Consider the following 575,418-nt stretch of genomic DNA (forward strand, 5'->3'; position numbering starts at 1 on the left):
CCCTCTGGAGGCGGGACTTAGGGCTGTGTCTATCGAAAGAAGTGGAGTGGGTGGGGCTGGCAGCCTCGCAGAACAGGTTGGGGCGCGTCTTGGAAGTAAGAGGGAGTGGATGGGCGGGGCTAGAAGCCCCGTGCTGGTGCAGGGGGCGCGGCTATGCAAATAAAGACCCGGGGCGGGGCTTAGCGTGGGCGGGCTCTATGCAGATTAGTGGGCGGGGCGGGCAGAGTCTCTCGCTCTCCTTTCCCAGCTGCAGCCAGAGGTGCCGGGCGGCTGCATCCGGCTCGCGCGCAGCATCTGCCCCAGCGGCGGCTCGGGCTCCGCGGGCTCGGAGGGGAGGAGGCGCCCGGCCGCAGCGCAGGATGGCGGAGCCGCCAGCCGCCCCCGGGTCGGAGGGCGAGGAGGGCCCGGTCCGCTTCGCCCGGAAGGGGGCCCTGAGGCAGAAGAACGTGCACGAGGTGAAGAACCACAAGTTCACGGCCCGGTTCTTCAAGCAGCCCACCTTCTGCAGCCACTGCACCGACTTCATCTGGTGAGCGCCGGCCCCTGCGCCGTCCCTGCGCCCCCGGGGTCCGCTCCCCCCTCCCTTGGTCACCCGTGTGCACCGGCCGCGTCCTTTGCCCTCCGTTGGGGTCCGCTTTGGCGTGCGACCCCCGGGCCCTTGCAAGCGCATTGCCCCTCGCCGCGGTGCGCCCCGGTGTTCGCCGCACGGGGTCCTGGAGCTCCCCCGGGTGCAACGCCAGGGACCTCTTCGCCCTGCCCTCCCACCCCGCGTTTTGCACCGCCCGGGCCTTGTGCACGGCTCTCTTCTCCTTTGCTTCCCCTCTGCACGCACGTCTAAGCACCCTGTCAGCAATATACCCCGGGGGGCACTCTCTGCATCCCTGGGGAGAGCCCCAGCAGTGCCCACTGCAACCATGTATCCCCTGGGGAACCCCGCAGGCATTGCCTGCACCCTGTGGCTTATCTGCTCTTTTAGGGATCTGTCTGCATGATGTGCCCCTGCACAGACTGTGTATTCCCCAGCCACCCTGGGGCACCTTCCTTGTGCACACCTGGGCATGCCCAGCTCCTTGGCACAGTCACTCTGTTCCTCCCTGCACCCTCACACAAGAGAGAGGAGTCAGATTTTTACTGGCATTCACTTGTGTGCGCCCCATCCCCTACATTCATCCACTGCAACTGGGGAGTGGGCTGTTAAATAAGAGCCTCCCCCATCCCCATCCTACCCCTTCTGTTTTCCTGGTGCAGCTAGCCTTTCCCCAGGGGCAGGGCATGGACCCTCTGGAGGGTTGTTTCTGCAGCATTGAACTGGCTTGTGGGCACGGCCCATCCTGTATCCCCACAGGTGCATTTGAATGCCCCTACAGGGAAGCTGCTTGTGGGGAGCAGGTTGCCAGCTGTTGTCACTCTGCTTCCAGCCCTAGATGCGTAGCTCTGAGTGGCTGTCCTTGGGGAGGCCCCATCCAGGGCGAAGGGTGGGGAGGGTTAGAATGTGAGATGATGCGCTGGGGATGCTAATTGTTTGCATCTTTCCCTTTGCAGGGGGTTTGGGAAGCAGGGATTCCAGTGTCAAGGTAGGTGCTTCCTCTGCATTGCATTTCAGCTTGTTGTGTATGTGGCAGGGGAGGCCCCTGCTGTGGGTGCCTGAGTGTGTTGGATGCCTGCTCTGTTCTGCTGTGGGTGTTGCTCTGTGGGAGGCCCGTGACTCTCCTCTCTCCCTCTTAGAAGTTCTCAAATGTGGCTGGGAAAAGCCCGTGGAGCCTGGCACTCAGGTTTTCATTGCATTGATGTGAAGCCAGAACAGCTCCCTGCCTGCTGGCTCTGCCCCCAGCTCCCTCCAGCCACCAGCGCTTCCCTCCGTGGGATGTGTGTGGAGCATATAAATCAAGGGCAGGAGAAACAAAACCTGGAGCCCCCTATGGTGTAGTTCTAAAGTACTGACAGATACTGACAAAAGCCAGGAAGTGCGGGCGGATGGTGAGGCGGGAGGGGAAGTCAATGACAGTGTGTCAGCTCAAACCCTCTGCTTCCCCTCTGGGTTGTTTCTATCTCTTGGGTGGGGTATGGAGTTCTTTTTTGTTAACAACTTTCATTGATGACTTAATTAACTGCGACTTTCTCCAGCGTGCTGCAGTGACTTTAGTCTCAGCTGTATCTTTATTCTGAGATGCAGGAGAGGACTCTGCAGCATGGGCATGACTTGCACCTCCATCCAATGCAACCAGCTCCACCAAACGCTCGGCACTCCCTAGAAGCGGGCGTGTGTGAGCTGGGGGAGAACATATTCGCACTAGGTGGATGTCGATAGCCCTCGTAGTGGGCTGACAGCAGGGATTGCTCATCACCTTGTGAAATCTTAGTCCATGACTGAGGCACTTGCATTAGGTGGGGCGCAAAGAGGCTTATACTAAGTAAATGATTCCTAGCTGATGCTCTTTCCCTCGACCCTCCCAACAAATGTCTCCCTCTGCAGAGAGGTGTCTGTTTATCCCCTGCGAATGGTGCCTCACGAGACGGCTTTGCTCTTGGAGTTATTCGAGCTGAGCATGTGACTAACAACTTCAGTTCTATTACTGTTGGGAGGGGTGGGGGTTGTTGGGAGTTGGTGGAATGAGGAATCCAGTCAAAATTTATGCAGAAGCTGCTATGTTACAGTCGCAGAGAAGTAGTTTAGTTACTCCCCACCCCCACCCCCACTTAATATCTAAGGGATTGGTCAATACTTTTAAAACAACGCTCGTTGTGTGTCATTAAGTGAAATAAAAGTGAGGTCCAAGGAAGGCACTGGAGGTGGGTAAACTCACTTTTTATGGACGTAACTTACTATCCAAACGTGTGGCTTATTGCAAACTGGCAGAAAAACTAGAAGGGCTGAGTTAAATTGCTTAGAAAAAGGCTGAGTTATAAAAAGCGAACAACAGAACTGCTTAACTATACGTTTACTATAATTAAAACTCTTCAGGTATTGATAATGCTAGGGATTTATGATGATGTCTCTGTGTAGCCTGATTATACACATGGTGGTTGGTGGTTGTCACTTTATTTTTGATCCTTTTGCAGCAAAACACTTAAGTGACATATGTGCATGTACAGAGTACCTAGGTATTAGTGGAGGTGGGTTGGTTCAGATCTGCATCAGGCTGGAGTTTTGTTTGAGTCAGGGCTGTAATATTTTTAAATGGCATTGACAGCTTGCTGTCCGGGAAACTTATCCCCAAATATCCATTTTCACTTGTGCCTTCCCCCAAGATCAGCTAGTTTGCATGGGATACATGGCTCTGTGGAATGAATGCTCACAAGAACGGCTGAATGTGAAGAAGTGGGTCTTACCCACAGTAGCTCATAACCTAATACATTTGTTAGTCTTTAAGGTGCTACAAGACTGTGTATTATTTGGGAAGGTACAGACTAACATGGCTACCCCTCCAAGACTAAGAACAGCTAGCCTTGGCAGACTTCGTCTGCATCAGAACCAGCAAATGAGCTCCATCAAACTTTGGAATTGTCACAGAAACAAAACTCTAGGCATGAAATTGTTGTTTGGAGATCTGAATCTGGTCTGACACCTGCCTTTACAGCACCTCTAGAAGCCAGGGAGTTTCAGAGGAAAGTTTTTATTGTAGCCCATCTCTGGAATGTTACAAGGGTTCCAAAACACTGCAGTAAGGCCAGTTCTAGTGTCCAAATACACTTGATGGGATTCCTAGATACCAGGCTTCTGGAGATAGTTCCCAATAAAGTCTATGTGTGACAGCCTTCCTTATGCGGCCTTTCACCCCAAGTTGCATAAACTCCCACTAAAGGTAGTCCAGGCCAGCATCTCACCAGGGATCTGTAGCCTTTGCTCTGAGGATCTGTGTGTGGGTTGTCTGTCCCACCCTACCTCTGTCATGCGTTAGATCCACTAGTGAAGTTAAGTTTACCAACTTTTCATCTGAGGATCATAGTGTTTAGTTTAGGTTCCTTTACCCACTTCGTTTTGCACCCCTGTGCTCCTGGCTAAACCCTGGTGGTACTGGTAGAATACTACAATGTTCCTGCTGTGAATTAGAGCAAAACTGAGAGTCAAACTTGACTAGGAGAAAGTCAGCTCAGCCCATCTCCTGTGACTGACGAATCTCTTTCCTGCTACGTAACTTCTCATGCTTTGCTGTATCCTTCCTGTGGTGCTCAGCAGCTGACAAATTTACCTCTCTTTTGGAGCCATTAGGAATTATTGGCCAAACCTGTAATTGAGCACTTCCTCCAAGGTAGGTATGAGCTGGATGGTTGTAACCAGTGTTTCCTGTAAGCTGAGTGCTTGGGTGGCCACCCAAGAGAGATTCAGACGCCGCCCAGCTAATTAACATAGTGCCCACAGCTGACAGCATGCATTTCGACTGGTGGTGCATGTCCACACATGCCTCAGCGCACATAACACAATTTATTCTGCACATGGTTATTGAAAATTAGAAGGCACGTTGGTTGTAACCAGTATTGAATTAGTCTGCAGTGTGCGGCCAGCAGATGGGGCATGTAAAGACTGTCTCAGAGTTTTAAGTACACAGCAACTCTCCTTCAGGTGTTGCGAGCCAACTCTGCTCCTGTCCTGCAGGTGCCTTGGTGGGACGTCCAGGGCACCCAGGGCAATGTCAGGCCTGCACTATGCCCCCGGGCCCTGAGTCTCAGAGCCTGGGTCAGTTGATTCGGGCTGGGGCTGAGACGTAGCACTGTGACATTTCTGCTCGGGCTGCAGACCCTGTGCTCCGGAATCCAGCAGAGGGCTCAGGCCCCAGCTCATGTGTGATCTTTTACACAGCTGATTCTAGCTCCATGAGCCCTGGGCAGCTGACCTGGGCTCAGAGATTTGATGCTGTGCATATTTCTTCAGTGGGGTGACGTTGCCTAAGTGATGCAGATGCACGACGGTTGTTGACTCAGTAGGATTTACCCCCCCTAAATCACTTAGGCAGCCTTGAAAATCCCCCTCCAGCCTCTACAGCACCCGCCCTGCCTTAAGAAGCCCCCCCCAGAGCTATTTCAGGTTCTGAGCATGGAAAAGTTATTTTTCATTCGAGTAGCACCGAGAGAGTCCACACAACTCCCAGGTGTCAGTTGGCAGGGTGCAGCACCCGCACTGGTGCCCAGACGATTACACTTCTGTGGGATTTTAGCTTTTATACCCTTGGTAAAGTGCTTTGAGATCCGGGGATGAATGTTCTCAGAGGTGGTAGAATTACATTTAATAACTTAATGGAAGTGGAACTAACCTGTAGAAGAGCCCAAGGCGCTTGCCTTAGGTATTCAGTGAGTTTAAAGAGGGACTGTATGGGATGGTGTGAGGTTAGCGATTGAAGGCATAGCATAGATTGATGATATTCCATGGAAAACCCCAGAAGGGAATCTGATATATCCCAGGGCATAAGAAAGAACTGCTTGGACTGCAGCCCCTTTCCTCTAAAAGAGGAAACTGGGAATCCCTGACCTAGAATCACAGGGATCAGTCCCCTTTCCCCCCCTAGATCGGTCAGTATTGGATCTTGATCATTCCTGTCACGTTACAGCCAGTCCGGTGCTAAATTTCTCATATTGTTTCTGGAGGCTGGATTTTTTTGGCTACTCCTTCAGTTAGGGGTTACAGGTTACACCGTATTGCATTTGATACATATACTATTTTTAAATGGAAGAAACTATCCATAATTCAGGTCTTGTTAACAGCAAGAGGCTTTTCATGCTCTGAAGTTATTCCAATAGCTGAGAACTGAAGGGCAGTGTAAGTCTATTTCAGTCTGTCTGGGTATTTAAATGATTCTCATGATGGTGGGGCTTTGTTGTGCTTGGGCCCTGGAGTGGATAACTTGTCCCAAAGAGCTGTCACTCTTAGGAGACAAGGCAAATACGTGATTGGAGAAAGTAAGGATTGTTACGTCCCTCTTACAGAGGGTGAACTGAGACCCAGAGGAATTCAATGGCTTGTCCAAGAGTCAAGGCAGATTCAAGAGTTTAATCTAGATCTCCTGATTCCCCATCCAGAGTCTGAACCACAAATCCATTCTTTCCTCTTCACAGCTGTTGAGTGCTTGCTGTGATTAAAGGCTAAAATGTGGCAGACTTAGTACTTTATTTTAACTTGGCTCCAGGAATTTGCCCGTGTTTTTCTGCTGCTGTCTCTAAGCTCTTTGTTTTGGAAATCAATCTTCTCTTAGATAAGATAGAACACTTGCTTTTTATGTAAGTCATACATCTGGTGGAATCTGTTCTTTGTCACTTATTTCATTGCTGTGAAGTCTGCCAGTTGGGATTCTGTCCTCTGGGTCCTTAGGAATAACTTTAGTTAGCTTTTCAAATTTCTGGGCTATAATGAGTTTCCATTTAGTTCTTTTTCCTTTCTTGTACGTCTAGGTGCCTTACAGTAAACTGGTATTGAGGTTTTAAGAGTCTCCATTTATTCAATACAAATTCAATTCTGGATTAATATTTTTAATCCATTGGTTAGGAAACTTCAGGAAACTTGGACGGAGTATATACCTTTCACATTTCTAAACTGCTTTCTCCTGCCTGTTTCTGCTTAAATAGGCTTTCAGTTGTGCCCTGCTTTCTTTCTAGGACATTTTCAGTAATGAGCTCATTAATTGCCGTGACTCTTCCTGTATTAAATAAGGGGAGACTGATTGTTCGTAAGTTGAATGACTAAGATACCGTGAATTCCACACTAACGGCTGGGCTCTTTCTCATGAGTCTTTAATTTATTGGGCAACTTCTCCCTTCAGAAAGAACAAAACATATTCCATTAGCCAGCAGGAGTCTTGCATTCAAGCTGCATCCAAGAATAAAACTTCGCTTATAGATTCTTAGGACCTAATGATACAAGTCAATGCATGAAATAGAAATATTAGAAAAATGTAGTTACCCCAGGGGGAGTATAGATGTCTTTGGAGCTGCCAGAACATGAGCATGGAGAAGATACAGATGGAACTGTTTGAGAGTATCATAATGATCTGTCACAACTGAAAGACATGAAATCTTTAGTACTGCCATAAGTATGGCCATTTGAGCACTTTTTGTGTATGTGTTGGGGGATGATTTTACCTTTGTCTTATTGATCAATTGAGATAATCAGGTATGCTTTTTACTTTGTGTTGAATGGTTAGTGGTGTTGCCTTCTGGGGGTACCCAATGGAATATTTTGAAAGTGGTACAGAATGAACCTCTTTATTCCGGAACTCTCTCATTGGGCAACCTCTGTAATCTGGCATGATGTTAGCTGGATGACCACTTATCATGGGTTTGGCCAATTTTCCCATGGTTCCCATAAAGTTTATTTCCTGTCCCTCAGTGTTCTGTGCTGTTAATTAGCTGTAATTTACCCCTAAAATGTCTTTTAAGAGCCTGGTAAGCAGTGCGAGTGTTGGTAACACTGCTAGACAGTAGTGACCTCCCATGGTCTAGCAAATTGTCTCATCTGGCACCGGTCAGGTCCCAAGGGTGCCAGATTAGAGAGGTTCAACCTGTAACATGAAGTACATTGGTGGAGGTTGTGGTAGACTGCAAACCAGGAGCTCCTACATGCAAGTGGCTGATATTACAGTAGAACCCTGTTACTCAAGGTTGTGTTCCTGCACAACCCCGCGTAAGTAAAATTTCACCTTACTTGGGGCTGCAGCTCCCTGGTGCTCACAGGAGCAGGGAAACTGGCCAGAGCAGCGGACCTGGCCAGGAAACTGTAAGGAAACTGACCAGCACTGGAGATCTTGTCAGTTTCCTATATGCTGTGAGTGGCACAGAGCTGGGAGCCAGGCTCCAGCTTTCTGCTGTTCACAGAAGTGGGGAAACTGACCAGCGCTGCCGTGCTGGTCCGTTTCCTGGCTTCCCTGAGTGCCTGGAAGCCTGGAGCCAGGCACCTGCTCCCTCGCACTCTGAATTGTGTTAAACTGAGATATGTGCACTCAAGTTGCACATATCTCGGTGTTCTACTGCAGTCAAATTTTTTTAAAAAAAAAGAAGAGCCCAAAGGCTTAGCTTCTGATTTTTGAGAGTGTTGTCCAGTGGTTTTTACCAGTGGGGCAGAGTTCTGGTAGTGAAACAAAGCTACTTTTCTAATAATCATCTGCTCAAATCACCCAAGGCAAAGGTATCTGTGCTGTGCTGAGTACAGTGGGCCCCTGTCCCTTCACTGGCATTGCTGGGCCATGCCACGACACAAATAAGTGTGTGGAGATGAAAAAACAGGTACTTTTTTAGAACTCACTTGTAATACAGCTTTGCAGAAATCGCCCTCTTACTACAAACATTTCTCTTTGTGAAGAGGGTAAGATCATCTCTCTTCAATTAAAAGAAACCTGCTGCTGGTGAATGGGGCTGGTTTGAAAGCCCCAGAGAGCAAAATCTGTTTATTCCCACAATTTAGCTGGCCTGAGCTGTGGCAGTCTGGTTTCTCCACAGTGGTTTAGCTCACATTTTCCAATTCTGGCTTGCAGAGAACATGCTAGTTCCTGTGGCCAATTCAACCCTTAGCACCTCTGCTGAGAGTGCTAACAAGAGTGCCAATGTCCTCTGGGAACTGGACTTGCCAAACAGCTGTTTGATTGGCCACCAATATGGAGCCAGGCTTCTGTTGGTACTGACCCAGACAAGACTCAAACCACTGACCTAGAGGTGAAGGCCTAGACAGTGGGACACCCACTCACTTGTGGATGTGAAATAAGAAATGTACCTAGCATTTGGGAAGGATTGGGGAAAGAATTTCAAATCTTCTGAAAAACAACCAAGTGCCTTGTTTGCTCTTAGAAGCTTAGCTCAGACCCAGCAGTTTTTAACATTTCTTTGTGACTTTATCTGACTCTATAATTCGGCTGATTGAGAGGTGTTCTCCAAATATGTCTCTTAGATTGAAGTTTGGAAACAAAATACTTACTCTTACAATTCAGCTTTCTCATGTTGGCTTCAGTTTTCAAATGCAGCACTTGGCTCACAATATAGGAGGCCAGACAGGGCACAGATCGTTTTAATTAGAGAGAAGCATTTGCTTAGAAGGTATCTGCCTTTAAAACCCACCCTTTCCTTCCCCCGCTCCTTTGCTGCCCTCCAAACGGAAGTGGAAACCCATTGTACATTCTAAAGTTGCAAATTGTACTGATGCTTCAGCCTGTCTTGTTTCTGTCACCATTAGCTCCACGTTGCTACTCAAAGTGCATCTTTATTGACTGCAAGTGAGAAATAAAGCAAAACAAGCTCCAATCATTCAACGCGCTCCCAAAACTAGTAATTTAGTTGTATACTGGAGAAATGTTAGTGATCAGACAGACTAATTAAAAATGGCGCTACAATTCGCTTTGTAACACAAACAATGTTAATTATGTAATGCTGCAGAAATTGGAAACTTCATTTTGAAGGCTGTTTGGCTGCCTCTGTGGTGGAACGAGTCTTAATACGCTTTAATATTGTAACAAGGAAGTGTGCTTACGCATGAGGAGCCCAACTCTTTTTAGCTGCTAGAGCCAGGGCAGTCGAGCAGGTAGAAATAGAGGAAGTTGGTCTAGTCCTCTGCTTGTTTCTCCAGATGGTGTTTAGTTTTGCAAAATTTTGATTAAAAGTATGTTTAACAGACACAAAAGCAGAAGATGTGTTGTCTGAATTTAATAGTTAACCCTTCTCCAGCATCTGCTTTAAAACTGGAGGCAAATGGTGATGGTTTCTTCTAGTTCTCCCTTCTTTTGCTCTTGTACCTCCTCTTTCCCAATTGCCTTCATGGTTTGTTGGTGTGTTTGAGGATAAGGAGGGGACTTGGAACGTCAAGCATCTGTAGATGCCTTGTTGAAATGTTCCTTTTGATGCGATATATATCACTTGGATACATTAAGAAACTTAATTAGCACCTTTCATTTTACAAATGCACAAAAAATCCATTAAGTTCATCATGGAAATCTGTTTTTTTTCCCCATTGCAATTAATGACGATGGATTTTTCCTTTCTACTTGCCTGAGAACTGATAGCTGCCACCTTTAAAGCAATATTTTAGCCACAATAATCAAGTACTCCTGGTAGGAGGGAGTTGTAAGGGGCCCACTGAAGGCAACAGAATAACTCACCTTGCTGTCCATGGGTGGTAGGTCAGACATACCTGTTTCTTTGCCTCTTGTCGCCCGGTCAGGGTAGGGCATTTTCCCAACCCCCAAACAGTTGAGTATGACAGTTAGTTTGGTGATTAAATCTTTGTACAATACAAATTCAGGTGGAAGGATAATCTGATGTTGGAGCCGAAATGAGACCTTGATATTTGTAGCTGTTTTTCCTTATGTCTCAAGGTTTGGGATGTATGTGCCTCATCCCCTTTCCTCTCAGAGCTGGTCAGAAGTTTTCAGACTAAATGACTTCTTGTCAGTAAAATGCAAATATGTTGAAACCAAAATTCTTCCTGGGAAAGGGTCAGTTTTGATGACACACTCCCTGGAATTGGCATGTTTCCTGGGATGGAATGTCAAGAGAGATGCCTCTGGAATCACGAGACTGTCCCTGTTCTGAATCAGCTTCAAGTCCCTGCTCCAAATTGGATGGAGAAGGGAGATGAGGCTGGGTCTCCCACACCTTAGTGTGTCTCCCAAACCACCAAGCTGTTGTGCCGTGGGTCTTGTGTCTTTTCTGTGGCTTTTCAATCAGAATGAGAAAACTTTGGAAATCTCAAATTTTAGTGGGACTATAAAAACACCTCCAACCGAGCTCTGCTTCTCAGCGCTGTGTGGTCAAACTCCTCCCAGGTGTCAGTGCACTGGAGCAGGCATGGAGGGGATGGAGTAGCATCTTGTTTCCTTTAGGGGTCAATTTGTTTTCCCTGTTGAACAGAGAAAGCCAGAACCCCCATCTCTAGCTGAGCTGATGTTAATAGTCCTGAAAACAAGCATTTATGCATGCACAGCACCTGATTTTGGACCAGTAGAGTGTTACATCTCTTTGCAAAGACAGGTTTGTACCAGCTGTGGGTGCCTAGGCTAATGTTTAGCCTTCCACCTTACTGTGCCTGCCAGCAAATTGAGTAGCTATTATCTTAGGCCCTGATCTTGCAATCTGATCTGGGTGGGTGGATGTTTATGCCTGCACTGGCTCCGGTGGAGGTCTGTGGGGCTGCACAAGGTACAAGGCTTTACTTATGTGGGTCAGATGTCAGGATTGGTGCTAAATTGCAGAAGTGGATGCTGGGTCATATATCCCTTCTTAAAACCAGGTCCAAATTCTTTTGGGATCTTTGTGGAATTTAGAACCAGAACAGCTCAACTTTGGAATTGGGTCCAGTCCTGCTTTTTCCCCAGCTGGTCAGGACAAGGCTTTTTTTTCCCTCCAAAGTCTGGTGCAGTTCAATTTACAATGCCCATCACTTGTAAAAAGCTCAAAAAGTGCACTGCCTCTTTCCCGTTCACCTTTGAACTTAAGAGTTAATAACACATGTGCTCATTGTAGTTAAAGTTAACTTCTCTTGCTGCCCATCCCTCTAGCTCAACGAGGGCTTGATCCATACGCAGAGCACTTAATTAAGAGAAGTGTACAGTCAAAACTAAAATGTTAATAGGCTGCCTCCTGTGCCTGCCTGTGGATCTGTGCAGCAATGAGAAGGGACATTTTGCTAGTGGTGGGTGGAATGGGATTGTGCCAAAGATAAATGTTTGGGTGTATTTCTTTGCAAAAGCCAGCTGTGAAAAGAATGAAAGTGTTGCACATTAATGTAAACACAGCTCTTGACCTGCCAAGGTCCAGACGTGGGATGGGAGCCACCGAGACACGTGACGGGGCTTCAGGGTGAGGAACAAAACAGAATCTCAGCGGATGCTGAGTGAAGTGCCTTCAGCCCGCCCTCCTGAATCGCTCACTTGGAAGTCAGTGAACTAGTACGGGTTTAAAAAGGGGAATAACAAGTCTGGGAGGAGAGAGGAAACGTTAGGTCTTGCATGCAACACGTTCCTCTTTGTTCATAAAATGCAAATGCAAGGCAGATTTGCTCAGGAAACTGTGCTGGGCTGGCCTGGTTCAGACAGCAGAACAATGTCAAGGCAAAAGTAAAACTTGTGAAGGTCACAAATGCTTTCTGCTGTGCTTCTATCCCGGCGAATCTGGCCCATGTGCATCCTGATAGCTCCCAGTGAGGCACAGACGCTGTCAGGTTTCCTTCAGATCACTTCAGAGACTGACTTTTCTACTGTGTGAGGAGAGGGAAATAATTCTTCACGAGTCCTCTTCAACTCAACATTAGCATCACAGCTGACCCAGCAAGCCAGGGAGATAATAGGTACATCTCGAACATTGAGCTTGTGGTAGCCCTGGGTTTGGCAGAAATCTCCATTAGAGCCTTGAACCATTGTGTTCTGAAGAGCTCAAGCTCTGTACTGCCACTCAAGTAACAGATTTCAGGTTCTACATGCAGACTGAAGGATGCCTACTGCTACTATCCTTGCTCTCTGGGATGGGAGCATCCTGTCGCTGTCTCTGGAATATCTTGTTACATTAAGGAAACAGCTGAAGGAGACAGCTCTTCTCCTGCCACCACAGCAGCTGGGGATGGAGGAGGGGAACCTGTGGGGGATGTCGCGTACCCAAACCAGGGAGATTAAGATGAGCATTCCTTTGCTGTTAGGAGGGGCTGGGGTGTAGTCTCCCCTCTGCTTGCTTGAGCCCTGTACAGGGGCCATGGAGACAGCTTGCTTAGCCCAGCGGTAAGGAAGAGCAAGCCATATCTTGACACCAACTCTTCCTGGGCCATGCTGCCTTGAGGTGACATCCAGTCAGTCTGTGGGTTTTCCAGGTGAGCAGTGGCTCTCTCCCTGAGGCAGACGGGGTGGGGGAAAGAAGAGGTGGGGGTCAAGGTGGAGAAGGGATAGAGGGCAGTGAAGTCAAACGAACGGGTTAACGTGAAAGTGACCCCGTGCGTGATGGTTAAAACCCCTGCTCACGCACAGCGCCCCTGTGATGTGCCCGCCCTGGCTCTCCAGTCTCCGGGGCGCTAAGGTCAGGGAAGGTTTTGTGAAGGCTGCAGAGCCCATTGTTAAGATGATGTGGAGAGCCCTTCTGAGGCTGAACGTGTGGGACTCCACCGGCCTTGGCTCTGTGTGCTGGAGTGATTGGTTTCCCACAGATGCTCAGGGGCCTGAGCTATTTGACCAGGGCAGATAGCGCCACAAGCATACATGGTGCTGTATGTGAGCAAAACTGAACCCTGCAAATAGGCTTTGTCCCAGAGAGTAAGGGACTAAGGACACAACTTCAGTCGGGGGAACTTTGCACTGGTTACACAAATCAAACACTCTCTCGAGGAGGAAGCATGTGGTGCGACAGCAGTGGAGAACTGCTTGTTCTGTGATGCCAAGGAGCAGGGTCCCATTGTGCAAGGTACTGCACAGACAAGCAACTTCAAAAACAAACCAAAACCCCAAACGAAACCCAGCTTGTGCCCCAGAGAGCTTTATGAACAAACCTGGCTCTAAGGGGCCACCTATTGACAAGGGCCCAGGGCACTCACAATACCGCAGCCTGCCTTTGGGGCTCTAACCTCATGATTAAATATCGTTTGCAAAAAGGAATGGTAGGAATTGCGAATAGAAGCAGCTGCCATTAGCTTGCTGTAAAAATATTTGCACCTGTGCTCTTTGGGCCAGAGCCTCAAATTGTGTCATTCTCTATCGCTCGCTAAAGTCCGTGGAGCTACAACAAAAGCTGAGGATCTGTCCCTCCCCCTTTAATCCTTCCAGAGGCTTTCTCCTTGGATTTTTTCTGTCCTTTGCTCTCCTTGCTCATTGGGTGCTCTTCATGTTCAGCACCTGTGCTGGGCGGGAGGCAATGCGCAAAGGCTTTTCTTTCCCTAAGCAACTTCTAAACTTGTAAGAAGTCTATATGAAATTTCTGTAAGTGAAGGATGGTTTTGCATGCCCCAAAGAAGGTGGGTGTGGGGTGACTTAGAGTGAAGAACTTTGTTGTCCTTAGAGGCCTGTAGGAAACTGTGGCCAAGGGACCATGCCGGGGTGAATGCCCTTTGGCTATTGGAGCTTCAGACCCAGTAGGGTTGGCCTGTGTGAAAGGAAAGGAGTTGCTCCCTTCTACATGACCATTCCATGATAATCATCTCTTTTCATCCTCTTCATTGATAAAACTGAGTACAGGCTGCAGCTGGTTTCTTGACTGCGGAAAGCATGCTGATATTTTAACTTTTTTCTCATTAAAGCCAGCCCCATAACACATGGGTTTTTTTCGGATGTGGAAGCTCTGATGCCCTTGGAATTCTTGTGCAATAAAATTAATTACTGCTGATCAGTTGTCGGTTTCTTAGAAAGACAGGATGATGTATGAATTATTTGTTGGGATGGGTTAAGTCAGCAGGTATGTGCTGCAATTCCTTAACTCTTTCAGCTGCTCACAGTGGCTGACCATATAGCTTCTTAAATGGAAAATTTGGTACATCAGACACTGTCTGATGCATCTGTAGAGTTTCGCTGGGCAAATTCCGTTGTCAGTGCCCTTCTGCCCTGTCTCTGTTTGCATCCTGTGATGGGTATTGTCTATTGGCTGCATGCTGAACTGCAGTATATAAATCACTCCAGGACAGTTCTTCCTGCAGCTCCTTTATCTGCAGTTTTTTTAACTCTCTCACTACAAAATACACTTGTACTTAGTTGTTAAGGATGCAGCTCTTCTGTGTATTGTTAAAGACCATTAACTTCTGTCTTGTTCCTCCATGCTCCTTCTAGTACAGTCTTCTTTCCAGTATCTTTCTAAATAAATTGAAAGCTCCCCAGCTTTTTTGAAAAAAGACACTGCAGTGTCCAAGAGCACAAGATTGCAGTTAGCAAATGTCATCTGAAAAGATGCACCCTTCAAATTCTTCTTGATGCATAGAATCCCCTGGAAAACGCTTTGGACTACATCACTGTACCACCTGTTACAGCTCCTACCTCAGAGAACTGAGTCCCTTCTCTGGCACGCTTGCAACCTGACAGGTCCAGAACAAGAAAACTTGCTGGACCAGGGGAGGTCCAGGGCTTCTGGACCTCGACAGCCCTGTGCTCAGGGGTGCTGCAGCCCCAGCCTCCCTCTTCCAGGACTACGGCCCCAGCCTGAGCTCCCAGGGGCTGACTTGGGACTCCAGCTCCGGCAGCTCTGACTCCCAGCCCCCCTCTGGGGCTCCTGCACTGGCTGCAGCCCCAGCCCCAACCTTGTACTCTGTCATCTGGGAACATCTATCGGATGAGAGAGTACCAGGCTGGAGAGGTGCAGCCTGCACTGGAGTCACATACAACAAACAGTCCTGCAGTGCCTTAAAGACTAACACTTCTATTTATTAGGTAATGAGCTTTTGGGGGTAATCTGATGAGGTGGATCTTACCCACAAAAGCATGTTACCTAATAATACAATTGTTAGTCTTTGAAGTGCTACAGGACTGCTCGTTCTTGGTAAGGCTACAGAGAAACACAGCTCCCCCTCTGGAATGTGAACTGGCTATGACACACATTCACAGGCTAATGGAGGTGGTAGGGTGGTTAGTCATGCACTTCAATGGGTGTGTCACAGCTGGTTGGCTGCCTGTAGCTCATGTTATAGCCTGTGCTCCAGTCCTGTCTGTGCATGTAATTGCTGGCTTTCGAGGGATTCAGATGGACTCCTTAGGCTGCCATCATGGCCATGACTCTCCCCATGGTGCTGAAATGTGTGCTAGGAGAGCAGAAAGAGAGCACCCACTGCTTGCTTGAGACCCGTTTGAGTTCAGCTCTCCAGCGTGAGATGCCTGGGAGGGCGTGAACTCTTTGATTGGAGAACTGTATTTTGGCACCAAGAGGCAGGCCTGCATTCCCCACACTGGAGCTAAAGTGTATTGATATTAGTACCTTGTGTGCTTGGGCTGCATTTTATCTGTCTCCATTCCTTGCTTCTGTTTTTGGGTCTTGCTTCTATGCCAAGTTTGGGTATCTTCTTTGTTCTGCTAGCAGCATTTCAATGCAGATTTGCGGCTTGTCCTCTCTTGTAGCAGGCTATGTGAGCTAGAACGCTCAAGGAATGTGACAGTTAGTGGACTCCTGGGGAAGAGCAACTAAAATGATTAAAGGTCTAGAAAATATGACCTAAAAGAGAAGATTGAAAGAACTGGGTTTGTTTACTGGGAAACTGGGTTTGTTTGGGAAAAGGGAAGGCTGAGAGGGGACATGATCACAGCTTCCAAGTACCTAAGAGAGTGTTATAAGGAGAAGGGAGAAAAATTATTTTCCCTAGGCTCTGAGGACAGGACAAGAAGCAATGGGCTTTTAATTTGCAGCAAGGGAACTTTAGGTTGGACATTAGGAAAAATTCCTAATTGTCAGGGTGGTGAAGCAGTGGAATAAATTGCCCAGAGAGGTTGTAGAATCTCCATCATTGGAGATATTTAAGCACAGTTCAGATCAATATCTTACAGGGATGATCTAGATGGTGCTTGGTCCTGCTGCAAGGGCAGGGGACTGGACTTGATGACCTCTTGTGGTCCCTTACAGTTCTAGTATTCTATGACTGCAATCATGCTGTGCATGAAAATATATATATGACCAATTAAATCTACCCTGTCTTTGGGGTGGGTAGATCTTGTTAGCACCAAGCAGGATCTGAGTAGGGATTGATGCTATCTGGGGCAGAAGAGTAAGTGGCTTGAACAGCATACTCTATAGGGTTGCCGCAGGAGAAGTTCAGGGATGTCTGAGTTACTGGTAAAGCCAAACCTGTGGAAGAGGGGGAGAAGTTTGTGCTGTACAGCCTGTGCATGTTCTGTCTGGGGCAGAGTGGGGGTGTTTCCCACGTAAAGGACAGTCTGCCTCTTTTCTGTGAGGCTGACTTGTTTAAAATTCCAATGCTATTTCCATAAGCCTAGCGCCTGCCTTCTCAATGAGGCCACTTGAATGCACTCAGTTCCTGTGTAGCTAAAAAGATCACGATACTTGAATCATGGTTCTAAAGTGAGTGAGGTGTAAACCACCCCCCTGACACGTTGTTAGCATACTTCAGATGATCGTGCCTGTGGTGGTCTTACCCATTGCTGTTCGTTTTAAAATAGTACGACAGTAATAGCTTCACCTCCACAAAGAACAACTAAATGCCTCTGTTGTAAAGGTCTGAGCATCTTAGGTGTCGATGCTTAAAATGCTCTGCTAAATGCATCTTCATGAGTTCCAATTATAGCAGAAGAAGTGAAGGCCGTCGAGAGGCACAAAATGCTCTCCTTGGCTCTCGCGAATGGGTTAATCTGATGGTCTTCAGTGACTGAAGTTCATCTCCAGTCTGGTGATTGTTTCTGCCCATGACTCAGAGGCTAGAGTGAGTGGAAAGCAGCCTCTAGTGCCCCCTGAAAGCATTTCCTTCTAAAGCCGGGGGTCTCTCCGAGTCTCTTTGGTGTCTTCAGAGCGTGGCCACTAACTCTGGCAATTTTTCCTAAAATTAACTTTAATTAACTTCAGGAAAAACCAATCACGGTCCATGTGGACACACCCAAGCCATTGCAAAGTACATATGTAGATGGTGGGCAGTAGAACTCCCCACTGACCACACATGGACTTTTGTCCAATTCTTGTGCTCAAAGTCGATGGTGACCACATTGCCCTATGGCAAATATGGGACACCAGCCTCCGGGGATGTGGGGGCTGCTGTTCCATGCAGGGCTCCTCAGTGATGGGGGCAGATGTTCCACAGCGAGGCGCCAGGGATGGGGGCTCCGCAGCCACCTGATGGGGGGAGTGGAGGATGGGGGCTCCACAACCTCCCACCAGGGGGCGCCTATGAGTGAAGAGGGTGCCCCGTTACAGAGCTCACTGGGAGCAGGGGCTGTCTCCGTGGGGTTCCAGGGAATGGGGCAGCCGCCCAGCAGAGGAGCTCCTTAGCAGTGGGTCTGCCACTTCAAGACACCAGATGCCAGGGAACAGGATGCCCACAAAATACAGGACAATTAGCCCATTTTCTTAAAAAATTGGGACACCTGTGAGAGAGCTTAAATAAGGAGCTACCTGGGAAAACCAGGATGGATATTCACCCTGCCAGAGTCTGTCAAGCACTGCGTGATCCTCATTTACTACTTTGCGTGCAGATCTGTTGCTCTTTATCAATGAATTGGTAAGCAGACATTACTCAGTGATCTATCTCTTGGCATTTTATTTGCCTGGGTTAATTACACTTCCCATGTAAGCAAAATGTTAGATCTGTCAAGGTCATGAGACTTGTATTTGCCTACTGGGAAGAAGCTAGAGGATTCCTTTTAGCTTTTAAAAGCAATGTGTTTTTGTTTGTTTGCACTAACCCAAGGAAATGCTGTAGTTTCTGAAACTTAAAAATCTCACATAACTCAGTAATAACTTAAGGCATAACCAGAAGGAGACAGAGAGAAAAAAAAAGGAATCTTATCAAAATTATAAAAAGATAAAAATAATATCTCTCACACACACACATACACATTCCCTTCGGTACCATCTGGAAGAGAGAAATAGACCTTTGCCTCCTAACATTGGAGGTCACATACTCATTTGGAGGCCATGATGATGGGCTCTCAATAAGAACTTTTATATGAAGAACCATCTCCAGAATGTTTGCCTTTTTGAACTTAGGCCTGTTAAACTTGACCCTTCTCCTCTCAGCTGCCAGTAGTTACTTGCTGCTGAACAGCACTCAGAGAGCCTGGTGAACATTGGGGCACTTTTATGTTTAGGATCGGAGGCAGCCGAGTTAGTTTGTATCTTCAAAAACAGTATAAGGTGTCACAAGACTTCTTGTTGCTTTTGTGTTTAGGAGAATCATAGAAGCATTGCATACTTCTAGGTCAATGTATTGTGACTTCTTCCCATATTCCTGTTTAGATTAGAACAACCCTCTCGATTCAGTTGTAATTCCTGATTTGGCACAATGAGCTGTAGTGACATGGAAAGGCAGAAACCAGTCAGTTGTGGAACTGTAGTAACAATGTTATAATTGAGGTTGTTAATAATTTTGTTAAGCTTAACAATTTGGCACACATCTGCTCTAACTTGCCCATATGCTGCTTCTTCAAGGGAACCATTTTTATAGGAGGGAGAATCCGGCATTTATTGAGATCAGAACAGCTGGCTAAAAATTTAATATTGAAAACATTTGAATTTTTCAAATTCTCTGTGGAAAACAATGGATAGTAATTTTAGAACTGTTCCAGGGATCTGTTCTAAATGGAACTGATACCGATTTCACTTTTAACTGCCATCTTAAAGAGCTCGTTCTGTTAACTTCCCACAGCTCGTCATTTGTCTCTGGGATGGGAAGGTTCCCCAGAGTGAAAGTCTCCTGAAAGTCAGACTTGCAGTTCTTAAACTGCCTATTGTTGCAGAAAAACCCTCCATGATGCTGTAGTGAGAGGCTTCCTTTGGGGGCTTCCTCTGCAGTCAAACATCAGTTTATCTCCCGATTAGCTGCCGCATTAGAGTTCTCACCTTGGCTGTCAAAGTCTGAAATGAAATTCAACCAGGGACTTTAGTTGCTCTGGCCAAACTTCTGTACTGTTGTCCTATCTCTGTCCTTCCCAGAGGCTGGGGGGTTTCAAACACAAGCTCTCTTTCCATAGCAGAAGCAAAGCTCTGGTCACACTCCAGTTCTACAGAAGTAGGTGAAATCCTGGCCCTGTTAGAGTAAATGGGAGACTTTCTGTTGACTCCAGTGGGGCCAGGATTACACCCATGTACTTTGGGACCTGGGTTCTCTGGATTCCCTCTCCTGCCCCTGTCTACTCTGAGAAGAGAGGCTACTGTGGAGGAATGGTTGGGTGCACGAGTGCTACATGTACCAGTGATCTCTCCATTCAGCAACTACAGCTGCACACTGGGAACTTCTAGAGCGCAGACAGGAGATGTGACTATAGCTCTTGTCTGCGTCCCTGAGTTGGCTTTGGTCTAGAGAGTGCGTGAACAATAGCCCTGAAAAGGTGGCAGCACAAGCCAGCCACCCGAGCATGTATCCAGCGTTGGGGGCAGGTTTGTGCTTGAGCAGCCAACCTGTGCTGCCCGCTGCTTGTGCTGTTGTGGCTTCTTGGCCGTTTTTACCAAGCTTGCTCTAAGCTGGCTGACATGTGCCTGTGTGTAATTTAATTGCACCTCCTTACTCCAGTGTATCCTGTCTCCAGGTGATGAGTGCCTCTGACCAATATTTGGTGGAGGAAGGTTTGTTTCAGAGTGGTTTGCTTTCTAAATCTGTCCTGTCCCCACACACACACACACACAAGTTTGCACCATAGCTCCTGCAGAGCTCATGAGCACCACAGCTGAGAGTTAACAGTAAAGTAGCTGCTATGGAAAGGTATTTTCTTCCTACAGCTCTGTCAAACAGTCTGGCTACAGCTACACTAGTGAGTTTTGTGACAAAATCCTGGTTTTGTCAACAAAACTGGTGGAGTGTGCACACACAAAATGTGTTTTGTCGACTATTTGTTGACGAAACTCAGCACTTTTGCCGGCAGCGTTCTGTGCCTCAGCCACGAGGCATAACGTTGCTGTTGACAGATTCTATTGGCAAAAAAATCCTGTGTGGACGCTTCTCTCGACAGACGGGGCATCCAGAACAATGGGCAGCAGCCCTGTCTGCTGTGCTTCTGGGTGCCTGTTTTGTCGAGAGAGCAGCCAAGCAGTCCAGCCACTTGGTCAACAGAGCGGAGCGCTTTTCCGATCCGCTTTTAGTGCGTGGCTGCACTCAGTCGACAGAAGCTTTGTCAGGAAATCTCTTCCGACAGTGACTTCTGTTGCTTGGGTGCTGTAGTGTAACTGTAGCCTCTGACTTTACAAAATGAAAAAAAACCCAGTCCTGTAGCACTTTAAAGACTAACAAAATAATTTCGTAGGTGACAACCTTTTGTGGGACAGACACACTTCTTCAGATCTGGAAATTCTGATGAAAGTAATCTGGCACAACAAGAATTTAACAGAAAGATAGAAAAAAAGTCTGTCCCACGAGAACTCATCACCTAATAAATTATTTTGTTAGTCCTTAAAGTGCTATGGGACTGGTTTTTTGTTTTGTGAAGATACAGACTAACCTGGCTACCTCTCTGTGACTAGTCTGACTTTAAGCAGCCAAATATTGTATCTCCATGGGACATAGGACCACCATTGATATTGGGTGGCATTTTCTCTCTTCCTGTGACCTGCCCCCTTGCAGCACTTCTTTCATGGGCAAGGCTCATTGAACTCCTCCTTGGTGTTTCAGCTGCAGAGCCTTTAATTAGCCTCCACTCGGTAAGGTAGCTGTTAATGTTTAGGATGAGATGTTACTGGATTTTAAAGAAATTGCAGCAGAGGCTAGCGTTTGTGGGATTATGAAATCCCTGCAAATATTTAAATATATTCCATAAAAAGCACATTTCTCCATCAGACGGTTCAGAGAATCCCCCTTTCTGAGAGCCACCTGTTCAGATCTTTCATACAAAACACTTCAGAGCTTCAGATTATGTTTGATTTTAAATGTTGCTGTTCCAGTTCTGCTCTGGGGAGGAGTGCACACGCTGGCTGTGGACGAGTTCAGATGGCACATGAGAAATGACTTCTCTTCCCAAGCTGGCAGCAGAATTAAATCCTCAAACGGCTGTTTGTGAAAAGTTGTTCCATTAAACAGCAGTGGCTCTGAGAAGCTGAATGTTTAATAAACACCATTCTAGCTGTGATGGGCTTCTGGCAGGTTGCAGGACAGAACATTCCAGTCTCCTCTGAAATCTGGCTTGGCGGCTGCCGTGGTCCCTGGATATAGCAAACGTGTTCTTTAGCAATCTCTCTGACTCCAAAAGAAAGATGTCACCAGCACAAGGCAATGCCCATTAGCTTTGCCAGTGGGTAAACTGGGTTATGGGATGCCTATGAAAAAGTTAATTGGCTCTCATCAGTTGCTCGGTAACAATTTGAAGGCAATCCCTGAGCCTAGCATGGCAGATTGTTGTGACTTCTGTGTTTCATTGCTGTACTGTGTTGTCACTTCACTATTTTCCCAGAGCGTGTAGTTGTAGCAAAACTGGTGTGGAGTCCTTTCCCCAGCTACTGAACCAGCATGTGAATGTTTCCCTAGAACAATGAGCCACTCTCCAGATTCCGTGGCTTCCAGCTTGCTTATGGAACCAACTTTTGCACTTTTCCTGAAGAGACATTTTTCTCTATCTAATCTGCTACAAATGGATGACTGTCTAAGAGACCTGCTCCTGTGGTTGGGATCACTGTATAACTGCCCACAGGCAGACTTGAAGCTGGGACCTTGGTGCAGGTGCCTCTACAGTGTGAGCTAACGGCCAGCTGGCTCGCAGCTTAGGCTGTAGAGCAGGCGTGTCCAACCCGCGGGCCGCATGCGGCCCTGGACAGCTAGTAATGCGGCTCCACAAGATAGTAAACTTCTAACATTATTATGTGATTTATATACATTAACTATATTATATATTTTATATGTGGCCCAAGACAATTCCTCTTCACTCAGTGCGGCCCAGGCAAGCCAAAAGGTTGGACACCCATGGTGTAGAGGATGCTTATTCTTTCTCTGTGAAGTGGTCTAGGTGCCACTCCATGGGACAGTGAACCACACCTAGGTGTGTGGGTTACAACTGCAGGGATCACTGAATGAATGTCTGGGCCTGTGTTCTGCAGCATGTCAGACTAGTTGATCAGAAGGGTCCTGTCGAGCTTCCAAGAGCTGCTCCTGCCAAAGACAACAAGAACTCTCCCTTTGGAGTCGAAGGGATGGTGGTGTGTTCATCTCAACTTCGTTCCTTTGCTGACCGATTAGCTGATTTATGTCATGGGGGGAGGGGTTTACCCCAAGCAGGTGAACAGTGGGTTAGCAAGAGTCTGAGCACAGTTAACCCAGGCTGCTGCCCTGGAGGCTGTCAGGTTGGATTTGTTGCTGGGGAGTAGCTGGGCCTTCAAAAAGAAGGAAATGAGAGTTGCAAGGGGGAACTCAGGATAGAGAAACTGGGACAGAGGAGGGAGGGACTTTCTCTTCTTTGGGAGGCCCTGGGGAAGGCAGACAAAAAGGATGGAATTAACCCCTGTGGTGGACTTTGCAGGTGGGTTGCGACACAGCGATGACCCTGAGGGGTCGGCGTGCCAGTGGAGAGAGGAGGAGTTATGAGGACTTCAGGAGAAGACAGAGGCCTGGGAACAAAGGAGAGGCAGTGTTAAGCACAGGCGGCAGGGGGCTTGATGATAGGAAGTGGCCCAAAGAGACAGCCGCATGTTTGAGGAGATGGCCTGGTTGCTGAACATGATGTTGCAGGGCAAACCCAGAGCAGAGAGTGGCTCTGGGTTCCCGTGTGTCCCTGGGGAAGGGGCGTGCAAGCCCACCAAAAGGTGAGTTGAGTTCAGGCTGAGGCTGAAGACTGAGGCTCATGGATGGGCAGAAAGGTCTTTTGTGTTGGGATGCTCTGGGGCTTTGAGGTGCCTTGTTTCCCTGGAGGGGGGTGGAAATAAATTGTGAGCCGGCTGGAGAGCGTGAGGGAGGCAGCCTACCATGGGCCCAGAGCAACTGACGGCAGGGGTGCTGGAGAGGAGAGAGGGTGCTACCCCAAGCCCAGCCCTGAGGGGCGCTCCACTGGTGAATCTCCTCTCCCACCATGTCTCCGAGCTTTGTCTGGTATAAATCTCTCTGTCTGAGACAAAGTGGAAGAAAAGGGGTAAACCCCCTTTACACCTGAATGGTTTAAGTTTATAAGCAGGTTCTCCTTCACACGTGGATGGGAACATGGGGATTCCGTGTGTGTGTGTGTGTGTGTGTGTGTGAGAAAACAGACTTGGGATTGTGCTTTTCTCTTTTTCCTCCCTTTAATGCTGCTTGATTTGCTGCTGCTAAAGTTATGCTAACCTCCAGCATCCTTGGTCAAGGTCCTCTGCTGCAGGCCACTAGTGGCACATTATCTCTTCTGACTTGAGAGCAAACAACTTTTCTTCTTTATAAAGGAGTCCCATTCTGGTGTTGCTAGAGTGAGGGAAAATTGATTTCTCAAGCTTTCATATTGGCTAAATTAGACCAAAAAAAAAAAAAAAAAAGAAACCCAAAAACTCCATTAGAATGCTTAAAGAATGAGACCCTTTGCAAAGAATAGATTGACTTAGACTCTGGTCATTCTGTTGCTTTTTCCAGGACAGTTTTAATCATGCTTGGGTAGCAGGGAAGATGCTAGAAACAAATAAAGATGACATGGAGGGTAACATTTTAGATCTCCACCTGACAGCTCCGTTTCTAATGGGAAGAAGGTCTACCGCCTTAATTCTTGCAAAGCGATATTCTGCAGAAATCTTTCCTTTCCTTTCAGATGGCCATTAAAAAACATAAATAAAAACTTGTTAGCTCGCAGATCAGCTTGAGGTGTTACCCATGGCTTAAACGTATTACATAACTGTCTTTAATCTTCAATATGCATGTACCCATAAAGATCTGTAACCAGGGCAACACTAAGATGGTGGGTGTATAATAGATTGAGCGGTCTCAGCTACCCAAAGTTTGAGCTAGGGAGAAAGGTGAATAATTAAATAATAATTAAACCACAATATTATTGCGGCCTTTGGGATAATTTCATCCCCTAGTCCAGGGGTCAGCAACCTTTCCGAGGTAGAGTGCCGAAATGAGACCTTTTGACCTCTATGTAGGGTCCGAGCGCCGGTGATACTTTTAAAAGTCACTAACAGTCCTACTAACAGCTTCATTAGTAAGTAAATTCAGATGCTGAGCATTACCATGTAGGTGGTGGTTGGTAGCACTGGCTGGTCTTTTGCTAATTCACAGGCAGCCTGGTTTTGGGCAAGCTCTCGGCTCTATGTGGGATGAGGGGCGGGGCTGAGCTCCTGCCTCACACCCCAATAAAGATCAGCTTGCGTGTCACTCTTGGTGCATGTCCTGGGTGCTGCTGACCCCTGATTAGTCTGTAACAGTTGGCAATGTAGATAAAGGTCAATGCAGAATCAAAGTCACCTGTTAGTTAACCACAGTACTGGAGGGTGCATGGAACCAATATGGATCTTTCTTACAACAGGTTTTCTGGGATTGTTTGGGGAACCTCCAATTTTACATGTTAGTTGAACGTGGCTCCCAGGAAAGGCTGTAGCTTTCTGGGAAGATTTTTCTTCTCTAGATACAGCCAAGCTACTTTGTTATAAGAAGCTAAATTCCAAGCCACTCAAGTTGATCAAAGCAGTGTGAATTAATGGGAACAGGGAGCCCACAATCTAAGCGGGCAGCCCAGTTGGCGCATTGCCCAAGCATGGGTGGGGCTTTTTTTTTGGTTTTCGAACACTACCCTGTTTGTTCCACATGACAGTCAAGCAGGTGGTAGGAGCGGGGCTGGGGTAGCAAGTTCTCAGGACTGGCCAGAGTACGCCATGCAGCGCATCCTCCCCCCAGCTTTCAGAGCCTCCTGGAGCACATGGCAATGTTAAGGGGCCACGGCTCCTGCGCTAATGGGGTGGTGGCCAGGAACTCTCCCCCCCAGGAGGCCTGAAGGCAGGTAAGGGAGCCTGCCTTAGCCCCATTGGGCTGCTAGACTGTTAGCACCCAAAATCTACCAGTTTGGCTGCAGTAGCTTCCAAGAGATAGGACATGATTTCAGGAGACTCCCAGCGAACCTGGGAGGATTGGTAACCCTGTATGTGTCCCATATTGTAAGGCCATATCTAAGCCCTTGTATTATAAGCCTTGGTAACTGTGTAAATCCCCAGACAGGAGAGAGAGGTTCATTAGTGCAAAGCGCTGGCCTTTAGCAGAAGGTGTTATGTGTTGGCCAGCAATGAAGGCCCTTTGGCAGCAGACAAACTAGGATGGAATGGTAGAGGACAAAAGAGACCCTCGTTTACTGCCCTCTCCTCCTGCCCCCATCTCCACAGAACATGTGGCCTGCAATTGAATTCCTCCCATCAGCTGAACTTTCAGTTCAAAGCAGAAGGGGTGGGGAGAAGTGGGGGAAAATACCTAATGAAGAACTGTATTTTTATGGTGCTTGGACTGTAGGGGACAAGGTTTTTCTGGGCATAAGCAAGAGATCCCCAGTGTCTTGCTTGGGTTAGCCCTGAAGAATGCATAGGGATTGCTTATCATAGAGGCTTCTATGATTTTTTGAAACATATGACTGCAAGTTATTTGTATGCATATGTGTTCACTTGCTTTAACCTTGTAAATAGCCTTGTAGCCTTTTTCTGTATTAGAAATCTCTAGATTGTTTATTATGGGATTGGCTACAAGAATTGTCTTTGAGATCTAAAGAGCAATCGATCTGGGTAAGGGACTGGCCCTTTGCCCTTGGGAGTAATGTGAATATCACCGCGATTCCTGGTGTGAAAGAGCATCTGTCACACGGGCAAGTTCACCTGGGTGGCAAAATAGATCAGAGTGTACAAGGGGTCTGTGACTTTATGGTTAGGCAGCGATAGTGTAACCCACACACCTAGGTGTGGTTAACCGTCCCATGTAGTGGTACCTAGACCACTTCACAGAGAGAGAATAAGTGCCCTCTCCAGCCTAAGCTGTGAGCCAGCTGGCCTTTTGCTCAAGCCGGAGAGGCTCCTGCACTGAGGTCTCAGGTTCAAGTCTGCCTGTGGGGAATTACAATAGCTCCTGAGGAGTTAAGACTTGATGATTGGTTGGTGAAAATGAAGGATAGAACTCACGGCTGGGGTTGGTGCTTAACAGTCACACACCTGAGCCTCTGCAGAGCAGTTGGATAATCACCTTCATCTTTTTAAAGAGGGTACGCTTAATGGCAGTCATACTGCTTAGGTACGGGGCAAAAAAAAAACAAAAAAAAAAGGGTTGCTCTTAAATAAATGTCCAGGATCTCTCTGGAGCCTTGTTTATGGAAACTGATGCAGACACATGTTCAAAAGCTAAGAAATACCATTAATCAGGCCTTATTCTCGTCGGCTGCCCATTACACTCAAAGAGGATTTGTTAGCATATCTATCTACTTGTGGGCTCTCTCCATCCTTTAGTGCCTAGCTTTGTCTTCTCAAGTGGGAGCAGACAGGATGGGGAGATCCTGAGCAGCAGCTGGCAAAGGCCCATTAAGCCAGCAAATTCAAGCAGTGTTCCAAGTTACTTGCATAGGCAGAAGTTTCAAGCCTGTGTGCAGGTTTTGCATCCAGCCACTAGGATGGGACTCCTTTTATGGGCACCAGCCCATCTGGAAATCAGTGGTACTTCAGGGCCCTCAGTGCATGAATGATTACAGCTTGACAGGTTTATTACATTAAAGAGAAACAGGAAGATTAAAAGTTAAACTTGGTAATGAAGGCCCTTTCTGCAGAGCTGTTATACAGCCCTCCGGGTATGCTTTGCATAAGAGCTAACCTGTTGGCCCTAACAGGGACTTAAGGTTAAGTGATGTTCCAGCATCTCCCCGAGGAGCTGTATGTACAGAGGGAAGGCAACTTGGGTAAGTTTAGTTTTGATTTTGTTAAAATGTTGATGGATAATTATTTGTCAGCATTTTTTTCTGTTTTGATGACTAAATTTTCACTGTGGTGGGAAGTTGTGGAGAGGAGTCAGCCAGTCGTTACTAAATGACAGGCAACACTGAGATCCAAAAAGTTAGATATCTAACTGTTCTCACACGCGCGCACACACACACACACACACACACACTCTCTCTCTCTGAATATTTTGACATGTGATGTTGACAGAATAAATATCCTTACATCAAAATCTAATCAGCTCTCAAGCAGCAGTTTTCTTACTTGGCCTATGTCTAAGTGATGACTACCTGCATATAGGCAAAGGAATAGCGAGGACTTGCTGTCTGTTGCATGGCGCCCACACGGTGCAGCGCTCAGCGGATGAGTGTTTCTGGCTCCCTATTAGAACTGCAGCTGTAACAGTAAGGGCCCTATTCGGTTCTCCACTGCAGAAAGAATGTGACGCATATATGGGAAGACTGGTCACCAGGCAGCGAGGGTCCTGTTTGCTGCATGGTGGAGAGGTGCATCGGGCTGGGTTTCTGTCAGGATGCTGTGGTGACCCTCTAGGGGAGGTTGAGGCTCCTTGACAGGGAGGAGGGCAGAGTGTGTATGAAAGTTACAGGAAGTTACCCCCGCTATTCAACAGGTGCCATTTACACTCTGTGCACTTGTTGCACAATAGCATTAACATTTGCCCCCTGTGTTGTTCATTCTGGAACGGGAGATACACCCCATTGTACTGTGGTTAGCTGAACGAGCTCTCCAGAGGAGTTAGTTCTGCACTCTTCATCAGCACCAAATGGGAGCGTGGAATTGTGGGTTTTTTAACTCCTTTTTTCCCCTCTTAACAAATTTATCCCCTTGAAAATTTATCCAGTGAATTGTAAGGCACATTTCGAGGTGCTTTCTTGAGTGCATTGTTCTGTTTTTGCACATTCTCAATGAAGCACTGGTCATGGTAAACGAGAAACACAGTAAACTACTGAAAATCCTGCTGCAAAAGGCTCCATTGTTTATTGAGCATGGAGGATGCTCCATGCAGGGGTCCCCCACCCAGCCAGGACTAGCAGCTGAAACTGGCACAAGGTAGGAGCTATCAATCAAGGGCTACGTCTACACGTGCAGCCGACATCGAAATAGTCTATTTAGATGAATAACGTCTACACGTCCTCCAGGGCCGGCAACGTCGATGTTCAACTTCGACGTTGCTCAGCCCAACATCGAAATAGGCACAGCAAGGGAACGTCTACACGTCAAAGTAGCACACATCGAAATAGGGATGCCAGGCACAGCTGCAGACAGGGTCACAGGGCGGACTCAACAGCCAGCCGCTCCCTTAAAGGGCCCCTCCCAGACACAGTTGCACTAAACAACACAAGATCCACAGAGCTGACAACTGGTTGCAGACCCTGTGCCTGCAGCATAGATCCCCAGCTGCCGCAGAAGCAGCCAGAAGCCCTGGGCTAAGGGCTGCTGCCCACGGTGACCATAGAGCCCCGCAGGGGCTGGAGAGAGAGCATCTCTCAACCCCCCAGCTGATGGCCGCCATGGAGGACCCAGCAATTTCGACGTTGCGGGACGCGGATCGTCTACACGGTTCCTACTTCGACGTTGAACGTCGTTGAACGTTGAACGTCGAAGTAGGGCGCTATTCCTATCTCCTCATGAGGTTAGCGACTTCGACGTCTCGCCGCCTAACGTCGAAGTTAACTTTGAAATAGCGCCCGACGCGTGTAGACGCGACGGGCGCTATTTCGAAGTTGGTGCCGCTACTTCGAAGTAGTGTGCACGTGTAGACTCAGCTAAGGTGTTCCCCGGATCTACTCCTAGTCCCCTGTGGTGATTCACCTCTGCACTGGATGCCCCAGGCATCCAAAATGATGTCTCTGCAGTGGTGGGAGGGGTGCATGGACTCCTCTTGTGGCTTCCTTTTGCTTCCCATTCAGAAAGTCATTTCTCTGGTGTGGCAGCAAAGGAATTGCCAGGGGACATGAATTCCATGTATGTGCTGTGGTGCAGAATTCCCCCCTGTGTAAGTGACTGAGCAATCTTGGTATATGGACCCCTGATCAGGAAAGCACTTGTGTCCATGCTTAATTCTAAGCATGTGCGTTTAGCCCAGTGATATCAGGAGGCCTCATTGAAGCCAAGAGTGTGCTTTCCAAAGTCAGGGCCTAATCTGTGGGCATTTTGGGCTAAATGCAGGTGTACGCACAGAGCCCTTTGCTCATCTTCATATTGCTCAGGATGTGAGTTGCTCTTTTTGTAGGTTTGCTGCATGAGGGCACAGTTCTAATTAAGCTGTTACTGCCATTTAGGTCCTGTCCCAATTAGGTTGTATTTGCTTCCCTGGGCCCTATTGTATTACAACTGCCTGGCCATTATATTGAAGGAGGGCAGTTTAACTGAAAAGGCTGGTGGCCCAGCTTTGCAGATAACCCCTGTGGAGTTTGTGTCAACATAATCAACAGATACAATAAGCTGTTTATGTCCTTTAATAGAACAGGCTGGGTTTGTTGCTAATGAAAACATCTGTGTTGCTACAGTTGTTAGACCAGGATCTGTTCTTGGTTAGTCTTGTTCAATACCATAATAATGGTGTTGCACAAACAGCCATGGAGAGGGTCAGGGACTAAACTGCCTGAAATTACCTTCGTCTCTTGGGTGGAAGTTGTTCAGCCTCTGTATTTTTGCTGTCCATCCCCTGTTCAGTTGGAGAGAAGCAACCCAGTACTGGTCTGCTGGGAGACAATGCAGAATGTAGGGCCAGTCACTTCTTAGCATAAGGACTTTGTGCAAAGTATGCCCAGCTGTCTTATGACCCTGCTCTGATGTGCTGTAATGGGAATACTCAGAGGCATGGCAGTTGCAATAGCAGTACTGGGTTGATGGAAAGGCTGCTCCTAGCGAAGGTGGATTTCTGGAATGATTTCCTTAAGCACGGCTGTCTTTGTTTTCTTTTTTTTTTAATGTCAAAGTCATCTCAGTCTTGGCATCTCACAGTGCTGCATACCCTTGCTTTGCAGTGCTATGACTTTAATCCTGCTCCTATTCTTCACCCCTTGGCCTAACCTCACGTGTAAACTCCTTTGGACAGGACTGGCTTCTCTGCACCAACCCCAGAAAGGCTCTGATCCTGAGTGAGAAATGCCAGGTGCTAGTGCAATATTGATACAACATCGTTACACACCTGGTTGTATGCAGCACCTCCGCTGTCTCTGCACAAGTTAGAAGGGGCTTTTAGCAGAGGGCAGAGTTAATGATAGATTTATAAAAGCAAGGTAATGAAGAGTGGAGACATATCTTAAGTCATATAGCACATACATTTTGTAAAACACTGGAAGGCAGTGTACTGTTTTAAGGGCCACATGATTCCGAACTGCATTGCTTTGTTGGCTTGTTACAAGCCTGGGAAGTTCAAGCAGCATTTGCTTTGTGGGTTAGAATCATAGAATACTAGGGGTGGAAAAGACCCCAGGAGGCCATCAAGTTCAGCCCCTGGCCCAGTGTCCTCCTGGGGTCTTTTCCAGCCCCTACTTACAGCAGGACCTGGTTGCAGACCCTGTGCATGCAGCATGGATCCCCAGCTGCCACAGCAGCAGCCAGAAGCCCTGGGCTAAGGGCTGCTGCACACGGTGACCATAGAGCCCCACAGGGGCTGGAGAGAGAGTGTCTCTGAACCCCTCAGCTGATGGCCGCCATGGCGGACCCCGCTATCTCGATGTTGCGGGACGCGGATCGTCTACATGTGCCCTACTTCGACGTTCAACTTCGAAGTAGGGCGCTATTCCCATCCCCTCATGGGGTTAGCGACGTCGACGTCTCGCCGCCTAACGTCGATTTCAACTTCGAAATAGCGCCCAACACGTGTAGCCGTGACGGGCGCTATTTCAAAGTTGGCGCCGCTACTCCGAAGTAACGTGCACGTGTAGACGCGGCCACTAAGAACAGCCTCTGTCTGTCCTCTTTAGAACCCCCTAGTTTTCAGAAAGGCTCTTTGGAAGTGTCCTGTGTGGCAACTGCAGCCATGCATTGGCTGGCAGGTTGGTGTGGAAACAATACAGCTGCTGCCCTGGAGTCTGCTGTAGCATGGAAATGTGCAGTCATCATGGCAAACCCTAAGGAGTCTTGCCCCTCGCAATGTGTTGTGATATGTAACTCTTCGGCTTCCGGCCTTTGTACCCTGCACAACAATGTGAGCGGTTGGGAGGCTGGTGTAAAGCATCCCCTCTCTCTGCAGGGTGAGTGGGGTATTTCCTTCCTGCCTTGTGCATCCAATGAATCCGGTTTTAATGTACAGCACTAAACCTAAATGTAAATGGAGTTAAACCAGAGGTGGACTTGGCCTCATGTGTCATAACTTTGCAGTGTGCAGGAGCAAAAAAGAATGGCCTAGTGGTCAGGATATGGGAAATAACCAAAGTTCAATTTCCTTCTGTGCTATAGACTCCCTGTGTGATCCTGGGGCACCCTGTGCCTCAGTTCCTCATCCCTAACTTGGGATAGTAACGCGAACTTTCCTTGGTCGCCTGGAAGTGTAAATACGGTACAAATTGTGAGAGGCGCAGATGCTAGGGTGAAAGAGGCCATATACGTGCCAGAGAGGGGCCCTGCACTTGACTGCTAGCTTTCTTGCTTTGCTGCATGTAAACAAGTCACTGATTTATACAGTGCAAAGCAGGCAGGTTTCCTTCTCCCTTCCCAAATCCTGCTTCACAGATGATTTATGTCCAGTGGGCTTCCAGAGGCTGGGGCTTTGCTCCTGCAGAGAATCTCGGCTCGGCAAGGCGGAAGGTAGATTGCTTTGTGACTCCATTTCAGCCAATCTTCGGAGATACTCAGGGGACGTGGTTCTCTGCTCTCTGACCCCTAATTTTATTATCAGGGTCTTAAATGTCCCCTAAAATGTGCATAAAATTCCAGTTCTATAGTAGTGCTTGGGCTTAGTGCTTCTGGATTACCTGCTGTCTCCCACCGATGCAAATGGGTTGTTTGAAACCAGAACATAGGAATATTTTGAAGAATGTCTCAGGTCTGAGTGTGTATTTTACCCTTGGAAGTGCAGTACTAGTTATGTTCTCTGCCTGTGGTTAACTTTTCTGCTGACTCACTTCCAGGTTTGATTGCTTGAGCACATGACTCCATATCAAAGGGGCAGAGCAGAAGAGACTTGAGGTCTGATATTACTAAGTAGTCATGGTAATGTTTACTTATGTGGAGCAGCTATTTTTAGTTGGAGAGGAAAGGTGTGACCTGGGCTTCCCCCAAGACGGCCCTGCAGAATAGAGGGCAGGGTTGAAGCCAGGCTGGGTGAAAGAAAGGTAATGCTGATGTGCGTCAGGGAGCTGATCTGAGAGCCCATGGCCATGGGCGATTACAGTCCAAGACTCCTTAGTTCAGAATAAAAGACGTGACTTGACTTCCCTGTTCAGAGGCAACCCATACTTCCAGGCTGGAGTTCCTTAGAGCGCTTAGCTCAGGGTCACTTGTTTCTCTGCGTAGGCATTGGCAGTACCCCTAGTGTTCGTTGTCAGAGAATTTAAAGGAACAGGTACCTCTAGCACTGAAACACATCTGCAGCATTTGTGATGTCTCATGAAATCTTCATGTCAACTCTGTTTATGTGCTGGTGACCGTGTTGGTGGTGGGCCAGGTGGCTTTGACAGGCCAAACCAAGTCCATGTGCTGGGACACAATCTTGATGGACAGAATGACGGAGAACATGGGGATGGGGAAGGCAAACATGCAAGGAATGATGAGTTAACAGTTATATTAAGCACTCATTTTGTCATAGGAAAACTGGGGGCTTTCTTCCTCTCTGGAAAGTATTGATAGATGAAACTTTTATTGATTTTTGTCGGTTTTCCATGGGAAAATGTTAACTTCTCGGCTCGGACTCGAGCTGTTTTGGTTTTCAGGCAGTTGTGCTCTTTGACGAAATATCAGTTTTCCTCAAACCAGAAACTTGCACAACCTTCATATAGTCGATACCCCAATTTCCCATCAAAACAGTTTTGACACACAATGTTCATCAGCCCTTTTTGGTATTCGTATCGTTGGATCTAAATTGCAGTGTGAGTGAAGGGAAGAGAACAAGAGGAGGCAGGAGAGTGGGGGCTGGGGATGGAGAGGAGCTGCATAAGTGAGGGTTTGGGTGCTGGGAGGGACTATTTCAGGCGCAGGGAGCAGCGGGGAGTAATAGGTGGGCGGAGGAGACCGTGGCTGAGAAGTGGCTTGGTCAGAGGTGAGAGGGCTATCTGCAGAGCCTTCAAAGCGGACGCATGAGGGGAACTTCCTGTCTAGCAGAATGGGAGTTCAGCAGAGGAACAAGGGTGGTGAAAGGGTGGGAGGAGACCAGGTCATAAGAGTTAGGCCTACTGGATGGCCCTGAAGACAAGAACTGGAGTCAGTGTGTGAATGCCGAACCAAGGGCCGTGGGGCAGGCCCACTGGGGCTTCATTTGCTGCCCACCCCCGCCTTCTCTCCCCACCCGCCATGCCTCTCACACATTGGGGCACTGCAGCCCCACGTCACCTACTCCTCCCCCCTCTCCCAGCACTTTCAGGGCACCACAAATCCCCTGACTTGCCCATCCCTGCCTTCTCCCCCTCCCTCCCTCCCTCCCTGAGTTTGAGCTGAGATGAAGGAGGGCCTCTTGTGCAGCCTACTCCCTGTTGGTGGTCGCCCATCACAGGTCTGGACAGAGTCAGAGCCACGAATCAGGCCCCAGGGTCATAACCAGAGTGACGGGAGGCAGGAGCAGGGCGGGTTCAGGGGCAAGAGCAAGGTGGAGGCAGGGCTGGAGCAAGGGGCAAGGTAGGATCTAGGCTGGAGGAGGTAGATGCAAGGCAAGAGCAGGCCTTGGAGGGAGACTAGTGCAGGAAGATGGAGAATCTGTGGGCATCAGCTGCTGCCACAGAACATGCAGTAGGGATCAGCTCTGCACTCGCCCCTGGCAGTGCTCCCGCTGGCTTTTTTTTCATCTGTGGGCAGAATAAATTTTGTTCTGTTCCCCAAGGCAGGTGCAGATGTGCACCACAATGGAAACACAGGCTGCCGTCTCTGGGCGCTCTGCCAATCAGCTCTGCAGCACCTGACTCTTTCGTTGGTGGCCACCCACGTGCCTAGTTGACAGGGAACACTGGTCCCTGGGCTTGCTGTGAAACTTATGGTTAAATTGGCTAGCGGAAGGAGCACTGAGGAAATGCTACATGTGTCTCAACGACAGCTTGTAACACATCTGTGCTGCTGTGAGAGGGGCACGAAATTGCTTTTTCTCTTTCTATGCTGCATGGAAGGCTGAACACTGGGGGAACCCAGTGGCTTAGCTTCTATGGCAGTGTAAATGGGTTTAGCTCTGACTTCTCTCCCCATTAACCTCAGTGGAGTGATGCCAGTTGAGGGTGGGGCTGGAACAGCTCCTGGGCACTGTGGGTCTGAGACGGGCAAGTTGTTCAGGGCATGGTTTGAGCTGAAATCCCACGTTGGGGGCAAAGTTCAGGGCTGTGTCTGATGAACAGAAACATCCCCATAGTGGTTATGTGGTGACCCCTTCCGTTTTCCGTGGGCCGGCAGGAGGGCTTGCACCTTGCACCCTTAGCAGCACATAACAGAACTCTCATCGGGGGGCGCAAGGGCCGTGCAAGTAGCCATATATCAGGGGTGGTCTCTAGTGAGCTACTAGATGGGGACAAGGCACATGCAAGCAGCATTAGAGTAGAACGGGGTGAACAGGGGCTGCACAGAGAGATGGTTGGATCTGAGAACCCGTCCGTCAGCAGATGCAGCATTTGTATCTGCACCCACACCTGTATCTGCAAAAATGAGCCGTGGCTATCCATGGATTTCAGGGATCTACACATCCATTGTCTTCTATCCCTAACTTCCTGGACTTGATGAAGCTGGAAATAAACATGACCCCACACTGTGCTGTTTTGAATTCACACAAGACCCGGGACAGGGATTTTTTTTTCTGTCTACAGTGAGAGCTCTGCCAAGGCCCATGTCGTGAACTTCTCCAGAGAGGAGCAAGCAGCTGCAGCCCGCCTGTTTGGCTTCCTTTTGCTTTCCTTGCTATTGCCAAATGTGCATGTGGGGTAGGAGCAAAAGTTAGTGACTGTCCCGTTCTTTCCTCTCGGTGTGAATGCCTCAGCTTAAGGGGCTGAGGCACCTTCCCTGACTTTCGCAAATTGATACTTCAGTCGGCTTAGTTCTTTTCAGAGGTTTCTGCACAGTCACACTGGGATGTACGTTAATGGCCTGGCAGCGTGTTCTTATTTTAAATCTCAAACATCTAGTTAAACTTGTGTCGCAAATTCCTCTGTGTCTTCCCAGCCCCTCGAGTGAATAAACGGGGATTTTAAAAAACCCTGAAGCTGGGAGTGGAGGCCAGGGAGAACACTTTCTCCTGGTCAGACACCTGCCCTACCAAAGTCCCTTTTGGGTCCATGTCTGGGCTGAATTGCTAGGCTAATGGTGTTATAAGGGTAGTGCAAGGCCATGTTCTACCTGCTGGTGCAGGTTCATGTGCTCTGTAGGCTGAAAACACACATCCAGTTGGATCAGCCTTAGTACTCACCTACCTCAGTAGCTTGGCTCTAACACTGGCCAGCCCCAGCTGCAGCACAGCAGGGCGACACTACTCTGTAGTGAGCATATTTGGGCTTATCTGTGACTAAAACACTAAAGCCTGAGCCTTAATATCCCTACCCAAACCTTCTAGCTAATTATAACTGCCTGAGCCCTTGCTGAACCTTCCTAATAATTTGTCTTCCCTCTCAGTGACCTACTGTAGCAAAGAGTTCCACAGTCTGAGTTCTCTGACAGTCAGGGCCATTTCCTGGCACTCTCATGGTTTGCACATGGGAGGTGAGGCAGTGCAGAGTCGATGGGCGCTTAGGGCATAAATTTGGGAACTTAAATGTAAAAAGATAAGACAGGGAGGCTCCACCATAAGATGAGGCATAGATGATGATGAGGAAGCTGGAAAAAGATATAGGTTCCTGCCATCCAATTTGCCGGACATTTTTGCATAAATGGGGGTTGCAGGACTCATCATGTGAATTCCCTCCCGCACCCTGGCTGGGGTTCCCACAGCTGGGGCTGCCCATCCCACATTAGCTTTCTAAATATCTGGCAACCCGACTGACACCTATACAGACACAGGCTGGTGTGGCACCCGTGTAGTGCAGGGCAGAGACTGTCGGCGAGAAGAGGGAAAAGGAGTAAGATTGAATCCGGGGAAGGAGGAGCATTGTTCCTATTTTGGTCCTTCAGTGAGGGCAGGGGACTGGACCTGAAGACCTCTTGTAATCCCTGTCAGTTCTAGTGTTCTCTGATGCCATGGAATTCCAGGGGTCCGTGCTGCTAGACGCAGAAATAGGATGACTTGAGCAAAGGGGAGTCTTGGAGAGAAAAGGATGGTTCTGTGGTGGAAGCATTGGCAGGGATTTGGTAGAGTTGGCAAGGTTCCCAGTGCTGCCACGAACGCCCTGTGTGGTTGTGGCTGGGTCCCCTTTTCCCTGTGTGCTCAGTTCCCCATCTGTGAAATGCCGGTCGTAATGCTCCGTTTTCTCTTTTGGACTTCGGGACTTTGTGGTCATGGCCAGTTTTTTAACACAATGGGTCCCTAGGTGCCACAGGTGGTACAGGCCACTGTAATAATTTCCATGATGAGGACTTCCTTGCCTGGAGGACTTCTGGATTGCGTCACAGATTTGCAAAAGACATAGTGGAAATGCCATTACTTGGGGTCCTGAATACAACTTGCTGGGACAAAGCGCTGTGGAACTCAGTGCAGAGGCCAGTGGACCGTAGGTGGATACAACGAGATAAGAATCTATTTTATTCCTATCTCCTATGCTTCTGCTCATTGCACATCTAGGACTCAGTGCTGACTCGAGTGAAGAGAGACTTGTAATGCAAGAGTCACTTTTGACTTCGGGAAGAAACACAGTGAATGTTGGCTTTAAATGAGTATCCCACATGGGAGGCATGGTGGCTGTCAGGCAGAGGATATAACGCCGCACCCCAGAAAGTGAACAAGTGAATTGAATTTTTATTTATTTTTTGACACTAATGGAACAATTTTAATGCCATTTCAAGAAGAAATGAAGCCTCCTGCCGCAGATTTAAATAGGGACGTTTAAGAGCACAGGCCATCCCACAGTGAGTGGGAGCTGTGAAAGCAGAGATCTGAGTGGGATCTAGGTGGGGGCAAGGAGTGGGTGTGTGAGAGAGAGCTGCAGCTTGAGGCAATTGTTCAGTGTTTGAAGTAGCGGAAAGCGCTGGGGAGTGTGCAGGCTTCGGGAGGAAGGCTCAGAACTGCGCCTCTTAATTAATCTCTCTCTTCAGTATTCTGATTAGCAAAGAGCTCTCTTGAGCTTCCATCCCTGGGGAGCTTTCTCCATCCCTACATTTATTATAACTTTATCAAGGGAACGCCCTTCTTGACACTTGACTAATCAGTTTTTTACAAAAATTTCCTCCTAGACCTGGTTCAGCTCAGTTCCTTGCTCCTTTGATGGCTAGTTTCCATCAGATGGCCCTGGGGGCCTGGAAGGGTTCTGGAGAAGTGTCCTCTGAACAGCTCCACAGGAAAAGCAGCGTGGGATTGGTGCTGGGAGTTGCTTCCCCGTGTGGTTCACTTACGGTGTGACTCTAATAGCTAGACACTTAGGCCACAACATTTGGAGTTGGCTGCTGATTTCGGGCAGCCCACAAATGACACTTTCCTTCCAGGGCACTGAGGCCTTGTAGAGTACTCGCAGACTGCAGAGGGCCTTACCAAAGCAGTGTCCAGGGATGCTTCTGTTCTCTCTCCATGCAGGAGTCTCTGCAAGACGCCACAGTTTCTGTGGGGTTGGACACACTTCACAGCCAGTTTTCCTGGGGTGCCATTGGATACAGAGGTTGAGGTGATGGCAGCAGCCGTTTGCACGTAGCATTATTTCCCTACCCTCTCCTGTCTAGTGCACTGAGTGAGGTGAGGCTCACCTGGTTTGTTGCTGTGGGTTTCTCCTCACATGAGCTTGAAGTTACAAGCAAGATCTGCTTGAGCTGACAAAACTTGAGTGGCTGAGGTAGGCTGCATGTCTGACGGTCATTTTGTCTTAGTATCAGTCCGAACCAGACATGGAAGTCCCATTTCTCTGGTGCCTTGTTTGTCCACCTGCAGATCCATCTAACCTGGCCTGTGCTAGGTTGTTTCCTGATCTTTGCAGCCAGAAGCCTGAGAAATCCAGAGTTCCTACTAAAAGGACTTAATGACTTTTAGGGACTTAAAGTTGGGCCTGGTCAGTGGTGGTTGTTGAAGGTGCTGGTTGCAGTTTGGCAGAGAGTATCATTAACGATCCATTAGATGCTCAGTTTCCAGTGCCAGTGCTATTCCAGTGACCCAGCCTACTGCTAGGAGCTGCAGGAAGCAATCTCTTCTGAATGATATGAAAATAGATGGTCTCCGCCACACAGGGTCCCGTGACATGATGCAAGAGTGAGTGTTAGCTCAATATCCTGGATAAAATTCCAGTTGGATAAGTTTGTCTCCCAAAATTAAAATCCCCTATCACATTGTAGGGAAATCTGTACCTCGCTCACATGTTGTATTCATCAGGACTTCGATTTCCGATTTAAATAAACAGAATAAATTTGCTTTTCCAACTCCAGCATCTTCCACCAAAAATGTGTTTCGTCAGGAAGCAGACATCAGGCTGACTCTGTGGAAGATCAGTGCCCTCCGTGGGTTTGGTTGGCCTTTAGTATTTGTAGAAATGATGATGCTTTAAAACCTAGCGATAGGCTTTCAGATGAGTAAGAATGCATTAGTGACCCACTCTTTAATGTACCCTTTGGAACAACTCTGGCCTGTCTTCAGTTTTATGCTACCCACTGGAAAAAATGTGTCCTGTGCTGATGGCTGGTTTAAATGCCCCACTCATCGTCCTTCATCCACCTATGCGTCGAGGTGGTCTCTATCATTGTTTCAATCTGCAAAACTTTAAGTGCTAAACAAGCATTTCTAGAAAGCAAGGATGGGGTTTAATGATGGTTTGGGAAGGATGTGTGACGTGTATTGGCTCTGGTTTCATATCTCTTTTGCTGTACCATCTCTTAACTGTTTGTTAGCTCTGTTAGGTGACTCTTCCCAGAGCATTAGCAGAACTATCTGTGCAGACCACTCTTACATCTGCGTTGTTCTATATTCATGTACAGTAAACTCTTTCGTATCCAGCCATCTGTCATCCAGAACAATCACATCACTGGCATTTTAACCATAAGAAATGTTAGTTATGTTTTCCATAAGTACGGTACAGTGAAAGTAAATACAAATAAATGCAGCAAGTGCAATAGAAGTTGACAGTGTACAATAGTACTGCTGTTGGTAAGCACTTTGCAGACATTGTTTGTTTGTTTCTTAATAGCTAAACTTGTTCTTCGTTAGTGTTATGCATTGGTAGGTTTACCTCTCTATTATCCAGAACATTTGAATTTCCAGCAACCTCCTGGTCCCGGGGCTGCCAGATATGAAAGAGTTTACTGCATGTGGTGCAAGAAAAATGGGTGGGGGAGATGTGGAAGACACCTGTCATCGAGGGGATGATTCCTCTCATGCCTCTTGAGTGGCATGAATTTCTTTCCACCACAGGTAGCTGTGGAAGGAAACTCCTGATGGCTTTATGTTATGAGTACGGTGGAGTTTTCCCAGCTGCGTGGACCTCAGAGACCCCTTGCATTTAGATCAACAGAGGAGTCCTCTAAATGCCGTATATTTTTTTCAAAGCTTAGGGTCTTAAGGCAGATGAACAGCTCCCTAGTGCAGCCTCCCCTGCTTTGTCCTTGGGGGGCAGCTGCCCAAGCTAATGACAGCTCTGACTCCGGCCATGTCGCCTACGAATGCCTGGCCACGTTGGAGGTGTGGCTGTAGTTGTGTAACTGCAACTTCCAGTGCTGCTTTGCTTTACGTTTAAAGATATTTATTACCAAAGGGGCTGGAAAGCATCAGGTAGTAACTTAATTAAATAGAGACTTAAAATCTGTTGACAGTTACAGTTCAAATAACCCCCTGTGCTTTTTCAGGAATGTCGTCTTGCTCCCCATTGGCAATGAACGAATGAGTCTTTGTCTTGGGGTTTGACATGACTTTGTCGCATCTCTTCTGTAGCATTACATGCTGGTGTAATCTAGGGGTTCCGCTGTCTCACCAGGTTTGAAATATGATTTACATAATTTAGCCCCCCGTCACTTCCACCTGTTCACCCCAAGTGCAGGTGGGTTTTCAGGACAGTATGAGGCTTTTTTTTCCCCCTAGATAAACCGTACCTTAAATTGTTCTGTGCCATTGTAACTAGCAGGGTGTTGCCATCCCTGTGTACTGTGTCCACCTCCGCCTTGAGGCCAAAGAGCAGCATAGAAAGGTGATACATAAGAATGGCCATACTGGGTCAGCTCACAGGTCCCTTGAGTCCAATCACCTGTCTGCCAATAGTGGACAATGGCAGGTGCCCCAGAGGGCATGAGCAGAACAGGTAGTCATTGAATGATCTCTCTCCTGTCATCCATCTCCAGCCTCTGACAGAGGCCAGGGACACCATTGCTACCCATTCTCACTAATAAGTATCAATGGACCTAACCTCCATGAATTTACCTAGTTCTTTTTTGAACCCTGAAAAAATCCTGGTCCTCACAACCTCCTCTGGTAAGGAGTTCCTCAGGCCTACTGTATGTTGCGTGAAGAAATACTTTCTTTTGTTTGTTTTAAACTTGCTATCTAGTAATTTCATTTGGTGACCCCCTAGTTCTTATGTTATGGGAACAAGTAGATAACTTTTCTTTGTTCACTTTCTCCATACATGCCATGATTTTAGAGACCTCTGCCATATTCCCCCTTAGTCTCCTCTTTCTAAGATGAAAAGTCTTAGTCTTTTTTTTCTCACCTCCTATGGTACCTGTTCCAAAAAACTAATAATCTCTGTTGCCCCTTTCTAAGCCTTTTTCAATGCCAAGATATCTCTTTTGAGATGAGGTGACCACATTTTGTATGCAGTATTCAAGATGTGGGCATATGCTGGATTTATATAGAGGCACTCAGACATTCTTTGTCTTATTCTCTACCCCCTTTTTAATGATTCCAAACACACTGTTTGCTTTTTTGACTGCTGCTGCACATTGAGTGGATGTTTTCAGAGGACTGTCTTCAGTGACTCCAAAAGCTTTCTCTTGAGTGGTTATGGCGATATTATGCCCATAATTTTTAATGTGTAGCTGGGATTATTTTTTCCAGTGTGAATTATTTTGCCTTTATCAACATTAAAATTAATTTGTCATTTGGGTGTCTAATGACCTAGTTTTGTGAGATCCTTTTGAAGCTCTTCGCCATCTGCTTTGTTCTCACTGTTTACCCCTTTCTCCAGACCTCTGCTGAGGCTGTTTGAGGGGTCTGGAGTTCCGAGCTGCATGGTGCTGGGGCTGCAGCTGCCATCATGCACTTAAACTCCCTCGCAAGTATGTCAGCACTGAACTGTTTTTGTTAAAAGACTCATTGCAAAAATGTGTTATCCATGCTGCACAGCAGACGTTGCCCTGGCCCAGGGACCACTCTATATCTACCAAGGCAAACCAATTATTGCGGTTGCACCCTGAAAAGCCTACAGGGTCAACTCATACGTGGTGACATGTGCCTTGCCTAGAGTCCAATGCAGTGCAACTTAAATACTGGCAATTCCCTCCTGAAAGTTACATAAACACTTATGTCATCTGCTGGTGAGTGGCAGGCTCGGCTATTTAATGTGACTGTTTATGATGCCACATTGTTTCAGGGGCCTAAAATTAGACAGAACTTTGTAACCTCTCCATTATTGCTGTATCTGGGACAGTCCCTTGCTTCTCTGTGAAAGTCACTGCAACCTTGTATGTAAAAGGAGAAGTGATTCTCCTGTCATTAGGCCCAGAGCTCATGCACTAACTGGAGGAGAGGGTCTAGTCTCCAGGTATCTGTAGGGCACTTCACTACTGCTTTTTTTAAACATTAACTCGGATGAGAAACCAAAAAGCAAACCACTAGCCAGGGATGAATCAAACAGGACATTGTGAGGCCAAATTCTTACACTGATGTAAACAGAAGTCCTTCACAATTGCAGCAGCGTAGCTGAAAACTTCTGAAGTTGAAAGAAGTCTTTCTCAAGGTGCTAGGAGGAATCCCCCTCCCTCCTCCCGTCTTACAGCCCTTCCCTGGCTTGTGGTTTCTCTAAACACCCTTTACTACCAAACATTACTGGTTGTTCTGCGAGTAGTGACAACTATGCCAGTATGCAACTCGGGGGCTAGGGCCCTGCAGTGGCACACAGCGCTACCTCTGCTGACTTGCCTGTCTGCCAGCCCTGCTGGATCTGGCTGGCTCCAATTTGAGAGTACAAAAAGCAGAGCTGAGTAAAACATTTCCATGGAAGCATTTTTACGGTAAATGGCTTTTGGAAGACATGACTGTCTCCTGCCCTAAAGTGCTTTCCACCTCTACCCCCAAAATGAGACCTTCCTGCAGAAAATGCTTAGAACGATTTTCCTTCCCAGCTCTAAAAAGAAGCCTCTTTTCTGAGGCAGAGGGACCAGGAAGAGGGAGGGGTCCCTCAGGCTGCAGCCCCCCAGGCAGCTGACCTTTGGAGAAAGCTTTGGTAGAGGATGCGGTTTGTTAGCCACATTTAGTGTTAAAGCAGACATGAGGGAGGAGGAACACTGGAGCTACACCCCACGTGTGAGGGGTAGGGTGATAGGGCCAAAAACATCCCAGCAGCTGCTGCTCCCCATCATCCCATGAAGTCCTGCTGCTCGCGCTGGCGCAGCCAGGCCCACACCATTAGGGAAGTGTAGTAGAAAGTGGATTTTGATTGATGTTTCTTGGTACTTCTGGAGAGACATCAGTGCCCTTGGTGGCAGAAGCATGGGGTGGTCTGTGTATTGCACGTCAGGAGAGACAATAACCTAGATATTCAAAACTGTTATCTTGGTGTAGCTTGGGTCCTCTCCTTTCTGGTGCTAGGGTCTCTTGTCCTGAAACTGTTTCTTACCTACCAGAAGCTTTTGGGAGAGGTCAGAGATGCCTTCAGATCTGTGTCTGTCTCCATCAGCTGGTCTGGTCTCAAAACTTGTCCAAACCATGAGTAAGGGGCTAGACTAGAACACTCCTTCTGTTGTAATTTACCCCTAAATGTCTTCTAACAGCCCAGTCACCAGCGGACATGTTGGTAATGTGCTGGAGGGAAATGGAAGGCCAAGGGATGTACCCTGAGTCTCTGACCATTTCTAGTGAGATTAAAGCTGACATAGGCTGGCATGGAAGGGTGCAGGAGGGCTAGCAGAGAGCAGGGGAAGGAACCAGCTGTGGGCTGGAGGGCCATGTAATTGCAGGGTGGGATGATGGGTCTGGAAGAAGGCAGCTGACTGAGGCTGTTCCATGGTGGTTGATGCACAAGAGTAGGTGCAAGGGGTGACATGAAGAAGTGGCACAGGTGTGACATTAGTTGGAAATGTAAGTTGCAAATTGAGGGGGGCTGGTCAGGAAACTCCTCTTCCCCAGATACATGTGCTCACACATTCTGGTGAAACACTTGTGCTGTTTTTGGGGCAGGAAATTTCCATGCCCACTGTGGAAAAATGCAAAACAAAAGAAAACAAAAAAAGTACGCTCTGAAGTTCCCAGCCAAGAGTGACGCAGTCAGACATTTTGCCACAAAAACTAGTTTTCGGTCAAAATACCACTTTTTATCTGGAAAATTTCTGTCCAGTTTTTGACCAGCTCTACACGTGACCATAATGAAAAGTGCCCCTCCCCCACTCCCATGATTTTGCGTGTGTGTCATTCTAAAAGCAGTGTTAACTTTTTTTAAAGCTCACAGAAACACTCTTCCTTCTGCCAGGACCCATTAGAGACTGCTAGACAAAGCAGTCACTTTTGTGACACTTCTGCTCTTCCCCAGGGCCCTGCTGTGCAGTTTGTTTTCCAGTACCTTTGTGGAGTGGGGGATGAGCTGTGGAAACATGGTTAGATGGCTCCACTGAGACTGTTCTGTATGGTTGTTCTATGGTGCAGTGTTCTGGATAGAAGCAAAAAACTGACTTCTTTGTAGCATCATTTGGAGAAAAGGAATTAATTTTAGGTCCAATTTGAAGAGTTCAGGCACTTGGTCTGGTGAGAATAATCCTGACTCTTCAGCCTGTCGCAGGTAGACAAACAAAAAAGCGCAGCTTGCCCAGCTGTAGGTGGTGGACTTTAAAAAGCGGAGGACTGCACTGCAGATCTCAGTTCAGACAATCTGTTTGGAAACATTCCATATTTAGTATGCACAATCAAGAAAGCAGAAATAATGCCGGGCTCCAAGCAGGTGGGAGTTCACGTATTAAATCTACCTAAGCAATATCGACAAATTGATAACGTTGCTGTTTACTGTAGGGGCCGGTGATGTAAATGTCACCACTTCATAATGCATCCCCATTCTAGCCAGCCAAGTGGATTCAAGAAAAACTGGTTCAAGGAGGTAATTAATCTGTTTTACTGCTTTCTTTTTACATAGAAATAGTCACTTCAATCGTGCATTAAGCAATGAGAGAGAAAGAGAGAGAGAGAGCTACATGGTGAGATGCCAAGAACACAGAGTTTTTAGAGATGGCAGTTAAAAAAATTACAAGCAATTTTTGTGCTGTTAATTTACAAGAGGGCAAGGAAAGGTGACTGAAAGGAGGGCTGTCGCCTTTGAATCCAGCTCTTCAAAAATGAGTTCCAAGAAGTGCCTGGTAATTTTGCTGCTCTTGAGTCCTGTTACTAGATTCTGGGACTCTATGGTTATAATTTTCCAGCTTTGTTAAACTCTGTCACCCACTCCCCGTCTTCTGTTGCGGTGGGAAAGACCAGTAAGAACAGGGAAAACTGACTATATTGGGGAAACAGGGAAACTTATCTTTTCACACAAAGCAAACAAACTGAAAAATAGAAATGTATTTCTCCAGTCTCTTTCAGTTACAGTAACCTCACGTGTTACATGTAAAGACAGGTGATGGGCTTTCAAGTGGAAATGAGATTTTCTTTAAAGTTGTATCTCTTTCACAGCTTTATACGTGGCTTTTTTTTTCTTCACTGCTTTTATTCTAAAGACCAGAACTAAATGCAAAGATTGCCTTTGGGGTTACCGAGGGTGGCCTGCATTTGTCTTATAAAAGAAGCAATCGATGGAAGCCAGGCCCACTACAGCTATACAAACATTGTTCAAAATCACATCCGTCAGCAGGAGAGGCTGTGGCATCCAGCACCTTCACTGGTTCCAAAGACAAATGAAGGCACTGTTCACAGGAGTACACAGACTGTGTGCAAAGATTACAGAGGCTGGAGGGATGGTCAGAACTGCCTATCAAACCACCATTAAAAATGCAAATATAATATTTCACTGGGACAGAGTTGAGTTAAGAAAGTAGGCCATATCATAAACATTAATAAAGCTGTATTGCCCAGAAGGGACACAGATCTGGAAAGCAAGCCAAGAAAGCTCTTTGCATAGCTCTGTGTAAATAAAATGAAAACTCTTCTCTTTCCCCTCCCCTCCTAGGAAAGCTGGCAGCCCCAGTAGCATTCTAATTAAATGCTGTAGCATGTAATTGCATAGGACCATTGCCCAAGAAAAGCAAACCCAGTCTGAACCATACTGAAGCTGAATGCACTAAGCACTTTTTTTTTTTTTTTAAAAAAAGGAGCTAAAACAAAATTCACTTAAGCAGTAATTGTTAAAAATGAAGCAGAACTGATTTCTCCTCCCAGTAGAATACGCCTTAAGCTGTCTCACTTTATGGGGTACATTAGATGTTGGATGATTCACACCCTTTATGCAGACCATGAATAAGAACTCTAAGTAACAGTCCTCAGTACAGTCCCTGTGGACACCTTGGCTTATTGTAGGATTTCTGGTTGAGTGGGAGAGCTTTACCCAAACTGCACAGTCTTGAATTTGCCCTTCAGAAAAGCAGGGAAGATGTAAATGACTAGCTCCCTTGCTCCCCATTGCGCACACAGATCCCACCTCCCTCAGCTCTTGTGGCATGGGTAGTCTCCCCTCCCCCACATCCTCGGCACGCATTTGCACACAACTCTACTTGGATCAAAGACAAACAGAAGTCGGATGTGTAAGCTAGCTGGTAGGTGTGCAGGGGATGGAGGGATACATGTAGTGATGGTAGAAATGTCTTGTTGCATTACATTTTGCAAAGGGTGTATTATGAAAAATAAAAGTACCCCAAACCGCTTTTGAATGTCTTAAACACAGTGCTGTTAGTATCTAACAACAGCAAACGCTTTTAGTTGTTGAGATAAGGGTCTGGGTTTTTTTAAGGTTTTAACTTACCATCCTCTCTCCAAATAGCAATATCACCATTGTCAGACACAGGCAGTATGTCGTGAGACTGTCGGCAGTGCTTGTTTTATAAAAAGAAACATCAAACAGTTCCCACTGTGCAGAAGACAGCTCATAAGCTGTCCTCTAACAAGAGAAGGTTAATGTCCTATCCATAGCCAAGCTGTTGTGGGTGGTGGCTCTACAAGAGCAGCATTAGGAATAGAGAAGAGGCAATCTGCTTGGACATGGATGGTCTGGGAATTAACCTCCTTCAGAGGAGGCATTAAAATCACATCTTCTCTGCCAGTCTACACTGTCAGGACACTGGTGAGTGGTCCCAAAGATTGAACAGTGTGGCTCCCTGCAGTCTAGCATCCGGTCGCACTGTGCAAAATTACTTCTTAATGCCCAAAGCTGTGGGGCAGAGATTGCTGAGCCCATTATTACTGACTGCTGATTATACAGTTGTATTTTTGCCAGTAAGTATCTTGCCACTGTAAAACTCTTGTATCTGAAAGGTGCTAAATAACACCGGGGTCGGGTCGTGTAGAACTGGAGCAAGGGCTGCCAAGCTGCTGCAGTGTTAAAATGGGGTTGACTCGGCCCTTTGTTCCCGTATACTTGTCTCTTTGCTGAAGCCAGTGTATCTGGGGATGAAGTAACAGGACGGGTGAGTCAGAATGTACACATCAGTCACTGATGGCCATGCTGCCTGCCCAGTTGTAAGGGAGCCGTCCCGTCTTCGTCCCTGGGAGGACGGTCTGTCGCTGACTAGAGAGAAAAACAAAGCACAGCAAGGATAATGAAAAGTCAGCCCTGGAAGTCTGCAGTTTGTGCGTGCCGAGTTCGCAATGGTGTGCTCCTTTCAGGAGCAGAGGGGAGATCTGAACAGTGAGGGTGCAAGTGAGCCTTGGGAAGGAGAACTGAAGTCTAGTTACTAGAGGAGGAAAGCAGGACACCCAGTTCTGTGCCGAGCTCTGTGCCAAGTACATCACTTTGTGCCTCTTTTTCTGTTTATGAGGTAGGTCTGTGCCCTCAGCTCAGGCAGTGGAGTTGTAAGTGTCAGTGTCCCTGGTGAACTGTACTATCTTCCGATGGAACATGCTGTCCCACTGTCCTGGGTGTGTGAGACGGAGCGTGGGAGGGTGGCTGTTCATTTTAACGGTGTCAAACCAAATGCAACTGAGCTGGTCCTGCACTGCTGTGCCAAATTCTTGCATTATGTGGCATGTGTCACACTGTAGCTGCACTTCCTTGGGACCACTGCAAAAAAATTAATTGGGGGGGGGTCTCGATCCTGTTACCCTAAAATGAAATTAGAAGTCTGTGATGGGAGAACATGAGTGGTTTTTAAGTAGGGTTGATCATATTTACGCACAATTTCCTACTGAAAAATGAAAAAAAAAATTGTGTTTCCTTTGCTAAATGGTTATTCTGTGGACATTCTTCTAAACAGTTTCCAGAGGGTCTCTGTCAGCTTCTCAGACCAGCATGATACCTAAGCAAAGACTTCTACTTTTCCTGGTTCTCTCTGGTCGATAGAAACACCGCAGCTTGCATGAGCTCCATCTTGGCTTGTGTGCCTTTGGCAACTGGGCTAAACCAACACACAGCGCAAAGCACTCATCCTGGAAACATTCGCCTGCCTTCTGGGGAGAGGTGTCTGGCTGGTGGGGTTGTTAGTCTAGCCATCTTTGCCACTTCTTGCTGATTTATGTTGGTTTCCTCTGGCTTATGGAGTAACGCTATATCCAGGCTGAGCAGGACCACCCTTAAAACCTATGGTACCCTATGTGGGGGTTGTGGGGTGCACTCAGGCCTGTGGGGGTAGGGTACAGAGACAGGGTATGAAGGCACAGGTGTGGGAATTGGGTATGTGCTGCAGCACCCCCTCATTTATATGGGTTCCAGGTGCTGCCAACCCCAGTCGGGACTCTGGCTGCCTCCTGGGACTCTGCCACTGCACCTGTGATCTGGGCTGCTGCCCAGGCCTCCACTGCCAGCCCCGCGCTCAGGGCTCTGGTAGGCTCCTGGGCCTCTGCCGCCAGCCCTGTGCCTAGAGTCCTGCATATGCAGCATGCAGCTGCCTAGGGCCTGCTAAATCTGGTGCCCGAAATTTAGCCCTGCCTTGGACAGCTGCCTGTTCTGTGTATGCCAGCGGACAGCCCTGAGTGTGAGATCTCCCCTGGAGCCACTGTCCACTGTTGCAAACCACCATTGCACCAGCGAAGTCCATGTTGACCTACACCAACCAAGGATCTGGCCCAGAGACGCTCACAGATCAGACGCTTCAGAATTCCACCCACCGAAGCGCCTCGCCCCCAAGTGCTTGTCCCCTGTTTCACGGCAGACACGCTTGTCGGATGGCGTGAGGAGACTCAGGGCATCAGCCTTCATTGCTAAGCGCTTGAAGTGCCGCAGTGACCACCATGTGTGCGCTCGCCGGGCACGGTGTGGCTTCCAATTCCGCATATTTCTGCCGGTGCGGCCCTCCGCCGTGCAGTTAGCAGTGCACCCATGTGCTGCTCCTGGGGGTGAATCCTGGAAGGGGCACAGGCCAGTCAATGTTTCAGTGACCTCTTTTCTGCCAAAGTCTGAGCAAGCGCCCCGCTGGTTTGAAGCTGTGGACAATGCTGCCAGTGAACTTTTGCAGCAGCAGCTTTTCCATCAAAACCTCTAGTAAGCCAAGATCTCAAATGGGCAGCAGATTCAGTCATGACTGCAGATGTACAGGAGGTCAAGTAAGCAGGCTATTGTAATGAATGTTTTTAATTTGAAAACTTGTTCAACTAATTCATTTATTCTTGCGAAAGAAGTCTCTAGTGGATTTTAAAAATACGTCTACCGTATTGTAGATACAATCTGCTGAGTGGTTAGAACACTAGACCAGCAGTTTGGAAACCTGGATTCTATATCTGGCTGGGCCACTACAGCTGTGGGGCAGGGGCTTCTACTTTATGCAACACCTGGCACCTAGCACAAAGGGGCCCTGATCTCAGCTGGGGCCTCAATGGCCTTTAGGAATTGGCTCCCCACAGCTGAGGCTCTAAGAATGCATGAGTTGTGTGTGAACACAACGTTACATGTTGTCGTTGTGTCCTGGGTAAAGGGTTTTGTCAGCTGTTTCTCTCTAGGCCACATTCCGCATTGAATTATCGTTTCTGTATGTTCTGTGAAGAGCAGTCCCAGATGTACTATTTCCATGAATCCCAACTGCATTGTTCAGTTATCTTTTTCCTAGGAGAAAAGGGAATGCTTGAAGGAGTGGATTAAATGTATCTGACTAAATCCCCCAGGAGGCCCTACTACTGAATGGCACCTGTATCCTGCTGTGAAAGGTGCCCTTTTCCTGTCGAGCTGAGCGCTGCTCAGAAAGCATTGTCTGCAAAGGGCACAGAAAATGCAATCTCTCCTCAGCTCGGAAACCTCCCATATAAAAAACTAGTCTAAAAGAGCACCAAGGTGCATGCAGAACTCAGTTCTAGGTGACAGGTGATCTTCTGTTAGAGGTGAGGATGAGTGGCTTGGTTGGTTGTTTTTTTTTCATGTGTGTGCTTTAATCCATCTGTCTTCATTTTGGATTTCTTCCTCATCAGAAGTACACAGTGGCTTATGTGCTGTAGTGTTGGCATGCTAGAGCCAAACCTTCTGTATATTTTGTGTGTGTGTGTGTGTGTGTGTGAGAGAGAGAGAGAGAGAGAGAGAGAGAATATTTGTTGTGTCCCTTTCCAAATACAATACTGAGTGCAAGGCTCCAATGGTAAAATTGGTTAATGGCTATGCTTTTATCAAAGGTGCTGACAATGGTTTGGTGTATCAGCATTGTCACTAAATTGGCAGGCTGAGCAGAAAGCATTGTGGGTTAAACGTGCATGGAACTGAAATGCAACTGAGTGTCCCCTTTCTTCAGAAGGGAAGGGAATGTGTGGGCCAAGATACTGTGGTTTTATTCTGAGGAAAGCCAGGCATGTGGCTTTTTAGCGTGTGAAACTTCCTGTTCAGAGAACTCAAATGAAACTGACTCTTACTCTTTCTTTTGGATGATTTCTGTTCCCTGCCCTCACACTAATGTGTGTTCCTGTGTGTAAAAGGGGGAAATCATCTGAGATGGTTAAGATTAAAATGGCCTAGTGGGAAAACTGATAAAATGCTTATAGGCGACTGCAATTGAAATGAGACTAAAGAGGATGAAAAGCAAACTGCTCTTCTTCCAAGTGTAGTACCCAGAGGTACTGAGACCTCATCTGGCGCAAGTGAAGTTTCTGCTCTACAGCCTTGGCTGAGAGCCAGCTGGCCTTTAGCTCACGTGGTAGAGTGCAGGGCTTTAGACCCTATGCTCGCAGATTCTATCCCTGGGGCCAGTAACCCAGGTCTGTCAACATTACACAAGTATACACATCACTCGGCTCTTAGTGTTCTGTGCTGTTCCTCTGGTGGCATAAAGTTAGGCCACTGTTTGGCTACTGCAGTGGGTTAGCCTGAAGAGCAGCCATCAGTTAAACACATTAGTTTGCCTAAAGAGGGGCACTGCTCACTGATCAGGGAGTACAACCATTGGCTGCTCTGTTGGGTTTCTGCTCTGTCCCTCAAACAGCAGAGACATGCTTGCACTTGAGTCTTGTGATATTCTGTGCAATGTGGCAGCAGTCTAGTGATTGCACCCGCAGGTAAAAGCAGCGCTGGCAGGACAGCCACATGCAAATTGCACAATGCTGTGAGACCGTGAACCAAAACTATTTGAAAGGGGGGACGAATTTTTTTGCACGTGAAGCGTTGACTCCACTTCCTTTCCCCTCTTTTCCTCCTTGTTTCACTGTTGAGGAGCTAAGGCATTTAGGTGCCTAACTCCCACTGATATCAGCGAGGGTTAGGTGCCTATATCCTACTGACATCTTGACTGGCACCTTAATTCTGTAACCAAACATTTTCCCGAAGCCTAACTTGGGGGTTTTGTTTCTATGCCTCTTTCTCTGGACAGGTGCCAGCCTAGCGCAGTGCACAGTGACTAGCTGTTGTCTGGCAGCACTTGCCCTGCCATGGTTAAGAGGCATCCCAGTCTGCACTGGGCTAAGCACCTGATAGTGCTGCCAGGGGATTACCTTGGAGGGACAACTGGAATCATGGGACACTGTAATCGTTTCAGCTTCTGTGCCCTGCAAGGGCTGCAGGATAGTTCTTTGTCCGCATCCACGGAGTTTGCCATTTTGTTTCTCTGCCACTTACTTGTCCAGCTCTAGAACAGTGTTTTCTAATTTTATTTGGCCACAGAATCAATTTAAACCCAAAAGAATTTTACAGAACCTCCAATAACAGTCTTATACATGCAACTGAAAAAGCAGACCACAAATAAGTAGGGTAATAATCAACAAATACTAAAGAAGGTCATGAGAGCAACATTTAGTTTAGTTGCACTTATGTAAAAAACAAAAATCACGTTTAATATGTGCAAAAAATAAAGCTCAAAACTAGCATGCATTATATTGGCAGTTTTCAGTGCAAAGAGTTGGTTTTCTTTTCTTGGCAAACTCTTTTTATATTTGGTTTAGTACTGGAAGGTTGGATTCACATGTCTGGCGCGGTATTCAGTCGATTTCTGTATTTCGTTTTTGTTGCTGCATAATTTGAGAACCCAATTTCACACACGTTTGTGCTGGCAAAGGGTAACAACTGTTGAACTACACGTCTTGATAAAGCTGAATATTCTTGCTATGAGCACCCCCCACGGTGATCCAGACTCCCTGAGAGTGAGTGCAGGCATTTACAGTGGTACATAGCTGGTGACCGCAGCACTGACTGACCGCGCACAGCACTGAGTAGTGACATCATCGGCCCCACTCTCTGGCTAAGCTGGCATTGCACAGGGAGACTTACTGGGGCAAACACAAAAGAAAATAGTTGTATATAACATTTATAAATTCTTAAATATTCATTCTTTTTAATCATAAAATGTTATTGTCATGGAATTTTCTCACGGAACCCTAATTTTCACTTTGCAGAACCCCAGGGTGTTGTGGAACACCATTTGAGAAATGTTGCTCTGGAGGGTAGTAGGGAACTTGTTTTAGACTAGAGCAAGTCCGTGTCACTTCTAAACTGGTACCAGTGGGTGGGATTGAACAGCTGGAGGCCATGCCCTTTCCCATAGGTCTGAAATTGTTGTGTCAGCGCAGCCTTAGAGCTGCACTATCATAGCAAGGGTCTGAATGTATAGCAGAGGTCTCTGCCATGGATTGCCAGTTCTTATGTAACCAAACACAGCTGTTTGCTGGAGGTAGGTGTGTCAATGTCACGGCTGATGCTGCACCAAGCAGATCATAGTGATGGAATCTCTGTGTTGGCTGTTGTGCTGCATCACTTTCAGCCACCGGATTTGTCCCTGCACGTATTCATCAGCATCAGAAGATGGGGATTTCTACCTGACTCCCATATTCCTTTGAAACAATAGTCTGGCAACTTCAGAGTTCATCAGAATAAATACAAAAGGAAGCACCTGCTGCGCTCTAGATTTGTAGACGATCAACCTGCATTCTGCCATTGAACAACAGGAAGTGGTTCAAATTGCACAATAAAGTCCATCACGCTGCTGTTCTCTCTGGGGAAGGAAGATCAGGCATTTTTATTAACTGAGCAGGACTTGCAGGGCTGGTGCAGGGCAATTAAGGCCACAGGCAAGATAACTAGATGAACCCTTTCTTCTGTTTTCATATGGCAGAAGGCCAGGTGCTTCACTAGCTGGCCTATGTGCCTCTTCCCCCCCCTACATCTGGCAGGGCTAGTGTCCTGTGATGGTTTTATAAGTTTATTAAACTCAGAAGAAGATGCTGGCTTAATAGGGTTGTTAGTCTGGACGTGGGAGGTAGGTTGGCAGAGGTGCCAGGGTGTTCATTGCGGATAAGTGCAAACGATGCAAGAGACATCTCTGATAAACTGCTGATTGGTTCTTGTCTGCAAAAACACTGCCTGTAACAACTCAAGAACCGGTGAGCCACCCTCCTGCAGACTATTAAAAGGCAGGGCACAAATTCCAAATTGGCTGTGAGTTCTGTCATCATCATCAATAACCATGGGCTCAGCGCCCATTGGTGTCTGATGCCTCTCTCACTATTTCCTTCCATCTTTCCCTATCCAGTGCGGAGTGGCTTAGTTTCTGTAGACTAGCTCCGCACCAATCTAGTACATCCTCTATCCATTCCCTGTGGGGTCTGCCTCTCCTATTCGAACCATCCATTATGCCGAATACTAGGGTTTTGATTTTTCATTTGTCGTTCATTCTGCAAATATGTCCAAATAGTTGTAGCTTCCGTTTTATAACCTTCTGCAGCAGGTCTCTTTCGGCTGTATCTTCCTATATAATTCCTCATTGGTGAAATTCTGCATCCATCCTATTCTCAGAATCTTTCTATAACAACTCCTTTCGAATGCCAATATTCTTTTCGAATCTTTCATTATCACCCATGTCTGACATCCATACAACATGCTGCTAAACACACACGTTTTCAAGACTCCCAGCTTCGTCTAGCTTGAGATTTTACCAACGATTATCAAGTGTGAACTCCTCAGGTACTACTACAGTCACAACACAGAGTCACAGACAGTCACCTTGGTAGTCTGGTGTCTCTTGCCACCCAAATGAACATGCCTTTGTGGTAGCTGGTCCCTTATGCCGGAAATCACAGTGATATTTCAGGTTACTCCAATCCCAAAAGACCAGTCACTTACCCTAGGTCAGTTGCCTCTTAGATCTCTCATCAAAGACTTGATGCCAGGCCTATAATAAACCACGTAAAGATGTACTGAATGAGAAAAGAGAGATGAGCAGGTAAATATAATACACAAATGAGTTACAATCTTAAGTTTCAAAAGGTAATAGAAGATTTTATAATGATCGAGCACTCGAAGCCCTTTAGGGCTAACCGATCCTAAGCAGCTGGGGATCTCTTGCTTATACCTAGACATATCTTGCTGCGTAGAGTTATACAGCATCACTGGTTTCTTCTTCCTGTAAGGGGTTTATTCTTTCTTTCCCAAATGCTTTTGGCTGCAAAGCTCAGCTGATGGGGTGGTTCCTTCCATGACTTCTCACAAGGAGGAGGTGGAATAAAAACAAAAGTCTCTTTTGTTCTCTTGTTGATGGTAGACAGGGAAATTCCAGTTGCAACATCCTAGGATAGTCTGTCCAGTAACAACAGGATGTAACGCATTTTGTTGAAGATCAGCACTTTATGCTAATTAATCTCCATTTGGTGATTTACACAATCAGAAAAGCTCTTGATACAACTGCTCAAATACTACCTCAAAATGGGACACATATCATAAGTAATATTAATACAGGCAGCATCTCTCCAGCATTCAATGAAGTCTAAACACGAAACACTTCTTTAAAGTCCTAATACGTCTGAACCTCTTTAATCTGGCAACCATGGGAAATAGGCTGTGCTGTGTGATGGACTTTTCCAAACCATGGATGTTCATCATAACTGAAGGGTAAACAATGTCTCTTACTAATGCTTTTGTATGTACAAACCATTATAGAGTACGGCACATGCATAACGCGTCATAAGAGAAATCCTTAATGCAGAGTACTTAAACTGTTTTTTTTTATTATCACATGTAAATAATTAAGCAGAAAAACCACTGTGCGCGCACACACACACACGCACACACTTTTTGTTTGGTTGCACTGCATTTAAATTGATCTTTTTTATGATGCTTGTCTTGCTCCAGCCATGCAGTTGTTTCCGGATTACAGAAACCCAGAGTAAGGAGGTTCAAGTATACCTGTTTTATCACTATTCACCCACCCGTGGGCCAGAGAAACTCCAGCTATGTATCTGCTAGTATTAGGGTGACGATCCTTCCTGTATTGGGCAGGACAGTCCCGTATTTGGGACGCCGAAAAGGCATCTCAGCTTTTTTTAAAAAGATACTCATTGTCCCATATTTGTCCCCCACCCCATCCCCAGCCTTGGCAAAGGAAGGGGTGCGTGGGCAGCTAGTGCTTCCCCGAGGCTCCCCGGGGAGGCTGGCAGCTGTGGCTTCCCTGGGGCTCCAGCAGATCGCCAGCCACTGCTGCTTTCCCAGGCTCCTCAAGGAATTGGGGGTGGGGGATTTACTGGCTGGGGTATGCAGGAGTCCAGATTCTTGTGGTCCCATCCGGCCTTAAACTGACCATTCTCGAAGGGTTAGGGTTAGTCTGGATGGGAAATTCTATAGATCTGATGAAGTGGGTCTGTCCCATGAAAGCTCATCACCTAATGCATTATTTTGTTAATCTTTAAAGTTCTACATGACTGCTGGTTTGCTTTGTTAGAATACAGACTAACACAGCTACCTCTGTATTACTATTCTCGAAAGGTACAATCAACCCCTTCCCATCTGTGACCTTGCTGTGTGCCTTGTCCCCACCTGCTAGAGAAAACAACTTAGGCTGCTCTGACATGGGTATGATGGACCACATTATAAGAACTTGGATAGAATCATAGATGGTTAGGGTTGGACGAGATCTCAGGTAGTCATTTAGTTCAACCTCTTGCTCAAAGTGGGACTAACCCGAGGTAAAACAGTCATGCCAGGGCTTTGTCAAGCCTGGCCTTAAAAATCTGTAAGGATGGCAATTCTGCCACCTCCTTAGGCAACCCATTCCCATGCTTCATTACCCTTCTAGTGAAAGAGTTTTTCTTAGTATCCAACCTAGATCTTCCCCACCGCAACTTGAGACCATTGCTTCTTGTTCTGTCCTCTGCCACTGCTGAGAATAGCCTGGCTCCATCCTCTTTGGAACCCCCCATCAGCTACTTGAAGGCTGCTATCAGATCCTGCTCCCTCTTCTCTTTCTCAGACTAAATAAGCCCTGTTCCCTTAGCCTCTCCTCACAAGTCATGTGCTCCAGACTGGTAATAATTTTCATTGCTGTCCGTGGGGCATACAGCTCATACCAAGGTGACTCTGCATCAGACAAACTTAGATGTATCCTGAATACAGCTTGACTACTCCCTTCAGCTTTCGGTTGGTTACATATACAGCAGGTGTGTTAATGTCCAGATTTATTAGTGTCTGTGTTTGACAGCAGTGCCAGTGTGACTTGCTGCGTTTTTTCCCTTTGAAATGGATGGATGGTGGAGGACATTCTGGTGTGGAATGGGGGCTACTGAGGGAAGCATTATGCTTATGAGAAACCAGCAGGAAGCTGAAGTCAGACTAGAGAAATGGGAAATCTGGGAACAGGAGCACATGGCCTGACAGAAGAGTAATGTGAAACTCCCTCCTTCAGATTGATTTATTTGGTGATGAGCTTTTGTGGGACAGACCCATTTCATCAGATCAATTTGATTTCCAATACAGACTGACATTTATAAGTACAGAGTACCAAAAAAAAAATTGCAATAAAAACTGACATCAAATATATAGGAGGGGGCTAAGGGGTGGGGGGTGTTAATTGTCCTGCCTGAGATACTTATGAGCATCAAAGGAAGGGAAGCAGTCCTTGTAATGAGTGAGGTAATTGATGTCTCTGTTCATACCACATGTTAATGTGTCGAATTTGAATATGAATTCCAGCTCACAACTTTGAAAGCTCATCACCAAGTAAAGTGCTACATTTCTGCTGTTTTGTTTTGTTGGAGTACAGACTAACATGGCTCCCTTGCTGTTACTATTCCTCCTTCAGAGTTGGCTTAGAAAAGGCTGGCTGACCTTGTCACCTGCGGTTGCACTAAGAGCTGCTCTTTCTTGTTGATGCAAGAGCCCTCAAATACTTTTACAACCAAGATCAAATACGACCAAAATTTAGCATACCAAAAATAACCCACAGGTAGTTGTAGGGAAGCCTTGAGTTCTTTGTAGCTATAAAAAATAACCAGTGAAATATTTTTGGAGCATATTCTAATCTTAAGATGTCTTACAAGCCAAAAAGCGCCTAGGAGCACATCTGATGCGCTCTGTTGTGCTGTTAGCTGGCTCCTCCTACCCATTGGTGAAATACCAGAGAGGTGGCCGTGTTAGTCTGTATCTTCGAAAACAACAAGAAGTCCTGTGGCACCTTATAGACTAACAGATGTTTTGGAGCATCAAAAGCCTGCTTCCTCAGATGCATAAGTGAAGTGGCCTTCTTGTAAATGGGTTGTTTACACTGGCAAGTGTATGTGTTGTGAATGCTGGGAAGGTTTGCATACAGAAGGCTGCCCACGCCTTTGTGATCTTTAGTAGCTGGAGGATTTGGTTATGTCACCCTCCCTGGTGACCACTTTTTTAATGGAGGAGATTATCCTTGAGCTTTGTCTCCTGGAAAAGGAGCTTGTTCTTAACAGGTGGAGGTGAAGCCATTGAGGTTTGTTTGTACTGTGTTAGCACCTTGAAGCCCATTCTGCTAGGGGCCTTGTTTAAACCTATAACAAGGGTAATCCCTATCCAGAGGAGCTTATTTATGTCTGAAGTATAAGATGACCCATCAGGCCTCTTGACAACAGGACACACAGGGAAACAGTGAAAGAGTCAAATGGTGGAATTAACAACATTTTCAGGACCTGTATGTATGTGGTATGAAAGCTACAAATGCCTTGTGGCCCAAGCTGTGGGCTCTGAACTGGGTAAGATGCCTCATTTGTAGCCATGTGCTGGCCTGAATCTCTTGGCTCCTGAAGAATAAGACTTTTGGAGGGTAGGGGAGGTGGACAGCGTGGAGAGCAGGTTTGCGTTGCCTTTCTGTGATACACTCACACGGCCTGAACTTGCTACAGAGCTCTTCTGTAGCCATGGCCTGGGTTTGGTATCCTCTCCATTGAGAATCCCAAAGTTCTTGTGTTGGTTTGGCCATTCTAAAACTCACACCCTTTGCCCATCCCACCATTGGTGAAGGTACATTTCTGGGTGCCAAGGAGTTCTAGGAAGCAGGCGGCGTGAAATCTGTGACTCAAGAGAAATTCCCTGCTTATCTCCAAAGTGCATTCTTAGCTATCTACTTGAAGTAGCAGGGCAAACAAACGTAAGGGGAAATAAACAGGCACAGCATCCTTCTGATAAGTTAATATAAACATGGCTTTCTTTTGCCTCCGGGAACTAAATGGGGATCAGTTTCCTCACTGGATCTGCACAATACTCCAGAGGATTTAACATGCTCAATTTCAGGATTGCTCATGGGGCTAACTGTGCGCTGCAGGTTGAGAGGGAATTTTCCCACCTGGTTAGATGGACACTGACTGTGTTTACAAGGGGCTTAGAGTTATGAGCAAACACCCCTGGCTCTGGCCTCCTGTGGCTGCCTTGCGTAAGTCTAGTTATAAACATGCCCAAGGCACTAGCAAGTGGGCCTGTCTGTGGCTGGGGGAGCGTGCAGGTGCATTGAGCACAGATGCTTAATGTTAGTGGTTTGATGCAGTTAATGTGATGGGGGAAATGCTAGCAGGCCAGCTACTTCAGATGTCAGCCACAGTCTTAAAATGAAGCAGCAGAGCTCCTCAGCCTGTGGAAGAACAAATTAATTTTGACTTGGGCACGTTATTTAGCTAGGAAGCAGCACCTTCTTCAAATCAATCTCATGTTTCCGTCAGTGAATCCCTAATTTGCACCTTCTAGAAAAGGCTTCTCAACTCAACACTCACTCAGGCTGCATTAGAGCGCCTGGTGCCCTGCATTACAGTACAGTACAGGCCTTGTTTTTATGCAGTTGGTTTCACACTGATTGTCTCCGCCAGAGGCTGTGTGCGCGCACAGGTAGAGATGTCCACCCTTGTGGGTCAGACTGCAGGAATGCAGCCCCAGAAATGTTGGTACTGGAAAGGATCTGGGTACATCCCAATTGCTTTTCTAAAGAGCAACACCTTGCCTGAAGAATCTAGAGAGTTAGGTTCTGTTTCCTGCCCTGATACTCACTGATCTGCTGGGCAAGCCTCTTCCCCACTTTTGTGCCCCAGTTTCCCCACTTCTAGAAGTGGATGATTGATAGTGGAACGTTGTAAAGTGCTTCGAGACCACTGGTTGAAGAGCACTGGGTGAGAACTAGGGACTGTTATTGTTATGTCTCCATGAACTGCTGCACAGATCCCTGTGAGATCAGGGCGTATGGAAAAGGCACCAAAAACAAAATCCACAATAGTTGCTAAAGCCTTTCAACTCTGTGACACACCCATTCACAATGTTGCCAGTAACAGGCTAACTGCAGGGCTGTAACATCTGACACATCTCTGTTAGGAAACTGCTGTTTATTTGGTGTGTTTTTAATCTGCTCTGTGAGAATAGCACAGAAGAATATTTCTGGTTTTTCCAGGCAAATCTTCACTCTGTCTGCTGGTTTGAAATACTGTCAGGCCACAGGGATAAAATACTGCAGTCAGAGCTAGGGTGTTGTGCGGTGCTAGAGGGCAATGTTCTATCAGAGAGCTGGAATTTGTCTTGTATTAACCAACATGAGGTGTTTCAAGTAATCAACTAGCAAAAATAAACCCTAGGGGAAAAAAGAAGCATCAACAGTTGACTGAAAGTACTAAGGAGGTGCAGGGTTAACAAGGTTTTTCCCTTGGTGAAAGTGAAGAGGCAACACTTACTGGGTACAGTGAAATCTGAACTGCGGTCGAAGGCCTGTCTGGGCGTTGGAGGTGCCATTGCACATGGCTGTGTACCCCTGCAAAGCTGGACTGTACCCCCTGCCAGCCCCGCAGACCCAACCTTCTGCAGCCTTAACCACCCCCTATCCCGCAACCCAAACTGCAGCAGCCTGAACCCCGCTCCCCGCCCCACGGACCCAACCCACCACAGCCTTCACACCCCACCCTTCCCGTGCACCCAGCCTGCCGCAGCCTTAACCCCCTGCCTGCCCCATGGACCCAATCCACCACAGCCTTCACACCCCACCCTTCCTGTGCACCCAGCCTGCCGCAGCCTTAACCCCCCGCCTGCCCCACGGACCCAATCCACCACAGCCTTCACACCCCACCCTTGCCGTACACCCAGCCTGCCGCAGCCTTAACCCCCCGCCTGCCCGCCCCACGGACCCAACCTGCCACCAGGTTTTAACCCTCCCTCCCACTCATGGCCCCGAACTGCCCCCAGCCTTTAACCCTCCCCAACCCACCCCCAACCCAAGGTTCACTCGCTTTTCAAAACCAGCACCATATGCTGTCACTGCTTCTCCGAGTTACGAGCACTTGGAACAAATCAGAGACTTTTACATGTATTTGAATGGGGATTTAGTGTCCCTCTTACAAGTTTTCACCTAGGAGCAGAAAGTTGGGAACCCACTGTGCTTGTGTAGGGAGGGGGGAGTGTATTCACATGTATTGTGGCTCTTGAATTGAAGACTTTTTTATTTTGTTTTTTACCGAATTCGATTAAAAAAAATTGGCTCTTCTTGCTCTTTTGGTTGCCAACCCCTGTATTAGAAGATTACACAGCTGGGCTGTGTGTGTAACTTGCTGCTTCTCCATCATTTACATATCGTTAAAATTTCCTCTGCAACCACTAAACCCTTCTAGTCTCTTAACTCAAAAAGTGATCGGGGGCTGGCTGGCTGGTGTACTTTATTTATTTACCATCCATCTCTCTGTGTAGGCTCCCCCCCCAGAAGTGCAGTTTTCGCATGTTCACCCAATTTTCATAGCTTCAGCTCAGGCTGGCTGGCTGGGAGGTGCATTTTTTCTATAACTGTTTTGCTTGGCAATGTGAAGATGCAGAAGACACCAGTCTCACCTCAAGGTGAAGATGATTTGTACCTGGGTATCTCACTCGTTTAATTTTCAACCTGTTCTTTGTGTGGGGTGGATCCTCCAGAGGTGACTTTTTCTATTTTTACTTGCTCTCAGGAGGTCAACCTGGAGGTTTCAATTATGATGTTAAATTACCTGATCACTTGAGTTAAAAGCAGACCTTCAGAGGTTTTAATGATCTTCTTTATCTGCCTTGTGGGGCTTGCGTGCTTTCTTTTTTTCCCCCCCAAGCCTCCTTTCAGTCTATTAGATTTTAATTGAACCATCTGTAATTTAACACATTGTGACACTGAGACCAAGAAATAAGCCAACGGGTTGATTGTGTAACTTCTGCTGTGAAGGTGCGTCGGATTCTAGATTACAACAGGACTTGGCATTAAATTAGCCGTCTCAGGTAGCAATTTTTCCAGTGCCCTGCAATGCCTGCCCAGGAGATCCAGAATTAATTTACAAGCCCATATGACTGACCCACTCTTTAAGAACTCCAATAAACAATGGAGTGTTTTATTTTCAAGGTTTTGCTCATAAAAGGCTGTCCACAGGGTTTACATTAGAGCTGGAATTTGTGGGGTTTTTTATTTTTATTTTTTATTTTTATTTTTTTGCAATCTCTAAAGCTGATGCATTTACAAATTCATGGCCTGTGGTGACATTTGACCTGCTATGATAGTCTTTGGAAATAACCTCTCTGGTGCTTTGGCCTACATGAAGTGTGCTTAGAGGAACACCAGTCTCTGTCCAATTTGTAACAGATGGCTGGGTCTAACCAGGAGCACTGGCAGCTTGGACTAAAGTACTGAGGACTGTGTGGGCCCCAGAGACTGTGAAGAAGCACCAGGCACCTAGTTCAGCATGAGGTGGAGGAACTTCCATCCAACTACTTGTGCCGTGTCTTTTCTGGGGATAAATGGAGCCTTTCTTGCTACAGGCCTGTCAGTCCTGCAGTCCCAGTTGGCGGCCAGTTCAGTCAAACTTAAGAAGAAACCTTGGTCTTTCTCCATTTGTTAAAAACAAATCCCTCCAGCACCTAATGTGAGTGGCTGAAAATTCTGTCCCCCTGGCTTGCAGAGTTTGTTGCTGCTGGAAGGTTTGAATGTGGCTGGGAGAGTGGCCCTTGTCTTACTTTCATCCTATGCACCTGGCTCACTCTGACACTTAGGTCTCATTCCTTGTATTTTAGGTGCAGGTTGGAACCTGTTTCTGGTTGAGACTGAGATTAGGGTGGTGTTATTTATGGAAATTTTTCTTCACCTGGTGACCTCAGAGTCAAGCACTGTAAGAGGATGCCACGTTCTCTCCTGGGACGAGTTAAAAGGATATAGTCAACTTCAAATTAAACCTTGGTCTGAAATTACTTACTGCTGTTTCAGTTACAGTTGTCTTAGCTGCCTGAGAGAGGCTGGAAGCAAATGTGCCTTCTTTTCAGTTTGTGTCTTTAGGGCCTCTGGCACACCCTTGTGTGGCTGGTCTTCTTGGCTTGCCCAGGCTTCCAAACAGTAGAGTGGAGAAGTGTCATTCTGGGGGCAGTTAGTGAGAGAAAGGTGGTTATAAAAGCTCAGATACTGGCAGGGCAGCCCAGCCCAGGGGTAAGTTCAATACAGGTTGAACCTCTCTAGTCGGGCACCCTCGGGACCTGACAGGTGCCGAATGAAAGAATTTGTCGGACCACAGGAGATCAGTGTTGTCTAGCAGCATTACCAGCACTTCCACTGCTTACTGGGCTCTTAGAAGATATTTAAGGGTAAATTACAGCTAAATAATGGCACAGAACACTGAGAGCCAGGACTGGTGGCTGTAAACAAAATTTATGGCACCACGGGAAACCCATGATAAGTGGTCATCTGGCAAATTAAAATCATGCCGGATTATGGATGTTGCCAGACTAGAGGGGCTCAACGGATATTGGAAATGACTCTGAATTGCCCTTTTTAGAAATTGACCAGAGTCAGTGTCACTTTCACTTCACAGTGGTTCTGTGAATTACCTTTCAGTTTTACATTTGGGTTCTGTGGCATTACCCAGTGGACCCCCTCCTGCCCCTTTTATCTTCTGGGATGAACTCAGGGTCCATAGCAGAACTTGCTTTGACCTCGAGGGGCAGTTCCCCCCCGCAGGAATTCTGGTGGCAAAGGCTGTTGGGGGCACTTAGTGAATAGTCTCTGCCGGCTTCTGAGAGGAAGCAGGAGTTGGAGTCTTGCTGGGGCCTTGGTGGAGTGGAAGTTAAAGCCACTTGTGCTGCTGCCATCTCCCTCTCCCCCTGGCCACCATCCCTAGACTAGAAGCAGCATTCTAGGAGTCTTTGCCAGTAGAACTGAGCTCAGTGTTACATGGCAGCATCCTGCTTGCTGGGCAGCATCCTGTATTGTGCAGTGTGAACGTGAGTTTGGTGTGTATCTCCACAGCGCACCTGGTGATGGAGTTCAGACCCTTCCCCCAAACTCTGAGTTCTAATGCTGCTATCCTTCCCTTCCCCTCCCACACACATTATACTTCTATGAATGATTGATGGCCCTGTTCCAGCCGAGCTGACTGTGTTCATTGTCATGCAGAATACATTGTCAATCCCCTACTACATTTAAAACTGCAGGCTATTTTTTGAATGTTTTGTTCACATGTTCTCAAACCCTGGCAATCTAATGCATAATTATTTTGCACAGAAATATGCAACCTGTTTCAGAAATTGAATATTCAAAGTATCTGAAAGGTGAGCTGCCAGATCAACAAAAAAGTTTTGTCCTTCACTGCGTAGAAATTTTTTTCCTGTGCACACACACACGTGTGTGTGTGTGTGTGTGTGTGTGTGTGTGTGTGTGTGTTACTAACAATACCAGGCTTAACTTTTTTTGAGGATCTTGTGGGTGACCTGTTCACAGCTGTAGGTTGAACCCTCTGCTGCAGCTCTCCCAGCCTGGGAGTCTGAAGTCTCTCCCTTTGGTAGGTGTATCTTGGTCACAGAAATTGTGAAATAATATGGGAGCTGTAGGACAGGAGGATGTTTTAATGCGTATTGCTGTGCACCGTAGGAGGAGTTAAGGTGAACTTTTTTTGGTCCTAACACTAGTGCTTGTTGAAGAACGTTGGCAGAACAGTTTTCCCTCAGAAATGTAGTTTCAGTGGAACTTTGAAACATATAACTGGAATGTTCAGACTTCAATGGAGAGAATTTTGAAACAACCTGTTTTTGACTTTCGTGTTTCAATGTCAAAACATTTCAAGAATGTCAAAATGATGTTTTTGAATATATTTTGTATCGTGTTTTAGATATTTAATATCAAAATAATATGTTTGGCATTATCAAAATTAGGGGCTTCTGCATCAGTTTTTTTTTTATGAATTCCCGATCCATGGGAAACTTCAGCTTTACATCCTGATGCGAGAAGAGAAAAACATAAAAATCTCAGAATTTTGCATGGAATGGGAACTCTGTTTTCCAACCAGCTCTGTCTAACACTGTTCTCCCTCATTCTTAACATGTCTGTCTATATAACATAATATGGCATTAGAATTACAAAGTGGGTATACGTGTGAATAGTTAATGAGTGATCTTTCTTTCTTTTTTTTTTTCGCACTGGATACCCTGACTGATACAGCACAACATAAAGGTGGGACGAAATAACAGGGTCTTTTGTTGTTTGTGCCCAGTGCAACAATGGACCTACTTTAGTTCAGGTGGGCATTTGCTATCAGCAGAACTTGTGCAGACCGAAAGCGTCCGATGTGCTAGGGAAGACGGCAGTTGTGATTTTCCAGTAGAACTTGAAGAAGCATTTGATGGAAAGCATATTATGCTGTGTACTTCGTGTTCTAGGATAACAGGTGTATGGCTCAGACTTAGGTCAGTGTAAGCTTCCCGGCATGTCTTTCGAATGGCCTGAGCTGTAATGCTATACAGAACTGGTCAGCTTTCCTGCATCGCAGAGAGCAAAACAATACTTACACTCTTTAATGTAATGCTATATGCCTGGCAGTAGTGCCGTACTAGCAGGCATCTTCACATACGGAAATCTAGCGTTGAAAGCTAACACTTGCGCACATGCTTGGTAGGGCCAGACATAGCTCTTTAGCATCAAGAAAATGAGGACTTCTTCTGAAAAACCAGGAAAAGACCAGTCCCTCCCTGTCTCCTGTACAGCTCTGGGTGTGTGTGGTTGCAATAATGAACTCTGGGCACAGCAAGATCAGGCAGATATTGACAAACAGGAGGGAGTCAAGAGCAGAGCAACAGAAATGGACTGACTTAGGGACGTGGAGGAAAGCTAAAGCCAGCTGGCGGTGGCTGAGCAATGAAAAAGTGTGTGTGTGTGTGTGTGGTGTGTGTGTGTATCTGTGCATGTGCATGTGCATGTGCAATGAGGCCTACTGAAGGACTCAATGCCAAGGAAAATCATTAGCTGGGGGGTAATCCAGGGAGCAGCTAGGAGACAAGGAATTCATTTTAGAGAAAGAAACTTTTTTAGGATGAATATTGGGGGGCGGAGTGGAGTGCGGGGAGTGGGAGTGGATGTCCATAAGTCTCTTAGCCTTTCTGTACCTCAGGTTCCCTTTGGTAACATGGGGATAAGGGCTTTGCCCTGCTTTGGAGTCGGGCAGATTGTATACACTGATGGCGATGAAGTGCCCAGCTGTTTCTGTAAAAAGAACCACACAGGTCCCTAGGTTCTTGAAGGCCTAGGTCCCATCTTTTCCTTGCCTTTCCTTTCCTACCATCTGAACAAAGCGTCTCCCACGTAGAGACTGAGAGTAAGGCGGAAAATCTTCTTTTGACCAGGTCCTGGGACTCCTCTGACTCATTTGTGTCTGAGTCTCCATGTACAACTGTTTTCTTCTATCACAGCCCCATGTGGATCCCACTGCACCAAGCCTCACCCAAGGATAGGTGTGCTAAGGCCTCTTCTAGCAGTCAGCCACTGAGGTCATTCCTGCGCTAGGCAAGAGCCAGGGTGTCCTATGATCTGCAAGTGCACTGGAGCTTCTGCTTCTGCTCAGCAGTACAACTGAGATGAAGCTAGGCTGGCTTTTGGCTGGAGCACCTCAATGTGCTGTGAGTCAGATGAATACCCTACTAATGCCTATAATCCCTTCATTGGCTAAACAGCCTGAGTCCATACTGTTGGTAAAGTAACCACTGGCAACACTTGAGTGCAATGTATTCAGTGTGCCATGAGCCTGCATGTTGTTGGATTATTCAGTCTATAAAAGTGAAAGCTCTATTAATGCTTGAGACATTCTGATCAGGATGAAGTACTTGAAATTCTGAACTGCTTTCTTCAGAGCTAGGGTGAGTCCCTGAGTCTCGCTGGTGTCAAATTAACATCTTTCCACCTCTCTAAATAGAGCTTGCTGTCTTGCTTCTTTAAATAGCACAGATTGTTGGTCCCACCTGGGTCTGCTCCTGTGTCTCCTGCTGTAGGATTGTAACCCACATCTCTTGACAAGGGTAGGCTTGCTTTGAAAGGCTGCCTTCTCCCATGTCTGTGGGAAACAACTGCATCCACCGTTCTTAGAGTTAAAAAGCTTTGCTTCATGTAAAAAGGGAGATAAGGGGTATGCATGTGGTGGTGGGGCCGGGGGGAGAAGACAAGATTTCAGATAATCAGGGCTTCGCTTTCAGTAGAGCAAACAGGAGTGCTGCAAATGACTGAGCCAGCAGAGCTGCCAGAGAGCCCAAGGGTTGCTAAATACAGTAGAAGATTTTGATCTTCCCTCCCTTGTTTTGTAGGGTATGTGCATGAAAACCAGATTCCCGTTTCTTAGGTGCTTAATCTCCTGCTACTGACTTCTCACTTGACGTCGTAGCCTCTCTCTTGACATTGCAGTTATCTCCTCTGCAACAGAAAGGGGTGAAAGTGCCGTGGGGGAAGTGGCAGGAGCTGCAGACTCCTGAGGGAGAAGGGTGTGATTGAAAGAGCGAGATGGAGGTGCTGATTGTGGGAAGCTGACTTAGTGACAAAATGCTATAAAGAGCTACAGGATGAGCAAAATGTTGCCAACCTGTTGCATTAGCGGGAAGGTCTCTCAATGGAGGTCTGCAATACTTCCTCAGGATGCCAGAGAAGTATCAAAGGGGAAGGCCCCTGACGTTGCGAACACTTACAGCTCATGGGGAACCCACTGTGGGATTGCCCAGTTGCGTGTGTTTGCTGGCTTGCAAGATGTGAGTCTTGTAAGGCACCAATCAGCAGCTACAAAAGACTGACTAATTGCAGAGAGTGCAATAGTCTAGACTTCATTTGCTGCTTTACAAAGGGTGGAGAGAACCTGACAAAGCCTGTGGGGATTTGTGCTGTCCTGTGGCTTACAGGCAGAATATCAGGAGTATGAAAGTTGTCTCCTTAGCTCTTGCGGGAAGTCTTGGACTCTGGGATGCTGAGTGGGAACTTTTTAGCCCTTATCTGAAGGACTGGGGCTGTTTAAGTAAAGGTCTCTTACTGCCAGTGTTCCCTCTAATTTCTTCCATCTGGGGGCAGAATAAATTTTGTTATGTGCACTGAGGCATGTGCAGATGTGCCCCACCAATAGAAACACCGGCTGCCAGCTGCAGGGGGCTGTGGGTGCTCTGCTGATCCACTGGGCAGCACCTGAATCTCTCCTGGGCATCCGCCCAAGCGCTCAGCTTACAGAGAACACTGCTTCTTTCCCCTCTCCTCCTGCCCACCTCCCTCCCCCCAACCCAGTGGTTCTCAGAATTTTTAAACAGCTTGAATAAAAGTTCAGCTGTGAATTTGTGTGCTCTGCTGGCAAATCACATTGTTCCAGGCCTGCAGCTAGTGAATCAATTCTCTTTGCAGGGTTACTCTCCAAATGGCTTCTGCACATTTGCACTCTGTAGTGCTTGTGAAGGAAAGGGCTGCTTCTGGGGCTTCTACTCTTTGTTACCATGGCATTGTCAGCACCCAGGTCTATTCTGTCCTGGTTAGGGATAGAAACGTACTGGCAGGAGAAGTGTATGACTTGTAAAGTGCCTTTTGAGAACAAAGGGAAATATTAAAGCAGGAAAACAAAAATTAGACATCGGATTAATTGGGGTAAATTAAAAGGATAATTAGGACCCTTGACACAGGGCATAGGGACTGTAATGCATATTTCATGGACGCAGAAAATTCTTGAAGGTATAAAATGAAGGAGCAGAGTGGTTTAAGCTGTCTAGCAATGGAAGTCTCAAAAATGAATGTAAATCTGCCCTGATCCCAACAGGGAAGAATGGAAGCCTCCATGCATGGTAGAGCAGAAACACCATCTTCTGTTAAATGGGAGTGTTAAAATCATTCAATTATATAGGAGCTTGAGAGGAACATCAGTTGTACCTTACTGGCTTTCTTTCTGTTGTACACTTTGAGAAAGGCAGTGTCAGATAAGAAAATAGGAACGTCCGGACTGAGTCAGACCAAAGGTCCATCTAGTCCAGCGTCCTGTCTTCTGACAGTGGCCAATGCCAGGTGTCCCAGCAGGAGGGAACAGAACAAGTAGTCAGTGAGTGATCCCGCTCCTGTCATTCATCTCCAGCCTCTGACAAACAGAGGCCAAGGACACCATTCCTACCTATCCAGGCTAGTAGTCATTGATGGACTTAACCTCCAGTAATTTATCTAGTTCTTTCTTGAACCCTGTTAAAGTCCTGCTCTTCACAACCTCCTCTGGCCGGGAGTCCCACAGGCTGATCATGTGCTGTGTGAAGAAAAACTTCCTTTCGTTAGTTTTAAACCTGCTCCCCATTCATGTCATTTGGTGACCCCTTTGATTCCCTGTTTCCACATGGGAAAGGCAGTGTTTAAATTTTGGTTACATCACCTTTAAAAACGGTTAATAGTCCGAGGAAGAGAAGCATGAATAGCGTGTGTAGGACTCTGATATAACAAATGGTTTGGCAGGATAGCCCTGAAGGAGGAGAGTCCAGAGGTGACTTGGTGGAGTTTTTTATCATTTTTGGGCCATGTAGTGCAATTAAAGAGAAATAACTGGCGGTGAAGCCAGAGATGAGTCTGTCTTATGGTGCATTCCGTCACTGGGCAGGGTTTGCTCTTGTAGGCAGTCGCTGGACACAGTGCTAGGGGTTTTAAGGAGGGTGGGGTGACTCCCTGCCGGCTAACTGTGTTTGTGTGGGAAAATGAGGCTACTTGAATCTCACACCACAGGAAGCACACAGGAGTCGGGGAATGATTTGTGGTCTGGGTGCAGCGTAGTGCCAGGGGCCAGGAGGCACATCAGAGCTTTGTACCTGCCAGGATTTCTGATGCACTGGGTGGAGGATAATTCTGTGAGCAGTAGACAGGATTGGAAGGGCCTGTGCTCCAGTGCTCCAGGGTAGCAGCTTGTTCCTGAGTATTGTGAGTGCTTCCCCACTTCCCCAGGCCTCTCGTCTCTCCCCCATCCACATCATCCCTCCTCTCTCATTGTGATTCTTTATCTGGAGACAGCCTTCCTGCCAGACTGCACACTTGAGGCTCCGAGCACTTGGCACAGCAGGGGCAGCATATTTAGGTCCCCTAGTGGAGAAATGGAGGCCCAGAGTAGCTTTCATTAGGCACAAGGTGAGTCTATTGCGGAGTCATCCAGGAACAAATCACAGGAGCCTGAATGAATAGTCTGGTGCTCTAATTGCTATGGTGAATGGTCTGTCCTTAGAAATGGAAACATCTGCCCAGGTGCTGAAGTGTCGTGCTCCCACCCCAGCCCCCCGTGTGATCCTCCAGGAGCAGATCGTGGGAACCTCCCTGCTACTGCTCTCCGTGTAGATTAACAACAATCATCCTGCTTGGTCCTTGGATGTGGGGTGAGAGGAATTCCCCATGACTGCACTAGCAATGGGGCTGGTCCACCAGCTAGTAGCAATGGTGAAAGCAGAATTAGGTAGGGCCTGGACCAGACCTGTTCTACCTAGGCTTGGCTGAAAGTGATCAAAACACCTGTGCTAGGTCTATACTAGTTGTAGTACAAAGGGGAGAGATTTCCCAACAAAGCTTAAATCTCCTACAGCAGCTCATGCAGAGCTTGCATCTGGGGTAGCCTCAGGAGTGAATGGCTACGTCTACACGTGCAGCCAACATCGAAATAGTCTATTTCGATGCATAACGTCTACACGTCCTCCAGGGCCAGCAACGTCGATGTTCAACTTCGACGTTGCTCAGCCCAACATCGAAATAGGCGCAGCGAGGGAACGTCTACACGTCAAAGTAGCACACATCGAAATAGGGATGCCAGGCACAGCTGCAGACAGGGTCACAGGGCGGACTCAACAGCAAGCCGCTCCCTTAAAGGGCCCCTCCCAGACACAGTTGCACTAAACAACACAAGATCCACAGAGCTGACAACTGGTTGCAGACCCTGTGCCTGCAGCATAGATCCCCAGCTGCCGCAGAAGCAGCCAGAAGCCCTGGGCTAAGGGCTGCTGCCCACGGTGACCATAGAGCCCCGCAGGGGCTGGAGAGAGAGCATCTCTCAACCCCCCAGCTGATGGCCGCCATGGAGGACCCGGCAATTTCGACGTTGCGGGACGCGGATCGTCTACACGGTCCCTACTTCGACGTTGAACGTCGAAGTAGGGCGCTATTCCTATCTCCTCATGAGGTTAGCGACTTCGACGTCTCGCCGCCTAACGTCGAAGTTAACTTCGAAATAGCGCCCGACGCGTGTAGACGCAGCTAATGTGTTGCTTTATTTAAAACAAAATGTGCTTAGCAATATAAATCAGACCCACGTGGAAACAATCCTGGAGCTTCAGAACCTCTCCTGGGAAGCTACGGTTTGGTTCTTAAGTGGCTCTGTGGGTGCCCGGGCCACAGCGAGTCTCCCAAACCATCTCATGCTGGTGAGGGGGAATTTACACGTGAGAGAAGCCTTTGGAGAGAATAAAAGATTGTGTTTCAGAATAAAAAAATCCCAGGATCCTGGTGTTTGTTGGCAAGATGCCCAAACACTCTGCTTTAAGAAAAGCCTCCTGATTGAGATGTTGCTGGGAGGTGCTGCAGTGAGCATATGGTAGGGAAATTCCTTTGTGTTGGTTGACACTCTCTAATCTGCAAAACAAATATTTTAAGCTGGAGATATGGTGTGGGGGGATCGGTGTCCCATTTGCTGTCAGTAAATCTAGTGAAACCCAAAGGATTAGGTAGCTGGTGACACATTAGGTGCTGATGCACAGAGCTCTGGCAGTACATCTGATATGCACCTTCTCTTGAGTGGAGGGTGCTGACTGGATAGGCAGAAGTAGTATGCTTAGAACAAGGTGTAGCTACGGCCTCTTGGCAGTTGGTTAGGGTCACAGCCAGCCAACAAGCATCCACCGCAAATGGGTCTTGTCAGCACTCCTGCCTTTGCTGTCTCTGCCAATCCGACAACAAGAACCCAGAGGAACTAAAGGCATGGTGAAGACGCAGTTCACAGTGCAGGTAAATTTCATACAACAGTACTATCTTCTCTCTTGTGGTGGCACCTTTCATGGATAGTGGATGCGACTGATTTCTTGTAAGACATTGCAAAACATGTCAAAGCTTCCTGACCTTCTGCCTGCCTGACCTGCAGCAGGTTACTGCCCACTGGAGCCATTGAGGGATGGTCTTGCATTGCTTTCAAATTCCCTGCGAAGGAATGTCCTTTCACGTCCATTGGTTAGAGCAATGGCAGAGAGGCCGGCTAGCCGTGCCATGAGTGATGATGTTATGAAGGCCGTGAAGAAACATACAATACACATTACTGATTATTTCTCAATAACGTTCTGGGTGTGGTGTAAAGTCCCATCTAATGGCACCAAGACCAATTACAGAGAGAATAATGAGCCTGCTCTACAGCCTTAGCTGAGCATCAGGTGCCTTTTAGCTCATGTGGCAGAGGCTCATACACAAAGCTTCAGAGACCTCAGGTTCAGTTCTGCCCAGAAATGACTGAGGTGTGTTGGTGTTACATTTGTATGGTGTCTGATCAGCCTAGAAGCTTGTATTGGGCCCCATATAAGCTAATGAATTTTTGTTAACTTGCTGTAGAGCTTCATGCAGGTTTCACACTTACATCTCTTTAGAACTGGTAGAGTTGGTTGTGTCCATTCAGCCCCTTACTTTGCCCCTCCCACCCGCATTGTGTTGCAGGAGTTAGCTCATTGGTCCTTAAAAGAATGTTAATGGCTACTTGTGTTCTCTTAGCTTCCAAATAATCTCTCAGGAACAGCATTTCCACCGTTCTCTGCCAGCTTGGTCTGTTGTCAAATGTCCCTTTCGGTTACCAGTAAAGTGTCTGCTCTGGTACGGAGCTTAAACGTCTCCTGCTCCATCTGACGACCTTTCAGTTTTCTGTCTCTGACTGCTTGGGATAATTGTTCTAATTCACTTACTCCAAATGAGACATGGTTGCTATACAGAAGCAGAGTCTGTTTTGAGAACACAGGAAAAAACACGCTGGGATCTGGAGGAGGAAAATCAATGGTATACAGCTGGCTCATCCAAATTAGCACGAGCTGCATCACTTTTGGCTTACAATATGAAAAAGCTCCTGTGGGTCTGTGCTCTCCCACTGCTCTCCCCAGGGCAGGGCAGGGCAGGGCATCAATGCAGACAAATGTAATTAAGTCAGGGACCTCTCTGTCTCTTTTGCACTGCAGTTAACCTACCACACATGGAAGATACAGTGCATGTTACATTAATTAGCACTAGTATTGTTGCACAGGAGTGAACACCTGTCAGTATCCAACTTCTCCCATAGTATTGCTTACCGTTTACAAGCTTCAGTTCAGTGAACTGCCTGACTCTATACAATAGACCTCTGTAATGCCTTGAGTCAATGGCTGCACTGTGTATGCAGTCGGGCTGAGCAGGCCTTCCCAGCAAGGCCCTGTCCTCCCTGATAGCACCACTGGACTTTTGCCTTTAAAATTCATACTTTTGGAACAAATTTTGTCAGGTTTTTCTTGGCAGCGTAGGCAATGTGTTGCTTGGGAAATGTTCTACAGCTTTCTTGGGAATTGCTACAGATTGTTTCTTAGGCTGGAGAGACTTGGAAGCAACTTCTATTACTTTCCACGTTTGCCTTCTTTCCTAGCACCAAAGTAATACAGGCTAGTAAATGCCCTGATGTCTTGCTACTGCTGCAGCTGCTGCTGCAGAGGTCTGCTGTTGAGGTGTTTTTCTGGAGAGCAGGACCTCAGACTGTGTTATTTCTGTGCTAAAACCTTTGTTATGGGGAAACAGTGAAATCAAGTATGATTGTCTTGCTGTGCTGCTGATAAATGGGCTGTGTGTTTCTTGAGTGAAACATCTAATTCTCTGACTGCAGACGTTTACTGGAGCTGCTCGTCTAACTCATCATAAATTGAGCTCCCAGTGCTGCTAGCTGGCTAGCTGACACAGCGCTGCTGTTATATGGCTCTTCACTTGTGCGTCTCCCTTTCCTGCCAACCTAACCTGGGCAGATGTAGCCTTGGTGTGACTAGGTGTTCATAGGAACACATGGTATTGTCCTGAGATTGTGGCGGTGCCTGTGTGTGAGTCCCAAGCCTGAAGCTGTGCAGAAGTTGCCATTGACAACCAGAAGTGATTTGAGCTGCTGTCTTGGGCAAACTGGGGACTGCTCCCAGCTTGCTGGAGTCAGGGACTCCTTCTCTCCAGTTTGTTAGAGTCTACTGAAATTCTGTCATGACTACAAGAGGCAGTACTTTAAACAGATAAAACTCCTGTGGCAGCATTTGCAATCTGTATGCCCTTATCTTACAGCATAGGCTGTTAAATGCAAGGGACTGACTGAGTTCAAACTCTAGTCTTTGGTCTGGCTCCCTGATGCAGGCCTTGCATTTCACAGTCCCGACTGAAATGTTTGTCACTGCAGGGAACTTGTCTTCTCTCCTTTCCTTTACACCCACTTGCACAGGATTGCCCAAGTGCAGAGAGATGGTGTTTATCTTCCTGTGAAGCATCCATATTAGCTCCAGCCCAGATGGAGGCTGCCGTTCCGAGGGAACGGTGTGGAAAATGATATTTTCCTAAACAAGATGGCTTAGGGTTACATTAGCGAGTTCTGCTGATAAAATCCCAGTTTTATCAACAAAACTGGGGGAGCGTGCACACACAAAATGTGTTTTTGTCAAGAGTTTGTTGACAAAACTCAGCACTTTTTCTGGCAGCGTTCTGCCTCTCAGCTGTGAGGCATAACACTGCAATGTGTCGACAAAAAAGCTGTGTGGATGTTTGGGGGGGCCTCCTCTGGCCTGAGAGGGCATCCAGAATAATAGGCAGCCCTGTCTGCTGTGCTTCTGGGTGCCTGTTTTGCTGACAGAGTGGCCGGGCAGTCCGGCTGCTCTGTTGACAGGACAGAGCGCACTCCTGATTTGGTTTTTCTTTGTGGCCACACTCTGTTAACAGAAGTTTTGTCAGGGAATCTCTTCCAACAGCTGCTTCTGTCGGCAGATTGCTGTCGTGTAACCATAGCCGATTTCTTAAAGGCTAACAGGGATGGATGGGTGAGCATAAGATGAAGTTTTCTCAACTGAAGACTGTATTGGAGATAACAGATGTTTCCTGAATAGGAATTTCAGGCCAGCTCCCCTTCCGTCGTTAGTAATTGGTAAATGATAAAGAAACGCCTGTTAATGTTTGTTTTGATTCTGCAAACTGCTCGTGATCTGTGCGTCCTATCTCTGAGATATGATGACTTTATATCTATATCAGATCTACAAATGAACTGTCTAATTAGAGACCGGGGAAGCTGTTGCTTTTACTGTAATTTCTAAACTGCTGAAGATACAATCTGACAACTCATAATGAGTGCAATGAGGTACCAGTGCATATATAAAGATGTTTAGTTGCCTGATTGACTCTTAGCACAAATGTTTCACAAGTGCAAAGCCCAAACCTTGGATTTAGCTCATCAGAGTGGAAATTGAGTAATTCCTTTCTAGTATAAAGCACAGGGTTAGTCACTAGAGGGTAGATCTGATCATCTCCATTTGTGGTTCGGTAGGGTGTGGCTTCGTAAAAATTATGGGACGCTCCTGCAAACACCTTAACACCTGTTTAACTTACCTTGTGTAAGTAATTCTGTTCATTATTCATATACAACAGATGACAGTGCACGTGACTAGTCCCATTTAAAAATTAGACATGCGCTTTAATGTTTGTGGGTTTGGGCCGAAAGCCTTTATCCAAAGCCCAGGGAAATCAGTGAAAAGTTTTCCCTGGCTTGGATCAAGCCCTAGCTGCGAAGCTGAGGGTTGCCCAAACATCATTTTTTCAAATGGATTTCCATTACAGCAGTCTGTATGGAGGTGGCAAACTCTGTTCCTGTTGAAAAGCCTTGTTCTGCTGCTTGATACAGAGATGATTCCTCTGTTTATCTGCAACGGGTGGCGGTGGTATTGCTGACTTGACGGAGCTGTGACATGTAACATTTTGAAGGCCCTATAATTATTTTTCTGACAGCTGACAGATAATATGCCTTGAGGGGTGCCACTGGGAGGCCAAGAGGTGTTAGCTGCGTGTGTATATTTAATGATTTCCTTAGTTATAAAGCTCTGAAATGAAACTTCCCAAGAGCTTGGGAACAGGCTGTCAGACTAAACTTGGGATGGTTTGAACTCCTGCATGAACTGTGATTTCCTAGTTTTTCTTAGCATCAGCAATGGGTGTTTAGACACAGCTGCTGGATATGTAGTTGGAACTTAAAATGAAGTCATTTTGTTTTCCTTCCTTGCTTCACAGAAGAACAGGGCACAGGCCAAAGTTGAGCCCTAGATTTCTGTGATTCAGTTTCCCATCTGCTTGGGACTGCTAGTTCCAGCCCCTCACGGTCTTTGCCCTTTAACCATTGTTCCATCTGCCCACCATACTCGCCTTCCTCCCTTTCTCTTTCCCCTTTAAGTTGATCTTTTTGTGTTCCTTCCTTGCCCTGCCTTGCCCTTTCACATCCTTATTTGTTCCAGTATTCTAAGGTAACGGAAGCAGAGCTCTGCATGTAGGGTTTTCATTATTTGTTTTTCATCCTGGCTCCTAACCTTCCCCTTGTTTCGCTTGTTCTGATACTGGTGATGTTCCTCAGGTTTATTTTGTCAGGAAATGTATTCCAGTCCAGCTCTCTATTGGCACAGGGGCACGACCTGTCCTGGGAAGAATAGCTGACCCAGATAGATGGCTCTAGACTGACTTGACTTTGACAGTCTGTTTGTATTTGTTCTTTGAAGAAAGGGGCATAAAAGGTGACTCCATAAAGGCTCCTGGGATCAGCTCACCCAGTGAACTTGTCAGACAAAAGCAAGACCCATGGACTTGAAGTCTGTTGAAGAAAGGGGAGATTCGGGGCAGGGCCTTTCAGAAGGAGGTGATTGGAATATGTAAATAAGCTGATAAGGAGGCTTCAAGGGTGTTTTTTTTTTAAATAAAATCCTTGCATTGCACAGATTATACAAGAGCACCCTGGTTTTACATGCACATGTATGCCTGTCTCCATGTAACAAGTCTCCTTTGATGAGGAGCTTTACATAGAGATTGGATTAGATGCTGTAGAAACTCAGTTCTCTGAGGGAAGTTCCAGCACCGCCACCCAGGAGGCTGTGGAAGAGCCTGCCCTGCTCCCAAAGCTGTGGTTTCTCCTGACAAGTTCTCTCTAGAAATGCACAGCCTTGAAGGTAGCCCCACTTGCTCTTGCAGGCTCTTGGGCGCTGGGGAAGTTGTTCCCACTCCCATATTCCTAGCTCAGTTTGTCACATTAATCTGGTCCTGTTGGCTTTCAGCAGTGACGAAGTAAAGTTGCTGGTCACCCAGCTTGGAGAGTGCGTTACAGGGGATGCTGTCACTGTCTAGGGTGCTGGCTGTTGGACTCTACTCGGGAGAGTGTCTCTCCTATCACTGTGCCAACACCCTCACCCGTAAAGAAGAAGGGGCTGCAGCCCTGGCCTGCACACTGGATTGCCATGCAGTTGAGAGCAAGCACAGCATGCCAGCTAGCAGCTCTATGGGGCCTTGCAGCACCAAGCAGTGTGCAAGTGAACAGCAAGTGCTGTATACCCAGCGTGGGGTTTTCAAGAGTGCTCACGGTTGGCCTCATTCTGCTCCCGTTGAAGACGCTTGAGATTGTGGTAGGGCTAGGGCAAAAAGAGGGGCATGTTCACAACCCCCACCACCTTGTCACTCTACCTGGAGATCTTTGCACCTCTTACTGGTGCATGCACTGCAGCGGGGTTCAGTGCAGAGGAGCTGAGGAGGAAGTGGCAGAAATGGAAAAGGCAAATGAAGGTGTGGATGAGACTCCCTCTGGTCTTTGGGCAGAGCTCAGGGAATAAGTTGCTTCTGTAGAGGTTCAGCTCTTCTGAGCACTGGGAAGCTGGTTCAGCAATGTGTTGTCAACTACTCAGTGAAAATTGCTTTGTCATTTAATTGTTTATATTTATTCTCTTAGAATTTGGGTCATTTTGTGGTTTTCCTCTCTGATTCTTTTTACTTTGTTCAGCAAACAGCTTTCACTTCGTTTCCTCCCTATTTTCAATACCTTGTGATCACCCTGCCTGTCTCAGTTTACTCCTCTCCTTCCTTCTCTGCGAAAACACTTCCTCTGTGGAACAGCAGGGGGAGCTCAGACCTAACTTTGGGACGAGCCCTTGCATGGTGTTCCAGCCAGAGTTCTGCCTCCAGACTGGGACAGAAAGAATTGAGGGGCCTGCTCTTGCCATGGTCTCTGCCTACAAGGTGCACCCAAGGATTCCACTTTCCGTTAGGTTTGTCTCTTGTTTTTAAAGCCTCTGTGTAACCGTAGCTTCCTCTGCTGCCCTTTGCTTTTCCCCACATGTGAATTAATTCTCCCAAGCGTGTGTTGTTTTTCTCCTGGCCAGGGATCTCATCACTCTGTCCTAGAATGCTCCATCTTGGCTCAGTAGCAACAACTGCAAAACAAACCCACCTGCAACAAAACAGCGGGAAACCTTGGGAAGTCAAATCTGTGGCCAAGTTCTGTGACCAGGGTTGGTCTCAGAGAAGGGAAGTAGAGAATCCTGTTGTTTATTTCTTTAGGACTCTACCCTTAAGACTGGGTGCGGGAATAACTAGTCAGGGAAATTCAGTTGCTAATTTGACACCATCAGCCAAGGATTGAACAGAGACTGGGAGTGGCTGGCAAACTACGGAAGCAGTTTCTCTGCTCTTGATGTTAACACCTCCACATTAGCTGCTGATAATGGGCCACATCCTCCATGACTGAAGTGACCTCATCAGCTCTGGCCCTCCTCTTGACCAGGACTCCCTCATTTTCATGAACCTACAAATTTAGACTCTCCTCTGGAACCCCCACTCATGCATCTGACAAAATGGGTCTTTGCCCATGAACACTTATGCTCCAAAGTATCTGTTAGTCTATAAGGTGCCACAGAACTTTTTGTTGTTTTTGAAGATACAAACTAACTTGGCTACCGCTCTGATAGTAGTCAGGGAAAGAGGCAGAAAAGCCAGGGCAGCCGTGTCCACCCGGTTCATTGTCACTCTTGCTAGGGCTCTCTTGGCTTGCACTGATGAATGTGATGATAATGACCAGGTATGCTAACTTGATGGCTTGAAGCTGATTGTGGTTGCCTGGGCGGGAGGACAGTTTCCGGCTGGTAGGGCGTCTGCAGTAATAGGGAGCATGCACCCAAGAAAACTGCCTGTTTGGGTTGCCATGTTCCTTATCAAAAGATCAAGAAGTTGTACTGTAGGTTGAAGTTGCCTGATGGAGATGAGAGTCCTCACCCTGCTGGTCAAGTTCTTTGCTGTGGTGGCTCCTGTGTTATTTTCTCCACACCATTGTGTCAGGCTGCGTCAGCCTGACAAAAAGCTGTTATGGAGGAGAATTCAGTCTCCAGGACTCCTCACATTGGGGTGGTAGGTAGGTAGGTAGGTAGGTGGGTGGGCACTATTCTAATAGGCACTAGGGCTGTCAAGCGATTAAAAATTGATTGCTCATTTAATTGTGCTGTTAAACCATAATAGACTGCCATTTCTTTAAGTCTTTTTGGATGTTTTCATACTGTCAAGTCTGCATAATACAGTCCTTCCCAGAATATCCAGCTTCGAGTTATTAACAGTTGATCAGAGCTGGAGTGAAACGCACAGTTTAGGTTTTTTTTTAGGCAAGTGACCTGAAGCCATTCTGTTAATAGAATCAAAGGCATTTAACAAACTGGCCATTAACAATTTAAAGAACAGCCTGCAGCTTCCTCTTTTTGGCCATTATCTCCATTCAAACCCACTCACTTTAAGCCGCTCCATCTTTTTATTGTCCAGGGTGAGCAAGCAGTGCCTTTGTTGGCAGGCATCTATTGCTATCAGCTTATTGTAAGAAGTGATGTTTAGTATAATGTCTGTGCATCTTAATTATAGGCTCACTCCAAACTATAGGCCTTTAGGTGTGGATTCCCTTGAACTAGCTAAGGCGTGAATTCAATTTGATGACCCTGAGCACAGTAATAGGCAGAGAGCACTATTAACCGAGGTCTAGATTTTTCAGAGGGAAGCTTGCATTCATGTGCAGAGTTTTTACTTTTTCCCTCATATTTGAGGGATGGGTGGATAGGGAGGAAAGTGGTACAGTGAAGGACCACTCAGTTCAGTAACAGAGTTTTACTCGTTATGGTCCCAGCAAAAGTTAATGAAGCCACCCTGGAATTTACTCCTGGATATCTACTTGACTGTGTCTCGGAGGCATGTTTTAACATGTACCCAGGTTCCGAGTTGAATTTTGCTAATAGATTTTTAATTCCTTCCTTCCTGCTTCTTAGAAGCTGCTGACTTTGTATGCAACTGGGGAGCAGAATAGAACAGTAGAGACAATTCAACAGTTCAAGAAGTCAGATACTTATAGGTTGTGAGGAAGCAAACGAAAGTTATTTACCTGGAGAAGGAGTAATTGGCAGTAACTGAGCCACTCACAAAGCCCTAGTACCTTCCCTTCTTTTATAATGAAATATTGGGAAACAGAAGAACACATGCCCCACTATATGTCCTTATAAAGAGAACTGTGAAATATAGCTGCAGGTTTCACTTCCTCCATGCTTTTTTCCTACAAAAAAGATGTCCTGTACCCATGTACTCAAGCCTTCATTTTCATTTTTGCATGTCAATGAATTCCCATCTGGCTCTTTCACACAGACCAAGCTGCTTTGTTGAACTTTTTGTGCCATGTATTTTCTTTTGCTCTTGAATTTAATATCCAGGCTGTGCCGGGGAAGGGGTTGTGCCTTAGGAGAGAAGAGGCTCATGTGGAGAGGACATGGTGGTTTAATGTGATATGTCCAAAAGTCATCGTCAAAGTTGTCTGGCAATCCAGACAAGTTCTTCACTAGCCTAAGACAATGCCAAACTACTAGTAGCTGCCATTTTGTTCTACTTATGTCCCCAGCCAGAGCTCAAGCCTACTCAACATCTGATCGATCGCGCAGAGCTGAAGGAGGATGGGAGGGAGAGAAGACACAAGAGTCTGGGTGCAGTCGGCCAAGCAGCATTTCACTGTGCATCTTGTTTTGCCAGTTACTTTGCTGAACCCAGAAACTGCTTGTGACTGGTAATGCTGAGGGATTTGAACAGTTTCTGCAACCGTTCATTCAAACCCTTCCGCACTGGGTTCCGTTCTGGGTTGTGTCTTCTGTGAAAAGTCAAATCATCCCAGGGTAGGGGTGTAGATTCAGACACAACGTTTTACATTGTGTGCATGCATCTGTCTGCCTGGGAAGTGCCTTTGTAAGACACCGCCTTAGGCGAGTGATCATCTCTTTCTGCTTTCTACATCCAGCCTGAGAAGAGCTTCCTGCTTAGAGACTTTGCCTTTAGCTCAAGGGGTAGAAGCCTGCGGGTTCGGTGCTGACTGTCCTTGGTTGGATCCCTGTTGACAGCTACTGATGCATGTTCAAAATTCACAGCTCCATGTGCTCAGTGTGTGGTGGCTGTGAGTCTTCTATAGCTTTGCCTACAGAGCCTGGGCATTTGAGCTCAAGCTGTAGCAGTTCATGGTTCTACTTCTCCAGATCCTTGGTTCTGTCCCTGGATTGTCAGCCAGGATGGTGGTCGTCTCATCTGCATGGGGCGGTGTTTTGAAGCCTGAGTGCTCATCCTGCTGAGAAGAGAAACAAAGGTCCTGTGATTTCTTTGACACGAGTACTTAGCTACACTGTTCCAATTTCAAATATTCATGAGCACGCTCCACAGAGTTTGAAATAAATATGCACTTCCGAATAAAAGTGAGGAAATTCCAATCTGGAAGCAAAAGGAGTCGAACTTCACATTGCTTGCTGTTAGTTCTTCCTGGAGTTCGGTTAGGGACATGTTTTTGTTGATCAGGCAGAAGAGGACTTCAATTTAAAAGCCTCCTTCTTTGTAAATGCGGGGCCTGGGCATACATAGTGCACAGTTAAGCTCCTCCTGTGAGCACCCACATCATCTGTGCTAGTGCTAAAAGGTTATGGAAACAGTGGCTGGGCCAGCTCCTGTAAATAATTTGAACAATCATTTAAACATGTGGGCTTTTAACAATACAACCCAACACTTCCAAACTTTGTATTTTCTAACCCCTCCCACCAGCCCCCAATTTTGTTTGCAATAGTAAATTAAATCCTGGACTTATTGCCTTCTGACTTCTCCCTTTCCTTGCCTTCATGATTTGCTGTGTTTGGACCTTAGGTATCTGACTCACAGTACCCTTAACTCTTTGTTGTGCTTCAAGAGATGCTGGTGTAAGAGGAGAGGAAATATCTGTTGTTTTCAGTAAGCCAGTATGAAGGTTGGAGCTGTACAGAAAGGCTTAGGCTGACACTGTTACACCTTGGTTGGTGCCTACAGTTAAATTAATATCACCTAAATTAAAGGGGCTTTCAGCAAATTGGCCAGGCCACTGCCTATATACAGCCCTGACCCAGCAAGCCACGTGAGTACATCACAAGTAGTCCCACTAGAGACCTCACTGGTGTTAACTTGCATATTTAACGTTAGGCATGTTCTTAAGTGCTTTGCTGAATCAGGACATATAGATAACATCTTAGGTATGTGGGTCTGAAAACATTGGCCACAGCATACTGTGACTGACTTATTTGTGGTACTCCTGACAGAGAGACTGTCACACGCAGGTCTTGAATCTGCAGATAGGATCCTAGTGTAAAATATAAAAACAATAGTGAAGAAGAGGGGACAAATGTTTTCCTAGCATGGCAAACTACTGAGCCTCTAGAGCTGGAGAAGAAAGTTTTCCTCCCTCAAACTGAATATTATCTGCCTATGCCTTTAAAGCTAAAGCTCCATTACACTGTGCAGTCCCCTTGTCTATCTACCGATGCTATTTCTTTCCCATACTGTTCATTCACCTGGAGAGAGGCAGGAGTCACATGTGAGGTAACTCCAGAGCATTCAACATCAGTGATGCTAAGATAACTGGCTGTAGATGCCCTCCAGGCTTTCTGTTGGCCATTTATGATGCTCTTCACATCAATTAAGTTGTACTGAAATGTGATCTCTGTTGCAAATAGGACCAAGAATGTTTTACTGCCCCTTTATAAAACTGTGGTACGCCCGCATCTGGAATACTGAGTACAGATGTGGTCTCCTCACCTCAGAAAAGATATTTTGGCATTAGGAAAGGTTCAGAAAAGGGCAGCTAAAAAGATTAGGAGTTTGGAATGGGTCCCAGGTGAGGAGAGGGTAAAGAAACTGGGACTTTTCAGTTTAGAAAAGAGGACGCTGAGAGGGGATATGATAGAGGTTTATAAAATCATGAGTGGTATGGAGAGGGTGAATAAAGAAAAGTTATTTACTTGTTCCCCGTAATACAAGAACTAGAGGGCACCAAATGAAGTTAATGGGTAGCAGGTTTAAAACTAATAAAAGAAAGTTCTTTTTCACACAGTGCATAGTTAACCTGTGGAACTCCCTGCCAGAGGAGGCTGTGAAGGCCAGGACTATAAGCGCTAGATAAATTCATGGAAGTTAGGTCCATAAAAGGCTGTTAGCCAGGGGGTTGGAATGGCATCACTGGCCTCTGTTTGTCAGAGGCTGGAGATGGATGGCAGGAGACAAGTTGCTTGATCATTGTCTTCAGTCCACCCCCTTTGGGGCACCTGGCACTGGCCACCATTGGCAGACGGGATGCTGGGCTAGATGGAGCTTTGGTCTGATCCAGTAATGGCCATTCTTATGTTCTCATGTAGCCAGTTGTTCTTAAATTCCAGCATGGTCTTGTCAAAAAATGACCTGCCTTAGGAGTTGTGGATGGCTTTTTGGCAAGAAATAACTGAATAATGCTGTTAATTCCAACTGATGATAGAATACATTTTTGAAAAACTACTCTGCTAGGAGGCTAATTAGGCGTATCTTGCAAAGACACAGAAAATGAAGTGTAATGATCCAGCTCATTTCCGTGCACCTGTGGAAAAGCCTCAAATCCTGAAGTAATTGATACGAGCCTTCAATTTATCTTTTGATTGACATTTTCACTGCATTCTCTTTGCAGTTTGCTGCTTCGTTGTACACAAGCGGTGCCATGAATTTGTTACTTTCTCCTGCCCGGGTGCTGATAAAGGGCCTGCTTCTGACGTAAGTAAATTTAGCAAATTTAGGGAGTTTGCAACATCAAGTCACTGGGGGAGTCACTAGTGAGCCAGATTGCTTAAAATGTTAATTGTGTTGATAGAACACAAATGCAAATCTCCCCTCAGAAATATTCTGTCTCCTGTATGTACAACAATGCTCTGGAAAGAGATTCTTCTTTTGGCTGTTAGTAGTTCAGCCTGAGAAACTGTTGCCCTTTCACACAAACCTCGAATTTTATTGCTGTTTCTGTGATGTGAACTATTTGGGTACATTTGAGGTTTTATAACAGAAACTTTCAGCTGGGGGGAATGTGTTGTCAGTTGAGTGAAAACCATCTCAATGTCACAAGAAAAGCACTGGTGCTTGAGCAGTGACAGGAACCTGATCTGTCCTCCCGGCTCTGCTCCCAGCTGCCTCTGGTGCCTTGGCTAAGACACTGCCTCGGTTTCCTCATCTGCAAAATATTCATATTTACTGTACTTCCTGCACTGGCTGACCTGTCATTCCAAGGGTTAATTAACCCAGGCAAAGCACTCCTACAGTGTGATTCAAATCACTATTTGAGCACTAAGAAGACCTCACACACTTTTAACAAAATCTACCCTAGATGAAATAACTGGTCATTTCATCCTTTGTCACACTGAGCAAATAACTCTAAGGAAGAGATTGATTTTTAAAACTACCACAGGTTGTACCTCAGAAATCTGATGCTCTCTGGTCCAGCAGGACCACAGATATTGCTGGACCAGAGAGCCTGGTGGCCAGATCGTTGGGCCAGGGAGCTGCATCTGCCAACAGTGGCCTGGCAGCAGTGAGGGAGCTGCTGTCACTGGGGCTGGGGAGTGTGGGACCGGCATTGACTAGGCATCCACTGCTGGGGCTGGGGAGCAGCAGGGGAACCATGTAGCCAAGGTTCCAGGGATCTGCACCATCAGGGACAGGGTGTGCTGAAACTGGGGAGTGGCAGCCCAGCTCTGCTGTAGCTGCCATGGTGGCTGCAGCAGGACTGGGAGCTGGGGCCACCATGAGGGAAGAGGGGTGGCATGAAGCAGCCTGCAGCAGGGCTGGAAGCCAGGCTGCCATGGCAGAGCTGGGAGCTGGGTCCAGGGCAGCCTGGCAAGGTGCTGGCTGGGGCCAGAAAGCTTAGGGCCTGGCAGCAGGGGACCACCCGTTCCAGCAAATTCCCTGGTTCGGGACCAGTCTGGTTCCAAGGGTGCCAGACCAGGGTGGTCCCCTGTAGTGAGTTGCTAATCTGTAACTTTTTTTCCTGAGCCTCAAGTAATCTACTGATCCTTATGTGCTTCATCCTGTTAATTTTCATGCCACAGTCCAGTCTGTACAAGAAACCAGTTTTTGATGAGGATTAGCCTCTCTTGTGGTTTTGGCTTTCTTGGTCATTAATGTACAAAGTCATTCCCAATTATCTCAACTGCGTGGGTGTTCTGAGGGAAAAACATATTTTGCAAGACTCTGTCGTGATATTAGCTCTCAGCCTTAGTAAACTATGCCCATGTTTGTCAAGCCCTCTCTTGCCCCCAGAAGAAAACATTTAAATTGATTTCACACTACCAATGTACTTTCTGTGGTCAGCCTTGGACCCATCACTCTAACTTTCCCAGGACAAAATGAGATGAAATTGACATGGCAACAATATCAGCTAGAATTACGAACTGGAAAAGTATCAGTGCAAGCTCGATGGTGAACAATTACCGTGTGCACCTGGGCTGCTTTTAAAGCCAGCCATTCTGAAAACCCATAGCAGTGGTTGAATCCGGACTTTACGTTTTTCTCGGTGAATCCTGACGCCCACAAGGAAGACAGGCACAGTGGTGCACAGCCGGGCTTTGTGCCGTCATATAAGGTTCCCTGCCATGATTTTCCAAGTGCATTTCTGGCCTGTCTGGAAGGTTTAACATTTTTACCATGGAAACAGATTAATTTTCAGCAACTGCTGCAAGAAAGGAGAGTGAATGGGAGAAACCACAGTGCACCAAGAGGCTAGTTAAAAATAGAAACGCAGGAGCAGGAGACCAAAGTTTAGCCAGATGTGATGGCTGAATATATGTTCTGTAGCCAGCACAATCGGAAGTGGGGCGTACCTGGATTGCAAGCAGGGATTTATAAAGGGCACTCCTCTGCGTCACGTCCTGCAGCTCTGGCTGTGCTGCGGCATCGGAGAATCATGTGTGCACATCCCAGAGTACCTTGCTCCCCTTCCATCTGAGAGCCATAGGGTCAGATCACATGCTGCCTTCTAGTTGTGTGTCCTGCAAGAAACCATGTATAAAGTGCCCCGCTTCTTAATCAGGACAGAAAGCTGGGGAGACCCCAGGTCAGGAAGGGAGGTGGAATGGGGCTGCCTGCACTAGTCAGGAGTTGCCTGAGGGGAGCCTTGGCTGGAGAGGGCTGTGAGGAAGGGGTAGGAGCAAGATGCATTCTGGGGCAGGGTAGTTCTTGCATGTTCTGTCCATGGGTTTGCTCTCCAATGTGAGGAACCTACAGATGTGACTACAAAGGCATATTTCCCTGTCAAGTCTTCACATAGCCAGCTTTGTACATCAGGGAAGGGGCTGCCTACTCCCTTTGTACCCAGCCGGGGACCGAAGCTATAGGATAATGGGACACAGCCCTGTTGTGGAGAGAGCTCTTCTGTAGCTGGGTGGAGAAGACTCCTGGCTCGTTCAGGCCTTGGTGTGTCCTCTGAAAATGCCAGTGAGGGACGTGGTGGGGGTTCTGGGATAGGGTGTGACAGCTGCCTTTGTGGCTGGCTCAGGCTAGGGCCACACAGCCAAGTTACTTTGAGATAACTTTGCTATCGCGTACACTATGCACCTGCTAGCTCGAAGTAAATTTGAAGTAGTGAATGCATTATTTCAAACTCAGTAAACCTCACTGCGGGAGGGCTAGTGCCTGTTTCGAAATAGGCACTGTTAAGACGCGGGACAGGGCCTGTAGGAGCAGCCTGGGGAGAGCTACTCTTTCTTCCACATACAGCAAAGGAAAGGCAGATGCCAGGCAGTCAGGTTGCATCTCAGACTGCCAGGAAGAGCTGGAGAATGCTTCTGCTTTGCCCTGGAGATTTGGCAGGAAGAGGACGGAGAGTCTGCTCGCCATGTAGATGTGATCATCCCACCTCCCCTTCACACCAATCCATGCCCAGCTGTTAAGTTCTCTTTCAGAAAATGTCCCTCGCTGGGTTCAGTTGAGCTCACGGGGACTAGTTCTTTCTCATGCTGATTCCTTTGTGCTGAAGCAGCAGGAGCGCACTTCAGGGGACTGTGTTAGGCAGAAGTGGGCTTGACCCCCATCTTTCCATTTCAAAGATGTCTTGATGGAGTGTGTGGTTGGAATGATTTGGTTGGTGCCCAAGAATATTGGCGCAGCAGAGGCAAATGCAGCCTTGGCATGCTCAGTGGATGGATCTGAGCTCCTGCCAAAGGCCTGAAGGCTGCATCTGGTCTGGTTACAGCTTTCCTGTACTGGGCACCAGTGAACCGGTGACAATACCAGTCACCTACATGTGCCCCCACTGAATATTCTAGGAACCAAGGCAGTGTGGGCTAATGGAGGAGCCTGGTACTGTCACTGGCTCACCTGGGGAAGATTAAGTGTAAATATATGAACACATGGTTAAAAAAAAAAAAAGTCGACATAGCAATGCTGTGGATGTTGCTCCTGTAGCATGTAGCTCCATGAGGACTGCTTTATCTCTGGATCTTTGGTTGCCCAGCTGATCAATCTCCTGGCCGCCTTACCTGGCTCCCCCAAGTTTAGCAGATGCAGTTTTATTTGCAGGGCTCCGGTGCCTGGAAGGACATGCATAAGTCCTGTTCCGCCACATGCACACAGAGTGCAATACCGGTATTAGAGTGCAGGTAACGCCATGCTGGCAAAGCACTGCTGTGTGGATGTGGCTAGCCAGACAAATGTACACGCTGCCTGGTTTAGTAAAACCATCCCTGTGAGCAAAAAAAGCCGCCCTGGTAAAAGTGAAGCTTTGCTGTCTCTGTGCAATGGCTTTCTGCTGACGTGTCCATGCTGGGTAGAGACCTCACATTACTGTGCCCCTGGGTTGGCAGACCTGTGCCAAGAGAAGTCAGTAGAGTAGAACTGGCCTCGATCTAAGTTATATGGTTGAGTCGTAGCTAAATCTTCTGCTGAGGCATGCTAGGTGTTGTCTGAAGGTGTTTGCCCGATGCCTAGAGTGGTGTTTTTTCAGAAATGGAGGCTGGGATTTTTTGTCCCATGTTGGCTTCAGTTCTGTATGTGTATTTTGGAAAAAAAAAAAAAAAAGTGCATTTTACTTCCCCTCGATGGTGCAGGGGCGATGGTCACAGTCCAGAAGTACCTATGTGGGGGACAAACATTTGATAATGAGCAACAGTCTAACAGATAAAAATACAAGATCCACTGGTTAGGAATGGAAGTTTGACTGATTCAAACTGGAACTACAGCATACGTCTGGACTGTGAGGGTAGTCGACAACTGAAACCATTTATCAAAGGCTGGGGTGGATTCAAAAACAACTGGTGATGGAAAATCAAGGTTGGATTACTTTTCTAGCTAATGTGCTTTACTGCAAACGGGAATCATTCTGGCAAAGGTTTCTGACCTGTGCTATTTGAGAGGTCAGAGGAGGTGATCACCAGGGTTTCTTATGACCTTGAAATTGATGAATTCGCAACACCACCTGTCGAATAGCTAAAATGCCTGGGGAAAAACCCCATTTGTCAAAGATGATTGCTGGCTTGGTTGGAGGCTTTCTTCTATATGGGAGAAACTCAGTAATTATTGTCAATTTGCTAATTACTTGAATGTTATGAATTAGTCAGTGGAGGGAGAAGGGAAGTACAATAAGCAAACCAGTGCCAAAGGGGATGATATTTTGCAAAGTGTGTGCTTCATGTGAACTCTTAGTCTATACATGAAGCCTGAAGAGGCCATTATGGTCATCTAATGCAGTGGGTCTCAAACTTTTTGACCTGCAGCCAATCCCACTCAATGCACATCTTCCCATGGGCCACCAGCCCCCACCTCACTCAATGCACATCTTCCCATGGACCACCAGCCCACCTCACTCAATGCACATCTTCCCATGGACTACCAGCCCACCACCCATGATAACAAAATGCATTTGCTTATCTCTAATCGAGGTCTGGGCAGGAGAGAGCATTCAGGAGCAAGCTGGGCGAGGGTTTGGCTGGGAGGTTGGGTGCAGGAGTGGGATGGTGGTTGGAGGTCTGGGTGAGAGGGAGGGTGCCGGAAGAGTGAGGCGGAGGGGGAGATCTGGGAGATTGGACAAACACCTGGCCAAGGATGGTCTAGGTTTACTTGGTCCTTTTTCAACAGAAGGAGCTGAACTTGATGATCTTTCTAGTCCATTCTAGTCCTACATTTCTATGATCTGATGCTCACCCAAATTAGATGATATCTCTTCAATTTTTTAATGCTTTCCTATTGGATTTGAAGAGTTGAACAAGCCATAAACATGCAGAAACTAATGCCATAGTTTTGCATTTTGCATATTGAATTGGATTGAGTGGGAATAAAAGCATTATCTTCCCATTTTAGAATAAAGTCGTAGTGCTTGTATCTAGTTTTCACCAGAGGAGTGATCCTGTCAATCCACATGCATGATCGTTTCCCAGAAAGGCTACAAAAAGACTTGTGTCTAAGATGCTTCTCCTTCAGCACCTGAGACCTTTCTTAGCAATGGGAAAGACCTCTAGCTAATGGAACAGTACACCTGGTCAGACTTTTTAGCAAAATGTTGCTAATCAAAAATGAGGTGATGCTCAAAACCTAAACATTTAGAACAGGGGTCAGCAACCCCAACACAGGTGCAAGAGTGGCACGTGAGCTGGTTTTCATTAGCACGTGAGGTGGGAGGTCAGCCCAACCCCTGCTCCCCCATGCAGCCGGGAGCTTGCTCAAAGCCAGGCTGCTTGTAGATTAACAAAAGACCAGCGAATGCTACCAACCAACACCTAAACGGGAAAGCTCAGCATCTTAACTGATTCATTAATGAAGCTGTTGTAAGCAGAACGGTTAGTGACTTTAAAAAGTATCACTGGTGCTTGGATTGTACATAGAGGTCAAAAGATCAAATTTCTGCATGCTGCCTTGGAAAGGTTGCCAACCTCTGGTTTAGAAAAATGTATCGACTTTCACTATTTCACTTGAAAAAAACCCCCAAGAACCAGGTTCCAGTGCCAAAAATCCTCTTCTGACATCTTTGGAATGGAACGATTTGAAAGAAACTCTTGATGCAGAATTCATTGGTTTTTTTTATGTGGACAACATGGAAAATAAACACATTAAGTTCTAGTTGGAACTAAAGGTTTTGGCTGACAAGCTCTGAAACTCTTTTTAGAACTGTATTTCACCTGATTTCAAAATTTCATTGTTTTCAGTGTACGTCGGAATGAAAAATATGAAAACTGTAAACAAAGTTCTGACAAAAGATGCAATCTCATTCCTGCTCAGGTCTCCTCTGTGACTGCCGGAGTTGTCCCTGGGTAGGAAACAGCTCTTCCCTTGCCAGGGAAATTTTCTCTCCATATTCTGGCAGTGTTACGTGAAGTTCAGCTCAAATGTTACTTTTATGCATCTATGTCCCCTTCCTCTCAAATCTTCTCCCACCCTGATGTTTACACCATTTGGCTCCATATCTATTAACACGATGATCAGGGAAGAAGAACCAGAGAGAGCGTGGGGAATTGCCCATGAAGTGTGTTGTAAAATGATATTTGACATTTTTGCCCAGCATGAAAGTGGCTCCTAATTGTAGTCTATTATCCAAGCAATCTCTCTCCCAACGCTTCCATCCACACAACCCTATTTGGATTCCTCTTAGTTTTAGCATTAAGCAATGGGTAGATGAAATTGCAGCGATACCTACCATGCCCTTTTAAGTTAGTCTGTCTGGCCGTTCCCATGAGCAGGATAGGGCATGCTTCCATAGCACTTTCTTGCAGCCAACTTTGCTGTATGATACTACTAGGACATTTACTGCTACTTGCTAAATACTGTGCAGTTTTACATCCAGTGTATCTCTAGCCTAAGTGTTAAATCCCTCAGTTTTCTTGTCTCCTTACACTTGGCAAACTCAGAAGGAAAAGGAAGATACAGGGCCTGTTTAAGCTAACTCCCCAGCAGAGCCAACCGAGCACGAGTCCTGTAAAGAGAGTTTTACGTCTATAAGTAACTCTTTAGAAGTACCTAGAGAGAAGTCTTCAAAGGTGCCTTATGAATTGTGCCCATTCTGTGTGCAGAGAGGCAGCTTCTTCTGTCCGCACATGCCAAATGGCACTTGATCAGGAGTTCTGTGCACGTCTGCACCTGCTGACATGCAAGTTTTTTTTGCTTGTCCTATGTTCTACAAAGGTTGATGCTGGAATCTCCTTTGGACAGCTTGGCACGTTCCACTCAGAAGCAAAGATCCATTAAGTGCTAAATGTTAATGACTAGCTTGTGTACAGTAGCCGTTGCATTGGTGTGTTTGGCATATGAGTTGGGACAGCCATTACCTAATGGGGTGTAACCTACAAATACATCATTCTTAAGGGGCTGTTGACTAATTCCCACAGCGTGACATTCATTTTCACACATCTGAAATGGTTTGGAGCAGTCGTATAGAAGATGACCATATGCTTTTGAAAGAATTTGGAAACAAAGGCAAAATATCTGCCTCAAAATAACCTAGGAGGAAAATGTTGCAATCTGTGGCTTTTGTTGTTGGGGTTTGATTTTAAAACAAACAAACAAAATGCAAATTAAGTTCCAGTCCCATGCTGCAAATCAAAGTGCACTTGTATGAATAACTCACGAGGGGAGTGTGGAGTGGTCTCAGGAAGAACAGACATGCGTTGTGCTTCCACAGTTCACTTTTGGTTTTCTTTGCATGTTGGCTGAGTTGGAAGCCAGGAAGCTGGCATGGCTGACAGACAGCAGCTGAGTCCTTGGGTCTATAGAAGAAGTATGGAGGCTGCAGAGTCTGTTGAGAGGCAGAAAATAGAACATCGACAGGAAGCTCAGCTGCAGCAGCTGTGAAATTGAAGGATTCAGAAAAGAGAGACCCACTTACTCTTGCTTTTCTCATAGAAGATGTTTCTGAGGAGGGTTGGCAGTGGGACAGCTGGGATCCTGCTACCTTTGCTCATCTTGGCCTTGCTCATGAAACTTGGCCTTGCTCATTGAACTTCAGCAAGGGAGGTTATATTTTGGACATAAGGAAAAATTTCCTAATGCTCACGTTGGTTAAACACTGGAATAAGTTGCCTAGGGAGGTTGTGGAATCTCCATCACTGGAGATATTTAAGAGCAGGTTAGACAGACACCTATCCGGGATGGTGTAGGTGGTGCTTGATCCTGCCATGAGGACAGGGAACTGGACTCAGTGACCTTTCAAGGTCCCTTCCAGCTCTGGTATTCTATGACTCTGTGAACTGACTTATCTGCTCAGGGGGAGTGAGGGAGGTCAGGTGGGTGCGCTGTCCCCTTTGAGTGGGCTTACCCACATTACGGGTCAGTTTGCATATGTACGTGGGAGAGGAGGGATCAAGCAAGCAGTGGAGACACTAGGCATGGGCTGGACCTTGGCTGCTGCTCTCCGCACCACCTAAAACCCCCTCCACGTGCCAGCCAGCACCACTGAGCCAGTGGGGAGGAGGGAGGAAGAGGTATCAGGAAAGAGGTTCATGCAGCTTCCCTCTCCTCTGGCTCTGCCCTCAACCAGCCCTGGAGCAAGAGGGAAGGCTCAGGCTGGTCCATTTTTGCTCTGGTTTGCCTTGGGACAGCACGAGTAGGTCTCTCTTTGGGCAGGGCTGATACCAAGGGGCCAGTGTTCCTGCAGAGAGACACCTTATTGCAGAAGTAGCTCCGCTGGTTTGAGTTTGGGAAGAGTCATGGAGAACTTGAGAGGAAGTAGAGGGTTTGGGTGGAGGGAAAGCAGATATCGTAATATGCCTCTGCTTCAGGTTGGGAAGGAGAGCTCTAGACAACACAAGTGGAGAATCTAACCCGGCCCTGGGATAGGGGCAGACAGGAGAGTCGGAGCAGCTAAGAGTGAGCAATACAGGAAAAAATGGGCTTTCAAAGGTTCTCTTGCAGTTCTCACCTGTCTCTAACTTGTCTCTCCCTTCCCCCATTCCCTGCCTGGAGTATATTAGGATCTTCTGCAGCCTCTTTTTCACTTCCTCAGGAAATCTCTGGGTAGGTTTTACTCAACCAGTGCAGTCACTTTGGTGAGGTAAGGTTGGGACTAAATAGTTCCGAAAAGAACTCTCCTTGGCTATGTCTACACTAGCACACTACGTCGAGGTGGCCTATTTCGAAGTAAGGACATCGAAATAGGATACTTCGACACATATCGTCTCCACATCCTCCAGGGCTGGTGCCATCGGCGTTCAACGTTGAAGTAGCGATGGTGAACATCGAAAGGAGCCGCCCCGGAAGGAAGTGCGGAGTGTCCACGCACACAAGTGCTCCCTGTTGAAATAAGGGGCCAGCAAAGCCCCAAGCCGCCACCTTAAAGGGCCCCTCCCAGACACACTCAGCCTGCACAGCACGAGATCCACAGAGCCGACAACCGGTTGCAGACCCTGTGAATGCAGCATGGACCCCCAGCTGCAGCAGCAGCAGCAGCAACCAGAAACCCTGGGCTACGGGCTGGTGCACATGGTGACCACAGAGCCGTGAAGGGGCTGGACAGAGCATCTCTCAACCCCTCAGCTGATGGCCACCATGGAGGACCCTGCTATTTCGAAGCAGCGGGACGTGGATCGTCTACACACGCCCTACTTCGACGTCTTCGGATGGGAATAGCGATTTTGACGTCTCGCTGCCTAATGTCGATTTCAATGTCGAAATAGCCAGCTAGTGTAGATGCACCCCTTATGTTTTGCCTTGTACTGACTGCAACCTGCTGGTCAGACTCTACCTGTGGGCTGCCTTTCTGTAGGCAGAAGAGGTCTAAATTAAAAAGATGGTTATGTTTGTCAGCATAACTGTAAAGAATGTTGAGCAAGCCAACCATCTGCCAGTCTCCAAGGCTGGATCCTCATGCCCAAATTAGCACCAGTTAGTTAAGTACTCAGGCAGTCATAGCAAAACCAGCCCCTCTGGCAGGAATTCCCATTTAGGGTGCTATTTCTGCAAACAAAGAGCTGACAGTGTTTGCTCAGGTTGGTCAAAAGGAAGTAATGGTTCTCCTTTTGCAGCTGAATTTTGCCCCACTTGGCCCAGCCTGCTCACAGGCTTTGGTTTCATGTGTGCGTAGCCTGACAACTGTCACGCTGCAACAGGGAATGCACATGGGTCAAGCTTTCTGTTCCTTGAGCTGCTGAGACTCAAGCAGCTTACAGCAGTTTCCTTTTTAAGGAGCTTTAAGCCAAGAAGAGGAGAAATACTTCTGCAGATGGAAATATCTGAGTCAGACCAGGAATCAGATGAGGGCACTGGGTTCATTCTGAACTAGTGAAAAAGATAAAGATTTCCTCTTTCCTAAAGATGTTGCTGGAAGGCCTGGCCACATCCTCGATTGTGTCACACCATAAAGTCTGGGGTGCAGTGACTCAGTTGTGCATTTTCATGGTAATGCAACTTTCCCGCAACAGGAAGATTTGAGGAGATTTTCCCATCTGTGAGAGGAATGGCAGTCACTGAAACCAGTGCTCAGCAATCGTTATCACCCCGTGGAACACTTCCGCTCTCGTTATAATTTCATAGCACTTCCAGCATGTGCAGCCCCCCCCAGCCCGTTGCCCTAACTCAATGCCCTCACCCTGCTCCAGAAGTAGGCACCCCCAGCTCCCCACTGTAACCCCATTCCCCCACCCAGCCCTCAGAGCCAGGCACCGCTAGCTCCCTTTGCTGGTCCCTCCACTCTAACTCAATACCAGCAACTCACCAGAGCTGCTGCCCCAGAGCTGCCACCGCTGCTGCCACGTGCGTCTTCCTCCAAGCAGTGGGGCATGTACATAGAGCAGCAGAGAGCACTCCCAGCATGTGGCTCCGAGGCACACTAAGCGGAGCTTCATGGCACACCAATGTGTCACGGCACACTGGTTGCAGAGCACTGGTTCAAACTGGCTGGGAGTATCACATGTTGGATTCACTTAAACCTGGCAACCAAGGTGCAGAATCCCTGGGACTGTTCTTTATACCACCGGGCCTTGGGTCTTTTGCTGAGCTGTAAGAAAGACTCAGGCTGCTGCACCACACCAGCTGGTTTTCAGATAACCCGCTCAGCACTGCAGTCACCAAACAAAAGCAAATGTTCCGGCAGGTTGTGGTTTGCAGGCCAGCTCAGTGAACGGCATTTTGCATGGTTTGAACATTGATTGCTGAGGCATGTCAGCGGGGTCAAACGGGCAAGCGTTTCTGTGGCGCTCCTCACCTTGGCCAGGGGAAGAGGAGATGGCTGAAGCTGGCTCGGAGTGTCTCGGTTGCTGAGGTGACTATTGGAATCTACGGCAGCAGCTTTTCCAGCTCTTTAAGGCTGCGTCTACACGTGCACGCTACTTCGAAGTAGCGGCAGTAACTTCGAAATAGCGCCCGTCACGTCTACACGTGTTGGGCGCTATTTCGAAGTTGACATCGACGTTAGGCGGCGAGACGTCGAAGTCGCTAACCCCATGAGCGGATGGGAATAGCGCCCTACTTCGACGTTCAACATCGAAGTAGGGAAGTGTAGACGATCCGCGTCCCGCAACATCGAAATAGCGGGGTCCTCCATGGCGGCCATCAGCTGGGGGGTTGAGAGATACTCTCTCTCCAGCCCCTGCGGGGCTCTATGGTCACCGTGGGCAGCAGCCCTTAGCCCAGGGCTTCTGGCTGCTGCTGCTGCAGCTGGGGGTCCGTGCTGCATATACAGGGTCTGCAACTAGTTGTTGGCTCTGTGTATCTTGCACTGTTTAATGAAAGTGTGTCTGGGAGGGGCCCTTTAAGGGAGCGGCTTGCTGTTGAGTCCGCCCCGTGACCCTGTCTGCAGCTGTGCCTGGCTCCCTTATTTCGATGTGTGCTACTTTGCCATGTAGACGTTCCCTCGTTGTGCCTATTTCGATGTTGGGCTGAGCAACGTCGAAGTTGAACATCGACGTTGCCAGCCTTGGAGGACGTGTAGACGTTATTCATCGAAATAGCCTATTTCGATGTCGCAACATCGAAATAAGCTATTTCGAAGTTGGGTGCACGTGTAGACGTAGCCTAAATGAGCCCAGAACCTGAACAGAACAGATCTTTCAGAAGTGAATTCCAGCCCTAAGTGTTAAGGGCTTAACTGTGAAGCACTAAATGTTCTTCTTAGCTGCCTCCCTTGGAAGAAAGGCGCAATGTGTCGATACCGCCTCTGCCAGAGGAAGGGTTACCTCCTCCAGACACCTTAGAGAAATTGCAGCCATGGGTGTGGTCCAGCGTGTCACACTGACAGGCTGTTTTTACCTGCTCCTCTGTACTTTAAAGGCTCCCTGCTGGCCACTCCCAGCCACTTCCTTGGCTATGGCATCTCTGTGTGAGGGGGCAAGGGTCTTGGGGCTTCTGCTCCTTTCCCTGCCAGCAGCTCCTCTGGCTGCCATATGGCCACCCCAGCCCACCCTTCTCCCAGGTAATGTGGATGGGGAGGGGAAGAGCAGGGGGTCTCAGGCTCAGGATGGGGTATAGTTGCTTGGGGAGGTTGCGTGTCCCCTCCCCTGAGCTGGTGTGGTCTCCTGCTCTCGCACTGTAAGAACGTCTGTTTACTTTCTCTACTGATGACAACTGATGGTGTCCGCTGTGTGAATGCGTGACGGTGTCCAAAACCAGGGCCACTTCAGTCAGAGCTGTAAATAAAGGCCTTGAATGGTGGCTAGACATTTTGCCTTTTCCTGCTGGGGGAGCTTGGATTGAGCTCCTTTTGAATGTGGCGTGCTGCTTGCCTATATCACTGGGAATGAGAGAATACCCTATACCTAGTGTGACAGCCCAGGGCCAAGGGACCTTACAGAACTGCCCTGCTCTGGCCCTCGGGTGCTGCTTTTTTTTTTTTTTGAGTTTGGCACCACTGCTCGAGAGCTGCGGAAGCCGTGGCTCCAATCTGCCAGGCACTTAAATTTGTTCTTAAAGGCCAGTCCATGGATGTCCCTTTAACTCAGTGGAGCCCCTCAAGCAAATAGTTAACTTATAAGTGGCTGAGTAAAGGCTGAAGTGGTACTATTCAAGGGCTTAATTGTAAACGCTCACTTAAGTGCTTTGTAGGCTATGAAGCTGGTGTGCATATAGCAGCCATGGGGGAGAGCCCTGTCTTAGGTGACCACTATTTTCCAGCTGCAGCTGCCCCCAGTGGTCATTCTGCTGTATGGCTGTTCACTGCACTCACTGGCCCCCCAGTGATAAGTCTGAGGTGTGTGTCTGAGATTTACTCTGTTAATGATGTGTGCTCCCTTGCCAGAGGCTCCATGAAGTGGTCTCAGGGACAACTCTATGGCCACATGTATGACATTTCAGCACTAAAATATTCTAGTGTTAAAAAGTGCAGGTGCGGGGGGGGCAAAGGAACAAGGAATATGACATGTTATGCATCCTGGGATCACCTTAGCTCTTTTGGACGCAGTAGCACATTGGAAACTCAGGTTCAGCTGATTATGCATCATGACTCCCCCAGTCTTTGTGGGGGACAACTGGCAGCACTCATCCTATTCCTGCTGGAAAAATGAAGGTACAAGCTGAGCCTCTCTTGTCCAACACCGTGGTGCTGGATAAGGAATTTTCCAAACTACAGGAGGTCAATATTATCTAGCACAGGACCAACACGTCCCCTGCTTGCTGGGCTCTTAGAAGACAGGAATAAATTACAGTAAAGAGCAGCACAGAACACTGAGAGCCAGGTCTGGTGGCTGTAAACAAACTTTGCGGGAGCAAGTGAAACTTGGCCACGCCCATGATAAATGGTCGTCTGCCTAACTAAAATCACGTCAGATTACGGATGAGGCCACGTGAGAGAGTGCCGGACTAGAGAGGTTCAACCTGTACTCGAGATTCTGAAGCAAAAACAAACAAAAAAATTTCCATCACCTTTTGTTGCACCTAAGCCCAGGCACAGGGAAAGAGCAACATCGACAATGCTATAACTAGTTCAGCAAAATACTACTTCTCTTGCTTTGCTTAAGAGACCTTAGGGGAAAGTACGTAGGTCAATTCTCCTGGAATTTTCTCTTGCACATGTCCTATTTGAATTTCTTACCTGACTTCCCCTTTTCCAAACAGTTTTAGGGGCTTATGCTCTTCTGAACCTCTTCTTTCTTCTCCCCTAGCCTCGCCAAGGCGGCTTCCTGTGCCCCTCTCCTCTGGCATGCTGCCTTTTGCGAAGGAAATAGCAGAATGTGCTGAAGTGTCTCTCTTGCCACTCAAATCCTTTCTTAAGACATGGTTTTAATCCTAAAGGTCTTTAGCGTGAATCCACCGATGAAGAGTGGGTGAGCACACATTCCTTGTTCTGTGCATCTAAAATGGGCAGATGTGTGCACACCTGGCATTGGTAGCTTGGTGAGTGGTGTGTGTGCATGTGGGTGAGTCTTGTATTAACTAATCTGCTCTGGGAGGACCTGTAGATTATTTTCCAATCCCTGATCATTAGTTTAAAGGTTGAGCTGTATTTTTCACTGGCTTTTAGATTTACTGTTGGCTCTTTTTCATGGGGCAAGAGTTGATGCACTTAATGTAGCGTACACGTCTAAGCACAGCAGCTGAGAACAAAGATCAGAATATGTGAAGCCGCAAACAGCTCTCAGGCTAACACATAGCAGCAGTGGTGGCGTATTTTGTGTCCCAATGGCTTGTTGCATGTGGTTGGTTCCACTGCGTTTTCAGATTCCATGTCAAACTTTGCCTCAGGTTTGGACCTAGTGAAAAATCTTAACCGTAGGAATGCTTCTCAGAAACGTGAGTTTGTAGTTCAGTAACTCTAAAAGGTGTTGAACAGAAGCTACCAAAATGAAAGCTTTTTAAATCAGTAGGTACAAATAACTTGAGTCCAAATGCTTTAGAAGAGCTCTCCAGGCCATTAATGTTGATTTTTAATAAATCTTGGACCATTGGAGAAGTTTCAGAAGAGTGGAAGAAAGCTGATATTAGGCCAACATTTAAACAAGCTAAATGGGATGACCTGGGTAATTATAGACCTGTCAGCTGATATTGATCCTGGGCAAGACAAGATAATGGACTAGCTGATATGGGGCTTGTTTAATGAACAATTAAACCATGTACTGTAATTATGCTAATACACATGGGTTTGTGGAAAACTGATCCTGTCAAATGAACAGAATATATGTATATGTGTATATATAGTTAGATATATAGATAGATAAGATTACGAGTTTTGTTAATGAAGGTAATAGTGTTAACATAAGGCATTTAGATTTGGGTAAGGCTTTTGGCTTGGTACCATACAACATGTGGATTAAATGAACTAGGCCAATATCAAATAAATGTGGCACACCTGGATTAAACAGAGGCTAAATGACCTCAAAGTATAATCGGAAACAGGAAACTTTCGTCAAATGGACATCTTCCTGGCCCCATGTCACTTAACACTTCTGTTGGTGAACTGGAAGAACACATGAAATTATCACTGCTGAAATTTGCCGCTGCCATAAAAACGGGGGCAGTGGTAAATAGCAAAGAGGTCTGGCTGCTGAAAGAGAGAGATCTGTATTGCTAGGTAGACTGGAATCAGGCAAACTATGTGCGTTTTAATACTGCTAACTGCAAATGTACATGTCCAGGAGCAAAGAAGATTGACCGTGTTTGCAGGGTAGGGGAGGCAGAGATGGTGAAAAAGACCCAGTGGTTGTGATAGATAATCAGTTGTACATGAGCTGCCAGTGTAACACTGTGTCCAAAACAGCTAATGTGCTCCTTAGCTGCGTAAACAGTAGAACCTAGAGCGGAAGCCGAGGTCTCTGATCTGGCCACTGCTGTAATCTGCTGTCCAGTTCTGGGCCCATGATTCCAGAAGGATATTGATAATTGAAAAGGGTTCAGAAAAGAGCCAAGATAATTATTTAAAGAATTAGAAAAATGCCTTACAGTGTTTGAATGATTAATACTGGAATTTATGGATATGGATGTCAGAGACAGACCACTAGATACACTAATAGAACCATAAATTCCCTTACCAAATCCAAAGGCTGAATGGCAGTTATACAGCAGCTCTAAACATGCATAAAAGCCTAAATAATAACTGATTTACTGCATCCAAACAGTAAGAAGACATGAGTATTTGATCAAGATATTTGCAAACAGGCCAGACGTACAGAAAGCCATTCCATCTGGGCATGTTCCAGATCATAGAGTCAGAGAGATCAAACAGCCCTCAAGAGGTCACGTAGACCAGTCCCTTGCGCTCATGGCAGGACTAAGTATTATCTAGACCATTCTTGAAAGGTGTTTGTCTGACCTGCTCTTAAACATCTCCAGTGCAGATTTCACAACCTCCATGGGCAATTTATTCCAGTGCTTAACCCCCTTGACAGTTAGCAAGCTTTTCCTAATGTCCAATCTGCACCTCCTTTGCTTCCTGTGCTAGCCTCATTAAGGAGAACAATTTTTTTCCCTTCTCCTCCTCGTAACAACAATTTATATACCTGAAAATGTTTATCAGTTTCCCTCTATCTTCTCTTTTTTTCCAGACTAAACAAACCCAGTTCTTTTTCAGTGTAACTTCATAGGTCAAGTTTTCTAGACAATTGATCATTTTTGCTGCTCTTCTCTTAACTTTCTCGTATTTGTCCACATCTTTCCAGAAACACAATGCCCAGAACTGGACACAATACTCCAGTTCAGGCCTAATCAATTCAGTGTGGAGCAGAAGAATTACTTCTTGTGTTTTCTTTACAACACGCCTGCTAATGCCTCTCAGAAAGATGTTCACTTTACATTTGTTCTTACTGAATTTCATCCTATTTATTTAAAACCCTGTATCCAGTTTGCCCAGATCATTATGAAGTCTAATCCTGTCCTCCAAAGTACTTGCAAACCCCATGCCCGTCACCCCCAAGCATGGTATGGGAAGTGGAGGGCAGCCATCTGTGGGGAAGGAACAAGTTCTGAGCTAGCTAGAAAAACTAGATGTACACAAATCTGTGGGTCTGGCTTTAATGCACCTGAGGGTACTGAGAGAATTGGCAGAGGTCATTGCTGAACCTTTGGCCATTATCTTTGAAGACTCTTGGAGATCGAGGGAAATACTGGATGACTGGAAAAAAGCAAACATAGTGCCCATCTTTAAAAAAGGAAAGAAGGACAATCCAGGGAACTATAGACCGGTTAGCCTTACCTCAATCCCTGGGAAAATAATGGAGCACTTGGAAGAGGGGAGAGTGATCAAAAGTAGTCAACATGGATTCACCAGGGGCAAGTCCTGCCTGACTAATCTGATTAGCTTCTATGACGAGGGAACAAGCTCTGTGGACATGGGGAAGTCAGTGGATGTGGTATACCTTGACTTCAGCAAAGCTTTTGATACGGTCTCCCACCTCTGTCCATAAGATAAGGATATATGGATTGGTTCCTTGGACTATAAAATGGATAGAAAGCTGGCTTGATGGTTGGGCCCAGTGGGTAGTGGTCAATGGCTCAATATCTGGATGGCGGTCGGTTTCAAGTGGAGTGCCTCAAAGCTTGGTTCTGGGGCTGGTGTTGTTCAACATCTTTATTAATGACCTGAATGAGGGACTGAATTGCACCCTCAGCAAGTTTGCAGATGACACAAAATTAGGGGGAGAGGTAGATAAATTGGAGGGTAGAGAGAGAATCCAGAGTGACCTGGATAAATTGGAAGGCTGGGCCAAAAGAAATCTGATGCGGTTCAACAAGGAGAAGTGTAGAGTCCTGCATCTGGGGCAGAAGAATCCCAAGCATTGTTATAGGCTGGGGACTGACTAACTCAGCAGGAGTATGATGGAAAGGGACCTAGGGGTTATGGTGGATGAAAGGCTGGATATAAGTAAACACTGTGCCCTTGTAGCCAAGAAGGCTAACAGCATACTAGGGTGCATTAGGAGGAGCATTTTGAGCAGATCTAGAGAAGTAGTTATTCCCTTCTGTTTGGCACTGGTGAGGCCACATCTTGAATCTTGTCTCCAGTTTTGGGCCCCCCAGCATAAAAAGTATGTGGATTTGCTGGAGCAGGTTCAGTGGAGGGCAACAAAAATAATTAAGGGACTGGAGCACAAGACCTATGAGGAGAGGGTGAGGGATTTGGGCTTGTTTAGTTTACAGAAGAGAAGACTTAGGGGTGATTTAATAGCAGCCTTCCACTTCCTGAAGGGGAGCTCTAAAGAGGAGGGTGAGAAACTGTTCTCAGTGGTGTCAGATGGCAGAACAAGGAGTAATAATCTGAAGTTGAAGAGGGAGAGGTGTAGGTTAGATATTAGGAAAAACTGTTTCACCAGGAGGGTGGTGAAGCATTGGGATGTGTTGCCTAGAGAGGTGGTGGATTCTCCATCTCTTGTGGTTTTTAAGTCCTGGCTAAACAAGTTCCTGGCTGGGATGATTTAGTAGGGGTTGATCCTGCTTGAAGCAGGGGACTGGACTAGATGACCTCCTGAGGTCCCTTCCAGCCCTGTGATTCTGTATTGTCCACAGACTTTGGTAGACTCTTTGTCAGGTAGGGTGTGACAAAGAACCCTCAAATTCATGATACTTTTTATACCCGTCAGCAGAAAAATGGTGTGGTAGCCAATTGCCACTTTAGCTCATAACTAATTTGAGACAGTTCCCCTAATTTTCAGTTTAATTCAGATAATTCTGACAACCTCCATTCGCCCCAAGGTCAGATTTTATCTCTTTCCCTCCTTCCTGCGGCTCAACAGCTATATTGTTGCACTTGGTTCATGTACACTTTACTTTTAAGATAATGTAGGTGTGTGGGTTGGGAAGGCCATGTTGGCACCTTTTGAAGACCAATTCTCTTTGTCTTGTTAAAACCATCTTCAGTCACCCCTCTGAGTCAGATGCCTTCTTTTTAGAAAATTTTTCTTACCTATTTAAGCATTTTTTGAACCAGACAACCTCCATTTTACATCCCTTCTAGCCTTGTAACTTATTATTTTCAAGGCCTTCCTTCTACTTGCTACTCAAAGGCCTTTCTCTGCAGCATCTGTACTTTCACGACCAAACTTAAGCGAGCTCTGCTTTTTGAATTCCCATATTTATTCTGCGGATAAGTGAGTTCTTTGAGTCTATCAACCTGTCTTAACAAAGAGGAGTTTAAGGGGAGATTTGAGTACAGCCTATAAGTGTCTTCCTGGGAGCAAATATTTAATAATGGGTTCTTTGGTGTGCTGGGGGAAGGTTTAATACAGGGGTCCGCAACCTCCATAGTGAGAAGAGCCATTTTATCAAATTCGGTTACAAGATCAATCCTTTGAGAGCTGCAGTGTGCGTGCATACGAGACCTTCCTTAATAAATAATACCAAACTGTTCTTTTTGTCACCCCTCTTCTTAGAACAGCCACACAGTGAGTTGTGCTAGCTAGACAGTTTAAGTCACTTTCATCCTGGGGTTGAGCGCAAATGAGGACAAGGAAGAGGCTGCGCCTGAGGACAGGCTGTTCAGCAGGAAGGAGCAATGTTCCCATCAGCTCTCAACACCAGTGTTTCTCAGCCTTTTTATAAAGTGCCCTTTAAAAAAAAAAAAGTACCCACAGTACCCACTTCAATCCAATTCCCCCTCCCGCAAAGCCAGGCACCCCAGCTTCCCCCCGGCTTTAACCCAATACCTCCTCCCCCAGGGCCAGGCAACCCCAGCTTCCCCCCGGCTTTAACCCAGTCCCCACTCCCCCAGAGCCAGGCACCCCCAGCTTCCCCCTCAGCTTTAACCCAATACCTCCTCCCCCAGGGCCAGGCACCCCAGCTTCCCCCCTGGCTTTAACCCAATACCTCCTCCCCCAGCTTCCCTCCTGGCTTTAACCCAATCCCCCCTCCCCCAGAGCCAGGCACCCCCAGCTTTAACCCAACCCCCACTCCCCCAGAGCCAGGCACCCCCAGCTTCCCCCCGGCTTTAACCCAATCCCCCCTCCCCCAGAGCCAGGCACCCCCAGCTTCCCCCCTGGCTTTAACCCAATTCTCTCTCCCCCAGAACCAGGCACCCCCAGCTTCCCCCCGGCTTTAACCCAATACCTCCTCCCCCAGAGCCAGGCAACCCCAGCTTCCCCCCTGGCTTTAACCCAATTCTCTCTCCCCCAGAACCAGGCACCCCCAGCTTCCCCCCTGGCTTTAACCCAATTCTCTCTCCCCCAGAACCAGGCACCCCCAGCTTCCCCCCAGCTTTAACCCAATCCCCCCTCCCCCAGAGCCAGGCACCCCCAGCTTCCCCCCGGCTTTAACCCAATTCTCTCTCCCCCAGAACCAGGCACCCCCAGCTTCCCCCCGGCTTTAACCCAATACCTCCTCCCCCAGAGCCAGGCAACCCCAGCTTCCCCCCTGGCTTTAACCCAATATCTCCTCCCCCAGAGCCAGGCACCCCCAGCTTCCCCCCTGGCTTTAACCCAGTCCCCATTCCCCTCCCCCAGAGAGAGTCACCCCCAGCTCCCCACTGTAATCTGTTGCCGATGACTCACTGGAGCCAGCACCACCATCGCCACTGCCAGGCACTTCTCCCTTAAAGTGCTGGGGAGGGGCGCGTGTGCGACTGGTGCAGAACACTCCCCTGGCTCAGAGCATTTGATTGCTCAAAGAGCTGTGTGCGCCTCGGGCACGTGTACCCCCCAGACTTGTCTCGCGTCCCAGGGTTGGCACCCTGCTAGCAGAGTGGGGAACCTGCCTGAGGCAGCTCTGTGGCCAGGCCTTGCTTGGAGGGCTCTTTTCCGGAGAGCTTGTAGACAGCCGCAGAGGAGTCAGCAGTGGCAGCATCTGGAGCCGCAAATGGCTCCTTAAAGAGCTGCGTGCGGCTCCGGAGTTGCAGGTTGCTGACCTCTGGTCTAATATGATCCACTGCTTGGAAGTTGAAGGAAGATTAAATGCAGACTGGACAGGCAGACTGATGTACATTTTGAAACTGGGGATACTTATCCTTAGACCTGACAATTTTTAAATAAAAAGATTAAGTCACGACTGGCTGGTTTTTTTCACTAAAATATCTGCCCCAGGAAGTCTAGTGGGGGAACTCTATGGCCTGGGTTGTACCATCAGCTCTGTGATCCCGGAGGCCCCTTCAGCCCTGGAATCTGTGCTGAGGTTTGAAATCTGTTTCCTGGCACTGAAATGTATTAACCTGACATTTTGCCAGCCACTGGGAAGTGCCTTAGATGTGTGGGGTGGCAGTCTGGAGCTGGGAATTGTAACTAGGTGGAGGTGAATATAGATACTCCACTCAGCCACTTCCTTGAAAAAATGCAGGCGCAGGGAAAAGAGCAGAATGGCTTTAGCCATCTGCCATGCAGAGCACGTAACGAACACTGGAATTCTGTGCTGTAGTGGCAGAGACACCGGTTACAGAGCAAAATTTGTCTGGCTTCTGTGCTGGGTTGCAGAATGATTTTCAGATACCAGAGAGCCACTAAACATCTCTCATTAGAGCCCAACATGATCCAGGGCTGCAGCTTTTCACTCTGTGTATTAAAAAAATCCCTCCAAATAAACCAGTCCTTTGTACAACTGTGTAATCGTTGGCTCCCTTTTTGCTTGATTAATGCTGTGTAGTGAGGTTCCGTGGCACTGAGTAGATGTAGCAGAGCAGAATACGGCGTTGTAGTGTTTAAAAGTCTGAGTAAGTCGTCATTTCGGAATTATAGTGCTTATTCCAGACCTGTGAACAAATGAAGAAGAAATGTTGATTGCAGTGGATTGTGAAGGGACCAGCTTTGCAGCTTGTTCTGGAGCTGTGTTTGAAAATGCTGCATGTTCACAGGTTTTCCTGTAAAACAACAAAGCATCAGTTGGCACCTGCATTTACGACTGGTGTGGTCCTTTCCGCTTATACTGTAGTAATGTGGCATGACGATTAGTGCATATTTAGCCTGGAAATGGCAGAGGTGAAACTACTGGGTCACCTGGTTCAGTGCAGTTTGGCACTCAGCTGTGTTCTGTAGAGAACATTGCTAGTTTATGGCCTTTTCCCATTGTCACTGAACGGCACTTGGGGCCCCTCTCCTGTACAACTATGGTTATTCTGCAGATCTCTTGGGGTTTTTTGCTATCTGGAATGTTCAGTGATGTTTAGGGTGACCATATCTCCCTGTCCCAAATAGGGGACAGGGAGATATGAGGGGAAGGGGCGGCTCCTGCTGGCTGCACCAAGCATAGGGGAGCTGGCGCTCCCTTCCTGGAGCCCCAGAAAAGTGGCAGCTGTGGGTGCTACCCTCCCGGAGCCCCGTGAAAGTGGTGGCCATGGGCGCTGCCCTCCTGGAGCCTTGGGTAAGCGGCGACAGCAGGCACTCCCCGCCCAGAGCCCTGGGAAAGCGGCGGCCATGGGTGCTCTCCACTCGGAGCCCTGGGGAAGCTGCAGTCATGGGTACTGCTGCCCCCAGCCCCAGCCCCCGGGGCCTAAATATGGGACAATTCATCCCTTTTAAAAAATACGTAGGGATGCCTTTTTGGCATCCCAAGTATGGGACTGTCCCGCCCAGTACAGGACGATTGGTCACCCTGGTGATGTTCAGATTAGCTGCCTTATTGCTGAAGTTCATCCTTTTTGTGTCCAGCTATATTCTGAAATCTTACTGAAATTCTTCTCTTACTATTGGGGAATGATCCAGACAAGAGCATCAAAAATGATTAAAGGTCTAACAAAGATGACCTGTGAGGGAAGACTTGAAAGAACTGGCTTTTCTTATTTTGGAAAGGAGACGACTGAGAGGGATCATAACAGCTTTCAGGCACCTAAGAGGCTGTTATAGGGATGAGGGAGAAGAATTATTTTCCTTAACCTCTGAGCATAGGACAAGTAGCAATGGGCATAAATTGCAGCAAGTGACATTAAGTTGGGACATTAGGAAAAACTTCCTAACTATCAAGATAGTTAAACACTGGAATAAGTTGCCTAGGGAGGTTGTGAAATCTCCATCATTGGAGATTTATAATAGCAGGTTAGACAAACACCTGTCAGGGATGATCTAGATGGTGCTTGCTCCTGCCATAAATCCAGGGGACCGGACTCAATGACTTCTTGAGGTTTCTTCCATTTGTAGTATTCTATGATTCTATGATGAAAATTTCTTCTAAAGCATCTGCTAGATTTCCCTTAATATTTTTCTTATAGTACATTTTCAGGCCTCTTCCCATTAGGCCTCTGTAGTACACATTGGCCTGACTTTTAGATAGCCCTTGGGAAGCTTCCTTGTGTAAAGTAACTAAGATGCACAAGTATCGATTTTTAAACCCTTTTGATGCATTTTAATTAGTTATGGAAAGGACACTGTTTCCGTGCTGTGGGTTTGCAGTGCTGTTATGCTGTAAAGTCCTTATGAAATTCATTTTAAATGCTCTTTGTTTGAGCTGTTAATTCTTCAAAAGATATCATTTAAAGCTTTCCACATAACAGTCGCAAAGTACTGGTTGCAGCTGTTATGCAGGGCCCAGCAAATCTGAATGTTCACAAGATTAAAATCTTGCAGACCACTGATGTGCTTTGGAAATGCACTTGCTTCCTCCCAGCCAATTAGTAAGGGTGGGCACATTGCTGGGAAAGGACAAATATGATCCCTGTAGTGAAGGACAAAGCTCTGTAGGCTTCTGGCTGACCTGCTTTAATAATAGAAGAACCAGCAGAGAAATTTCAATGTCTTCTAATGTGTAATTTTGTGTTAATATAAACCTGGGGTAAAATTTGCAGAATACCTTAGGCACCTAAATTCCATTGATTCCAAAGAGAACTAGGTAATTCTGAAAAGCCTTTCCCTAAATGTTCTTTTTTTTTTTAAAAAAAAAAAAAAAAAAGTCCGAGGTTGGTGACTTGACAAGTTGTGAGCTAAGGTTTAATTTTTGCACAACATTAAAATATTCACTTCTAAGCAAGTCTCAGCCACTTGCCAAAGAGGTGAATGTCAGGGATGCTTTGTAGAACAAATGAATACAAATGAGCTGGCATGGCTCGGAGCATTACGGAACAGCCCGGTCTCTGGGTAACGAGATCATGAATCACGAAGCCCGGTCTCCAGCGTGGCACAGCAGGTGTGGTGCTTTTGTTAGTGGGAGGTGGGGTGTGGGATTACTTGTCCATTGCTGTCTCCGTTTATCGTATCCATGCTGTCCTTCTTGCTCACAAATGGGGAAAGAGCGTGGGGCTAGGAACAGTTTGCAGAGATAATTACAGGTCATCGCTTTCTCCTTGTGTAACCACAAAGCTGCTATGACTCTCTTATAGGCTTATGCTCTTGAGCACAGCTCCAGTTCCCCTCTCCTACACCAGATTGCTGCCTGGCTTGTCATGGCTTCAATTGATGTCATTAATCAGACACTCTCATTAATGAGGAGGAGAAGATGACTGCCACCTTCCCTTTTGCCAATGGCATCATGGCTGCCTCCCCTGTTTGTTGCAGGGTGTCCAGCCAAAATCTACTGTGGCTCTGTGAATGGTTGGGAGAGGGTCTTAACCACAATTGGGAATATCCTCACTCCAAAGATGAGCCATCCGACAGTGCAGCCAGTCGTTTTGAAACGTGGCTTGTGGGCCAGGGTGGGGCTTTTGGCTGGAGTGACCCCACCCTCCTTTATGATCACATTTTAATCTGATAAAATCTATCCCATGAAGCCTCTAACTCGTCACAGACTCTGGCAGTGTAAATACAGTCCCTAACAAAGAAGAGCCAGCCTTGCACAGGGTGCCAACGTCTAACCCTCAGAGGAGGAGGAAGATTCACAATGTATATTTAAGTGACTTATAAATAAATGAGCCTCTTGCAGCCAGGAAGCCATCCTTTTTGAAAGGATAGCACGTTAAGTAACAAGATCTACCCAATTATAGATTCACTGTCAGACTAGAACGGTTCCAACGCCCTGTCCTTGGGGTACATCCTGACAGGTAGATTTCAGTTTGATAAAAATAAAGGAGCAGGGGAATGGAATGATCAGCCGAATCTGGTTTCAAAAGCTACCCATGTCTTTTCTTGGCTGACCATGGCTCCTGGCTTTGCAGGAAAGGCCAGCGCCTCTTGCAGCTGTGTACGGAGTCATGGATCTCATCCTCTTCTCTGGAGGATCTGGGTTTCTGTAAGCCAGGACTTCCCATCACAAAGGGAATTGTTTGTGTTCCTCTCCTGGGCAGATAGTCCCTAAGGGAGGATTCAGACCTTTGCAGGGTTAATTGGTATCTGGCCCTGATTTTTTCTTTTTCTTTTTTTTCTTTCTTTTCTTTTTTTTTCAGACGGTGGTAAAACTCCTATTGGTTGCAGTAATGTGGGCTTGGGACCAGGGTTCCCTCTAATTCTTTGTCCATCCATGGGCGGAATAAATTTTGTTACGTGCACCAAGATGTGTGAGATGTACACCACCAACAGACGCACACACTGCACGCTGCTGACTGTGGGCGGCTGCAGGCGCTCTGCTTATCAGCTGGGCAGCTGCTGAATCTTTCCTGAGCAGCCGCCCAAGCGCTCAGCTTACAGCCATACTGGAGTCCTTCTGCGTCCCGTCTCAGTGAGAGTTCCCATTGAGCAGAACCTGAGTGGGACTCAGGGGAGTGGAGAGCGAGCACCCTGTCACTGTGGAAGATACAAAGGAAAACCTCAAACTGTGGGCAGTGTGGACCTGGTGCCTTCTGGCTGTGTGTGGCTGGTGTTTGCATGACCTTTCCAGGGGCCTGGTTGTGGATGCAGATAGGGCATGTGAGCTGCAAGAGTGTTCCCTTCCTCCCCCCTCTCCCCCCCTGCACCTACCCAAGTCTGACATTGTGGGGAGGCAGACCGGCCCTGTGCAGGCCTAGCACTGAGGCTAGCATCTCCCAAAGGAGCATTGCCAACCTTCTCAGGCAGTGGAGCTAAGGGGAGGCAAGGGGAGAGAACAAGCACTTGTGGCAGCCTGTGAAGCTGTGGTAAAAATCCAGGCCCAGCCAGAATCCTCCTAGAAGCCTTCACTGCTGCACGGCCCTGACTGAGTCACCTCCCAGGTGACTAGAGTGTTAGAGCTAGTTGGGCTCGTGTGGCTAAGTTTGCTTGTGTGGCTCAGTTTGGGAGGCCCCAGTATTGCTGTCATATTCCAGCAGGCAGACCTTCCTGCCCAGGCAGAGCTCTGCATCACCAGCCCCTCATGTTCCAAACGCTGGGATACAGGCCACTGAAATAATGAAAGAGGCGTAAAAATCTTGAGACATTTAAATTTTGGGTTTTCTTTTTACCTTTCTGATTTCTGAGCTGGCAGGCAGGGTGCCTTGCAGCCATCTTTTCAAGCTTTTCTCTGCAGTGCAGAGTCTAGACATCCTAAAAATGACATAGAAGATTCTTGTGAAATAACAGGATTCCAGGAGCAGAGTCTTTATGGAAAACACTAAATATAGCAAGAACTATAATAAAACGTCAGCGTTGGAAACAAGAAGAGCCATGCTGACTGTAGGGAGTCACCCTGCAGGCCTAGGACTCTGCCCCAGCACAGTGGGCTTGGGACTGGTGAAATACCAACTCCCTTCAGTGTTTGTCAGCTCAGATTTATGATGAATGTCTCTCCTTGGTTTGAGCAGGTTCTGCTGCCACAGGTGGAACCTCTCTAGTCTGGCATTCTTTGAGCCGGCAACATCTGTGGTCCAGGGTGATTTTACTGAGCTGGATGTCCACTTGTCACGGGTGGGGCCAAGTTTCCTGTGGAGGCATAAAGTTTGTTTCCAGCCACCAGTGCTGGCTCTCGGCATTCTGGGCTGTTATTTACCCTAAGCATCTTCTAAGAGCCAAGTATGCAAAGGAAGTGCTGGTAACGTGCTAGACTAGTGGTTCCCAACCTGGGGCCCTGGGGAAAAAAAAATCATAGGAAATAGAATTGGTTTTGATGGGGGTCGGCGAATGTTTTGCAGGTGTGACTGAAGGTCCACACTAGTGAAAAGGTTGGGAACCACTGTGCTATCGACCTCCCATAGTCTGGCAAATTCTCTCGTCCAGCACTGGTCAGGTCCCCAGGGTGCTGGATTAGAGAGGTTCAAGCTGTCGCCAGAGGCCTCTTATTGTTCTGAAAGACACCATGTGAAGCTCGATCTTTTTATTAGCTGCAGCAGCTCATTATTTAATTTACAGTATTTACCCTCTGGAGCTGCTGGGAGGAACTCCTTGCTGGCGGCGGCGGCTGCTGCTTCAGAAATGGTGGTGGGTTTTTTTAGGTCTATTTGACCGTGTTAAAAATGTCCTTTACGTAAATTACTGCTGTAGGTGTGTACCAGCTGTGTGCCCGGCTCGTGGGGGCTTCAGCTCAGCTTCTCAGCACCAGCCTATTTAAAAGCTTAAGCTGAAGTGTTAATTACTGTCTGCAGTAGTCCATGGCGTAGAGCTGTGGTTCCTTTCCTTTGTTACCAAGCAGTTCCAAAGGTTGGTCTCTTTGCAGAAAGGAATTTAAAAGGGGTAAAAGGCTAATGCCTGGTTTCTGAGCATCGCTTGGTAGCATGGAAATCAGCAGTATCTTCAGGAGGCTTTTGGTATATGAGGTTCATGGTCCGTGCAAAAGATGAGCAATTAATTCTGCTATTTGCACCATCACTGACTCTGCTGAGTCTCTCCTGCCATTCTGAAAATGTCTGATGGGTATTGCAGGCAGTGTTCTGGAATGTTACAGATTGCTGTGCTGTGCTTGGCATTCAGTTGTGGGCCCAGAAGCATGTGTCAGAGGCCGATGGTTTTAGCCAAGTTCTCTGAATACTTCCAGGTTCTATTCACAGCAATGCAGTGACCATCTATTGTATTTCATCCATTGTCTTCCCTGTTGGTCACTCTTTTGTTCCATCCACTTTTATTCCACCACTGAGCTCCATTGAGGAAGCTACTGCACATTCTCAGAGCTTACTGTTTGGAAGCTTTTCCTGAAACCGAGCCTGTGTTAAAATCCCTCCCGTGTGCTCCCAGTTATTTGAATGCTCATCCTCTATTGAGCCATTGCCTCCTGCTTCTTGTTCCTTTAACAGCCGTCTCTTGAAGTCACTGCTCAGTTCATCGCTGTTGGAATGTTTTCTTGTTGTTCATTGCAGTGGCCCCGCGGGAGCCAGACAGGTCATTATAGTTTCAGATTATGAATTTTCCCTCCATTCTTTAGTTTCCTGATAATGTAAATGTAACAGGGGCCAAACCAGAATTCTTATTTTAGTTTTGCTCTGCCTCAGCCTCTGAGCTCAGGGCCCTGATGCCTTCAGTGGTGCCCGGCTGGCATTTGCTTACTTGTATCATCTGTTTTCTTATTTTTATTGATGAACTCTGCTATTGCTTTGCCATACAGATTGCACTGAGAGTGGGGAGCAAGAGGGCTATTTGATGGGCCCAGTAAAAGCACCAGACTTAGACCAGAGTAACTCAGTTAATCTGGGTAAACCAGTAGCTACTCTGGATATTCCCCTACACAACTGAGATTAGAAGCTGCCCCATGAACTGTGTTACAATGATTCCATGCTCAGAGTTTCAGCCTTGCACAGTATTTCAGGTGCTATCTCTTCTAAATTATTGAATCAAAATGCACATTGTTCCTGTCCCAGCACTGAGGCCTCAGGTATGTTGCTCCTTGTCATATTACTCACTCATGTTTCAAGGGTTTTTCTACCCTGTTACTAACTCTCTGAGACAGAAGGCTGGTGTGTGTCAGGTAGTTCTATGTGTCTCCTCTAACTGCCATTGCCTCTTACCAGCTGGCTACTTATGCCCCACATTTAGCACAGAAGTTTGTCATTATGAAATGCACATTACAGCTTCCAGCTGCGGGACATGTCTAGACCCCTCCAGCTTGCATGGGGCCAGATTTGTGGCAGCTCCAGATCTAAACAGGTGCAGTCTCATCTGCAGTCATGCTGGGATCTCCACAGCGTCAGCTCTGTGCTGCATGGCAGTCTTACTGAGCAGAGCGCCTTCTTCTTTTTAAAGGCACCTCCCGTTAGCTCTGATTACTCTTACTTAGCAGACACCTGTTGCCATGACAGCTGGGTGCCATTTGCATAATTAGGCCAAGGAAACATTTGTGAAAACTGGCAACAATATATGGCCTTCACAGCACCAACTCAAACTTCCTCCAAAGACACACACACACACACACAAATGGCAACTAGGTGATCCAGGGGCAGAACCCAATTCGTGAAAAACCCTCAGACTGCAAACTGCCCTTGCCAATGTGCAACTCCAGGTCTTTGCATCAGGGATGAGCAGAGCTCCTGCCACTGACCCCTCAGTTTCATGTGGAGTATTTGATCTGAGTGTATTACCATGCACTGGCAGAAGCTTGCTGCTTTTGCTCATGCGGTGAAGGCAGCACAGCTGTTGGCCAGGGATGTCCCCCTCCCAGGTTCACTGAGAAGATAAGAAGGCAGTAGCTGTGACCAGGAGAAAAATACTAGCAAAGTGCACTAAAAAGACACTTTAGCTTTTGAATCTGGTCATCACTGCTGGCTCGTGAGCCGATAGTATCAGTGTCTTGGCAAACTGAGACAAAAAGTGTCCGATCCATAAGCAAAAGTATGAACCTTCCCAAGGTGGATCTTGCACCTTTCCTTGAAGTGGAAACAGGGTCTGAGATGGGCCTGTGGAAGGCCGGAGCACTGCAGAGGCTGCCTGCCATTGCTGACTGGCTGGGAGATGCCGTCCCATCCTAGAGGATGGTGAGCTGGCCCCTAATATGAATGCTCTGTCGTCTCCCATTTGGCAGTGGACATGGTCAGTGCTCTGCTCTGATGAGTACAAAATACTACAGCTGATCTCCTTGCGGATGTAGGCTGCCATGTGGACATCATGCCACTGTTTCCTATACGTACTGATTTCTAGTAAAACATCAAGACTTGGTCCTTATGCTGCAGTCAGGCTGCGTCTGCACTTACCTGGAAGTACCAGAAATTGACTTTGCAGCTGTTGACTTCCATGCCTGTCTTCATGGCAGAAGGTCAACAGGGAGTGCTCCTCCCGTCGCCTTTCCTTAATACCAGGCTGCTCAAAAGAAGTTCAGGGGTCGACATTGACCCTGGAACGTGCCGTTTGGCGCATGCACGGAACGGCTCCCCAGAAGAGCGAACTGATCTTCTGTGGTGAGTGTAGACCCAGTGTGAGGATTCCTCAAGGGCTGCCCCAGGCTCTAGAATCAGGATCCTGGACAGCTCCACTTGGCTGACCTCAGGGAGTTGCTCACCACAAAGGGAAGCTCCTCTGTGCTGGAGATGGTGCTTCCCTGGGGTCAGTCAGTGGACACCCCCAGTGGTAAGGGCCATCCCAAACTTCCCAGCTTCCCCTCTACAGACCAGGTGCACTACTCCAACCCCCTTTTGCTAGTGAACAACTTCAGCACAGCAGTCACGGAAGGTGTGATTTTTTTCACAACGGGCATGATCACGGCATTGTCCTTGGAGAGGGGAAGAGAGAACCACAGGTGACTGTCTGGTCAATGCGCCACTGGACGTCATGGTGCCAGGACCATAACAAAGCTGAACGGAATAAATGAGTTGTGCTGTGGACTGCAGCTGCCACCCTAAGAAACCACCTCCTGGAGCTTTGCAAAGGCCGGGCACATGCCCGTGTTGTGTCAGGGAACCCCAGAAGGGCCATGTGGAAGGACAGACTTTTCCTTCCCTACCTGAGACGGGGAGCCCAGCAAAGTACTTTGGGGAAGTGGGCAACAAACTCTGTCTGTGCTGGATACTGCAATGCCAGCCCCAGGGGTCCCAGGCCAGGCAGGGGCATTTGGAGGTTACCCTAGTATAAAGAAGGTGGCATTTCTGCTGCCCATCACCTGCCCCCGCCTAGATACAGCCCCCTCCAGCTCTGAGCTCTCACCAGAGATTCGGGTCACCACAGGTGGCTGCCATTCCTTGGGGGAAGATGGGGATTCAGAGAGCCCCTCCTTTCAGGTATGCATGTCTTTCACACGAGGGTGGTGTGAGCAGGGAGCGAGGGCGGGGGGGGGGGAGGGGGGATGGGACCCTCTTAAACATCATAGTGCTGTCCTTGGCACCTCAGCCTTTGTAGCTGGGTCTTAGACTGCCCTGCCTAGAGCGTTAGTGAGTGTCTGACTCTCTGTGCACTGTGTACCCGTGTGTTCCTCCAGGTGGCTGGCTTGGAAGAGGCTTTCCTCAGAGAAACTCTCAGTGCTTCTTAATTTTCTCAGTGTTTTGTCTCTCAGGAGACATTCTGTGCTATTCTGACCATCACAGGAGCCCGTCTGATCCCAGCACAGTGAGTATCTGGGAGATGGACCTCTTCAAGCGACCCTGGAAATAACTTAGCAATGACTCTCCCTAGCACGTGTACATGAGGAGGGCTGAATGCTTGGTGGTGAGCTCATTGGAGGCAGGAGAGAATAGCCAAGAATAGCCCACCTGGGGCATGTGCGCGTTAAATGGAAGAAGGGTGGGGGTATGCTGTTTCCTTTGTCTGAGTGTTTAATAGCCATTGTCCTTTGCTGGCCTGACACTTTCAGTACTACAGCAAGTTTCCTGCTACTCCTTTGGATTGGACTCTTCCAGTAAGCCTCTCGGGAATAACCTTTGCAAGGCTCCTGCTCTCCCTGCAGTTTGTTCTGGCAGAACAGTCTGTGTCTGAGCTGCTTTCTGTGCTGAACATGGACGATGGAGAGCAGAGTCTGTGGCTCCTACACTGCTCAATAAATAAGAGATTTCAGGTTCTTTGGTTGGAGAGCATGGTCCTGTTCTTGCTGGCTGTCTCTGCCCAGTCGCTGAGATTGACATGCAGTTTCCCAGGCACTGACCCGTCAGTCTGATACAGACAGCTTCTGAATCAGTCCATGCACAGTGCAAACACAGGCACATGGGAACTGGAATGAACCAGAAATAAAGAGATCCTTCTTGCGCAGGCCAAAGCTTATTACAGTGATTATTTTTGAGCTTTCACGCAAATAGAGCTGAGATTAGAAACATCAAATGCTGGTCACTTTTAAAGACTTCGATGCCAGGGAAAGTTGTATCTGCCTAAATCCATAAGCTTCTTTACACAGTAAATGGACTGTTCGCCATTTTTGTGAGCACTTGTCTTGTATTTACCCATTCTTATTCTTAGATTTAGGGCCAGAAGGGACTGTCTAGCCTGGCCTGTGCAATGTACGCCTTGTAATTTCACCTAACTACCCCTGGATTGACCCAATAGTGTGGATTAGCCAAAGGCACATCACCCCAAGGGGCAGCCTTTGCTTCTTCAAAGCCTACTTCTTCTGATTTTGGCCAGCAGCGCTGCCATGAATTGGGGGTTGGGGGCAGGTGACATTTTCCTGTTGGCCAAGTAATGCTGTAGGTGCAACATGGCTGCTTCACGGCAGCATCAGTCATGACTTGGAGTGAGGCAGGGGATGGGGTCGGGGGGGGAGTCAGAGGGCTCGAGAGAGACACGGGTGGTGCCCCCTAGACGTCTTTAATGTTCCCGTCACTAAGTTTTCACAAGTCTGAAAGTTTCTGCTTTCCTTTTTTAGTGCTGAAATCCAAGCTTGACTTTTTCTCTGAACTCTCTGTGCTGTCTCATTGCCTCTCCAGGGAGCGCAGGAGCTTTTCAGAAGTACGATGTCATGTAATGAACTAGCTTTCTTGGTGTTTGGAGAGTCCCAGAGGACAGGTTAATTGCTGTTAACCCTCATCCTCCCAGGCTTCCTATTATCCAGATGCCAAGCCCAGCTATTAAAAGGAAGTGCCTTTTGTTACGAAGCTGAAAAAGGGTTTCTTAGGGTAATGCGTGAGACCTTTTCTGTTTTCCAATGCAATTACATTTGCTGAGGCGTGCGCACCCATTCTTGCACTGAACCAGGCTGAATGAAATGGAGCTCCATTATTGCCCTCTCTCCAGTAGCACTTGAGTTGTCTGGGCTGTCAGGAAAGGAAGCCTGTAGTGGATCAACATAATCAGTGCAACTGGGAGATTAATTGCAGTGAAGCTGAGCACTTTCATATAAGGAGCCTGGGCTGTGCTGACGGCCATGCTTAGCTGAGGCGGGTATGGGATTCTCTGTTCTAGCTCTTTACCTTGGATGTTTATTTTGAGTTGCAATTTACAGAACGCAGACGTCTCTTACATGCAGGGCACCTCACCCACCCATCAGGAATAGGGGGTCAGGTCAAAAGACTGAGCCAAGAGCAGCTCTTTCCCAAGCCAGCAAACGAGGAAACAATAATGAACTCAGCCCAGTCTTTCCAGGAATGCCAGCCCTTGCTGTGGCCCAGCCGCTGACATCCAGGAAACCAGGCTTGGAACATGTCCCAGAATGTTAACAAGTTCAGGTTGTTTTAGACCAAAGTGGCATGTGGCTTCCAGCCTAGATGACACCTCCTGGGCAATGCTGCTGAAAGCTCCTCCATATATAACCAGGAGACTCCAGATTGAGCTCTTCCTGTGTGCCCGCCATTGATCGTGGGGGGTGCAGCCCAATATCAGCCAGGTTCAGGGAGTGGCACCAATGCCAGTTATGGACAGCATCGAGCAGGGCAGAGGGTGTGTACTCGTGCTGCTCACAGACCCGAAGCTGTCCAGCCAGTTCCAGGTACCAGCAGCCGCTGTCAGTCAGCGGGAGGGCTCTTGCTCTTACCATAATAAAATTAAAGCGAGCGTTTAGAAATGGCTATTGAGTGACACTTCTCCAGGGTGGATTGCAGCTAAATAAAACTTACAAAGTGGGCTGGTTAATCAGGCTTCAATTACACAGGAGGATGCTGCAGAAAAAACCCATTGTGCTGCCAACACTTGCTTTTTGTTTTCCATTTGCGCTTGTTCTGTTCTTTGTTCTTGTTGACCTGTGGAACTGTGCGCGTTCTCCCACACAGCGATACCACAGGTAGGGGAAGGGCTAATGGATACAGTGAGGAAACAAGGTACAACCACAATTGGCTTGCACTCCATTCCCCAGCCAAACGTGGGCACTGACTGGCAATGGGCAATATTATGTGTAACAACTTAAGCTGGTTGGAAACATTCCAGCAAAACATGTTGTTGTTGTTCCAACTTTCTGCTTTTTGTGGAAATCAAAACACTTTGTGGGGAGGGCTCCATTTTGGGGAAGCTGCAGAGGAAATCAGGCAGGTGGTCTCTGCTGTGTCATCCACCTGACTTCTTGGCAGTTCAAAGGCCGGGTGCCTCCAGAGCAGGGTACCTCAGGCATTCTGGGTTTGGGAAACCCACGGGGGTCCTGCCCTGACCCCTGGCTTCATTCCCTGGTGGGTGAGAATCTCAGACATTCCAAACTGGAGCAAAACCAAACTCTAAAGGGTCAGAAACCTGCACAATGGAATTCTGAGTGTGACTCATGATTTACACTGGCGATGTCTGTGTCTTCTGAATGGGCCTGTGTAAGTCAGAAGAGCACTGTTCCTGCCATATTACTGCCCAAGATAGTCACAACCTCTACAGTCATGGTCCCGGGTGCTTTCTGTGGTTACAACATCTTAGGTTCACACGGGGCCTGGGACTTAAGGTGAGGAAGGACCATTCAGTCATTTCATCTGACCTGCTGTATGACTCAAGCTGGAGTGTCCCCGTGTACTCTTGGGGTGAATGACTTGTGTCTGGCTAATGCATAATTTCCAGAAAGACCAATAGCCTGGATCTGAAGCCAACAGAGGTGGAATCTCCACCACTTCCCATGGCAGTTTGTTCACAGGGTTACTCACTTTCCCTGTTAACAATTATTTCAAGCTGGACTTTGTCTGGCTGTAGCTTCTAGCCACTGGTTTGAGTTCTGCCCAGGGGCCCTTCCAGCACTGGAATTGCTACACAGCAGGGATGGGTGCCCAGAGTGAAAGAGATTGTCTCAGTTTGGGAACTGGCTGTTGGGGGAAGTGGGTAAATACCTGACATCACTAGGAAGAATAGGATTAGTTGGTTCTTCTAAGTTACTTGGTTCCCTTAGTGTGGGCAGGTGGCTGGTTGGCTCCAGAGCGTAAGGATGTTTATTGTGCAGTTGTGACGTGGAAGGAGATCTTGTGTATCACCACCTCACTAGGACTAGTGAGTGCGGTGCAAGAGCCTGTGTTCAATCACGTAGGCTTTGTGCTGACTGCACAAGGGTGAATTTCACCCCATTGGCTCCCAGGCTAAGAACTAACCTGGCCAACAAGATACTTTGTTTCTGTTAATGAAATGTTACTGGATCTTTATGGAGGTGATCCAGCTCCTGCTGAAATCATTGGGAGTTGGATGCAGCCTTGACGCTTTATCTCTGCCAAGCCAGGTGGTGCATGGCAGGCTGGGAGCTGCGGGAGCAGACGGGGGGTGTGGGGAGCTGTCGGCTGATACGAGGTATAAGTCTACGTTCTACCTTGGTTTCTCTTTTCTGTCTCTTCTAGGATCCCAGGAGCAAGCACAAATTTAAAATCCATACCTACTCCAGTCCCACCTTCTGTGACCACTGTGGCTCGTTACTGTATGGCCTCATCCACCAGGGGATGAAATGTGACAGTAAGTGAAGCTCTGTGTCATGGCCACAGCTGATCTAAAGGGGCATGGCAAATCTGGTGATCTGGGGACAACGCTCCCAGGATGAAGTGTACGGGTGAAACTTCCATTGACTTGGGTGGGGCTGAGATTTCACTTCCTGTCTCACCCTGTCTCAATGCCCCTAACAGGACTGCAGCTTGGGGTGAAATGCTCACTGGAATAGACACAAGTTATGAGTTCTAGGCCATGATACTTGCTGGTTGTTTTCCTGGTGTTCACACAGAAGGCATAGCCGAAAGGGGACTACGGCTACGTCTACACGTGAAGCCAACATCGAAATAGCTTATTTCGACGTAGCAACATCGAAATAGGCTATTTCGATGAATAACGTCTACACGTCCTCCAGGGCTGGCAACGTCGATGTTCAACTTCAATGTTGCGCGGCACCACATCGAAATAGGCGCTGCGAGGGAACGTCTACACGCCAAAGTAGCACACATCGAAATAAGGGTGCCAGGCACAGCTGCAGACAAGGTCACAGGGCGGACTCAACAGCAAGCCGCTCCCTTAAAGGGCCCCTTCCAGACACAGTTGCACTAAACAACACAAGATACACAGAGCCGACAAATGGTTGCAGACCCCGTGCCTGCAGCATGGATCCCCAGCTGCCGCAGCAGCAGCCAGAAACCCTGGGCTAAGGGCTGCTGCCCACAGTGACCATAGAGCCCCGCAGGGGCTGGAGAGAGAGCCTCTCTCAACCCCCCAGCTGATGGCTGCCATGGAGGACCCGGCAATTTCGACGTTGCGGGACGCGGATCGTCTACACGGTCCCTACTTCGACGTTGAACGTCAAAGTAGGGCGCTATTCCGATCCCCTCATGAGGTTAGCGACTTCGACGTCTCGCCGCCTAACGTCGAAGTTAACTTCGAAATAGCGCCCGACGCGTGTAGCCGCGACGGGCGCTATTTCGAAGTTAGTGCCGCTACTTCGAAGTAGCGTGCACGTGTAGACACAGCTTACAAGTCAGGCATGCTTCTGCACAGCAGTCAGATTCACTGTAGGTAAAATTCCACCTTCTCAGCCCCAACTTGATTTTCTAGGAGTTTTAAAGGGGGAAGTAGCCTCTGACGTAGGGGGAGGGATCTTCTCCCAGTCAGTGAGAGAGCAGAGATCCAGGACATGCAGGCTACTAGCATGACTGAAATGCCCCTCTTGACCCTCATGGTCATGCTCATGGTGTTACCCAAGTACTGTGCCTCACTGCTGTGATGGATTGGGGAGCAGAATGGCCCAGGGCTCTGGAACAGGGGAGCTCCCTGGCTGAGATCAGGAAAGAGAAATGGCCTAAGGCTCTCTTGGGACTACTCCAGCCTTACTGGCCAGGCTTTTCTAAGGCTCACTGAAAAGAAGGCAGGAGAGAACTTCTCCAGCATTTTTTTTCTCCCTTGTCCCCTTTCCCCAGTCCCAGAGAGGCTGGTGTGCAGTCCCCACAGGTGAAAATTTTCTAGAGTTGGGGGGGCTCAGAGGCATTGCAGTGGGCTGGATGCAGGGTGGGGTGGAGTGTGTGACTTTCAGCTCTAGGTCAGGGGTTCAATTCCAGCCTGTCGGGTAGTGACCAGAGGCCCATAGCATGGAATGGTGGTTCAGTCGCCATTGTGGAACAGCCTGTGAAGCTTTACAATTCCAGAGGGTCTGGGCTCTGTCCCCTGGGGGCTCCTCAGCCTTCTCATCTGCCTCAACAGAGCCTGAATCCCCATTTGACCTTCAGCTGTGATCCCTCATTGGTAGGGCAGTTGATGGGGGAACATGGGAGGACACATGGGGGTGTGGGCCTTACGCAGGTGCAGAGGGAAAGCCTGCGATAATTTCACACTACATACACAGACTGACTCCTGGCCATGTGCTGGCTTTCAGCACCACCCTGTGGCTGTCCCTTGGTGGTGACAAAATGCTCGATGATTTATGTCGCTTCAGACTCCCTCCCCTCCTCCCAGAAGGCGTTTTCTCTGTGCTCGTGCAGGCGTTCAGGTGCAGTAGTTGGTGGAATTCATCAGGGAGCAGTGACAGAGAGATCGCTTTGTCGCTCAGATGCTAATTAAGTCAATGGCATTTCTGTGCCGAGGGAGATGTGCAGTAGCTAACTGCACTGGTGATGAGTACAGAACATTTGCTTGACTGGGAAACCTGTGCAGCTGCCAGGGGATTGCACGTTGCTGGGCGTGTGATGTGCAAGTTTCCCCATAAATACAGCACTGTGGGGACTGGTGCAGGCCCTGCGAATTGATCATCACTTCCAACACATCACCAAGTAGAAAGAAATGACTCAAGTTCAACAAGTGCCCACAGTCTCAGTCCTTTCCAGATTCAGCCTTCTGCAGAGCATTGCACCAGTGTGGAGCAGGTGAGGAGAGTCCCACCCTCCCTGGTGATCAAAGCCGGCAGAGAAAGGCCTGGGCTGTTTCTGGATGTGATCCTGAGATGAGAGCCTCGCTGGCAGACCCCTGTGCACAAGCCTCTGCCAAGCTGAAGCTACCCAGCTGGATTCTGCCTAGGCCCAGTGGTCTGTCTGCAGAGCTGGAGCCTGAGTTTGTCTCGATTCCCCCATGCTCATGCCCATCTCAATGGAGATTCAACTTCTTGCCCTGCTCTGTTTTGAGCTCCCAGGCGAGCGCCAGCTAGGAGCTGAATGTAACTGTGCCACCTCCCTGGTGTGGAGTAAAAGTCTGTTTCTTTCTGTGCAGCCTGCATGATGAATGTCCACAAACGCTGTGTGATGAACGTCCCGAGCCTGTGTGGAACGGACCACACCGAGCGCCGGGGCCGGATACACATCAAGGCGGATATAGACAAGGACGTTCTCACCGTTGTAGGTAGGTCCGTGGCTGTGCTATGCAGATGCACAAGTCCTCTAGTTGCTCACTGTTGTCGCCTGCTGTGCTGGAAACTTGACATGACCATGGGGCATGCAAGTGCTGGAGCTGCTCACGCCTGTGCTCATGCCCGTTGGTGGTGAGTTTGGGAGAAGTGGCCTCTTACTTCTCTGGCTCGAATTCTGCCTCCTCTTCCTGATCCAAACTGACAACTCCCACCCCAGGGCCCCCATCTGCTGGTCCTGCTGGTGGCTCTCTCATGTAGACCACAGGCTCTTTGGATGCAGGCCTCTAAGGATGCCAGTGAACACAGATCCAATAACAGTCTGCTGGTGTGCGTGCTACTCCCCAGGGCCAATGGTAACATGCCCAAACAATCTGTTAATGTAGAGTGGTGCTTGATCCTCAAAGCCCTGCAGGTTCACGGCGGCCTGGCTCCGTGATCAATAGGTGGGGCATATCAGGGCAGCAAGTTACCTGGGCATGTGGTGCCTGGGCTCCAGGAATATTCTTGACCCAGGGGACTTACTCCAGCTGTCCTTGTGCCCTTCCCCCGGCGCATCCTCCAGCCCTGCCTGATGCCCCCAGGTGATTCAAGGTGGCCCACCGCTCCTGGCGATGCAGCAGGGCTAGAGCAGCTTCCTGCCCCCTCTGGCTCCATGCACCGCTGCTGACACACCCTTGCGGTACCTGGGTGTGTGGGGGGGCGTGTGTGTCTATGTGCTGCACCTGCCCTGAGTGCTCCTACGACCAGTAGCGCCCATGGCACATTATCTGTGGGCAGCAATGCGCGGAGACACCCACACGCCACCCAGGTAAGCACCATACCCTTTCCTCCTCCCCCACTCCTTACCCCCCCAGAACCTGCCCCCCTCTTCCTCTCTTGGACCCCCTGCCCCAGCCCAGAGCCTGCCGTCCTCATCCCCTCCCGGACCCCCATCGCTCAGCATCCAGACTCCCTGCCTGGGCCTTAGGCGGGTGGGTGTGGGAGGAGTGCAGGTGTTGGGCATTTTGGGCACCAGCAAAATTTCTGCAAACCTGCTGCCCTGAGGCAGACGCGACCTAGTGAGGATCTCCGAAGGCAGAGGGGAAGTTCCAGGAGGGTTGTGTCTCCGGGTGGGGAACATGGAACACCGGCGCCCCTTGCGGTGTCTGGCACACAGGACACACACAAGTGCAGGAGGCGGGAGAGCATTTGGGCTCTCACCAGGGTTGGGCTCTGCCTCCAGTAAGCCCCTGCTCAAACACTGGTCGAGCCTCCATTCCTGATTGCCGGCGCCCGCTGCACATTTGCGAGGGCTCCGAAGTCCTGTCCGAGGGGTCTGCGGGAGAGACAGCAGCTGAGGACTAACTATCTGTAGACCCGGGCTGTGGAGGAAGGCGCTAGCAGCCAGGATGGTGTTTGAGGCAGAGGAGGGCTCTGGGCTGTCTGGGAGGGGCAGAGGCTGACTCAGGGCATGAGGGTGTTTCTCTGGATGGAGTGCGACGTGTGGCTGCACTGACAGGAAGGAGGGCCTTGCCCAGCACTAATGTCACTGCTTGTGTGGCTGTTTCGGCTAGCTTCTCTCAGGGACGGGTCTGGGTAGGAAGGACATACAACTGTATGGAATGGACAGGCCTCGGCTGGTGGGTCTCTGTTACAACCCTCCTCCCACCTCCCAGGCCAGCCAGGCCTCCAGACTAGTCCATGAATTTTGGGCTCCCCTCTTTCTGTACCAAGGGCTGAGTCCCACCCTCTGGGCTCTCCCAGTTCTTGAGAACAACAAGAAGTCTTGTGGCACCTTATAGACTAACCGATGTTTTGGAGCATAAGCTTTCCTGGGCAAAGACCCGCTTTGGCAGATACATCTGATGAAGTGGGTCTTTGCCCACAAAAGCTGATGCTCCAAATTATCTGTTCGTCTATAAGGTGCCACAAGACTTCTTGCTGTTCTCGAAGCTACAGACTAACACGGCTACCTCTCTGATACTTGTCACCAATTCTCGATGGCGTCTTCAGCAGAAATCTGCTCACCAGCTCCCTGCTGTGCCGATCTGGCTTCTGGGAGGAGATTCGGAGTTTATGCTGCTCAGATGCTGGGGGTCTGTGGTCAGGCTGGGGCACCCCAGCTCCGGGAGTGAGATTTGAAATAGAGGGGCTGCCTGTGGGGACTCTTGTGTTGCCAGCCACGGAATGAGATCCTCAGTTTCTTGTTCAGGTGCCTTCACTGCGAGGTGACCACAGGCTGACTCCAGCTAAAGCCTTTGTGCTGGGAAACAGGGATCACAAGCATCTGAAAAGACAAACTCGGCGCCGGAGATAACATTTTGTTTTCCACATCCTCCCTCTCCTCCTTTGCCCACCCTTGCACTTCTGGCTACCAGTGCTGTCCCTCTGAGCCATGCTGAGAGGGAGAGTGTTGCTCTAAAATGTTCAGGGAGCTCCCAGGTGTCTGAGGAAACTTTGGTGACTAAGTCTTGCACTTTGTGAATCAGAGGAGCAGTGTTGGTTGTGCTGGTACTTTGTACTGAATACCAGCACTTTGGCAGCCCCGGCCACGGGATAGCCTGGGAGGGGGCAAGCCGGCTGAGTACCAGCTCCTCTTTGTCTTATAGAAAAGGCACTGAAAAAAACACTACAGGCATAGAGCCCTGCAGATCTGCAGATACCTGCCTTATATATGTGGGTATCTGCATCCGTGGATATGGGTGGGGGTATCTGTGCAGCCGCATTTTGGTGTTTGGCCTGGTACATGCCTGAATACCTAGGTGGGACTTTCTAAGGGGGTTTGGAGTATGTGTGTGAGTCCTATGGAATAAAATGGGAAAGGGTCTCAGAAAAGAGCTCCGTGGCATGATTCAGGGTTGGGAAAACCTGCCTGAAAGTGAGAGATATAAGAAGCTCAATCTGTAGTACAGGATCATGATTAACCCCTGGAAAAACTTGGTTAGGGATGTGGTAGGTTTTTTTGTCACATGAAGCCTTTAAATCAGGACTGGTTGTGTTTCTGAAAGAGCTGCTCTAGCTCCACCTGATATTATGGCTTCTAATCACAAGCTGAGGTTCTCTGGCCTGCGTTGTGCAGCAGGTCAGATTAGAGGGTCACACGAATCAATATTTTAATTAAAAATGTTCACTGCTTTTGAAGAGGTTCAGGTGTTTGATGGAAAACCAGGCAGGTTTTTTTGGCAGTGAGGGGAGTGGCATTTTGTAAAGAAACCAGTATGTTTCAAGGAAAACTCTCCCAAAATGATTTTGTCAAGCTTTTTGCAGGGGCAAAAAACCCCCAAGCCCCTCTCCTTTCCCCAGCAGCTGCTCACATGCCTTGGCATGCACGTGATTTAAATCCCTAGATTTTATGCTGGGATGGGGAGGGCTAGACGAGAGAGAAATCTGTGGTCCCCCCAAAGTCTGTCCAAAGCCTCAGCAGAACCATCTGTAGCTCTTTGAACCCTTTCATGGGGTGCTGAGGAAAGTCAAGTGCACTTGAAGGAATGCTTCATTTACAGCCCTTTGTGGAGGTGTCGGTGGAAACCTCTCATCTGATGGCTCCCGGAGGAAGTCCAGGAACTGTACTGTACTCTCCAGCTTTTACACATAGCTCATGAAGGAGGAGAGGGGGCTCTCCCTGCCCCAGCATTAGGTGGCCTAACTTCTTGCTCTTGATGGATGGGATCTTTGGGGTCTGCTTGAGATTTTCAAAGCACAGGCAATGCCTGAATGTGATTGTACACCTCCCTTAGGGAAAGGGGACCCGAGCTGGCAGAGGGAGCTCTGTGCTGTGCACACGCTGGGCAGGGTGTCGTACGTTATCCCGCCATCACCTGCCCTGGCACAGCTTGGTCACTCAATAAACAGTTCTCTTCCCCCAGCAGCTGTCTTGTTTTGAGAGCAGGATCACAGATATTCAGGACTGTCCTGCTTCCTCCTGGGAGGCATCTGGAAAGAGAGTAGGTGCTCTAGGCCAGGCACGGGTGACCGACTGCTTGTGTAGGTTGAAGCACCGCTGAGTCTAAGTGCTAACCCAGGAGAACCAGTTGTAATTCCCGTGGGAGGAGTGGAGCTATTTAAGTGATGCCTTTTGAGCCCCACTGATAAGTTGGGCAGCATTGCCAAGCATGGCGTGCTGACCTCTTTGCTTGGAGAGTGGTGACAAGTTGCTGTTCCCTAAAGGGCCTCACTGGAACCCTGTGGGAATGGGTAGAACAAAGGCCTTAGCATCACCGTGCCCTGCTGCACCAGGAGATGCAAATGCGTGGTTCAGAAAAGACCAGGGTCCACAAGCACAGAACCATGTGGATAGAAGGGACCATCACATGTAAACCCTTGCCAAGGGGCAGGATTGGTCAGCTCCAGACAACTCCCCAGCCTCCTCCTGAAAATTTCCTGCAAATGAGCTTCCACAACCTCCTGAGGTGTCTGTTCCATTGTCTTTCTCCCCTGACAGTTAGGAAGCATTTCCTGAGACTCAATCTAAATCCTTCTTGCTGGACTTTGAACCCACTGCCTCTGGTCCTGCAATCCCTCAAGGTCAAAGTGACCCTGTGGGAGGGAGATCCATTCTGCAGAACAGCCGAGTCAGACAGTTTTAACTGGAAGGCAGGTTTGTGCTGTTAACGTGTCTCCTGAAAAGTCTGACAGAACTCTGAGTTTAAGAGTGCTTCGTTGGGAACCTTGCTAGCTGTTGGCTTTGTTTCTCCCATCCCCATGCTTTTTTTTTTCCACAGGCACTGAGCCTGTGCCTGGAGCACCTCTGGAATTTCCCATTGGGGTGATTTCTGACATTAAATGCTTGCATCACATCACTGGAAATTTTCAGAGAAACTCAATCTTCCCCAAAATTCCGGTGTGCCCAGCAGAAAGCTGGAAATGCTGTCTGCCTGCCTGGAAAACTCGCAGGAATTTCTCCTCCAGGCAGGAAAGCAGAAACATTTCCTCATGGCTGTTCCCACACAGAATTTCTCTGCAAACCTTTTCCCAGGAAAACTCCAGCAGTTTTGACTTCTTCTCTTTATTTGAGTTGAAGGTCTTTTTCAGGAACATGAGGGCTTTCCCCAGAAGGGATTTCCATGTTCTGCTTGCCTTGGGAGTGCTCCTGCTGTCTGGACCCCCAGCCCTGAGTGCAGAATGATTAGTGTGCAGTGTCCAGAGATGAGCCGTGCCAGGCCAGATGCTGCCATCAGTATGGTGAACACCTTTGTTTAAAACGAGCGTGGCGGCTTGTCTCTGCACACTTGTCCGGGCTGCCTGGGAACAGGTGGGATGGTAACTTGCACATTACCCTCTAGGTGGCAGCAGAGTCTCACAAATGGCCTGTGAAGTCTTGTCATCTCAGGCAGCACTAGGCGCATGTTTCAGGTGGGTTCTTGTCACCTCCCTGGCCTTTGCTTAAGCTCCCTCCTAGATGCTGGATGAGGCCAAGGTGCTGAGAGCAGCAGGTGCCCACAGAGCACGGGCAGAGCTGGCCTGGCTGACTTCAGGAAGATTACAGCATGAGCTGTGGGTGGGCATGGCTGCCGCGGGGCTGTGATAAAGAGGTGAATAACACTGATGGTAAGTCACCTTCCCCTCCAGCTGAGCTCCCGCCTTTGCCCAGGGTTTGCTGCCTGGTGCCATCCAGGGGCCTGGCAGAGCAACCGCGAAGTACGAGTGGGTTGTTGGCGTATCCCCCTTTCCCATCAGTCCCTGGGTTGTGTGGACATCTCAGTCCCTCGCAGCGGTGACCAGCTCCCTTTGCCTCTCAGACCAGGGAGCAGCACTCATGCATGAGATGCAGGTGCATCCTCCTGGCTGGAGGTTTGTCCCCCGCACTGTCACGCCCGGAGAACCAGCACAGAGGGCGCTGCTGGCGTTAGAATCCACTTTTGGACCAGTGGTCCTTTGCAGCTGCTCAGGCATCCCGCATATGGGCCTGGCAGAAATCTGAGACTTCTCCGCTGCTCAGTCTGCCTCCCAGTCAGCAGAGTGTGTCCGCGGGTCTTATGCAGGCAAATGGGGACAAAATCCTGGCAGTGTGGGACCTGGTGACTAAGGCAGCGGTTCCCAAGCTGGGGTCTGGGTGTTGCAGGGGGTCTACAGGAAAAAAGATAAATAAAAATAATGATAGAAAATAAACTTGGCTTTGATGGGGGCCTGCTAATGGTTTGGGGTCCACACACATGCAAAGGTTGGGAACCACTGCATTAATGTGGCGAGAACCCAGATCTCATTGAATTACAGAAATCAAACTCTTCTGACAGAATTGAAACACTGAGCGTTTGTCAAAGCTTTAGCACAGTGCATGTGTCTCCCCTCCCCTGGTGAAACCTCCCTCAGCCTAGGCTGCTGCGCAGTTGCAGAAGCAGAAAGAGACAGAGTCATAGTCTGATCCAGGGGCCAGCTGAGTCAAAGGCAGATTTCCCATTGACTCCAGCAGGAGCTGGTCAGGCCCATGCAAGGCCCCTCAGAATTCATTAGCCATGTCTTCTCTTTCGTGGGCAGCTCTTGTTTGCTGCTTTGAGCAGATTAATGATGCTCCCAGTTTCCTGGAAATTTCTGTAGCTAAGCAGAGGGCAGGACAGGGTTCTTCCCACACGGTGATGCTTGTGCTCTTGACCAGGCTGCTGCATCTCCAACCACAGTGGTTTGGGGTGGAGAAAAGTCTTCTGTCTACAACACTACTGTGTATGTAATAAGCATGTCCCTGAACTCAGTACGTGCTGAGGTTCATTCAATCACGAAGGAGTAAATAGTGCACATTTTAGGAAACACAAATCTCTGTGTCACCTAGGACAACAGCGATGCAGGGAAGTGAAGGTTGATGTGGAGCTCAGGGATGAGCTGTAATTGTTGTTGCAGTTGGCTTAATAGCCTGCATGGGTTGTAGAGTCAACAGCCCTGGCCCTTAAAGGAGGGGCATAAGTCTGTTGTTTGTTGAGAGCGGGTTTTACTAAGGATAATAAGCATTGGCTTTGGCTCCCTGCCAGTCTCGCTTTGTGTTAGGGCAAGAGAAATCACTGTGTGGTCAGTCCCCTGGTGTCGTTAGGAGCACAAGGACAAGGGAGCATTCACTGAAATGAAAAGGTTGAAAAACAATAAAAAGATAAAACCTTTTCACACAGCTTATCGTTTGGCTGTGGAACTCACTGCCACAGAAGGCTGAGGCCCCAACCCTACCAAGGTCCAACAGAGAGACAGGAAGTTTGTAACAAGGATATCTGAAATGTTAATGGGTGCTAAAAAAACCCAACAGACCATGATGAAACCTCCCACTTGAGAGGGTAAGCCGGTCTCTAGCTTTCAGCCCACGCCTTCACAGTTAATGTGGAGCACAGATGGCTCACACCTGCCTAGTAGGAATCGTGCACCTTTCTCTGAGGCCTCTGGTGACTGGCATGGTTGGGAATAGGCTTCTGAGCTGGACAGGCCCAGCCTCCAGTCCAGGCTGGCTGTTGGGTGCACTCCTCACACTTCAAGGAAGGAAAGCCTCAGCAAACATGGCCATGGAAATGTTACTGGACTGGGGCACAGCCAAGCATTGTGCCAGCTGATGGCTGTTTGATTTGCACAGCCACATTCTCCAGGCTGTAAAGAAAACAGCTGGTCCCCTCATCCATCACCCCATTTGCTATTGTCCAGTCGCTGCTGGCTGTGTCCCTGCGGCTGTTTCTTCCCTCTGTCCCCCGGGGAGAGCAGGTTGGAGTGCAGAGGAGAGGGAACCCTTGTGCTGATGGTCCCAGCTCCACTCTTGCATTTCTTCTTCTTGGCCCTCCCGCTGTTCTTGTCCTCGGGGCATGGTGCCCCTTCACTGCCCTCCAGTACTTCCTGTGCAAGGCCTTTCAGGGTTGGGCTGAAACCTTCATTAGCTCCCACTCCTGCGGGGCAGAGCCCTGCTGCCCTGTCTGAGGTGCTCTGCCTCTGGGACTGGGATTCAGCTGTGGCCTGGAAAGAGTCTTCCGAAGGCGTTTGCTGTGGGCAATCCTGCTTGGTCTGCCTACCATACATGCTCTTGATTCTGGGTTCAGCTCCCTGCCCCCTCTGATGTGTGCAGAGCCCCTGTTAGCTAGGCCGTGCGTTGCCCAGGGCATTGGTAACTGTCCCCAGTGCACACAGCCACCATCCTCTTTCCACTGCGTGCTTTGAAGCCTGAATCGGCTCCTGCCTAGGCTGCCTCCAGCCTCAGTTTCCCCCACCATCTAGCTAGGACAACAAATGGGGGACTAAGACCCCCCCACCTCAGTTTCCCCCACCATCTACCTGGGACAGCAAATGGGGGGCTAAGACACCCCCCTGCCCCAATCGCCTAGGTCCTGTCTGGCTCCACACAGCCCAGGTGGTGACGGAGTCTGTTCCCACCATGCGTTGGGCTTCTGCTGCTGCAGAGAGATGGGTGTCTCCCTCTCTTCCCTGCCAGCCTTTGCGTGGGAGAGCACCGGCGGCTGCTCTGACCAGAGTGCCAGGCTCGCAGGGCGAGGCACACTTTAGTGCTTGTCAGTGTTGCTGAAGCCTGGAGGGATCAGAGTTGCCCAGTGGCTGATGAACATAAGGGCGAAAGAGGCAGTCGTCCCAGGGCCCCCAGGCCTGAGGGGCCCACAGCTCCAGAACTCTGTTTTCTTGAAACAATTATCTTGAATGGAACAAAAGAATGTGTCGTCATTCCTATTTTAAAGTTAAAGTAAGTGTAATTCAGACACGCACCATGAGCACTGATCAGCATGAGTAGATTGTCCGGCACAAATAGTGACATGACATTCATATTTTAATATATTGGGGGGCCCCTGGTGACTGTGTTGTCCCAGGGCCCAACCTGTTCTGGTTCTGCCCCAGAGATGCCTGGTTCCCGGAGGCACGGACGCTTGAGTGGTGGTTACAGCTGTTTGTCCTGTGTCTGTGGTAGAAGCAGTGCCCAATTAGAGGCTGTTTCTGGAGCGGTGACCTTTTCAGAGGACCAGCTCTTGCTTGGGTCATTTCAAGTCTTTGTCTTGGGTGGGATTAGGATGAGGCATCTCCTGCTCTTTGTGCTGGCGACAGAAGGGCCCCAGGGAGTGACTGGCACTTTGTAGAATGCCTCTTTTGTCTAACCTTCTCTGTGTGGCCACCTCGGCATCACCCTGCCAGGTGCCCCTCTTGCTGTGGGAGATCCTGGCGCGGAATGGGAGCCCAGAGAGTGTGAGGTGGAGGGCGCTAGGGCCACAGCTGAAGAGGGATGTGAGGGCAGCTTTTGGGTGGCACAGCTGGCTCCCCTCCGGCAGCATTCAGGACATCCCAATGCATGTGTGCCACCTCTCCGCTGGGAGAGCCCTGCCGTGCTAGCTGGTCCCCATTTCTGCCAGTGCTCCCTCACCGATCTGACCAGGTCCCCTTCCACTGCCCTCTCAGGCCTGCACGTCAGCCCTTTGCAATTCAGCCACGCCCCCACCCCGAAGGAGGGATGCAAAATCCTGTTTGTAGGTAACCGGTTAAGCGTGATGCATAGCTGATTAAAGGGGAAGTAGGTCGCGGGGGAGGCTCAGCCAGAGCAGCCCCAGCCTGCAATGCACATGGGACCGCAGACAGGCTGCTGCGGATGGCCAACACGCCTAGGCTCACCGTGGACAGGGGCTGATCCTGCTGTCTGTGGCAGGTCCTGTGGGGATGGAGCAGACCCCTGCTCATGGTGGGAGGGGAGCTGCTCCACCCCACACCAGTTAACCGGAATCAGTAAGCCACAGCTTCTAAGGGTGTTAACTGGTTACCCTTTCACACCCCTATCCTGAACTCTGTCTCTTAAACAGCTCCAAGTTCTCACTCTGGCAACAGGCTCTCTGGCCGCCTCCTCTGCTCCCACTCCTGCTCTGTGCATCTATCCATGCTGCCCTGGATGTGCAGAACCCCACTCAGGCCGCAGCCCTCACCTTCCTAAGCGCCCATTTCAGTGAGGTCTTCAGTCAGGAGCTTGTTGCTTGGAAACCCAGGCTAGCAGAAATGGGGTTCAAGAAGAGCCAGATACGTTCATGGAGAACCGGTCATCGGTGGCTGTTAGCCAGGCCAAGCAGGGATGCCAGCTGTGTAATGAAGTGTCCCTTCGTAGGGCCCTGTTTGCCAGGAGCTGGAAGTGGACAATGGGTCGGGGGGGGCGGCAGAGGAATTCACATGACCACTGCCCTGTTCTCTTCATTCCCTCTCAAGCTCTGTTGGAGGACCAGACACTGGTCCAGATGGACACTTGGTCTGACCACCAAGGTTCTTATGCCCACCTCTCAAACGTCTGGTTCCCCCAGACTCTGCATCTCTTCCAGGGGAGAGTCTGTGGGTTGGCACGTCCAAGTGCCCAGTCAAAATTCTGGGCGCTCGTTATGTCTAGTATTTGAGTCAAGCCTCAAACTGCGAGACTGGCTCAGAATTCACAAGGGTTTTTAACAGTAGAGTTTGGATTTTGTCCCCTGGTTTCTGAGCCCCTGGGCTGCTCTCGGGGCCAGCTTTCAAACTGTTCTCTGCAGCTGCGAGGGCGGGAAACTCACGCTTCTTTTTTCAAAAGAAAGCTGAGCTTTCACCAGGGGCTGGAATTACAACACCAACCGTCCCAAGAGTCAGGATTCAGTCACAAGAGCTGGCCATGCTGTATGCAGACCCCAGCGAGTGGCCAGCGCAGGCTTCTGTGTGGGTGGGCCCTTCTGCTGCAGACACACCCTTCTGCATCCAAACAGGTGACTTTGGGGGCACAGAAGGGTGGTGGTGCAGATTGCAGCCTCTCTTCTGGGTGGGAGCACGTCTGTTGCCAGTCAGGAGCCAGCAGGGCCCACAGCATGGGCTGGAAGTGAGCAGTGCTCCTCCTGTAGTCACCAGGCACTATCCCGGAGCTGTCAGTACCTGAGTCGGCTTTAGGGCCAGTGGGAGCTCCTGATGCCAGGTACAACAGCTGAATGAGCTAGTGCAGTCTGCCCAGGGGAGGGCAGGGTGCTGAAGACTTCCTTGCAGTCATTCCTATGTGTTCACAGAGCTGCTAGTTTTTCCTGCAGATCTAACTGCTCCCAGTGAATCTGAGCCCCAGCTGCCACCCGTTCCAGTGGGGCTGTGCACTGTCCCAAGGCCTGAGGCTTCGGTAGAGCTTTATAGTAGAGTAGGTGGAAAAAATTATTAGAAAAAATGCTTCCCACCCCCAGTCTAAATATTCACGCAAACTCTTTGCTTCGGTGGGGTTCTGCTGGGTGTTGTCGTCTGCTGAAAACCTGTTGGATTTTTTTTTTTGTTGGTTAACTTGTTTCCCGGGAAACCAAATGTCAATGATTTGGATTTTTTTTATAATGGTAAACACTTTTGGAAAGCCAAGAGCAAGCCAGTTTCAAACTGTGTCTGGGAGAAGCCCCATTGGCGTTTCTGTGACATTTCTCTTTCCTTTCTTTTAAGCTGCTCCGAAATGATATATATTATTGGAACCGGGGAGGTGGGAGGGGTTCAGATTTTGTGTCTGAAACCCCAAATTTCTGGCAAACTCTCTTGCTTCCCAAAAATATATGTGCTATGAGCCTGGTGCTTTGGAATGTGCTGCTCTTTGTCTGGGTTCGTGCTGCTGTGGTACAGGAGGAGAACTGGGGGATGGGGGAATAACTTCCTCTTGGGCTAGGCAGGATAACCCAGGCAGGTGTCAGTTGCTAGCACTTCTGGAGTGGTGCTAGGCCACCAATCTGTATCTGGAGGCTGCCTCTCGGCCCCACACCGTGCCGTTGCACAGACAATCCCTAGCAGTTGGAGTGTGGGCTGTTGTTGGCTCGGCAGCCCCTGAGTGGCTCAGATGCAAAAGCCCGAGCTCTCTGCTGCCAGCGGGACTCAAATGCGATAATGCACAGAACAATTCTGGGCTGTGACTCAGCCCTGTGTTCTGCATTCACACTTCAGCAGGGCTGTCACCATCACCAGAGCACCGGTGGAAACCTGTTGAGCTGCCTCTCGTATTTAGCTGCTCCAGCAGGGCGAGTCTGTGCATTTGTTCTGCTAATGGGTCCTTTATGAGAGGAACAGGGCTCCATTACCACTCCTCTTGTCCTGTGGACTTGTTGTAATTGGATAATGGCATACCCAGGAGTGGGGCACTCTGTGTTGCCATCTAAGTCTCATTAACTCTGTTGTCTGCTATGGCATGTGCTGCTAGGAAGCACAATGGTTTTCTGGAGTTCCCAGCCTCAAGTCACTGTTTATTGTACTGTGTAATCTAATAATACAATTCCCTGCATAAATAAATGGCATTGTGTTGATGCTGTTGCTTTATGAAAGTCCTGCACTACGTAATGATTCAGGGACAGTCAGTCTCTGAATGGCAGGCAGGGAGAGAGATTGGAAAGTCAAAGACCAGGAAAGTCATCGAAACAGCTGCTGGCCAGATACTCTAAGTGTTTACTGCTTTTAAAGACCTGATCCTGCATGGCGCTGAGCATTCTGGTCCTGAGCTGCCAAAGCACTAAAACCCATATTTAACTTTACATGCAGGAGGTGTCTTTCTGAAGTGGTGATGAGTTGTGAGTTGTTTCAGGTTTGATGGGCATCCAAAGGGGAGAGGGGAAATGGTACCAAAAATCAGCCAATACATAAAGCAGGACCCCAAGGAGTGGGGCTTCAGCTGGATGAGCAGTGACCCGTTGCGTTTGTGTGGTTCCCAGTGGAGCTGGTTGAAAATTTTCCAATGGGAAGCTGCAGTGTTGGAAAATGTAATGATGCCATCTAACAGCTGTGTGGGAAATGGTTTTAACTTTGTTGTTTTGCCTTTTATGGTCATATAAAAATCATAATGACAGAGTTTCGATAAGGTTGTTTTGATGTTTCTGACGTTTTGACTTTTCTTCCTGATTTGAAATGAAAAAAAGATTTTAAAATGTCAGAATTTCCTGCCCTGCGGAAGTTCTATTTTCCAGTCTGCTCTAGTGCTCAGCTCCACTGGGGGCATTATGAATGACTTGTCTTTCAGCTAGTGTTAGTGGCACTTTATGCAAATTATAGCCAAGAAAAAGCCTCCTTGAATTTCCAAGTTTAATGCTTCTTCTTTGTCTTCAGGGCCCATTGTGTTATTGATGTTACAATAGTGGCTAGAGCTTCAACACAGCTCAGGCATGTGGAAAGGCCACACAGGGTCAGAGCAAAGATCCATCTAGCCCAGTGTCTTGTCTGCTGACAGTGGCCAATGCCAGGTGCCCCAGAGGGAATGAACAGAACAGGGAATCATCAAGTGTTCCCTCCCCTCTTGCCCATTCCCAACATCTGGCAAGCAGAGGCTCGGGACAGCTGGAGTATGGGGTTAGGTACTTTACAGACATGTACAGGGGCCCTCCCCAATTTACGGTCCATTTTGGTCAGTTTCACTGCCAGGATTTTAAAAATGGCTAACTTCATGATTTCAGAAATTTAAATCTGAAATTTCCTCATGTTGACATTGTAGGGGAGCTATCCCACAAAGGAGTTGTGGAGGGTCTATTGTATGGGGGGTTTGTGGCACTGCTACCCTTACTCTTGTACAGCTGGTGGTGGTGGTGGTGGTGGTGCTGCCTTCAGAGCTGGGCAGCTGGGGAGCGGTGGCTGCTGGCTGGGACTGCAGCTCTGGAGGCGGAGCGATCACCAGCAGCAGCACAGAAGGAAAGATGTCTGGTATGGTATTGCTACCCTTAATTCTTCACTGCCTCCTGTGGAGCCAGGTCCTTAGTCAGCAGCTGCCATTCTTTGAGTGCCCAGCACTGAAAGCAACAGTACAGAAGTTAGGGAGATGGGGGTATGGTATTACCACCCTTATTTCTGCACTGCTGCTGGTGGGGCACTGCCTACCGAGCTGGGCACCCAGACACTTTTACAGCCACCACGTTTCAGTTGCTCAGCTCTGAAGGCAGCGCAGCGGTAAGGGCGGTAATACCACGACCCCCTTGAAAAGACCCTATGATCCCCCTGCAACTCTCTCTTGGATCAGAACCCCCAGTTTCAGAAACACTTGTCACCGCGTGAAGTCTGCATAGTAAAGGGTAAAATCACACAAAGGTCAAATTTCACGACACGACTCCAGATTTCCCACTCCGTGATGTGTTTTGTGTTGCATGAATTTGGTAGGGATCTGTACCTGCAGTAGAGGGAGACAGTCCCTGCCCCGAGTGCTGACAGGTTACATAGAAAAGAGACACAAGGTGGGAGGGGAGCATCTCCTGTGGTGAAGTTAAAGTTATTTGGGGTTTAAATCTAGCTTCCTGCAGTGCGGCACAGCCACTGCAGTGCTAAAAAGAATAAAGCTAGGAAGCAGAAGCTGGTGATTGAAGAAGTTCCTCTGGCAGTGGAGGGTTAGAGCGGTAACGTCTCCAGTGACTTGAAAACTGCTTTCTGCCTGCTTGAAATGACATCTGTGTGGCACCTGTTTAAACTGGCCTGGTCCCTTGGCACTAGGTGCTATACAGAGTTATAATCCAGAGATGGGGCCTGACACAAGGAATTTACAATGGAATCTAAAAGCATGACCAGAGCCTGTGTCGCCTGTTTCTGAAAGCTGTCCCACTGCACTGCAGTAGATTAGGAAGGGGAGCTGCAGCCAGCTCCTGGATGAGCTCTCATGTTCTCTTAACGAGACTAACAATCAAGCTAACTTCTGTTCTTCTAACAACCATTGCAAATTGCATGGGAACACCTGTCTGAGGTTCCTGGAGCCTGTAAGGGTGGTCACTTTCCCTGCTCCTGTCAGTGCCGGCAGCCAAGAGTGAGGCTGTCAGGGAAAACCTCTCCTGTCGGGCAGCAGATGAGAGTCAGTAACGCTTGTCAGTTTCCCCGCTCCTCTGAGTGGCGGGGAGCTGGCACCTGGCTCTGGCACTGGTCAGTTTCCCAGCTCCCCGAAGTGGCAGGCAGCTCCGAGCCAAGTACCAGCTCCCAGCCACTCAGATTCACGTTAACCCGAGATACGTGCAACTCGAATGCGCATATCTCCGGGTTCTACTGTATGTAGGTTTGAACCTAGGAAGCCCTTTTTGTTTTGTATTATCTGGGAGTGCAGGATATAGCAGGAAAGGACGGGACCTCTGCGTACCCACCTGTATATGGGCCATCTTAATATCCCCCACTCTTCTTTTGGTAAACCTACATAAAACTTCCATTTGTAAACTAGCATCTTGGGTAACGAGTGTCAGGCTCAGAGCTGGCCTTACCGTTCGGCATCAGCACAGGCATCTTAACTGGTTTGGGGGTGTCTACTGTTGTCCTGGTCCTCCTGGCCCAGCGACTTGTTGCAAACCAGCGTCTGCTGGGTACTTCTGTGGGCTGTGCAGTACTCCTGCCTCAGAGTGGTGGAGGCTCGGCGACCTGCTGAAGCAGAAGACAGTCATCTGGGGGATTGTCAATGATCAGTCTGTTCTATTCAGAGGAAGCTACAGTGTGTGCACATCACTTACGAGACAGCAGAGGGCCAGGGCAGAACAGCATCGGTAGCATCTTGAGTGCTGAGCATTGGCTGTGTGAGCTGCAGAGCGCAGCTCTCGTGCCCAGTGGTCCCTCTAAGATGAGCTCTTGGCCCAGGAGAGATTCAGGTGCCGCCTGGCTGATTAGCAGAATGCCCACAGCCAGCAGCGTGTGTTTCTACTGGTGGTGCACTTCCGTGCATGCCTCGGTGCACACAACAAAATGTGTTCTACCCATGGATGGAAGTAATTAGTGAGAACACTGCTCGTGCCTTTTGCAGCCGTCTCTAAATGCCACTTCCACCAGTGGAGCTAAGCCTATTCAGAATCTAATTACACAGGGCAAACCCCTCCGACAGGTTCCCTGAAACTGGGGTAGATCAGGCCTGAACCGATTCGTGTGTGAATTGCTAAGATCCTGTGGACAATTCCATGTGGCTTGTTGCCTGTGCGGCCGAATAGTACACAACCGTGTGTGGCGAGGGGTGGCAGTCCCTAATGTGCGTTACTGGCATGTCTGCACACCCCGTCCCTGCTGGTGTTGAGCAGAGTCTAACATTCTCACCCTCTGGTGGTTGTGCTAGTATGTGGTTGACGCTTTGTGCAGTCTGTTGGGACAATGTGCACTCTCACAGTCTGTCACAGAGAAGCAGGACACCTAAGCACATGCTTTAATAATGCCAGAGCGCCTTTCACCCAGGATTATTGCGGGAGGACGCTCTGGGATTCCCTTGCTCCCTCCGAAGGCCCAGCGTTCCCCTGGCCAATGAACGTGAGCAAAGTGGCCACTGAGGAAGTCAGCTGCTGAATGCTGACCCTAGGCCTGCTGTCAGGACTGGGTGCCCTTCTCCATCCCTACCCCTTCCAGGGCTGGGTAGACGCATCCCTGCCTGATCTATGGCTCCTTCCACAACTGCACATAGTTCCTCTCCCTCAGAGCTCTCCCCTTCTTCCTGCGTTCAAGTTAGAGCCTCAGCTGTGGGGCAGGAGCAGGTGAGGGGGGACAGTTGTGGATCTGGACTCTTGGCTTCCGTTCCCAGCTCTGGCCTGTCTGGGGCTGGAACCTGGTAGGGCACCTGCTGCTGGGTTCCAGAAGATGTGCATCGCCGGTCTGTTGCTCTGAGCTCCCACTGGGCTGAGAGGCCCCAAACTGGGCACTATTCAAGAGTGAGTGTTGGGAGATTTGTAAGAAACACTTAAGAACTTGGTACAGGGGGAAGTGGGTGGCAGGGTTGGCTTGGCCCCGGTGCTGCAGACGGACCTTTGGCTACCCTAGTGCTAGTGCATGTATCTGAGCAACTGCTCTTCTGGGGTGACTTTGTGAGTGGCAGAAACTCACCAAATGTCTTTAAGATACTTCCTGTGGCTGCCTCCTTGGAGCGGCGCATGCTGCAGGGACTCCATCCTTGTTATTTACCGAGTTGATGGAGTAGAACATTGACCAAAACTGGAACCAATTATTCTGTGATTAGATAAACGAGCTGGAAGGGCATTAATTAATAACTATCAGCCCAAGAAAATGCAACCTTAGTGAGTGTTGTGCTTTTTTCTATTATGGGGAAATATATTCTTCTGCAGCGTATTAATTAAATGCTTAATGCACTTGGGTGCTAATCTGCAGTCTGTGTGCACGCTGAGCTGCAGTCATTCTGGTTACACTTACGTGGGCAGGGACCCTACAGCAGCGAGTGCCAGAGCCTGGGTCAGCTGCATGGAGGTTCAGGCACTGGGTGACACCTGGTTCTGAAATCCAGCAAAGCAGGAGGGGCTCAGAGCCCGGGATCAAGCCTGAGCTTAAACATCTGTGCTCCAGTTTTAGCTTCTCAGCTCCAAATGAGTTGACCCAGGCTCTGAGACATGCTGTCCTGGGCCTTTGCTGTGTGGCTGTCCTATTTGGGTGGGAATTGGGAGTCCTGTACGGTAGATCAGCCTCTAAACATTCCCTCCTCTCAAAATCCTGTCCAGGGATGTGTGTGAAACGGTGCTGTGTGCCTTTCACCCTGAGCTGGTCACCGGACAGGCATGTCCTGGTGAGACAGGTCAGTACCAGAGCCTGCAAGGGCCGGGCAGCTCTGGCCAGGGAGTAGTTACTGGGCTGCCAAGGGAGAAGTTCTTGAAAATACAGCCAAATCTCCTTCCACCACTGTATTTCCAAGTACGTGCCAGCTCCCATGTGTTTGTCTAGGGCAGGGGTGGGCAATAATTTTTGATGGGGGGCACTCCAAGATTTTGGTAAGTGGTCCAGGGCCACACTTTTCTCTGAGGGAGGTGTGGGGTCTGGGGTGGAGGCTGGGTGCAGAAGGGAGCTCAGGGGAGGGTCTGGGGTCTGGGCAGGTGTTGGGGTGAAAAAGGGGCTGTGACCTGGGGCAGGGGTAGGGAGGCAGGGTCTGGGAGGGGGTGTGAGTGCAGGAGGGGATCCTGGCCTGGGGAAGGGGTGCAGGGTCTGGGAGGGAGTTGTGATCTAGGGGCCTGGGAGTACAGAGTATTTGGGTGGGGACCTGGGGCAGGGGATTGGGAGGAGGAAGGGGCTGGTGTGCCAGAGGCAGGTTCTGGCTGGGAGGCGCTTACCCACCTCTACTTGTCCTGGCTCTGCGAGCCTGAGCTGGGAACATCTCTCTCCTCCCCATGGCAATTGAGTTGGGTCCTGAGCACAGGACTAGGATGCCACTGCAGCACAGAGGCTCTTGGTCAAATAAGTCCTTCCAAGTGTCAATGCCTCCTGCAAAGATGGGGCTGGGTATTCAGTGTTCTGGCACTGCAACTCTGGTTTGAACCTGCACCTCCCATGTCCCAGGCCAGTGCCTTCACTTCCAAGAGCGAGCCAGCCCCACCCTCCCACTGTCAGTCTGTGGTCCTCCTCAGACCAGGTGACAGGTTTTGGAGTCATTCCAAAGCAGAGCAGACACATTTCAAACCCTGGAAAGTGCTGGGAAATGTCTCTGTTTACAGACTACTTAGCTAGGAGGGGGGCCTTTTTCAGCCTGGAAGGGCGTTTCCATCCGGAGTTTAGTTCTGACTATCTGCTGCTGCATGAACTAGGTGTCACTTTATAGTGAGTGATGGGGGTGTGTCTCTTTGGAGTACCCCTCCACTCCAGAGCTCTCCAGAGGCACATGCCCAAGTCCCAAGGAAGTCCAGCAGGATTTTAGCATGGCTGTCTTACTTTCCTGAATGGCAGCTTTCTCCTGAGTTTGTATTTTTGAGCAAACATAAAGTGTGCTAACTTCTTCTGCAGAGTCCAGCCCCCCTGTGGAGCAACCACCTTAACGATGGCTGTAACATCCTGATTGGAAATGATTAGCAGTGAAAGGATTTTTTCCCTAAAGATGCATGTAGCTGTCAGAATTTGAGAGAGAGAGAAGTAGTTTGTAATGGAATTTAATAATCTAAGAAGTGCTATAAATTTCCTGCATAAAGCATGTGTCTTCTCTGCCAGGCCCCGAAAGAATGTGATGCCAGTCCTAGTGGGATTATAGAGTGTGTCTGTATAGAAGAGTGTGAGCATGTGTGCGAGGGGGAGAGAGGTTCTTTAAAAGTCTCTTCTCCTTGGCTAAGTCACTCATTTCCACTTCAACTCGAAAGTTACTTAAGGTCAAAGGAGGAGCATTATGCAGAGGCTTTTTTTTTTTTAATGACCTGATAATTTTATTTCCCTGAATGACATTTCCAACTGTGCGTTCTGAAATAATGACACTGGGGCAATCAACTTTCACGCTTCCGGACATACACTGATTGACTGCAAGGGTCAAGAATTATATTCGCCCCTGCTGTGAAGCATTGAACAGTGGCCCAGATAAATGGTGCAGGATTTTTTATTTGTCTGCTTCCAGAATATGTTGGCCAATCTTCGTTGTGGTGCCACACTGGGTGCAGCACTGGTCTGGTCCACTATGGTTTCTCTTTTTCAATTTCTGTGGCTGATGGGCCCATGGGGAGCGTGGTGGGCAAGTGACAGAACAGGGAACATTACCAGCGCTTGAAGCTAGAGAGAGCTTGTCATGGCTGGTATTAAATTCTCGACTTAGGTGCATTCCAGGGAAATGTGAGGAGCCCTTGTATTTCTGAGCATCTCCACAGTACAGAGATGGAGGGTGATGTGAAGAGCTTTGTTGTGGTAACCAGGGTTGAAATCACTCTGGTAATTTTACTCGGTTGATGACTGGCGTTTTAGACACCTTGCAGCTGGGGGAAGAGGCTGCTGCACAAAGGAATTCCAGCTTTGGTGTAGATGTGAGGCTGGAGAGGGAGTGGCTGGCCATACCTGCCCAGCCCTGGTGCATCCAGAACCACATAGGTAGGCCCAGTGTGGGCAGGTAGGAGCAAAGGGAAACTGCCCTGGCCCCAGCAATTCACAAAGGGCTGGTAGCAGTGACAGAAGCCCCAGGTCCTGTACATGCCTGCTGGAGCCCAACATGGTAAAATCTGAGAGGTTCTGAGGGCTCCCTTGGGGTGGTGGGCCCTGGCGTGGCAGGCCCTGGGCAGCTCTGAGGGCTGTGTGGGGAGGGGACATGGCGTGATACACTCCAGATGCTGCTGAGAGCTGGATGCCCCAGCCCCTCCCCTTCTGCCTGAGGCCCACCCCTTTCTGGACCAGGGAGTCCCCCCACATCTTGCCATGGTGCCTGACAAATCTGTCAGACCCCTACACATAGACACTCCACGTTGCTTGATGGCTGTTAAGGAGCTGACTGAGCACCTCTTGCTCATGTGGGTGGAATAGGTGAAACACCTGTCCTGGACAAAACATATGGATCTTGAGGCCCCCAGTGGAGCAAAGCACATGGCCAAATTTGCTTTGCTGGAAATGTTTGGGCTTCCTGAAATGTATTTTCTGTTGCTGGTAATGCCCTGCCCAGAGCACAGCTTGCTTCTGCACTGGATTCTGATCAGAGTAAGTATCTTCTTTGGGACGTCTCACTCACTCAGAATTTTGACATGCATTTATTGGCAATTTTTATAGACCATAGCTGAATTATTCTTCAATAATAGAGTAATGAGTCAAAGGCAGAGGGGTGACGATCCCATGAGCTGATGGGAATAAGGGGACTTCGAAGTAGGCGGGGTCCTTTCGAAAAGGAGCCCCATCGGGACGAGCCGTGCGGCGGCGAGGCACGTCAATTTCGAAGCGCCGCGACCACCCGCGTGCTAATGAAGTGCTGAATATGCATTTCAGCGCTTCATTAGTAAACTTCGAAATGGCCATTTGCGTGGCTGTTTCGAAGTTTGGGGCTCGTGTAGACGTAGCCCAAGAAATTAAGAACTCCATTATAGGAAAAAAGCAAGCAGTCCTGTAGTACCTTAAAGCCTCACAGTTTCATTTGTTAGGTGATGAGCTTTCATGGGTAAGACCCACTTCCTCAAATTCTGGAGCAGAAATGAGCAAAGAAGGTAAAAGAAAACAAAGGGGGGAAGTCACCTATCGTTAAGGGGAGCTCTGACATAGGTGACTCCCCTTTCTTTGTTTTTCTTTCCCCCTTCCTGCTATATATTTACACTGATTGCTCATTTCTGCTCCAGAATCTGATAAAGTGAGTCTTACCACAAAAGCTGATTCACTAATCTATAAAATTGTTAGTCTTTAAGGTGCTACAGGATGGCTTGGTTTTTTGTGGCGCTACAGACTAACAAAGCTCCCCTCTGAGACCATTTATCATTATAGGAAAGGCATTGAACTAAGTAAGGAAAGCCTTGAAAAAGAGATTCGCTGCTTTATGGGATCGGGCAGTAACATCATTGGGCTTGACTTTTAATACAAAATGGTTTCATTTTAGGAGCCCATCTTTAGCAGTTACCTGTTTATTAACAAATAGGATGAAGCTTGTTTTCCTCAGACTTGTATTATTAGTCAGATAGTGGATTTTTGGGACCCACTTCTGGATTTGTTAATAAATTTAATACATTTTTAATACATTGAATACATTTTGCATTTCATTATTCAAGCATGTGGTTACAACAGCAGGCTGTTTCCTATCCAAAAGAAGAGCTAAAAGCATATCACAGCGCTGAGAAAATACGTATTCCTCTCCCCAGCTATGGGTGGGGTGGGGGAAGAGGGAGAATTGTTCTGGTTGTATTGGTGCAGAGGCTTTTCATGTCCCATGGAAATTAAACTCATTACTTAGAGATTTCACGTAGCAGCTTTCCAGTGCTCCAGCCATTTTTGGGTGGATGGTGCAAAGTCTTCTCTAGGAGATGTTGCCTGAGAGTCCATATTAAACCACAGAATAGCTACTGTGTATCTTCTGAGGCAAGGCGTTGGTATTAGGATTGGCTTAACAAAACGATGAATTTACTTAATAGCACATGAAAGGAAATGTCTGAATGAACATCGTAAAGTCATGCTGTTTGTCTCTCAATGAGCTCTTATAACAGGGAATATGGCACTGCTACTAATAACTTCTCGCTGTATGAAATTCTGATCCAGTTCTATTTTGCTAAATACCCCACAGAGGCTCACGTTTATTATGTTCACACAGTATTCAAAGAGGGAAACTCACCAGGTCACTAGAAATTAATAAAGATTTTGCTCTGTGCCTTTCAGTTTTCTGGAGCCTCTGTACACTCCTGTAGAAATGTGTGGACTACAGCAGAGTCTCCGGTGCTTCTTTGATGCTGGCTAGTTCGGACAAGAGCCTTTGCAATGATATAACCTTTGATCAGATATTTAACATCCCTTCTGGAGCCACATACAGCTTCTTTGGAGAGCACTTGAACGCTTGATTTGCTTGCTTTTACTGGCAGCACAGTAGACATATCACCCCCTAAGGACTGCTGCTTGACTGTTGAGAAATGATTCTGAAAAAAGCTATTCCTGATTCAATCCATGGGTGAACACTTTTATTCTAGCATGAGCATGCCCTGTTCCAAATTAGTTGAATGCTCATTGGAAGTGGATTAAGCTAAAGAGTACGTCTCCAGTAGACCTATGTTATCTTGACATACAGCCACTACAGTTATTGCGGTGGAGCATGTCCCCACTGCCCTCCTTGGGTTGGTGGCACACATCCTCACAGAAGTTCTTCCATCAACCTAAGACTGGCGGTGCGCAGAGCAGAGAGCCCAGTCTCCAGGGTCCACTGGTGGCTCCCTGCCATGAGTCTGGCTGACCCACTGGTTCTTGGGCTCCTTGTAGGTTGCCTGCCTGCCTCCACTTCTCATTCCCAGGCAGGAAAGGGATCCAGCCACTTGGGATTTTTGTCCTGGCTCCCAGCCAGGAGTGGGGTCCAGCTGCCCATCTCTCCAAGGGGGCAGGGGATTTCTTTAGCTGCTCAGCTTCTTTGTCAATTTCATTTGTGAAATTGACATTGTCATTTCTGAAATTGACAAGACAGCCATTGCAAGGGACATGGTGTCCTACAGACTCTAAGTAGCCCTAACTACTCTGATATAAACCCTTCCCCTCTCTTGAAGACGGAGTTGCTTTGTCAGTGTAGTAGAGCACTTACATTAGCAGGAGCAAGGCTAGAGCATCTACACACATGATTAGAACTAACTAAGCTGCCTTACATTGACCTAATGGTGTAGAGTAGCCCAGATCTAGTTCAGAATATGCCATTCTTACTCTGGAATAAGCCTGTCAGCAGATGGTCTTCTCAGGAACCAAAAATCTGCTTTAAATTCACACCCCATGTATGGTGGATTAATCTTTGTATGTAGACAAGTCCGGAGCCATCTACCTGCACATGGCCTTGCTCTGGGGGTGGGATGGTGCACTCTCAAGGGAAGACTTTTATTTGTATTTTTAAATGTCCCCTTTCCCTTCTAGTCCCCAGATAAATCCTCCCAAAAGAAGACGTTAGACATCAGATAGCAGAAATGTCACATGTTGAAATACCAGACTGTTTTATAACTATAGAGTTTTATTGAAAAACAAAACATAACAAAACAACCAGTCTGGATATTTAAAAAAAATCATGCAGTGCCATTGTCCATCTGGTTCCCTGTGTGAGGTGCTGGCTGGATTTGTTGTAAGTATGGCAGTTAAGTGGAACAGGAGAGCCTGAGTTTGCATTAAGGTGTTTTTGTTTTATTATTAGTTTCATTAGCATTTAGCACCTATGCAGGTGGAGAAAAACATGGAGAGAGATGGGAGAGGGAGGAAGGGAGAAAGAGAATAGGTAATGGTGTTATAATACTCCTATTTAAAGGGAAATGATGCCAATTTTTTTTGTATACTTACCCATCCCTAAGGAAGGCGAGACTGGGAATAAACTCTCTAAAGTATGCTGCGTGCTCTTTATCCAAAGGCTCATCCTTCAACAGGGGTCAGGACTTGCTGCAAACAGATCAGCATCTGGCAGCATCTTTTATACAGATGTTGGGCTTTGATATTTTCTGAACTAATAGCTTGAAGAATGTCTTTAAGCAAGGGAAGGGCCTTGTGATTGGAATGAGAGAAATCCATGTTCTGCATCCATGGGAAAACAAAGCATCTGTCTGACCTAGCATCTGCCAAGAGTGACTATGCTGTAATATTTTGAATGCCTGCTATATTTTCTTCCATTCTGTAGGAGTCTCCTCTAGTGTGGTGCGAAAACTGTTGTTGAATGTCAATTGGCAGCCACTGTACTCCCGATCTTTGACATGGGCACTGTTGGCCCATAATCTTGCAGTACAAAGAGGCAGCCTGGTCCATATGAATCCTGATCCTCTACAGGTCCTTGCTCACTATATGTTTTCCTTACTTGGCTGTCCATAATGAAGTCAGTGCTCTCCCCTCCTCTGTCAAAGATGCAGGAAGGTTCTTTGATCCACAGGTCTCGGTCATCTGATTTTGATGAATATTTGGTGCTATAGAATCAACGATGCTGCTCGGGTACCTTTGTTAGATTGCAGGCTATTCCCTCGCAGCTTTCCCTTTTGGGATCTCGCATGTTCTGTTGAAGGTGTCATGTTTGATGAACGAGCTTGTTTATAAATGGAGATTTGATTTTTGTCCGGGAGTTTGATTCCAAGGCGCTGGAAATCGGACCGTGCTTCAGGAGGCCAGGGCTAGATTGCAGAGTTTGAAGCAGTAATCCCTTTTGAAAAACTGACTCCCAGTTCTGCACTAAGAACGTTTTCCAGGAGACTAGAGGGGCGTATTTTAAAATCACTTGTATCTTTTCAAGTAAACCCTAATGCTTTGTGCTGTCATGCAATAGGCTGGGTGGGTATTCCTCCTCTTGAGTAGAATACAGGGTGAAATCCCAGTTCCATTGAAATGTGTGGTCAGGATTTCTTGCACTGCTTTTTCTTTTCCCTGCCTAGAATTGTGGGGCCCAGCTGTTTTGATTCTGTAATAGGGAGACCAGGCAGTCCTGGTTTATGGTGCTGATGGGTGTCACTATACCAGCTGGAGAAGAGGGAGATCTCTGACCTTCCTTAGCAACTCACCATCCAGCCTCCCCAATAGGAAATGAAGCCATGCACCATTCAGACATTGAATATTGGTTTGAAGCATGGCATCCTCATCATCGCTGACTGCTCAGACCCAGGGAGAAGGAGAGAGACTGTTGTGCATCTGACTTTCCAAAATAACCCTTTCCCAGGCATCACCTGCAGCCTGATTTAGCACCTCATGGGACTTTTGCTAGTGATTGTATCTAGTGGCTATGGGAGATTGGAATGGGAGGCATCTTCCCTCCTCTTCCTCTTTCTTCTCCTCCATATTTTTAACTCCTTGTTATCTGTGCTACTCATCTGGAATATCTTCTCCTCAGCCCACTAGCCACAGCACAAGTGTGATCGTGCTTTGAATGCTCAGCTGTACAGAATGATCTAATCTGTTTCCCCAGACTCATTTTATTTTATAATGCTGCAATCCAATTAGAAACACTGGAGATCTCCTGAACATCTCCCCCCACCACCCGCTTTATCTGCTCTGATTAATTCATTCTGAATTCAGTTAAAATTATCTTTAGCCCATGCTCACCGAGCACTGTGGCTGGATGCAGAGAGAGGCGATTTTTATCTAAGCGCTCACGGAAATTGTCTGGTTCCAGAAATAATGTACCCTCTCTTTGTTCTGCTGCACATTCCCTGCAAATTCCCCAGGAACAGCTATAGTCCTATTCCGATTATAGAGCTTAGAAACGACATCCCAGCATGTGATTCCCAAGGCTGTCCTTAGCAAAAGGGTCTTGAGTATAGGCTGAACCTCTCTAGTCTGACACTCTGGTCTGGCAGCATCCATGGTCTGGAATGATTTTAGTTAGCCAAATGTCCACTTGTCGTGGGCACGGCCAAATTTCCTGTGGTCCCCTAAAGTTTGTTTACGGCCACCAGTCCTGGCTCTCAGCATTCTGTGCTGTTGTTTCACTGTAATTTACCTCAGTGTGTCTTCTAAGAGCCCAGTAAGCAGTGGGAGTGTTGGTAATGTGCGAGACAGCATTGACCTCCCATCATCCAGCAAATTCTCTGGTTTGGCACCAGTTGGGTCCAAAGGGTGCTAGACTAGAGAGGTTCAACCTGTAGCTCGTTTTCAAAGTCCAAAGAGATGAGAATTGCTGTGTCTGCACTGGGGGTGTTTGGTCACCCCTCCCACCCTCCACTTCCCTCTTCAAGTCAAGCACCTGTTTTGTTTCATGCTTTGTTTTGTATTTTTGCAAATCAGTAGTTAAAATCCATGTGATAAACCCACTGTGGCCCTTTCAGTCCTCCCTGAGTTAGTGGACCATAGGTGCTTTTCCAGCATGTGCAGGGATTAGATGGCTTATGTTTACTAACGGAACTCAACAGCAATGCAGTACCAGGCTTTGCTGATGCTTCCTCCCAGAACTTGCCTGGTCTTAGAGTTTCCCTCACATGTCCCCTGGCCCAAGGAGAGGCTCCCACCTCCTTTTTTATATTCTGGCCCCAACTGCAGCATGACTCACTGTAATTATCCTAAATCTGAATTCAGGGCTTTAGCAGCTGAACCAAGAGTGACTCAACAGAACAGCCTTGCATTAGAATTTGCCACTCTGATTACACCCCATAATGTCTAATTTACTCTTGCAATGGTCATCAGTTTGCTGTTTCCATTGTCCTTCTTGGAACAGCAGAGGGCATTAGCTACCCTGGCACTAATCTATATCCTGAACCTATGGCTTGATCTTGTTGTTCTTTGTGAGAAATTTTAAATTCAAATAAATGCTGCTCTCTTCTTTAAAAAATAGCAAACCCTGAATCACATCTCTTCGTTTCCTTTTACTGTTTGCAAAGGGCAGTGTTTAATTTTCTCGTCTCAGAAATAAAGAGTTTTCCAAGTGCCGTAGGGCCAGATTTTCTCAGAGGTGAAATGCTCATAGGCAGGAGGTAGTGTTTACCCTAGCAGATTAGACGATGAACTCCTTCTGCAGTCAATGGGAAATGAGCACCTCAGCTGTGTAGATGCCACTAAATGACTAATTGCACCTTCAGGTGCCTAAGTGCCATTTTAAATCTAGCTCTAGTCTAATTAGTTTAGGAACACATGTTTCATTGATGGTTTTCGTGGGGACTAGTGTTCATAAATCGGGTATGCACTCTTGGAAACCTCTCCCTACATATTTGTTTGTTTTAGTTAGACTGTTGGCAGGGAACATTCTTATCATGGCTAAATGTCAGGAGCCTGGTCTCAGACCTTGGGCTTGGATGAAGGCCCGTCAGGTTCATAATAACCGGCTTTGGCCATTGTGCCACATCCAGTTACAAAGGAATTCATAGACCTGGTGAGCTAGCTTTCTGGGGTTTCACAGCCTGCTTCCCACTTGGCCACACGGTCTTGACTCTGATTCGTGGGCAACCATATATCAATTTGCTGCTTTGTCTCTGGCCTCGTCTGAGCAACAAGCCATTGTGCGCTGGTTGCTACCATCAAAACAAAAAAGCAGTAAAGTAGCACAGTAGTAAAGACTTAAAGTGCTACTTTACTGCTTTTTTGTTTTGATAGTATATAGACTAGCACAGCTCTCGCTTGGTTGCTACCATGTTTGACTGCCTTGCTGCCTCACGTGACCCCACCAGCAGCCTTGCTCTGTCTTCTCCTTGACTTGCGTCTCCTGGACCTTTTTGTGTGAACTGTGACCGTTGACATGGGCTGCCCTTTGAACTGCCTGACTTCTGGGTGTTAGTAGTAGGTATCCTTCAGTCTACGTAGACTATGGATCGCGCCCTTCGTAGTTCCATTTGGAATCATCATTTGCAGCGTTGACTGTGACTGTGAAGGCCCACACGAGAGTGACAGTCTTTGCTGCATCTGTTGCATGTGTAATGGGCGTCTGGCAGGTCCTTACTGTGCTTTCTGTGGGCTCGCTTCTCCTCTGCTAGCTGTCTGATCCTCTTTAAAAAAACAAAATTTGATCTCTCCCACTGTCGAAGGCAGCCCCTGGTGCTCGTTCTCTATGGCAATCGAGCAAGAGCTTATAACCAGTATCTGTTACCTCCCGTATCGGTTCAACGCTGTTAAGCGATGCTGAAGTACCTCTCCAGGCACGAGCCTGGGCAATTTTTTGGGACTCTGGGCTGCCCAGATGCCTCCCCCTCTCGGCTTTACTGATATAGTCCAAAGGAGGGGATAACCTCTACGTCTGGTACCAGCTCAGCTGCAGGAGTTGCCGGGTCAATGCCAGAAGTTGGCACAGAACTGCCTTAGGACTCCCCTCCAGATTTTCTGTCAGGGTTTACTCCCTTAGCCTTGCTCCTTCCCAGGAGGACCCACAAGGCAGTGGGGCATCTGGGTGTTGCTGTGTAAATAAAAATAATACGATGAAATCCTTCCTTCAGAACACAATGTGTAATTGGAATGTGGAACTCATTGGCACATGAAGCCACTGAGGCCAAGAATTTAGCAAAGCTCAAAGGTGGATTATACATTAATATGGATGACAAGACTATCCACAGCTACTTAATAGCTAATAATGCTAAAAAAAGTTTTCAAAACAGGGTGTTAAACTTTGTGCTTCAGGGCTTTAGCCAATCTCTAACTATTAGAGACCTAGATAAGGCCTAATGTAGGCGGCAGATTAACTCAGCTGCAGGATTCTTGTACATGAAGTTTGCCAGCATTAAGGATGAGATACGGGACTAGGTGGACCACTGTTATGATCTGGGCTGGCAGTTCATTTATGCTTACCCAAACAGAGGAAGAGAGGGAGGTTTACAGTCCTGAATTTGAACAGAATGTCTATTACCCGTGTATTTACTTTGCATTAATCATTCCTATTACGCTAATGTCCATATCAACTCAATTTCAATGCAGCATCATTCATTCATTCAAAGTCATGAGTATGGAACAGAAATATTTTCAAGGAAGCTGAGTGGGGTTGTAGATATCTTTGTATTTTTCACACTGAATTTATGCTTTTTTTTTTCCATAGTAAGAGACGCTAAAAACCTAGTTCCTATGGACCCTAATGGCTTGTCAGACCCTTATGTGAAACTTAAGCTAATCCCCGACCCGAAAAGTGAAAGCAAACAGAAGACCAAAACTATAAAGTGCTCTCTGAATCCTGAGTGGAATGAGACTTTCAAATTGTGAGTAGCACATGTTTAAGATTGAAAAGTAGCCCCTCTTGTCTCCCGAATGATTGGGAGTGCGTTTGCTGTGCTTTCGTAATCTCAAATATTCAGCTGATTCAGTGGAGAATCACCTTTTTCCTGTCATAATAAATGTCTCGGAAATGCTTTAGCTTCTGCTCTGTACGCTGATCAAAGTCTTGCATTTCAGTGAAAGAACTTCACGTTCTCCATTTGAAATGTGCGCAGTCAGCAAATTAAACATTAAAGGAACGTATTGTCGCTGAAGACCGTTGCTTCATTTCATATTCATTTATTTATTGAATGCCTGTGTGAAGCATGTGGAATTGTGGAGATAACTTAACAGACATTTTTACTTCTTCCCCTCCTTTACTGCAGCCAGCTGAAAGAGTCGGATAAAGACAGAAGGTTGTCTGTGGAGATTTGGGACTGGGATCTTACCAGCAGAAACGATTTTATGGGGTCTTTGTCGTTTGGAATTTCTGAGCTGCAGAAAGCAGGTGTTGATGGATGGTAAGACGCAGTTTGTTCTACAGCCACACTGCTCTGCACACAGCTGTGTCACCCCACTAGGGAAAGGTCTGGGGACTTGGCATTCTAGGGAAGCTTACCAGACTGGGTCAAATGTCTTGTGGGAGTGTCTTCAGACCTAAAGTCCCCCGTGTCCCACACAGTATGGCCTGTCACTCCTACTGCTGCCCATGATTTACATCCCCAGTAAAAAACAAGCAGTCCTGTAGCACCTTAAAGGCTAACACATGTATTTATTAGGTAATGAGTTTTTGTGGTAAGACCCACTTCTTCGGATCTGAAAGAAGTGAGTCTTACCCACAAAAGCTCATTACCTAATAAATACATTTGGGAGACTTTAGGGTGCTGCAGGACTGCTTGTGTTTAGTGAAGCTGCAGACTAACACAGCTCCCCCTCAGCAACTACCCCCAGGAAAGCATTGGACAGTTGAGGTCCTAGAAAGCGAGTAGTGAAGGGAGGAAATCTCACAGCATTTGAATGTCCTTCCTCTGGGCAGAAGCTGGGGCGACACATGCAACCACATGCTTCCTGCTCCCGTTTCTTTCCAGGATTTGTTGGCCCTGCTCAGTCGCACGCTGCTGCTGCCGGGCCCCCTTCCTGCATGGCCGCTGCTGGAGCTGGCAAGGTGGGAGCTGCAGCCAGGGGGAGAGGCAGCAGCAGATAGCTGGGAACTGCTTTTGCTGGGCCTCTGAGGGTGAGCAGGGGTGTGCTGGGGGAGTCAGACTCAAGCTGGTAGGGAGAAGAAAACCTTTACATTGCATGCCCCACTCTCAGCAGGCACCAGGCACCTCTGGCAGAGCCTCTAGTTCCACCACCCTGCGGCAGGGCAGGAGCCCCAAGCTTTGTTCCAGTCTAGTAGGTGGAGAGTGGGTGGAGGCATGGGAGGGAGGGCTCTGTGAGCTGCACAGTTAGCGTAAAAGAGATGCATGTAGCTTGCGAGCCCCAGTTTGGCCACCCCTGGTGCAGGCACACATCAGAATGAGCCAACATTTAATTCATAATCACAACTTCCAGCATTTGTTCTGACTCTTAGTACCAGTGTTGCCTGCAAGCTGAGCGCTTTGGCAGCTGCCCAGAAAAGATTCAGGTTCTGTACAGCTGATTAGCAGAGTGCCCATAGCTGCCCAAAGCCAGCAGCTTGTGTTTCTACTGGTGGTGCACCTCCGCACATGCTTTGGTGCACATAACAACATTTATTCCGCACCTGGGTGGAAAACATCAGAGAAACACTGGCTAGTACCAAGGTTTCAAAACTTTATAAGGGGACATGAAAAGAGTGATCACATGTGATTTTAAGAATAGCCTCTCAGCTTTACTTAACCAGCATGGGACCACTGGGTTGATCACAAAGTGTGAAGCAAAGCAGAGTCAGAGTGTTAACCAGTGAAGAGAGAGAGAGAGAGTTGAGAAGAATCATGCATTATGTCTGAGGCTGTTGCTTCTGCAGCCTGCCCATGACCTAGCAGAAAATGATGATTAGAGGTTTCTTTCAATAAAATGAGAAATCCTGTCCAAAGTGTGTAATTGTTGTCACTTGTTACCACACTGGGTTCATACAATCATGTTGTATGGGGTCTGTTCATTTTCATGTTATCTTCCCCAGCAGGTTTCATGCCATTTTAATTTCCTTTTGTAGTCGCTGAGGCTTGAGCGATTGGTTGCCTTACCATGGGAAGGATAGTCATTTAAACAAGTGGTGTATGTATCTTGGAAGCCAAAACCCATATGGGGACCACTTATTATGGGAGCAAAAAGCTTCCCTGACTTCTTCACTTTTTCCTTGAAGAAATTGCCTGGCAGATGAGGCCTGTCTTTTTAATTTAACTCAGCGCATTAGAGAGGCCAGGATTAGAAAGCAGAATGTTCAGCAAACCTGATACAATTCTGATCTGTTGTTTCTAACCGGTAGTGACATACCAGAAAAACATGCCTGTCCGTGACTCCTTTGTGCTATTAATACATTGTCTTTTCCACGTTCCACTTGCTCACTACAGAGTAGCTCCTAGTGAGAGAGTGAGTGTGTCGGGAAAGCCTGATGAGGCATTTGTAAATATTAAGCAGGTGCCCCCCATTTAAGGCTGATGGGTGGGACTGCTCCTTGTCCACTTCCCATAGTAGGGTTTCTGGGTGGAAGTGTCTGTAAGCTTGAACTGGGTGTTCTCGCAGAGTGTGGCCGACTGAAGGCCACGGACTGCAGGAGTCTAACGGAGGGTGGATGCACAGGGAGCTGGGGGAGTGGGTTCCTCTTGCCTGCACAGGAAATGTCTGAGACTGGCTTGTACAAGCAGGGTAATTAGCCACTGGAGGCCAGTTAAGGCCAGGAGGCTCACCTTAAACCCCTTCCCTCCCCGCAGGTAATGGAAGCAGGGAAGGAGCAGAGGTTGTCTGGGAGAAAGCCCAGCCAGGCACCTGTCGAACCATGATGGGGGAAGTGGGTGAAAAACTGGCCCAAGAAAAAGGCTGGTGCAGTTGGGGCAAAGGAGCAGTCCCATCAGCTGCCTCTATTCAGGGTTCCGGGGCCAGAGCCCAGAGCAGTGGGTGGGCCAAGGCTCCCACCACCCCTTCCCAGCCCCTAGGAGGGCTGCCCCTGGCAGGAATAAGGGGGAACAAGAACCTCTGGAGGGGTTTTGCCAGAGGCTAGACTTGCCTGTGTAAGTGGAGTCCCTCGCCTCTGGGAAGATCAGAAGCAGAGCAGGGGGATCTCCATGAACCTCTGAGGCCACCAGGAAGCGTGGGACCCAGAGGGAGTGATGGGGGCTCCACCACAAGATGTACAGAGCAGCTCCAGGAATTGCCCTGCAGGAAGGTGCATGGTTGGCTCTGTGCTGCTCAGTGATGGAGAACCTGCCTTGCTCTGCAGCGGAACAGCTGGTTGCATTAGTATCTCCGGCCAGGCAGGGGGCTTCTGCTAATGAAACAGTGGTGACAACACCCTGCCCCTCACACTGGGGGCTCCTGGTTCCTTGCAAATGTCCGTGATGCCTCCCAGCCCCACTGGAAGGCAGGAGTCATGAAGCCCACTGGGCAAGCAGAACACAAAGGCAGGAGGCTCTGTGCAAATATGAGAACAGGATTTAGCGATCCCATCTGCCAAAACCACATCCAAGTCCCCTGGGCCTCAGTACCTTACAATACACCTGAAGTTAAGGCAGTGTCTCTCTCTCCTGGAAAGAAGCTGAGTGACAGAACCCTCCAGGATTTATGGTCACTTGCAGGAAGGTGTGCGTTTCCGCAGGGAGCAGCCCATTGCCCCCTTCCAGTGCAATGGAAAGCTTGAGATGTAGTTTCTCTCTGAGTTTTAAAATCATGTAAGTGCAGATGTAAGTCATTTCCCTTGTCACAGCATTTGGCTCGAAAAAACTCTGGTAGAAGCTCTGATGCATATTTCATATCTCAACAACTGCAGTTAATGCAGAGAGCTGGCTCAGAGGAAGAGTCCATCCCCATATGATGCAAATGCTGCGTTGTTCATTCACTGTATACACAAGCCTCTCTAGATAGCACCCAGCTGATAACCGCCCCTTCCAGGCTGCTGGAGAAGGGAATTTGCTGATGGAGCTCAAGGTTTGCCTGGGGCTCAATCAGACACCTCTCATCTGAATGACATTTCCAGGATCTCTGTTAATTGCAGGTTAAGCTCCCTCCCCACACCCCAATTTTGTGAAAATCTTTGTTTTACCCTTCATGGCCGGGGCTGTTGCTTGCAGCAGCAGTGGCAGTTTGCTCTGAATGGCATGCAGAGCCATGTTTCCTGGAAGCTGGGTGCTTGTGTGGCCATGCAGGAGGGATTCAGATGCGGTCCAGGTGATTAGTAGAGCACCCGCAGCCAGGTGTTGTGTTTCTAGTGGGGGTGCAGATCCGCACATGCCTCAGGGCACATAAAAATTGTTCCACCCCGGACAGAAAAGATTAGAGGGGACGGCGGTGCAGAGAGCAGGAGTGGGAGGAAGGTGAGTGATGTGCATAGGGAACTATGGAGACTTGAGTGGGTGGGCAGCTGGCTGCAGTCTGGGAAGGAAGGTCTCAGCCCTGTGCCTCTTTCTCACCAACTGCTGGGAAAGCTCTTTCCAGCCTGGCCCCGCCATCTAGGTTCTGGCCTACTTCTCAGCCTGACTTCAGTGCTGCAGCATCTGCTTGGGCACCTCTGGGTCCTGCATTTGCCTCCATGCAGTTTAGAGGGACCGTTGGTTCCCAGAATATGCTGTGGAACAGCACGTGGGAGCTGGAACAAGGAGGCCCCTCAGTTCTTCCACTGAAGCTGCACTAGCTTGGACACCCTTTGCTGTGGCGATAAGCAGCTGGCCTGGCCCTGGGCCCTCTGGAGCAGAGGGCTCTGCAATGCCGAAGTCTGTTATCTTTGGGGAGGGAATGTCCCTGCTGGTGCTTCTGCCAGGTTTGGCGCTGTGGTTGGCAGGGTTCAGAACCCATTGACCTCAATGGAAAGGTTGATTGATTGATTTCAGTGGACTTTCAGTTAGGCCCTAGATCAGAACTGGCTCCAATGGCTCTTTGTGTCCATTCCACTTGGCAGCCCGCACCCCTGCCCCAAGGTGCTCCGCTGAACAGCGCTGTGCTGTTGTTTGCATGCACAGAAGTCAGGGGCAGCTCAGCCTAGAGAATGCTCTTGGCCTGCATGATGTTCCAAGGACACAGCTGGAAATCTGATGAAGTCTAAAGTGTTGGGTTCTTTCACCCAAAGAGATCATCATAGGGTAGAACTGGGGTCAGCCACCCCTGACACGGGTGCCAAGAGTGGCACATGAGCCAATTTTCATCGGCAAGCAAGATGGGAGCTCAGCTCCGCTGGTCCTCCCCCATGCAGCTGGGAGTGTGTCAAAGCCAGGCTGCCTGGGGATTAACAAAAGACCAGCTAATGCTCCCAACCACCACCAAAACGGTAGAGCTCTGCAGCTTAATTTATTTACCAATTAAACTGCCGTACGTAGAGCAGGAGACTCTAAAAAGTGTCACCTGCAGACCGACCATATGTGGAGGTCAAAAGGTCACATTTCGGCCCTCCGCCTCTGTAGAGTTGCTGACCCCTAGTGTAGAAGGAAAAGGGTAAAGTTGTGTTTCTCAGACAAGCCCAAAGGAGGCTGGCCCACCCTCCATCTTGCATGATGCAGACCCAACCAGTCCTGCATCCTGGACCTCGGCAGTCCCGTTGGGCTCTCTGTCTCTATGACTCTGCGACTGGTGTCTGAGGTTCAGGCTGCCTTGGTTAATGTGTTGCTCTTGCTCTGTCCACGTAGGTTTAAACTGCTGAGTCAGGAGGAGGGAGAATACTTCAACGTCCCAGTCCCCCCAGAGGGAGAAGAAGGAAATGAGGAACTCAGGCAGAAATTTGAGGTGAGGAGCATTTTCTCAAACGCCTGCCCCCTTTCCTTAGAGCTGCCCAGTGAGGGGTGTCTGGAGTGGGACGTCATTCTCAGTAAAGGACATTTCCTGCCTGCCTCATATCACCAAGAAAACCAGTGGGGAGAGCTCAGCCTATGGTCTTCCCTGGCCACTTTCCTGCCTGTGTTTCAAATGGCCTGCATAGCCCTGGACCGGGGCTTTGTTCACTCTTGTGCCCTTCTGTGGGTAGCTTGCCTGGGTTCAGGGCACCAGAGCCAGGCACTGAGTGTGGGGGTTGGGGGGAGGTGGGGGTGGGGTTAATGGAGGGAGTTATTTGTTTGAATGCAATTAAAAATCACTTCAGTGACTTGAAGCCTCCCAGCTTGTTTTTTCCATGGGTGCATCCCAGTGGTCAGTGCAGAGGCTTAGTGAACACCTGGGTGTAATTTGGAGGCAACTTTTCCTGTGTATGGAGTACAATTGTAGTCATGGTGGCCCTAGGACATCAGACAGACAAGGTGGGTGAAGCAATAGCTTTAATTATTATTCCCCTCCATTCAGCACTGGTGAGGCCACATCTGGAGTATTGTGTCCAGTTCTGCACCCCATGCCCCCAGTATAGAAAGGGTGTGGACGCATTGGAGAGGGTTCAGTGGAGGGCAACAGAAATGACTGGGGGTCTGGAGCACATGACCTATGAGGAGAGGCTGAGAGATTTGGGCTTCTTTAGTTTGCAGAAGAGAAGACTGAGGGGTGATTTGATAGCAGCCTTCAACTTTCTGAAAGGGGTCTCTAAAGAGGACAGAGAGAGGCTGTTCTCAGTGGTGACAGGTGACAGAACAAGAAGCAGTGGTCTGAAGTGACAGAAGGAGAGGAGTAGGTTGGATATTAGGAAAAACTGTTTCACCAGGAGGGCAGTGAAACACTGGAATACATTACCAAGAGAGGTGGTGGAATCTCCATCCCTAGAGGTTTTTAAATCCCAGCTTGACAAAGTCCTGGCTGGGATGATTTATTTGGGGTTGATCCTGCTTTGGGCGGAGGGCTGGACTAGTTGACCTCCTGAGGTCCCTTCCAGCCCTAGAATTTTATGATTTGATGATTAATTGGTCTCTTTGTTGGTCACAGAGACAAGCTTGCAAGGTTTGCAAAGCTTGTCTCTCTCACCAAGAGAAATTGATCGAATGAACAATAAGGGCCCCACCCACTTTTCCTGTGTCCATGAACAGTCCTCTCCCCGTTCCCCCCAGGTTGGAAGGAGTAACCCTACGGAAGGTTGCTGTTCTAGGCGTTCGTTCTGTTTAGCCTGTTTCCTTGGACTCCACACATTGAGAAGACACAGCCATTAACTGAGGATTTCTGCTTCTCAATAGCCATTTGTTTAATGACATGAGAAAAGTTGCCCTAATATGTCCAGTGCTCAAACAGCCAAAGTCCAGAGTGAGAGGTTTTGTGCACAACATTCAAACTGGTGGTTGTTGAGGTTCAGGCCAGATCGCCAGCAGGTCTAACACCCTGGACCTCCGGCCAAGTCCGCAGAGGTCGGCCCGTTTGTGCCAGCTGAGCATCTGATGCAGTGCAGTGAGGCCTAGACACAAATTTGCTTCCGCAGTCAGTGACTGCGGTGGAGCGACATTCGCACGTGTGCATTTCCTCCATCAGAGCCCACAGCCCCTCTGAATTTTAACTAGGTGTTGAGAACACTCAATAAGACTTTTACTTGACAACCTTTAATTAAATTCTGCACATTGCTTCCAAGAGAGCTTCCAATACCTATTGTTTGGGCCCAGGAGTCCTAATGTTTGTCTTCACAAGAGCACTTAGCTTCAATGGATATTAAAGGTTATCATTAGTAAAGCATACTGCAAATCACATTTGATCTTAACACAAACGCTTAGACCCTGCAGTTTCAGTGACACTGTGAGTTCTACCCCCCTTTGTGTGTTTTGCATAGCAGTGCAGCTACGTAGAACCGACTACTGCGGATTATTTCATAAATGAGATGGGAAGGCTGCAGAAGGCATAAATCTAGGAGGCAGATTCCCAGGAGCATCAGCTGTACATTAACTACTGTTGGTGCTGATAGGAGTTATTTCTAATTTATTGCAAGAGTTATCCCTTTTACTCCTCTAGACTATTCTCTTTTCATTTGAAAAGACAGCAGTGAGTGTGTGTTTGGTTTTAACATTTTTGGAGCTGTGTATTAGCCACCAATTGGAGAAGGTATTTCAGAGGGTGTGCACAGATTCTTTATGCTAATGATGTTGTCCACAATTAAGCTAGAAAAGCATGTCACCAAAATAACATTTTGAGTGGCTTTGGTTTGTAGTGAGTCTGTGTGCTTCTTACAGCTCAATCCAGAGCCACAGATCCATAATTTACAGCAGACATGAAGCCATGAGCCAGTCAGGCCGTGTTTTTTGTTTGTCTTTAATTGTTGGCAGTGTTGATGTTTCTTAGACACAGCACTTTAGAATAAATTCAACTGTATCATTTCATTGCTCTTTGTTAGGATTTGGGACTATACAAATTGTGTTTGTTAGAATGAACATAAACGTAGCTGGAAGAAGAAATCATGGAATCGTAGGACTGGAATGGACCTCAGGAAGTCAAGTCCAATCCCCTGCACTCATGACAGGACCAAATCATTGCATGAATACGCTCTCAAGGCTATCTTTTAATGAAAGAAGGATGAAGGTCATGTTCTGTGAAGGCCAGACAAATGCTTGATGTCAGGACAATGGAAGTATTGTTTGAAATTGGAATTTTACTCTGAGTTAGGAAGTCCAATACAATGGGATGTGTTAATCAGTTTTATCTGTAGTCAGTGCAGTTATAAATTAATATAATTAATTAAGATAAACTAGGTATTTCTGTAAGTGGATTGGAGACCAAACTTGGAGAGGAATCCTTAAATGATTAAATGACACATTCAGTGTCCTACTTTGGGAACCTCCAGTATATTATCTAACATGTTAAGAGTCCTTTGTTCTGAACTGCTGTCTCCTCCTTTCAGAGATTTCACATGGAATCAGTCTGAGAATTAGGTTCCTGTTTGGAATATGATCCAAACTGTTTTTGTTTGTTCATCTTCTCCTGCCCCAGGATTACGGATGTCTGGCCTCACTGCAGGGAAACTTATACTGAAGCCAGTTTCTGACTGGTTGCTGTTACAAATGGATGTGCGATAGCCTCCTTATAGTAAACATTACCTGATACATAACTCATTAGTTTGAAATCCTGAAACAATAAAGTCTTATTCCAGGAAACTTTTTAAAAAAATGTCTAGGGAGATTGTGGAATCTGCATCATTGGACATGTTGAAGAGCAGGTTAGACAAACCCTTGTCAGAGATGGTCGAGATCAGGGGGTCAGCAACATTTCCGAGGCAGAGTGCCGAAATTTAACCTACTGACCTCTGTGTACGGTCGGAGTGCCGGTGATACTTTTTAAAGGCACAAATAGTCCTATATGCAATGGCTTCATTAATGAATAAATTAAGATGCAGAGCTTTACCATTTAGGTGGTGGTTAGTAGTACTAGCTGATCCTTTGTTAATCCACAGGTGGCCTAGCTTTGAGCAAGCACCCAGCAGGGCTGAGCTCCTGCTTGCGTGCCACTCTTGGCACCCCTGCTGGGGGTTGCTGAGCCCTGGTCTAGATGACGCTTGGTCCTGCCGTGACGGTAGGGGACTGGACTTGATGAGTTCTCAAGGCCCCATCCAGTTCTGTCATTCTGCGACATACTGCGGGTTGGGTCTGGGGAAGGGAAGGGTGGCAGGGCTGCAGGTGGCGCAGGGTTGCTCCACGATGTGGGAGATGGACCATAGAGTCCCCTGGTTTGAGGAGTGGTGCTCAGGGTTTCTCTAGGGGAGGGGAGCTGGTGAATCCAATGGAGGGAGGGAGACGGGGGCCCGTTGATTATGGTGTCCTGGAGCCCAGAATTGATGTCAGCAGGTCTGGGTAGTGTCATGAATCATTAAAAAAAGCCTCAATGCAGGATGTTAATGCCACCTGTAAGACAACATGACTTGGCTGCCTGCAGCACAAAGGGTCTGCTCCAAAACCCAACAAAATTTGTGTGTTTTCAGTGGGGTTTTTATCTGACCTATAAGAGCTTCCCAAGGGAGAATCTTAAGTTTGCAGCTGGTAGGTCCCAGTGGCTCTTTTCTAGAAAGACAGTTGACTTGGTCTCCTCCCTCATGTCTCATCAGAGTAAGAGCCTCCTGGAGGTGAGTATTACATCTGGAGATCTGTGTCAGTTGTGTGCAAAATAAAATAGTTGGTTGAGTGGACATTGGTCTATATTGCACAACTATTGTACGTGGCCTAGTTATTTCTTTGCTTAGATCTACAGCATCTCCTAATGCTACCAAGTGTTACTTGCCTGCACATGCAAGATGGAAAGAACACAACTCTAATATGACTCTGGTTGAAGTACAGTGCTGTGAATGAGTAACACTGTACGTTCCATCAGACCTGTTGTAACAACTAACTGTTCTCCTGTTCTTGTATTTGTCAACAGTGCAGTGGAATCACATTAACGTTAAGCCATGGATGTGTAGAGCACATTATAGATCAGAAATAAATTCAGAATAATCTCATTGCAGTATTCGAGTCCATGAAGATACCCTGTCTTTCTTTGTTTCCTCACAACATAGATGTGCTAAGAACTGAAAGGCTACGTCTACACGTGAAGCCAACATCGAAATAGCTTATTTCGATGTAGCAACATCGAAATAGGCTATTTCGATGAATAACGTCTACACATGCTCCAGGGCTGGCAACGTCGATGTTCAACTTCGACGTTGCGCGGCACCACATCGAAATAGGCGCTGCGAGGGTACGTCTACACGCCAAAGTAGCACACATCGAAATAAGGGTGCCAGGCACAGCTGCAGACAGGGTCACAGGGCGGACTCAACAGCAAGCCGCTCCCTTAAAGGGCCCCTCCCAGACACAGTTGCACTAAACAACACAAGATCCACAGAGCCGACAACTGGTTGCAGACCCTGTGCATGCAGCATGGATCCCCAGCTGCTGCAGCAGCAGCCAGAAACCCTGGGCTAAGGGCTGCTGCCCACGGTGACCATAGAGCCCCGCAGGGGCTGGAGAGAGAGCATCTCTCAACCCCCCAGCTGATGGCCACCATGGAGGACCCGGCAATTTCGACGTTGCGGGACGCGGATCGTCTACACGGTCCCTACTTCGACGTTGAACGTCGAAGTAGGGCGCTATTCCGATCCCCTCATGAGGTTAGCGACTTCGACGTCTCGCCGCCTAACGTCAAAGTTAACTTCGAAATAGCGCCCGACACGTGTAGCCGCAACGGGCGCTATGTCGAAGTTAGTGCCGCTACTTCGAAGTAGCGTGCACGTGTAGACACAGCTAAAATGTGATTTAAGACGGAAATCGCAAAGTTGCTTGTCTGTTCAGCAACAGCCTTCCCACGGTGTCCTGGAAGGTCACGGGAATGCACTGTTATGCTAATTGTAATGCAGCAGGCAAGGGTTCTGTCACTGCCTATAAAATGATAAGGGATAAAAAGAATCCACCAATCGATTTGCATTAGTACTGCTTGATCCTGCCTCTTTCTGGGCAGCACAAATCAATAGGACAAAGTTTCAAGTTGGAATTTTGAAGTGCTGTAGAAAGCACTGCACAGGAAAGAAACATAGAAGGAATCACATGGAGCACTGCATCCTACAGAAACCCTGTGCAAATGCTTGTCTAGGTGCCTTTTTCTAGCACCCATGGCCCCTCTGTTCTGTTTATCATACAGTGTTATCACTGATGGAAATATAGATCGCCATATGCCTTTCTGTGGGCTTTCTTGAGCCTTATGCCTGCAACTGTAAGTGTCCCGGTAGGTTTCATAAAGACTTCTGGAACAGGCATAGAGTGAAGCTTGCTTTGCATGCTTTGCCAGTTTCTCTTATTGTTTACCAGCCACTTTCTGGGACAACTTGATAGATGTGAATGTCAGCGCGTGTTGCGTAGTCAGATGCAGTATATGAACTATGACAAATTGGGTTGGTTAATGATGGTTAAGTGCTTTTTTATTTTTGTGACAATGTTTGCAACGATTTAGCGATAAACACGACAGAGAACATGAGCACCAAGAGGGTATTCAAAATGTTACAGGACTTTCACACTGACTCAGACATGAGAACATGAAAACAATGGTAGAGAAAACAAGTTACCTTTTGCTTGAGGAGTGGTCATCTGGGTTCTATGGTCTTTTATTATAGGCACTGGCTTGTTTTAAGGCCTTTTTCCTTATTACTTTGCTGAACACTGCCTGATCTTTCCAGAAAATCGTCCTCTAGTCATAACCTCAGAGAAGATTTACCTGGCATTGTTCACGTACCTACACTCAGTTTTTGTTTTTTCGACAATAAAATGAAAATACAGAGGCTGCATTGAAATTATGGCTCTGGGGTGGGACTGGGGAAGAGGGGTTCAGTGTGCAGGCTACCCCATGGAGAGAGGACTGCCCGAGCCCTCTCTCACCACAGCAGCTTGGGGCCAGATGAGAAGCATCTCTTCATGGCTGCTGCAGCTCCAGGGGGCACAGCTGGGAGAGAGGTGCATGTCACCCTGACTGCGGCAGCTCCAGGGTCATCTGCCTCCCCTGAGCCCTGTGAGAGTGAAGAATGAAGCAACCTGTGCACATCTCCCTCGCTCACTGATGCAGGAGAACAGCCAGCTAATGTCTCTGTACACATTGGGGTGGGGGAGCTTCACCCCCACCACTCCCTGAAGGGAGCCCTGGGAGTGGGAGACTTGGGGCTGAGGTAGTCCCTGGCAGGGGTGGGGTGTGCCCCCATCCAGCCCCTATCACCTGCCTGGTGAGTCCATCTCTTTTCTGTATGGTCTTAGGAGAAGCAATCCTATTCCAGGCATTTCCCATATTCCTGGCACAACCAAGGCCTGACCCGGCTTTAAGTTAGGATGTGAAGAAGCCGTATCCCAAATTTGGCGGTCCTTGCTCTGAGCGGTTAGGAGGAGTTCTTGGAAAGATGTATGGACAGTCAAGCTCAAATATAGTAGATTATCTGCTGCTCAGAAACCTGCTATGGTATCACACATTCAGGTTGCACACTAGATGAAATTTGATAAAGGGAGAAATTCCTTAAGCTTGAAAGCTTCAGTGATTAGTCAAGTTTGTAAGGACAGCAGTTTCAAAGAAAGATCTCTTGGGCTCACATTTAAGAAGATAATTGGACTATAAATTTGTACTTAAGAAATGACTACTTTTCTGAGAATACTTGATAAATAAAGCAAATTAAAACCCTTTGTTTTCTTTTTACTGCTTATGTTGTTAATTTGCTCTTTGCTTTTTCCTCAGCAGTGAAAATCTTGGTTAGTGTATGTCACAGTCAGGTTCCCATGCCCTGGCACAAGGCTGAAGGGTTCAGACTGAAAGCACCACAAGGGAAAGTGCATTGTTCAAAATAGTTACAAAGTCTTTTACATATTTTTAGACATCATGGAATCTCCCCTATTGGTCCTAAGTTATGTAACAGCTTGAGTTCAGGCCTTTAATTTGGTATCAAATTTGACTTGGCAAGAGTGCCTTCCAAGGCCTTCTCCTCTAATATGAATATTCCTCTTCATCGTCCCTCTGTTTTTCCCCTGTATTCAAATTGCTGTCAAATGTGATCTGATAAGAACTTTTACAGGCCAAAGTGTGCAACCCAGGGCTGGATCTAGCTTGTTTCACTGTACAAATATGAAACATCTTAAGCCAAATTCAGTGTCAGAAACACTATTCATCCAGTACCCAGTCTGCATGGTTAAAGATACTGTTAAGAAGTGCTGAGGCTAAAGTGAAATATGCACCCCTAATTTTTCACCCTCATGTGCATGAGTTATGGTCTTATGTAAGTAAAAACTGTCTTAGGAATTGGCTCTGCAGATCAGAGCAGGTCCGTGTAGCTTGAGGTTTGACAGTGGCCAATACCAGATGGTTCAGAAGAAGGGCACTGATGGAATAACTTGACTGTGGGGAGAGTTTGTGCCAACCCCCTTTCCCATCAGGGTGGTGTCCACCCTAGGCTTGCCTGCTTCTCCCCACAAACGTCTACTGCTGCTTTCACCAGTTCAGCTCTGACCAGGGCTAGTAACGGTGAGAGACGAGCATGAGAGCAGACAACGCTCCAGGGGGCTGTTTGCCTTTCTGTTTAGCATCAGCCACAGGGCAGAGTGCCAATTGGAGTGATCCACCAGGGGACCAGATGGCACACCACAAACCTGCCCTCTTCCTGGGTTTTATTCATTGTCACATGTCTCATTCTGAACAATAAGACAGTGTGCTGGACTTGGGCCGGTTTTCACTTCAGCCAGAGAACTTTGGGCACATTAGGAAGTCCAACAATTATTTATAAAATTGCCCTTTTCTGGGAGGCTGGTTCTGTGCAGCTTTTTTAAAAGACTAAAGGATTATTGATTTTTATACTTATGTGCTAGGCGGTCATTCAATTTGCAGCCAATCTTAGATATAAAGCCTCTCGGTGATTTCAACCTATTCCCTGGAGCACTCATTTGGGATTGCAGCTGCAATTAGGCATCAGTGACTTCTGATTTTTGCAACATTTTCTTTGGTTTCCAGCAGAAGGCCTCCTCTCAGGTATTGGTAGGTGCTGCAGGTGACCTTGAGTGGAGAATTTTACAGCAGGGGGAACCTTGCAATAAACCAATCAGCACCAGCAAAATCTTGGTGATTACTTGTGGGCCTCCTATCTGGAGGAGCTAAGAGCAACACTAAAATTGAACTGCTGGAATTGGGTTAATGGAATTTCATGCTAGACTGAGCTCTGTGCAGGTTCTCCAGTGTGGTGTGTTTCTAAAAATTAAAACTGAATAAATTGTGAGATAGCTTTTACTGATTCTGGTTCAGTAAGTTAGATAGCCACTGGACCGGTGACGAGGCACAGAGCAAATGATGAGCTTCAGTGCTTAAAAATGTCTTTTGCTTGGCTTCTTAATAAGCAATTGTGATTCAAGCAGCTTGTGTGATTGCTTTGAAGGTGCTGAAGAAGCACGGTTGAATCTGTTCTCAGAAATGTATTGTGGTTTCCTGCATTCAACCTGAAATGACAGAGGAGCCCAGTTCTCTTTCATATCAGATGTTAATAAAGTCTCAGCTGGATAAAAATTCCTATTATTTTACGCTAGCGTATTTGTATATAATAGCCCTTTGCACATAAGGCCAGGGTCCCAGCGCAGACAGCTGGCCTTTGTAAAGGAAGCTGATCATCTAAGTCTGGGCCTGGATATTTTTTCCCTTATATCTTAGTGAACGTAGTTCTTACTGCTGGGCATTTCAGAAGAGAGTGTACAATGTTCAGCTAACCCCTGCCATGCTTGGGAATATTCCCTGGTGGCTCCCTCTGATCACCATTTGTATGGGCATTCTGCAGATTTACTTCCAAGTATTACAGGAGGGGTTAATAGCCTCTGCAGTGAAGCTGGAGTTTAGAGACTTGCCCTTCTAAGGGAATGCCTTCCCAGGAGACATGGTGGAAGCCCTATGAATAAAGGCATTTCAAAAGAGGCAGGATAAGACAGTGGGAAACAGGCAGGGCAGTGTCCCCAGGGGAGTGGTCTAGGTGTTTCTAATTAGTTTTTGATGCCTTGAGAGAAGCTCTCCCTCACCAGTCAAGTTAGATTTCCCCAGTGTCCCAAGGGCTGCGGGAGAGGAGCCACTCAGCTGCTTCTCAGCTCTCCAGAGAGGAGTACTGGGCAGGGTATCTTCCAAGGAGATTCCTTGTAAAATATGAGGTGCAATGCAATGCACTAGGTTTGAAAACCCCCCACACTGTGAGCTGGGTAGAGCTTGGATTGCATATATGGAACAGGCATTCATAGCCCAGCCAAGGGCTTTACCCAGAAATAACCCTTTGACATACACTCACTCTGACAAATGGTCTGCCTTGTCATTTCACTTGATTTCCTCCTCCCACCCCCACTTCTCCTTTCAGAGAGCCAAGATTGGGCCGGGTGCCAAGGCAGCCGAGGAGAGGACGACAAATGCGATTTCCAAGTTTGACAACAATGGAAACCGAGATCGGATGAAGCTGTCAGATTTCAATTTCCTCATGGTGCTGGGCAAAGGAAGCTTTGGAAAGGTGCGGCCTGAGGCTGTCTGTGTATTCATACATCTGTGAGGCGTGTTGTGTTTGACAGTTGTGTTGCCATAATAATTCCTCATCTAGGTGCTCTGCCTCATTACTCCAGACCTGCAGGCTGAGGCATTCTCTCCAAAGGTGGAGCCTGGAGTGGTGTCTGGAGCCTGGTTGGAGGGCCACTCTCGGTATATGTGTGCCCCCATCTCATCTGAGGGCAGGAGTGGGGAGGAGACAGACTATACAGGAAGGGTGTTCACTTCTGAACTTAGCACACGTGACTGGCTGAACGACTGCTAATTGTAGGGTTGCTGCAGTCATACAACCAATGGAGAGGAGATGAGCATGGCCAGTGACTGCCTCTAGGAAACCAGAGGGACTTGGTTCTAGATTTGGTGTAAGCGACCTAGGCAGGATTCCTCTTGCAGCCTTATGCCATGTGGGATAGAGCTGTCCTGCTGGAAATGCAGGAACCCGCTTTTAAACAGAATAAGGTCAAAAACTACAAAGTGCTTCTCGCTGCCTTCCAAATGGTTCTCTTTGGCAGGGCAGCAATGGTTCAACTTTGTGTGCTGGGAAATCCCACTTACAAAAGGCACCAGTGCTGATGCAGGGCCATCACCTGGGTGGGACTAGGGCCTAGAGCGTAGTGATTTAATGTTGAGGGTGATCTGCTACTTTAACCACCTCCCTGAGAACTGTGTAAGAATGTATTAATTTCTGATGCCTCGTAGTGACAGGAAGGGCTGCTGAAATGCAGGTATCTGCTTAGTTCACCACAAAAATTAGAGATTCTTTTTCTGGAAATGGAGCTTATTATGAGTCACCTGCATGTGTGTGTGTGCGTGTGATTTTTTCCTCTCTAATAATTAAAAATCTACATGAACTTTTTAATTGGCTTCAGAGACCAGTTGTGTGCAGCATTATTTTTTCTAATAAGTGTGAGAGTCTAGCATCTTCCTTTTTCTTAGAGTTTTGCCAGCTTTATCAAGATTGTCGTTAGACATTCCAATGCTGAAATTGTTACTTGAGCATCAAAGTCTAGATTAGGCAAATGGCTGTGTTTCCATTGTTGGTTTATCAATACCTCCCTCCCCGCTATGACAGATGGCCTGACACCAGACTGTGTAATGAGCTGTCTTAATAGAAGTAGACTATTCCTCCACCTCATTAGAACTATCTTGGATTGGAGGTAGGAAGGGGATAATGGGTACCTAGAGGACAGGGTGTTAATGTTGTGCAATAGGGTGTCTCTGGTGAAAGTCACGGATCAAACTTGTGCCCTGTATTTACTCTCCTGTCCGCATCCAGATGGAGGAGGTGTTCTCTCCTGTCTAGACCTGGGAGTAAGGAGTCCTAAGTTCTGTTCCTAGCTTTGGCACTGACTCAAGACCTCAAGTGAGTGAATCACCACCTCTGTTTTGCTATGTGGAAATGGAAACGTCTCCCAGAGTACTTAAAGTTTGTGGGGGGGTTTGAGACCCTCCACAAAGCATTGCTGAAAGGTGACTGTGCTACTGTTCCTCAGCCCTTTGATCCAGTCGGGTACTCCAGGCAGTACCCTCAGGAGCAGCTCAAAGCGACACCTCCAGAGAGGCTTGGCTGGTCCCAGACTCCATTGTAGCTCTTTGCTTTTGGTAGTAAAGCTAAATTAACAGGGAAGATGCATGCAGGTTTGTTCTAGTTCTTTAGTTTTAAACAACAAAATATCCCCTCCCGGCTACAAAAAGCTCTGGGCCCCCAAACCATTAATTAGTGACTACCCAGCAGGCCTAAATAATCACATGCAGACGGATTCAGCCAGTCAATCAATCCAAATCTCATACACACCCAGGAACACTGGAAGAAGTCTTCAGCTTTCCCATGTAACCCCCTTGAATCGATAGTAAATGTAGCACATTCACAAACCCTGTAACTGTTCTCTGCCAGCTGTGACCTCTCCAAAGTGCTTCCTCTTAGGTTGTCACAGGCCTCAGCATGCTGCCGTTTAAAACAACGCTAGACTCTGACAAAGGAAAACTAGCCACAGCTTTTGCCCGCTCTTCCTCCCCTGCCTCTACTCCTCTGCACAAATCATCGCTCTGAAAGTTTCCTGCTTTGGCATCTGGGAATTTGGGAGTTTTCTCTCCTCTTCTTTTTATTTTGAGAAACGTTCGCAAACCTCTCCGTTGGCATCGTGGCTTATGTAAAGGGAAGTGACAGCAACTGTTCCGTGGAACAGACTGTTATAAATATGCTAATTAGTGCTTGTGAAAACAGAACATTGGTCTGTGCAGTTCGATCCAGCCCAGCTCTCTGGGGCTCCTACCGTTCCCTGGTGGGAGTGCTGCCCACCTTTTCCCTCTCAGCCTTTGTTTCACCTTTGTCCCTTAACATTCTGAACTCCAGGCTTGCCAAACGCCTGTGCCCCTGAGGAACATCTGGGAAAAGGCTTCAGAGGGGTTAAGGCTTTGAAGGAGTTGATGGAGAGAGAGTCATTTATTATTTACTAGAAGACTTACCCAGCTTTGCCCGGGCCTGGGCCAGCCCGGGCAGGCGTGTGTTGTGCAGGCCAGGGCAGCCCAGGGCGATGGAGGATGTGCAGCAATCGGTCCCCTGTGCAGCCTAGGGTGGCGTGGAGCCATGCTGCCAGCCAGCAGCTGCTCCCCAGGGCTGGGGCACTTGCTGCCCTCTGTGGTCATTCATGAGCATAACTGTCCCTGCTCTCACGCCCTTCCCTTTCAGTTTGCTGCGAAACAATCACATTCCACACAGACACCATTGTCCTGGCACGGCCAAACCCTGACCTTGCTTTAAGTCATGCTCAGAGGAAGCTACATGCCAAATTTGGCAGTTCGAACTCTTCACGTTTCTGAGGAGTCCTTAAACAAACGGACTCCCGGAAGGGTGGACAGACAGACAGACAGACAGACAGACACTCTCTCTAAAATATAGAGTAGCTTTTCCACATAGTAAGCTGGAGCTCTTGGACTTTTCAAAATTAGCCATGCGGACCGTTAAATCCATCCCCTCCCAGGAGCTAGCTGGCATGTGAACATCAACACAGAACAATCGTTTCCCCATAACAGGCCCTCTTCTTTCTTTAGCCACGTCCAGGCTGCATTTTGTTCCCCATCACTGCCTGGGCTGCACATAGGGATGGCGGTGCAGGTCTGAGGAACATATTCCACCGTAGACATGTGCAGCGTGTCTAGCAGTAATTTGTACCTGTCACCATAGACTCCTTCCACTGCCTGCATCACGGCAGCATAAACTCTCTAGCTCCGTGTTTTGCTGTACGTGGCAAAGCACCTAGCAGGTCATTGATTTTGTTATTCTAGATTCAAAAACCATCTGTAAGAGCTGGTAAGTATAATTGAACTTATTTTAGTGAATCCTTGTTTCATGAATCAGCCTGTTAACTCTTTGGTATCCAGACTCAGCATTTACTACTTAGTATTCTCTTCACTTGCATGCTAGGGCTGGCAAGCATCTGGAAAACCTAGATATTGGCCTCAGTGGAGTTTTACAAACCTGTTCTCTCCTCATCTAAAATTGGACTGCCTCCCGCTATTCTGCTGGAACTTTCCCAAGTACATACCCTATATTGCAGGAATAAATCACGTTAAATATCAGCTTCTCATGTGCCAGAAAAGGAACTGCAATCTCTCTTCCAGTGTGTGTTCTGTAGGGGTAGCGCCATCATGCAGACCGGCTGGGGGGCAGGGATGGAACAGTCCTCTGGTTTTGTTCCTGTTGTGGGAGCTCAGTATAACAAGGGCATCACGTTCCATTGAGAGGGGAATCGGTTCCAAGTTACACCTGGACCCAGGCTCAGAAATTTGCTTAGCAAGAGCCTAAGGCCATCTCTTGCTGAATCCAGAGCCTCATGGCCCATTCTTGGGCTGGGGACAGGCCTGTGTGCTCCTCTGCCTAGGCTACACTGATAGCCAGGACCAGAGCTGACCCAAGCAGCTATCAATCAAAGGATGTCTCCTTGAGCTTTGGCCAGTGGAGGGGGATTTGGGACCCATTGTTCCCTAGACCTGTTGTTAATTGAACAATTCAGTTTAAGCCCATTTCTTTGCTCTGGTTTAACCAAAATATTAAAACGCTATATTTATTTGTGCAACTTGTTCATATTTTGCAGCTACTTAGTCTGTCACACCACTGAGCTGCAGTTTTCTGGGTTTTCTCTGGACAGGCTCAGCTGGGCCTTTTGTTTTTGCAGATGAGGGTGTTGGCAGGATCCCCTGGCTGAACGAGTTTGGGTTACTTACTCTTCTGCATGTCCGGGGTTGATTGTTTCCCTGGAGCGTGTGGGGAGCCTTCGTTTTTGAATCATTACTTACAGTTGCTGAAGACTGCTCACTTGTGGCAGTTTTTATCTTGGAATTGAATGACTTTATCAGGAAGTTCCAATTGGCACTCAGCTGCTGTGATGATGAGGGTCATAGAAGTACCTAGATAGATTGGTTATAGTAGCAGTTTGTAGTAGAGTGGTCCTGAAGACAATGGTATAAAACTCCTGGTGTTTTTTTGTTTTTTTTGTTTTTTTTCTGGTCTAGTATTTATAGCATTTGAAGTGTCCTGGGCAGTGTTCCCTGTAAGCTGAGTGCTTTGAGGGCCACCCAGGAGAGATTCAAATGCAACCCGGATGATTATCATAGTGCTCCACTCCAGCATTCAGTAAAGGGTTTAAAAGGAGCCATTCTTCTCCCAATGGATTTTACCACAAGATTGCAGAGGGAGACATCTGAATTGGAATTCATTTGCAAATCTGACACTTTTAAATCAGGCCTTAACGGGGATCTCATTTATCTTGCACATTAGAGGGCCAATATCCCCACCTTTGATATTCTCAGGAATGGGACCCATCCCACTTAATTTAATTTGTGTCTTCAACTAGTTCTATTAGTGACAGGAAGCCCCCTCCCCATTTTATAAACTCTGCATTCTAATTGTCCACTCCAGTCTGAGGAAGTGGGTCTGATTCACAAAAGCTCATTACCTAATACACAAGTGTGTTAGTCTTTAAGGTGCTCCAGGCCTGCTTTTTATTTGTGAAGCTGCAGACGGACCACTTTTTATGTTAGTGTGCCCCCCCATGCGTATGTCAGTCAGTCTGTAAACACAGCGTAATGCACTGAGCCAGGCTTGGCGGCATACAGAACACACTTATGCTCTGCAAGTGCCCACTGATTTTTTAGGCAGCTGCAGAGAAGAACCTCGATTTCTCCTCCCTGTTTCAGTGATGTGGAACGGCTTGGCTCACGCTGGGATGCGCACCAGACATTTCAGTGTTGCTATGCTGTCGGAGAGCCGCTGAATAAAATATTTACAGCCTAAGTAAACCCAAGGGCAGTTTTCCCCATTTAATTTTGTGCACCATGAAAGTGTGGCCTCTCCTGCCACTGCAGACACTAAGAAGGCTGATGTGTCAAAAGATGTGCCCTCCAGCGTGATGAGAAAGGTGCGCTGACATAACATCGACACCATCCATCCATCTACTGGGGGCTCTCATCCTTGAGGGATAGGCTCCAATTGACTAAGCAGAGGCTGAATCGACCACGTAATTATTTACAGTTACTGAACCCTGCACTCCTGCAGCTTTTCATCTGGGAAATGTAATCAATTTTTATTTTTTTGTAGCTCAGGGAAAATGTCCGAGTGTGTTTATCCCTCAATGAACTTTCTTCCCAAGGAGAGGTGTATGCACTTTCCTGGAGACTGCCAGGCACAGAGCTTTTAAAAAAGCATCCTAATGCTCTCCCAGTTTTGTAATGCACCAGGATTCCTCTGCTTCATAACTCAGCCTCCTCCTGTTGTTGGTTTCAAGCCAGCAGCCCAATTACAGCCTTAATGCTGAGACAACCAGGTGCAGAGATGTCCTGTAAGCTTTCAGAAAGAGGTGACAACAGCTAGCTGGAGTCTTGATCCTCCAGATGTGAACAGTATGGTTTATTGCTCACTGTCTTCCAGATATCTCTTGTCAGCTGGCTTTTGGGAACCAAACCCACCTGCTTTGATCAATTAAAATCAGTTCTGTCTCTTGAAACGTAATCGGGGTGACTTATAAACCTGAAGTGCCTGCACAGAAATGTTAAGTCTAAATGTCAATGATCAGTTTGAAATATTCCTCAGTTCATGTGAAATAGTAAGTGCCTGCACAGGTGCAAGCAAACAGAAGAAAGCCAGCTGAGCTGTGTGCTGCTATAGCACTTTTCATATTCAAAGCACTTCACAGGCAAAAATAACCAATTTATCCTTGCAAAGGCTCCTGCCAGGTGGGTTAGTAGAACTATCCCAGTTGTGGAGCTGAGGAAACTGAGGCACAGAGCAGGTAAAAGACTTGTTCAAGTCCTGCAGCAAGTTGACAGAACGGCTGTGACTGAAGGCAAGAAGGTACGGGCTTATGGCAGCTCATAAGAACATAAGAACATAAGAATGGCCATACTGGGTCAGACCAAAGGTCCATCCAGCCCAGCATCCCATCTGCCGACGGTGGCCAATGCCAGGTGCCCCAGAGAAGGAGAACAGAAGACAATGATCAAGTGATTTATCTCCTGCCATCCATCTCCTGCCCTTGTACTGAAGGCTAGGGCACCATACTTTATCCCTGGCTAATAGCCATTTATGGACCTAACCTGCAAAAATTTATCAAGCTCTTTTTTAAACCCTAATAGAGTCCTGGCCTTCACAGCCTCCTCGGGCAAGGAGTTCCACAGGTTGACTGTGCGCTGTGTGAAGAAAAATTTCCTTTTATTAGCTATTATTTTTATTATTTTCCTTTTATTAGGTCACTAAACCTGTCTCATGCTATATCTTGTGCTTCATTAAAAAAAACAAATTAAGCGCCGTTAGCCATTGTGGATGCAGTGGCCACCTTAAATGTGCCATTAGCAGCTTCTGCTGGAGTTTGCAGACAGTCTTGGACACGGCGTGTGGGCAGAAAAGCAGTAACACCATTTCTATTCCCCTCCCCCTCCACTTGGATGCCTATTGTTGCTCATTAGCTAGTGAAGAGCTATCAAGGGAAATTAAGTACCTTTCCCTCCGAGGCTGCAGGAGATGCCTTCTCCAAGCAATGGCTTCAAAAGTATTAGCAGCTGAATTGATCTTTTCTCTTCTCCAAGCCACCAGGGTGCAGGGCATTGTCCCTAGTAAGAAGGGACACATGCTAGTTGTCTTCTTCCTGGTCTTGTCCTCTTGGCCCAGTGACTGTCCATCTCCACACATGTGTAGTTGTCAGGCTGCTGAGGTATTTAAACTTCAGTTGGAAGATTGGTGCCTTGAAGTGCTACTGCCATACAAACAATAAGGAAAAACAATCTGTCGCAGTGCCTGCTGGGGTCAATAGGAATCTCTCTTCGAGTTTCCCTGAGCTTTGGTGTATGCCTAGGGGGCTTGATCCTGCAAGACTCTGAGCCCTCTGGCCTGCTGTCTAGCAAAGTGTTTAAGCAAGTGCTTAGTGACTGGAGTGGAGGATGCCCAGTGACACCAGCTGTGGATGTGGACCAGTACTGTGTCAGATCAGTTGTCTGCATCTGTTGTTCAGCAAGAAGACGGAACTGGGGTCTCCTAGTCTGAGCATGGAACACTGAGACTCTGATCCATGCTGGGGAGAGTCCCTCCATCTCAGTGCCACACTCTCCCCATCTACAGGCCCTGGGCTATACCGTTAACCTGCCATGTGGGAAGCCATGGGGATGAGCTGGGTGGTCATTGGTGTAAAACAGCTGTGCCGAACTGTCAGATGGTGGAGCTAGTCGCTAATCCGAGAAGTACCAGTTGCGATTCTCATTGTAATGTGCAAATATTGGTCAAGACGCTTGAGCAGTGCTCAGTCATCAGGATTTTATCTACTAATCTGAGACAGATTCAGATGCATTCTGCTTAGTTAAACTCACTTGAATTTAAAGTTGCACACCTGTGGAGTTACTCTCAATTTACACTGCTGTAACACAGCAGAATTAGACCCAAGGACCCTACGTAATAAAACCTTTCTTAACTCTGTGGCGAAACCATGAGATTGTCACTATATGTAATCTACCTCCTAGCATGCTCTCTTGGGGCATCCAGACCTCTGCACTCTGCCAGCCCAACTCACGTCATAGAGAACACTTGTTGTGAGTCCGTGCCCACGCCCTTTGAAAGAGCACTGGCCTGCAGTGTCCGGCCCATCTGCTGTGGCTCAGCTAAGGATTTTCTGTGATAAGGCAAAGGTCCTGTGTGATGCTCTGAGGGTCACGTCTGGTGCCGAAACAGTGGTATTTTTGCTGGGATTCCTCTATCTTGCCTTTCAAAAGTCCAGTGTTTGCTGCCTAGCAATTTTTTTTTTTGCCACTTTGCTATGGCATTAAATTATTTCTGTTCCACTCTATTGCTGTTCATTTCCCCTAATTTATTTTCCAAACATCCCAACGCATGTTCTCGGCGTGACTAAGAATTTTAATAGTCTCTTTTAAATGTAAAGTAATTCTGTTCCATTGAAGATTTGAATTTAACACAACGAGAAAAAGAGCAAATGGGAAGCAAAATGTAGCCGCTGGTGAGTGGTGTTTGTTTCAGAAGCAGTCCCATGCCAAATTGAAGCAACGTATTTGAATAAACCGGGGGGTGTTGGCTGGATTTTCCAGAGCCCTCCTTTGGGTTGCTTTGATTAAAGAGACAAAATCACACTAGCAGGAGACTTCATCCTCTGTGTATTATAATAAATAAATCTGTAGATTGACACAATGGGCTTAAAATATTAGGTGAACAAATTATTCTGCATGAAGTAAAGCAGTTGCTGAGTGATAGGCCAGATGAATAATAGTGTTTCAATTTCCCCTGGGGTATAAAGAGCACTGCCTTTCACTCACTGTTAAGCAAAGCGGAAGAAAACGAGGATATTGTATAATTTTTTACTGCTATAGTATTTGATGGGCAGTCTGTGTCCAAGCTATGTGAATCTGAGCATTACCTGCTGATGCTTCTTCCATTGAGAGAACCACAAATCAGGATGGGCACTGGTAGAACAAGCCTGCTCTTGTGAGTATGTCCTGGTCCTGGAATCAGTGATCAAGTCCTGGCTTTTCCCAGAGTTGGGTAAAGCACGTGGGGCCAGATCTTCAATGTTATGAAGTGGTTAAAGGTGCAGAGAGACACCTGTTTGTATCTTTTGGATGCAGGAATACCTTTGAAAATCTGACCCCCTAGTCTCTCTGCACCGGAATTTCCCCAGCTGTGACCTGAGTATAAATGTGTTACACTACCTCGCTGTGTTATTGGGAGGGTGAGGGGTCCTGAGATGTTCCCAAGCCATGGCAATGGAAGCTGTAGTAAAATAAACAACCCCCCCAGGGGATCTCCTGGCCTCTGTGCTGACCAAGTAGAAATGTGCAGTGCACCCGCAGAAGGTCGACCATTCTCCTCTCCCCTGCCCAGGTCATGCTCTCGGAAAGAAAAGGCACCGATGAGCTCTACGCAGTGAAGATCCTGAAGAAGGATGTGGTTATCCAGGATGACGACGTGGAGTGCACGATGGTGGAGAAGCGAGTACTGGCTCAGTCAGGGAAGCCTCCATTCCTCACACAGCTTCACTCCTGCTTTCAAACAATGGTACGTGGGTGACCCGGACGTTGCCAGCAACCCCCTGCAAAGTGCCCCTTGGAGAGGCCTGGTGGACATAGGGGGTTGTACCCAATGCACCCACTAGGGGTAGTGAGTTCCCAGTATGGAGCAGCATGGGGTGCAGAGAAGGGAGGAGGTTCCAGTCACTCCACGTGGGAGGGGAGGGTAGAGACCTCCCCCAGAGATGCCTCGTCATCTCCAGAATTCAAGGACAAGGGCTGTCCATGCCAGCGCTGATGCCCTCGGCCGCCCAGCACTGGTACACCTCTTCCCATTGCTCCGGGACCAGGCACCATTTCCTGTAGGATGAGGACCCAGAGGGAGGTGCTGAACACAGGAGCAGCAGGCGGCCATGCAGACAGCTAGGGAGAAGCAGCTCTTTTAAAGGAAAGCGTCGCTTCTCTCCAGCCTCCTGTGGCATGGCTGCCTCCTCGCTGCTCAACCTGCCAGGGCCGTTAGCCTCTGCCTGGTGAGTGGGGGCTGAATGTTGAGCCACAGTGGGGTGGCCGGAGGATGGGTGGGGGCTGTCTGGAGCCCTTAGGGATCATGCAGCTGCAGAGGGCGTCATGAAGTTTGCTGCCCCCCCTTTTCTTGGTGCTTTGTGCAGCTGCGTGTTTTGCCTGTTGGTAGGGATGGCCCCACCCCCCAAGTTCTCCCCAGGCCTCAGGGAATGGTGAGACATTGCAGGATGCTCTGAAGCACTAAGGAAAGGCCTGTCAATAAATATATTAATTTAATGTCTGGCCTCTTGAGCCAGCCTCTGAATTCAGACTGTACTCTCCACGCCACAAGCGACTAGTGGGAGCCCTTGGGAGGTGCACCGTCTTCCCTGTGCCCCTGCCAAAATTTTAATTGCTACAGGGGGAGCCCCCTCATGCCTCTTCCCTGGTCTTGTGGGTGACCCTCCCTGCAGTCCGCTTGCTGAGGCACCAGTTGCCTATTCTCTGGGCACACAAATAACTGTGTCTGCAGAAGTGCTCACCTATGTTTCCCCTTTGCCAGCCTCATCCTATACCAAACTTCTGTGCAGAGATGGCTGCTTGTACCAAATACCTCCTCTGTATGTGCACGTTCAAACAGGGAGCCTCCATCTAGGAACATGGTGAATTCCTCAGCCACCTCTTGATTGGATTAGACCTGGTCCTTAAATCTTTCAAAAAGATGCTGGTCTGGGGGTTGACTTACAGTCCAGGGAGCAAAACACCACTTTTGTCTGTATTTGCTAGTTGGAATTAATAAGCTGAGAAGATGCTGAAACCTAAGGAAAAAAATCCAGAAATTTCAGATTGGAAAAGGCATTCTGTTAACTTGTGCAAATAATAAATAAACTTTAAAAAGCCTTTTTTTTAAAAAAAAAATAAAAATAAAAAAAAAAAATCTCTGGCCAGCTGTTGAGCACCTTGTAAATGGAGAGGCCCAGTTCTTGTCAGCAGTACAGACCTCTAGCTGGATGACCATGGAGTCTGAGAGGATTACACTTGAATATTATGCCAGCAATTGGATTTACCAAACACATTCCATGTATTTAAAGTGTGTGGCCCAGCTTTGCACAACACTAATCAAAATATGGCAGGGGAAACACTTTCAAACACCATCTTTGTGGCATCTGAAGTGAGTCAGTGCAGGATTATTTCTGAGAGACCTGCAGTAGCTAAATAGTAATCATGTTTGTAATGTAGTCAGAATGTGTAGTGGTCTGGATTATCACATGCCAGCACAGACCCTCTGCTTTCTGGGAGCACAGTCCAAGGCACCGTTCCCAGCCTGCGCTTTTTATTTCTGTTGACTAGTAAAGAAAAAACCCTCAAATCCACCTCTGAAAGAATGAGAGAATTTTTGTTCAGGCATTATGGGGAGGGGAAGTGGGGGTGAGAATTGCCACATGTTGCATCATCAGCTAAAAGCTTGTGGGCTCCGGCTCATCTGGAAAAAGGTGAGTGTGTCACTTTGAGGACTGCCTGTGAGGCACCTCTTGGTTCAGGTGGGCCCAAACGGAGGCGAGCGCTGCTGTAATAGTAGGCAGTAATAACAGGTATTGTCCTGCCTTTACCTTCACATTGCAGTGTGAAGCAAGGCTGGAGAAATGGTAAAGAAAAGCAGCAGGATAAAGGGAGCCAAATAAAGTCAAAGAACTCCCTTGTTCCTGACTCAGCAGCTGAGTGAGAGAGGAGCATGCATGTTTTAGCAGAATCCTCGAGAGGTCTTGGCAGGCAGTGATGGAATGTCTGTGGCATAGGTGGCTTCTCAGTGAGTTCAGATATCCTGCTCTTCCTGTACAATCCTGGCTCTGCTTGTCCAAAGTGAGCATCCAGAATCGCTTTTCCTAGTTGAAGATGCAGCTTTCTGTTCCAGCCTGCAGTCAGACCAGCCATCTGGCTTTGGGTATGTGTAGAACATCAGTTCACAGCAGAAACATTCGGTGTTTCTCCAGAGTGAAAGGAGTTTGGCTGGAGTGAGTAGCCACCTTTTCAATGTTCTTCCCCGTTGATGCTGAGGATACTTTTAGGTAACTGCTGTGAACAAGTGCAGTATTGTTTTTACATTCCAGTTATTATACAAGTACGACTGTGTTTCAGAACATGAGCAGAGGGGCGTGTGCCAACCTTCCAGACGTCAGATGGGTCTTTGCATGTTTTAGATGCCTGTAGTATCATGTTTTATGTCACCTGCTGGGCCCTTCGTTCTCATGTTTAATTCTCCTCAAGGTTGCCAGTATGCTGTGGGTTTTCTGAAAGCAGCCAACATCTTTACTGCACGCTTTGTTCCCCAAGTGGAGGAGCTGATGTGCCAAGTGCTCGTCTATCATTTTTACTGTGGTGATGCTTCTGCTTTTCTGGCTCCTCAAGGAGCCAAGGTTTGTTTAAAGGAGAAATGCAAAGAAAGGAAGGGAAACATGCAATGGGTGAAATAGTTCACATTATTGTGGGCCAGGAATCAAAATCCTCCTCTCCTCTTTCCCCTCTCAGGCTTTTGTTGCAGAATGACCTTTGTATCTGACTGCTCCTTTACACCTCCAGAAATCATCTCTGCAACTTATTATTTTCCTGCTGGCTTTATATATTGCCCCAAGCCCCTGATGCTTGTTTTACCCTTGGAGAGATGTGTGCTGCCCTGCTGTGGAGGGGCACATGCTCTTGCCTGCCGCTGTGTTGAACTTTGTTCAGCTTCAGTTGTGTGTACGTGAGGGGTGTGTGCAGGGCAGCAGGAATGCACCCCATGCCTGAGTGTGCTTGTGCGTGCCTGGGCAACACCCCCGCCTTCCCCCCCGGTGGAATGGGTGCTCAGTGGAGACCAGCAGACTGCCCTGTTACCTCCGCTCTTGTTGAAATACAGGCACAGGCTCTTTGGGGCAGCATGTGAGGTGTATAAACCTGGCCAGGGACCTTCCTCCAAAGTCCTCCCTGTAGCTGGATGATGTCACAGGCCCTGTTCCTCAGCCTGGATAAAAGCACCTCCAGCCTGGGATCAGCCTGCTGCACTCTTCTGTGAAATACGCCTGCATGCTCCACCCCCACCATTCCTCTCTCTGTGTCTGTCCCTGCCACGCCTGCTGGAGGGGAGGGGCTGTGCTCTGCTGTGTGTATGTTAGGGACCAGATGGCAGATGGGAAAAGCTGGGATACTTTTGGGCGGGGGCGGGGGGAGAGTAGATTGCCTCTATAAGACACAACTGTGTATAGTGAAAGAGTGTCAGTAGCATTACCCTGGTGCCCTGGTGAATGTGTGTATACTGCTGCTGGAGGGGACGAGCCCTGCTCTATGCATGGAACATTTTAACCAGTGGAACTCCTGGCCAGAGGATGTTGTGAAGGCCAAGGCTTTAACAGGGTTCAAAAAACAACTAGATAAATTCCAGGAGGCTGGGTCCATTGATGGTTATTTGCCAGGATAGGCAGGGATAGCACCCCAGCCTCTGTTGGCTGGAAGCTGGGAATAGACGATCGGGAATGGATCACTTGATGATTACTTGTTCTGTTCATTGCCTCTGGGGCACCTGACACTGGCCAAGGTTGGTAGACAGGACCCTGGATTGGATGCACTTTGGTCTGGCCCCGTGTGGCCATTCTGATATCCGCAGGTATGCATGTGTGTTTACTCCTGGTTCCTTCCATTTGTTCCTGGTTCCTTCTGTTGGGTGAAAAGAGACATGTCACTAACAGCACCTATCCCATTTTTGCATCTGCTCAGAATGGCAGAAGAGCCCCATTCAGCCATCTCCCAGAACGGTCAGCTGGAGGAATATTTGGGCATGAGATGGAGTGGGTGCACCTGGATGACTTGGTGTACAGTCCCCCCGACCCCCACCCCGGCTGCAACCGATAAAGATCCAGTAGTCAGAGGGAAGCAACCCTTCCAAGCGGGGGAGATCTCCTGCGAGGATGCTCTCTCTCATGTAAAATTCCCCTGTTCTTCCCCAACTCTTATACATTCCTCAGCTTTCAAAACCTTCCCCTGCCTTTCCAGCACTCTGGCACACGTAATAGTAACAGAGCCAGAACCTTTTATTCTCATAATTGACTTTTCTCAACTCACTGGAATAACTTGCATCTTCTCTTCTACTTTGCCCTGCTCTGCTCTGTTGGGCACTTCCAGAGATCTCAGTCCCCTGTCACTTTTGTAGAACCATGTCTAGACCTACTTCAGCCAGTGTTGCTGCTAGTTTGATTGGCGCTAGCAAGGAAAGCTGGACTCGTTCATGCTGTCTGTTTCCAAACCCTCCCTTATCTGTGCTTTTCACATTTGCTGCCAGAGGAGTCTGATGTGAACAAGGGCAGGCTAGGCTTTGCATCCACTGGGGGGTCAGGAGAATCAGAAACACTGTCAGGAAAAAGATTTAAATAAAAACATGCCGTGGGGGTGACACCACGTATTGGGGAGGGAACATTTTCTCAAGGGTCAGTGAGTGGCAAAGGTGTGTTATAAACATGTTAGAACTAGCTAGGCACACATCCAGCAGGGGGGTTTGAAGTGATTATACTCAGCCTTTTGACTGCTTTAACTTTCTAACAATTGATTTACCCAGTATTAAAACATTTCCGAGCGTGTTAACCCTTTGCAAGTGTCCCTTTAATACAGCAGGTGACTGGAGAGCAGGCAGAGTGAGTGTGAGCTCTGCAGAGAGTGACTTATAGGGGGCAGAGATCCATGCAGCTTTCTTTTGTCTCACTTGATAGGCCCGCTATCTATGGGCCAGGAGGCTGCAGACTGAAATCTCTGCTGCAGCTGCATGCTCCAGGGGATGGACACGCTCTTGCGGCGTCTGGCTCCATGATGTCATGTTTTGCAGCTGCACTGAGGGTTTGGCCACAGTTGAGCAAATGCAAGAAGAGTCTCATGAAGCGTCCAGACTGATGCGAACAGAGCAGAGGCCCTTTCTGCAGCTCTAGCTTTGGATTCTCCATCCTCTGAATGTTCGTGTGTACAAGCTGCTGGCGTGTCAGCACTGCTCTGAAAAAACAGCAAGAGGCCCCGGGTCCTGAATGCAGCTGACAAATATGTCTTGGGCTAGGGCCCAGAAGAGAACCTGGATGTCAAACACTGAGATACAACTTGCTAACAGTGTTCCAAACAGTGAGAGAACATCATTTAACCCCAGGCTGGGGTGAGCTGTTCCAAAGGACTGCAGTGCTCCCTGGGTGCAGGCAAAGTGGCTGGGGGATGCAATAGCCCCCGGATGTGGCTGCTCCCTGGCAGGACAGGGAATTTTTTCAATTTAAAATGAAGCGTTGGAAGGGATGCGAGGTTGGGAACATCCCAGGCTGCGCACTGGGAGGACAGAGGCTCCAGAGCCCTAAGTGCTGGGCCGTTGGCCATTCTGGGGCAAGCCCTCACTTGTGTGTGTCCTTTGCAAAATAGTTCAACAGGCCCAATTTCTGTTCGAGCGCAAACAAACCCAACTTGCAAAACTGCAGTTGCTTTGGTTGTTGGGTCCCTCTCCCCAGCCTCCTTCCCCCAATTCTTGTTCTTTGCCCAGTCCTCCTCCTCCTCCCCTTCCTGCCTCTCAAGCCAAAGCTCACAGCTGTCTGCAAAGATCAGATAATGGTTCCCCTGCACTTAGGAAGGAATTGCTGTTCTGCCTGGCTACTTCGTATGCACATCCCGTAGACTCAAGCTTTATCTGCAAATGGCACTTCCAGTAGGAGTTCGGGGCTGTGATTATCTCCCCACCTCTCACCCCCAGCTTCAACCTCACTGAATTCCTGCTCTTGGAATGCTGCTGTCCTTAACTTTCTTTTCTTTTTTTTTAGGATCGCCTATATTTCGTGATGGAATATGTGAACGGTGGGGACTTAATGTACCAGATTCAACAAGTTGGCCGGTTTAAAGAGCCACATGCTGTGTGAGTTCAATAGCCAACGTTTACCATTCAACCTTTGGGGGCAGCATTTCATGGCTTTGTGGGTGTAGGCCATGTGGTTCCATGTTCATGTTTTTGAGGTCAGAGACCTGCAGGGGATGAGACTGAGGACGCAGGCAACAGGATGCAAAGATCAAATGCTCTTGACCCAGCCTGACAAGCAGAAGCAATTTCAAAGGGCAGGTTTTGCACCTCCTGGGCCTGAAAAAGCACCAGGGACTGCTCTTAAATTTCTCTCTAATTAACAAGCAGGATACCTGGCCATCTCCCCAAGGGCTGCATGCTGACAGGCAGAGTGCTGTTGGGACTGGACTGGGCTTTCTTGGCTGGAGGTTGACAGGGCTTCTTACAGAGCAAGTCAATTTCACATGTGCATGGCAGGCAAGCCCATGTGCAGCTCTGTTCTTGAATCCAGCGTGCTCTGTCAGCTGACAGAGCTGGGCCCCTCAGCAAGTTACCCTACACTGGTGAGTCTCATGTCTACAAAGAGGCTCCCTGTGGATTTGATTTTAAGTTGCACACCTGGAACCGTGTTGCATTGTTCTCTTTTCTCTGCCTGTCCTTTCCAATGCAGCTGGTCAGCAGGGAGTTTGTGCTTGAGCTGTGATTCCTTCTGCAGTTGGGTGCTCTTCTGCACAGCCTGCTGCTCCTGCTGGAGATTCTGATCCCACTAGTGCAGGATTTCAAGTCTGTGGTTTCTAGCTGTGATCCTGTCAGGGGGAGCAGAGTAGGGAAACAAACCAGCGTGCTTTTCTGTCAGGAGGAGGTTGTTTTCCATGGGTGATGCCTGATGTGCACCTGGGTCTAGAGTCTCAGCCATGGGTTCTTCTCATGGCTGGCCATCCCCCGTCTCCCCAGTCCCACTAGGTGCATAAGTCGGGGTCTCAGAAATGCTGAGTGTGCAGCAATTTCCACTGCCTGTGGTGAGAGGTGAGCTTTTGGAAAGCCGACTGTATGTGCCCAAATACCGGCTCCAAGGCCTAGCTCTTGGCCCCCGTAGTTTTCAAAACCTTGGCCCTAGATCGTTACGTACAAGGGGATTTCTGAGACTTTCTGGAAAGGTCTCTGTGTCACCATATTTCAGCAACCTGTCCCTCCGTTGTGCCACACTCCCGTCCACATGCTCCTGTGTTGTGCTTCTCTCTGGCTCGCCAGCGGAGTGCAACACCAGGGGCTCTGTTATATGGAGGTGCAGGTGCTGCTTGTGCACCCAACTCCTAGTCTGGGGTCTGCAGTTCAGTTCCCCTAGTTCTAATCCATCAGCTGAGCCACTGCACTGTGAGGTGATTAAACAGGGAGCTGTCTTGGGCAGGCCATTCGCAGGGACCACCTTGAGAGACAGCCTTGGCTCCAGGATGTGTGCTGGAACGGGTTTGGTGTTTAACATGATTTCATGCTGGTAAAAGGTGCCAGACCAGGAGCCCTGGAGACTGCCTGGGAGCTCTAGACTTAGGGGAGCACAGGCTGCAGGAATGGGAGCTTCGCTTCACACCATCAACTAGACATGCCTCAAGCCTGCCCTGAAAGGGCTGTCCCTAGACATACAAGAGGAACATTCAGTCTTTGGCTGCTTACTGTGAATGCCAGCCAGCTGCAGATCAGTGGCTTCAGCACCTGTGGACTATAATCAGGTCTGAGACCAATGTTCCCTCTAATCTTTTCCATCCATGTGCAGAAGAAATTTTTCTGTCTGCACTGAGGCATGTGCAAATGTGCACCACAAATAGAAACACAAACTCAGCTGTGGGCACTCTGCTAATCTCTCCTGAGCAGGTGCACAAGCACACGGCTTACAGGGAACACTGGCTGAGGGTAACAAAATGTCTCAAAGACTGTTAGCAGCCTCGACAGATATAGGCTGGGTTTAAAACAGCATCAAGTCCAAGGGAAGCTGCACAGCTCCAGCATGATCCTCTGAATGCAGTCTTTGTAACATGTTACCACTGCTTTCTTTGCTGTCATGGCTTTCCCATGAAACAGGGCACTTTGTGGGACATGTTCAATCACCCCACAGTAACAACCAGTGATAGATCTTGACTCTTTTTTTAAAAGAATGGGGATCTGTGTAATCAGAAGTGACAGCCCCACACTAGCCCACAGCAACCTGATCATGTTATTACCTGTTACATGGCAGAGCGGAGCTGTGTTGCTCTTGTGGGATGTTTGTCCGGTGTTTTTCCAATGCGATTGCCGGTATCTCCTGGTGATGTGTGCCCAGCATGTTTCATTTTGTGTAATTAGATTTGAAAGCTTTTCACTTTAATTTATCTGCTTTAATTATCAAGGTCTTCCTGTTAAATCTTTAATTTCAGATTCTATGCCGCAGAAATTGCTATTGGCCTCTTCTTCCTACACAGCAAAGGCATCATTTATCGGTAGGTGAGCGTGTTCTCCCTTTCTCCCCTTCTAAAGAACGGTGGCAAAAGCAGGAGCCTGTTCTCACCGGGACTGGACTTTGCCCATAGGGTCAAGGAATTTTATTTTGTCTGCCAAATGACATGGTATTCAGCCGCCCATCCTCCTGCTGCTGCCCATCCGATGGTTTGGCAGCTGTCCATGCATACTTCCAATAAATGGAACTGGAGCCTATTAGTGCGTGATGAGAGCTTTCATAGGGAAGAGAGATAGTAAAAGTAGTTTTGACTCTTCTCCTGCCTCCCTGTTTCACGTTTCTAGTTGGACAACCTAAATCTCAGCTGGTGAGCTGTTACAATTGTGAGATACATATTTTCCTAGGCAGCATCGTTTTCTCATCTTTGAGACTTAAAGTGAGTACTTATGAGTGTTTTTCCTGAGGCTGGCAATATAAACCCTGCACATACAGTTGTAACAGTCTAGGTTAGCTAAATTGCTGGGAGAGCACTCAGAGGCTTCTGGCTAGGCACTGAAACTAGCACTGGTGCTCTTTAACATGCTGGAGAATCCACAAGGCCCAAGGTAAAGCAGAACATCCTTAATGAATGTCAGATGTCATTAACTGCCCAGTGAAGGTGAATGCTGACTTCACTAGCATAGTCATGGATTACTGAACAAGCTGCTCCAAAGACAAAAAGCAGTTGGGAGAACCTGACAGGAGAAGCAATTTTTTCCACTAGCTGGTGCAGAGAGATGTTATAAGTTCACTGGTACCTTGTGCCTCCCTCCACTTTTAAATTGAATGCAGCCTTTTGTTTATCTGTCCTTGGCCAATCTGTATTCTAAGCACTGTTGCCATAGTTAGTGAAGTCCTCAAAACTTAAGCACCTGTAAATTGGACTATTCCTTCTACTGCACTTTTGCTCAACAGACCGAGATGAGTTTGTCGAACCAAGGAAGTACTTGACATTATTTTACACATGCAATGACCTTGGTTCCAAATAGCTCAATATAATTTCTCCCAATGAAGTGTGTGGCAATCTTGACGGTTGAGTTGTCCATTCCAAACCTGGATGTTATTTCCTTGTTGTCCCTTTCTACATAGCTGCAGCATTAACATAGCATCTCTCCTAGTTTGTAGAAGCATAGAATCACAGGACTGGAAGGGACCTCAGGAGGTCTTTGAGTCCAGTCCCCTGCTTCAAGCAGGATCAACCCCAACTAAGTCATCCCAGCTAGGACCTTGTCAAGCTGGGACTTAAAAACCTCTAGGAATGTAGATTCCACCACCTCTCTAGCAATGCATTCCAGTGCTTCACCACCACCTGGTGAAGTAGTTTTTTTCTAATATCCAACCTACTCCTCTCCTTCCATAACTTCAGACCATTACTCCATGTTCTGCCGTCTGTCACTACTGAGAACAGTTTCTCTCTATCCTGTTTAGAGCCCCCTTCAGGAAGTTGAAGGCTGCTGTAAAATCACCACTCAGTCTTCTCTTCTGCAACTAAATAAGCCTAAATCCCTCAGCTTGTCCTCATAGGTCATGTGCTCCAGCCCCTTAATCGTTTTCGTTGCCCTCCGCTGAACCTGCTCCAGCACATCCACATCCTTTCTGTACTGGGGGCCCAAAACTGGACACAACACTCCAGATGTGTCCTCACCAGTGGCCTTCCCACATTCCTCCCCAGTATTTTTGTGATTGCAGCAGGGAGACCAGTTCATCTCCGTTCCCTTTGGAGCTGAGTCTTAACACTTGGTTTCAGCCAGCTGGGGAATTTGTAGTCCAGAGATCTTGAGTTAACTCTTCCCCATAATTCTGATATGTTCACTCACAGCCAGAGGTAAGGCCATGATCTGAAGAAGTGGATCTGTCCCATGAAAGCTCATCACCTAATAAATTATTTCGTTAGTTTTTAAAGTGCTACTTGACTGCTTTTTGTTTTGATAGAATACAGACTAACATGGCGACCTCTCTGTCACTAGCCAGAGGAAGGATGAACATGTACATGTGCCAGAGGCTAGGTCACTGTGACTCAAGTTAGCAGAGGAGAGGCATACCTGCTCAGGTGCTTCTGTGTTTGTGGTAAAGGCCTGTTGTCTGCTGGGTGAGAAGTCAGAGGGAGAGGAGTTTGGGTGTGGCTACTCAAATATTAGCTGGAGGGAAATCAAGACAGGGCAAAGGCTTTACTTCCACCCTTACTAGTGTTTACTTTCTAGCCATCCTTTTCCAGTGAACCCTACTGCAGCATGGGTTAGAAGTGAATATGCAGTTGATTCAGCGCACAAAACAGAGAAACTCATGTGACCATCTGCCTTCTCTTTGCATTACAGTAATTCTCCTAAATTGTAGCTCTGGGCTAGATCTTTACCTGGCTCCGCTCTCTGTAGGTCTGTGAAGTCAATTGAGCTATGCCTGTTTGTATGAGATGAGAATTTGGCCCTGTCTACCAAGCTGGTTGACATTAACTTCATGATGTGCCCTCAACTTCAGCCCTACGGTGTGTGATTTGCATCCTGATCCATCACCCAATAAAATTCGCAGCCTTGGACACAACATCATAAACCTTTGATGGCAAGTGGCCATTGACTCTAAGTTTTCAGTTGACACAATGACCAATACACCACTAGATGACCTGCCTGCTGGCCTTGCTGTAGCCCTGGACAGAGGTACAGCACATAGGCCCTTACGCAAAAGAAGACCTTAGGGTTATTGTACAGTAAGTACATAAACAGAAAAGTAATAACACCGAGCACATAGCCACTGATTAATTACAAGGGCAGCTACTTATACTCAAAAAACTGAACCTTCACTGAAGGACCAACCTGCCACTTCTTTTAGCATAATCCACTGACTGCATATTGGCCAACACTAGAGAACTGACTCAAGGATCTCTGGGCTGAGGATGTGAGTCTCTACAGCTTGCGTTAAAGAGCCAGTCCCTTATGCTGAGGGTTGTAGCAGACTCCTGTCTTCTGGCTATTGGGCACAGAGGCCTGTTGTGTTTCATTGGCTGTTTCTACACAGGCCACTTTCTTTGAAAGTGGAATGGTAATACACGGCCTGAAATATGCTAATGAGGCACAGATGCAAATTCCCCACACCTCATTAGCATACAGTCACGTGATTTGGAGTCCAGAAGACCATTCTTCCGGACTCCAAAACGCTGTGTAGAAGCACAGCCCCCGGGGAGCTTCCGGAAGGAAGTCCTTTTTCCAGAGGCTCCTTCTTCCCGAAAATTTTTGGGAAGAAGGGGCCTCCAGAAGGAGGACTTCCTTCTGGAAGGCCCCCCCCAGGGGCCGTGCTTCTAAATGGCATTTTGGAGTCCAGAAGAACCATCTTCTGTACTCCAAATCACGTCACCGTATGCATATTTGGGCCATGTCTTACCATGCCACTTTCGAAGAAGGTGGCCTGTGTAGAAACGGCCATTAAGAAAAGGAGTATAGATAGTGCTTGAACTTTTTCTGACTTGGTACCATCCATCTTTTGGTGACATGTGAACTGCAAATACATTTTGAGGTGCATTGGAGTGAAAAATGATCTATTAAGTCAATCTCCCTGCTCGTGCAAGACTGTCTTGTGCAGTGTATTTTCCAGGGCATTGTCCAGCCTGACATTTCTGTGGAGTAAACCATTTCAAAAATCAGGCCCCGAGATGTCTGCCTACAAAGAGTGTATGTGTAAGAGGAAAGTCCTTTCCCTGTTCCCAAACTCACTCATGCTAAGTCTGCTGGCTTTCTTTACGATGGCCTTTCCTGTTGTGTAACAGTTATTTTACTGTCCTGGTGTAGAGACCTAAAGCTTGACAACGTGATGCTAGATAGCGAAGGGCACATAAAGATCGCGGACTTCGGCATGTGTAAGGAGAACATCTGGGATGGGGTAACCACCAAGACCTTTTGCGGCACTCCTGACTACATTGCACCCGAGGTGAGTGAACACCATTCCCAGCAGGAAAGCTCCAAGGGAGCAGGGTTTGCAGAAATAAAAATATCGTCTGGAGATGCGTGCTTCAGAAAACACCTTTATGAAGTTATGGTGACCAAGGTTTGAAGGGGCACAGGCAGAGAAGACACAATGGTTTTGGTGGCTTTTGTCCCTCAGTGAATGTGCTGAATAGCTTTTGTCATAAGCTCTCTGACAGTAATGGTTAGTCAACAACATTTCCTTCCAAGAGACCTCTGTGACTGAGTATGTAGGTGGCTCCAGTTTTTGAAACCAGAGGTAAGGAAGGTAAGGTAGGGCCAAGTGAGAAGTGCATCCAAAGCAAAATGGGTGCAAGAGATCACTGGGAATTTGCTATGGAATTACTTTGCAAGAGGAATTGTAGTTTCTACTCAACTGAAATTTTTGATGGAAAAATTTTAATTCTGTCAGAATCTTTTTTTTTCCCCATTTAGGGTTTGTTTGGCGTGATCTGAAATATTTCATTTTTAGCTGACCCACAATGATTTATTTCAAATAAAGTCATTAAAACACAAAATGTGCTTCCCTACTGTGCGACGTTGCCCTGTGGTAGTTGTAGTTCTGTCCCTCCACTCTTCAAAAGGTAGTGTGCTGATAGCATTCTGCCCAAGATGTGTTGTGCATCATGGGAGTCACATAACTCTGGCTACATTGTGGGAAGTGTCCTTTGGTGGGGGATCCTTGGCCAATGGTGAAAGTGAAAGCAACGTACTTCCCAACGACAACTCCCCTGAGGCAATGTGCCAGCACCATCAGAAAATACAGTTGGATGTTGAAATGGCTCAAAACAAAGCACTTTTGTGTCGTTTCAAGATACTGAAGTCAAACTATTTGATTTGAAAATTCTGCGGGTTTTGTTTTTTTGTTTTTTTTTCACAATTTCCTTAATGAGGAAAATTTCAACTTCCTGTCACATAACAGCATGAATGTCAATGCTTAGATGTCAGTTTCCTGCAGGAAAGGAATTCTCAGTGCTGCTCGGCTCCGAGGGTCGTTGGCTGCTGTGGGTGCCAGGGTCAGGCTGCTGGGCTTTGTCACCCAGGACTCCACTAGACATTCATTCATTTGAATATTTTTGTGGTCTGTTCTGCTTCTTCCCCTGGTTGCAGCAGCAGCTGCAATTAGACATTCCTATTATATCTACCTCCCAGCAGCAAGGAAGCCAAAGGCCTCCCAAAGCTAATATCTCAGCATCAGTCCCTCTACTTCCTTCCCAGCTCTCTGTGACCTGCAAGCAAGGTGCCTCCATTCTCTGCTCTCGTGCCAACATTTCAGTGCTCTCTTCTAGCAGCTGGATGGTGGGAGGAGGCTGAGGGTAGGCCCTAAGTTGAAGCCAGTTAGTGCAAAGACCCCAGGACCCTGTTCACAAACCAGCCAGACAAGAGGAAACCAGCAGGTGGATTCTCTCCTGTTCCCTCAAACCACCTTCCCGCTGGCTAATATCGGTTACTGGCTCCGAGTCCGTTCTCCTCTAGCCACAGAGGCCTGTTGCCAGCTCCATTCCCCTGCAGCACAGCTGGATTCCCATGCCTGTTGGCTGGCCGTTCTGGCAGCTGCTCTTCCAGCGAGGCCCCTCTGGAGTCTGCTGCTCTCAGACCCAACAGAGGCCATTCGCCTACTGGGTTAGCTCTGTTCTGCTGCCTGCTCTGGGCTCTGGCTTGGGGCTCAGTATCCAGGATGCAGTCTCTTCCCCTTCTCAGGCAGCACATGTTTGTTTTCCGTCTCCATTCCCATGGAATGAGGTGTCCAGTGGAGCCCCCCCTTGCTGCTGGGGATATGGGCATTGCCCCGCCTAGGAGTGTGGTCTGGATCTCTCTGCACCCCTCTCCAGCACCCCAGCAGGAGCTCTTCTCCTCACACCCAGGCCCCCACTCACTGGCTGGGCCAGCAGGGTTTCTCTGCTTCTCTGTCTTCCCCTCCTCAGCTACACTCTCCTGCTGGACTGGAGGGCAGGGTGACTCTGGCTCCAGGCCTGTCTCCTCTCCCAGGACCACTGCTCATAGGGTCCAAATCTTCCACCGAGAACCTCATCACTGTCCTCCCAGCCCAGGGGACATGCGTCCTCCCCAGTCATTCGCAGCTGAGGGCCAGCAGTGCTGCTGCTCAAGGCCACCTAATGCCTCTCTATGGACTGCTCTCCAACCAGGAAAGCAAGTACCCCTTCCTGCCAGCTCCTGTACCTATGGGAACCTGATCTGGGAATCTGTGAGATGACTCAATAGCCTCATCAGTCTCCAGCGCCTGGCCTCACTCAGGGAGGCTGGCAAGGCCTCTGTGCCTTTTGTAGTGTTGGCTCAGGGTGCAGACAGATGGAAGCTGAGAGCCTTTAGCCTTCACAGGGGCCTCTTTGCAATGTGTTAAATGTGCCAGAATTCCCCCTTTCCTTCAGTCTGGGGGCTTCTGGCCTTCCCAGACACCTCCTTGAGGCCCCGGGACAAGGGCTTTCTCAAAGCCATACCGCCACTTCTTGTTATGGGGCTGCACTCACTAGCCCAGGGAGGGGGATTCATAAGCTCCCAATCTTTAATTCTCTACTCACCACCTGGGGAAGCCTATTACATTGTCTCCATCTCTAGCCAGCCACCCCCTGTCACTTTGCTGCCACCTCTCTGGGCAGTAGCTTCCTTTGTCCCTCCTCCTTTAGGTCAGTTGAATCTGCCTCTTGATTTGGTGGCACTCTCTGAGTACTCATGGAAATGCTGAGTCCTCATTGCCCATCTTTCCCAGGTGAGGAATCCAGGTGTTGTGTTTCCCCTACCTGGGTGGGGATGTCCTTTTTGCCCCCCAAACCCTATTAGTGCAGAAATCAAGAATCTTCGCCTGCTTGGATCGTGAGTATCTCAGGATTTGACATGAATCCTGGGATGTCTCACCAGAGCTCACCTTTGGAAAAGACTGGCCTCAGATGGCAGAAGCATCTGTTTCTGAAATCTGTACTGTGGCCACCTGATCTCTTCCTCATCTTCATGTGCCCTGGCTTGTTGGATCTGCCCTCATGTGCTGATATTTTTTCCGCCATTAGTAAGGTGAACCAGTGCCATCCACTCACTGCTGTAACATCCTTTGTTTGTAAATGGTGTCACTGGGCTGGCTGGGAGATGAGGGATGACTAACCGGGGAAAACTACTCACCTGTAGATCTGCTGGCTGGTCAGCCCTTCTCCCAGCCCACCTCCAATGGAGGGTTATCTTCCCCGTCTTCATGCTGGAAGTCTGTAGTTGGAATGGAGGTGGGTGGGCAGCATATCACTTATATTCTGGCCTTGCCTGGCAAATCAGCTGCCTCGTTGGTGCTAGAATGTGGAGTCACAATAGGGTAACTTCTCTTTTGGGCTAGGCTTGGAGAACAGAGAGCTGTAACAAATGGAATCACCAATGAGTGAAAAGATCTGGAGACAGCCCCATCACGTTACTTGCTGTGAAAAGTGGCAGGCTGGCTCTGAAATAACTTGTTACCAACATTTCCAAACTGTTCAGTATCTTAATGCTTGTGTCAGCTTATTATTTTAACAATGGATGGCATTGTATATGACAAACTATGCTTAAAGTACCAGCTGGGGGCATGTTAGCCATTTATTTAAGGGAGCTAATGAGGCGTTTGCTCATAAATACCCGTCTTCTTTAAAAAATAACGAAGAAAGAAAGAAATCATCTTACATTCTGCCTGAATGCTCAGCAATGAAATATTAGTATTTATCTATTGAAACATTTTAAGGAACTAAATCTCCTTCAGAAGTATGCCACATTATATTCCAGTATGCTAAACTGGTTTGTGCTTCATCCTAGCCAGGGAAATATTTAATTACTGGCACATACATGTGTTTTGTGGACTCTGTATATTAAGAGTAATAGTCCTGTTGCTATGAGTGATTAATACTCATTCAAAACAGGACAAATGGCCATGTCCTTTGGTATTCATCTTATCCCTCAAACATTTTTTTTCTGTGCTTCAATTTGTTTTTTCCAATAGAAGAGCAGTGAGTGGGAAATTAGGATGCAAAATTGCTAATGGATTCAGGAATAATATTCTTATTTACACCTTTGATGATGTTCTTTACCCAGAGATCTCAAGAAAATGAGTAAATGTATTCCTCTTTCATAAATGAGGCAACTAGGCACACCTAGCCAAGCTCACGCAGCTGTTCACTAGCAGAACTAAGTTTAGGACTTAGATCTCCTAAATGCCAGTCTAGGTCTCTCACCATTAGGCATTCCTGCCTTCCATTAAGAAGTTAAAAATGTTTTATGATACTGTGAGCTCGAGTTAGAAACATCTTGGGACGTAAGCTTGTTTGCTTTAGTATAAGGTACAAGTCACTCTGATATCTAAGGGAGCTTGAATGGCCCTCACTGGTAGTTTCCTGTGAAGAGAGAGTGCTGTTTAGTAGGTTTTTTTTCTGGTGTTTTATTTACCAGCATTGGTTTCTTGCAAGGGTTTTTTGGTTGGTTGATTGGTTGGTTGTTCTATTTAATATGTTTTACTCTTAGAGGACTTTGGTGTGAGTAGTTCACTCCTGAATTTCCAAGAGCAATGGCGAATCACCAAGGACCAAGTGAAAGGAACACTAGGCGAATTTGAAGTCAGGGAAATTCAGAGATGAACTCATCTTCTGACCTCAGTAATTCTCCATCGTTGAAAGGAAACAGAACAGTCACGCATCTAAAAAGCTGTGTGGCTGATTTTAAGCACGCTGCTCATGCATTTATAATCAGGCATGTTGTGTAAGTACTTTGTTGAATCAGGACCCCTGTGAAGCCAGGGACATGATAGCAGCTCTGTATCTTTAGACTTAGCTGAATGTCACTGCTTTTGCAGGTTTAACATAGGCTGCTAATAGGTCATTTGATGAAGCCTGTGATTTAAAGGGCGAAAACACATTATTGTCCTGCTGGGGAAGTAATGGATCATGGTAAGAGCCCATAATTGGTCTCTGGGTAGCAGACCAGAATGGTAACTTGGGAGCTAGTCTGATCTGTTAGGCAGATAGGACTGGTCATGCATTGTTTATCTAAACCCTGCCCCATGAACCCATTGCATGTGGCTGGGTCCTTTCCAAGCTTTCCGAAATACTGGACGAGAGAAGCTCATATTTAACCTGCTCCATTTCACACCTGTCAGTGAAAGCAAGTGGCTGTTAGTTTCATGGAAGACTGACAGAGTAATTTGAAAAATAACCAGTTGCCTTTTCTTCTTCATGGATGTTGCCCTCCAAGGGAGGAGGAGGTAGAATGGGACAGGGTTTTCTGTTTATATAGGATGGAAAGGGGGGCTGCGGGTGGACTCAGATGTCTGTCGGTGTGGGTCAGATTGCAGGACTGGGGCCTCAGTCGAATGTGGGGGCTCGAGTGTGAGAATAGACAGAAAAACCTCCTGGAGTTGCACTGAATCACTGTATGTATATTTTACTGTGATTAGCATGTGATTTGCATTTACATTTGAATATATGAATCTATTCAGAATAGAATTCTGTAATTGGGTTGAATAAATTGTGTAATTGTTCTGTGTTAAGTAACAGATGGCACAGCCTAAGGCCCATCAAACTCTGTACGCTGAAACGACGCCCAGCAGCAGCAAGGAAAGCAAATAAATTGGGCCTTGAAAGAGCCCTTCAGAGCACAGATGAGCAGAAGCAGATTCCTTTGACTCAGGCTTCCACCCTGGTTAGAACTCTGTGTGCACACACTGGCACTGCAGGTTGCCTTCCTGCTTCCCCATTGAGCAGTTGTACCTGGGAAAATAAAATGCCAGAAACATGCCCACTCCCACACTCACCCATAGGCATCATCAGTACTGCCATTCAGACAGAGCTGGGCTGGGTTTCTAGAGCAATGATGTTCCTTCACTCTCCAGGGTGTTGACTACTGGAGTAGTTTCCTTCCTTAAGTAGCTGGGAAGCCAAAACACATGCTGGTACAGTAGTCCTTCCTGTTCACAGAAAACATCCCGGGGGTGCAGAGGGATTGTGCATTAGCTTTTTCACGGCTAAAGACACACAAGCTGCGTCTACACGTGCACGCTACTTCGAAGTAGCGGCACCAACTTCGAAATAGCGCCCGTCGCGTCTACACGCGTCAGGCGCTATTTCGAAGTTAACTTCGACGTTAGGCGGCGAGACGTCGAAGTCGCTAACCTCATGAGGAGATAGGAATAGCGTCCTACTTCGACGTTCAACGTCGAAGTAGGGACCGTGTAGACGATCCGCGTCCCGCAACGTCGAAATTGCTGGGTCCTCCATGGCGGCCATCAGCTGGGGGGTTGAGAGATGCTCTCTCTCCAGCCCCTGCGGGGCTCTATGGTCACCGTGGGCAGCAGCCCTTAGCCCAGGGCTTCTGGCTGCTTCTGCAGCAGCTGGGGATCTATGCTGCAGGCACAGGGTCTGCAACCAGTTGTCAGCTCTGTGTATCTTGTGTTGTTTAGTGCAACTGTGTCTGGGAGGGGCCCTTTAAGGGAGCGGCTGGCTGTTGAGTCCGCCCTGTGACCCTGTCTGCAGCTGTGCCTGGCATCCCTATTTCGATGTGTGCTACTTTGACGTGTAGACGTTCCCTCGCAGCGCCTATTTCGATGTTGGGCTGAGCAACGTCGAAGTTGAACATCGACGTTGCCAGCCCTGGAGGACGTGTAGACGTTATTCATCGAAATAGACTATTTTGATGTTGGCTGCACGTGTAGACGTAGCCACAGTGTTTTTATCATCTAGACTGATGTGTCTAAAAGTTTCCTTTCGGTGAGCAAGGTTTATTCACTAAGTACGCAGTCCTACAAGCCTATGAGGATTCTCACCCTGAGACAGTGAAGCCCTTTGAGCATGTGCTTAAATTGAAGTACGTGAGCAATCCCATTGTCTGTGATAGCCTGGGCGCTTATTCAAGGTACTACAAAGGCACATGAACAGTTCACAGTCCTGATGATGTAGATTAATTGTGGTCTGAATACTGTTCAGGGACACACATTTCTGGAAGCAGTTTCTGGTCTGCTCCGATTGCAAGAATGCTTAGCAGCAATCTGTCTGCATGCTTGAAGCATAAACTTTGGGGCATTTGTTACTCCCTGTATGTTTGAAGAAGGTGGAGAAGGCTTATTTTGGTACAGTGGGACTTTCTCATGAGCTGGTCATTATTTTTTCACACTGAACAACTTCGCTATCTGCTTGGAGTTGCTCTGGGAACGGAATTGTAATTGAAACCTTGCAGTGCACTGGAACCGTGTTGGAACGTTTAATTTATTTCACTAGAAAGAGAGTTTCTCTGTGCTAGAGGTTATTCTGGTTGGGTTCAGTCGTACTTTGCCCTGAGTCGTGGCTGTTCTTGACGTAGGCGGAGTTAAATGAAGCTGTATGCAAAGCTGATCAATGATCTTACTGATTTTGCTGCAAGGCTATAAACGTGATTTTGTAGGCTCAGGTTTTTACAAACAGAGCCATTCAAAAAATGTGCGATTCCACACTCTGAGGCAAGCAGTTGGCCCTTGTTCCAATGAAATTTCGACTCAACATTTCACAAATATAATGGCTTTCAGTTGAAAATTGTATTGTTATCCATTTCAACTCCAAAACGGTCACATTTGCAAGCAGGTGGGCTGCTGCACAGCTGTGAGAGCTTTTATTCTTTGTTCTTTTCTGCAAGTTTGAGCTATTTTCACAAAGTAAGAATGCAATCTCCCAGCTTCAAAATTACTAAAATTCCATAAGCCTTTTTCAAAGCTACACCTCTACTGAGGGTCAAATTCTGGTGAAACGGAACAGAGCAACTGTAGAGAAATCAGTGGAATTCATCCAGGTTTATACCAGTGTGAGTCAGAGAAGAATTTGGCCTAATTTTCGAGTGGAAACAATGTTGTGTCTGCACTCATGAACCTGGCAGGGGTGGGGGGCACCAGGGGCATCCTACAATTGTGAACAAAGCAAATCACTGATCGATCATATTACTTTTCTTTCTTGTGGGACAAGAGCCCCACATTCCCTAGCTAGTCTTTGGGACCAGCAGTCCTCTCCCTTCCTCAGGAGTCAGGTTAGTAGCCATTTTCTAAGGTGGGAGTCTGGCTCCTTACTGCCTCTAGAATCCCACAACCTGCTAAGCATCCATCCATCCATCCATCCATATCGCTCTCTCGCTCTCTCGCTCTTTCTCCCGCCCCAACTGGGGAAGCTTTTACAACACAGGCCTTCAATAAGCCTCTAAGTGGAGCCAGCTGGTCCTCATCTGCCTGGTCCAGTTCCCTGCCAGCTGCTTCTGTTTGCCCTGCAGTGATCCACCTCTCATTAACAAGGGAGTTGGCCCTTCTCTTCCTTTTTGGGCTGCTTTCCCCGCTGCTGTAGCAACCTTTTGCCTCACCCTGTCGCACTGGTCACACGTTGGTTTTTCATGCAGCAGCTCAGTTTCCCTGACTCCTTAGAGCTGCGGTATTTCAGAAGCTGTGTGTTCTGGGGTTTTTGAAAAAGCTGAGTGACTGATATCCTACATATGCCAGGTTAACAAGTGCTGGCTTTCGAAGGTCCTGGACACCTGCTGGTAGGGGCTATTTCAGCCATTTCTACAAGTGCTCCTTCCCTTTGAAAATCCAATCATGAATAAATAGCCCTGTCCTTTTGACCTGGACTGCTGTTTGGAATTATTTTGCATTGTGGCAAGAGGCTAATAATTGAAGCATTGTAATCCTGCTGTTTTTGTTGTTTTTAGATAATTGCTTATCAGCCCTATGGGAAGTCAGTGGATTGGTGGGCATTTGGTGTTCTGCTCTACGAAATGCTAGCTGGCCAGGTAATTGAATTTTAATTGATTCCCGCAGGATTTTGTTAAATTCCATTTAGTATTGCATCTGACGAAGCTGGTCTTTACCCACAAAAGCTCATACTCTAAAATATCTATTAGTCTATAAGGTGTAGCAGGACTTCTCATTGTCTTTGCAGGTACAGACTAACACGGCTGCCTCTCTGGTACTTAAATTCCATTGTGAGCAGCTGTTGGAGAGCAATGTGTTTTGACACCAGAAGAAGTGGGGAAGCAGGACAGTGTGATTTGTGCAATGCAGGGGTTTGAATCAGGGGTCACAGGCATAGGGAGAGGCTGAGGCACCCAGAGAAATAGCAGGGACAAGAAGTGGCTGATTTCCTAGCTGGAGATTGTAGACACAGGTGTTCTGCCAGAGCCAATAATATGCCCCTTAACTTGTCTTCTTTCTTCCTCCTTCCTCCACAGGCACCCTTTGAAGGAGAAGATGAAGATGAACTTTTCCAGTCTATCATGGAGCACAATGTAGCCTATCCCAAATCCATGTCCAAGGAGGCTGTGGCAATCTGCAAAGGGGTAAGGGGGAAGCCTTTGCTTTTTTGGATGGGGCAAAGAATGTGCATGACTTGGGTTTTAATGCACTAGGTGAAGAGTTGCAAGTGCAGCTGCGGGCCAGAGCTGCGGTGTGCACCTAAGTTGGGGTGCACGCCCCGCAGCGACAAGTGCACATCGTGGAATTACCCATACAGATGGCTAATAAGACTCATTGGTGAGCAACTTGAGTGCATGGGCTCCTGTTATGGGGCACAGTTCAGGAGTTCTTGTCCTGGGGGAAATGCCTTCCTGCCATGTGCCAATTAGCTGTGAAATGGGCCATCCTGCTTGCTCCCCCTTGGGCTGCAATATTGCATCCCATAGGTGCTGCCTCCATTGGCGAGTGAGATAACTTAGTGGGTGCTGCTGAGCACCCACCAGCAGCCAAGCCCCCCCGCCCCTTCCCCTGTCAGCACCCCTCCCTTCCAACACCTCCCCTGCCCTCCCAGCGCTTCCGGAGCACCATGAGCAGCTGTCTCACGACATTCTAGAAGCTCCAGGAGGGCGGGGGCTGGGGGGAGGCGTGGGGATTGGGCAGAGCAGTGATGGAGCTTTGGAGAAGGGGTGGACTGGGGCAGGCTGGGGCAGGCCAGGGTTGGGAAAAAGTGGGGCAGGGGTCTGGAGAAGGGGTGGGGTCAAGCATTCCCCAACCTTGCTAGATGGGAAGTTGATGCCTATATTGCAACCTGCTAGAGATTTGCATCCTGTGGCCACACTCCATAGCAAAGCTGTGGTGCTAAATTCTCTGCCTCTGCGGTGAGATATAGCCCTCCTGGGACTGGTGGGCATCCTGCCATTGATTTCAGTGGGATTCAGTTCATTCTGAACATGAAAGAACAAGTGACTAGGGACTCCCCTTTCCCTCTGAGAGCGCTAGGAAGTGCTGTGTGTAAGGGTCCAGCTGCCAGTCATCTTGTGAATACCTGCAGCAGAGAGCTGGTGCCCCCTTAACATGCATCTTCCAATGCACGTGTCACTGCTCAGGCTTAAAGGGCAGGTGTCTGACTTCCATTCCCCATCCTGTGCAGGAGGGCGAGAGTGCCCCACAAAGCCCCTGCTTCCACCTTCCGTGGCTTCATCCCTTTATCTGGGGTTTATTTTCTGCATGGGGACTTTCCACGGAGGGTGAATGCAGATTGCTTGTGCTGCTGTGTCTCTCATTGCTTGGGAGAAGCCCTGCTGTGTGCGGCTCCCATCAGTGCTGAGCAGAGTGGGGTCTGAGGGGCATTGGGGCTGGCTATCCCAGGGGGATGCAGCATATGGAGCTACATAGGCAAGGCCATGCCATGTGGCTGGGTACATGTTCCTGGAGCAGCTCCCCCAGCCTGCAGTGGTTTAACAAGAAGATCCTGTCTCCTGTGATGTGGGTGTCACAGGCCGGCCTCTGCCACACAGGGGCCTCTCTGGTATTTCCGATGTATCTCGAGGGGTATTAAACACCTGATGGCTTCTTCTTCCAAAGCATTATGTGTCTGCTGTCACTCCAGCCAGGCTGACAGGAGATACTGGAGTTAGCATGTGTGGCATAGGGGTTGCCAGGTGTCCGGTTTTCAACCAGAATCTGCCTCCTGCCAACAGCTCCTGCCTCTTGCAGAGGTGGCTTTATTCAGCGGGTGGTAGAGCTTTCTCCCATTGGCACAGAGCAGCTGTGCCAGATGGGCTACAGTGGTGCTGCTGCATCGGCACCAACGGAGGCGACACGTGGGGGTGCAGACATGCCCCTCCCAGCCCCACCCCTGCACTCTCCATTAGTGCAACACTGGACAGTCCCATCCCTCCCCCAGAGTGGTGAGGCCCAAAAGCAATGCAAGGGATGTGTTCCCATGCTTCCCGGAAGGAATGCGACACTTCTGCAGGAAGAGGTGGGCGGGGCGGAGCAGGGCCACATGGCTAGTGGCCTCCTTCCCCCAGCCCAGCAACCCCATACTAGTCGCTCCTGTGCACCAATGCAGTGCTTCTTTTGTAGACTAGCCCTTAGTGGTGGCACAGGAACATCCCAGGGGGTAACCTTGTGGGCCTGGGAATGTAGCAGTCTCCAGGCGTCACTGGGGCTTGGCTTGGGGCTTTGGGCTGCTTGCCTTCCAGTGCAAGGCCCAGGGACTGGGAGTGCTGGGGTGGAGCGTGGAAGCTGAAAGCAGTCACCAGGCTTAGCACCTTTTGTGCAGAAAGTCCTTGACCATGCTGAGTGGCAGCAGGGACACTTCATGTATCTGTGGAGCAGTAGAACAGTATCAGGGCCAGGATCCAATCACATTCTTAATGGCATTCCTAACTAATTTTAAGGTAAAAAGTAAGACCAGAATCCTGCAGATTTAGGTGCCTGTGTATGTGTTTTGCAGGATCTAGGCTTAATTTTACCTGATCAAATGGCTTTCTTAACTGAGACTCTGTATGAAGCAGTGTACTGAGCTGGGAGCCAGCCCTGCAAAGACTTCAGTGAATACCTCACTTTATTTGCACCCTAAGTGATCAAAGCCTGTTAGAGTCTGGATGCGGCTGTTTCTTATTCAGGTTTGACTCCATTCCTCAGTTGGACAGAACTCAGCTGTAGCCCAGGCTCTCTTGACATTGGGGTTTTGGGTAGAGCGCTCCTTTATCTTTTAAAACATCTTGGCTATGTTAAAAATGTGACTCTGTCAGCTCTGAGAAAGTAGCACTTGCACCTGCTGATGGACAATGACCCAACTTACAATTAAATTTGTTGCTACGGTGTCATGTAGCCCCCTTGCAGTTGCTGCAGGCCTGCTAGTACTGGCTCCTTGGAGGGGAAAAGTTGAAGTGTTCCAGGTTTTAAGTAGGTCATAGGGAAGCAATTGTTTTCCAGGTCACTTGGCAGTCATTTTCAGTAAAAAGTAGCAATAAAGTCTCCCTAGCTGCGTCTACACGAGCCGACTACTTTGAAGTAGCTGTGCCAACTTTGAAATAGCGCTCTCCACGTCTGCACCTGGCAAGTGCTATTTTGAAGTTGAAATCAACATAAGGCGGCGAGACGTCGAAGTTGCTATCCCCAACAGGAGATGGGAATAGCGCCCTACTTCGACGTTGAACGTCGAAGTAGGGCACGTGTAGACGATCCGCGTCCCGCAACATCGAAATAGCGGGGTCCGCCTTAGCAGCCATCAGCTGAGGGGTTGAGAGACGCTCTCTCCAGCCCCTGCGGGGCTCTATGGTCACCGTGTACAGCAGCCCTTAGCCCAGGGCTTCTGGCTGCTGCTGATGCAGCTGGGGATCCATGCTGCGTGCACAGGGTCTGCAACCAGTTCTCGGCTCTGTGGATCTTGTGCTGTTTACTGCAAGTGTGTCTGGGAGGGGCCCTTTAAGGGAGCGGCTAGCTGTTGCCCCGGAAGTGCTAGTCCGCCCTGTGACCCTGTCTGCAGCTGTTCCTGGCACCCTTATTTCAATGTGTGCCGCTTTGGTGTGTAGACGCTCCCCTGCAGCGCCTACTTCGATGTAGTGCTGCCCAACGTCGACGTTGAATGTCGACAGCACCAGCCCTGGCGGACGTGTAGACGCTATTCATCGAAATAAGCTATTTCGATGTAGCATTCCCGTGTCGATGTAGCTCCTGTTAATTTAGAAATTGTCATATTAAGGTGAGCGGGAGTTTCTGCCAACTTTTTGAGGGTGTGGGTGTTGTGGGGAGGAGGCTATTTCTCCAAGTCTAGCATAAATGAAGAGAGGGAGACATTCTCTGGTGTTATGCTAAACATCATTATCCCCACAGTGCTCCAGGGAGTAAGACTGGCAAGTGATTAGAGACTGGAGCAGTGATAAATCAAGCTGTCTGTTTTATTTTCTGTCGCATCAGTCAAAACCTGAATGCTGTAAATCGACAAGAAGAGAGCATGATTAAAACATCTGCTGGATAGAGCTGTAATGGCTTTTCTCATTTCTGGCAACCATGAAGCTGCATGGGAGGAAATTTAACTATGCATATACATCCTGGTCTCCTGTGTGAATCCTTCCCTTTTTGTCTCATGGACGTTATGTAGACAACAAAGTGGTGGCTCCGTACATATATTTTTGTGAAATAAAAAGATATGGGGGGCATTGCATTGTCTTAACTTGCCCTTTCTCCCCCTCCCAGGGGAAAAAAAAAAAGAAACCCCATACCTGACTGCAATTTTAAGATGCCCAGAAAGCTAAAATGACAGCATGTCTCCAGACACATTACAGAGAGGTAGATATCTTTACAGCCCCATGAGGATACAAAATTTGTATCTGTATCCTCATCCACATCTGCAAAAATAAGCCATGGATATCTGCATCCATATCCATGGATGCGGAAACCCTTAGATATAAAGCAGATATTTGCAGGGCTCTTGTCAAGTTAATGACCATCTTGTTGTTTGTGTTAGTAAGTCATGCATTTTCTAGAAAAAAGTTTCATTAGCTAGCCTACAAAACCAACCCAATGAAACCAATTCAATGACAAAAGCAATTGGAAAAAGCTCTGCCTGTAAACATGGAAGGTCGTGTATATCACAGCTGGGCTTTTCCAGGAACAACTGAAAGGGGATTTTATTGCCCTACACAATTTTATTCCTATGTGTTGGTGCCAATCAGTATGTAGTTTGGTATTAAATCTTGCTTTGGGCAGCCAGGAGATGGGAAGCAATTTCACACAGAAGGCCTTGTATCTGCGTGAGCCAAATGGTAAATGGTCATCAAAGATGCACTCATTGGGAAACAAATTGGATACTTAACCAGAATCTGCATCTTTGACTCTACCTTAAATGCCACTTTCTAAATCGGGTGCAATAATGCTTTCCTTATTAGAATGTCAATTCGCACTGATGGGGGTGTTTTAGGTGAAGAAATCTGAGTTGTTTTCAGTGGGGGGGAGGGATGCAGGCATAGTAACTACTGGTTTTATTGCACAGTGCTTCCTTTCTGCAATCCATTGATAAATGCTGGTTTAGTTGTCAAAAGCCAGCGCTCAGGCCTGATGGCAAAAGCCTGCCCAGCATGTGTGCAAATGACAGGTTGGTCTTCCATCCAGATTACCTGGTATGTGACAACTAAAAATAGACCCCATTGTTTCTCAAGAGACACATTCTGGTTTGTGACTTAACAGCGGCTCTTGTGTGTACAAGACAGTTGGCGTAAATATCAAATGTTTTCTTCCCATATGGAGACTTTTGAATGTGCCTGAACAAAGTCACAGACAGACTGCCTGTGGACAGACTGCCTGTGAATAGCAGATCCCTCTTCAGTCACTGTTGGTAGCAAAGGCAGGAGATGCCAGGGCTTTCTCCATAAAAGCTACACATATCTGGCATAGTAACAGAGAGGAAGCCGTGCTAGTCTATACACTATCAAAACAAAAAGCAGTCAAGTAACACTTTAAAGACTAGCAAAATAGTTTATTAGGTGAACTTTCGTGGGACAGACCCACTTCTTCAGACCATATCCGACCATATTTTTGTTTTGATATCTGGCATGGTATTTTTCAATGGCTGAGATGCCTGGGGGAGGAGGACCTCAGACAGCAAATAACTAGCACATTGTTTTAGGCCGTTCCCCCTGTGATCTATTAATGACAAAGATATTGAGGGAGCACTCCTGTATCAGATATTTCCAATGGAATCTTTATTTTTTTAAAAAATGTTGAAAAGCAGGTTTTCTAAAATTTTGTTTAGGGAATTTGGGGGTTTCTGTGGTTTTTCACTTTAGTGCTAGGTGACCCTTTCAGTCAGACTGTCTGGTAGGATGTGCCATCGGGGTGGTGTGTTTGTGTCATGTTCTGGTGATACTCTGAAAGCCACAGCACACTGCAGGGTGTAACATGCTAGTCCAGTGGGCTACATGCAACTCACTAGTGTTGGGGAAGTTGCAGGTGACTTTTTTTTCAGCATTCTAGTGATGGTTAAGATTTTCCAATTTTTAAATTCTCAGTGGCCTATTTTTTTTCCAAAAATCAAATTTTGATGGGGGAAATTTCAGCCAGCTCTGCAATTGTCTGTTGATCCTGATCCGCCTTTATTTTGTTTTGTCCCAGTTTGCAAGAATGCAAGTTATTGTGATCATGTTGAACCATGAGAATTTGGAAAAAGTATAGGTCACAGAAGGCTTCCAGATATTTAGGCCCATGGTTTGTTTTAAGCAAGGTCTGTTTGTTTTCTCTTGGGGTAGCTAGCAGACAATGAAGATATTAGAGGTGCTCTCAATAGTTAAGGAATAGGCAGCAAACATACAGTGAAGACCCAAACCCACCTTTCAAAACAAGACCCCATGGTACAAAATGGCTCTAAGAGGTAATCTTCATATTGATGTCATGTCTAGTACATGCAATGAAGTTAATATATTGTGTGCATTACATGTGAGCCAAGCACTAAATTTAGAAAGGGGCAGAGATCCATTTGGGCATTTCCATCTCTCAGTGCAGGATAATCTGCTTTAAACAAATCCTCAGAGATGTCGTTCCCTCTGCATCTCCATGGACTAGTCCTATTAAAACCTGGGAAGTTAAGGCACCAGTTCAGCAAAGTCTTTAGGTACATAGTTAAGGGCTTTGCAACCTGAATCAAGGGAAGTTGATCACATATTCAAGATGATAATTCTGTTTTTCGACTGCATAGTTGTTGTTGTTTTTTAAATAACTTGTGAAATCCCTGAATATGTGTAGGTCTAATACAGACCTCTTCATCCACAGTGAAGTGTTGTATTCAAGGCATTAGTGTAGGGATTAAACCAACTTGTTCCTATTTAATACAAACAATGCCAAATGCTTCTTTTCTGTAAGTCAGGAGAATCAGTCTGTAGGCTTCACGGGCTTCTGTCTAACCATAGCAGATGGTGCCTTCATGCTAACATGGATAAAAGCACAAAAGGAAACTGGAAGATTTAATTTCTGGGTGCATGTATCAAAAATACAGAAGAATAACCGCACCATCTTATTAGCCCTGTTCAGCAATGCAGACAGGTACATGAAGGAGAAAAATAATCTTTCATAATTCATTAGTGAGGGTGAGCTCTCAGATATGATGTGGATTTGTGGTAACTTTGGGAAATTGTGCTTTAACAGTGAAACATACAAAGAAAGTGTGTGTGTGAGAGAGAGAAAAACAGTCATCACAAAAAAAAGAGGGCACGTAAGCTAAGATTTTGGCTAGTAAAACCTAATTAGTAAATTAATGTTGGATATATTTACTGTTGTATCTGAGAAGCTGACTGTACAACTGTAGGTGCACTGGAACAGATGCTATTTCATGTTTTAACATTCATCCCTGCAATACGCAAACATCTCTTTTAAAACAAAGATCCTTCTGTGAAGTAACACCCATATCTCAGTCTAGAGACACTTTAGCTCCATCAACTATTTTGCTGATGTCCTGCTTTGGGGAACATGAGCTTGAGTAGATAGTGCACTCAATAGCCAGCACTTGGTCTAATACCACCAGTGAAAACAAACCTGCTATTTATATCAGTTATTAGTTAGAACTAGACCCCCAAAAAACCCCATAAGTGAAACTGAAAGTTCCATCCCTCATTTAAATGTTAAATTCTCTTGTGTGGGGAGAGCAAGATAACTCTCTTGTGTGAGTGGAGAGAGATGGGGGAGGGGGGATGTCAGGTGACAGTCATGTAGGAAGGAGCATTGTTGACAGGGAGCAAGATTTCCATGCAAACCCAAGTAGGCGTTGAAAAACAGACATTTTGGCATTTAAATTGTAACCACCCAACTTTTGTCAGATCTGAACTAGAAGCAGATTCCTTTGGTTTCTCAGCAAGATGCCGTATTTCTGCCATTCTGCCTCCACAAAAACTGATCCAAGTCCGTGGGAGCTGAGTAGGCTCTGAGGTTTCCAGTAGAGTCATGTGGCTGAAAGGTGTCTCATTTCTAATTCAGGATTTGAAGTGACTCATCCTGCTGGGCATTTTCACTGCTGAATTTTACAGTGGAGACCCAGTGCTAGATGTTTCGATCTAGTCACTGCATGCCAACATGCACATGTTGAACTTACGATCGTGAGGGGTCCCTGTGACTTCAGTGACATTAAATGTATACATAAGCGTTTGCAGGATCAGGGCCCAAGAAGGCCTGCCCTCTAGCTCTTTGAGTGTTGGCTGGATGTAACCCAAGCTAATACTGCAGGCGAGAATCCAACATAAATGTGGAGAGAGAAACTACAATGTAACTAAATAAAATCGGTGAATAGTTTTAGAGTCTCGAATTGTGGTTGAGGAAGTGCTTTTGTAATAACTTCCCATTGAAGCACAGGGTATGTATCTCATTGCTGCAGTTCAAGTGCCAAGGGTCTGAGCCAAAGCCCTGGGAGGGAGATGGAAAGCCTCCTACGGACTGCCCTAGGAGCTGGCTCAGCAGCATGATGAACATAGTGAATGCCAGAGCAAAGATTTGAGCCGCTGAGTGTCCCTGTTTGGCACTGCACAGAGTGGAGGAGAGCCAAAAGAAAACCCTCCTTGAGTCTCCTCCGGGGACTTTTCACCGTCATGAACAGCCCTCTCCTTGCCCCCTGCCCCACAGTGGTGTGGCCCATTCTTGGACTTCTAGGACTCTTCCATCCTGGTAGGAGGTGAGGGGAATCCATACTGAATGCTCACTGCCAGATAAAACTTGACTCTGTTCTTATAGGTAGACCACTTGCCCTACTTCTGTGCAGAAGCCGGCCCATTTTTTGCACTTACTACACAAGCATAGCTTATTACAATGCAATTTTTGTTTACAACTCACACGTGTCAGTATCAAATAAGACTATTATTCACCAGCAATAATCAGTAAACAAGTTTCTCTCTCCCCACCTTGTTACCTGTCATCAGCCTTGCCCATCATCTTCCTGCTCCACCTCTCTCCCTTCCCAGCCAGAGCTGCCCTGGGCTTCTGGCAGCCGCAGCACAGTGTCTCTCCTCTGGCAGCAGGGGAGAGTGACTGAGTGATGCTCCACTGGGCTGACACCAGCATCTCTTCCTAACCGTGTTAATAGGATGTTGTGCTTCCTGCCCGTAGCAAATTAGCACATCCAGTCTGGAAAATGGTTGATCCAGGTCTCAGAAGCCACTGCCTAAGTGAGATTCCAGAGCTGATGCAGAAGCCATGCACGTGACTTCAGTAGCCACCCAACCACTGACACTAAAGGGGTACACCTGGGCCAGTTGCCCAGTTGACTGGCTAATGAATGCAGAGCTATTGGCCACCAGGGTGGCTGTGGGCTCCAACTGTTTTACTTCACATTTGTGTTTCTGTATTTTACTTTTTGCAGACTTTTCCTTGGCACTAGGGCTACAGAGAACATTTGTTTTAAAGTCCGTCTCCCTGAGAGAGTTTATTTGCAATGATGGGTGACGGGGTTGACTTATGTCAAAACGTTTGCAACTTCCAGAACAGAAGTCATGCTTGGACACACGAGTCTGCTCCATTGCCCCTGTGGACTTCCTAAGAGGGTGAAAGTCACATGTGGACAGAGAGGCTGAGTCCAGGTTCCTAAATCACTTAAATCTTGCTTTCACCCAAAACGACACCGAGGGTTGTGTACACACCTCTCCACCATCCCCGTTCTGAAGGCTGTCGCTCACTTTGAGCTCCAAGTTACCACATTCCACATGTGGAAATAACATAACATGAGGAGTCTCCATGTCAGAAACCCAGGCATGAATCAGAGGCTCCAGGAAGAGAAGTCTTGGCACTAAAGGAAGCAGCTGTTTCCTGTGTGAGCAGCATTGCCCCCCCCTTGGAGTTTTGGCCTTTCAACTTAAGAACGGCCACACTGGGTTAGACCAAAGGTCCATCTAGCCCAGAATTCTCTCCAACAGTGGTCAATGACAGGGGCTGCAGAGGGAATGAATGTAACAGGTAATCATCCAGTGATCCACCCCCTGTCGCCCATCCCCAGCTGCTGGCAATCTGGTGCCAGCCATGGCAGTGAAAGCTCTCCCCATGATGTGAGGAGGAATTATGTGTATGTTTCACAGAGGGGTTCCGTGGCAAACTATTAGATCTGTCTTGGTCTCACATCCTCTGTGTTACTCATTCCCTGGCCTTTGGCAAGCTGTTCTGCAGGTTTGTGCTTCTCCAGGGCAGAAGTGTCCCATGCGATCATCTAGTCTGACCTCCACACTGGCCGCAGGTTGCACCCTGTCATTCCTGCCCTGAGCCCAGTGGTTTGAGCAGCATCATGAGTCACATTTTAGTGACAAGAAGGAAGTGGTGGTGCCCTTGGGCAAACCCCAATCCCTATGCTGGGGAACAAGATTTGCTGCAAACCAGTCATGTCCTTGCAACAGACAACCATGTGATTTGTTTGAACTGCCCTGCTTCTAACAAGGCAGTCCTTCATTGCCAGAACTCCATTCATATTCTCCCTGCTTCTTGACAGTGTATAAACCTCTGGTATCTGCATCTGATCTCAGAACAAGTGCCACACAACCATCAGGCTATTAATGTTCCTCTGACTCGTCTCAGCTTTTCTTTTGGGTCCATGGAAAGCAGAAGTTATGATAATAAACAATTGTTTGCTTCTCACCCCTTTCTCTTGGGACCAGATGGGTTTCGTTGCTCTCTTATGCCAAATCCAGAGCAACAGAGGCCCTTTTTCTGGTACCGTATAAATGAGCAGCTTTCTGCATCTGATGAAGTGGGTCTTTGCCCACGAAAGTTTATGCTCATACATTTCTGTCAGTCTATAAGGTGCCACAGGACCCCTCGTTGCTTTTGCAGAGCCAGACTAACACGGCGACCCCTCTGATACTTTCTGGGAGTAGTGGGTGGGTGTTGCTTTTAAAGTGAATTGCTTAGACTGGGGGTCAGCAAGCCCCGGCACAGGTGCCAAGAGCAGCACATGAGCCAATGTTCATCAGCACATGTGGTGGGAGCTCAGCCCCACACCTCCTCCCCATGCAGCCGGGAGCTTGCTCAAAGCCAGGCTGCCTGTGGATTAACAAAAGACCAGCTAGTGCTACCGCCCCCCACCTGAATGGTAAAGCTCTACAGCTTCATTCATTTATTAATGAAGCTGCTGTAAGTAGGACTATTAGCGTCTTTAAAAAGTATCATCAGCGTTCGGACCGTGCATAGAGCTCAGAAGGTCAAATTTCACCCTCCACCTCGGAAAGGTTGCTGACCCCGGCTTGTATGGTTGGAAGTGTGCTCTTTAATATTGTTTTCACAGCTGCAAAGTAGTGTCATGTGTTCATGTTCTCCCTCATTACCACAGCTCAGTCCTGCTGCATGGTTTGGAGTCACTTGACAGCATGCTGGTGACCCACAGCCTTTCAGGAGTTGAATCCATTTTGAAAGGCAAAGGAAGCGTTAGCTCCCGCCTTCATCTGAAGGCTTTGGGATAATAAGCTCCTGTCTTTGCATCCCTGTTCTGTGGGGCTCACTTGTGTTCTCCTGCTGCAGATCACCTCAGCACAGCAGTCCCTGGCTCACTGCTCGGCCAAGCACAGACTCGCTCCTGTTCAACTCAACAGGAACTGGGCAGACCTGCTCGTAGACTGAACCTGGGCCCCAGGAATCTGAGATGGAAAGCACCCAGCTTAGTCCATGGGGATCCCCCTTCATTGTTCTGCTGCCATCCACATGCACCAGGGCTGCCTGTCACTTTGACATGAGTGCACTCCCTTTCCTGTGTCTCATGGAGGGCACTCCCCTAGCTGGAGCATCCCCCAGTGAGTAGGAGGTTGTGAGGAGAGGATAGAGCCAGGGGAGCAGAGAGGCCCTGTGTAATGTGTGTGGCACCTCCTTGCTGTTGGAGAGCTTGGTGGGAGAGGGTGAAAACTCTAGAAGGTGGGCATGAGGCGTCCATATTTGATACTTAGTCCCTTCCACAAACCCTCACGCCCTCTGTCCCAGAGGTGCAGGTGTCCAGTCCTTTGGCTGTGCCCTGTGGAAGGCAAAGCAGGGTGCTGAGGGAAGCTTTGCCAGGTTTTCAGAGCAATATTCCCTCATTTTCCATTTGCGTGCAGAATGCATTTTGTGATATGCACCGAGCATATGCAGCTGTGAACCACACACCAGCTGTGGGCACGCTGCCAATCAGCTGGGCAGCACCTGAATCTCTCCTGGGTGGCCACCCAGGTGCTCAGCTTGCAGGGAACGCCGTTTCTGGGTGCCAGTGTGGGGCTGTCTGTGGGGAGGGTGTTGGGCTGACTCTAGGTTACCCAGCTTGTCCCTCTGTATCTGTAGCTTGTCTCAGCCTCCTCTGGTACCTGCTGGACTGATGGGCTTTTCTGAAGCTGTCTAGCTTTTTCTCAATGAATGTTTCTTCTCTCTCTCCCAGCTAATGACCAAGCACCCTGGCAAACGCCTGGGCTGCGGCCCCGAGGGGGAGCGGGACATCAAGGAGCACGCCTTCTTCCGCTATATCGACTGGGAGAAACTCGAGTGCAAAGAGATTCAACCTCCATTCAAGCCCAAGGCTGTAAGTTGGATTGTATTCAAGTGCGTCTCTCTCTCTCTCTCTCCTACTCCCACACACGCTTTCTCTCACTCCCCCCGCGCTCCAACAGGAGCATATGGGCAGATGCAACTTTCCTTAGCCACACGACGAATGTATCCCACTTCTTTTATATATTTAGGAGATCCCACGCCCATAAAGCTGGCACAAGTCTAGCAGTCACCCAAAGAGAATACATCGTTCTGCCTAGCGAAGCCCCTCATCTTATTTTCAGAGCACAGAGGTAGAAATCCTTTGTGGTTTGGCCCAAGATCTAATCACACCGCAGTACTTCTGCATGTACTGTGCATGGGTCGCTCTCTGGTGGTGTCCTCTCACCGAAGTTGAAAAGGTCTCTGTCTAAATGGCTTTTTAAAATTTAGTTCAGCAACATATGCCAAGTCTGAACTGGTAGCGAAGCAGCAATTCCCCTCGCTGGCTTCTAGCCCCACCCCACCCCCTGCGCCAATAAAGCCCAGGAAGTCTGTAGCTTGCATTGCATCTGAGCGTTAGCAGAAAGGCACAGGAGAATCCCACTGACAAGGAGATTCTGAGTTTCTTGGACTGTTTCTGTATTTCTTCGCGATGGCCGTGCAGGCTGGGGGTGTGGGTTGCAGGTACTTCTGTGGGAGCAAAGGTGCAGCGTATAGGTTGGGTGTAAATGCTCAGAGGGGGAGGCTGAACTGGGCACACCAATGGTCTGAAAACAGTTGAATTCTGTGGGTAAGAGGAATCCTCTCTTGGCCAGTGTGGCTGGTTCTGTGAGGCAATATGAGCAGCAAAGCAGCACAGGGTTCAGTCTGTGACACCTGCTGCATGCAGGTGAGTGAGAAATCATAGGCAGCTATTTGAATACCAAAATAGGCTTCTGTGAGGCTCGCGGCAGGATGGCTCAACAGAGCAGTGCCCTCGCTCTGCGGAGACCTGCTGCAGGGTTCCTGTCTGGCCCTGGGCAAATCCTAGCCTCTCTGTGCCTCAGTCCCCCCCTGTGGTAAGAGCAAGGCCTGAGGTAGGAAGAGAAATACACTTGAACCTCTTTAATCTGGCATCCTTGGGAAATAGGCTGTGCCGGATTGTGGGATTTTCCGAGCCGTGGGTGCTCATGTATCTACTGTTTGTTTTGAAGGTGAAAATAAAACCATTCTGCAAAATGCTGAATCTTCATTTCATGTGTAACACTGATAACAATGTGTCCGGGGCCTCGGAGGGGGGTGCACGAGCACCTGGGGAGGTGGGGTCAGGTAGCAAGGAAGGATTCAGGAATGGCTGGGGGCGGGAGGGAGGGGTTCTAGCCATGGGGCACTTACTGCAATGGGAGCAGTGCAGGAAAACCCTCCAGACAAGCACTTCCCTGTGCTGCTGTTCCCCCATCTGTTGGGGAGGGGGAGGGCCATGCATAGAACCACTTCTTCCTCCCCCACTAGGATCTGAAGCACAGTTGGTCCCAGGACGTGGACGTCAGCATTAGGGAGGTTCAAGTGTACGTTCAAGATTGTGAGGGGCTCAGACTACAGCGAGGAGGGACAGAGATAGGTGGATCTCGCTGCTCCTCCCTCCCTTTCTGCAATGCCGTTACAGCTATAGCTGATCACAGGCCGGCAGTGGGTGTTGAGGAAGTAAATGCATCACCGCCCTATTACAATCCACTTCCTGGAGTCGTCCGTCCTGCTCCTTTCTCCTCTGCCCTCTCCTGGGTCTGATGCCTACACTTGGCATGATCCCATAGGCCCACAGTTCCAGCTGATTTGCTGGCTTGGGTTTGCGTTGAGTAATATGTTGAGCTGGGAGGTAGCCTCACTTGGTCGCTAGCCTGTCCCCCTGCATTAGGACAGAAGTGATTCAATTACCACTGAGCAACTCTTGACAAATCTGCCTCAGGGTCTGACTCCCTCCAGTAAAGGAGGGTCCCACGCTCAGTTGTTCCATCCCAGTTTCAAAGGCTTTCCCCACATTTTGCCCCAACTTCCCTTATTTCAGCTTAAGGCCATGTCTGTGTTTCTGTCCTCCAAAGACAGAGGATAGTAAATTCCTGCTCCATTAGAAACATCTCTGTGGTAGCTGTTTGCCGCTGTCCCTGCTCTTCTCAGTTCTCCCCCCCACCCCATGTCCTGACCCTTTAATCCCAGGTCCTGTTCTTCAAACCTTTGCTTATTCTTACTCATTGTACATTTACCTACATCCTAATCTTGTCCCTGCTGCTTCCTCCATGGGGCCTGTGTCCTGTAATGAGATGCCCAGACTAGCTTTTCCCCAGACTTCCTCTAAGAACTGGTTCCCTCCAAGGATACTCGCTTGCTGTTAATAGCGTATGCAGCGAGTGAAGCATGTCTCTGTAGGAGAGAATTTAGCACCAGGTATCTTTGGTTACGCACCAGTCTGCTCCTGCAGCCGCGACCCTTTTACAGCCCCTTACCTGACCGTTCAGAAGCGGAGACATTGTTCGTCAGGTGGGCAAAGTTAGCACCACCCCATCTGTGTGGCTGTTTCCCATTTGCTCATTGCCACACACAGTATCCGTAAACTTCTGTGCAATTGGATTGACTCCCTGCTGCGGCGTCTCCTTCTGGTCAGTTCAGGAAATAGCTCAGTTCGTGGAGTGCACTGCCCTCAGTAGTGCCTTTCCCGTTGTCCCCCCTCTGCTCTGCTTATCTCCACCCTGTGCTAATGCCTGCCACTCTGTTCTCTCCCCCTTGTGGGGGGTATCAGCCGTCCTCAGGTCACACACCCACCTGAGCAGCCAGCTGCAGCCCAGAAAGTCTAGCCCCTTGTCTCACGGGCAAACTGCATCTGTAAAGGCCATTCTCCATGGATCCTAGGTGTGGTGCCAGGGGAAAGAACCCAGGGCCTCCAACTACACTGGGCCCCGATCCTGGGACCCTTTAGTGGCAGCCATCTCCTGCCCTCCATCCCTCCCCTTGGCTGTGCCCGTTCCCTCTGCCACTTCGTGACCCTTCTTGGGCTTTGTCTCAAGGCCACCGCCTGGGAGATGTCAGGCTGGTGCTTCTCTCCAGTTTCCCTCAGCCTGCCCAGCACCACAATCTCCAGGGGGGCCTTTGTTCCCTCCTCCCCCAGGACCCAGCTCCTTCTCCTTTGCCAGTCAGAGTGAGCCAGCCAGCTCCCCTCAGCTGTGTAGCCTTTTTATAGGCCTAGCCTGGCCCTGATTGGCCGGCTGCTCTTCACCCTGATAGACCAGTTTTGCACAGGCTGCCTCTGGCCTGCTTTAACCCTCTTTCTGCTGGAGTGGGCTACAGCGCGACTGCGCTCCAGATCAGATGCAGGAACGGTCCCTGGGGAAGAAGGTTCTGTTCCTTGCTCTGCCACCAGCCCCTGGAGACCAAGGCAGCTCTCTGCTTCCCAGTCTCCTCATCAGTGGCATTGAGACAGGGATACTTACATACCATCTTGTGCTCGCTGAGTATCCCACCCCCATGTGGATGCCCCCAGCCCCAGAAGCGTGGTGGCTTTCCGCCATGTGCTCTGACATAGTTGTTTTTAAATTCCTGTTATGTGTTTATGAAAAAGATCACACTGAAGTGTTGCCTGGGAAAGGGGGCACTCTGCTGCCCTAGGAAAGGGCCTTCAGGCACATATGACCCAAGCTCTGCGGCTATGGTGTACACTCTCTAGGATTCAAACACTCACCCTATTTCCAGGGAACCAAATGCTCCATTCCCCACAACTCCAACCCTAATGGCCATTGTGAGGCTCAAGGGAGCAGGTGACACCTGGGTGAGGCTTATCCAAGAAGTCTAAATCACCGCCATGGCTCAGAGCGGAGGAAGCTGTAGCTCATACACTGCCTGGAAAGAGACTCCGTGGCTGCTGTCACCTCCCTGGGAAAGCTTCCCCTGCTAGACACTTGCCAGGCAGTGGTGTTTGGGTCCCACACATGGGACCCAGATGCTTTTGAGCTTCCTTTGGTCTGGCCAGGCTCCCTCACCATTGCATTTTGAGGTTTCCACGGCACACTTCCTGTCTTCTGCCCATTTGCTGAAGTGGAACTTTCCTGCCCAGCTGCCAGGACCTGTGTTCACCTCCAGAAACATTGCTGTAGCTGAGGCACACTCTTCCCAGAGGTGCCCCTGTGTGTTCACAAAAGTGTGAGAGTTGAAGCACATACAACACATGGGCTAACAAGGGTTCTAACCTCTCTCTCTACACAGCACACAAGCTATATAGAGCAAGACAAAATAACACATTTACTTCCCCTTCCCTGCATCACTCTGGACTGTTCTTGGGGCTGAAGTGGGTGTCCCCAAGGGTGCCCAGGATTCTCCCCCTCCCTTCTCATGCACAGCCTTGCTTTCTGTTTCTGCCTCTTCTCCTGTCTCCCTCTCTCTTGAAAACTTCTATAAAGTTGCAGTCCCCTTCATTAGGTGACTCAGTACCACCAACACCATCAGCCTCATCTGGTGTTCACAGTGCCCACCAACTCATTCTGTTGCATGATTACTACCCACCTGGGTGAGCTACTTTTCTAGGTCTGGCTGCCTGTACAAGGTGGCTTCCATTTGAATAGAAGACTGTCAAGGTTTAACAACCTTCCATTACTCTCCTGGTGTCACCCTGTGGATGGTATCCCTATATGGAGGTATGAAAACAGCAGAGAAGCCAGAACCAAAATGGTGTGTACAGTTTGCTACAGAGAGATATAGAATTCATCCTCTCAAACTGGAATTCCTATGCTGTACATAGATCCCACTAGTCATCACTGCTGCTAAATCATTTGGGGTCAGCTGTAAAGTCAGACCCTGATTTGCATGCCTGGAGATATTTATGTGAATTATGTTAATGTTCAAAAATGAAAACCCCTGTGGGGCTGCAAACTCGAGGAGAGGCGAGGATGATGTCATGCATTTTAATGTGTGTCTCGATGTTACCACGTCTTACACAGGTCCTGGGAAGCTCAGAGCCTTTCTTTCATTTGTCAGTGATCCATTTTTCCTGAAGATTGTAACTGCTGGTTTTCCCCATTTGTGTTCGTTTTCTAACCAGATCTGCTTCTTCCTTTCTGCTGTAGTTTACCTTCCTGAGCCAGATGTCCTGTTACTGTATCTGCCACATGTTGCATCTTTGTTTTTTTCAATGCAAAAAGTTGAATTCTGTCAAAAACATGCCCTCAATGTGTTTGTTTTTAGAATGTTCAAATTGTGTCCTGCTGTAAATGTGTTATTTCTTTAAAATTCCCCTTGAACGTGGATCTTGGGATGGAGAATGGTAAGCTATTGCCTGTTTCTCATCTAACAGCTTGCTGTAGGAAATACTTTAACATTTGATGGAAAAGTGAGATTAGTATTAAGGTAGGTTCAGCAGGTTTTTGGTTTAGTGAGGATTAAGATGACTCAGTTATCTGATGGTTTATATTTCAACAGTCATGCATCTGTGTTGAAAAATACATATTTCTTTAATGCCATCTGCCCAAAGGAAATCACAAGGTATAATAAATAATAAGATGCTGTCTGTCTCTCAAAATGCCCAATAATAGTCAGAGGGATACAGAAGATCGGGGTTTATACAGCTTCAAAATAGCTTTGAGGAAGGAGGAGTCTGTGATCACTTTTAAAAATTCGCCTGTAATCTAAGGGGTTTAATAGCAGTCAGTTTTTGGTCGTGTGCAGCAAGGTGTGTGCAAAAACAGTATGTGCTAACATGGTCTTTTTCACTCCCACAGAAATCTTTTTTTTTTTTCCGTTTTAAACTAGCCACTGAAATCATGTAAAGACAATAGACTACATGGGACTTCACTTGTCAGCCAAGGGTTTGAAATGCAGCCTGTGTCTAGCAGTCTCCATTTGGATACAAGAGAGCTTGCCTGCCCTATAGAGTTTTACTGTGTTTGAACACAGTTGTAACCATCTGAGTCAGCTGACTGCAGTTCAGTGGTCAGCAGAGCGCAGGACCAATTGAGTTCAGCATCTTGTCGGCTAATTCATTTGGTGACAGCTTTGCTCAAATTCAGTAAAGGGTTTTGCTTGCTGCACAAGGCCATTGGTACCAGTGCTGAACAGTAACAGAAAGGTAGCCGTGTTAGTCTAAATTTTAACAAAACAAAACAGTATTCATTTAACACTTTAAAGACTAACAAAATGATATACTAGGTGATGAGCTTTCATGGGAAAGACCAACTTCATCAGTGGGTCTGTCCCATGAAAGCTCATCACCGAATAAATCATTTAGGTAGCCTTTGAAGGGCTACATGACTGTTTTGTTTTGGTACCAATGCTGTAAGGCAAATGCTAGTTAGGAAGTTTGTAAGAGTGATCTGGAAGTGTGCTGGATCAGATCCTCATTTGCTTTTGCCAAGCTAGATGGCAGCCTCTCTATACATAGCTCTTGCTTGGACAGATCTTCATGGACCCCTTTTGCATACCTCCCAAGAACTCCTTGCAGTGTCTTCCTGATTCAGCAGCAGCTCTGCAGACACAGTGGCTGGATTCAAAGGACGTCTTTGTTTACTTTCCCTTGTCTGGCAGTCCACGATGGCTGGGCTTCACTTCTTGGAAAATTCTATAGTTTTAGACTGAAAATGGACAGATAATTATTCATCCGGACTTGGGTTTGTTTTGTCCTTGGTGCTGCAAACACATTCTTGAGAGCTTGTGGTTTGACTCCTGCTTGGTGCTTGATTAACCTTTATCACATTGACTGTTAACAAGAGAGATGGGGCCGGGGCTGCAGCTTGTCTTTGGTACAGGAAAAGTCAGCAGTTCTGATGAGAGGCTGTGCTTCATTGCTCTTAGGTTTGGTCTCTGCATACCAATTCCCTGCCTGGTGGCACTTCCCCTGAGAAGTATGTTTACACACTCATGCAGTCTCTCATTGAGATAATTATTGTTTTGGTGTCTAATTACTCCTTTACTTTACATAAAGCCTAGTGATTTGAAAAGTCTTCTCGTTTTGAAAGCCTTGAAATCAAATGGCAGAAGTGCTGACAAGGAAGTCCGTGTGTGTGTGTGTTTTAATCTTAATTTAATAATCTAATTGCATAAATTTAGGCCTTATTTGAGTAATTTTGAGTTAATGAATGTTGAAAAACTATTTATAGACACAGTTATTTAAGAAATCCTAGTTTGCATCTGTTGGCATAACCTCACTATGGTCACCTTGCTGTGGTGAGGTGAGTCCAGGAGACCTTATAGGCCATTTACTAGGCAGAAAAGGTTAATGGTTTAGTGGACAGCTCACATGCAGGTAAACCTGTAGCTGTGCAGTGTGACTGTATGTGCGAACTTGACAGGATGTTGAGACCCAGTCAAATGGAGAACAGCTTTCTACATGTATACAGCAGAAATCCCCAACTGGTCAATTTTGTATGGTTAATTTTGCCCGTAATAAAATTGACAGACAGAAAACCTATAGTGAGGGTAAAGCCATGAGTGCTTCTCTGTCCACCTCAGGAGCTTTCTGTCTGTTCTCATTTTAATTATTTGGTTTCTATTTTTCATTCTCTTCTGAATAACTCTCTTTGGTTATAGAAACAAGCTAGCAGCCCTGGTTCAGCAGAACATTTCAGCAAGTGCTTACAGCCCACTGGAGGCATTGAGACTTAAGCATGTGCTTAAAACCAAGTATGTGCTGTGCCAAACTGGAGCCTATGTTACTAATTAGTGTTTCTACATACTGAAAACACTTGCTCCGTTAGTATGCAGAAGTGTTCCCAGTGGATTCCTGGATATAGATTTGGGAGGATGGGGTAAACTTTTCAAATGCACCTAAGACTCCTATTCAAAGTGACTTAGGAGTCTTAGTCCTTACTTGGGCTCCAACCTGCCAGCTATTTAAAGGTACTTATACATCTAAACAGTCAGATCAGCACTTTTGAAATTATCACTGGGTGTCTAGTTGCCATGGGAGCCGGCCCCAATGGGTGCCAAGCTGCATCTTCAAGCAACGAAATATCTTTTCAAAATCTGTCCCTGAACCACTTTTGCAAATAAGATGTTGGCTACTATGTCAGTAGAGACCTTTGAAAATGCTACCCTCTCTTGCATTTGTCCCCGGTTGGGAATGACATATTTCAATCCTCACCTCTCCTTTGAAAATCCCAACCTCAGTGGGGCACTGGTTGCTAGCAATGCATAATGAGCCCCTCTGCATAGTGTGCTGAGATTCATATGGTGTGTGTGATTCCTAAGGGTCCTTTAGGAAAAAGCAACCCTGTTCCCACTTCCCACCCACAGACCTGTCTTGTCCTTCTCTGAAGACCAGGCATGGGAATTGAAGGCCCAACCTGGTGAGCGAAAGATTAGCAGTTCTCCAGTGTCTCCATAATTCTGTGTGACTGCCTCTCCTGGCACTGACTGTGAGAAGGGACGAGAGGAGTGGAATCTTTCTTTTAATCCTGTCTCTAACGGTGCACCCCTCTTGGTGCTGAGTGTAATTTTTAGAAGTGAAGTAGACAAAACCTTTAGCTTAGGATGACATCGTGACCACCTGAAATGCTGTCTCATTCTCCAGCTGCTCCTATTTCTGCAAAGTGTTATGACAGAGCAGTCAGCCCTTTCATCAAGAGGAGGCATTAATGAGAAAAGCCTTCACCCCAGGTGGAACTTGAACCAACAGTCCCTGGCTTAGGGAGCCAATGGCTTATCAGTATAAGGCCGATCAGGCATTGGGCCCCTAAGACAGGGATTGTCAGTTCCACTCCCACCTGGGGTGAAGGCTGTTCTCATTACTGTCACCTCTTGATGAATTTGAGGCTAATTTTCCTGTGGAAACAGTCAGCCCTTTGTGCACATCAGAGAACAGTGAGTCATGGACAGGTTTGTTTAAACATCACATGCTTACCCCTAATCAGTTCCCCCTTCCCATTTGATGGATCAGGGTATCTAGTGAGATGCTTTCCAAGTTGTGCTAATGGAAGTATTTGCAGAAACTTGGCCAGCTGAGGATTCATCGTCTTTTGTGTCTTCCTGTGGACTGAGCTGGGGAACGATGCTTTTCTGTCTCACTACAACAGTTGGAAAAAGTATTCTGCAACAGAAACAGCTGCTCAACTAGGACTGGGAATCTGGCCAGATGTAACCTGCCTGTTTATTTTCATTATGTGTAATTTGTGTCAATGTGTAGGTGATAGAATCAGGCATGAAACTTTCCTCATAGCATTCCAAAAACCTTGCTAGGAGGAAAGTGACTGAAAACACTGGCCGCGTTTCATAGCACTCTGATTCCAGTGGAGCAGACCCCAATGATGGCAGTGGCAGTGCCTCCTGAACAAGGTGCTATTCAATGAGACAAATCGGCTGCGGTTGTAAAAGGTCCATAGGTCCATTGAAATCAACAGTGTGATCAAAGTTTACCTCAGCTGAAAGTCTGTCGCAGTGGAGATGAGTGTGGCAGAGTCAGGCACACTGTCCATTTGAGACAAGGAGAATGGGGTGATACCCTTTGTTGGATCAGTGTCTGTTGATAAGCGAGGACCTGGTGAGAGCTGCACAGAGCCCTTCCTCAGTCTGTGAAAGATACCCAGTGTCACAGCTAAAAACAAGATTGAAGAGAGAGCTTAGCTTAGCACAAGTCAAGAGCAGGCCCTGTGTTCAATGCGTCTAATCAAGTCAGCGTGGATATGTCTCCTTCACAGCTTTTGTTGAGGTGATGTGACTATTGAGAGTGGAAATTGCCTTTATAGTGTGTTAACCAGTTAAGATCCTTATTCAGTCCTAAATTGATTGTACTGACTTTGCAAATGAACTCCAGTTCAGCTGTCTCCCTTTGTAATCTGGTGTTCAAGTTCTTTTGTAGAATGCTGGCTACTTTTAAATCATTAGTGGATGTTCAGGGGAGGTTAAAACATTCCCTCACAAGTTTGTGTGTTCCCTTTCCTGATGTCTGAGTTGTGCCCATTTATCCTTTGGTGTAGAGACTGTGCAGTTTGGCCAATATACATGGCAGAGGGGCACCACTGCCATTTGATCGTTAAAATGACAGTCTGGACTTCTGCAAAAGTGCACAAACTGACATTGCTAATAAACATCATATGCCTCATAACCTCAACCATGCAGAACACAACGCTATACACCATCTGCAGTACAGCCTCCTCCTCTTGATAGTCACATCTCCACAACAAATGCTGTGAATGAGAAACTCTCTTGCTGTTCTTATACATACCCTTGCCTCTGTAGTTTCCACTTCACCTCATCTGATGAAGTGGGTTTTATTGATGAATGCTTATGTCGTAATAAATCTGTTCCTCTCTAAGGTGCTGCGGGACTCCTCTTTGTTTTTTGCAGATACAGGCTAATACTGCTACCCCACTAAGACTTCTTAGCTCAAGTCCTTAGCACATATTAGCTGTGTCTACACGTGCACGCTACTTCGAAGTAGCGGCACTAACTTCGAAATAGCGCCCGTCGCGGCTACACGCATCGGGTGCTATTTCGAAGTTAACTTCGACGTTAGGCGGCGAGACGTCAAAGTCACTAACCTCATGAGGGGATCGGAATAGCGCCCTACTTTGACGTTCAACGTCGAAGTAGGGACCGTGTAGACGATCCACGTCCCGCAACGTCGAAATTGCCGGGTCCTCCATGGCGGCCATCAGCTGGGGGGTTGAGAGATGCTCTCTCTCCAGCCCCTGCGGGGCTCTATGGTCACCGTGGGCAGCAGCCCTTAGCCCAGGGCTTCTGGCTGCTGCTGCGGCAGCTGGGGATCCATGCTGCAGGCACAGGGTCTGCAACCAGTTGTCGGCTCTGTGGATCTTGTGTTGTTTAGTGCAACTGTGTCTGGGAGGGGCCCTTTAAGGGAGCGGCTTGCTGTTGAGTCCGCCCTGTGACCCTGTCTGCAGCTGTGCCTGGCACCCTTATTTCGATGTGTGCTACTTTGGCGTGTAGACGTACCGTCGCAGCGCCTATTTCGATGTGGTGCCGCGCAACGTCGAAGTTGAACATCGACGTTGCCAGCCCTGGAGGACGTGTAGACGTTATTCATCGAAATAGCCTATTTCGATGTTGGCTTCACGTGTAGACGTAGCCATTATCAGGGGTCATTCAGGCCTATTAACACCCCTGCCATCCTAGGAGAAAAAAGAGGGCTAACGAATTACTGGCTGTGGTAGTAAACCTCAAATCCATTAAAAAAAAGAAGTCCTGGGGAGCCTTGTAGACTAACAGATATTTTGGAGCATAAGCTTTCATGGGCAAAGACCCACTTTGTCAGATGTATTGCATCTGATGTATGTGACGAAGTGGGTCTTTGCTCATGAAAGCTTATGCTCCCAAATGTCTGTTACTCTGCAAGGTGCCACAGGATGACTTCTTGTTTCATAAATCCATCGTCTTTTTAAGAGTATGATTTTTTTTTTTGTCTAGCAATGTTATGAATGGCAATTTCAAGGGTCATCTTCTGAAGGTGGTGTGCAGGTTTCCTTTGAAGATGTGGACTGCTAAGTTAGATGCAAGAGTGATTGCTTTTTGCAAAATAGGACATAGCTGCCATTTGAAAATCTCCCCCTTTTGGTGTTCGCAATCTGTAGCAACGTTGTAGACCAAAATACTGAGGAGAGATTGAGGGTGTGTGACTAATGCAGCATCCTGAGCTGAACTTAAGGATGAGGGGAAGATGTTTGTCCTACATGAGAAAACAGGCAAAGGCAGCTTTGTGATTCTTCATTGCATTTCAAGGATCAATGGAAAAATATCTGATGCCTTTGTTGTCTCTATTGGGAATCAAGCTAGATATTGGTAAAACAAAAAGGCTATCTTCTAAATGGACAGTTTTGTTTCTGCCACTGTAATTAAAAAAAAAAGGCTATTCTGTGGTGACTTTAAACATCAGGCAGGATACTTTGAGGATTTGTGTAAAACAGATTCTCACTTGCTCAGTTCAGGATGGAGTCTTGCTTACTTGTTCCGAAAGTGTTTAAACCAGGGTAGATTGTTTTCACCAAGTGGCTTTTGTTAAATATGTTTAAAAAAAAATCCTATGGGATGTCTTCTTTTCTGAAAGAGCAGCTGTTACAGCCAATAGCAATGTAAATTCTTCTTCCTATCAGTTGTCCAATGGAATGCGGCGGTATCAGTTTGCAAAAGAAAAACCTGTTAAAATGTTACTTGTCAGTCCGTTTGGAAAGGAAGAGTCCTGTTCTCATTACCATGCACAGCTGCCTGCTGTATTAATTAGTGAAATGGCAGGACGCGGTGCCTGAAAATTCCAAGGTATAGGGGCTCAGATAGCTGGGTTGCTGATACGTGCCTCTGTATCCTTTAAAGAAAGAAGGAGCAATTGTCACATCTCATTCATACAAGGATGAACACTGAATTAGGATCCATGAAGAACATGGACCCTAAAGGCACAACTCTGATCTAAAACATGCAGCACAGAATCTCTTCAAGGTCATTTAAAGACCACCATCTTTAACAGCACAACACAGTGCCCTGGTTATAATCCTTAAGCTTTGCCTTTTGGGTGGCCTGCAGTTCACATTGTCATCTTCGAACTCCCTTTTGGTTGGGGCGTTGATTTTGCCATAACACAGACTCAATTCCTTCCCTCCAAAATTGTAGTTATATGACTGTTGGCCAAGAAATTTCCTGGCATTTTTACAAACTGCAGGAACAAATTCATCTGTTCACAAATCTAGAAGATAAATTCATGGCATATAGAAAGCTTTTCAAATATGTGTGCTGTAACGGACTCTAGTATTACATCAGGAGTTAGAACTGGGAGATAGATGTTTCTGTCACTATTTCAGTCAGCATGATGAAGTACAAACAATACTTCGTTTTTCTTTGTAGAAATTTTCATCCCAGGATCTGAAAGAATTTCACAAATGTTAATTATTTTAAAACCTTGCCCAATTAATCCTACAGTAACTAATATTATATGTTTAAAAGTACAGGCAGCACGTCTGAGGACAGGCCAGGAAGCAATGGACTCAAATTGCAGCAAGGGAGATTTAGGTTGGACACTAGGGAAAACGGCTGTCGGGGTGGTTAAACACTGGAATAAATTGCCTAGGGAAGTTGTGGAATCTCCAGCATTGGATATACTTAAAAGCAGGTTAGATAAACTCTTGCTAGGGGTGGTCTAGCTCAGAGGTGAGCAAAGTGTTTACGCTGGGTTCCACTTTTCATCCCTGCAGTTAGCAGAGCCTTTCCCTTCCACCTGTCTAATGTAATCCAAACCGACGGACATTTCAGTTACATTGATATGGAAAGAACCTTTTTGGCACGTGAAAGAAAATACGTATGTAGAATGTAAAAACTTTACTAATTGGTATGTAACGGTAACATATTTCTGAGTTTCAGTGAGCTAGGTGAGCCTGGCACCTAGCAGCCGATTGTGCTGCACCCCCCTTAGAAAACTTCATTTCTCCCTCCCCACCGCTCGAGGGGGCCTAGATGGTGGCTGGTCCTTCCATGAGGGCAGGGGACTGGACTTGATGACCTCTCAAGATTCCTTCCAGTTCTAGGATTATATCCCTTCAAAGCAAATTCAGGTTTAGTGCCATCAGATGTTTCACATGCGCTACCTAGCCTCTCTCCTGAAGCTATTGAGCAGTGACAGCTGTATTTTCAAAGCATTGTAAAACTTGAAATATCTATTGAGAGTGGATGGGGTCTGCAGGTGAGCTGCTCGTTAGTAGCTAGCTCTTGTCAGGCAGTGGGTTATGATTCTAATAACCTTTCTCAGTAATTTCCTGATGGTTTGTTTTATCTTGTTGCTAAGAGGAAGAGCAATTGACAGAGTGGCCTAGGAAAGCCTGTGCTTCCACATTCCATGGCTTGAGCCGCCCGGGTTGGTGCAACTGGCACCTTCATTTATGTGATTTGATTTTCTATTTTGGAGGCTGATCAGATGGCTTTCAGGCAGCCAGTTAGCAGAATGGAAAACATCTTCCCTGCTGACACCAGGGTATCCACTGCCTAAAATACCTCTTGTGAGAGTCCAGGCCAGATGTTTCTTTGCATGGCTGGAGATTGCGACCAGCTGCTGCCAAAGAAACTGTAAGTCTTAGTGGATATTGGTCAGATTTTGTGTATTGGGGATTGTCAGATCAGCATGAGACAGTCTGGCTGTTTCTTCTTAATGTCTGGACATCTGACACATCTCTGGCAGTCACACAGAGTTAGAAGAGTTTGGGAATGAGCAGTGTTCTCCCAACGGCCCCCAGTAGTGCCTCGACAGCTAAGGTGTCATCACGGCTTTGATTGCAACCATCTCTTTCCAGAGGCTCTAGTTTGGATGCTTGTTTAAACCAGGTCTGAGTCTTAGCAGAAATGGCAGGGTGAAAGCAACCTTACTGAACCAGTTCGGGAGATGGTTTAATTGGTGAGGGAAGCCAAGAGGTAGGGTGACTATCCGTACCATTTCTGGTGGGATAGCCCTGTATTTTGGGTGCCATGAAGCCGTCTAGATTTATTTTCACGATAGGGCTAATTGCCCCATATTTGCTGGGGGGGCGGCTTTCACCTGGTTCCCGCCCTACACTGGTGTGGCTGCCACCCAGTTCCCCACAGCTTGGGGAAGCTGGGAGCTGGACCCGCATGGTTGCACCTGGCTCTCATCGGGTGCTGGGAGCCGGATTGGTGTGGCTGTGCCTGGCTCCTGGCTACTTGCCACTCGCAGGAGTTGGAGCCGAACCCTGAAGGCTGCTGCCTGGTTCCAGTTCCCTGCACCTGAGAGGAGCCACCTCTCCCCACCCTTCCACCCAATATCTCCCTGTCAGTTTTCTGGGATGGGGAGATATGGTCACCCTACCAAGAGGGCAGAGTAAACAGAAGTTCCACTTCCAGCAAAAAGAAGCCATTCATCCTGCAACTGGGGACTCCCTTCTGATTGTTATCTGCTCTTTGTTCCCATGGAATCCATGGAACCGATTTCTCTCTGCCGAGAGGAATGTGGGAAGATGAGAGTGTGAGGACATCAGAAAGGAGGCTAGGAATTTCTCAATTTATAAAGAACATCCAACAGGTTGGTGTTTTGGTAACTCTTCCCCTCACTTTGTTTTGTGTCTGTGGGGACATTGTGCCTCTTAGGACCTGCATCTCCCTCACTTTGGAAAGTGTTTCCTGTGTGTGGCACCCCCACAATAGCAATGATGACAATCCACCGCAGTAAGCTAGTTCACACCATATCTACAGTGTGGGTTGTTGTGTCTCATGTAACTTCTTTCTCAGCCTAGAACTTTAGAGAGGCTCTGGAATTTGGATGGATCATACCGCACTGCTCGGAGACCAGCTGCTGACTGCTGCTAAACTAAGGCCTGATCTGTGCTTCAAAACAAGATTGACCTACCTGCCTTGCTCAGGGCTGGTAAAATTTCACTCCGAGTACTGTAGTTAGGTTGACCTTATCTCTGGTGTGGATGTGGCTGTGTTGGTGGAAGAACTGGCCCAGCTACCACCTCTCAGAAAGAAAGATTAATTCCCGGAAAGGCAAATTCCTTCTACGTTGGCTAGAGGTGGCCTCAGCTTTTAAATAACTTTCTGTCTTGTTTTGCCATTGATTAACTCATCTTTTACATAGTGAAAATGAGGTGACTTGTTTCACTGAATTGTTAAAAGGTTAACACATCTGGTCAAAACTCATTGTGGGGAGTGGTGCCAGCTACATATTTCATGGAGGCTCAGTTACTGGGAGTGGAGAGAGACAAGTGTGTTTGCCTCTCATCTGCCTGGAATACCGTGGGGGAAAGAGACAGGATATCTCTTGGGATGTGTCTAAGCACTTTCAGCCCTGATTCAGAGAATCACTTAAGCACGTGATCACAATGTGTACGTATCTATACTGGGGAAGAACTTCTCTGATCATGGACAGCTGTTTAATCTAGAAGAAGAAGATGTAGGTAAAATCCATTGGGTGGAAGCTGAAGATGAACAAATTGCAGGCCAGTAAGTAAGATGCAAATGTTTACTTTGAAAGTAATTAGCCATTTGGAAAAAGGATACTTAGGGCCCTGGTAGGTTCTCTATCACCTGAAGCCTTTCATGGAATCACAGATGACTAATCATAGTAGATTAGGTTTGGAAGACACCTCAGGAGGTCATCGAGTCCAACCCCCTGCCCAAAGCAGGACCAACCCCAACTAAGTCATCCCAGCCAGGGCTTTGTCCAGCCAGGACTTAAAGACCTCTAGGGATGGAGATTCCACCACCTCCACAGGTAACTCATTCCAGAGCTTCACCACCCTCCCAGTGAAATAGTTTTTCCTAATATCCAACCTGCACCTCTCCCTCTGTAACTTCAGACCATTGCTCCTCGTTCGGTCATCCGTCGCCTCAGAGAACAGACTCTCTCCACCCTCCTTCAGGTTGTCAAAGGCTGATATCAAATCCCCTTTTGCCCTTGTCTTCCATAGACAAAACAAGGCCACATTCCTCAGGCTCTCCTCATAGGTCATGTACTCCAGCCCCCTCGTCATTTTTGTTGCCCTCTGCTGGACTCTCTCTCCACTTTGTCCACACCCTTTCTATACTGGGTGAACCAAAACTCCAGATGTGGCCTCACCTGTGCTGAGTAGAAGGGAATAAGCACTTTCCTCAGTCTGATGGCAATGTTCCTACTAATGCAGTCCAATATGCTATTAGCCTTTTTGGCAGCAAGGGCACACTGTTGACTCATATCCAGCTTCTGATCCACTGTAATTCCCACGTCCTTTTCTGCAGAACTGCTGCTTAGCCAGTTGGTTCCCAGCCTGCAGCAGTCCATGTGATTCTTCCATCCTAAGTACGGGCCTATGTACTTGTCCTTGTTGAACTTCATCACATTTCTTTTTGTTCAATCCTCCAATTGGTCTAGGTCACTCTAGACCCTGTCCCTACCCTCTAGTGTATCTACCTCTCCCCCCAGCTTAGTGTCATCTGCAAACTTGCTGAGGGTGAAATCCACCCATCCTGCCATGCAGATCATTTATGAAGATGTTGAACAAAACTTGCTGCAAGACCAACCCCTGAGGCTTGATACTGCCTGCTAACTGGACATCAATCTATTGATCACTACTCATTGAACCTGACAATCTTTCCACCTTGTAGTTCATTTACCCAAGCTCTACTTCTTTAGCTTGCCAGCAAAAATACTGTGGGAGACCATAACAAAAGCTCTGCTAATGACAAGGTACGTCACATCCATTGCTTTCCCCATATCTACACAGCTAGTTATTTCATCACAGAAAGCAATTAGGTTGGTCAGGCACGACTTGCCCTTGGTGAATCCACGTTGACTACTCCAGATCACCTTTGTCTCTTCCACGTGTTTCAGAGTGGTTTCTTTGAGCGCCTGCTCCAAGATTTTTCCAGGGACTCAGGTGAGGCTGATCAGTTTGTAGTTCTCTGGAGTCTCCTTCCATTGTTTTTTGTACATTGGGACTGACTGTCTTTCTAACAACTCCACTATACTTGAAGCCTAAATGATGGACTTGGTGCAGAAATGGGTGGGTGGGTTCTGTGGCTACGTTTGTGGAGGAGGGCAGACTAGATTATCATAGTGGGCCATCCTGGTCTTAAAATCTGAATTGGCATGAGCTTAATCCCATGTTTAAATTTATCAGGATCTTAAGTGATTTGCTGAAGTGAAGTATAGCTCTGCGTAATGGGAAAGAGAGAGGTTAAGGCTGAGGACTACCTTCTGGAGAGGAACAAACAGGCTTTGCATTGCTGTGGCTAGCTTTTAAAGTCAGCTTCTATGGCTAGCATTTAACATTAGTCACTGAACTGTCCAGTGGCTTTAGGAGGAATGAAGTCTCACCTGATTGCTATAAAATATGCCAAAGGGGCTGCACAGTAGAAGGCTCATTGATATTAGCACTGTCTTTTACTTTATCCTCATTACCAGTGAACAAAGAAACAGGGAGTTTCACAGGTATTATTTCACAGGTATTGTCTTAACTGTTTGATATTTTTAGACCGACATTATAGTTATTAAAAATGCAAATATGTTTTCTCACCAAGCAGAAGTTCAGTATCATGAGGGAAGTCCCAGCATGTAGAGCACACGTATTCCTTAGAGACATGGATTGGGGAGGAGAACTGAGGGGGCAGATAGCTACTGGCTTCTGCATTTCCAGTGCCAGAGGGACCAGAGTGCGGAGCGATGCACTTGTGGGGTAGTTTCGGTAAAAGATACATCTCACTCCCTTAAAGTGAAGCCATGAATTCCAGTTCCTCCAGGATGTGATGGACATGTGGTAGGTGTAATCGAGCAGTTTGTAACTGCACCACTTCCTATTAATAGAGCAATTATTAGTCTTGAGAGATTCTGTTATATCCTAGTATCCACCTAACATTTCTCTGGAGCAGCACCCAAGGTTATGGGAGTTCATTACACACTTTCTTTTACGTTCAAAGTGATGGGAGGCATTTGCCAGGTTTTTTGTTCACTGCTCCCTATGCCCTGCTCTGTTTTATGCAGAAAAGGTAAAGCCCCAATAGTCAAATTTGCATCTGAGGCCAGAAGACATCAAATGAGGCTCTAGCCTATAGCGGACCTATTCGGAGGACCATCATTCTAGTGATTTCATCAGATCACCTCCTTGAACCTATCGGACAGGCATAGGAACGGCATATTTCTGCACAAGAAGAGGCATCTAGAACCATGAGTTCTATTCCTGGCTCTAACACTGATTCCTTTGTGGTTTGGGGTGGGTCTCTTATGCTCCCTGACTCAGTTTCCCCAATTGTGAAATGGAGAGTGTCCCTATGTGTTTACCTAATGCACCACTGGGAGCAGGGGGATTAAGGAGAATATAGACCATTTGGAAGAGGACCAGGCCTATAGAAACACTAGGTAGGGAGTATTTAAATGCAAACTGCTTAAAAAAAAGCAAGAGTGAAGCTGTGTAGCTCAGTGTAGGGTGGTGGCTAATGGCTGGCTGCCCCATGCAGGTAAGGGAGCAGAGTCAGAAAGCCATTCTCCTATGGTTACACAGGGAGTCCAGGTAGCAGCCAGGATGAATACTTGTGACTTCCTACCTCTCAGATCTGTGCTGGGACCACTAGAGCCAGGCTCCCTAGGATACATATTTATGTGGTAATGTCCAGGAGCTGTTTGTTTTCCTAGAGAATGCATAAAATTCTCTCCCCCAGGGTGGGGAGTGGTTGCACTTCTTTCAAGGAGTCTAAAATGCCTTTAGAAGCCACATCATTTGGTATTATCATATGGGATCTTCCCCCCAACCCTCCAGATAAATTCAAGGCAGCGGTTTACCTCTGGGTTACAAGGCAGCTCACCTTTTCCTCATGATCTAAGCTGCTGCATTTTCCAAAGCAGCTTTCTGTAAAATGTGCACACTTGCAATGCCTGTGCTGTTCCCAGCCCTCGATGCAGGAAGGGGCAGTACAGTGTGGGATGCAAGGACTGTTTGCACCATTGGTGCTGTGACGCTAGTGATCTCTGTGCATGCTGTGCATTGATGCAGGAGTTAGTTTTGCTGGAAAAAAGTGTAATCCAAACTGCATTTGGCATGTGTATGGGCATGAGGTGTCTGAAAGATGTGCTAGAGGGCCCATGGTAAATTTCTCTAGTGGCACAATGGCCTTGTCTACATTACACCCTCAGTCAGTGGGGGTTACCTGCACAAGCTGTGGTGTCGCTGCTTAAATGTGGACAAGTAGAATTATCTAAACTGTTGGTTTATGACAAAACCTTCTAGTTCCCAGGATGGAGGGGAAGAGGGAGCGGGTACTGATGTATGTGTTGGTATAACACTGCTCAACCAGGTACAGTATTATGGCATGCAAATGGGGAAAGCTCAACAAGTAATTGCACTGCCATCTCATTCTGCTCCTGCAATTACTAGTCATGCTACAGCTTGATATAAAACTATCAGGCTTTGGCTTCTCCTGAGAAGAGCACAGCCTTGCAATTAACAAACTTCATAAGTATTTTGCATCTTCTTTTTCCTTTCTCTCATTTCCCTCATTGAACTATTCTGCTCTGCAAGGTGTGAATGGGGAGGGGGGGATTGCTGCTGAGCCCATCCAGTTTGTTTTGTTTTCTCCACCCACCACGAGTTCTTTTTTTCCCTCTCATAGTGTGGACGGAATGCTGAAAACTTCGACCGATTTTTCACTCGCCATCCACCCGTCTTAACTCCACCTGACCAGGAAGTCCTCAGGAACATTGACCAATCAGAATTCGAAGGATTTTCCTTTGTTAACTCTGAGTTTTTAAAACCTGAAGTCAAGAGCTAAGTAGCTGTGTAGATCTCATTCCTGCATCTTTCTCACCCAGTCCCAAGAGCTGTTGTGGTGACATTCTTCATTGCAGAAGTTGCATTCATCGTTTTTTTTTTTCTTTTGTAATGATACTAGAGTGACCATGTTTCAAAGCCAGAATTGTCTTTGCATAAGTTGGGACCACTCTAAATGACCGATGGTGTGTGAAAAGTCCTGCAATTCAATGACGTGTTAATCCAATTTTGCTCATAGCTGATGGTATCAATGCATTGATCAGTAGATCATTAAAGGGGCATCTAACAGCACTCCAGTCACAGACCATGACAACTGGGAGAAATCTAAGTGTTTGCCTTGCTTTTCTGTTCTTGCACTTATCTAGTCCTTAATTGTAATCACATGAAAATAGTTGCTGTCCTTTCAGTCTGCTAGTGGCAAAGCAAGTGGTTTTCATGAAAACTTTACCTGGGTATTAAGTGGGGAACACTGAACTTTGCAGGCTTCTAATTAATTATTAGTGCCTCCTGATCCTGCCAGCAAATAGTATGCAAATAGATTGGACATGGGACCTCTTAGTTCACGTACAACCCTGAGTACTTGTCTATTTAAGCACACTCCAGAATCTTTTGCCTTTTTAAAATTTTTTTCATCAGGCACAGTGTCCCTGATAGCAGTAATAAATTACTGGCAAAACCAAATCTATTGCTGACACCGATTTCTCCTGATTGTGCATTTTCTTAGTAACCTTTTTATTAAAAGAAAGTGTATCATCCAATTATAAAAGGAAAGTTTGAGAGAATCCTTGCAAATGCTTTTAAATCTATGGTCACCCTAGTAAACCCCATATATGACATGGTTTTTACATTATTTCATATCAAACCTTTTTATTTTTCATTTGGGTTTTTTCAACTGCCAAAATGATTAACTCAGTTTGTTACATGCGCTTTAAATGTGTCAAAATGGTATTAATTAAAATAAGCTGATATTTAAAGTCGAGCAGTATTGTGAAATCTGATGAAGCCTGTAAAGAATTTTGTTTTCACTAATATTCCTACCTTAAAAAAATGTTGCTGGATATTTAAATAGTCTAAGTTTGTGTTCCTAGTATCCCAAAAGGAGGAGAGGGGGAAAAAAGCTTCAGGAAAAGTGTATCTTGAAACAATGACAATTGTCTCACTTCTTATGTACTGTTCTGCCAGATGTTTGTGGGTGTCACTTTGAGTCAAGCTGCTTGGAGCTGTAATGTGCCAATCTCTTTCCAATACTGATTATAAAATAAAAAAATAAGAAATAATGTGGAAATAAAACCAGCCCTGCATTTATTTGTGGATAATGAATTTCAGTACAGTCTGCACTTTGAGATGTCAGACATCATAGAACGGAGCCTCAGTTGGGCTGGAGTAGCTTTGGTAGTCAAAACGTTGCAGGCACATCATCTCTGAGGGCTGACCCAGTTTGAATCTGACCTGCAGTTCCCCTGAGTTTCCAGATCTGCTTGTAGGCTACAGCAGGCAGTAGCCCACATCACAATACCACCTCCCCCACTTTAGCACCAGCCCCAGTGTCACTGCCAGGGTCTGGCCATAGGTGTAAGCTGAATTACTCCTTTTGCTGCTGTAGGACAGGTGCCCTTCACAACCATGCAGGAAGCCATCCCCTGGCACTCCTCAGTGACGTCACCACCAGTCTCTGTGGCAGGTACAGAATCATGCCTTTTCTCCTACCCCTCTTAAGAACGGCCAAACTGGGTCAGACCAAAGAACTCTCTAGCCAGTGTCCTGTCTTCCAACGGTGGCCAATGCCAGGTGTCCCAGAGGAATGAACAGAACAGGTAAGCATCAAGTGATCTCTCATCTCTCAGCACTCCCAGCTTTCGGTAAGCAGAGATGAGGGACACTCTCCCTGCCCAGCCTGACTAATAGCCATCGAGAGACCTGTCCTCCATGAATTTATCTAGCTCTTTTCTGAACCCTGTTGGTGTCTTGGCCTTCACAACAGCTTCCAGCAAGGAGTTCCAGAGCATGACTGTGTGAAGACATATTTCTTTTGTTTGTCTTAAACTTGGTGCCTCTTAATTTCATTTGGTGACCCCTATTCCTTGTGTTATGGGAAGGTGTAAGATCCACGATCTCAATGCTAATGGAGGAGAGAGTTTTCTTGTTTTGAAATCCAGGGAAAATTAGATTTTTCCTCTATCAGAGGGGTTGCAGTGTTAGTCTGTATCTGCAAAAACAATGAGAAGTCCTGGGGCACCCTATAGACTAACAGATTTTTTGGAGCATAAGCTTTTGTGGGCAAAGACCCACTATTGCAGATGCAGTCTTTCTCTAGGGAGAGCTCCGAAAACCCCATCATCCTTGACATCTTCCCAGTCAGCAGTGTCAGCAAGCCCGGGTTTTGGGCAACTCTTTAAGTGACTTTAGCAGCAAGCACTGATTACAGGAGAAGACTTTGAAGCTTCCAGAAATTGTAAGCAAAACTCTCTCCATCCGGCAGTGCATGGTGAGTCAGTGACTCATTACTGCCTGTGTTAACTCACAAGGGAGCCAGTTTTCAAAGCCATCGGTAGGTTTTTAACTAAAGAGAGATCACAGGCATCATCTAATCTCATTCTCCCGAATGCAGACTAAATTCCTTTGCTGCCTCTGGAATTCCACTTCTGGTGCATTATAAGAGTGTTTGAGCTCTGCAGGAATAGTCTTGGGGTACTCAACAAAGGACTGAGTGTAGCAGGGGCTCCCTTCCAGCTCCCTCCTTCTGTTCCACCCCAACTTGCAAGGCAGGCTGCTCAGTCAGGAACTCTTCCAGGCTGTAAAAAGGACAGGGCAGGCGCTGCAGGTGATAGCTGCAGAAATGTGACCACCCCTTCAACATTTAGGGAGCTGCAGCAGAGAGGGTGATTTTCTTTTAGATTGCAGTTGCCTACATAGAAAGCGATCTCTGTGTGAGGCTCCATGTGTTGGATGGGGGTCCCAGCGGCAGCATGAGAGTGCAGAGACAGCCTGGGCATTAGAAAATCACATCTGAACACGTGGGAGATTAAAGAGGCCCCTCCTCCACCAGGAGTTAATATGAAACTGGACAGCTCCACATCTGACAGCTCCCTCTTGCCCCTTGAGATGTCCAGAGTCCCGGACATAAACCCCCAGAAATGCAAAACACCTGACTGGGGCCGCTCAGCACATCTCCCAGAGGTCCAGGCAGGTTTGGTCCCACTTCTCATGCTCTGGCCAGCCATGTTTTGTGCATCCTGAGCAGTGAGGCTGTGCTGCCTTCCCTTAGCCAGAGGATTCCCCATGCAGCCATCTGCCTCCCACTGTTGGGCACAGGTGCAGAAGTCAGGTATTGCTCCGCCTTTCTCCTACCCATGCCAGGGTTTTATGTCACCTCGGGAGGGCTCGTTCAGCAGGCCCCATCCCTTAACGTTGAAGGGGCGGTCACATTTCTGCAGCTATCACCTGCAGCACCTGCCCCGTCCTTTTTACAGCCTGGAAGAGGTCCTGACTGAGCAGCCTGCCTTGCAAGTTGGGGTGGAACAGAAGGAGGGAGCTGGAAGGGAGCCCCTGCTACACTCAGTCCTTTGTTGAGCACCCCAAGACTATTCCTGCAGAGCTCAAACACTCTTATAATGCACCAGAAGTGGAATTTCAGAGGCAGATTGATAGGACAGATTCCTGGGAGGCCTCTGTGCTTCTGTTTCCATATGGCTGCCTGGAGCCCATCAAACTCAGCTGCTCCGAGCCCTTCCCTCTTCTCTGGGAGATCAAAGGAGGTGACCTGTGCCAGGCTACTGGAGTCGCTGATTTGGTTGGATCTGTTCTGGGGTTAATCTTTCTTTCCTGGGGCCTCCAGGGCCATCCTGGAGGGGTGGCATCCCTAGCAGTTACGCCCATGGACCCCTCTTGCCTTCCCATTCCGCAGCCCAGGGGAGCAAGATTTGCCCCCTTGGACTACTCTCCTCTCACTTCTCAAGTGTCTGTGGAGCTTGGCTTGTCCTTGTGAGCAGAACTGGCTCTTTCCACAGCTCCGTGCCCTGCCCTTGGGGGAGGGGGCAGCGTCCTGCCCAGCTCCCAGGTGCATTCATGTCTGCCCAGAATATGCCACCACCTCTTTGTCAGATACAGTCCCAGCACCTGAAACTGGCTCCTCCTGCTCCGTCTCCTCTCCCCCCGCCCACTGACCCTCTTGTTATCTGTGCCCTGTACTGCGCTCCCCAAATGCCTTTCCTGGGAAGAGGTGATGGGGGAAGCTGCCAGCTGACCAAAGGCAAAGTTTAGCGGTCCAGCCTTCTGGAGGGGAGCAACAAGACTAGGAGGGACAGGGCAGCAGGTCACTTGAGGGCTGCGGATGGCTGGGGCATCAGCTGACTTTGAACGGCGATGGAGTACGCCGTCACCATCTTCTCCACTGGAGCCCCGCTCTCTGGCCTCTTACTCCAGACCCTTCAGCCCAGTCCCCCTCCCGCCTCTCTTCAGTTTTAACCCCACCTTGCTCTTTCCCACCATGACTTTGTGGAGGTGGAGGCTTCCATCTCTCCCTGGAACCCTCTAGGCCTCGGTGGGGAGACCCAGCCCCGGGAGCAGCATCTTGTCCAGATCTTGGTCAATGGGGGAGCAGGCGAGTGAGCTGGGGGGAGGGTCCTGCCCTATTGACAGACAGATCTGTCCATCACAGTGCTGCCCCCTCGGTGACATGGTGCCCAGGACTTTCTTGCCACACACTGATGTGACAAGCAGAACTTCCTCCTCAGCCAGCTGCACCGCGGTGTGCACAGGAAGTGTGATGGGGAAAAAGACCCCTTTGCAGGCAGGACCTGCTGAGGTACAGACATTTCCCCTAAAGCCCCTCTCACCCCGCACCCAGTCTGACTTGCTCAGGGCTACCTCACATGCAAGTGGCTGGTGTGATTGTGATGTGGTGCTCTTGTCCCAAGCAGCAGCAACTCTGGAAATGCAGCAAAAACCACACTGGGGCCACTGCACTGCAAGAGGGGCTGTGTGGGGAGGGCTGCTGGGTGGTCTGCATGCTGGCCTGGGGCCTCCTTTCCACTTAGCGGGGTGTTGCCCTGTACACCAATAGTCTCTGAGCCCAGCAGAATGAAAGCACATGGCTGCAATATAAACCGTTCTCGATACTTCATCAGTAAAGACAATCTGAAGGTGAGTGACCAGGCCTGGCTGAGAGTGGAGCCTGTAATGTCAGGTAAGTGTCTCCCGGAGCCCTCTGCGCACAGCCAAGGCACGAGGTAGCTGCCAGAGCAGCAGGCATTCAGTCTCAAAGTGACCAGGCTTCTCCAAGGTGTGAATGAGTTTCTGCTTCCCTAGCAGTGGAATTGCAGTGCCTAAGGAGGGTTCCGCAAAGCAGTGGCTGCCCCTTGGCACTAGCTGACAGGCTAAGGAGACAGAACTGCAAAAAGTGACAGGCTCTATGAGATGCAGTTCCCTGCAATGACACTTGGCCCCAGCCAGAGTCCTCTGGGTGCTGCTAAACTAACCACAGCATCCTAGTACTGAATGGGGTCCATTGCATTTGGGAGGGGAGGAAATGAAGGGTTATGTCTCTCTCCCACCTGGCTCCCAATCCCTCATATCCAGCCTGCCAGTTCAGACCTCCCTAGTGCCCCATGCTTCACTGCAACGAGTCCGTACTGGGCTCCCCACGTCCCTTTCTTCTGGGCAGGCTCCTCATGGCATGGGAGCGCCCAGCCGTACAGGGCTGAGGTTTGCAGGAGCCCAGTGTCTGAAGGGGAAGGAGTGCAGCCTGGGCAGCACATGCCCACGTTACCCAGTGAAAAGCATGACCCTGAGTGATCTTCCTGGAATGGAGCTTAGCTGCCATAGGAGATGTGCCTTAGAGACGCCTTGTGATGAATTCAGTGCCCCCGTCTCTTAGCCGTATATTTTTATTCTGATGAAAAGTGCTATGGGAGCTAAATATTATTATTCTACTGCATGGGAATAGCTGTGGCCGGTTGCCTGTCTGCACCCTGTTTTCAGGCAGCATGCAGAATTCTCATAGGCTTCCTCAGAACTGGAATGATACTCCTATGTACACCTCACCGTCTGCTGTCTTTAGTACCAGTGCGAGTTCCCATCTGGATATTTCTTTACTGATGAGGTATTTCTGGAGCTTATATTGTGGGTTTTTTGCTGTTGGGTTCATACACCAGCAAAACTTTTTAAATGCAGTGTAGCCAGGATGTACCTTAGTTTACATAGGCAATAGCTAGGGCATATTTACCCATAGCTAAATCGATGCTTCTGTTTAATGAGTTGGGTCTTACCTGCTAACAGAATGTCAGCCTGTTTTATATATATATATAAATATGTGCTTTGATCTAACTTCACAGTCTCTAGTTTTGTGATAATCTGGATTTAGAAAACATTGCGTCTGTACACTATATTTTTACACCAGGTTTTTGAACCCATTCTATTTTTACATGAGACCCTGGAGAAAATCACATACTCATCTCATATTAATGTGGAAATCAAGATGATACTGCAGCTCAACAAAAAATGCCAGACTACTAACAAAAAAAGAGGGGAAATGATCTACTACCATTAAGCTTATATGGCTGATAAGCTTTGTGTGTGCTGAAATTATAGCAAATTGTTTACTTCCACTATTGTGGCTTGTTGCTTTCTCCAGGACTCTCTCACTGTAGATAACCAATCTGTGTTTCCAGTAAAAGTTCTGCATGTTGAGAAACTGTTCAGTTTTCTTTTGAAAGCTGCCACATTGGTGGGTGAACGAAGAAATTTCCGTTTGTGAATGCCAAATCCCTTTCGTACTGTACTGTGCTGATATCATGGCATTGAATAGCTTTTGTTGGGTATTTTAAAGTGAGTTAGATAAATGCTTTCCTGGTTTTGCACACTGTACCCAAATGCATTTATGTGTATAAAGGCTACTGCTCAGTATTTGAATGTAGTGTACCTAATATAATGTGTAATTTAAAACAATTAGAATATATGTATACCTACCATGTACAGATCCTAAGGAATGGGCAGCACTGATCACTATGAACACTCATATGGTATTACAGACATCCACCACTCTGGGATTTCTCTTGCATTTTTCTCTCCCTTTTTCTTGTCTTTAATTTTGTGCTTTCCGTTTGACAGAAAGACAAACGAGACACTTCCAACTTCGACAAAGAGTTCACCAGGCAGCCTGTGGAACTCACGCCTACTGACAAACTCTTCATCATGAACTTGGATCAAAATGAGTTTGCTGGATTCTCCTATACTAATCCAGAATTTGTCATTAACGTTTAGACAAGCCACCTCATGTGCTCGCAATCCAAACCTGCAGATCGCCTTGTAAATATCACTAGTCTTCCGAGATTATTGGTGCATACATGCATACATACCCTCATTTGAAATGTGGTGATAACTCATTTAGGAGGCCTTTTTATGTATGTGTCACTTGCTAGCATGGGTCCTACATCTGGAAATATTTGATTTGTGAGGTCACAGCAAGAGGTAATACTTCTAGACACAACCAATATTGGTAGCCACTAAGATTTTTAAACAGGTCTGAATATTGTCTCTAAATTCTAAATTGTTACAGTCTTCATAATTTTTTAAATCAGATACTGAGATTCTGGTAAATGTTTAGTTATTCCAAATTGTTTCCTTTGAATGCCAAGCATGGCTGTTAATATTTTAAACTGTTGTGCTGCAGCTTGCAATGACTGTGAAGTTGTCTTAGAAGCACCTTTTGTTCAAAAATTGAAACAGTTAAATCTGATCTGTGTTAAGAAGTCTGCATATAGACATTTATATTTTTAAATGCATTGTATATACAGTCAAACTGATCCAATGATGCTGTCTTCCTCTTTAGCCTACTGTAAAAGTGTGCATCTCAATACAGCAATCATTTTTGTTTCCTATTACTCAGGCATAAAACTGCAAAGTGAATTTCATTCCAGTTCTCATAAATCAGAACATGTCTTTTTTCTAACTAAAAGGTGGGATTTTTTAAAAACATCTGGAACAGTTTGCAGTTTTGATAAACTATGACAACACTCTTATAAATCTTTCTCTTGTTTTTTCACAGACACTCTTGAAAGTTAACAGCTCTGTAAAGGATATTAATAATCTACCAAAACATATACATTTTCAAGTTCAGTTGACAGTTTAGCAACTGAAAATATGCCCATTAGGAGAGGGCATTACTGAGGGCTATTTCTAAAGGTAACTTTTTTATACTGTACACCCTTTGCTAGTATCTACTTGTATGGTGTAATTAATTTCCCACATGCCCTGGTTTACTTAGTTTTAATCCAGAATTGTTTTCAGGGGATTTCATTTACTAACCCAGGACTGTGTGTATCATATTAGAAATTCTAAATTTTACAAAAGTATTCCAGCTGATATTTTTAATAAACCTTGCAAGGTGCCACGTGGAAGAGCAAAGACATACATGGTCAACAGCTTGTCTTTTGGCTGGCTAGCTCTCCTTCCTCTTTATTTAGCTACAACCACAAGAATTAGGCATGTGTACATTGGGAACAACACTGATTGTTCCTCTCGTCTCACTATGAGCGAGCTGGGTTGGTTTCCAATATTTTTTGTTTTTAAACAATTCCAATTTTAATGTAAATACACATTAATTCACGAATATCAGGAAAAGTAGAGCTGGGAAGCCTATGTTATAGTATAGAGAAAATAGTGGTTTGTAGGCCTTTTATAAACCTTAAATTTTACCTTTTGAATATTTTTTATAAAAAGAATTTAAGGGGAAAATGCTGCTAAACACGGGGGACAGACAAGTTTAGTTTATCCATGGGCCATGAAAAATGGCCAACGAAACCTAGAATTCTCTGTCCCATTCCTGAATGTCATGGAGGCTGTGCCTGCACCTTCTTTAGAGCATAATAATGTGGTCTGGATCTCCTTGAGCCTGCAGCGATCTACATTTGAGGAAGCAAAATTAAAAAAAAAAATTAAAACTGCAAATTGTGCCAGATCAGGTAGGAGGTACATGGGGAACTTTGCATCATGCCACAACCAGGGACGATTTGATTTGAATTTGTGATGAGAGTTCTCATAACTCCAGCATAGTTTGCAGAAGATGCCTTAGTTTCTTCTGCAGGTCACAGCTGACTTTTGAAGCAAGTGTGTTACTGTAACTGTCGAATATATTGCTACAAAGTTATTACTATTTAAATGGTGAATGTTTTTTAATTTGTCTCATATTTTAAATTTTAATACCCTGCCCCAACCTATTTGATAATGGAACATCCTGATTTACCATGGTAACTTTACCATAACTGTTTTTTTTACATGCAGCTTAGAGAAGGGGCTTCTGTTTTAGACATTTTTATATGTTTGAGTGACAATTCTGCATGCAGTAAGATTTGCTTAAACGCTAAAGAATGTGGTCACCTACTACCAGACCCTCATCATGCAAAGAGGTACACAGGGCCTTAACTGTGCTCCTAGCAGTAATCTGGGATTGCGCACATGGGTAAAGCACATGTATCCATGTCTGGACCCCCTGAGACATAGCCTAGCCCAGTCAAGTCAATGCATAAAGCCACTCATCCCCTTTGGGGCCCTCCGGACCAGGCCTTTGCATTTCTGCCTTCAGGCACAGCCCGTCTGGCCACTTGCCAAATATTTTTTCAAGGTTTGTTTTCAGGCTGTTGATGGACGACGGTGTAAGGGAAAATCTAGGCTAGCCACTGCCACTGCGAGTGGTATGGATGCTGCCAGGACAGACAAACTGACAGGCCTCAATGTGGCTGACTTGCTGCAGGTTGCTGACTTGAGCGGTTGGAGAGGCTTCCAATAAGCCCTGTGTGTACTGACGGTGAATAACTGTGTAAAAGTGACGGTTTGGCATGTCACCCACCTGTATGCATTCTGGTTGGCTCACAGGGAGGAGGTAGGCCGGGAAACCGAAGAGGCTATAAATAGATGCTCAGATGACGAGCTTGAGAGTAACAAAAGGAGAATCCCACGTCCGAGGGCAGGGAGCTCCTGACCTGCCACTCAGACAGCAGGGTACTTCTGCAGGAGAATTTACAGCAGCAAAGGAGTGTCTGCCCTGCAGTGCCACAGCCACTCACCAGGGCCTCTGCCACCTTTCTAGTGTAGACACCAGTCTATTCCAGAGGGTTGCTTTCATTTGGAGACCAAGCGAGCAGAGGCAGGGCTGAGCTAAGAGTCACCCTGAGGATTGGAGGGCCTGAGTCAGGTCTGACACTGGATTTACACCGGCGTAACTGGTGATTTCACTGGTGCCATCCTTAGTTTACCCCAGGTAATTTGCCTCCTGTGGCTCTAGAGCATGCAGCCTAGTGATGTCAGGGTGGGGTGCACTGTACTGTTCGGAGAGAGTGCTGTTTCCAGGTAACTGACCCTCCTGGGCAGGGAGCAGTAAGTACTAAGAGATAGATGCAGCAAGGCTGAGCAGACTGTTGTGTGCACTGCTGTTGTGTGTGTGGCCAACGGCTGAGCTCTATGTGAACTCAGTACAGCTGCGGCGGAGGCAGGGCTAGAGGACAAAGCTGTGCCACAGGTGCTTGCAGAGGGCACGTCGGCGTGTGCCCGCCAGGGAGTGTGCCTCAGGCAGGCCCAGGTTTGGCTGCAGCAGTTGTAAGTGTTGTGCACAGGCTGCGGATGTGCCGCAAAGTTAGAGCTGTCCCTCACCAGGCTGTGTCCCCCTGTGCTAGTGATGCCAGTGTTTGGTCGCTTGTGACCGTGCTTGGCTGCGGCACAGGCATCCACCACTTACAATGACAAAAAGAACAAAACAACCTTTGACCCAAAGTCCAGGTTAAGCCTTTCCTCTGCCACCAAATTAACCCCTGTTCCATCAGTCAGGCTTGGGCTCCCTCACTGGGATCTATCGACACGGGGTTATGGCAAGGCCCTGCCACGAGCCCCAGTCAGGGAGAGCTGCATGTTACAACAGGACTCTCATTTCCTCTCTCCAATCACCCCTGCCCTCTTACATGGCCTCACAGCTGCTTGCCTCATGTCCAACAGCCCAGAGGGCCGAATGAGTGGGTCCCCCCAGCTCCCTGCCACAGACACAGCTCCTCTGAGAGGAAACAGTGCAGGGATTAGGGCTGGTGCTAGCCTGGGACTCAGGAGATCAGGGGTCAAGATCTCCTGTGTGACCCTGGGCAGGTCATTTGGTGTCTCTGTGCCTCAGTTTCTCCATTTGCACAATGGGGGTGACAGCCCTGTGCTGCTTCTTGGGTGCAATGGGGATAAGTCACAGCAGTTCTTGAGGTGCTCAGGTGCAGTGAGGGGGAACAAATACCTCCCATGGGTGCTTTGCTACCCCCATGATAGGTGATCAGACAGACCCTGGAACTGCTCTTCAGTGAAGTCAATCTGCAGCAGTCTTTCCCCATCAGGAATCCCTGGTGCCATCAAGGCCTGGCTTTCCCTCCTGCCCACACAGAAGGTTCAGGAGCAGCCTGGATCCAGTTTCTGAATGTGTAATTAGCAACGCAGTGACTGAGGCCGATAGGTTTTGTACAGGCGCAGAGTTCTGAATTACCAGTCACTTGTGACGTCTAGTGCGAGTGCTCGGTGTGTGAGCCTAGGGGATGGGTGAGGGCTCAGACCTTGAGACACAGTGGCAGAATGGTGCCCAGTTAAAACCAGTGGCATTTCTCCAGAGTAGCTGCCCCACAGGAGAGCAAGGCCTGTAGGGCAGCAGCTTGTTCGTGGTCACACACCAGATGAAGGGCGGGGTGAGAAGAAACTTCGGCTCTCCTTGTGCCTAGCTCCGGGTGCTGGTTACTAGCCCACCCCGCAGCCGCTTTTGTCAGATGGACTTTGAGACTTTGCTCAGATGAGTGAGGGGTGAAACCACAACAGACTGTACTGGGCTCATCTGCTCTCCCTGAACCCCATGTCGCTCAATGCTCCCAAGCTTGCACTTCTGTGACACTTCCACGTCAGGACCTTCAGCAGAGGCAGCTGGCATGAAGTTAACCAGTGACATGCTAGACATTTGCATCTTCACTCATGAAATTTCATCTGAACTGTCCCCGTGTTATCCCTTGCCACCCCCATCAACAATCCCTACCAGACATCACAGTAGGTTTCTTTTCCCGGTGATGCTGGCTAACAGTCATCTCTCAGCACTAAGTGAAGCAGCTAACCCAGAAGAGATGACAAATGCTTGTGAAGTGGAATGTTGCAACCAGGTGTGGCTTTTACAAAGTGATTTGTATCACTAGACACACTGGGCTTGACTCTCCTTTGCTCATGCTTTTTGCAGCATCCATCAGCAAGCCTGATCTCAGCCCTACCCAGTCAGAACTGGAACTCACCCACGGCACACAGGTCTACGTACCACACCATGAAGAGAAGAACTGAGCACAGTGAGGGCCTTAATTTGCAGAGCAGTAAGCTGGGCATTTGTGCAGCTGCTCAGGAGGGATTCAAATACTGCCCAGCTGATTAGCAGAGTGCCCAAAGCTAGGTTTGTGTGGTGCACATTGGCACAGGCCTTGGCACACACAAAATTTATTGTGCCCATGGATGGAAGAAATCTGCACAAAAGATTAGAGGGAATGTTGGTGCTGAGCCCTTTGCACTTTGTTTGCTACAGTGCTCAGCCTTGTCTGCACACAGAGGGGCCAGCAAATTAACCAAACTTGTTCCTTAAAGTTACAGCAGGGCCCAGGGTATAAGGGTGGTACATTTGGTCTGTGTTACTTATACTGTTCCTAATCCATTTAAGCTAATTAGTTAGAAGCTGCTCTTAAACTGGAGTAAAAGCAGCCACAGCCTTTTGCACAGATTTACAAGATTGAATTTAAAATGCATCTTGATTTAAGCCAATGCAACTTCGTGTGTCCTCAGATGCACAAACAAGAAGTTCTGTGGCACCTTATCGACGAACAGATATTTAGGAGCACAGTCACAGTGGGAGTGAGATCTAACAGGGGCTGTGGGCAGCAAACATTCCCTGAAGAGCAGGGTGAGGCCAGGACCCCAGAGCAAACAGGTGGTGTTTGATAATGGCTTTTTGCATAGGCTAGATCCTGTGCAAATGACTGGGCTTATGTTGTTTAAGCTTCTAGAATTACCTCAAATAAATGCTGCAGCTTCTTTGCTTCTGCAGTAGCTGTTGTGTCCTTGGTCTTGTGATTGGTAGGAGCAGTTCCAAGCAGCAAGCTCCATGCATGGAAATGTCCTCAGCATCCCAAAATTGGTTTGTTTTATGCTCTTGTTCCAAGCGGCAATTAAAACAACCAACTGCCAAATTGAAAACTGCCTTTGTCAATCAGTCTGTGTTTAAATTAAATTTCTCCTGCAAGTATTTGACAAGTTTTCTACACCATGTAATACCTGCTGTGTGTTTTGTCAAAGGATTCTCCCCAATACCTACTTTTAGATGGACATATAATCTTTATTCTATTTGCTGCATGTATTAAACAAATCAAATATAGAATTTGAAAGAACCCTGGCTGACTTGGTTTCCTTTGCTTATGGAGGACATGTTCGAGGTTGTTATTTTGCAGGAACCTACAGAAAATCAGCTGGTATGTGACTTGGCTGGATGCTAATCAGATAGCTGGACAAGGCCACAGTCCTCTTGAGATCTAACTCCCGTCTATCGCAGTTAAAGTTTATTGCACAGATAACACTGTAATGATCTAGGTTATTTCTGTCAAGAACAAATATCCAGCTCGCTGGTTTCCAGGCAAGAGTCTGTTTGTTAGAAACCCGGTAATCTCACAGCTGGATCAATAAGTAACAGCTGGCTCTTGTATAGCAGTTTCAAAGTCAGGATGCACATAGGCCTGCTCCTTTCAGAAGTGGACATTTGGGCACCCTATGGACAAACAGCCTGTGCAGTGTTACCCCAGCCTTTGGAAATGGGTTGGGAGTGGAGACTTCAGTGGACTAGAAATGCTGGGGCTCCTTAAGGCTCTGCTGTTTTTACAATCTGGCATGTTCCCAGCTTGGAAGCCTGAGCTGGTGGAAGTGCCTGCTGCGGCGCGCCGTATAGCTGAGGATCCTTGATTGTAACTCCAGCTGATTTCAGTTCAGTGAGTTAATTAAGGGCAAAACACTCCATGGATGTTTAGGCCTCATCATGCAGCCCTGTCCAGGGGTTCCTGAAGATACAGGGACAGCTGAAGCGCTCAGCGATAGGGGCCCTGTAAGAACCTATAGGGTACAGCTACCCTGCAAAGACAAATCAGCAACACCAAAGATCCCTGTGGCCACATGTTCCTTCTCTGAGCAGGAGGGGAGAGAGAGCCAGGCTGAGGGATAGGGACAGTGTCCCCGTAAGGTGAGCGCTTGGACAGCCACCCAAGAGAGATTCAAATGTTGCCTAGCTGATGAGCAGAGGGCCCACAGCCGCCCAGAGCCATCACTGTTTCTCTGTGTGGTGGACATCTGCACGTGCTTTGGTGCACACAACAAAGGTTATTTGGCACATGGCTGGAACAGCTGAGAGGGAACATTGGTCCCTTCCTGCCCCATGATTCTATGATGGATACTTTGCTGGTATGTGCGTGGATCAGCCTCAGGGTACGGCCTGAGCACATGGGGTTGGACTGCAGGGCTAAAAATTGCAATGTGGGCTTTCCTGCTCAGGCCAGAGCCTGGACTTGGAACCTGGCCTGGGGAGAGGGGCTTGGTGACCAGGCCAGAGAGCCACACCCTTGTTGGGTGTCGGTGCCTGCGCTCCTGCCTGAGTGGGAATAGCTGAGCCATGACCAACAGCCCTGGACTGCACACCAAAACCTGGGCGTCCCCTGCCCCTGCAAAAATTATTGCCCATCTCGGTCTAACTGCTGGCCCTGCACCCCCCACCCTGCCTGTGCTCACTGGAGGCAGCAGCACCAGCCCTTTTTCCTGTACCCCCACTGATCAGAGGGCCAAGCAGCTGGGCCCCAGGCAAAGCCACGCTCCCTGAACGCTGCGCACCGAGGAATGCTGCAGGCGCTGGGTGCAGAAGGGCAGGAGCTGCGGCTGCCCCTGGTGCCTGCTCCCGCAGGTGCATGCAAGGATGTTCCAGTCTCACGGGAGAAGGCTTACCTAAGCAAATCAGCTAGGAGAAAGGCTTATAGGTGCCACTAAGACACCCAGGTGTGCCCGGTATGTCTACGTGCCGCCGCCCCCAGAGACCTGTCATAGCCCCAGAAAACACACCCCAGCGCCTTGCGGCTGTCCGAGAAAAGCCTGATTGTAAAATAACATGGTGCCTCATTGTTTTCAAACCCTCCCAGCCATTGCTAGTCGAGGGTATTCTTCCACCACTGAAAATAGTTCCTTATGCTGCAATGGAAATCAGCCTTAGTAACAGACAACCCTTCTCTCAGCCAAGCTACCACCCATGAGTGGGACAGGATCTCACAATCACAGCTCTGGCTACTGATGCCTGTTGTAACAGCAGCAGGATTAAAACCCAACAGAAACACTTGTGTAAGCCAGAAAAAACCTCACTGAGCTGCAGTAGGGATTGTAGGAAGGTGAGTTTCCGGCTGTCATGGGTCTGTTGTGTTTTTCTTCAACTCTCCAGCTCCCTGGGATCGCGCAAGACTCTCAGGTGTTGTTCCACAATTTAAAGGTACATTTCTAGCCCTTCCATGCAGAGGGAAACTCAGACGCCATGAAGGCAGCAGCGCAGCACCCAGCGAAGGACCTGAGTGCTTTCTTTTGACTCTCACCATTTTGACCACTTGAGGGTGACGACTGGTTCAATGATGGGGCCAAGGCCATGCCTGGGTCTTGCTGCATTTAGACAGCAGTTCACAGCTCTAGTGGCGTGGGGCAGAGCTGCAGGCCAGGTCAGAGGCCCCAGAGAACACGAGAGCCTCTTGCCCAGTATCCTGTCTCCAACAGTGGCCCGTGCCAGAGCACCAGGGAGCCTGTATGGACATGCTGGAGCAAGCCGCCCCATCCTGCCTGCCCTTGTGCTTGGCAGTCAGGTTCAGCGCTGCCCTGAGCAGTCGGTTGTATGCTGCCCACTTTGGCTAATAGCTATCGATGGACCTACCCTCCATGAACTTACCTGGTTCTTTTTTTAACCCTGGTGTATTTCTGGCCCTCACACCATCACCTGGAAATGAGTTCCACAGGTTAGTTTTGGATGGTGTGAACAAATACGTCCCTTTGCTTGTATTTAAAAAAAAAAAAAAAAAAAAAAACTGCTGCCTATTCAGCTCTATGGATGCCTCCTGGTCTTTGTAGTATGTGAAAGGCTAAGGGGGCTTGAGTCTCATTCTTCACACCAGTCAGGGTTTTAGAGCATGTATTATATTTCACACACTCATGCAAACCTTCCCCCCCATTACACAAACCTTCCCCCCTGCCCGCCCCCCCTCCCTCTCTCTCCTTCCTCCATGCTTCTTGGATGGGAGTCATTCTAGGTCCATAATCTTTGTTGCCCTTCTATGAACCTTTCCTGGTTCCACTTTGGGAGCCATATGGTCCCTGCACTCCCCAGTTTCTGAGGCAGCCACTTTATGGAGGACAGCGTCAGTCCTGTTCTGGGGCTCCAAGAGGTGGTGGTATTGATATGATCATTAGCCCAAGACCACTCCTCAGCTCGGATCATGACCCCATTGTACCCAGTGCTGCACAGACACAGAGCAAAGACATTGCCCCAAACACCTTGCAGTGTAACCAGCAACAGAGCAGCAGACCTGAAGGAGTGTTATTCACTGGTGGGGTCTCAGACACCATACACCTCTTTCCCAAGCTCACCCAAAGAGTCAGTCAGAGATGTGGGGCCTTTCTTTCTGTCTCCAGAAGCTCAGGGGGCTGTAAATCATCCCCTACCTTGGCGTGTAGCATGCTTGCATCAATGAAGCCTGTAACCTATTAAAGTGAAATTCACATCATTTCAGAGGACAGCCGTTTCAAGACAAATCCCTTTCCCTAAGGATGTGTGTGCCCAGGAAGCCTCCAGGGAGCTGGTCCACAAACAAACAGGACTCAGGGGGCTGGGCCAGGGGCTGGGGCTGGGGATTATTCTGTGCTTGTAGCACAAGAAGCAATGAAAAAAAAGTGGCAGGGCGGTGCTGCTCCCAAGCAATGACCAGAGTGGGACTGAGCTGCTTTTCAAACCTTTACCTAGATGCATCCAGCCATGCTCCTCCTGCATGTGCATGGCCGCAACCTGGACCCAGCATGCAACAGAACCAGTAAGGATACATGCAGTGGCTCTTTCAGGATGAAATTCAACTTGTGCAGCAGGCTGCTAATGCAGCGGTTCAACCCTAGGTTGGCCGTCTGAGCAGCAGGGACACCAGCCGCCATCCTGGGCTGAATTAGGACTCAGGTGTGACGGATGTCTTCAGGAGCTTGGCACAGGGCTGAATTTCAGTCCCTCAATACCTGCACTTAAACCAAGTAATAACCACTTTGGATACCTGCCATAAGGCCTCTCTTCCCCTTCAAGGGAAGGGAAGTTAGAAGAGTTTGGAAAGACTGGGCTTGAGTTCCTTCTTTCTTCATGCGCTTTCTTCATTTGATACAAATTATTCAGCAACCAGCATGTCCATATTTCATGCATTTATTACTCCATGCACCTCTAGCTGGACATGCATCCTCTCTTGGGATATGACTTTTTCCGTACCCTGTGTAGGCTAAAGTCTGTTCCCCTTAGCTTGAGAGTGCCCTATCCTTGCCAGGGGTGTTTTAGTATAATTACTTTTAACAGGTAAGTTTCTATTTACAGTTTCCAAACTCGTGCCAAGCTTTGCAGGTATGTCAGCTTTCTCTGGGGTTTCCTGTTTCACCAGTTCAGACTGCTTTGCTATTTGAATAGCTGCAGCTAGGGTTAAATCAGTCCAGTTCTAGCTCTTCTGAAATGTTTTGTCTGTTAGTTCCCTAACCAGCCTGTCTCTGATATTTCAATGTTTTTTTTTTAATTTCCAAAATGACAATTTTCTGCCAATCTATTCAGATTCCTTATAAACCATGCAACATTTCCCACCTGGTTCTCAATTTCTCTGTTGGAAATATGCTCTTTCATAAACCCTATTGCTCTAGCATATTAGTAATCTTTGTGCCCATCTTCAGCAAAGTCAAAGGCTTTGAAAATATTTTTTGCTTTCTTGCCCCGAGCAATTAAAGAAGATGCTGTGGAGTTCTTGGTGGCACTTCTAGCAAAGAAGTTTCCAATATGGCCATTCGGAAGGTTTGTCAAAACTGAAGTTCTCTGGAGCACTGAAGAATGACATGTTGATGAGATCCTGAAACTTTTGTTGCTTTGTTCCTTGCCTGTGACCTTTGTTGCTGTTTTCTGTCAGGTTCTGTTCTTAACTTACTCCTGACACTGTTATGTAATAAACCAAATGGCGCATGGCTTCAGAGTTTGCTTATACACCTCAGATGTGTTCATCCTAAGAGCCTTTAAAGCCCTGCCAAGTATGGCTGAGGTTCATTTAAATGCGTCATTTTGCACACAGGACCACCTACTGGCCAGACATTATACAAGTTTAGACTCATAGACCTCTAGAACTGGAAGGGACCTCAAGAGGTCATCAGCTCCAGTCCCCTGCTTTCACAGCAGGACCACCATCCCTGCAAGATATTTATCCTAACTGTTCTTAAATAGCTCCAGTGATGGGGAGTCCACAACCTCCCTGGACAATTTATTCCAGTACTTCACCACCCGGACAGTTAGGAAGTTTTTTCCTAATGACCAGCCTAAACCTGCTTTGCTGCAATTTGAGCCCATTGCATACATTCATGTCATCACACTTATGTATGCAAAGTCCCTGCACCCTGCATTCTGTCACACTCAGTAAGAACCTTGCTTTGTCAAAAGTGTAGTCTCATTGTGTTTGCTGGGAACTCTCCCTGAGGAGGGTAGGGGACTGACCCTGTAGGAGCTCTCAGACCACCATTTATGTCTAGCCTCTGGATGAATCCCCAGGTTGTCTAGTTCTTCATGGCTTAACCTCTTCTCCTGAAACAAGCCCTTAGAGGCAGGTGTTGTTGGTGGCCCTGCTTCCTTCCATGGCTGGCTGTTGCTTTGTGAGCATCAACTTGCTGAATCAGAGCTAATCAGAGACATCTGTCTGTTTCCCTAGCTGTGTCATTTGGGCATATATTATACTTGCTGATTATTGCTAGACAGTATTTAGCAATATGGATCCTGCCGCTGATTGCTTTCCCTTTATTCTCACTTGAAGAGTTGCCTGAAAGATGCTTATTGTACTTGGCACTGACTCACAAATTGCCATCAGTGTATTAAGTTTTGCAACAATGAAGTTGTGTATGTGTGATAACTGAGCACATGCCTCCTTCAGTCAGTGATTACAGATCAGCTTACAGAGAGATGATTGTCTCTCCAGCCACTGCAGCCTTGGGTGACCTATAAGATTTTGTTACTTTTCCTGTGACTCTAAAACTGGTGAAGCATAAGAGGAGGAATGTAGTTGGAGGCCGATTCTGACACGCTGTAAATCATAACAAAGACACACCTTGGCTGCACTTCATGGCCATGTCACTGGGAGATGCAGCATAGTGGAGAAAGGGCAGCGAGGATCCAGATTGGCCCTTGGGGGGTTCTGGGCTACCCAAGGGGGCAAAGTCACCAGCGACATAAAATTAGAGCAACCAAGGGCTGCTCTGCTTTAGAGACTGACTGCAGTTTGGGGTTGCCCAGAACCCTTCACAGTGCTTGATGCCAGGAGCCTACCCCAGCCCAGACAGGCCCTTCCGCCAGGGCCATCATTTGTGAAACCCACAACTGCCAACCCTTTGGCAAATATGGCTTAGCTTTAGTCAATTTGGCTTCTGCAAAAGAAACGTTTGGTGTGGTGACACTCTCCTGAATTATGGGAGCTCATGAGAAGGCTGTTGACTAGTGAATTTCCTTCATTCTGAAGCTCGAGCCTCCAGCACGGTCACCACAAAGCCTTATGAAGGAGTCTGAGTCCATTGCCCCCAGTGCCACTCTATGTACACGAAGTCCCTGCAGCCTGACAGCTAACATCTCCCCCGCACTGAAGTGGGGCCAAGCGGCCTGAGATGCAGCATAGAAAGGCTTGGCACACACATTACATTTCCCTCTTGTGCCATTGCTCCATCCATCACAGCTGCAGGAAGGACACAGCCTCATTACTGTTTGGAAGAGTGACCAGAAGCCGCTTTGCTTTAGTCTCTGACCTTCAGGAGCCAGCTCCCCAAGGCCATCTTTCATGCATTTAATTTGCATTACAATCCTGTTTGCCTCATTATTCTTCATCCACTCCTTCATCAATGACTCTAAATCAAATCAATTAAAAGGTGGTGGCCTGGAGCGGCAGCAGCCCTGTGATGGCAGCACAGCGTGCTCCAGCTGGGCTCAGGAAATCTCCTGTCACTTGCAGTTCTTTGTTTCTGCATTGCTTTTGGGTCATGGCTTCCCTCTTGGTGAGCTTTTATCTGTGGCTGGGTGGTCTCCTGGACAAGGAACAGGACTGGGTGTCTACGGCATGCTCACAGCTCTACCCCTCTGTGACCGTGAGAGAGCCATTGCTTTGGTGTTCCCATCTGTAAAATGGGAATGATACCTATCTCAATGGCCTGCTGAGAGGGTGACCTTATTGCTACTCAGCCAGGAGGCAGCACAGAAAGAATTCCTGTTTCCCTCCATCACTGGTCTGAGATTAATAACTCGTAGCAAAGAGGTGACTTCCCCATGCGCCTGACCCAGCGTGCAGGGCAGTCAGTGGAAAGACTGCCCTTCCTGTCAGTGTATGCTGGTTCAGGCTTCTTTTTCCCAGATTGGAGATGTTAGCCTTAGTCATCTGTCTCGTTGAGCTCACCTTTATATTGCACAGCTTTGGTCCCTGGGTGGTGGCAGGAAATAGTTGAGCTTGACCCCGCCTGTCTATTGTGCTGATTCACCAAGTTCAGGGAGGGAACAGACAAGTGGATCCTGAGCACTATGGGGGGGCCCCCTCAGGTCCGCCCAGATTGCACCTGTGCCTACCTCAGCCACCCCTCAGCACTGTGCTGGGGATCTACAGGTGCTACACCTACTGCTAAGCCATGTCGGAGTCATGTGATGGAACTTCTGGTTTTTCCATTTGTTTTCTGAAACCCTAGGAAATGACACCCACCTGTGTGCATTGAAATGACGTGACTACAGGTGCACAGACAAGCGCTCAGGAGGTAGGAAACACCAGCATTAAGGTTGCCCAGGTGCCATTAATTTAAGCACCCTCCCACACACACACACACACACACGTTTGCATTGCGATACGGACTTTAATTATATACTTATCCACTGTTTTTGCCACAGGCCCCTGCCTCATTCAGTGCACAGGACAGACTCTTGTGGAGTTGGATGAAGGGAAGCTGCTGTCCGTAGCACCTCTGTATTGTTTGCTGAAGACAGTGGGGCTGACAGCCACCACTGGCCCTGGGGTGGAGAGGGGCTCTGTGCCCCTGGAAGGGGTAGGGCCTCAGGCAGAAGGGGTAGAGCCAGGGAGCCAGCCCTCACTGCTGTCCAGACTGTGGCACACCTGTTCCTGCAGCCCTAGAGCTGTGTGGGGTACCCAGAGCAGCTCTCCAGCAGCAATTCAAAGGAGCCTTTGTCTCCAACCACTGCTGCCGCCACCAGAAGCCCCAGGCCCTGGGGCAAAGTCACCCTTTGCCCCCTTCCTGCCCATCAGTGGGCCTGGCTGAAGTAGTTGGAAGGTGCATAGGGAATGGGGAAGGATGTGCAGAAAGACGAGGGATGCTCTTATGGGTAAGACAGCTGAATGCTGTGTTGTAGTACTGGCACCTACTCCATCCTCTGCCATGGTTCCTGTGTGATCCTGAGTGATTCACTTCCTCCAAACTTGCCATAGAACATTGCTGCGCACATGGGCCATATTTTCTGTTCCCAGCTTGGTACCAGCACTCCCAGCTGTGACCCAAATCAGTGGCAGCATGCTCCAGAAGGTTGAGGGCTCTGAACAATCAGCTCCTACAGCCCTCATATTGGGCACCCCATGGGAGAGGCTGCTCTGGGCCTTCATCTCTCTGCACTTCAGCTCCCCGGCTGCAACCAAGGACTAATGTCACCCCCTTGCCTCTGTGGGGAGGAGGGGTGGTGGTTATGAAGATAAATTAAGTAACATTTGTGAAGTGCTCAGATACCAAAGGCAGGTGTCCAGGAGGAAACTAATACTTTGGTTTTCAGAGCAGGGGTTTAAAACTGTGCAGTAAAAAAGGCCTGGGGCCACACACTGAAAAAGAAGGGTACAACAAAATAGTGACTCTCTGCTCAGGGCATCCCAGCACCTCCCTGTGCAATGGCTTAGGTGTAGTCCTTTGAAAAAGTAGTTTGTGACCATGTAGTTAAAGACTATACCAAATTGCATATGCACAAAGGGGCAAATTAAGGTTGCCTGTGGCACTTGAGTTAGAACGTTGCAACTTTGATGATACACTTTTAACAATTTTGTGTATAACAAATACACGTATATATTAACCATGGTGTACGCTATATGGAAACAGACTTGACTAGTTAAATCATTGGTTTCCTTATCTCACACGTACAGCCCTTAAAAGCTTTCATTTTGCTGCTGGAGCTGCTAGAGGTTAGTTTGTAAAGGTTGCATGAGTCATAAGCTCATCCAACCAGCAGCACAACATTGGAGAGGTCTGAGCTTTGTAACTAGGTGCAAGTAAACAATCCAGTGCTGTTAGGTGTTTCTTGGTGTCAGTTTGGCTTTGTTTTTGTGCAGTGGTGCCCTTTTGTAATGCTAATAGGCCATTGTAGATTAGCTACTGGTAGATGGTCTCTCTCTGAGCTGAGTGGACGGGGACTAGGCCTGGAGACAAGGCACTAAACTAGCACTCAGGAGAGCTGGGTTCACATCCTGGGTCTGTTGACCTTGTGCAAGTCACCTACTCAAGGTATGCCTTGCTGTTCTTCTCTTCTCCCTGGTTTAATCCAACAGTCAAAGCATTTGCTCATCACAGTTGAGACTTCCTGCAGCTAGTAATGTTAACCATCGGCTAGAAAATTAGCTTCAGAATGAAGGGAAAAGGCAAACAAGGGCGCAAGGGAAAGCAGGAGTAGGAAAGTGCCCTGTTCTGTGGAACTGAGCAATCCCATTTCGGGGTCCTATGATGCACATAGGATGTTAATAAAGATGTTGAACAAAACTGTCCCCAGGACCCTGCTTGATACTGGCTGCCAAACAGACACAGAGCCTTTGATCATGGCCCATTGAGCCTGACAATTCAGCCAGCTTCCTATCTGCCTTACAGTCCATTTATCCAATCCATACTTTTTTACATTGCTGGTAAGAATACTGAGGAAGGCCAAAACAACAGCTTTGCTAAAGTCCTCCCCTCTTTCTTCATGTGATCTGGAGAGAGGAAGCTTCTATGGGACGTTCTCTTCCCAAAGGGAGGTGGATTTGTCCTTCCCACCCATTAACTGGAGGAAGAATGGCCAACCTGGAGAGCAAGCATAGCAGCTGCTGCTCTTGGAAGCAGCCAGGACAGGTGCACATAACAGTCAGCGACGGATGCTCAGCCTGAATCCTTCTGATAATCACACACATCTGACAAATCTGATCTTCTGATTCCCCTTTAGGAGTTTCCAAGAACTTTGCCTTTCTTTGAAGAACATTTAAGAATCTCTCTGTGAACAATAGTTCCAAGCAAAGAGGCCTTGGAGATTAACGAGCTACTTACCCTACTGCAATGGAGAATCACTACAAGAGTATATGTGTTGGATGACTTTCAGGACAACTGGGAGGCAGCTATTCTGAAACACAAGCAAGGACTTGCTTGGTGACGTGCAGTTTAGGTTCTCTTGGGAAGGAACTAGCAGGTTCACAGATGATGGTTTGTGTTACTGCAAGGGCAGGAAGAATCTTATTCCAAAGTGCTACATGGCTGGGAACTGCTGGGTTAGTCTCTCACGCAATGTAAAAAAGGATATAGCCTTTTGTAGGATTTATTTAAAATTGTAACTAATGAATTAGAATAGGGGTTAGTTACTGGGCCTCTGTGAGCTTTATATGGACAGATCACTCAAACTGTGCCAGTGGCTTGGGACTAGCGAGAGGTGACCCTGGGGTCAAGATTCAGTCTCCAGCCAGTGTTTTTCTGTGTGAAGCACATTGCGCTTGGTCACATGACACCTGTTCGATGAAGCGCTCAGTGCTCTTTATAAACCACTAGTTTTGCCTCACAAAAGCCCTGCTTCACAAGCGGGTGCCAGGTCCCTCCACTGCAGTGCGTGGGGCCCGCAAAGTAGGATGTTGTATATGCACATTACAGCTGAGACCACGGGGGCACAAGGCGATGAAGGGGGTCTCCTTCTTCAGCCCTGTCTCCAGGTGTGATCTAATGGTGCACATACCCCCAGCCATAGGCGTGGAAGATTTTTTATGGGTAAATATAGATGCCAGTGTTACAATAGCGACTCAAACTGAGACAAATATTTGAATTGCTGATCATTGAAATGTACAGCCAGGCAAACTCAGAAAGATGCTGCTTGAGAAAGTGTGCATTTGAGTTAAAGCTATTTACCTGGGAGATTTTGATGTGTGATGCAGATGATTTGAGTTTTAACAGTTATAAAGCTTTAGCTTTTCTAATCTCACCAGCTCCTGTCATTAAACTAATATTCTTGTCTGACCCCCCCTCACACAATCTCATTCAACTGAAGTTTAACATCTATAAACACAATTTTAAAAGCTTAAACACCCATAGCTTTGTGCCACCAAATAAAGAAAAACGTTAGATATCTTTTAACATGTTTCAAAAGAAACCAACATGATCCATTGCATGGGTTAAAAAATCCCAAAAGATATTAAAAAAATCAAGTTCTGCCATACCTACCTGGAACCAAAGGAATAGCGTGCACACACAGCAATGTTCCCTCTACGCTTTTTCATCCTCTAGTGTCTTTTTCTACCGTGTGCTGAATAATTTCATGCACACCAAGGTCTGTGTGAATGTGCACTACCAGCACAAAGACAAAAACCAGCTGTGGGCACTTTGCTAATCAGCGGAATGGCAAGTGCATCTCTCCTGAGTAGCCGCACAAGCCCACGGCTGCCAGGCAACAGGGACACACAGGCACCCCTCCCAGAGAGTGGGGGGGTGGAGTTTATTCTGTGGGTGCTGTGAGCACATGTATGAGGGAAGGGCACACTTCTCAGAGTCCTAAAGGAGCCTGGGTTGGAAGTGGGAAAGGCGGGGTGCTCAGAGGCGGCTGTGGGAGGGGCAATGCAAAGGGAAGGGGGTGCTCAGAGGTGGGCATGGGGGGGGCAATGCAGGGGGTGGGGTGCTCACAGTTGGGTATGGGAGAGGCGATGCGGGGGGGGGGGTTGCTCAGAGGTAGGCATGGTAGGGATGATGCAGGGGGGGAGGGGTGGGTATGGTGGGGCAATGCAGGGTGGGGAGGGGTGGTCAGAGGTGGGTGTGGGAGGAGCGATGCAGGGGGCAAGGTGCTCAGAGGTGGGCGTGGGCAGGACAATGCAGGGGGCGGGGTGCTCAGAGGTGGGTGTGGGAGGGGTGATGCAGGGGTCGGGATGCTTAGAGGTGGGTGTGGGAGGGGTGAGGCAGGGGGCGGGGTGCTCAGAGGTGGGTGTGGGAGGGGTGATGCAGGGGTCGGGGTGCTCAGAGGTGGGTGTGGGAGGGGCGATGCAGGGGTCGGGGTGCTTAGAGGTGGGTGTGGGAGGGGTGATGCAGGGGGCGGGGTGCTCAGAGTTGGGTGTGGGAGGGGCGATGCAGGGGTCGGGGTGCTTAGAGGTGGGTGTGGGAGGGGCGATGCAGGGGGCAGGGTGCTCAGAGGTGGGTGTGGGGGGGCGATGCAGGGGGCAGGGTGCTCAGAGGTGGGTGTGGGAGGGGCGATGTTGGGGGTGGGGTGCTCAGAGGTGGGTGTGGGAGGGGTGATGCAGGGGGTGGGGTGCTCAGAGGTGGGTGGGGGGGCGATGCAGGGGGTGGGGTGCTCAGAGGTGGGTGTGGGAGGGGCGATGCTGGGGGTGGGGTGCTCAGAGGTGGGTGTGGGAGGGGAGATGCAGGGGGCGGGGTGCTTAGAGGCGGGTGTGGGAGGGGCGATGCAGGGGGCGGGGTGCTCAGAGGCGGGTGTGGGAGGGGCGATGCAGGGGGGGCGGGGTGCTTAGAGGCGGGTGTGGGAGGGGCGATGCAGGGGGCGGGGTGCTCAGAGGCGGGTGTGGGAGGGGCGATGCAGGGGGGGCGGGGTGCTCAGAGGTGGGTGTGGGAGGGGAGATGCAGGGGGCGGGGTGCTCAGAGGCGGGTGTGGGAGGGACGATGCAGGGGGGGCGGGGTGCTCAGAGGTGGGTGTGGGAGGGGAGATGCAGGGGGCGGGGTGCTCAGAGGCGGGTGTGGGAGGGGCGATGCAGGGGGGGCGGGGTGCTCAGAGGCGGGTGTGGGAGGGGCGATGCAGGGGGCGGGGTGCTCAGAGGCGGGTGTGGGAGGGGCGATGCAGGGGGTGGGGTGCTCAGAGGTGGGTGTGGGAGGGGAGATGCAGAGGGCGGGGTGCTCAGAGGTGGGTGTGGGAGGGGCGATGCAGGGGGGGCGGGGTGCTCAGAGGCGGGTGTGGGAGGGGCGATGCAGGGGGCGGGGTGCTCAGAGGCGGGTGTGGGAGGGGCGATGCAGGGGGCGGGGTGCTCAGAGGCGGGTGTGGGAGGGGCGATGCAGGGGGCGGGGTGCTCAGAGGCGGGTGTGGGAGGGGCGATGCAGGGGGGGCGGGGTGCTCAGAGGCGGGTGTGGGAGGGGCGATGCAGGGGGCGGGGTGCTCAGAGGCGGGTGTGGGAGGGGCGATGCAGGGGGCGGGGTGCTCAGAGGCGGGTGTGGGAGGGGAGATGCAGGGGGCGGGGTGCTCAGAGGTGGTTGCGGGTCGGGCTCCGGCGCCAGCCGAGACCGGTTACAGGGCAGCGCCGCTAGCCTCGCCATGGGTTGCCCCGGCGTCTTCAAGGGCGAAGGCGGACGGAGGCGGGTGGGGTCCCGGGGCGGCTCTGGGGCCCGGCTGGCAGGAGGCTGGTGCAGATTTACCACCATCGGTGTCCAACTCGCAGCTCTCTGCCGGTGCGGGCGGCGAACCCGGCCCACCGGGGAGGGGCGTTGCCCCGGCGCCTGGCAGCCCCGCCGGCGGCACGGCAGGGCGCTGGGAGCGGGTCAGTCGGCCAGCAGAGCCGAGTGGGGCTGGGCGCCGGCACGGACGGGAGCTGCGGGGCGGGGGCTCTCGTGAGCGGTGCCCCGCGTGTGCTGCCCGGAGCCAGTCGAGCGCCTGCCGCTGCGCTACCCCCCGCCAGCCCGGCGCATGTAGCCGTGGGCCCCGCCGCCGCTCGCTGGGTCAGTGCGGGGCCAGGCAGAGCAGCGCAGCAGGAGCCGGGGCCGCGCCCTGTCTGCCAGCCGCTCCCGGCAGCTGCCCCTTTAAGGATCTGCCTGCAGCCGGGGCTAGTCCTCCGCAGCGCTTGGCTCCTGCGCCTGCAGACTCACAACCGGCTGGCGGGGCGGGAGCCGGGCGGGGCACTCCGAGGAGGGAGCGGCTGGCCGGGCACGGCGTCCCGCACAGCTACCTGCAGGGGACTGAGGCCGGGAAACCCTCCTTTCGGGGAGGACGTAGTTCTCAAGCCAGAGCTCTGGGAACAAGCCCCGCGGGGCTCAGCGGGAGGCGGGGAGCCGGGGAGGCGGGGAGTTGGCTCTCCAGCATCCCCGGGCCCTGTCCTAGGAGCTGTCCCTCCAGCACCCCACAGCCCTGCACTGGGACCTGTCCCTCCAGCACCCCACAGCCCTGCACTGGGACCTGTCCCTGCACCACCCCCGGGCCCTGCACTGGGACCTGTCCCTCCAGCACCCACAGCCCTGCACTGGGAGCTGTCCCTCCAGCACCCCCCAGCCCTGCACTGGGACCTGTCCCTCCAGCACCCCACAGCCCTGCACTGGGACCTGTCCCTCCAGCACCCCACAGCCCTGCACTGGGAGCTGTCCCTGCACCACCCCCGGGCCCTGCACTGGGACCTGTCCCTCCAGCACCCACAGCCCTGCACTGGGAGCTGTCCCTCCAGCACCCCCCAGCCCTGCACTGGGACCTGTCCCTCCAGCACCCACAGCCCTGCACTGGGACCTGTCCCTCCAGCACCCCCCAGCCCTGCACTGGGACCTGTCCCTCCAGCACCCCCGGGCCCTGCACTGGGAGCTGTCCCTCCAGCACCCACAGCCCTGCACTGGGAGCTGTCCCTCCAGCACCCCACAGCCCTGCACTGGGACCTGTCCCTCCAGCACCCACAGCCCTGCACTGGGAGCTGTCCCTCCAGCACCCCCGGGCCCTGCACTGGGACCTGTCCCTCCAGCACCCCACAGCCCTGCACTGGGACCTGTCCCTCCAGCACCCCCGGGCCCTGCACTGGGACCTGTCCCTCCAGCACCCCTGGGCCCTGCACTGGGAGCTGTCCCTCCAGCACCCCACAGCCCTGCACTGGGAGCTGTCCCTCCAGCACCCCCAGGCCCTGCACTGGGAGCTGTCCCTCCAGCACCCCTGGGCCCTGCACTGGGAGCTGTCCCTCCAGCACCCCACAGCCCTGCACTGGGACCTGTCCCTCCACCACCCCCGGGCCCTGCACTGGGACCTGTCCCTCCACCACCCCGGGGCCCTGCACGGGACCTGTCCCTCCACCACCCACAGCCCTGCACTGGGAGCTGTCCCTCCAGCACCCCCGGGCCCTGCACTGGGAGCTGTCCCTCCAGCACCCCCGGGCCCTGCACTGGGACCTGTCCCTCCAGCACCCCCGGGCCCTGCACTGGGACCTGTCCCTCCAGCACCCCCGGGCCCTGCACTGGGAGCTGTCCCTCCAGCACCCCCGGGCCCTGCACTGGGACCTGTCCCTCCAGCACCCCCGGGCCCTGCACTGGGAGCTGTCCCTCCAGCACCCCCGGGCCCTGCACTGGGACCTGTCCCTCCAGCACCCCGAGCTCTGTCCCTCCAGCACTCTCGGGCCTTGCACCCTGCACCTAACCCTGCAGTACCCCGGGCCCGGAGGTGGGAGCTGTCCCTTCAGCACCCCTTGGTCGTGAGCCGCTATCTGTCTCTCCAGCACCCCCGGGAGCTGTCTCTCTCGCAGCCCCTGGGGTGGGGCCGCTCGCCGTCTCTCGGAGCCGCGTGTGCCTTCCTCCGTGCTCTGCTCCTCTCCCCCGCCCCATCGCTGGCTGGGGGTGGGACCGGGGGCGCTCCAGCGGGGCTGGCGCCGGCCTTCTGCGAGCTGCGCCTGGTTTCGAGCCGCCGGAGAGCCGCTATTTTTTGCCGCCCCCCCCCCGCGCCACGCAGCCCCCAGTCTCCACCTCTCTCCCCCTGCCTGTGCCTTGATCGCGCCAGTGGCGCCGTGCCACGGAGCTTGCTCCGCCGAGCCCAGGAGAGGGGAGAGCAGAGTTGCTCCCGAGCCGGGCTCCCACCCAGAGACGCGGGCTGGGGGAAGGCTCGGGGGCAGCAATGCTCGCCCGGAGCCCGGCGGCTGCTCAGCCTCATGCCACCGCTGCTAGGGGCAGGCAGCTGGCGGGGCGGAGCGGAGCCGGAGCAGCGGGCCCGGCCCCTTGCTGCCTCTAGGGCAGGGGCACCCCGGCTCCCGCCGCGCTGGGCTCTCGGCTGCCTAGCCCCCCGCCCGCGGCCGGCGGACGATGAAGCAGTATGAGGATGTGTGACAGAGGCGTCCAGATGCTGATCACCACCGTGGGAGCCTTCGCCGCCTTCAGCCTGATGACCATCGCGGTGGGCACGGACTACTGGCTCTACTCGCGCGGCGTGTGCAGGACGCGGGCCACGGGCGACAACGAGACCAGCCGCAAGAACGAGGAGGTGATGACCCACTCGGGCTTGTGGAGAACGTGCTGCCTGGAAGGTACTGCCGCGCCGCGGGGCAGGGCGCCAGGCGGGACGCTTCGGGGCCGAGCGAGCTGGGGCGCGGAGTGGGTCCCGCGGCTAGGCAGCGTCTGGGGCTTTGCTTCCCAAGGGCCCGGCCAACCCCTCTCCCGGCTGCCTCCGGCTGCTAGAGCTGCACAGGCGCCCGGCCGGCCAGCGGAGCAGCACCTGGAAGTCGGTCGGGCCCCTGGGCTGGGGCCTGGCCCGGGCACTGGACAAGGAGCAGACGCGCCAGCCAGAGTGGGAGGCCGGCAGGTTCCCATCCCTACTCATTGGAGTCTCGGGTTGCACCGCCCCGGGCTCCTTGGCTAAGGCGACCTGTGTCTGCCTGGCCCCGCAGGTTCCTTCGCCCACCTCGGTGGGAGCACGGGGCCCCTCTCCGCTGGGTGGGCGCAAGGGTGGGAGGTAAAACTTCCTGGGTGCCCGCCGAGCCGTGCACGAGGCAAAGGCTGAAGAAAACGCACGGGCAGCTTCTGCGGGGCCTATGGGTCTGTGGTTGCAGGCTGGGGGCGGTTACTGTCCCTCTGTTGTAAGGTGTGATGAGGGGCTGGGGATTCTGATGTTCCACAGACGGCTGACCCTAAGGCCAGGCCTGTTCCTGGGCTCCCCGGGTGCCGGGGATCCTGCCTTTGGGCACCTTTCTGAACAGCTTTCAGCTGCAAAGTGGGCTCCTTTGAACGGGGCAGGGCCAGAGAGCCCACTGGTGCCCAGGCTTGTTTTCTCATTCGATTACAAACTCGTAGGTAACACACTAGCAGAGCCAGTGGTGGTGCGGGAGAGAAGACCCGGGTTCCTGCTTCAAGTCAGGAATCTGAGGCCTGGTTAGGTAATTTCCCAGGTCCAGGTGGTGCAGGCTTACAACAGGGCAGGCACAGCTTTGAATGCTGAGTCCTCTTTCCAGGAACCAAAACCTGGCCATATCCACGTCCACACACCCACCTCCTAAGCCTGACCGTGCCAGCTGGGAAAGGGGTGACACCTCATGCTTCAGGGGAGGCCACCTTAGATATTATATCAGGAAGGAAGCATCTGCCAGGGCCACTTTGCCATCACTCACTGGAGTCCACTCTCCCCCAGTCCATAAATGGCAGTGTCAGAACTTCACTCTGTAATGTACTTCAGCAACACTCCACAACCCCCTTGCCAACAGCCAGAGCCCTTCTCCTCCCTGCAGTCTCCACTGGCTGCAAATCATTCCATCCCAAATCAGCTGCAAGCTCCAAAGCTGACTGTGCTGACACTTCTTAGGGTGATTTCTATCCAATGCAACTGCATGCTATATTTATTGGAGACAGAAAATTATTAAGTATAAATTTGGCCTGAACCCAAGCACTAATTCCTGAGCAATAATAAATGTATGAGCCAGGTTGGGAAGGAACTTTAAATACATTGCAGGAGCTGGTTCTGTAAGCACTAAATACATGTGTTAACCTGCTACTTAAACTTGATTGGCCTTTTGCAAGGTGACGGCATGTTCATCTCCCTGCTGTGCACCTTGTAATGGGACATTCTCTGGAACCTGGCTAAATACATTGTGACATTTCTAAGGTGCCTAAGCCCTTGGTTTCTGAAAGTGCACAGGCCTGGATGACACATATACAACAAAGTTCCATTTTGTTGTGTCCCAGGTGTGTGCGTGCATGTGTAAATGGTATTAAGAGCCTGATCAGCATTCACTGAAGGCAGTAGGAGCATTTCCATTGATTTCTGTGGGCATTATATCAGGCCTTGATTGTCTATAAATGACTCTGTGACACTTGTTTTGGTACAGGGCCTGACAAAGGGGGAAAGTGCCAGGAGTGTGAAAACTATTAGGCAGGCACAAGGCATTGCTGAAATTCTTATTTTGGGGGTGTTACCTTTTTAAAATGGCTGTTTTTGTGTTACCCACACTGAGGTAACTCCCTGCTCTGGAGCCAACATAAGGAGAAGACGGCTTTGGGTTGGGTTAAGAAATGACACCGATTTCTTGTGTGACACAGGCAATATGATCACACAGCATCAAGCTGAAGTGCCAATGTGAACAGCACAATTTGTTTCTTGGAGGTCAGAGATGAACTCTGAGATGACTACTGGGTGCCCAGCGTTGCACTAATCACTGCTGTGTTGCATTCCTGTCTTTCATGCTTCCTCTTGTTTTTCAAGGTCCCAACCCTACAGCTAATAGCTTGGCAGTGACTGCTCCACCTGGACATTGCTTTCAGTCTGCAGCTGTATCATTTGCGGGACAGAGGCCTTTGCTTGTAGGAGCTTTGAGCCAGGGCTCTGTCTACTGTTGTGTTTGTGTAGAATCTACAGCCATAAGACCTCTGTTCTGATTGGGGCATTACTGCAGTAATAGTCAGTTTGGCCACCAGTTACTTTGGCAGATGTTGAACCAGTAGCTGAGCTGAAAGGGACCCCTTGCTGTTAATCCCATGCCAGTTCCAAATGCAGTGGAATTGCTGGAGGTGCTTAGCAGCACAACACTAGATGCTACAGGCACTCCTTCAATTTTTGACTGGGAAATTAGATTGTGTTTTGCACTCTATTAACTGATCAGATACTAGAAAAGTCAAATATGCCTCCAGCAAAGTGAGTGGCAGACCATCATTCTCAGCTAGATAGAAGGGGACATTTTGCTGAAATAAAAGAGCTCTGAATTTCTAATTCCATATACTTTGTCCAGCTGTTCTGTCAGTCACTTTGAAACCCATCCATTTCTGCTGTGCAATAAGATGGCTCTTAAGACAGTGCATTAAATACTTTTCATGTACAAGAAGTACTAAATGCTTCTAAGGAAGATAGCTCCTCAATCATACCTGAATTTAGATCTATTCATTTTCCTGGATTGGATATACCTGAATTTGCCCTGTACCAACACTAACTGGAAATGAAAATGGTGAGCTCAAAGGGACAGAATATGCTATTAACATTAACAGCTGCTCTCCATGCACAGGGAAGCAAGCTAGTCTTGAACAGTTCATCCTCATGATTTTTAAAATGTTTTGACAAACTGTTGTGTTAGATTTTCTCTACTATTACATATTTGAGCATTTATGGCAGATTATTAAAATGGCCAAAGTCAGTGTCATTCATATGGTATTTCGGATGCCTTTCAAATACATGTCAGTAGTACAGGCACAGCAACTGTGCGGGAACAATTTATACTGTATGACCATAGAAAAACCATAGGCAAAAGATGATGAATCTTGAATGAACCAGCAAAGGACCTATGTAGAGACACCAACACTGGAAAAATACAAATTAATGGTTGACTCGCTATCTAGATCCTCTGCATGAGTTTGCAGGCTACATGCTAACGTGGCCTTTGTTTTAAATTGCAGCGTTTGAGTTTTAATTATCACTTGTAGAATATGTGAATATCTTATTAAACCACCTTATTGTGTTTCTTGCTCAAACTTGACAAATACATGTTGTTCCTTTGCATCCCCTTTGGTGGTTTATTATAAATTGTTTTTTTCTCTTCTTTACTTCAGCGTTAATGTAGAAGGGGAAAATGCACAGAACATTTAGGGTGAAAGTTAAGCGCTAAGGAAATAGTTAAGTTTGACTTTGGTTCCTAAAAAGTACCTGTTATTTGGTTTCCAGCCAATTTAATTTAATTCAACAATAATACAGAGTTCCTAACTGTTCTCTTCCCTAAATAACCCCAAATGATTACAAATGTGTAAACCAGGGTGAGTGAGAGTGCAGTCTGGCCCACTTTGTTTATCCATGTTTTAAGCACTGTTTTGCTCATTCGTCTTTCTCAGACACCTTTCTCGCTATACTCAGTCCTGAACACAGGCCTCTCCAGATGTAACCCTTAGGATCACAAGGGTTCTCGTAGGGAGTTAAAATTACTCCCCAGCTTTCTGCAGTGAGGGTGGCTAAGTGACCTTTTGGTAGCTGACCCTGGAGTGACATTGTTGAGTTAAGCAGTGAAATCCCCTCTTACCTGTACTCAGAAGCTGAAGACTTCATCTGCTTATGACTGAGGTTGCCCTTCTGGATTATGTACTGGTCCAACCAGGTCAGTATGCTGCTCCTAGAAATAGCCATTGCCTGTTGTCTCAAAGGAGGACAAACACCTGCCTAACATACTGTGCTGGATAGAAATAGTTCCTGAGCAGTGAAGGTGACTGGCTGTGCCTTTGTTACAGTGGGGTTGCCCTTCTTCATTCGGGCATCTGCCATATCCACATGTGTTTGTGAATGGACATAAAACTGTTGTTAAAAAGCCCTACAATCCCACTCACTGTCTTCCCGGCTCTGCCTTGAATCCATGGTGGGCCTTGTTTGCAGGGATGATCGCCACCTTACTGTTGAGAACTTGTTGCCACAGGGGCTAGATGCCCCAGTGGCGATCAGGCTCCATTGTGCTAGGCATTTGTAGCAGGGTGGACTCTGTGGCTGCCTCTTTTACACCACAGAAACCAGTTGGATCTCTGCTGGTTGTGTATGCATTGTGTCATGTGTTTCAGCTCCCTCCACCAATGCCTTTGTGGTCCTGCCTATTTACAACACCTCTTCTGCTTCTGGTCCACTCCTCAGGACTTGAGGTCTCCCTTCGCTGACAGCTTTCTGAGCTTGGACTCAGCTCACCTGTTCCTCTCTCTAGCCCCTCAGGCTTCCTTTTTGGGCCTCTTTATCAGTCTTGAGCTGATGGGTTACCTGTCTAGCTAGCTCATGCAGCCCACCAGCCTGATTAAAGGTAATTCACTAGCTTTGCCAATCAGCTTTCTCCAGGGGAACTAGTTGGGGTGAGAGTGATTTGAGTTCAGGAACACCTGTTAATTCCCTGTGTCTGTCCTGGCACTGCACAAACACCTTGTAAGAGACAGAATCTGTTCCAAAGGGCTCCCAGACTGAACAGGCAAAGAGGATCAAAGAGGGAAAGGGACATGTCCATGCGCATGCAACAGGTCAACAGCAGAGGTGGGAATGGACCCCAGATTTCAGGAGCCCCAGTCCAGTAACGGTACTGAGCAGGGCTAAGCCCTGCAGGACCCCACTAGAAAAGACCTCCACAGAGTGACGATAACTCACCCATCATTTTTTGCTGTCTCAGTTAACCAGCATTTAATCCAATTAATATATTCTACATTAATTTTTGTAGTGTGTTGATTTTTTTACTAGATTGCCATGTGGAGCTAAGTCAAACATTCAGAAGTCCAAGTATGTTATGTCAGGAATTCCTTTACTAAGCCATCTTGTAATCTTACCACAACAGTGGTAGCATGTATTCAACAAGCCCTCTTTGCCATGAACCCTGTGCCATAGATTATGCTGCTGGCTATGATACTGTTCTTTAACTATTTGGGATCTATTCTCAGTCTTTCTGTGGTTTCACCCCTGAGCAATGTGAGGTTGAGCAGCTGAGTGTTAGCCAGGTTATCCTGTTTCCCCTCTTAAACACAGGCCCATTTTTCCTGTCATCTGGAAATCACCCAGTGTTCCAAGAGTTGCTAAAAAAATCAATATATTAATGACCAGACAACTCCTCAGCCAATTGTTGTTGTATTAGTCAGAGGAAGCTCTCCAGTTCAGCCTATATTAAAATGTTTTACTTTAATCCTTGTCATTTAATAGCTTCCCTAATTACTCAGGGAATAGAAAGCATTTCCTTATCACTGTAACATACATATATCAGACTGCTTCTTTCCAAACCCAAACCAGAAATATTTATGGAATATATAAATACTATTTCTGTATCATGAAGTAACAGTTTTACCATCCCTATCTTGTACTGAACCTATAACATTATCAGGACTTTGATTTTACTTGATATATTTAAAGCTTTCTTTCTGTTGTCTTTAACCCTACTCATGATAGGTTTTTATTGTTATTATTTATATCTTTAGCATCATTTGTTAATTGTCTGTATGCCTAACGGCTGATTTGTACTGATTATAATTACTCTTTCTATTTTTCCATTTATTTTACATTTTTAATTGCTACTTTCACTTTCCCTTTTACCTTGGATATTTTCTTTCCAAAAGAGCCTTACAGTGCTCTTGTGGAATTGCGGGGAGGGAAGCTGAGCATCTAATACACCATTCTTAAAAAATCCCAATTATCATTCACCTTTTCATCTTTAATTTTTTTCCTCCCACCCACTTGTGCTCATGTCTGTTTTCAGCTTTGGAAGGTTGGACCTTAAACATGAAGCTGTTTTGGACTGTAGGCAGTTTGCAAATTGCAAATGAAATTAGGTTGTGTGATCACTTGTACCTAGTAACCATCAGTTTTTAGTTCTGTGATCAATTCACCTTTATCCATCAGTCAGGGCTAATATAGAATTACCCTAGTTGCTTGCAATGCTTTTTTGTGTTAGACAGTTATTTACAATGTTTAGAACCTACAAGGCAGCCTGAAGAACTCTAGCATATGTCTCCTAAAGTGAAATATCCCACGATAACACAATTTTTAATCTATATATTAGTTTAAATAACTGTTTATCCTGTTCCTTCTTCTGGCTTGTTTTCTGTGAAAGAACGCATCAGCAACTTGTCTTGTGAGGTAGCAGTTGGAACATTGATCCATAGGCATTCCAGCTCTTGTTCTTATGGACTCTCAATGATTAACATTGGCAATGACAAATGTAGAATGTCACTGCTGCTCGCTCTATTGTTCCTGAATAGGGTGTATACAAGGACATTAACATTCCAGTTGTGCGCCTGTTCACATATTACACTTACAATGGGGATCAACCAATCCCCAGCAAGACCAAGGTTTGGGGGAATATAAAGGTGGTGTGAAGAGATACAGCAGTTCTTTTGAGGCCCCCCTGCTGTCAGTGTCTGGTTCCTGCCACACCCTACCCCAGAAAAGCAGCTGTGATGTGGTCCTCCAGGACTCACTAGAAAAGCTGAAGGGAAGTATCCAATCAGAGCACAGAAGGCTTGGTTAAAAGGAGCTGCAGGGCCCAAGACAGGGGGTTCCTGGCTGGGGCCAGAGGAGCAAGGTAGGGTGCTACGGCCAGAGGAGTCTTAGAGAGAACCAGCCGTTGAGTTGTGGCTCTGTTTTGCTTTCTGCAAGTAGAATGTGGAGCTGAGAGTTGCAACCCTACAGGAGACATACATACATATCTCCTAGAACTGGAAGGGACTTTCAGAGGTTATCACGTCCAGCTGCCTGCCCTCTCAGAAGAACCTATCACCGTCCCTGACAGATTTTGTTTAATCTATTTGCCCCAGACTCCTAAAATTGCCTGCTCAAGGGCTGAACTCACAACCCTGGGTTTAGTAGGCCCATGCTGGCAGGGAAGCTATCCAGGGGGAAGAAGCCCCAGTTAAACCACAGCAGAGATTGGAGGAGTAGAAAGAAGCAGTGTATGACTGCTGTTTATAGGCATCCCTGGGCTGGGGCCTAGCCTAGTGGGTGGACCTGGGTCTTTCTACCTGCCAACTGGAGAAGTGGTGTCAGCTCACTTAGAAGCCCAAGTAAAGGGCTCAGGGATGGGGGCTGATGATCCAGGGGAGGGGAGACAGGCTGTCTGGCGACCTCTTAGTTACCCTCCAGAAGAGGACTGAACTTGGGAGACAACCTGGCTGGAGACCTGAGGCAGTAAAGACACAGGGTCTCCTGGGAGAAACCCCGCGGAGTGCTGCTCTAGGAGACGTCATGGGAGGATTTTCAGTTAGCTCTCAAGGGCCTGAGAACTGAGCCCAGAGACAGGGGTGAAGACACTAACAAGGGCACAGCAATAGTTCTTTCTGGACCTTTGTTACCCTGTAAGAGGGCTGAGCCACGGAAAACCTACCTGGTGAAATCAGCTGCTGACAGCGCACCAGAGAGAAAAAGAAGATTGCAGTGCCACGCCCAACACAAGAGGTGTGTAGCCCCCGTTTCAGGTAGGTCAGAGCCACATTTGTCCTAGTCCCACGCCCTGAGGCCCAGCACCAAGGGTAGTGTGGCTGGACCAAAGCCTCCAGCCCCTGGGCTTCAACACATAAAAAGCTGGAAGCCTCCCGGGGAGTGGAATTCTTGGAAGCTCTGAGTTTGGCAGTCAAACAGCAAGAGTCACAGCCCATGCCTTTGAAGGGAGGCAGGTTACAAACTGCCAGCCAGACCACTACCCTTTCAACCATGCCTGTATTCCAATGCTTGAATGTCCATGGACCCAGCACATGCTTGGAGATACAGATTGTTTTAACTGCCCCCCAAGAAGTTCCCTTTCAGAGCCCGTCTCTTTTCGGGGGTGTGGGAGGAGGTTGTTTTTGATAGAATGCCTGCAGTTGTCTCTATTAGAATGAAGCTGTGTTTGTTTGGCTATGGTACCTGTCGTCAATGCTGTACAAAGGGACAACTTCCACATGGCCTGCGAGCAGCACAGGATGAGTAAAAGTGCAGTTGCTGTGATGGGCGAAAGGGAAATGTGTGCTGTGAACAAGCTCAGAGTCAGGCACTGCAGAGCTGCATCGGTGTGGTGTGTCGTCTGGCATTTCCAGAGCTGTGACTCTTGACTAGCAGAGGGAGTCTGCATGTGAATAAGGCTTGTGTGGCATTTTTCCATGTACAGTCACTGCTTCCATTACCACTGTGAATAATTGGGGCTGGGTAATGAATGCTGAGAAATCCTGCATTGAGGCGGTGTCTACGGGATGTAGCATTGGTTTTAAAGGGCGAAGGCCCAGCAGTTTATTATAGGAGACAGGGATCCTCCAGGCTTTACTACTGTGAGTAGCTTTTGTCCCACAGGGGATACTGTGCTAACTTGCCAGTGGCTTGAATACAGAGATTCAGGCTAGTCTGAGTGAATAGCAAGAACATGGCAGTAGGAGCTACCATCCCTGACTCTGGAGTCATGTAACCTTGGGCAAATCCTTTCACAGCTCTGGGGAGGACTGTCACCAGGTAACACGATAATGACTCCAACCTCAGGGCGGGGCTGTGTAGGTTCATTCATATTTCTGACATACTTTTGTAACAGTGGCTGGAATGTGGCCTAGATGTGCAAAATGTAATTGTTAGTCCGGGGACTGTACAGGCAACTCATGGAGTGTCATCCTGTGGTGGGGAGCTCACGCTTTCTGTGGACATGATGAATTGTGTACTGGCACGGGGGAGCCAATCGCTGGGGGCACAAAGTGTGGGGGGGGCATGAAATTTCATAAGGGGGGCACAGCACAATCAGCTGCTGGGTCTCAGGATCATCTGTCTCATTAAAAAAGTTGAAGTTGGTTGTTGTTTTTATGTAAGTGTATTCACACTTATGTACCGATCAATAACACGTTTACATTCGACAGCCTTATTTTCTTACACATGCCGAAAGAGTTTTTTTTGTATGAACATAAACAGAAGTCGTGGTCAGACTGGATTACTCTAGACAGGCTGGGGTGGGGCTGCTAATGGCAGGGATGAAAAGTGGGGCCTGACATAGAAAGTTTGCTCACCCCTGTCACTTCACCACATATATCAACTGTTTGGACATCACACAGAGGAATTTTGGCTCTAAAGCTGTCTTGAGTAGTTGGTGCTTCAGTTTCCATCTGAGGCTGATTTAACTCTGAACACATCAAACACCTGGACCTAAACTTGCTACTATTGTAACTCCACTGATTGAAAGGAGTCACCTCTCAGAGGAGCCTCAGCACTTCTATCCTGCCCTGGGTGCAAAACTGTAACTTACAAAGGCACAAGTAAGCAGCTTGAATTTTACCTCCCATTTCTAGAGCTGCTGTGTGCCTGCAGGGAAGCAGTATTATCTGGTGCCCAGAGCACTAGCCTGGGGGCAGGAGATTTGGGTTCTATTCCAGCTCTCCTGGTGACCTTGAAAATGCTGCTTTGCCTATTTCGCTCCCTCTGTTCAGATTGCAGGCTCTTCAGAACAGGGGCTGTCTATATGTGTAGTACCTAGTTTAGCAGAGCCCTGATCTTGTTAAAGGGGTCTCCAAGCAATATTATTAAATATGTGGAGACATAATTGGTTAGACACCTGCAATATTATTAAATATGTGGAGACATAATTGGTTAGACAACCACAAATGAAGAGTAACTATTAATGGAATCATGTCAGATTGGAGGGAGGACTCAAGCTAGGCTCCACAGGGATCTATTCTGGTTGTTTAACATCTTTATTAATGACCTGGGTGTAGGTAGCGAGAGCAGACTGATCACGTTTGCAGAGGATACAAAACTAGGGGAGGTCACCAGCATTTTGGACACTAGAGACCAAATGCAGAGAGAGATCTTGATCCTTTGGAGACGTGGGCTATAGACAACAAAATGAAATTGAGAGAAGACAAATGTAAGGTACTACACTTAGGGAAGATGCATGCTAGGGAATTACTGGCAGGGCAGCAGTACTGTTGAGCAGGATGTGGGACTTGTGGTGGATCTCGGCTTCATTTCAGCAATATGATGCAGTAGCAAAAATGCAGATGCATTTTTGGTTTGCGTTGAGGCATAGCACTCAAGTCATGGGGTGGGACAGTACCTCTCTGCTTGGTGCTGGTTAGACCTCAGCTGGAGTAATGTATCAAGTTTTGGTCACCCAATATATAGGAAGGATGTGGAAGAACTGGAAAGGATCCAAAGGCAAAAGTCAAAGATAAGCAAATGAATGGAACGCAAGCCGTGTGCGCAAAGGCTGACGACCTGGCTGTGTTTAGTTTCCATAAGAGGAGATTAAGGGGGGAAATAATAGGCACCGTTATATATTTCAAAGGCTGCCATAAAACAGATGGAGAAAAGTTGTTCTGTTTTGCCATTTAGGGGAAAAGAAGAGGCAATAGGTTCCAATCACAGCCCAGCAGACTTAGACTGACTCTCAGGAAAAGCTACCTAACTGCAAGAGCAGTAGGACAATGGAATAGACAATCTCAGGACATTATGGAAGTTCCTTCATGGGAGGTTTCCAAAAGGAGGCTGGCAAGCCAGCTGTCTTAGACCATGAGAACATGAGAACAGGCATACTGGCTCAGATCAAAGGTCTTCCAATGGTGGCCGATGCTTGATGCCACAGAGGGAGTGAACAGAATGGGTAATAGCAAGTGATCCCTCCACTGTCACCCATTCATGTTCTCTTAAAACAAATGCTAGGGACATCACTCCTACCCATCCTGGCTCATGGCCATTGATGGACCTACCTTCCATGAATTTATCTAGCTCTTATTGAACCCTTGATCTTGAATAGCTAAAAGTTGGTCTTGAATAGATTGAAGACAATACAAACCCTGCATCATGCCAAAGGGTGAGACTGATTGGCCCTTGCAACCTCTTCTAACTCTACAATTCTATGGTTCTAATAATGCACCATGGGACTCAGTTTTTACTTGGGTAAAATAGCAGCTGTTCAATTCATGCTGCCAGGGCTGGGACATTTTCTCAGTTGCAATGTGAGGCTGTTAGTTTTAAATTCCAATTTTTGCTCATGTAAGCCAACTCTGGGCCAGGTTTGCTATGCAGCACGATGTATTTAAAACATCCAGATCAATGCCAAACATATGATGACTTTGCTTCAAAAATATCAGCACACAGGCACTTAACCCTTTCCCAAGACAGGCCCCTTTCAGAAGTCCCAGGTAGGACACCCGAATCATCACTTGTAAAAGCCATGCTTTTAAAAGAAAGTATTATAACTCAAAAAATGGCCTCTGTGTCCCAGTATGTCCCTAGTGCTCTGGGATTGCTCTGGTATCTTGACTGGACCTCAGATGAAATGGTCAGGATATTAAACTTTGCTAAGGCTCTCCTATATTACCTTAATTACTGCTCACATGGATTTTCCCCTGGATGTTTAAGGCACCTAATATACAATCCAATAAACAGACATTAACCTCATTTATCAAGTTAATAAAAGATTTTTTTAATGTATAAGCAGTTAGCACTGCTGTGCGTCAGCCACTTGAAGGCTCCCACATGGAGAAGGATGCCTTGTAGGTGACCCTAGGCCTTTGTTGTTGTTCATTCTTATCAGCACAAATTGCAAAAATTGGGATTTGCAAAGATACCTTTGGAGGCAAAGTACCCAGCTCAAACCCCAGCCTCAGCATGTGGGAAAGTGAAGTGGGAAATGGAATGAAAGCTCAGCTTTTCTCCTCACCTCCTCCTGTCTTCAGAGGCACAGTTACTCAGCTACAGAAAAGGCTCTTTCGGAGACATCCAGTCTATCCAGTACCTTGTATGAGTGCAGAAGCAGAGGGATTGTCCTCTAGCCGTTAAAGCACAGGTCCAGCAGGCAAGAGTCCTGACTCCTGTCCCTCAGCTCTGTGCCTGACTCACTTGGGCTACGTCTACACGTGAAGCCAACATCGAAATAGGCTATTTCGATGAATAACGTCTACACGTCCTCCAGGGCCGGCAACATCGATGTTCAACTTCGACGTTGCGCAGCACCACATCGAAATAGGCGCTGCCAGGGTACGTCTACACGCCAAAGTAGCACACATCGAAATAGGCGCTGCGAGGGAACGTCTACACGTCAAAGTAGCACACATCGAAATAAGGGTGCCAGGCACAGCTGCAGACAGGGTCACAGGGCGGACTCAACAGCCAGCCGCTCCCTTAAAGGGCCCCTCCCAGACACAGTTGCACTAAACAACACAAGATCCACAGAGCCGACAACTGGTTGCAGACCCTGTGCCTGCAGCATGGATCCCCAGCTGCCGCAGCAGCAGCCAGAAGCCCTGGGCTAAGGGCTGCTGCCCACGGTGACCATAGAGACCCGCAGGGGCTGGAGAGAGAGCCTCTCTCAACCCCCCAGCTGATGGCCACCATGGAGGACCCGGCAATTTCGACGTTGCGGGACGCGGATCGTCTACACGGTCCCTACTTCGACGTTGAACGTCGAAGTAGGGCGCTATTCCGATCCCCTCATGAGGTTAGCGACTTCGACGTCTCACCGCCTAACGTCGAAGTTAACTTCGAAATAGCGCCCGATGCGTGTAGCCGCGACGGGCGCTATTTCGAAGTTAGTGCCGCTACTTCGAAGTAGCGTGCACATGTAGACACAGCTTTGGTGTCCTTGGAGAAGGGCCAGGATTGCAATAGAACCATTTAACATCTTTAAAATGATTTTCTAGACTAATGTCTTGAAGTTTTATCTAACTACAATTTAGTTCAGTCAGTGGTATTTAGGAAATAGTTCAAGATGCTTTTTCAAAAGCATTCTTCAGAGATCCCACTGTGGTTTATGGCTTCCTGGTTCTTCCTAAACGTTATTTGTATCTTTTCTTTTCTTTTCTCTGGGGTTAAATGTACAGATAGAATCCATCTATTTTCCCATTCCTTTTGTGAAATCCTAAAGTGCGGACTATAATGAACCAGGGCTCAACGTGAACCCAGACTTCAGGGAGAAAGTAAGGTATCAGCAGGCATCCAGAGAGATTCCTTTGATTAAGGAGATGCCCGCTGTGATAAAGAGTGACAGTGCCTGTTTGATTACTGGTGTCTCCTTTCTTTGCTCATGTATATTGACAGAGCTCCACAATAGCTCGATAAGCAGAAGACATTTCAGAGTTTGTGCTAAGGAACACTATTGTATTCCTCATTATATCATTTAAAATTGATTATATAACAAAAAAGTGTTAACATCATCGATCGGTGGCACTGGGCCTGACGATTTACATATGAGTCCTTATGGTCTTATCTTCTAAGCTATATGCTTCATGAAATAGCTCAAACACTTTAAATTTAAGATTTTTAAAATATAATCTGCAAGTAGGACTGTGCTTTCTTTTAAAGCACGTTCCACAGCCTGATGAATATTTATATCCTAGAAAAATACAAAGTCACTTGCTTGAAAGTATTAACCTCTTGGTGCCATTACTCAAAGCAAACAGAAATGTCACTTGCCAAGATACTCATCTATTTGGGGGTCAAACAGAATTTTAAAATGATTGAATATTGGCTACAATTGACTGGACCAGGACCTGGCTTGACAAATGTGTGAAATGAATACAACGGGTTGATTATGTGAAGTGAAATTAACCTTGGCCCACCTGACACACATCAAAAAGATTTCCAAACAAAACCCATTTTTGTCCTTGAATTACTGTGTGTTCTGTGATGACAGAAAAGAAAATGATTGATGTCTGCAAAATGCAGCCCAGAGAAAAATCATGCCTTATCCCCCGTAGCAGAAATGGAAATCCGTACTGACACTAAGACAGAGATTTCCATAATGGTGCAACAAGGCAAAGTTGCATGTGTAGTTTTGGAGATTGTCAACTAAAGTTCAGTCCTTGTGCACACACATTAAGCACTTTCGGGCAGTTTAAAAACAGGGGCCTCACTGTCCAAATCCATTGGCCCATCTCCATGGAAAATGCGCTTGCCAACAATTATTTGTTTTTAGCCCTCCTGAGCGAGCCCAGAATTAGCTCTGCATCTGTCCTGCGCTGCCATGCTATAGCGCGCAATATGAGCCCCATGGCTATCCAACTCCAAACCACACAAAGTGAGAAGTAGACTGTTCATGTTATGGGGTATTAGTGCTACACTTGCCTTGTCAAAGAACAGCCCAGTGTTAATGGTGCTGGACCCTTCTGTATTCACTCAGATACTCTCTTGCCAGGTTCACTTCCCTTCAGGTTTTCCTTCTCTTTGGGTGCAGTCTGAGGTCTTGGCTGTCCCTGGTTGCCTTGAACTCGTTAGACGCTGGTCACTTTTGGAGATCTCTCTCCCCTCGTTCCATTCTCCTCTGCCTCCTGCCCAGCTGCTCATGCTGATTGCTGGGTTGTCCTGTATGTGATCCCTAACAAGGCACCTTCCACTTAAGCCTCTGCCTGCAGAGCTGACTTTGCTAAGTCTTCACCGGAGGCCAAGTTTGACGGACTTTAGGCCATAGTACAGAGCTTGCATTTTCACTCAGTACTTTAACAAACTGGGGTGTACCGGGTGCCAGGGCAGGTGACGAGCTCTATTTTAATCAAGCCGTCCGTAAGGTCAGCTTGATCTTTTGTATGTGTTTGCTCATAATTCACTGTGAGACTCCCAGATGCTACAATTAAGCACAATCTAAATAAATAACTGCAGCTGCTACTCCAAGTTATGGATCTTGTCCTGTGTCTAGCCTGCAGCACTGCCTCTGAGACTGACTGAGTCATTAAATCTCTAGAAAGGACAGAGTGAAGTTATACCATTGTCTGCTCTTGTTTTGATGGCTGCTGGGCAAGTGGATTTCACTTTCCCACCATGTTTCACTGCAGACAGCCTAAGTGACACTAATTTCCCTTTGTTCTGTTATAAGTCCCAGGAAAAATACCAGAATTTTAAAGCTTCAGCCAGGTGAACTGCAGCTGTTGGTTCTTCTGTTTGAACTTTTCCAGTAGTTTGTGGTGTGTTGGCTATTTTGTGTCTGCCCCTCAGTTGCCCTCCTCAGAGGCATCTTGCCTATAGCTGTTCCATGGCTAGTGCTTCCAAATAAAGAATGATGTAATGATTGCAGAAGTATGGCATAGTCTTCCCTTTTACAGTGCAAAGCACGATACCTTTAACGTGTTTGGCTCTAGCCCTGCTTTGGAAAACTCACCTGCTCACCCAGGGTGAGTAATTGCATTTGATAGGCTTGAAAAAATAAACTTTTTTTGTTTTCATAATGGTAAAGGACAGGCAAATAGATTGTGGTTCCTGCCCATGTAATGCTTTATGCCAACTTTCTTGGGTTCTATCTATTTCTGTTCTCTCTGCCACCTTGGTAGTTAGGCAGCCAATACAAAATTAAGAATGCTACTGGTTTGGTCGTCCTAGCTATCCTTGCATCAGTTCTACTGAGGAAAAGTTTTTAATGTAGGGAGGAAAACAAAACTCCTATTGCAATTACAAAGAAACAAGCAGACCCCACCAGTTAAGTACAATGTAAGGTCATATATATCTTACTGGAAAGACTATTTTACCCTTGTTTCATGGTCAAAGAGAAAAAAACATAATAAAGCAAAAAATGGAACAAGTTAGAGGAAACTCGGGACAAAAGACACTCAACAGGGTATGGTGGCAGAAGAAGTCAGAGAATCAGTACTGTAAATCTGCAAGGCCAGGTTTTTTATAAAAGAGCTCAGCAGACTGGGTGCATGTTGAATTCTGAGCACTTAATTAGGTGCTTTCAGCATGACGATCACCTTTCCATAGTTATCTGCCAATTGAGCAGCTATGAAGTGCACCAAAAGGTCATCACATTTGAGGAGATGGCTGCCCTTTTTGGACATGCAACTTGTTCAACAGCAGCCGTGTTACTTAACTTAATAGCCCAATTTTCTCACGGGGGAGGAGGGAAAGTTGCCAGACTGTTCTTATGTAGTGCAAACACCAGGGTGAGAGCGGAAAACATCTTGTTGGGCCAGACCTGTGAGTAGGGGAATATATAAATTCAGTTTAGCTGTAGGTTGCAAAGTCCCTAGGAACAGCCCACAAGCAGACAATGCCAGTGGGTGGGCTTACCCTGGGACTTCTTCCATTGGCAGCAGGTGGGGTGGCAGGTTTACAGAAATTTTGGTGGTGCTCAGAACACCCAGAGCCTGCACCCCTCCCCCTAAGGGCCTGGGAGGGAGTTTGGGTGAGGGCAGGGGTCTGTGGTGCAGGCTCTGGGCTGGGACAGGACGTGGGGTGCAGAAGCGGGTAAGGGTGCAGGCTGTGGGAGTGACTTGGGGGGCTGGAAAAGGTGCAGGGGGAGGAGGTAGAGTACTTACCTGGGACACACCCCTCTAACAGCAGCTGCCAGGTGGGCTTCCATGCACTGCTGCCTCAGCTTCCATTCACCACAGCAGTGCTCAGGGTGGGGACAGCGCGTGCACACACACACACCCCCTCTGGGGCTGGCACATGCAAGCAGCTGGAAACCACTCTAGCCTCACTGCACTGCCAGTGTGAGGGACAGGGGTCCCTGGGCTGTTTTAAATCACCCAGGGGCTGCAGGCAGGCTGGGGGATGCACAGGGAAGCAGGAAGAGTGCGGGAGAAGCAGCCGGGGCAAGGGAGAGATCTGGCCCCAAACCTTGCTGGAGCACGGCCTCAGGCTAAGAATATTTCTGGAGCCCAGACACCACAAGCCGATGTAACTTGCAGCCCATGGCACCAGGATAGCAGTAGCTGCCTTTGAGCGTGGTGTGGCTGTGGCTGTCAAACACTTGTATTTTACGCTTTCTGGTCAGTCGGTGATTGGCACATAACTGTTTTTACTGTGTATTGTATTTTGAATTGCAGTCAAAAAAGAAGCCCTGAATACCCAAAGTGCTTCCTGTCAAGTAGCTGCCATCAGTTACATATTTGTCACTTTCACCTCTTTAAAACACTTGCCCTGACTGTGCTGCTTCTAATCCCCCATGAATAATAAATGTATCACTAACGCCTGGGATAAAGGCATTGCCACAGTCTGGCTGTGCCCATTCCTGTCTTAGAACGGGCGCTGTGGCGTCGATTTGGTCTGTTATGACCACTGGCGGATGTCACTGCACTGCTCAGTCTTTTCCTTTACTAGCAAACCCCCCATACTTGCTGGGACGTGAGTGGTAATTGCTACAATCTCCCCAGTGCTGACCAGCTGCCCTGCTGGTCAGTTAACCAGGGTCTTCTTGAAACTCTTAGGCTGATGGGCCTGGCTTGCATGTGTTGTGACTTGGGTCACACCCCCTTGCCCCAGGACTCTTGGCGGGCTATCCCACTACCTCACTCACTGTTGGCTCTCCCTGAGTGCATGGGATTTTGAGGGACCACGCTGCCGTATGGTAAATACAAGACACCAGCCTCTGGGTATGGTGGGGAAGAGATACGGCTGTCCCACCTTAGGGCTCCTCAGCGATGGGGGCTGCTGCCCCCCAGTGAGGCACCTGGGATGGGGGTTCTGCAGCCTCCTGGTAGAGGGGGTGCGGAGAACAGAGGCATTGCAGCCTCCCAATGGTGGGGGGGGGCAGGGAACAAGGCAGCCACCCCATGGAGGAGCTTCCCCAGAGTAGGAGCTGCCCTGCAGCAGGAGCTGCTGCCCCAAGACACCGGATGGCAGGGGACAGGAGCACCACAAAATACAGGACAATTGGCCCATTTTCTTAAGGTCAGGACACCTGTGAGACACCTTAAATAAGGGACTATCCCAGTAAAAGCAGGATGGATGGTCACCTTAATGGGATGGCAGGTGGCTGACTTATTCTGCCTGCGCTTCTATGGGCTGATTCTGTAATGCCCTGGCCCATGTACTCCTGTGCCAAGCGGGGATAAAACAGGCCACAGTCAGAAGGCATATGGTCATGGTGAACCTCTTGCAGACCAAACTCCTCCAGGTACAAGCCTCCAGGCTGTTTAGCTGCGTGATGAGTTTTTTTGTGCAGCCCGAGGAGAGTTACAGAGATGGATTAAATCTGGAACCAGGCATGGACATTTTCAGTAATATCCACAGCTAGAGAGGAATGTGGGAACAACTGATAAGGGAGTAGAAAGGGGATATTTAGTCAGACACAATCAGTTATTTCTTTTTAATGTGGGGTTTGATTAGCAGAACTTCTCAGGCGGATGCACTCCCCTGTTACTCTATAACTTTAAAACTGGATCCCAGGGAAGCAATCCTCTGTGTTTTAATCTACCTTTTTATAGCTGCTCTGTGACACCTAGCAACCAAGTATACTTACCAAATATGTCTCCTTTGTTTTGTTAATAAAAACACCTTTTAAGATTATGATCTGATTCCTGTGCCCTAGAAGGCAGGAGGTTCTGGGGCACATGGCTTTGAGTGAAAGATCAACTATTAAGAAATTACAGAGAGTAAGCCGTGCTAGTCTATACACTATCAAAACAAAAAGCAGTCATGGAGCACTTTAAAGACTAGCAAAATAGTTTATTAGGTGAGCTTTCGTGGGACAGACCCACTTCTTCAGACCATAGCCAGACCAGAACAGACTGTTCTGGTCTGGATATGGTTTGAAGAAGTGGGTCTGTCCCACGAAAGCTCACCTAATAAACTATTTTGCTAGTCTTTAAAGTGCTCCATGACTGCTTTTTGTTTTGATAAGAAATTACAGTTTGTTTTCAAGCTGTCTCCTGAAGCGTGCTAAGAGTATGGGATTACTCCACAGGGAGGTATCCCAAGCATGTCTTCCTGGGTTCTAAAAAGGGTTTTTGTTTTTGTTGTTTGCACTTGGGTGGTATCTCCCAAGGTCAGGGAATCGGTGATCTTTTTAAGCAGAAGCCTTTAGTGGCAAGTTACTGTTAAGTCCTTGCAGGTCCCCACCTTCTGCACTGGGAGTGTCAGAGTGGGAATCAGCCTTGACCTGACAGCAATCCACTGGGGAATCTCATTCTCCTCTTTGCTGAGTGGTTACAAACTCAGATTTGCCTTGTCCTGCTTGCACTTTGTTCAGATGTTTTTCAGTATATCACACTTTGCACTGTCCCTGGCCTTCAGCTTGCTCATCCTTTTCTCCCCCACTTGTTGGGCCACAGAGGACCGTGGATTCTCTGAGTTTCTTATGCTGGAGGGGGACTGCTTGGGGAAGCAAGTACACATGGCGTGATCCACATGTAACTCTCTTTGATTCTGACAGTCCCTTGGTGGAGGGCATGGGGGGATAGGAGAGACATTCTTGACACAGAATGCCAGCCTGGTCCATTTTCAGTGTACGTGTGAGCTAGTGTGCCTACAAGGACTAAAATACCTAACAGAACCAGCACTGGGCTGATACGTAAAAAGAGCTGAAATCAGAAAGGTCTATCCCCAAAGGACACACTTACCTTTGGCAGAGTCACAGTTGAGTGGTATTCCAAAAGAGAAGAAGGAGTGTGTATTCACTAGTGTTACTGAACCCCAACAAGTGCGTGGGGTTTGACTGAACATGTGAAAAACTAAGTCCCTGCTCCACTGTACGTGTTAGAGATGGACAAACCAGCAAAGGTAACAAAAGAAAAAGTCAGGAGGCAAGAGGGGAGGGTAGAAGAGAAAAGGCCACAATTATATCAGGCAGTCAGTCCTTCCAATGTCCCTCACCATGCCCAAGGAACCAGCCTGTATAGGCCGGGCTCTGTGAGGTCTCTGCCCTGCAGGCTCTATCATGTGGGTAAGGCCCTGATGTAACATCCCTCTCTAGTGTCATGGATAATTCATCTCCCCCTCTTCTGAATAGTCTTGTCTGGTATGTCCTCTGAACGATGAACAGAAACACTCTTGTAATCACCCAACTAGTGCTATTCAAAGGCCTGTCTTGCCATTCTGTATCACCGGTTACAGTTTTCACGTAACATTTTAATTCAGATACTAGCCCCCTTCCTGCTGCTGGAGCAGACAGCATGAGTCAAGTACAGTTCCCTTGATGAGGTCCCTCCCTTCTGACTAAAATGTCATTCAGCCTCAAAACAAGGTATATCATGGAGCCGTCAGAGGAGATCCCACCATTCAAGAAGCCACTGGAGAAAATCAGCTACGTTGTGGACTGTCTGTCACAGCTGTCCCAAACCTTGCCAAAGCCCAAATTTACCGTAAGAGGTAATCTGGGTAACAGTCTCCATGCAGTCATTTTAAGTATGGAGCCACTACCAACCTGTCTTCCAGTACAGCTGGAGTCAACATAATCTCAATAAACCAGGAATCCATGATGGTAGCACAGCTCTGTTTCAGTTGTCAACATCTGTAACTAAGGAGCAGTTATAGGCTCTAAACTTGCCAATAACTGGACAGCAAAGGAGCATTTGGCTGGTTTTTGCCATTTATCATCAGCATCTCAACTTCCCAAACCATTATGCAACCCAACCCAGTAAACATCCCTGCATGTCTCTGGGATTACAAACCAGTATTATATTTAAAAGGGGCAACTGGCCAATGAGCAAATCACAGAAATGTAGAACTGGGCGGGCCCTCAATAGATCATCTAGTCCAGTCTCCTGCACAGAGGCAGAACTAAGCATTATTTAGAGCAATCCTGACCAATGCTTGTCTAACCTGCTCTTAAAAGCCTCCAGTGACAGAGATCCCACAGCCTCCCCAAGGCAATTTGCGCCACTGCTCAGCTATGTTTACAATTAGAAAGTTTTTTCTAAAGTCTAACTGAAATGCCCTTTGCTGCAATTTAAGCCCATTATTTCTCTTCCTGTCCTCAGTGGCTAAGGGGAACAATTTATCACCATCTTCTCTGTAACAATCTGTTTGTGCTTGAAGACTTTTACCATGCCCCCCTCCCCCTTAGTCTTCTCTTCTCCAGACTAAACAATCTTTCTTTGTAGGTTATATTTTCTAGACCTCTAATCATTTTTATTCTGCTCCTTTGAACTTTCTCCAATTTGTCCACAGGAATGTGGTGCCCAGAACTGGACACAGGACTTTAATCGTGGCCTTAGCAGCACTGAGGTTGCTTTTGTTGCAACAATATTCCATTGCAGACGCATACTTGGTTTATGAGCTCAGACATTGTAATGGTACCACGGTTCTTTCAATGCCATTCTTGGGGGTTATAGAAAATTGAGGCAGGAACATTTCCAGAGCATAACCACTACCTCTAGCTCCTTAATTATAACCATGACAGACTTGTTAGAAGTGATGTCACTTTTAATAACTGCTCCCTGAGAAAGACATTCTGCCTTCAGGATCAAATTAGGGTCACTCTAATGCAGCTGTGTTCTGTGGGGGATGTTGATACACATGTTGGGGGCAACCGAGTTACACAGCAAGCAGATGGGGAGCACTGTGAGTGGAGGGTCCCTGGATGGAGCATGTCTGGATGGGACAGAGCCCTGGCCATGGCAGTGCTTAGTTCTGCACTGGCTACACTGTTGACCAGTCTTAGCAATCAGTCCCTCTAGTGCCAGCGCACATATTATGCCTTTGAAAGCCATCGTGCCGTCAGGTGTCATAGATATGCTCCACCCCCAGGCCTCAAGAGAAGAACTGAACCCTCAGAGAATAATTATCCCCAGCCCAGTTGACGTTGATGGCAAGATTGGGATTCAAATAGAGTGACTCTAGGACAAGAATTAATGAGAGAGAATCAGTGCACAATGTGACTTCACCCCTCCTTCCCTCGACCCCAGTATCTCTCTCTCCCTCCCCACTTCGTATCTATATTGAGTAAGTGCCTTCCAAAAAGGAAAAACTGAGTGGGAGTTTGAATTGTTTCAAAGCCATGGAGTGATGCTAGCGAACTGCTTTGAGTCAGAGCTGGGAAACTGCGGAGGGAGCCTGGCAAGGCTAGAGCCAAGATAGCCCAGAGAATTGACCCCAGGGGACACTGAGCCCACAGAAGGGCATGAGCCGGCTAGGGGGCGGGTTCTCATTGAAACACAACCAATTCTCACCAAGTCAGCATCCAGCCAGTTAAGTCTGAGTCTGAGCCAAAGCACAGGTTGCTGAGGTTGAAGGTTTAAATGAGACAGATTCCCATCCCCCGCCTCTGTGGGCAGCAGAGTGGTCGTACATAGAATCATGAATAGTATCCCTCCAGCTTAACGATGTTGCAGGCCCCCATGAACAAAGCGCAGAGGCTAATTATGGGGGAAAGCCTCCTTATGGAAAAGTCCTATAGCATCTCAGAGGTGAAACTAATAGTGTTCTGTAGAAGTTATTCTAAACAGCTGAAGATTTAACAGATGAGAGTCTTTCCGCAGGTTTGGGGGTGCTTTGAAAGCATCCTTTACAATAACGACTATTCTCCACTGAATCCTATGAGATGGTCCCAAATAAACCCTACAAAGAGGTTCTAATTTTCTTTTAAATTATAGAGGACAGTTCCTCTCAGGGATTGTTCTCAGATCAGCTTGGAGTTGCCACTGACGGACAGTAGTTGGTGAGTGTTGACATGAATGTTTCCTTCTGTGGATGTTCTTTCATGCTTACCATCCCAAGGTCTGTGTTTCCACAGTTTGCAAATGTGAATTTTTAAAAAAATGTTGCTTGTGGGCTGATCCAGTAAAGCTCCTGGCCATCTTCAGGCCATTTTACAAATGGGGTAGACATTCCTGAGTCCATAAATCCCTAAAAAACCCCAAAGCAAAGATACACTGGTGAAATAATTGTCAATATGCAGACCACAAAAGCAGGGTCCTTCCCGGGACCAGAATGTACTCCAGCAATGGTCAACCTAGGCTGGTGAGTGGACCACAGGAGTAGTCTTCTTTCATGTCAGTGGGCTGCAAGATTGTCATGACCAAGACTGTCTCCTGGGACAGGGCAGTGTTGCGAAATGCACTGGCATGCCTAGAATTTGCAGGCGGTGGGGTTTGAACCATAGCAGCACTTGGACTGGATGCAGAGGTGCACAGCTTTCATGGTCAATGCTGGGTGCAGTCAGCAGGTACTTCACTTCACATGCCCTGGTTGGACATGTGTGTCACTGGAGTAATACCAGTAGGGAAAAAAAACCCAACCTGGACGGAAATCAACTGGATCTGGCAGTCCTGCACATGGCCAACAGGAAGCAAAGTGGCTCGCGGAACACACATAGCATCCCAATGGGCTGCTTGTGGCCTACAGGCAGTAGGTTGCCCACCACGGATGTACCAGGTATTTCAGATAACATAGTGGGCTCTCTTTTGCCCTTCTTTATGCAGGTGTAAGGATGGTCCAGTGGTCAAGGTGAGAGTGTTGGATTTAGGAGCTATGGAGTCAATTCTCTGCTCTTCCACAGCCTTCCTGTGTGGCTGTGGGCAAGTCACTTAGGCCACATTTTTCAAACTGGCTAGTGATTTTGGGGCCCACGCTGAAAACACCTTTAAAACGGGTTGATTTTAGAATGTAGGTGCTCAGAAGAGTCTACCTTTAGGGTGCCTCAAATACCAAATCACTGGTCACCTTCAGAAATCTTGGCATTAGTCTCTTTTGGCCTCAGTTTTCCATATGTAAACTGGGGATAACAGCACTGCCCTGATTCCCGCTGGGCTGGGAGGATCTACACCCTAGAGATGGGTGTTCAGATGAGTACATAAGATAGATAAGGTCTGTGGCTTCTGAGCTGGGGAATGAAGCATCCATCTGAAGGAAGAAGCATTCAGTTTTTCTGGTTTATAAGTTTAAAAAATATGAGTTTTGAACCTGAAGCTGCAGCTCAAAGTCATTCCCAAGCAGTGCCTCAACAAAGACCCAGCACATTATGCACTGAATTCCCAGAAATAAATAGGTTTGATAGATACACTTTCTTTACATGCACAAGCTGTAAACATCAAATATTTATGCTGTTAGGGAGATGCGACAGGAGTAAAAAATGGCAGGTGTTTGAATGACAGTCTAATATTCGAAGCTCAAGTAATCATCAAATGCACAGTACAAATGGCTGGCGGGAGGTGGGGATAGGGGGGTGGAAACAGAAACCAAATAGCATTTTTGCAGGGAAAAGTAGCAGCCAACTCTCCTCACAGACCTCAACCTGGTTTAAAGATTGGCTGTGCAGCTGTAAAAACTATTGATGAACTGTAAACATGAGAAGCTCGCCCTGATCGTGGCCTGTCAAAGCCATTACGTTGAAAGTGCTCTGAGCTCCTTTCTCGCTTGACTCACCAACTCTTGAGCAAATGTGTTTATTTGTAAAGATCCTCATTTCAAGAAACACTGACCTTTTTTAATGCCTCGTGCAATAAGCTCTGGAATTCTAAATGCCTTTTGGCAACTGTTTAGTCCTGCTAAAGCTCCAACAGTGTGATTTCCATGGCAATTTACATATATTTATCCTTGATACTCCACATTGTACTGCTTCTTCAAAAGAATGATTTACTTCTGCTGCACTCGTAATGGAATTCAGCATGTGTAGCGCTCGAATGAGATCAGACCATCAAAAGAGGGCATAGAGGGATTCGCTTTTGTGCACTCAGCAATTACATTAATGACAGTCCTCCACACCCTGGTATCTGCTGGTGCAGCATAGTGAATGGGGTCACACTTCCGATTCACACCACAGATTCCTAGGGGAATTATGGCAGGTTTGGGGCTACAGCTGTCTCATATGACTGCAGGCTGAGGGCTTGCAGCTCCCTGGGAAATGCATTGATCCCTCATGCATGGCATGATTACAAATAAAATCAACACCCACAGCAAGGAGGCTCAGCTGTGGAATTTGCTGTTCATTGATGACAGGGATAAACTACGCACAGTGCAGGTGAGGTAGGTCCATTTGTAGCCAGGGTTTTCAAGCTATTTCAAAACGTCCACTGCTATACTCTTCCATATGACTGTAAAAACTAACTTCCGCTAGGCAGCTGATGCTGGTGATTTACACTAGGTTCAGGGTCTCTGAGGCTTCATTCTCCAGAGACAGGTACAGTAAACTCTCATATCCAGCAGCCCTGGGACCGGGAGGTTGCCAGACAGTCAAATATTCTGGATAATAGAGAGGTGTACCTAGCAATGCATAACACTAAAGAAAAACAAGATTAGATATTAAGAAATTAGATTAGATATTAGATAGATTAGATTAGAAACAAGATTAGATATTAAGAAACAAACAAAAATGCATGCAGAGTACTGTATTTACCAACACCAGTAGTATTGTACACTGTCAGCTTCTACTGTATTCGCTTTCACTGTACTGCACTTATGGAAAACATAACTAAACTTTACACACGGTTAAAATGCCACTCACTTGAGACTTCTAGATGCTAGAGTGGCAGATATGAAAGCAGTTACTGTATTTCATATTTCAGAACGTTAAAGGAACACTAGGATCCCAGGCAAGGCATTTGGGGAGCGGGGAAATAAAGTGAGAGCCCTCACCCTGTCACGTTTATCTTGGGTATTTTGTCCTTGTTCATGCCGCAGTCATGGGCTAGCTGCAAATAATCCAGTCCTTGGTGATACCCAGAGCATTCTATGTTGTGCCCCCTGCACCCCCCACATCAGAGCTGCATGGAGCATGCCCCTCAGCACTCCAGCAGCACTTTAAAGGGCCCAGGGCTCTGGCCATCACCACTCCTGCGGTAGAAGTGGTTCTGGCTGGGGGCCCTGGGCCCTTTTGAATCAGCAGGTCCCCAGGGCAACTGTTCCCTTTGTACCCTCCCTCTTGCCCCCATCATCAGGTCTGATTATTTATACAGCTTGAGGCACAGAGTCTACTTTTGTCACTCCTTTTAATTCACTCTAAGCTAGAGTCACAAATTATGGGGCTAAAATGGGTCATTGTGGTCTTCTAATCTGGCCCCCTGCAGAGTACAGGCCAGGGAGTTCCTTCAATTAATTTGTTTGAACAAGAGCTGATGTTTTAGAAATCCTCATCTGTATCGTAAAGTTCGACTAGCTTGGTAATGGAGAGCCCATGACAGCCATCAGTAAGTTGGCCCAGTGGTTAATTACTCCCGGTTAAAATTGTGCACCTTGTTTCCAGTCTGAATGTGTCTGTCTTCAGCTTCCAGCCACTGGATCTCACTATATTTTGGTCTGCTGGACTGAGGACCCCTCTAATAGTAATATTGTTGCCCCCTTGCAGGATTACAGGCTTTGATCAAGTTGCCTTATAACCTTCTTTTTGTTAGGCTAAATAGATCACCCTCCTTGAATCCATTGCTATAAGATATGTTTCTTCCAGTCCTGTCACCATTCAAGAGGCTCTTCTCTGAGCTGTCTGCAGTTTGTCAACATCCATCCTGAAATGACAGGCAGCAGAACTGGATGCAGAATTCCTGTAGTGGTCACAACAGAGCCAAATCCAGAGGTTATGTGACCTCTCTGTTCCTACTCAAAAATCCTTTATTTATTTGTGCATCCAAGGACTGTGTTATCCTGGTGGGCCACAACATCCCACTAGCATCCAGTTGTCTCTCTTATTTTTTTCCATCCATGTGCAGAATAAATGTTGTTATGTGCACCAAGGTATGTAAGGATGTGCACTACATATAGAAATATGCTGCTGGCTGCAGGTGCTCTGCTAATCAGCTGAGTGGCAACTGAAGCTCTCCTGGGCAGCCGTCCAAGCACTCAGTTTACAGGGAACACTGCTGGCATCCCATGTTCATCTGCCATGTCTACCATTCTTTTTCAGAGACCTTGATTCCTTGGGCAGAGTCCCCCATCCTTGAAGCATAGCCTGAATTCTGTGTTCCCAAGTGTATGACTTTACATTTGACTAGACTGACACTCGTCTTGTTTACTTACCTCTAGAGTACCAGGCAATCCAGGTTTCTCCGTATTAGTGACCTGGCCTCTTCTCTAGCTGACACTCCTCCAAACACTGTATTGCCTGAAAAATTATGAATGATTTTGTCTTCTTCCAGGTCATTTTAAATAGCAGAGGCCAAGAACCCATCTCCCATCTGCTCAGTAACGAGTCTACATTTATAGTTCTATATTTAGCCAGTTGTAACTGGTGCCCTGTTGAATTTGTATCATTCAATGTATTCTTCAAAATGTCATGAGAAAAACAATCTGGTGCTTTGATAATATCTATTTTCTGTAAACCTATTATAATTGTCATATAATAAAGAATTAAAAGAGAGTAATATAATTTATGAGTCCTGTATCAGCTGTTCCATTACTGATCCTGGGATTGATGTCAGGCTGTCAGGCGAAGAGTTACCTCTGTCCTCCCATTTACCGTTTTAAAATATTGGTTCATTCACTTCCTTCCAGTTCTGTAGAATGTCCCCAGTGTTCCAAGACTTGGCAAAGCTCAGTGTTAAGAGAGCTGGGTAAACTGCTCTGTGGACAGTTAAGTTCTCAGCGGCAAGATATGCAGAGCAGCTGATTTTAAAATGTCTGACTGGTCACTGCTGTTCAACAGGCTCCTTAATTAATGCTGGACTGGAAAGCATTTCATCACCATCAGATCTGAATCTATCTGGCTATTTCCCAGATACAGAACAGAAATATTTATTGAACACAGCTGCCTTCTTTGCATTATTATTGATAAGTCTGGCATTTCTGTCAGCGTAATGGACCAATGCCATGGCTAGAAATGCTTTTATTTCAAATACGCTTGTAAAGACTACTTGTTATCCTTAACTCTGCTGGACACATAATTCCTCCTTAGCTGCGTCTACACGTGCACGCTACTTCGAAGTAGCGGCACCAACTTCGAAATAGCGCCCGTCGCGTCTACACGCGTCGGGCGCTATTTCGAAGTTAACTTCGACGTTAGGCGGCGAGACGTCGAAGTCGCTAACCTCATGAGGGGATAGGAATAGCGCCCTACTTCGACGTTCAACGTCGAAGTAGGGACCGTGTAGACGATCCGCGTCCCGCAACGTTGAAATTGCTGGGTCCTCCATGGTGGCCATCAGCTGGGGGGTTGAGAGATGCTCTCTCTCCAGCCTCTGCGGGGCTCTATGGTCACCGTGGGCAGCAGCCCTTAGCCCAGGGCTTCTGGCTGCTTCTGCGGCAGCTGGGGATCTATGCTGCAGGCACAGGGTCTGCAACCAGTTGTCAGCTCTGTGTATCTTGTGTTGTTTAGTGCAACTGTGTCTGGGAGGGGCCCTTTAAGGGAGCGGCTGGCTGTTGAGTCCGCCCTGTGACCCTGTCTGCAGCTGTGCCTGGCATCCCTATTTCGATGTGTGCTACTTTGGCGTGTAGACGTTCCCTTGCTGCGCCTATTTCGATGTTGGGCTGAGCAACGTCGAAGTTGAACATCGACGTTGCCGGCCCTGGAGGACGTGTAGATGTTATTCATCGAAATAGACTATTTCGATGTTGGCTGCACGTGTAGACGTAGCCCTTAAAAACAATGAGAAGACCTGTGGCACCTTAACAACTAACCCATTTATTTGGGCATCAGCTTTTGTGGCTGGAGTCCCTTTCGTCAGATGCATCTGACAAAGTGGGGTTTTCCCCACAAAAGCTTCTGCCCAAATAAAGCTGTTAGTCTTTACATGGCAGGAGGGATTTCAGGATACTGTCATATCCTGAAATTGCTGCCCCGCATCCATGCATCCATCCATCCATCATTTCATAATATTTTTCGAAATAATGGGCATGCTATTTCAACATCCCGGTACACTCATCACATGACAAGTAAGGGATGCCTTGAACCAGCACTTTATTTCACCATGTGGCACTGCTCAGACAGTGCCACAAGCCAGAAGAGCCTATTTTGAGTTCAGGCTGTCGCGCAGATGTAGCCCAAGGTGCCACAGGGCTCCTTGTTGTTTTTGCTGCTACAGACTAACACAGTGACCCCTCTGATAGATTTTTTTCTTGTGTCCCTTTGCTTCCCAGATCATATTTTTGCAGTTCCTAGGTTTGATTTCTATGCATTGCCATCACCTTTCCCTTTCACCATCTGTCAGAAAGAGCGCTAGACAGACATAGTCATTTTTTGGCTGCTTGTAGTTCCCCTTTGAGCCAGGTTGTGTTTTTAAACAGTGTGGCCATCTACCTGAGTTGTGTGATTGTGGCTTTTGGTAGTGTAATCCTTCTGCCAGGTGAAGCCTGCAGCAGCCAGGGCCAGGTTCAATATCTTCGCTTTCCTCTCCATCCATCCATCCAGCACAGAAGTGGCTCCAGCCCCCACCCAGTGCCCTGGGAAATTCACACACCACCCCATGGCACCTGACAGGCGAGACTTCCCCGCTCGCAACCAGAGAGTCTGAGCATCGCAAAGAAATTTAATACAAGGGAGGAAGTAACTTGGCATCCATATGGGAAAACCCCACAGACAGAGTTCACAAACATAAACCATGAGTAGGTTGGCTGCCAGGGGACAAGGGGGCAGTTGCACAGGGACCCAACATTTCCAAGGGGCCTAGGCCTCTGGTCACTGCCTCTGCTACTTCGGCTGTGGTGGCAGTGTCAGCTCCAGGCCCCTTGGAACTGCTGGGGCAGTACCATTCCACGGTGCTTTGAAGGGATGGGGTGTGGGGGCACTGCTGTGGTCTGGGTGGTGCTAAGGCTGACTGCCCTAAGCCCTGCACCTTCTGCCCTGGGCCCTACCTTTTCTGGGAGCATAGAGCTGGACCCCCTCCCGCCTTGCCTCAGGGCCCATGCTAGCTATTGGCTCTGCTGACCATGACCAAAAGTCCCATTACAAGTAGGTTGGGCAGTGTCCTTTTCCTCTCAGGTTCTTAAGTCCAGCAACCAAAAAGTCCTTTCACAAGTCTGACCCTTTTCTACGCCCCACTCACAGTTGCTGCCCTTGATCAGTGCAGATGCAGGGTTCAGAATTGCTTCCACAGAGTTCACCTCCCAGCCTGGGTTCCTCACTCTGCTGGTCACTTGCCATCCGTCTGCTCGCTGCTGCCGTCCAGCTGCTCATTACACCTCTCTGCCACTGCCCTGCTGGCCACTCATTATGCTGCTGCCGCCTGCTGGCTGTCAGTCACCATCTGCTGCCATCCATCTCTTGGCTGTGACTTCTGGCTCTCCACTGATTTCAACTTTTAGCAAGCAGGATAGAAGAAACACAACTCAACATCAGAATGAAGCTCTTAATGGCTCCTGTTTAGCTCTGGTCTTTGAAGGGGCACGGGGCCGGAATCAAACAGGCCCCTACAAGGGAGGGTCTGTGGCCTTCTGATCAGAATAACCTTCCTTTATATCCTCTCCTCTCCTCTCCTCTCCTCTCACACAGGGCTGAAAGTTGAGCCCCTCCTGAGCAATGTTCTTTTGGCTAATGGTGATCCTTTCCTTTACAACAATCTAGTACTTTCATAGAATCATAGAATACTAGGACTGGAAGAGACCTCGAGAGGCCATCGAGTCCAGCCCCCGGCCCTAATGGCAGGACCAAGTACTGTCTAAACCATCCCTGGTAGACATCTATCTAACCTGTTCTTAAATATCTCCAGCAATGGAGAGTCCACAACCTCCCTTGGCAATTTATTCCACTGTTTGACCACCCTGACAGTTAGGAACTTTCCAACCTAAACCTCCCTTGCTGCAGTTTAAGTCCATTGTCTCTTGTTCTATCCTCAAAGGCCAAAAAGAACAAGTTTTCTCCCTCCTCCTACTTTTCTATATTCCCTTCAAATTACACACACTGGTGACCATATTTGAGATCTCTCTGCAGTTCATATAAACAAAGCTGGGGATGGATCACAAATTTAGTTGATTGCAATGAGCAAAATACCGCTCCAGCTGCTGAAAATGGGACAAATCTAAGCAAAGCCAGAGCAAACGGTATTTACATATATCAGAGAGGTGGCCATGTTAGTCTGTATCTTCAGGAACAACAGGAAGTCCTCTGGCACCTTATAGACTAACAGATATTTTGGAGCATAAGCTTTCATGGACAAAGACCCGCTTCAGCAGATGCATGAGACATTTGCATAGAGACAGCCGGGGTCTCTCCCCCATTCCAGCTGACTGTGAGGGAAGCATTCCTTCAGATCCTGCTTAAATCAGCATTGAGAGAAATGTTCTTAAAGGGTTCCCAATCATCTTTCAGATTAGCCTGTGAAAATTCCTTCTCCCAACTGATCTGTCTTGTAAAGTCTTCAGCATTGTGAAACTGACCTGTTTGAAGCCCCATGTAGAGAGATTACGGGTCTGCACATAACAAGTTTAATCAAGTCATAATCCCTTGCATGGAAGCTTCCAATAATTTAGCTCTGTGGCAGTGAGGAGGAGTATAGAATTCTCCTGTGTTGGCTGCAAGATTTTAGTGTTAGGAATTTGTCACCCATTCCAGGGACTTTTAGTACTGGCAGTGTGAGATGTCCAGTGAGTATCGCTCAGACTGAAGTCTCCCTCAGGCATGTGGCTTTCGTCCCTACACTTTAGGGAAGTGCCCACAGAGCTGGTAATCCTGTTCCTTACTGTGATTTGGTGGGTCTCTAGCAGATAATACTCCACCTGATGCTTTCGCTGTTCAGACCCTGAGCCATAAGCCTCCAAGGACCTTTTGCTTCCAGATCAGCACTGCTTCAGAAACAAAACAAATCAGCAGCCAATGAGCACTTTAAAGTTGAACAAAATAATTTATGAGGTGATGAGCTTTCATGGGGCAGACCCATTTCTTCAGATTTGCTTAACTGAGCATTTCCAACACAGTAAACCCTCCATATAACAGACTAATGGGGGGAAGGTTGTCTGCTAATACCGAAAATCCTTTATATGCAAGGGTTTACTTGCTCACCCACCCCTGCTAGGCTTCTCCAGCCCCAGCCCCAGCCCCAGCCTCAGCCTCAGCCTCAGCCCCAACCTTCCCCACCTGCTTAAAAAAAAGCCCCTGCCACTCACCAGAGGAGCTGCTGAACCCCACCATACCACTGGAGGTGCCCTACCACGCAGATGCAGCTGCCCCACTGCACACAGCTGGAGGTGCCCAGCCGCACTGCTGCAGGTGCCTTGCTGTGGGAACAGAGCTGCCTCGTCTCACATGGCTAAAGGCACGCCGTCGCGCTCAGCTGGAGGGGCCACCGCACAGCCTGGGGGAGCTGCCACCGGAGCCCCCACATATACATTGCAGCTCCAGCAGAGTCCTAGAGCTTTTTTTTCAGTGGGGGAAGATTTCACCGACCCCAGTGGACTTTGGGAACAATGGGGGGACATCTGGTGTAGGTGGTAAAGTGTCACTGCAGCCAGCTGGGCTACATCCTTGTGACAAAGAAGGGGGAACAGAGGGAAAAGCGAAGTTTTGACATTGCGACAATTGCAGTCTACATCATAAGGAAGCTGTTAAGGGATGAGGGTTTGGGCTTCCGGCTAGTCTTGGTGCAGAGTCTAAATTTCAAGCTTACATTTTTTAAAAAGCGTGTTTTTGTAGTAAACAAAACCCTTTCTACCAGCACAGAGTCTTTGAACTACTGGCATAGCTGCCTTGCTGAGCCTGTGACCAGTGACTGAATGGAGAGTGCTAATACATGGGCTCTCGTAGTGAAAGGGGGGGCACTCTGAGGCCTCCTAAGGACCAGTTTGACTGTAGCTTTGTCACTTCTGATTGTCAGGCTAGAAAACTCCCAGCTGCGGAGTTTGTCCAGCACTCTGGGACATGTGCGTCATCTCTCAGGGTCTCTTTTGCTAGAAGGAACATGCTATAACAAACGCTGCAGCTGAGGAAGTGCTGTCCAGTCACTGGGAATTGGGTCACCAATCAGGGGCAAATAACAAGGCAGTTTCCTACTCCTGTGCAGTTTGTAAACTCCAACCTGCCTGGTGGAACTGGGTAACTGAGCCTCTTTTGGGAGGAGGATCCAGCCAGAAACGAAACCCAAACCACTTTCCCACTGAGGAGGTTCTGACTCAGAGGCCAGGCCACAAGGCTGGTAATCAAGGCACGAGTTCTCTTCCCAGCCCTCCCACTGGCTAGCTGCTTGACAATGGGCTTGACACATAAGCTGTAGTGTAGATATGCCTGGGTGTGAATAAGCCACCTCTCCCACCACGCAACATAAATGACACTGGCATAAGTGCAGGCATGGACAGAGCTTTGTCGGCGTTGCTGCTCGTGGAGGTGGTTTGATTATGCCGATGGGAGAGCAATTTCCCCAGAGGTGGTGCAGCTGAATCAAGGCAGCTCTGCTGTTGTAGTGCTGTGTGGGTCAACATGCCCTTAATCTCTATTTCCCTGTTTGCATAGTGGAGCTAATGACCCTCACCCACCTTTCTAAAGTGCTTTAGTGACGCAGTCGCAGGACATCACCCTGTTCGCCAGCTGGTTTGCAAGTCAGTCCCTGCAGGGGCTGGGAAGGGCACCAGGCCAGTGGCCTTGGAGCAGTCACTTCTCAGCGCGTGCTCAGCTCAGAAATGCGCAGCAGACCTGCAGAAGTTAGTGCTTCTGAGGGCAGAATTTAGACCCCCTCATGCAAACTTTCCAGATGTGGTGTTGCGTGTTTTGGTACACACCCGGCCAGCTTCAGCTCTGCCACTCTGCATGCCCAGAACAAATGGCCACTTGTGACAACATCGGCTCTGCTTTCTTCTCTGCCATCTGCAACCCTCATCAGTCACAGCTCTACATTCTGCTTGCTCCTCACAGCACGTTCCCCGTCAGACTCACTGTGCACCGATTGCTAAGTGCTCCTCCACCTTGTCACTGTGGTTTCAAACTGCAGCAGCAGCCAGACCTGCCATTAACCTGCCATCCCGAGGGACAACTTGAAGGGTTTCTTTCTTGGGCCAGACAGAGAAATACAGATCTGAACAAGAGGCATTAGCTATTGATTTGGGTACCACTTTTTTTTTTAAACTTCCTACAGCCAAGTATATTCAAATGGTTTTGGTTTTGTCTCCCTTCTGGCAGTTTTACATTGATGCAACTCCAGTAACTCCTCATTCTCACCAGAGTAAGACAGAGATGGGAACTGCAGCCAAAGCATCTGTTTTGTCCACAGCCTTTTCTCTGCTTAGATATCAAAGAGAACAGCACTTAGGCTGATCCACACTCCTGCTTACTGTTGTAAATCAGGAGTAGCTCCACTGATGTGAATAGGATTATATTAGTGTGGCATATGGGTGAAGGAAGAATCAGACCTTGGGAGTCTTGGGTACCTTCTGACTTCATCCCTGTGTGACAGAGTCAGGCCAGATGGCAACAGGAGAATAGTAGAAGGGAAATATATTAGCCCCAGACTGAATAGCTCCCTGTTCCCAGGGTAAACTAACAGAGGCTAATCAAGAACTAGCAGGATCTTGCCAGAATCAATCAGAGCAGTCAATCCAATTAAAGAACCTGGAGCCAATTAGCAGGTTTCCAGAGCCTAGGGAGTCAAACTAATCAGAATACCTGGGACTAATTAAGAACTGGCTGAGACCGGTTAAAAATGGCTCCTCTGCTGGTGGCTCAGTTCACACAAGGAGCTGAGGAGAGAAGGTGCAGTGGAGGATCTGAGAGGAGCAAGTGCAAACAGGTGCCAGAGAGAAGAACCTGTGGGTAAGGAAGGTGCTGGGGAAGTGTCACACAGCTGTTTTTGGAGTTATTTGCAAGCAGCTGCTGTCACAGGGTCCCTGGGCTGGAACCCAGAGAAGAAGATGAGCCCAGGTTCTACCCACCATCCTCTCTCCCTTACTGCATGGGAACAGGACTGGTTCTGGTAAAGGCTTTGTCCTGCTGTGTACCACTTGCAGGGCAACAGAGACTATGGGATTTGGCTTCCCTGTGTCTCCCTGTGCTGGCTAATCCTGCGAGTAGCTCAACCAACAGCAAGCTAGTGTCCTAGACTCAAGGCAGTGCCTAAACTGAGGGCTGCTGTGAGCTTCTGAGACCAACAATCCACCTCAAGGTGGGCCCAGCAAAGCTAAGGAAGAGCTCTGTCACACGTGTTGAGTGCCACACTATTCTTGTGACAAAGACTAAAAGCATCAGCTACTTTTATGATTACTGTATAGGGACAGATTGTCACCTGGTGTCAATCAGGAGTAAGTCCAATGAAGTCAGAAAAGCTATGTCAATTTACACCAGCTGAGGATCTGGCCCTTGGAAATTTTATTCTAGGAATAATGGGTCAAAGTTGCATTTCTGGTGAATTGCCCTTTGGTCAATAATCAGGAATAATGGACCAAAGAAGGATTTGAGAACACTGAGGCAAACAAAAGCTGAAGATGTGAACATAGGTGTGCAAAGGTTCACCCTGGAAGTGTTTGTGCAGCTGTTCTAAAATTAATCTTTGGAAGGCTTTGAGGTGAAGGCACTGGCATTCAATCCCCAGGGATGAGACGCCTTGGATGATTTGGGCTAGTCCAGGGGTAAGCAACAAGTGGCCTACATGGTTCAGCAGAGTTAGCCTCTGGTGGACTGTCAGATGCGGTTCGTTGTGCTTGGACAATGGGAGCAATGGAGAAGCAGTAGCCTAGCCCAAGCCACTTCCCACAGCTCCCATTGGCTGGGAACAGCAATTCATGGCCAATGGAATCTGTGAGTAGTGGTACCTGTAGACAAGTAGATCAATAAAGTGTCTGCTGGCCTGCAGGGTCTGTGCCTGGAGAACCACCTCCAGCCCACAGGACTCTTATTACCCACCCCTGGGTTAGTCTCTTGGTTAGTGTGCCTCAGTGTACGCCTGTCCAGATGAGATAATGACCCTTCCTGCCGCCCTTTGTTTCTTTTGTGTGTTTAGACTATAAGTCCCTTGAGAAAGAGCCTGTCCCTGACCCTGTCTGCACAGGGTCTAGCATGGTAGCACCCAGAGTTTGGCCGGCACTCAAGCTGGTCAAAGATTTCCAAATTCTGAGTATTTAATTAAAATTTTCATCAACATTTTAATTGGAAAGAAACTTTTAAACTAAAATGTTTGTGGGTCTCAACCAATGATAAACCTTATTACAGTTTTTGAGACTTGAAACATTTCTTTGAAATTTCAAAAATATCAGTCAAAAAACCTTCAAAGAAATCCCACATACTTTTTTTATTCCACCTCCCCCAATCAGCTGTAGTGGAGACTGTCAAGTAATTATAGGCAGCCTAGGTAGTGACACCTCTAGTTAAGGTTGCCAGACATTTCCATTATAAGATCATGTCTGCAGTTGGTTCACTCTTGTCAAACTTAAATCTTTCAAGCTAAAACTTTTATTGCCAGCAGTTGGCATTGGGCCAATTTTTTTGGAAAAGTTTCAGTTAAAATGATTCAGACGATTCTGTGAATAAGATTAAAGAAAATATGTTGTTTAGCCCATGGTAAAAAAGACTCTCTTAGTTCTATTTTAGTGAGTTGTTGCAGCACCTCCATGCTTTGGAGAAAAGGCTTGAAACTTGGCAAGGGATCACTTCGTGTCAGGGATGTGCCTTTTGCCATCCCTCTGAAATATGCCTGAATTTTACCAAGTTATAGATAACAAAAAATATCTCCATTTACACAAGCTTAGTAGAAACATCCTAGTACTTGGCTTCTAAATTCTCTGAAGATTGTCTGCACTGAGCATGCTCCAGCCCCTGACTCGAATTCAGGGGGGCGAGAAACAGGGCCTGGCGGGGAAAGAGATGCAGGGTGATGAAGCCAGGCTAGGAGTCTGGGGGAAAGGGGATTAGGAACAGGAGCTGGGAAGGAGAACAGCAGCAGGAACAGAGGGGACAGCAAACGGGGGGAGGAGTTATCAGGGAGGGGATAGGCACAGGCACAAGGGAGGGGGGTGATAGGTGTAGGGGGAAAGGGAAGGGGTTACAACAGAAGCCGAAGAAAAAGGCCCAGCACCACCCAGCAGTTGGAACCGATGTGCACAATTCAGCTTCCAGAGCCAGTGAGACTGCGCTCCAGCGGCCAGCAGCCTCTCTCTGCAATGGCCCTGGGGTCTGCCCAGAGCACAGCCTGCCCTCTGCCCTGAGTGATCCCGGGGTCCCTTGGAAAGAATAGCGCATGAGCGTGTAACGAATGACTGTCTTAATGCCCGCGCCCATTGGGGCAAATGATGGCAGCAACGTGAAGTCTGGAGTGGCTGAGTTCACCGCCTTATAATTGGTGGGGGAGGGGTTCTGCAGTAACCCAGCTCCTTCCTCTTCCCTCAAGCAGTTTGTCTCGTTGGGTGGAAATACCAAGCAGTGGGGGAGGTGTCTCGTCACATCATTCACATCTAAGGAGGCAGCTGAAGGGAACTGGCTTGGGAAGAAGCATAGGCAGACAGACCCTAACCTACAGTGTGCATCACACACCAGTGAGTAAGAGGTGTGTAATGCTGCCTGCCCTGGCTCACCTGCGCGAGCACCGGCGGTGGACCAAACTGGTAGGAACCCATTGTGCACACCCCACGTTGGGTGGAAATTCTTCACCCAGCTGTCACCAGTGTTCCCTGGAAGCTGAGAGCTTGGGTGGCTGCCCAGGAGAGATTCAAATGTCACCCAGCTGATCAGCAGAGCACCCACAGCCACTCACAGTGAGCAGCGTGGGTTTCTATAGAAGGTGCGCATCCACCCGTGCCTTGGTGCACATAGCAAAATTTTTTCCACCCATGGACAGAAAAAATCAGAGGAAACATTGGCTGTCACCAGCCAATTATCAAGTGCAAACTTTTCCCACTCTGCATGTGCCAGAGTCATGGTCCCCTTGAGTGCTGCAGTCCAGCTCACCACCCACCTGAGTACATCCTCATGATAGTTGGTTCCTACACAGAGAATCACAGCAATATTCAGGCTCCTTCCACTCCCAGAGGGCCAGTCACTTATCCCAGGTCACTTGCACCTTAGCGAGCATAGCAAAGGCCACACTTGAAGCCACTTCCAAAATAAACTATCAAAAGAGTTATTCAATAAGAAAAGGAAATTAGTATTATTTGCAAGGTTAAAGCAAGTCAAGGTTAGTGCAAAAAGGAATAACACTTGCTTATCACAGAAGCTTCTATACATGCTTTAGAACAGGGTTTCCCAAACTTTATATAGGTGGGACTCGTTTTTGTTTGTTTTTTCAGTACCTTTTGTTGTATTCCAAAAATATAAACGCATATTAGAAAAATGAAAAATGAATAAATTTTCACTGTTTATTATTCATTCACAATAATAACAGGACATAGCGATGTTTTGTACATTTTCTAAGGACCAGTATTTTTTCCCAAGGACCCGTCCTAGGCCACAGACCACACTCTGGGAAACGTGGCTTTAGCTTTAACATAGGCAAAGCATCTGTGGGTCTCTTGCATATGTCTAGAAAAGCTGTGCCACCCCACAATCAAAGCTATATGGAGTTCCCAAGTTTCTGTCTGAGGGGTTTATCCCCTTCCTGTCCTATGCTCTGAGCTGCCAAATCAGCTGACCGGAGGAATGGACTTGCATGAATCGCTTTTATGGGCAGGGCAGGAAATGTGGAAGGGAGAGAAAGTGAAACAAACATCTTTTGTCTCCTGTAATGTCTGTCAATGGACCTTAACATGGAACATCTTCAGCAGATCAGCTGGTCACACTAATTAACATCTCTCCTAGCCAGTGATTTCCACAGGCAGTGCTCACAATACAATCGCTTAGATAGGCCCTTACAGTGTGGCAGGTGGTGGTTATAAGTGAAATTAATGCAGGCAGCAACTCACAAGCATTCAGTCACCCAAACACTAAATACATTCTTGCACCTCTTTTGACAACTCCCACACGCAGGTGGGCCAGACGGATTCCAGCCATGTAATTGTCAGTGTTCCATTGAGAAAGGGAAACTGGCATGAACGGGCACGGTGTCTGCCAGCATCACATGTTCAGAGCAATCTGCGCCTCTTTGCTGAGAATTTTTGTATGGAAATAAAGGCCCAAACTCCACAATAATTTATTCCCGATGGGTGAAATTCATGTGCTGGCATTCTGCCCAGTGGTGAATCGTACCCTGCAAAGCACTGACCATCTTTAACAAAGAACTAGAGGTGGGGCCAGATGGTGGTAAGCGCTTGCATTTGACTTATGGCTGATTGTTTTAAAAAATGCTGCTCTCTGTGCAGGGAAACAAATGAGAATTTAAAAAAGATTCACTGGAATGGCACTAATTTACAAGGACAAACTCAATCACTGAGCTAATTGATTTTAACAGTTTTGTTTACACTGACACTGCTCACAAATTTCTCTGCCATACAGAATGTCTTAAATAAAAATTCTTATTTGTTTATTGTCTAAAGATAACATCCGACAAGGTGGCCACAGCAATTCCAGCTTTTCTTGGCCTTGATGCGAAACCACAGAAGTCAATGGTTCCTGTGATTTCAGTGGCCTCTGGAGGAAACCCCTGGACACCAAAGGGATAATGTGACCCTTCCAACTTGTCCTGGCCTACCATGAGGGACTGAATTTAGTGCCTCGGGCTTTCTGGAAAGGGTCTTTCAAAGGCATATTGAGTGGTAGTGGTGATAGTTAAGTTCTTTTTATCCTTGCATTTTAATTTGACTTTATATTATGAAATAACTGTGGGTGAAAAACAAATGGGGAGGTGATGAGCTGTACATTTCAGCTGCTTCCTCTCTTAGCAGCTTTGCAGTCAGGCTACAAGTTTCATCTCTTAGCACCACTTAGTTACTGATAAAAAGACATAGCGTGATCATTCTCTGATGTGATTACGCTCACAGGGATCACACCAGTGCCAGTTCCTTCCATGATGAGTTCTCTCACCTGTTACAGGTTCCCCTTCCTCCTTCATGTTGAAGTCAGTGTCATTACGCAGGAAAGAGGTTGGCCCAAACGCTGTGTGCTCTGGTTATCCATCCGCTACATGGAATGCTGCCCAATCTGTAGATTATGTTCTAATTATATTGATTACTGTAGAATTCACTTTGAGGCATGACAGGTTCTTGTCCCAAGATCAGGCCCAGTATCTCTCAAGGCTGCAGAGCTCTAACCACAAGAATGCCATGGCAACAAATGGATGTATATGAATGTAAACTGACACTTGACATACTACCCTATAGGAGAAAAACAACCCAGCATTAGTAGGATTGGGAAATACAATTAGGCTACGTCTACACTTACGAAAAACTTTGAAATGGCCATGCTAATGGCCAAATTGAGAAATATGAATGAGGTGCTGAAATGAATATTCAGCAGCTCATTAGCATGCCACCGGCCGCAGCACTTTGAAAGTGCCGCGTTTCGCTCACCCGTGGCTCGTCCACACAGGGGTCCTTTTCGAAAAGACCCTGCCAACTTCAAAATCCCCTTATTCCTAACAGCTATTATTCATTTCAGCGACTCGTTAGTGTTCTTCAGTGTGGCCATTAGCATGGCCATTTCAAAGTTTTTTTAAGTGTAGACATGGCCTTAAAGAAGAGTGGCAACAGCATAACGAGAAGGGCTTTTCGACGTACACTCAGGCCTGCTTTCTGCTCTTTGCTGCCCCAAAGGCAAAAATCTGTGTACAAACCCAAGGCCAAAACAATCAAGACAATTAGACAAAGCACTTGAATTACCAGGGAGTCTCCAGGCAAGTTCAGCAATAGGGGTTCACCTTGCCTTACCTCACTGTAAAACTAAGGCACTTGTTTTCACTGTGCTGTTAAAGTGGGACAGCTCACACACTAGACAGCAACAAAAACTTGCCGACGAGGAAAGATTAAACGAACTGGGAATGTTTAATCTTGAGAAAGGAACACAGAGAAGGCCTGATGGTCTTCAACTGCATTAAGAGCCATTAGAAAGAGCATGTGAGTAATTGTTGGCCATGTATACTCAAGGCAGGACAAGACGTAAAGACCTTAATCTGCAGCAAGAGATGTTTGGTTAGATAGTGGGGAAAAATTTCTACCAATAAGGATAATTAAGCTCTGGAACAGGCTTCCAAGGAAGATTAAGCAATCCTCACTATTGGATAGTAGCAGAGAGATAGCTGTGTTAGTCTATATTCTATCAAAACGAAAAAGCAGTCCAGTAGCACTTTAGAGACTAACAAAATAATTTACTAGGTGATGAGCTTCCATGGGACAGACCCACTTCTTCAGACCACAGCCATACCAGAACTGACTCAATATTTCATTATTATTATTATTATTATTATTATTATTATTATTATTGGAGGCCTTTAAGAACAGGGTGAACAAAGCCTGTCAGGGAGGTACTAGGTTTCTTTGGTTCTGCCAGAACACAGGGGCCTGGATTTGACATCTCAGGGTCCCTTCCAGCCTTGCATGTGTGATTCCATGCCTGACTTCACTGACAGGGAGCCCATGTACCAAACACTTGTGGGCTGGACTTTCTTATCATCTGAAATAAATACCCATGAAAATCCCATTTGCAAGAACAATTCACTCCCCTTCCCTGCTCCATTCAACAGATGCTAAAAATTCGGATGGGGGCGGATCGGGATCATAGAAAGCAGCACCAATTGATTCCCTGATTCCTTTTATAATGAAAGACATAAGTCGAAAGCCTTGAACAGGCAGGAGTCCTGGAAACTACCCATCATTGTCAAACTCTTCTGGGGCCTCTTTCTTAGTCAGAGTTGTTTTTTGCTTTTCTAAACTACCTTGTGTAGGTTGTAATTATCCCACGGATTCCAGAATGGGGGAAGATGAGTCACTGCTGAAGGGTGGATTTTTTGAGACATGGTAAGGGAGGACCGCTTTTCCCTGACACATGCTGTAAACTAGTGCTGGCACCCTAGAGTTTAGAAGTGGCAAAAGGCGGTTGGATTCGCCAGGGCATCCCCAGCCAAGGTGAATTGCCTGGATCTCGCCTGGCTTTTGCTTAGCTTAGCCCTGACTGTCTCCTGCAGAGTGAGGGTGGGGGCCTCCCATCAGTTGTTTAATTGAGCTGTATTGTAAGGACTGTTTTCTAGTCCAGACTTACTATGATTGGCTCCATTCCTGAGTCACCCAAACCAATCCCCTCCCTGCAAGGTGCAGCTAGCTTATCCGAATGGGCTGCACAGCATGACAGCCAAGGGCAGTAGCACTGGTGACACAATGGACTAGCACAAGCAAATGCTGGGCAAGCTGCCCCCAGATGGCATAGGTCCACTAAAGGGCTTGCCAGGGTCAGAGTGAGCAGCAGCGTTCACTGCAAGCTGAGTGCTTGGGCGGCCACCCAGGAGAGATTCAGGTGCCTCCTGGCTGATGGGAAGAATGCCTGCAAGTGGCAGGCTGTTTCTAAGGTGGTGCACATCTGCACATGTCTCTGTACACACAACAAATTTTATTCTGCCATTGGAAGGAAAAAATTAGAGGGACCACTGCTGAGCAGACATGCCGATCGGGGGCGGAAGGAGCACAAAGGGAGCAAATGCCCTGGGGCCCTTTAAATCACTGCCAGAGAACTGCACTGAGCCGCACTGGGTTGTGGGGGTTGGGCAGCCCAGCACTCTGGACTGTACTGAGGGCTGGATGGTCCCAGCCCCACCCCTCCTGTCTGAGCCCCTACACTAGGCCCCTCTCACTGCTTGCAGAGGGGCCTGCAGAAGATGAGAGTGAGGAGCCAACGGCAAGGAGCACAGGGTGCTCCAGGTTGATAGTTCTGATCTCCCGACAAAGGTCTGCGTCCCCGCTGTGACCACACGAGTGGGCTTCATCCCTGTCCTTGCTGTCTTGGGCTGTGGCAGGGAGAAATATGGGTTGATGGGGGGATAGAGAGAAAGTGTCAGCAAACGGGCTGGAGGACATCAAACAGGTGCTGTGTGGGATTGCAGTGCAAGCAATAGGGCCGCCATGCCAGGAGCTCAAGGGGATTCTTCTGCAGGCTTCAAGGCTTTATATTGCACTGCCTGTTTAACTCCTCCCTCCCTCCCACTAGGGCACTGCCACTTTTGCTGCTTCCCTCTCTGGGCTGGAGCACTCTGCAGCTGGTACAAAAACCTCCTAAAACTCGGTTTCGGAAAACATGGTATTTTTTTCCTCTAGGGAAAAAACAAGTCAAGACATGTTTCCTCCGCCCTCCCGGAGAAAGATGCCTAAACATAATAATCCAGTAGAAGAAAGCAGGGCCTGCTCTGCAGAGGAGGCGCACCTATTGACTTCAGCTGGAGTTGTAAATGCACAAGGAATCAAGCACTGCCATTCTTCTCCCTCTCACATGCATACTGCCAGTCTGCGCTTCCACTGTCTGCAGGGAGCCTTGCAAAGTGCTGAATTTTGCCGCTTAGGTAGTAAATGAACAAACACACGCTTAAAACATCATGATGCATCACGCCATGGACTTGCTTCATAATGTCTGACAAGTGTAGTGATTTAGCTCCGACTGTCTCTAGCGTGAAGAATGTGATGCATTATGTTTGGTACGAACACTGAAGTCCCCACTGCATCTGAGACCCGCTAGCCCTCTGCACTCAGAGTTTTACTGAGGAGCAGGGATAGAATAGATTAAAAGGACTGGATGGTGCAGTCAGATCTGTGCAGTCACAAGGGTCTGCCTGCACAGATCCATTTCCCAGGGCCTGGGTCAAAATAAGCGGGTGGGTGTAATTTTACAGCAGACACACAAACCTACTTCTGCCTCTTGGCTTTGCCCTCATTCCCTCTAATCCTCAGTGCTTTTGTGTGCTGCCTTTCTGACTGATGCTGCCACCGTTTATCTCATGCAGTGTCTCTCTCAGTGCCTGTGCCCAGAAGGGGCTGTGCTTCCAAAGACCAATGTTGATTTATGTATTTGGTGCCAGTCTTTGTTATTTTCCTGAAACAAAACTCCGTGCAAAAGCATGAGCATGTGCCTACGTGAAACCCCTTAGGCTCCAGACTCAATCATTGCACTGGCTGAACTGTGTGTGCGAGAGAGCGAAAGCCTGTCGGTTAGTGGGAACGAGTCAAGCTTTGCTGTCAGTCACACTGGTGCAATCTGGAGTAAAGTCATGCAGGTCAGCGGAGATGTTTTGGATTTATAGTGCCAAGTAGTCTTTGGCCTTGCGTGTGTGCATGTATGGTTTATCCAAAGGAGGAGAGCGAGCGCTGCTTCTTACAGATAGTAACAGGGAGGCCTGTGTTTTTTTAAACCATCTCACATGGCTTGTCTTAATTTAGCTGCTCCCCAGTGTAATTTATGCAAGCAGATGCATGTGTAATGCCGCAACAAGCCGTGCTCTGAAGCGTGCAAACAAGGGCAATTTCATCACAAGGACAGGCTGCATCAATGAGGGTCCTTGGCTGTAGGAAAGAGAGAGACATACAAAAGCCAGTCACATACCGGTCCTTCCCCAAAGCCTTTGCATGCTGTTTTGCCCTTGGCTGTAGCAGCTGCTCTGGCTGGACTGCTCATGGCCACGGGTGTGGGGCATTTGTAATACAGCCTCACTAGGCTGGGCCTGCATTTTTGTTAGCTGTTCATATGGCCTTCGAAGGGGACTGTCAATAACAAAGACTACGACAGGGGAGGCAAACAAGATGCTTGATTGTTTGAGATGAGGAAAGGAACAGGTGGTACCACTGCCTTTGTCTAGGTCTCACTGTAGGAGGGGAGTCCAGGCAGAGGAGAATATCTGGCTCACAGGAATGCAAATTGGCTACAGGGCAGAGCAGCTCCTATGTGTCTTTTCAGGCTAGAAAGAGGTGCCCCAGGAAGCTGTGTTACTTCTCTTCTCCAGATAATTGATACCAGTGACTTGGCAGGGGTTTGCCAGTCTAGGCAGCTTCCCCAGAATGTGCAGGGACAGGGCCTCATTCAGCTCCACCTAAACAGGGGACAAGCAGAAGGAAGTTGATGGGGTTGTAGTAGTCTAAGAGAGAGGAGGCTCAAACGCAGTGTCACAATTATATAGATCAGTGCATTAGATAGACAGAGACCACACTGGGGAATGAATCATGGCACCTTCCACGGAACGGCACTGCTTCCACTCCAGCTGGGATTTATAGGGGCTGACAGGGTGAGGATAGCTTGGTGCCACCCTTTCCATGTATATTTCTTGTCATATTTCCCCATATATCACCCTGTCAAGACTCTTAAACGTGGTGATTGTTTTTGTATTGCAGCCAGGGAATAGAATAAGGCTAAAAAGATGCAGCTAATCACGCAAAACTGTTCACCCCAAATGTGCCAGGGCCCCAGGTAACACGTATCTTAGAAAGGGAACAGAGTCATTATTTGCTTTCTGTGTCCCCAGGAATGATGTAGGGAAGGAGAGAGAGAAAGAAAAGAGCCAATATCTGAACATTTTGGCATTTAAATGTATATTAACAGAAATGGTGATGAATTCTATTCAGCGTACATTTTCAGACAACTAAAATAAAGCTTACAATGTCTCCTTCTTGTAGGGCTGGGATGGCAAGAAACCCTGAACATTAGCATAGTTATAAACCAAGGACCTAGCAGAGAGGTCAGCAACCCCCAGCATGGGTGTCAAGAGTGGCACATGAGCTGATTTTCATACACATGCCAGGGAGCTCAGCTCCCCCCACCTCCCCCATGCAGCTGGGAGCTTGCCCAAAGCCAGGCCACCTGTGGATTAACGAACGACCAGCTAATTCCACTAACCACCACCTAACCGGTAAAGCTCTGCATCTTAATTCATTTATTAATGAAGCTGTTGTCAGTAGGACTATTAGTGACTTTAAAAAGTATCACCAGCACTGGGACCGTACATAGCGGTCAAATGTCAGCGCTCTGCCTTGGAAAGGCTGCTAACCGCTGACCTAGCAAATAGCATAGCGGGCGGGGACTTGGAAGACTGTGCTTTATTTCTGGCGCAGCCACTGGTCTGCTAGGTGACCTTGGTGAGTCCCTTCAGTTCCCCCATCTGTATAATGGGGATGCTAAGCCTGACCTTCTCTGTAAAGTGCTTTGAGATCCCCTGATGAAAAGAGCTTGGCATTATTGTTGCTCTCCTCAACTAGCTCCAGTTTGGTGGGCTGCCCCAGGGTCTCAAGTTCAGCCCTTCCTGGAAGATATGTCCTCCTTCCAGCTGGGTCCTTCTGCCAACATGCAGGAGGATGGCAATTTTCTTCTCATTTAGGGACGATTTTGCTTTCATCTTTCCAACCCTGAGCCACAGTTTGGACTAAAAAAAGGCAGGGCCGCTCTGTATGGGTCAAAATTCAGGAATCAGGTACCTCGGAATCAAGAAATCAGCGGAAAAGCATGATATTTCTAAACCTGCACCTCTGCCATTCTCACTATTTGCCTTCTGATTTTTGACCCTGTGGGGTTTATGACCTCAAGCTTGTCTTCACTACGAGTGCTAAAAATATACTTTTCTTAACAGCAGTGAATAGTCTGGTGTTCCAGTAGCTAGTGCAGCATGAAAATTACTAAATACCACCAGCCTGGAAATGAAATCATAAAAGTTAGCAACCGTCTAATCGCTTTGCCTTCTCTGAGCTAGACACAATAGCAGCGTGTTCCTCTGACAAGAATAATTGCAAACCAACTGAAACAACCACAGCCGAAACCCTCCCAAAGCAAAGCACTGCACCGCAACATGCAGCACTGCTCCTGGGGAGAAGACGAGAGAGAGAACAAACCAAACAGGACAGATGTTGGCAATTGATGGTTTCATGTACAATGGGAAGATGCTCAGAGGTGATAGGTAGTGAGGAGGGTGGGGTAAGTATCCCAACATAGGGGGCTGGCAGAGGGGTTTTCCTGTTTAAAGTCAGGGAAATGCAGATTGCAATACATGAGGACGCCCATCCAGGTTAAAAACCATGCTCCAAGAGGGCACACCTGACCCGAGCAAGAAATTCTGTAGTAAGTGGGCAAATTTACTCTGTGGTCACTGGTGCCCACAAGATCGAATGGCTGTGCACAGTGGCGGCCAGTGAAAGGGTTCTTGGCAGAATCTGCCAATCTGAGCAAGATTCCTGCTAGTAAATGAGTGTATGGCTGGGGCTTGTCATCTACCTCCCTTTTGGATACTAGGGACCGACTCGCTGCTTTCCTCAGCTGGGTCAGGGAGATTGTAGGGTCTAGAGCACGTCCAGCCATTGAGAGACACGGCTCTCACTCACAAAGGACATATGCAACCACTGGATTAACACAGGTGACTGTTAATATAACAAGCTGGATCCAAAGCCCACTGCAGTCAGTAGAAAGTATTCTTTAATCTTTCCCAGGATGTACGTGGTCCTTGCATCAGGCGGCTGGGGCTGACAAAGATCCTGGACCCTGGGGGTGCCTCAGGACTCTGTCTTCCTCCCCATCTTCGCAGAAGGGCCACAGCCCAGTCAGTACAAGCTACATGCTCTCCCCAAGAAGGTACCTCAGCCTGCTCCCAGCCAAGATTTCAAAAGCACCTAACCATGGGGGATGAGCAACTCAAGAGCCATCAATGGGACCTGCCTCTTAGGAAGAGCTGAGCAGCTGGTTTTTATGGTGCCTTGAGGGGAGAACCCCAACCCCAGTCACCCACTCCCACAGCTCACTTCTGAAAATCTTAGTCAGAAGGTCCACCACAAGGGCGAGAGGGCAGCTCAGTCTCCAGGGCCTTGCTAGTGGATCTGCCAGCCAGTTCTGGGGCTGAGTGTAGTGCTAAAGGACACGAGCTGTTTTTGTTCCCTTTGCCTCTTGCTGGGAGGTTCCTTTAACCGTCCTCTCATCCACATACCAGCCAGCTCCTCCACACCTGCGGGGAGTTAATAGCAGGTTGAAAATGACCACGCCCAGTCAGAGCTCAGCAGAGGACCCAGGCAGGCCATGGGTGTGAGAGACAGTGACTGAGTGCTAACCCTGGTGCAGTTACGCTGTCTGAGATTTGGTACAAACGGACGGCAGAACATAATGCCACAGTGCACAGCCAAGCATTCTAGGGCAGCGCCATATTCCCAGACGATGCAGCATGACGGGGGAGCTGCGGAACTGAGATGAACACGCAGCTGGAGGCGGAAGAGCCGTCGGTGAACTGTCTCAGCTCCCCAGGTTGTGCATTTCACACCAGGCACTTCCTGCCATTTTCTGTTTATTGCTCTATCTGGCTGCTGAATTGTTGACATTTAACATGAGTTGGCTTCTAGGGGAATTCCTCTGGAGGCAGCAGAGCATAGTTCTGGCGGTGGAGCACTGTAAGATATTTCCTAGGTCCCTGGGTATCTAGGAAGCTATCTGCTCTCCCCCAGCTCTCAACAACTGCTCTCTCTCTCTCTCACACACATTCATGTCAGCATTGGCTCAAGGCATGAGGCAGCTGTTGAAGAAAGGTGGACACCTGCCGTTGGTTTTACCCATGGGTTGGGACTTGGTAGTCCATGGATTGTACCGGGGTCGGTGTGCAGTAAGAGCTGCTGGTACATTTTGAATAGTGCCAGCCCACCCTGAGGGGAATGCCCCTTTCGTGCTAGGTGCCCTGCCTTAGCTGTTAGCCACAGCACTGCTTCTTGTTTTGGAGCAAACGCAGGGTCCTGAATCACACATTTGACTCTCAGTGAGGGAGATGCCAGCCTCCAACCTAGAGGAAGGGCGAAGTCTGTAGAGATCGTGATCAGGATCACCAATATCCTTGTAATAGGTTTATTTCTCTCACACCTTTGTGGTTCACTGTTAGCTCCCTCCACCAGGCCCGCCTCATTTTCTCCAGCAGTGCCCCAAAGGGGATCTGGATTTTTCTGAGGGTGTTACTGTCCCAGTATGTTCAGCAGAAGGTTGAGGAGCCGAGCCAGCCAAGCGTGTGTCAATCACCTCAAACCAGAGATACTGGCTTTTTTGCTATCAATGACGCCAGAGGAGGAAAAAGACGTGTGTTCCCTCTTAATGGCCCGACAGAGGCTCCAAATGCCTAGGGGAAAGGCAAGCTTGTGGGAAAGCAGGCTGGGGCTTTGGCTTGTGGATTCTCCCATCGCCACAAGTATCAGAAGGATCGCCATATGAGTCTATAGCTGTGAAAACAATGAGAAGTCCTCTAGCACCTTAGAGACTAACTGATTTATTAGGGCATCAGCTTTCATGAGTAAAACCCACCTCATGAGGTGGACTGGAGTGGGACTACAAAGGCGGGTCAGAGAACTACTGCAAAAGCAAGAAGTTACATCCTTACAGAAACCTGTAGGGGAACCCTGAAAGCTCCCCGGACATGCAGGAAAGGGTTTAAAAGTAGCCATCCTTCTATAAAAGAACTTCCAAACTCACTTACTAAGGGAAGCAGCTGAACTAGATCTCATTTGCAAATGCAAATGATATAATAAGGATGCAATAAGGATCATAGTTGATTAACACTCGACAGAAGCAACTTCCCTCCATGGATATTTACTTCTCCCGATGAGCTACGTGGAATGGCCACAGTCCCCCTGAGCAATCACCCTCATGTATAATGGATAGGAACTTTGTCTTTCTTTCTTTTTTATTCAGTAATTTTCTTGCATCTCTAACTGCCTTGGTATTTCCACTTCCACCCACCTGATGAAGTGGGTTTTACCCACGGAAGCTTATGCCCCAATACATCTGTTAGTCTTTAAGGCACCACAAGACTCCTCATTGGTTTTATCTCCCCACATATTAGTGGCCTCAGGCTGGGCTGGCTGTGGCCATAGATCCCCTGTGGGTGCAAGAATTGCAGCAGAGCCCAAGCCTAGTCCAGTGCAATCCAGCAGTAAAATTCCTACTGGTTTCAACAAAGGCAGGAGCCAGTCACAGAGGGCACGTGGGGCAGGAGAACTGGGCAGTCACCGTGTGCGTGTGAGAGACAGTGACCGAGTGCTAACCCTGGTGCAGGCTCTCCCTGGCCCCCAGACCTTTTGCAATACAGACAAAATCTTCCCTAAGTAAAACACTATTGGCAGCTCACTCAGGAGAGGCGCTCTTCCCTCACTAGAGCGCAATGGGGCCACTGACCCAGCATCCCAGGGGAGCTGCAGGAGCTCTGAATGGCTTTCTCCTGGGAGCCAGGAGTCAGCAAGTAGGCCAGCAAGCCATGGCGCTGCTGAATGCACACAGCCATTTAGCACATTTGTCAAACAGCCCCCAGGGAGCCTTTTGCGGCAGCCAGTGGTAGATTAAGCTTATGCCGTGTGTTCTTTACAACCATCTGCACTAGGCTGGCAGCCTCTGCCAGAGTGTCTCTGCCCATTAGTTGGCATAGGTCCTGCTGGGGAAGGATTCAGTGGGTTCTGCTGACTCACTGATTCCAGCTGCACTACTCTGGCAATATTTGAAGAACATCCCACTGTGATTCAGCTCCACCAGTGCTAGCTGTGGTGGGAGCCCTAGTGGAGGCATGCTGCTGGCAGGGCTTTGAGCACGCTGTCATGGAGCCCTGCTCAGAGCCATTCGCCTAGCAACTTCCAAGGTAGAGAATGTGGATGGCTGAGCCAACAGTAGCAACCCTAGGGCTATTTTGGGAAGCTTTCCTGGTGTAGAAGGGGACAGTGAGGCAAGTGGTCCACTACCTCACCCAGATACAAAGGAAGTGGGAATGGCTGTCTTGGGAAAGAGGAGCGAGGGGGTGGGCTGAGCAGCCTTGGGGAGGAGCTCTCATTTGGATGATGCTTCAAGATGTTGCTTATGTGATCCAAACCTGGTCTGCTGTCCTGGATAGGAAATGCGCCTACAAAATACACCATGAATGCAAATTACAGACAGTGAAGCTCCAGACCACTCTGCTGTCAATCCTGCTCCAGCTTTCATGGAGTCCCCTCAGCCAGGATGCCCTGGAACAAAATATCGCTTGGACCAAGATTAAGAAAATCAGAGCCAATAGTTAAGCCCTGCTGCCGCAGCAGACGAACAAAGCAAGCCCTGGTGATCTCTGGAGTGAACCCACTGCCAGCCCCGGTCCACCAGAACTCCATCACACAAGCTGAGACTCTAGTGTATTGTGGGCTGTAGGCATTTCCCAGGATCTAGCCAGCACAGTATTGTGTGCTGTGCTCAGCTAAGTTACCTAATCAAAATTCACATGAAGAGGGAGAGAAGATTGCCAAGACCCACCCCAGAGAGGGCTAAGCAGAGGATGCATAATGACAGAAGTGTTCTGTCTTTGCTCAGTCCCTCCTGGCTAGTGTAGGAATTAAACCCAGTGCAATATGACTCAGCTGTATGGTGAGTGTGGCATCTCTGACATGTGCACCATCTCTGGGAATGACTGAGAGAACACTGGCAAGCCCCAGAATGACAAGCTTGGGGTTCTGTTGGCAGTGTCCCTAGCCCCCCTACCTGGCTTATGGGCACATGCAGTGGAGTTTTGATTTTCCCCAGCATGGGAGAGAATTGCGGTGTGTGATGTGTACCAGTCTGACACCCCCCCACGCCCATTTTCACAAGGTGCCAATGGTTTGGTTGTTCCATCTTGGGGCATCCCAGCTGAGACACTCTGGACCCAACTTCTAGACATGGCATGCACTGGCAGCTCCCTCCAGCCCCCTGGAGATCCCACTGCTTCTCAGTCTGGCCCACGCCCAGTGGCCTCTTTTAACTAGGCTGCAAAATTGGGATCCAGAACTGCATCAGAAGGCTCCAGGATTCTGAGAACTGGATTGAGGGCAGGGACAAATTGCAAAATTTGGAGCTGCGTTTGGATTCTGAAATGCTCAAACTTTGCAGGGCCCATCCCTTTTGCGCTTCCTCCAGGGTCTGTGGACATGCAGAGCAAAGCAACTGTCCTGCATCTCCATGCACAGTGCAGTGTTCCCATGAGGCAATGAATAAGGAAGGGGTGCTCCTTAGGGCACCGAACAATCTGAGCTGATCAGAGGATTTCTGGCCTTCACTGCTGTGCACTGGGCTCACCTGATTCACAAGCACACAGGGACTGTCACACCTGATCAGTCGAGGGGTTTGCCCAGCCCAGCAATCCTTCCCCCTGACAGCTGCCAGGAGTAGCTGCATCAGAAAGAAGCAGGGAGGACCCCCACTGTGGAGAGTTAGGAAATAAACTGCACACACCAGCAGCTCCCGCCTGCCTATCCCAGCACCTCAACAGTGCGCTTAGGTTTGTCGTCTTTCTTTATGTTCCCTTTAAAGTAGGCTAACACCTTAAAATCACATGGTAATTGCTTTCCACTAAGGTGGTGATGGTTCCACTTGGGAGCATCAAAGGAAACTCGGTGGAGAACTGCATAGGAGTGTGAGGGGACAGAGTGCAGTGCGAGGAAATGCAGCGTGCGGTGCATGGGAGTGCTGAGCTCAGTGTGAAGGGATACAGTATGTAGTGCAAGGAGACACTGTGCAATGCAAAGGGATGGAGAGCACAGGGCACAGAGATGCAGTGTACAGTGTGAGGAGGTGCAGTGTGCAGTGCAAGGGGATGCAGTGCGCAGTGAGAGGGGGTGCAATGTATGTTGTGAGAATTAGTCTGAGAGGAAGGAGAGGACCAACCTTCTTTCAGACTTATATAATGTTAGTTTTTCAATCCTACAGGAATTCCAGGAAGGTCCTACACCCCCTGGGTTCCAAAGACATGAATGCTTCTTCCTCCAGAGAAAGGATAACTTGGTTCTGGGGCATGTTCTAGGCCACCTGCTTAGCTTTGTTAGGCATGGAACTCACTGTGGCAGATTTTAGCTATGTTATCCAAATATAAAACGTTCCCTTTCTACATTTACACTAGGGTAGTGGCCGGGAACCCTCTGACATGAGCTGATTCCCTTACAAAAAATTCTGCAATGTTAGGGGGGTTTGATGCCTTCTCCTGGATACCCAGGTACTGATCATTGTCAGAGATTAGCTACTGGACTGTTGGGCTCACTGGTGGTCTGAGAGGGGGCTCAAGATCTCTCTGTCCTTGACCGGAGGGGAGTGCAATTGGTAACACAGATTTGTGTCTCGCAAGTGGTGTTAAGGCTTTGGACTTTAATCCCGACTAACAAAACAGGGGGGACAGCACAGTGTTGTAAACAGCCTGGTTACAAATACCCTCCCTACTTGACTCCTCACCATTGGCTTCCTTGAGGTATGTGATGTCATAACTCTCTGGAGACCCAGGGGTTTGAAAAAAGCCTGAACGGCCCACGAGGCCGGCAAGCAGAGAGAGGTCAGTCCAGGCTTTCCCGCGAGGGGACAGACAAGCCGGAAAGGATGTGAGCTTTAGTTTCCCTTCCCAGGTCTCCCTTAATAATGGGCAGCTCTGGCTGTAACCACTGCACACTGCAGCCTCTGAGGCAGCCACGTGTGCTGAGCTGAGTGTGTGGGATGCAGCTGTGATTCCGAGGGCTGCCTCGGTGGTCTGGCAAACGCTGAGTATGGGGAGGGCGGTTCTCTGGCCCGTGGCTGGGGATATTCACAGAGTGGGATGCTGTGCACAGTCCTGCAGCTCTCTCTTCCTAGAGTGCCTTGTCTGGAGTGGGGGCCAGGGGACCAGAGCTGCCTCCAGCCCCAGCACCAGGACTCTTGAATCAGGGTGAGGGGAGAAGGCCAGGCCTCAGTCTGGGGGCTGTTGGCACTGGGTTGCAGGAGCTTTCTGTCTGAATTAAACACTGTTGTGATGTTTGCTCAAAGGCTGGGGGTTTTTTATGGGTGCCACGTGACATAACGGTTGCCACGGTAACTATCTTGGGTTAATGAATAGCGTGGCGTAAAAAATCTTAGATAAATGTCAGAGCATAAAATAGATTCAGCGAGGTGTGGGCTGGGGTGACGGGCAGCTCGGGGAGTGCACCGCAGCTGGCTTTCACCAATTGCACGGGCAGCCAGAGCGCTGTCTGTCTGTCTGTCTCTCACGTTCACACCCTCTCTCAGCTCTTTCCCTGGGCCGGCCGTTCCCCACCCCTCCCCAGCTTCTCTCTCTCTCTCTCCCCCCTTTCTTTCCTTCTGAGCTTGCCCTTGCTCAGGGGTTAGATTCCCTTGGGCACACAGGGACCTGTCCAGGCCCAGGGATGGGGGAAGCTGCTGGTTGGCTGTAAAGAATTCAGCTGGGCCTTGCCATCCTTCTCCTGCAGCTCCTTGGGGAGTCCAAGTTGAGGCACTCAGCTTCCCCATCTGAGCCAAATAGGGGGCCAGATCCCCCCCTATAACTGGCCCACAGCCCTTGTGGTGGGGTAGGCACCAGCGCCTGTCAGGAGCATGGTCTGTCCTCCATGTCCTCACCAGCCTGGGAACTGCCTCTAGACTGACGGCCATTTTTCAGTGTTTGGGAAGGCGAAGTAATGCTCGTTGGAAAATGTCATCTCAGCCATACAGCTAAAATGATGGGGTCTAAATTAGCTGTTACCACTCAAGAAAGAGATCTCGGCGTCATAGTGGATAGCTCTCTGAAAACATCCACTGAGTGTGTAGCTCCGGTGAAATAACAGGGAGCAGGAGGTTGGGAAGCATTAAGAAAGTGATAGATAATAAGAAAGAAAATATCAGATTGCTCCATGGTACGCCCACAGCCTGAATACTGTGTGCAGATGAGTTGCCTCATCTCAGAAAGGATGTGTTGGAATTGAGAAAGGTTCAGAAAAGGGCAACAGAAATCATTAGGGATATGGAACAGCTCTGATATAAGGAAAAATTAATAAGAATGGGACTTTTCAGCTTGGAAAAGAGACAGCAAGAGGGGATAGGATGAAGGTTTATAAAATCATGACTGGTGTGGGGAAAGTGAATGAGGAAGTTTAATTTACCCCTTCGCATGCCACAAGAACCAGGGGCCACCGAATGAAATGAGCAGGCAGCAGGTTTCAAACAGACGAAAGGACGTACTCTTCACACAGCGCACAGGCAGCCCCTGGAGCCCTCTGCCACAGGATGATGTGGAGGCCAAGACACTACCCAGATTCAGAACAGAGCTAGATAAGTTCCTGGAGGACGGGTCCACCAGTGGTTAGTAGCCAGGCTGGGCAGGGAGGGTGTCCCTAGCTTCTGTTTGCCAGACGCTGGGAATGGGAGACGGGGGATGGATCATCTGATGACCCCTGCTCTGCTCGTTCCCTCTGGGGTGCCTGGTATTGGCTGCTGTTGGCAGACAGCAGACTGGGGTAGATGGACCTTTGCTCTGACCCAGTGTGGGTGTTCTTATGTGATCACATGTTCATCCGCTCTCAGTAGCCTTCCTTCTCCCTGGGGTGGTTCCTTTCCCGCAGCCTGGGCCTACGATCTCAGTGCCATTTAGGGCTGCCCAGGACCCCGTGCAGGTGGGTGGGGGCCCAGCTCCCTGCCCCAAATGGGTCAGGGCTGAGGGCAGAAGGGTGGGGCTTATGGCACTCAGCCCCACCCGTCCCCGACACACTCCCTCAGAGCCATGCATGGCTGCTGTGGAGTTTCCAAGGGGTCACTGTGCCGCTGCCACAGTAGCAGTGGCCCGATTGCTAGGCCTCTTTGCCAGGCTCAGAGCAAACTGCCACCTTTGCCCTTCCCTGCCATTGGCAGGCCTGCCCCATACCCTCTGCACAGCCCCCATGGACATGCAGGTCCTGCAGCTACCAGGGCACAGCAGAGCCCGTGCCCCACCCACCCCTCCTCGCTCACGGTGCAGCAACCCTTGCATCGCCCACGTGATGGCAGATCTGAGCACAGGCGACTGGGTGTGCCAGAGGGGTGGCCCATTTTGGCCAGTGCTGCCACCACAGCCAGCTGCAGGCTGCAGGTGTATCGGCTGGACCTGTTGCATCACTTACAGCCCAGGCTGCCTGATTCCTGCTGCCTGCCTGCCTTGTCTGCCTGGATCTGCGTTCCGATCCCATGCCCATCCCCAGGGTATCCAGGCAGCTGGCTGTCTTCAGCATCACGGTGCCCCACCCCTTCAGCCGGGGTGGGACTAACCGTCTTGCGCAGCGTGTGCTTTGCCCTCGCCTGTCGCAGGGGCCCCATTTCTACCAGGTCTGAGCCAAGTGGAGACTCTTCCTGCCCTTGAGGAGCAAGTCATTCCCTTTGCCCCCTATTTTTGTTCCAGAGTGAGGAGTGGGAGGGCAGGGGAGAGAACTGCGATGCCCAAAGCATTTGCTGTCCTGCGACTACCTGTGGAGGCCAGGGAAGGGACATGCGCTGCTTCCTGTACCAGCGTGGGGACCTAAGAGCTGACAGAGGGACTCAGATGCTATCCCACCCTCCTGTGGTTGGCAGTGGCCCAGGCCAGCTCCTTCAGGGAAAGAAGTCTGACCCCCCACAGCTTCAGGAGGTGCATTCTCTGCCCCAACATGAGGGCTAATGCCCTGAAGCCGGAGGCATCACATCCCTGCCTCCATGGCTCTTGGCCTCACTAAGAATAACTCAGGATCGTCTTCAGCACCACAGACCAGACCAGTCCCTTTCTGAGGCTTGTTAGATTCTTGGGTTATTTCTTCTGGACACGCAATAAGAAAGCAGCTCCTTTGTATGTTACCATTCCCCAAACACATCCATCACAGGTGCTAACATACCCGATGTGCCAAAGCGCATGAGCCATCATGGACGTGAAACATCATGGGAAGCCAAGTGGGATAGACCTCCCCTCCAGCCTCGCTCCCCACACCCCATTCTGTGTCCTTTGGCTAGTCGCTGATCAGGCACCTCTAAGGAGCCAGACAGGGCTGCCCACGGCAAGTAGGGAGACTGTCTGTCCCATTTTGAGCAGGACAGCCCCTCATTTCAGGCTCCATCCTGGCATCCTGATTTATTTTGCCGAAGGGGCTAATTTCCCCATATTCTACTTTTTCCCGAGGATAGGTGGCTGCTGCCTGGTTCTGGCTCCCCGCGCCTGGGGGAGCCAGGAGCCGGACCTGCACCACGGAGCAGCTGGGAGAGCTGGGAGCCAAGAGATGGGAGCCAGACCAGTGCGGCGGCGTGGCTGTCACCCAGCTTTCCCCAGCTGGAGGAACCAAACAGGCATGACTGCCACCCGGCTACTCTGACTGGGAAGAGCTGAAAGTAGGGAGCAGGACCTGTGCAGCCACACAGCTGCCACCCAGCTGCCTGTGGCTGGGGGAAGCCAGGAGCTTCACTGGTGGGGTGGCAGTCCCGTTCCAGGCACCCCAAGTCATGGCAGCCTGACTCTGGTGTAGGGTGACAATCCGTCACACTTTGATCAGGAAGGCATCTTCCCCAGTGCTCCATATTTGGCCAGAGAACATAGGGTCAACCTAACAGCAAGGCCCAGCCATGCACTGACCGTGGCTTTCCAGGAGAACTTCGAAAGAGACCAAACCCTGGGAAACTTCCTATTCTCCTTGGCATGCTGTGCTGATGGACTGCCGTCAGCTCTGAACCTCTCTCCCACGTCGTATCAAGCACCAGCGGTTTTTCTCTCTAATCAGATAACGAACGCTGGCCCCGTGACCCCGCCCCGGAGTTCGTTACAGATGGAGGTGTTCCACGCACGAGTGAGTCAGTGCATTTGGAGGAAAAAAATCCTGTAAAGCTCCACACGCTCTCTTCTAATAGGTGCTTTCCAGCCATTAAAAGGCACGAAGGGCAGATCTATACGGAGCAGCGCAGAGCTCAGGCTTCTCTCTTGGAGATGCACATGAAGCCAAATGGTCTTGAAGGAGGCACCGGGAAGGTTATGAATTGATTTCCAAGTGCAGCCCCTGTAACACAGTCTCATTGATTGCAGGAACCTTGTTTCTTAATCAGCAGCAAAGAGTCGTCTCTCTGTTTGAGCCAGGTAGGAACTGCTGACTGGTGATGTGTTCTACCACTTTGCACATGGCCCGGGTGTTTCTGAGTGCATGTGTGTGGCAGAGGGGTGTGCAGTATGGGTCTGGGTGTACCTGGGGAGTCGGTGTGTGCTGATGCAGTGTGCGTGACTGGGAGCTGGGAGCTGTATTCATGTTCTGGGTCAGAACGGGTTTATACTGGTGGTGCTGGTAGTGTTTGTGTATTCTGGGGCTGGGCCTGCGTGTGTATGAGTCAGAGTGCAGATTGCACAGGTGTCAAAGGGATTACAGGTTCCTGGAATTTACTCCTAAATTGAGATTCCGTCTGTTTCGGACAACCTGCATTGCATTTGAATGTGTGAAATCTGGGCTCCGTGGCAGAACAGTGATTGCTCAGGTAGTCCTACGGTATAGTTTTGGTCCCTGATTGGGCCAGTGCCTAGACTTACACATATAACACGTGGGATCAGCAAACACATGCACCTGTGGCCCTAGCACTGGCCTTCTGTGAGTGGTCATGCCAGACAACCATAATGGTACAATCTGCCCCGAGGCGCATGCCCCACGGGACGCACACCCAGGCACAGCGAATGCACTAAGAGCCGTGCTCAGCAAAGTCCTTTGAACATGACTGGCCACCAAGGATCCATCTAGCCCAGTGCCCTGTCTCTGATAGAGGCCAACCCAGTGCTTCAGAGAGAAAGCGCAGAACAGAAGAGCTGTGAAGAGATCCGTCCCACCGTGCCATCCCAGCACCTGTCAGTCAGAGATCTGGGGACAGCTGAAGCCTGGGGCTTCATCCCTGACCGCTTTGACCTGTCATCCAGGAAAGCAGCTGGTTCTTTTTTGGAAGCAGTTACACGTCTGGCTGTCACAACATCCCCCAGCAAGGAGTTCCACAGGTGGATGGTGCACTGTGTGAGGAAGTACTTGGTTTTAAACCTGCTGCCTGTTCATTCCAGGGGATGAGCCCAGGTCCTGGTGTTGTGAGACGGGGTGCATAACACACTCCTTGTTCATTTCTCCACAACAGTCACGATTTTCTAGATGTTTATTCTAACTTTCCTTAGTTGTCTCTTTTTCAAGCTGATCAGTCACAGTCTTTTTAGTCGCTCCTCTTCTGGCAGCTGTTCCAGAGCCCTCCTCCCACCCCCCAAAAGCAGCATGGGAGTATGCCTGGGGGCCAGATGACTTGCCTGGCCACTGGCCACTGGCCACTGTCCCAGGTTGATGGAGGGCTACGTTCTGAATGTAACTCTTGGGTGTAGTAAATCCCAGCTCATGCAGGTCTCCAGAGCCTGTGACCAGGGCTCAGCCACCTCTGCTGCACTGAGCTCTCCCAGGGGCACGTCGAAAGCACAGCCTGCTTCATCTCCTCCTCTGCAGCCCACACAAGGAATCGCGTCTCCCCACTGGCCACACTCACAGCTCAGCTCTTCCTTTGCAACCCCACGGGGGAAGGGACGTGGCCAACTGCCTGTCCGCTGCTGCGGCAGTGAGAAAGGCAACGACAGACCCTAGTCTCGTCTACCAGTGTTAGCAGGTGGATGGAGCCTGTCTCAAGCCTTCGCTGAACAGCTGGGGCCGCTTAGGCTGTGCCTGCCTTTGTGCCCAGGTCATCAGGCAGGGCTGGTGCTCCGTAATCAGATCAGAGCACTGGGCTGCCGGCGGTTCCCTCTCAGTCCAGTCCCACGCCTGGAGAGGGGGAAGGTCTGGGCCTGGCAGGGAGGACAAGACTGAGCCAAGGGCTGTGCAGTCAAGGCAACTAAAACGATGAGGGAGTTGAAACAGGTCCTATATGAAGAGAGATTGAAGAGACTAGGACATTTTCAGCTTAGAAAAGAGGAGACTGGGGGGAATATTGCAGAGGTCTGTAAAATCATGAGCAGTGTGGAGAGAGTGAATAAGGAAGAGTCATTTACTTGTTCCCATAATATAAGAACTCAGGGTCACCAAATGAAATTAATGGGCAGCAGGTTTAAAACACAAGGAAACTCTTCACACAGCGCAAGGTCAAACTGTGAACCTCCTGGCCAGAGGAGGTTGTGAAGGCTGGGACTGTCGCAGGGTTTTAAAAAGAGCTAGATAAATTCATGGAGGTTAGGTCCATTAATAGCTATGAGCCAGGATGGGTAGTCAGAGGCTGGAAATAGATGGCAGGAGAGAGATCTCATGATCATGACCTGTTTGGTCCACTCCCTCTGGGGCACCTGGCATTGGCCACTGTCAGAAGACAGGACACTGGGCTGGATGGGCCTTTGCTCTGACCCAGTCTGGCTGGTCTTACGTTCTTAAGTTTGGTGCAAGCCAGAAGGAACCCAAATATCTCTGCATTTTCCCTGTCTTTGTGGCCTCCAGAAGCCATGGATGGGGGCTGAGCTATTGGGAGCTCTGGTCTCCTTGCTCCGCGTCTATCATCTAGCAACCAAGATGATGCAAGAGTGGACCTCACTTCCCAGCACCCAAGGCACAGCTGATGGCAGCGAAGAAGGAAACATAAGCAGGGCTGTAATCAAAGAGCCCGGCAGACAATAGCCTGGGCAGAAACCTCCCCAGTGGTGCAGCTGTATGGTGCACGTTTGGACTGGAGTCCAAGGGTGGGGGCTGTGTTTGGAATGTGTTTGGCCTGGAGGCCTACTAGGTTGGGCTGTACTGAAGGGGCCTGCAGCAAAATAAATGACTATCTGCTGCAAATCCATTTGTACACAGAGGGCGGGGAAGGGGTTGTTTTTTAACATTGCTGCTCTTATCCTGACATTTACTGGCTGGTTGTTATGATTATTTATACTTAGGCCCCAAGTGAGCTCAGGCCCTATTGTGTGGTGCACTGTTCAGCCACACCTCGGGAGACAGGCCATGCCCTGGGGAGCTTAGAATAGAAACAGCAAGGGGCAAAGGAAACAGAAACACAGTGAGAGGGACTTTGCCAAGGTCACCCAGTAGGTCAGTGGCACAGCCAAGAGTAGACTCCAGCTCTCCTGACACCCAGGCCAGCATCCTACCTACTAGACAATGCTGCCTCTGGTGTGCATAGACCATGCCATAAATGCACTTGTGATTGCCATGGCCTACAGGTCGGAGCACAGGACCGGCCACCAGGAACACCTGTGTTCTGATGTGGTCTCTGTTACGGACCCGTCCAAGAGCGCTTGGGTAAGCCCTGCTCCATGCCTCAGTTTCCCCGTTTACAAGAACGGTGCTAATAACAGTGCCCTGCAGGAGAGGGGGTGCGGTGCAGTTTCCTGTGTAATGTTTGCATGGTGCTTTGGACACAAGCGCTATGTTTTCTTGCTGTAGTGACCACAGTCACGTGGGCAGGAACTGGTGCAGAGTCGCTGAATCATTGTGGCTCCGGGGTCTCTCCGAGTCGTGTCTCATAAGTGAATCTTGCCTGCATGGCCAGCGCGGGACGGGCAGCATGTAAGTTCCTGCAGTGTAGCAGGTGCTGACACTGCATTCATCCACACAGACAAGCCAATGGTGGTGACTGGCCATAGCCAGGCCTTTTAGTGCCTTCAGTTTCTCCCTGTGGTATCTCACACCAGCAGCACACAGCACAGTGCTCTGCTCAGCCAGCACGTTCTACATTGAGCACCTGAGCAGCCCCAGGTCATTTCAATGAGACAACTTAAAAGTAAGCACAGACTTGGGTGCAATGCTGGACTGGGATGCTTCCAGCAACCCACATCTCCACAAACCTCTGTGGCTGCAAATATTAAGAGCCAGTCTAGAGTTTGGCCAGAGAAGGGCCATTGCATTTGCTGGAGGGGTCTGGCATTGCAAAACCTGGTTTCTTAGAGATCTGGAGTGAAGCCCCCACATTTCAATATACTCTGCAAAAGAGAATAGAACCTTAGATCACAGGTAAAAGACCCTGCAGAGCCTGGGGTCCCTCATCATGGGGCAATTTGCCTGGTGGGCTGCCCAGAGTCCTGAACCAAGGAAGTCATGGAGTGTCCAGCAGCCCATCAGGTACACTGCTGAGGAGCTGGACAGGCAAGCTGGCCTGAAATCAGTCAGGTTCCCAAAGACATTGTGCCTGGTGAGTTGTGAAACCATTTGGGGTTGAAGAGAACTTAGCTGAAATCAGGCTGTCCCTGTGAAACATTTTCATCTTGACAAATCTGTGAATTCCAATGAAGAAAGTTTGACAGATTTTTTCCAGCCAGCTGGGTGAGGCTCCTGGCTTCACTTATGTTGCTATTAGCTGGATTCTCATCTGTGGCCTGATCAGTTAAACATTTGCTCAAACCAGCAATGTCACTTGGGGCTGTGAAAAACGTCACGCCGTGTGACACCCAGCCCCATGGCCAGGGCAAAGGAAGAATTCTCCTATCAGCATAGCTCTCACAGAGCAGGTTTAACTCCGCTGCTGGGAGACGCCCTTCCAACGATGTTGGAAGCATCCTCACAAGGGCATCACAGGGCTCAGGAGCAGGGCCGAGCCCTAGCACCTTGCAGTGTTGACATCCCCTGTGCGACTGAGATCCAAATCTGTTCCACAAGACCTTTCTTCTGGCTTTTTTTTCCCACAGCCCTGGTTGAAATCCAGCCAGCGCGCTGGTGTCTTTGACATTCCCAGCCACTGTCCCATGACACCAAGGCCAGTGGCATGGGGAAGCTGCCAGGAATGGAGTGTTTGCAGGACCTTTGGCTTGTTTAGAGTCTCACTGGATTTCTCTGCACCAAAAAAAATTTGTAATTTAGGCAAAGATTTGGCACAGACCTTATTTTATTCAAACAGGTGCCCATGTGCCCCTAGCAGACATATGCTGCAGGTCAGTAGCGAGGGCAAAGAGGCCATGCTGTGAGGAACCCCAAAGGACTGAGCTGTCTGAAAGCTCTTGTGCCTCAGGGCATCAGCCGCTGCTTGGAGGCTGGCATCTCTGTTAGGCTCCTGGCAGAGCAGTCCAGAGCTGAGCCTGGACAGAGATGGTGCTAACTGCCCAGAATTGGACAGGCACAGCCTGTGAGCAGATGGTCGGGACAGTGTTCCCAGGAGGTCACAAATGGGCTCATAGCTTGCAGGGTTTCTAGTCAAATGAGAGACTTTGGAGCTGATGGGCTGGGAGGGTTTTATCTCCAGACACCTTGAATGAGTCACCATCCAAAAGCAATTGAGGACTTTGCCCTGTGACGGTGGGCAGGGAGCACAAACCGGTGCCCATCCTGCTCTGCATGACAGCTGAAGAAGTGGGTCTGTCCCACGAAAGCTCACCTAATAAATTATTTTGTTAGTTTTCAAAGTGCTACTTTACTGCTTTTTTGCTCTGTATGAGCTCAACTGAAGAAGATGGATGTTCACTCCTGCCTCCCTGGCTCCCAGGCTGTGTTACCGCCGGAACAGCATGGCTCACGTTGGCTGGCGGAGAGACCAGGGCATCTGCATGTCACATGTGGGGGAAAGTGAGACTCAGTTGAATGCTGGCCCAAGGCAGGCAGTATAGCATTGCTGAATAATAACAGGGCGGGGAATAGTTCCCTGCACAACAGTGCATTCGCCATGCAGCACGGCTGGCTAGCCAGCGGGCAAACTGCCCAGAGTAGATCCATTACACCTGCCACCTGAACCCCTGAGGCTAGCGGTAAAGACAACAGGGCCCTCGGCTAGGGAAAGAAGTACAGCTTAGTGCACCTGTCGATAGCCCAGCACAGGGGCACTGGAACAATTTGTACAGTGATGATGGTGCTGAGAGCTGTTGAACCAAACTGTACAGCTGCTTATGATGCAAACCACTTCAAGTTGGCGCAGAGGGTGGCAGGACCACCCGCTGGTCTCAGCCAGCACCTGTGTCCCAGCGTGCCTTGCAGGTTCATGAAAAGAACTGCTTCTATTTCCCCACTGGGGATGGAACACTCAGCCCACCATGATCCCACCCAAGGGCATCAGGAAAGCGTGAGCCAGGAAGTATGTAAGCATGCAGTACCCAGTGACGCTTGCAGAGGATTAGATGTTCCCAGAGTGACCTGCCCAGAGACAGCAACTTTCTCCAAAGGCCTTGGTCTGACTCAAGCTGTGGTCAGTAATGACCAAGCAGTAGATGATCACTGACCACGAATGGTAGCTGGTGGCCAACAGGCCTTCCTCTCGCTGGGGGCATCTCTGTTTAATGTCAGAGAGTGATTCATTCTGATGCTCACTTCACCATGCCCAGGAGCACGCGTTCCCACTGACTGGCCCCAGCCTCAGGGAAACAAACCGTGGAGCTCTTGGGTTCTCTGCTGCTCAGATGTGACCCTGTGCATGTTGGGCTGGTGAGGAGGTGATGAAGGGTCACATCTAAAGCCAAGGGGGGAAACCGGGGCACTTTACACATGTCAGTCTTCTCTGCAGATACAGGTAGGTCACAGCAGTGTCCATGGCAGTGACCAGGCAATGTGAATTCAGGGATATTGAGCACAGCTTAGCAAACCCTACCCAACAGCACAGCACTCCAGCCCTTGGGGTCCATGGGACAGTGAAAGGCCTCAGTTCTGACCTTCACACCAGAGTGCAAGGGAAGGGCTGGACGTCACAAGACCAGTGGGGCAGCACTGGCCTTATGGGACTGTGGCTGCCTGTGATGAGCAGATATGGGTGTCATGACCCAGAGCACCAGCTCTGAGCTGCTCCAGTGTCCGCATTTGGATCCGAGTCAGTGGGGACTTGTGCAGCATACAGAGAGCTGGAAAACCCCCAGCACTGGGAGGTTGGGTGCCTTTCCCACTGGTTGCATCCCCCAGGGTGGGGAGAGCCAGGAATCAGTGAGCCTATTGGAAGCAGGATGGGAACCTGGGGAGCCTTTGAGTGTTCATGGTGCTGATGACAGAAAGCAAGTGCCACTTTTAACCTTCAGCCTTTTCTCATCTGCAAGATTCCTGAGTGCCAGTACTAACTCCTGCCCTGGTTAGGTCCAAGGCTCTGCGCTGGGTGCTCCAGAGGTTAACTGGCACACAACTTTATTTCCTGGAAGGCTTGAGGCTTACTAAGGAGTGCTCAGTATATACAGCTCAGCAACATACAGTTAAGAATTGCCAGTGGATGGAGCTGTTTGCGTGGACCCCCTCAAACCTGGGTCCGTGGCCAGTGACCAGTGGCCTGTGCAAGGTCCTCAGTGCTTCATGAATCCTCTTCTAGAGATTCCAATGCACAGAATTCCACTAGGGACTCACCAGTGTCACAGCACAGCCCCCACCTGCGCAGTGGCTGTTAGCTGACCCACAGCTGGTCCATGGGATGTGGTTATGAAGTGAGGGCATTATTAAGGTGAAGGTTTTCCAAGGTAGCCAAGAGATGTTGCTGTTTGGAACCCACCATGCTGTTTGTCTTGGGAAACAACCACAATCCCAACCGTACCAGGGATTCCCAAGAGGTACTGTGGCCTGGTGGCCAGTGCAGTGCATCAGTCGCCTGCCCCATGGACCGAAGCCCTTGAAAGCCAGATCTTGGGGAATGCCCCCAAACCAAGCCCTGCAGGGAGGGAACTAGTGTCAAACCCTTGGACACCAGACACCAAGGCAGCTCTGGAGCCTGGTTCCCAGGGTCACTCTGCTTCTGGTTTTAGACCCCAACGGAAGCCAGCCAGGTGGCAGCTGTGAGTAGCAGGGAGGTTGCTGTGTGGCCCTTCTGCTGCACCTTGTCTGCTCATCCCCAGTGTGGGTCCCAAGCCCTCCTTGAGCCAACTGGAGAGCTCTTGAACACCACTGATGCGTCCGATGGGTTTGTGTTTCCATAGGAACGTTCCGAGGAGTGTGTAAAAAGATCGACCATTTCCCAGAAGATGCAGATTATGAGCAGGACACGGCTGAGTACCTCCTACGTAAGTCTGTGTCTACACTCGGCTTATTCTGGCCCGTTGCATTGCTGCCTGTTATCTCCTGGTGCACATTCAGACCCCCTCCCGGGTGAGTGCAGCGGCTGTCAGCATCTCGAGAGCAAACACACAAGCTGCTCATGTTCTCACGCTCCAAAATGTCCCCTCCCTCCCTGAATTCTGGCCGGCCCCTGGACACACTCTGGCTCCAGTTCTGCCTCTCCCCACCTTTGCTGCCCCCTGGGATGCCCATATCTGGCCAGCAGTTGTGCTTTCTGCTGCTTCAACCAACCCCCACAGGTACTTGCTCTTTGACTGTAGAGGCAAAGCAGTAAAGGTCCCTCTGTGTTTCGTGGCTCCCTGGCCAGTGGCAATGGCACCTGGTTAGGATAATGATCCTACATGTGATGAGCATGTTTAAATGTCTTTCTCCCCTGCCCCCTTGCAAATCTGTCCTGAACTCCCACCCCTGCCTGGACCCAGTCCTGTGAGATGCCCAGTACCCTCAGCTCCCGGGGAGCCTGCAGCTGGAGCCACGGTGGGAGTGAGGTCCTTGTGATGTTGCTGTGAGAGGGTTGATTTCTTTGACAATGATTCCACTCCATTGTGCCCTGCGTTTCCGCAGCCAGCTCTGGAAATCGTTGGCATTCAATAAGGTGCAGAGCTGAAGCCTCTGACATGTCTTCTGCCAGCAGCAGTCAGTTGCAAGTAGATTGAATGAAAATAGACCTGGCAGACCTCCCAGGAAAGGCAGGGCCCTCCAGCTTCCTGGGGTGCTCTGTCTGTTCACCTAAGCAGGAAATCCAGCAGCTGAACAGGTGTTTATGTGAAAGTGACATAATGGTGGATGTGGGCCAGATTCTGAGAGAAGCAGATATATCCCTTTTACACCTCCAGGAATGCGTGTGCATGCAGACCTGGAAACACCAATGTGCAAGAGGACAAAGATGCGTTACACACTCACCGATAGATATGCGCCTACGCGTGCAAATAAACGTGGTACCCATGCGCACACACCACAAACACTCATGCTCACTCACACAGGCACCCACAAGCATGCACAGTGGCACGTGTACATATACACCACACACCTGCAAACCTGCAGTGCAAGCACGAGCACATGAACGCACACAAGCAAACCCAAAGCAGCACTGCAGGAGGTGCTTGAGCGGCCACTTGGGAGGGAATCGAATGCAACCCAGCTGACAGGCAGAGTTTTGTGTTTCTATTGGTGGTGCGCATTCACACATGCCTCAGTGCACATAAGAAATTTATTCCAGACGTGGAAGGAAGTGATTGGAGGGAACATTGCCCAGGAGGCAAATAACAAGAACCAGATTCTGTGCATTTTAAAATCTGACTTTTGAGATAAGTTCATTCTATAAGGCCTCTGCCTCATGATGCTGACTGGTCCTGGTTGGTACTGCTGGCTCCTGCTCCCTAAAGTAGGGCCTGTGGTTGCCAGTCTGCAGAGCTATTCCAAAGACAGATAGAAGCTGGGGAGGCTGGCACAGAGGAAGGCTTGTGCAGTAACCGAGGTAGGAGTGGGCTGGGTTTGTCCTTGAGGGCAGAAGCTGGGCCTTGCTGTGTTAATGACCTTAGGCCCTGATCCTGCAGATCTTGGCCTTGTGTTATTGTTAGAGACCTTGTAAGAGACCCTTGGGGGCTAGAGCCTGAGTAACGCTCCTGTCCCTTTCTGCTGTTCAAGCTGGGCAAAGGAACAGATTCTCCACATACTTAGCCTTGCAGAGGGGAACTTGTCTTTGGCATAAACCTGGTGGAGTCAGTCCCTGTGCCAGCTGACCCCACCAGACCACAGCAAGGGAAGTGTGTCCGGAGATGGGGTGTTCTGGGGGAAAGTGAGCCTCCATTGCCCTGAGCACCCTTATGGGTATAAGTCAGAGCAACTTCGAGGCTGAGCTAACTCACGCCAGACTGCCAAAGAGTCGTAAGCAGCTCAATTCACCTTCAGTCTGCCCAGTTTTTCACTGGACTGACTGTCTAGCTCCTAAGCACGTACAATTAAAATCAGTGGGAGCCGAGGGCGGAAAAAATCAAATGCGCAAACACAAAATGAGGGATGAGCTGGGTTGCAGAGCTGCAGGACAGTTTTGGTGGATGACAAAGTGAGGAGGAGTCAATAGTGTGATGGATCTGGGAGAAGGGCTAGTAACACTTGGGGGCAAACTAACCAAGAGGAGGAAATTACCCTGCACCGCTCAGCATGGGGGAGCCTCAGCTGGGAAGTTGTGTCCCCTTTCGGGCAGCCCATGGTAGGAAAGATGTGGACAAACTGGAGAGAGTGCAGAGGAGAGCAACGCAAACGAGAAAAGGGTTGGGAAACCTGAGCCGGGGGAATGGTTAAAGAGAAGGGACAGCTTCAGCCTTGAGCAGCGAAGGCTGGGCCAGGCCCTGGTAACAGTCTCCAGATCTAAAGAGGACGGCAAGCAGCTGCTCTCCACGTCAACACAAGGGTGGCCAAGAAGGGGGACGGGGTTAGAGATTATGGAAAACGAAGCATTAGGGTGGTTAACTTCTGGAACGGGCTCCAGGGGAGGTGGAATCCCATCGCTAGAGGTGTTTAAGAGCATGTTGGACAGACACCCGATGGGGAAGGTGGAGGCTGTCTTGGGCCTGCCTCCGGATGTCCAAGTCCCTTCCAGCCCAGCGTTTCTCTGACGTTTGGATCCTTGCCATTGATTTTAAGGGTGTGGTTTGAACCCGCCACCAGCCTCCCGCTCACTCAGCGGTGGCTGCATTTCTTCAGGGCCTCGGTTGAGCCTGCGAATGGGACTGACTGGGCCCTTCTCCTCTTCCCCCGACTAGGTGCTGTGAGAGCATCCAGCATCTTCCCCATCCTAAGCGTGGCCTTGTTGTTCTTCGGGGGCCTGTGCGTGGCCGCCAGCGAATTCTACAAGAGCAAACACAACGTGATTCTCAGTGCTGGGATCTTCTTTGTTTCAGCGGGTAAGTGCATGCGCACGTCACAGCTGCTTGGGCTTTGTGTGGCTCTAGTCCTGAGGGGAGCAAGGAGGAGAATAAGGGGGCTAGAAGAGCAGTGGGTAGTTGTGTATGTGGTGATGAGTGAAGGGCAGGGTGGGAGGTATTTAAAGGCATAAATAAACTAGAGACACTACCGCTGTTGTGTTCCCAGCTGGCCATGGGCCGACCATCACTGGAGGGCAATTGCTAAGGCCTTCAGGTCGAAATGGGCCTGAGGGAGGGAACTGAAGGGAGGGGGAGGCTGCAGCGTTACAAGTCTGTTGGGGTTGGGGGCGTCCATGCATAGGAGGTGCGCCTGGAGACTCCCATCTTGCCCAGTGAGAGACTCCTGGAGACCAGGGCTGAGGCACACAGGGACACGCTGGGCTAGGCATTCCCTTCTGGTTCTGCCTCTCTCCAGACAACCACGGAGCTCCAAGAAATTCAGGGCTGGATCCATTCAGACCTCAGCAAAGTCATTGGCCTTCTATCCCCAGGGCAGGGCAGGGCAGACCAAGTGTCAAACCAGTACTACACCCTCGCCCAGGCAGCCCAAATGCGGGGTGCATCTGCTCTGAGGAGAGGCAGCCCCCCATCCCCGATGAGGCAGCCAGATAACAGGTTTTGCAGCGAGGTCACCCTCAGTCATCCTGCACCAATGTCGGCTCACTGCTGGCCTTGTCTGGATCTGAGCCACTGACACAGAGGTGAGACGCCACGTCCTCAGTGCCGAGGTGTCCTTTATGGGCCAGCCCAAAAGCAGCTGCTGGGGACTCAACCAATCAGGTTCTGCAGAAATCTAAAAGGGCTCTGTGGAAAGGACTCTGCGTGTTTATGAGGCTGGGCAGGATCGTTTCCCTGGGGCTGGGTTTAACCTATCCCTAGACCTTCAGGAGAGGCTTTAAAAACATGACCCAAAGGATCTCATTCTCCATGCAGGACTCTAGGGCACTGCCCAAGAGGCTGGTTGGTACAACACGGGCCACATTTCCCACTGCTCTTAGCATTCTCGAGGGTACAGCTGTGTTGCACAGCAGAACCCAGGGCATCAAGCCCCACAGATCAGGTCAATGGACTCAGGCTCATGCTGGAGGGCTACAAACAACCATATAAATGTTCCCACTTGGGCTGGCCCCTGTGCTCTGGGAGGGGCCTGGGCTCTGGCTGGCCCCAATGGGAGCGTGTGTGCTGCTATTTTTAATCCTGCAGCTCAGCCTGGTGAGTCTGAGTCAGTGGAGCCAGGCTCAGGCTCAGCACCACAGGGCTCAGCTCCCAGGTAGGCACCGAAGCAGGCAGCTTTTCAGAAGAGATCAGCTGAGCCCCCTTGAAACCCAATGTGAATGCCAAGGCCATGAGGCAGGTGCCATCTCCCAAGCAGAATGAGACACGTCCCTGTGGGACCCTTCACCTCCGGGCGTCATGGCTCCTGACACTTGAGCTGATTATTTTCTGACAATGTCTCTTTGTCTCAAGGGGAAGTTTAGGGGTTTTTTTACTTCCTCCAAAGAGACAAATCAGTTGCCTTCCTTTGGCTGACAGGCACATGCGATGTAGGTGGGAAACCAACAGACAGAGCACAATCGGTTCATTAAGCAAATCCGAATGCAAATGACCCAGCCTCACTCCAGTGCCTGACAGAACCACGCCTGCTCTGCCAGGAGGGCAAAACTGGCTGAGCTCCCCTCTGGACCATCCAGACTGACTAGAAATTAAAAGGACGAGAACTGTTATTGCTGCACGTTGGGGTCAGAAAAGTCTCACGCTCCGTGTGCTCGTTGTGCTGAGCTCCCCGAGGGCCAGAGGAGTCGCACGCCTCCATGGTGACCTGTAGGAGGCGCAGTGGCGCCTAGGTCCCCAGCAGCAGGGCTGGTTCTTGCTGTTAAGCAGCTCGCTGGGGAAGAGTCTTCTTGCGGAGAGGTCTGCACTGCAGGCGAGGAGGGGCTTCCCAGCGCAGGTCGGCAGCCACAGTCCTGCTCAGCTCAAGCCAGCACACTGACAGGAGCCGCACTGCCCAGGGCAGCAGCTAGTCCCCCTGAGTTGTGCCCAGGGGTTCAAGGCAGGTCTGTTCTCAGGAAGCTGGCCCCACCCCCAGTGTGCCATCACTAGCTAGGCTGCAGGTGCTGCTCGAGCAAACCCAGAGTGTCTGTCCAGCCACACTGGGACGCACTCCCCCAGCTGCAGAGTAGGCATGCCCCGTGCCTGACTGGCTCCTCTTGTGGAAAACAGGCTGGATGAACTGGGGAGAACTCCCAGATGCTTCGCAGGGTGCACTGCATGTCCCTGGGGAGGCAGCCCCGAGGGAGCAGACGTAGCTTTGAGGATCTCAGAATCGAGAAATCCCGAGGTGCAGGAAGATGAACTAACACACCTGTCACCAGTCCCAGGCCTCTGGATTTGTGACAGGCCAGAGCCTGAATGTCAGAGACCAGAAATAATCCTGAGGAGAGACGGGGAAGTCTCACAACCCACTCTCTGCTCGGTGTTTGTGGTGTGCGCATGCTGTGAAATGCCCCAGCCCCAGAGCACGAATGGGGCTTTCATATCGGACTGCCTGCCTGGGGTCTGGCCAGTGGCAGGCCTAGGGCTACAATGCCATTTTGAGACACAGTCTGAGGTTTCCAGACAGGTTTTGGTTCCAGCTCAGGTGCTTTGATGAAATGAATTGTGGTGAGGCCTCCACGTCTGGGGAGTGACGGTCTGGCTGTGGTGTCGTCTCTCTCACCTCCCATCAAGTGACCAGGGAGCCAGTGCCTCAGAACCCTGCCATGGAAACACATCAACACTGGCCTGTCTCCAAAAATGCTTTGGGTTTGCTGGAAATACTTGGTCCCTGGTGCTGAGCTTCTCCTTCCCTCCCTCCCCCCCTCCCTCAGGTCTCAGTAACATCATCGGGATCATAGTCTACATCTCTGCGAATGCTGGCGACCCGGGGCAGAGCGACTCCAAGAAGAGCTACTCGTACGGCTGGTCCTTTTACTTTGGCGCCTTGTCCTTCATCATCGCCGAGATGGTGGGGGTGATTGCCGTGCACATGTACATCGAGAAGCACCGGCAGATCCGTGCCAAGTCCCACTCTGAGCTGCTGAAGAAGTCAGCCTTCTCTCGCCTCCCCACCTACCGGTACCGGTTCCGCAGGCGCTCCAGCTCCCGCTCCACGGAGCCCAGGTCCAGGGAGCTGTCTCCTGTCAGCAAAGGTTTTGGCACCATCCCCTCCACCGACATCTCCATGTTCACCCTCTCCAGAGATCCTTCCAAGGTGACCATGGGGACACTGCTCAACTCGGAGCGGGATCACACTTTTTTACAGATCCATAACTCCATCCCCAAAGAGTTTAAGGAGTCACTGCACAACAACCCAGCCAACAGACGAACCACACCGGTCTGAGCCAGCTCTCCCCGCAGGGCCCTCAGGCACTGGGCCAGCCAGGGAAGTAGAGAGGGTGTTTTGTCTGGCTGCATGACATGACCCTTGTGATGGTGTTCCCAGTGAAGCTCCATTTTTAAAAAACAAACTCAAGGGGCTCCCAGCCCCATCCCACCTCTGAAATGCCACATGCCAGGCCAGGCCAGGCCATTGGGCTTCTGGTTGAACTGTGTTTGGGCCCTGCCCTTTTCTCCATCTGTGGTTAGACAGGGACCTCAGCTTTGCTGTGACTCACTGGGAGGAAGTCCCCTGAGGACTGGCAGGCTGGTTTCCCATGGCCTCTGGGACAGTGACTTCTCAAAGTCGCCATTGCTCATGTTGCTCATAACCATCTCAGTGTTACCTTCGCTGTACGTCCCAATGACAACCTTGGAGACGGCCTTGTTTGTGAGAACCATTCATCTGATCGTTACCTTTATGCAAAATTGCCTACAAGTTCCGGGTCGGAAGCTAATGTAACGAGCGCTCGTGTTGTTTGAAACATTTTGCCGTCTCATGAAGAGTGGAGCGCTGGGGGCAGGGCTTCTCTCTGGCATTTCGTGCATGCATTAAATAGCTTGGAATCCAATTCCTTCACGTTGGGTTGGAAGGAACATCCATTGATTTTGGATGTGCTGTTTGGATGTGTGGGGAGGCGTGGGGGCAGAGTGCATTGTATTCCGATCATGTAAACGGACTAAGAAACGGATCCCCCCCTGCTTGTGCCCCCAATGACTGGTAGTGACTAGACAGTCTTTGATTACCCGCAGATGTTAAAGTGAAAGAAATAGCTCCCTAAAATTTCACACGTGCGCACAAGTGAATGTGTGGGCCCAGTTAAGGAGGGGATGGTCAGCCCAGTCTTATTTTAATCGAAGCTGGGTTAGCATATGAGCCTCTGGCAGTGATTTGCGTGTCACTGGTGTACGAGTCTGTAACGAAGAATGTCTCAAACTGAGTGGGAGATTAAAGAAAAAAATTACAATCAAAAGTCCAGTTTGGCTAATCACTTACTTGGCCAAATGAGCAACTCACTCTCATGCCGCTCAGAGCAGCTAGGGAGGCGTGATGTGTGTCCCCCAGTGGCACACACGTTGTGCAGGGCAGGAACGGTGCTGACGAGCAAGCAAGCCAGCTTTACCATCCTGGGGTCTAGGCCCTCAGCTCTTCCAAGCTAGGTACGGGACTAACCCTGCTCCCTACTTAGCACAAGTGTTGCTGGTGAGCAGGACTTATGAGCAGGACCCAGCTGCGTGGCTGCGAGTGCTGAACGTCACAGCAAGGTGGTAGCATTCCGCATCAGTAAAGGATCCCTTATGACAAAAGAAGAGACTTTAATCAGGGCAGCCCGGCCACATTCCATTCCATGCCACCTCCATATGTTCCCCTGCAGCTACAGTCAGACCAAGCACCACCCCCTGCTCTGCTCTGTTATGCAGGTCTCCATGCCTTGTAAACAGCAGCTTTGCGCTGCCCAAGAGGTGGCCGCATGTCAGTGGCGGGTGGAGCGAATGCCATACGTACCGCCTCAGTCTACTGCAGGCTTCGCACGTTCAGTGGGGTAGAAGCTACAGTTGCCATGTAAGACGTGTCCAGAAGGAGGGAAGAGCTGAACTTTGCAGTATTCCATTAACAAAGCCGCTTGCATGTTCATTCCCAGCTGCCCTCGATGGCTGAAGATGCAGTGCACAAGAAACCTCTGCTCTGGCCTGGTTGCTTCTGCGCAGCTTTCCTGCCCCTTGGCGTGAATACCAGGGTTCTCTGTATACATTCTCTATATCACCATGTGCTCACAGGGCATCACCCTTCAATCCATCCTAGGGAGGCATCCAGGAGAGGACAAGTTTAGTTGACAAAGGAAACTGTGTGGCTGCACATTGAGCCCTCTGCTAGGGGTTTGTCTGGGTATCACAAGACAGTTTGATGAAAACACCAGAATGGATCTAAAATAAACATGGGGCACATTAAACCAATTAAAATCTGCCTAACTTGCAGGTCTCCAAGGGTAGCTGCAAACAGAGAATCATTACCATGTGGTTGTTGGTCTGTTCTTGGCACTAGGCTATTTAACATGTTTAATGGTGAGCGGGAATGAAACAAAATCATCACTGATAAAGTTTGCAGGTGACACTAAGGTGGGGGAGTGGTACACGATGAAGCAGACAGATCACTGATACCAGCAACCTGGATCGCCTGGTAAGCTGGGCATGATCAAACAATAAGCATTTTGTCCAGCTGAATGTAAAGGGTTACATCTGGGAACAAAGAATGCAGCCATCCTGCCAGGACGGGGGGCTCTATGCTGGGAAGCAGGGACTCAGAAAAATACTAGGACAGGGGGCAGGGAGGGAATAGTCAGCTCAGCATGAAATCCCTGTGCGATGCTGTGCCCCAAAGGGCAAATACGATCCTGGGATGCATCAACAGGGAATGTCAAGCAGGAATCGAGAGGTAATTTCCCCCTGCGTTCAGCCCTGGTGTGACTGCTGCTGGAATATCATGTCCTGCTCTGGGGTTCACAATGAAAGAGGAGGTTGGTAGCTAGAGGATGATTCAGAGGAGAGCCGCAAGAATGATGAAAGGTTTGCAAACCTGCCTGACCATGGTAGACTCAAGGAGCTCATTCTAGTTAAGTTAAAGAGAAACTTAAGGAGGGGCCTAATTACAAGTACCTACATGGGGAACAAATATTCATTATGGGCTTCCACATACCAGAGAAAGGTCTGGCCCAGCCCACTGGCTGGAAGCTACAGCTAGACTCAGTCAGACTGGAAATATGGCTTAAATATTTTTTAACAGTGAAATAACTTACCAAGCATGTGCTGGATTGCCCATCGCTGGCCATGGCTGCTAACCCAAGACTGGCTGTGTTTCTAAAAGCTCTGCCAGAGGGATTAGTTTGGGGAAGGTCCGCTGGAGATCTGTCCTTTTGTTTCTGGGAGTGTGCATGGGAGAAAGGGCCCTGCAAAGGCACATTCTTAATTTGTCTGTGAGACACAGAGGCTAGGTCTACGCTGCAGAGAGCTCTGGAAAGAGAGTGTCCACACACCAAAAAGTGGATCAAAAGAGTGATCTGCTCTCCAGAGAGAGCATCCACACAGCCCCAGCTCTTCGAAAGAATGGGCCAGAGATTGAAAGATCAGGCCCCAGGAAGACTGCTCTTTTGCAAAAAAGGGTCCGCAGGGTGTCCCCGTGTGTTTTCTCTGGGAAGAAGGCGCTCTGCCAGAAACAGCAGCAGAGGAGCGCTTTGAAAAGAGATCCGTGTTCTTTCAGTTTACTTTTGAAAGGAGATCCGTGCTCTTTCAGTTTACTTTTGAAAGGACGCTTTTTGTGCGTAGATGCCTTTCAGGGTCTTCTGAAAGAGTTCCCTTCTTTGGAAAAAATCTTTCAAAAGAACTTGCTAGTGTTGCCTCTTGCAGCCTGAGAGGTTACAAGGGAAATGCAAGCCAGGCATCTGATCCATTTTTCTTTCTTCTAGTCCATGGTTTTCAACCTATGCTTCGTGGCCCCTGGAGGGTCTCCAGACTGTGTCTCATATTTCCAAAGGGGTCCAATCCCCTCATGCCAAAGCTGTTAGGGGTCCACAAATGAAGAAAGGCTGAGAGCTACTGTTCTAATATTAATAAAGCAGGAAAGTAAATGGAACAGCTCCTCATCCTCTGTGATTAATAGAAAAACAGAACTGTAGGGCTGACAGGGACATCAAGACACCATCGAGTCCAGCCCTCCACCAGTCAACCTGGACCATCTCTCACAGGTATTTGTCTAACCGGCTCTTAAAAGTCCTCCAGGGATGGGGATTTTACAGCCTCCTGTGGAAGCCTAGCCCAGAGCTGAACTTCTCTTGTAATTAGAGGAAGATTTTTCTACTCCTAACCTCACTCTCCCTGGTTGTAGATGACTTCTGGTGCTACTCTCAGGGGGGACACACAACAGTTGAGTGCTGTTCTCTGTAACGGCCTGGAAGATATTTGGTGACTGTTATCAGGTTCCCCCATTCAGTCTTCTTAGCTCAAGACTAGATATGGCCACTTTTGAAAGACTTTCCTCCCCAGTCAGGTTTTCTAACCCCTTTCTCAGTTTGGCTGCTCCCCTCTGGACTCGCTCCAGTTTGTCCACCTCTTGCCTAAAATGTGGCATACAGATTTGGCCACAGCGTTCTGTGCTGAGCAGAGTGAGACAAGTACATTACACACAGAGGGGACAACAGACTTGCCAGGCCCCTGGGCCATGGGGCAGCCCCACACTTCTGGAAGGGGCACGGCCTCAGACAGAAGGGGCAGGGCTACCCCTCAGCTCCGCCTCCAGCTGTCCCTGAGAGCTGCTGGCACACGCCACCCAGTGCTCCAATAGCAATTTAAAGGGCCCAGGGCTCTGGCTGGCACCGTCACTGCTGCTGCAGTAGTGGCTGGGAGCCCTGGGCTCCTTTGAATCATTGGGCCCTGGGACAACTGCCCCTTTTGCCCCCCATTGGCATCCAGCTTACATGTGACCCTCCTGTCAATACAGCCCAGAAGGGGATTAGGCCCTTTTTCGAAACTGCATTAGGTTGACCTTCACACCATTTGTAACTCCCCCAGAGTGCCCAGCTGAGCCGGGTCACGCCCTAGCCCAGGTCTCTCCAGTACTGCAGACAAGCCCTAAGAGATTATTACAGATCATGTTTCTCACCTTTGTCCTTATTTCAGGTAAAATCTTCAGGGTAGAGCTGATGTTTTTCCTGGCCTGGATTTATCAGCTTCATGTGAATCCTCTTAGTATGAGGAGGAAGTTTCAAAAAACCAGCGGAAGACAATCATTGGTTGCTTCCCATCCCTTAAATAGAATTTCCCCAGGGCAGAAATCCTTTGTTTAGTTCTCCCTATCCGAATGGAAAATATACCAAATTCAAGATGGATTCCAGCCAATGTGACTTCTACATTTTTCCATACAAGGGCAGAATAAATTTTATGTGCACCACCAATTGGAACACATGTTGTCAGCTGTGGGTGCTATCTTAATCAGCTGGACGGCACTTTAAGCTCTCCGGGGCAGCTGCCCAAGCGCTCAGTTTACAGGGAACATTGAGTCTAGCACCAAGTGGCATGGTCACCTGTCTTTGTTGAACCAACCACAGATTAAGCCTACAGGAAAAACACAACCATTCACAGATCATTGCCTTGAGCACCAGGCCATTAAGTTCCATACATACCACTATTGACTTTCTCCAGAAGACCTAGATTAATAAACAGGCTTGCACTGCATGTTTCTAACTTCACATACAAAATTGATCCATGCACACAAATAGACTGCACACATTCACATGATCACAGGCTCTTGAATGATAGGTTACTTGATGTGTTTTGCATAAAGCATATTTGAGTGATGCACATTCATATTCAAAAACATATGTCCATAAAAGTATGGAGGCGAAGCATCACACTGTGACAGCCTAAAAACTGAGCTCTTCTATTCTAGATTCAGCCCTTCTCACTGATGCACAGGTCACCAGAAAACAATGTTCGTTCCAGCCTTAGGAACAGGTCCCTAAGCCACTTGCTCAAAAAAGCAGTATCTCAAGGGTGCTAGAAAGGTCTGAGCCTTGAAGCAGCAGCAGCAGGACTGTCTCTTTCCAAACGCCTCACCTTGGGAATCGTTATGGGGGGAAGGAATCAATCATGTGGCAGCTTTGGTTTTCAGCAAGTTTTCTCTGTGTTATCACCCCTAGAGTCATAAAACACTTGTGTGGTTTTGCTCAGCCATTCACAGACACAAAAGATGATCTGATGAAGCCAGCTGGTTCCTGTCCCTCCTTTGCATTTTTTCTATTCTGTCTAGGTTAGCTTTCAACATCCCCAGCAAATGATTTGTCATCTTTCCCTGAATCCTGTCCTGCTCCTCACAGCTTTTATTTTCAGTAAGTTTCCTCTGAACTTCAACCTAACTTTTCCTTTCTTCAGTTTTCTCTGGTGACGCCTGTGGTCCATGCTACAGAATCTCTCACCTGCTGCTCATACCCTTCAGAAATGCGCAAAACTGTCTCCGGGGCCTCATCAGGTTAGCCAAGTGGACGCATTCACCTTTGTATTTTTCCCCACACTGCCCAGTCCTGCATCACCTTTGTTGTTCTTCTGTGACCTTCCCTATGGTAACTCAGGGTCTTTATCAGAGCAGACCTTTCTTTTTCTGGTAAATTCATATCCAATCCATCTTCACAGGTGGGATTTCAGCTCTGGGTTAAATCCAAGCTCCACCAAGGTGGCAAAGGAAACTTGTGCCTGCCAAGAGTTGATGAAGAGTCAATAAACTGCCTTTCTGGTAAGAGCCATGCGGTTTGCCACTCATGCAACTGGATCACAGTTGACTCTTGAAAAAAATCAAAGCCATTCTTGATATATACACAGCACAATTGTCCTTTGGTGTATAGCTCAGCCAGTTAGGAGAACAGGACAATGGTTTTTATGTGCAACCAGCTACAGAACAATCTGGTTCTAAGGAAGCATTTTACTTAGACTTTTGCATGTTGCTATACGCAAGAGCACTGGCTAGCATCTCATTGTTAGCTGTGCATACAGAAGAGTCCATTAAAGACCTATTCAAACAACCTAAAGAGAGGGAAGTTTTTACAATAAAAGATCATGATTACAAATGGTTTTAGACTGCATAAAGACTTTTTTTGTCTTCATTTAGGTTTATTTGCTACCATCACAATGATTTGTGTGTGCGTGCATGCATGCATGCATGTGTGTGCGTTTGTGTGTGTAAAAGAAGAGCTATTCAGATGCTAATTAGGCCTCTTAATTGCAGTAGTCGCTGATTGCATGTATTAAAAACAGTGGAGGAAGCGTAACAATTAGATCTTGGGGAAATATTTAAAAACAAAGAAGAAGACTTGGAGTTAAAAAAGACACCGAAGAAGGAAACATCTTAATTTACCTGCCAGGTAATGTCAGTCTGAGGACAGAGGCACCGCACAATTTCTTTCACTGGGGAGTGGGTTATGTAATATCTAAGGAACTCTTATCTTATTGATTTGCATTGGTTTGCACAGGCCCGACCCAGTGACAAATACATACAATTCAAGCCTTCTCAATAATGAATCCCCAAATTTGCATGAGTAGTCATCCTACTTCTGTATAACCTGCTTAAGAAAATGTCTTCTTCAGCCTGGGAGGGTCTGTATTGGGGGGCAGGGTTGTGATAAGGGCTTTCCAAGGGATGGGAATGGCCCCAGGGGAGCCTGGGACCCGTGCTTGTGCTAGACGCAAGGGGCCTTCATTTTGGGCAGTCACAACGCAGGTGTTGTCTTGATCTCTGAGAAATGGAGTTATTAGAATGATCCCAGTGTGAGTCTGCTGATGAGGCTGCTGCACTTGGCCCATGTAAGGGGGCGGGATGGGGCAAGAAGACCTCTTTGGCAAAAAAACATAATCAAGCCCCAAACTTGTTCCAGAAACTCAAACTGTGAAACACTGGAAATCTCGCACGTGCACAGACCAAGATGCCTCTGTGTAAGTACACATGGGCGTGCACACACACACACACACGCATGCACATGTGTCTCCTGTGCTCTCAAGATTTCAACCCAGCTTCCTGACCAGGGAAGTTCAGACAAGTGTAGACAAGCTCCGGAGAAGGCTCTACACTAGGCGTGTCCAACCCGCGTCCTGCGGGCCGCATGCAGCCCTGGACAGCTAGTAATGTGGCCCCACAAGATCGTAAACTTTTAACATTATTATGTGATTTATATACATTAACTATATTATATATTTTATATGCGGCCCAAGACAATTCCTCTTCACTCAATGCAGCTCAGGCAAGCCAAAAGGTTGGACACCCATGCTCTACACCTTTTGGAAGGTGCCATGCTTCCAGGGCAAGCTGTGTACTAGACTCCTCACCTCTTGTGAGCTCATTCTTGTGTGGGTGGATTCATTGGCTTTACTACTGCTACAGTGGGCCTCTGGGCTGCAGCTGCCCTGTTTACCAACCACTCTAACACAATAGGCTCAATAGCACTGGGCATGTGGGTGCTTCTTCCTCTGGGCATCTGTGACTGGAGGCTGATTTGAGCAACTCAAAAGCAGCTTTTTCACAACAAACAAGGCTTTTATGATCCCCTGATGATGTTCGCGTCCTGTGCTTCTTCACAGGGGTGGGCTTCCTGCACACACATTCGCACTGAGAGGGAAGGTACTGCTCCCACACCAGTCCTGGCAGTGGACATGGTGATTTGCACAAAGGGTCGTGCGAGATGCTGCACGAGTACACACCAACACAGGAGGGAGGACACCAGGCACAGCAATAAGTTTGTTCTGCTGTGTCCATTAGCCTAGTCACACGCTGATGGTTCCCAGGCAGCTGTTCCCACAATAAGCAGTGACCCAGGACTCAATTGTCTTGTTAAAGGGACAGTGCTTACCATCCTCCAGCAAGAGCATCACAAGAGCTCACTGCTGAACCAGTGCCACCCGCAGTCAGACGTGGCTCTGCTTTGGACGAAGGCCCAGCCCACTGCAGGCCACTCAAGTGTCACATCAGCCAGGAGGTCCCCATCTGGCTTGACACTGGGTCTCTGCGACAGCCTCTGCCTGGAAGAGGCCCCTGGTGCCACACTGGAAGCCATGAAGCAAGTGCACAGACAGTGGTGTGGGGACTGTTTTTGGGGTGTGGGTGCTGAGCTGCACCCCCCTCCCCCTGCCTTTAGATCTGTTGAGGTCAGGTTGCCAACTCTCCTGCATGGGACAGATCAGACGCCATTGCTGGACTTCATGTAGTCAGGGAGAGTTGGCAAGCCTCACCACTCCCGGCTGGGGTCACAGCTGGAGGGAGCTGCAGAGCTCTGGGTTGGCAGTGGGACCCCAGGGCCAGCTGCCAGTGGTGGGAACCCAAGGACCAGCGGAGCCCACAGCAGGGCAGGTGGGTGGGAGCCAGGGGGAACCAGTGGAACACATGGCAGGGCTGGTGAGACCACAGTGGGGGGCTTCCTGGAGGCCAGGACCTGGAGCTGGAGGAAGCAGGGCCAGCTGCCAGCGGTGGGAACCCAAGGACCAGCGGAGCCCACAGCAGGGCAGGTGGGTGGGAGCCAGGGGGAACCAGTGGAACACATGGCAGGGCTGGTGAGACCACAGTGGGGGGCTTCCTGGAGGCCAGGACCTGGAGCTGGAGGAAGCAGGGCCAGCCCTCAGGTGCAACACTACTTCCCATGCCTGTGAGCGCAGAACTTCAGCACGTGACGCGTCATCGTCCTCAGCCACCAAGCGCAGCATGTAAAATAGGTAAACACTGAACTAAACTCTGATCCCACCAGCAAATCCAGCCCAGATATTCTAACAAAACTGCCGCGCTTATCATATGCGGAAACCCTCAGCAGCTCCCTGACAAGATCAATGCACTTAAAGAACATCTTTGAAGTAAATCATTAGCAACTCTGATCATAGACACTTTGGTACACCGCAGGCTGGAAGCCACACTGCACCCTTCATTCAATAGTCACTCCTGCTCTGAGCTCGCTGGTTTCAAAGGCGACAGACCCATTTGTGGTTTTATGGCTCAGAATTTTAATCCATGGATGGAATTCTTGCACCAGCTCTTCCTTCGCAAAGTCAATGCCAAGCACCAAGCAAATCTTTTGTGTCTTCATCCCCAGGTGTTTGACAAAACAAATGAAAGCAGCAAAAACCATCTTTGCCTCCCTAATGTGTGTCCATATTTGGCATTTAGAGGGAGACTTTTTCCTCAATACGTTTCTGAAATGTAAAGCTCTGGGTGACTTGCGGGATATTTCAGACATGACCAGAGGTGAAGGTAAATGGGTGCGCCCTGGCATGCAGCTCCAGCTCATTCTGGTCCTCTGCACAGGGATGAATTTCCCCCAAGTGACGCGTTTAAGTTATTACCATTTGTCGGCATTGCAGTCGCTCCTATGAGCCTCAATCATAGGCTGGGACCCCCTGGCACCAGGTACTGCAGAGACACCAGGCAAATAGATTGTCCCTGTCCCAAAAGGTTTACTCTTATCTGAGTAAGCCACAGCAGCCTCCTCTAAACAGGGAGCTGTTCTCTTGTTGCGCTTGAGTTGTTTGCTTGCTTGCCTAGAAATAGGGGCTGATTTTTAAATTAACTCAGGCACACCCCTAACAAATTAAATAAGACCACAGGAGCTACCCTGTCGGAATATAGTGATACTCCAGCTAGCCTTCCATCCTGTCATTTGGCAGTGCAAAGGAAGGTGTAAATCACCCATGGGCAACCCAGGCTAGTGAGCAGCCCTCCTTCATCTCAGTGGGCAGCAAGATTGTCATGACCCAGAAGGCCGCCTGGGACAGAGCAGTTTCGCTAAATGCGCAGGCGCACCTAGAACTTGCGGGTTGTGGCGAGTGACGCAGAGCAGCACTTTGACTGGATGCAGAAGGTGCACAGGGCTCTCAAAGTCAATGTCGTGTGCAAGCAGCACACGCCTCCCTTCTCTGGCCTTTGCTGTATACGCATGACCCTGGTAGGAAAAAAACTACATGCACAGAAACCAGCAGAATCTGGCAATCCTGAGCTGTGTAATGGTAAACACAATGTCTCGTGGGCCACAGCTTGCACCCATTGATATACATCATCAGTGGCTTGCAAGATTGAGGCCTAAACTTAGTGATACTTTACTATGGGTACACACTTTTTTCCTGACTTTAGCTAAGGCTCCGCTGGTGACCTGGAGTATGGGAATTAATGCTCTTTACATTTTCATTTGGTATTGTTTAACTCCAGATATTTTACTTTTTCAATACAATTGCCCAATCCTTTTTAAAAAGTAGTTAGCTATTGGCCTCAGTGATAAAGTTGGATAATGAGTCTTTGTGAGCGCAATACTTTATACATGTAATGTTTGAAATGACTGTTTATGCTAATAGTTTTGGTTAATATTTCTGTTAAATTCCATTAAAAATACCCATCTCCTTAAAGCTACCACTGTTCACATTAAGGCTCTCTGGAAATTAAAACTGAATTATTTACAGTCTGATATAAGATACTTGGTGTTTTTCCCTCAAGCCCTTTAAAATAAACTATCACAATTAGTGATTTGCAAACATCTTTTTAACGAAGCTGGCTTTAATAAGGATGGGTTCATGCTCTTTCAACTGATATCTTTGAGAGTAGCATGTTCGTGTTGCTTCGTGTAAGTATCACAGAGGTAGCCATGTTCGTCTGTATCTTTGAGAACAACAAGAAGTCCTGTGGCACCTTATAGACTAACAGATATTTTGGAGCATAAGCTTTCCTGGGCAAAGACCAGCTTCATGCATTTGATGAAGCGGATCTTTGCCCACAAAAGCTCATGCTCTAAAGTATCTGTTAGTCTATAAGGTGCCACAGGACATCTCATTGTTCTTCGTTTAAGTAAGAACTCCTAAACGCATGCTGCACAGTCCCAGAACAGGATTATCAAACACAAAGGATTTGATGCAACGGCTTAACATTTTTTTCTACAGATCCCTTTGGCTAGGATCAGAGGTGTTTTATCATGAACTGAATCTAAGAAGCAAACATTAAAGAAATCCCCTAGATCTGTTTTTAAGAGCCGGGTAAGTACATATACACAGGGATGCTATGTTAGGAACTGGGACAAACTGTGGTCCACTTTCACTTTGTCTATTGCTCCACCTATCTGTTTTTTCTGCGCTTCCTTCTGTTTTTGCCTTCTGCACAAGTACACACAATTACCCCTGGAATTGCTTCCCACCCCTTCCTGATCTTCCTCCCACATTTACCATCCTTTGTCTGAAGAAAAGTTCCTAGTTACAGTGGTTCTAACTAACTAGTCAGCCTCTCACACAGCCTTGCTATGTCAGACGCCTGATGTCAGATGGTCTTTTCTTCTTCCTGTCAACCAGCCTTCTCACTGACACAAATTACATGACACCAACCTCAAAATCCAGCCTATCCCATGGGAACACCTTCTTCTTGGGGCGTGGATGATTGATTACAGGATCACAGCAACAGAGAGGAAGCCGTGCTAGTCTATACACTATCAAAACAAAAAGCAGTCAAGTAGCACTTTAAAGACTAGCAAAATAGTTTATTAGGTGATGAGTTTTCGTGGGACAGACCCACTTCTTCAAACCATAGCCAGACCAGAACCAGGATCACAGCAGGAGCAGATGCTTTAAATCCGCTCTCAGTGCCCTGCCACACAAGTCATCACTAGCTTTGTTTTCAGTGGAGCTAAGCTTGTCTGGAATGGTAGGCAGCAGAAAACTGGCAAACCTTTGGCAGACAGAGCCCTGCAGCATGGATTGGAACAGGCACCTGCTAGCTGAGGAAAGTGATGTTTCCAGTTCTTCTGGTTTTATCCCACGTCTCACAGAATTTGGGGTTTTCTTGGAGTCAAGTGACAGGAAGAGTTTTCAGCTCTCAGTTTTTAAAAATGTTTGTGTTTGCTGTGGAAGGCTTAACAACCAGAATCCAGTGAACCCCTGGGGCTCAGAAACGAGGCGGCAAAGCGAATGCACGCAACCTTTATTATTTTAAAAATCCCTTGGGGTTTTTAAGCTCCCTCTCAGGATTCCCTGAGGCTTGACTCACGGTTGTTGGTAACGCTGCCTAGCCCATGCACAGCTCGAACTCACATTGTGTGATTTAGGCCAACGAATGAAGATCAGCTCTCCAGAGTGCCAGGCCGCTGTCATCAGGAGCAGAGGAGCTGTTCCCTCAGACAACGTCCCCAGAGCCAGCTAGTGCTGGGCGTTCATCCATCACTGCTCAGGGGGCAGCATTAGCTTTTAGAAAAGGCAGCTGTGAGCAGAGACAGAAAACCCCTCCCTCTCCATTAACAGCTCAGCAGGTTTTCCTCCTGGCGTTTGAACCCCCTTTTTTCCAGTGACTCTTGCTGATATAAAGTTCTAACTGTGCCTTGGATCAGGGAGGAGACATGAAGTGTCTCTGAATTGTCCTGTCCAGGGGAGCAGTACACCCCCATGGAGAGCTTAGACACTACCCTCAGCTGTGCCTGGTTTTCCACTCAGACAGGGTCACAAGTGGCTACAGCAGGACCGGCTGAGAAGGGTGACCAGGATAGTAGACAGTTTCTGTCTCACAGCTGGAAGAGGAGAGGGCAGACAACAGCAGCTAATTGCTGGGCAGCTTTCTCGTGACTGTCCAGACATTCAGCTGAGGGGGTACCACAGAGAAATCCAGAGCAGACATCAATGGGGAGCAGAGCTTATCAGTGGCCTGGGCCTAGGCCTGAGCCGGTGTGGATTCCTGTGGAGAGGGGGTAGGAGAAGTAGAGCAGGACAGATTTGCCAGAAGCCACTGAAGTAGATCTACAAGGAGGCCTACAAGGAGTAGGTTAGAGGGCCTCTCCCAGGACCTGGGCTCTGGACCGAGACCAGCAGGATTTCAAATTATCCATGTAAACATTCTGCCCCCCTGCAGCCGGGGACAAGCTCTGAGGCCCATCTCTACAGTGAGTTTCAGAGCCTGTCCTGAGGCTGTCCAGCATCTGTTGCAAGGCTGTCTTTACCTCCAAGAATCAGTTAACCTTGATTCTAAGACTTGCTGCCATGGTGGAGGGGAGGGGGCTGTTTATTTTCAAGGTAGGGAAAACCTAAGTGAATTGCCCAGGGTCAAAAAGAAAGCTAGTGGCAGAGGAGGAAACTAAAGCCAGGACTCCAAAGCCCTGGGCTGGGGCCCTAATCACTGGACCATACTTCCCACCATGCTGGCCTTGCAGCTGAACATCTGGAAGGTCATGCAGGCAGCACAGGGCCAGGGGTTGCACTGGTAAATGGTATGTTTTTATTGAATGAATATTAGAGTTAAGCCAGGATCTAAATCCACATAAATGACTGCATCCGACAGGGCCAAGCCTGCCCTTAGGCAACCAGCCGAGCTTTATAGTCCCGTACGCACCTCTCTGTCACGCATATTGTGTGTGTGTCTCTTTCACACACCTGTTTTCTCTTTTCCTTCTCTCGCCACATGCACGTCATGCAGTTTTGAACATATATTTATTATTTCAATTGAATAAGCAAGAGGCAGGAGTAACAGCTTGCAGCTGTGGTACCACACGGAGCTTCTGGGAAGCAAGCTGCCTGATTTCACAAAACTTGGTGATACTGACATTTGGGTTGTGAAGTTTCCAAATGGACCCAGGTTACGGTTGCAACTTTTTTTGTGGGTTTTAAAATTTATTTCACAATTTGCACGAGCACTTTGGTTTTTCCAACAATGTTTTAAATGTGTGGCATTTTGTTTTACAATGTTGGCTTTTTTTCATGCATAATGTTGTGTTTGAAAAGTGCATTTCCCCCTGCCACCCCGGCCCCTTGCCTTCCGCCTAGCTTTAGTGTGAGGAAGTCCAAGCGTGTAACTTCTCAAGCTTCCACTCCAGCCATGAGTTCTGCATGGGCTTCCAAGGCTGTGTTCCTAGCTCTCATTGCAGTGTTGCTATCTTAGTTATTAGGCTTTTCTTTAAGTCCCACTTATTTCTTAGCATTGTGGGCTCCTTCCCTCCAATTTTTCCATCCACGTGTGGGATAAATTTTGTTACGTGCACGAAGGCATGTGTGGGTGTGCACCATTAATAAGAACACACGGTGCTCCCCGGGGGGGGGCTGCAGGCACTCTGCTAACCAGCTCTTGGGTGCAGCACAGGATGGCCGCGTTGTGACTGGGCTGTGACATGCCAGGCTGTCGTGACAAAAGAACTGGGTCAAAAGTTTTGGACCTGAGACATTTCAAAATTTGAAAAAGAAACAGTGAAAAATGTCCACACATGTAATTCCTTGTGCAACTTTCTCCAGTTTTTTCGGTTCTGTTTTTTACCATCGGTATAACTAAGCGAATATTTGTTGGGGGAAAACAGTTTAAAAACTTCTTTGCAAATGTTCCCCCCTCCCTTTTTTATTTGGCTCAACCTTGCCTGGAGCCATCACCCCCGCTAAGATAACAGCTGCCATTGCAGCCCAAGTGCAGCGTAGGGCCCCCCTGGGCACTTACCCCTTTGCTCCATCTCACACCCGTTGGTGGACCAGCTCTCAGGGTGTGATAAAACCCCCGCTCCTGAGAGATTTAGCCACAGTCGACCCAGCCCCCAGTGCAGATAGAGCTAGGTCAATGGACGGAGTCTTCCATGGGCCTAGGTACTCTGTCTCAGGGATGTGGGTTCCTTACACAATGAGAGAAGACGCTGTCTCCTCTGGCGTGCTGTGGTGGAGCGACTGCAGGGCTGCAGCTGTGCTGCTGAAGCATTTTTCTGGCTTAGCCTGAGGAAATGCAGTTATTTTTTGAGACAGGCAAGAGGCTGGGAGGGCAAATGTGTCCTTCAGGCCAAAAAAGAGCCCCTAAGTGCTGTGGTTTTAAACCTACCCACACGGTGACAAGCACAACGTGAGAGGGGAGAGCAGGGTAAAGGGCTGAGAGGAATCAAAAGGCCCCAGCCAGTGAGGGGAGAAAGGAGCGAGGCCGGCATTTCATCTTCCTGCTGGACAACAGCTGAAATAAACTCACAGGGCAAAGATCACTAACAAACCTGCTGCCTCAACAGGTTGCTTGGCTGCCTAGAATAATAAGTGGGCTGCAGGGTTGCTAAAGCTGTGTCAGTCCTCAGATATGAGAGCCCAGGTGGGGGCAGTGTCTCTCACCAGGAGAAGGTGATCTAATGAGAGATGCTACCGACCTCTGCCCCCCACCCATGTCTCTAAAGTAGTGACGGATGAATGGGCCACCAGGTGCTGAGGAGGGACCAAGCATCCTGAAGACGTGAGGACAGCGCACAGGCTCTTTGTGGTGGAGGAAGGCAGGTATTCGGAACCCTTCCCCAGAGCAGGGGTTCACAACATGGGGCGCAGACCCCCTCGGAGGGGCATGCAATTCTGTGAGGCTGTTGGGTCTCAGGCTTGTCCAGCTCATTAAAAATGTTGAAATATGTGACTGGTTTTTCGTCTGTGTGGTCACATTTAGATACCCGATTAATAACGTTTTTACATTCTACAGACTCACTTTCTTACATGTACCGAAAGGGGGTTCTCCCATATGAACATAATCGAATTGCCATCCGTCTGGATGACATTAGACAGGTGGGGGAGGGCTGCTAATTGCAGGGACAGAAAGTGGGAGCCTATGTAAAAGGTTCGCTCCCCCCTGCCCTAGAGGTGTCAGAGTACACGGACCTGCACAAATAACCCCTTGGTGGGAACTCTGGGAAAGGTTGCTTTACAGAAACGATAGTGATATTGGAAGCACGAGCAGAGGAACATAGAGAAAGGCAGCCAATGGTAATAAGCCAAACCTATGTTTCGATATTACAGAAAACTCTTTTATATCCAGCGGCCCCTGGACCGGGAAGTTGCCAGATGGTCAAATATTCAGGGTAATAAAGAGGTATGCCAAACAATGCATGGCACTAAGGAAAATCAAGATGAACTATTAAGAAGCATACAAAAATGTATGCAGAAAACTTTGTTTACCAACAGCAGTAGTATTGTACACTGTCAACTTCTACTGTATTTGCTGTATTTATTTGTATTTACTTTCACTGTACTGTACTTATGGAAAATGTAACTAACTTTTACTTATGGCTCAGATGCTGGTGATTTGAGAGTTCCAGAGGATAGAATGCCACATCTGAAAGACAAGTATCAGAGAGGTAGCCGTGTTAGTCTGTAGCTTCGAGAACAACAAGAAGTCTTGTGGCACCTTATAGACTAACAGATATTTTGAAGCATAAGCTTTCCTGGGCAAAGACCCGCTTCCTCAGATGCATGAGTGGGGGGTGGTGGTTTCAGAGGGGTATTTAAAGAGTGGGGTCCCAGGAAAAGGGACGGTCAGAGCTGACAAGGTCTATTCAGCAAGGTGGAAATGGCCCAGTATCAATAGTACTTATCAAAAGAGTTAAAAACAAGTTAGGTCTGATCTAATAGACAGAGCATAGGGCTGAAACCAAGGCAAAGGAATGTGGAGCTCAGAGGCCTATATGAAAATTAACTGGGGAATTGACACACTGAGAAACACCCTCTCAAGCGGGACTCAGGAGAAAAGACAAGGATTGACTGGAACATGGAGACTGTCCCCTTCTGACGGAGGCATACAGATGGGACACAAGCTGCTGGAACAAGCTGAAAATCTGCATTGCACTGTATGAAAGGGTGGCTGTCCCACACTTGTCCATAACGGGTTGAAACAACTCTGGGCGAAGGCTGAAGCTAGGACACAGTCATAAGAGGGCTAGAGACAGACAATCAGGGCGTGCTCAGCCCTGTGGGAAGGACTCCTGAAGAAGAGGTGCTCACTCTTGCGCCTGCTGTGGAGCAGGAAAGCCCTGGCTGCCTGGTGGGCTAGAGTGGTACTGGGGCACACGGGCCAGGCCAGCTCCCATGCTGAGGCCTGGCTTTCAAGGCCTGAGGGGTACTAGGGCTGCAGGGAAGCAGCCAGGGCAGAAGGCAGCAAGTCCATGACCTCTTGCCAATGGTGAGTGGCCATTTCAGCATGCCGTTTGCTCCTGAGGCAGGGGCTAGAAGACGACTGGCAGTGGGTCACTGAAGCAGGGTGAGTATAGGGGGTTGGAGTTCCCTGGAAGGGGCAGACTCCAGACTGTGGGGCAGCATCACCAGGGAAGGGGCACAGGGCCTGACACATGGTGGAGGCACTACCAGGAGTCAGGTAATGGACAGCAAAATGTTAGCAGAGGCTGCTGTGAGGCTGAAGAGCTAATTCTCAGACTGGCCAGCAGGAGGCGCTGTGGCAGCAAGCCACCACCTGCTACACACTGTCAGCCAGGCCTCCTTCCCCAGCATTAATTCATTTACCGAACGCGAGGAGCGACAGCCTGCGGGTGAAACTCTGCCTTTCGCCAGCACCCGAACAGTCGCAGCACAGGATAAGGGGGAAATGTGCTGGCTTGTGTGCCAAGCACTGATGAACCTAGTCATGGATTCTGTTCCAAACCATAAAAATGCAGAAGGGGTGGGAACCAGGAGCTTGGTCCAATGCCCAGTGAAGTCAGTGGGAGCTTTTCCACTGACATTAGTAGGGATTGGACCAGACAACAGAAGAGGGATGAGAACCTTTGGAAGATTGCACAGCTGCCTGGAAAAAGGCCCTTGCACCTCTGGGTGACACTGGCTGACCCAAGGGAGCCCTGACACACTGATAGGGAACCTAGGCCCTTCCAGAGGAAGTGGAGCAACAGAAAAGCTGCACAGAAAATGGCAAAAAAAAAATACCTAGAACACACAGAAACAAGAGAACAACCAGACAGTGAAAATAAACCTTCAGGCTTCCATAGTTAGCTCAGATCAGTGGTGGGCAACTTGCAGTCCCTGGCAGTTCAAAGTATGGCCTGGGAGACATCTTATTTACTGTTGCCCATACACAGGGTTGCCAGATGTGATGGGGTTCAGGGGTCCCTCTGCACTGCACCCCATCCGCTGGCAGGAGTGACTCTCACTCAGCAGGTACAACAGGAGGTTTATTAGGCAACAGATGCCCAGTTTCTCACAGAAGCGACAGTACATCAGTCAGAGACAGTCCTTCCAACCCGTCCTGGGGAGAAGACCCCGAGGGGTGCCCCTCTGGGGTGTAGCTTTCCCCCTCCTCAGGCTGGCTGCCTTCCAGCTCTCTCTTCCCCTAGCCTCTAACTGCCGCCCCCGATTCAAAACCCAGCTCAGCTCCTCCCTCCTCTTTGTTCAGGGCAGAGGTGTTACCTGCCAGTTGTAGCCCCAGGGTCATCCTTAGCCACTGGGAGCTGATCTGCTTGCCTCTTACATCCAGCCTGACTCACACATGCACTCCCCCCACTCCATCACACCAGAGTCCAGTGATTTCAATCCATGTAGTTTTTTTCCTACTAGGGGTACTAAAGCACACATGTAAAGCCAGGGCACGTGAAGTGAGGTGTGTGCTGATTGCACACATTTTGAGAGCTGTGCATCCAACTGAAGCATTGCTATGGGTCAGTTGTCACACCTCATAAATTCTAGGTGCACAAGTGCAATTAACAAAACTACCCAATCTCAGGAAACTCTCCTGGTCCCAACAATCTTGCAGTCCACTGAGATGAAGGATGTCCAGTCACATGGCCCACTCAGTAGCCTAGGTTGCCCATCACTGGCTTAGATGCTCCTATGTCTTCTGTTATGAGGCAACCCAGTGTTTCCACCATTTGTCTAGTGCAACTCATCATGCACCATTGTAGTTTGTTTCCATAACAGCAGCACCTTTCCCTGTGGCTCTCTGTTGCCATCGGTTTTCTGTCTTCCACCAGGTGACAGCTCGTCAAGGACTTGTCTAGCCAGGCATTTTCTTGATATTTTCACAATACATCTAAACCACTTCACCATCCTTTCTCAAACCATTGTCTCTACAGTCTGTTGGCCAGTGTGGCACTCTGTACCGCAAAGCAGCACCCTGTGACTCCCATGTTCATCATTTCATTTATGGTTGGGATGTTTCATACAAAGCATACCATGCAAAATGTCACAGGAAGGCCCTGGTCTGCTGAAACCCCTGGTTCTGTCAATATGTGTATTTTGTCAGCGTGTATGAAGTTATGGGAGTTTGCTCTATGGCTTATTGAAACATGTTGTATGTTTGGGAGTCATCCATTCCTAGTTCTGCAGTGAAAACCAAGGAGGTGAGCCACACCCAGGAGGGCATTAAACGACCATTAATCTGCAAGGGAGTTGCAAACAAGGAATTTACAATTCCATAAGAGAAGCATTGTGCAGTGGGGATTGCTCAGCTCTGACTCAGCAAAGTCACCAGGCACTTCCGGGCTAGTGGTAGAAAAGAGTCGGTGGCATCAGGCTTTTGCCTTTCACCTCTGCCACAGGAGGCCAAGAACACCGTAAACTGAGGCGAGAAGTCCCAAGGCTCAACGGGAAGCTGGTATAGTCAGAACTGTGGTCTAAGTGCAACACCGAGGGGGCTGAGGAAAAAACGCTTGACCCAACTACTGCTTAGTTTAATAAGTTTTAAGATTTAGACTGCGAGCTTCCCTTTAATTTTCTTTGGTGACTGTCTCTGAGCTAGTTTTAAAAAGCTAATGTGTGTGCCCTCTGCATACCGAGGGAAGGACAAACTGGGTAATAAATTTACACTGGCCAGACTTCTGGGACGTGAAGCTGCGATTTGCTGGTGACATTCTCTGTGGAATTCATGAGTGGCTTAGGCAGCATTCATGCAATTTAATTGGATGTAGGAGTCCACATGCTGTTGTACTGAGTGATAATGGTACCTGGAGGGGGTTGCTGCTTGTCACTAGCAAAGCAGTATGTGAGACAGCGTAGGCTGGACAGTTAAGGGGATACAGTAGTAACCCAGTTCCAGGCTGGACATGGGATCCTCTCACACCCAGTTCTCTGTAACATTGGTTACTTTATCCCACCAGGAAGCCACCATCTAGTCCTTTAGCGATGCACAGACCCAAACCAAGAATAGAACTGACAAAGCCTTCATTTTGTAGCACGAGGCAGAGAAGCTGAAATACAGTGCACTCTCACAGGCAGCTGCCAGCCCCAGAGAGGAAGGCACAGCAAGCGAAGAGGACATATGGTTGATAACTAGTGCCACTCTATTGTGGTCACGCTTCCCTTGGAACCTGGGTGTCCTTAAAACTATCCTGAGGCCTTCGTTTTGAGAAGGTGTTTTGTAATAAGGCTGCAGTGCCCTTTGGGGGAACCAGAAGTGACTTGTATATGGATGAGAGATAGGCTAGACAGTGATTTAGAGTGTTTATTGCCTTGTGTAATGTCTTTCCTCCTGTGCCCCCGGTGCCTCTCTGAAGAGAGGAAATCAATACTCAGCAACACTCAGAGCCAGCAATATTTCTGAGAGATGTGCAAATCAATGGGAATTTCTTAACAAGTTTTAATTTAAATACCCGCAAGCACTCAACCTGTGCATGCACTTACATCTCCATCTTTGGGGGAGGAAAAACGCTCACACACACAGACCTGCATCAGCAAATAGCCTGTTACATTATTTTAAAACCGCCCCCACCAAGCTTTGATAAACAAGGTGACAGCTCATCATGATTCTACAGCACATCATGAATCTTCCCAGGGATTCAGATCCTTACAGTAACATGTCTTAGCTACGTGCCTCATATAAATGGCAGCTGCAAATCACAGTGAAAGGAAAAGTTCCCTGGAGCACACTACAATAGGATACACCCCCTTTCCTTTTTCTGAGTCCCATCACACACCCATCAATCAAAAGATATAACATGACTGTGCCATTCAGATACCGATGGGAGAGTATGACTGGACTGAGGAATCTATGGTTCTGCATTTGTCTGTCCGGTGCCATTATGGAAATTTAGCTCCTCGTGCGGTCAGTCTGGATGGTGCAAAAAGATGGCCACTCTTCAGGCTCGAACTACTTTCATCTGAGGAAAAGACTTAAAATAATTAAATGTTGTTCTTGCCCTTGGAATACTCAGTGGGCTGAAAGGAAAGCCACACATCCTGTTCTGTTATTAATGCAAGTGTGTCTGTGAGGGGCAGAGTCTGTTATGTCAATGTCAAATATAATAGTGGTCGTTGCCATTGGTTACTTGCATCTCATCATGTATAAAATGGAAACTTGCCCAGGGAGGGTGGAATACACAGACGTACACTTATTACATGCAGCCATTCATACTCACAGAGCCAGATCCATCACTCATACGCTGTACACACCGGGATACAACAATGTCAAGGAGCCACACTGTGTCCTCACTGAGCCTGGGTGTTGCTTGTAATAATTTTCTTTAAATTTCTTATGAACAGCTGACAAGTCTGTAAACCCCCAAGGGACAGAAAATCACCCTGAACTGGAAGTGCTAATAGGCTAATAGCCAGCTTCTTACATGTCTTCTCTTTCATGGAGTAGCAGATAAACACCTAAGCAACAAGGAATTGACTGTCATCCCGCAAAAGCCTGAATGCATGAAAAGCAAGGGGAAGCGACATGGAGAAAATGTCAGACACATCAAAACAGCTGAGCCAGAAAGGAGCAGGTTTCCTTTTGACTTAACAAGTTTTGTTTCCAACCGCAAATCTAGAAGTATAGAATAAAAATAGTAAATGCACAAACCTTAGACAAAACTACATTTTTACAACAGAAATTCCCACCTGGAGGGTCCCAGTAATCCTTCAAGGCAGTCGGTAGTTTTGACATATTTTTGTTGGGCATTTTTCCTTAGAAATCATTCATGAACGACTAGAAGAATACCATTAATTTACACGGTGTGTTCTCTGATAGATAGCAACAGCTTCTCTGGAGCTTTACTGTCTCTCATCCAAATCCATAGTCTGAGACAGTTTAAAGGGCAGCTTTCCACTCAGTAGATTGGATGGTACTGACTCCAAAGGAGCTGTTCTATTGTGAGCTCTTAAGGGGCCTTAAATCATACATAGTCGTGGCCACTAAACCTGCTTGTGAAAGTTCATTCAGAAATCTCACTGGGGAAGAGTTTTACCTGCTTGCAAAGCACAATTTCTTTCTTAAACAGACACATCAAGATACATACATCATAGAGCTGGAAGGGACCTTGGGAGTTCATCAAGTCCAGTCTCCACTCTGGGCAGGACCAAGCACCATCCCTTTTTTCCCTTTCTTCTATTTGCCCCAGATCCCGAAATGGCCCCCTCAGGGATTAAGCTGACAGCCCTGGCTTTAGCAGACCAACACTCAAACCACTGAGCTAGCCCTCCCCCCGCTGTGGTAATCTTCACTAATCTTGTTCTTTGGAAGCTGAAAGCAGTTAAAAGGCCCTGTCACCTATGTGCATTATGGTGGTGTTAGTATGAAAGATTGTTTGAACACTGGGACACTCTTGGGGTCCACTCTGCAGCTAAATTGCGTCCACAAAATTTGGCCAAGCACCTTCTGCACAAGCAGAATTCATAGCTGTCACACAAGTGAGCACTGTCATGTGCAAGTAGGTGTGTCATAAGGTCAGCAGTACATGCATCTTCGGTGCCATTGAGGAGTTTTGAGAAGTTGGTACTGGGCTTTTAATAGTTCCCAAGGGGCAGAGGCAGGAACAAGAAGGAATAATGAAGGGCAATTATATACCAATTATTGTTGCTGCTCTGTTTCCTCCTCCCCGTAGTACCTGGGCACCAGAGAGGAGAAATAAATAATTCCCAGCTCGTTATCACCTGGAAGAATCTCAACTCTTGGCCAGTCTAACGGTTTACATGCCAGCCATGAAGTTCCCAGCACAGATTCTGACTTCTGCAGTTCCCCAGTTGACCCCTGTTCTGCCACAGCCCCCAACCCCCTCCACCCAAGCCCCCATCCCTACACCACCTCCTCTTGCACCCTCTTGGTTCTGCCCCTCCCGCCTCTGGAACAGCTGATTGTGGTGGGCAGGAGAGGAGGAGCTGATCCATGGAGCTGCCAGTGTGTGCTGAGCACCCACTGTTTTTTAACCTGGGTGCTCTGGCCCTGGAGTCAGAGCCATTAAAGCTAAGCCTGCGCCCTGTGCAGTGGCCACCCACCTTCCCAGCCAAGTGTGAAGGGCTGCTAAAAGAAACCTCCCTGCTCTGAACAGTTCACTGCCTTTGTCCAGGCTTGTAACAGTGCAACGGGTTTCCATGGCATTTCCATTTTTCAGGAGACTGAGGCCCTAAATGAAACCTTCACCCCTTAATACAGACAAATTGAAATAATACCTCTGGAGCCAGCCAACCACACCCATGCACGTGCATTGAATAGCCGGTAGCCTCCGCCCAGGAGAGGGAATTCAGCATTATTGCAGAGAAACCCTCTAGGCCATCAGCCCCATGTCTGGTGGTAAAGGGAGAGGGAGAGACCGCAAAGGGGAGGATATGACATGGGAAGCACTGGGACCACATCCCCTAAAACACAGGGTTCTGCGCTAGGGCAGGAGGTTGGATTTGGCATGGCCCAGAGTTCTGCCTCAATGGTGATGTGCAGGGGTTCTGCAGGCAGACCAGAGGGACAGGATGGGATGGGAAGGGCTGGTTGTAGCAGTGAAAGGCACCTACTGCCCTGCTCCTCCAACATCCCGGGGCTCACCAGCACCACCCAAAGCAGGGCTAAGTGGCTGGGTAAGGAAAAGACGAAAGCAGCTGGTGCTGCTGATTCAGCATCATCTCCCCCACCTCCCCACCCAGCAACCCCAGGGAGCTGTGATGCTGGTCTCTCAGCACAAACCTCCTGCACTAGGACAGTGTCTGGCAGGGCCCTGAGCTGCCACCAGCCCTGCAGTCACACTGAGGGACAATGCACCAAGCCCATTGCCCCGGGGAGATGTGGGACCATGAAAGGCTCCAAGCTGTTTTTCTTTATTTAAATCATGGCTCTGGGGTGGGGCTGCGGGGAGAGGTTCAGAATGAAGGCTGCCCTGAGGGGTGAGGACAGCCCCAGCCCTTTTGCACTGCAGCAGCTTGGGGCTGGCTGTGGGACTGACAGACGGAGAGACAAACGAATAGGCAAACACTGAAATACATAGTAGATAGCTGTCCCTTTCTGCACTCTTGCCTCAAGGGGGCCGTAGCTGTCCCAGTCCCCTTGCTGCTCTCCTGTGCTCATTATACAGTGTAACAATCTCTGCTGGCAGAACCCTCCTCTTCTTTTGTATGAGACATGGTTGCGTTCCAGGCACACCCCATCATCCTGGCACAAGCAAATCCCGAGCTTTTTTGAGTTATAGTAAGAGGAAGCTGCATAGCAGACTTGGCGGTCCAAACTTTTAGCATTTCGGAAGAGTCTTGAACAAACAGCTGGATGTCTGGATGGACAGACAGACACCCTCACAGGCAGGCAGACAAACATCTCTCAAATACATAGGAAACTTGTGTTACAATAGCTCCTCCTCCAGTCTGGGGCTGGGACTTCATTAGACCAGCCTCTGTGCACACACGCCCAGGGAAAACGATCTCTCCCTCCACGCCTTTTACATCTATGCCTCCTAGCAGGCAGGATGTGCAGTAATCCCCTTCTCTCCCTTGTCCATGTCTCTCTCTCAGTCCCCAGGCTGTGTACCATACCCTCACTCTGGAATTACATTAGTTATCCTGCACTGCAAAGCATCTGGGATTCTGCTGAGGTGTAAGTGTTGTTAAATGTAGATTTTAATGGCCAGATGCTGCTAGTTACACCCCCCCCCACCCCCTGTGTTGCCCAACAGACTTGAACAAGCCTCCTAGCTCCAGGAGGAGGTGGCAACGTGCATCTGAGACCCCAGTCTGGCCCTTTGTCATGGGGAGAAACACACTGGAGCTGTTTCTTGGAAAAGTCCATTTTCCAGCCTGCCCCTCAGCATGGGAGATGAAGGTCTGAAATGAAGTGAGTCCAGCATCTGGCCAGGGAAGGCTAAAGCCCATGCCGCTTCAGCTGTGCCACGTTGTCGTATTTCTAGCTGACCAGGCCTTTGTGGTAACCCTCAAAGAAAAATTGGCGGGGCCGATGGAAGGGGTGGAGCCTTGGGCGGAAGGGGTGGCTCCAAGGGCACTGCGTCCTTAGTGCCACAGGCAGCTCAGCACTGCCCCTGCCCCCCTTAGAAGCTGCATGGAGCAGAGGGGTGATGCTCTCACCGTGCCCCAAAGGGGCCCAGAGCTGGTTCCAAGACGCCAAGGGCAGAAGGGGCCACTGGGCTCAAAAGGAGCAGCTGTCCTTGCCACGCATCCAAGCACACCAGTGCATATCCCCCCCTCGTCTAGCACAGCACAGCACAGCACTTGCAATGTCGAGAATACCACCTCGATAACACAAAACCTGTGCCATGGTCATGGCTCTCTTAGGGCTTTTTGTTTCTTCTTCCACATTAAGAAATTTCTGAGCCTTCTTTGTCCATTGAATGATGACTTTCTGCAGGGACAGAGTTCTCCAGGGATACAAGACTAAAGCGATTGCTTGAAGTCATTGTTTGGGGCAGAGGCTGAAGAGAGTTGCGGGGCTGAGCTGTATTTAACACAGATTATGCAATTCTCATAGTCTAGATCACAGCTAATGGAGGACCAAATTAATTGGTGATTGAACTAAGTGAACTCTGTGCTCTTAAAGGCATCCCAAATCTAAGCTTGATTACATGCCCATCTCTGTTTCTGCCTCTCCCCTTTACCTGCTCCATTGGCTCCTTTGCTAGGTAAGTTTTTCTCGTACCACACAGTTTCCTTAGCTACTCTCACTGCTTCCAGCCTCATCAGCATGCAAAGACTTGTCATGACACTGACTGTCTCCCTTGGTATTACAGATACGAGCAACAACAATGCTTTTCTCAGTCTGCAATCAAATAATTCAGCCTTTGGTTAGCCTGGAATTTCCTATCGCTTGGAGGTTAGTTTGCCCTGAGGCTTTGTCATCTCAGGGGTGTCTGTGTATGTATTCAGGTCTTCTGGCTGCAAAATTTGGCCAGTAGATATAATATCTTTATAAAGAACTTAAGAAGCTAGGATATTGATCCTGCCTGCTCGAAATACATTTAAATGTGTTGATTACAAGGATGCAAGATACAATTGCAGCTCAAATGCAGTGACTTCCTGTGAATGGAGGGGTGGGGAAGAGAGGTTCTTTCTGCCTATTTCAATACTTGCATGTATGTGCACACGTAATAGCATCCTGCTGCCTTGCTCGTACACATGCCCGACTGCTAAGCTATTGCTGGGCGCGCTGAATGCGTCCAACGTGACTGAGAAGCTGCCTAAAGAAAAAGTTGCTTGACAAGGAGTTACAAAACAAAGGCTTTGAATTAGGGAGCCGGGGTAGAGTTCTGAATTACATGGACATGCTCAATGTACTAGCAAATGTGCTAAAACACATGCCCAGAGAATGGGCCCGATGCCGCTGTGAGTCACACCATGGGCCTCTGTAGGACTGGGCCAGGAGAAGCCATGCACAATGCATGAGCCACGTCCATTCCCCACACGCCCAGCTGGGCACTGCAGCGGGATCGTACTGCATTGTTAAGGGAACAGACAAAGCAATAGGCAATGCGCAAGATGGCGGCTCTCACGGAGCTAATCAGAGACCCACCCCCAGGAAGCCCCTTTTCAGCCTGCCCTTTTCTTTGGGGCCTACGCGTGTACCTGCATCGGCTCAGCACTGCCTCCTGCTGGTCACAATGGGCATTGGCTCAACCTGTGGCATGCACCACCTTCTGGTCAGCGCCTTGCCCGTCACCATTCTGTTCTCCAGTCTCCGCCCTCTGGCTCTAGACTTGAGTCACTCCCTTGGGCCGTAGCATCCACTTCAGGACACTACCCTCCAGCAGGGCCAAGCTCTCCACCCTGCCCCCTTCTGGGGGGGGTCAGGAGCAGTCCTCAGCCCTAGCACCTGCTTCCATGCCCAAATGCAGCCCCAAAGTCCAGCCCCTTGCCTCAGGGGCAAGCCACAGTACATACTAGCCATTCTCCATGTTGCCTAGGTGCAATGCAAGGGCATGACCCAGGCCTGCCCACCATTCTGAGTCCCAACCTATCTGGTAGCAGCTGTCTCCTGCCCTCCTTCACTCCCCTTGCCCGCTCGTGTTCCCTGGACAACTTCCCTGTGATCCTTGCACCTTCTTGGCTCTTGGCTCAAGGCCACCGCCTCAGACGTATCAGCCTGGAGCTTCTCTCCAGCACCCATGAGCCTGCCCAGCAGTACTCTCTCCAAGGAGCCATGGTTTCCCTACCCTTCTTAAGACCCAGCCCCTTCTGCCTTATGGGTCAGGGGGAAAGTGAGCTCCCCTCAGCTCTGCAGACTTTTATAGGGCCCCTCCTGGCCCTGATTGGTTGATTGCTCCTCACCCTGATTGTCCAGGTTTGTACAGGCTTCCTCTGGCCTGGTTTTAACCTTCTCCCTGCTGGAATGGGCTACAGCATCACTACAGTGCACAGGAGGATCTAGTGGCTACTCTTTTAAAAACACAGTGGAAACAGGTAAACAAAGAAATATGGAATGGGACTCATCCCTGCTTCAGCATCTGCAGAAAAAGTCCAGGTCCAGGGAGTGGAACCTGTGACTCAACACTCTTGGTGCATTCGGTGCCTTTGTGAAATGAGTTCCTTCACCTCTGTCCTGTTTCTGGAGGTCAGGTGTCTGTCTTTAGAGCAGAATTCAGCTGCAGCCTCACTGAGGCCAAGGAATGAGCTAGCAAGGAGCCCAAATGCTGCTGTCTCCAGGGAAAGGACCCCTCCCGGTGGGACTCACGGCTCCTTGGCAGAATGCGGTGATGCTGGCTGTGCTGCTGTCCATAACGTATCTGTTCTGTGAACAGGGGGCTCTCATCTCCAGGCTTGTTGCTGTGGGACCCTTTGCCTGCTCTGAACTCATTTATTTAAAAAAAAAAAAATCAGAGGCTCAAGAAAGGATTGCAGGGCTCCTGCAGGCGCTGCGCACCGCTCTGCTGGCACAGAAGGGTCAGGGAGGCGGTATCTCTGGGACCTTGGGATTTCCCCAGCATGCAGGGCGTTGCCAGGAGGCCTGGATCCCTGGGCAGGCATTGCTGTTATTTGGCAAGAGGCAGGGGGCATGTGGGCGCTAACTCTGGCAATCCCCAGCTGTTGGGTTGGCCCTTGTGGATGTGTTTAATTTAGAGCAGCCTTCTGGAGGGTCTGACTAAAGCTCAGGCCCAGACTGGTCCCCACTTGGGGTTTGCAAAGCTCCCTTTGTGCACCTTCTTCTGCTCCAATTGCACATCAAAGGCTGCTGGGCCTAACCAGAGAATCGAGGCCCAGTTTTCTTCTCACCGCTTGGGCTCTGAGGAACGAACTCCCCATCCCCGCAGACAGACACTCAAACACCACCTGGAGCACAGACCCTGGAGCTCACAGACAGGCTGTGATGGCAGATCTCCTTGATGATTTTTGGGGATCAGCCTGCCATCCTGCCTGGAGTGGCCTCCGGTTTACACATGAGAATGACCCCCTGTATAGCAGAGACAGGAGTGATTCTTCTGCCTCCCGTAAACCTGAGCTATCTCCACTGGAGGCACCTGGTATTTTTCTGCTGGCTTGAGAGACTCAGGTGCAAAGAGAGCAAAGCTTGCAAGGAGAAGTGGGGCACCAGCCAACCAGCTACCAGACCAGTCTCTGCATGGCACCTTGGGTCCTAGAAAAGAGTCTGGAGCAGTTACCAACTAATCCCATAATAATCCATTAAAGGGGTAATATAATGACTTGTCTAACCTGATGTCTGCCCTTCTGACACCAGATGCTATAGGAGAGCCAATGGCTGTGTCTACACTTGCATTCCTCTTTCGAAAGAGGTATGCAAATGAGGGGAAATGAAAATGCAAATTAGGTGCAGATTTGTATACCTGTGACCTCGTTTGCATATTCTTATTTTGAAAGTGCTTCTTTCAAAAGAAGAAAACCAGTGTAGACACTGCTCTTTCGAAAGTAAACCCATGTTTGAAAGAATAACTTCCATAAAAAAAGGGGAGAAGGAGTCTTTTGAAGATGGGGGTTTACTTTTGAAAGAGCAGTGTCTACACTGGTTTTCTTCTTTTGAAAGAATTTGCAAATGAGGTGTTGGATAGGCAAATCTGCACCTCATTTGCGTTTTTGATTTCCCTCATTTACATACCCTCTTTCGAAAGAGGAATGCAAGTGTAGACACAGTCAGTGAGATTCCAGTCAGCCTGACTTCGTAGTTTACCAGTATGTCTACACAGCACAGTTATCTCAAAATAACTTGGTGAGCATCTACAAAATGTAACTGCTATTTCCAAATAATTTCAGAATAGTGGATGGCTTATTTTGAAATTAGTAAACCTCATTATACAAGGAATAGCACCTGTTTCAAAACAGGTATTTCAAAGTAAAGGCCATGTAGGCAGGGCATAGATGCTATTTCAAAATAAGCCATAGTGTGGCCAATGGCTCTGTTTCAAAATAGGCACTATTGTGTGTAGACACACTGCTTCAGAATAAGGTTTGCTTATTCTAGGGCATCCCTGTAGTGTAGGCACATTATTCCAGAATAGTTTATTTTGGAATAACAACTCTGGAATAAGCTATTCTGGAATAACTTTGCTGTGTAGACATACCCTAAGGGGCCAGTCCAGACCTAGTTTAAATTGCTGCCTGAGTACGGAAGTGAATGAAAAGATGCCTGCTTAGACCAGGTCTGGCTGTTTCTTACAAATAAGAGGCTGATGGGAAAAAGGAGGGATTGCTGATATTTTCCTAAAAAGTCACCTATTCAGCACAGGGACTCTTTTTTTTCTGTTTTGTCCAGCAGGATACGACAGTGGCTGAATGTCAGGCCTAGATCAGCTGACACATGTACCATGTTGTGTTTGTTTCATGCCCTTGTCGTCAACTCATAATCAGCTGTGTGTTGTTTCCAGTGCACCTTGCATCACACTCCATTTGTGTGTGTCTTGTTGCCTCTGCAAAAACAGCCCAGGCGACCAACTCCAGCTGCTACCAAATAACTGGGAAGATCGCTGGACCCTTCCTCCTGCTCTGCAGCTGAGATCAGTGGAGATTATCCATGCCTGGCTGCAGACAGTGGTTAAACACAGCAGTTTCCTGGCTTTATTATTTTAATACGTTTCTACTGTGGCAATGGCATTGTTTTGACTAACAGTGATGAGATGCAGCAAATAATGGCTTTGTTTGTGGTATTTTTTAACCTGCAGCAAAATAAGTTTTGTGAAACCTACTGAAAGCAAAAAGCACAGACGCAGTGCCACCCCGACCCACAAAGGCCTCCCGAGCTCGTGCTGCGTGATCTAAAGAAGAACATTTAAGATGACAAAAGGTGACAACGCCTGTAAATTTCAGAACTGTATTGACCTTACGTTCCACCAGCAGCTCAGGCGTCCAAGCTGCCGCTAGGAAATTAATTAACGAGTTTCTGGGCCTATTACATGACAGCATCTCGTCAAAGGGGGATGTTCTCCTCACAGCCCAGAACCAATCTGGCCTCAGAATCTGAGGCTGAAAAGGAAATTTCAGTTCTCTGTCGCTAATAAAGCTGCTCCCATTCATGCCCATGCTGACAACAGCTGTCCAGGGAGATCAAGCTACTGCCAGAGCCTTCAGACTAGTAACCAGCATATTAAAGATGCTTGTGAGAGTCCCAGCAGCAGGCAGGAAAAATGGCAACAATTGGGACAAGGCAAGTGTAGGGTTTAGAAACCAGCTGCAATCTCAGAGGAAGACCGTGAAACTCTTACACAGGTGAGCATGCCCAGGAGCAGCCCCCCAGTGGGCGCACTTGTGTTCATTTGCACTAGTGTGTGCGAGGAAGAGTTGCACAGACCAGCCCTCAGAATTCATTCTGCCAGCAGACAGGGTTAACAGCACAGCCGCCGACTGGCTCCCAGTGCAGCAGCAGGTTTGACAAGATGCTATCACAAGTAACTCCAGTCAGATGCTTGTACTAGCACTTCAGCTGTTTGGGGAGAAGGATGTCTGAGTGAGTGGCAATATTTCTGTTAGCTGGGAATAAATTAACGGGCACACGGAAGGTGTTTGGGTTTGTTTGTTTGTTTTGGTTGGGGGTTTTTATGTGCCACACACAGACCAGCCTGCCCTCAATGCTGAATGGAGTCGGGCTCCAGCACCGAGAAGAGGGGAGATCTAGAAGAGTGTCCTATTTGGCACCTGCCCAGAATCTCCCACGTTCAGATCCATAACATAGGTGAGCATTCACACACGGGTGAAACCGAACACTCTGGGTTCCAGCGCTGTGTGGGAACCACCGTTTTGGCCTGTGATCCAGGCAGGTTCAAACCCCAGAGATGGTGCTTTGAATTTTAGGTTCAAAATGCACCCTGCTCCTGGCCACTTCTAGGTCTGAAATGTGTTGCTTTGACTCCTAAGTTGGCCACATTTGGGCACAGAAGGCCACATTCCCAGCCAACCTCCTTCACGCAAACCCCTATGTGTGGGGGTCAATCCATTGTGCAAAGGCATTTTTATTGCCTAGGAGAGCTTTTAATGGCATATAGAATAAACAGATGCAGTCCAATTAAAAAACTAGCTCTCATTCTGAGTAATTTACCAGCTAGCTAACTCTGGATCTATGGAAGCTGCCCACAGTATCAAGAGCTCCTTTCAAGGACTAATGGAAAATTCAAGACAGAAGGTGGTAGGTTCAGGGATCTCAGTTGTTTGTCCTTCCTCCTGAGAGAATGGGGAACAATCATCCCACAGGAAGACTTATGAAAATCCCCTGCCCCAGAATCTGTTCTTGGCTGCAGCCCAGACCAGAAGAGCAGAGCAGGAATGCTTTGCTGCAAACCATCACAAGGAGAGCAATTGATTTTCCTTGTCTAGTTAGTGTAACATCCACATTTTCCTTGAGTCCCATGTTTTACCAAGCCAAAGCTAGGACCATTACCTTCCTGCAGGGCTGCTCCACAGAGGGTCCATGCCCTCCTTTTGCTCAGTGAGCCCTTGATCACATTCTTACTGATCTTTTGAAGGTCATGTCCCATAATTCCTGAATTTCTAAGAGCTGATCAAGAATTTGGCCTGTGCGACAGACTGCGTGGCTGGAGCTGACCTAGAAAGCAGACAGTCCTTTAAAATAGTCTCAGAGATGTGTTGTATGTGAGGAACTGACTATAGGTATCCATGCACTGTGTGCGCACATACATTGCACCTGTGTACAGGTGTGACCCCATGTGCACTTCTGTGTGTGTGCTCTGCATGTCCTTTTATGCTGGCTAAGTAAGGACACAGTTTGCGTCTCCATCATTCACCAACAGGTCTGAGGCCCCTTTGGCTGGGCCAATTCATGTAGACCAGTTGTGGATCTTACCAGCAGTTCTGGTAATGCTGGCTTGCCACAGCTTAATTCTATCAGTACCTATAGTCCATTCATGGGAAAGGGGTAAGTAGTGAGGTTGTAAAGTTTGCAGATGATACTAAACTGTTCAAAAGAGTCCAGACGAAAGCAGACTGTGAGGAACTTCAAAAAGATCTCACCAAACTGAGTGATTGGGCAACAAAATGGCAAATGGAATTTAAAGTGGATAAGTGTAAAGTAATGCTCATTGGAAAAAATAACCCCTAGCATACATACAGTATGATGGGGGCTAATTTAGCTGCAATTAACCAGGAAAGAAATCTTGGGGTTATTGTTGGTAGTTCTCTGAAAACATCCATGCAGTGTGCAGGAGCAGTCAAAAAAGCAAATAGGATGTTAGGAATTATTTAAAAAGGGATAGAGAATAAGACAAAGAATATCTTACTGCCCCTGTATAAAATTATGGTATGCACACATCTTGAATACTGAGTATACATGTGGTCTCCTTGCCTCAAAAAAGATAATTGGCATTAGGAAAGGTTCAGAAAAGGGCAATGAAAATGATTAGGGGTTTGGAATGGGTCCCGTGTGAGGAGAGGCTAAAGAGACTGGGACTTTTCAGTTTAGAAAAGAGGAGACGGAGAAGGAATATGATGGAGGTTTATAAAATCATGAGTGGTATGGAGAGGGTGGATTAAGAAAAGTTATTCACTTGTTCCCATAATGCAAGAACTAGAGGACACCAAATGAAATTAATGGGTAGCAGGTTTAAAACTAACAAAAGAAAATTCTTTTTCACACAGCCAACCTGTGGAACTGCTTGCCAGAGGAGGCTGTGAAGGCAGAGTTCAAAAAACAGCTAGATAAATTCATGGAAGTTAGGTCCATAAAAGGCTACTAGCCAGGGGGTAGGAATGGAGTCCCTGGCCTCTTTTTGTCAGAGACTGGAGATGGATGGCAGGAGACAAGGCACTTGATCTTTGTCTTCGGTCCACCCCCTTTGGGGCACCTGGCACTGGCCACTGTAAGCAGACGGGATGCTGGGCTAGATGGATCTTTGGGTCTTACCCAGTAATGGCCGTTCTTATGTTCTTATACAGAAGGGTGTTCATCTGTGAGAAATCAGGATTGTACAATGTCTGTCTGCATGTTTAGACTGTGTCTCAAGATGTTTAAAATCATGGGAGAGAGGAGATGTGAACAACAGAAGAGATTGAAACAGCTCTCTGGCTTGGACAGTACAGGGGAGAAAGAAGGAGCAATTTACAAAGGACCTTAGAATTCAGAGCAATACACATCTTTCTTTGGATCACAGATAAGGTGGCCTATCTCAGAACATTTTCGAACCACAGTGCAAAGGGTTTGTATGTAAAAATCTTGGCTTTAAGATAGCACAGTACAACAAACCAGCCAGAATGTGAAAGGACAGGTCAGCTCTTAGGACACCCCCAGGTTTCATGCTGAAGGTAAACGTGCCCATGGAATCACAGAACACTAGAACTGGAAGGGACCTGTAGAGGTCATGAAGTCCAGTCCCCTGTTCTCACAGCAGGACCAAGCACCATCTAGATCATCTCTGTTAGATATCTATCTAACCTGCTCTTAAATATCTCCAATGATGGAGATTCCACAACCTCCCCAGGCAACTTATTCCAGTGTTTAACCACCCTGACAGTTACGCAATTTTTCCTCATGTCTATCCTAAACCTCCCTTGCTGCAGTTTCAGCCCATTGCTCCTTGTCCTATTTTCAGAGGCCAAGAAGAATAATCTTCCTCTGTCCGCCCTGTAGCACCCCTCCTGCTCGGTCTCTCCCTTGCTGTGCTCATTGGAGAGGGGCCAGTGGGGCGCTCTGGTATGTTACAAAGCAGACCATGCGGGACCTTCCCTCCACTCTCCCAGGTTGTACCTACACCTCGCGAGAACAGCCGTGGGCATAGCTGGACCTGGTGGTGCAGGGGGCACAGCAGCACCCACTGGCTTGCAGTGGTTCTCATTACATACAGCGTTTCCAGTTTGGTTCAACAGTGCTCAGCCAGGCCCCCCTGCACAGGGCAACTTGGGCAGCAACGGCTCGAGGGGCGGGGGGGGGTGCAGTGCTGCGGTCTGCAGCCCCACCCCTTCTGCTCTTGGCCCTGCCCCTTCTGGGGTGCAAAGCTGGGATCCCCTCCCACCTTGCCCCAGGGTTCACTGTGGCTGTCAGCCCTGCTGCTCCCAGCTCCCCCACTATAAAAGTTGTTCCTGCAACCCTGACTGCGGGAGTAAATTACGCCCCAAGGTGTCCACCTCCCTGCTCCGACGGGAGAGTAGTTTCAGCAGGTCAAACTCTGTGGCCAGCTCCTCAGCTGGTACCAGCCAGTGACGCGCCATTGACTTCAGCCCAGCGGTGCCACTTGGCCCTCCTGTGTAAATGGGAAGGGTTTGTCCTTAGATGTGCAGCATCTGCCACACTCCTCCAAGTCAATGAGATCAGGTGCTCCCAGACAATCCCTTCCCTTAGCTCCCAGACACTGACAACCCCCTTGGCTTCACAGTGTCGGCTGCATGCAAAATTTGGTCCTTGACAATTGAATTGGATGCAGGATGCAGCTGAACGTGTGTGGCGGGGGATGGGGCAGACTTCTAGGAGTGGATTAGCTTCAGGTCAGTTCTTTTGCCTCCAATTTCCCCGCCATGCTTGAACACGACAGGACCCCAGTGCTGCTGCCTCTCCCTAACCCACCAACACGCAGGTCATGTCTGTTTTTGTTTCGTTCCAGCTCTCTTTACAGAACTGAACTTTCTGTGTTCTTTAGTAACACTCAGGGCCATTGGAAAACTGCAATGAGAAGCATTAAGAAGCAACTTGGTAAGTTTATTTTGATGAAATACAATAATTATCGTGCTTAGCAGCTGCTGCTATTTAAAATAAGAAAAAACGGGCCTTGCATTGAAAATGTTTTGTAAACCATGTGCACCAACAATCTGTTCCAACGAAACCAGCCATTAGGAAAACCGTATAATAGCAGGAGCTCATTACTGAAAGTTAAATTGCAAATCATATTTTGTTTCAAATGAAGTAGATGAATGCATAATTTGCCTCAAAGAAATAGTTTTGTAGTTTGATCCGGCTGCCAGGAGCTGGAGTTCTCAGGCTGCAGCTGCGAGTTACAGACTGATTGTCCATTTCAAATGACAGGAAGTTTCAGTTTCAAAGGAGGATTTTTTTTGTGTGTGGGGGGGGAACCAAACTATGAATGTGCAAAAAAAATAAATAAATAAACCCACACACCACCTCCCTCTTCAAACACAATCTGCTGCAAATGTTCAGAATGTTTTCTAAAGAGCCATTTTGCATTTAGGATTTCACAGTAGATAAGCTGGAGAAGAACTGAGAAGTAAATTGGAATGGGTGCCGGGAGTTCTCTAGGGAATTCTTCCCCCCCACTCGGAACATACCATGTCTGAGTCAGATCCTGCCCTGCCACACAGCTGGAGCCAGATTGCAGAAGATGATGCAGGACAAATCCTTTCTCTGGTTACTCTCACTGTCCTGCTTTCCGGAGTGTGTCGGCACCAGGGTCCCTCTAATTCTTCCATCCCTCTGCAGAATAAATTTTGTTTTGTGCACCAAGACATGTGTGCACTATCAGGAGAAACATAGGCTGCGGGCACGCTGCTCATCAGCTGGGCAGCACCTGCATCTCTCCTGGGCAGCCACCCAAGCACTCAGCTTACAGGGAACACTGGGTAGTACTTGTTCAGTCTCAGTCTGACACACTTCAGCATAACACAGCAGGCAACTCCGTTCCCCATGCCAAGGGCTGGGAGGGGTGTAGGGCAAATGCCCAAAGCCAGGAGTCACCCTTGCACAGGATGACATGTTCAGGGCCTTTAATTTCAGTTCATCAGCCAGAGATGCTTCAATCTGGCTTTTGTGAGGTGCTGAGCACCCGTCATTCTGATTTCATTCTGAATCGCAAGTGCTCAGCACTGCTGGACATTCAGTCTTAGGCCCTGCAATGGGGGCCCCCCAACCTGTGAGCACCCCTCTGTTGCAAAGGGTGTTGTGCCAGGTCTTTGCCTGATCATCTCCAAGGTTCTGGGACTAGGATCTGACGAGCCCTCTCCACGGTGCTGCCAGTCCTTAGCTTAGGCTTGTGGCCAATCTTTAGCCACGCAGCGTGGTTCAGGTCTAAGTTCAGCTCTCACTGAGGGCTGTCCAAAGCACCGCTGGTCCCCCCCAGACACAGAGGAGACCCACATAAGTCAAGTTCTTGAATTGAGCTGCCAGGCCTTAGCCAGGCAGCTGCTTTTATACCAGGCTGCTAGGTCCTGATTGGCTGCCACAAACAGCCACTCTCTCCCACTGGGAGGACCTCTCCTCTGCTCCTCTCACAAGGCTGGGGTGTGGCAAGGCCTCCAGCCGCCTGTAGCGGGCACCGGGGCTTATTCCACCTTACCACAAGGCTCCAATTCAGCAAAGGCTTTAAGCAAAGCCACAGTCTGAAGTGTGTAATGAAATACATCCCCATTCAGGAAGACACTGAGTCTATAATTCATTTTAAGAAGATGCTTAACTCTCAGTGACTTCTATGTACCTTAGGCATGTGGTTAAAGTTAAACAGCCATTTTAGGAGCTTTGCTGAACCAGTGGCTGGGGCACCCCAAAAACAGAAGTCACTTTGAAAGTGCTAGTCTTAACCTCCCTCTGCCTTGGCTTCTGCCCCTAGGATAACAGGAGTAAAAATGACAGTTATCCTACCTCCCGGAGCTGTCAAATGGCTGAATTAATTTGTGTCTGAAAAGCAATGAGGTCCTTGCATGGAAAAAACGGCTCAGAGTAATCATGTCATTTCAGTGGATTTTCATACTGGCAAGTCCATACAGCACAGGGGTAATGCAGGGCCCAGCTGAGCACAACTAGAGCCATTAAGTGTTTGGGGATGTTTCAGGCTCCAAACCCAATTGAACTTTGCATGAGCACTAAGGTGCCAAGGTGCTAGCTCCCTGGGGCCCCTAGGTCTCACCTCCTAGGCAAGCCTCCCTCTGCACAGTACGTCGTTATTGGGCAAGTGGGTAATTATCATAGGACATGCATGCCACTGACAGGAGCTGCTTTGGAGCCAGAATGTCTGAGCACCATGTTCTAACCTAAAAATATTCTTCTTTGGTATCAAGGAATAACTTCTTTCATGTTTATAAATTAACTTTTAATCACTGCCTTTGTCCTAGCAACTCTCAGCTGCCTCTGTGTTGTGAACAAGCACAAAATAAATGTCAGCTCGCTTATTTTTAGTTTCGCCCACTTGCTTCAGTTATGAATAAGACTAAGCTGGTCTGTAACACTTTGAAAACATTCACTCGCCCTCACAACACTGCCAGGGAGGCAGATAAGTATGGTCACCCTCAATGCCATGTGTGGGGAAACTGAGGCAGGGATATTCAGCGACATGAACAGGGCTGCTTAGGGAGTCAGTGGCACAGCCATGATCAGAACTCAAGTATTCTTGGCTACGCCTACACGTGAAGCCAACATCGAAATAGCTTATTTCGATGTAGCAACATCGAAATAGGCTATTTCGATGAATAACGTCTACACGTCCTCCAGGGCTGGCAACGTCGATGTTCAACTTCGACGTTGCACGGCACCACATCGAAATAGGCGCTGCGAGGGTACGTCTACACGCCAAAGTAGCACACATCGAAATAAGGGTGCCAGGCACAGCTGCAGACAGGGTCACAGGGCGGAATCAACAGCAAGCCGCTCCCTTAAAGAGCCCCTCCCAGACACAGTTGCACTAAACAACACAAGACACACAGAGCTGACAACTGGTTGCAGACCCTGTGCCTGCAGCATGGATCCCCAGCTGCTGCAGCAGCAGCCAGAAGCCCTGGGCTAAGGGCTGCTGCCCACGGTGACCATAGATCCCCGCAGGGGCTGGAGAGAGAGCATCTCTCAACCCCCCAGCTGATGGCTGCCATGGAGGACCCGGCAATTTCGACGTTGCGGGACGCGGATCGTCTACATGGTCCCTACTTCAACGTTGAACGTCGAAGTAGGGCGCTATTCCGATCCCCTCATGAGGTTAGCGACTTCGACATCTCGCCGCCTAACGTCGAAGTTAACTTCGAAATAGCGCCCAACGCGTGTAGCCGCGACGGGCGCTATTTCGAAGTTAGTGCTGCTACTTCGAAGTAGCGTGCACGTGTAGACACAGCTTTTGATGTTTAAATGCTGAGATTGCTCCTTCACCTGGCTGACAAATATTTCCCCCAAGCCAGTTTCATGGTTTTTCCAGCCGCAGCCCCAAATTCAATGGAAACTGTAACTCTGGAACGTCACATGGGAAGGATCAGAGCTCTCAAGCAGAAGCCTGTGAAGCGTCAGCCGGAGCTGGCACACACCAACCGAGTTTGGAAGCTCCATTCACAGAACAGACACCCCAATCACGCTCCCAGGTGAGCAGAGTCGGAGCAGGGAGGCTCTGCATACTCCAGCCACACCTCTGGCCAGGTGTGGCCTGGGCCATGCACTGCCTCTTTGCGTAGTCAGTGCTGCACCTCCCTTTGAAAGGAGCCTCTCCTCCACTGCATGCACGTTCCCAGGGGACGTGCTCCCTGGGGCTCAGCAGCTGCATGCAGTGCCAGCCCAAACTGCTCAGTGACAATGTCATTCTCCAGTTCATGAGGAGCAAAGAAACCAAACTTGCCTCCTCAGGATCCCAGTCTGGTCTGTCAGCACAGCCTTCACTCGTAGCTAGTGACTAACTCCTCACTCTCGTGGCCATGACCTTTGAGGTGAAGTTCTTTGCAATGCAGATAAAGCCCTAGCTCATGGGAATTGCTCTGGAGAGGGCCTCAAATCTGCCAAAATGCAGGTGGGTCCCTAGCCAGGGCACATTCTTGACTGGCGCTCATCAGCCTGGCAGGCCTGGACATGCTCCCTACCCACTGCCTGGCCAGGGTGCTCACTACAGAGCCCTGGTGTATGGGGAAAGTAGGACCAAGCACCCCACAGACCAGCAGCTAGGATCAAAGCCGCTGCAGCATGGCACATTCCATGGGAAACGTTCGTTCCAGCTGCACAGACAGGCTGAGGCAGCCACGGGCAATAGACGGGGCCAGCTCAGCAATTTGCAGAGCCTCCCGAGCTGGAGCAGAGGTTGGTGTGGGAAGGTGGCAACAGGCTTTCCTGCTGCAAGCCCATTGCTGTAGGTGGTTGGCTTTGTCTGTGCATTACCTCGCCCAGGGTCCACCGAGATCCAGCTAGCCCAGCCCTGCCTTTGCAAGTCCCTTGCCTGTAGGTTAAAGAGGGTTCACAGAGGCAGCAGGGCACCGTGTCGCTTATCTCTGGCTTCCGTGTGATGCACTCCCGAGGTGTGTGGCTGGCGACCCTGGGGTTAGGCCCCAGGATGGAAAGATGCTAAGTCATGGCACCCTTACAAGTTGCGCCTCTTGGGTGGAGCCTGTAGTCTACTAAGTGGATCTGTAGATGATGAGGCTCAGTCATCTTAATGCAGCTCCTGCAAGGTGGCTGTGATTTCCCTCCCAGCCCCGATGGGAATGACAGGAAACCAAGGTAATTATTAGAAATCTGTTTGGCCTCTTTAACTCATTCAGATCTACCCGAAACTGAAAAGTGGGAAATCGGCAGCAGGTAAATTGCAGCCACTTGAACCTATAAAATGGGGGAGAGAGAACAAGAGAAAGAGAACTCGCAGCGAACACTTCCATTATCAACCCAGCTGAATGAATGGCGCAATATCCCCAGCTCCCCAGGGAACAGATGAAAGCTTTGCAGAGAGTCTTTAAATGCACCATATATCTCCGTGTTTCAAGCCAGTTAACAGAGCAGCAAACTGGCAAAAATAATTGAAAAGGCTAAAGGACGTTCTATAACCTTAAAGCAAATATTTAAAACCACTGGCTCATTTTTCTTGGCAAGGCCCTGGATCTTAATGGAGATTATTTAATCTCACTTCCAAGTCTTAATTAGGCCATTGCATGCCCATTGTCAGTGATATGTGGCCAGCTAATTCCTTTTGTGTCAGTATCTGGTGAGCCTCATATTCCCCACAAGCTGGAACCGCAGAGCACAGTGCCCCCAACTTGCTCTCCCTTCACCCTGTGACCCTGGGGAATATCCCTATTTGGGGAACAACCCAGATTCATTGAACTCAAGCTGCAAAACTTGGCCTTGCGTGTCAGCCCCAGAAAGACCTGTGGCATTAGGTGCCAGGGCTCTGCATCAGCCCACTGTACGTACACAGTCCTGGAGCTCACTGGAGTTTTGAGTCCAGGGTCCATCCCTGAAGATACTCAAAGCTCTCGGTTGTCCAAACCAGGGTGGCAAACTGGATGCTATGCAGATGGGCACAGTGTAACTAGAGTTCAGACCGGATGTATCAGGGGTAAGACAAACCCCTACACAGCTGTTCTGGTCAATTCCTTTCAAGGGGCCTGAATGAGCCTAAGAATTGCTCTGGGCAGTGGCTGTGGATTGATAGCCGCACATGCAAGTCAGTAACGAGCAAGACTGGACTCTGGCAGGAAAGCGGAGTGTAACGCGCAGTGATCTCTGCAGCCGCTGCTCAAAGGGACACTGTCGCCATGGGCCTGGATACAGAGAGAACTCCACAGCGGTCAGAAAGGCAGGTGCCTTTGCTACTCCAGTGAGTGCTACAGATTCCAGGTGGACAGGGCAATGACAAACAGAAGCTGCTGTCGTTCAGCAGGCCAGGCCAGGGCTGCAGCCCAGTTCTGCACACTTTGCACCAGTTGCAAAGCAACCGGGAACCCAAAGGATCTGCCCAGGCAGTAGGATTCCTGGCGTGGTGCCCAAAGGAAAGGAGACAGCCCTATATGTCCATGATCCTCAGCTGCTGGAATGACCCCAGGGGCTATGGGGAGTCACGTATGACTTACAACATGCCTGAGGATGGATCTGGTATGGCCCCAGGGTCAGAGAACTGCAAGAGGGACTTTAAAGCCACATGTGTCCCATTCCCCTGGCTACACTGAGTATATCTAGGACCTGGGCCTCTGAGCCCAGTCTTGCGGTTCTTAGTCAGACCCAGCTCCCACTGAAATCACCAGCAGCTTTGCCCAAGTGCAGTCCCAGGTGCTCTGTGGCAAGCGTAAAAGACCAGGAGCTACACTCAGACATGCTACATGTCACAGAGGGAAGGTGCTGCTTGTGCCCAGTTCTAGATGGGCAGCCCAGAGTGCCCAAAGCAGCAGCTGTGAAGTTTGGTCTGAAGCAGAGTTTCTCATCCTATGGGTCAGGACCCAAACATGGGTCAAGATTAGATTTGAAAGGGTCCCTGGCTGGGCTGGGCAGCTCCACAGGTGGCTATTAAGAAGCCATTCACACTCCTGAAGTGGGTCGCAATTTCTTAATTAGATTAGCAGCCATCAGGCAGTTGAGCCAGTCAATTAAAGTGAGAACCATTTCAGCTGCAGGGCAAAGAACTGCATACCTGAGGAACACCACCCAGCTCAGGTAAGGCGGGGGCGGGGGCGGGGGCGGGGGCGGGGGCGGAGGGGGGCAGGCAGAGTTGATCATCTCCTTGGCTTCCAGCCTTTGCAGGAGATAGGGTCCCCCCAGACCCCAGCAGGGTTCCTGCAGGCCAGCTTCCAGCTGCAGGGGTTGGGGGCCCCCTCCAGCCAGTTTCCAACTGTGGGGATGGGGGTTCCTCCCCCCATTGGCTGGGGGTTCTGGGGCTGGTGCTGCCAGCCAGAGCTACACACCCCAGCTGACTTCCAGCCATGGGGGTCCCTGTGCCTCCCCTAGCTCTCTCCAGTCCGAGTGTGACTCCTAGCCCCTGAGTGTGATGCCCCCAGCCCCCTGCAGCCCGAGTGTGACTCCTAGCCCCTCACTGTGGGGTTTAAGCTGGGGGGAGCAGTTTGGGAGTGAGCGTCTTTCCACCACCACAGCTCTGATTAACCATAGTAAATGCTGTGTTATTATTTTATTAATATATTTCCCCTTTTCTATTAAATAACTTTTATGAATATATAAACATGAGGGGGCACAGTTTTATATTCTTGCCTCAAGTGCAAAATTAGCTACTTATGGCTCTGCCTCACCCACCCACTCCATTTTTGAATGGCCTTCGGCCACCAAGTCTTCCTGAATTGTCCAAATGGGACCTCATCTGGAAAAGGTTGGAAGCCGCTGGTCTGAAGGGAACAGCTGGAGGATGGGCTGGTGACATTGGTACCAGGTCCATCACATGCATGTGTGTGCACAGGCAGGGGTGTTAGCAGAGCTGTCCTAGTGCCCAGGGTAGGAAGCTTTTGCTGCTGGCAGCCCCACAGAGTCAGAGAATAACATCTTGCCCCCAACTATCCAGGTGTCACGTGAGGGGTTCACTGGGACCCACAGGCAGCTCCTCCAGCTGAGACATGCTCTGAAGCACCTGGTGGGCTCTGCAAGTGAGCACAGGGGTCAGACTGGCCAGGGACAGGTTCCTCTGATTGCTTTAGGCCATGTTTAGCTGTGGTGGCTTCCCTGATAGCAACTGGTCCCTCATCTGGGGCCCTGATACACGTGGCAGGGCAGGGCTGGATGGCTCAGAGGGACAGTGCCCTGGTGTTCATGCCCACCCTCCCCTCTCACTCCCAGATTTTCAAGCAGCCAAAAAGCTGTGAACTGTAAACCTCAGAGCCGGTTCCAGGTGGGCTGCAGAGAGGTTTCCTTGGATCGGTCGTAGCAGGTGCTGGGAGGAGCGCTTTCTCTCTGCCTCTAGCTGAGCAGTCTTTGACCTCCCCAGCCATGCACTCCTCTTGGCCTTACGTTTGCAAGATGCCAGCTAACTTTTGACAGCCCTGCAGCCTCAGTGGCCTTCCCCTCCCCGCAGGCTCTGCACAGCTGGAGCAATTCTCGGTGCTAATCTGATTTCTAGCAGAGGCAGAGATTAAGGCCCTGATCTGGCGGCCTGAGCCTGGCGCCTCAGAGACCTGACATACAAAAGGCAGCAAATGAATCACAGCCTGTTAACAGATAATCCAGTTGCGGCTGGTGGGGGAGCAGCCTGTCCGCCAAGCCAGTGTGGGACAGTGGGGGGTGTGCAGAGATTGGGGAGGGAACATTGTACCCTCTCTCTGGGCATGAGATGGGGGTTGCAGTGTGCTGTTGTGTGGCTGTATCACAACAGGGAGGCAGCATGTGTGCTGTGCGATGCCAAGGAAATGAATCTGTTATCCCTGGAAGGAGCCCTCCTTGCACAGCCCTCCCTGTGCCTGCCTCTCCTGCCCTCATGGCCCACCAGGGTCCCTCACGAAACTGTGTGCTGGGCTGGAAAGTCGTGGCTGGTCTGCTTTCTAGGAGGCTCCCCAGGACCTACCTCCTGATGCATGTCCAGAAGGAACACTCCGAGATAGAGGGCTGGTTAGCTTCCCCTTGCGGGGAGGGCCTGGACAATGCTTTATTTCTTGTGTGTCCAGGAAGCAGAGAAAACTCTGAGCCCACATCCCTGTTGGCTCCATCTGCGGAGCCTCCGTGACTACCATGGACCTGCTCAATTGGTTTTGGCAGTGTGAATTATTAGGATAATTCCATTATGCTGCAATCTTCTGCCTCCTGCTGGATGTCCTGAGCTCTCAGTTATTTCTCCAGTATACAACCGGTTGCTCCAAGCCCTTCATCTGATACCTAGTGCAGTTACTAAGTCCTGCAAAGTGGATGGAAACTGACTGCCCCGTGCTTTCATGCCCAGTGATAATTAACATGTTGCAGCCAGAGATGGCTGACTGCAGAGTTCACGTGGCAAAGTGCCCTCAAACCAAGCCTTGGCAGGTTGGCTTGTCAGGCAGATTTTGACAAAACCTGGAGGGGGAATCTCCACAGCTGCCTCTGCCTTTCTCCTCACCGTTTTCTTACCTTGAACACCTTCAAAGTGACTCCTGGAATGAAGCAGGTGGAAGGGATGGTCTCCATAGAACTGGAAGAGACCTCAAGAGGTCATCAAGGCCAGGCCTCTGCCCACATGGCAGGACCAAGCACTCTCTAGACCATCCCTCGCAGATGTTTATCTAACTTGCTCTTAAATATCTCTAATGATGGAGATTCCACAACCTCCTTAAGTAATTTATTCCAGTGCTTTACCACCCTGACAGTCAGGAAGTTTTTCTAAATCTGTCTTGCTGCTATTTTAGCCATTGCCTTTTATCCTACCCTTACTTAAATAGAACAAGTTTTCTCCCTCCTCATAGTAACATTTTAGGTGGTTGAAAGCTGTTATGTCTCCTCTCAGTCTTCTCCTTTCCAAACTAAACGAACCCAGTTCTTTCAGTCCTCCCTCACAGGTCATGTTTTCTAGACCCTTAGTCATTTCTGTTGCTCTTCTCTGTACCCTTTCCAGGCTCTCCTCATCTCCAGTTAAGGCCTAATTCACACCGAATAGAGCAGAAGAATTGCTTCTTGTGTCTTGCTTACGACATTCCTGTTAATGAATCCCAGAATGATGTTTACAAGTTTTGCAACACACTGTTGGCTCATATTTAGCTTGTGGTCCACTATGACCCCTAAATCTTTTTCTGTGGTACTCAATCCAAGACAGTCGCATCCCATTTTGTATGTGTGAAATTGACTGTTCTTTCCTAAGTGGAGTAGCATCTGGTTAAAGATGGTAGAGTTCCATCTTCCTGGTTGGGTTAACGTTTTCAGTCAAACTTTTCTAAGTGAGGCTGAAATCTATAAATTCACCACATCTGAAGGCAAGGGCTTGGTTCAAGACATGTGACGCTTACTGTGAATGTTTCTCACTGCTGGGAGTCTGGCCCATTTACACTCATGCACATATCCAGCCTTTCCACCATGGCATGCTCTTGGTGTAAAGATACGTGCCATGTGGTTCCTTTGGAAATGGCTAATGCTGCTACTCAGCACAGAAAAGTTGATCCCCACTCACAGGCCCCGAGTTCAGCTTTGGGTACTGTTAGTGTTTGTCAGAAAGGCCTGCCTGTTGACCTTCTCCTTGACTGGAATGCTGGGTGACCCTGCTCTTTCACCTTTGAAAGATACAAACAGTGCCTGCACCCAACGGGTTAATGACCCAGGGTGAAGCAGCCTAGGAAGATGACAGTTCAGCTCTGCAGTGCTATCTTAGCCTTTCTTAAAGACAGTTTCATTAAACATTTAAAAACAACAGCTGCTCCCAGTATTAGGGGCTGGTTGAAGACAGCAGAAGCAATTTGCAATTAAAATGTGTTTATCTTAGAAAAAGCCCCACAAACTGGTAATTAAAATGTTAGTACTGAGGCTAAGATTTCATGGTCTGCATCTTAGAGAGTCCATTGCCCCTCCCATTGGAAAAGCAGCTGCTCAGGTTAACTTGCTGCTGGATAAAGGAGGGGCCACTGCATGACCCTCTGTTCTGACTTGTCTGCACCTGCTGTGTGTTGGTATGGGACCATCCCTAGCAGCAGCATGCTGAGCAGTCTCTCCTGGGGCACCTTACAGGAACGTGCCAGGTTACAGCATCCCTCTTGGGATAAGAGTCTGTCTTGGTCAATGCAGCTGCCATGGTCAAATTAACCCTTTATGTAAGCCCCAGCAGCCTTGCCCACTCTGCCACCTGTCCTTCCACTTTGTTCCATCTCAGCTTGGCCCTTCGTTCCTTATAGGAACCCACGCCCACCTGTGTTTTGAATTTAGGTCTAAACTCAATTTGCAACTATAACGTAAGTAACGGGCACAAAGCCGTGACCAGAAAGACTGAGATCCCAAGAAAGGAGGATTGTTTGTGTCAGATTTGCAGTGATGCTTTGGAAGATCGGTCTTCTCTTGTTTCAGCTTTTGGGTCGAGGTAATAGAAATGGGGAAAACAAAGTTAACTGGGCACCAGCTGCAATAAATAAGTGGTCAGAACTGCTTAGTCAAGTAATTGGGAAGAAATATGGCAAAATAAGAGAAGACCTCAAGGAAGAGGCCCAACCATTCATCTTCTCTTTGCCCGGTCAAGAAATGAGTCCAAAGACTTTATATATTTCAGAGATTAAATAATCTTTGCCAAACGGCCACCTTGTCTGTCTGCCAGGACTGTTACCCCTATTTCTGCTCCTACTTGCTACCTGCCCTGCCACTGCACGTGCCAGTGTTGCATCATGTCTGAAACAAGATCATAAGCTCTTGTGGAGGGGCAGGGACTATGCCCCCTTATCTGCGCAGTGGAGCAGCCAGGACACACTTGGGTGCTCAATAATAATAGTAATGCAAACTTCCCACCTTGGGGTCAGGTCTGATTCCCCTCTCACTGAGCCAGCAGTGGAGGAGCCAGCTGGACCTGCCTTGACTTGGGAGGTGAAGCCTGGGGCGATCTCCCGGACATACCATCCACAGCAGAGCAACCACGCTGCTCCGGATGGAGAGTCCGATGTAAGGACACATCAGGATCATTGCAGTTTGGTCCCTAATGAACTCAAAGGCAACTGTAGCCACGTTTGATTTCCTGGGCTTGTTGCTGACTTTTGGATCACCCGCCCTATTTTACAGCCACCTGTATCTGTTTGGGTACTGGGCTCTGCTCTGCTCCAGCTGTCACATTAATATAGCGAACTCCCCTCCCAGCAATCTGAGTGCTGGCGCGTCGAACCGGTGAAAGGTTCCTTCGTCCCACTGCTGCTCCGGTGAGAGCTCCGTCCGTCGGACTCCACCTCTTACGTAAGCGGCAACAACTTGCAGTGGGAGATCCAGTCGTCTTGTCCGATTAGGAGCCACACTCCTTTTTAGCTCCCAGGCGGAGACGAAGCTCGGCACAAGTCCGACAAGCTTGCTGAGTTCGAAGGGCTCAGACGTAGCAGACTGCTCTGGAGTCATACATGCTGTGTTCCTGTGCAGCGCAGCCCTGCCCTCCCCACCCAGGCACTGCCGTCCGCCTGGGTCTGACTGAGTGTCCAGAGTGCTGCTTTCTCCCCTGATTCTTTTGCCGATCTCTTCCAGGCTATTTTGCTCTGGTCGTCGCAGCTGCTTCTGGGGGTGATCTGAAGCAGTTACAAGCAGTGTTCTCATCGGGGCCCGAAAAGGGTGGAGAGAGTCGGATACTTGCCCCAAAGTGCTGGTGGCTGCAAAACTGGGCTCAGAACCTTGTCGGCTTTCCAGCGCCCTGGTCAGGCTTTCAGGCAGAGGCTTGCATGAGTGCTTTCTGCACGTCGGGCTTCGCTTCGTGCTAGTGATGGGGTTTGGCCGCAGAGCAAACCAATCTCCTGCCCTGGGCAGTCAGCCGCCGTGCCTCCATGCGGCACTGTAACGGGGTAACCAACGCCACGGTGCCGCCTGCTCAGTCCGTGGAGCGCGCCACCTCCCGCTCGGTGTCTTGTCCATCATCACTCCACTCCGCTGTCTCCACACTCTGGGCCTGGCCCCACGTCACTCCTTTGGTCTGAAGTGTCCAGGTCAGGACCCCGCCCTTCCCTCCTGCTGCCGGGGTATCGGCAGTTCTCAGTGCGCACCCCCTGAGCAGCCAGCTGCAGGCCCAGCGTCTAGCCCCTGGCCTCAGAGTCAAGCACACACTGTGGTGCCCAGGTGCTGTGCAAGGGGGAAGGGAACCAGGGACCGGCCCACTACTCTGGGCCCTGACCCAGAGACCAAGGTTCCCTCGCAGCCACTCAGCTGCTCAATGAGCCCTGCTCAGGGCTGCCATGCGTGGAGCTGCCTGGCTGGGGAGGAGCTCTTCTCCCCCAGCTACAGCGGCAGCTCCCTGCTGGGTACAGGGCAGGTATCTCCCCCAGCCAGTAGGGAGGGGACGTAAGCGGGGAGGGAGAGAGGAAGGGAGTGGCCATGGGGGGGTCAGTGAGGAGAGGGGTTTGGGGTGCTCTGTCTCCCATCTGGGCTGTGGCAGTGGGGAGAGGGGGGAAAGGACTCAGATTACAGCAGCCACCCGTTGTGAGAACCCAGCTCTCCCCGGCCTGTCTGGGGAGCAGAGTGCATGGGGGGAATAGCGGGGTGCAGGATTAGTGAGGTGGAGCGGGGAGGGGAGTTTGCTTGGGGTGCCCTTATTCCCATCTGGGCTCACACTCAGCACAGCAGCCCACAGATTCCAGGGCCGGGGACAGGCACAGGACTCTTTCTTGGGCAGGGGGAAAAGGGGGAGCAGGGGCAGACTTTCAGGAGGGGTTACACTGGGGCATGTGGCTACATGGGAGATGAAGAGCTGCGGGGGAAGCACCATTGTCTCATTAATGCCACAGAGGGAGCTTAGTTCCAGCACATCTCCCCTTGTCCTGTTGAGGCTGGAGGGCAGTGGAGCCAATATTAATCGCCAACTGATTGCTGGCATGATTACGAGTGCTGAGACGTGCCAGGCAACATATGGCTGGGGGAGACGGGGACACACGTACAGCCCTGCACTGTTAGACTTACAAAGCAAACGCAAACCAGGGACTCCTCTGTGGCTCTAGACCAAAATCTTTCCCACCTAGTGTCAGGAGAGAAAGATAAAGGGCCTGATTTGGGCCATGGCGAGCGGTTAGGAAGCCTGGCTAAATTTTTGTCTGTCTCAGGGGAGACAGATCCAGAGCGGAGAAGGGGGCTGAGAACATCTGCATTAGTAGGCATGTAATGTGGGAGCTGACTTCACTTGTATTGGTGTTTTTCTATGGCAAAGCATTTCGTCTGCTGTTGTAGAGAAGGATCCAGGCCTTAGTGCAGGAATACTGGAGCAAAAGGCCTAGCTCCTGACATTTGCATGATTACCCTTCAAACAAAGTTTGCATAGACGTTAGTGGCTGATAGCAAGAAAGAAAAGGATTCTTTTAACAGTTTGGTTTTGAGTCTTGTATCTCTGCATATTTTTATGCTGCTGGCATCTCTTTGATTTATTTACACAGCTGTTTTCAGTGTACCCCATTTTGGTGTGTTTAACAAGCTGGAGTTGTTAGAAAGGCTGATAATACATGTCCTCCAAGGGCAGTGTTCATTTTCTTTTGATTTTTAAATACACATCTTAAACACTTCTCCTTGTTAATTAGCCGTTGTTTTGATATTTTCTTCTCCTCTCTCTACAAAGGGTTTACAGGGTATATTTATATCTAGGTTGGTTTGTACAGGTGGTAGACATGCACACACACAACACCAGTTTTGGTGCTGCACATAAGAAATTTCTACCCACCCAAGGATGGAAAGTGCTAGTGAAACACTGCCAGGGACTCTCTGGCAGCAGCTGTCTCCTTCCCTCCTTCACGCTCGCATTGACTGTGCCGTTTCCTGGACCACTTCTCCATGACCCTTGCACCTTCTCTGCCCTTGTGTCAAGACTCAGCCCAGGAAGTATCAGGCCAAGACCTCTCTCCAGCTCCCCTCATCCTACCTGGCTCTGCTCTGTTCAAGGTACCTTTAGCACCCTCCCTGCAGCCTTACTAGTCAGAGCAAGAGCTACTGAGCTCTGCAGCCTTTTATAGGGCTCAGCCTGGCTCTGATTGGATGACTGTCCCTCACCTTGATTGGCCAGGCTTGCACAGGCTTCTTCGGACTAATTTTAACCCTTTCCCAACTGGATTGGACTACGGCACCAGCACAGGCACTAGCAGGGGGTGATTTGGGGTGGTGATTCTTCACATAAGGAATATTGCCAGAAGCCTTAGATAACAAATGTGATTTATAATAGGCACAAATCCCACATCCTCTTTCTACCAGGGATTTTTGTTGCACTTCTTTTGTGTCTTTGCCTGGTGGGGAGGCAGCTTGTGAAGGATGCACTGAACTAATATTAAACTCCTTCCTCCTCCAGACCCCTCACCTAGGGAGCTCTTGGTACTTGTTGAGTTTTAGCTCTTTACTGCCTGCAGTGGAGTGGCTGCCCCTCTCTGGCAAGGGAAGGGGTAAAAGTAGGCTGGAGGGAGGTGGGTCTGTTACGGGCCCTGCTCAATAAGGAAATGGTTCAAGAGGCAATGAGAAGGCAGCTTTGGGGGGCAGCCCTGTTATACGTGGGTGCTTGGCATCGCAGAGCTTAGTTGAGTTCTGGTCAAGGAAAGTGCAGGACCGGTTCCCTGGGGAAAAGTACTTGAAGTGAATCAGTGCTAGGCAGGCACAGGGGAGGGGAAAGAGGGAGAGGGAGGGGGAGAGGGAGAGATGGGCTCTGGCTGATTATCTGCTAGGCTGTAGCACTGACTACAAAGGCCTAAAGGCTGTACAGGAATTGCAGGGGAAGTGACCTGGGGAAGGAGAAGCAGTAGAGGGGGAAGGAGGAGGACAGGACAAGGCTGCTGCGAGGGCTGCGACCTCCCTTGCACTGTACCTACCTACCACAGAGCATGGCTGTGGCAGACTACACCTTGCTCTGGGGTGAGGGGCTAGACCTTGGCTGTGATGTGGGACTGAGGACTATGGATAGCCCTGGGAGGGGTGAGCGATCAGGGCAGTGGGCACTGCCGGAGGGCAAGGTCCGGAAGAAGAAACAATTGTCCTGGGAGCAACACAGGTCCAGAGCAAGGATGGGTGAAGCAATGGCCAAGAGAGGTGCCCTAGTGAGAGTTGCAGCTAATTCCCAGAGTGACCAGCAGGAGGCACCACAGAGGTGAGCACACAACTGTTACAAGCCTGTAACAACAATAACACAGGTAGGCAAGTGGGAATGTGGGTGCTGAGAGGCTACGTGACTGGGCCAAGCTCACACAGGACATCTGTGGCAGAGCTGGGAAAAGAGCTTACGTGCCCTTTACCTGTTAGCTAAAGCAGCAGCTCTGCTTGTGTAGCTAGACTTGGCTTGTGAATGCCGAACAGAATTGAATCCCTAGTGGCAGGGCGTAAGCTCACTGGCTCTGGGATCGGGGCAGGGTCCCCCGTCTACAGCAATATGCACTTGGTCAGGTGTATTGTGAGGGATGTTCACCTGATTCTGGCACTGGCCCTAGCCTGACAGGCGATACCAGATGTGATCCAATACATGCCTCCTCTGCTGCTGAGCCTTCACTGCAGGGCGATCCCTCTCCCTCACTCTGCGGCCGTAGGGTGGGCCCTGGCCTTGCACAGAGCCAGCAGGGCAGAATGTCAGCTTGAAGGCTGTTTTCTTGCCTGCCATTAGCAATTAACCCAGGAGCTCCAGAGCTAAAACAGGCGCATATGTATCTTAAGCCAGGCTGACAAGCTGTGAGCTGCACGAGACCCCCATCCCCAGAGGTTCAGGCCCAGAACAGGACTGGGTGATACACCAGGTATCTCAGGCGATTAGCTGGTGTGGAGGAGGAGGGTGAGGGGATCTGCAATGGTTGCTCTCCACTGGCCATTTTCCCCGCTCTTTCCACATCCGGGAGCCCAGCTTTCTACCTGGGTTTCCCTCCCCACCACTTTCTGTGGAACTCCCCAGCAACACAGGCTGTGTGCTGAGATTCGGAGTTGGCCCTTGTTGATCAGGGTCTCTGCTGACCCTCTTCTAGCTGCAGAGGTGCCTGGTGCTCTGTAGCCCGGTTGCCTTTCCGGTCGGTGAGCTTGTTGGGGGGTTTCCTAATGGAGATTCCCTGTCTCTTGTGTCTCACAGTAGCCCTGTCCCCTCTGCTCAGTGCCCCTGGAGATTTATGTTCCAAGAACCCGTGGTCAGAGATAACGGTCCAGAGAAAGGCAGGCAAGAGAGGCCCAGGATCATGTGGCTGAAACCTCAGCTCAGGTCATCTGAGGCTTTTCATCGGTCTCTTGAGCTGACTGATGAATGCCCCTTCCAGATCAGAGAGAGGACTCATTCACCGCAAAACAGGGACACCTGGGCCTCCTTTCTCCTGCCTGTCTAGGTCTCTGCATCATCTCTTGGTGGTTCCCTAGTGCTGGATTGCCTGGGTTCCAACATCCCCAAAGGAGCAGTCACAGAAGGAGAGAATAAAAAAACTCCACCTTGCCCTGAGCACTTCAGTCTAAACAGAGATGCAAATTCAGTATTAGCAGCTCCTGGCATTCAAAAATAATGGTATTTTAAAAACAAAGTAAAAGTTTTTCCTCTTCTTTCCCCTCTGGTTTCCGAGCCATTTGGGTGAACTAGTGCCACAGTTTCCAGCTTTTCTGTGCAAACATAAGGACTAGAAAAGCTAGTTTAGAAAATGAGAGGAGAGTCTAATAGAATCACTTGAGTCCAGGTACTGGGACTCTAAGAAAACCACCAAATAGTGAGACTCTCAATAAAATCATGAGACTGACAACACTGCACACCATGGCCTTCTGCAGTAGGACTGGATAGGATCTATTGTAGGGGAGGCCGCCTGTACTGGAAATCAGTTTTAGTTGGTGGTTTTATTTAACAGGAAAAAGTGAAAAAGACAGAGCTGCTGCAGCAAGCTGCCTCTGAGCTAGAGGAGAAGTCAATAAATCACTATCAGTGCCAATACCCTGTGCTTTTACTTTGAAGTTCAAGTGCCTTTTAACCTAGCGGACTGCTGAGTTCCCTGCAGGAGCTCTAAGTCTTGAGATTGTCAACAAAGAGTCTAGTAGTCCACAGGAAAGCTGCAAATCCTAAACCTGAGCCAGCTGGGGACAGAGGAAAGACAATTCTTTCGGAAGGGTTAAAAGGCTCTAATGGAGAGATGAGGACTATTTTGTGGTCTAATCTTTTTAGACACCAAAGGAAATCAGGAGTCCCAGCTCAGTTACAAAGAGTGAATGGGCTTTATACAGCTATCCCTTTGGTGTGTTCATGGATATAGAAAGGAGACTTTTATGCATTTAGCTGCTTGTAGCCTGAAAAAGAACATGAAGGGGAGAGACTTTTCTCTTCAGCAAATCAGCCATGAGTGAAAATATTCTCTTGTAAGTAAAACCATGTAGTGCCATTTCTGCTCATGCGATATTCCCAGCAACAGCTACTTGCAGGTGTGACTGCTTAGCACGGAGCACCAGCAACAGAAACTGCTTCCCAATCACTCGCCACCTGACAGCAACGGAGTCTAGGGTTGGACTGGTTGAACATTCCTACCTGGCTCAGACTGCTCTTGGCAACCAAACACCTGTCTGGGCCCTCCTCTGGCCTCGTTGCACTGTATCTGATCGCCTGGTCTCAGCTGTGGATTTCCTCATTGAATCTCCGGGTCCATGTTTTCAGGTGGCCTCTGCCCCTGCACGATGGCAGGATTTATGTTCTGGTACCACACCTGAGCTGCCAGAGTGCCAGAGCCAATCTCATCTGCGTGGTGCTCAATAAGCGAGTGTGCAGAGTTAGCTCATACATGTCAGCCAGCTTTCAGAAGTTCTTCGTCGCCATCTCCCCGTCCAGCCTAGCTCAGCCACAGGCAGTAACCCCCTTTGAAAGCCAGCTCCCCAACACGGCCTTTCTGTCCTGCTGGCTGCTCCGTAGCAGTACCACAATAATCATTTTTAACAGGATCCCACCGAGCCAGCTCCCAACACAAGCTCCTCTCCACTCCTGGGAAAGCACAGTGTGAGCCCTTGTCCAAAATCCTACCCCGCCTTGCCCCATGTTTAAAGCTGGTGAATGGGAAGGGGGTTGTACGCTCCCTCTAGGCACCCACGCTCAGTCACATGTGCATGGTGCTAGGTCAGGACCCTCTGAGGCTTTACTGAGGTGGTCATCAGAGTAATACCATGGGGATTGAATTCTCTTGCCTCTTGGCTCTTAGTTGCATTGCCATTAGAAATGCAATTGTTGGGGGTGTTCTTACCTGCTTCCTTTGGAAACCTGACCTCAGGCTTAGCAAAATAACTGCTTTCCCCATCCTACAGAAGCAATTCATACATCTCTCCCTTTTAAATCTTCTCCAGCAGCCAGGCTGCAGTGGCTGATAGCTAGAAAATGAGCTCAGGGAACTTCTCTCTCCCTTCGTTAAGGTAGTGAAGAAATTTAATGAGGAAGTTTCTTTCCTCGCAGGGCTAGTGGCTAATTGTGCAGACTGTGACACTTTCCACGCCACCAGCCCAGGAAGAGCCTGCCACTCACCAGGCTGCATGCTATCTGGTGCCCAGGCCTGTTGAAATGCATTTATTGAGGGAAATCGGAGGTGGAAGTAGTACCCCATCCTTCGCTGGCTCAGGCCCCTCGTGGGGCCAGATCAGCAAATGGAGTAAATTGGAATTTCTCTTCTACATTCACTTGAGAGGCTGGTGTAGCAGATACCAAGTGAGGGTTGCAATACTTGGAAGCATGAGTTTCCACTTGGATTGCCCCAGCCCGTCCTAGGCAGATACAGTTGGTTCAGTACTCTCTGGTGGCCTTTCAGGTTTTCAGGGACTGTGCCCCCAGCCCTACAGAACCCTAAGTTGTCTGTGGCACGTGCAGGGCTTGCCTGGTGTCCTTGGCCAAACTTTCCTTTGCCTTTACCGTGCAGCAGTCGGGCTGCCGCTCCCTCCTCCCAGCGCGGAGGAGAATAACTTTCTCTGCACACATCCAATAAGTGTGGGAGTTTTTTGCGTTGGTGCAAGAGCTCGTTCCTCTGGCTAGCATGGCGATGGGATGCTAAAAGCAACTCTAGTAAATGCATCACACGCAACTTTGCTCTCAGGCTAGAGGGACTGCCGCTCCAGTCAAACGCAACCCGCGACTCCTTTCCAGGCAGATTTCCTTAGAGCTGGACCAACAGACTGGCTGTAGTGCTGATGGTGAGGGTTACAGAACTGTAGGACTGGAAGGGACCTCCAGAGGTTGTTTAATCCAGTCCCCTGCACTCCCGGCAGGACAAAGTAGTACTTAGACCAGGGCTGGGCAGTAATTTTTGCAGAGGGGCCACGCCATGGATTTTTGGTACTGGCTGCAGGCCGGCTCTGGGCCCCTGGAAGGAAGAGGACCTCAGACAGAAGGGATGGTACTTGGGCCACAGAGAGACAGCTGTTTTGTGTGAGACTTGTGACGTAGATTATGGGCTGGTGTGTGCGTGGGGGGGTGGGCGGTACAGCCTCAGTGTGTGTGCTGGCTGCTGCTGGGTAAGTGTCTGAATTGCGGAACACTAGAATGGGAAGGGATCTTGAGCTCATCCAGTCTAATCCACTGCCCTCATGGCAGGACCAAGCACCATCCCTGCTGGATATTTATCCAGCCTGTTATTGAATCTCCATCATTAGAGATTTTACAGCCGCCCTGGGTAACTTATTCCAGTACTCAACTGTCCTCACAGTTAAGAATATTTTCCTAATGTCCAACCTAAATCTCCCTACCTGCAATATAAGTCCATTGCTGCTTGTCCTTTCATCAGAAGCCAAGGAGAATCATTTTTCTCCCTCCTCCTTGTAACACCCTTTTAGGTACTTGAAAGCTGAGATCATGTCCCCCCTCATCCTTCTCTTTTCCAAGCTAAACAAACCCAGTTCTTTCAATCTTCTCTCTTAGGTCATATTTGCTAGACCCTTAATCATTTTAGTTGCTCTTCTCTGGACCTTCTCCAATTTCTCCAACATCTTTCCTAAAATGTGGTGCCTAGAACTGGACACAGTACTCCAGCTGAGGCCTAGTGAGCGCTGAGCAGAACAGAAGAACCACTTCTCATGTCTTGCTCACAACACTCCCGTTAATGCAGCCCAGAATCATGTTTGTTTTTGCAGCTGTCACACTGTTTACTCTCACTTAACTTGTGGCCCACTATGACACCTAGATCCCTTTCTGAAATACTCCTTCCTAGGGAGTCCCTTTCCGTTCTGTATGTACAAAGCTGATTGTTCATTCCTAAATGGAGTATTTTGCATTTGTCTTTATTGAATTTCATCCTAATTTGCTCAGACCATTTCTACAGACTGTCCAGATCACTTTGAATTCTGACCCTGTCCTCCAAAGCACTTGGCATCCACAAACTTGATAAGTGCACTCCCTATGCCAGTATCTGAATCACCGATGAAAGCCACCCTCTGTGCCTTCAAGGGAAGTTGGTCCTGCTCTCTTCCCCTCCCCTTCTCTGCACTCCTGGATGAGTCACTTGCTGCAGCCTGGAGGAGATCTGCTGTCTCTCCCTCTCCCTGATCCCTAATCTGCAGAGATGGATACTAGGGCAGGGGGGCACCTAACTGCAACGCTACCCTCTCCCCTCCTCTTCTTTCCCCTCTGCACAGCGAGCAGGAAAATCCTAGGGGCAGCTCAGCTGCAAATGGAACTAGGGGAGGAGGGGCAGCTGAAAGCATGCTGCTGGCTGTAAGTGTGCACACTCTGCTAATCAGCTGGTGGGGGCAGAGAGAAATGCTTGGCAGGCTGGATACAGCCTCCAGGGCTTATTTTGCCCACCCATTCTAGGCCATCTCTGGTAGGTGTTTGTCCTGCTCTCAAATATCCAATGGCAGGTTCCACAGTCTGTCTAGGCAATTCATTGTCTCCAGCCTTCTCTTAAAATGGCAACATCTCCCCGGATTGCCTGGGGATGTCTGTGTATCAGTTCTGCAACCCCATTATGTTTACTCTAGGAGACAGAAATGGGGAACTAGGATGGTCTTGGGATTGACACTGGACTCAGGCTCAGGAGAAGATACTGTCACAGAATTTCTGTGACCTTGGGCATGTCCTTTCATGGTCCAATGTCCCTTTCCTATAGGGATGATAGTTCTTGCTTTCTCAAATTATTTTTCTCTTGTAAACTGGTGGTAAGGACAGTCCAGTTTCTAGCACAGTAGGGTGCTGGTCTCAGATGGGACTTCTGAGTTACCATCTTGAAAAATAATAAATACTAAACAGATATTGGGAGAGCACCTTTTTCAGCTACGTTGTGAGCAGTGCTGTGATCCCAAAAGTGGAGGTGGGGAATTTGTTCCTAAGTGTTTGTGGGGGGGAAAAAGCAAGTCAGACCCACAGCTCTGCTAAGGCTGATGAGAAAATTGGCTTGCTCAAAATGGCAGTTTCCCCAGAGTTACTGTGCAGCCCACTTGCATACTGGCATTTCTCATGTAACTGATCACAGCTTCATCTGGGGCAGCAAAGCGCACACAGCTGACGTGTGTGACTGCCACTTTGCCAAGCATGCGAAGGAAGCGCACGGAGGGATTTTACTGAGATGTTTTGATTCAAAACAATTAAAAGCTACATCACATGCTGGAAGCCCCCATATTGATCCTGCTTACAACCACTGCAGCTAGAACAATTGTTGTTTCAATGTGTAGAGCCAAGTTGGCAGAGACTACAGGAGTACAAACAATTCCCAGCCCCAGGAGAAGTGCTGGAATTGCATGGACTCGTACAAGCCTGCCAGTCTCTACAAGGCTGTGCAGTCCCAGGAATGTCAGCTTTGTTGTCAGATTGTGGTGTCCACTTGCCAGCCTGCACCTTTAGCAGAAGGATGTGAGCCTTGGGCCATGTGCCAATAACACAGGTAGTCATGATGGGAGTGGGGGGCAGAATTTCTTCCTGCTTCAAGAAAGGGTAAGGCGATGCTCTGTCACATTACATAAACCAGTGGTCTTTGCCCATCAGTCTGCAGCCCTGGCGTATTATTTGTAGCGGGTAGCACACTGGGGCCTCAATCAAGGATCAGGGTCCTGCTGTACAAACACTTGTCAAAGGCATAGTCCTGCCCCACCTTCCTATGCACTGTCACACACACCCTATAATACCAGACTAGAGACCTCCGGTGGCCACAAAGCAAGAGCGAGGGCTTGTCTGCACAAGGGAGAAGTAATTCTTGGAGTGCACCAGCATGTCCCCCACCTGCGGGGCCCCGCTGGGGTGCACTAGAAGTTCTCTAGTGTGCTGTAATGTAGTCCTGTTGGAAGCAGCATGATGATAACATGCACGTTGGGGAACGTTTAGGACACAGCATAAGATCCATAACTGCCAGCACGTGCGTGACATCTTCTTCATGTCTTCCTTTCAATGCCGTCGCTGCTCCCCCGGCTGAGCCCAGGTTTTGACTGAGTACATTTAAATCAAGGCCTGTGTGTTCCCAGCCTTCCCCTGGCAGGGGCGGGACGGCTGCTGGGGTGAGGGGCGTAGGTGGTGAGTTGAGGGGGATGGCTTTAGATGCATATGGCTTGGAGAACTTCCAGTGGGAGTTTTGTTGTCGGAGGGGATATTGATGGTATTTTTCTGAACTGACTGTAAACGATGCCCACATTTGAGGCACTTTTTTTTATAAATCATCCATTCATTGCTAGCTTTAGAATTATCCAGCTTTTGTTAAGACTTTCTTTGTACAGGACCGGGATGACCACAGCACAGCGCATGGTCCAGATGTGGCCCATGGTGTTCTACAATGAGACCAGTGGATGCCTTCATCTCAGCTCAGGTGATAGGTTCCCCATTGTAATACCCCCTTGTAACCCCACAGTTTGGCTGAGCCTGTAGCTGCTGTGAGCCATACTCATGTGCTCCAAGACTGGAGTGGGCTGGGGGTAGTGGGGGCACAATCTGCTTGCAAACCAGCTCTGTATACTAGTGGTTTGGGTGGCTGAGAGACTGGGTCCAGTCTAATACATTAAGCTGTGGTTATTGATTTTAGGTAAAGGTGGGGAACTCCTGTATTGCTCATTCCTCTGCCTATGACACTCCACCCTCCTGAGCCAGTGGCAGGCAGGCACGTGAATCGATTATAAACAGGCCATGAGGAAGTGGCGCAAGGCGCATGCACTGGAGCTTGTCTGCTCTCCTACTGACAGGGTCCCAGCAGCACTTGCTGAGCCCTGGCTATTAAAACTGCATGGGAAACAGATTGCCAAAGTTTGGGATCTGCTGAGTGTAATGAAGTGGATAGTCTGTGAGCAGCAGTTAGTTATTACCTGCAAACGGGTCTCCTCTGGCTGCTACTTTACTCCTGCATATTTCCAGCATGTTTTAGTCTAATCTCTCTGCTGCCGGGTTTGCTCACAGGCTGGATGCTGCTCATGCATGGTTCCCAGAAAGCTTTCACAAAGGTTAATCTTCTCAGGAACACCTGGCACAAAAGTGACCTAATCAACATAATGGGGCTAGTTCCCTTCTTGGTTGGAATGACTATTGGCTCCAGGGCAGGAGAAAAATATAAACAAACAGCTGGTAAATATGTGGCTTCACATGCAGTTCTGATGCAATGATCACCTCCTCCTTTTCGTGGGTATCTGTCTCCTAGGCTACGTCTACACTAGCACACTACATCGAAGTAGCCTATTTCAAAGTAAGGACATCGAAATATGCTACTTCGACACATATCATCTATCTTCCCAGGCTGGTGCCATCGACGTTCAACGTCAAAGTAGCGACGGGGAACATTGAAAGGAGCCGCCCCGGAAGGAAATGCGGAGCGTCCACACACACAAGTGCTCCCCGTCAAAATAAGGGGCCGGCAAAGCCCCAACCTGCTCCCTTAAAGGGCCCCTCCCAGACACACTTGCTCTGCACAGCACGAGATCCACAGAGCTAACAACTGGCTGCAGACCCTGTGCATGCAGCATAGACCCCCAGCTGCAGCAGCAGCAGCCAGAAGCCCTGAGCTAAGGGCTGCTGCATGCAGTGACCATAGAGCCCCGCAGGGGCTGGACAGAGCGTGTCTCAACCCCTCAGCTGATGGCCTCCATGGAGGACCCTGCTATTTCGAAGTAGCAAGATGTGGATCATCTACACATACCCTACTTCGATGTTGAATGTTGAAGTAGGGCGCTATTCCCATCTTCGGATGGGAATAGTGCTTCTGACATCTCACCGCCTAACGTCGATTTCAACGTCGGAATAGCACACGGAGCGTGTAGATGCGACGCGTGCTATTTCGACGTTGTGCCGGCTAATTCGAAGTAGCCAGCTAGTGTAGATGCACCCATACTGTGCCCATCACCATGGTGTTTAGGCCCCTGCTGGTGATGGTGGTCAGCAAGGAAAGTGTGAGTCTCTGGGACACTAGGATCTCTTTGCTTGATTCTCAGAGTCTGGACAAAGCAAGAGTAGAATGAGTTGACTGATAATGAATGAAGGTGGGAGCCCAGCTGCGCTGCTGTGTTTTCCTGAGCTCAGCTGGGCAGGGGAGAGAGAATCTTCTCCCAGCTAACACTGAGATCTCACCACTGCTGCGTGCTGTCTGAGACAGATGTGGAGCTGGGTGAGGGCTGCGCTCTGTGCAAACAGCAGAGTATAGGCTGAGGTGCAGAGAGTGCCGGTATAAACATGTCCCAGGTCACACGTTGCTGCTGAAATTGTAGCCTCTGTGAGGTGTCTCCAGCTCTGGCTGGGGAATACAAGCTGAGGGCCTTCCAGCTGCTGCAGGTTCAATGTGGCACCTGTAACTCCATCTGTGGGGTATCTTTCCCCAGCTCCTTGGCTCCTCTCCAACACTAAAGCACCTGGCATTGGCACCATGGTCACTGAAGCAGAGCAGTACCCTGCTTGTCCGCAGCATCTGTTGCTTTGTTGGCTCTGACAAGCAGACCTGGAGAAAACTGGTTGGATCAGTAATCACAGCACAGGTGAGATGGGAGAGACACAGGGAGAGGTGTGAACCACCACACCGGGAGGCACGGGGACGTGTGCACTTGGAACCCTAACAGCCACAGCAGTGGTGTCCCAGCCACTCTCCACAGCTTGGGGTGGCTCCTTCTCTTTACAGCCACCAAGCTTCATACCCTGCCAGCCAGCACCTGTGTCATCCACACATCAGGAGTGCTTGGCTTCACTGCCATCCACTGTAACCTACATTCCAGCCACGCTGAGCACGACTGAACTCCTGAGGGTCCCTGGAGAGCACAGAGGTGGTTTTGCACAACCAAACACAACGTGCAGTTGTCTCTGGAAATCACCTCCCTCAAGCTCTAACTCAGTGAAAGGGGGCACCCAGAAACCAAATGAAACAGGCGGTTTTCATCAATAATGCAAGTCAGTGGCAGCCACATTGTGCTGGCTGCAGCCTGGGCCTAAAAGCGGATGAATCATTGATGGGAGAGAAGATTCACATGGATGGCAGCTTCCTAATGGCCCAGTTGTGCTCAGAGTGAAGTTGCTCAGGTGTAACTCCACCTGGCAGCAGGGTCTTCACCCACCCACTCCGCAGGATGTGGTGCGCATGGAACTGTTCCAGGAACAGGCACCCCAGCGTCTCCCAACTTCAGGTGCCAATAGCTGCATATCTTGGGGGACTTGTATCTGCTTAGTTATTAAAGACCTCTTACAAGGCCTGCGGGCTGGAGTGTTTTGTTTACAAGCATGTCAGACGAGTTGCATCTGAAAACACAAGTCCAGATCGCACTGTGGAGTGTCCAGCTCTCCAGCAAGCACCCCTCAAACTGCTGCTTCAGCATACTTGTGTTGCTGTTGCCTGCAAAGCAGGAACTAAACTCTCCCAGCTTCCCCTCAAGCCGGGCCCACCAGACCACATCGATAGAGCATTCAGAGCCTTTCCCACCCTTTTGGTTCCTAACAGGATCCCAACCCAACGAGAGAGCATAATGACCCTGTAGGGGCATGTTCTCGGTGTGCGGTCTCTTGAGCACAGCTGGCAGCCACAGAGCATCTTCCAACTTCCATCACCACTACATCTCCATCCACCAGCCCTGTGCTATGAGCTATCCACCCCCCCCCACACACACACACAACTGTGCTTTTCCTTGGGAACACCTTTGGTTTTTTACGTGGGAGCTCTGGGGACTCACGTAAGACAAATAGTCCATGCAATCTGCCTCAGACTCCAGACAACAGATGTTTGTCATCTGTGTGCAACAGGTTCCCTCCTTTCATGGACTTGTGTCAGTAGCTATCTCTTGGTATCAAACTGGTACTTCTGAGCTGAGATCAAATGTGCATTTCAGTAGGAGTCTTCCCTGGGCACAGGCTGACAAGAGAGCCTTCCTGAGACAGAGTGGACTAGGCCCCTGCTGGAAGCCTTGCAGTGCCTTCCCCATCTCATGCCAGGAAAAAAGGCAGTAGAGAAGTCCTCCAAGCAGGCTCGCATGGCTGCTTCCCCTGCAGCGAATTGGGGCCATGAAAGGCTATATGAAAGGAGCTGCTGAATTGAGCAGCAGTTAGTTGCTGTGTGGAGCCCAAGGAGTGAAGACTGGTTGGCTAGAAGAGTAGCAGTACCATGAGCAGCTCAGTGTGGGGAGCTCACAGCAATCAAAACAGAGTCCTGAAGTAGGACCAAAGACAACACAGGGCAGTAGGGAGTTGGTCCAGGTAGTTAGAGCAGCAATGGAAGGGACATAGCAGCCAGCTGTTACCTACAGCAGCCCTGGGCTGAGGCTTAGAGTAGAGTGTGAGACTGGGTCCCCCCCTTAATCCTCCATCAGCCACAGGGAGAAGGGGCCTGGACTCTGAGCTATCTCAGGGCGGGGAGGAGAGAGAACTGGACTACATGACCCATCCAAAGAGTTGGAATCAAAAGGGCCCTGAGAGGGTAAAGATGTTGCCTCCAGCAAGGAAACCATGGGCTACTGCTCTATCCCGGGGGGGAGCAAAATGAGAGAGAGGCCCTGTTGGACTTGTACCCAGAAGGAATTTGTTTTATTTTGCACACCGACTCTGACTCAGCTGCAGGGCGGAATCACAGAAGAGCCTCCATAAATAGAAAGCGAATGGAGGTGCACACACTCAGCCAAGGGGTCACTTGCATGAGGGGAGTGCAGTCCCATTAATCACACCCTCCACCCTGCCTCTTGTGGTACAGTGCAAACCTATCCTACAGCCAGTCACCTCCTGCTCCCCCAAACCAGTGGGAAACTAAGGGCAGCTGTTAATGGCCTAATAGAACAGTGGGTCTCAAGTAAAAGTGTGTGTACCAGAGACCTGGCGGAGGTACATCAACTCACCAAGAGAGTTGCCTAGTTTTAGAACGAGTGACGTAAAAAGCACTAGCAAAGGCTGGCCCAACTAAAATTCCCCTTGATGACTTGTTTACACTGAAATGTAAGTACAGCATTTTTGTTCCAGCTGATTTCAAAATTCTGTGCTTAAAAAATGAAAGTCAGTAGCTTTCCAGTAATGACACACTGTGACGCTTCTGTATTTCTATGCCCGTTTGTATCGGCAATTAGTTTCAAGGTGGGGTGAAAGTAGGGCTACATAAAACCAGATCTGGAAAGATTGAGAACCACAGCCCTAGTGCATGCAGATCCAAGTCCCTTCCTGCTTTGTCACATAGCTTTTCTTTATACTCCCAAGAGGTAATTGTGAATGCATTTGGTGTGAGTGCATCCCTAGGGACCAAAACTGCTCAGGCATAATTTCCCCAGCCTTTCAGGTCAGTGATTGCATTGAGGAACAGCCCAGACATGCGGCCTGGTACATTCGCTCTCCTGTAAATCATCAATACGTTATGCGTCTGCAAGGTCACAGTCTCCCAAACAGTTCCATTTCCACTGAGGATTTTCTCAGCAAGGGCCAGCCTGGTTGTAGAGACGTTCAGGAGGGAAACTTTTCCTGGGAAAGGTTTTGTTAACTTAAAAACAACAAAAAAAATCTTAATTTTGGGTGGGAGGTCAACCAAAAAGTGACACTCTAAGTGGTCTTTTTCAATAAAAGACTCAAATCTAAGAAAACAGGGCTAAAAATGTCCCTTTAATCAATCAACCCTTTTCTTTTTAAGAAAAATTATGGAAAGTTTTCATTGGCTCTGTGTATTATTGGGGGAAGGGGAAGAATCTGCGTTTTTCTGTATTTCACTCCATTGTTGCATGAAATGTGCACCTCTGCCCTGCCCCACCCCATTACTTACAATAACGGGGTGTCACTTAAAACTCCCCACAGCCATTTCTCCTGACAGCTGCAAATGGTATCCCAGTCCAGGAACCCATTGGATGTTCTTCCTCTGCCTTATGCAACAGCATGGAGCCCTGCTCCAGGCCGGCAACCAATCAGTGGGTGTCTGGACCGAGCAAAGACTGCAGGATAGGCTCCTGTGTTTGCTAAATGTGAGAATCCGCTAAGTGCGCATGTTTCCTGTGACACGCCCGCCCCCGCCCATGTCACATTGGAGCCTTGTTCTCCTGCCCAAGTCTTCACATCAGTGATGGGATTCTCCCCTAAATAAGACAATTCATACTTTTCAGGGGGCTTCTTTTGGCCCAGGCAAGCTGCTGTGCCCACATATACCTGGGTCTGGGTCGGGGTGGCAAGTTTGTAGAATGGTGGCAGGGGCCCAAATACCCAGTGCCCAAGCCTTTTCATCATCCAAACCACGCACTCGCTGCCATCACCTGCTTAAGGCTGTAGGAGGGAGTTCGTTTTGCAGGCTTCCTGCTTCTGATGTGCTTAAAAATATTCCTATTAGTCTTTGACTCTTTGGCTGGCTATTCTTCAAATTGTTTTTGGCCTTCCTAATTATATTTTCACACTTCATTTGACAGGGATTATGCACCTTTCTATTTTCCTCACTCGGATTTACCTTCCGCTTTTTAAACAATGCCTTTTTCTTTCTCACTGATTCTTTCACTTGGTGGTTAAGCTACAGTGGCACTCTTTTGGGTCTCTGGCTGTTTTTTTTTAATGTGGGGCATGCACTATGCTTGAGCCTCTATTGTGGTATCTTTAAAAAGTCTCCATGCGGCTAGCCAGGATTTCACTTGTGACACTGCATCTTTTAGTTTCTGCTTTAACTAACCTCCTCCTTGTGTGTAGTTCCCCTTTCTGAAGTTAAATGCCATGGTATGGGGCTGAGGTGTTTTTCACACCACAGGGGTGTTAAATTTGATTAATTCACTACTTCCAAGCAGTCCAGCGATATTCACCTCCTGGACCAGATCCTGTGCTTCACTTAGGTCTAAATCAAGAATTGCCTCTCCTCTGTGCGTTCTGGGACCTGCTCCAAGAAGCAGACTTTGTAAGGTTTTAAAAAGACTTTATCTCTGCATCCCATCTCCAGGTCACAGGTTCCCAGTCAATAGGGGGCTAGATGGAATCCTCCGTTATTACAGAGAGACCATGCAAATAAGCTCATGCTCCAAAATATGTCAGCCTATAAGGTGCCCCAGGACTTCTTGTTGTTTGTGTACAAATAAAAAACTCAAAAATCTCCCTTAGCGTTTTACAGTCACTGTGCCTATCCTGGTCTGGTAGTTGGTAGTATATCCCTACTGCGATGTTCTTGCAGCATGGAATTACTATGAACCATTTGGTTCATTTAAAATTATTTCATTTGATTCTATGATTTTTCACATATAGTATCACTTTCCCGTCCCACCCCCTGCACACTCTGTTCTGTCCTTCCCATATATTTTGTGCCCTGGTATGACTGTGTCCTATTGCTTATCCTCATTCTACCAAGCTTCTGTAATGCTCTCAAACTCTGCTTCCAGCCGCCATTACAAAACTCCCCTGAGCCTCGCCTGTTTTTTTCTCTTGGCTGGAGTACCTGGCAGTGCTGTTTGGGATAATCCAGGGGCTCAGGCCCCACTTTTTGTCCCTGCAGCTAGCAGCGCCCCCACCCCCCAAACCTCTCTAATGTCATTCAAACCAATGGAAATTTCAGTTATGTTCATGTGAAAAATGCTCTTGGCAGGAGTAATAATATGTGGAATGTAAAAACGTTCTTAAGCGGTGTGTAAATGTGAACACACAGACAAACGCAGTCACAGATTTCAGTGTTTGTAATGAGATGGCTGAACCTGAGACCCAGCAGCTGATTGTCCTGTGCCCCCCTTACCAAATTTCACACCCCCCACCCCATACACACTTTGTGCACCCTTAGTTCACGGTGATGACAAGTGGTCCTTAGTTCACTGTAATGATATGTCTTTTGTTATATAAGTCACCCTGCCTCTGTTTGCACACCAGCTCCCTGCTGCAAAGGCCGTGCTGCTCTGGACATCACCCCAGTCACACCCAGGCTGTGCTGCAGTTCACGTCGCTGGAGCTGAGCTCCTAGGGCTGAATATTTCTGGTGCCTGAGCACATTGGGACCATATAACATGCTGCCTATGGTCTGGGTGGCCCAGGAGGCACCAGAGCGATACAGGCTAGGATGTTGCCTTCACCCTGGCGGCTCCTTTCCGCCGAGGGCGAGTGCTGGGTCCTGTCCAGGTGGGCAAAGGCACTACTTGCTTGTTCAGAGGAAAGGCCCAGGTGGCCCTGACTGCCCTGACATGTGGCAGTGCTGTGGTCAGTGTTAGCACAGGCACATCTTCACTCAGGGTATAATGGGGGAGCAGCTACTCAGCCTCATGGCAAACTGCAGTGACTGCAACCCTGGTTTTTTCGGCCATGTTTCTTTGCTGTGCCTGCAGCCCCAGGAGCAGTACCTGAGCATGGGAAAGGCCTGAGAAGGTGACCAGGTGCAAGGGAAGGGAGAGAAGCAGGAAGGTATGGCTGAAAGTCTCAGGAACTCCCTGCCCTCTGCAGCAGTGATCTGTCCCTTAGGATGGACCGCAGGCTTGCTGGAGAAGACAGACCTGGATTTCCCCATCTCCATGTCCCTGAGTGGTTACAGCTCTCCAGCACGTAAAATATTTCTCCTTCATGCTCCAGGCACCTTCACTCCACTGCGGGACTGAGACAGCAGGGGCGAAATGTCAGCAGGAGGCGAAGGTGCAGAGACATTCCTGGGGGCTCCTGCAAGCCTGGGAGCTGTCCACTCCCTGCAGCCCTTCTGCTGGTATAATAAATTCAGCCATTACATGCTAACCAGGGCGGTACGTCAGTATCTTTGTACCTGGGTCCAGCTGCGATCAGCCACAAGGCAGAGAGAAGGGGAAGCTAGCGTGTCTGCCATTGGAGTTTAGAAGGTGCCACGCCTCATCAGCAGACTATCTAGGCATAAAGCCCAGAAGCTTCCCCAGCATAAATATGCCAAACCCAGGGAGCTGCAAAACCTCTTTTTATAAGAGCTACATGATACATGTGGCTTGGTGGCAGCTTTCGTGCATTGCCTGAGCCTGGCTCCTGGTCCTGATCATTATTTTAATGAGCTGCAGGCTCCAGTAAAACCCAGCACTGAGCAAATCCTATTAAACAAACCTGAAATTAAATAACTTGCTTCCATAATGTCAAAGTTTTATCTTTTAAAAAAAGAACAGCAGCCTGCCATTCCCTGCATGGTTTTGCCAATGACAAGCTGACTTGTTAGCTTAGCCTTTTGGTGCACAAAAGTTAATCAGTCACTAACCTGTATAAATGGTAACAGAGAGGAAGCCGTGCTAGTCTATACACTATCAAAACAAAAAGCAGTCAAGTAGCACTTTAAAGACTAGCAAAATAGTTTATTAGGTGAGCTTTCGTGGGACAGACCCACTTCTTCAGACCATAGCCAGACCAGAACAGACCCAATATTTAAGGCACAGAGAACCAAAAACAGTAAGCAAGGAGGACAAATCAGAAAAAGATAATCAAGGTGAGCAAATCAGAGAGTGGAGGGGTAGGGGGAAGGTCAAGAAGTAGATTGAACACATGGTTTAAATCATGGGTGTCCAACCTTTTGGCTTGCCTGGTCCGCAATGAGTGAAGAGGAATTGTCTTGAGCCGCATATAAAATATATAATATAGTTAATATATATAAATCACATAATAATGTTAAAAGTTTATGATCTTGTGGGGCCGCATTACTAGCTGTCCAGGGCCGCATGTGGCCTTGGACACGCCTGGTTTAAATCGTGATGGGAACCTTCTGAGTCACTATAGGGGCTCATCAGCATACTTGGCTTAATCTAATTCTTGCCCTTCCCACCCCCACCCCTCCACTCTCTGATTTGCTCACCTTGGTTATCTTGTTCTGATTTGTCCTCCTTGCTTACTGTTTTTGGTTCTCTGTGCCTTAAATATTGAGTCTGTTCTGGTCTGGCTATGGTCTGAAGAAGTGGGTCTGTCCCACAAAAGCTCACCTAATAAACTATTTTGCTAGTCTTTAAAGTGCTACTTGACTGCTTTTTGTTTTAACCTGTATAAAAGTCCTAGTGGAAGATATGAACATGAGCTCATAAGACTGAAAGGTGCCAGTGAGCAGCGGCTTCCTCCAGCTGGCTCTCCAAGCACAATCACAGCATGCCTGTGTGACTCATGCCTTTCATAGGGCTCTGAGCATCCCATGGCACCTCACGCTTCTCAGGACATAAGGCTGGAACCCAGAACCTGCCACTCCCGCTGACCCATCCTTGGATTTCTCTGTACAACCCACTAGCCTGTCTGCCAGGCTCTCCCACAAGCGTCTCCCACAAAAGCAATGCCCATAAAAGGGAGGTAGCCTCAGCCCACTGCCATTCCTCAGTCGAAACACATTTTCTTCTGTTTCTGGTGTCCCTCAGTTCCTTGTTGTCTTTAACTTAAATACCCCTGAGGAGTCCCAGCCTGCCTGCCTCCCACTCTTGTGTGTTTCTTAGTCAATGGCATATGACCAGCTGGGCTTGTTACTGTTTGCCTCTTTTAACTATACCCCATGACACACGCACAGATGTATTTCCCTCCCGTAACTTTGCAACAAGTCCCTGATCTCTGGGCCCCTCCAGACACACACTGAAATACAGCCGGGGGATATGCCTGGCTGACACATTTCAGACGACAGGGTGCATTTCACCATGCCTGAGGGACAGCTCTTCATGGGGTTGGAGCCCTTCAAAGCAGAGGAACTAGGACACAGCTTTTCAGAGTCTGTCAATTCACAGGGGCTTCGCAGGCGCTGAAGCGCAACTTTTTGTTTGCGGTAAACCTGGCATGTGGCGATGGCTGTGTTATTGTGGGGGTTTTTTTATGGCTGAATCTTGTTGAGAGACCAGAGGGAACAAGGCTGGACAGGGTCCAGGCTTTTCCCATGCACTGGCAGGTGGTATCTTGCTTTGTCACAAGTGGCTATGGGACCAGGGATTGTATTGGAAAAAAGAAAGTGTGATTTCTCATGTAATTCTCTCTGCAAACACGAGCTTGAATTAGAAGCAGCCTTCCAATTTTTGCAGACCTTCAGAAAGAATCAGACATTCTGCCCTGTTCACAATGGCACATGTGCACTCATGTTTATGTTAACAGGACTGTGGGTCAGACTGGAACCAAGGCTGACTTTGCATCCTTTTGTGCACTGAATGGAACATCCTGCCTAGTTGTGGTTGGGGTGATTAGCAGAGGCCATACGCTCCCATGCTACACAGCGGATGCATGCGCCAAGATGGAAAACAAGCATGAAATCAGATTGCAAGGTTCATCAGAGGTGAGGGACCTTGGCAGCTGAAAGCACCGCTACAGACCCTTGAATGAAGCTGAGCCCTGAGCAGTCAGTCGTCCCAGTGCATTGTTAAGCAATGTTCAAATGAAATGATTATTCCTGAGCACAATGAAGATCATCAGTTAGAATCCTTAACAATTCAGTTCAGCTTCTGTTTGATGCAGCTAGATTGTCGGTGCATTTGCATTAGGAGGAGTAATGCTACTTTTGATGGAGAAGAAGGATTACAAAGAAAATCTGCATACATTTATTGGCAAATGTCACTTAGCATATGTCCAAACATAATTTTTCACCAGTTGGTAGTACAGATTCTCTGATTTGTACAGATTTTTCAGTGGCAGGATAAACTCATAGGACCAAATTACTTATACCAGGGAAAACTGGCATTTAATTATTCTAACCCCGTGTGAGTTCTGAGGAATCTCCTGAAACCTCCTGCCCGATGACGTGGCCATAGTTTCTTACTTGCTAAGGGTTGCCCTGCTTAGAAATGGGCATCCACCCTTTTCACAATGACTGGCAGGCTTGCAGCAAAGATGTACTCCCATTCCATTTTAAGTGACCACACAATTCTGGTGCAGAGTCTGTCCTGCCTGTCACCAGCTGCCCAGATGCTAGAGTGAATAAAATCATTGGTGGCAATTGGCCACATGCCAGCCAGGATCTCCGTATGTAACTACAGCTGAGACTTGAGCTGGGACCTTCAGGTCCATATGGTGCCACTTTTCCAGGTGAGCCACAAGTACCTGAGATGGCAGAAGCTGGGTTGAGCCTGTCATCTCTGGAAGCATCTCTTGACATACCTGATGCTCTTCTGCTCCTAGGGGTCCTTTCAGGACTTCAGTTCTCGCTCATTTTGCAGCTGATGTGTCAGCCTGCTTCATCTCCGAGTAACTCGCACAGGGATTTTCTTAACCACGTGAGCCTTTTCCAGCTGCTTTGGCTTTGATCTGTTTGATTTTTGCAACACAATGGAAGCTTTGCTTTGCTTTGTTTAATATGTCAGGTATTGGCGGTGATGTGATTCCAAGGTGAGAGTTGAGGAGTTTGGGTTTCAGCAGAGACCTCTGCTGATGAAGTCCCAGCTCTCCCTGGTTACTGACAGAGAAACAGCAACTCAAACACACAGCTGGAGGGGTGTGGTTTTGTTTCTTCCCTTTTTAACTTGCCTGTGGTGGTAAAGTCCCAGCCCACACACCGGCTAGACACAGCTGAGACAAAGAGAGAGCTACACCAACTCTGCGCTGGCCTTGTCCGGTGTACCTCACTGCTGAGTGAAAGGGGCTCGTGGCAGCCGGAAGAGGGTAGCTGAGTCTTACTGGCTGAACCAGCCTTTGCTTAAAGAGCTGGACGTGTGGTGATGGCTGTGGAAATGTTCCCTTGTCTCCACTAGGAAATGGCCTCTGACCCACCAAGCTCATTTCAGAGAGAGACGAGAGGCCACAGCTACATTCCAAGTAACTGAACTGGAGTTAGACACAGTGGGAACTTGACCAAGGTTGTTCCCATGCAGGACTGGCATCAGGGAGCGAAAGTGCAAAATTCAACCGGATCTGGCTCCCAGCTCCAGGAAAGTTGGCTCTGAACATGCTCATCACGTGTACACCCTGTGCTCTTGGCTCACCTGATGTTTCCCTGCTACAGGCTGTCTAGGCAGCAATCTCCGCAAGTCAGACTCCACTCGTCCCATTTCTCATCTCCACCACACAAGCAAATGCCCACGACATCACAACCCTTCGGTATGCCAGGCGTATCGGCTGGGTAACAATGTTAGCGCAGAAGAAATCGCTAATATGGGATACGCTGTCATTTAGAATTCAGTTTAATTACCCAGTGGCTTGTGAATGCTGTGCACAAATGAAGCTGGTTTTGTGACTGCTTATAGCAAGTGACTTCTTAGTAGTGGGTGTGCAGAGCCTTCCTGGCTGAGCAATGCTCGGGAGGTGATGTCGGACGGGGTCCCTCTGGGGGGGTGAGGAACATTCATTCAGTTGCCTGCCCCAGCTGTGCCTCTGCATCCGTGTGTGCGTGGCCGAAAGTGAAAGGACGGCGTCTCTGGCAGGCACAAATTAGAAGCTGTCTGTTCAAATCAGAACAGCTGGGCGGCACTTTGTGGCTTACAGGCTTTGGCTGGCCATCGGTACCATGCTGTGAAATCCATCTAGCGTGACTGGACTTCTTCCCTCACCTATGACTTGCTGGCCATGTGCAGAAACATCAGGAGCTGAGATACTCGTCCTGTGGAGAGCCTGCACTGTGTCTCAAGGCCCTTTCGTAGGCGGTGGGGCAGAGAAGGGCAGCCCAGGTCTGGCACGGGGTAGGTATTGACCCACTCTCACTCCCCAGCGGCAGAGAGCTCCCCTGTCAATCTGAGCCCCTAAGGCAGCTCTCTGCCACTCCATGATCAACCTGGTACTGGGTTGCTTCCCTCAGCCTCCACCCCCACGTGTAGGGCCAGAATATTCCATGAGACCCCCTAGAGTGCCCCCAGCTCTGAAAAGTGCTTAGCAGAGGAGCTGTGTTCTCCAAGGGCTCAACTCTGTTTGTGAGAGCCTGGAGGAGGGTGTCAGCTGAGCCCTAGAACCACCAGCTCACATCTATCCAGTCCACTTGGAATGACCCCTGAGCCGCCTTCTTCCCAGGATGCAAGCAGGCAGATCTGAAAGGAATCCTGCTCTGTCCCATGGCTGCTTATTGCATTAGCAGACCCAGTCTTATCTCCCTCTGCCAGGTCTGGAATGAGAGGAGGAGAGATGCTTCCCCAGACAAGGATCAAATGTTTCCATATAATTGCAGGTGCTGAGCGAGAGAACACGTAGAACAATCCACTGCAGGCAGATTAAAGCCCTGCCTGAGGAGATTCCTGTGGCTGTCTCTGCAGGTCCCTGTACAGTGGGGTCTCTCCCCCTCCTTCTCCAACACCAGGGGTCTTTTGCTCCATTTCCAAACACAATGGCTTTCCCCTGCACACAGTCCACAAGGCAGCCAAAAGTGGTCAGGGTTCTGCAGCCCCTCTGTGTGCTTCCTGCAGGAGAATGCTGACTCCAAGGTTCTGATCCACTGGAGCTGTTTGCAACCAGCCTATCCCACAGCCAAGCAGTCCCCGGGAGGCCAAGCTGCGATGGGGCCTCCAACCAAGTACTTGGCAGACAGGGCTTCTGGGCACATTCTCCCTGCAACATTGGTCTGCCAGGAGGTGAGACAACATTTGTCTGGAACATTCATCTGCAATGAGGCGGTGTGTCTCTTCTGAGCCTGCTGGGGCAAGGTGGGGGTGGCCAGGCCAATGCCTGGGGGTGGACAGCATACACAGCCAAAATAGAGAAGGGAAGGAGTAGAACTGGCATGGCAGCAGCCCTGCTGGGAAGGATCTTGGAGTTGCAGTGGATCTCAGGCTCAACCCGAGTCAGCAATGCCATGCTGTTGCAAAAAATGCAAATGCATTTAGGTTGCATTAGCAGAGGCCTAGCATGCAAGTCACAGTGGGTACCGCTCTGCTGGACTTCAGCTGGAGTATGGCGCCCAGTTTTGGTCACCCATGAGTGGCAAGGATGTAGAGAAACTAGAAAGGATGCAGAGGTGAGTGACGAAGATGATCCAAGGGATAGAATGCAAGGCCTGCAGGCAAAGGCTGAAGGATCTGGGCGTTTTTTGTTTGGAAAAGAGGGGCCATAACTGTTTTCAGCTACTTGAAAGGCTGCCACCGCAAAGACAGAGAAAATTGTTCTCCCTTGCCACTGAGGGCAGGACAAAAGGCCATGGTTCAAACTCCAGCACAGCAGATTTACATTAAATTTCAGGAAAAGCTCCCTAAGGGTAAGAACAGCGGGACAATGGAACAGATGCTTAGGGAGCTCATGGAAGTGCCTCCACTGGAGGTTTTCAAAAGGAGGCTGTAGAACCATCTGTCTTGAATAGGTTAGACACAACAAATCCTGCACCTAGGCAGAGGTTAGTCTAAATGCCCCTTGCAGGCCCTGCCAACCCAATTTAAATCAACAGGCAGTTGATTTAAATCAAACAAAGGAAGCATTTCTTCACACAACACACAGTCAGCCCATGGAACTCCTGGCCAGAGGATGTTGTGAAGAGCAAGACTGTAACAGAGTTCAAAACAGAACTAGACGCATTCCTGGAGGATAGCTCTGTCAATGGCTGTTAGCCAGGGTGGGCAGGGATGGAGTCCCTGTCCCCTGTTTGCTAGAAGGCAGCAGGGGATGAATCACTTGATTCCTTGTTCTGTTCATTGTCTCTGTGGTACCTGGCCATACAGCAACTGGGGGCAAGCGAGTCCTCAGACAGCCACGGGGCCCTTTCTGCTCCCGTAGAGAATAACCTCCCCTGCCAGTCCATACATGGTGTGGGGGAGCCCAGTGGCAAAGGGAGGACCTGTGTCTGTGGACCTTCCCTGGGCAGCTCCCATTCAGGGGTCTGGGTGGAAATACAAACTGCCTGGAGATGACAGCCACGAAAGCCAGCCGCACTGAGCTAAGCTAGGCAACGGGAGCCTGAATGGGTGCTGGCAGCAGTGATCACAGACCGTGTGTCTGGTGTACGCTGGGCTGGTGCCAAGGCTACTTTTGTAAAAAAAAAAAAAAAAAGCTGATACTCAGCTGGCTCCCCATCCCCTCCCTCCGGCCAATCCCGCCCCTGAGGCTGCCGAGGTGCTGGTACTGAGTACCAGCAAGTACTGGCACAAAACAAGCATTGGCTGGTTCCATGTGCAGGAGAGTCTGGAGAAGCCCCTTTTCCTGGAGCTGCTGGTGGAAGCCATAGGGTTGGGCGTATTCTGGTGCTTGTGGCTCTTCTCTGGTCCCTGCTCTCCCTGTAACGAGCACGGCAGCACTGACGGCCCTGCACGGCACCAACTCTCCAGCCAGCCAGTGTCACTGCACGGCACAGGTCCAACGCCCAGCAGGCCACCCGCAGCTGGGGGCGCCCCAGCAAGAGAGGGGCAGAGGAGCGTTAACTGAACGGCAGCTGATTTTCTCTCGCAATCAGTCCCAGCTCGTGTAATCAGAGAACAACTGGGAGCAAGGGGAAATCGTGCTGTGCTGAGGGTTTAATATTCAGAGGAGCTGCTGTGCAGGAGGAGAGTTGGGTCCTGCAGAGCTGTGGTATTCTCAGGTTGCCAGCCAGGCAAGGACTCTGTGTGTGTGTGTGCGTGCGTGCGTGCATCACGCGGTGGAGCTCAGGCTCACACACACACACAATGTTCCTGCTCATCTTTTCCACAATGACTTTTGGGTGCACCAAGACACATGCCAATGTGCACAACCAAGAGAAACATAAAACCTAGCTGGGGGCCCTCTGCTAATCAACTAGCCAGCATGTGAATTGCTCCTGAGCAGCCGCACAAGTGCACAGCTCACAGGGAACACTGATGTGGGGACACGCATGCGCCTGCGCTCATAAAATCTGCGGAGAATTAAGGCAGGGCACAGACTCGCCTGTGGCTGCTGACAGTCCACACTATGGAGTCAGTGCAGATGTCTGGGCCTAGCTCTGCAAAGGCTCTTCTGGCTGCTCCACTCCTCACCCTGGAACTGATACACGGTCACTCTGTCGTTGGGAAGGAACGTGGTAGCTCAGAGCTCTGCGGTTCAGCCAGCCTGAGCTACATCGGCGGTGCCACTAATGACTCAGGGTACGTATACGCTCTGAAGAAATGATGGGTTTACTCTCCTGTGAGAGGGCTAACTATGCCACAGTATAGGAAGAGGACTGTGTTGATTAAAAATTACCTGATCTAGAGGGAAAGTGAAGGTCGCCATAAAAAAGGGTGGGTTTGTGTGCATGCACCTGTATGTGCATGTGTAAAAAACAATGGACGTTTATAGTCATTAAAACAAATCAGAAACTAGGAATGGTAGAAAATTGTTAAGAGATGGAAAGGGACATCTGTGAAGGGAGAAATCTGTGAGCAGCAGAGCCGAGGAGGAGGTTTTGTAGGTACATTAGGATGAAAAAGAATCCTGGTGATGGTATTAGGTCATTGCTAGATGGAAACGGTACAGTTAGTAGTAACGCAGGAAAGGCAGAAGTGGCCAGTAAGTATTTCTGCCATGTGTCTGGGAAGAAAACAACATCATTTCACGGTACGTGTGTCCACCCTTTCTGTCCATTCCGCTGGTCTCTCAGGAGGACGCTAAACAGCAGCTACCAAAGTCAGAAGTTTTTAAACCAACAGGGCCAAATAACTTGCATCCAGGAGGTTTTAACGAGCTGGCTGGACCGTTAATGTTGATTTTCATTAAATCTTGGACAACTAGAGAAGTGCCAGAAGACTGGGGAACCAGCTGACGTTGTGCTAAGATTTAGAAAGGGGGCACAGGGTGACTCAGCTCGTTATTGATCTGTCAGTCAAACACCAATCCCAGGCAAAGGCAGGGAGCGGTTAATACAAGACCTGATTGATTAAAAAAATGAAAGAAGGATAATATCATTAATACCAATCAACCTCTTTTTCTTGCAAATAGACCCTGCCAAACTAATCTGATGCCGCATGTGCCGGGAGACCAGCCTGGGGGTGGAATGCGACTGTTTCCTACCAAGCAGAATGGGAGGGTGTGACAGCAGAGGCTGATACTCGTCCATGACCACAGGGGGCAGCAAGCACGGAGGGGGGGACAGTTACACTCGAGTGACAGGGGGGCAGCAAGCACGGAGGGGGGGACAGTTACACTCGGGTGACGGGGGGGCAGCAAGCACGGAGGGGGGGACAGTTACACTCGGGTGACGGGGGGGCAGCAAGCACGGAGGGGGGGACAGTTACACTCGAGTGACGGGGGGCAGCAAGCACGGAGGGGGGGACAGTTACACTCGAGTGACGGGGGCAGCAAGCACGGAGGGGGGGACAGTTACACTCGAGTGACAGGGGGGCAGCAAGCACGGAGGGGGGGACAGTTACACTCGAGTGACGGGAGGCAGCAAGCACGGAGGGGGGGACAGTTACACTCGAGTGACGGGGGGCAGCAAGCACGGAGGGGGGGACAGTTACACTCGAGTGACAGGGGGGCAGCAAGCACGGAGGGGGGGACAGCTACACTCGAGTGACGGGGGGCAGCAAGCACGGAGGGGGGGACAGCTACACTCGAGTGACGGGGGGCAGCAAGCACGGAGGGGGGGACAGTTACACTCGAGTGACGGGAGGCAGCAAGCACCCCAGTGATCTGTTGCTGGCCAGCAGCACAGCCCATACCAACCTGGCCTGCCCTGGAGAGCAGCTGCTGGGTGGCCCCAGGAGAAGCAGCAGCTGCAGTGGGCAGCCCTTCTCCTCCTACCCCAGGCGAAGGCCAAGGAGCAGGGTGCATGTCCCCCACCCCCAGACCGGGCTGACCCTGGGGAGGAGCCAATAGATGTGGTGCTCAGCTTTTCCTCTGCCTGACCTGGACCCAGCCCCAGCCCCAGCCCCGAACAGTGCTGGTTAAGTCTATTAGTGTAATATAATCAGACTTCTGCAAGGTGAAGGACTGGCTAGTGGGGGGTGGTTTTGCTTTTAAAAAAATAAGAATGATATGCAATTAACAGGATGTGCATTACATCGATTTAAAACTAGCTAAACAAAAAGCCTTATAATTGTAAATGGGGATTCCTCAGCCTGCGGGGGTGGTTCTCGTGGGGCTCTGCAGTCTGTGGCTCTAGGCTCGCTGACATTTTTATGGACCACCTGGAAGAAAACCTGAAATCATCACTGACGAGGTTTGCAGGTAACACACAAATTGGGGGCATGGTGACCAACAGAGTGGCCAGGTGGCTAACACAGAGCACGCTCCAAGCAAACAACCGGTATGCGTCTAGGAGCAAAGAGTGTCGCCACACTGACAGGCTGGGTCTTCTGTCCTGGGCAGCAGGGTCTCTGAGAAAGATGTGGTGGGTCATAGCAGACAACACCCATGAGAGCTGCCAGGGGGCCAAGGGCGAGGTGGGAGGGGGCCCAGCTCCATACTTCAGAAGGGGCAGGGTCTCGGGTATTCAGGCCTCACTGCTGTGACGACAGTGCTGGGCTTCCCTCCTCCTCCCCCCTCGCTCCCTCTCATCCACGCACAACCAGCCCCTGGGGCAACTGCCCTCCCCCACATCAGCAGGCCTGAGGGTAGATAATCAGCTGAACAGAACAAGTGCCCCTCTCTGGCCAAGAGATGTGCCTCCACTCTCCTGCCTGAAGCCACTTTAGCAACTCAGCCCCGCAGCCAAGTCACACCTCCGTGTGGTGATCGGACACACCCCTTCTGGGGTGCACATTTCACAGGGGCCCATCGCGGTGCCCTTGGTATAGTGTTAGAGTCTGGGAAAGAGCTGTGGCCCCAGGCGGAGAAGAGGGGCAGGAGCTCTGTAGGGCTCAAGAGTGGAAGGAGATGGGCGAGTCCTCGCCCTCCCTTTCCTCCAGGGAGTGCTGGTTTCCCATAGGTTATTTCTCCTCGTAAAGTCAACCGATACCTGCCTGGTGCCTGCACGCAGGGGTCCCTGTCAGGCCCAGGGCCCCATGGGGGCGGTGCTGCACACACACACCCCAGCCCCATCTGCAGGAGCTCCCAGCTTCTGGTGTGTCACGTTCCCTGAGAGTTGTGCAAGTCGCACTTTGGCCAGCATAGCCCCCACCATCACACACACCTGCTCAGCACCCGGAGGAGAGCTCTGCTGGGCCAGCATGAGCCCCACGCACCTAGCACAAAGCCCCAGCTGCAAGCCCAGGTGGCTGATGGTGCTGGTGCCAGGGCCACGCAGCTGCTGGACCTGCACTCTCTCTGGGCCTCTATTTGTACTGCTTCCTTTTCCCCCTTACTGGTTTTCAGACCAGCCCCCTGGCCAGCCTTCATTTTCCTTGTGCCTGACCGTGTCGCTTCCTCCCAGGGGGTGAGAGTGATGTCAGAGGGGTGCTGCTGTCTGCTACCCTAGGGGTACTGGGGAGTTCCCAGACAGCCTGTGGCCATACTGTGCAGGAGCTCTCCAGGGCACAGCTTTTCTCCATTCCTTCCCTTTTCCCTCCACTGGGTGTTTCCATTGCTGAACAAGCAGCATCCCTCCTGCTGCCTGCAGCTGAGAGCCCAGTAACCATTGCTAGGTGCATGTAAAGCCGTCCGACTTAAACTGTATCTGTTGGATAAGGAAACACTGTGTGAGCAGCTGCACGGCTGAGCAGCTGGGAGCGATTCTTCTCTGCTGAGGACAGGGTGTGATTCCTTTCAGTGCCCCCATACCCACCCTTCCACTCTCGCATGGAAGGCCTATGCATTTCAACCCTTAACACCGCTCATTTGGAGGGCACTGTCCCAGCTGGGATGCTGGTTTTGCTCCTGCCCAGGCTAGTGGTGGCTGATGACTGCTTGGTAGCCCCTGAAATGAGGAGCTGGGGTCTCAGTCCAGTTCCGAGTTACCAGGTTACTAGTTACATCCCAGCAGTCCCATCCTAGCTGGCACAGATGACACTCCTGTTGTTAGTCACAGCAGAGAGGAAAGGACAGAATGACCCATTGAGACTAAACTACCCACTTGCTCTACAAGGAGCACCTCTAAGGTTCCTCAGGGCTCAGCGCCAGGGGCAGGCAGTGTAGGATGTCTGTAAGGCATTTAACTTAGTACTACATGACATTCTGATTTAAAAAACTAACACTATACGAAGCACGCTGCACACATTAATTGGATAAAAGCTTGGCTAACTGACAGATCTCAAAAGGAATTAGAAGAGCAAATCAACACCGGTTGGTACAGTTCTAGTAGTGTCCTGCAGGGATCTGTTCTTGGTCCATTGCTCTTCAATATCTTTTTCTGTGATCTGGAAGAAAACAAAACCACTGCAGGTAAAGTTTGCAGATGACACAAAAACAGGAGTGTTAAATAATGATTGGACAGGGCCATTATACAGGCAATTTAGATGATTTGCTAAGGTAGATCTGTTTGAACACTGTGTGGTTCAATATGGTAAAATGCAGGACATATGTCTCCAAAAAAAGAATGTAGGCCATATTTACCAGCAAAGGGGCTGTATCTTGGAAAGCACTGAATCTGTAAAGGACGCAGGGGTCAAGGTGTGTCATCAGCTGAACAGCAGCTCCCAGTGTGATGCTGTGGCTAATGTGATATGATATGTATATATCACCTGCAGTGATTCTTCAATATACAAAGGGAATACTGAGTAGGTGTAGACAGGTGATGTTACTTCTGCATTTGGCATGGGTAGGACCATTAGTACAACAGCATGTGCAGTTCTGGTGTCTGCACTTCAAATAAGATCTTAATAATTTGGAAAGAGTTCAAAAAAGAAATAGAAGAATTATTCCAGGTCTGGGAAAGCTGCCTTAGAGTGAGCGACTAAAGAAGTTCAATCTCATCAAAGAGAAGGTTTAATGTGACTCCATCCCACCCTTAAAATACCTACCTGGAGGAACATAAGAGTGGCTATAGGAAGTCACATGTCAGAGGGGTCGCCATGTTCATCTGTTTCAGCAAAAACAACGAGGAGTCCTGTGGCACTTAAAGACTAACAAATAGATTTGGGTATAAGCTTTTGTGGGCAGATTCCAGACCATGAAAGCTTAAGACAAAATTAATTTGTTAGTCTTTAAGGTGCCACCAAACTCGTTGTTTTCATAGTAAGTCAGACTAATGGCCATGTAGTCCAATTGCCTGTCTTCTGAACATGGCCAGTGACAGACGCTTTCAGAAGGAATGAATAGAAAAGGGCAACTTTGAGTGATCTGTACTCTGTTATCCCATTGCTACTTCTGGCAATTGGAGTTTTAGGGACACCCAGGGCCTGGGGTTGTGTCCTTGGCTAACAGCCATTGATAGACTTAGATTCTAAAAACTCGTCTCATTCTTTTTTTAACCCGCTTATGCTTTTCACTTGCACACATTCCATGGCTGGGCATTCCCCAGGCTGGCAGTGTGCTGTGTGAAAAAGTACTTCCTTATGTTTGCTTCAAAGCTGCTGCCTATTCATTTCATCGAGCAGTCCCTGGTTCTTGTGTTAGGTGAAGGGGTAAATAACACTTCCCTAGTCACTTTCCTCCCACCATCAATGATTTTATAAATCTCTATCATATCCACTATTAGTCATCCCTCTTCTAAGATGAATGGCACCAGGTTTTTTAAACCTCTCCTGATTTGGAAGCTGTTCCACGCTCCTAATCATTTTGTAGCCCTTCTCTGTGCTTTTGCCAAGTTTAATATATCTTTTTTAAGAAGGGTTGACCACCAGAACTGCAGGGGGTGGCCAGATCATGAATTTATATAGTGGCATTATGGAATTTTCTTCACTTTTTTATTTTTGTATCTATCTCTTTTTTAATGGCTTTGTAACATTCCATTGGCCTTTTGTTTTTCTTTCTTTCTTTTTTTTTTTTTGAGTGCTGCAGCATTCAGTAGATAGTTTGAGAATGATCCAAGATGACTCCATGATTTCTTTCTTGAGTGGGAACAGCTGATGGAGACCCCTATCATCTCGTAAGTATTGCAGAGATTATGGTTTCCAATGTGGATTACTTTGCACTTGTCAACTCTGAATTTCATCTGCTATTTTGTTGTTTGCTTGTCTGGTTTTAAGTATCAGAGAGGTAGCCAAGTTAGTCTGTATCTTCAAAAACAACAAGAAGTCCTGTGGCACCTTATAGATGAATAGATATTTTGGACTGGTTATGTGACTCTTTTCAGTCGGCTTAGCATATAAGCATCCTGAGCAATTTTGCATGGCCTGCAAATTTTGCTACCACACTGTTTATTTCCAAATCCAATCTGCTGAACAGTGCTGGTCCCAGTACAGACCAAGTATTTACCTCTCTCCATTGTGAAAACTGATAACGACTTATTCCCAGCTGTTGTTTGCTATCTTTTTACCCGTTACAGATCCATTAGAGGACCATCCAAGACTTCTCATTTGCCTTAAAAGTTTTTGTGAGGGACCTTTTCAAAGGCTTTCTGGTAGTTCAGGTATAGTATATCCACTGGCTTTCCCATGCCAACCTGTGTGTTGACACCTCAAAGAATTCCAGTAAATTGGAGGGACATGATTTTCCTTTATAAAAGTTTTGTTGATGCCTTCCCAACAAACTGTGTTCCTCTAAGACAAGGGTTTGGTAACTTTATTCTTTGCAGTAGTTTCAACCAATTTGCCTGGTACTGAAGTTAGGTTTATCAGACTTTAATTGCCATGATTGTCTCTGGAGCGTTTTAAAAAAAAATCTTCCTTACATTATCTACCGTCTAGTCATCTGGTACAAAGGTTGATTTATTTAATAGTTCTGCAATTTCATGTTTGAATTCCTGCAGAACTCTTGGGTGAATGCCATCTAATCCTGTTGATTTATTATTGTTTAATGTATCAATTTGTTCCAAAATCTCCTCTATTGTCACTTCATTCTGGGCCAACTCCTCAGATTTGTCACCTAAAAAAGAATGTATCAGGTGTGAAGAATCTCCGTCACATCCTCTGTATTCCTCTGAATTTATTTAGCTTCTCTGCAACAGCCTTGTCTTGCTTGAGTGCTCCTTTAGCACCTCAATCATCCTATGGTCCCTCTGGTTGTTTGGCAGCATTTATGTTTCTGATGTATTTTTTAAAGATTGCTATTAGTTTTTGGATCTTTAGCTAGTTGCTCTTCAAATTCTTTGTTGACCTGACTTCTTACACTTTCATACCTGGCAAAGTTTATGCTCCTTACTATCTTCCTCTCTATAATTTGACTTCTAATTTTAAAGGGAGCTTTTTTTCCCCCTCTAACTGCCTCTTTTAGCCATGTTCAGGTTTTTTTGTCTTCATGCTTTATTTTTGAACTTGAAGTATACATTAAGTCTGAGCCTCTATTACGGTATTTTTAAATAATTTTACTACAATTTACATGCATTTCACCCTTCTGAATTTCTCCTTTTAATTTCCATGTAACTAACATCCTCGTTTTTGTGTAGTTTCCCTATTTGAAGTTAAATGTTACTGTGGTGTGTGGCTTTGGCTTTTTTGTTCCTAGGGGGTTGTTGAATTTCATTACATTATGGCTGTTATTACTGAGAGATTGGACCATAGTCACCTCTTGGACCAAGTCCTGGGCTCCTCTTAGGACTAACTCAAGAATTGCCTCTCCTCTTGTAGGTTTCAGGACTAGCTGCCTTGAGAGGCAGTCATGATTGGTGTCTGAATTTTATCTCTGCATCCCATCCTGAGGTGTCAGGTACCCAGTCAATATGAGGCAAGTTGAAATTCTCCATCATTAGTGCATTTTCTGCCTTTGTAGCCTCTAATCTCCCAGAGCCTTTCACATTCCCTAAGATTTCTGCCAGTGCTCTTTCATCTAGTCAACAAAGGCAGAGCAAGATCCAAAGACTGGAAGTTTAAGCAAGACAAACTCAAGCTGTAAATAAAGTTAAAAAAAAAATGCACAGGGAGTAGCTAACCACGGAAACTATTTACCAGGGTTGACCATCATGGGAAGTTTCTACACAGAGACCATCATTTGTGCCCTAGTTCAAGCAGCAGTTACTGTGTTTAATGCAAGAATCAGTGGGTGAGATTCTCTGCTCTGTATTACACTGAAGGTCAGAATCAATGATTGGAATGGTCCCAAGTGGCCTTAAAATCTATTAATCTTATGATGCTCTTGCCAGTACTGACTGGTCATGTGTATAAAGAGAGATCGGTCTCTTGAGATGTCAGTCCAGCATGGTATTCCCCCCAACCCCCATCTCCCTGGCATTAACCACACAGTTGAGAGTAAAACTGCCTGGTTATAACCTCATGTACAAAATGTAAATATTTGTACAATTCTTAGTGGTGAATTTTAACATCTTCTAGTGTCCTAGGCCTGTGAGTGCAAACGTGAGCATCAGCCAATACCCACCCTCTCTGGGCCTGTGCTGGATAGGTGCAATCCCCCAGCTCTTCCCAGCTCCTACTATAAGGAGAGTACATAAGTATTCTGGATAGACTGGCATTAAGGGTCGTCCTTTGCATCACTGCCAACCTACGCCAGTACCCCAGGCTCACTGGTCTTTTCAGGGCAATTGGGCTCACCCATGCCTGTGATGGGCCAGTAACCACACAGCTGAGCCTGATGGACCAGGGACTAAGTGGCTCGGTTGGATTATCAGGCCCAGCTGGGGAAGAGTTGTGTGATTTCCACAAAGGGTGGTCACACAGCTGCAGGAGGGAGGCTGTCTGTGGTGAATGGTGCTGAAGGCAAGGGCAACAAGCCCAGGGAGAGGTCCAGGCCCAGAGAAATGTCCTGGAGTAGATTGGGATAAGAATCCAGCCTAGGGGAGGACTCCAGAGGAAAGCCCTGAAGATCAGTGGTTTAGGCAGGGTCTGTGAGCCCAGGGAGGATGATGGGGGGAGGGTCAGCTCTCTGAGGCTACGTCTACACGTGAAGCCAACATCGAAATAGCTTATTTCGATGTAGAAACATCGAAATAGGCTATTTCGATGAGTAACATCTACACGTCCTCCAGGGCTGGCAACGTCGACGTTCAACATCGACGTTGCACAGCACCACATCGAAATAGGCGTTGCGAGGGAACGTCTACACGCCAAAGTAGCACACATCGAAATAAGGCTGCCAGGCACAGCTGCAGACAGGGTCACAGGGCGGACTCAACAGCAAGCCGCTCCCTTAAAGGGCCCCTCCCAGACACAGTTGCACTAAACAACACAAGATCCACAGAGCCAACAACTGGTTGCAGACCCTGTGCCTGCAGCATGGATCCCCAGCTGCTGCAGCAGCAGCCAGAAGCCCTGGGCTAAGGGCTGCTGCCCACGGTGACCATAGAGCCCCGCAGGGACTGGAGAGAGAGCGTCTCTCAACCCCTCAGCTGATGGCCGCCATGGTGGACCCCGCTATTTCGAAGTTGCGGGACGCGCAACGACTACACGGTCCCTACTTCAATGTTGAACGTCGAAGTAGGGCGCTATTCCTATCCCCTCATGGGGTTAGCGACTTCGACGTCTCGCCGCCTAACGTCGAAGTTAACTTCGAAATAGCGCCCGGCGCGTGTAGCCGTGACGGGCGCTATTTCGAAGTTAGTGCCGCTACTCCGAAGTAATGTGTACGTGTAGACACGGCTTGAGAGAGCAGGGTAGAAGGGGAGCCCATGAGAGGAGGACCGTCCTCTGTTCATGGTTTCTTTGGACTAGAGTGGCCAGTTGTCAGAGCTGTCCCAAAGGAAGGTTATAGGACTGTGGTAGGGACTAAGAGGGAAGCTGAGGCAGGCCCATTGTTGTGCTGCGGCACAGTGGATTACAAGGGGGTGATGGAGGTGATGCTGCCACATCCCTGAACATCTACAGTCGTCCTCTGCAGAGAAGGGGAACGTGGCTGTCATCCCTTGCTGGCACAAAGCAGTACCAAGTGGAGGGGATTCTCTGCTATGTGAACTCGTGCAATTGATTTTTTGCTGCTGGAACAAATGGCTTCTTTGCCACTTTTGGATCCCGGAAGAGCCCTGCCTCATTCCCTGTCCCACCTCCTGTCAAGTACAGCAAGTTGGCTTCTATAGTCTCTTGTGAGAAAGATTCCCTGAAGGGCCACAGATTGGTCAAAAAAAGCTATGAGGATCTGACTGTCGCAACAGAGCAGAGACTTTCTACAGGACGATGTTGGCCTGATCCACAGTGTGACTAATGCTTCTCCTTGGTGCCTGCCATTCACTCTAATGGGATCTACGGATCTGCCCAGGGAAGTGTGTTGAAGGAAGCACCTTCTGCCACTGTCAAAAGTTTTCTCTTTTATGAGGCCCTAATTTTCGGAAAATGTTTAAATGTGCCTGATTTTCCTGGCTGCCTGTTTTATTAAACCACCACTTTGAGACTTGTGAAGGGGCAGACTAGGCCTCAAAAGACTTGTGGCCTTGCCCGGTCCCAAAAACCAAAGAGGAGTCTTCCAAACCATAGAGAAGTCCTCCAAGGAGACTAGAGCAGCATCTGGAAGTGGCCAATCAGCAGCCAAGAAGGCCTATAAAAAGGAGCTGCAGCACCAGTGCCAGTTTAGTGTGGCTGGAGACTTCACTGAGAGAGGAACCACCTTAGAGACCTCCACGTGAGGAGCTGGCTGGCTGGCTGGCTGGCTGGCTGGCTGGCTGGCACTACAGATTGCAGTAGGTCCTGATGGACTGCAGGTAGAGCCCTGAAGGGCAAGGAGTCTGTTGACAGCCATTAGAAAAAAGGTGCAGAGACAGGCCTTGGTAACAGTTACCCCAGCAGAGGTTTGTATTCCCACAGAGGGGCTTGGACAGAGGGCTGAGGCTAGAAAGACACCTGTGGTTGATATGGTCTATGACTGTGGGGATGGCCAAGTAATTGAAAGGCATGTGGTTGTATAGAGACTGTGACATAGCCAAAGGTTAAGTCACAAAAAGACTTCATTGAACTATGGGGGGTGGAGGCACCTGACCCCCCACACAGGGGAGCCCTCATAACAGATGAGGTAAAGCCCTTTATGATGCTGTTTTATGAGGTAGCAGAGGTTCTTGTCCATTTCTTCATCCTATTCATGGGCCACCTCCATGCTTGGTTCCCTCTGTGGGTGGAGCCCATCCCTGGGCAGAGGGTTGTGTGCTTTTGGGCCCCACTCATCTTTGCTGTTTGAGGACTCAGATGGGACTGAAGTGATGCGTAGGCCTAGTGCAGCGCTTGCATTGGGACAAATTTCCCTGCAGGATCATGGTGCTTAAGCCCATACCTCACTTTAAGCACCTGCGCTGCTCTGCTGACATCAGTAGACCAGTTCATGTGCTTAGAATTGGCGCATGCTTCAGTAACTCACTGACTCAGAGCCTAGCAGAGCAAGTGGCTGATTCATTCAGTGGAGACTGGTGTTTGCCCTTTCTGTCCGCATTCGCAGGGTTAACAACATGGGGCTTAGGGAATGAACTAAATTTTTTGACCACTTCTCTTCAGCCCTGCATGTGTGCTGAGGTGCCCCCGATGTAAACTCCAGCTGGAGGTCCCTGATTCAGTCAGAGGCCATTGAGAAACATGAAGGCTAAATGCAAGCATGGGAAGAGACCTCTCTGACAGGTGGCCTGGAATGCCACCGACAAAATGCTGGTCTTGAAAAGTTATTTATTTCCTTGGGGGAAATGTAAGTAAAGAAGTAAAAATACCTGCACAGAGAGGAATAGAATGAGGATGTTATCTCCAAGGGCTTAACCAATGCCGGTGACTCAGAACTAAGATGACTCAAAGGAAAGCAGCAGCCAAGGGATAAAGTCAACTAACTCATCCCCCACCAAGAGCTGTGTTTCACCAACTCAGCAGGGTCTGCCGAGTGATTAGTGCAATCGCACAGGGAGCTGGCTCTGGAGCACAAGCTCCCATCGCTTGGCAGCTGTCTTTTGTGATAGCCAGCCATGCATGGTCGGTGCTGGGAAAGGCAGACTCAAGAGGCCATAAAGAAAGGGCCTTTGATCCCCTAATTAACTTTGATTTTAAATGTGTTCTGAAGCTGTAAATGGAGAGGAAAGCAGACATGCCTGGGAGGTGCCCAGCATGGTGAGCAAGCACCTGACACGTCTTTAGACAGGGAGGTAGCAGAGGCAGATCCGTAAGGTATCTGCGAATAGGAAGGAGTAAGAGGAACCTGGGTGGGGGACCAGGCCCTTCCCTTCAGAGAGTTCCTGGTATCATGAACAGGGACTCTCTCCCTTGCTGAGTGTCCCCCACCCGGAGCTGGTTCCTAGGACAGAATGCTTGCAAGAGCCTCGCCCAGCCCGGCCCTCTGCCTCGGGCACTGCAGAATTGCCTATAAGAAGTTCTGTGCAGCCCATAGGCAAAACGCAGCTCCTGGTTCATTTGGAATGCTTGTTTTAAAAACCTTCTGTGAAATTGCCCCCAGCTGGCCTTGTGCCTCCCCATCTCTCTGCCCAGTTCCCTGTTCTCCCTGGTCTCTTTACCTGTTCCCTACAGCATCTGTGCAAAAGCCATCTCCTCTGCAGCTCCCTGGATGGGAACTGCCTCCTCTTCAGGCACATCCAACTCCATTCTCTGCAGCCCGGAGGCAAGCAAGGTTCTCTGCCTGGTCAAGCAGAGCTGCATTGTCCTGTAGTATTTCTGCACATCCACGGCAAAGCTGCCGAGAAGCAGACTGGGAGGGAGAACAAAGCACTGACTGACTCATTCAGCTTCTAGAAGAGCCTTGTTTGGAGTCTGAAAGATGGTTTGTTGCCCATTCAGGAGCCATCTGCTCCCAAGCCCCTGACTCAGGTAAGGCCATGAGCACTAGTCATGGGGGCCGTGCTGACTGGGCCCAGAGAGTTCCCAGCTGAAATCACACACTCGCCATATGCAGGACAAGCAGCAGCAAAGCACAGCTGTGCACAGGCAGGGCCATGGGGTTGTCACAGAGGAAGTTTCACGGAAGGCTGCATCCTAGTGGAGACAGCTCCCAAGCACCCCGGCATGTGGTTATTCCAGCCAGCTAATTTCTGTTGCTGCTCTGCCTGTCAGCTGCTCCACCTCTCAAGTCAGAGATCCATTCCTCTAGCACAACAGCACCAAACCCTGTGGCCAGAGCCCAGCAGAGAAAAGGGACCCATCCTGCCTAAGGGGAAGAAGATGGGGGAGCCAAGCCATGTACTTTTCCCTCTTTTGGTGCAGACATCTGCCCTTCGTTAGCAGTTCAATGCTGTGTCCTCTCTGAGCCTTCACAGCTGGGCCTGAGGCAGTCCAGGGAGGGCAGGAATCCCTTGTATTAATCCCATTAGTGCAGAATAGTGGGAATGACCTGTTGATTATAACTGCAAGGTGTAGCAATGCTCCTTCATGGGCAGGTTTTAAAACTCTTCTCCTGCCACTCTCTGGAGCCCATTAGAGTGATAACAGGGCTGAAGATGCGAGAGGCAAAGGGCTGAATTTCTCAGCCACTGTCTGTCTTTGCGCACACTCAGCCCATTCGGGAGGAGCTTGGCTGCAGAAGCTGGTAAACTCTGGGCATTCTGCTCAGGTACAGCTTTTCACTGTGTTGGCGCTGTGGTCATGCAGCTCAGTAAACAGACTCCCCACATCAGAGAAACTGCCAAGGCCTCCACTTGCATTCAGCCAGGATAAAAGACCGAGAGCTGCTCACGTTGGCTGTCACAGCTGCACCTTAGATAAACTGTCCCTGGTTCTGCTAATGTTCATGTTTGTTACAGGAAGCTGTGTTCATTCCCCTTCCTAGTGTGCATTGCTGACCTGCAAGTACCTTGCCCCATCACTGGCACCAAATTCTTCCTGAGTTTATTTGCGTAAGCAGTAATTGCTACTATGGCAATCAGCATAAACACAAATGATTGGAGACAAAGTGAGCTCAGGCCCACCACCTCACAGGATCAAAACACCTTGTGTTCAAGGCAATAGGCCTGCCACAAACAGCAGTTCTGCAAATCATCTGCACCCAAAAGCAAACTTCCCCCATTAATGCATTTTCCCCTGTAAAAGAAGACAGACACCCCCTTAGCTAAAGTTGAGTCTCAAGCAAAATCAGATGTCATGTGCCTCAGCTTAAAAGATTCAGACCCTGCAAACTGAGAGAGGAGCTTCGGATGAGGCTGAAAACAGAGGCCCTGCACACCCGGGTTATTGCAAATCCTGCAGCTCATATTGCAGGAGCAGGAAAGTGGACCTGGGTGCCCTGGGCAAAGTTCCCCAAACCCAGAGGTGTGCAATTACATTCTCTAGGAGTCTCAGTTCAGAGCAGGGCTTGTCTTCATGTCATGTCCTACCCAGGGGCTGAGAGCTGCTGGGGCATGCTGAGCAGGTGCTGTGCTGCACCTTAGCAATGGCTGTACCTGCAGGGTGGTGGTCAGCAGTGGGGGCTGTCCTGAGGAGGCTTTGGGGTCCTTCCACAATACACACAATCTGAATCGAATTATTTAGCATTATAAATAATGCATTTGGCTCGATGAGAGTGAGTCAGAGTGGGAAAGCAGGACAGCTTAAGGGACAGTGTGGCAGGCTGCTCATCTAGCTCGCTTCTGCCCCCAGCTGCTATCTGAGCCCATCGCAAGGTAATATCCTTCTTTCAGCCCCCCGGGGGTGAGGGGGTGCCACTAGCCCAGCGTGCAGTTAGGAGACACAGCACAGACTCACGTAAGGTCCTGCAGGAAGCTGGCAGCAGAGCTCGGAAGTAGGTGCCGATCTCCCAGGTCCAAAGCCAATACCCGAGTGGGGACAGGAGCCACTGGGTGTCTGCTTTCCAGGCTGCCCCGGGGCCCTGAGCGCTGACATACGTAGCGCTCTCTGTCCAGGGTGCTGCTCTCTCCAGCAGCCCTGCGTGTGGGAGGATGCCGCATGTATTGCACTCTGGCTCCATCCCGTGGCCAGCTGTGGAAGAGCACTGCAGAGTCAGGGTGATCCTGTCGCTTCCCTGCCTTGCTGGACCCACGAGGGGGGCTATTGCCCCCCAGCCAGGACAGGAGTGTGGAGGGGAGGGGTAGGCACCAGCATGTGGATACTCTTAGTTGGCCCAGCCCATGGCCTTGCCTCCCCCAGGACGAGTCTGCAGGTAAAGCCACAGAGACAAACTGTCCCTGTACTGACATAGCTTGTTCCCCTGAAAGGCCTTTTGCTGGGGTAGCTTAACCAGCTCCCCTGGTGGTGTATGCCCCACTGGTATGATGTTGTCTATGGCAGGGCTTGTGCCAGCACTGCTGTGCCTATTCAGAGGATTTTTACACACTTGTACCTGGCAAGCTGGTATCCTGGCAAAACTTCAGTGAATATCAGGCAGTGGCCTCAGGGAAGAGGGATGCACAATCACACACACACATATATAATTTGTTGACACAATACCAAGAGGTATTTGCCTATGGAGAGATTAAAAGGAGAATCTTGCAAAGATGCAAATCAAATCATGCCTTGGCCTTCCACTAACCTGCTTCTTAGTTTGGTGTTAAATGACTTCCAGTGGCAAAACAGAAACAGGTGAAATGCCTTTTTCATCCATGGCAGGACTGTACATGGTGCAGAACAAAGCAGCTGCAGCAAGATACAGAGCCTGGCTCTGGAGAGATCCTAACTACACTGTGTTATCGGACCCCTTTCTCCCAAGGTGGAGTCAATTCCACATGAATTCCTACTCTCCAACAGTTTTTTTCCCCCCTGCATGAATCTCTAGCTGCTTTTAAAACAGTCCAGCCTTTCATTGGCGTGGTAATTCTGAAAAACACAGGGGTTCATGCTTCTGTACAATTTAAGGTGAAAATGCAAAAGAATAAAATTTATAACCAGGAGCAGGCAGGCTAAAAGGATGTTCGCACAACTCTCTCTCTCTCTCTCTCTCTCTCTCTCTCTCTCGCTCTGTTCTAACATTGTCTATGAGTCCTGTTGACCTTTGGCTGTGCCACTGCCCCCATGGCACCATCCATCTACAAGGAGCTGCTCATGGAGCATCAGTCAGGAGTTGGTGTGTGCCCAAAGACCCCTTCGGTTTCTGCAGAATTCAAGCTTTCTTTACATAAATAAAAGAAGGTGTTAGTCTGCTGGTCGCAAAGGAAAGTTTGTACCTGTGACTTGATGCCAGCAATGGGAGACAATAACACTGGGAACTGCATGCCCTCCCTGCTTCTCTGAGTTACTTGCCAGCTCACTATCCTGATGACAATGCTCATGGAAACACTGATCACTAGTGTGCTGCTGATTACTTTAGCAGAGCTGTCCAGCTGTGCTAGTATTGTGAGCAGAGCCCAATTAATATTGTACCATTTCCGTCCCTTCACCCCACACCTGACCCTGACAGCATCAGCAGGGTGGAAGAGGAGAAGTCAGGGCGGGGAATGCACGCCACAAGCCAGCTGGCACTTTCCAGGCTCCAGTTCGGGTATATGCCAAAGACATGCTGTCCACTCCCAGTCTTGGAGGCAGAGCAGCCATAACGCTTGCAGGAGAAGGGGCAGGATGGACCAGAATTCAAATGTCTATGGGAGCTGGTGCTGGCATCCTGTTGTGCCCATCCATTCTTACTGTTCCAGTTCATTTCATAGGTGCATCCCAGTGTAGGAACAGTGATGACTTGACTCATCACAGTGCTGGCTCTTGCCCCAAAGAGCTCAGTATTTAATAGCAGAACAGGATGGTGCAGTGGGAGCAACCAAAGAGCTGAGGACACTGTTCCCTTAAGCTGAGTATGTGGGTGGCCACCCAGGAGAGATTCAGTTGCCACTCAGTTGATTGGCAGAGCGCCCACAGCCAGCAGCATGTTTTGACTGGTGGTGCACATCCATACATGCTTTGGTGTACATAATAAAATTTATTCTACCCATGGATAGAAAAAATTAGAGGGAGCCCTGCCTGCCTTCTCACCTGCTCTCAGCCAAGGACCACTCTGGACAAAGCCCTAAGGCAGCTACCCTCTTCGCCTTTGATTCTGTTCTTGAAATCCACCCTGCCATGGTGCCAACTGATAACCAGCCAATGTCTAAGTAGCTGGGCTGAGAGACAGCAGTGTTTCTCCGTTGACTTGATTATGTACTGCAGCTGTCTGTATACTACGAAATTGTACTTATTCCCCCACTATTTAATGACAGACCAGGATGGTAAAATTAGGGCCCATAGGATGTGGGCCTCAGGGTGCCCCAGTGATAGAAATCATTGTCAGTTAACAAGAGGAAGGGCAGGGCCTGCAGCAGTAAAATGAAACTGTTTTTTGGAGAAGGCAGTGGCCAACGTGGACATCCCAGCAGCTCTGCATTTTCAGAAAAGAGTCTTAGCTCTGCAATAGATCCTGCTATAAGCTGGTATGGCTATAGGGTCATAGCTGGAGTCGTGTCAAGGCAGCATGCGGGCCAGGTTTGGATGTGATTTGGAGCATTCGCTCAGAGGCTGCTTAGGACTCATCTGTACTCATGCGACATGATGTAAGTATTGACCAGGGTGGTGGAAAGTTGCTGTACGGGGAGCTGAAGTGGCCAGAGACCCCATGCTGCCAAACAAACACGTCTGTGGTAATCTATGTGCAGGGAAGGTCTGGTATACCGCTTGCCTTTGGCTTTGAGTAGCTCAGCAGAGCCAGATTAAGTAGACACAAGGAGCAACACACAGAGCAGCAATGGCTTGGTCTTGTCAGCTATCCACACTGGCAGGCTGTGTCCTCCTGCAGTCTCATCACATTGCATACTTCTGTAGAGGGTGAACCTGGGCTCATGAGTGGGCTGCAGTAGTGGCCCTCTTTCATCTTAATGGGCCACAAGATGGTTGTAACCAAGCCAGCCTCCCAGGATGGGGCAGTTTTGCTCACTGCACTTGTGTTCCAAAAATTTGCAGGGTGTGCCAATGGAGACAGAGCAATGCTTTGATTGGCTGCAGAGGGAGCACCCGGCTCTCCGCATCAGTGCTGGGTGCAGTCAGCATGCACCCCACATCACAGGCCCTGGCTTCATGTGTGCATCACTTTAGCAATAGCAGTAACAAAAAAACTACATGGATGGAAACCAGCAGAGTCTGGCAACCCTTTGTGCGGGTGACAGTAAACAAAATGCCTCATTGGCCTCCCTTAGAATCCCAATGGGCTGCAGGTGGCCCACACCTCTCTTAGGGCCTTGGTGCCGATCTAGCAACACGGAAGTAACTACATTGCTACCAACCTCCAGAGCTGTTCTGTGGTACTGGGAAAAATGGGGTTTGCCTGGTGTGGCACAATGCTGGATGTCTACACCAGGGTTTGGTGCTGATGTAATTACAGCCACACTAATGACTCCAGTCCAGCTATCAGAGAGGGAGCCGTGTTAGTCGGTATCTTCGAGAACAACAAGAAGTCCTGTGGCACCTTCTAGACTAACATATTTTGGAGCATCAGCCTTCATGGGCAAAGACCCGCTTCAAGCTTATGCTCCAAAATATCTGTTAGTCTAGAAGGTGCCACAGGACTCTCTTGTTGTTCCAGTTTAGCTAGGCTCTGTGGAGCCTGGCCTGGCCTGGCCCTCTGATTTTTGTCTGTGTGAAGTTTTGTTTAGCTGTCTGTGGTTGTGATCCCTGCATTTGGGGTAGAGGTGTTGGCTGAGGGAGGCAGTGGGTGTGACTGGTGGACACACCTGCCTCTGTTGCTGGGTAGAAATGGAAGTCAGGGGACATAGGAACAGGCAGCCTGATCCCCAATCCTGCTATTTGGATAGCTCCTTCAGGGAGTGTGGCATGCAGAGCTGGTGGGAGTGGCTCACTGAAGGATATACCCCTATCTATCTCATGGACCTTCAGAGGTCACCAAGTGCAGTCCTCTGCCCTCACAGTGGGGCCCATCACCATCCCTGATGTTTTTGTTTGTTTGTTTCCCCTATTTGCCCCAGGTCCCTAAGTGCCCCCTCAAGGGTTGAGCTCACAAGCCCAGGTGTAGCAGACCAGTGCTCAAACCACTGAGCTATCCCTGCCCCCAGGATCCTGGCTTGTTTCCATCTAAGTCAGTCTAGTGAGGCATTTCCTCTCCCTCAGCCGTGCAGCACCTGAGCACCTCAGGCACAGGAGTGAATTTATCCACACAACCAATGTTCCCTCTAATTTTTCCATTTATGTGCAGACTAAATGTTATGTGCACTGAGGCATATGCGGATGTGCACCACCATTAGAAAGATGTGCAGCCAGCTGTGGCTGCTGTGGGTACTCTGCTGATGAGCTGGGGGTTGTTTGGATCTCTCCTGGTCGGCCGCTCAAGTGCTCAGCTCACAGGGAACAACTGCTTCCCACTGGGAAAGTTCTCCTCATGGCCTCACAGGCAGAGAGCAGCAGAACTAGGTATTCAGCACAAGGCTCCCCTGAGTCCCAGAGCAGGGCCTCAACCAGCAGACTCTCCGTTCTCACTGACTGCATTCGGAGCCGTCCCAAAGCGGAAGTCAGCACAACAGCCCAGCAGTCTGCAAACACGGAGCCTCCACAGCAAGGTCCTCATGTGGCTGAGACACGTCAGACTCCCCTGTGCACAGGAGGAGGGAGCATTGTTAATTCTGTCACTGGCTTTTCTTGCAGTGATGAACTGATTCCTGGGGATGCATTAAATGGCAAGGTCGTGCCAGACATTCTCCAGCACAGGCGGGAAGCCGTGATCAGCCTGAGGAGAGGAGCAGAAGAATGACGGCCCTGGGTGACATTCCAGCACCTTCTTGGAGCCAGGCAAGCTGCTGTGGAAGAGGAGCAGCTGCCACACTTCGCTCTGCCCCATGTCTTTACACACTGATGCAGGGGACTCACCCAGGGCAGAGACTCAGCCATGCTGCAGCCAGACTGAGGCCTCCTGCACACTCCGCCCTGGCCGGATACTGGAGCTGAAAGGGGCTAGTGGGGCTGTTTGGTCCTTGAGAGCTGGGGCTGCTCACACTGCCCACTTACACTGGGCACAGTCTGGCAATAGCACCTAAGCCTAGAGCGTGTCCTAGGCAGGAAAATCGCAGGAGAAGTGTAGGTCCTATTTTTCCAACCCCCTCCCCCCACATGTAATCTGGTTAGAATAACAAGGACAGGGCACAAGTAGGTGTCTTCTGAAGCTCGGCTGGGAAGTAGCTCTGTGCTTGGTGTTTTCCCGCAAGGCCCAGGTTTGAGACAAAGAGCCATTACAACACCATCACTCTGGGGCCTGAATAAGAAACACCTGTGGAAGGAGAAGCCTGTGACTAAGGTCAAGCAGCTCCCAGCATGAAATGCTGCATCAGCAGCCAGGCTGCCCATCTTGTACAGGTTTTGGTGCTCAGCAGAAACACGCTAGGGGCTTGTCGGCACAGGGGAGGAACCAGTCTGAGTCTCCTGCTGTGAGTACACCAGTGAGCTTCCCATTTGCAGCCTTATGTTTGGGACTCAGTGCCTTGTTCTGCATCATGTTGTTCCAGAATAAGAGCTAGTCAGTAGCTGTGATGGTGGAACAGCTTCTTCCTCAATAGCTAGACCAGTTATTCTCCCTGCCTGGACAAGCCCTGAGATGAATGGGGTGGGAAAGTGAGAATTCCCTCTCTACCAGCTATTGTTTGTCTGGAGGCTGTTCTCCGCAAGGCTGAATTCACAGGACATTTTCCTCTGAATTACAAGTCTGAGTTTGCTCCAAATTCTGCTGCCTTTAGTGGGGGCCTTTCCATGGCCTTACTTCAGTGACTTTTGGATTAGGTTTTATATTTGCAACAGGAAAAACAAAAGTGAGCTGATGCTCCAAGGTGCTGAGCACCTGGAGTTCTCTCAGACTTTAGTGGGATTTATGGGTACTCAGCACCTCTGAATATAAAGCCAAGAACCTCAGCAGTCTTGAATGAGGGTTTGAGATTTGTGGAACAGTGAAGGGTGCAGCTGGGATTGTGGAGAACGCCCAGCTCGCAGAATAGGCCTGCATGGCTACGTCTACACGTGCACCCAACTTCGAAATAGCTTATTTCGATGTTGCGACATCGAAATAGACTATTTCGATGAATAACGTCTACACGTCCTCCAGGGCTGGCAACGTCGATGTTCAACTTCGACGTTGCTCAGCCCAACATCGAAATAGGCACAGCGAGGGAACGTCTACACGCCAAAGTAGCACACATCGAAATAAGGGAGCCAGGCACAGCTGCAGACAGGGTCACGGGGCGGACTCAACAGCAAGTCGCTCCCTTAAAGGGCCCCTCCCAGACACACTTTCATTAAACAGTGCAAGATACACAGAGCCAACAACTAGTTGCAGACCCTGTGCATGCAGCACGGACCCCCAGCTGCAGCAGCAGCAGCCAGAAGCCCTGGGCTAAGGGCTGCTGCCCACGGTGACCACAGAGCCCCGCAAGGGCTGGAGAGAGAGTATCTCTCAACCCCCCAGCTGATGGCCGCCATGGAGGACCCCGCTATTTCGATGTTGCGGGACGCGGATCGTCTACACGTCCCTACTTCGATGTTGAACGTCGAAGTAGGGCGCTATTCCCATCCCCTCATGGGGTTAGCGACTTCGACGTCTCGCCGCCTAACGTCGATTTCAACTTCGAAATAGCGCCCAACACGTGTAGACGTGACGGGCGCTATTTCGAAGTTACTGCCGCTACTTCGAAGTAGCGTGCACGTGTAGACGCAGCTCATGTGAGGTGGTGGAGTTTGTCACCTGCTACTTTCCTGTCCTCCATGCCAAGCTGAGAGGACAGCACCACATGGCTACGTCTACATGTGCACCCAACTTCGAAATAGCTTATTTCGATGTTGCGACATCGAAATAGGCTATTTCGATGAATAACGTCTACACGTCCTCCAGGGCTGGCAACGTCGATGTTCAACTTCGACGTTGCTCAGCCCAACATCGAAATAGGCGCTGCGAGGGAACGTCTACACGCCAAAGTAGCACACATCGAAATAAGGGAGCCAGGCACAGCTGCAGACAGGGTCACGGGGCGGACTCAACAGCAAGTCGCTCCCTTAAAGGGCCCCTCCCAGACACACTTTCATTAAACAGTGCAAGATACACAGAGCCAACAACTAGTTGCAGACCCTGTATATGCAGCACGGACCCCCAGCTGCAGCAGCAGCAGCCAGAAGCCCTGGGCTAAGGGCTGCTGCCCACAGTGACCACAGAGCCCCGCAAGGGCTGGAGAGAGAGTATCTCTCAACCCCCCAGCTGATGGCCGCCATGGAGGACCCCGCTATTTCGATGTTGCGGGACGCGGATCGTCTACACGTCCCTACTTCGATGTTGAACGTCGAAGTAGGGCGCTATTCCCATCCCCTCATGGGGTTAGCGACTTCGACGTCTTGCCGCCTAACGTCGATTTCAACTTCGAAATAGCGCCCGACGCGTGTAGACGTGACGGGCGCTATTTCGAAGTTAGTGCCGCTACTTCGAAGTAGCGTGCACGTGTAGACGCAGCTCATGTGTGTCAGTGAAACTTTTACAGTCACCCTGAAAAGAGGAGCTCCTGAGCCCAGCCAGTAAGGCTGGTGAAAATGTGCAGCACTGTCCCCGACTGGGAAAGGTCTTCAATCAGCTGGTTAAAACCCCATGAAATATAGCATGTGCCTGCTGAGCATCTCCAGGTGCTAGCTGTCAGTCCTCTGTGACACTTTAAATTCCCTCTCCATGCCTAGAAAAAGCACCAGTCCTCTATGAGAGCTCTGGTTCAGGCCACGTTCCAAACTGCGGGTGTTTCTGTTCCAGATATGTCTAGCTATACTGTGTGTGGTGGGTGTACACATACATAGCTAGGGTTAGAAAGGTGGGTATTTTAAAGAAGGATTTTGTCTTTCCTGCCTTCTGTGGAAGCTGAAGGGTAATGGTCACTTTTTAGACACCAAAAATAGAGATTTTTCTTAATTCAAAATCCTAGAAGAGAACTATAGGCACTACTCCCTGAATTCTTGTCCTTTGAGTTGTAAGCATCTGTTTGGTTGCTGGCAAGGCCGGAGCCTAGAAAGGGTTTCGAAAGTACATTTTTAACAAAATTATAGATGCCAAAGTCTCCCCGTTAGCAAAGTTAGACCCAAAGGAATCTCCTCTAGTTGAGGATTAGGAGGGTGATAGATGTTCAAATGAGGATGTTTTGTCTAATTCTTTTGCGGATGTTTGCCGATTTGCCTGTGGACACCTACCTGCTTGAGGACAAATTGGTTTCTTGTGTGGCGGTTACTGTGTGAGCCCAACTGCAGTATCTTGTGTTTGAAATGCTAAGTGAATTTTTGCCTCTTTGTTTTTTTGCCCCTCTGGTAGAGAGTCTTTAAACCATGCTCTCTTCCTTCATGATTGTCATGAGTGTAGTTTTATCTACGCATTAAAAATAGTTCCCCAATGGCACAATTTAGAACCTTCTGTCATTTAAAAATGTATCCCAAGTGTTCCACCTGACTCCTCTCCCCCAGCCCAGATGCTGGAATGAGAGAAGACAGTGTGGTGTGTCACTGCCCGGTTGGGGTTGTTGAGAACAGAAGAAGCCCAGAGCAACCTTCTTTATGGAGGTGGCTGTGATAGATGAGCATCGAGTGAGGATCAGCTGGTGGAGTCCCCACTACATCATTCTGTGGAGTAGTGCCAATTTGCCCATTTCCATTGGGTGAGTTCTACTTTCTTGCACGGGGCCAGGCTGGGGGATGTGCTGCCTCTGGATACCCAAAGGCCCACCTGGTGCCCTGACAGCAAGTGCCAAAGAACCTGGATTACCTGTAATTAGTCACCAATGCAGTGGGATGGAAGAATAATGTGGCTGAGCCTGCAAAGAGCTTTCTGTATGGGTCCCGGACAGTGCGGCTGGGAGAACCGAACATCTGCCCCCAAGATCCTTGTTTGTAATCCATATGGAGACGTTCAGGCATGATGCAACTCAGTGTGAAGGATGTAATAATGAGGGATTGTGGGCAATTTGCTCCAAGGGCTAGACCTCTCCCTGGGTCTTGCAGAGCACAGAACACACTGCCAGCACTCAACAAACGTCTCAAACAGTATTTATTTTTCCCAGGACATGGAGTGCTCTAAACCTCTAGATGGCGATCTGTCTCCAGATGGGGAGAGAATTCGGAGGCATCTCGTTCACTGGACTCAGAACTGTGGTTTACACACCCTTCAGTCTAAGGCTGCACGAGGTAGGAGGGATGACCAAGTCACCCATCCCTTCTTGGGGAAGAAGTGTCAGAGAGCCACTTCAAGGGGGAAGATGTTTGAAAGGATGGATGCAAGTCCAAATGAGCATACAAACTAAGGCACATGGCCTAGAGGAATGGGAATGAGAGCCTATCTGGAGCTGGCAGAACAGAACTGGGAGTAAAACAGGGTCAGGTACCCTCACATCCTGTTTGGGAGAGTGGTTTTGTGTTGGGATTGGAGGTCTCTTGGGGATTTGAATTTTGATGGTGCTCCTTAACATGCTCTGTGGTGGGAGAGAACATGTTGGTAACTATGCCTAGAGCCATTTGAGGCACCAAGCCCTGGACTCCACTGCTGTCGCTTATTTGGACCTGCCCAATATTAGAGTCTTTGTTTTATATAGGCACCTGTTCCTCCCAACACACCCTAATGTGGAAGGGGGAATTGTCCCATCTTTCTTAGCCTTTCCTTATACCAGTACAATCTGTGGGTGATGTTTTGCATTCTTAGCTTTATTCTGGATCAGATTTACCCAGCAGCCTGAGTGAATTGAATTATTCATACAATACAGCTGAAGAATAAGGGTAACAGTAACAAACTGGGTAGGCATAATGGATCTGGAAGGTCCCCTCTTCCTGAACAAGTTGGACATACTTGTGCCTGTATGAAGATGTGCCATATAAGCCAGTCCCCACTACTGCAAAGAAAGGAAGTGAGACTGAGCAGTTGCTAATGAAACTAAGGAAGAGTAGATGACAGGAGCTTGTTTCTGATGTGGTAAGAACTTCCATCTGGGTCCTGACTGGTTAGTGGTTGATTGTAGATGCTATAAAGATGTAAAATGCAGCAGGTTGAACCTCCCTAATCCAGAGCTCTCTCATCAGCAACCTCGGTAACCCAGCATGATTTTAGTTAGCTGGATGACCACTTACCATGGGTGTGGCCAAGTTTCCCAAAATCCCATAAAGTTTGTTTACAGCCACCAGTCCTGGCTCTCAGTGTTCGATGCTGTTACTTAACTGTAATTTACCCCTAAATGTCTTCTAAGAGACCAGTCAGCAGTGGAAGTGTTGCTAATATGCTAGATAATATTGACCTTCTGTTGTCCAGCAAATTCTCTCATTCAGCACCAATCAGTTCCTGAGACTGCCAGATTAAAGAGGTTCAGCCTGTACTGTGATACCCTGGAACCTCCTGGCCTCAGGTTAGGGGCATGTGGTGAGCAAGGAATCCCATCATATAGGCCTGGGAAAGAAATGTGGTCTAATGGCTTTCTACCACAGGCTTTGAAACTGACTCGCGGGGACCTTAGCCAGTCAATTGACCTTGTTGCTCCACTGCCTACTGCAGCATTGAAGGTATAATACTCGCCTGCCTTCCAAGATGATGTTCGCACTGGTGGGGTTGCTATGTTGCTCCCAGAATCTTAGAGAGACAAGGGAGATGAGGTAACATCTGTTATTGGATCATCTTCTGTTGGTGAGAGAGACTAGTTTCGAGCTACACAGCTCTCTTCTTCAAGCTTAATGACTGCTTGCAAAGCAATCTAAAGACGAAAAGCACCCGGCACAAACATTAATTAAAGTACTACAGCTCCCCCCCGAGTAACAACGCAGGGAGGCTAGGCCCCTGAAAGAGAGACCAAGGCATGTGTGTGGTATGCAGGTCTGAACAGAAAGAAGAGCTGTACTTTACACTCAGAGTGTTAAACAAAGGCTTCAGCGCATGTGATTGTGTGAATCCATGCCAGGACTTCGCACCCACAGGCCAGGCTGCCAAAATCCAAAGCAACTTCATTAGTACTTTGGCTCGAGCACCACAAAGCAAAGAGGCAGTAGGAAAGAGTAGCACAAGGCCTCCAATGGGATTTTGTTCTTTGCCTCTCTAACTGGAGGACAGCGCCAGCTGTGGGCTGCTTTCTGGAACCCTCATTTGTCATGAGAAAGAGACATGGCACTGCCAAAAAAAATACAGCTGGTCCCAGTGAAATCAAACTGCTCCTGAGCATCACAGGGTTTCTGAGCTCCTCTCCCCATCTAGTAATTATTTCTTCTTCCTTGCACTTCATACACTGCAAAGCAGTTCCTCAAGGCTATTTGTAATATTTATTAGGAATTCAAATAATAGATAATACCTTACAGGGCCCCTGCGTGCATTCCTCCCAGTCAGTGCCACCCTAAGAGTAATATATCAAGGGAATAATGGTAATACAATGATGTACAGTGCTGATACATCATTGGTGCACTGGCATCCCAACCCAGCACACTGTTCAGGGGTAGCACTTGCATGTAAATGGCTGACTGATGGTACAGCATTGGCTATTATGAATAAATCAAAGGGATTCTAATCTTTAATGGGTTTGCCTAAAACTAGAATGAATTCTTCCATGAAAAAGGAACTAGACAGTATATGGGGTGGGTAGAAAGATATGAACAGGTTAAATGTCTCCAACAGGCTTAAACAAAAATGGCTTTTACATCTGGGTCATCAGTCTGGATTCAGAATAGTAGGTATTGCTCAAATCCATTAGGCCATGGAACAGTCATCATACATGTCTGTGAAGGAGGGATAGTGCAATGGTCAGAGCATTGGCCTGGTAAACCTATGGTTCTGAGCTCAGTCCTCACGCAGGCCTTTTAAGGGTCCGGGGCAGGTTAGATTTAAAAAAAAACATCAGGGATGGTGACAGGTCCTGCTGTGAGTGTAGGGGACTGGCCTGGATGACCTCTTGAGGTCCCTTCCAATTCAATGAGGTATGTATATCTCCATGTTTCAACAGGCTGGTCTCTGTCCAGTTTGCAGTGGACAAGCACACACAACAATTGAAGTTTCACAAGGTCACCTGATTGGGTGATGCACACTGGTAAGGAAGGATGAGAGAGTCTGGTTCTTCTTCATCCCAGATGATATCTTTATTTATCTGAGGATAACCAGAGCACTCCAGTCTCTGCAGTTGAGCTATCAATCAACTCCTCACACAGCCATCTAAACACCTCTGTAACTGGAGACTTGAAAGCTGCACTGTTGCCTCTTAGAAAATGCTGAAAAGATTCTGGGTAGAAGTTCTGCAGAGGAGTCCTGCTCTCCCCAAACACATACAGACACACATTTGAATTTAATGAATGAGAAGACAGTTGCCTATGATGAATGGGGTTGCTACTGCTCTAGGAAAGGATAACTAATATTCAGTACACATCCCCTTTGCTTTTGGTGGAGTTGAAGGTCCAGATTCCAAATAAACAACTTTGTCTAATGGTAACAGCATTTTTCTTCTGTTGGGTTCTTTAATAGACCACAAAATATCTGGCTAGTGTATTGTCAGTGGGCAGCTGGGAATTCCGTTTGTATCTGTGGCTTAGCTTTGATGTCATCCCCATTATAAGATCGGCATCATCAAAGCTATTTGCATTAAACTGACAAAATACTCCCTGAAATGTGTTGTTGCTCGAACAAGGAGAATGGCACTCATCTGTACTTCAGCCTGATGGCAAAGTCCACTTACCTCTGACACAATCCCTTCAACATGTCCTGTGCTGAAGCACCATGGTGCTTTATTGTATGAACATTAGGGACAGCCCTGTGTGGATGTCCCAGATCACAAGGGCTATGTCTACACTAGCTCCCCCACCTTCAAAAGGGGGATGCTAATGAGACACTTCAGGATAAGCTAATGAGGCACTGCAATGAATATGCAGCACTTCATTAGCATAATGGCGGCCTCAGCATTCCAAAAGTGGCACTTTCCATTGCGGGTGGCTTGTCTACACGGGGTCCTTTTTGAAAGGACCCCACACACTTCGAAATCCCCTTATTCCTATTTGGTTATAGGAAGAAGGGGATTTTGAAGTGTGCAGGGTCCTTTTGAAAAGGACCCTGTGTAGACGAGCCATACGCAATCAAAAGCAGCACTTTTGAAGTGCCGCAGCCACCATTATGCTAATGAGGAGCTGCATATTCATTGCAGCACCTCATTAGCATATTCCGAAGTCTCTCATTAGCATCCCCCTTTTGAAAGAGGCAGGGCTAGTGCAGGCATAGTCAATGAGTTGCCTCAGATTTCCTCTTGATGCAAGGTTACTCCAGAAATGGTGATCAGGCCTCCATTTTAAGACCTTGGAACTCATGCCAAGAACAATTTGGATTCAGACAAATCCCATTTGGAGGTCTTGCTGGATCTGAAGTACTCAGGGAGGAAGGATAGCTCACTGGTTTGAGCATTAGCCTAGTAAATCCAGGGTTGTGCGCTCAATCCTTGAGAAGGCCATCCAGGGGGTCTGGGAAAAATCAGGGAGGGGAAGGTTGGTGCTTGATCCTGCTAAGAGGGTAAGGGACTGGACTTCATGACCTTATGAGGTCCCCTCCAGACCTATGTGGGGGGAGGTGTAAGCTCTCTACAACAGAACTTGGGATACTGTCTCCAAGACTGGGACAGACCCCAAAGAACTCTTCGCTTCTAATTGCTCTTGGAATTCCTGTCTCAATCTAGGGAGCTGAGATCCAAAAGCAGGACTTTGGTCAATGTGGTATCTCTAGTGAGAGAACATTAGACAGAGAATGTTACAATCAGTGAAAAGTTAGTGATAATCACTTACAGGTATTCAGATGCCTATTGGATCTTTTCTACCCTTGCAATCTGCTGACAATGAATGTACAGTGTAATGCTGTGGCTAAAAGGGTTAATGTAATTCTTGGCTAGATACAACAAACTCTTTCATATCTGGCAGCCCTGGGACTGGGAAGTTGCCGGATATTCAAATATTCTGGATAATAGAGACATATACCTGCAATGCACAACATTAAAAAAAAACAACATTGGATATTAAGAAACAAACAAAAATGTGTGCAGAGTACTTTACTTACCAACAATATTAGTATTGTACACTGCAAACATACTATATTTGCTGTATTTATTTGTATTTACTTTCACTACACTGTACTTACAGAAAATGTAACTAAACTTTACTTGTTTAAAATGCTGGTTATTTGAGAGTTCTGGCTAACAGAATGCCAGATACAAAAGAGTTTACTGTAAATAGAGTATCAGATAGGAGTAGGGAGGTTATATTATCTCTGCATTTGGCTGTGATTCAGTTGCTACTTGAATACTGTGTCCACTCCAGTTCTAGTGGCCACACTTCCAGAAGGATGCTGAAAAATTGGAAAGGGTTCAGAGAAGAGTCATGAGAATAATTAAAGGGTTGAACACATGTTCCAGTCATAAACAGATTGAGCTCTGAGTCTGTCTTTTCAAAAAGAAACTTAAGGCATGATTTGATCTGTCTATAAGTAACTATGGCTACGTCTACACGTGCACCCAACTTCGAAATAGCTTATTTCGATGTTGCGACATCGAAATAGGCTATTTCGATGAATAACGTCTACACGTCCTCCAGGGCTGGCAACGTCGATGTTCAACTTCGACGTTGCTCAGCCCAACATCGAAATAGGCACAGCGAGGGAACGTCTACACGCCAAAGTAGCACACATCGAAATAAGGGAGCCAGGCACAGCTGCAGACAGGGTCACGGGGCGGACTCAACAGCAAGCCGCTCCCTTAAAGGGCCCCTCCCAGACACACTTTCATTAAACAGTGCAAGATACACAGAGCCAACAACTAGTTGCAGACCCTGTATATGCAGCACGGACCCCCAGCTGCAGCAGCAGCAGCCAGAAGCCCTGGGCTAAGGGCTGCTGCCCACGGTGACCACAGAGCCCCGCAAGGGCTGGAGAGAGAGTATCTCTCAACCCCCCAGCTGATGGCCGCCATGGAGGACCCCGCTATTTCGATGTTGCGGGACGCGGATCGTCTACACGTCCCTACTTCGATGTTGAATGTCGAAGTAGGGCGCTATTCCCATCCGCTCATGGGGTTAGCGACTTCGACGTCTCACCGCCTAACGTCGATTTCAACTTCGAAATAGCGCCCAACACGTGTAGACGTGACGGGCGCTATTTCGAAGTTACTGCCGCTACTTCGAAGTAGCGTGCACGTGTAGACGCAGCCTATGTGGGGAACAGAAGTTTGATGATAAGAGGGCTTGTCAGTCTGGCAGACAAGGTATGACGAGAGCCAGTGGCTGGAAGTCAAAGCTGCACAGAAGAAGGTGCAAATCTTTTACAAGGGAGGGTATTGACCACCGGAACAAACATTGCGGTGGATTTTCCGTGACAAGCAATCGGGTTGAGGGAGGGACAGAACAAACTTCCTTGGCCCCTGGGCAACGTGGAGTCGGGGCCGGGGGGGGGCAGCTCTGTACTTTCAAAATGGGTGACGCCTTGCACAGAAGGGGTGGGACAGCCAGCCCTCAGCACCACCTGGAGCATACCACACTGTCCCATCCTCCCACATGCAGCCCTCAGAGCTGCCCAGAGCATACCGCATGGCATTCCAGCGGCAAGTTAAAGGGCCTGGGGCTCCGGCCACTGACACAGTAGCAACAGTGGAGTTTACCACCCGCTTTGGGCTGCATTCCCAAGCAACCCGACTCCAAGAAGATCCGGTCCCAGAGCGCCGGGGGCCGCTACCGGCCTCACACCGTCCACGGGCACCTCTTAACGGTTTCACGCCCTCTTGAACTCTCTCTTCAAAGTTCTTTTCAACTTTCCTTTATGGTACTTGTTGACTGTTGGTCTCGTGCCAGTATTTAGCCTTAGATGGAGTTTACCACCCGCTTTGGGCTGCAACAGGGGTGACCAGAAGCCCTGAGCCCTTTTGAATCACTGGGCTCTGCAGCCAGGGCCTGTTTGTGTGTTGTTACCCCTGCGCCGTTGGTGGGCTTGCTGACAAATTTGATATCAAAATTGGATTTTTCTTTTAAAAACATGCTCTAAAAAAGGCAGAGGTCTTGTCACCCTGGATGTGCCCAACTTTAGTGTTATGATGCTAGATACAGTAGTCATGGCTTTAAAGATCAAAGAAGTAATTGCATATATCTGACTTGCTATCTTCCCTGACTCATGTAACCTCCTTGAACAGATTTTGCATATTAGCTCTAAATCCTAGTGTGATATCCCCATCCTCCCCACACACTGAAGACAGAAACTGCGCAGGCATCTGTAGGGCTCCCTATGCTTTAGGTCTGAATCTTCTTGTTTGATTAGCAGCCTTCAGAGTCTCAGTCTTGATAAAGATGCTAAAAATGTAATGTGTTCCCAAAGGCAACCAGTACTGTGTGAGGACAATATTCTTGTTTATTAATGGCAGTTTCCACACAGGGTTAATAATTATTAGGATGGCAAAGGCCAGATATTCACAAATAAAGCTTGACTCTGAGTAATGCTATGCTCACAACAGTTGTGTGACTCAGTTAAGAAATACTTAACTCACCTCCCACCCCCACCACCTCCCCATGACAGAACATGCTTTGGAGTTCTATGACATCACCAGTGAAGAGACCTGGGTATTCCAAACCTAGCTCAGCAGGTCGCTGGCTCTCAAGTTAGTTATTTCCCCAGGTTCTCAGGACAATGAAGAACCCTTTCTGCTCTCACATAACCCTCTCTCTACCCCATGCAAAGTTCAAGAAAGAAGGCATTAAAGAAACTCCCAAAAAAACAAACTCTAGAGAGGGAGATGCCCGTGTACAACAATGTACAGAACAGTCAACATTCCCACCTATTCACTGGTCTCTTGCCAATAAGCAGCAGCTGCTGCTGTTCCAAAATGATGATTTGCTTAATTTTTCTTTACACTAGAATCTGTTATGTACTAAGTAGGCACTTTCTAAACACTCAAGGTTACTCCCTGCTCCAAGAACGTCGAAACCATAAGGCCTGTCTACATGCAGTTTTGTGTACCAGTTAGGAATGAAAGCAGGATACTCTCCAGGGAGGACTCAGTTATACTAAGAAGAAGGTGCCTCTATTGCTTACTCGTGAAAATTTACAGAAATTAGCCATTTCTAAACAATATAGCTAAAGCAGTACGTAGTTCCCGAAGTATTCCTGCTGATTTATAAACTGGTACAATAATAAACCATATCCTCTTCATCAACCTCTTCCTTCTTCAACCTCTTCCTTTTTCCTCCTTTTTCTGTATTAATCTGCAAATACAATACAAAATAGAAACAACCATAAGTTACATTTTAGGTTGCAATGTGACTCCTATGAGCTAATCCATGTAATCTAGTTCTTCAGAGTCAGTCATTTATCAATACTTTAAGAAAATGGCTTGCATTGTATAACATTGCTTTTCAAATCTGGCAATTCCTGATCTGTAGATAGATTTTTACAGTACTTTTAATCACAAAGTATTAACCATTACTTTGGTCTGCTCTTCTTCTGAACTCTCTAAAACCCACACCATCATCTTATGTGTTTGTTTAACTAGGAAATGGCTGAAGCCTGTGGTCAGTGACACTGGAAAGCAGTAAGGATTTTTGCTGAAATCTGAATAACCAGCTTCCATATCAGCATGACTTTCACAGGAGTTTTAGCCAAAATCATCAGCATAAGTTTTCAGAGGTAGCAGCCTTCTGCATTAATACAGACTTGTCTACATTAGTCTTTTGTCTAAAATAGTTCCTATCACCAGCTTCCCTCCCTTTCTGGAAATGCTGCTGTGACAAGGTCATGGGATTTAACACCAGAAGTGACCACCAGACGATGGAGATGCCTCTGTGGCATGTTGGTGGTAGTTTTTTGTGGGCCTGGAGGCACCAGGGGTCCTATTTGTCCTACAGGACTCCCTTTACTACTATCAGTAAAGTCAAACTAGTAGTGTCAATACTGTGTATTTTGCATGAAAAAACCTTGTGTAGACCCAAGTTAGCATACTCAGGAAGATAATCTTGAGTCTCTTCAAGAGATTTTATTTGCAAGCAGCAGGTTTAGACACTGTGGGGAGGGGCAGTAGATGAAATCTGATTTAGTGTGTAATTTAAGAGGTGCTAAATCAGCAGCTGGGGGTTGAGTTCCCGACATCCCTTGCAGAAACCCTGACCACCTTTCCAATCAGGGCTGTCTCTGCTGTGGCTCATGAGGGTGTTGGGCGGGAAAGAATCCGCACAGCACACAGGAGTGCAAAATCGACGTCCAGCAGCAATGAACGGTGCACGAAGGCCACGTCTACACGTGCACGCTACTTCGAAGTAGCGGCGCCAACTTCAAAATAGCGCCCGTCATGGCTACACATGTTGGGCGCTATTTTGAAGTTGAAATCGACGTTAGGCGGCGAGACGTCGAAGTCGCTAACCCCATGAGGGGGTGGGAATAGCACCCAACTTCGAAGTTGAACGTCGAAATAGGGCACGTGTAGACGATCCGCATCCCACAACATCGAAATAGCGGGGTCCGCCATGGCGGCCATCAGCTGAGGGGTTGAGAGACGCTCTCTCTCCAGCCCCTGCGGGGCTCTATGGTCACCGTGGGCAGCAGCCCTTAGCCCAGGGCTTCTGGCTGCTGCTGCGGCAGCTGGGGATCCATGCTGCATGCACAGGGTCTGCAACCAGTTGTCGGCTCTGTGGATCTTGTGTTGTATAGTGCAACTGTGTCTGGGAGGGGCCCTTTAAGGGAGCGGCTGGCTGTTGAGTCCGCCCTGTGACCCTGTCTGCAGCTGTTCCTGACACCCTTATTCGATGTGTGCTACTTTGGCGTGTAGACGTTTCCTCGCAGCGCCTATTTCGATGTGGTGCTGCCCAACGTCGAAGTTGAACGTCGATGTTGCCAGCCCTGGAGGGCTGCGTCTACACGTGCACGCTACTTCGAAGTAGCGGCAGTAACTTCGAAATAGCGCCCGTCACGTCTACACGTGTTGGGCGCTATTTCGAAGTTGAAATCGACGTTAGGCGGCGAGACGTCGAAGTCGCTAACCCCATGAGCGGATGGGAATAGCGCCCTACTTCGACGTTCAACATCGAAGTAGGGACGTGTAGACGATCCGCGTCCCGCAACATCGAAATAGTGGGGTCCTCCATGGCGGCCATCAGCTGGGGGGTTGAGAGATACTTTCTCTCCAGCCCTTGCGGGGCTCTGTGGTCACCGTGGGCAGCAGCCCTTAGCCCAGGGCTTCTGGCTGCTGCTGCTGCAGCTGGGGGTCCGTGCTGCATATACAGGGTCTGCAACTAGTTGTTGGCTCTGTGTATCTTTCACTGTCTAATGAAAGTGTGTCTGGGAGGGGCCCTTTAAGGGAGCGGCTTGCTGTTGAGTCCGCCCCGTGACCCTGTCTGCAGCTGTGCCTGGCTCCCTTATTTCGATGTGTGCTACTTTGCCGTGTAGACGTTCCCTCGTTGTGCCTATTTCGATGTTGGGCTGAGCAATGTCGAAGTTGAACATCGACGTTGCCAGCCCTGGAGGACGTGTAGATGTTATTCATCAAAATAGCCTATTTCGATGTCGCAACATCGAAATAAGCTATTTCGAAGTTGGGTGCACGTGTAGACGTAGCCGAGGACGTGTAGTAGACGTTATTCATCGAAATAGCCTATTTTGATGTCACTACATGGAAATAAGCTATTTCGATGTAGCGTGCACGTGTAGACACAGCTGAAGTGCGCTCAGGGAGCTCCCGGGGGGTCCGGCATTTCAGGCACTTTGAGGCGCACACCTCCCCCCACCTCCATTCCTCTCCTACTCTTCTCCGGCCTGCCCCCCCCCGCCCTTACACTTACCCATTGCCCGTCTCACCCCTCCTTTCCCTCCCCTCTCTAGCCCGCCAGTACGTTTCCCCTCCCCCAACTCTCCTATCCCGTCCTCTAGCCCCCTCCCTGTCACGTGATGGCACATCCAGCGGCTGCCTTTGTCATAATACGTTAGGTCACGTGAGGCAAAGAGGGCGGGGTGTAGCGTGATGCGCACGCGCAGTGCAGCGCCTCTCCCTTTGCCCGTGCTGTTCCCGGCTGGGAAACCCCCTAAGTGGAGCGCTGAGGCAGGGGCCGCGGGAGCCGCCATAGCGAGAAGCCGGGCCGCAGCGGGCTTGGGTGAGGGGCCGGAGGCCGCGCCGTGAGCAGGAGGAGCCGGAGCAGTAGCGCCGTCGCCGCCGAGGCCAAGATCGCTCAGCGCCGGGCCTGGCCTAGGCCGGAGCCGCCGGAGCCATGGAGCCCTGAGGCCTGCGGCAGCCGAGCCCGCCTGACAGCGCGGGGCCGGGCCATGGCGGAGCGCGGAGGCCTGTGAGCGCCAGCCAGGCCCCGAGCGCGCGCGCAGCCCCACCCGAGCAGGCTTCCCGTCGGCCGGGCCTGAGCGGGCCTCACACCCCTCCGGGAGCGAGTCCTGCCCCTCCACCCCGGTCCCCTGCGGACAGGCCCCGCCCCGACCATGTCCTGCGTTCACTACAAGTTCTCCTCCAAGCTGAACTATGACACGGTCACCTTCGACGGGCTCCACATCTCCCTGTGCGACCTCAAGCGCCAGATCATGGGCCGGGAGAAGCTCAAGGCGGCCGACTGCGACCTGCAGATCACCAACGCGCAGACCAAAGAAGGTACGGGGAGCGGCGCCCCGGGGACCACTGCCCTCAGCTGGCGCTAATCCCAGGTTGGGTGATAGACACAGCGCCCCCCCCCCCCCCCAGGCCTGGTGGGTTTTCCGCCCCGGGGGTAGGGGTGCAGGGGAGAGCTGTGTCGGAGCCTGACCTGCCTGGGGCCCTGCGAACTGGTGTGTTCTAGGTTGGGCATCGTCAGAGACGTTGTGAACTGACTGCTCGGAGCTGTTTCAGGGCGTCAGTTTAGACCCAGGTACCTATCCCCCCTGTGGTGGTATGCCCTGTTCAGACTAGCTATTTCGGGCGAGTTAAAGCTGTTATTGAGTAACTGAAATCCATGGATGGCGTGTGAATTGCGTTCAGGGGGTAATAAATGCCATTTCTGTGGCTGCTTTTCTGATAGTACTGTTGAAGAATTGTCCATTGTCATGGAATGTCAGACTTAATTGCCTAAGGTTTGATCTGCTTTGGCAAAATGCTGAATTCCGTGGCAGCAAAGTTTTGATTTGGGAAAGGAGGTAGCTCAGTGGTTTGAGCATTGGTCTGCTAAACCCAGGGTTGTAAATTCAATCCTGGAGGAGGCCATTTAGGGGTCGGGGCAAATAGATTAAAAATAAATTTGTGAGGGATAGTGCTTGGTCCTGTAGAGAGGAAACTCGACTTGATGACCTCTCAAGGTCCCTTCCAGTTTTATGAGAGATGATTTCCCAGAACTCTTCTGGGTTTCTTGGTTTGCAGGTTGACAGAGAAACAAAGGACAAAGTTTTATAGTAACAAACCACTCAAATTCTACAGGTATTGGAAAGTGAGGTTGAGAAATGCAGTATTCTAACTGAACAGAAGAGGATTACTTCCCAAACTTCAGTGTGAAAATAGATTCTTTGAACAAGTTTTGTATAAGGGTAGATTAGTTTTGTCTGCAGTGAGATGACAAATTTGGATTCATGGTGGTTAGATGCAGAAACTGGGCTAGTTTTTAGCCCTTTAAATAAAGTCTTATCTCTGTTTAATTTCCTTTTGTATCTCTGTTTATGTTTATAGTATTTATGAAATGCCTTACAACATCATTTCCAAAGAACAATTCAGATGTAAACATGTCTTGTGTTTGGGATTTACCTGTTAATATAAAACTATTTTTTGTTCACCAGCCTAAGACTTTTCAGTCATCTGAAGTTCTTTGAACTTAAACTGTCAATCACATTTTATTGTCTGTCAAGTGTACCTCTGTTTTGCCACAAACTAATTGCATCTACTCTGCTGATTAAATAGGGCTTGAAGCATTGGAGCATTTGAACCTTGATATGTTTGGTACATAACCTGTTCTTTTGTAAATAACATACACTTCTCAGAAGTCTGTAGAAACATTTCCATTCAGTGAATAGTGCATCTGTGGGGAGAGAGGATTGTAGTTTCTTATTTTCTACAGGAGTCTTAAATTGGGGGATCAGCCATATGTATAAATTTTTAACATCAGATTAAATTTAGAATTCAACTTTTAACAACTTTAGAAAGTATCTGACTCTTTGCTATGCAGTATTTTAAATTTAAAGTAATGCTATCAGTTTAGTCAATTTAAATTGAGGCATCACGTATATTTGTCCCTGCCTACCAAGCATTTTTTGTCTTTTTTTGACAACTGCCTTTATGGGTGTGTTTTCTCTCCCTGTTGTTGCATGAAAGGCCCTTAGACAGAATAAGCAAGTGGAGCAAAGGATTGTCAAATTCATAGGAAACTGAGGTTAAATGAATTAAAAATAAATTTTTTTTAGGCACTGGTCTTGTAGGATTGGTGATGTATGCAGTAGAGACAGGTAGACAATCTTTGCAGAAAAGTGTGACTTTACAGAGACTTCAGGGTTTGAATTCATGGCTCATAGATTTTGAATTTGTATTGATTTGATGAGTTCTCTTGTCAAAAATTAATATTTACTTTAGAGAATAAAAACGGTTCTCTAATGGTTCACCAGACTATTGAGCATTTGTTTTCCTAAAAGGAAGTGATGATCGAAGTGAAAGGAACATACCTCAAGTTACATTCATGGATTGACTAGTATCAGTTAGTTAGTCTTGGTGAAAATTAACCAAGTCAGGTTATTGGAAGAAAGATAAGACTAAAGAACATGTTTTTAAGGCGACTGTAAATCTCTGGAGTTGGAATGCTGAAACAAGTGGGAGAACTTGTGTGCATGAGTACTGAGGGGAAATGTCCATGTAGAAGCTGGAGGAAAGTGCAAACTATTGCAAACATTTTTGGCTCTTGAAAGCAAAGTTGTTTAATAGTAGATTTATAAATGCAAAAACTTCAATGTTTCACTACCCCAAATCCCTCTGCCTGGTGGTTAGTTGCCTAGCAGATGTGTATTGGTCATATGTTGTAAACATCTTCAGGATAATCCATGGAAAAAGGTGGAGAAGAATTCATACAACTCAGTTTAACTAAAAAAACATTGTTCCATTTGATTTAATAATTAAACACAACAATATACTTTGTGCTATACAAGACTTAACAGAGTTTTTTCCCTTGAGACTTTATAATTGAGAAGATATGTTGCACTGGAAAATTCAGCAGAAATTTAGCTTCAAATTGGTGAACTGGGAGAGTGGTAAAGGATACTGAAGTCCTGGAGAGGTATTACTGCAACTTTGCTTGTATAGGGTAGACTGATTTAAAATGTAGTCTACTTTTTTTCTTCCCGTTATGTTGTTGCTGATTATAGAGATCTTTGTGTTTAATGAAGCTGGTCTGTTTTATAAATCAGCTTTCCCAACCTGGTTCAGTTAGGAATATTACAAGTCCATAGCCTTGAAAGCAAATTGACATCAAACATTGGGTTGTGATATCACTGAATAAATTTGTCAAGGTACACAAATTAAGTTTAGATTATCTTTTTTATACACATACACTGGTAAAGTTGTAGGAAAACGAATTTTATATATACTGCACCAAAAATGTCTTGTTTTCATTACAGCTGTGCATTTAAGCAATTGTGCAGTTAAATGTTGTAGATAACATGGTAAATAATGTGAATAGATAGAATTGTTTGGTACATTTACTCTTCATGAAGTCTGTTGTTTTCTAATCGAAGAACATGCATTTAATTTTAAAAAAGATCCAGAACATTAATGGTGTAGTCTACTTTTTGCTGTCCAATCATCAACAGTGTACCTGCATAAGAACATAAGATGCTAGGAAATGCAGCAGTACGGTTGAGAGTTGATTTTGTTGTTGGTTTTTAGTCCCTGTGGCTGAATGTGATACTTTTTAAATTATTTCTCAATTACTTAAAGAATCATTGTCAAATTTTTCTCTGATACTGCGGTCTCTAATGACCTCATCTGTTTGAGTGAAGCCTCAGTTCAAGAGCCAGTATGTAGTCACACTTCATTGATGTGAGTTTCAGTTATGAAGGGTGTTCTTTCTCCTTTTTACACAAGTTGTCAAACATTCAGGTGCAACTGTCCTACTAGCAGCAGAGGAGTTCTATGTAGACATCCTATGAATGCTAAACTTTATAGTTAATAATAAATATGGAGGTTACAAGTTCAAATGCACAGAAGTTGAACACTTAACATTTTCTTTGTAGCAAAGTGTCTGATATAGTATGCAACACTAACATAGAAATGGAATACATACCAAAACCAATATTTGCATTCATTATTAATGCAAGTTCAAATTAATAAGCTGACCCATCTGTATTTCAATATTTATTGCCTTAATTGTTGACTTTCTTCAGCAAGTTTCTCTTTCAGAAATCAAACTACCTAAGCTATTTCATGTATTCTCTCTTTTGGAAGTGGTATTTGTAGGTACTGCATCCCATACATAACTGAACTACTTAGGATTATGGGGTAAGCAACAGCCAAGGCTGTGCATTCTTTTGCTGTGGATAGTTTTCTGCGAGGCTCATTTAACAAGGGAGAAGCACTTCAGTCTATGACATCGTATATGCTAGAGCAGGGGTGAGCAAACTGAGGTGAGTGTGAAATTTCATAAGGGGGTACAGCACAATTCGCTGCTATGTGTGAGGCTTATCCATCTCATTAACTGTTGAAATATTTTACTGTTTTTATATATGTATATTTATATTTATATATCAGTTAATAAAGTTTTCACATTCTACATGTTTTCTTACCCAACCAAAATTTCCATTGGTTTGCAATACATTACACAGGTTTGGGGGACCTTGCTAATTGCAGGAACAAAAAGTGGGGCGCATTGTAAAAAGTTTGCTCACCCCATACTAGAGCAGGGGATCAGTAACCATTCTGAGCTTGTACCATCCTAGTGCCGGTAATAGTTTTTAAAGTCACTGAGTCCTAGTTACAGCAGCTTCATTAATAAATAAAGGTGTAGCATTAGCAAGTCTTTTGTTAATCCACAGGCTGCATGCAGGAAGAGGGATGGGGCTAAGCTCCCACCTTGTGTGCTGATGAAAATCAGCTCTTACGCCGCTCGCTGAGCGTTGCTGACCTCTGTACTAGAGAATTATTGAACTGGTCATGCGCCATCTGTTTAAGCATACACTCTTTGGTGCTGAAGCATGTCAAGAGCATATGCTCTACCTCAAATCATACTAGCGCTTTCCAAACCATTCTAGTTGCAGTGCCTTATGAGTACTTTTTCCACAGTTCCTGATGTAGCTCACAGAAACATTGATTTTGGGGTTACTGGAAAAGGTACCTATTATAGTGTGGAAGGAAATGGAATGACTAGTTAATTTTTTTCATCTTGTCTTCACAAAGACTGGCACTGAAATGGTTCAGGCTGAAATGACTGGAGATCAAATGGTATTTACCCTTGCTGAAGTATAGTATATTACAGACGACATTTGGAACATTTTGTGTGGACCTGAAGTGTTAAAAGGGATCAAGTAGTACTAAATGAGTTAACTTGTTCTAGATTAGACAAGGCTTGAAGGCATTTTTGCTAACAGAAAAAAAGTTAAGTATAGGTTTTCTAAAAATGACCTGTAAAGGTGAGATAGGAAATTTCCTTTTGCCTCTTTTGGGAGTGCTTTATGTTGTATAAATAGCTGAAATTTTCCAAGTTGCTGTTTTGTTTTCTTGCTTGCTTTCTATTAGCCCTTGTCTAAGCCTCTGTTTGGAGACCTAGTAAAATGATGGCATTGTAAGAGACAAGAAAATGAAATTTGAGAGCTATTCAGTTGAACTATAAAACCTTTTCAGTTCAGTGTCTAACATTATGAATAAAACATATTAAACAATCAATACATCAAGTAAGGTGATGTTCAAGCTCACAGTAAACATTTTATGAAACTGAAATAGCAAAACCAGTTAAGTTGAGACTTTGGACACCCTTAATACTTTTAAGATGGCAAGCGGACAATGTGTGGCATTTCTTTAAAAGAGGAAAAATATTTTTCATGCCTACTTTTTCCATCCTAAATAGAAAATAAAGAATTCTATGTCAGATCATACTTTTGTAATAAGTGGACCTTAATCAAATTGCAGGAGAGCCCTAAGGTAATAGAATTCATAACTATCTTTTTGATTTTATGAGTTTATCACTGAAGTAGGTGTTTGGCAATATTTTTTTTCGGGATGTCCGTTTTCTTGAGCAGCAGTCGTTCCTGCCCTACTGTAGTGTCACGTGTGGCAAGGGAAATGAGCAGCTCTCCATCCTTTCCTTTGGCCTTCTATGTGCTGGAATATCTAACCCATAACTCTACATTTAGTTAAGTAGTGTGCTGTATTTGCTTTTTTACCTTAGTCTTCAAATTCTGCTCTTTTAAGTGAGTAAAAAGTCTTGAGCCCTGTCTGAATTGGATTCTACCATGCAGCTTTTGTGGTACCATTTAAGTACCTTCTGCCGTACAAAACGTGTACTGACTGCCACTTGATCCCCCCAGCACATCTATAAAATCTTGCATCCATATATTAAAATTATCCTTTCTTGAAGAAAAGCTAATGGCTAATCTCAGTTGCAGTGCTTGTGTGTAGGGATTGCTAGGGTAACAGCATAAGGATTGCTTGTACAATTGAGGGCTATGACCTCACAGTGCAGCACTCAGGAGCGACGTGGGGGGGCACATACCCCCTTCTGCCCTGGGTGGGAGGAACAAGGGGCTGGCCAGCAGCAGGCAGGGCCAAAGTCCCTGGGCATCCAGGGGAACTAATAGAAATGGGAGGGAAGATGCAGGAATGCAGCCCCAGTTCGCTCCATTCTCCCAGGCTGTTGCTTGGGCAGGGGGCGGGACCATGACCAAAGGAGCAGAGCAGGCTGTGGCTGCATTTCTCCCTTTTCTGCTGCTGCTGCTGGTGAGTGTGAGGGTCTGGATCCAAGCTTCCAGTTCCACATCAAGATGCATCAGTTAGAGGAAAAGGTGCAGCAGACCAAGGGTAGAGCGAGGAGGTGCCTGCCATGGAGGATGTTTGTTCTAGCCCTTCCTTGGGCTGGGAGGGGGGTCCCATGTGGCTGCTGGCCCCCTTTATCACTCTTCACCAGTGGCCCTTGACAGTATTTACTGCCTAGGTGACCTTTGTTACTACTTTCTGAAGTTCCTTGTGCAGGGTTAAATAGACGTTAAGTGCCTTAGTTGTCCAAATAGCTTAACATACAGAATGGAACTCATATGTACATTACTTCCATACCAATCAAGTTCTTCTACAACTTTGCTGAAATTATTCTTTCTGTCAGTAGCATATTTTTTGGAGGGTGGGCATCGTGTGATCATAGTATCACCTGGCTTGATGTTGATGTTCTAGTTCAAGAATATAAAATGAGACCATCTTTACAATACAGAGGAAACCACAATGAGGCAGGACTATTTCAGGGAAGGGGGAAATTAGAAGGAGAGAGAGAATTCTAAAGGGAAATGTTCAGCAGATACATAAGAGTCAGGAAAGTGGCTGTGCTGATGTAACTGATAATGTGCATTGACTGTCCAATACAATATTAAATCAGGGTAACAGTTATGGCTGCTACCTACCCTTTAGCGCCCTTGCTTTCTGTTCTTGTTAAGTCCCTCCTTTAGCAGCCTAAGAAAAGAAAAAATAGAAGCTAAATGAGATAATTGGTAACCTATTGTCTGTTGCCCTTCATATTGTACAAATGCTACTTTGTTTTGTTTTTGCTGCTGATAATTCAAATATGTTTGTATATTTTCTTAAAAATAAGGGTTCTGTACATCAAACAAAATGTCCTTTTAATAGTCATATATGAATTCACTCCATCACAAAACTTCGTCACCCAAACTAATACAAATTGCTAATAAAAGCAAGAGGAAAACACATTCTTTTAAAGCATCAGATGTGTAAGCATATCACTGCAAAGGCACCATTGAAGCAGCTGTCAGTTATTCTTCTTAGGTACATCAAATTGCTCCTCCATAAACTCCCCCACCATACAAGTCAAGATAACTGGATCATTAAATACTAAGCAAGAAGCCCACAGCAAAGAAATAAAAATAAAACAGTGTTTATTTTATTGAACCAGCAGTTTAAAAGTGTATACACAAAGCATTCCTGATGAGAATGGCAGAACATTTGCATATGTAAGTAACAGTTTCAAATGCCAAGTTCTCATATGTCCAGGTGTACGTAAGTTGTTACATAACTAGTTGCAGCCTCAGCTCTGTATAGAAAACTGTCTTGGTTTTAACATATATGAAAATGTAGCAGGCAGATGGTATTACATTGATCACTGAACTGCATTTGGAAGTCAACAGACAGGGTTTTCTTTTTTTTTAAAAAAAAGTCTCAGGAAACCAGTTGTTGCTCCTGCTACCAGCTTGCACCTGAAAAGTATGTTTGAATTGATGTCTCTGGTCTTGTGTACTCTTGGAATAGCTTCATTGGAAATAGAGAAAATTGGCGTGCATGATCACCAGGATCACAATGGAGACATATGCAACTAACATCATTGTAGTCATCTGTCCATTTTTGAGAAGTCTAAAATTTGAAAATTTGTTCATCTTTCAGTTTGACTGGCCATCCTATGTAAATAGACAGGAGATTGTCATAAGTCTCAGTCATGTCACAGTTGAGCAGTAACATTTTCTGTTAATATGTTTTGTATTTGTATGGGAATATGAATTCACAGATTAGGTGCATGGGTCCATCAGTAGTGCCCGCACAGTTCAGGAATCCCAGCTGTTTGAATTGATCGTTGGGATGCTGTTCATCCTGAGTCCACTATGTATGCCTCCATGGCTAATAATTAGCGACTGTGTTTTGGGTTCAGCAAACTGGTGTCCATAGCTATCACATGCCACACAATTTTGATGCAATCTGCCATAAACATTGAAACTTCTTTTGTCACAAGAAATGCAGTCACCCTGACAAGCTGTCACTGCAGTAATGGAGCCAGTTAAATACAGAGGCAGAGAAATCTCCTTCCTCATTCTAAAGCAGTGTTTCCCAAATGATGTTCTGTGAAACCCAGGGATTCCACAAAGTGAAAATAAGGGTTCTGTGAGAAAATTCCATTGAGTAACATTTTATGATTTTTTTAAAAAATAATTAATATTAAAGCATTTGAATTTTATTAAAAACAATGTTCATTTGTTTGCCACGATGTGCCTCTAGGTAATGCCAACTTAGCCAGAGTTGAGACGATGTCACTGCTCAGCACTGCATGTGCAGTCAATCAGTGATGTGATCACCTGTTATATACCTCTGTTAGTCTCCAGACTCACTCTCAGGGAGTGTGGATCACTTTGGGGAGACTTTCATGAAAAATATTCAGCTTTATCAAGATGTGCAATTCATCAGTTGTTACCCTTCTCCAGAACAGTCTTGTGCGAAAATGGGTTCTCGAATTACTCGGTAAAAAAAATGAAATACAGAAATTGACTGAATGCTGCACCAGATATGTGCATCCAACTTTCCAGTATTAAACCAAATACAGAAATTTGCCAGTAAAAGAAAAACCACTCTTTGCATTGAAAACTACTAGTATAATGCATATTAGTTTTTCAGCTTTATTTTATGTACACATTAAATATGTGCAATTAACGTAAATGTTGATCTCATGACCTTATTTAGAATTTTATTATTATCCTTACTTATTTGTGGTCTTTTTCAGCTCCATATAGAAGACTGTTATTAGGGGTTCTGCAAAATTCTTTCATGTTTAAAAGGGTTCCATGGCCAAATAAATTTGAGAAACACTGTTCCAAAGTGACCGAGAGGAAGCCATGCTGGTCTATACACTATCAAAACAAAAAGCAGTCAAGTAGCACTTTAAAGACTAGCAAAATAGTTTATTAGGTGAGCTTTCGTGGGACAGACCCACTTCTTCAGACCATAGCCAGACCAGAACAAAAGTGATGTTCCAAAGTGAGGGAGCTACTCGTGCTCATCCTAGATCTCAAACAACTTCATCGTACCAGCTTGTGGTCATGCTCTGAACCAATAATAGTAATTTTTCAGCTGAATAGTATTCTCAACCATTGCTTGGAACCAGCTGTTCTGAGCCAAGAGAATGCATGATGGGCAGGGGAAACTGTTAACTGCCTTTCTTCCTCTGCCACAGCTGCTGTACTGAAGATGCCTCATTAGAAACCACGTTTGCCAAATAAGAACTGAACATTTGTTCTAGCCTGCATTTTTAGAAAAGACATGGGACTGAGGATTAGTCTCTTCTCTTCTATTTCTGGTAGACTCCCTAAAAGAAGGCTTTTAGGAATCACCCAGAATCCCTGGTTTCAGGGACCTGTGCTTGAAAACTGCAATTGCAATGGCATAGTATAGCACGAGTGCGAAATGAAGCAAAAGTACAGATAAAAGCAGGTGTCGTGTGTACATGGCACCATTAGGGTATGTCTGTAGAGAAGCCTTATTCCAGTCTATCTATTCTGAAATAGCTTATTTTGAAGTAACGCGGCTACACACAAAATACATTTTTGAAATGACACTTAGCTATTTCAAAATATATCATCTAAACGCACAGAGCCTATTTTGAAATAGAGCCATTGGGTGTACTGTGGCTTATTTCAAAAAAAGCGCTATTTCCTGTCTTAATGACACCTATTTTGAAACACCTCTTTTATTTAATAGCTATTTCTAAGCAAACTATATTCCCCAAAGTGAGGTTTACCGATTCCAAAATAAGTCAACCACTAGTCTGAATTTATTTTGAAATAGGTTTGCATCATGCAGATGCTAGGATAGTTGCAGTAGGGTCACGACATTCGCGAGGGTTTGATGTTAAGAACCCTCACAAATGTTGAATTTCATGAATATCATTTTACCCCCACTCTTGGCCCAGAGATGAAAGCCAAAGGCAGCTCCACCCCCGGCTGTCCCACCTACATGCAGAGCTGGTAGCACTTAAAAAGCTGCGTGCTTCAGCTCTGTGCACACCTCCTCCCATGCTGTTCATGATGGAGCCATAGGCCTGGGACACAAGCGTGCCTCGTGCAGCCCCTGCCGCTCACTTGCAAGGGTGGTGTTCCCGTTGACCGTACAGTATTTCCTTGGAACACCAGCAGATGCAGCATGATGGCACACGTCCACCTAGCTGAGTCCCCATATCTGGAAATGTTTGTGTTTGGGGGAAGGAGAAGGAAATTGATGTGGGCCCTGTGCTTTAGCAGTTACATCAGGGGTGTATCCTCTGGAGGAGCCTTGCATAGGGGTGGCCTTTCCTTAGGAAGCCACTCAGGCAGGCTGCTTTGGGAGGGAGTGACAGCCAGCAAGGGACTTCAGTGGACCCACAATTGAGGGGCTGGATGACACACCTTCCTCTCCTGTTACCACACAGGGCAGACTGGCATCTGCGAATAATTGAATTTGCGAATGCTGTGACCTTGCTGGATTTCGAAATAACAGCAGTTATTTCAAAATAACTTTGCTTTGTAGACCCACCTTTTAGTTGATAGAGTAGTGCTATGCTGCTGGTTCCTTTTCCAAAGGTTCAGGTTTTGTGTGAGTGTGTGTGTGTACGCGCAGCCATAAGGAACAAAATTTCATAAGCTTTGCTGCTACTTTAAGCCAAGACCCACTGAGCATGCTGAGAAATGAAATTTTAGTCCCATCTAGCCCCATCCTTAGTGCAGAAACAGTTCTTCCTGGAGTACAAGTTCAAAATTATTTTTGTGGCTTCCATACTCATTCAAAGCAAGCTGAATAAAAAACTTTCTCCTTCAAGAAGTGATTTATATTTGGTAATTGAAACTGCCAACATTTTTTCACGTATTTTGAAAACTAATAAATATGTGGTCAGAAACCTAGCATAGAAAGCTAGAAACCCAAAGGAGAACTCCAGAAAATTATGGGGAAGTAAAGTTATAATGGAACTCTTTACAGAAGCTTAATCCCAGTGGTGTTTAGTACTATGTTAGTCATAATAAAAATGTGATCCAGCTTCCTCCTAAGTAAGCAAAACCTAGTCTTGGAAATCATTACCACTCGCTTGTTCACCTGTAGCTAGGCAGAACTAGCCACAAAACTCATATTTTGAATCTGAAAATAACCTGATGTTGAGTATTTGTTTTTAAAGACTTGCAGACTTCTGTGAGCCTGAGGGTAGATCATGATATATAGCACAGGTTCATGAAAACAAATTGAACACTAAATAGAACTAATCTTAAATATTAAGCTCTACAACAAAATCAAGTTACTCATTTTGTCGAAGCTAGGATTTTGTCTAATATGGTTCTGCTTTGCAGAATTACTCTAAAAGGACCTTGTTTAGCTTTTTCTCAGTTTCTTCTAAGATGGCTGCTTATTTTAGAGGGAAGCTATTGACTTAATGTTGGCCTTGATTATATTTTCTAAATGATTTTTTTTTTACAAAGAAAATAGACTTGCATAATTAAAAGAAATCCAGTTTAAACAGTTAATACAGACTTACTTTTACTTTGTTTTCAATTCAAACATCAGATTGAAACAGATGGCATTGATTTTTGAGCTTGAAGAAATGCCAAAATAAACACAAATTGGTTTTTAAAATTTTTTCACTTTCAATATTAAAATGTGTTTTTAGTGACTTCAGTAAATAAACAAGTTATAGCATATTTAAACTGAAAGCTAAGATTTATTCCTAGCTGCCTGCCCTGCAAATTCTACTTCAGATCTGTATTCATTTTAGTTTTTGTATCATTTCAAGTTCATTTATGAATATTGTATTGGCCAGACTGTCTTCATGTACATCTCTGTAATCTGATTGTCTTCAGTGGAATAGCAGGTATAAGAATGCAGATTAGTTCTTCTTTAGTAGTAGTATACACAGAGTAGAACCAAAAGATTAGTTGGTTTTGAAGGTTAATCGATATGAGACAATGAAAAATGATAATGGGTTGGGTATATTTTGAATACAAAAGTAGATGTTTAGTCATGTTTCTGATTAAGTATTGTCCTTGCTTATATGTCCATTTCTTTTCAGCAACCTTCTAGATTTGAAGGTCTGTTAATAGAAATCTATTAATAATTTGTCTTGATTACGTTTAGCCATTCAATATTTATTGTAAAATTCTGGGTTTGTTTTTTCCCAGTTAAATGAATTGTTTTAAGTACCTAACAAAATTCAGATGAAAAGGAGAAATGCGGTTTGGGGAAGATAAATTGATGTTTTTACCATATTTTTACTATTTTCAGAATACACAGATGATAGTGCCCTGATTCCGAAGAACTCATCTGTAATTGTTAGAAGAATCCCTATTGGAGGAGTTAAATCTACAAGCAAAACATATGTCATGTAGGTATTCATACAATCAAATACTCCATTTCTTACCGTTGGATAATGTATAGTTTTCTGGAAGTGATCAAGAGCGTTTTAGGTTTTTTTCCTTTCCATGAGAGCTGCTACTGAAACATGATGCCTGTAACCTCCTGATCTTTATCAGAGGGTGGCTTGAACATCTAGGCTTCTTGGGACTCCAGATTTTAATCCCATAGTTAAACTCTGTGGTAGATAGAGTTCTGTTCATTTTACTCTGTGAGTTGGTCTTTTGTTTGTGACCTTAAACTGAGGCACTTCTTGCTCTTTATCAACAGGAAAGATTTCATAGCACTTTTTATAAGGAAAAACCTGTAATTCTTGGCCAAAATGTTCCTCTCTTCTCTTGTGCATGTTGTGTTTGTTTACTGACTCACTCCCATGTCAGAGGTGGCTACTTGTCAGTAGGTAGGTGGGTGTAGTGCTGTCATGAAGTATGACAGAATGGGTACTTTTTAAATAAACTACTGATTGGTATTGCTAACAATTGTGCAGTCTTGCATAGAAGCAATACTAGGGAGTCCAAGGTTCACTATTCTATAGATATTTCAAACATGGGAAGTTTTATGTGGGATATGCCTGCCAGCTTGCAAGTGACAATCACTATTTCAGAGGAAGGCAGAAGGAGCAAGGCCCCTAAATATGCTTGGTGATAATTTCAGTTTGAGGAGGGATTCAGTGATCAGGTCAGCCATTCTGCATGTGAACAAGATTAAAAGATTTTCATTCATTCTGTTTAATACTATGTTGAACTTTGAGCTCCAGTGTCTGTGTTCCCCATTTATCCCAATGTATAGTAACAGATGTAGTGTTAATTGAAATGTCAGAAATTCCCCATGAGTGAAGTTGGCATTGCAGGTGGCCTGTTTACCCTTCTTTCATCCTGTATTGTTCCCTTTCTACCTGAATTGCATTACCTTTGTGCGAATGAGTGATTTGCATCTGCTCAACCACAGGATTAAATCTTCAGTGTTTTTCTAAAGTAGAGTGTTAGATAGTAACAATGATAGGGACCAAATAAATATCTGGATTGAAATCTTCAGGGGGTACAGAAAGAATGGTGCATCTTTTTCTCTCCATAAAGGCTGCATGGACACTGGCCAGTTGGAGCTGCCTGGGCTGTACTACCAGCACGCAGAAGGCTTCCCCACCACCACCCAGGGCACACAGAGCTGCCAGTGGCTACTGCAGCCATTTAGAGAGCCATGTGGGTGTGCGGCAGGCAGGAGCCTCTCTGAGGGTTCCACTGGGCAGCTGGAGTGGCTGTCCTACCAAAGTTATTGCCCATCCCTGCCCAAGCCTAACAAGTAGAAGGCAAAGTGCAGAAGTGTCTCCTGAGGAGTTGTGTACTGTGTGCCAATTTAATAATTAAATTACTCAGTAGTACAGCTAACTTAAAAAGAAGCAACTTCTGAGATTTCAAGCCCAGAACTGCTGTATTGTTGTTTGCAATGCCTTTCAAAATTTGCTGTTAATGTTACAGCATGTCCTTCAAGGTAAACACACTGAGAAACAAATCTCTGTATATCTTCAACAACTTCCTTGTCTGCCACCACCTTTGGGATGTAGTTAGTTGCCTCTGATTGTGAGCCTGGAACAGTTTTCTAGTAGTGACTTTTGGAAGCACAGGCCCTACATGCATATTCCATGAGAGGCGTTAAGCTTCCTATACTCATGACTTTTTGCAGTTTCATCAATTAACTATACAGCTCTTATTAACAATACTGACAATTGCATGCCTAGTTCTTTAGAAGTAGTTTGCAGATCCACAATTTGTATGTGAAACACCAATACATTTTGAAATATAATAAAGGAATTTCTAAATACTGTAGAATATTTGGGACTTATTTTAAGCAAATTCTGGTTATTAAGACTTTTTTTTTGTCGCAGGACTCCTAAACCACACAAAATCCTAGAAACTTCTTTCAGGTGATGTTTCTACTACTACTTTTAGTAATGTAGCATATATAAAATAGTTTATTATCTTGGCACTTTTGTAGCTTAAAATCAGCAGTTCCCTCACCCCTGTGTTTGGGCTTCCATAAAGAAATCCTTCATGGAGGACCACGTTGCTGAGGATTTACACCGGGGGTCAGCAACCCCCGGCATGGGAGCCAAGAGTGGCACATGAGCCAATTCCTCCTCCTCCTCCTCCTCCCCCCCCCCCCCGCCCCAGCCATCGGCATGTGAGGGAGGAGTTCAACTCTGCCACTCCTCCCCCTAGCAGCTGGGAGCTTGCTCAAAGCTATGCTGCCTATGGCTTTACAAAAGACCAGCTACTGCTACCAACCACCACCTAAACTGTAATGTTCTGCATCTTAATTTATTAATGAAGCTGTAATAATTAGGACTATTAGTGAAGTTAAAAAGTATCACCTGGCACTCAAACTATACATGGAGGTGAAAAGGTCAAATTCTGGGACTCTGCCTCAGAAAAGTTGCTGACCCCTGATTTATACTATTATTCACCATACAGCAAATATTCTGCTTTTTAGCATGATTCTTGTGAGTTTAAATTCATATTGCAGATAGTAGTATTCAATAATATTTCAGTGTCAAGACATTTCAAAAAAAGTAATAGAGGGATGAAGGGACCTTGAGTCACTCTTAGCCCATCCTATCATGATGAGGCAGGCCTGAGTATACTTATAGCAGCTCTTTGAAATATTTGTTTAACCTGTTCTTAAAAACCTCCAGTTAGTTAGAAGACTTTTCCTGTCTAATCCAGATCTCATTTGCTACAGATTAAGATTGTTTTACCTTCAGTAGGCATTGTGAACAGTGGTCAGTGTCCTCTTTATAACATCCCTTGACATATTTGAAGGCTGTTATCAGGTCCGTTCTGTTGTCTTTTTCTAAGATTAAACATGGCTTTTCCAGTCTTCTGTCATTTTTGTTGTTCTCCTCTGGACTGATTTGTCCACATCTTTCCTAACTTGTGGCACCCAAAACTGAGCACAGTATTCCAGCTGAGGCTTTACTGTGCCTTGCAGAGTAAGGCCTTGATCTCCCATGCCTTCAGTATACTCACCTATTAATACACCCCAGAATATTAGCTTTTCTTGCATCTGCATCACATTACTGGCTCATGTTCAGTTTGTGATTTGGTATAATCCCCAGATCTTTCCTGCAGTACTATTGCCTGGCCAGTTATTTCCCAATTTGTATTTATACATTTTATTTTCTCTTTTCTAAAGCTACGGTTACACTAGCAAGTTTATCCAGCAGAACCCCAGGTTTGTCAATGAAACTCTTGGAGCATGCACACATACACAATGTGTTTTGTCAACAGTATCTGGACAAAATACAGCAATGTTGCTGGCAACGTTCTGCCTCAAATCTTTGAGGCATAACACTACTGTTGACCTACTACGTCAACAGAAAATTTGTGTGGCTGCTGTTGAGGGGGCCTTCTCTCAACAGACATGGTATCCACAACAATGTGCAGCCCTGTCTGCTGTGTTTCCAGATGCTTATTTTGTCAAAAGAGCAGCCCGGTAGTCCAGCTGCTTTGTCGGCAGAGCTGAGTGCTCTCCTGGTTGGCTTTTGTGTGGCCGCACTCTGTCAACAGAATTTTTGTAGGGAAGTCTCTTCTGACGGTGACTTCTGTTGACAGAGTGCTGTAGTGTAACCGTAAGCTAAGAGTAGCTCTTCATATTTTCTTCATTAGCTTTCATCTTGTTGATTCTCCAATTCATCAAGGTCACTTTGAATTTTAGTCCTGTCCTCAAAGAGCTTGCAGTCTCTCCCGGGCTGGTGCTGTCCCCACATTTTACAAGCATATTCTTTTACAAGCATTATCAAACCTTAAATGAAAATGTTGAAAAATACCAGACCCAGAACAGATCCTTTTAGAACTTAACTAGGTGTACCCTCTCAGTTTGAGAGTGAATATTGATAACTACTCTGTGTACAGTTTTTAAACCATTTGTTTTATAATTTCATCTAGAGTACATTTCCTTAGTTGTTTGAGAATGTTATGTGACACTGTGTCAAAAGCCTACTAAAATCAAGGTATCACATCAACAATTTTTTCTTCCCCTCCCTCTGCATCCACTAGGTCAGTAACTATTGCAACTACCACTTTTTTTTTTGGTAGAATCTAGACTAAAAATCAAATACAACCAATGAGTCTCAGAGCTGACCCTTATTACAGTTGCATTAGGCATGTGAGAGTTGTTTGGATAACCATAAGCCCCTGCTTAGATAAGTGATATGCTACAATTCCGTATTCTCAGTCAGCCTGAAGCGGTTCATATTTACGATCATTAATATGTTGGCAGTCAATAGTGTAAAGACAGCTTTGTTGAATTTTAAATTCAATTTTTACTAACTAAATTTTATTCGGATACTTTTGGTGGGGCGGGGGGGAGTATAACTTCAAAGTAATGCTGAGTCCTATGAGAAAACAACAGTTTCTGTAGTCATCTAAAATTCCATATTCGCTAAATTATCAGAATGTGTGGTGGTGTGCTCATGGCATATTCTTTTTCTTTGTTTTTATAAAGTATGTAATCTGTGTTCTTATTCTGACAACTTTTATTTCTTCTTCTAGAAGTCGAACTGAACCAGTGAGTGGAACTTCAAAAGCAGTATGTAAAAACACACTCTCACACTTTTTTTCCTACACACTGCACTTAATTATAAACAAGTCATGTAGCAAATTAATTTTCCAAGCATTAACTTAAGTTTTAACATCCAACAAAGCACAGTATATATTGTAAATACAATGTATTTAATGCAAAATAGTAAAAATATTGAGTAATGCCGTCATTTGCGCACTTTCAATGTGAATACTAGTATTTGTGCCAAGTAATGCATTGTATTTCATATTGAATATGCTAGAATACTTCCTGTATAACTTTGTGTTGTACAGATAATGTATGATCATTTTCAGATCATGTAGGTTTAAGGTTTGCACAACTGAACATGATGCCATGTTCTACATCTGTCTGTCTATAGTTAGTAATATGTATGTTTGTACAGGTTGTTGTGTGCTTTTTGTTTCTTGCAATAAAGATGTTTGGAGTGTATTTTTTGCCATTTTCACATTGTATCACTTAGCTTTTGTTTTCAATACTTTTTTTGCCTAATGGTTTTTGAAAATGTCAAAAACCACTGAGAAACCATTATTGTTAAACTTGGTATTGTTTCTTACTTTTTCACTTGGGGTTCGAATAAATGCTGAACCAAATATATCTCAGCATTTTCAGGTGGGAAGGTGGATTTTCTGTGCAGTTAAATCACTCGTTTTGTTGTCCTTAAATACCTGAGAACTTACATTCCCTAAAATGGTATGATTAAATGGGTATTGTTTGGGCATCTCTGAGTACATAAAATGTCTTGAAAAGGTTGCCATTAATTTGAATAATTTTTGGTACACAAGTGGTATTCTAAAGTTCTGCATTTTGATTCTTCCACTTTCTGTGATATACAGTTTGTCTGCAGACTCAAGTATCTAAAATGTGTCATAGGAATTTCAATTACTTGTCTTGTGTGCTAGACCTTTGTGCAATTCAGGTGAAACCCACTACCCAGCCTCCTTAACTCTTACGTGCAACACATTTTCTGATCTGTGTAAATTCTGAGTTTGATGCTGCTTAAGCTGTCAGTGACTAAGCATTTCTTTAATATACCACTAATTCTGATTCTACCATGGGGGGGGGAAAAAGGCAGCACTTTCTTTAGGTTTGACACATTAATTTTTAAGTTTGCTAAATACAAATCTTTAGTTATAGAAATAGAAATATTTAACCATTTATGGTGTAGACTTTGACTTGCTGATTGGGTTGAATATTGTGCCTAATTCAAGCATTTCAAAATAATCTTTATTGGTATTAGGAATTATTACTTGGTGTTTTTTAATTTTTCATTTTTCTTTAAGCACAACTGATTTTTATCTAGAATGGTGTGAGGCATTATCCAGACACTAACCTGGATCATTGAATCTGATTGCTTGATAGGAATTTCTAGATTCTGTTATTCTAAAAGCTTAACTTCGGGTTAGTGGTCTATGAAGAATATAGCCTCTGGTTCTCATGATGTGTAACATAAAAAATCTAAAATCCTAATCTTTTGTACTCATGTTTTAACATCTCTAGAAACCTAATCTGCAATCCAAAATTCTGTTAGCAGTTGGTTCAGATTGGTTTCTAGACACACATGCGTCTGAATGCTAAGGCTAATTAGCTTGACTGGGCCAGTGACCCTAGAAGTTAATGTAATGCATTTATGTAACCCCATTTACAGTATTTGATCTAATTCAGATGAGTTTTTATTTCTTGAAAACAGTTCTTTTCCTTTTTGTTTACTAGCATGTGTATGAACACAAATCACATGTTCATGAATAAAGTTAACATTCTTTTAGCCTTGTGTGTTCCCTGGAATCTCTGTATTACATTTCTAAGTAGCATCATCTTATGAGCTGATAGATTTCTCATTAATTTTTTAAAAATTACTCCTAAAGAATGGCTGTATTAATTCTAATTTAAAACTATTTAAACTAAAATTGAAGCAAAGCAAAAATATTCCCTCTTGTCAACACGATTGAACACTGTTTAGCTTATGGGAAGAAAAGAAATCTGTTTGGGCTTGATCTTGCCAGTCCTGCACATATGCAACTTCTCTTAATAAGTAGCTCTTAGTGCTTTTTCCTCTTGAAATCCTCAGACAGTGGGGGTTCTATCCTTGCAGTGTACAGTAAGAGTCACTTCTAGTGATATGGGTATCGTTATTACCCTTAGTTGTCCAGTACAATATAAAATGAGGAACCAAATTCTGTTAGTTATGTGCACCGATACCACTGCATTTATCTGAAGGCAGAACTTGGCTCCAGTGCACTAGGACTTAAGTTAATTGAAGACTGGCATGCTATAAAAACAAAACATAGGGCGGCAAGTTTAAAATGGATTAGTATATCTGATATGATTCAAGTAATTGGATGATTCCTTGACTGATTATTCTTCATTGCCTTACTCTTTTCTATGATACTATACCTCTACACTCTGTGTTCTTTCTGGCATTGTCACAATCGGAAGTAGAGGTCTGAACTTCAGTTTTTAAATTGGTGACTAACATTAGTTATCAGTATGTTAGTAGCAACAAAAAGTATTAATCAGAATCCATGCCCCCATTGTTTTAGGTGCAAAAGAAATACACAAAATGGTTCTTTGTTCAGAGCGTCAGTCACTGTAATTCAACTGAAATCCTACTTGGCCCTTTTTTTCAGCTAAGGCTTACAATACTTGGTATTCAAGCAGTCAATGAGTCTGAAATCCCAGTAGTTCTCCTATAATGGTCTATATATAAAGCTTGGGATTGGAAGGTTTGTCTTTCTTTTGATCCCCTTTTCCCTGCTCTCCATTTACTGCTATTCCTCTTGGCAGTCTTCTGTATGACATGGGTCCTGATACAGTAGAAATTCATTCCCCTTTTGATGATTTAAGTTCTGCTGTAGGATTGGATCTGTTCTGTTGCACAGTCAGCTGGAGTCACAAAACCCCTGGACATGTCAATTCCATGGATCTGAAGCCAGTGACTGGCTGGAAGCTTAATCAAATGCTATAGTAGACATTTTTAAAAAGTTGAAAGCAGAAAGGAGTCTCATACAACACAGGCAGGAGGCTACGGGGAGACACTCACTATGACATTAGTCAACTAGTTACTCTCTGAAGGTAATATAATGTTCAGGAATAACAACATTACCCCCCTTCTTTAAGAAGACAAGTCTGTGTCTGTAAGCTATAAATGCTTTTGTATGAAAATTTTGACAGCAATGTCATCTCATTGCACTTAAGGTAGAAAATGTGACCCATCCATTGGACTCTTTCAGTTGTACTATTAAAAATTGATGAATCTAGCACTGGCAAAAAATAAAATATTCATAACGCTTAATGAACTATTAAACACAAAAGCCCAAAATATAGTTTATCCACTGTAATGGTAAAACATAGGTATTTGTATTTCCACGTGTAAAAAGGAGAGACTTCTGGAACCACTGCTTTCTGTTTCTGTTCCGAAATAGACTGAAATTTTCTGTTAATCAAAAGGTAAAATGAAAATTCTCAAAACATTGCCCTTAAAAAGGGTCTCCAGATTCTGAGTCTTCTAATTCTTCCCCTCCATGGAATATTTTTGAGTATAATTCCTTGAAGTATTTTTAAAAATTTAGTAAAAATTGGTGTAGAAGTTTTGTGTTGCAAGTATCGCTTATGTACAGAAGAGTCCCATGTGGTGGAGGAATCATGAACTCTGGGACGGTTTGATTGAATGAAGAATGAGTTCATTACAGATACATTTCCCCGCGATGGAAGAGTAAAAATATTCTTGGCATATTACAACATTATGTAAAGTAGCATTTCTACAAGATTCTTTTAAAATCCCATTCCACCCTCCCCCTTTTTGTAATCTACTTTCTCCAAATCGTGCTAGTGATGGTATTGGCTTCTCTTGAGAGTGGTTTTAACTTGTGAAGTATTTATTCTATTTCTCCAAACAGCTTAATTAAGACAAAATAATCACTGAGCCCAACATTTTGAAGTATTTATACAAATTTTATTTTGATAATTAGCTGTCATTTTGATTACTTAATCATTTCATTATTGATTGTAACATATTGTAATTTATTACTTCTACAAAGAGCACAGAATTATCCTTTTCATGTGTGGAAAAATTACATCTAACCAATAGTTACAAATAGGTAATTTAAATTACACTACAGTGAGAGATGCATTTGAAACCTTTAAAATTAGCCACTTTTCTGTGTGGTACTGTGAGCAGACATGGAGGTCTGCCTGCATGGAGGGGCAGCTTGGAGGTCTGGGGCGTAAGTTCTTACCTTCATTACTGAAAGTTGGTGGGGTTTTTTTGTTTGTTTGTTTGGGGTCCATAATGGAATCCATAACCTTTCCTTATGACCACTGTTAAACTGTCCTTTTTGAGGAGTAGGAGGGGAAAGTTAAATATTGAAGTCTCTAAAGTCATTTGCATGTTTTCAGTTCAGTTTTATAATATGCCTTCTGTTTTTAATAAAATTGACTTGTTTCATGTTTTCCCTTTTCTAGTAAACTCTTACAGCATATAGAATTACACAACTTTTTCTTGTCTTAATTTGATCAAGACAGTTTATTTTACAACTCATAGATCAGAGGAAGGATTGCTTTCATGAAGAGAATTGTTTGACAAGTTTTTATATCTCTAGGCTAACATGCCAGTTCTTTCTTTAGGCAACAGCCTACTGTATACTTCACAAAATCATAACCACACCAATTCAGAATTAAGTATTTAAATTACAAAATATATTAAACATTATATAAGCACACATTTTTTTTCAAACAAACTTAAAAAAAAATTTTAAAAATTTAACCCAGATAGCTACAATGAGAGATGTATTTGTTCTGTCTGTAATATATTGATTTGGGGAGTTATAGGGTTATCAAGGGGAGAAGAGCCTCTGAGTGAATAAATTTACTTAAGTAAGGTGCTTCACTGTTTGTGTTGTCCTCTTAAAAGATGACCTCTCTTGATCTCACACTCATTTTTAAAGCTGCCATGGTTTTGGGCTCCATTTCTTTTGTGCAAATAAAAATTGCACTGCTTTTGGAAAATGCCTCTATCAATGATACAAAATACTCAATGTAGAAGTTCAAACAACAGTAGAGGCTAAATATGGCTATGTTTTGATTGTGGAACTTGAATGTGTGTTTAATTTTTTGTGAACAGATTGATGACTCTTCTGCATCTATTTCTCTGGCCCAGCTTGCAAAGGTATATATACATATATATTTTTGTCAAATATAACTGAATTAATTGTTTGCTTGATATTTAAATGTCTTATATTGTGATCTATCTCTGGCTAATTTTGTAATATGAGCAAAACTTTATTTTAGTGAAAAGTGCTGACTTTAATTTGAAAATTTGTGTATAAATTGATACTATCCTGTAAAGAGTAGTTCCCAGTTTGGGAAGATAGAAGGGGAGTACCTTATCAGCCTCAGCATAATGTTGCAGTATTACTCATCTTCAAGACACAAGGAAGAAGCACTTCAGAAGCTGTTTACCGTTTCTTTCATACGTTTCGTTAATTTTGCATTGGAAACTAGCACACTTTTTAAAGAAGAATTTAATATATTTTGGCTGTAAGTTATGGACTTTTCAGGGTGTTTTGTAACAGCCAAAATAGAAGCTTTTTGTTAACATGGACAATTGAACAATTATTTTTGGATTTGTAGACTTTCCAATGATAGACCAATTCTTTGAGTGTTGCACATAACTTCATAAGTTGTAGATTTGTAGTATATTCAGTGCACAGCAATTATAAATCTAATTTGTTTGAACACAGACTTGTAAATTGTGTAAATGTATCACTTGTTTATAGGAATATACCAATGTGCATTTGTGGCATATTGGCAAATGTGACCTTCTGAAACTGTTGTATATGCCATGTTTTGCTATGAAACTGCTTGCATTTTCTGCTCAATAATGTGTGACCTTTGTTTGGGAAAGCACTAGTGACTATGCTTAAGATACTGCAGTATCAGCCAAGTAAATTATTGTTCTTACAAAATTTAAAAGATTAGAAAGGTTAGGTGATAATATAGAGTAGTTAACTTCCTTTCTTTTGAGGGTAAAGACTGGAGTTTGACTTCCAGTGAGAAATATAATTTTTTCTAACTCTATCTTCCCTTCCACTGTAAACATGAAAATCTCTCATGCATTTGGCAACTAAAAAATGTAACTTGGAAGATAGCCATCTAAAGAGATTGGCTTCCATTAGTGCTGTCCCTAAATCTGTCCTTTGGTTTTGTAAGCTCATGTCAACTTTCTTATTCTAAGATGTGAAAAACTTGTCCACGTGATGTATTCCTTTTTTTAGTTTTTGAGAGAACTCAAGTATTTCTGAAAGTGCAGAAACATAACATAAAGCAGCTCAAAACTGTTACTTACTTTAACCTCTTCAGTGCAGACTGGCTTAGCATGGAGGCAATGTGTTTAACAGTTTTCTGTTTTATTCCTATTATGTATTAAATGCCATACTGGAATTTTGGTCTATTCCTACTAATGTTTTGTGCCTTTGGATGTGTTTTGTAAACTGTTTGGGTTCAAACAAATTAGTTAAGTATCTGTAAATCGCATTTTATGTAAATGTTAATGGAAATGGTTTAATAGATGTCAATCTGGATTATGTTGTTGTGAAGAAAAGCTATGTATATGAAACAACCATTTAATAAAATGTTGAAACTAGTTGGTTGCTTTTGTGAATGAATGTATAAAAGATAAAATACTTTGAGTGATTGATCTGAATGCTAGGTGCTTGGAGAGCCAAGTAATTAACAATCACTCCCTTAGACCCTGCTTGTATCTGGACTAGTGTGTAATGAAATATTTTAATAAGTACAGATAAATTTTGTTCTTTTTACCAGTTGGCTTCAATGGTTTTGAAAGGTTAGCTCCACATAGGATTACATTTACAATTTTCATATTAAAGAGACACAGTCAACTTGAAAGCAGTTTGTTTACAAATTTTATCGGCTGTAGTTAACACCACTGCAGTGTGAACTTAATAAAAATACATTTTTTTAGCCTCATATGTGACAGCATCTAGTATGTACTTAGTTTCTCTTTTACTGAAAAGGTCCTCGTAAAAATCTCAGGAGGGAAACACACACACCATTGTTTTTAAAAACTAAAGTAATTTTTAAAACCATGTTCTCTTTAAGGGTCCTATATCAGAGACCTGGATTTAAAAAAAAGTCAGTTTCAAATAATTCAAGTTGAGTGTCCTTTTAACACTGTGTGAAATGTGAATACTGCCATTTGATTTGTAGTCAAATACAGATACATAGTGAGTGTACTTTTTCATGCAGTCTGGAGCTTAAAATTCAGTTTTTTTTAAAAGTACTGAAAAAAGATTTTGTATGCTTAGCTTAAGTTTGAGTCCACTTTTATTTTAAAGAAAATTGGAGCAGTTACACAAGTCTTTATGTAAGGTACAAACAGAGCCTAAGGTGTTGAGTGTCCAAGAATGCTTTTCTCAAGTAGATTAACAGGCACACAAACATCATGTAATGGCTTAAGGACTCCCCAGAACATCTTCATGACAATATATACTATAAGCGGCTATTTTGATGCAGCTTCAGTTAGATTTATGCTGCTCTTTACAGGATTGGATGAGTGGTGTTTTTGGCTGTGTGGACTTAAATGTGTTTCTAATGTGTGTGTCAAATAATTACCTATTAAACAGACTGCCAATCTGGCTGAAGCCAATGCTTCCGAAGAAGATAAAATAAAAGCTATGATGTCACAGTCTGGCCATGAATATGATCCAATCAAGTAAGTATTCATAATCTTCAAAGGAACAGATTTTATATTATAGACAAATTATAGAGCTTGCTTACATGGTTTTGCTCAAAAAAAAGTACACACACCTTTTTTAAAATTTTTTAGTTACATGAAGAAACCTTTGGGTCCACCTCCACCATCCTATACATGCTTTCGTTGTGGAAAACCTGGTCATTACATAAAGAATTGCCCAACAAATGGGGTAAGAGACTACTATGGGATTTGTGCTGTTGCATGTTTAGTAGTATGAGTTTATTGAATGTTGTGATCTAACTTAAATACACAGGCAAGGTAAAAGCTATAATCATAACAAAGGTTGAAATTATGCCTGGAGTCTCTCCTTTTGTGCCTATGCATTGCAGCTGATTGTGTTTAATTGTATGCTATTTGTTGAGAAGACATCCACCCTGGTAGAGTGGGAGGGCTCTCTTAATGATTTAGCTTTCTGGCTGGATTTAGCTTATGTATTTAAAAAATTCAGAACTTATATCTTTTTTTCCATATTAGGAATGTAGTGTATAGATAGTCTCAGAATGGGATGTTTCTGCCTTGTTTTCCTATGAATTACAAGAAACGAGGGAGAGGGGAGACTCTCGCAATGTCTTTACCTTCTATCTGATCGATTTTTTTAATAGTAGTAATTGAGCATTTGAAGTAAGAAACAAAGGTTTAGCTATATTCCTGATACACTAATTTGTGTGTGAGGAGTAAAATGAGTCAATATAATAGATTCTAAAAGCTCTGTTGGGAGGTATCAAATCAAGAAAAATTTAAGACATTTCTTCTAAAATATTTTTTAAATTATCCGTATAGAAAAGGAGAGAGATTGTGGTGAGAGAGAGAGAGAGAGAGAGCCTGTTCTTTCCAGTATGTTAGCATTGCAAATCATCTCCTTAACTCATCCCATTTCACCTTGTACTTTCATATTGCAAATTGTGGCATGCGTCATACTTACCTGAGATTTTTGTCACCTTCTCTATATTTTCAACATAGATTTTGTAAAAATAAACCAATTCATGAATTTGAATGTTTTTATCATTTTAATTTTATACGTGAGTGTAAAGATGCTACATCTTTCAACTGTTCTCCTGTAGATTCAAATATAAGTAACATCTATTCTGTAACATAAATATTTTACAGCCACTATTATGGAGCGAGTATTGCTTTAGGCCCTAATGCTGCAAATATTTGTGCTACTATTTGACTTCAAACAAAGGAGTTGTTCCATGGACTTCAAAACACCTGCCTCATTCTTTGCATTGTGTTAGGAAACTATATGCATTTATTTTGCAGTCACATTTGCAAAGAAATAATTCAAATACAGTTTTTTATTACTCCCATTTACTGCAAATTCAGCTGTCCTTTTAAAAGGATTCATTTAAAGCTGAAATATATCTGGATTCTGTTTCTTAACAGGACAAAAATTTTGAGTCTGTTCCCAGGATTAAAAAGAGCACAGGAATTCCCAGGAGTTTCATGATGGAAGTGAAAGATCCCAATACAAAGGGTGCTATGCTTACAAACACAGGAAAATATGCGATACCAACTATTGATGCGTAAGTATTTAGTACTTCAGAGGTGTCCAACATATAACCAACAGAGACTGTGTATGCAAGTTCTTAAATCAAAACAGGGCGATGGAGGTTTCCATGTGTAATATCCAAGGTCTGTAGCTCTGTGTCAGAATGGCTGCAGACTGTTCTTTATAATGCTAATAGGGTGCAATCATGGCAGACTGTCATCCTGGCTCTATCTGGGAAAATACTGGTACCCCTGTTGCAGGTCAGAATGTGTGTTAACTTGTTCCATTCATGTATATACTTTTATGCAGATGTATGCTCTGTCCAGGCACCTCTTCTTCCCCTCCAATTATGTTCATCTTGTAGTTGCAGGTCATCCACTTGGGCAGTAAAATAAATTTGGAAAGCCTTGACTGAAGCATGCTGAGGGAATATTTTCATATGTTTCAAAACATACACAGTACATAAAAATTGGCACTGAATATTTGACTGCATAAATGTAGCAAAAGCCTAAAACATATTGGGACGTGCACAGCAATGTCATCTGATCTTGTCCATTTCCATTGCTGGCTAGAAAACTAGCTTACAAATCCTTCTAAGTAATAAAGTATTGAAAATGAATAGTTGCTCTTTGAATGACTGGAAAGTATTTTTAATAAGAGTACTTTATTAAACTTGCCATCACTGGGATGGCTGCATTGTCTGCTGGCTAGATCAGGGGATTGGAATTGTTAGGTTCTGTGCCCTGGACTTGGAGTGAATTCCACTAGTCACCTAAACTCTCTACCTCAGGTTTGTTTGTTTTGTTTTGTTTTTCCTCTCTAAAATGGTGCATTTGCCTGCCTTTGTAATCTTATTCAGATGGAATGAATCTTGGTAGTTGTCTGAACCTGCCTTACATCATTTGAACCATAGATAAATCTTAATGCTTTTTCAATAAGGCTATGTCTACATGGGTGCATATCTTTGAAATAGCCATATTTTGAAGATTACTAATGAGGCGCTGAATAGTCACTAATGAGGCGCTGAATTGACTATTCAGCGCCTCATTAGCATTAGGACGCTTCCGGCCGCGGTGCTTTGAAAGTGCTGTTTTTGAAAGCGCACGGCTTGGCGCAGCTACACAGGGGGTCCGTTTTGAAAGGACCCACACCTTTCAAAATCCCCTTATCCCAATCAGTGATCAGGATAAGGGGATTTTGAAAAGTGCAGGTCCTTTCGAAAAGGACTTCCGTGTAGCTGCACGGAGCCATGCACTTTTGAAAACAGCACCTTCAAAGCGCCGCGGCCGGAAGCGTCCTAATGCTAATGAGGTGCTGAATATTCAATTCAGTGCCTCATTAGTAATCTTCATAATGGTCATTAGCATGGCTATTTCAAAGATTTGTGCCCGTGTAGACACGCCCAAGTGTTTATACCCATTGCAATTTAAAACAAAAACAAATAAATTGTTTAAAATGGTAGGTGTCTATCTCTGCTATAGAACTGCTGATGAAATTTGAAATACTTGCAGCTATAGTTAAGTACTTTTTTAAAAATGATATTTATCTTACACTGTATCTGTTTCATAAGTTTCTTGCAAAACAGTAAACAGCTTCCAGTTTCAGTTAAGACATCAGAGGTCTTTAATATCAGAGGGTCTTTAGTGTTTTTAGGTAAACTGATTAGGATGTACCAAATATAGTAATAGCAAGAACTAATAAATGCCTGTGGGCCTCTATAGAGCCTAGGTGATGCTGTAGCTCTTCCTATGTTGAAATCCTAACCTCCTTTGTTCAAAACCTGCTGCAAACTCAAGTCTAGTGGAAATCCATGGCCAACAGTGAGGGGAAAGTGTAAGATTCTTCTTTTCAACCTCTGGTGAGGAGGAGGTGCGTATCACAGGCTAGGAGTGAAAGGATAAATCACCATGATTTGTTTCTAAAAAAAATAGTTTTTTGTGAGAGAGAAGCGATTGGTCTTGCAGTAAAGGCACTGGAAACTCAGGAACCTGAGTTCACCCTGTTTGTTTTATTGCCCATAAAACTCAGTAGAAAATAGTTAATGTGTGTGCTATTTTACGTAATCCAAAAAATACTTATACAGATGAGTAGTACCTTGTGAAATATGCAGGAACTTTAGATACAAATGATTGAATTCATTTTTCCCTATGTAGAAACAGTATCATGTTTGATCTATGCTAATTGTGCAGTAAATAATTACTTGCCTGTTTTTAAAAATTAAATTACTGCTATGTAATAGTTACATAATACTAAGTATATGGTTGAATTCTGTTCAGCAAGTGTTTTCTTAATGTATTATTTCTCTCTAATAAAATCTGAAAATTTAATTCCTCTTCTTTAAATAGATAGTCTTAAATTATTTTTTTCAGGGAGGCTTATGCTATAGGGAAGAAGGAAAAGCCCCCTTTCCTTCCAGAGGAACCATCCTCTTCCTCCGAAGAGGAGGATCCTATTCCAGACGAATTGTTATGTCTAATCTGCAAAGATATAATGAATGATGCGGTTGTCATTCCCTGCTGTGGAAACAGTTATTGTGATGAATGTAAGTGCCATTGTCTGACATTACAGTTAATTCATCCTACCAAATGATCTTGTAAGATTAACAGGAATCAGAATTAGCAAAAATTGCTATGTTACTCTTCAATCTGAAACACAGGTATCTATTAACTAGAAATTCCTTGCATTTTGTCTTGGGGTAAAGGAAGAATACTGGAGATGATTTTGGCTGGAACTCAGATTAGAGGAATTATATAAGAATGGAGAAACATAAGACATGAAAGCCAGTATTTTTTAATCACTGATGTTGAACACATCTAGTTTAAATAAATGCTTTCTCAGGCTCTCCTTGTCCTTTGTTTCCTATTTGATTAGATAGTAATAATCATTGGTTTGTCATATACGTTGTTGATATCCTAGATTCAACATTGGCAATTCACCAGAGGCTCAAACAAGAGGAAAGAAAGGCTGTTGTTCGAAGTCCTCTTTGAAATGGACAGTTAGTTTAAAATGTAATCTTAATCTAATGTACTAGTGCTTTCTTACAAATAAAAATTACCCATTAATGTAGAAGCTGGGTTACTTCTGGTATCCCATTCCACTTCTCAGTGAAAATGAATTATTTTATGACAAGTCAGTGAAGCTAACTTTATCTTGTACTTTGCTTAAAATTTGCAAATCACAATGTTTAAATCAAAACAAGTTTTTTGAAAATTCGAATTTTCAAAAAGCCATGGAAATGGTTCCTTTTTTTGTTCTCTAAATCCTTATTTTTACGGGGGGAAAAAAAAAAGGAAAAATAATTTGTCATAATATAATATACTTATCAATAAACTACACAAATACAACTTAGATGGGGCTACTATAAGGTGGGTGAACAACTGGCTGGATAACCGTACCCAGAGAGTAGTTATTAATGGTTTTCAATCCTGCTGGAAAAGTATAACTAGTGGGGTTCCGCAGGGGTCTGTTTTAGGACTGGTTCTGTTCAATATCTTCATTAAAGATTTAGATATTGACAGAGAAAGTATACTTACTAAGTTTGCAGATGATACCAAGCTGGGAGGGGTTGCAACTTCTTTGGAGGATAGGGTCATAATTCAAAAGGATCTGGAGAAACTGGAGAAACGGGCTGAGGTAAACAGGATGAAGTTTAATAATGACAAATGCGAAGTGCTCCACTTGTGAAGGAACAATCGGTGTCACACATAGGGAAAGGACTGCCTAGGAATGAGTACAGCAGAAAGGGATCTAGGGGTTATAGTGGACCACAAGCTAAATATGAGTCAACAGTGTGATGCTGTTGCAGAAAAAGCAAACATGATTCCAGGATGTATTAACAGGTGTGTTGTGAACAAGACACGAGAAGTCATTCTCCCGCTCTACTCTGCACTGGTTAGGCCTCTGCTGGAGTATTGCGTCCAGTTCTGGGCACCGCAGTTCAGGAGGGATGTGGAGAAATTGGAGAGACTCGAGAGGAGAGCAATGAGAATGATCAAAGGTCTAGAGAACATGACTTATGAAGAAAGGCTGAAAGAATTGGGCTTGTTTAGTTTGGAAAAGAGAAGATTGAGGGGGGGACATGATAGCAGTTTTCAGGTATCTAAAAGGGTGTCATAAGGCAGAGGGAGGGAACTTGTTCTTCCTTGCCTCTGAGGATAGAACAAGAGGCAATGGACTTAAATTGCAGCAGGGGAGGTTCAGGTTGGACATTAGGAAAAAGTTCCTAACTGTCAGGGTGATCAAACACTGGAACGAATTGCCAAGGGAGGTGGTAGAATCTCCATCACTGGAGATATTTAAGAAGAGGTTAGATAGATGGCTTTCAGGGATGGTCTAAAAGTGCTTGGTCCTCCCATGAGGGCAGGGGGCTGGACTCGATGGCCTCTTGAGGTCCCTTCCAGTCCTACTCTTCTATGATTCTTTATCTGTTACTCAAAGTAACTTATGCACGTGTGGTGACCAAATTTAATTTAAAGTATGATATCTTTACCACATACCAGAACTTCTCCATAAGAACCTGTTTAAATGTTTTCCACCTAGTAGTACTTGTTTCCCATGGAAACCAATGTTAATTGTGCACAGGAATATGAGTGAAGTGTGACCCAAATATGTTAGCTTAGGTACTTCTTTTTGTTTACAGGTATCAGAACATCGCTACTGGAATCAGAGGAACATACCTGCCCAACTTGTCATCAGACTGATGTTTCACCTGATGCTTTGATTGCCAACAAATTCTTACGCCAGGTAATTTCACTTTACATATAATACACATAAGAAAGCCTCATCCCTCTTGTAAGTAGTTGAGAGGGAACAGTATTGTACTTCATGGCGCCATCACCATAATTAAGGCTGAATAGGATTTGTATTTTTGAGATCTTGTTAATTGCTTGTTTTGAAATTATCTCTTTAAAATGCAGATAGCAAATTCCTGAAATAAGAGGTTAGAAAATGGGCTCCTCCATATTTTAGCAAACACTGACAGATATTTTCATTTTTGAATATATGTTGTCAGGAGGATGTTCTAATGTTGGTTTACACAAAAAGAAATTTGTGCTTCCAGTTTTCACTGTTGCAAAGGAAAGCTTGAAAAGATGAAGCAAGTGCAAACTGGTGCAGAGTTGTTTATGCATCATACAATAGCTCCATGGGGAGTGAATGTAAAGTTGTTGGCTGTGAAAACTAGAGATAATCGTTCAAACATGAACGTTGACTGTTACCTGCTTATTTGTTCTATAAGAAATCCAAGATAATGTGATAAATGGAATTTACCTAAATTCTTTACTTCAGTGTTTAGTAAGGAAATACATCTGAGCAGTCTTAAGGGCTTAGTGAGGGAAGTTTTTTACAGGGACCATGAGGAATGTACATAGAAATTATTATGTAACAATGATATTTTTCTTTCCTACCTGTAGGCGGTAAACAATTTCAAAAATGAAACCGGCTACACAAAAAGGCTCCGTAAGCAGATACAACCACCAAGACAACCAGTTCAGCGGAACATGCAACCTGCAGTAAGGCCTCCAGTTTCCAGACAACAGGATCCTCTAATGATTCCAATCACTTCTGCACCTTCTGTAACAACGTCACTGACTCCTGCTCAAGCATCTGTGACAGCTACTTTGCCAGTAAATCAGTCTTCTGCAACTGCACCTGCTGCTGATATCGCTGCAAAAATGTCCATCTCTCTTCATTCTGAAAAACCAGAAGGACGTTTTCAGTGAGTAACCTTGTAGTTTAACACAATTGGAAAATAAAATGTTAATGCTGGTTTTCCATTTCCATGTACTTCTAATATTTTATCTCCATCTAGTTGATTAGACATTATTTAGTGATGCTGGTCGTGGCTTATACGTTCTTCGGTGGTGGTTGACCTGACAAACTTCCCCTTTCCATTCCAAGCACAGTCTTGGAGGTTTTCATGTACCTTATTGTTTTTCACTTTCATTAGCATTAGCAGGTCTGAAAACAGTAATTCAGGTGCCAAGTGTAGCTCTTGTTTTGCTTACCTTGTACTCTGATACTGTGGAATTCACAAACTTCATTTTCCCTGTACACTCCTTGAAATCAATGATGTGGTCTTTGACACCTTATGTATACCCAATGTATGAACATTTCATGGTCTTATGAGATCTAAAAGCTTTTATTAGTGTCTCCATGTAGTATTGAGCAGATATTTAAGTATTTGTTTATGTAGACCAGTGTTTCTCAAATGGTGTTCTGCAGAATCCCAGGGTTCTGCAAAGTGAAAATAAGGGTTCCACAAGAACATTCCAATACAATAGCTGACTCCTCTGTGGCTCCCTGCCCTGCTGCCACTGAACCAGTAGAACTAAATTTTATTGATTTTTAAGGGCCGGCAGAAGGCCTCTGTCCATCAAACCAACTGAATTTAGTTCCATTTTTTTCAGCTGTGGCAGGGAGCTGCAGAGAGCCACTCACTACCCGAGCAGCCACATCCCTGCCGGTGGAACACCTCCGCCGCAGCCTTCCTCCCTCTGGGTGTACAGGGCCACCTGGTGTAGGTGCCCCAGCCAGTGCCACTGATGGGTTAGGCCTAGGGGCCATTTTGTGGCTGAGGTCTATTTAATCCTGGAGATGGGGGTGGTGGGGGTAGGTTTGCGGGATGTGGGGGTAAAGCTTGGAGGTAGGCAGGTGGATTTGGGGGCTGAAACAGGTAAAGCCTGGAAATGGGGGGCGAGTTTGGGAGCTGAGGGGGATAGAGCCTGGGAATAGGGTTCCGTAAAATTATTTCAAGTTTTAAAAGGGTTCCGTGGCCAAATGAAATTGAGAAATACTAATGTAGACTTTTCTGTTTGAGGTAGAGCACACCAAGTCTTATTTCAGTCATGTGTATCTGCTTCTTTGTGGATGAATTAGTTCCATTACTCTGCTCGTATGAAGACGTTCGCTATTCTTTTAAATGAAGACTCAGTTTTGTGATATGTTGGTGGTATGCATCATGTAAGAGCAGCCAGTTTCCCAGATGCACTTGTCTTGGTGACTAGTGGATCATTCCTAAATCTCTCCCAGTGTAGGATTACCTTCTTATGGCAGCTCTTCTCCCAGTGACTTTTCTGAAATTTAGGCTCTTGAAATTTAGCAGAGAATAGTAGCTGCTCAAGTTATCATTTTACTACTTGATACATCAGTTTCTTCCAATTGGAAAGCATTCTTGATTTCTGTTAGGTTTGTATTCCTTACTGCTGAGGGGAGACATTGCATTCTCTTAAACTACAAAATACATCAGGAGATACAATTTACATTGATATCACCCCTTCTGCACAAGTGCTGTCGTCTATATCGTACAGGTTCTGACCTAGTGCAATGAAATACATAATCAGAGCACCAGTGTCATATGTAGGCTTAAATCATAGTGAGTCAAAGCATTACTTAGAAGCTATGGAAATTCACAGTGTACATTTAAGATCCAAGAGTACTTCCCATGAAATTACATTAAAATTTACTTAAAAAATAATAAACTGTAGCTGAAGGCTCACTTACATCTTTAGCTCTGTGGTTATCTCATTCTGCCTCCTACAGGTGCAGGGTGGGTGAGGTAATATTTTTTTTACTGTACCATCTTCTGTTGGTAAGAGAAACAAGCTTTTGAGCTTTCATAGCTGATCTTCAGCTATAGGAATGGTACTAAGAGTATCACAGCAAAATGCAATTGCTAGAATACAGTACAAATGCAGAATAGTATACCTATATTATTAAACACATGGTAGCCATATTTCAAAATTCTCATCCCAGCCACTAAACTTCTATTTTAAGGTATGTATGCATTAAATTTTACACACACTGGAACTGAGATTTGTAGGTATGTCTAAATGTACACATTCTAAAACTTGCATGTGAAAATACAGAGGCTACTCTGGAGAACTCATCTGTGTATTCCCTTCTGGCCCCCTCCTTAAGTAAACAAGTACTTTACCTATTTTACAATACTAAATCTGTTTTGGTCATATTTTCTTTTCAATAATTAAAATTTATGCCGCTTTTTCTTAATTAACTCTGTAATTTCTTTCATTAATTTAAAGTACCATGTTTGAATTCATCACAAATATTTTCTGGGTTTTTTTCCTAGTGATGTTGACAGTGTTATACCTCCTGCTGCTGTTGTGACTGCCTCCGAACATTCTAAAACTTCTCTAGCAATTGGCACTGTGGTAGAAGAGAAGGTAAATTTTACCTGAGTGTATATTTAATGAATTTTGTGTTTTAAGAAGGAGTCTCTTCTGATTTTTCCCTTTTGATCCCTAAGGGTTACCAGGTTCCTGTATTAAGGCAGACATTACAAGGCCAGTTGACTGCACATGGACACTCAATACCCACTACTGGTGAGTAAACACAACTGTAGTCCTGTTCATAAAATCATAGAATACTAGACTATCGAGTCCCCGCCTGCCCTAATGGCAGGACCAACTACTGTCTAAACCATCCCTGATAGACATCTATCTAACCTGTTCTTAAATATCTCCAGCGATGGAGATTCCACAGCCTCCCTTAGCAATTTATTCCACTGTTTGACCACCCTGACAGTTAGGAACTTTTTCCTGATGTCCAACCTAAACCTCCCTTGCTGCAGTTTAAGTCCATTGCCTCTTGTTCTATCCTCAGAGGCCAAAAAGAACAAGTTTTCTCCCTCCTCCTTATGACACCCTTTTAGATACCTGAAAACCGCTATCGTGTCCTCCCTCAATCTTCTCTTTTCCAAACTAAACAAGCCCAATTCTTTCAGCCTTTCTTCATAGGTCACATTATCTAGACCTTTAATCATTCTTGTTGCTCGTTTCTGGACTCTCTAATTTTCCATGTCTTTCTTGAACTGTGGTGCCCAGAACTGGACACACTACTCCAGCTGAGGCGTAACCAGTGCAGAGTAGAGTGGAAAAATGACTTCTTGTGTCTTGTTCACAACACACCTGTTAATGCATCCCAGAATCATGTTTGCTTTTTTTGCAACAGCATCACTCTGTTGACTCATATTTAGCTTGTGATATAGAAATAGATCTTCAGAAAAACTGAACAGAGAAACATTTGTTCCCCAAATAGGTCAGCCAATAAGAACCAATACGGTTCGTTCTGCAGGCAACAGGCCAGGTTGGGAACTGTAAGTATATTTACAAAAAATATTTCACTTTGTGTTGTTTTTAAGCGCTTTCTAGTTTTGTTAAATTTAACTGACTTGATTATTGAATACATTTTATTGTAAACCACCTTTTATCTACGTATATGTAGACAGGAGTGGTGAATCTACTCTAAATTGTAATCACAATTAACAAATAGGGACTGTAGATTCCTTTAGGATTACCTAAAGGAAAATACCAGTCTAATCTAGGAGATCCTGAAAAGAATGTCCACTTTCAAAGAATAAATCATTAAAATGACTTCATAATTTCAAGTACAGTTTTAAAAATATCATGTGGAAAACTGCCCACTAGACAGTTTTCAGAATAGGGCAGAAGGAATTGGCTTTGTCATTTGTAACCATTAGAAATCATATTCAGAATTACATATTCTATTTATTAAATAATTTTGCATTGGTTAAGGTGACTAAATTACATAAATGAAAACCCTACAGCAATTTTGGTTCTGTTTTGATTTGCTGCTTTCAAATGGGGAAGATGATTCCTTTCAGTCTTGTATATCGTCATCCAGCTGATACTACTTTCTGGAATATGTGTTCATATATGAATTACTGTTGTACTGTAAACATAAATAGCATTTTACAAAACACTTCCTTTAAAAAAAAAAAAAAAGTCCTTGCCACAAATAATATTAAACTCTCAAAATCAATAAACAGGTCAGTGGTCCAGACACAGGAAAGTGCAGATGCCTCATTGAGATCCACAACATAGGAAGCTTCTAAGAAGGAATAAAGGTGTTGAAGAGAATGGTTGGTTGGTTGGTTGTACAGTGTGTTGAAGATGAGAAGTGCTCAAAGTGCAAAGAATAAAATATGTCAAAGAGTGGCAGAGGAGCAGTGGGCCTTTGGTACATGTGAAGTTGGGAGACTGTTGTAAGCTTAGAGAGCATCTGTCCAAAATTGCAAAGCAGAGAGTAAGGACAGAAGACTGAGGGAGCAGTTGGCAGGAGGGACTCTGGAGTGGGAGAGTCAGGAGCAAGAGGATTATAGGAGGAAATGAGCAGACAAATAGAGTGGCGTTGAAGAGACTTAAATTGAGGACAAGGACAGGAGATGCCCACAGAGGGACACCAGCTTCATTCGCTTTCCTCTTTTAAAATAGGGGCAGAGTATAACAAACAGTGATACATTTTTTTGGGTTTCTTTAGAAGTTCAAATCGAGGACGCCCGCATAGTGAACGTACACAAAGGACTCAGGCCCCAACATTACCAGCATCAACACCTGTCTTTGTGACTGTGCCTCCACCTCCCCTGTTTCCTCCACCTCCCCATGCACTTCCTCTTCCAACGGGGGTACCTCCACCACAGTTTCCTCCTCAGTTTCCACCTGGTCAGCCTCCACCTGCTGGGTACAATGTCCCCCCACCGGGATACCCCCCAGCTCCTGCAAACATATCAACACCTTGGGTACCATCAGGAGTACCAACGGCTCATTCAAATACCATCCCAACGACACAAGCACCTCCTTTATCTAGGGAGGAGTTTTACAGAGAGCAGCGGAGACTTAAAGAGGAGTAAGTATTTGGCTCTGAATGAAGTTGCATTATTTTTCATTATTTTTATTTCAGTAGCATATTGGACAGCAATTACACTAAAATGCATCTGCCATAAGCAAAAGTGACATATAAAGCAAATATTTCCAATGTGTTTTGCATAACAAAGTGGTGAATCTACAAAACTGAGACAACTGTAATTCTAAAGTATGCAGTGAAGCTTATATAGGTAATTTGTGTTTTTCATAAAAATAAGATAATAGTAAAATATTAAGTTTTCATGCAAACATCAATGTTTTCTTTATGTTCAAGCTATCATTTATAATTTTATTTTAACAGAGAAAAGAAAAAGTCCAAACTTGATGAGTTTACAAATGATTTTGCTAAGGAACTGATGGAATATAAGAAGATTCAGAAGGAACGTAGACGCTCATTTTCCAGGTAATTTTTACATGTCTGTAAAGGAGAGTCAGATAATCTAGCAGGATTAAAGCATTCCTCTCTATCTTCCATGTCTATAGAGTGATTATCATTATGATACAGGTTTCGTGGTTAGATCATTAGCTCAAATTTAGGCCAGATTGTAATTGAATGGAAAATGTTACACTCTTGCAGCAATTTGACCCATCTGGAATTAGGACTTAGTCCAATTTATGTGAGCTAGAGTCATATGCTTGTGATGACACTTTTTGTGGAACATCTTATCAAAAGCTAACAGAATATATGTGCTTACTGAAAGCTCTAAGCATTTCTATACGTTTTTCTTACCAATGAGTGAAAAGACTCCACTGTTTCTGCCAGTGTGTCAATTAGTTTATGATACTTTGGAAGAGCTTAACTTTCAGGACTCCGTATCTGTGCTTTTCACTAGCATTAAGATCACTTTACTTTATTCCGAGTGGGGAGAAAAGCATGCATTGATGGTTATATTCAATTTTTTTGAAAACATTTAAGTTTACGGTTGAAGGGCTACATCACTAATGAATGCTATTAGGTATCTTTTTTTAAAAAAAAAAAAAAAATATCTAGGAAAAATCCTCAGGATCCTGAAAGTCCTGAAAAGCTTTTCACCCTATGGCTGTGTCTAGATGGACAAAAACTATTGGCAGAAGATGTGCAAATTGAGCAACGCCTTTGCATATCTTTTGCCATCAGTTTTGTTGGGAGAGGCTTTTCTGACATTTGGCCAATCCACAGGAGGCCAAATGTTGGAAAAAACCCTCTGTCAGGACATCCCTTCTTCCTTGTGGAACAGGGTTTACAGGGATGTCAACAGAACACTCCTAACCAGCAGATCTCTTCCAAGAGATCTGCAGTCTGGATACATGCTCTGTTGACAGTAGCCTGCACTCTAGAGATATCTCTGCTATTGGGTTCTGTTGTGCAATGTTGGACTGTGTAATTCTTCAGTAATAACACCATACAAATCACAGTATTGGCAGTAACAGTGAATAATTTATATTATTACCAAAAGTCACAAGTTCAAAGCTAAAAGCTTTTAAATGTGATTTCGCTTGAAACAAGCTCACTGTTCTGAGGTTTTATCAGTTGTACTTATCTCCAGTGAGGAGGGCTAGCTGAAAGAATTAGTTAAATAAAAACCTTATGTCATCTTAGGAATATTGTGTGCACTGTTCAAATTACTGAATAAGCAGTAAAGGTAAATTGACTAAGCTGGAATTTCATTAAGATTAGCTTTCTGTCTTCAAGTTAATTCATGGTCTTCTAATGCTTAGTTCTGCACTTTAATCATTAAGATTTGCTTTTTTATCATCCTGTTCTAACAAAAAAACCTGTAGAGGCTGATTTGCAGAGTAGTGAAATCTTTGTCTGCACTTATGTAGGCCAGTAGAGGCCACTAAACACCATATGAAATCCAGTGAGGAGCATGGTAAATGTTGGAACTCTTGTCCAGCAACATCCATGGTCCAGTAGTACCACGAATGTTGTTGAACTGGTGAGTGCTTGGACCAGAAAGGGGCTCTGGGCTGGAATGGAGCCCCGCTGGCGGGGCAGGTTGCCTCACAGGCAGCACTGTCCTGGGGAGATGTTAGGATTAGGGAGCCTCACTGTGCAGAGTCCTCTGAGGTCAAGGAGCCTTGGGTTCAAGAGCCTCGCAACCTATGTCCGGGAAGCCCAGTTGGGGTAAGGAGCACTGGTAGCAGCCCTTTGAAAGTGAGGAGCCCAGCCAGGGCAGGGGATCCCTCTGGTAGCCCTGCAGCAGGGGGCTGGGCCAGGGAGCCTAGCTTGGGTGTGGAGCCCCACTACAACCTCCACAGAAGCAGGGAGCCCTTCATCAAGGAGCTGGCTGGGGAGGTGGGTGGGGAGGAGGAGATTCCCCTCCCCCTCCTCCTCCCTTCTTCTCTCCCCGCCCCCAGGAGCAGGAGTGGAGATCCCCTAAGTAGCCCAGATGCCTGACCTCTCCTGGTCCAGCAAATCCCTTCATGCAGGAGTGCATGTCCTGAATGTGTCAGACCAGGGAGGTACAACGTGTGGTATGATGGAAATGAGTGATGGAGCTCTTCCCTGGGCCTGCAGATTTCCTGCACAGAAACAAAGGAACAACTTTTGCATATCCTGCAAAGACATGCTCTTACAGAGTAAATTACTTATGAGACATTTGGAGTTCCACTGTGGCTGCATTGGTTGCCTACAGTGGTTTTGGTAATACAGTACAGAAAAAGGAACAATATTTTTGGGAGGATGGGTTTATATGTTTGGGGCTTTTTTTTTTTAAACAGAGTGAAGGGACTCTTTACATTAAAATTTTGTGTTTTTGTTTTTAAGGTCTAAATCACCCTATAGTGCTTCATCTTATTCTAGAAGTTCATATACCTACTCCAAGTCAAGATCAGGTTCATCCCGCTCCCGTTCCTACTCCCGATCCTTTAGTCGCTCCCACTCTCGTTCGTATTCACGATCACCTCCATACCCAAGAAGAGGCAGGGGGAAGAGTCGTAACTATCGTTCTAGGTCAAGGTCCCATGGATATCATCGTTCACGATCAAGGTCCCCACCATACAGAAGGTACCATTCAAGATCAAGATCTCCAGTTTTCAGAGGCCAATCCCCCACCAAGCGGGCTGTACCTCAAGGGGAAGGAGAGAGAGAATATTTTAACCGATACAGAGAAGTTCCACCATATGACTTAAAAGTATATTATGGGAGATCTGTTGACTTTAGAGATCCATTTGAAAAAGAAAGATACAGAGAATGGGAAAGGAACTATCGAGAATGGTATGAAAAGTATTACAAGGGCTATGCTGCTGGAGCCCAGCCTAGGCCTCCAGTGAATAGAGAGAACTTCTCTCCAGATCGATTTGGTCCACTAGGATCCAGGCGAGAGAATTCTCCTTATGCTCGGTGTCGTAGGGAGGATTTTGCTAGTGGACAAAGCCATAGAAGTCGCAATGTAGGTAGCAATTATCCAGAAAAGCCTTCAGGGCGAGAAGGCCACAACATTAAAGATCCAGCTAAATCAAAGGAAAAAGAAGCTGAAAATCCCCCAGGAGATGGCAAAGGAAACAGGCATAAAAAGCATCGAAAGCGAAGGAAAGGGGAAGAGCATGAAGGCTTTTCCAATGCTGAGTTACTGGAGGGCTCACGAAAGCCCAGAGATCCTGGTGCTGGGGAAGAAATTAAAACTGACTCATTGTTCATGCTCCCAAGTAGGGATGATGCTACACCTGTCAGAGATGAGCCTATGGAAGCAGATTCTATTGCTTTTAAACCAGTATCTGAAAAGGAGAAAAAAGAGAAAGATAAACCTAAAGTGAAAGTTGACAAGACAAAACGGAAAACAGAAGGGACTGCTGCTACCAAGAAAGACAGCTTAGTAAAACCATCTAAGACACCCCAAGAAAAAGCAGAGGCTGATCGTGAAAAGTCTCCTCGAACTGAGCCTCCAGTGAAAAAAGTGAAGGAGGATTTGCCAAAGACAGACAGTGCTAAATCAACGTCATCTCAAAAGGATGAGAAGCCACTTGGCACACCACGGAAAGTTAATCCAAAAGTGACAAAAGAGCATCCAGAAACCAGACCAGCCAAGGATGAAAAAGCAAAGAAAGAGCATCTGAAAGAATCCAAGCCAGAAAAGCCATCAAGCAAGGAAGAGAAGTCAAAAAAAACCATGGAAAAAAGTAAACCGCCTGATACAAAACCTGAAAAAAGAAAAAGAAAAGCAGAGGAAAAGGTAGAAAAGGAACACGAAACCACTTCATTAAAAACCTCTAAAGCAGAAGTTGCTGAAGTGAAACCATCCCCAAAGGGAAAAACTGAGCCTGATGGTGAAAAAACTGAGAGATCACCTGAAAAAGACAAAGCTGCTTCTCTGATCACCCCAGCAAAAAAGATTAAATTAAACCGAGAAACAGGCAAAAAGATTGTAAGTGGAGAAAATGTACCTCCTACAAAAGAACCTGCTGAGAAACCTGAGCCACCCAGTAGCAAAGTTAAACAAGAAAAAGTGAAAGGAAAGATGAGAAGAAAAGTAACAGCAGCTGATGGATCCAGTTCAACTCTAGTAGATTACACCAGGTACCTTCTGATTTCTTCTTCCCTTATTTTCACTCTTCTGCTCTCCATAAAATAAAATGTAAGTTATCTAATGATAGGAACAACTACATTGATAATAAAATGAGCATATTAACGACAATCAAGCAATGATAGTGTTTATACAGCAATTGTAAAAGTATGGGTTTGTCTACAAAAATATGCTGTGACAGGGTCCATGTACCTCGTGGGCCCCAATCCTCTGCTCTGTCCACAGTCCCACACCAAGAGACCTGGTTGCCCTTGCCAGGGTTCGGGCTTTGGTCGCTGCGTTCCGTGGGCAGCCAGTAAGAGTCCCCAATTTGATCAGACAGAGCAGCCAGTCCCCTCTGCCTTTAAGGCAGCCTCAAGTGGGACCAGTTGGCCATAACTGATTTAGGGCAGCTTCTTCCCCAGGTGCTCTCACTCTGATTGTCAGGGCTGTTTCGAGCTGCTTTTTCTCTTGTAAGTTGCTCCCCTTGCCTCACCCTGTCACAATGCATTATGTAGCAGGTTAGATGCTGACCTTGCTGAGACCAGTTAACAGTTTGTTAATGCACTTTGATCTAATTCCCTTTGAAATGGGACATTAATGAACTGTTGATGCACATCAGCAGGGTCCACATGAACAATTAGGTATGCTGCTACAGGGTACAGCTGTATTGCTTCTGTGAAGACTATCCCTTCAAGAGGCGGTGACTAGGCCCGCAAGAGAATTTTCTTATTCACTTAGCAGGACTCTACGCCCAGGGTTTGGTCAGGTTAATCATCTTGCTCGTGGGATGTGAATTTTCACACTGCTGAGCAATGAACACCGTAATTTCCTTATGTGGACCAGGCCTTCGTCTGGGACAGGTAGATTCATAACCCAGCCTGCAGTGAAGTAAAAGCCTTTAAACACCAATCTAAGGTGTTAAAAATCAGTCGTGTAAAACAAGCAGATGCTTTGAGCTAGGTCCTCAAATTCAACCAAGTTCCTTTCTATGTGGAACCCAGTAGTGGATGCAGAGGTGCATCATTGGATGCTGAAGCTGCACCCCATCAACTACTCCTGAATAGTAGTGCCCAGCTGGCTGTGGCTGCTTCTACACTGGCCCCTCTCATCAGAGGTGGCATGGTAACAAGGCAATTCGAAGCAGGCTAATGAGGTGCTAACGTGCATATTCAGCACCTCATTAGCAAAATGGCAGCCACCTGAATTTCAAAGTGCAGACTTTGAATTGCAGATTGACAGTGTAGACGGGGGCAGTTTCTAAAGAAGCGCCCCACTTTGACATTCCCTTACTCAGGTCTAATTTTGTGGGAGTAAGGGAATGTCAGAGTGGGGCGCATATGTTGAAGTTGCCCCTGTGTGCACTTCAAAATTTGCACGGCTGTTGTTATGTTAGTGAGACGCTGAATATGCATGTTGGTGCCTCATTAGCCTGCTCCAATTGCCTCATTACCATGCCAACTCCGACAGGAGGGGGCAAGTGTACAAGCAGCCTGTGTGTTCTATACCTCATTTACTGAGTGAGCAAGAAAGAACATGTGGCCACCCTTTGTTCCACCAAAAATGGCACCTGCTAAGAGCAAGACATTAGACACATTGGCATGGGAATTTTTTAAATTACTGCAAGTTGTTTTTAATATTTAGAAAAAAAATTCTAGAAAAAATCATAACACAAAGGTGGTTTGACTCAGTTGAACAAATGAAAATTGGAGAGTCAGTGATTGCTGACTCTTCTAGTTGACTAGATGAAGGAGCTACTTTATATGAGTGATACTAGCAGAACTAGGACACAGGAATTATCAGATAAGAGATCCCCTGATCTGCTGATCTACTACATTAATTAAATGTATTAGCAGGGAGAAGTCATTAATTTATTCTTATAATTCGTAGCCTGTGGGATCATCCTCTCTTGCACACTTTTATGCTATGAATTTTTTTGGAGGTAATATTGAAGATGCAGAGTTTAAATTGTGAAATTAAACAAAACACTCTATAGAATGCATCACTTTGATTAACAAAATTAATTCTGTTATAACTAGATTTTGCCATTAATGTGTATCTTTTACCCCCCGCCCCTCTTTTTTCCCCCACCGCGTTAGCACTAGCTCTACTGGAGGCAGCCCTGTGAGAAAGTCTGAAGAAAAGCCAGACACAAAACGAACAGTCATTAAGACGATGGAAGAGTATAATAATGATATAACAGCCCCTGCTGAAGATGTCATTATTATGATTCAGGTTCCTCAATCAAAATGGGATAAAGATGATTTTGAGTCTGAAGAGGAAGATATTAAATCTACACAAGCACCTTCAAATGTAGGAAAACCTGCTAGCATTGTAAAAAATGTCAGTGCTAAACCCACAAACCCTGTGAAACACAGTGAAAAAGAAAATGAGCCTTTGGAGAAAACACAGAAAACTGCAAAAGAAGCAAATTATGAAAGCTCCCAGCATGAAGCAAAAAGTTCAAAAAATTCTGTCTCAAATGAAAAAGGGAAAACCAAAGACCGGGATCATTCTTTGTCAGACAAGGACACTTCTGAGAGAAGGAAGAACAGCGTTCAACCAGAAAAAGGCCACTCAGAACGTGGGACTGAACAAGGAAACCTGAAGAACCTTTCTCAGTCTTCCAAAGACAGCAGATCTTCAGATAAACACGATACTGGGCGTGGATCATCTGCTAGAGATTTTACTCCTAACAGGGACAAAAAATCCGACCATGATAGCAGCCGGGATCATTCTAGTTTCAAGCGCAGAGATGAAAAAAATGAATCAACAAGGAGAAAAGACTCCCCTTCTCGAAATAGAGACTCTTCATCAGGCCAGAAGAGTAAACCAAGAGATGAGCGTACAGAATTGTCCAAAAAAGGAACTGTGGAGTCCAAAAGGAGTGGATATAGTCCTCAGAGAGAGAGAAGACAGTATGATCACAAAACGGCTCATGATTCCAAACGTTCATCAGATGAACATAAATCTCTAGATCGAAGCTCAGGTAAAGAGAGAGAGAAACACATACCAGAAACAAAGGGCAATAAAGACCGAGACACAAGCGGCAGTAAATCATCTCACAAACATGAGTCACCCGATGCAAAAAATGAGAGAGAACATGCTACTGGGCAAAGTGACAAGAGCACCGTCAAACCTAAGCCTCAGTTAAGCCACTCCTCTCGACTTTCTTCTGACTTAACTAGAGAAACTGATGAGGCTGCCTTTGTACCAGACTACAATGAAAGCGATAGTGAAAGTAACGTGTCGACAAAAGATGAAGACTCTGTAGGAAGAAGTACTAAAGAACTGAAAGAAAAGGCAGTGGATAAATCTAAAGAGACTGCAGTTAAAGCAACTGTTGGCCAACCTGCTGTAAGTAGGAATCAGAGTCAAAGTAGTCCCAGTGTTAGCCGCAGTCGTAGTCAAAGCCCTTCTGAAAGTCAAACTCGAAGCCACAGCAGCAGTGCAAGCTCAGCAGAGAGTCAGGACAGCAAGAAAAAGAAAAAGAAAAAAGATAAAAAGAAACACAAGAAGCATAAAAAACACAAGAAACATAAGAAACACACTGGAAGTGAACCTGAATTGGAGAAAGGCCAAAAACACAAACACAAGAAGAAAAAGTCCAAGAAGAGCAAAGAGAAAGAAAAGGAAAAAGAAAAAGATGACCAAAAAGTGAAATCTGTCACTGTATGAAAAGACAGATAAGAAAAATTGACTTAATTACTAAGTCATCTGTATTAAATTTTGTTATAATGTAAACAAATTCAAGCTTTGTAAATAATGACATGGAAGACCCTGTGCTGCACTTAAAATATTGCTGCTTGATTATTTGATTTTTACATCAGAGCTTTATAAAGTGAACATTTTGTACAGAATTGTGAGTTGTGACCATGTAACATGAAAGGTTTTGCTGAGGCATCTTATTCTTAACCACCGTTAATTAGTTTGGGTGGAGTTTACTGTACTGTGAATATTTTCACATTTGAATTTTTTTTAATTGCCTGGCAGAAAAAGCTGGTATCGGTTCTGAAATACCAGCAGAATGATTTGCAGAATACATTACAGCCCTGTTATGTCACTTTTTGATTACAATAAAAAGTTTTCTGTAAACTTTATTCAATGTGATGGAATTTCCAATAGTAGCAGAATATAAACAGGGTATGGGTAAGACCAGTAGCAGAAAAAAATGACAAATGAAAGCTTTTAGTTGGCTGAAATTTACTGAACGTAATAAAACAGTTTTAACTTTTAAAAAACAAAGTAGAACTTGTGGGAAATTTTGAGCTAAGTTAATAAGGGTGATGCTGCAAAAAAAAAAAAAAAAAAAAGCTTTTTATGTGCCAGGCTATGCCAACTAGATGTTTTTATATTTAAAAGGGTATATTACCTGAATAATAGCCACTATACGTAGCTGGTACTAACTTTTTACAATGTGATAAATACAAAACTGTCACGTCTACATTGTTCCAATTTATGTTAAAGAACCATTGCCATGCTCTGGCAAATGTTTACAAATGTATTTTAGAAAACCTGTCCTATATTCTGTATTTCCTTTTGTATCATTGCTGATCACCAAGATATGTCTTTACAATTTAAGCTTTTGCTTTATAGTGAGCTATTTCATACCATGTATCACCATGGAAGTGACTTATCAATACTATTGAATGTTGGGGTTAATGAATAAGTTTGATAAAAGGAGGAAGCCAATTAGAAAGGCAAGCTTTTTATAAATGTTTCTGAATGATGAGAGGAAATACAGAAAAAGTATAAATAGTGATTATGGTAATTTGAAGAAGACCTATAGTGATACTTTTTATTAAAGTGACAGCAGTGTTGTTCAAAAGTTGGAAAGTTAACATGGTGAGAAGTATTTTTCACTCTGAATTAAGAGCCATCCTGGTACCAGTTGAACCTGGTGGCGCAAACCCTTGACTGCAGTGGTGCTGGAATTTGACCTAAACTGAGTTTTGTTTGAAACTATTTAAATTAAAAGCAGCATTTCAGGGCTTCCTGCTTGTAGAGACTATTTTCTTCAAAAGCGATGTTGTTTGAATGATCAAACTGCTTCCACCACAATCAGGAGAGATCATATGGTGGCCTTCATGCACGAAGCATTGGGTTAAAGATGAGCTTTCAGGTGTTTGTCTAAAACAATATAGCAAATTGGGGTGACTTTTGGACTCCAATTTCACAGCAGCAAATTATCATTTTTATGGTAAGGCATTTTTCTTACAGTGTACTTCAAGCATCTTCTGCTGTTTAGTGGAATAGCATATATCAGAGAGAAACCAGTCATTTGCTTTCTTTGAAGAACTAGAACAGTAGAGTTGTTGCATGTTCCTCTTTCGAAGTATTTGTCTGATGCAGCCATTTCATTGTTCAGTAAGCAGCAAGTGTATTGGTATTTGCATCTGCAAAAGGTTTTGTCTACTCAGCCATATTTCGAAGATTACCAATGAGGCGCTGAATTGCATATTCAGCACCTCGTTAGCATTAGGATGCTTCCAGCCATGGCGTGGCTGCATGGGGGTCCTTTTTCGAAAGGACCCCACACCTTTCGAAATCCCCTTATTTCACTTAGTGAAAAGGACCCCCATGTAGCAGCGCCACGGCCGGAAGCGTCCTAATGCTAATGAGGCACTGAATGTTCAATTTAGCACCTCATTAGTAATCTTCAAAATGGCCATTAGCATGGGTATTTCGCAGATTTGTGCCCATGTAGACACACCCAAAGTGCCCCCTTCACTATTCCCTGATATTTCTATATTTATTACTAATTTCAATGATGCCAGTGAAAAGAGGAAAAGGCTTATTTCTACAGACCTGGTGAAAACAGCAGTCTCCTGCAGGATTCAGTTAAATTCTTAAATCTCTAGTGAGAAGAAAATGTTAACATGCTCTCTATTGTCTATACTCAGAATAAGACATCTGTTTAGAAATTTGACTTTGGAAATTGATTACCACCATGTACCTTTGCAAAAAAGACCAGATACTGTAGTTCATAACCCAGTGCTAATGATTTTGGAACTCAGTTTAAATATTCTTTGCTGTCAGAGTTGTAGAATGCTCATTTTGCCTCCAGTAAATTTGAAGGTAATATATGCAGAATCTCTGTGATCAACTATCTTCCTTTCCAGATTTCTTGCTGTGGAAAAGACTGAAATACAGCTGTTGTATTCAAATCTGAATGTAAGAAAGGGAGGTATTACTGTCACTTTTGAGGAACATCTTTATAGGCAACAGATTTCTGAAGGAAATGTGATTTGGTATTACTATATTCCATTTTCAGGAGGTCCATAGTGTGCTATGAAGGGAGCTGCTCCAGACTTGTTTTCTAAACTTACGGTGTCACATTTAATCTCTGGTGGATCTCCAATGACTTAACTCTAGTGAAACTGAGATGCTCTTAACGAAGAGCATGGAAAGAACTAGACGCATCCAGCAAAAGATGCTTGTTTCTAAGTTCTAAACCATATTTTCAAATTTTGACACAATCACCAAGTCCCATTGGTATAAATCTCTTTTACTGAATGACCTGCTAGTTTCTGGCTTCCAACTCAGAGCATCTTGGGAAAATCCACTTAGTCTAGAATTTAGTTTATTGATGAAGGATCTCTCCCTTTGATGTAGTCTTTAATCAGCCATCAAAATGCATAAGCAATACAGGAGGAATAAGAAATTTGATACTTCGATTTCAGCTGAACAGGGAACGGCCTGTCAGAATGAAATATGGGACTTTGATATTAGTAAATTTAAGTACAAGAATTGTAGACATGGAGGTGGCTCTCGGGAACTGCAGAGGATCTAGCTGCCTTTGTGACTTATTCAGCCCAGTTAAATATTGAAAGTGGCCTTGTAGTCAGTGCTTACTCCAGTTTTACAGGCTGATAAATGCTTACCAGGCAAGGTCCTTCTGTCCACCCACACCTGTTTTTACTGGAGTTTCACAGACTGTGCTCAGCCATTAATTGAAGGCAGAAGGTGGGGCTTTGTCTCTTTATTGAGCATCTCTCCCACAAGCATGTTAGAGCAGACAGCAATCTGAAATAAGATCTTTGAATGGTAAGAGTGAAGTTAATTTGTTTCTAAAGTCAGACTTCACTATCTTGGCCATAAATTTACTAGTTCTGCATTAGCCAACAGTGGTTCTAGCGAAAACCAAGTTGATCTGAATGTTTAATGTAAAAACAATATCCACACTCTTTATGTGGAGCAACAAAAAGAAATCTGAATTACCCCCACCATATCAACCCCACTAGGCCTCCCTTGTACACAGCGTAATGTTGCTACTGCCATAGTCAAGACCAACCAGGTGATCACATTTCATGCAACTGTTGCAAGAATTGGCATTGGCCGGATGACAACCATTCCTTCCAGAAACTGCAATGACATTAGTTGAAATACAATGATAGAACAGAAAGAGACAACAAAATATTATCTGCCCAGTGAGATTTATATGGATCCTGAAACTGGGGAATTTGCAATATCTCCACAGCAGGGAAAAGATAGGACATTCATTACAAAATGCACTGCTTATCTGAAAACCTTTTTGCAGATCTAGAGAAACAGGACCTGACCCTTTAACAACTTGTGTTGGCTTCCCAGGAACCAGCTGTCAATGAAAGTTGAAACTCATTTAGTTTCTCTTCTGAGAGCAAGGTATCAGTGAAGATTCCAGTCTGGTCAGTGCAGTGCTACTCTCTCTCCCTGTGCCCTACACCCACTCTTCCAATCTGACCTCCCCACCACCCTGCAAAGAAAAAAATGCACATGCACAGGTGTTTTTAAAATGACCTATTAACATACTGTATTAACAAGAGACTGTAATGCCTCAGGCCCTGCTAGAGTTGAGAACTGCAATAATAAGCAATCCCATAAGAACATATATTATTAAAGTTGGCCTCCCAAAGAAGTCTTCATGTGATGCACTGGCTGCTTTATTATTGTGACTCACTTGTGTGTTAAATTGGTGCTAGAAGCTACAAGGATACCAAGCACTAGTTTTGATTTATTGCTTTTGTAACTTATGTTGGCATTTCCTCCACTCGGGTGGTTTTATACGTTTTTGTAAATGTAAATAAATTTAAATACTTTCCTAATACTGGTTTCCATGTAAACAGTTGGCACAAGGATTTTTTAATTGCCAGTAACAGATGGCCTTTATAGCAGTCTCTTGGCTGATAATCTATGCTCTGAAAAAAAAGAATGACATCTCCTATATTAGATAATACTTCCAAGTAGTGCCTCAGCTCCCCTGCCTCTAATGTTCAGTAAGCTCTGGCCAGGAACTCTCTGCATCTTGTTTTGTTACAGCACTTAGCTTAACAAATAATATAGTTGATAGATGTAAAGATGGCATAAGGTCATGGTCCCACAGGCCTTAGGCAGCATTGGAATGGTCTGTAATGAATATGTGAAATTCAGACATAGGAAAGTATTTAAACGGCTTATTATCTATTAGCTGCTTGCTGCTAGGTATGTACCTTATAATGTGGTGCTGCAAGAATCAAAAAATCCCAAGCTGCTTTTGTCTCCTCTCTCACCCTCCTCTCCCTGCTAGCTTTAAAGGAAAATGGAGATTGGTAGCAGGAATGGGGGAATTTCAAGCAGAGATTTGAGTCTCACAATATAAATCCTGAAATTTACACTGGGGAAGAATCACCTGCCTAAATAATTTTATAGTAATTTAGGGTAGAGATTGCTGTTAAGTTCTACCTGCTCTCCAATGAAAACAAAAAAGCAGTCAAGTAGCACTTTAAAGACTAACAAAATAATGTTAGTTTTATATTGAGTCTGTTCTGGGTATGGCTGTGTTCTGAAGAAGTGGGTCTGTCCCAAGAAAGCTCATCACCTAATACATTATTTTGTTAGTCTTTAAAGTGCTACTTGACTGCTTTTTTGTTTTGATAGTATATAGACTAGCACGGCTCCCTCTCTGTTACTGACAGAACCAAAAATAGTAATCAAGGTTGACAAATCAGAAAATATTATCAAGGTGAGCAAGTCAGGGGGGGCGGGGTCAAGAATTAGATAAGGCAAAGTATGTAAAAGCCCCTATAATGAGCTAGAAAATTGCCATCCCGGTTCAAACCATTTGCTAATGTATCGGATTTGAATATAAAAAAGAGTTCAGCAGCCTCTTTCCAAACCACAGCAGTTTGGAAACAGGCTACTGAACTCTTTTATATTCAAATTCGACACATTAACACCTGGCTTGAACCAGGATGGGAATTTTCTGGGTCATTATAGGGGCTGTTTTACATACTTTGCTTTATCTAATTCTTGATTCTCCCACCCTCCTCCTTCTGCCCCCTGCTCTCTGATTGATTAATTTGTTAGTCTTTAACATGCTACTAGACTGCTGTTTTGTTTTGATAGTATATAGACTGGCACGGCTAGCTCTCTGTTACTGCTCTCCAATGGTTTATTCTTGCTGTAGTTGAAGGCAAGCTGGGAGGTACAATGTTTAAGGAAGCCATTTAAGTAGTGGAGATGGAAGGGCTTGGTAAAAACCATTCCAAGATTCTAGAGGGAGAACATTTAAGCTTTGCTGTGAGTCTCATCACCGTATGCTGCAAAATGGGAAAATGCAGTGTGAAGTGTGGGAGCCTTTGTCACATTTATCCACGCCTGCAACATGGGCCCAGAATGAACACGGTCTTCAGCCTGTACAACTGCTAACTCATTGGTTAGACTCTGACTTAACCACATGCTGGCTTCCTTAGGGGGACATGAAAAACATTCCAAGTAGCAAGGATTCCACTTGAAACTATTGGTCTATTCTTTGCTGTTCTTTCTGCCTTCCTAAGTAAGCCATCTCCCATGAAAAATAAGGTCCTATGTGTTACTAGACATATGAGCTCACAGCCCTTGGTGTGTTGACCAGTGCAGCATGGAATGGGCTTAGTGTGAGGAAGTGATGCTCTGGCAGCAAACAGACCTAGGAGTTTGGTTGTGGTTGAAAAGAGTGGTTCTACATTCTGGTGGTGGTTCTCTGGTGCACTGTGACTGCAGCCATTAGCCATCCATGCCAAAGCCCATGACTTAGCTGTTTTCCAGCCTTCTGCTGGCTTGCCTCGCTCTTTGCAGCATTTGCTTCATGTGTGGCTGTGCTGTGTTATGCACAATAAGTGCACACCTTGGGCTTCCCATCACAGCATTCTTGAGTGCTGGACAGGTAAAAAAATGGGGTCCCTGCCCAAGCATTTTGCACCCCACCTTAGTGTCAAGAAACAACTGAGCACAGGCAGGGTGGAGCTTTTAGGGAGTGGGGTGCTGAGCACAAGGAACACTAAGCTTTGTGCAGTTCCCTTCCCCTTTGCACTGAAGTCCAGCGTGGGAGCAGGGAATTTTTAAGGAGCTCCTTCAACTTCCTAATGATTTTTGTAAACAAAGTAAATGCAAGGCTAGGGGCTTTGTGGCTGTTGGAGCCTGCGGCAAGCCCATCTGGTGCATGGGGAAGAGGAAGGCTGAGTAGGTAAGGTGCATGCTGGCATCACTGCCTCAGGACTGATGAGAGTTGCCAGGGCCCTGTATATCCAGGAAAACGGCTGTTGTGGGAACCCTTCTGCCTTGTAGCTCTGCTCCATGCAACAGGCTTCAGAGGAGCCCAGCGGTGCAGCGCGGCCCTGCCCCGCTAGGGGGAGTGCTGGGGTGTGACTGCTGCAGCCGCTGCAAGTGATGCTCTTGGCAGTAAGTCAGAGCCCAGAGGCTGGCAGGGCAGAGGGCCACTGACACAGCGGCTGCCAAGAGATGATGGGAGATTGTGAGGCCCTGCTGGGAAAGGGTTTACCGGGGCTTAAAGTTGGGGGAGGTGATAAATGATAACTGACTGAAGCAGCCCCCAAGCCCTGAGGTTTGCTGCAAACCCTTGTTAGGTCATAGGCAAAGGAAAGGCTCCAAAACATCCCCCGAGCCAGCCCAAGCCATGAGCCCTACCCGGCATGCAGGTGAGCCCCATGTTTCTTCTGCCTAGCAGCACCAGGGGTCCAGGCCTGGAGGGAAGCGCTGTTCTGCATGCTACAGAGAGGGCTGCCTCCAGTGAGGTGCTGTAGCATGCCCCGCACCCAGAAAGCAGGCTGCCTGGCTAGCCCTACGCAGCTGGTGCGAAGCTGGCTGGCTGCCTGCCAGAGCAGCACATTCCCCACCCCACTGCACACATCCTTGGCTCTCGGTACCTGGGCTGCCCCTGAACACAGCAGGAGATGGGTGTGAAAAACTTCTCTCCTGGCTCCTGATTGGGAGCAGCTCCTGCCTTCCCGAGGCAGGGAAATGCTTACATGGCCCCAGTCCACTGCCCTGTGCTGCTCCCCAGCCTCCCCTACCAGCTGCCTGAGTAGGTGATAGGCATGCAGCTGTGCTGGGTGAGCCATGAGGAACTGACCCACAACTGAGGTAATGCCTTTCTCTTCCCCTAGCACAGCCAGCAGAGCCTGGATACCTGTGGGAGAAATCAGCCCTTGATCATGCAGTAAAGTGAGGCAGGGTGAGGACAGGCTAGGCATTCAGGTAGCTAGCCTCGCCATAGGTTAGTTAGCTCATCTTAAAACCTCCCCATCAGCTGCTGTATCAGCCCATGAAAACCAGGGGTGGAAATGACCACAAAAGCCTTCTCTGGGCCCAGAAAACAAACATTTCACACAAAATTTCCTGGAGACCGAGAGATTGTACTGTGTCCCCTTGTTTGTGGTCTCCCTTGCCATACAAGCTTGCAGAGTCCAGTGACATCATAGTCTCTTCTAAGTGACCAGCTGGTGCAAGGTCTGGGGGATGCTATACTACATGGTTTCCCAGACTGGGGGGCATGCCCCCCCATCGTTCTCCCCACCCAAATGAAGAGACGGCCTTTGCTTCTGGCTCTCAGCCCCTGCCATTTTATGCAGATGATCTGGCACAGCCGCTGTAAGAACCAGGGAACTGGCGAAGACCCCCATGGAGCTAGCAGCCTCCTGCAAAGGCGATTGAATGTGGGTTGGAACAGGGGGCGGCGGTGGAGAAGGAGAATGGGGTTAGATGGGGGGTTGGGGACAGGGATGGGGTAAGAGCAGGGGCTAGTGGTGCCTGGCTTTGTGGGAGAGGAGGGGCTCAGGTGGGTGGCTCGTGGGGCTTGGGTGGCTCGGGCTGGTAGATGGGTGGCTGGCTCTGGCACCACAGGGCAGTGTGGGATGGTGAGCAGGCAGCTGGCCCCAGCAGTGCGGGACTCGGGCAAGCAGTTCTGTCAGTGTAGGTCTCAGGTGGGCGGGTGCCCGGCGCAGGCAGCTCTGGCGGCTGGCTAGCTGGGACTGCACCAGGCACCCACAAGGGACCAAGAAAAACTACTTGTGTTTATTTTTAATTTTAAATAATATTTTTATATCACGTTTGTGTTTATTTTAAATCACAAGTTGAATTTTTTGTTAAAAGGGTTGGACGATGGTGAAGAAGAAGTCGGGGGGTATGAGGGTTTCTCACAAATCGAAAGGGTGTGATGCCAAAAAGTTTGGGATCCACTGCTGTAGTGTGTCGCAGAGTAGATTATTCCTCAGCACCCCAGTTATGCTGGGCTCTATAGAGACAGGCTCACAGATACTGTCCCAGCCCTCCCAGGCAGGGTTACTGTAAAGGCTGCACAGCTCTGCAGCTGGGGTGCAGAGGGAAGTGTTTTCACAGAAGTGGCAGCACTTAAGGGACAAATCGTGAAAATGTTGGGTGAATTCACACACTAATTTTTCCCAGCCCTGAAGGTGTCCCGCTCAGCTTGGCTTTGTGTGAACTGTGAGCAGTCGTGTCCCTGACTGCAGGAGAGGCTGCCAGCGCTAGTTTTCATCACAAGCACGCCTAGAATCTTAGACCTCGCTGCAACATTCAAATCACGGGACGGGTGATATTGATTTGTTATCTAAGTCATCAAATCAGGACTTGGAAACTGTGCCACGTGACTTAGGTAGCTAAGCAACACCTGCAGTCAGTCAGAAGCCGTGCATGTGCTGTTCCCAACCAGCCATAGAACACGGTCCCCATACTGGGCAGAGTCACAAACAGCCCTGCCTGGGGTTTGGTTTTGTTACAAGAGAGAAGATATTAACAAAGTCCCACTCCTGCTTTCTCCCTAGGCTGGGCTGCTGCTAGGTTCCTCCTCAAGAATGCCCAACCCATCCATTAAACCCTCTTTGCCTCTCCAGAGAGCTGTTCCGAGCTCCTTTATTAGCCCAGGCCAGCTGAGCCCTTAGCTGGCTGTCAGCCCAGGTGGGACGCGTCCCACAATTCAGCTGTCTCGTTTGGCAGTGTGCTGGAGGCCCTGCCCTAGGTCTGAGGAGACTCTCGCCACTCCGCCTTGGCTATGTATAAAGTGTTCCCACACATGTGGCCACGGCCGTGGGCTCTTTGCGCTGCGTTCCGCTTCTGTGAACCGGTCATGGTACGATGACTGGGCCCTGCCTGGTGCAGAGTGGTGGGAGGGATGCTGTGAGCTCAGGGTGGGGTATTGTGTCAGGCAGGGGCAGTGCTATGGGGGCGTGGGGCTCTGTGGCTGCTGGGGGATGTCACCTATAGGGGGAGAAGTTTGTGTCCCCTAGGCGGGGAGGGGGGAAAGCGTGGTGGGGGGTCATGCCAGGGTAGTGCTGGGATTGCTGTCAGCGCACGGCCCAGCCCAGCACTCAGGGGGAAGGGCTGCTCCTCTCTCCTTGTTCTGTGCATGGCAGTAGGGGGGCAAGTGGCCAGCACTGCCCCGGCAGGGGACTCTAGGCCGTCACTGCCCCACCAGCCTGGCTCAGAGCCTGCAGGGCCCACTCCGTGGCAAGGAGCTGCTGGCTGTTGCTGTCAACCCTGCTCTCTGCAGCCCCTGGCACTTAGAACTAGCTGGGAAAACGTGTTTGCAGCCCAGGCCAGAGAGAGGAGCTGACTTGGTCCCTCTCCCGCCTGCCCCAGAGCTGGGGCTCGTCTTGCGGTGCTGCTTGCGGGGCGCTCTGGCTCTGCTGTGGCCCACAAAGGTCTCTGAGTTCAGACCGAGTGCCTGGGGCCTCCCTGCAATGCTGGGGGTGGCTTTGCTCCCTGGAACTGCACAGGGCAGGCAATGGCAGCAACAGCTCTTCCTACTCTGGCCCTGGGATCTTCCCCCTCCTGCGGCTGGTACAGGACTGGCAGCTGCCCCCAGCCAGCTGGTGCTGCATTCACTCCTTTGCCCAGCCTCTGGGTAGGAGAGGGCGAGTGACACTGTCTGGGGGGGCCGGGCCGGCATCCCAGCGTCTTATTACAGAACTGGCACAATGACTCACTAAGTGTTGCTATGGTTGTAGCCCCCCCACCACTGCTGATCTCAGGCCCCCTTTGTGCAGGGCTCTGCCTGTCGGAAGAGACTGAGTGCGTGAGCCAGTGGGGCAGGCCAGAGGCAGGGCAGGGCAGGGCAGGGCCAGGACCTGCCCATGGTCACCCAGCAAGAGTGTGGCAGAGCAGAGGAAATAACCCAGGTCTCTCGTGACCCAGGCGGCTTGTTCTGTGAGAGGTCAAGTGGGCCCATTGGATAGCCTCTAACCAAGTACAAAACCATGTTCAGCCCCCCCTCTTCCCACAGGGTTTTCTGAAGTCGCTGTCACAGCTTCAACCCAGGGAGCGGAGAGTGAGGAGAACCTGGACAGAACTGCCCAACACTTTGTTCCCGAGTTATTCAGAAGAACAACACTTAGCACTGGTAGAGCTCAGACCCACAGCCCCTCACTACCCACAGACAGAGAGGCAATGACCTCCAGAAAGGGAAACTGAGGCACAGAATCAGTCAGTGACATGTCTAAGGTCACACTTTGGAGGAGGGTGTACAATACAGACCAGTGGTTCACTGCAGAGCCCCCTGGGGAGGTGGCAGACCTTTGATGTCCTTTGATCAGCTAGCACTGCTCGCCAGGGGTCCCTGGGCCACAGAATAGTGAATCACCTCTCAGGTAGCACGTGTTCCTTCAGCCAGGTCACTGGCAAAACTCATCTGCACTGTGAGCAGCTGGGTGGCAGACTGAACCCTGGGTAAGCTGCAGTCTGCTGGCTGCCAGGGGTGGGGAAAGCCCCTTCCTCTGGGGTGCATAGTGACTGGCTGCCATCCAATTGGAGCAATTAAAGATGGGAAAGAGACATTAGGGTATCCAGTTCTCCTTCTCCAGCTGAGATGTCTTCCCTGCCCCTACCCTGCAGTGGTGCTGGTCATAGAACCAGCCAGGCTCCAGACCTTTTAGGCTGCCTTGCTTAGCGAGCTGGCACCAGCTCCGCACCGCTCAGGGAAACTGACTCAGCACCATTGGCCCTGTTGAAGACAATGGAAGTTTTGCTGTGGGCTTCAATGAGGCTAAAATGTCAGCCCTTTAATTGTCATAGATTTAAGGTCAGCGATGCTGATTTATGCCAGCTGAGGAGCCGGCCCATTAGATCTGCTCTCTGCTTGCCGTGTAACCTGGTGTGAGTAACATGAGGCCAGCACTTCACAAATAACCTGTGCATATTGGCTGCAAGTGAATTTCAAACTCCATAGTCATGTGTGCTCAGCTGAACTTGATTTGCACTCATCCAGCCAGGCCCCATAAAAACGGGGTCTGTGCCCTTGCTTCGTGCCATAAACCTGACACCAATCGTGTCTCCACACTATGAGATAAAGAGTTCTTGGAGAAACCAGCTCACAAGTGGTGACCTGGGAATCACGTGGGTCTCTCCCACAAAAGCTTATCACCTGCTAAACTATCTTGTTAGTCTTTAAAGTGCTACAGGAGTGCTGCTTTGTTTGTTTTAATTAAGTCCATGGAAATCACAAAGCCTTTGCCAACAGGAAAAAGGCAAGGTTGGTAATTGGTTTTCTGTAAACTATTCATTCAGCTTTCTTTATAACCATTTATTAGACTAGGTGAGAAAATATGCAGAACTTGACTCCAGGGCTATGGTGAGATTACAGTGATTTGTTGACAGAAGTTTTCATCAGAAGGTATCTTCCAACAAACCTAATCGCAGCCAAATTGCCAAGCATGTCGCAAGAACCATCTGCTCTGCCGACAGAGAGCAGCTGGACAGCACAGCTGCTCTTTCAACAAAACAGCCAACTGCAAGCACAGCAGACAGGGCTGCTCGGCATCTGGGAAGTCCCATCTGTCAACAGAGAGCCCCTGGGAACGTCAAGACCGGCTTTCTGTCGACAGGTCTCTGGCAACAGAGTCGTTCTGCTTCATGGGGGAGCAGGATAAGACTGTTGACAAAAATGCCGTGTTCTGTTGATTTACTTTTGACAGAACACCTTGGGGAATCTGGACAGTCCACGGGGTTTTGTTGGCAAAATGCCAGTTTTGTCAGCAAAACCCTCTAGTGTAGACATAGCCCAGCTGTAAAGAAAAGGAATTGTTCAGCCTGTTTGAGCTTTATTAGAATAAGGTTCTGACGAAACCATGTTAGCGCACGACTGGTTTCACTCTTATTGGAACTCATCAGATGTGTGTAGACTGCTGTCGACAGCATGATTCAAACTTGGGCCACCGTCGTCATTGTCAAGGATGATACCATATCTCTGGGGGTTCACAGTGTTGGTTGTGGGAAAGGAGTATATGTAGATCAGTTGGGTTGATCGCTTTCCCAGATAATTGGACCAACAACTGTTGGCCACATGTGCTACATTCACAAGCAAGTGAACCGTAAGTACGCCCCAATCGGGGATGACCATATTTATTAGAATAAGGTTCCGATGAAAACACATTAGCACGTGTTTGAGTTTGGTGTTTGAGTTTTGTCTTTATCTGGCTGTGCACGGTTGTCCCTGTAAAATGTATCAGATTTTAGGTTGCTAAGTGTTTTGTTTTGTTTTTTTTAATTCTAGTTTTTCACATGATTAATTTAACGTTTTGTTACAATTTACATTACAGTTGTGATACAGGCCAATATTTTAAAGTATCTATGGATTTGGATAAAGTGCTGCATAGCTAGTGTTGCTAAAGTTTTTTATTAATTTTTACAGCAACTAAATTGATATTTTTTTCTTAGATTACCGTGAAAAACAATCAGGCAAATAAACAAAACCAAAACCCCCACCAAACTCACAGCCCCATTCATGCCACACTCTCTGAGATAGGAAAATTTGCCTTCTCTGTACAGTTGCATTTGCTTATCCTACTGACAGAGACCAAAAACTACAAGATCTTTACCAAATATTCATAAATCTGAATTACCCACCAGGAGAAATAAAAAACAAATCGACAGGGCCAGACAAATACCCAGAGACCAGCTACTCCAAGATAGGCCCAAAAAAGCCAAGAACAGAACACCACTGGTCATCACTTACAGCCCCCAACTCAAACCACTGCAACGAATTATTAAAAGACCTACAACCTATCCTTAATCAGGATGCCACACTCCAGAAGGCCCTAGGTGACAGGCCTGTTCTCTCCTACAGACAGCCTCCCAACCTTATGAGGATTCTCACAAACAACCACAGTCTATACCTCAGGAACACCAGTCCTGGGACTTTTCCTTGCAACAAAGACCACTGCCAGCTTTGTCCACATATCTTTTCTGGAGATACCATCACTGGACCTAACTAGGTTATTCACAGAATCACAGGCACATTCTCATGTTCTTCAACAAACATTATATATGCCATCATGTGCCAACAATGCCCAGGTGCTTTGTATATTGGACAGACTTCACACTCTCTTAGACAAAGAGTTAATGAGCGCAAAACAGACATAAAAACACTCCAGATCCACAAACCTGTTAGCCAGCATTTTAATGGATTGGGCCGTTATGTTAATGACTGAAGAGTTTGCGTGTTACTGAAGACAAATTTTCACAACACCCTTCAAAGAGAGGCTGCTGAACTCTCTTTCGTAGTCAACTTGAACACAATAACGTGGTTTGAACCAAGATTGTAATTTTCTGGGTCACTATAGGGGCTTATTTGCATACTTGGCTTAATCTAATTCTTGACTCCCCCTCACCCCTTTTGCCCCTCTACTTTCTGATTTGCTCACCTTGATAATTTTTTTTCTGATATGTCCGCCTTGATTACTGTTTGTGGTTCTCTGTGCCTTAAATATTGAGTCTGTTCTGGTATGGCTATGGTCTGAAGAAGTGGGTCTGTCCCATGAAAGCTCACCTAATAAATTGTTTTCTTAGTCTTTAAAGTGCTACTTGACTGCTTTTTTGTTTCATATCTAATGTGGGCTAGTCTGTAATTTCTGTAAGGGTGCATTTTGTGCTGCTGTTTTCAAAGCTCCTATTTTTACTGTATCTATTTCCTATTATCCAAATCAAACCCACCAGGGACTGTGGCTCAAATTATGTGTAAATTTAATCTGATAGGAACATATTTTCTGAAGATAATACCACTCTCTTATCTCTGATGATAATATGTTGTCTCTCCAGTTTGTATGCCCTCCGTACAATGTGCTCTTGTAGCTGAAATGTGTATGTATCTGTCTTTCCTTTCTATCTGAAAAATATATTACACATGTGAGAGCAGAATAAAAAAATAAAGTACTCATATTTCCTGAAATGCATTTAATATTTTAAATAGCTGCAGCTGCATTTCACGTTCTGCTGATGCTAGACAGGAAAAGGAATGTTAGCAGGCAGTAGGACTTCTTATCTGTCACTTTTAAGATTTTAACACTGTTTGATTTAAATACATTAATTACACTATTATTTAAACGGTCTGGGAGAGTTCAGATTTAAACATTCAAATATATCTGCTTGTTGCTGTGCTAAAGCTGTTCAATTATGATTTCCCCCCCATCTTCAATATGCATGTATAACTTATCTACACAGAGCTAAATAAAAAGTAATTTTTGCATCTTGACATATTAGCTTGGTGTTTCCTTACAAGTGGTATTTATAGGAGTTTGTTTGGATATCATTTCTCTTATTTAGCTTCCGAGGTATATAATCTTGAAGTCAATTTCAATTAAAATCAAAATATTGCGCTAATCCCACTCTTAGTATGATCCATGTAGACTCTGCTAGAAATTGATAAATCACAAAGTTAAGCAACTCAAAAGCAGGCATAGTTATTTTTCGCTTTAAAGAGTCATTTGTCTATTTTCATTCATGTGCAAAAAATAACAGGCTTAGTTGGTGCAAAATTCAGTTATTTTTGGTTAAATGTTTGACCAAACCCAAGCACTTCTAGAGCATCACCGCTGTGTTCAGTCTCTGCATGCCAAACGGCTTCCTTCCTAGAAAGTGTAATCGCATTGACTGTCATTTCTTCTGCCTTAAAAACCACACAAACCCCAAACAGTTTCTCGTTGCATTAAATCTCAGCAGCTTCTGTTCACTGGCCTATGCTCTGAAAAACAAACCCTAAAAACCCAAATTTCTGAAGATTTTTAATCCTGTCATTTCAATGGCAAAAATCTCTCTCTGGTGCTCTTGCCCATTCTCAATAATGTTAGTTATTTCTGTCCGGCCGCACCTACAAAATACCTTTCCAGTTCTCTCTGCTGGTGGTGGTGACTCTGGGTTCAGTCCAATTTTGTTTGTATTTATTTCAAATATTTTTTCTTAATTGCTGCTCAATGGAAAAAAAGCGGATCGTTGCCATAGTTTTAGTAATAAAAAAGTTCTAATCCAATGCTACTTCAAAAAAAAAAAAGAACAAAAACAGAAACAAAAAACTCAGCCACTGCACGCCGACATTTTAAATCCGCCTCTACTGTTTGTTTCCTTCCGCCATGATAAGTTTCTCCTTCCTTGAGTATGTGGTGTGTACTGGGATGCGAAAGGCTTGAGATGTCAGATGCCTCTCCTCATTCTTCAGGCTGCAAGCTTCCAGGTAAAATATGTTCCAGCTACTTGGGGCTGGATTTTTGCTCGTGTATTTGTGCAGCTTCTTCCTAGCCATTTTTCCCCTGGTGTGTGCAGCAATTGTTCCATACGTTTGCATGAAGTGTGAATTGGCGCCGTCGGAGCTAAGGTGGGTGCGCGCAGGGGAATAAAAATGCCCGTGTGCCAAGAGTACAGATGCTGCGTGAACTGTGAAGCCCTTGTAGACAGTCCCAGCTCGGCAGTGGGCAGGGAAGTGGCAGCCTTCCAAAGCCATCCCAGCTTTTATTCAGAGTCTGTAGAACAACTACCTAACGTCTCGCTGGGCAGCACCATGCAGATCTGGACTGGGGGAGAAGTTGAAGGGGGTAGGAAAGCACAACTTGGAAAATGGGGCTCTCAGCAGTATTTGGGTTTTGGGGGTTTTATGCAGGGGGGAGTTGAGTAGAAGCTGCCCTTTCTGGGTGCAGATTTCCACTGTAAGTCTGCTGACGTCACTGCCACTCACAATGGGCTGAATCTATTTTGCAGTGTGTCGTTGCAGAGCATTTACTGCGGAGTCTGTGACCTGGTTTCCTTCCCTCCCGCTGCAAGGAGTTCTCTCATAAATTCCAAGTTCTGATCCAGCCCCGCTCCCAGGGACAGGGCTGCTGTGACAGCCCCAGGTTGTCCTCAGTTTCAGATCCCCTTTTGCATCCTCCCAAATCCCTCTCTTCGTCTTTGAATGGAAATGCCGCTGCGAAGTCGATCAGTGCCCGCTCATTTGAGAGGTAAACGAGAGTTGAATAATTAGGAATGATGCATTCGGTGGCAAAATTCCTCTGCTTGAATTTATAGCAATTCCACCGTTGCGCGTTGCATCTGGGCCAGGCATTAGTTGTGAGCAGTGGTGCTGAGATGCAGCACAAAGGGACAGGGAGACAGAAAGCAGAAGCTCCAGACACTTGGGCATCTTTTCTGGCACAAGCTCTTTCCCTTTCCATAACCTTCCTTATTCGGGGGGTGGGAGGGGCGCTGGCACGGGATTAGTCATTTGCAGGCAGTTTGTTTTTCCATCAATGTTTTGTGTGTGTGTGTGCGTGTGCGTGTGTGTGTGTCCAGGCTTTTGTCGCCCTTTTGTGCATGAAATGGTTGTTTGGCAGCAAGGCTCCTTGCCAAGTCTGCCTAATTAAGATTAAGCATATGCAGATTTGCCTTGTTTTCAGCCTAATGACAGCTGCAAACAATTATTTGTCATGCTTGCTGATTGTTGATTGGTAAAGGGAAGGCCATGAGAGAATTGTGTGTGTTATTTCTTTGTACTGCGGCTCTCCCGGTTGCACGGCCAGGCGCGGATGTGTGTGCAGGAGGAGTCTAGTTTCTGTAGATTCTGCCTCTGCCCTTGACAGTATGTGGTCCTAGGAGCTGAGGTGCCACATTAGGTGGTCTGAAAGGAGCTACGATACCTAAGTTTGGCATTATTTGTGCAGCTCTGGCTGCATAGGGGGATTTTGACTGATTTTTTTTCCACCCTGTGATCAAGGCAGATGCATCTCAATATTGGTCACTGCAAGATAATAAAGTTGTTTTCAAATGTATCTGACATATTTGGCTTTCAAGTCAGGCACCTGCCCCAGTTGTCTGCCAACAGAGAACCAAGGCACAGGCTAGCCGTGTTCGGATGCTGTAGTTCTGTGCTGACAGCTTTTAGCCTCACAACAGAGAGCAAGTACCTCTCAGTAAGCACCTTGGCATCTCTCCAAAAAGCCTGGACTGCTTTAGGACATTCTCATCCAGAGCCGGAGGTTTTATTTTATTGTTATGCTGATGAAAGGAAAGAACCCTTTAGACAAAGAACGTCTGAGAAAACGACATACGCTGTGCCGCAAATGAAAACACTCAGCATTGTTTTAAGGCTGGCATGGAAATGGGGACTCAGTGAGAACAACAGTGTCTGCAGGGATGGTTACATTTTAGTCTAAAAAAATCCCTCTCAAGTGCAGGTCTCCTGGTTTTGCACTTTCCTTGAGATGTTCTGCCTGTTCTTGTTTGTAGCTGCTCACAGCTCTGAGGGTTTGGTTGAAAACAGGAGATACAGAAGTCAGCCTTCAGATATCAGACATTTCTCACAGGGTATTGTGCGTCTCTTGCAGATGTTTTCAGTCCGGATGCCATTTAAAATACATCTGGGGAGATGGAAACATTCAGAGGAAAAAAATTTGAAAATTCTACCTCCAAGATAACTCCTTGGTTGCTGCCACATGCCCCAGGGGTGTGGGATCAAGGAATCCCAACCACTTCTGAAAACCAAAAGGAAAGTTAATTGCTTGCTGGTTTTCATTTGGATTTTATAGCTCCAGAGATTCCTGGTGCTCTGCAGTTGTTAAAATTCCAGTATTCAGAGACCTTGTGGGTTCTGACAAGCATGGCCTGCCAGGGCCTGCCCATGGCTTCTAATGCTTTGGTCCGTGATAGCTTCATATATTCACGTATTTGAGACTATTGTGATGCTTGCAGTGCAATCCATATGCTGGTATGACAACTTGCCAGTAGTGATTTTGCACACTGCTGTCCTGGTAATAAGTCACACAAAGAAGAGCTTGCTTGCTTAGTTTCAGGTTTTAATTTGTTCTCACAGGCTTTGAGATTGCAAGCACAAAGGGAATGTGTGTATCCTCTTCCCCAAACTCTCCTGTGGTTGTTCTGGAGGTGGAACTCAATCCAATGGTCATTACCACTGCCAGGCTCAGTAGTTCTGAATGACAGAAGTTTTGGGCAATCCGCAGGTAACAGCACATCCCCTTCACAGTTCGGTCTTGAAAATCCATTTCCAAAGCCTTTGGTCTCTGTGCTCCTAATCCTGGCTGTTTCCAGGCACTCAGAGCAAATTGCCAACTTGCTGGGAGGTGCAGGATAATTAGAGTTCACATGTTGCAGGGCTCAAAGCTACATAGTGGAAACAAATGGTGAAAGGGCAGCTGCAGAGAGAGAGCGATCCACAGGGCAGATGGCACCAAGATTTCCTGCAAAGACCAATTGAGATCCTGACAAGCCCAAAATTATTTGTGATCAGTAGTTAGGTCTCAGGTGTCACTTTTCCTGGGATCCTACTGCAGCTAGCCACAGTTTGTGAGCAACAGGTGCTGGTAACACAGACAGACAAGCACCAGGATTCTGCGGCTTCTCCCAAATCAAGCTGGGCTCCCTATCTCTGGGCACTGCCTGAGCTTTCCTCAGGGAAAGAAAATGAAGTGACAGGAGCTGCTCGTGCAGGATGTAGTGTGCTGCAAGGTTATAGGAACCCTGGTGCTGCCCAAACCCTGTGTAGAATTATTTCTGCTTCTGGAGCAGCTGTGTCTGGGGAGGGTGCCTTGTGCACAGCTTGGAGTGGAGCTGGCAGCAGCAGGGTGTGCAGGGAGAGCTCCAGGGTGGGACTTTAAGAATAGCATTGCTGGCGGGAGTTCCAGATCCAACTCCAAGCTCTGGAGCGGTGCTGAGAAGGACAAGAGGTGGGACTTGGTGGACGAGGACAGGAAGATGCCCAGGCATGATGGGAAGGTGTTAGGAGACAGAAGGCCCCGGGGGAGGAGACAAAAGGAACAGGCTGGAAGAAGGTCCTTGAAGAAGGAAGCAGAGTGCTAGGTGGGGCCTGAATTGCATCAGGCCACGAGAACCTTGCAAGTCTATGGGAAAATTCCTAGTGTACAAGTTAACCCTCCCATGATTGGCTGCCTTCCCTATTGTCCCACCTCTTGCAGAAGGCAGCCAACCAGAGCTGCTGTTGGTGGGAAGGGACAGCCTGGCCCCACACAAGCTGCTGCCCCCAGTCTCAGTGCAGAACTCTGCTGCTGAGGGGCAGGGGCCAGGAGAGACAGCAGCCGGCGCACACCTGCCAGCAAGGGTAGGGTACTGTAAGCAGGGGCTCATGCCGCTGCTCAGGAGAGAGGTAGATGCCTCCCCGCTGGGTAGCAGAGCACCCGCAGCTGGGGCTGTATTTCTGTTGCTAGCATGCTTGCCTTGGTGCACATGGATGGAAAAATTCCTCGCCTGTATGAAAACCATCAGAGGGACCGTTGCCTTACGGGGCTGCTTACGGGTGTTGTAGGATTTACTGGGGAGAGGTGTACGTGGTGGTGTTTAAAGGCACTGGGGGGTGTTTGGAGCAGAGCAGAATTTATTGGTGGAGTTTGTGTGACAGGTTTACTTATGGGGCCATGGGGGGCATCACTGAATGATCTGGGCTGTGGGGGGATGTTGTAGAGCTATTTGGGGGGCCCTGGGTGTGCTATAGAGGGGACCATGTTGGGGGGGGCATGTGCAAGGATAAACACCTTTTGGGGTGAAAAGTGACCCCGTACTTGTGAGAGTTGGAGCCAGGCTGTCTTACACACACACCTTCATACGAGGGGCATGTGGCCATGCTCCACATGCACTCGCCAGCCACACCATCCATGGTGGTATCAATGCCTGTGGGTGGAGATCCTGTATGATGCAATGACACTTCCCAGGTGTTCCAGCATTCACCTGCTGCATCCTCGGAGGGCACTAAGCCAGGCACTGCGGCAGTGACACCCTGATACACTTTGCTGAGCAACTTTCCTTCCCGCTGACTGGCCGTATGTGACCCCTTGGTGCTGCCCCGCCAGGCACACATGGATGGCTCTCCCTGCTCCTCCCATGCGCCCTTCCCCCCATGCCAGGCTGGGGCCAGCGCCTCTGGGGTGCAGTTGGGTTCTTTTCCCTTGCAGGGCCCTGAAGCTGCACTCAGGATTTGCAGCCAGGGAGCAATGCTTTTGTTACAGATGTTTGAGACCGAGGTGAAACAATCGTAGATGGTGTTGGAATTCTCTGGCAAAGCCACACGCTGCCGGGGAGCGACCTGGAGTGTTGTCCTGGGAGAGCTCCAGTTTCACATGGGCTTATCCTTTGCCCTCTGCTCTCACAATGAGCTTTCCAGTTAGTTCTTTCCACTAAAAGGAAGGGAAGGGAGGGGGCACTCCTATTGTGCCGTGGTTGTACACCCCACCTGAGCATCAGAGCTTTCTGCAAGCTCTAGTTATGCCAGCAGCTCCTGTCCCATAGCCAGCCATCATCAGCGGGGCAGGATTGAGATGAGCTGGGGCCAGTGGCACACCACAGAAGAGGTGGGAAGGTGAGTTGGGCATGCTGCATGCTTCCCTTTCTGCCACACACACTGCAGACTGCTAGGTGGAGGTTAAGTGGCAGGGCTAGAGCAGGGGTTCTTGGAGAGTTAGCTACCATTGAAATGCATGGGGGGGAGTTTTCCCTTCCTCAGCTATTGTTCCAGGTTTTCTGCAAACCCAGGCAGCCATCACTGCGTGTGTTACGCTGTGGTAACTTTTCTGTGCTTGTCTTCTCAACCAAGAGGGCCAGACACGTACTCTTCTCTTAAATGAAGGCAGCATTTCTCATGGAACCACAGGGGTCCAGGAACTGGGGTTTATTCTGACCTGAATGTTAGCTCTAATTTACAGAGAAAAAAAATCTGCGGTTCAAGAAGATTGATTTACCCCTGGTCATACAGCAATTTTGTGTCACATCTACATCTACAGTCCAGAGCCCCTACCTGCCAGGGTCATCCCTAACCCAGGAGGTCATGCTGCCTTCCTGGCCGGAACGTAGGCACTGCTCCCTAAGGTCAGAGCTCTGGGCTGCCTGTTATCGATGGCTGCTTCCAACGAAGGCAGAATGCGCCCAAGGAGCCTGGTGGTTGTATCACATGGGAGGGTAGTTCCTAGCGACCCTGCCTGCTTGCAGTCAGTGTCCACCCTGAACTGTCTGTTGTCTGAGCTGCAGAGCTACAAGTGTTAGCACTGCCCCCAGAATGACTCCGCCAACTTAAAATTTAGGCACATTTTTCTGGCCTCTGGCTGTACACGCTGCACTTTGGACAGCGCACTGTTTGCACTCGGCATCATTTACCCAACTAGTCCGATGCTTCTGAGGCTGTATTTGGAAAGTTCCTATTTTTACTTGGATTTACGTTAATAATTATTTGCTTTGACTGAAGAAACTGTTATGTTTAAATGACACATTTTTTGCCAAAAGGCTGTCACAGCAAAGCTCCTTTCCCTCCAGGAACCTCCAGGCGTGGGCTGCCTTCCAAACCCTTCACCCGTCTCGTTCTCTTGGCTTTCCATCCCCATCTCTTATTTCTGCTCTTTCCTTCCAGTGATGTGATTGGAGGATGAAGGGTGGTCACAGGATCTGAGGAGAAATACCTGGAGGAGGGTGATTTATCATCAGATCAGACAGGAGGGCGGGGCAGTTGATAGAGGAGATAAAATAAGAGGTTTTCACTGCCACAGGGTTACCCTTTGCTCTTTGTGTTTAAGTTTAGCAGCGCTGAGGGTCTCCCCCCAGTATGGAGTAGGCTCTTTTGGTTTCTTACTGTTCGTAACACTAAAGACACCTCTGCCAGGTAAGGCAATAGCAGTGCACAGATTAGGGTTACTTACAGAGTCTATCTACAAACATAGGAAAGAAAAGTTGGCATAAACATGAACAACAAAGAAAACATTTGAAAGAAGGATAGAGGGAAAATGCTCCATTTTGTAGATGCCTATTTACTGTTTCAAGCTGCTGAATATTCCACGCAAGTCACCCGTGCCCTATACTCGGCGTAATTGCTGTTATTGCCAGGTAAGTATCGGCGATGTCGGTGCAAGCACTGCACACCCACTGCTGCCGTACTCCACGTTGTTCAAAAGGCAATTAGAGAGGAAGGAGCAATAACTGGGGTTGGAGGTTGTCACTTTCCAGACAGTCTCCTTGTGCAGAGGCTCCCCTCAGGGAACTATCTCTCCCGGAAACGTTCCAAGGGTTTGTCAGTGTGACAACGTGAGGATCGTGGGGATTTTGTTCCCCTTGTTATGTTTCCTACTGTCCTGTAGTAATCCTGTGTGTGTGCCTCAGTTTCCCTAGGCACTTCACCCATACCTACTTGGTGATGGGTATTTTGGGTGTGATCACTTCCCACACATACATAATGGCCATGCCCTTCGTCACCTGGCAGGTGGGGTGGCCGGGTGACACCCTTTGCTCTGGAAGCAAGACAAAGGCTGGTGGTTTGGTTTTGAACCGGGCTGCTGAAAGAGGACTTCCCTCTTTTTTGCCTCTGGAAACCATGTGTTTGCCACAAGGCCCAACTTGACATCTGACAAAGGGGTTCCAGTGTCTTCTCTTCCTCCTTTCCCCCTGCAGAGCCTCCAGGAGGTTTTCAGTCTACACTCAAAATCCAAGTAGTAATGGCGTTCACCAGGAGCACCGCTTCCAGCCAACTTCTGTAATGTACTTTTTGCTAACTCTAGAATCGTAATGAAAAGTGCCCTTGTTAAAATGTTCTTGCAGCATGTTCAAGTGATTTTTATTCTCCGTATTGTCACTTTTCTGTCATTTGGTCTCTATATTTGGTATGTCTTTAATAACTAGTGGCAGATTTTGTACTTATGTTGCAATTATCAAAATGCCTTTGGGACATGTTCTGCCAGATGATTGAATTTCCTTGGTAGAGGAAGGCACTGCTATTGTTAGTGAATGCAGCTGGACCCCAGAATGTTTTGGTGTCAGGTTAAGATAGATGAAGCTTCTTCCCTTTGAAAAAAAAAAACGAATAAAAACAAAATATTTTGCTTTTGCTGTTCTCAGCAAGTGCCTTGCTAGAAACCAGTATTACAGAGGGGAAAGCATTATCGGTAATTAACTGGAGGTGTATTTTAATTATATCCCATGTTGCTTTCCGAGGTCTCAGTTAATCCGCCCTGTGGCAGACTCATAGGTGTAGCCACCAATCCACAGACAGGAATGTGCAGGGCTTGGAGGAGTCAATCCCAGAGTCAGGTGGAGAGGAAAGATGGGAAGGGCCTAGTGGATTGCTTAGTCTGGCTGCTGGGGGCAGGGCAACAGTCTTCTGTGCAGTGGTTTGAGCATTGGTCCCCTACACTGAGGGTTGTGAGCTGAATCCTTGAGGGGGCCATTTAGGGATCTGGGGCCAATAGATTTGAGGGAAAAAAGAAAAGGATGTTGCTTGGTCCTGGCAAGAGGCTGGGGACTGAACTTGATGACCTCCTGAGGTCCCTTCCAGCTGTATGAGAGTTGTGTGCATTGCATGCTTTGTGGTGCTTTGTCCATCCCAGCTTTAAAAGCCCCTGGGAAGACTGTTCTACAGCCTGCTAAGGTGGGTCCTGGGGAGTGGCTCCTGGTATTCAGCCTAAATTCTTGGGACATCTGGGGGGAAAACTGCAGTGTTCACCACGCAGTGTCTCAAAGCATCGTGGCTGGCCAAAGTAAAACAAAATGCAGCGCCTGCAGCGCTGGACAGCTACCTGAGCATTTGAATCACCTGAGGAAAAATCATGCCGAGCTCTCAGCAGTGGCATTTAGACGTCTCGGGGCTTACAGGTGGTGTTTGGGGACACCCGTGAAAAAGGTAGCAGAGCTCACGGTGCTGCCTAGAGTGAACACCTACCTGGGCATGAGGGGATGTCTCCCTGGAGGCCAATTAAGTTGCAATTACCTCAGCTGTACACATGGAGTCAGTTTCAACCTTGAGGCAGGGGGATGTCAGCAAAAGTCATTCATTTTTCTGGAGTTACTATTTTGACTTAAATGTCCTGTTATTGCAGAATATCCAGCTGTGCAGTGGGAACACAAGGGTTTTCTTTTTTCTGAAAAGGGGTTTTTCTGACCATGTAAACAAACCCAAAGTCACCCCTCATTATCTCAGGAGGGTGGGAGAGCCTTATCCAGCCTGGGATCATTTACATACCTTTTCTTAGCAACAGAGAGGGAGCCGTGCTAGTCTGTACACTATCAAAACAAAAAGCAGTCAAGTAGCACTTTAAAGACTAGCAAGATAATTTATTAGGTGAGCTTTCGTGGGACAGCCCCACTTCTTCAGAATGGGGCTTTAATACTGGACCCACAGACCCACTTCTTCAGAAGTGGGTCTGTCCCGTGAAAGCTCACCTAATAAATTATCGTGCTAGTCTTTAGAGTGCTGCTTGACTGCTTTTCTTAGCACTTCATTTAGCTCTGTGCTCTGCTGCTTGGTGGAATTTGGCTGCGCAGTTGCAAGAGCTGTCTCTTATTTTGCCAGGAGGCAGGAGGGGACTTTTCGTTTTATTCTAGGGCTCACAGTTCTGCACCTGGGAAGGGCATTTGGTTTCAGATTTGAGTGCTAAGAATGACATTCCCACCCCCTGACCTCTCTGTTTCCAGTATTAAAGCCCCATTTTTTGAGCAGCATGCCTGGCGCTGGTGAGACACTGGCCATTTGATCTTGACTGCCCCTGCAGTGCCTTCCTCTGGTTTCTCTTTTTGCAGGTACCCAACACAAAGTCTATAACAGTATGTTTAAACCCCACAGCATGATTCTGGGCTCTGGGGCGGGACGGGGGGCAAGTCTCTGGCTTCTCTGCAGTCGGACCCCCCCATGCCCTCTGCTCTGGGCAATGTGGCTCACAGGGCTGGAGCCCTGATATCCTGGCACTGGGAGAGGAGAGGAGAGGAGGGGGCAGAAGCCTGAGTTGCAGGGAGGTCCACAGTCCAGTTACGGAGGCTCAGCTGACTGGCCTGGAAACCGCAGCATCCTGACCATGGACTAAGCTGCCTCCTGGCCATGTGGTTTTAACTGTGCCCTTGGGGTAAAGGAGCGATCCAACTGTCCATCCCTCCACAGGACTGACTGGAGGAGATGCCAGCGTGCAGAGGTGCCGCCTCGGCATCCCGGAAGGAGCAGCTCTGCTTGCCGTGCTGCAGAAGCCAGTGTTAGAAAACAGGCTTTTTGTGAGATTGGGGGGAGTGGGAGCTCAGTGGTTAGAGCACTGGCCTCATAAACCCGGAGTTGTGAGCTCAGCCCTTGAGGGACTGGGGGGGGAGGGATAGTGACAGGTGCCAGGGACTTGGACTCGGTGACCTCTGAAGGTCCCTTTCAGCACTAAGATGTGTCTATCTCCTTGTTTCTGATGTGAGGTGACGAAGTGGGGCATGGGAGGACTTTATCCCCCTGGGTTGGTTGCATGCGTTCCCAACTGTCCTGTAGTAACCCCAGGTGGTGCCTCAGTTTCCCCAGGCACAGCAGCAGTGCATAGCGTCTCAGATGGTAGGATTAGTCAGTGATGGGAGTTTCAGTGTGATGACTTTTCACACACTGGCCTCCATGGTCCTCCATTGCCTTTGTAACCCAGGCAACCAGGTGACACCTGTCTTCCCCAGGCAACAGGAAAAAGGAGGGAGGAGGGGCCTGGCTTGTTTGAACTCCAAGTGGACTATGGAGTGGGGCAGTCTGGTCTGGCTGCAGAGGGAGGAAGGGGGGCCAGGGCCCAGCTCAGGGACCCCCTCTGGGCCCCTCTGCCCAAGATGGTTGGTACCAACGGCTCCTGGTTTCTGTGCTGACAAGTCTGTTCCACGCTGCATCCCTGTCACCTGCTAAACTCCTGTTCTCCCTGTGGAATGAGTCACTGCTGCCTGCGGGTGGGGGGCAGGACCTGGGGACTCCACTGACCCCCAGACCGGCCCCCCACTCCATGACATGTGCTCAGGGGTCACCTGCTGCCAGTGACGTGGTCAAACCTGGGCCCATCTGGCGTGCTGTGGCTGCAGTCAGTCGTGGAGGGCGGGGGTCAGGGTTTCCCCACATGGAGCCCTTCCCAGAGGAGGAGGCTTTGAAAGGGCTGCTGCCAAGCCCAGACTCAGCCGAACGGCAGCTCTCAGGTGTCTCTGCTCATCTCTCCAGCCTCCCGGGGGGCAGTCCGGAAGAGGGGATTCTGGGATCTGGTGAGACTCTGCTTGCATGTTATGTGTGGGCTGAGTGAGGGAGCCCCACAGGGGTGTGGTTGTGGGAAAGCCTCTACTGTGTAGGGGGGTGGCCAGATATCCCAAGTCCCTGAGTGCCCATCCAGCTGCTCAGTGGCACAGCAGGAAGTGTCCCTAAGGCTACGTCTACACGTGCAGCCAACATCAAAATAGTCTATTTCGATGAATAACGTCTACACGTCCTCCAGGGCCGGCAACGTCGATGTTCAACTTCGACGTTGCTCAGCCCAACATCGAAATAGGCGCAGCGAGGGAACGTCTACACGTCAAAGTAGCACACATCGAAATAGGGATGCCATGCACAGCTGCAGACAGGGTCACAGGGCGGACTCAACAGCAAGCCGCTCCCTTAAAGGGCCCCTCCCAGACACAGTTGCACTAAACAACACAAGATACACAGAGCTGACAACTGGTTGCAGACCCTGTGCCTGCAGCATAGATCCCCAGCTGCCACAGAAGCAGCCAGAAGCCCTGGGCTAAGGGCTGCTGCCCACGGTGACCATAGAGCCCCGCAGGGGCTGGAGAGAGAGCATCTCTCAACCCCCCAGCTGATGGCCGCCATGGAGGACCCAGCAATTTCGACGTTGCGGGACGCGGATCGTCTACACGGTCCCTACTTCGACGTTCAACGTCGAAGTAGGGCGCTATTCCTATCTCCTCATGAGGTTAGCGACTTCGACGTCTCGCCGCCTAACGTCGAAGTTAACTTCGAAATAGCGCCCGACGCGTGTAGACGTGACGGGCGCTATTTCGAAGTTGGTGCCGCTACTTCGAAGTAGCGTGCACATGTAGACACAGCTTAAATGAACTGGTCGGGTTTATTTTGCGACTCCCTCCCTGCAGCAGTGTTCCCCGTGCACTCAGCCAGCATTGGCTTGAGTGACTTCCCCCAGACTCCACAGAACCACTGCATCCCCTGGCAGCCCAGATGGCCTCCCCGAACCCCGGGCTCTGCAGCAGCCTGGAGCCCATGGCTGGCCCAAACCAGCTGCTGGGGAGAGTCACTAACCTGCCACAAGGCTGAGCATGGACGGACGGACGGATGGTCCCCACTGCTGCTCCCTCAGGGACAATAACCGTCCTCCTCCCAGCTCCCTCCAGCAAAGCCTGTCCGTGCCGGCCCTCTCACTGTCCTCGTCAGCTCCAGGGCATGTGGCTCCTCTACCTGAGTGGCGTGAGGCCCCGGCGTGGCTCAGGGGGCTGGTGTCAGCTTATAATCGTTGCCTTTTTCTGTCTTAGCCCCTGACGTCGGGATTTAAAGTGCCAAGAAAGAGAGAGGAAATCTCACACCCAAAGTGCCGCCCATAAGAGTGAGTATGACACTGGTCACCCTCCAAACCCTTGGAATTAGACTGTTTCGTTGGTTCCATCAGCCCAGCCCCTGAGCTCCAGCGGCCCCAGCCAGGGGAACACCACAAGAGCCCAGCACTTCTCTGGCGTGGTCTGAGCTGTCACCGGAACTCCAGCTTGAGTCTGCACTCTGGGGCAGGAGCTCCAGCAACCTGCACAACTCATATAGCAAATGTCAAATGGCAACATGGCCTTTCTGACCCTGAAACTGTATTGCCCGACAGCCTAAGGTAAAGGAGCACTGAGAACAAAGGGAACTTCCCCCGCAGTCGTCGCTGCTGTGATGTAGCTGTGCTAGTGCGACTCTGTAGCAAGGAGATGCTGCACTGGCCTGAAAACTGACGTGCACTTGGGGTTTGCACCTGTGTGGCTACATCAAAGGGGCAGAACTGCCCCAACCAGAGCAAACCAGGCTGGAGACACGTGCGGAGGGGGTAACCCCCGAGGCAGGTTGTCCATGTACAGGCCACATCCCGCAATTCTTCTGGCCCTGTTGGCAGAGCGGGGGAGGCACCAGACATGCTCTGGCACCTGAATAGAATAGATTTTTCTGGTCCCATTCTGCAGCTAGTGTGTACATGGGGCTCCTACAGTCAGAGGAACCCAAAACACTCCCTTGCGCTCCCCTTGGGAGACGTGTGCCATTCAGGCCTCCATCTCCAAAGACTGAGGTCTTTCATCTGCCCTGACAGGGAAGAGAGGAGCTTCCGTGAGCCACGCTGGTGTCTTTCCCTGCTCTGCGTGGGCCGGCAAGCCCCGCTGGTGCTAGCAGGAGGAGGAGGAGGTGCCCCAGAGCACTGAACCCTGCTAAGACTCCAGCACAGCCTCCAGCAAACCCCTTTGTTGATGTTCCCACCCTGAGCTCTCACTGCCAGGCAGGCTGCAGTGCTGCCCCAGCCAGAGAATGCGAGAGCTTTCCGTGGCAACCTCTCTGGGCATCCCGCACGCCCCGGAGAGCGAGTCAGCGTGCACTGTGCTTCCTTGCAGGTATGGAAGAGCTGTCGGCCCATGCCCAGGAGCGCACAAACAGCAGTGAAGAGAGACAGGTGAGAAACGTGTGCCCATGGCTCATTCTGCACCCCAGAACTGAGGGGTACAAGAAGGCAGCCTTCAGTCAGAGAGACTGAGAGCAGAGGTCGTAGGACAGGGGGTGGGGGGAGACTGACCCAGGCCCATGCTTTTGGGAGCCCTGTGGCAGCTGGCCCAGCCGTCCTATGGATGGGCGGGGGAGGATTACCTGAGGCTCGGTGAAGCAGCAGCTTGGGGCAGCAGTAGTAGCAGTGGGGGCTCTGGTGCAGGGGGTTGGCCCAGGGCTGGAGGGGGACGGGGGCTCTGGTGCACGCAGTTTGCCCAGGGCTGGAGGGAGATGGGGGCTCTGGTGCAGGGGGTTGGCCCAGGGCTGGAGGGGGATGGGGGCTCTGGTGCAGGGGGTTGGCCCAGGGCTGGAGGGGGACGGGGGCTCTGGTGCAGGGGGTTGGCCCAGGGCTGGAGGGGGACGGGGGCTCTGGTGCAGGGGGTTTGCCCAGGGCTGGAGGGGGACGGGGGCTCTGGTGTAGGGGGTTGGCCCAGGGCTGGAGGGGGATGGGGGCTCTGGTGCAGGGGGTTGGCCCAGGGCTGGAGGGGGACGGGGGCTCTGGTGCAGGGGGTTGGCCCAGGGCTGGAGGGGGACGGGGGCTCTGGTGCTGGGGGTTTGCCCAGGGCTGGAGGGGGACGGGGGCTCTGGTGCAGGGGGTTTGCCCAGGGCTGGAGGGGGATGAGGCTGTGGTGCTGGGGGTTTGCCCAGGGCTGGAGGGGGATGGGGGCTCTGGTGCAGGGGGTTGGCCCAGGGCTGGAGGGGGACAGGGGCTCTGGTGCAGGTGGTTTGCCCAGGGCTGGAGGAAGATGGGGGGTCTGGTGCAGGGGGTTTGCCCAGGGCTGGAAGGGGATGGGGGCTTTTGTGCAGCAGGTTTTCCCAGGGCTGCAGGGGGATGGGGCTCTGGTGCAGGGGGTTTGCCCAGGGCTGGAAGGGGATGGGGGCTCTCATGCAGCAGGTTTGCCCAGGGCTCGAGGGGGATGAGGGCTCTGGTGCAGGGGGTTGGCCCAGGGCTGGAGGGGGACAGGGGCTCTGGTGCAGGCGGTTTGCCCAGGGCTGGAGGGGGATGGGGCTGTGGTTCAGGGGGTTGGCCCAGGGCCCCTCACCTGGGGCACAGGGGGGTTGTTGCCCCAGACCCCACCGTCCCCTCAGGACGATGGGGAAACCTTGATGCGAGTCATGTCTTGGTGGCTTAAATCGTTGTCTCTCCTGCTCTCCTGTTTAGAACTGCGACTGTTACAAGACATGCAGCCAATAGGTAGAAGTGCCCTTCATGCACCTAACTTGTTTCTGGGCTTGGAATTCTCCAGTCCTGGCACTTTTCTCTTGCGAACAGTAAGAAGGGCCCTTTAGAGTCTGCGGGGGGTTACTAACTTTTGAAAAACAATTAGAGCTATGGAGCCTGATTGCTAGCTGCCCGGAATTTGTGCTCAGCACTGCTGGGAAGTGAAGGAGAGAGAGGGGGTTCTAGCCCTGCCTCCGGCTGGTCCTGAAACGGTCCCTGGGGATGGCGTAAGTTAGTGTCCCAGGGGCTGCGTGAAATGATGCTGTGTTAGCTGGTGCTCGGGAAGAGTGCCTTGTGCTCTGCCCCCGCCCTTCCCAATCCTGGCACACAACTGCATAACAGGTGGAAGCAGGTCATAGAGTCAGCAGAGTCTGCTGTACTGGCCAGCCAGGGATCTCTTGTGTAGGAGCGAATCGTTTCCATCTACTGTATTCTGTGGAGCTGGAGCTGAGAATCTTAGGTGGTTTCCCTGTTTTTCTCTGGAGGACTCCTTTGAAGACTCTCTCCTCCCTCCCCTCTCCCCTTTAAGGGGGTGTCCTCCCTAAGACACATAGCCAGAAGGCCAGGCCCCAACCTCCAGACCTGCTCTGCAGTGGTGTCCCTGTCCAGGAGGTCTGGAGTGGGTGGAAGTGGACCAGGTCCAGAGGCTCCTTGCTGGAGACATCATGCGCTCTGGCCTTACCCCATCATGGAAAAACAGCAATAGAGAAGACATCCAAGGTGCCTAAAGCAGCTGGTTGGGACACAGCCAATGAGAGAGGCTGCAGGGAGCAGCCTGTCAGGGCCCAGCAGCTCATATAAAAGAAGTGTGTATTTTAGATGTTTTGTCTTGTGTTACTAAAGTCCATCCGAGCTGGAGTTCATTCTCAAGTCTGATACTTATCACCTCAGACTCAACAAAGATATCCATTACATTTACGCATTACAAGGACAGTTTCCCCACCCTCGATATTTGTAGTGATCCCAGTCAGCCAACTTAACAGACACTGGCAAAAACTATTTTTCCTTTCCCCATCCCCCCTTCCTTCTGTCCTATCTAGCTGATTCGTTAGACTTTATTTCATTTTTTTCTACCTTTCTGATAAATTCTCTTCATCTCAGTTATCATTTATCAGGATATTCCAGATCTGAGGAAGTGGGTCTGTCCCACGGAATTATATTGTTAGTCTTTAAAGTGCTGCAGGACTGCTTTTTTGCTTAACTAACAAGATATAAGTAAACCCGTACAGTTAGTATTTCCTGGAACACTACAGGTATGCGTTGCAAATCTAGCCTGCCTAGTACTGAATGGCCCTAATTACCATCTGGAGACTTTTCTAAGGGGTCTGTATAAGCTGATTCGTAGTCAGTAAGCCGGAAGGATAGTTAACTCTGTCTGGACGCGTGCCATACTTGGGATGAGATTTGTTGCAACTACAGAACAATGGTATCAACAACGGACTTTATGACCCTATTATGAGTTGGAATGACCTCTAGAAAGAGTCTGGGTTGATGAGCTGAGCAGCCCCCTTGAGCAAGCAGCACACTGGGAGGAAATGTTGAGCTTGCTGTTTGGTGTTTCATCTTGGGCTCCTCTTGAGAATCAGAGCAAACCCAAGGCGGGTCTCTGTGTCCCGGGTATGGAGGAGTGTGAGGAGGCTGCCTGCTCACATGCCTCTGTATGCAAATCTGATTTCTGAAACCGGCAAAGAGAACTCGGTATGACTCAAATCATAAAAATGAATGAATATGATAAAAGGACAAGCTGGGTCTATTTCAGCAGTAATTCAGTGCTACCGGCATTAAACCAGTCTGCTCTGAATAACGACACTTCAGGAGCTTGAAATCATTTTAGGGTTGCCATGACTATTAGTTACTTTATATTGCTTCTTTTCCAAATATTGGATTTCCTCCTTTAAAATATGGCTGCAATTTGCCTCATGCTGCTGTCTGCCTTACAGCCTTGTTTAATAACCAGGCTCTGTTGGGTTACCCCTTACATACAATAGAGTCTCCCTCATATCTTATTCCATTGACTGTTGCTGAATGCTCCAGGTAAAAGCAGGTAAGAAAAAAAGTACCACTGTGCATCCGACTGAATCCTGCAGTAGAATGAGCTTGCTGCATAGATGGCGTGTGTCTTTACTTGCTCTTGACTGATTTTCCTGGGTGGACAGCCGTAGCCAGTAGGTGTTACTGTGAGGGGTCCATCAAGACAGGAGATTTTGCTAAGCTTTGAAATATTTGTCCCTAGGTTTTTTGTCACGTTTAATATTCAAGCTTTCTGTGTGATCTCACAATGGGGCCCTCTAGTGTTCACTAGCTTAGATTGCAGCCGCACTTTGTTGGTGAACCAGCCAAGAGTTGTGTGAAGATTTTCAGGAGCCTTTCTAATAGCACTCCCCAGCCCCGGCTGAAATGCTTTTGGTTGCACCTTTTTCAGATGCCTCCGAGGGGCTCTGGAGTGGAGCTGCTCACTTCTCAGTGCAGCCTCAGCATGCAGGTGACTTACAGTACACTTACACGTGCAGCTCCGAAGTTTCAGAGCTGGCACAGAGCTGAGGCTGGTGCTGGTGCCAGTGGGTTTATTCTAGGTGGATTTTAGAATTTTAAAAAACTTTTCCCTTTTTTCCCAAGTGCTGCAAAGGGAAAATGTGGTCCTTGGGTAAATGATATCGCTTGTCCTGTGTTTTTTATTATTCGTAACAATACAGAATTTAAGAGTATGAAAGCACTTCCTGTGTATGAATGAATTCAGCCTCTGAATACCATATTGCAGGGGGATTATTATTCCCATATTACAGGTGGCAGTGCTCAGACTGGAGCCCTAAGGTAAGCGCCAACTAGATTTATGTGCTTCGTTTTTTACTTGACCTGGGATACCTTGTCGCTGATTCTTGGAGGTGTCGAGCTCCCAGAAATCCAGCTGGAGCCAGTGAAAGCTGTTTGTGCTCAGCACCTGTAGTGATCATGTGTCATGATGGGCACCTCCAAATTGAAGCTGTCAGATTTAACGGCCCAAGTTACAGCTCAGACAGCAAATCAGGGGCTGATCTGGGAACTGAATCTGGGAGTCAAGGCTTTTAATTCACTGCTCGAAAGCTCCAGTCCATGATAGAGCAGCAGCCAGTTGGCATCTGAATATTTTGCCTCTCCTCTCAGCAATACATCTCACCCACTGAAACATAACAGAAGTCAAAGCAAGAAGTCCTGTAGCACCTTAAAGACTAAAGACGTGTTCTGCTCCTGAACCTGAAGAAGTGGGGTTAGTCTTTAAGGTGCTACAGGACTGCTTGCTTTGTGTTAACATAGCTACCTCTCAAGTGGGGAAGCTAGGAGGCAGTGCCCATGCCCTGACTCTTAGCTTCATCAGCTGGCCAAGAGACTTCCCCTCCCTCACCCCAAGTATTCATATTGGGGCTAAGACAACCAATTTGTGCTGCAAACTCAATTCCTAGTGTGCTGTGCCAGGGACAACCCCTTCTGGACAAGTGTGCCACTAGCTGCAGTATGTAGGAGCCCCCTTCCTTCTGCCTTTATGAGTCAGAACTCGTCCTTCTGACCACTGCATGATCTGTCACTTCTGGTGTGATTCTGATTCCCTCTTTTTCTTTGTGTGTTTTCCTCCCCTTTTATGTCAGTCACTGCTGGGGATAGTCTCTGGAGCAGGAGCTTTGTTCTTCAGCAGTTTGTCCATGTTAGGAGACAATTCCTCTTCTATTGTGGTAGCATGTTGAGCTCGGGACACTTCAGAGGGGACAAGGGAGAGACAAGATGACACTGGCAAATGGAACATTGCATTCAGGTGCAGCCACCGAAGTCGTAAATTGAGCGCCCTGCAAACCCACCATGTTGTGCATTAACTACTTCCCCAGGCGGGTGGTGAAGCATGCAGTGCATTGCCTAGAGAGGTGGTGGATTCTCCATCCCTGGTGGTTTTTAAGTCCTGGCTTGACAAGGTCCTGGCTGGGATGATTTTGTTGGGGTTGATCCTGCTTTGGGCAGGCGGCTGGATTCAATGACCTCCTGAGGTCCCTTCCAGCCCTGGGATTCTATGATTCTAAACCCAGGGGCTGCCATTCTGTGCACTGCTCTTTTCAGGGTGTTTCACACACCTGCCCCGCAAAGCTGCCCTCAAAGCGGTGCATGCAGCTTTGGATGGATGGCCGCTATGCCATCACTTCCTAGGTGCTGATAGAGGGGGTGTGGCCAGAAGAAGGAGGTGTGGTCTGGGTGTCCATGCTTCTGAAATGGGCCCCCAGGTCTTTTGCAAGCTAGAGCATCTCCCAGGCTGTTTTATTCAGCCATGGGGGACCAGTTCAGGGCAGAACAGCTCCTGAACTGGAGCAGCAGAAAGGGCCCCATTGAGTTCTCAGCTGCAGCTCCGGCTCCGTCCCCACATCTGCTGCACCGCTGTAAGGCCATGTTGGGACGCTCGGGGCATCCAGCTGCCCTGCCTTGTGCTTGGACCCTGGGCATCCTCTAACCTGAGCGGCACTTCTCTGGCTAGTGACTCCCGAGTTCATCTCCCAACTGCCGGGCCTGCCAGGTGGAGGTCAGTTCCCCACAGTGAACGGAACTCCTGTGCCACATCGCTGCAGGAGGGGTTAACAGTGCGAAGTCCAGGCCCCTCCTGAAGTCTGCTTGTCGAGCTCCCTTCTTGGCTCTCCTCTGCCAGCGCTGCCAGGCAGTTAATGTTTGATTGCGGCGCCACGCTCTGCTCTCAGTGCAGCTTAGGGATGCAGCGTGTCGCTTCCTGCTCTCCAGGGAACTCATGGCATTTTGCCCAAATGGCATCCGTCTGTGTCTCAGGGACACAGCCCAGCGCCAACCAATCTTTGCAGCAGGCGCCTAGCGACAGGTGAAGTGGGGCACTCCTGCTGTCTCTCCCGGAGTGGGGAAAGCACCTTCCAATGCCAGGGCACCAGCCAGCAGCTCCCTGTACTCTCAGTGAGTGATCTTGTGCCTGGCTGCAGCCCGGGATTCCCTTGTGTGGCAGCAAGCCGGCTGGCTGCGCTGGATCATCGCCGGCAGAGGAGCGTGCTCCCCTGGCTCCTTCTCCTCCGACCAGCCCTGCAGGGAGGCTGACAAATCCCACTGGCGCTGATTGTCCCAGGGGTGCTGTGCTGTGGGTGGGTGGTGCCAGCACTGCCCTCTGTGGATTGTTGCCCCCATCCTCAGAGCAGAGAGGGCACCTAGAACCGTCCCTAATTCTTTCAGATGTCAGCTGGAATGGTGTTAACCCTTCCTGTGCTGATGCTTCAGGTTGCCTGCGCTGCTGCTGCTTGGCTGGCATAGGGATCCACTGCCCATTTAATCACTGTCGAGTCCCTCTTAGTCTCTCCCCTTCCTGCACCACCCTTTGTGCACCAGGAGGGCTAAGTGAGAGAGGGCAGCGGGCTGGGTCTGGAGCCAATGCCATAGAGCAGTGTCGCATGAGAATGAAAGACAAACCGATAGCACCCAGGCCAGGAGCCTGCTCAAGCAGGGTAGAGGTGTGATTGTACAGCCAGCAGGAGCTGCTCGTAGCAGAGCCTGGGGCACAACTAAGGTGGCGTTTGCAAGTGGGTGTCGTGACCCGTTTAGATGCCCCCTTACATCCTGCCTTGCTGTGCCAGGCACTAAAGCTGCCTCCAGCAGAGCACACAGGAAAGGCCAGCCCGGCTGCAGAAGTGGAGACTCTGAGATCAGCTCGGGGAAGACTCAGCTTACGAACCTGCCTCCACCTCCCCATGTCCTCCACCCTGGGGTACAAAGCCAGTGATAGGACATTTGCCTTCATCCTCAATGCGGAGGAAGGCATGCACAGTCCCCATCCCCCAGCAGAAATTACATAAACTGGGTTATTTTATATGCTGGAAATGTGCTTATTGGCTATGAAAGGGTTTGTTTTAAGCGATCCAAGAGGGAGCAAGCAGTAGAAAGCGGGTTGCTAAGAACGTAGTGTGAAGACGCGCTCTAAGCCAGAGAGACTGACAACATGAGTTACATGGAAGTTCTCGCTCTCAATGTGGTTTTAATCATCTGCATGAGCCAGCCACCTTCCCAGGCTGGGCCCAGGTCCTGCCCCCACTTCAGTCACAGCCCAGTTGCTTTTAGCACTCATCCAGGAGGGGGGCAGTAGCTACGGAGCACTGATGACCGGGTTACCTCTGGCCCACTTCAGTAGGGTTTGCGTACGGCGGGCGTCTTGTGTCCTAGTCTGAACCCTGCATAGTGCCTTGTGGAAAAGTACAGAATTCAAGGTGGGTCCCAGCGTCCGGTGACTTGGTCAGGGCCGGGTTACGAAAGGGCTTTAGGGGCTGCAGCGGGGGGCCCTGGGATGAGCGGGGACCCTTTCCCAGGGTCTTGTGGTGCAGTCACTAAAGCCCCTGTGTGCTGCAGCTTTGCCGGGCAGGGGAGAAAGCGATATGCCCTGCGCTCAGCCATCCCCCCTGCACCCTGGCTGGAGCCACAGGCTGTCAGTAGTGGTGCTCTCCTGCAGGCTCCACCCCAGCCGCTCCCATTGGCTGCAATTCCTGGGAGCCAGGTGTTCCCCCAGGAGCTGCGTGAGGTAAACGCCCTAATCCCCAGTCCCCTGCCCCATCCCACCTCCCAGCTCCTGCATCCCCCTTGCCCAGACCTCTCACCCCAATCTGGCTTCACACCCTACTTCCCACCAGGACCCTGCACCTCCACCCCGCTGTCCCGGGGGAGGAGTGGTCCCTGCTCTGCAGGCCTGGCTGAACTGCACGGGCTTTGAGTGGGGGAAGGGCCCCTCGCTGCACCCACCAAGGTGCCCTCCCCGGCCCTGCTGCAGCTCCTGTCTGTGCAGAGGGCAGGCTGGCACTGGGAAGGGACCCAGAAGCCAGCTGTGCTGAGGCGAGGCCTGCCTGCCACCTCACGGCAGCTAGCACAAGTGACTGCTGCAGGCCAAGAAAAGCCTGGTCATGGGCCCTGCTCCGAGTGGCCGAGGGGCCTGGAGCCTCGCACGTGCGACCGTGCCTGGTGGGGGTAGGGCTGAGTACATGACAGCCCCTTAGTGCTCCCTGCAGCCAACTGCAAAGGCTGGCTCCGGGGGGGCCACACCCAGCACCTGTACGGTGCAGGGGTGATTGTTACTGACACGACATATGGCCACAACATGACCTAAGCCCTCAGTTCCTTTGCTTGCTCCAAAGGCCAAGTGGTGCTAATACAATTGCTCCAAACATGCCTAAAAACCCTCAGTAACATGCCGTTTGCTCCAGCCAAATAGCAACAAACAGCTGCAAGCATTTGGTCAAGATGCTGCCAAACAGGCTGAGCCCAGGGCTGCTTAGACACACACTGGTTGGCCCCAGCATGGGCAGGAGGGTATTAGGGGCCTTGACAAGTTTACTTTTTTATACCCTTTAACAAACAAATGCCGTCAGTGCCAATTATGGGGCCCTAGCTAAGGTCAGAGGAAGCATTGTCTTAGGCAATTATTTACTGCATCTGGTACTCTGTTCACGGTGTTTAATTTCTACTCCTGCAGCCAGAAACTGGAAGAAGAGAATTCTGCTATTTCAAAGGGTCACAACTACTTGTCTTTCTTATGATCCCACCCTTTTGGGTCACATGCTTTGGCTCTGTTGCTGATACCCCCAACTCAATGTAAAACCACCACCACACCAGCTCTACTGGGGGCCTGGGGCCTCTGTTCCTACATTCCCTATCTTAAAACCTTCACTACAACGTTGTGTTTTACTAGGCTGAGCATCGCAAACACACTTCTGCAAGCATGCAACTGCCAAACTCTACAATATCCAATCCACACAACAATTGCCACAAAAATGTTGTTAATTACCAAAAACGTAAGTGACAGCCTCCACCAGGTATGTGATCCCGCACGGTATACGTTGCTCTGTCTTTAAATCGCCTTACTGCCATTTTAACTTTGCCTGTCTTTCACTTACCTTTCGGCAAACTGTCACAAGAGCTTGCCATTTATCACTACAGGCAATTCAGGTTGGAAACAGCACACGGCAATGAAAATAACACCCTCTGGGCCTGGGCTGGACATGGGTCTTGCCAGCCACCTTACAGTACTCACCATGCACGATATAGGAAGTTTTTACTTTACTGACTTCTCAGAATTCTCCGCCAGGCTGTTCAATTTGCAGCCTGTTTCCCAGAGTAAACCCATAAGATGGCAACTCTGTAAATAATTGTCAGCCTTTTACACCCATACATGTACATGTTGTCTTGGCTTCCTGCTCCCATCCACACAGCAGCTCAAGTCGAGACTTTCCCAGACTTTGTCTTCTAATGATATTTGAAGAGGAAAAGCAAACTCCTTCCACACCTTAGGGTCTGCAGTGATTTCACATTTAACTTCATGCTGTTGTGACCTTGTTAATTTCTGTAGGCGCACTAATTACGACCTCCTTTATAACAAATTTGTTACTTCTTTACGGTGATAACAGAGAGGAAACGTCCTTGTTTTATATCACTTACAACAGCTTTTATTTGATAAAACACATTTCCAGTACATTATACCTCATTGCTTTTGCTTTCTCCCTTTTGTAATAGCAAATTACCTTCATCTCATATATTTAGCAAAACCTGTATAACATCATGTAAAAAACAATTACAAGCTCTTTATAAATACATTCTTTAGTTTTTAAATGCAATGCAAATCTCTAGGTGCTAAATCTTGTTAAAACACTTGCTCATTTAGCAGATGCAATACTTCTGTGGCTAGCCTCTGTTAAAATGCTTAGTCATGTTCCCACAGTGTCTCTGTCACTTGGTGGCAGAGCCACATCCTGATCTCAAGCAGTTCAGCTTTCATGCCACATTCCCTCCAATTCCATTGCTGCCCCCATCTTAGCTGTTTTAGTTATTTTAAAAATAACAAGAAGTCCTGTGGCATCTTATAGACTAACATATCTCGGAGCATAAGCTTTTGTGGGCAAAGACCCGCTTCGTCAAATGCATCTGACAAAGCAGGTCTTTGCCTATGAAAACTTATGCTCCAAACTATCTGTTAGTCTGTAAGGTGCCACAGGACTTCTCATTGTTTTTGAAGATACAGACTAACTTGGCTACCTCTCTGATACATGTATTTTAAAGCTTTCATTTTTTTCAGTAAAGTCCTTTTAATAGCTTTTAACTATTTCTCACCAAACTTCAATGAAAGCAAATTACTGAAATTCAGGAACTCTGAGGTATGCAAAAACTAAACATTATTGTACAGTATTTCCTTCGTGGATTTAACCCCAAGCCATTATTTGAACCTGTTTTCAATCTAGGGCATTTCAATTTCCCTTTTTTACATTTTTATGCAATTGACCAAAATTAATCTACTCCCATTTACAAAACCCTTCATCTAGGCTCACAACTCCTTTAATACAATTTACTTTACATACCATAGAACAAACCTTTTGAATAGCATTTTTTAAAAGTTAAGCTCCATTTTATTTAATACTCTCTGATCTTCCTGGTGATGGGTTGGTTCCTGCTTCCAAACCACACAGGCACATGAAAATACAACTTATTGTGGCTGTCTTGTGGATTCATTACTTATGTTGTTTATAAGTAACAAAGAGAAAGCTGTGCTAGTCTATATACTATCAAAACAAAAAAGCAGTCCAGTAGCACTTTAAAGACTAACAAAATAATTTATTAGGTGATGAGCTTTTGTGGGACAGACCCACTTCTTCAGATCATAGCCAAACCATAACAGACTCAATATTTAAGGCACAGAGAACCAAAAATAGTAATCAAGGTTGACAAATCAGAAAAATATTATCAAGGTGAGCAAATTGCGGGGGGGGGGAGGGAATCAAGAATTAGACAAAGCAAACTATGTAAAAAAGCCCCTATAATGAGCTAGAAAATTACCATCCCGGTTCAAACTATGTGTTAATGTGTCGAATTTGAATATAAAAGAGAGTTCAGCAGCCTCTGTTTAAAATCTAGCTTCCATCCTGCACACACAAATAGATCCACTGTTTAGAGTCAAGCCCTTAGGTACAATCGCATTTGTTCTGATCCTACTGACAGAGACTGAAAACTACAAGATCTTTACCAAATATTCATAAACCTGAATTACCCACCAGGAGAAATAAAAAAAAAAAAAAAAAAAAATTGACAGGGCCAGACGAGTACCCAGAGACCAGCTACTCCAAGATAGGCCCAAAAAAGCCAAGAACAGAACACCACTGGTCATTACCTACAGCCCTCAACTCAAACCACTGCAACGCATTATTAAAGACCTACAATCTATCCTTAATCAGGATACCACACTCCAGAAGGCCCTAGGTGACAGGCCGGTTCTCTCCTACAGACAACCTCCCAACCTTATGAGGATTCTCGCCAACAATCACAGTCTATACCACAGGAACACCAGTCCTGGAACTTTTCCTTGCAACAAAGCCCATTGCCAGCTTTGTTCACGTATCTATTCTGGTGATGCCGTCACTGGACCTAATCAGGTTATTCACAGAATCACAGGCACATTCTCATGGTCCTCAACTAACATCATATATACCATCATGGGCCAACAATGCTCAAATGCTTTGTATATTGGACAGACGTAACATAAACATAAGAACGGCCATACTGGGTCAGATCAAAGGTCCATCTAGCCCAGTATCCTGTCTGCCAACAGTAGCCAATGCCAGGTGCCCCAGAGGAGGTGAACCAAAGACAACGATCAAGCGACTGTCTCCTGCCATCCATCTCCCGCCTTCAACAAAAGGCTAGGCACTATATCTTACCCCTTGCTAATAGCCATCTATGGACCTAACCTCCAAATATTTATCGAGCTCTTCTTTAAACTCTGTTAGAGTCCTGGCCCTCACAGTGTCTTCTGGCAAGGAGTTCCACAGGTTGACTGTGCGCTGTGTGAAGAAAAACTTTCTTTTATTAGTTTTGAACCTGCTACCCATTAATTTCATTTGGTGTCCTCTAGTTCTTATATTACGGGAACAAGTAAATAACTTTTCTATATTCACTTTCTCCACACCATTCTTGATTTTATATACCTCTATCGTATCGCCCCTCAGTCTTCTCTTTTCTAGACTGAAAAGTCCCAGTCTCTCTAGCCTCTCCTCATATGGGACTCGTTCCAAACCCTTAATCATTTTAGTTGCCCTTTTCTGAACCTTTTCTAATGCCAATATATCTTTTTTGAGGTGAGGAGACCACATCTGCATGCAGTAATCAAGATGTGGGTGTACCATAGTTTTATATAGTGGAAGTAAGGTATTCTTTGTCTTATTTTCTATCCCTCTTTTAATTATTCCTAACATCCTGTTTGCTTTACTGACTGCTGCTGCACACTGCGTGGATGTTTTCAGAGAACTATAATTCCAAGATCCCTTTCCTGATCTGTTGTAGCTAAATTTGCCCCCATCATATTGTATGTATAATTGGGGTTATTTTTCCCAATGTTCATTACCTTACACTTACCCACTTCAAACTATCTTAGACAAAGAATTAATGGGCACAAAACAGACATAAAAACACTCCTAATCCACAAACTGGTCACTCATCATTTTAATGGAGTGGGCCATTCTGTTAATGACCTGAAGGTTTGAGTCTTACTGAAGAGGAATTTTCACAACAGATTGGGAAGAGAGGCTGCTGAACTCTTTTATATTCAAATTCAACACATTAACGTGGTTTGAATGGGGATGTGAATTTTCTAGGTCATTGTAGGGGGTTTATTGCATACTTAACTTAATCTAATTCTTGACTCTCCCCCCTTCTGCCCCTCTACTCCTTGATAATATTTTCCTGATTTGTCAACCTTGATTACTATTTTTGCCTCTCTGTGCCTTAAATATTGAGTCTGTTCTGGTATGGCTATGAGCTGAAGAAGTGGGTCTTTCCCACAAAAGCTAATAAATTATTTTGTTTGTTATTTTGTTAGTCTTTAAAGTGCTATTGGACTGCTTTTTTGTTATGTTGTTTATATTTCTCTCAGCCCTTTTAACTTGTCTGTTCCATGAGAATGCACATTCCTTTTATAGTTCCTGGCAAATAAAGGGTGATGATAAAGATATTTTAGTGAAATCAGTGTTCACGTGAAATGTCAATATTTGTTTTGCACTTAGTGTTCCCAAGTGTTTCCAGCTTGCGTGATTTTGTCAGGAGTTTCTTAATGAATATTGTTATCCTTAAAGTCCCAGCTCCTGGAGTCAGATGGACATGGGATGATTTCAGCCGTCTTTCTGAAAGAAAGAGTAAGTTTCTGGACCCCTGGGGTGTGGAGAAGGCTTCAAAATGTAACCTAGTGCACCCTCACAGTTCCAAAAGCAGAAAGCAAATCAAAGCCCTCCAGATCCCTATTTGTGCAAAGTTTTGTGATTATTTTAGAGCCAGCAATGAATTTTGAGCATTTGGAGCTGGCAATACTGTGTACCCCATCAAAGTGATGGTCTGATCACTCAGAGGCTCCTTAGGGCTCAGTGTTCCTAACCTTCCTTTTGTTTTTCCCCCAGCCTGTTGTTCCTGCCACTTCAATTCTTCATTCTCTGGCAGCTTGTTTTAGCTTGTGTTTTTATTACTGACCAAGGGTCAGAGCTCTCCCTGGAACTCCTGTCCTCGCTGTCTTTACCACAGCCAGGACCACATCCCCTAGTACTTCAAAAAAAAATTGAACTGTAGAAAAGCATTGGGAAGGGTACCGAAAGGGTTAAAGGCTGAACAACACTTCCTACCTCCCTTTGGCTTGAAAGAAAAGAATGTAGCACAGTCTGCCAGGAAGCCCAGGCAACTGCCCCAATAGTCTGTTAGTTTTGTAACTCCAGATGAAAAATTTAAAAGAATTTTTAGTGGAATCTTTTAAAAACCAATTTATTTTACACTTACAAAAGTGCGTTTTACAAGCAAGGAGTTTAATGGCTTTTGAACCTTAAATAATTACACAAATGTGTTTGTATTTCTTTTGACCTTTTTGCCCAACGCTCGTTGCATTGCAATAATTAATTTTTATATGTTTAGACACAACTGTCCCCGAAAACAGTCCTTCCTTGGACACGCGCAGGCCATCAAGCACAAAGGGAAACCTAGTTTTCTTGTAGTGATTTTTTTTTTCACTAAATCACCCCTAACCCAACAATGGAAACCTGAGCATCTCTGTGCCTGCAGCCACCAGCACAATTGGTCATTTACAGACCCCCACAGCCAGAAAGACCCATTTCCTTCAGAATAAAAAAAAAAAAAGCAGTCAAGTAGCACTTTAAAGACTAGCAAAATAGTTTATTAGGTGATGAGCTTTCGTGGGACAGACCCACTTCTTCAGACCATAGCCAGATCTGAAGAAGTGGGTCTGTCCCATGAAAGCTCATCACCTAAAAAATTATTTTCTTAGTCTTTAAAGTGCTTTTAGGACTGCTTTCCTGTTTTGGTTACACTGCTGCAACTGGGTTCCGTTATTAAACCAAGTATTTGCTTTTCCTTCTCAAATCTCATCCAGTGTCGTTTCCAAAATGTTTACTGCCTCGGTCTGCTTAACCCCTCCAACGCACTGCAGATCTTTTACCACCTGCATAAAGGCTCCCTTTAACTCCTTTTTCTTAAATCACTTCCTTATCTCCCAGAGCAACACATTTCTCAGCCCATTTCTCTCCTGTCTGCGGGCTCATCTTCGTGCTTTTTTCCACTCCCCCTTAGCTAGAGGACTGCTCTCGGTAAGGCTGCCCCTGGAGGTTATTCTTCAAAATTTCAGTGAGAATCAGTGGACCTCTCTCAGGTTTCTGACAAATGTTCATTTGCAAATGTGTCTCTTGTACTTCCCTCCATTCCCCATGTCTGCCTGATTTTCTCTTTAGGAGCAAATTCAGTTCAGATTGAACCTCTCTCATCCGGCCCCCTCAGGATCTGACTGGTGCCAGATGAGAGAATTTGCAGGACCACAAATATCAATATTGTCTGGCACATTACCAACACTTCCACTGGTTACTGACTCTTAGAAGATACTTCAGGGATAAATTAGAGCTAAATAACAGCACAGAACAGAGAGCCAGGACTGGTGGCTGGAAGCAAACTTTATGGGACCGTAGGAAACTTGACACCTCCTTGGTGATCTGGGAAGAGCCTGAAGGGCCGGTAAGCAAGCCCTGCTCTGCAGGACTCAGAAAGCAGCTGGGCCCCATGGCAAAGGTGTGAGCCCATGAATTGTTCTGGTAACAGCAATGGGCCCATTTATTCCTGGGGTTAAGTTAAGTTTGTGCACAAGCAATGTGTTGATTCAGGGCCTGCAACAGCTAAGCTAATGTACCTAACCCAAACCCAACCCTAACCCAGAGGGTTGCTGTGTGCCCCCCAACACCCTCGCTGCCCCAGGACAATTTTTGACACCCTCCTCTGAAACCCCTGCTGCTACCACTGGCAGCACAGCAATGGTTAGAGCAGCTTCTGTTTGGAGCCGTCCTGTCGATAGGATGGTTTGGGAAGGCTGCCCCAGGCCTCGTGCTTTGGGGAGCTATGCAGCGGCCCCCCTGCTCAGGCTAGCCTGTGGGGCCCTTTGTGGGGCTGTGGATGGCAGCAGCGATCAGGCCCCTCTATTGACCATGGGGGGGAGTTGTGGGGAAAGGGAATGACACAGCAGCTGACACCTCTCCATTTCTATCTCCCAGGCTGGCCCAGTCACACTGCTTCCCACTGCTGCAGTGAGCAGAGGTGACACCAACCTCTGCTGCCACCCCTTGCCAGGCCCCCCCCAGTAATCTCTGAGGCTGTGTCCCGCAGAGGAAGGGCTCACGGAAGGCGTGCAATGAGGGAGAGACAGCAGAGCAGGGACGGGAAGAGGTGGGGCAGAGGCTGGGCTTGAGGGAGGGCATGGATCCCCTCCAGGCTGCAGGGGCTGGATTGTGGACCTGCTCAGGCTGCAGATGACCCCTGGCTGAGAGCTTCAGATGCCCTGGGCTAAAGCATTTCAGCGCCCTGGAGACTAAATTGTTTGTGTGGTCAGAGAACAGTCAAGACCCAGGACCGCCAATGCCAGAGGCCCCAGGTGAGAGACTCCCTGGCCTGCCCTGGGGTTGATGTGCTCAGCTGAAGCGTGCTGGAGGGGCATAGAGTGTGGGCCACATTTTCACGTGTGCCCGCAAGTGTCCAAACCCCATGCTGCCACGGGGCATGGTGCCTAGGCAGTTCCTGGCACGTGCATCTCCACATACCCCACCACTGCCTTCAGGGCCTGAAAGCCACCGTCTTGCTTGACCTCTGTGAGGTGCTTGCTGCCTTCATGGCTAGCTGGCACATGGGTCCCCATAGATTTGTTAAAGGTCACCAGCCGGGCAGTTCCGAGCTGTACGTGGCTGTTAAAGAAGTCATTTGAAGTTTCTTAATATGGCTGCCTCAGGCAGATATCTATCAATAGTGATAACTGCCGGAGATGGCAGCTATCTCTATCGCTAGGGATAGCAATTACCTTACGCCTAGGTGCTGAAACCCTAACACTTGAGTTGACTGCTGGGAGCAGGAGGGCTGGGGGAGCCACCCAGCCTAGCAGCCCCCATGAAGAGGCTGCGGGAGGAGGAGGAGGTGTCTAAGGCTGGGGCTGTTGAGGGATGTGGGGTGGGGGGGTCCTAAGACTGGGGGAAGTTTGGGGCTGCAGAGAGAGTCTAATGCTGGGGGCAGTTTGGGGCTCCTGGGAGGGGGTGTAAAGCTGGGGGCAGTTTGGGACCATGGTGGGTAGTTAAAACCTGGCCAAGGATGAGGTCTGTGGGGCAGGCAGAGGGTCTAATACAGTAAACCCTGGAGTTACCCAGGGGTTGTTCCTGCAACCCCGCATAACTCAAATTTTCCTGCAAGGGGAGTGGAGCCAGGAACCACCAGGGCTGGTCAGTTTCCTGGCTCCCAGAGTGGCAGGAGCTTGGAACCAGGGGCAGGCTGGTTCCCCTCTCCCCATGGCTTGGGGCCGGGAAACTGATCAACTCATGGCAGGTCAGTTTCACATTCCCACCATTGCAGGGGAGGGAACCAGTCTAAGAGCCTTCGCTGTTTCTTCCCCCCCCACAAGCCAAAGGGGTGTCAGACAGCTGCATGTCTGAGGGATGGGAGGGAGAAGTCTCCATCTGCGGGTCTTCCTGCCCCCTGGCCAGGGACCCCACTCATATAAGCGAGGGAAGTTCATTCATATAGTGAGGTATATATATTCCTCATTTTAGCCAGTACTCATAAGTAAAGTACTCATTAAACGAGGGATGAGTGTACAAGTTTTCTACCCGTGACTGGAGCCATCTGGGAGGCTGGCCCTTACCCTGAGGAGCAATCAGAGCTGCAGGAGGGAGGTTGAGCCTCAGTCTCTGCTAGGGCTGTTCTCAAAGACACTTCCATGGGAGCAAACTTCCCTTAAATAGGAAGGGAAACTTTCCCCCTAAGTTTCTTCTAAGTGTGGTGTCCACACGGCTGTCTAATAAGCGCTGGGCAGGCTGCCTCTTCCCCAGCGTGGGCCTGCCATGGGAGGGGACTGGGGGAGGGGAGAGATGCCTCTCCCTGCCGCCAGCCCCAGCCTGGACCTGCCCTGGGCTACCTGGAGAGAAACACCTCTCCCCACCTCCAGCCCAGGTGTTGGTGCCGTGTGGGGAGAGAGCTAGGAGTCCTCTTCTCTCCCTGCCATAGCTCCCAGGCTGTCTGCACCCCCAGCCCCTCACCCCCCCCCGCTCCACTCCAGAGCTTACATCCCCCAGCCGGAGCCCTGCCCCCACCACATCCCAATACTCCACCCCATCCCATAGCCTGTTCCGCCCATGCTCCCCAGCCAAGTCCCCTACCACACTCCAAGCCCTCCAGCCCTGCCCCCCACCACATGAATTTTATTATGTGCACCACCATGGAGCAAGTGTCACAAAATTCATTCTGCACATGTGTGGGAAAAGTTAGAGGGAACACTGTTCTGTACCCCGCCTTGTTGTTGTTAAATCCAGGAAATTTCAGTGCAAGTCACCTGAAAGGGAGAAAGTCACTCGTAAGGCGTCTGCAGAGGTATGCGGCTGTCACGTCTGAGTGCTGCTTAAATCTATTGGAAGGCATTTCTATACCACTTATCGCATAAGGGTCTGAGAGCCATAGATAAAACAGCATTGGACTAATTAACTGAGTTCCACAATCCTTTTATGCCTACATCTTAAGGGGGAAGATTATATTGTAATGTACTGCCATATATATATAGTTGTGTGTACATGTATGCCCTTCACCCCAGGGAATCAGAACTGATCATCTGTGTGTCATGTGTTCCATACAACTAGCAGATCATGAAGAGTTTTCCTTAGTTCTAGTGGTAAGGGGATCTGTGATCTTAGAGCAAGAGGTGCTGAATTCTGTGGTTCACAGGGCTGAAGCCAAAAGGTAAAATAGTTGATGTATTTATTTGGCTGTTTGTGCCACTCTCCTGTCCTGCCACTGTGTGTCCCCCATAAGTCATGGCTCTGAGTTTTCTGTCTTTTATGTATTCATCCCTTCAGCAGCCCTGCACTGCAGTGCAGGGGTCCTGAGAGCCATGACTTGCTCAGACTAGGTACGTCCGTATGTCACTGGGCATCCCAGCCGATAGATCCACATTCAAGTTCTGGGCAAGTAACAGGGTACTGCCAGCTTCCTGTCTGAGCTGACCTGCCCCAGCATCGAACCTGCCATTGTTTCCCACTCCGGAGGGAAAAGGCAGCTGGCCTTAGACAGGGCTGTGTGTGAGCTCCCACTCTTAGGTCTTGGCTGCAGTTCAGGTGTCTGAATTCCCTCTCTGCCGACTTCCCCTCAGACTCCGCTCGCCTCTGACACAGATGGCCTCCAGTTCTGGGTCACAGCTGCAGCCCCCTTGGGAACTTTTTGGTGCATGCTCCTTCAGCTTCTCCCCAGCAATTCATCCTGCCAAGGCAGCAGAATGGTCTCTCTTCACTCTGCTCAGCTGATGGTCTTTGAAGGTACAACCCACCCCTGACAGGAGTAACTCTACAGGCAGAATTAAGGATGGAAACCAACTTTGCTCCTGTTACTCCTTATCCTTCCCTCTCTGACCCCTGAACCAGCAGGCTGTGGCTTGGTACTCCACAGGATCTGCTGCTCGTGAAGAGTGAGATTGTTCTAACCTTCCTTGGCAGAGGCAGCTGCAAACAGCCTGCCATGATACCCAGGATTTTAGTGACAGAGAGGTAGCCGTGTTCGTCTGTATTCTACCAAAACAAAAAGCAGTCATGTAGCACTTTAAAGACTAACAAAATAATTTATTTGGTGATGAGCTTTTGTTGGACAGACCCACTTCTCTGTCCCAAAAAAGCTCATCACCTAATAAATTATTTTGTTAGTCTTTAAAGTGCTACATGACTGCTTTTCTGTTTTGATAGGATTTTAGTATTTCCCTGAAATGCACGTGGCTGATTTAATACAAAATGAAAATCTGTGCGCGCCCCCCCCCCGCCCCCGTCCTCCTCTGTGTGCAGGCAGGCTGCTATTCCCTCTGCTGTGTTTCATTAAAGCCTCAGCCCAGCTTGGCAGACACCTATTTCCAGTCTGTCGGTGTGCCAGGAATGCAAATGAACCCGCCTGCATGAGCTGACTGTGCAGCAAACTGCAAAATATATTTGTCCTGCATGGGAAGTAATTTATGGTTTAGGGGAATCAAGCGAATTACATTGCAGCTATTGCCCAATTAGTTAAACTAATTGAGAAGTAAAGATGGCTAGTGGAGATTTTGCATCCTGGCTGCTCTGCAGCAGGCTCTGTGGTTCCCTTTGGTTGCTACCTGCATCCAGAATCAACCTGATTGTGCAAACTGTTCAAAATTTAAATCCTCCCCTTCCTCCGCAAGTTAGATGAGAATATTTCTGAGCTGTGTTGAATTTCACAGTGAAAGATTTACTCCTATTTATTATTTATTGATGTGATATTTGGGTGGGTGAGTACACATGTAAAATTAAAATTTTAATTCAGATTGCTAAATGCAGAGTCAGGCAGGTGTATATTTGTGCAGCCTGGTCCCTGAACTGCGGAACAAGCCAGGGGTCACCAGGAATCCACTCCCTGCTTGGCTGAGCTCACCTTCATTGTGTGGATGCTGCTGTGGTGGTTGTGCATATTGTGGTAGCCTGACCCGGGATCCTGCAAGCGTCTGTGCGTGAGTCTCCCGAGGTGATTTATAATTTGAGGCGGGACCGGGGGAGAGTTCGGAGGGACAGGCTGGGGTCCCGGCCGGCCGCACCCTGCCCAGCGCTGCAGGCCTGAGGCCGCGCGCTCTCCCCGGGGCTCTGGGCGCCAGGCTAGGGCTGCAGCGCGGAAGAGCCGCAGAGGCGTCGGTTCCGCGGTGCGAGCGGCCCGCGCCGGGACTCCGGGCGCCTCCCTGCCCGGCCAGCCGGTGCGCCCGCTCCGGGGCCGGGCGCCTGCTCCGCGCGCAGCCTGGGCGGCGGGCTCCCCGCGCGGGCCCGGCAGGCGGTGCCCGGCCGCCACACGTGACAGCGCGGCGCGCTGCTCCCGCCGGCATGTGACCCTCCGTGCTACGGGCGCTCGGCAGCCTCACTCCCCCGCCGCCCGGCCCGGCCCGGCCCGGCCCGGTAAGTGAACGGCCGCCGCTCTCCCGGAGCCGCTCCTGAGGCGCGCGCGTGCAAAGCCCCGTGCAGAGAGGCGCGCGCGTGCAGCGCACGCGGGCCGGGCTGCAGCCCGGGGGGAGGAGAGAAGCCCCTACCCCCACCCCCGCGGGGCGCGTCTCCGCACGCCTGGGCCGGGGGGCGGGGATTTGGACTGGGTTCCGTGGCGGTGCCCGTGCCCTGGGCGCGCCGCGGCTGTCTGGCTGCGGAGTGCGCCGCGCTGTGGGCGGGGTGCCCGGGGCTTCTCCGCTGCGGGGCGGCCGGGGCCGCTGGGCGACACGCGGGGCCGGGCCGCGCTGACCGGCCGTCTTGTTCTACTCCGCCGCCGCCGCCGCGGGGCTGTCGCCCAGAAGTGGCCGCTCGCAGCCCCGGCGGGGTCAGTGCGCAGCCCCAGCCGGAGAAGAGCGCCGGGCCGCGGCGGATGGCGCCCCGCACCGAACTGCCCTGCAGAGAGCGGCGGCGCCGATCTCCGGCTGCTGAGGGCCCCGGGGAGCCCAGGGCCGTCTCCCGGAGAGCGCGGGCACGGGGCTCGGCGGCTCCCGGGCCTCTTTTGTTCCCCCAATGGTCGGCGGGGAAGTGCCGCATCCCTCGGGCGCACTCGGGGTGGGGGACAGCGGCGAGCCGGGCCCGAGCAGCCGGAGGCCGAGTCCTAGCTACCGGCGGGAGCACTGGCCCGGGCCGGGACCTGCCCTGCTGCGGGGGCGGCGGCACCGTAGCCGGGGCAGCCCGGGGCCTTCTGCTAGCCGCGGGGGGCACTGCTAGCGGGGAGGGCTGCTCCACGCTGCTGCCGAGCGGCTGGCTGTGCTCGGCGCATCTCGCCTAGGGAAAGAGGCTCCGGAGCTGGAGCCCGCAGTTGCCTGTTTGGATGTGGCTGTTGCGGGTTGTGTAACTGGCAGGAGTGTCCCCCTGTTTCTGCCTCACTTGCCAGTCGACGCGAGTGGAACCGCTCAGTCCGGGCGTGGAGTGACCATCACAGCCCCCCTGCCAGAGATCCCTGCTTCCTGCCGCTGGCTGGAGCCCTGCATCGCCCGGGGAACAAGGGCTAAACAGACCAACAGCTGCCCCTCCCCCAGGCAGACCCCAACCTTCCTTTCCTTGGGTAGCAGAAGTCCCTCCAGAAGTCCTGGTCATGGCTGATTTCCAGAGGGTCTCCCAGGAGGCTGTAGTTCATATCCAGGGTATTTCCATCCCATTTACACCCTGCTCTAATTGGTCAGGAGCAGGAAATTCTCTGTCTATGGAAACCTTTCCTCTGAATGTCCCTCGGCATAAGTAAGAACATGGGGAAAGTTAATCCCAGTGACTGCCCTGGTTAGTGCAGATGGGGCAATAACCCTGGTCAAACTTGCAGCAGGACACGTCAGAGCAACATTAGCTTCATGTATGCCAGCCTGGTCGGACTTCACAAAAGCACCTGTGGGCTTAAGAACATAAGAACGTAAGAATGGCCATACTGGGTCAGACCAAAGGTCCATCCAGCCCAGTATCCCGTCTGCTGACGGTGGCCAATGCCAGGTGCCCCAGAGAAGGAGAACAGAAGACAATGATTAAGTGATTTATCTCCTGCCATCCATCTCCTGCCCTTGTACTGAAGGCTAGGGCACCATACTTTACCCCTGGCTAATAGCCATTTATGGACCTAACCTGCAAATATTTATCGAGCTCTTTTTTAAACCCTAATAGAGTCCTGGCCTTCACAGCCTCCTCCGGCAAGGAGTTCCACAGGTTGACTGTGCGCTGTGTGAAGAAAAACTTCCTTTTATTAGTTTTGAACCTACTACCCATCAATTTCATTTGGTGTCCCCTAGTTCTTGTATTATGGGAAAAGGTAAATACTTTTTCTATATTCACTTTCTCCACACCATTCATGATTTTATATACCTCTATCATATCGCCCCTCAATCGCCTCTTTTCCAGACTGAAAAGTCCCAGTCTCTCTAGCCTCTCCCCATATGGGACCCGTTCCAAACCCCTGATCATCTTAGTCGCCCTTTTCTGAACCTTTTCTAATGCCAGTATGTCTTTTTTGAGGTGAGGAGACCACATCTGCACACAGTACTCAAGATGTGGGCGTACCGTAGTTTTATATAGGGGAAGTATGATATCTTTTGTCTTATTATCGATCCCTTTTTTAATAATTCCTAACATCTTATTTGCTTTACTAACTGCCGCTGCACACTGCGTGGATGTCTTCAGAGAACTATCCACTATAACTCCAAGATCCCTTTCCTGATCTGTCGTAGCTAAATTTGACCCCATCATGTTGTACGTGTTATTTGGGTTATTTTTTCCAATGTGTATTACCTTACACTTACCCACATTAAATTTCATTTGCCATTTTGCTGCCCAATCACTCAGTTTGCTGAGATCTTTTTGTAGTTCTTCACAATCCCTTTTGGTTTTGACTGTCCTGAACAACTTGGTGTCATCTGCAAACTTTGCCACCTCACTGCTTACCTCATTTTCTAGATCATTGATGACTTATTTCATGTAGATGTGGATCCATGGGGCTTGGTGAAGCTTGACTTTATTCCCTATCTGTAAATTGTTTGGGAGCTTTGAGAATCTGGACTGAACTGGATGTAACTGGAATTGCCGCATAAACGTGTGGCCTCTGACAGTGGTGGGCAGGCCAGCCTTGGGTGCAGGATGCAGCAAGAGGGTGTTTTAGTTGTTGCCTTTTTGTCCTCTCGGTGAGGCACTCAGCCCAGCTGGAAGAGTCCAGGCATAGCTCCAAGGGTGTGGTGCCTCCCACAGGCACTTATAATGATCCCATTCACACCAGCGCCCATTATTAGGGCAGTGCATGGTCACAACATTTGTCTCTGCATCCAATCCACAAACACCATCCTGGGAGAGCCACTTCTGTTCAGGCATCCACAGGTTTGCAGGGCTCCACCATGTCTCCGTGCAGGGGGACTGGCTGCATTTTCCAGAGGTGACTGTGGGCCCCCATTCGTAGGTCAGAGCCCATTTGAACACTGGGTTGCACTTCAGGACGTAAATGTGGGGCCTTGTGAACACCTGCACACATGTGCCTTTCGTTCTAGTGCGTATAAATTAGCGAGCCATGAAAGATGTTGGAAGGAGGTGAGAGTAGTATTAATACATCAAGTTTGCTGCACTCTGCTGGGGTGGGTGGGGTCCTGAGCACCAGGCAGGATGGTCCACAGACTTCCAGGCCCTGTGCAAGGCGGGAGGGCCAGCTCAAGGTCCCAGGAAAGGGCAGGGCCTTGGACAGAAGGGGCAGGGATGGTGGTTAGCCTTCCCCAGCCAGTCCTGTAGCTCCACCCAGGTTACACTGCCCAGGTCTCTGTCAGTGTCCAGCTGCTGCTGTTTCTGCTGTAGCAGCAGCCGGGTGCTTCAGGCCCTTCTAAATTGTCAGGCCCCGCGGCAGCTGCCTCCTTCCCTCCCACTCCACATTGGTGGGTCTGGCATCAGGACACCTGTCTGCAACTCTGAGCTCTCCCAATGGCCTGGGACAGCTCGGTCACTCTGCCCCACTGTCTGCTCTGCAGATACACTTACCTGTGTCTATATATATAGTGTTTGTGTGTGTGTGGGGGGAGGTTCCTGAAGTGGCTGATGTCTCCAGGGGAGTGTAAAATATCATCGGGAGGGAGGGCAAATCCAACTGGTCCACGTTTGACTCACCCCCTGGCAGGGCTAACCTCCCGTTGGTTTCAGCAGCACTGGGGCAGAGCTAGCAGACAGGGCCCCGATCTGCAACACCAGCCTGTGCAGCTGGTCCCACTGAGGTCAGGGTCCCACTGAGGTCACTCCAAGCAAGGAGAGGCTCTCAGCCTCAGCCCTGGCTCAGCTCACAACCGGGATTGAGAGCTGGTTCATGGGAGATCCGCTTCAGAGATCAAGGAAGGGCCCATCCAGGGCTCTCGGCTGTCACTTGTCAGTCTGTGTAGTGATGGTGGAAGGCACCTGCCATATCAGGCACGCTCCCAAAGCCCTTCTGTACATGGGGAAGGGGTTCTCACACGTCCAGCATGGATTATCCTTCCCATTGTCCCTGTCCTTGCCTCCAGCATGAGAGCCGAGGAGCGAGGCACCAAAAGGCTGCCAGTTCCCCTGCTCTGGGGCATTTGTATCCAACAGTTGTCATATGGTGTCTTACCTTGGGGCTCCATTACCCCTTGTCATCCCACCCTGATTGGGGGGCAGCATGAGGCTGCATCATCTCAGCGGGGGAACCGATGCACAGACTCTGGGGGCAGCAAACTTCCTGTGTGCACAGTCCTCCCACCTGCTACTATGGGCAGACCAGCTATAGGGCAGGCAAAGCCCCAGCCCCAGCCCCTCTCAGCACCAGAGGGCTCTCCTCTGAGCCCGGCTTCCCCCTCCTCTGTCTGTTGCCTCATTTTTCTACACAAAGTGTCTGAGGTGTGGGAGAGCTGGAGGAGGCGGGGCCCCTTGGAGGTTCTACGAGGTCTTCATATCCTGTCACAGCGTTCTAGGCCACATCTGCCCTCAGCTCCCTGCTCCATTGGTCTGTCTCGCACCTCCAGTATCTCTGGAGCATTGTGCACCTGAGTGTTCCTGGGGGTCATGTTCTTCTACCTGGGTCTCTGATCCCCCCTCACACCCTTTAATTCAAAGTGTGCATTTTCTTGCAGCACCAGGACATTTTCCTACCACTTCTGTGTATCCACAACTCTCCCACTAATTTGTACATTTGGAGTCCATGGAATTCACAGCCTGGAGTGAGGTGTGTTCCGTGCACTGAACACTGCTGGTACTTCTAGTTGACATGCTTGTCTTGTGCTACACAATGAAGGGCTGGGGGATTTCATGTTCTTTATCAAGGAATTTTAAAGTTCTGAAGAAAACCCTGACCTCTAGAGAGAGGCTGAGTTCTGCCTGTGGCATTTCCCTGGTCCATGTTTCCAGCAGCCATAGCTGTGAGATATGGACACCAAGTGCAGAAGTGGCAGTGTTTTGCCATGCTGGGTATTTTCTTTTCATAGACTGCCCAATGTGTTTTTGTGCCAGTACTTGCGGGTACTGCATACTGGCATCTCTGCAGCCCCAGCTGTGGGATTGGCAGCCGGGAGCCGGATGAGTGCTGGCACCTCTTTTTTTGACAAAAAAGGCCCTGACAATGCCAATAGAAGTCTCTTACAACACATGGTAGATCTCAGTGAGGAGACAAGGACTGAGTGGGCCCTGCAGGCAGCACTCCTCCCCCCCTCCTTTCTGCGCCAGCAAGAGGCGGGTGGAGAGGAGAGGAGAGGGGAGGGGAGTTTTTTTGAACAAGTGCAAGTTGCAGTGTTGCAGAGGAAGTGGCTCTTCCAGCTGCTGCTGCTTTCTGCCATATTGTCTGGGAGAAAGGGATGCTGTTGGGAGCAGTAAACTACAGGAGACTCCAGGAGAACAACATTCCCCGATTAGCATGAGGAATTAAGAATTAATTTGTCAAAGGCTGTTAACAAATGGTCAGTAATTAAGCAGGCAACCAGCAAAGGGAGTGTTTGCTCAGCCAGGCATCCCCCCAGGGGTTAGCTGTGGGAGTAGGGGTTTGGCAGAAGTGAAAACTAGCCTGCTAAGGTGAGTTGAAACCTTGCTGTCTGCTGTTCGAGCACTGGGATGGGCAGCAGGGCCCGGGAGGGGCAGGCCCAGGTACCCCACACGCTGCCTGGCAAAGGGATGAGGTGCATAAGGAATTGTGGAGTCCCATTTTACCTGGTGATTGCTTTCAGGCTGTTGTTGTTGCAGTTGCTTTGCTGGTGCCCTTGCCCTGCAGGGATTCTGCTGAGTTTTCTCGCTGCATGTGTGACCCAGTCAGTGTGGCCTTTTAAAGTGGCAGGCGGGAAGACAAGGGGCATGGAGTGGGAGGGGAGGGGAAGATAGGGTTTCCCTATTGGAGTGGGAAGCCAATGCTTCAGGTATGGCACTGCACCCTGCCTGCACCTGTTCTATACTAGGAATGTCCTGGGTCTTGGTCTCCTGTGCATTGGGCTGAGCTGACACCAGGGAGGGAATTAACCCCTGGAACAGCCGGATGTTCCATTGCGGATCCTTTTTGTCAGTTGAGTTTGGGTATCCGTCGAAAAGTTCTGCCATAGATAGGTTTGTGAGGTGGCTCTCTGGCCTGTGCTCTGCAGGCAGGGAGACTGACGTGGCCTCCAGAAAGTCAGCATAACATGGTAAAGACTCAGACCGTAATGGACGTTCGGGGCAATACTTTGAGCACTAGCCTTGCAGTTTCTCCGCATAAGGAACTGGATTATTGCCTTTTAAAATGGAGGGTCAATGCTATGAATGTGTACGTACACGGCTGGGGGGGCGGGGGATGCTGGTGCATCCCTTGATGCTGACAATGTCGTTCCTTCTGCATGGGTCCTAAACTCCCTCCCAGCTACAATCACCTAGGAGAGGTGGCAGGCCGGCTCCATAGCTTGGCCACCTCCTGGCTAGGCACAGAGATCATGTTCAGAGTCCTGGCAGAGTGGTCATAGGTCCATAGAGAGACCTTCTAGCAGCTGCCGGCCCCGTTGGTTGCACGTGGCCATGGCCATGACCCTGTGGGCAGAGTCACTTGAAAAGCGGGTAGAACCTAGGGCAGCGGGTGGATCTTTGCTTCCGTTCACTGACGGGCTTTGCTGGTGGCGTCTTTCCCACCTTGACTCTGTTTGTTCAAGATCTGTGTGAGGGTTGAGAGAGAGATTGAGAGACCTCCAGGGGTCTGCACTGCCAACATGAGGGTGGGTGGCCTCACTGCATAGCGCCTTCCACACAGAGGTACCCAGAAGGGTTTCCCTGCGGAGTGAATTGGGCACCTGGATGGAGAGCAGCTGACCAGGCTCTGCCCCAGTAATATGGACACGGTACTGTTTGGCTGGTGTTGGGAGCTCTGCTTCCAGGGAGGGCATGGCACAATAGGGGATGCAGCCTCAGGATCCAACAGGAAACTTCATTGCTCCTGAACATGCAGCCCGCGACAGGGCCAGCAGTACCTTCCTCCCTGTGCAGCCGGCCACGTCTCCTGAGCCTCCCAGCCACAGTGAGTCACGACTGGGCACCACATGCTGGCCGGATGCACTGCACTCTTCCTGCGGTGCCTGCTGAAGGCCAGCCAGGGACTGTGCTCGGGGCTGCAGGCTCAGAGTGCCAGGTCCATTGCATCTCTCCTCTCCAGCGTGCCGCGCTCCATGTTGGCCAGGAGTTCCTTCCTGGGGCCTGCTCCCCCTCAACACACACACACACTTGTTCTCTCTACAGTCGGCGATGCGGTCAGGGCCCCACAGTCTCAGGGAGCACCTGTTGCTTTGCGTCTCGTCACAGCAGTGCTCTCCAGTGGGGACAGGCATAGGTGGTGGGCTCAGCTTTGAGCTCGCACCCACCTGTGGGAGCGGGTAGGGCCTTAGCTATGGGATTCTCTTCCCCAGAAGTTCAGGCGGGCTGAAATATCGCCACTGCTGGCTTGGTCTGTGCCAGGTCCTGCTCTAGCGCCATGGGTGGGTGTGCTAGCATAGACCACCCTTCTGTGGGAGCAGAGGCCGGGGTCAGGATGCCGGCAGCTGTGTCTCCTCAAGGGCTCCCTGTTTATCACCTGCTGCAGGCACCCAGCCAGGGCAGCCCTGGAGAAGGTACATATGCCTCTCAGAGAGCTGGACGGGACCTCGGGAGGTCATCAAGTCCAGGCCCCTGCCCTCTTGGCAGGACCAAGCACCAGCCTTTCCCCCGCTGCCCCTTCTTCTCTACTTGCCTCCGATCCCTAAATGGCCCCCTCAAGGCTTGAGCTCCCCACCCTGGGCTTGGCAGGCCAGTGCACAAACCACTGAGCGGCAGCAGAGTGCAGGCCAGTCCCAAGAGCAGGATGTGGCCTGAGCCCAGGCACTTCCCTGTTAACCAGCATGACCTGGACTCTGTGACAAAGTCCTCTGGAGCCACCCAGGGGTATTTGACCCATCCAAGGGAGCAGCTTTAAGTGAGCCAGAGGAGGGGGAGAACTCTGTCTCTAGAGGGATCTCTTAATTTCTAGGCCGCCTGCCACTGAGACCACAGCCGCTTAGGGGTACGCTGTACCCACGCACGTCCAGAAGAGAGCACACGGGGCAACCTTGTACCTGGCTTCCCTCAAATCCTGCCGGGGGCCTGCTGCACAAGCTGTGGGGAGCTGGTGACACCAGAGTGCACCCGGGGCCTTGGCAAGGCACCAGTTCCGGGTGGGGGCAGCTGCCTAGCACCCATCACAATTACGGGTTTTCCCTCCTACCTTAGTCGGTTCAGCCAGCCACGAGAGGTGGCTCCCCCGCTGCGGGGGGCACAGAGGAGTGCCCTTCCCTGTAAGGGACTGCTTCTAATTCAGTCCCGGCCTGCAGGGGCGGAACGTCAGTGCCATCTGACAAGTCCCTGTGGGCAGGGGCTTGCCTCCCAGAGGGCACTTGTGCCTTCGGCACTGCCTCGCCCGGGGCCTCAGCTCCCCCCGCTGATGGCTGAGAGAGCACCATTGGTCTGACGTAGCCACCCACAGGTGGGTTCAAACCTGCGACCTCTGGAGGTAGTGCATGAGCCTCTAGAGTTTGCGCTGGAAGCCCGCTGGCTCTCAGCCAAGGCAGTCGAGGAGATTTAGTCTTTCTCTCTGTAAGTGGTCTAGGGGCCACTACAAGGGACAGTGACCCACACCCCTCCATGTAGGGGTCATACTAACAGGAGGACTCACTCCAGTTACCCATCAGCATCGAAGGTGCCAGAAAGGATTTTTGGCTAGTTAAGAAAACGAGTCGCTTTCTGGGGCTGACCTGCTAGGTGCCGGATAGTCAGCCCACGTTCTGCTGGGGACTTGCTGCCTTATCTCATGGGATCCCAGCTCCCTGGAGGATGTGTGTGCTCCCGCTCCTCAGGCCGCAGCCATGTACCAAGCCAGGCCCTGCTCTGCCACGCTCTTGGAAATCTTCAGTCGGGGTTTATACCAAGGCGGGGGATGGCTAATTCTGGGCCTGTATGCTTAAGCATTCCACCCCCCTCTCCGTTCTGATCGGTCTCAGAACTCGCTATCAGGTGCGGCAGACAACGCAGGTAGCCCCAGTCTTGATTTAATGAGTATCTGAAAATGTCATAAGAGGCGTGATAATAAAACATCAGATGTAAGAAAATGACTAGCCAAAAGGCATTTGGGAAAGGGAAGAGCGTAAATGTACTAGATTAAGACACTAATTTCTGTCCCTTGTTTGTTTTCCATCTTTCCTGTGTCTTGACAGACAGAAATAAATGCATGTCTTTCTCCAAAGCGCTGTCTGCTGTGCCTTGCTGTATTGTAGCCATGGGGTTCCCAGGGCTGGAACAGCCCATTTATTTTCCAGATTTGATGCTTTATCACTTTCAGAGGAGATGCTCAGCTACTTCGTCATCCATTTCCATGGTGAGGTGTTACACTTAAAAGACAGATCAAGGTTTGGATGGTAATAACTAAATTTGATTTTCAGCAATCTGAAGTATCTTTGTAAATTAAAGACCTGCAATTTTTGCTTTTGTTTACACCGTGTAAGAAGAGCATAAAAACAAAGTCGTTAAAGCAAGTGCTGAGAAATGAAGAGGCTTTCTTTGTAACTTGCTCGGTGCAAACCTGTCCTCTGGTCTCTCTTTGTTGTGAAGATCGCTGTATGCTAGCTAACTCTCAAGCACAACACACAATGAGAGAAAGACAGAGGCCAGAGCAGTGGCTCAAGTAAGGGATGTGTTAATGGTTTAATGGGCTGATCACCTCCTCCATAATTTTCTCAGTTCTAGAGCAATTGACCCTGGTCACCGCGCTAATAAAGGTCTGTCCCCTGGGTTCTTGTTCAAAGGTTCAGGAAGCTCTTCCAGAGAAAGCCTTAAGTGGCTTTTAACAATATGTATTTTATATATTGTTACAGTCTAGTACTCTGCTAATTCGGCAGTCAGTGCAAATACCATCAGTTCAGGTCCAAGGGTAGTCCAATTGAAAAAAAAGAAACACAAATGCTAAACAGAAATTAATTTTGTCATCTGAGCTCTTTGTTTGCTTCCCTCTGAATGGGGGCAGCGCTGGTGCTGCTTCTCTGCAGTGTGCAAAGGCATCTTGTGAATATGTCACTTTGCTTTGTAAACACACACGAGAACCTTTTGTTTTGCCAAGGCTGAGCTGGGAGAGATGTGGCAGGGAGCCAGCGGGGGCTGGCAGGGAAAGCATCACACATGGGCCAAGCGAGTGCCGGAACATTCCCTGGCATTCGGAATTCATCCACCGTTGTCCCCATTCATTCTTTTGGGTGCAGGTACCAAGGGGTTCATCTTGCATCTTGCAGTGCGTGCCCCAGGGCCCTTCTCGCTGCCACAAAAACGCCAGCTGACACCCTCGTGGGCATCACAGGCCAGCTTTGCCAGTCCAGGGAGTGCTGAGGCCATAGATGTGTGGCCAGAGGCAGAGCTTAAGTAAGACCTGTCTGACTGCTGCTTACTCTGGGGAGTCATTTATGCTCCTTTGCCAGCAGCTTCTTCCTGGTCATGTTTGTTAAAACTGGGCCCGTGTTCTTCTGCTGCCCCTTTCCAGGCCCCTGGCTGGTGCCACCATCCTGTCCCTTAGTTCGGTTAGGGTTGGCTGTGGCTGAACTGTGTGGCGTGCTGGTGTATTGTCATGGTCATAACCCGGTCTCTGTGCACATCCAGCCCTTGGGCTGCTGGGCTGGGGGAAGGATGGTACGTGTTTGAGCTGAATTCAGCTAGAGGGGCCAGATAGTCCAGGAGTGTAAATCTGCACAGCTCTGTTCACAGCAGTGGAGATGAACTGCTTTCAACCAGCTGGTGATATGGCCCATCTGTTTAGAAACCTGGAACTCAGGGCTTTGATCATATTCGTTTGAACTTAACAAAAACAAATGGCTCCCTCCCCTAATGTGTTGCTTTTGAGCCTTGTAGTGCTGAGAGATATGTCTCCTCTGGGGTTTTGATATCTGCAGTAGGAGTCTGTGTTTTTCCGGCCAGGAGTAAGGGGGATACCAAACAGCTATGTAATGTATCAAATACATCCAATTACACATCTCCTCCCCTCCCCCTGAACTTGGATGTAATTAAGTTGGAGACAGGTTGGAGCAAAAGCTTGGAGCATTGTGGGTGGGAGACAAGCTCTCACGCCCCTGCTGTCTCCACGTTCCCTCAGACTCTGCTCCAGCAGGGCCTTCCTTTAACAGGCTGCTGGGCAAATCCTCTGCATAAACTTTCAGCTTTGTGTTACTTCAGCAAAGTAAAAGATTCACTGGTGGTTGTGATTGTGGAGGGTTGTTAAAGCTTTAGCTTCTGTTGCTTCACTGATTATGGCTGTGAACCACTGTGCCACCCTGCTCCACGTGTCTTGGCTTAGATGACTTTTTATACTATATAAAACACTGGGCTGGCTGCAGCCCTGGCTGCTTTTATCTGTGCAGAACCATTGTTACAGACATCTAAATGGACCCCTCTCCTCTCTCTGCGGGGGAGCTGAGTCGCACACCCCTGGCAGGAGCAGGATAAGTCGCGGTGTCGTACGCCGCAGCGTGGATACAATAATTAAACTGAAATGAGCCATCTGTAAAACCCCATCAGGTTTAAACATTCCATTGTTCCCCGCCAGTTCCACATGACGGAGCTTGATGTGGAATCATCTCATTCAATTAGATGTGGCAGGCCTGCTGCCTTCTGCGCTGCCTCTGGGTCATTAATACTTGAGATAATTTGTCACACACCCTCCCTTGCCCCCCCAGCCCAGCTTGCCCAGAGAGCGGCACTCTGTGGGCAGCTGTTGAGACAGATGAATGACAAGTGACTGCTGCCAGGTTAACTGTTTCACTGCTGTTCTAATTTACCTGGTGCAATGCACCTGTGCTGCTGGTGCACCAGGAATCGGCTGCCCTGGGCTCCCGACACGAGCTGGTAGGGCAGCAGCAGTGGGTGATATGTTGTGCTTTCTGGGCTGCCATTGTTGTGCCTGGGGGTTTTGTTATTAGTGTCCTTTGGAGCCACTGCCGTGGATTTCTAGAGAGGAAGTGCCAGCCTGGTAGATCTTGAAATGAGATTTTCAGGGAAGTCAGGTCATGTTCGGCAGATGCTGACTGACGGAAATAGCCACTCGACTGCTGCAAGGCTGAGCACAGCTCGCAGCTTCCCAGGGCAGAATAAGGGAGAACTCCCCTGGTTTATTAGACACGCGGATGCCTACGGCTGGTCCCCAGTAATGTAATGGGTTTGCACTAATAAACACCAGTGGTGTTGGAGCCACCTCCTAACGCCGGCTGCAGTGTTTGAAGCAGTGTGTTACAGGCAGCCTTGTGAAAGGAGTGGTGAGCTGCTTGGAGCACTGCCCCAGAAGCGGGTGCAGCCTCAGGCAGGTGGGAACTGGCAGCCGTGGGGAGTAGAGCAGACAGCCAAGTGAAGGGCACGGCCAACTCCAGGACAGCAGGAGTTTATTCACAGTTCTGCATGATGTAAGGCAGTGAGAGCACCTCGGGTGCTCAGTGAGAGCACTGTGGTGGGTTCCCCTCCTCTAAGGAACAAGAGCAGTGGGTCTCCTCCTGTGTCAGTGGCAGGAGGAACTGGGCAGGGAGCAGACCAAAGAGGGCTGGAGGGGAAAGGAGAGGAGAGAAGGTTACAGCGGAACAGGTGGGATTGGAGCAAGGGCAGGAGGACGATGCTATTCTAGCCCTCTGTAGAATTGGGATGAATGATGCTCTGCAGTTAATGCTCCCTGGGTGATCGTTATGAATTATTTAAGCGCAGCTAGAATGGGATGCCTAGTCCCATGCACATCCGTATGTAAATGTGCCTCTTTGCACATTGGTCTGTACGTGTGTGTATGGGTATGTCTAGCTGGAGATAGATCTGTCTAAAGTCTCAAGGGTTAATAGATCTTGAAAGGGGAGCAAATGGTGCCCTACTAACTTGCTCCCTAGTGGGGCTGAATTCCCAGGAAGGATTACAAGATCCTGCCCAATGTCATGTACAAGCTCACTGAGCTGAACTGACTCCTCTTAATGGCCTCTCCTCTCCAGATTTGTACTCGGGGCACCTGCCTGTACCAATTAGCTCTCTAGGTGTCTCACTAATAATTCCTCATCTCCTGCACACACCCAGTCTTTGTTCACAGTGGAGAGCTGTGGGGGTTACAAGTTCAGTTTTGCTTCTCAGCCTCTGTCTGAAAGTGCCTGGCAACTTCTGATACTTAATCACTTTTTCACCAGGCTGAAGAGGGGAGATTTTCTCTACTCCCCTTTAAATGGCCTCCAAATGGAGGCTCAAGCCAAGATGACTAATGACAGACCCTATTAAACTAATTTAGTAGGGGACGCTTTGATGGGAGCCTTCCCAAGCCCAGTTATTGCTGTAGGGGACTGTACACTAATTGGCAAATCCAGACCTCCTCACTGTAGTATTCGAATTAGAGACAGGGCACGTTTTTCGTTTTGTTTTGTGTTCTGCCCAAGGATGTCTTTTTGATTGAGAAGATTTGTATTGATTTGCTGCAAAGGACCAGATTGTATAATCTCACTAATGGGATAGTAAATCCAGATTCTTTTAATAGCTAGGGATGCATCCCGCACTTTACCAAACGCCTTTACTGCAGGTTTTGTCAAAGAATCCCCTGTGCATGTCTTTGCCTTTCCAAAGCTGTCAGCTGTAGTGAAATATAAAGGCGATGAAATATTTCTGCACAACTCTCCACAGAAGATGTGCTTCGCTCTGGAAATCTGTTCTGGTGAATTGCCAGATACCGAACTCCTGCACTGGATTCCTTGGTGAAATTCAGCTGAGCTACAGTGAACTGAGCCCAGGTGAGAGTGGAAGATTGGTGTTAATGAACACATTCTAGGCCAGGGGTTTTCAGCCAGTGTGCCACGGCATGCTGATGTGTTGTGAGAGTGTCCAAGTGTGCCCTGAGAGTTCATCAACTCCCCCTTGCTGTGGCTCTTTGCAGACCCACCGTGGGCGGCTGTGGCTGGGGGGGAATTGACGACCCTGTGCCAGCTGGGACTTAAACAGTGAGGCTGCCTGAGTCCTTGTGGGGTTCACCAATCCCCCCTGCGGAATGGTTCTTTGCAGAACCACCGTGAGGGGAAATGCCAAGCCTGCAGGACCCCATTCGTGCTGGGAGGCAGCTGAAATGCTGCTTCCAGGCCAGAACAAGCTAGCAGGGAGCCTGCCCCCACTCCCTGCTGTGGTGAAGCGGGAGGAGCTGGGACATGGTTTAAACGTCACATACTGGCTCCCAGGGTCTGCTGGGGACATGAGCTTGCTTTCAGGGGTTACTCATTTACTCAGCATCCCTCCCATGGCGTTGGGTGGATATCAGAAATGTCTGTGCTCGCTGCCTAAGACGGTGTATTCTGTGGTGGATTTGAACCATTACTGCATTGATCCCTGTTTAGCTTGTTGTATGCACTGCTGTGTGCCAAATCTCTCCAGTAAGACCATCACCATAATCCTTGCCGTGTGTGTGTGCCGTGTTACGGAAAAGGTTGGGAGCCCCTGTGCAGGCTCACGTTCTCCCTTTGGGGAGGGTGAACGAGATGGGTACACAGCAGCTGTGTAGGAGGCAGGATGCAGTTATAAATTCAGGCAGTATGTCTGACCCTGCTGCAGTGTACACCTCCGTGATCCCTCTCGGCTGATGGATGCGCTCAGCTTAATTAATTTCCAGGCCAAATGGAAGTTCTGCAGGGTAGGCTACTGGGCCAGTGCCTGCTTCAGGCAAAAGGGGAGTTTTAAAATCCTATTTAGCTAGCTCTCTTCGTGGGCTGCACCTTTTCCTATGGAGAGCATGGAAGCTCTTCCCAGTGTGCGCCACTAGCATCAGATGGAGCAGGAAGCACAGAGACATGCCTCTATTGCCACATCCTCTCCCAGCCAGACTCCAAACAGGGCACAGGGCATTATGTGGAACCACAGCCTTGTGCAGCAACCACAGGAGCCTTCCTCCGGGCCAGGGTGTGGATGCTGAAGGTGATGCTGTTCTGGGCGTGAGGGACCGTCAGAGGTGGCATTGCAGACTTGTAGCACCTTCTCAGCCGCTCCCAAGTCAAGGTCCCAGCCTACATTTTGTGGGGGAATGGACTGAAAAAGGTGATCACCGAACCAGGGTGCCCTGACTCTATGTGACCACGCAGCGTGTGAAGGGCTGGGCAAAACAGGGTGCTGCGTCATTGATTGTAAATGATAGCTGGGGAAGAGCTTAGGTCTGATGCTTCAAAGGAGCGAGGCACCATTGTGCCAGGTTTGGCTCTGTAGCGATGCCCAGACTCCTGTCTAACCCTTGTGGGCCCCTACACTCGCTTGGTGCCTACGTTTTCTGGGCTGACTTCCTGCTGTGCCAGTGTTTGTGCCTCCCTCTAGGTGTCCAGATGCCCAGCTGGTACATAACATGCTCAGAGGCTGCCCCTGGACTGGGTCCCATTCAAAACTCAACTGAATGATGCAGGAGGAAAAAAGGTGGTGGTGACCAGCAATGTTCCCACTCGTCTTTTCCACCCATGAACAGCCCATCAGTAAAAACAAAAACCGAGCTGCAGATGCTGTGCTCATCAGCTGTGTGGCATTTGAATCTCTCTTGAGTGGCTGCACAAGCTCACAGCTTACTGGGAACATTGGTGCCCAGTGGTTAGAGCGGGGGTGTGCAAAGTGTGGGGCAGGCCCCCTTGGAGGGCATGAAATTTCGTAAGGCGGGGGATGCAGCACTATTAGCTGCTGGGTCTCAAGCTCATCCATCTCATTAAAAATGTTGAAATATGTTGCCCTGTGTTTGTGTGTTCCCATTTGTATACCAATTAGTGCAGTTTTTACATTCAATAGGTTTATTTTCCTACACGTGCTGAAAGGGAGTGTGGTTTTGTTTTCATAGGACCATAACCAAAGGAGGGATAGCTCAGTGGTTTGAGCACTGGCCTGGTAAACTTGGGGTTGTGAGCTCAGTCCTTGAGGAGGCCACTTAGGGGTCTGGGGCAAACAGGTTAAGGGAAAAAAATTGCCAAGAATGGTGCTGGACCCTGCTGTGAGGGCAGGGGGCTGGGCTCAATGACCTCTGAAGGTCCCTTCCTGCTCTATGAGATAGGTATATTTCCATTGCTTTGGATTGTACTATACAGGGTGGGTTGTCCCTGCTAATTGCAGGGATGAAAAGTGGGGCCCAGTGTAAAAAGCTGGCTTCCCCCTGGGTTAGAGGATGTGCCTGTTCCATTGTGGATAAATGTTTACAGAATCCCTGGGCCAGAGCAAGTGCACACAAACACTTGTAGTTCAGCGCCCAGGGCCCCTCCCTGGGTCCACCCTTCTGCTCCAGTTGTTCTTTCATCATTAATCCACAGTGCTACATCCTCAGATGGAGGGACCTCTGCTCCCATCAGTGTATCTCCCAGCCAGGCAGTGAGAGCTTCTGCCTGAGTGGTGGGAAACCCACATTCAAATCTTTCCCCCCACTGTAGTAGAGGGGAAAATTAATACTCACAGACCAGGCAGCATTTTAGAAGCACCGTATGAACATTAACAAATTATTCCTCCTCAGACCAGGCTGAAGTATGTCATGGTAGCCAAACTGTACAGCTGGAGAAACGGAAACTTGGGAATGTTGACCAAGGCCAGAGAGTGAGTCTGTGTCAGAGCCAGGCTTCATCCTGGGGATTCCTGACTCCCAGTCCTGTGCCGAGACCATGAGACTAGCCCGTCTGTCTCTGTAAGGTTATTGTGACATTGACAGTGCAGAGTAATTCAGCATGGCTGATAACTCTTAGAAATAAAGCCTAGCAGGTAGAAAAGGAGAGTGAGGATTTGAGTTGTGGAGAGAGACAGCCAGTCAATGCTACTTCCTTTCTTGTAATGAATAGGCTATTGAACATGTACAAACAAGCTCTCTGTGGTCATAAATGCACTTAAATCAAGGGGTTTATGCCAGGAGGGTGTTTGCCAGCTGGGAACATAAGAATTGCTGTTCTGGATCAGAACCATGGGCCACTTAGCGCAATAGCCTGCCTCTGAGAGTGGCTGGTACCACTTATGAAAATCACTACAGGAGACAGCCATGGCTTTGCCAGCTCAAAAGAGAAGTTTCTTTCTAACTCCTGTCCACTAGAGCTTGGCTTGTGCCCTAAGCACATCCCAAGCTGGGAGGCTGAAGAAGTGGGCTATGCCCAGAAGCGAGCTCCTGCCTTGCGTTCCAGGGACGGCTGGTCTCCAGGTGGGAGTGACCTGTCTCTGTGCTGCAGTGCAGCACTCGCCAAGTGCCTGGCTCCAGGAGATGGTTCCAGTGTGGCCGCTGAATGCCATGTGCAGGTGTCATCTGGCTCAGAATGCAAATGAGCCCATTAGAAACATTCCAGGGCTCCTTGCTAGCAGACTGGGGTGGTTTCCTGAAGAGTTAAAGTCCCTAACAATTTATTGCTGTGATTGACCAGGCAGCCCTGGTTTTAGACTGTTTCTAACGGTGGATTTGAAGTTTTTAGGGATCCATTAAACACCTATTAATGTGTGTGTGTTTCTAATACCGGTAGGAAAGTAAAACGAAATATCTGTCTTGTGACACTAGCTGTTTGAAACAAAGGCATTCCCAACTGCTGGTCCTGGAACCCCCTGCTTTTCTGTGGCTAGGAGAAAGCTGATGTTGAATATGGGTGGAAAGAAAATGCCCAGCTCATAGTGATTCAACTGGTATTGAGTTAATTCAGTAAAGGGAAAGGATTTGTCTGCACTGACAGATCCAACATTTAAATTCCTGCGTCAGGTTGTTGCAGTATTAAAAGTTAATAGGGTGTAGGTTTCTAACAATATATATCTCATCAGTCCACTGGTATAAAGGTGCTTGCACACGAATTACTTCTCCATGTGTGGAATATAGGCTGCCCTACTGGTCACTGCATGTGAGGTGGATAAGTTGCACTGAAGAATCCAACACGGGGCAGCTGAGTGGAGGGGCTTATGAGTGGGGTGAGACGAAAATGGGTTTCCTTAGCTTTAAGCAAAGATGATTGAAGTTTGAAACCACTGACCGTTTGTGTTGCTGGAGGCTGCTGGGCAGGCCAGAAGTAGGGATTATGGGCTTACGTTAAGAAGGAATGCGTGTCTCAGAGTAAACGTTTCAGGGGGCACTTCACAGTGTGTGGTGAACACAGAACGACTTACAGGGTCAGTGGTTGATAGTACTTAACTCCATGTGCTTGAACATGTAGAATATAACATGTTAAATGAGTTCTGGGAAGCACCAGCTGCCCTTTTGTGCAGCTGGGAAGGAAGTTAAAGCAGGTCTTCTATACAGAAGAAGACAAACAGGTGAGACCAGCTGCCTATCTCTGGTATTCTTCGTTGTCCGCCTTTGCCGTGGTCTTTCTTGTTCATCTCCTCTGTAAACGACACTTTTTTATTCTCTTGTATGTGAGTCTTTCTAGGTCTCTACTTACTTTGGTTGCCCGGCTCTGGGCCTATTCTGTTTCCGCTCTTTCCTTCGGGGAAGGGATGCAGTGCTGTGCACACGAGGAATACAGTTGTAATATGTGAAGTATAAGCCTCCAATACAGCCAATATCTATCCTCTTTTTGACCACCAGTACTTTGTGTGGAGGTCTGCACTGTGCTGCCCACAGTGGCACCTGGCTCCTTCTCCTCGGTGGTCACCGTCTGTTTAGAACGCACCATGGTGTGGGAGGACCTCACAGTGCAATTGTCAGGTTGAGCTTCATTTGCTGCTGTTACCTGTTTCACCTGGTGTTCTGATGGGGGAGGGTCCTTCTGAAGTTTGTCACAGTCTTCTCTAGACCCGACTAGTCTGAATACTCCTGTGTTCTTCTTCAAGTGGTGTTCCTGGGGATGCTCCATGCTAGATGTCGGTGTGGCCTGGTGCCGGCAGTTGGAGGTTTTCACTAGCAGTGCCTGGCTGCCCCATGCGTGCTCAGTAGCTCTCTTGTGGTACTGTTGGTACCCATTTGGTGCAGACGATGCGCAGTTCCTGCTGCAGTTCTTGACAGCAGAGGGAACCCCTGGCAGTGCTGATTCCTCACTTTAAGACCACAAGAAAAAGACAAAAGTTACTTCTTCCCCTGACCAATTTCATTTTAACTCCCTAATTTAAAAAAAAAAATCCGTTAACCCCCTACCCACCCTCACCCTTAGCCCTCAGGGTAGTCCGCCTTCAGCGACAGAGTGGTGAGCTCGCTCAGATTCAGGAGATGGGATTCATTCCGAGAGGCCAGGCTGATCTCAGATGGGCATTCATCCTGCGTCAGGTGCCTTGGAGAATCGCATGTACCCCCAAAATTTCCCCACTGTCACAATCTAAGAACCAGGGCCAGACATAACAGAAAGCTTCATCTGAAGACGACCCTCCTGGCAAAGTCTCTGCAGCCCTCTGATGAGACCCCGCCATAAGGTCTCATAAAACTACCTCAAGGATCAAGGCTCAAGCTTCCAGCAGTTCAAGGAAGTGAGCCTCCTCTTCTCCTGCCTGGGACTCGAAAGTTAAGAGGGTCTCCAGTGAGATCATTGCCTGTGGTGCTGAATTCCTCAAGCATAGCAGTAGCATCCTTCAGTCTGCGTAGACTGTGCATCGCGCCCTTCGTAGTTCCGTTTGGCATCCTCATTTGCAGCGTCGGCTGTGACTGTGAAGACCCACACGAGAGTGACAGTCCTTGCTGCATCTGTTGCATGTGTAATGGGTGTCTGGCAGGTCCTTGCTGTTCTTTCTGTGGGCTCGCTTCTCCTTTGCTACCTGTCTGATCCTCAACTCACCCTTCTGAAGGCCCTTGTATAGTTCCTGCCTCCATCTGCTGCGATCGTCTGCCAGCTCCTCCCAGCTGTCTGGCTTGATGTCTACTTCCCTGAGGTCCCTCTTGCAAACATCTTTGTAGTGCAACTGGGGGCTTCCGGGAGGTCTTTCGCCAGAGGCTAGCTCACCATACAGGATGTCTTTTGGGATCCTTCCATCATTCATCCTGTGGACGTGGCCAAGCCAGCGGAGCCGACGCTGTCTGAGGAGGGTGTGCATAGTTGGGATTCCAGCTTGCACGAGGACAGCAGTGTTGGACACTCTGTCCTTCCACGATATTCGAAGGATGCGCCTGAGGCAGCGCTAGTGGAAGACGTTCAGCCTCTTTTCCTGCAGGGCATACAGGGTCCAAGTCTCACTGCCGTAAAGGAGGGTGCTGAGGATGCAGGCTCTGTAGACTTGCATTTTGATGTGAGTGTACAGCTTGTTGTTATTCCACACTCTCTCGCTGAGTCTGGACAGAGTTGTGGCCGCTTTACCAATCCTCCTATTTAGCTCCGTGTCCAACGACAGGGTGTCAGTGATGGTGGACCCGAGGTAAACAAACTCGTGGACGACCTCTAACGTATAGTTGTCACTGCTGATTGATGGAGAATCAGCAACGTCCTGAGCAAGTACATTTGTCTTCTTTAGGCTGATGGAAAGCCCACAGTCCTTGCATGCTTTGGAGAACTAATCCAGCAGCTTCTGAAGCTGGTTGTCTGTGTGTGACACTACAACAGCGTCATCTGCGAACAGCATATCTCTGATGAGGACTTCCTGCACCTTAGATTTAGCTTTCGGCCTTGCAAGATTAACCAGTTTCCCGTCAGATCTTGTGTGCACAAAGATGCCCTCTGTTGAAGATCCAAAGGCGTGTTTAAGGAGGAGTGCGAAGAAGATCCTGAACAATGTCGGAGCAAGGACGCATCCTTGTTTGATGCCGCTCCTGGTGCTGAAAGCATCCGATAATGTGCCATCGTATTGGACGGTTCCTCTCATGTCTTTGTGGAAAGACTGGATCATCTTGAGTAACCATGGTGGACAACCTATCTTGTGGAGCAGTTTGAACAGTCCATCCCTGCTGACCAAGTCAAAGGCCTTGGTTAGGTCGATGAAGGCTATATAGAGTGGCTTCCTCTGCTCCCTGCACTTCTCCTGCAGCTGCCTCAGAGAGAAGACCATGTCGACGGTAGATCTCTCTGCACGGAATCCGCACTGTGATTCAGGATACACCCTCTCAGCAATCTTCTGGAGTCTGCCGAGGATGACGCGAGTGAACAGTTTACCAGTGATGCTTAGGAGGGAGATTCCACAGTAATTGTTGCAGTCGCTTCTGTCTCCTTTGTTCTTATACAAGGTTATGATGTTAGCATCGCGCATGTCCTGTGGAACCTCCCTCTCTCCAGCACAGGCACAGCAGCTCATGTAGGGGTTCCAGGAGAGTGTCTGTGGCACACTTGATTACCGCTGGTGGTACCATCCTGGCCCGGGGCCTTTCCTACTGCAGTGTTGTCAATGGCTTTCTTCAGTTCATCCACAGTTGGTTCCTGGTCCAGTTCGTCCATTACTGGTAGGAGTTTGACGGCATCGATGGCTGAGTCAACCACAATGTTCTCGTGTGAGTACAGCTCGGAGTAGTGCTCAACCCAGCGCTCCATCTGTTTGGTTTTGTCAGCGATGACTTCACCAGATTTGGATTTCAGAGGTGCCATCTTGTTCTGGGTGGGTCCTAATGCCTTCTTGATGCTCTCGTACATTCCCCTGAGGTTACCAAGGTCAGCACTGGTCTGGATGCTGCTGCATAGCTCGAGTCAGTAGTAGTTGGCACAGCGCCTGGCTGTCTGCTGTACTGTTTTTCTGGATGCTCTGAGCGCTTGCAGGGTATGATAGCTGCGTGTCAGAAGGACGTTTTTGAGGTTATCACGTCTAGTGATGACCATGTCTAGTTGATGCCAGTGTTTTGAGTGTGGGTGTCTCCATGACACTCTGTGCTGTGGCTGGGTTTGGAAAAATGTGTTTGTGATGCACAGATTGTGATACGTGCAAAGTTCGAGAAGACGCAGACCATTTTCATTCATTTTTCCCACACCGAAGTGGCCTAAGCAGGAAGGGCACGAGTCACGATCGGCTCCCACTCTCGCATTGAAGTCACCCAGAATGTAGAGCTGTTCGCAAGCAGGTATTTGCGCTATGGCAGCACTAAGCACGTCATAAAACTTGTCTTTTACTTCCGGTGCGGCGCGTACGGGGTTGGGGCGTAAGCGCTGATCAGGTGGACAGGACTGGCGCGAGTTTGAAGTATGACCTGAAGGAGTCTTTCTGATCCACCCATGACTAATTCCACCATTTGTAGAAGGGTGTTTCTGATGGCAAAGCCAACACCATGCTCCCTGGGTTCTTCTCGGGCTTTACCCTGCCAGAAAAAGGTGTAGTCCTTTTCCTTTAGAGATCCCGAATCTGCGAGACATGTCTCTTGCAGAGCAGCAATGTCAACTTGGAGCCTCTTCAGTTCCTTATCGATGACATCAGTCTTTCGGGTGTCGCTGATGTCCTGAAGATCTTCAGTCAGACCTGTCAGCATGGTCCACACATTCCAGCAAGCAAGCTTAAAACTTTGATGGTTTCCTTTTCTTGTTGATTTTCTTATTGGTTTGCCTGGTGCTCAGATTTCAGGTCACTTGTCAGGTTTGGGAACCTTAAGCCTCACGCACCCAGCGAGGCAGGTGAACTGTGGCGGGACAGTACCCTATTGGCTGGGGGCTGCTCAGCTTGAGGCGGGCGGTGACTGTCCAGTGAGATGCGACGATCTCTCCCACCGTCGGAGGCAAGCCCTGGCGCTCGTTCTCTACGCCAGTCGAGCAAGAGCTTATAACCAGTATCTGTTACCTCCCGTGTTGGTTCAACGCTGTTAGCGATGCTGGAGTACCTCTCCAGGCGCGAGCTTGGGTGATTATTGGGACCCTGGGCTGCCCAGACGCCAGTGTTCACCTCTTGGCTTTACTGATATAGTCCAAAGGAGAGGATAACCTCTACATCTGGTACCAGCTCAGCTGCAGGAGTTGCCGGGTCAATGCCAGAAGTTGGCACAGAACCGCCTTGGGACTCCCCTCTGGAGTTTCTGTCAGGGTTTACTCCCTTAGCCTTGCTCCTACCCAGGATAACCCACAAGGCAGTGGGGCATAACCACTGCCAAAACATTGGGCACCAGGTTTTCTTACCTGTATTCTCTCGTGGTCTGTCATCCTGATCTGCTACCTCTGAGACCAGATCTCCTCTCGCAACACAGAGGTTGCGTGCTCCACCAAACCCAGTGACTCTACAGCTCAAAGCATGGCCCCTTCACGGTTCCAACAGGGGGAGCAGACCTGCTCTGGCAGAGGACAGTATGTTCTGTTAAATGGTCTTTGCCCTGCAACAACATACGTTTACCTTCACAAGCAGAGAAGATTCTCACTATGGTGCCGATAGAGAGAGTTATTGCCTACCATGGCACCCTACCCACAGTTCTTGAACACACAGATCTCAGAGAATCAGGATTAGCCATGAGTTCCCTGAAAGTCCACTTGGCAGCCCTCACCACTTTCCACAAACCTGTAGATTGGGGGTGGCCAACCAGTTAGGGATAAAGAGCCACAAGGACAGAGGGCAAAGGGCCACATGTATTTATTTGTATCTACAGATAGAAATAAATATATAATACCTGGCTCAGTGCCCTCCTCTCCCCAGAGCCAGGCACCCCCAGCTCCCTGCTGTAACCCAGTTGTCTCCCCTTCTCCAGAACCAGGCTTCCCCAGCCCCCTCTAACCTATTGTCATCCCCCTCCCCTGGTGCCAAGCACTGCCCCCCCCAGCTCTCACTCGATGCTGATGACTCCCCAGAGCTGCTGCTGCCACCACGCGCTTCTCCCACCAAGTGCTGGGGCATGTGCGCAGAGCAGCAGACGGCCGTCCTGGCACAGGGCTCTGAGAAGGAGCTGCATTTAATGGCGCAAAGAGCTGCATGTGGCGTGAGAGCTGTGGGTTGGCCACCCCCGCTATAGATGGCTCATCCATCTTTGCCCAGCCTGCGTCCAAACACTTCTTCACAGGAGTTCAAAAGATGCACCCAGAATCGTGTCCACCGTGCCATCTTGGAGTCTGAACCGTGTTCATAAAAGCCTTACAAAAGCCCCACTTGACCCCCCCAGTGACCTGCTCACTTCTCCACATGGCACCTTTGTAGTGGCCATCCCATCACACCGACACATTAGCGAAATAGCAGTCCTTCCAGCAGACTCTCCCTGTGCTATTGTCAGGAAAGGTAAAACTACACACCGACCTGACCCTAAGTTCTCGCTGAACGGTGCCTCCAGTTTCCATATCAGTCAATCTATACAATCTATACATCAGTCAATCTATCTGCATTTTTTCCCAGACCACCCAGAGATGCTAGGGAAGCATCCGTTCATGCTTAAGTTCAGGGTGAGCAAACTTTTTACATTGGGCCCCACTTTTCATCCTTGCAATGAGCAGGGTCCCACAACCTGTCTAATGTCATCCAAACCGATGGAAATTTCCGTTATGTTCATGTGAAAACAAACAAACATTCAGCCTGTGTAAGACAATAAGTCTGTAGAAACTACAGACATTATTAATCGGTATATAAGTGCGATATACTTACATAAAAACAGCAACAATGGGTCCTTACAGACTAACAGAAAAGTTTTGAGCATGAGCTTTCATGAGCACAGACTCACTTCATCAGATGCTGGTCATGGAAGTCTGCAGGGCCAGGTATAAATAAGCCAGAGCAAGGCTGGAGATAACAAGGTTAGCTCAGTCAGGAAGGGTGAGGCTTACTACCAGCAGTTGATCTGGAGGTGGGAACACCAAGGGAGGGGAAGCTGCTTTTGTATTTAGCCAGCCATTCGCAGTCTTTGTTTAAGCCAGAGCTGAGGGCGTCGAATTTGCAGATGAATTGTAGCTCCGAAATTTCTCTTTGGAGTCTGGCCCTGAAATTTCTTTGCTGTAGGATAGCTACTTTTAAGTCTGCTACTGTGTGGCCAGGGAGACTGAAGTGCTCTCCTATGGGTTTTTGTACATTGCCATTTCTGATATCTGATTTGTGTGCGTTTATTCTTTTACGTGGAGACTGTCCAGTTTGTCCGATTGTATGTAGCAGAGGGGCATTGCTGGCACATGATGGCATAATTATATTGGTAGATGTGCAGCTGAATGAACCCATGATGGTATATAGTTGCTGGTTAGGATTTGCTTCAGGTTGGCAGGTTGTCTGACGATACGCTGTAGAGGTTTTAGCTGAGGACTGTAGGTGATGGCTATTGGTGTTCTGCAACACCCACCTGAGGAAGTGAAAAAACAGATCAACAGAGCCAGACGTGTGCCACGAAGCCTCCTACCACAGGACAAGCCCAAGAGAGAAACCAACAGAACACCACTAGCCATCACCTCCAGTCCTCAGCTAAAACCTCTACAGCACATCATCAGGGATTTACAACCCATCCTGGACAATGATCCCCCACTTTCACAGGCCTTGGGAGGCAGACCAGTCCTTGCCCACAGACAACCTGCCAACCTGAAGCAAATCCTAACCAGCAACCATACACCGCACCACAGTCACTCTAACTCAGGGACCCATCCATGCAACAAACCTCTTTGCCAGCTCTGCCCACATATCTACACCAGCAACGCCATTACAGGACCTAACCAGATCAGCCACACCATTGTGGGTTCATTCAGCTGCACATCTACCGCTGTTGTGGATGTGCGGTGTGGCCAGGCACTGGTATTGGCAATCGCCTAGTGCCGGCGCAAGAACACACCGGCCCCTCGAGTGGAACACCCTCAGGGATGCACATCTTGAAGAACCAACATCACTGCCCAAGGTGAGAAACTTCTTCCCTACTGGTTCTGACTGTGCACGAGTCAGTTCTTCTTCCGCATCTCTGGGGAATATCCGAAACGCTGCTAGCCCTGGGGTGGCTTCTTAGGACATCAGGAGGTGCCTCGGGCCCCAGGGCAAGGTGGGAGGTGGGCCTGGTGCCCTGCACCAGAAGGGGCAGGGCCAAGAGTGGAAAGGGTGGGGCCAAGAACAGTCAGCCCTCAGTGCCATCCAGAGCGCAGCGCCAGCCCCGCCTTTCCTCAGTGCCGCACATGGCCAGAGCAGCACTGCCGCAGCATTTCAAAGGCGTGTGGCGTTCCGGACGCTGGTGCTGCTGCTTCGGCCGTGGCAGTGGCTGGAGCTTCAGGCCCCTTTGAGACAATGGGTCTGGAGGCAACTGTCCCCTTTTGATGGGCCTGAGGACACCCAGCTATTAACTTCCCTCCGTGGTGAGCATGGAGCTCTCTGCTCACTCTCTGTTCTCCGTGTCTTAGCCTGTCCCTTTCACTCCACTGTAGATTGTCTCAGCCAGGGATTGCCCCACGTGTTCCCTGGGGTAGGGACAATTAGGGCCTGTACGGTACAGTATGAATGCTCTGTCTGTGGCTAGCGCACATGTTCCGTTTGTTTAGTGTCTGGGCCTCCTTTGCTGTTGTGTAAGTGCTGCCTGTAGCGATTTACGAGCAGCGCCCTGAGGAGCATAATATGTGTGTGGTGTCTGAGTCCTTCACTCCGAGCACAGTTCCCTAGGGAGCAAAATGCCCCTCGGAGACTCGGGGCTTTCCGTGGGCCTGGTCTTGGTGGTGCAGGGATCTGTGCTAAGGAGAGCTCGGAAGGCTGGGGCAATAGAGCTCAGGTGCACATCACAGGGAACTGTAAACTTTTCAAAGGGACCCTTTCAAAAGCCTTCAGGGCTGCCATGCCTGTCTAATGATATTGCTGTATGCCTTCATTCACCAAGCCATAATTTAGTCTTATTCATAATTAACAGTCATGTAGCCCCATCTGGGGCTATTAAAATACCGAAACCTTCACCGAGGAAAGCACCAGAATGCGCAGGACAAAACTGGAATATCCTCGCGCCTTCCATGGGATCCTGGGAGTGATGAATGTAACACTATTGCTGTCCATCTTGCTTTTGTTTAATTCTCATTTTTGTATTGTTCTTGTCTCTGGAGACTCAGATTGGCAGGAATGGCATGATGGATTATGTATGAAATCCAGGTCAACACGTCCAAGTATTACTGCCTTGTAATTTGCTGTGCCACAGAGGCCAATATAGATGCCTTGTGTTATTAATTATACCAATATATTTTCCTGAGTAATGTGATTAATTAGGCTGTATATATTGTGACTCCAGACCTGTTCTGTTAGTGTGTTTGTTCTTGGGTGGAATTGATTGACTCAGAGCGAGAATCAAAACCGGCAATATAGATTCAGTCACATTTGTTTTCCTCTAGACTATTTGAGGAAAAAATAATCACCTATAAAAAAACATTTTTATGCAAAGAAAATGTAAGGCATTGGGGGTAGTGTGGGATGTAATCTGAATAGCAGTGCGTAGCTTGGAACACATGCGGTCCAGAAACAGGCAACCTGAACTCACAGAAGTCTTAAAAATGCCTTCCTCGCCTTGGTACTGAGGATCATCCAAAGAACATCCTAGTCCTAAAATGGCCAGGGGCTGGCATGTACTAGGTAGTGAGTTTCCACTGGTCTGACCTTTTCAGCGTGCCCCAACTGACTGTGGTTACAACATGCAACTAAACGGTACCACGTAATAGAACACTGGAAACTAATAACTCACTCATCATTAATATTCTTAAGTCCCTTATGCCTGGGCTTTGCCTTACGAGGTATGGATATCAGTGGAATGATAACTAAAATGTGTTTAAACCAGGCAAGTCAGAGGGAGTTAGCAGTGGATCTCTCCTAAACAAGGGGTATGTATTTGCTCCTCTGCTTGGCTTGGTCATTTAAATTCTATTTAAATAGTAGGTAAACAGCTCTGAAGTGAGCACTGGGGCAAGAGACAGGGTTGTGTTTACAACCACCAGGTGAGAGAAGCATGGTCTGGATGTTACTTTTCAAAGGATACAGCTCAAAGGTTTGCTGGTCTAAAAAGACTGGAGGTCTGGTCCTTAAGTCCTAAGTGATCAAATCACAAGTAATTTCGAATCAACTGATTCTGCACAGTATTACTGTATTAGTGAAGTTTATCAAGTGAGGTGCTTTGTGAATGCCTATGACACACCGGTAAGTAACATCACTGTGAATTGTGTGTATTAACACTACATAAGAAATTATATCAGAGAGGGAGCCGTGCTAGTCTATATACTATCAAAACAAAAAGCAGTCAAGTAGCACTTTAAAGACTAGCAAAATGGTTTATTAGGTGAGCTTTCGTGGGACAGACCCACTTCTTCAGACTGTAGCTATACCAGAACAGACTCAATATTTAAGGCACAGAGAACCAAAAACAGTAATCAAGGAGGACAAATCAGAAAAAAATGATCAAGGTGAGCAAATCAGAGAGTGGGGGGAAGGTCAAGAATTAGATTAAGCCAAGTGTGCAGATGAGCCCCTATGGTGACTCGGAAAATTCCCATCCCGGTTCAAACCACCTGTTAATGTGCCAAATTTGAATATAAAAGCCAGCTCGGCTGTTTCTCTTTGAATAGCGGTGCGAAATTTTTTTTTCGGTAACACACATACTCTTCAATCATTAACAGAATGCCCCATTCCATTAAAATGTTGACTAACTGGTTTGTGGATCTAGAGTGTTTTGATGTCTGTTTTGTGCCCATTAACCCTTTGTCTAAGGGAGTTAGAAGTCTGTCCAATATACAAAGCATCTGGGTATTGTTGGCACATGGTGGCATATATGATGTTAGTAGAGGAGCATGAGAAAGTGCCCATGATTCTGTGAGTAACCTGGTTAGGTCCAGTGATGGTAGTTCGAGAGAAGACATGTGGACAAAGCTAGCAGTGGGCTTTGTTGCAAGGAAGGGTTCCAGAACTGGTATTCCTGGGGTATAGACTGTGAAACACTCCAGATCCACAAACCAGTCAGTCAACATTTTAATGGAATGGGGCATTCTGTTAATGACTGAAGAGTATGTGTGTTACTGAAAAAAAAATTTCGCACCGCTATTCAAAGAGAAACAGCCGAGCTGGCTTTTATATTCAAATTTGGCACATTAACAGGTGGTTTGAACTGGGATGGGAATTTTCCGAGTCACCATAGGGGCTCATCTGCATACTTGGCTTAATCTAATTCTTGACCTCCCCCCACCCCCCCACTCTCTGATTTGCTCACCTTGATCATTTTTTTCTGATTTGTCCTCCTTGATTACTGTTTTTGGTTCTCTGTGTCTTAAATATTGAGTCTGTTCTGGTCTGGCTATGGTCTGAAGAAGTGGGTCTGTCCCACGAAAGCTCATCACCTAATAAATTATTTTGCTAGTCTTTAAAGTGCTACTTGACTGCTTTTTGTTTTGATAAGAAATGATGGATACTTATATTAGGCTTTACAGTTTGTGACCACACAAAGGGAGAAACAGGCTCCCCCTAGACAGGAGAGAAGGCACCTCTACTACCTGTCTCCAGACACTAAGCAAGGTGAAAGCCCTTTTTACACAGAAATCAAGAGGGAGAGGGGAAGCCCAGAGAATGAAGAGACCAGCATGAGGTCATCCCGCCTCTTGAAAGGAGGCCATTGAACTATGGAAGACATAAGGGCTGAAGACATCTTTGGCATCACTAGAGACAACTGGCCAGAGCTCTTGCAAGCTGAGACAGCAGAGGACTTCTAAATGGGTGGCTCCCTTTTCAAACCTGCCTCCAGCTGGGGGAGGTGAGGCGAGGGGAGCTGGCTAGCTGGGCCCAGGATCGTCTCTTAACCCCTTCTGTCCCCACAGGTAGACCCCTGTCAATCCACCAATATCTGCTTTATATCTATGAGTACCTGCTTTTGTGGATGTGGATGCAGATATCCGCAGTTCACTTATGCAGATGCTGATACCCATTTTATATTGGTGCCAGGCTCTGTCGGTGGGGGACTTGTATACCCTATCCCAGGTCCTCTTGCTGATTAGAGCTACCATTCACAGAAGCCAGGGTGTGGTGTGGGCCTGTAGACTGGCTGCTGGGATCAGAGCTGCTGAACTAGGGCTGTCTGCACTCGAGGTGTGACCTGCACGCTTTCAGCCTGGCTGTGGCCATTGCAAGCTGGGAGCTACCGCAGCAAAGCATTGCAAAGCACCCAGGGCTACAGGGCAGAGTCTGGATTGCAGCCTCAGAGAACCAGTCTCACAGAGGTGGCCATGTCAGTCTGTAGCTTCAAAAAACCAAAAAGCAGTTTCTAAAGTGCTGCAGGACTGCTTTTTGTTTTGTGAAGGTACAGACTGACACGGCCACCTCTCTGTGACTGTTCACCATGCACGGCGCTTCATTTAGCTGTTTGGAATGAAAATCTATCAACTGCATGGAAAATCTTGCCCACATCCAGACAGGTGTCATCTTTCTCTCCAATTATTTTGTTAGTCTTCAAAGTGCTCCATGACTGCTTTTTTGTTTGCCAGAGAACCAGGGCACTGAAGTCAATTTAGGTTTTGTTCAGGATTTTCAGGTCTGATGTGAGATTACATGGGCTAGCTCAGGCTAACTAACACCTTCTAACGCTCTAGTCAGTGCACAGGCGCATGCTAGCATGGTCAAAGCAAAGCCTATTAGGATGGCATGACTGTAACACGATCAGTTTAGTACATGCTAAAGAGCACATGCAAGGTCAAGTTAGCTTAACGTGCTCTGTCCTCAGAGCATAAACCAGGGATGCTGGATAATAAGATGTGTTGAATATTCAAACTGGGGCCAGCAGCTGGCACCACTCTGCCCCCCAGCCTTGGCTGGGCAGTGAGCAGCTGGCCCTGCTCAGACTGCTTGGGATGTACAGCTGGCCTGCTCTGTTGGCCCTAGCCAAGTAACTGGCCCTGCGGCAGCCAGCCACTCAGCCAGCCCTGGCTAGTCAACCAGCCCTGCGGCAGTCAGCCCCAGCCAGTCAGCCAGCCCTCAGCATGCCAGTTAACCAAATGTGCCAGTTGTCCAGATGCCGGATAACTGAGCTCTTACTGGTACTAAAACCTGAGCCACAGGCATCCCATCTGAAGCCAACAGAGCTACAGAGTTCCACCCTCACAGGTCCAATAGCATAGCAGATCATACAGTTTGTTTTGCATTTTACTCGTCTCGGGCAGTGAAACTAGACTAGTCAGTTTGGGTTGCTGCAGCTTATGCACAGTTCAGTACTTCTGCATTTTGGTTCCCAACACTGCACGGATGAATGTAATTTAGAGCAAAACAGAAGGCCCCCTCCCCTTTGCTTTCTCTGAGTTTATTAACAAGTGTCAAAGGAGCCTTTTCTGTTTTTATCGGGTTTCTACATCACAATTTTTTGCCTTTGCAAAGTCAAACTCTGGGGTGTAAATCTCGTTGACCGTGTGGTCCCTGGGAGGACTTTCCTTTGTTCACCAGCACACTGCAACCACAGAGGGGTTTGCGCTGCACAAAGCAGTCTGGTACAGTGTTGTCAGTCTGTGTAGTTGGAGGACAGGATGGAGCACTCGCAGTTCAGTCGCACAGTCGGAACAGTCACATGTGGGCAGATTTCAACAAAGGGGCTTTCAGGTTAAACAGCAGTTTGCTCGGCTGCTTATCCTCCACGTTAGCTTTGAGCCTGAGGTCTAGAATCTCCCCCCAGTGCTTCTCAGGTGCACTGGTGACCTCCTTTGGAAGTGAATGTGGCGTTCCAAACAGTGCTGGGACTTCCCCATAGGACCCAGCAGTTGAGCTCAGGCAGGAAGAAAACCCTTATGAAACCTCAATCTGTGCAGTAGTTAGGAAAGGGGGAGTGTTTTCTCCCTCCCCGCAAAAAGTGAAAAAAATATCACTGGCTGGACTCTGCTTTCATCTCCTAGGTTTGGCAGCTCTCCCTGTGGTGAAAGACTCCCCTCCTCAAAGCCTCCTGGGCTTGGGTTTCCATTGCACTGCACCTGGTGCAATCCTTTGCTCTGCTGCAAAGTGTGTGCCAACATGCCACCCCGCCAAGAACAGCAACATACTGCGCTCACTGCACAGGTGCACAGTGGTGGAGAACCAGGGCCTGTGGTTTCTGCATGGAGATCTTTGCAAGCTACTCCATCCCCACTGAGCTGAGGCCTGTTGTATCTTTTGTCTCCGTAAAGGTCACAGAAGAGTCACCCTCCTTTAAGTGCCGAGACGAGGCCTTCTACCTTCTGGTGCAAGAAGACGTGGAACAGTAAGGCTGCTGCGCTGCGTTTCGCTGCTGAGCTGGCCCTGGCGTGGGCGCTGCTTTCCCTTTGTCCCTGTCCTTTGTTGCGAGTTTGGTGGCGGGAGCTTTTTCTTGTGAACTTTGTGCAACTTCGTGCTGTGTCACCACTGTGGCTGCTGTCCCACAAGTGTTGTATCCTTTCATGGCTTATGTCCCTTCTACTGATACACACACAGACCTTCCTGGAAGGTGTCGAAAGCCCTGGCTGCTCTTGGACCCACGAGCTTTTCATCTCACTGTAGCTGCTAGGACTGTGGGGCGGAGTCTCTTCCTCAATAGAATCCCGCTTACTGCTGCCAGCACAATTGCGGATTCATCCTAAAGAACCAAGGCTAATCCCTGGCTAATCCACCTTTTCCCATGATGAGAATTGGCCATTTAATCCTATTCCTTGTTTTCCGTGTCTCCGCCAACTTCTGCTCCATAACCATACTTTGCATCTCACTGCTTTGCTACTTATCTTCTTTGAATCTAACCCTGTTAAGCCAACTGGTTCTCCTTTACCCCCTGCTTTTCTGACACATTCAAAGAATTATATCAGACTAGTGAGACGTGATTTTCCTCTGCAGAAATCCTGATGGTTCCATCCTAGCACACTGGGGTCTTCCTGGTGTTTTGTTGTTCTGTTTTTAATTGTGGTTTAAACCAAGGAGTGGATATAATGCTCATTGTTCTGTAATACCCCAGATTCCCCTTGAGTCTTTTTAAGATATGCATATAATCCTAGCTACCTTCCAGTCCTCTGCCGTGGTGGGTGTTTTCCGTGAGATACCGCAGGGGGCTGACACAACTGAGGGGCTGTCAGATGTCTCGGCCACATTAGCTGGGCTCAAGAGCTGATTGCTTTTGTGTCTTTTTCTGCCACCCGAGTCTCAGAGTGCACTTTGTCCCTGTTCCTGGAGGGAACCTGCAGTGACACCTGCTGCAAAGAAATCATTTACCTCCTTGACACTTTCCCCATCTTCATGAACTGCTCCTTTTAAACCCTTGTGACTCCTGGATTCTTTCCTAGGCTTCCTGCTGCTGGCTGAGTTAAAAACTCTCCTGTTGGTTTTTACACCTTTAGCTATTCACTCTCCAAATGCAATTTTGACCTTCTCTCTGTTAAGTGGGGGGTGATTTCACATCCCAGAAGAGAATAAAGCAAGGGGCCTGTTCTTTTGCACGCCTTTGCTGCCTGGTGAGCTGACCTCCGCACCTCCATCCTTCGCTGTGTGGATGAGATAAGAGGAAGAGGTTTGTAGCAAAGTGGTGTGAAACTCCATGTGCTCCTTGCAGACCCGATCCAGAAGTTATATGCCCCACTAGGGAGAGGCCATGCACCCTTGATGGGGGTAGCATGGAAAGGCAGTGCCCTCTCTCCAAGCCCCTGTCTCAGCTCCACTTCCTCAAGCAGCTTGAGGTGTCTGGGGACCAGAATGCTTTTCTTTAAAAACTCCGCAGAAGATGATTAGACACCCTGGACTGTGCCTTCCCCAGTGAGTGGGGCTGGATTCTAGGGCAGCGTCCTAAGTTAGGGCAGTGGGATGGAGGTTTGTTTTAAGAAAATGAAATGATCACGCTGGTGGAGAAATCTGTTGAACTAGGAAATGAGTCCTGGGGAGCAGCCACCCAGGGACACACAGGAGTGTGTCTTTTAAGACCTGAATGGTTCAGGAAAGAGAAGGAATTCTCAGTGTTGCCTGCATTAAAAGGGAAGTCTTTGGGCAGAAGTGGAGAAGGGATGACTGATTATTTCCACGAGCTTAAAGGGGAGCTCCCAGCTGGATCTAAGTGGAAGATCCAGGCTTGGAGATGGAGGTTCTGAATGGAGGAGTGGCTAGAAGGTGTTCCCGCCTACGATGCAGTGTGGTTTCATATAAAGTGGGGGGGGGGGTGTGAAGTAGAGGAATGAAGACAGTGGATCACACGTTCCTGGGTGTCTGTCTGGGCCCTTGGTTTGATCCGGTGGGTATGTGGTGTATCACAAGAGCTGCGTCTACACATGCACGCTACTTCGAAGTAGCGGCACCAACTTCGAAATAGCGCCCGTCGCGTCTACACGCGTCGGGCGCTATTTCGAAGTTAACTTCGACTTTAGGCAGCGAGACGTCGAAGTCGCTAACCTCATGAGGAGATAGGAATAGCGCCCTACTTCGACGTTCAACGTCGAAGTAGGGACCGTGTAGACGATCCGCGTCCCGCAATGTCGAAATTGCTGGGTCCTCCATGGCGGCCATCAGCTGGGGGGTTGAGAGATGCTCTCTCTCCAGCCCCTGCGGGGCTCTATGGTCACCGTGGGCAGCAGCCCTTAGCCCAGGGCTTCTGGCTGCTTCTGCGGCAGCTGGGGATCTATGCTGCAGGCACAGGGTCTGCAACCAGTTGTCAGCTCTGTGTATCTTGTGTTGTTTAGTGCAACTGTGTCTGGGAGGGGCCCTTTAAGGGAGCGGCTTGCTGTTGAGTCCGCCCTGTGACCCTGTCTGCAGCTGTGCCTGGCATCCCTATTTCGATGTGTGCTACTTTGACGTGTAGACGTTCCCTCGCTGCGCCTATTTCGATGTTGGGCTGAGCAACGTCGAAGTTGAACATCGACGTTGCCGGCCCTGGAGGACGTGTAGACGTTATTCATCGAAATAGACTATTTCGATGTTGGCTGCACGTGTAGACGTAGCCAAGGTGTGGGATCAGCCCATGGCCAGAACTGGTCTCCAGCATATAGCCTGTGGTGGTGTTCTGTTGTGGGTATCTGACCAGGCTCTCTGGCTGTGACTGCCCACCTGCCCTCCGTATCCGTTCACGCTGCCGTGTGTACTGGGACAGAAGAGAGCCACAGCTCACAAGTGACCCACGCTGAGGCAGTCTGTCCGAAGCAGGCCTGCTCGCTTGTCAGCTGGGTCGGCGGGGAGGATCTTGCCCTGCGTGTGGCTGTACTGCAGAGACCTAGAGCACTAGCAGTGCTACCAGTGTCCTTTTTTCTGCTGAAATGCTCTGTGGTGTATTCCTTAGTTAGACCTGTTTCCTGTCTCCAGGGCTCACGGTGAAGAGAGCCAGAGACAGGGAGGGGCCCACTGGGGCCCATTTTCTAGCTGCGTTCAACAGTTTAGGCAAATAACGCAGTGGTCAGGTAACTCAGCAGTGCCAGCCATACCTGACAGGTCACGGCAGCAGGCTGAGAAGCACTCCCCCTGGTTCCTTACCAGCAAATCCTTTCTTCAGGGCTTGCTGCCACTGCTTTATTTGTCCTAGAGCTGTTTGGACCAAGATCCCTGCTTTTAGCCTCTGTGTTTACAGTGAGTCTGTGCATTACTAATGGAGCCCTGAGCTTTTAGTATCCAGGGCTGGCTGAGGATGGGAGCAGCCTGCGGACCACCCAAGCCCAGGAGATGCAAGTCTAGAGGAAAAAGTAAAGGGGTGAGCCCTGGGGTGCAGCTCTGCCACGGCTGGCTGAGCTGTGGCGAAAGCCAGCAGGGAGCTCTGGACAGAGCTGGCAGGGACCCGGGTTGCAGTAGGACAGGGCCTGTGAGAAACAGTAAAGTTCCTTTCAGACAGTGAAAGTCCCTCTAGAACAGCTACAGCCCAAATAACACGAGGCTGTGGGGGAAGCAGGCAGCAGCTTGAAGCTGCCAGGCAGCTGCTCAGAGCGCGTGGCTGATCTCCGCTCGGGAAGAGCCCAGGAACAAGCCAGCAAAGCTGTAAGGTCAGTTCTCCTGCCCCGGCGGATGGCTCCTCTTCAAGCTGCTGGATGTGAGCTGTGTGACCGCCCCTTGCCACCCTGGAGGTAGATAGGGTAACAGCTACACCAGGCTAAGGGAGCAGCCAGTGAAGAACAGGCCAGCAGCTCTGCCCACTTCCCCAAGGGACTCGTTCACCAGCAGGGACAAGACAGCTAGTGCTCACGAGAGTGGAGAGAAGTTCCTTTTCCTTCACCAGCACAGTGAGCTGGGACCTCGCTGCCCCCTGCCCCCAAGCTCCTGGCTGGCAGCTGTGACCCGTTGTTTTCCCCGCCGCAGGCTGACACCACCATCACTGAAACTGGAGGTGAGCTATGATGGCCTAGGCTGGGGCTAAATCGGATTGGATGGGCCTGCAGGCTGGTCAGGAGCTTAACTTCCTGGGCATGACATGTGCTGCATTGTCCCCGGCTCCTCCAAGTGCCTGGTGGTACCCGGGCAGACCCCCGGGGGTTGTGGGCTCGGTCTGATCAGTGCTTCCCAAAAGAGATTCTGGTTTCCGAGTTGGAGGACGGGCAGGGGGCGTCGGGGGCCAGCGGAAGTGATATAAGGGCGGGCTGAAAGCACACGTGAAAAAGTCCAGCATCGATGTTGACACTTGGGAGAACCTTGCCCAGGAGCAGTGGAGAGCATTAATCTCTCAGGGGCTGGCACAGTTTGAGAGGTCCTGCCCCAGTGCAGACGAGGAGGGGCAGAGAAGGAGAAAAGCGCAGTTAAAAAACTGCCCTGCAGCCCTCCAATAGCTACCAACACCTGTGCCTTCTGTGTTAAGACCTGCGGCTCTGGAATCGGGCTGATCGGCCATCAACAAACTTACAAATAGAAGGGTGACATGAAGACGTCCTACTCGCTATTGAGTGACCGCGAGAGAGAGAGAGATAGGTGAGGGTTTGCTTATTTCCTGGGGCAGATGAGTAGCATCTGTGTTCTTCATGAGATCTGTTCAGCAATCCACCCCCTGAGCCAGGCTGCTCTCCTGCTGGAGTTAGCCCCAGTGGCTGTGTGCTCATCTCCCTTGCTCTGCTGAGACTCTGCCTTAAGCTGGAGCAAAACTGCCTCTCTCCTTGGTTTTGCTCTTGGGAAGGAAAAAGCCCCC

At 48.1% G+C, this 575,418-nt stretch overlaps 3 protein-coding genes across 7 annotated transcripts; all 3 read left to right on the forward strand.

Annotated features, from left to right (window-relative positions):
- Positions 1–237: 237 nt before the first annotated feature.
- On the forward strand, positions 238–244,634 carry PRKCB (protein kinase C beta). 4 transcript variants are annotated; one of them, XM_075011091.1, is made up of 17 exons: positions 238–529; positions 1,543–1,574; positions 83,882–83,964; positions 119,366–119,477; positions 122,199–122,327; positions 150,992–151,148; positions 151,530–151,664; positions 156,936–157,032; positions 167,006–167,152; positions 176,558–176,731; positions 182,991–183,082; positions 185,413–185,475; positions 189,248–189,386; positions 198,098–198,178; positions 198,617–198,724; positions 210,985–211,125; positions 238,373–244,634. In XM_075011091.1, exons 1-17 carry the CDS (start codon positions 360–362, stop codon positions 238,523–238,525), a joined length of 2,013 nt encoding a protein of 670 aa, XP_074867192.1. In that variant the 5' UTR covers positions 238–359; the 3' UTR covers positions 238,526–244,634. The 4 variants fall into 4 exon arrangements, with proteins under 4 accessions (XP_074867192.1, XP_074867189.1, XP_074867191.1 ...); XM_075011088.1 differs by lacking the exon at positions 238,373–244,634 and adding an exon at positions 231,108–233,572 and having other exon boundaries at positions 239–529; XM_075011090.1 differs by lacking the exons at positions 83,882–83,964; positions 238,373–244,634 and adding an exon at positions 231,108–232,671 and having other exon boundaries at positions 426–529.
- Positions 244,635–260,849: 16,215 nt separating this feature from the next.
- On the forward strand, positions 260,850–332,702 carry CACNG3 (calcium voltage-gated channel auxiliary subunit gamma 3). The gene is made up of 4 exons (XM_075010811.1): positions 260,850–261,060; positions 326,258–326,341; positions 329,162–329,302; positions 332,191–332,702. Exons 1-4 carry the CDS (start codon positions 260,850–260,852, stop codon positions 332,700–332,702), a joined length of 948 nt encoding a protein of 315 aa, XP_074866912.1.
- Positions 332,703–442,657: 109,955 nt separating this feature from the next.
- Positions 442,658–488,557, forward strand: RBBP6 (RB binding protein 6, ubiquitin ligase). 2 transcript variants are annotated; one of them, XM_075011244.1, is made up of 18 exons: positions 442,658–443,170; positions 455,732–455,831; positions 457,743–457,781; positions 460,408–460,444; positions 465,573–465,617; positions 468,094–468,182; positions 468,297–468,393; positions 469,608–469,747; positions 472,083–472,255; positions 474,353–474,456; positions 475,125–475,429; positions 477,800–477,893; positions 477,977–478,052; positions 478,768–478,825; positions 480,010–480,375; positions 480,694–480,795; positions 483,142–484,890; positions 486,976–488,557. In XM_075011244.1, the coding sequence occupies exons 1-18, from the start codon at positions 443,005–443,007 to the stop codon at positions 488,552–488,554; spliced, it is 5,319 nt and encodes a 1,772-aa protein (XP_074867345.1). In that variant the 5' UTR covers positions 442,658–443,004; the 3' UTR covers positions 488,555–488,557. The 2 variants fall into 2 exon arrangements, with proteins under 2 accessions (XP_074867345.1, XP_074867346.1); XM_075011245.1 differs by lacking the exon at positions 457,743–457,781.
- Positions 488,558–575,418: the final 86,861 nt, after the last annotated feature.

The sequence above is a fragment of the Carettochelys insculpta genome, chromosome 16 (genome assembly GCF_033958435.1).
Source record: "Carettochelys insculpta isolate YL-2023 chromosome 16, ASM3395843v1, whole genome shotgun sequence".
Classification (NCBI taxonomy): Eukaryota; Metazoa; Chordata; order Testudines; family Carettochelyidae; genus Carettochelys; species Carettochelys insculpta.

Coding starts and splice junctions, on each gene's coding strand:
- PRKCB (XM_075011088.1), top strand. CDS start 360: ATGGCGGAGCCGCCAGCCGCCCCCGGGTCGGAGGGCGAGGAGGGCCCG. Junction 151,665..156,935: donor AAAGCAGGTGTTGATGGATG/GTAAGACGCAGT, acceptor CTGTCCACGTAG/GTTTAAACTGCTGAGTCAGG. Junction 211,126..231,107: donor CTCCATTCAAGCCCAAGGCT/GTAAGTTGGATT, acceptor TCCCTCTCATAG/TGTGGACGGAATGCTGAAAA.
- CACNG3 (XM_075010811.1), top strand. CDS start 260,850: ATGAGGATGTGTGACAGAGGCGTCCAGATGCTGATCACCACCGTGGGA. Junction 261,061..326,257: donor GAGAACGTGCTGCCTGGAAG/GTACTGCCGCGC, acceptor GTGTTTCCATAG/GAACGTTCCGAGGAGTGTGT. Junction 329,303..332,190: donor GATCTTCTTTGTTTCAGCGG/GTAAGTGCATGC, acceptor CCCCTCCCTCAG/GTCTCAGTAACATCATCGGG.
- RBBP6 (XM_075011244.1), top strand. CDS start 443,005: ATGTCCTGCGTTCACTACAAGTTCTCCTCCAAGCTGAACTATGACACG. Junction 475,430..477,799: donor AAACCAGAAGGACGTTTTCA/GTGAGTAACCTT, acceptor TTTTTTTCCTAG/TGATGTTGACAGTGTTATAC. Junction 480,376..480,693: donor CAGCGGAGACTTAAAGAGGA/GTAAGTATTTGG, acceptor TTATTTTAACAG/AGAAAAGAAAAAGTCCAAAC.